The following is a 576,716-nucleotide window of genomic DNA, read 5'->3' on the forward strand; positions in this document are numbered from 1 at the left end:
CGACTTAACACAATTTTCGGCGTTACATAAATGCACGATTCCTTCAGAAGCTGTATTATTTTCCCCAGAGGTAGTTTTCTTAAGCTTTTAGACGCAGTCCTATCCTACAATTCTGACTACAACATTTCGATGAGATTGAGCCGCAACTTAGGGTGGTAAACGTAGCACAACATGCCTGTACTTAGCAACCAATTCGTCCACTGCGTATTTCTTTTTCTTGTCGCTAACGAAGTGTTCTTTTCTATACTTTCAAGAAAAACAGGGATTAGGAATAGGGATATTTTGCAAGGAAAAATTATACTTTTGCCGGGAAAAGGGCAAAACTATAGTATTAACAATTATAAATGGTAACAAGCTTAATACGAAGGATGTTGAAGTTTCCATATTCATGTAAACAGTCTGGTCAAAAGTTATGTCTCAAGGTTAGCAGACCATAACTGCTGTACCTTCACTTGTCACTTACCCTTGTATATATTCACTTACCCTTGGTGGTAAACGTAGCACAACATACCTGTATTTAGCAACCAATTCGTCCACTGCGTATTTCTTTTTCTTGTCGCTAACGAAGTGTTCTTTTCTATACTTTCAAGAAGAACAGGGATTAGGAATAGGGATATTTTGCAAGGAAAAATTATACTTTTGCCGGGAAAAGGGCACAACTATAGTATTAACAATTATAAATGGTAACAAGCTTAATACGAAGGATGTTGAAGTTTCCATATTCATGTAAACAGTCTGGTCAAAAGTTATGTCTCAAGGTTAGCAGACCATAAAAATGAAATGAAGTATGGAGAGAAAGAAATGCGTAATGCAATATATACAAGGGTAAGTGACAAGTGAAGGTACAGCAGTTATTCAAAATGTCGTCCCAGTACCTGGACACAGGCTTGTAAACGATGCGGCCAATCATCAATGGCGGCATGCACCACATGCATTCCTATGTCAGCCACTGCTTTCACTGTAGCAGACTTCAAGCGGTCCACAGTCATGTGAGGTTGAGCGCAGACCTCCTCCAAATGGGACCAGATCTTGTAGTCAAGAGGATTTAAGTGTGGACTGGATGAGGGTCATTCCTCGGTGTAATGAACGCAATTTTGTTGAAACCAAACCACTCCTGTGTCGTCTTCGCCTTGTGAACTGGTGCTGAGTTCTGGAACACTCGTGCTTATTTTTGGACATAGTGGTGCCAAGGGGTTTCACCACCTTCTCGAGAATGTCCTCCTGATACAATTTGTGCCCCATTTTCACACGTTTTTGGCAGACGTCAGTTGGACCTAGGTACGACACTCATCCAAACCATCATTGATATAGGGTGATGGACTCGGGGAACTTGTTCACATGCTGCAGCATCGGTAGCATGCACCCTATCATTCTGTCTGTTGAATTGTTCTTCAACTGCAAAAATTCTCTCATCTTTGAACTAAATACTTGTTATCTGCGTACTGCTGCAGGAGCAACTTTGATCTGTCACGTCGCATCCTTATCAAGCGCTGATTTAACCATTAGTCTGCCCTGCGATAGGCATGCAGTGCTAGTCTTCATTGCCTACCTCTTTCATCATTGATGATTGCGACATGTTTATTCGCAGAGCAATAAGTTTCTGCTTACGGACCGGATTTCGAGCGATTCTTAGCTTCAATACCTTAATGGCACCTGGTGTACTAACGGAGGGAGGTCTACCAGTGCGACAGACTGTGTTTCATTATATTGCTGTATGGTGCAATAAAACAAATTTCTGTGTAATGTTTAGTTTCTGCAGCAACTTACAGACGGTTGTCGGAGGATGTTCACACTTGTGTAGGGCCAAAACTGCACACCATCTTCATTCTTTCCCCACTTCATCTCCACTCTGCAGGAAACAAAGGACAATAATGGTGTTGTAAGTTTAACCAGCATTAAGGTTTCACAACAATGCTAGATTAGTTTCGTACATCATTTCTAACTGCTGGGAATTTTTCGTACATGTTTGGGATAAAACTTTTGACCAGACCGTGTAGAAATCATTCAAGTAGGATCACAAATTTATGCTAGTTGATTCGATATAACCTTTTGTATAATACGTACAAAATAGACAGCAATGCAAAATTACTTTTTTCCTTTGCAGGTGTTGCAATAAATGAAGGTGTAAGAATGGACAAAATGGAATACAACGCAGTGATTCGATTTTTAGAACGCTGTTACTGAGTGATATAAATACTTTAAATATGGTCGCACGAACATAAGAAATGAAAAACGTGGTAGTCTGTCAACAGTAGTGAATGATATTAACCCGAAAAATTGAAACCATCATAAATGAAGATCGCCGGATATCCATCGAAGAAACACGCCAGGACGACCAACTAAGTATAGGCTCCGTGGAAACTATCATACATGAGCATCTGTATATGTCCAAAGTGTCTGCACGGTGGATTCCCCGTCTGCTGACACCTTTCCAAAGTAACAAAGACTAAAGTACTTGAGATGATCGTTGGACCGCGCTACTCAGGACACAGGTTTAGTTTTCGACTAGTAACAACGGATGAGACAGATTCAATAATTTGATCCTGAGAGCAAATTAGGTTCAAAACGGTAGAAACATTGTGCCCTTTGCCCTAAAAAGGCCAAAGTCCAAATATCTGCCAAAATGGTCATGTTGTCATATCTTTTTTTTTGGGGGGGGGGCGGGGTGAGGGGAGGGATGAAAGTGGTGTTATCCTTACGGGATCATTTACCAAAACGCCACAATTACTGGGAAATATTACACAAACCTTCTGGCTAAATTGTGACAAAACTAAATATCGCAAACGAGGTGTGCTCATCTTACGTGATGACAACGTGTCTGTTCATGCATCATCTTGCTCTTGTCAAAGCTCGTCAGTGTGACTAATGTTGTTTTGCCGTATCCTCCAGATTCCTGGATCTTGTGCCTTCAGACTTCTTACTCTTCCTTGAATATGAAGAGATTTTTGCGGAGGAAATGTTTCCAAAATGACAAGGCATTATTTCTGCGTCAAAGGCAGGGTTCAGTCTAATCTATCTTTTTATTTATTTATTTATTATTTTTACAAAAATGGCACTCGTAAATGTTTGCAACGATGGGGAAAAATGTGTAATTTTGGGTAGTAGTATGTAGAAAGACTATTTCTACCAAATTTCAACTTTTCCAACTATCCGAACTACATGAATGTGATAAATTTTTGAACCCCCCCCCCCCCCCCCAATCATACATACCTGCATTGGAAGCATCAGCCTTTGTTTTGTGAATCATTAAAAGAGCATCATCAATAAAACGGTAATGCCAACAGTAGAGAATAAGAATCGCTTTTATTCTCAAAACTTGTTACAGGACAACTGTGAGAATAGTCTGTTAGTTCTTCATATGGTAAGGTTTGCTGTCAAGGTCTGCATATCCTTGAAAACGAAGATTTTCATGCTATGGTGATCTATGTGCCGCTATGCAATTATATGTGGTGAGTTATTAATACATTTTTTTAACTTAAGATTTGTACTTAAAATCCAAACTTTGTAGAAGCCGATAAACCGTTGTCTGTTGGTATGGAAATTTGTAATTGGTTCCAGCTGTCTTAAATCTGATTACTTCAATTGGTGCTTGTGTTATTGGCTACGATATATAAGATACAAAACCTGTTCGCTGCGGTAAGTTCCGAGTAGAAACGAAAATTTTGTCGAACAAGCTTTCGTTTCGCAGGTTTTTTTTCTTTTCTTTTCTTTCAAACGCTACTCATGCCGATGCTAGTTGCCTGCATCGATAACTTGCATGAACTTATGACATTGCCGATTTCGAGAACATTTCGAAAAAGATTCTGTTTGCTTACGCAACTGAGCCTCTTCCCAACCACGACAATACGTTATTTTATCGAAGTTCTTGACTAAGGCTCATCCAAATGTTTTGTTGTTTAACCCAGGATGGGAAAACATTGACGCGGTGGAGAATTAGACAGGTACGAAAAGAGATTGAAAACAAATCTGGCGAAAAGAGGCTCTCCTTTTGTTTTCTTAAGAGTTACAAGCTATTGAAAAATAACAGTATGATGCGTATTCTGTGCGTTTCCAAAAATTGAAGCTTTCTTGTTTTGAAACACTGTATATCTTTCACTTTGATTAACTTGCGACATTTATTCGTCTATTACTCTGCCCATAAAACAATATTAATGTTTCTGCATAGTTGTTGTTGAGAACTTGATCACAGCTTTGTCGCAGGAGATCACGTGACCAATTCTTGACCATTTTCACGTAACATTCATCATATCAGAATTGATCTCTTAATGTTATATCTTTCATCTAGAAGCTTCTCATCACTACTTGTTTCAGTTTTCCCCCATTTTCACAACAGAATCTCGTTTTCTTTCTGATCGACTGTTTTGGAGGAGTTTAACGTCAAGCCTATACTAAACGTACATCATGTTTGAGTTTAACGTAGTATCCGAACCACAAGAGATCTCACTAGAAATTAAACTCTAGTCTCCCACATCGAAGGATGTAATGCTAACCATTTTGTCACTAAACAGCTCTGTGCTGTTGGATGATTTTCTCTTGCAGGGACTAACTACCTACCTCAATGGTCTATGAAACCCGGAGGTTCAATACCGTGTTCACAAAAGCTCTCCAATTAACTTCTATCCTTAGCCACTGGATCCAGTTTCTACTCTGTATTTCTATTTCTGTGAGACGAGTCTTAATATTGTCCTCCCATCTGCACCTAGGCCTTCCTAATGGTCGTTTTCCGATTGAATTTCTAGTTAACTCTTTGAAAGCATTCATACTTTCTTCCATTCTGGCTACGTGACCTGTCCATCTGTCTCCTAGATTTAATGAACCGTAACAATATTTAGTAAATGATATAAATTATGTAATTGCTAAATAGCTTTCGTATCCAGGTTTAATTGCAGGATGATTCTTAAACCATACTTTAGGAAACAGCTTCTAATTGAAATAGAAAGTTATCAAATAGTATATATATATAGAATTTTATTACAACAAAAAACCAACGATCATACAATACATGAGATATATTACTTCTACAGACTTCAACTTTACACTGCTCCTTCGAACTTCATATACATATATAATATACTAAGTGAAAACCGACGATTTGGTCCAATTACTTTCTAACTTCTCAAGACGACCTTACATCTCTTGCTTATTCACACTTGATTACTTTCTTTTTTTTCTGAGTATTCTGTGATGGTTGGCTGATTATATTAATACTTGGGCAAAGAAAGAAAATGACGCAATAATATAAAGGGGAAAAAATAACAAGGTATTAACAAAATATTCGGCGAAGAAAATTAAAAGGAATTCGACATATAATGCATAAACATTTACACAATATTTCTCATAAAAAATGTACATCTTGAAGTCATAATGAGTAGACTCCCTGGAAAAATAATTTTCAATAACTGCATACGTACAGTAAATATTAATAAAAATGCTTTAATAGTAAGCTACATAACAAGTAAAATAACCAGAAAAGTTTCTGATATAGAATCCAAAAATAATATCTATATATGTATATATATATACTGTATATACGTACTGTTTTAATATAACTTTTCGTGAAAAACTGAAAAAAATCCTGTAGAATTTCATAATTATCTGATATATAGGCACAACGCTATCACACATATTATAATACACCTTTTATATCTAATATGGATAAATATGATGAAAATTATTTTACACTGGGTTTAGCTACTTTATATACATAGAGCTGTAGGACACTTTAGTTAGATATGCCTATATAATAATAATAGTACATGTACAGTACTACATGTCCAAGGAACAATTGAAAATCTATTAAATTTAATTTGCTAATTCAAAGTCAAAGTATATAATGATTCTTTTTCTTAGCATTTCTAACACGTTTGTACATAAATAATTTGTCTGTTTTCAATAAATAATCATAGGTAGGAGATTAATTTATCCTTTACGTCTATAAGCCACTTTTACTTTCCTACTGTAATCAACAACTTTCCCTTTTACGGTATTTTACACCTGAGGATAAAACCATGCATGTTATTTATACATTTCATTATTGCAAAGAAAGAACTCAGTGCAAAAATTACACAATACACAGGAGACACTGATGTATAAACAACAACAATACAATATATGTATGGTGTGATGTATGCATAGATTAGCTTGTTTTCATTTTCAAATAGAGTATTTTATACAACTTACTTTGTCGTGTACAGTTAAGTATTACTAGTGTACTGTCACTGTCACTCTCATATGAACTCCTTTCTCTTATTAAACTTTCTATTCCATTTTGTTCTTGAGTAAAATATACAAAGAATTCAACAAACAGAAAGGTAAAAGATAAATCATTGACAAGAGCGTTATATTATTATAGTTATATAATCTCAGCCTTATCTTCCTATAAATAACGAATGGGCCATTTCACAGAATATTACACACGCTTGTATTTCAGAAAACAACAAGGATTTTAAGGAAACATTACTGAGACGACATATATTGAATGCAGCAAGAATTAGAAATGAAAAAGTACAAGCAACCAAGCACAAATTATTTTAAAGGGTTATTAAAATTACACAGAAAAAAGAATTACATAAGTGGTAAAAACAAAAGTATAGAGAATTAAATGAATCAAATTCAGTATGTTTGATGGATAATTCAATATTTCTGAATACAGTGTTCAGTTTATCATTCTATCGCAACTGAATTTGTTCTAGATACTTTCATTCTCTCTTTCTAAATCGTTTAGTTCAGCTTTGCAAACCAAAGTAAAACAAATAATATTCTTGAACACTGGAACTTTTCACTATTGTTCATCACTAGTGAGTAAATATCGCTTGGACATTCGTCTTTGCAGGGGAAAGAAATGAAAGGGATGTGCATGTCCGAAGAGAATTGTTTTATTTGTTTACGAGACCTGGGGAAAAAAGATACACTACACTACGTTCTTCAATAACTTTTTCTTTTACTCTCTCTTAATAAAAAACGCCGTTCACTTTCACTGGTTCTAATTTAAAGATGGTGCTATCCTAAAATATTAGGATATAGATTTATAGACTCTCAATCATGAATCTAACATTCACAAATAGTTTTTAGATCAGCTCTAGGTTATCATACGATAGAATAAATATGTGCATTTCTGCTGAAATTTTGAATAATTGTAAATATTATACATACAGAGTGGACCATTTTATCTTGATACGCCCTTGTAATTTTTGAATAGATACAAAATGCTGAAATTTCGCACCATGCAAATATCGACACGAGGACATTATTTGACATATTCTTCAATACCACCAGATTTAACAATATTGCCAACCCAACATACAATTGTATGTTTTCAAATGGCACCACGTCAGGTTATTACATATTTCAAATTTACATGTAAAACGAAAACTTATAATTCCATAGTTATTACGGAATTAACGTTGCTAATTAAGGATGTTACAGTATCACAAAAATCGAGAAACCACCACATTTTGGAAGGCTCTACAACAGTAATTATGCAAGACAGACGGGGCAAAGCATACCCAAAATATCTTAGTGTCGGATACTACGGTCATCATGTGACGTATTTCTTACACGTAGAAACAAAGTTACAAGAAACTGAAAATTTGATTTTTTTTTTTTCAAAGGACGATTTCGAAAAAGTGTTTTGATAAGTATCACACCCATTTACATAAACAATAGACGCGAAGATCATAATATGCTATTTACAGCAATTTGATATCTCAAACCATTCAGGAGATATGTAAGAAAAGGTCAAATTTGATGTTGCCTAAAATGGCGTATATGTGGGACTTTTTAAAGCATTTTTGATTTACTCTGCTTCTATGACATTACGATAATAAATCTGGTAAGTGTAATTACACCAAGTACCCGGAATAACGTAATTTTAAGGAGTATTGCAAACTTTACCTGCATTTACCTTATCTCCAGAACGGTTTCAGATATCAAGATACTGTAAACGGCATTACGATCTTCACGACTATCGAAAGTCATCTATGCAATTGGATGAGGTACACATTTAAGCAGTTTTTCGAAATAAAGGCTTTTGAAAAAACTGAAATATTAATCCTTTATACTTTTGTTCCTATTCATTTGAAATCCGTCGTATCATAATCATAGTGTTCGACATTAAAGTACTTTGGATGTGCATTGTTCTTCCCGTCTCACTTCCGTCGCTATTGCTATAGAGTTCACCAAAATTTGGATGTTTGTGACGCAGTAGCGTCTTTTGTTACCAACACTGAAATAAGAAATCTTATATTGTAAGTTTTCATTGAATATGTAGATCTGAAATACGTAATAATCACACGTCGTGCTATTTGAAAAAGTATAACTTTATGTTGGACTGGCCACACTGTTGACATGGTGCTATCACATAGTGTGTCAAGTAATATCCTCCCTGTCGATGTTTGCATGGTACAAGATTTCAGCGTTTTATATATATATATATTACTTGAGAAGATAGAATCATGTATCTTGATAGATTAGACCATATGGTTTGAGACATTAACATGATTTATCTTTTACCTCTAAGCGGAAACATAATATTATAATTACTACATTCCTTTAACTAGTGACGCTATGGAGCGTGTTAAAAAAATTAAAAAAAAAAAAAAAAAAAAAAAGCTCATAAGATTATCAATGGAAACAAAATAAAATTATTTCTTTTTTTAACAGTACAACGGAATATATATATATATATATATATATTTATATTAATATGTATATAAATATAGTTTCATTAAAGAACACAACAATCAATTACCATCATCACCAAAGATACTGGATATGATTTACTCTATTTAAAAATATATATATGTATATATTCAAAAATCATTTCTTAAATTTCCCTCCTATTTTTCCCCTCAAGCACCTGCAACTGGACGGCTTCAATTAATAGTAATATATGTATACATATATATCATATTTTTAAATCACAGGTGTAAAGGGCTTACTTGTGATAACTTAATTATCAATCACCAGTAGTACAATGAACTTAAAAAAACAATACTACATGGTTTGTGATAATTCGCTGAGGTGAAAAATATTTCTTTTTAGTACTTGACATAAAAGACAGACTGAGAAAGAGAGAGAGAGGAAACAACATCCAGGCACTCGTATCACTAAACCATCACTTATAGAACAATTAAAAGGCATAACCTTTGTAGATTTTCGTGTGTGATAAGACGAATTTTCTTTCACATGCAACTATACACACACACATACACACAAAACTGACTTACAAACTCATACTATACTCATTTTCAAAAAAAAAAAAAAAAAAAAAATTAATTTAAATCAAAAAAATACTTTTCACACATCACTTTCCTTGTTCACTTCAGATGTCACTGTGTCTTTCCCGTTTTCCAATTCCAACTGACTAACCTCTTTGGAATAACCACTTGTTTCATCATCACTATCAAGAAGGGAGGCCTCACCTTTCACCTGTTCCGCTGCTGCTTTTTTTACGAGATTACTCCCATCATCATCATCATCTTCAGCACCTTTTACAGGCTTTAGGTTAAATTTGTTTGGTAAATCCAACTTGAGTTTATCTCGCGTATGCCTCAATTCACCTAATCCCGTTGGTGACAATGGTGATTGAAGAGTTTCGTCTCCATATTTTTCACTATGGTTCGGACTATTAGGAGGCTTGATGCTTGAAGTTTGTGAACTACAACTATCAGCACTTTCACTTGTGTCTACTTCATTGTCACAAATATCAACGCTGTCACCATTATCATCTGGGACGTCAAAGCCAAATCCTGGGAAAAACTGGCTACTAAATGTATTGCCACCGAACTGGAACGGTCTTGCTGAACTGCTAATGAAAAATTCACCATCGTCGTTCAGAGTACCTACAACGAAACATACAAGTTTTGCAGAACTGAGACAATTAAGTTATATACAATGAAATTTAAAGAATAAAAAACTATTTGAATGGATCAGGAATTGAACTCGAAAATCCTGCTAATCGTGCCAGTGCGTAACCATTATGCTTTCTGACCAGCTACACATACTTACTCTTAAGGTCGATTGTTATCCATTGAGACTACGTGGTATATAGCACAACTACTGTACTTGGACAAACTAATGTTTATATTATTAAACGCCTATGAGAGTTGAATGAGATATTATTAAAATAAATAAATAAATAAATAAAAAGTTAATTTCGTTTTACAGTGTGAAACTAGGCCTACAATAGACTTCCAAGCTATTCGAATATTCAATACTCAAACCTACAGTACATCTATAACTACAGGTTGCAATAGAGGAAAGAGATCAATGATAGAACCTGTTTCTCGGACGCTAAATCCAATACTCGCTATCTCTGATTGTTTTGGCTTTACGGAGCTTAACATTGGAACCGGAAGTACTAATTTATGTCTATCCTTCCTGTTGCAATAAAAAGAATAAAATTAGAGATGGAACATATTCTTGCGGTATTGAATCTATATCAAAAGTGCTTGTCGCTATCTACTTCAGTTTTATTCACTATGCCATCAATGTTGTTACCGAAAAATCGTAATTTTCACCTTCCGGTTTGAATCGTAGACTTTTACCACTTCCTGTTTGACAGAGATAAAAGTCAAGAAAAATTCATTCTTGGGACGCTGAATCTCTGTTTAAAAAAAGTCGCTTTTCGATATCTCTTACCGTTCTGCTCTATGAAAATAAGTGTTGAAAATGGAAGTACTAGCAAATTTCAACCACTTAAGTTTTTGGTACAGTGTTGTTGGTAGTAGTAGTACGTTCCCTTGAGCCGCTTAATCGATTGCAAAAAACCGCTTGTCGACATATATTACTGTTTCTGTTCTATGAGGAGGATCAATGCTGAAACTGAAAATTGTGGACTTCTATTTTGAATAAAAAAATTAACTGAAATGGAAGCTAATTTTCAGATGTTCAATCGTCTGCAGTAAACTTGGTATCTTTTTACCGTCTTTGGTCTAATGTAGATCAACGTTAAAACCGAAAATCGTTAATTTCTACCACTTCTGGTTTGATTAGAGGGTTAATAGAGATGGAACCTATTGTTGGACGCTGAATTGATTGCAAAAAGAAAAAAGAATTCAATATCTTTTACTGTCTTTGCCTATCGAAACCAGTATTGAAACCGCAATAGTAAATTTAGTAAATTTAAACCAATTCCTGTTTCGAGTTTGCAAGTGGTGGTGATATATAATAATAATAATAATAATAATAATAATAATAATAATAATAATAATAATAATAATAATAATAATAATAATAATAATAATAATAAATTAAAAAACGCTTCTCTATATTTCTTACCGTTTTGCTCTAATACTTGTCGACAGACACAGACGGACATAGCAGTTCTATAAGACTTCCAACACTTATACATAGCATAGTTTGACAGTTTTTAAAAAAGGAACAAAATGCTGTTTCTGAGAAAAGATTATTTCTCATATCATACTCCACAGATGCGGTTCAGTACAATTAAAAGAGTGAAAAATGTTCGACTAATCTGGGAATCGAAACCTAATATCTACGGCTTACCATGTCGGTGTGTAAGCTACTAGCCTACCCAATCGACCAGTTGGGTATTTTCCACTCATTGAATTTAATTCAAATCGCACATACGGAGAACATAGTGACAGTGTCTTGATTAGTAACACTAGAAATATTATTTCCCTCGAATTTCGTCTTTCTTGCAGCCGGTCAATTGTGTGGTGTAGGCCTATTTGAGTAAATTTGTTTGTATAATTGCACGATACGTTTCCCTCCTTCTACTTCTGTTACAACTACTATAAATCACCATTTTACTTCTTTACATATTTAAAATCAAGTAGAACTTTTCTCTGATTAGCTTCGTTTTTTTTCTGTGTGTGTGTGTGTGTGTTCCAGTGTTATGTATTCATTTAACTTCTTTTGGCCATAAGTTCTATAATTTAACTCACTTAACATTATACAGTTTCATCCAAATCTCAACGGGTAATATATCCTCTAATTATTTAATCAATAGTGTTGTAAATGAACAACAGAAGGTAATGAAGTATGTTTCTTGGAGAATTGAACTGACCCACTTATCCTTGACCGATATCCCATACTTGACCCCAAACAACAAGACTGGCTGAATTTTATCAAAATCGGTTAAATTTGATGAAAGTTATCGTGAAACAGATACCAGATATGAATATATGTATAAAATTGTATTGAAAGTTGTAATATGTATATGCAGTATAGAAAGGTATGACAATCACTGAGAAAGGAAGCGGTATTTCGCATTACGATAATTGAGACGAAAGGAATTCATAGTAATTTTGTTTGTGTTCAGCAGAGTCAACTCGCCTTTATATTTACCGTTTTGCCCCAAATGTGTTTTTCCTGCCTCCTCAATTTCACCATTCTTGAATTTGATTGTACTATTTTTTTTAAAGTACTCTCAAATATGATACAGGCGCAACCTGCACCCTAAAACCCGTCTATGGGCACTCCCGATTGTGTTGAACAAACTACAATGTTAGTAGCAGTCATTTATTTGAATTTATTAGTTATTATATAGAAAATGTTGCAAATTTATGAATGGTCAAATACCGAAGAGAGTTTTATATGAATATCCAGTAAAGGATACGTAATTCAGTTTGTTATAGTTTTGGATACAAAATAGTGTAAATAATAATAATAATAATAATAATAATAATAATAATAATAATAATAATAATAATAATAATAATAATGTATGTATGTTGTAAAAACGTTTATTAACCCGTAGAAAAACTTAACACTTCTATTATACGTATATTCCTGAGAGACTTCCTACAATGAAATTCTATTTATTATTATTATTATTATTATTATTATATTATATTATATTATTATTATTATTATTATTATTATTATTATTATTTATGCGTTAGGAAAATCAAAAAGTATCGAAAGATAAAGTTGCTATTGGAAACTAGAATCTTAACACACTTGTCTACTATACATTATTGATATAAAACTAAGTACTTTGAGATAACTACTAGTAAGAGATTCGTTGTTTCAATTTTCACTGTTTACATGACGCAGCTCGACTTTCGATTACTTCAATTCTGTACATGTAAAAGCTCGGCCTTCGATTGTGTTGATATACAGTATATAGCTGCAATATATATATATGCAGTAGCTTCTGAGAACAGAAATGGTATCTGGCACTATAATTATGTTCAAAGAGATCCTTGATTTCTTGGCATTCTTGATTATTTCATTTTTATTACATTTTTAAAGTATTGCAATCATCAACGCACCACTGTTAAAACAACAGCTGTAACGGTATGGATTGGCATGAATTCAACCCTCGTATTCCCCCAGCTCCAATTCTTAGAAATGAAAGCAGCCAGCGAACAGTTGGAAGAGAACAATACTCAGGAATTTGTCACCCAGAAGGTACCTCACTTATCCAGACAGCTCTGCTTCCTCCCGTCAGCCCATATTTGAAGCAAAAATTCTGCTACTCTCGTTGTAAACGCCCACGCAGACAACCCTCATGACGATGACAGATTTTTACGTGATAATCTGAAAATTATCAATAATCATCAGTTCCACAACTTATTGGAACTATCAGTGTTTTAATGTGATTTTTATTAATCTATGAACCGTTTATTATATATTATTAAGAATATAATAACGTAAAAACTTAGTGTCTTCTACGAACTATATTTTGGTTTGTCAGTGTATTCTTGTGCTGTGAACTGGCAGCAGTGTGGCGCGCGAGGAGGCAGAGGAGAGCGTCGACACCTGTCAAATAACTTGGACATATTGAACACTCGCTCATACATATGTGCAAACCACCATCACAACATGGAATATAAAACGCCGATAGTTATTTTATAACTTTTGCGATTTCAAGTTAGTGAAATATTTTCAATAATCGTAGTTGACAAGTTTGACTGAAGAAACCCATGGAAGAATGTGCTTAAAAATTGAAGACGACGCACAAACTCATCATTATTCAACGATACATTCGTAAATCTGATTTCGTATGTTCCGGCGTGGTCATCGCGCGCGTTCTAATATCGCATCGAAATCATTCTAAAAAGGGCCAAGTGAAAAAATTATCAATCCTTTGAAAATATTAGTATTGTTTTATATTATATGTGGTTGATGTAATCAAAGTGAAGTGAATTTTAATACAAAATTATTTACAATTCTTGTTATCATTTCCGAAAGCGATGATAGTGTTAACCAGATGTGTTTAACAAGTCATGTTTTCTTTTAGCGGTTAAAATGTGTATAAATTAAAGCGAATGCGACACAAAGTGTTTGTCAGAAGGTAAGGTATCTATCAGTAGAGAAGTTCGAACATTTACTTTCGTCTCCCACTACTCATCTGGCGTAAATCATGCATTGCTGCCCCACTTGTATTCTTTTACAGGTATTAATTGGTATACCTTGAAGCTGACGCATCAGCGACGGTGGGTAAACGGCAAATGTCTCTAGTTAGTGCTACGCTCGAATCTTAGGACCGTGGAGGAGTGAAGATACTTGTTTATTGCCAGTCTCTTACGTCAATTTACCAATTTGTGTATTTGAATGATGTTATAAAGGAGACTTTGAGAGATCCAAGGTTCGAATCCCAATATTATTATTATTAGTCGGTCTTCTCGAACTGGGACAAGCAAGTATCGAACCCCACTCCCCTTATATCTGGCTCCCCTCACAGGAACAGACCTTATATATGGCGCCCGAACAGGGACAGATGTTTTAGTGGGAAGAAAGCGAATGTTTGAACTTCACTGTTCTGTATTCAATGCCTGGTGTGTTGTGTTTTGTAGTATAATATTTTACAATGTCAACGCTTAGTGAAATGGAAACACTGCTTGAAGCAGTGGGAAAGCTGTCCGCAGATTTGGCTGCAACTAACCAAATACTAAATGCAAATCAAAAAGAGTTAACCAAACTATTTGAAAATCTAAGAGCAGATGTGGTTGAATTACGAGAAAGGTACGAAATGCACAAAAAAGTTCAAGGTAATTCTCGAGAGTTGTTAAATCAACCAAACACTACTGTACAAAAGCAGGTAGGTCCTGGTTTATGCATACAAGAATGCGAAACAATTACTGAAAAGGCAAATTATGAATTTAGCAATTAATGTTTTTCGAAAGAAATATATCCTTGCATTCTTTCACATGTAGTGTTACTTACATTCTTATATGTTGTGTTTGTTTTAGAGTATATGATTCATAAATCCACGTACAAAATGCTAGCGCTGAATTTAATGAATGTAAGAGCACAGATAGAATTAGAGTATGCTAACGTAATAAATGAATATAAATATAGTACTGTTCCATTTTGCTTAGAAGAGTTTCAAAATGTTTTATGTCTCAACGTAGAAACTCATAGATTCAGTAGAGCAGCGAAAATCGCTATTTGTGAATTTGTATTTAATTTTAATTGCGAATATAGGAAAAACGTAGAAAAGGAGGTCAATCTCCGTGTACGTGGTATACGTAGAAGTAAGGAATACGAAAAATTGAAAGAGAAGTGTGCTCGCGGCAAAAATGTATATTTTCAGTATGTAGCGAAAAAGTTGAAATTTCAATGTGATGACGTTAATGTCAAGAATAAAGTCATTGAAATAATAGTCGAACGGCTACAGAAAAAGTATCCTAATGATGTTAGTTCTTGTAGTGATCAGGATAGTACGTTCAATGAAAAGGAGAAAGAATTATTTTCTAGCAATGTTGAAAATTCTCCTGAAAGTGTGGTTAGTAGTATTAAATCTATCCTCAAAAAACGTAGCAAGGATGTCAATTTACATACTATGTCATGTAATGTGGGTCAAACCGATAAGGAAAACAGAATTCCGAAAAAAGTTAAATTCGCAGATGAATTTAACGTGTACCCGTTAGCACATGTTCGTCATAGTTGTCCTTCTGAGGTTAGAACTAAAAGTTGTAAGAGAAAATTGGAAAATGTTGCCGATGATACTGATTTTTATTCAAACCCTGTCAAGAAAGGTAGGTTATCTAAAGTCCAAGAGTCACATTTTGTTCAAATTGATGAAAGTGAAAGTAGGTGGAATGAATTGTTTCAGTTGTTGGATAATAATACTGTACAATTACAAAGCATTACAACCCAGCTGGAAAATGTATCTGTTCTACAGAGTAATAATGTCTTTGCTCAGGGAAACGAAGTAAGTAATGAAAATGTCAGTGTAAATGTAAACACCGTGCAGGTTGACTTCATGGAGGCTACCTCCAATAGTAGTACGAGTGTGGTTAACGTAACCACCACTAGGGAAATAAAAAATGATACTGTTGTAGTATTTTTAGACAAGAGTAAAGTCTGCATTTGTCCCTTATGTGATAGGAAGTGGGTGGATCAGCTGTTTCCCCCCTCCGGCTCAATGCTACTTGTTTGTAAAAAATGTTTGTCTGCAAGTCCTGTAATTTTTGTGGTGTATACACGGCATGTTACAAATTACCCTAAAGTAAGCCGCATTAGGCAACCAATTCAGATTGGTGAGTTGCATTATTTTTCCAGTGGTAATATATCTTTAGTGTTGCTGAAAGGTACAGTATGTATATTCGTAATTGTATGTTTTAATAGAAATGAAACCATTCCATGTTCGCTTGGCATACATCGTGCAACTAGTAAATCTATGAAATTTAGATTCAGAAAAGGTAAGAAAAAGTGTATTGAACTAAGTCAAAACGTTCAGATTGATTATCCACCAACCAATACTTTGTACTCGACTCGAAATATTATTGAGAAATTTAGGAACAGTAATTTCAATTTGGCAACCAAGAGAGGTAGGCAAAGGTTTTTCCACCGGGCGAAAATGAAAAATAATGTGAAAATTCGCAAAAAGGTCCGTAAATTAAGTAAGGTATTACACCTACGAAGAAAGCATAAATTCTTCACTGCTAATATTTGTAATGACACTCAATTGGTAAATGTCCCGAGTGTACAAACCAATCACAAGGTGTCAGCTGATTCTCATAGTAAGCTAGTACATAAATCCACTGCTCATAGAACATTACATTCTTGTATTAACAAAATCCCATGGATACCTACTATGGAAGTTAAACTTAAAATTTTTGAATGCATGAAAATTTTACTTTACGATGTTGTAATAAATCCAATACGAAAAGGAATTGGGTAAACGACATTAACACATAGCCGGATTGCCCATTTTCCATATTTTGACATGGCAATGAAAATAAATTCTGGTTACATTGCAGAAACTTTTATGCAAAATTTCTTTTGGTGTTAGTAATTATTTTTCATACCATAAATATTTTTCAACACTGTTAGTGTTTTACAAAATTTTGAATGTTTAATTAAAAGCAATAATGTTTTATTGTGTGTATCACGTTAATGGCTGTAGCCGATAGATTCAGGAAAATTTTGAATATTAATTTTTCTCGTTTCATATATTGTTTCATAATCTATTGAAAATGTTGAATGAGAGATACCACTTTTAAAATCCTGATATTTCATACATACGTAATACGAAATTATTTGTAATAGCATATTTTTTCGTTAATGCGTTCACGATGAAATTTCATTTTTCGAATCTTAGAAAATATAGTGTTTCTTTTCGAAGTGCAAGAGTGAATTTGCGCAGTGAAAATTTTCAAATATAGTGAAAGGAAATAAAATTTAAATGGTGAAGGTGTGGCAAATCTTTACAGAATATTCCATCACAGTGTTGCAATTTTACAAAATAAAAAATATTTCGAGTTACCAATTCAAATATTCTGGTGAGAAACCATTCAGTAATAAACCTGAATTAGCACATTTTAAATTAATGAATTAAAGATTTCAATTTTAAATAACAACCATGCGTTAATTAATAGTAACCTATACTTACGATGTGTTATGTCAAATTATTTGTTTTAACCATCCAGTATGCCTCTGGGATTACTAATCAGCTGAGGATACTTCAAGTTTGGTGTGGTAAGTTATTGTAGTAGTGTTTTACACCTGTACCCACCTTCATGACGCATTGTTTAGTTAAAGAAAAAAAAAAATACAACGAAACATCTTACTATAAATAAGTATCAAGTAAGTTGTGTATGTGTTAATTGTTACCAACTATTGTTGCATTCACTTTGTATTAATCTTTTCGTTGGATACGAAAACATTTCAAGTAGTACTTGAAGACATTGAAGCAAAGGTCCCTCCACTATTATGGGTTACTCATATTATGTAATGCCCGGAGTAGGCAATTTTCTTATTAGTCCCCTCTGTATTATTTTTGAATTTTAACCAAACGTTCTATCTTTTCACTTTGCTTCGGGGATGGAAATATATCAATAAATAAATGGGTTAGGGTCTTGCCAATGTAATGCAGGCAGTATATTTTTATATACTTTGAGCGTGACGAGCTCACATATGCCTAGTTTATTTCATTTCATAGTAAATGAAATATTTTTAGTGTTATATTTACATATGTGTTTTTAACATGTAATCTTAACAAAATATAAAACCAATTGTGTGCACTATATCATATGTTTTAGTTGTGTTGAATTATTTCGAATATTCTTGATAAATGTCTTGTGTTAGCATGTCAATGAACATACACTTTTGAATTTTATGAATAATATTGGTGTTTCAAATATAATAAATTTTTATGCATTTAGCCGTAAGGAATATTTTATCTTTATGAAAAATAAAATCGCGATAAGTTGAATTACTTAATGATATATGCTATTTTTGAATGATATTATGTGTTTATCTGAAAATTAAGAAGTACTATTGCAGTAAATTTACCATTTCAAATTTATTGGTATACATTTAGTTTGTATTGTGTATTCTTAAATATGGCATTGAATACAATACCTTACCAATATGCTTTATTGAATATAGTATTGCATTGCATATATTAATGTTTGTGTAATTTAGTTTGAATTTCGGAAAAACATTATGAAGTATAATGTTGAATAGTATTTTGAATTACAAATAACTATTGATTTGTATTCAAGTATTGAAATTATCTTTGTGTCTACATTTCAAAAAAAAAAAAAAAAAAAAAAAAAAAACTAATAATGAAAATAAAAGGGACTCAAAAGACGTTTACGAAATGGCCCTCGCGTTATCGTAAATGGCCCTAGCGTTCGTAATCCTTCGAATTTCGCGATCATGTGCGTTCGAGTGAAGCTATAAATTGTTATTCTTCAGTGAAAACGAACTACAAATGACATTAACCCTCTACAGACTAATGGAGTGCTGTGATTGCTGTTGTGTTGCAGTATGGTTAGGAGGATGTGGATTCCAGGGTTCTTGCCCACTTCTGTGATACCTTCAGTGGACAGTCCGTTGGCCGCCAGTTGTAACGGTATGGATTGGCATGAATTTTTAAATCAACCCTCGTATTCCCCCAGCTCCAATTCTTAGAAATGAAAGCAGCCAGCGAACAGTTGGAAGAGAACAATACTCAGGAATTTGTCACCCAGAAGGTACCTCACTTATCCAGACAGCTCTGCTTCCTCCCGTCAGCCCATATTTGAAGCAAAAATTCTGCTACTCTCGTTGTAAACGCCCACGCAGACAACCCTCATGACGATGACAGATTTTTACGTGATAATCTGAAAATTATCAATAATCATCAGTTCCACAACTTATTGGAACTATCAGTGTTTTAATGTGATTTTTATTAATCTATGAACCGTTTATTATATATTATTAAGAATATAATAACGTAAAAACTTAGTGTCTTCTACGAACTATATTTTGGTTTGTCAGTGTATTCTTGTGCTGTGAACTGGCAGCAGTGTGGCGCGCGAGGAGGCAGAGGAGAGCGTCGACACCTGTCAAATAACTTGGACATATTGAACACTCGCTCATACATATGTGCAAACCACCATCACAACATGGAATATAAAACGCCGATAGTTATTTTATAACTTTTGCGATTTCAAGTTAGTGAAATATTTTCAATAATCGTAATTGACAAGTTTGACTGAAGAAACCCATGGAAGAATGTGCTTAAAAATTGAAGACGACGCACAAACTCATCATTATTCAACGATACATTCGTAAATCTGATTTCGTATGTTCCGGCGTGGTCATCGCGCGCGTTCTAATATCGCATCGAAATCATTCTAAAAAGGGCCAAGTGAAAAAATTATCAATCCTTTGAAAATATTAGTATTGTTTTATATTATATGTGGTTGATGTAATCAAAGTGAAGTGAATTTTAATACAAAATTATTTACAATTCTTGTTATCATTTCCGAAAGCGATGATAGTGTTAACCAGATGTGTTTAACAAGTCATGTTTTCTTTTAGCGGTTAAAATGTGTATAAATTAAAGCGAATGCGACACAAAGTGTTTGTCAGAAGGTAAGGTATCTATCAGTAGAGAAGTTCGAACATTTACTTTCGTCTCCCACTACTCATCTGGCGTAAATCATGCATTGCTGCCCCACTTGTATTCTTTTACAGGTATTAATTGGTATACCTTGAAGCTGACGCATCAGCGACGGTGGGTAAACGGCAAATGTCTCTAGTTAGTGCTACGCTCGAATCTTAGGACCGTGGAGGAGTGAAGATACTTGTTTATTGCCAGTCTCTTACGTCAATTTACCAATTTGTGTATTTGAATGATGTTATAAAGGAGACTTTGAGAGATCCAAGGTTCGAATCCCAATATTATTATTATTAGTCGGTCTTCTCGAACTGGAACAAGCAAGTATCGAACCCCACTCCCCTTATATCTGGCTCCCCTCACAGGAACAGACCTTATACAGCTTTGAGTGAAGTGAATCAATGTACTGATTCGCTAGTTCACTGCAGTTTAATGTCCCTATTCACCACCGAGGCTATACGGGACGAACTTCTTGTTTAAAAGTACCAGGTTTGTATTCGAAACAAGTGTCTTAATTGGAAATGGAACCCTGAACCACGCACACAGAAAGCATGTACGCTAGCAACTCTACTATGAACAGGTACTATTTAATGAAGAAAGAATAATCTTGTATTGTCCTGAATAAGCATAAAAACAAACATTCCTGCAGCATTCCTATTTCTTCAAACCAAAATTATTCAAATAATTTCCTAAAACTGTTACAATACCTTGTTTTATGTAATGTTCAATACATAATGAGGCAATTTGTAAACGGCACACGGTGACATTCTGAACAATACCATTTTCTGATCATTACTTAAAACGTAAAGAACTAAACTATAATTTGTTAATATTAGTCACTATTCCTTACCGTTACCAAAATCAAAGTCTACGCTACTGAGTTTGTAGAAATCAAACTGCTCAGGTACGGATTTACTGGCAAGATCTGCTTCTCCTTCCATTTCATTTACTCCTTCTGGTATTTCTTCCTCCATAAATTCCCAATCTAAGAAAGCGAAAGATTCAAAGATTCACGTTACTACTGACACTACAAAAAAACTTTTTTTCTGGAGGCACGGTGTTATATTCCGAAAATAAATTTAGAACTTGGAGAAAAAAAACGACTTTTCTACTTCGATATTTTCTACTGTTGTATGTCTGTAAGTTATCCAAATGCAGGGTTTTATCCAGGGGCTACTATTCATCCGACTGCATAGATCGCCTGCACATCACGCCGCTCCACAGATAAAGATACGTGAGAGGTATGTTTTTGACTTACCTGGCCCCAGGCTTTAAATTAGCGTGACTTAAATTCAATTTACATGGCAGTAAGTAAGTACCTCTTAACTGCCAATGACGATTTAACTCGTCATGAGAATTTCGCTTGTACTTGCAGTCTGACGACTACGTCCGTCGTAATAAGATTCCTATTGGGAGTGATGAATTAATACGTATCGTATTGGTCATGGCATGGAACGTAAAACTCAAAGATTTCATTTCATTTTATAATACGTATTTTTAATAAATTTATTCCTCATTCGGATGCAACTTTCTCATTCGGAAACTCTTCAGTTAACAAGTTAAATGGAATAAAAGAAGTTTATCTGTATTTGTATTTTGCCGTATGTAATGTAAGAGTAATTACATGGTTGCTTTAATACGTCAAACCGATTAGTTATGAAGGAACAGAAAATAGGGAAATCGTTCAACTACAAATTAGCTATTGAAACGCTGAATCATGAGTTCTAAATTTGTTTTCGAAACAATGCTACAAGTTCACGTGTCAAAATAAAACGAACTTTTGGGAATTTACGTTGTTAGCCTGTTATATAATATCTCCAGGGGGTGTTTGCTGAGCAGGCTCTCAAAATATATATTAAATAAATGTTTGAATGTCTAAAATGTTCAAAGTGATAAAAAATCCTTTTACATACAGAAAATTGTACTGTAATGGAAGATGTACACAGAATACGGTTATGGTTGTAATTACAATATAAACTTTAAAGAATTATAATCTGGATATTTCTAAGTTATTACCAATTAATAAATAATACATATACAAAATTCTATAAATTTAATCTAATAATACAGGACTATAGTAAATTACCTTCCCGATTTCAAAGTTTAAGAACTCACGTTTATTTATTCACAATTACATGCAACTGATGTTAAATGAAAGGAAAACTCAAAAAGTTCTACAGGCTGGCAAAGCTGATGTTTAGTTAAACACTCCGCGGTTAGGGTGACAGTAAATCAAGATGGCAGAAAATGAAGACAGAAGAATATTTTGTGACGTAGTTACTGTTCAACGAAGTTTCAGGGAGAAGTTCGGTGATAGAAATGTTTACAGAACATAATCATTCTAGTGCATGCTATAAACAGCAACGCACATCCGTACTACCTATATTGGGTAGTATTAAAACGACATAAATATTTGTTTTAAAAAATGTAACAGAAATATCCACAATTAATTAAATTTTATTTACATTATATCTGTTTACAAGAGCACAAAGATGAGTTGATAAAGGAGTTTAATACAAGAAAACCATTTTCAAACGATCTACAGTTCTATGTACCAAAATAAAACGAAACCCCTGAGAATGTAAGTTGTTAGCTTGTTATACTATATTTACATCTACAGGGGTATGTTAACACATCAGGCTCTCCAAATTGCACATGAAATAAATCCCCAGAAGGGTTTTGTTTTATATACACACATTTACACAATTATTGTCAAAGTTGCACGTATTTAATGCTACAGATCGTTTGCGACTACACTATTTCGTACCTGCAACACTCGCATAGTCTACTTGTGGTTGATACATGCTCCACCTCTTCCGTGTCGGCGATTCTACCGCCTCTCCTTCTGAATCACTGGCTTCCCTTGGGTACTCATACACACAGTGATATTTTTGTTTCTTAAAGGATACGTTTTTCTTTTGGTCCTGCAACAGAAACGACGATAAAGTCATTAAATATTCCGGACTTATAATTGTTTATTTACAGATATACGGCATTTGTCGATAATGTTTAAAAAGAAACACTGAACCTGGATTTAGAGTTAATTATTTTTAACATCGATTCTTTTGTACAAGCCTTATTACTATCAAAGGATTACAAGACATTTTCGGTTGTTTTTTTTTTTTTTTTTTTTTTTTTTTTCAATTTACAGAACATATTAAGGATGACAAAGACTAATGTTCTGTTCACAATACGAAACACAAGACTAGAAATTTCTCTATTTATGAACCACACGATTTTAAAATTATCTTCATCTACTTCCATAATTTCTGGTACACATTGTATATCTTGGAATTTCTATAATTATCAACTTTATGCTACAAAATGTGTATTTAATGTGACAACTAAATTCTTAATATATTTTTAAAGATAAAATATTAAGTCATTGTGAGAATGTGTGTCGTCCAAATACTTATTTGAACTATTTTGAGTATTATTGGTAAACTACTTATGGATAATGTAAAATAATATACTATTAATGGATTCTAAAATAATACAACGATATGAAGCCGTAATTATATTCTATTTTACTAGTTATTTCTTTTAAATCTAATGCCACACTCATTTAAAACTATAATCAAAATTTTGCCTAATAGCAGTGAACATACTAAGTGCTATCCAAATGCAAAAGCTCTTCTGAAAATCTGGTTTTGAGAAAATCACGATTTTATGTTAAGTAAAAGCCACAAATTTGTGGATTCGGTACAGATTCGAACCTATGATAACGTTGCCAATATCATAGATATGGCTTTGTGCTGTTATCACTTAATGCCCTATGGTCATATGATTTACCTGGTGGTAACTTAATTTCGGCCAGATCTGCAGATACGGTCTTTTGCTTTGGACGGAAGAAAAGTGCTCAGAAACTGGGAACAGACAAGATTTTAATATTGTATCAAAAGGGATTAAGCTGATCACAAAGCACATGACTGGTATGAAATTTTACTCTCAAATACTGATCAGAGTAATAGCCTCAATGTTTCTATTTATATTTCGTATTATTTGATTTTTAAGACACCGAGTAAGATTATTAATAAACAGGCTGCATCTTTGAAACATCTGAATGTAATAACCTGTGAATTTTTTCTGCTTCGGCAGAACACAGCTCCAAAAATGTACCTAAAAGTTCTATTATTCTGATCAGCATTCGTAATATTCAAGAAAGTCAGTAAAATAATTCTTGTTGATTGTAATGAATATGCACTGGTATCGATTTCTTTACTTACCTTCCACGCAAAGCATGCGTGCTTTCATAAATATTTACATAATTTGATCTATTGTACTACAACCTACCACAATCCTTAATAATTAAGGCTTATTTTCCAAAAAGACATATTGCACAAGCACTTACATTTCCTTGCTCCTCTTCCTTTGATAGCATGCAATATTCAACAGAAATATAATTACAAAAAGAGAAAATTAAGGGTATATGCATATCTATATAAAAATATTAGTTCTAAAATAAATAAATAATTATTCTGTAAAATAAAAGAGTGGCATTGCTGTCCTGTTTAGCTATATTATATGTATATGTATTCAGCATGCAAGAAATCGAATTAACAAAGAAATGCCATTTATATTGATACAGTACACACACAAAACAATATCCATGCTGGTTTATGAATTAGCAAGCAACTTCATAGAACATGTGGAAGTATCTTCTTTCTATCAGCTAAAATAGGTCTTTAGGTCGTGCTAAGGTTAGCTGAATTTGTTTTGGAATGATTAATTAGAACTACAACGCACTGGTAATTGTTTATGGCAGTAAAAGTAAAATATGATGACCTAAAAGCATCTAACAAACCTCAATTTACAAATATCTATGTCTATTAATTTAATTATACACAGAACAAAACAGTACATTTCCAACGAAAATGTTCATATAATTTTATTGTACAGTCAGGAAGAAAACTAAGTACACACACTTTTTTTTAACTTTATCAAAACATCAGAAGGCCTATTAAAAAAAAATCTCATCTTCCTTTGATAGCATGCAAGTCAGATTGAATTCCGTTTTTCTTTTTTGGCATAGAGAAAACGTAATTCTCAGTGCAGTACCGAAAATTTTATACCGATTGGTTGATTTGTTGGAAAATTCTGAACAAAAGAACATTAAAGTCGGTATATCAATTTTTGCATGTTAGTACATTACAGGAAGGACTGAGGCTGCATTTCGTTGCCGTTCTACAATTGTTTTTAAAAACAGGAAAGAAAGAAAACATTTTTTTTTTCCTATAATGAAATCTGTCCGATTTCATTCAATCATGGTGTAAAAGGAATCACATGTTATACAGATATAGGGAGTGGTCTCATTCAATCTTTGCTCCCGAACCGGTATTGTTACAACTTCTCAGATTTCCGAAACCTATTGTTAAAATTACTTCCAAATCTGGATGCAGTATTTATGGGAAAAAAATAATTGTTTAGTATTATTTTGAGGGTTTTTTTTTCAGCTTTCAAAGGTACAATTGAGACATAACACTTTATGATTTTCTACAGCATCTTATCAACGGAAATATAATTCTGCCAATGTGCAGACGCAGTTCATTTCTCTAACATGTTTTCAGTTTCCTGCCAAACATAAATTCTGCGGTGTGTTGACTCAAACTGACACGAAAAGGACACATTTTCCTTTCGGTCATACAAGACCCGCAGTTGTAAAGAAATCCAAAAACGAGAGACAGTCTTTTCAACATGTCACATCAGTTGGTCGTTAAATATTGATTTATGAGTTGTGAACCGTGCGACACCCCTCAGTAGCATCGGAGTGGTAGATGAGTACAAACTATAAATAGTTCTTTCCCACAACACAGGTGAAAAAGTATTTGCTGCAATATCGAAAATTTCTCAACGAAAAAAAGCGACCACACCACCAACTTCTTTTTCCCTGGTACTTACTCTTAATGAAAATAAATGATACTGTTTACCCTCGACACTTCTGCGCATGACAGAAATAGAAGAGTCCATTACGAAAAATGGGTATGTGTATGTACGAACAACATGTGATCGTTTTCTCCTCTGGGAGCGAGAGAAAGAAGGTTGGAAGTTTAAACATAGTTGCCAGCCTACGTAAATTGGTCCCAGGTCAGCAATACATTCTGGTTAGGTGATGATGTCACGCAGTGAACGGAGCGCGCGCATTTTAAATGCAGCCTAGAATCGTGTTTTAAGGGCTTCGACATTCGGCTGATCGCGCCAACAACCCGCGAGAGATCTTCAGTTATTGTCTTTCTCTACAGTACACATACGCTTGTGCGTGTGCAGTTTACTGTATTTTTCTAGTTTTTTTTTTTTTTTTTTTTTTTTTTTTTTTTTTTTTTTTTTTTTTACCTGTTTCGTGGTTATACTTGCGTGAGCGTGTGTGTGTACGCGCGTCGTTTTGTTATTTTATTATGATGGAGCCAATACCGTCAACCAGTGAAGGGAAAGTATTGTGCTTATCTCCTCCTTCAAATTTTGGATTCCGCTATTTTTTTTTTTTTTTTTTTTTTTTTTTTTTTTTTTTTTTTTTTTTTTTTTGTTCAACTTGCACCGTAAATCCCCAGTTATGCCCTACGGACAATAGTAACTTGTTATCGTGCTTTCTCGCTGTAGGCCCACTTTGATTTCATTCTCATATTATTATTTATAAAATCTTATCAGGTATAGATTTACTGCGCCGGGGTGGTAACACTGCAAACAATACCTTTACCGCCGACTCGAATAACCAACGCCTTCCTTCCTTTTCTTTTTCTTTTACAGTCCATTCCTTTCATTAAGATAGACTCTCCTTGGCACTCTGCCAACTAGAGGTCTCAGCGGAATGGGCAAACAGTAATGACAAAATTTGGTGGAACGATAATGTGGGAGGAAACGGGAGAACTCCGAGAAAACCCACGGACACGATATTATTCACTAGTCCACCACAAACTTAACTGATTTGGGATTAACCCAGTGATCCCTAGACACCAGAGATGAGCGCTCTACCAATGAGCCAGCGTGTCACCATGCGTTGAGCTCGTATCATGCATGCCAGCTAAAGTTCATACGACTGTTACCAAGGCTGCGGTGGTAAATATAGAATGTAGGGTGGGTGCTGAATCTCATAGAAGCCACAGTTTTTCATTGTGGGCTTCAGCTGCTGTTGCCAAGGCCCCACTGCTAAATCTCATAGAAGCCACAATATTTTATTGTGAGCTGCAGCTGTTGTTGCCAAGACTACACTGCTAAATCTGAACTGTAGGGTGGGTGCTGAATCTCCTCAAAGCCAGTCTTTCACTGCAGCCTTGGTCACAGCAGCCGTGTGGACTGGACATACTCTCGCATATATAAAGCTGAATGTGTTTGTACGCTATACAAATTCACACTGTTCGCTTGGCATACTTTTCGGTGACTGTAAAGAAGAAGCCATAAGGTATTTAGAATTAGAATCCGTACCATACTGTTAGCATCACTTGCTGGTACCATTTACGTACAAGTCCCAAACTTCTCATTAATTCTTCCTTAATTATACCAAATAACGGATGAAACAACAGAAATATCTATCTAATAAAACTAATCAGTGCCAGAATTCCGTCTACGCTGAACAAGCTATAGCTTAGGACCTCACTCTCTTGGGGACCCGCAATCAAATCTGAAGAAAAACTGAATGTAGATTAAAAATAAATAAAATAAAAGTTTCATTATCTTGGGAGCCTATGTGGATTAAAATATGAACAAAATAAAAGTTTCACTCTGTTCAATAACCTCAGAGAAATTTAAAGGAAAAAAGCTGAGTGTAGATTAAAATATAATAAAAGTCGAAGTATACTGTGTAGTTTACATTCTAAGGTCTTATGATCAAGTAATGGGGCCCCGTCTGCTAGCCTGCTTCCTAAAATATCACTGATTATATATTTATTTATTTATCAGTTCAAGAGAAGGGCACAAAAAAAGGGATCAACGTACTTAGTGCTTTATTAGAGTACTAGCATTCTGTTGGTAACTAAAAGCTCTTTGGTGCAGACGCTATAGTCGCTGATTCACTTGTTTTCCTTCTATCTTTTTTTTGGTTTGTCCTTTACAAGTCTGATTTTCAGCGAGTGAAATCCTTTTGCTTAACTGGTTTCCCCTTTTTGGCTCTTGTTTGGCGTATGAGTTCATACTTCAGCCCAAAAAGTTAGAGTGAAGAAAATGTTCAATAAGAAAACAAGTGTTCAAATATTATTATTATTATTATTATTATTATTATTATTATTATTATTATTATTATTAATTATTATTATTATTATTATTATTATTATTATTATTATTATTATTATTATTATTATTTACGTGAATTATATTGCTTTCTTCTATATTTAGATGGAAATAAAATAGAACTATTTTTTTACGGGGCGTTATTTGTGTGATGTGTCCCTCAGTTTCTCGATAAGCTGAGTGAACTATTGCGCAATTCCATTATATGGATAGCTGATTACAATCGTGTCTCATGCCCATTCTTGTGATTGTATACATGTTATATAGTAAGCTCAATAATAATAATAATAATCTGAATATCAGTGTTGTAATAAAAATCTGAATATCAGTGCTGACTAGTAAGAAGAGCCTAAACGGTATTTCGTGAGAAGTCCATGCCAATATCTTGATTTCGACGTTACAGACAGCACTAGAACGTAAGTATAGTGAAACCTATTTGTTTATTTATTGTTTCAACAGTGATTATCATTCTAAACAAGACTGGGAGCGTGTAAGGACAGGTCCTAAAGTTTTGTTAAAGTGAACTCCGAAAATTCCAACGGACCCCATGGATTTGAAACCACAGCCGCGCGCTCCAAAGGTGAGTGCTCTGACGACTAGACCAATCAGGGGTCTAGTAAAGACTGTGGAATTACAAGCAACTGCCGATTACGGTCAGAAGTCTGCGAAATTTCGGAACAAAAGAGACTGTCCAACAGTGACTATTTGAGAGTGTAAATGTGTATAAGAGTAACTCTTTTTAGGTGTAAACTTTTACGAGGTCACATTTATGAACTAGAAATGCGATACTGATAAAACATTCTATATTTTTAATTAGATATTAGAAGTTAAAGAAACATGAAATGTTAAGGTAGTTTGAAAGCAATTCTTTACCAATAGATAGCAGCACAATCCTCCTGTTTTCCATGTATATTTTTCATCTACGAAAATCTAAATTGTTCTTTTCTTTGCGCGTCTCTGATACCTTCTAAAACATGCACAAACACACACAAAATGAAGAATTTCTCATGGTATGTAGTAGGGAAGGTTTTCGTTTCACCCTTCTGAAAAATTTCCTGTTTTGACATGTATGCGTTACCTTCCTCATAATGATTATGGTCGCAGAAACCATGATGACCTTCCAACTGAAATATTTATTTAATAAAGAAACGTCCCATAGCTCAACGCCGGTAATACCACTTCTAAATAGTTTCCTTTGCAACCCTTCCCTAAAAGAGGGTATAGCCCTCTAGAGGATAGTTAGCCTACTACTAGTAATTTTACAAAATCGTGTTTTGAGAAGGACTGTTTTTTGCAACAAAAAAATCAATTTTTAGGTTATTGGGTTGGTGCAAATGAAATAAACGTATTTGACGTATTGGGTTAAGCATAATATAAACTAATTGATATATATTGTGCTGAATCAAAAAGGCTAATATACTTTACAAATATCCAATTAGGGATGTTAAATATAACTCGCGCAAAGACGTAAATATTTACGGAGAAAAAACTGTTTTTTGCTTCACGAAAAAAAAAAAAAAAATCTTCTTCCCCAAAGTTTCCGAATTTTCTTTCCAGAACTCAAAACCACTATTCACACTCCATGTCTTTCCTAATAATACTATTTAGAAGTCGGAAACTAGTAAAGTTATCTGTTCTACTATTTCGTCTCCGATTTTAATACTTGCAGCCATTCTTCGTGCCAGGGAAATATAGTAAAATATATTTGGAACTTAACGTAATTATGCCGCTGCATGAAATGTGGTTCCCAGGAACGGGTGGTTTCCAATGTTGGAAGGAAACACAAATCTTTCTTGAGGGTTTCACAATAAGGGATAAAATCGCGTACGAAGTATGTTAAAGCAAAAAAGCACAACAAACTAAGATGGCTTAAACACACACACCAACGGGAAAAGGAAGAGGAGTAAACAGAAAAAATGATTATGCACATGAATGTCCAAGATATCAGTGTATAAATCATGATTGTGAGAGAAGGGGGCCCCAATCTACTTCCCTAGCCTGGACCCCAGTTTGCCATACGCCCCCACTGTGAATTTGGTCATTACCTGCTATTAGTACGTCATAAACGGATATTTTTTATGTGAAAAGAATATCCCACGCCAGAATACAGAAAATGGTTTACAAATTCCTGTACAAATAGGACTAGCAAATGTTCTCGTATGTTATTGTGGGCAATATTTTGCATTCTTTCTTCTGCAATTTTTTAATACAAAATTCGAACGTCTGGTGTGGACATTTTCGGGAAGACCCCCTATTCCCTTTTCTTCCATTGTAGGTCAAGCATCTACAAACGCCGAAACACATGTTTGATTATTTTAGATGAAAAGTCCAAATTTCAAATCTCATGTCTCTAACCATACGGGATTCTGAGCTATGGACATCTTATTATAATAATTGCAACCACCACAACTTTTCTTATCACCTTTTTCTTCTAGGATAATTATCAAACACGATGGAACACGTACTTAATTATTTGGAATGGAAGGTTCAAAAACTAAATTTAATGTCTCTAACCTTAAGAGTTTTTGAGATAATGGACATCATCTTATAATAATTGCAATTTCTCATCTTTCTTCCCTCCTACGGCAAATATCAAAAACCGCTGAAACACATGTTAAATGATTTTAAATGAAAAGTTTAAATATCAAGTTGCATGTCTCTAACGTTGAGAAATTCTCAGATATACCCATTTTGTTAAAACAATTGCAATCCCACCCTTTTTTGTGCCTACTTTGTTTTCTTCTCTTTTAGGTCAAACGTGAAAAAACGCCGAAAAATGTGTCCTATTACTTTAAAGAAGCCCAAATACCATATTTTTTATCTCTTAACTTTTAGAGATTCCAAGTTGTGGGCTTTTAATACAGTAATTGTAATCCCCACCCTTTTTATTATCCTTTTTTAGATCAAATATACGAAAAATGCTGAAATATATATATATATATATATATATATATATATATATATACAGTATATATTTTAAATTGGAAGTCTAAATACCGAACTTCATGCCTCTAACTGTAAGAGATTCCGAGATATGGACATTTTAATATAATGATTGTCACCTCTATTTCCCACTTTCCTAGTCAGATTTCTAAAAATTCTTCCTTAGTGGTAGTTTAAATCGCAAATTCTATGCATTGTCAAAATTTGTAGTTTCTACCTTAACCGGTTTGGTATGCGCGTTGATGAGTCAGTCAGTCACTTAGGATGACTTCTTTTATAGAGAGAGATTTAGCACTTAGGTTCTATAGTTAACATTCTTGCACTCACATGGTATGGGAAACTGTTGATGAAATGGCCTTTTAAAATATAAAGAGCAAGTTTGTGTAATTTCTCTCGTGATATAACGGTCCTATTCTCCGATAACCGTTATATAGGGTGAGTTTTTTTTTTTTTTTTTAACTTGAGATAACATTGTAACTTTTAAACTAATAGAGAAAAAATCTCAAATTTTGTACGGTGCAAATATCAACAAGGGAAAATAGTTTGACATATTCTTCAATACTAACAAATGAACAGTGTTGGCAACCCTTTTCAATTTTCAAAAGATGTTGCGTCAGATTGCTACATACTTCACATCTACTTGTTAAATGAAAACTTATAATTCCACAGTAACAGCATAGCTGAGACGGATAGGGCAATGCAAATCCGAAGTACCTCAGCGATGGACATCATGGTCATATGACGTTTCGAATAAATGGGGACGAAGTTACAAGGCGTTGATTTTTTTTGGAAAGACTTTATTTCGAAAAGCATGCTTAAGTAAGTATCATATCGAAGTATTTGTATAGTTTGCAATAGAGAACAAATAATTTTGCCGTTTACAGCACTTTGATATCTCAAACCGTTCCGGAGGTATGAACATAAGCAATGCTGAATTTTGCATTGTCAGTATGAACTTTCGGTTTCGAGTGTCTTTTGCCATCTCTTCACTAACAGTTCAATCTCACACTGTAACATTCCGGTGGTTTTGATTGGAGCACGGGTGTGTATAGTGCAGAGGAGTGGAGGGAACGCGTTTCCCCCAAATGGTGTAGAAGGGTAAAAGGATTGAGGCAGAAAGTACTTATATAGAAGTAAAGAAAAAGGAGGAACACATGAACGTTTTATCTGTTGTTCAGTTAGGGTATTACATTGTGTATTATACTGACAATCAAAATTGTCTTCTGAGCGCCACGGTATGATGAAAGTAAAACAAAAGAGGTAGAGAAGAACTATACTTAATGAATAGTATTAGAGCATAAAAGTGCTACGCCAAGACGACCAAAATACATCATTTAATTCTTTCTTTCTATTGGCAATATTGAACGCTAATGGATAGAAAAAACACAAAAATTATCAGATCACAATCTTGCGCTATGGTGGAACCAGAGAAATATATCTAGGAAGAAAAATAGGAAATAGCAAGATAGATACTGAAAAAATGAAATTTCCGACAAATTTTGCTTCTTCAAGAGGAAAAAAAATGAAATCTTTGAGTTTTACGTCCCGCGGTTATGCCGGTTAGGCTAAAGGAGACGGTGATGATGAGTAATGAAGGAAATGGTGGAATGAAGAAAGTGGGAGGAAACGGGAGAACCCCGAGAAAACCCACGCGCACGGTGTTTGTCCACCACAAAGTTCACTTGGCGGGGGCTGGGATCGAACCCGGGACCCCAGCACCAGAGGTGAACGCTCTACCACTGAGCCACCGCGGCCCCTTTCTTCAAGAGGATGAGTTGAGAGAAAGTAGATATAGAAACTAACTCGTTCTGGGAGCACTTTGCATTTTCAAGTAAAGGTATGATATGATGAAGGTAGCTGTCGACTAAAATCAGGGATTCGTGTTATTATTCAGTTCAAAATCTTTTGTCGTTGCGAATTCTGTCGAGGAATTTGAAGCTTAAAATGTACAAAATGATAATCGATGTGTGTTGTGCTGTATGGTTGCAAAACACAGTCGCTTACTCTGAGGAAAAACGCAGACTGGATGTATTTGAGAATAAAATATTGCGGAAAATAACCAGATCGAAGAGGAATAGGAATGAGAAATGGTGAAAACTCATAATGCGAAACTGCATAATTTATACCGTTTACCATTGTTAGGGTCATCAAGTCTAGGAGGCCCAGGTGAGCAGGTCATGTAGCCAGAATGAAAAAAAGTAGGAACGCTTTCAAAATTTTAACTGGAAATTCAATCGAAAAACGTCAATTAGGAAGACCTAGGTGCAGATGGGAGGACAATATTAGGATGGATCTCGCAGAAGTAGGAATACAAAGTAGAAACTGTATCCGGTTGGCTAAGGACTCAAAGGAGAGCTTTCGTGAACACAGCATTGAAGCTCCAGGTTCCATAGGCCATAAAGTGAGTGAATTAGTTATCATGAAGGTAGTATATCTAAAAAGCATGAGTGATGGAGGAAACTTCGGAAAACAAAAGAAAAGAAAATATGAAAAGAAAGTGCACTAAAGAATGTAAAATAATGTATAGAAAGTTAAACTGTGAATTAAGATGGGAAATCAAAAAAGACGACAAAGACAATACACGTAAAAGTGACAAGACGAACGATAGAGAAATCCAAATGATATATATGGAAGTAAATTCAATGGAAATAGAAAGATAGCCAATCGGTCCAATCGGCTTAACTCCGGCCCTGAGCTCAGCAGTGCCATCTTGGAAAGTTGTGTTAATAATCAAAACCATCTAGGCCACGCGATGCATGTGATTACCTAAAATGTTCACTAGCATAATCATCCTTTGAGCGTAATCACAGTTCCTTACAGAATACGAGGAAATTGTGGCTCACAGTATCATACATTCACTGTTATGTTTTATGATACAGAAAAGAGAGTTCAGAGCGTAAGCTTCTTTAAGCATCCGCCATACATACAAACAACCTTTTGTTGCAGATACGTTGAAGAAAATTCACTGGACCATCTTACGCATTTCCAATCATCGGCACTCCACTCTGCACGTTCTCAGCAAACTTTCTTCGTGTTTACGCGTTGTTGGCTGTGATCAATCGTTTGCAAATTGCAACCCGATTGTAAATGTAGAGGTTATGTAACTCGCGTCAGTTTGTGATTTTCGCAATAGACTATCCCAGATGCTAGTTGAGTTCCGCAGTCAATTTTACCACTTTCGTTACGTGGTCCTTGGCCCTTGTTGATAATCCTCACCAATGCTCAGCAATTCCTGTTACTGAGCCTTCTCTTCCATCCACTATTACTGTTCGCTATTGTTGCTTCGTTATAAGATTTGTAAGTCATCATCACCCTGAATACCGTTAATTGCGACAAACCTAACAAATTGGCCATCTCAGATATACTTGTAGCCATTAATTGCATAGCCTCTCTGAAACTGAAAATAGTCTCAATTTTGCATCACCACCATCTGACCGCTTCAACACATGCCTCGTTCTATCCCGCCTGATCTACCATAATCATCTAATACACAACTAGCACTGGCCCGACGCTGCACACGCATCTCAGTGTTATCATCTCACACATCTTACTTGTTGTAAATACCCCATTCCCTGAACTCTCCATTCCTTTAAGGCAAAAACTGAGAACATTTATTTTTCTTTGAAACCGATAGTGTAAAGTCACTAACTGAACAAATTTTCGTCCAAGTTGATTACAATCGCCAAGTGGTCAGAATGTGCTACTCGTCAAATTGACACATAATCAGTACAATGTCACTCTTACATTTAAACTTTAATTTGCTCTGAAACCAGACGTCAAGGATCAATGGTCAGTATTCCGAGGAAGAAGAGATTAACATAATTGTATCAGATATTGATGTTAAAGGGAAAAAAATGAAAATAAAATGAACGACAGAATTTATACATTATAGGGTCAAGCATCATGCATCAGTATTTTGGATTATTGAAAACAAGAAACCATACCATTGGTAACCATGAATTAAAGATGGAAGTATGACTTTCCCATACTTAACCAAAAACAGAAATAAGAAATCACTTACGTATTTTTTCTCTGGGCTTCGAAGGGATGATCGATTTGGCGTTGCATCTCGATTCCACGCTGATGGTGTAAACTCTATTGCACTTTCGGAACCTATGCTATTCTCATCATCATCATCGTCATCGTCATCATCTTCATCATCATCTTCATCTTCCTCTTCAATCGCGTCCATCTGGCCTCCCGATAAGCCTTCATAAAGCTAGAACACAGAAAAATTATTGAAATATTTTGAACACAAGAATTAAAAGTATGTATATATTCTTTGAATGACAGATATGTGGAATGTGCATTAAAAGTAAAGTACTTTGACCAGGGGAAAATACTAGCATTAAGTATATATATTCAAGTTTTACCGAAATAACAGCTACCTTTATTAACAGAACCTACTTTGGACTGAGGTGACTTTGTTTATATTTCATAACTAAATATTTCATTAACAAGTCAACAACATGGTGTAACTTGTTTTTCTTGAAAAAGTCCAAAAAGAATATTTTACTGGTGGCAAGAATTTGTCTGCAGATAACTACCTAAAATAATTGTGATGATTATGTTCATATTTTATAAATGTAGGATATATGCCAAAATATGGCGTAAAACATTTCTCTTGAAAAACTCCAAAAAGATAATTTATTAATGAAGGTGGATTAAAAAGAAAAATCCAAAGCCTGCTTAGATAATTTTGTTCATATTTTATAACAATTAACTTTTCTTACAAACCATTTAACAATCACCACACTTACTTGGAATTCTGATTATTTGCCCTCCCAAGCTTTCTATTCCCCCCTTCCTCCGAAGCCTTGTTCACAGAGAATAAAAATTCAAGTACGAAAAACAAAAGACAACAAATAAATATAAAAGAATGGACTCACCGTGAAAGAGCAGTGACGGTACGTCTTTTTCCTGCCTATGGTACTGTCACCCGTCATGAGATGGTGAGCCCGTAAAATGGCGGTGTCAAGTTGCGTGTTCCTTTCTTTGAAAAGAGAAGATTGCCAACTCAAGTTGGTTTTATTTTATTGTAATTTCCGAATACTATATGCATTTTTAAATCAGTCCCCCACTCCTTATTTAACTAATCCTTACCTATGATAATTTTTGGATATTTTAAAAGAATACACAAATTTTCAAAAAACGATATCTGAGTAACATTTCTGGCTGCAAATAAAGTTTTTGAGTTTCAAATTGTGGTATATTTCTTTTAATGTTTCAAAAGACCTGAAACCGAGTATTCTGTTTCTGCATCACTAAGCTGTTCTCTGAAGATACTTTGCTATGTTTTATCTCGTACACTTCTGGTTTTTCATTGTGATCCGTGGAATAGGTCTTAAATTGGATTAAACTTTTGTCCCAAATTTTGGAGATGTTAATGCTCGTATAAACTGTACTGTAAAAAGTTCTTATTTAATGCACTTGTCAATATGAAGCCTGAGGTAATTTGGAATTTGAAGCTAAAACCTAACAAATCCACCTCTACAATTTCTCAAAATAAATAAATACAACATAATTGTTCAAAATATAGAAGCACATAATAAGCTTACTATTCAGTAAAGTGCTTCGGAAGTGTAGCTGCTCATCTCAGCGACCCCGAAAACTATGGATTCGACACTAACATTGGTTATTTTCGATCACTTTTATATATCTTCCCGCTTCCCTACGTTGTACCGTCGAAGTGAAATGATAAAAACTAGGGTGCAAAATTTCCGGTCACAAGGTCGCCAGTGGCGGCTAGAATTTTAGAACTGGTGTCCAGTAAGAATGGTTTCTGCCTAAACTTGCGGAGCTGCGTAGTTTCTGATTCGCACGAAAATAATTGTCACTGAATGAGAGAAAACACGGAATGTGAAGTCTTCACAACGGACATGGAAAGTGAAGTCTTCACAACTTGTAATTCGCCCCTCCTTTGCCACACTCAATCGAAATGGTTTGCCTCCCAGCGTGTCAACGTAAGAGATCGTTTTCCCCGCTGTTTGAAGGTAAAAAAAAGCTGGGGGGACAGCCCAGTGCCTACAATAGATCAACCAATCACGTCACGATATCAGTGATAAGAATAAATAAATAATAAAATAAGTAAATAAATTCTTTTAATAAAGAGATATTTGCATGAGATACCGCTATCAATGCAATCAACAACTGGTACTTCAGTGCAGAGAGAGAGAGAGAGCGTTACACAAACGTGAAGTCTTAAGGTAAGATATATTTTAACGTGTACATGAATTGTCCAATTCAAAATTGATTATCCTGAATCTAATTGTCTGATTTTGAGATTTTATGCCCTGATGTAATCTCTTTCTTTGTCAAACCAAACGCTGTGGGGGACCTCTCCTAATTTGTACGTGAGAGATACTGGCGAAAATCATTTTTGGATTGGCGAGTGCGTCTAACTGAAATTTTATGCCCTGTTAAAACCCATCCCAGGTCCGAACCTCATTTATGTTGAAAATTTGATCGAGATCGGTCGGGTGGTTGAAGAGTTATTAAGTCACAAACATAGTCACTTATATTTAGATAGATAGATAATAAGTCTACGCGATACAGAAAAAATGAAATGAAATGAAATTTTTGAATTTTACGTCCCACGGTTATGCCGGTTAGGCTAAAGGAGATGGTGATAATGAGAGATGAATGAAATGGTGGAATGAAGAAAGTGGGAGGAAACGGGAGAACCCCGAGAAAACCCCGCACACGGTACGCGATACGGAATTGTACGTGAATATACACACGGTATCAAGACTATCAGCTGTTGAAAAGCGTCATGGTCTAACTCCAAAGATTGTCATTAGATCCTGATAAAATTTACATAGAATTTGCGAGAAAAAATACTCTTTGAAACTAAAAAATAATAATCAAAATCGGTACATCTGTATTGAAGTTATGCGTGAGCATGCACACAATGAAAGTTTATTACGATATTGACACTATCAACCGTTGAAGAGTTTCATGATTTAGCTCCGATAACTATCATTAGATCCTAATGAAATTTATATGAAACAATTGCGACAACATACTTTTTAAACAAAATTGATGCACCTGTGCGGAAATTATGCGTGATCATGCAACTGAAAGGCATGAAGGAAAACAGTTATAACCTTAATTTTAAAATCGAATGAATTGGTTACAGAAAAACCTTACGGAAGTGCTAAAACAGAATACCAGATTTCAAGTCTTTCGAAACATTTAAAAGAAATACAACCAATACTGTATACTAAAGAATTTTATTTTGGAGCCAAATGTGAAACAGAAAGATTGGTTTGTAACACTAAAAATTTACCATAGAAACGAGTTGGTTAAATAAAAAGTGGGAGACTGATTTAAAAATATATATTTAGTATTTACACAAAAATAAAAACACGAACATGATTTGGCAACTTTCCTTCCCAAATAAAGAAATGCATAATCTGATCTCGCCATTTCATTGCAAGCCGCACCGCCAATTGACCAGTGATAATAACATTAGATAGGACAAGGTATTTTTTTTCACTGCTCTTCTCCGCGAAGTCCATTCCTTTATATTTCCTTGGTTTTATTTCCCTACTTCCATTTCTATCCTCCGTGAACAAGGTTCCAGGCCAGAGTAGAAAGCTTAGAAGTTCAAGGATTATTCAAGAATCAAAACTCTAAGTGATATGATTTTCTCACAAAATATCAGAAACTGAAGTTTATTAATGAGATGTGTTTGGTTCGGACGATTTTCTCGGAAACGACTCCAATATTTTTCTTCATATTTCATACTTCATTTATAGTCCCATAAATTGACATTTTTCTCGAAACTCATTCTTCTAAGAAATGATCCAATAGATGTAATTCCTTTTGTTCCACAGTTCTGAAAAAAACATGTACTGAAGAGATACGTACTTTTTCTAGCGATTGAACTACAGTTTCGCTAGTTCACTATATTCATTGGGCCATAATAGAACTGTTGATATAAAGTTATATTAAAATAATATCATTATTCACTTTTCTATAAGAACTTTCTGTACCCTTCACCTTAAACGGGGTGACTGATTTACTGGGATTCACACTCCCTTTTACCGCAGAAGCAAAATTAGTCGGGTCTTATTGCTTAGAGTAAAATCCGAACTATTGATTGGGTTTTTATCTCTGGCTTAGTGGCCTACCGGAGATAGAATACGGGATTAACGTACAGAAAACACGAGGGTTGGCCAACTGACTATGAAGGGTCACTTTTACCTTAATAGGGTTGCAACGAAAAGGCTTAAAAATATGCCATTTACGGGTTCGGCTATAGAGAGTTGAGTGTTTATTTCCCTTATACAACTACCGAATTACTTTAACATTTTATAAAGTATTCGTCGGAATTTTACAATTCTTCAATTAATAATAATCGGGTGGGAAGAGCAAATGTAGACTGAATATAAAATCCGTGCTAAGTGGCAGAACGAAAATATTGAGTAAACAGCCCAGACGTTACTTGAGAACTGATGGAACATATAGGCACGCGCATTGTTCTGGCGATTATTTGAACAACTTCCACAATGAATATAGATAGCCAGTTTTTCACTGAGAGTGTTAGGCACATAGGCCACATTTTTACATTAAACCGAACTTTTCCATTTTTGGCCCTTAGCACGGATTTTATATTCAGTCTACAAATATTCTTAAGCCCCAAATGAATAACTGATACGTTTCTGCCATGATTCTCGTAGCTCTAATAATTAACTAACTAACTATATGGCCTATGGAACCCGGAGATTCAATGCCGCGTTCACGAAAGCTCTCCACTAACTTCTATCCTTAGCCAACTGGATCCAGTTTTTACTTTGTATTCCTATTTTTGCGAGATCCATCTTAATATTGTTCTCCCATCAGCGCCAAGGTCTTCCAAGTGGTCGTTTTCCGATCGGTCTTCCAGTTAAGACTTTGAAAACGTTCCTACTTTCTTCCATCCTGGCTACATGACCTGTTCACTTGAGTCTCCTAGACTTCATAAACCTAACAATGTTGGATAAACCGTATAAATTATGTAGTTCCTCGTTATGAAGTTTCCGCCATTTCCTATTCCCGTTCCTCTTGGGTCCGACTATTCGTCTCAGAACCTTGTTCTCAAATATTTTCAATCTATGTTCTTCCCTCAGAGTAAGCGACCATGTTTCGCAACCATACAAAACAGCAGGCATGATCAGGGTCGGATCCAGGATTTTCTTAGGGGGGTTACACCAATAACTACCAGTACATTTGAATTGAATTGGAATTTTTTAAATGCCTTTAGGCATCTGTGGTGTGAATGAGGAAATGCCCTGGGAATGCTAAGTGTCTGCTCTCGGTGAATCCTTTTCTTTCAACTTTCAGAAAATTGACTTAAACTGTCGATTCTGGAAAACTTCCATTTGTTTTAAACCTAAACGGAAACATGATAGCAGACATTTTAGGAAAGTGTTGCTATTGTTACTGCTAGCTTCTCATTTTAGGTACTGTATATTTACAACGAAGGAGGAGTGCACGTGCACCTTTGCACCCACCCACCCCTAAATCCGGCCCTGGGCATAATTATCGTTTTATATATTTTAAGCTTAAAATTCCTCGACAGTATTCGCGACGACAAGATATTTTGAACTGAATAATAACACGAATTCCCTGCTTTTACTCAACATTTAATTTCTTCGTAAATATGGTTTTTGTCTGTTAATATTGATCCTAGATATTTGAAAGTATCCACTTTGTCAAAAGTATTATTCGATATTTTAACTCATCTGTAATTTGCCGTACTACGATATCGAGAACTTCCACGTATTTAGTTTTCTCTGCATTTACTTCTAAAACCATGTCCAAGCAACGTTTAATAAGACCTCTGCATTTCTTTCTATTGTTCTCCTATCATCCCCTATTAAATTCACATCATCAGCATACGGAATACCATTCAACTCTATTTATTATTATTATTATTATTATTATTATTATTATTATTATTATTATTATTATTATTATTATTATTATTATTATTATTATTTACTCTGCTTTTCGGCAGGTCCTGGAACCACTAAGATTTTTTTTTTTCCAATTTTAGATTTGGGTCTGGAAATGTTTCTTCCACTTTTGTCGATCTTCAGCTACCTCTTTTAATTCCCAATATATTCTCCTATCTTTTAAATCATCGACCAGCTGTGCTCCTCTTCTTCCTATTCCTCGCTTCCCTTCCATCTTTCCTTCTATGACGGTTGAAGAAGACAATTTCTTCTCAAGATGTCTCCAATCCAATTGGCCTTTCTACGAAGAATGATGGCTAGAAGTGTCCTCTTCTTTCCTGTCCGTTTTGAAACATCTTCGTTTGTTGCTCTCTCTGTCCATTTTGTCTTCTCCATCTTCCTTCAACACCACATTTCGAAGCTCTCCAAATATTTCTTTTCTAACTTCCGTAATGTCTAAGTCTCTGAACCATACAGTCCAATGCTCCATATATAGCACTCAACCAACTTCTTCTAAGTCCAATATTGAGCCTGCTAGTTAAGAGTGATATTTTCTTGTTGAATGCTTCTTTAGCTATGGCAATTCTTGACCTGATCTCTTTGGTGCAGTAAACGTCTCTCGTCAAAATACTTCCCAGATACTTGAAACTATCGATCTCTTCAAGTTCTCTTTTTCTACTCTGATCCGTAAGGGCGTGTTTCCATGGGATATTCTCATGACTTTCGACTTTTCGATGTTAATTTCCATTCCATACAGTTTTCCAGTGCCAATTATTTTGTCAATCATCTCCTGTAGTCCTCCTTCGGTTTTAGTTATTATAACCGTATTATCTGCATACCTGATCTTGTTAATGATCTGTCCTCCAATCTTGAAGTCTCCAGTTCCCATTAATGCTTCCTTCATTAAACATTCACTGTAAATGTTGAATAATTGGGGCGACAAACTACATCCTTGTCTGACTCATCGTCCAATCTCCACACTATTGGTTTCTCCTTCATTCAACCGCATCTTCACTTATTGTCCTATGTACAGATTTTGAATGAGTCGTCGATCTCTCCAGTTGACTCCGATTTCTTTAAGTATTTTCAGAAGTTTCGTCCAATTGACTTGGTCGAAAGCTTTTCGCCAGTCGATGATGCACGAACACAACTCTTCCTTTACATCAAGAATTCTTTCTGATATAATTCTCATCAATCCAATAGCATCTTTGGTGCCTTTTCCTTTCCGGAATCCAAATTGATCTCCTTCTAACCTCTCATCTATCTTACTTTCCAGCTGCCTATTCAGTATGCGTGCAATGATCTTTCCAGTGTGGGGAATCAGGCTAATGGTTCTGTGATTGCTGCACTTCTTTGCTTGATTTTTCTTGGGCAATGCAATCATTGTAACATCAAGGAAATTCTTTGGCCATTCTCCACTCAGGTAGATCTTGTTAATAAGTGAAGTCAGTACTTTCATTGCATTGTCTCCTAATTCCTTGAGCAAATCTACTGGTATGTCGTCGTCTCGAGTGGTCTTTCTCCTTCGCATGTCTTTGATTGCTTGTACTACTTCACTTTTCAATATACTGGGTCCTTTTTTTTATCATCATCCACCTCTTCCTCTGCTTCGATCGCAATATCTTTGGGGCGGTTTTCTTATACCGATCTTTTATGTATTCCTCCCAAATTCTAAGAATTCTTTGATGGTCAGTGGTTACATTACCTTGTTGATCTTGGATGCCGAACGTTCGTATACTTTTGTTAGCTCTCCCTTCTAATTCTTGTGCTTTCTGGTACATCAGATCATATCTGCCGCGCCGTTGAAGTTCCATTATTTCTTCACATATCCGTTCCATGTACTTTTCTTTGGCTTTGTCTGTCTCTCTTCTCAATTCATTACTCATCCTTCTGTATTTATTGATGTCAGTGTTTTTTGCCCTTCTGCGTTCCTCCATCTTCTTAAGCATTGCTTCAGTTATCCATAGTTTTCTCGGTGCTCTTTCCATCCTACCAAAGTTATTGTGGAGTGTGTCAAGTAGAATCTGTTTAACTTCTATTCTCTATTCCCCAACTATTCTCTATATTGTCAACCATATCTCCCACTGCACAGAATTTTTCTTTAATCTCTTTTTTCACATTATCGTCGATATTTCTTAGTCGCTCTAAGTTCCATTTTCGATTTCTCCTCCCATTTTTCTAATCGATTTTGGCTGCGTGTTAGCAATTCGTCAAAGAAATCTTTCCATTTATTTAAGATGCTATCTGTATCAGTGAGAACTGCTCCGTCAACTGTCTTTAATATATAAGCACGAGGTTGGTAAACTTTCTAAAATTCGTTGATCCCCTTATACATGTCTTGAATGTTTTTATTTTTACTATTATCTTCAACTTCCTTAATTTTAGCTTTCAAACAAAGGCACGTTTCTTTGCTGTAAAAGTTTTGGAAGTTTCCCACAGTTTCCACGAAATTCTGTGTAGTTATTTAATTTGGATTTTGTAGTCAACGTAATTTTGATTGTTTTCTCTTCTCCGCTAGTTTAATGCATTCCTGGTTGAGCCATGATTTGTTCCTACGTATTTCCGCGTGTCCCAATTTTTCTTTTGCTGAAATTTTAATGTTGTATCTAATTTCAAAACAAGTATCCTCAACGCTAGCGTACTCCGAATCTTCTAAAACCGAGAATCTATTCGAAACTTCGATTTGATATTCCTCTCTTAGCTGGCTCTCTTCTAATTTCTTTAAATTAAATCTCCCCGTTTTCAGACATTGAATATTTTGTTTATTCAAGGATAACTTCTCTCTTATTATCGCTATTACCAGGTAGTGATCAGTGTCACAGTAAGCTCCTCTAAACGACCGAATATCAATTATGCTAGATTGTCTTTTCCTATCTGCTAAAACGTGATCGATTTGATTACGTGTTTTTCCGTCTAGTGAGGTCCAAGTGTATTTATGAACATAGCGATGTGGGAATTTTGTACTCTTGACGATAAGAATTTTGCATGTTGCGAAGTTCACGAGTCTAACAGCGTTGTCATTACTTTCCTTATGCAGACTTTCGTTCCCTATGATCGGTTTGAAAATATCCTCTCGTCCTACCTTTGCATTGCAATCTCCTAATAAAATTTTCATATGGTATCGTGGCAGTTGGTCAAATATTCGTTCCACTTCTTCGTAAAAACTATCTTTTATATCGTCATCCTTATCTTCTGTTGGGGTATGTACATTTAAAACAATAATATCACACCACCTCGTAGCTCTTATACCACAAAAATAAATAAGAAAAAATAAATAACGAAGTTAACATTTAAATAAATAACTTGTTTGATTTACTATTATTATTGACCACAAATTTCTACTAGCTCTGAGCAATAAAACAGTGCTGGGAAGCTTTCCCCTGATTTAAGCGTGAGTTCAAGAAACCAGGTGCTACAATACTATAAATCCAATTTGATACATAAGCCTACATGTTTTAGTCTTAAATTATAGTTACTCGTATAAATTAATTAAATATATTTGAGGTTCAAGGTAGATTGGAAACTTTGAATTTTATAACGTATTTATTATAATTTGTTTTTAATCCATCCAACCACATGAAAATCAGAACTACTGGGAGGTAAGAGTTGGGAATACTAACATCAAAAAGCAAAGTATATCCAGTCGCTATGGCGACCGGGAATTTCCGAGCCCTGACAATAACAATACCACAATTCAATACAAACAATAATAAATTACAATATACATGAAAAAATAATCCATTACTACACAGTTTTCAGCTCAAACTAAGAAAGACAAAGAAAAAAAAAAGAAAATAAAGCATTCTTTTCGCTACTTACACTGGAAGGATCACTTGAGTAGGTAATGTCTATGGCTTTAACAGAACACTCCCTTTCACCATCCTGAGAACACCACCACAAAAGTAATAAGGGAATACCACAGGCAAAAAAGAAAAAGAAAACAGAAACAAACATATTACGAAACAATTCTCAAAGAGCACATGCTGGTCGACGTGTTCCAAACCAAGAACAAGCACACATGAAAACAATGCAATGGATTTTTACCGCATACAAACCAAGTAAGAATAGGAAAATAATATAAAATATACGACACATGCAACTGCAACTTAATTAAGGTGTATGTGAAGTGCTTTTTTTTTTTTTTTTTTTTTTTTAATGTACACGGCATGAACTTAATAATTCTCTTACATTATAGGAATAAAAATAAATAAATAAAAGTAAAACTAATGACTTGAAAGTAAAGAATATCTCATATTTTCTCCTATGTCCATTTAAAATGCACTTCAAAATATTTTACTTCTTTATTGTCTTTTATTTCTAACACCTATCGCCATACTTACTAAAGCTATCAAGCACTACCTTAGAGACTTACAGTATCTCGATTTAAATGCTGAGCTCTCTCAAAGATAAATAGTTACGAGTATTCGCTTACTGCGCGGCAGACTCGCGTTCGATTATAGGTGAGAGCTTATGTGGTTCGGATCCTACGTCAAGCTATAGGTCCAATTTCATATAGCCTATAGAATGTCCATCTGAAGGTTAGGGCCGAGGTAAACAAATCTACTCAGCGAAATTACTATCTCTCCGCGCGTGCACTTGATCCACAGCAGCAGCTAGACAACTTTTATAATATTTTAAGTTTCTTTGAGTACTTTTTACAAATTCACTATAAATTTTGAAAATGTTTATTATACTTTGCAATCTCATATTCATTCGAACTATTTTTAGCGGACCTAAGTCACACGATGTAAAGCAATAGGGAGTCAATAATGCAGACTCCAGTGAAAAGAATCCACTCACAATCGCGTGCTTTTATTTATCTGGATTCTAACTTTTCGATGGACAAATAATAGATGCTGAAAGGGACGTTAAGATCCAAGCCAATCAACTATCAACCGGAATGTTAACTTTAGCCGAAAACTGTAAGGGTATGAATCTTGTACCATCCTAAAATTTATTTGCTCATTTACCGCCCCAACGTAAGAAGAAACAGTAAACTGAAACTATCAAGAACAGCCTGCTTGCCACTAACAAAGAAATGAAGGAAAAACAAACTTTCTTCCGTTCAAGGCTGGAAGGTAACTTGATCTATATAGGAGGAAGAAAATTATTTACAGTAAGAAATCACCGCAAGAAATGTATTACTACCTCTGAGGCAAGATATACAATACGAATTAGCGTCTGTATGTTCTTCTGCAGAATAGTGAAAATATAATACTGATTATTGCTGATACGTTCGACGTGTATAAGATACATTCTTAACTCACTAAAAAATATATACATCTCTACACTGTGTGGCTCTAGAGTATTGGCCTATAAAACATGTGGAATGCCGTCGGCTGTTAGTTCATTTTTAGAGTAAAGAATTCCAACTTCCTGTACATAATATCAAACTATGATCTAGTATGACTACAAAATGTTAAATCTTCGTTTAGTACAATCTGCTCGAGCAGGATTCGAAGTTTCCGCTTTCAGGCAGCGATCTTAGTAAGCCCAAATACAATTCACTGTATTATGTAATTTCACTTATTTTCTTATAATAAATCACTTAGTGTACATCGTTTATGCTCATTTTTTAGTAATACAATATAAAATATTTCTAAGCTACTATCATGTACAAATCTATAAAAAAGCAAAATATTACGAACTCTAATTTAATTTATATTTTAATCTTTAGAAAAAGACAAAAATATGGTAAAATAAAAGAAACCGGTCTTTTAGCAACATACTAGTATTTATAAGAAAAATACCAATGGCGACTTAAATCGTTTCTTCATGAACGAAACTTTACAAGATCTTCTACGTATTGTAAGTACGTGTTCTTAGTCTTAGTTTACACGCATTTGGGACTAAAAACATTAGTATTACTAGACAATATAGGACGGAAATCAATAAAATAAAATAAAATGTAAAAACGCTGCGTGCCATGTAAAACTACTCCATATAATAGAATTTGGTACACAGGTAAAGGTAGGATAAAACGTGGAGCGGCAAACAGAAAAATAATCTTAAAAGTAAATAATAAAATAAAATAACGCAATAAATTTGAAATAAGACTTACTTTCCATATGAACTCTCCACTGGACGAAGAGTCATTGCCATCGTTTCCATCTCCATCAGAATCACTCTCCCAATCTGGCGTGTAACACACTCCATCAGTTCCTTCCGCACTTACATTTGAACGCCCATCTTTTCCTTGTTCTTCCAAGTTGTTCTCCGGAGGATTTACTTTTTCGGTTGATTTGATACAATTTGCAACCTTTGAATCATTCTCTTTAATTTCACTTTTCTTGTTTGGAGACAAGGACTCTTTATCAAGTTCACTTATGGAAATTTCTTTTCTTTTAGGTTCCGAATCAACAGAAGTAACGCTGTCTTTTTGTTCTGAGCTATTTCCAACAATTAAATCTTTCTTCTGCAAAACACCACTACTTTCTAATTCTGACAAAATTTCAGCAGCTTCATTTCCTTCGATACCAAGCGAAATATCCTCCACTTCTTCATATACTACTGGTTCAGATTCTGGAAAACTGGGCAAACTATGAAACGGCGAAGGGTTTTTCAAAGCATCCATAAAATAAGATGTGTATGCTGGTACTTGAATTCCTGCAGGTGAGTCATTATTCACTTTTTCACTCTTTCCAGAACTGTCCGAAGACATTGGTAAAGGTTCAGAGTGTTCATCTATAGTTTCGGGTGATGTACATAAGGCATTACTTGTATGAGTGGCTGAACCACATTCAGATGATCCTTCAGCACATGAACTTTTATTATCGAATGGACTTTTTTCAATAGCCTCCGCAGACCGTTGCATTTTTTCTCCCTCGATCATGTCATGAAATTTGCTTCTTTGTAACACGGAATTTTCGAAAGTACAATTCATTTCTACTTCATCGTTGTCATCGTCAACAAAATCTCTCACTTCATCTTCTGAAACTCCCGGTATTTGTTCAGTAACGAAAGCTAAGTAAGATTTAGGTTTCGGACTTTCCAGTAAGGTAACTTCGTTCGTCTCTGTGTTTACAACTAAGATATCTTCACCTTGATCTGCAGGCAGAGTCTCAGTTATTACTTGTTTATTATTGGTTCCATCAGCACAATCCAAGTCTTCGATTACTAAACTGTCATGATTATTTTCGTCAATGTTATCAACACAAGTTTCAAGAGCAGCTCGAATGTCTTGCTCGAACTTATCCACATTAGCTTCTGTGCAATTAGTCACGTGAGAATTTAGAACCAAAACTGGACTATCAAAATCAAATTCTTTCGATTGGAAAGATTCTTTACCCAATTTCATTGCCGGAGAAAAATTTTCACTAGTAGTTAAAGAGCTAAGACTTTCTCGTTCTTCCAAAATGGGTGATAATGGAGCTTGATACATACTGTAATGGATGTTATCATCATTTACATCATATTCCTCGTCTTCTTCCTGCTCTTCTTCCGGCTCCGTAACCAGAGGCTCCTGTAAAGGGAGCTTTTGTTTTAATTCATTGCGAATAGCAGTAACATATTCCTCATCTAAGCTAAATGAAACGTAACTACTATCGCCGGTACCTTCTTCTAGCTTTACAGGAGAACCAGAACTGGAGCTCTTTGGACTATTATATTCAACTATCTCCGTCTCATTACCTTCTTTTGTGCAGACTTCATTTAATGATTTCACACTCTGTTGAAGGCTGTCACACCAAACATTAGATTCCAATTCCGTTGTTGGCATTAAATCTGTTGCTTCATGTAGAAGTGCCATAGTCCTACCCGCTGCCTGTTGAAGTGAAGCCATTTGTTGAGTCCAAAAATCATCTGGACTACTGCTTCTGCTATTGCTGTGCTCTTCTTGCGTTTCCACGTTTTCAACTCTTTCTGCTACATTGTCTTTATCCACTGCTTCAGAAGGAATTTGTAACTGAACACTATCTCTATGAACCACTGCTTCCGCATCAGGGCTTTCTGAGAACACAGTTGCACCAAAGTTTACATAACCACCATCACAAGTTTCAATATCTTTCGCAGATTTCAACTGGTCACTAATTTCGTTTTTTTCATTTACATGGCCTTCACCATCATATCCATTCTCGAATTTAGTTGATTCCTGACTACAGGAACACGGATAACCTTCTAATTCAGCTTCAATATCTTCTAAATTGTATTTTTCACATCCATCTTCACAACTTTCGCTAAGGCTTCCTTTATCTCGGAAACCTGAATCACTACTTCTTTCATCATCTGGTGTTTGCTTCAAGTTCATTCCCAAATGCTCGGATTCACTGTCACTTTTAAGTACAAAGTCTTGGAAACTACTGACATCGCCTCGATCTGAGTATATTCTCCCGTTGTCTGCATCAATTTGTGAATTACATGAGCATTTTTCAATACTTCCGTCTTGTTTCGTATCACTTGAACTGTCATTCTCTCCAGTGATACTATAAGATCTTGCCGATGAACAACCAGGAAAATGGTACTGACTCAAGTAGTTGGCATCTTGTGGGAAATCGAACTTGTCGAAAACCGAATCTTCAGTACTGGCACTGTCGCATTTTTCTTGTGTTTCACAATTTGACGGCAATGTCTGATCTTTCTCTTCATTATTAACAGATGTATTAATTGCTTCAAATGACTTACTTGTAAAAGATTTACTTTCATGAAAATTATCTTCCAAGTTTCGAACTTCACATAAATCCGGAAAGCAAAAAGATGACTCTAGCAACGATGGAACCCCCTGTAAGCATGTTTGCTTTTCACACACTTCACTTTCACTTAAAGAAACTCCTTTAGGTATTAATTCATCAGAAGCAACCATAGTATTGTTTTTACTTAACTCCATTAAAGTTTCTCGTTCGGACGACTCTTCAATTGCAGAAGTTTTAACACCTAACACATTAATATTTTCGTGATTAAAAGGTGATATAGTGGAATACATACTTACATTAAAGCAGTTGATATGTGTATTGATTCCAGGTCCGGAATCTTTCGCAGAAACATTTGTTTCATTAAAATCATTATCACGTTTTACATCATTATGTTCTGCATCTGTCTTGAGTGGATCAGAACACGCAGGATTACCTTCTTCAGATATTTTACCGTCGAGCTGAGTCACATCAGTCTTTTGCAAAATTTTATTAATCTGGATATCGCTCTCAAGAACATTTTGACAGCTATCGCTTCTTGTACACTCGCTCATGGTTAAAAACACACTATTTTCATCAGAAGCATTGATCGACATCTGTAAGGTTTCTGAAAGAAGTCCAATCGGTTCTATGTTGTCTTCATGAAACAAGTTTTGTTGCTTTTCATCCGTAGTTTTTTGACTATCATCACTTGTGGAGTTCCCTTGTAACTCAGATAGTTTAGATTCATTTTCTGAACTTTGTAGATTGGTTAATTGACAATTATCTAACGATTTCAGTAGTTTATTTAAGTCTTCCTCCCGCATTTTCCCACTGAAAGATTCTAACGATACGCTTTCCCTTGTATTCGGTGGAACAGCAGGTACTGCTGAGCTCTGTGGAGTAATATTTGAGTCAAATTCCGAGTCGTTATGATTTAATCCATCATCTGAAGTAATAACACACTGAAAGGATGATAATTCATTTTTTGAAGAATTTTTTATCATATCTAACTCATCCTGTGTTTCAAGATTTACATTTGTGTTACTACTCTGAACCTCATTCAGACTGTTTGTGTCTTTGACTAATACGCTATTTTGATCTTTGTTTCGTCCATCATTTTCACACGATGTGTTTAATATATCTTGCACGGAACTTGTATTTTCTTCTTCCGAATTCTCCGAAAACTGAAACTGGATTTGAGATGAGCCTGAAACTGTATCTTCTGATTTATATGCGAAGTCTTCTGTGGGGAAATACATGTCAACAGGAGAATTTCGACCAGAATTATATGGCGTTGCAGCTATTACATTAATAAACGGGAGATCTAATGTTAAGTTATCAAGAGTATTCGAATTACTGTTATCACGAAGAACTTCTGTGTCCTCTTTGCAAGAATTTTCATTAGCTGTTTCATCTATCATATGATATTCTGTCTTGTTAGACTTTCCAGAACACTCTTCTGATTCCATATGTACATCCACTTCAATAGCAAGTACAGGTTTGATTTGCATTTGTTTCGATTCCTCTATACTGTTATTATTAGCACTACTTACATCAGATATTTCATTTGGCATAGATATTTGTTCCAACTTTCTTGGAATCTCTTCAAAGACGCTATCTAAAATATCACTATTCTGTGTGTTATTTGATATATTACTGCTATTTCCATTGCTATTCGCTGAAATATTTATAGATGCACTTTCTGCAAATAATTTCTCTTTGGACACTAGATCATTTTCAATTACCTGTACAACTTGTCCTGTATTTTCGAAATCGCTGATATGTGTTCTATCACAAATTAAATTATCATACAACGATTCTTCTGTGCATGTTGAATGTACACCAAAATTTGTAACTGTTTCAATAATCTTAGGTTTAACAGAAGATTCACTACATTCTGTTACATCCATGCCTACATTAGACACCGACGAGTTGGCTACTACAATAGGACTTGTTTTCTGTTCTAATAATTTAGATGAATCATTCAGTTCATCCGTAACTTCTGAACGATCAGCACTGTACGCACTTTCTGAAGACTTGTTTTCAGAGAAAAAAGCAGAATTCGCAATGCTGCTATCAGTTACAAATGTTTCACTGAGACAAGAATCGGTATCACATTCTTTAGGAGTGAAATGATTTACATCATACATTTCTGATTTTGAACTATCCTCATCTGTAGTAAGCGTACTTGTTTTCAATACTGAATCTTCAATTTTTAGTCCACGTTTTGTGTTGTCTATTGTGTTACAATGTTGTGCTTCAGTATCGTCGAGTTTTGGTTCGGAAACAGATGCATTGCTAGTGTTTAAACGAGAAAATATGGTCCCAGGTTCGCTGGACGTCTCCTGAAGACAAAGGTCACTCTCTGTTAGTATATTCGAATTTACAAGAGCTATACTATCATTTACTGAAGAACTGGAGTATTGCAATTTATGATTTCCATCTTCTTGTTCAGAAAGATTCTGTGATGTGTCGCTCACATTTTCGGCAGTGTTAAGTTCATTAAGAGTTTTAGTAAAACCAGATTCTGGGCATTGGCCCCTATAAACCTGGTAATTATTTAAAGGGGACACGTCATCAAAACTACTTCCGAGAATATTAGCAGAATTATCACTACATATTTCATCCTCTACAACTTTCGGAGGACTTCCTATCTTGAATCCAACATCATCAAATGAATTTTCTTGTTGCTGAAGAGTGTTTTCCAGAAATTTATTCCAGGTATCAATAGAGTAAACCATCTCATCCTGAGGTTTATTTTGTGACCAGTTATCAAAATTTATTTCACTTTCAACCTGAGTAATTCGTTCTCCAATATCTTCAATTTTTGTGATTGGTTTATCAATATCTCCGCAGTCAGATGGTAAAAATGGTAATTGTCCATGGTCCAAAGTAGTCTTAAGTCCTTTGAAGAAATCTAATGTATGGTCTTCTGATGGACCTAAAATAACCCCTTGTGACTCAAACACGCTTTCAGCTGCAATATTTGTAAAGACATCAGTCATCTCTTCAGAAAATTGTGAATTAGATGGTTGTATATCAATTGGACTAAACGACTGTGAAAATATTTCTTTTCCTTCAAACCCATTTGTCTTCAAACCCGGTGTGCTTGAGCATACCACAGGTATATCTTCAGAATCATGACTGGTTTCAGTTTTTGTTTTAGATATTGTATTTGATATCGCAGTGTTGCAAATATTCCAAGCATTCTTCTGCGCTGAAGAAACATCGGACATAACGCGAACCTCCTCTTTCACACTAGTGTCTTCTATCAAATTATTTACACTTTGTTTATCGGTCATACCAGCACTCACATCAGGCACTAAACTTTTATAATCTGAACTAACACTTTCTTCAACCACAGTACGATAATCACAGTTAACACTACCGATCTGTTCAATTTGACTAGAATTTTGTACACTAAACACATTATTATTACTTTTTACTTTACTGCTACCATATTCAGTTGCACACTGAGATTGTTCTACCACAACTGAATCATCAATTTCTTTTTTCTTAAATGCTTCTTTCTGTTTCTCTACCTTATTACTTTCCGAGGCATCATTGGCTAAAAAATCACTGTCCTTATCACAATTAGCCAATAAGATAGGCTCTCTCGTACCCGAACCTTCACTATCACTTTCGGAACCTGATGATGCTGAGTGAAGAAGTCTATTGCTTTCGTCCAGCATTAAAGAGTTCTTAAGGCGATCGTTATTAATACTACATCTAGTTTTGCTGCTCTTCTGTTCGGCTTGTAATTTTTCTAGAGTGCTCAGGAAGTCCTGTCCTAACACTGCTCCATGAATATTACTTTCACTACAAAAGGCAAGTGAGTTACGATTTGAACTACGGTTTCCTAAACTCTCTGTATCACTGAAATCACTATAATCAATATGAGTCAATACCATAAGATCTTGAACACTTTTCGATTTTTCTTTCACTTTTTCCGAAAATTCTTGCTTTTCAATTCGTTTCCTCCACAATTCATCATCTGTGTCGGTGCCAGAATCAATCACTTGACGCTCAGGAGTAAAATCACCACTTTTTAAACTGTCTTGCAAACTGTCTAGTTGAAAGGAAACAGGACCCTTCACTGGCATTGGTCGAGACACTAAAGAATCTTCTGTCCCTAGCCGGAAATCGAGTACAACGTTCTGTTCACTTTGTGGTACAGTTTTTGCAGGACTCTGGTGCGACGATCCTGATTCGGATGAGGAGGTCTTTTCCTGAGCCAATGCATCATCAAGATCCTTAATCGCTTCGGAGATCTTCTTTACAAATTTCGCATCTTCTTCATCCATAGAGTCTGTACCTTTTAACCAGGCTTCGAAATCAGGATCTTTACCACTGCTTATGTTAGCAAGACCACTTTCTTCTTTGTCGGTTGGTTCCGAGTCGGGCACATCACTGCAATCTTTACACTCACTAGCAGATTCCACTGTCAGAGACGCATCACTCTCCCGATGTTTGGACTCAGACCAATTCACCAGGTCATCCAGAGATCCTCGAAGATTTTGCAGACTGGGAGATTTATGGTTAGCCAGGAAAAATTCTCCTCCTAATGACGGGTGTGGAGATGGTGTCATATCCCGTGGGAAGTCTCTAATATCATCAGTATGTTGAGTCTTATCCATAACTACATTATCAGATATGGGAACGGTGTTAGGTTTAAACATTTGCCACCGTGTCTCAAAGTCTGAAATACTTGTATCCTGATCACGATACAGATGAAGGTGACTCAACATATTTCCAATTTGACTCACAGTTGGCCTGTTTTCAGGTGAATTCCAACATAACTTCATCAAATGGTACCTGAAACAACAGAATTCAGTGAATGTTAAAAATGTCAAAAAGAATGTTTGGACTAATTTAGACCAAAAAAAAAAAAAAAAATCTCAATACAAAATTCTTATAACAGGTTAATGACATGAATTTTCATACAAGCACACGAATACTAAGTTAAAACCATCATAATCAATGAATGTTAAAATATGGGATAACAGAATGATAATTCAAATTTCCTTTAATCTAAACTAAAGACCAGAAAAAAAGGTTACATATATCCGTGAATTAAAAATTCTATCAAATGGTTTAGATGTTTGCTGATATCTTTATTCTTTATCAATGATTTTTAATCGCTGCTAAGCTAGTAACATATGGGTAGGTTGTACCTTTGTATGGAACCCTCAGCTTCATCCAAGTTCGAGAAGGGATTTCATTAACTTTTTCTCCCAGAAGGGTTCTACAGAAAGGTAGGAACCTACCCATATGTTACCAGTTTACGAGGGTGGTCTTATAAGTAACTTCGTTTGATATTAAAGAAAACAATGAGTTTTTTAACGTACTTTATTTTTTCGACATAGTTCCCTCGAAGTTCAACGCATCTGCCCCAATATTTATTTGAGCTTTGCGATTCTTCCGCGGAAGTAAATTTCTTCGAAGTTTTTGTAATACTAGTTTACTTCTTATATGGCCCCTTTATTTGACTCAAATTTTCGTCCTGCCAGAAAATTTTTGAGTTTCGAGAACAGACGTGCTTCGAGAGAGCTAGATCTAGTAACCAGGCAGACTGTACCAGCAGTTCAAATCACAGCTACGTCAACTTTTGCTCGGATTTTTCTCAGCTATGGAGTGAGTAAACGCGGCACTCATCTTGCGCGAAGTTTCTTCGTGTGTAATTTATTATCCAAAACGAAGCAGATAAAACGTGAGTAGGTAAAACCATATTTTGATTCTTTCTCAAAGAGGTTTGTTCGAGGGAAAAGGAAGCGGTACACACATAGCCTTGCATTGGCATGTTTTGATTTATTAGTCTCATCGGTTAGCCTTCAGCTAACGAGACGACCGGTCAAAAACCGAGACCCTTCAGGTGTAATGAAATACAAAATTCGATTTTCTATCTTTTATTTAAGTAACCTGCATCATCCTGATGCGTAGTTTATAAATTAAACATTTATTCAAGCGTGACAGATTACATTACTGAGCTTTTACTCCCTTGGTAATTTAGTATCATTATATTGTGTATTCTACAACGAAAATTTCGTTGTAATATTATATATATATATATATATATATATATACGGGGGTATTCCATTTGCAAATATGCCCCCACCCCCACCCCAAACTCAGAACTCTAGCTACGTCTCTGATCGGAGCTAGAAACAAAAATCCCAATCAGAGGCACATATATTATTCCTGCCTTCTTATTAATATTTTGTATTTATACTCATGTGTAACTGACTATATAACTTGTACACTCTTATAACAAATATAATAATTCTTTTTCTTTTTCTTTTTTCTTTTTTTAAATTCTGCTTTCAAAATATGGATAATTTCGATATTAAGATTTATATTGCCCGGAAGCAGACATGAAAACATCTCAACACAAAACGATAAATTAATTTCAAAACTATGGTCACAAATTCACCAATGAGATGAGATTGTGTCGCTTGTCACCGTAGCAGACGATAGTTTTCTTCTAGCTTCACGGGTTTCTTCCTTTCAATGTCAACAGACTCAACTTGCGACTAGAGTTAACTGACTGGAACTTGTGTTCTTTTGTAGCATCAAAACTATATAAGACGAAGGGTATTGGATTTAACGTGAGATACGAAACATTATCCGAGCAAACCATAAAGTACATTTGGGATCGAACACAGAAACAAATTCAAGGAAATAACGTATTAGCCAATTGACTACAAGGAGAAATCAAAAGTTCTCGAATACATGGGTTGAAAGAGACAAGATTTGGTACAATTCTGTCTATGGTTAAAATTAGATTGCTTAAAGAAAAATGACTGGTTGCTCCTTCAATTAATGGAGTTTACCTTTTCTTTTGAGCACTGCAGCTCCTATATAATACATGAATGCACAATTTAACGTGGGATCCGAACCACATAAACTCACATTGAGAATAAATCGTCTGATGGCATTTCAAATAGAAAGAGGCGGTGAATTCCTCGTCGATAAACCTCCAAGATGAAAGGTTGTTTCTGAACAAAGACGGAAACGCTAACCATTCAGCCATGAGGAAGACAAATCTTAAATATTCAGAACATTTATAAGAAACAATCTGGATGGGAATAACAAATTTTCATCTATGCATGTTAGTACGCACATAATGAAACAATACACGATTTACCTACAAAATACTTATTTTCTAAAATAAACTAAATAGAAAACATGGTGTTTTGCATCTTCGAGGAACTGTTAGATACTGTTTACCCTCGGACATTAGGTCCCTCGACACTTCTGCCATGCGCAGAAGTGGAAGAGTCCATTATAAAAAATGGGTATGTGTATGTACGAACAAGTGTTCGTTTTCTCTTCTGGGAGCGAGAGAAAGAAGGTTGGAAGTTTAAACATAGTTGCTAGCATACGTAAATTGGTTCCAGGTCAGCAGTACATTCTGGTCAGGCGATGATGTCACGCAGTGAACAGAGCGCGCGCATTTTAAATTCAGTCTAGCATTGTGTTTTAGGGGCTTCAATATTCGGTTGATTGCACCAACAACTTGCGAGAGGACATAAGTTATTGTCTTTCTCTACAGTAGACATACGTTTGTGCTTGTGTAGTTTATTATATTTTTCTAGTTCTTTCTCTTATCTGTTTCGTGTTTATGCTTGCGTGAGCGCGCGTGTGTGTATGTATACGTGCGTCGTTTTGTGTATATTTTATTATGATGGAGCCAATACCGTCAACCAGTGATCAGTGGCGTCTTTAGCGGGTAGGTCGGGTAGACACGGGCCTACCCATAAATTTTGAAAAATATATAAACGCTAGAAGATACAATAAAGAGTAAATATATTTCCACTATTTATATTAATGGTAGAGAATTATTTAGCAAATAGCATCAACCACTTCTGTAAAAGTAATTTCCTACTGTCATTATCAATCAAATTTGTGTATGTATCTATAAGCAAGGGAGCAGGCCTACCCAAAATTAAAATCCTAAAGCCATCCCTGTCAGTGATAATAAAATCTTAGGCAAAATATTGTGCTTATCCCCTCCTCCAAATTTTGGATTCCTCTCCCCCCCTTATCTTGCACCGTAGATCCCCAGTCATGCCCTACGGACAATAATCACCGATTATCGTGCTTTCAGTGATGTAGGCCCACTTTGATTTCATTCTCATATTATTTATAAAATCTTATCATGTATAACTTTACTGTGTAGGGTTGGTAACACTGTTCAAACAATACCTTTACCACCGACGCGAATAACCAACTCCTTCCTTCCTCTTCTTTTTTTCTACATTTCTTTCTTTTCATTAAGACAGACTCTCCTTGGCAATCTGCCAACTAGAGGTCTCAGCAGAACGGGTGAACAGTACTCAGATTATTGTCTGATGCCATTTCAAACAAAACGAGATGGTGAATACCTCATCGATAAACCTCGAAGATAAAAGATAGCTTTCTTCGCAACACTCTTACTATATATAATAGTTGGGTCAATGTCAAGTGTACAACGTCACGAACTTTGCAATCTTCAGAAAATAGGGTGAGATGTCCAGTCAATCGGAAGGCAGGGTGTTGTTGACAGGGTCATGTGAACTATGGAGAATACAAAATTATGAGTGATCTTCCTTCATGAGTTTAAACTGAGACACCTGGATTTAGCTCAGATCTGGTAAATATACGCACCACACACTGTTAGTTTATGAAATCTCGTACCGATGACACTAACTGAAAACAAGCCCTGTAGCCACCAGTATCCTGTTCTAATGAGCTGCTCAGATACACCTTGGAAGCGTGCCCTCGGAAAAGTTTACGTATGACTATCACTATCGCTTGGATGCTTCGCACAATTGATAAGGTGTTGACATAGGTCTTTCTGGAGGTGTACAGTTCTATTAGTGTAAGGAACGACTAGGAGAACTTCACCGGATTGTTACTTCTGGTAAAAAATATATCTGGCACGACCATCGTAAACAACCAGCGATACAGGACGGTTTCCAAAACTGCCTCACCACCCCTAAAAGGTTGTTGCTGATATGATGGCCTATTGTGGGAGTAATTCATCATGTCTTTCTCCATAGAGACTCTCAGATGCAACTCAAAGAACGATGATGACTCTCCATGAGTTTGCGTATGAAACTTCAACCACCGTATTCTCCTGGCATCTCTCCCATAAATATCACCTCTTTCGGCATCTTGATCACTTTTTAGCAGGGAATTTTCCTGATAACTGGGCGGTGCAATATAAGACGACTTCTTCACATCGCAAACTACTGTGTTATTTCGTCATGGAATCCAATCGCTGGGGAAGGGGTTACACAAGGTTATTTATTAAGCAGAGGTCATATTTGGTTAGCGAGCGCTGACGAAAGGATCTTGAGGTAGTTGTTGACAGATGATGTGGGTGAACAGAGAGAGTTATCCTAATGGCCAACGTTGGGGAAAGTTTGATGTGAAGTGATGCTATATGAAATAAACATCGAAAGTAGGTGCGGTTTCGCCATAGTTCAAAAGCCAACAAGGGTAGATTAATATAATTACACCTGAATTAGCTTTAAAGCTTAACTTTTCAAAATTTCAAGCTTCTATCTATCTTCGTTTTTTAATATATTCAACTGTGAAAGAAATCCTTTTTTGATACTGACCTGAAATGACAGATTTTACATAGAGGTGCTTAATGGAGATTTTGTCTACATGTGAAAAAGATATACCGATAGATATTCACCGCCAGTTGAAGGATGTTTGTGGAAACACTGTTCTTACTAACTGGATTGTGTGGAAGTGGGTGCGGGAATTTATGGAAGAGGGAGGGATCAACTAAAGATCTGTCAAGTTTCGGAAACCCAATTTTTGCAACCACCTTTAAAAAATAAATAAATAAATAAATAAATAAATAAATAAAAAAGTTGCGATCCTGGTCATAGAGAATGAAAAGCCAATCGTTGAGGACATCTGTAATCTCGTAAGATTTTCTTATTGCATCGCAGAAAGAATTAATACAAAACATTTGAAAGTGTCAAGATTCGTTCGTTAGGGCTCTCAACAGATGAATGAAGAGAATATAGTTTTCTGCAGGTGCATATTAGGAAGATGTCTATAAATCAAAGTTAGAGAAAAGGATGTGATGAAGAGTACAGTATTTGTTGTTCCTGCCATAGGGGGTGCGTACCTGATTTCAAGACAATAGTTATTTTCAAATGTGAAACTGTTCATGTTTGGAATAAACTTGTCGATTTGAATTAGGAATTGTATGTTGTCATTTTGAGGTCCCAGACTTGCGTCTCAAGGAGGCTAAGGTCGTGGTTAAATGGGATATTGACGTTTAATGAGATTACGTTTACGAAAGCAAATATGATGTTAGGAAGCAGATTCGGCGATGAAACAATAACGAATAGGAAGTAATCTGTCTTTTAGATATGACGGGTGAGGCTAGATGTGGAACTGGAAGGGAAGTGAAGGAAAGCAAAGATGGGTTGCTGAACCAAGAGCCTTCCTGGATTATCCGATTTGTGTATTTTGGAAGAAAAGAAAAAAAAAAGAGAGAGAGAATTTAGGAATTTGGATGTATTCCCGCTTTGGGACTGCTTTGTTCTCATACTTCTAAAGCGGTATAGCATCACAATTCGCTAGATAAAACTATAGAAATGCAATACAAATGAAAAATGTATAGTGAAATGCCATGTATCTATAAACCTATTATGACCTAAATTATTTATTTTTGTGACAAAAACAGCACAATATTGTCTTTCTTTAATGGCGAAATGATTCTCCACTGATTTCATACACAATTAAAATTCAGCAACAAATGTTACCTTAAAAACCCGACGTTGTCCTTTTTGATATCTTTTAAGTCCCTAACAGCTCTTGTTTACAGACCTAGTAATGGGTTGATGGATGACATCGGTTGTTTCTTAACATATATATAAACTGGACCCGCGTTGTTTACAGCTATAATGTTGAGTTAGGAAATCACCATTTATTGTGAAAGCAATCTATTTGATTTTTGTCATAAAAATATTAAAGTTCACTTCAAGGACTTCGTAATTTAAAATTCATCGAAGACACAAAAAAACACTCCACGTAGGCACACTCAAGTCCACATAGCAACGTAAATAATCGCAGAATGACAATCTTAGTTTTAGAACATAATAGTTACGTTTTTCCTGCTTTCTTTTCTTTATTATACCTGTTTCTGATACGCAAATACTGGCTACTTTTTTATTTCACACCCACGTAATAATAAATAAATAATAATAATAATATAAATGCAACTAAGTTTATGAATTTGATTGGACTTCAATTTTACAAAGTAACTCGAATTACTCATTTTCCCTTGCTGATGAAAATGTGGAAAAAAATTGTGAAAATTGCCATGAAATTTTAAATTTGTTCAGCAGTTTCCTACAGAAAAAAGCAAAATGTGTAACATATATATATATATATATATATATATATATATATATATTCAGTGAAACTCCAATTATCCGGAATAATGAGTTCTGAACAATCTGGGTATGAAGAAAGCCGAATAATTAGCGGAATCAAAGAAATGTTATTGAAAAATTCTAAAAAATGCTCTAAATCCACTTTCCTTTATAAAAAGGTAGGCATAATGTAGGCTGAAAGTAAGATCACTTCTGCTACAAACAATTAAAAGATACAGAAAATTTCAATTAAACGTAAATTATAACGTTGGTTTAAGCAGCAGTTTCAAGGCAGATGTATCAAAAGGATGGATCCAATTTCAAAACTCTATATCATGCAAATGAAATAATTTGTAATTACACAACAAACTGCAACTAATTTACTGAGTCGTCAAATAGAATTATAAGTGCTCTATGTGCCCTCCACCTGGCGCACGGACATTATCAAGGCGATACGATAGATGAATTCTTCCCATATTCTTTGCAGAGTGTCTTCTTTCATTAAATTCACTGCCGCTATGATTCTGTTTCTGGAATCATCCATATCAATTGGTAATAAAGACATAAAAACAGTCTTTCACTTATCTAACCCAACCTAATCCCACAAGAAGTCACACCGTGTTATGTCTACGTACCTTGCGGGACCAAATGTTAAATCTTCGGTCCCTGAGCCTATCCTATTGAGGCAGTGTGTTATTTATCTGGTTGTTGTTGCATTTGGAGTGACATCTAGCACATTAGAAAGTCTATGACGTACCCTTTGGAGTGATATGTATGTCATCACGGTTGACTCGTGATTGCAGCGGATATAGAGCTCTAATACTGGGTCCCTTTTTTTGATATATGGTATATTTTTACAAACGAATACATTGTTATAACTATTTTAATGTATTGTTTTATTTCCTTACATCGACCCGCATGAATGAAGTTCGAATAATTGGAGTTATACACGATCGAATCATTTATATACAGTCGAACACAGTCAATATCTCTATCTGGTGTTTCATACTTGAAGAAAATACCACTTACATATGTTGTTTATGAAGACATGGAAACGTAGGTGGTCCAAGTTGATGAGCACGTTCACTGAGTACCTTCACTATCACTTCTTCATCGCTCAGTTCCAAATATGGCAATTTTCCAAACTCGCAGATTTCCCACAGTACAATGCCGAAACTCCATACGTTTGCAGCTTGAGTTACCTGACGAGAGAGAAAAGATGGTATTAGAAATCATTATTATCCTATTTCGTCATAATGAAGTTACAGAAGAGCAAACAAATTATTATGATCAGTGTTTATCTAATACACCCTTCAATTTCCATACGCAGAGACAGTAAGTAGCTGGTTTAAGAATTTTAACTTGGGGGCGTTCAACATTATCACGGAAAGCACAAGTTGACCACGATTAAGTACCTGGGGTCATCCTGTAAAATACATAAAACAAAAATTCCGGTATTCTCGACTTAATAGATGTGGGACAGTTTGTACTGAATGAGCTTTTTTCTTTTTCTTTCTTTTTCCGTTTAAATTGTAAATGGGTCAAAGATGGTGTACCAGTATCTGGCATTTACAAATTCTTAGGTAGACTGGGTAGTGCTAATATTCCAGACATCTATACTGTTGCAACCGAAAATAAATAGAAGAAAACCAATACATGTTTAGTTCGTTTATCACAAATTATCACACATCTACTAGGACAAGAATAAGAGGAACAGAAAGATGGATAGACATTGTATTTTTATTTGTTTTTTCATGTTTCTATTGATATAATTGTATTTAGTCCTTGATAATGCTGAGCACTTTCCACTGAAAATTCAGAAACTAACCATGGTTTCTACCACGGAAATTGCGAGGCTTGTCAATCGAGCACTGATTACGATACCCCCATTCCAGTTAACATTCTCTAAACAATTTTTAATTGAACTTAATAACTGACACTAAATTTTAATTTTCTTTCTGAGGAACAGTAATCTATTGAGGAATGCATACTCCAGGAAATGGCAAACAGAAACAAATGGTACAGAGTTAATTAAATTGTAATAAGTGTTCGATTTAAGTGACTGAAGGACTATATTAGTCCTTATTAATAAGACCTAACAGAAAAAAATAGAAGAATGTACGGTTACAAAGTGGACAGTGGCGGTGTAAGGGCGGGGCCCCCACCCCGGGACCCACTTTGTGGGGGCCTCGGAGAGTAGGTAGAAAATCATTACTAAAGAACCTTGTTCGCATGAGCCGTACAAGCGCCGTCAAGGTTTATAATCCACACCTTCCCTAACAGTAAGCGCAATTAATTGTCAATCAATATTACACTAAATAACAGAACAAACAACAGAAATATCTGTATAATAAATCTAATTAGTGCCGGATTTTTGTATAAGCTGAACAAGCTATAGCTTAGGGCCTCACTGCCTTGAGAACCTGTGAAGAAATTTAAAGAAAAAACTGAATGTAGATTAAAAATAAATAAAATAACAGTTTCATTATCTTGGGGGCCCCAAAAGAAATTTACAGAAAAAGCTGTGTAGATGAAAAGTAGATAAAGTAAACGTTTTACGCTCTTGAGGGGCCCCAAAGAAATTTAAAGAAAAAGGTTGAATGTAAGTGAAAAAATAATAATACAAACATTTCACTCTCTTGGAGCCCCACAGAAATTTAAAGGAAAGAATGTATGTGGATTAACATATGAATAAAATACGATTCACTCTGTTCAATATCCTCACAGAAATTTAAAGGAAAAATCTGAGTGTATATTAAAACATAATAAAAGAAAAGTCGAAGTATATTGTGTTGTTTACATTCTAAGTTCTTATGATGCAAGTAATGGTGCCCCGTCTACTAACCTGCTTCCTAAAATATCAATGTTTATTTATATTTATGAGTTCAAGGGAAGGGCACAAAGAAGAGATCAACATAAAAAATGCTTTATTAGAGTACTAGCATTCTGTTGGTAAGTAAAAGCTCTTTGGTACAGACGTTATAGTCGCTGATTTTTTTAATTATTACAAGTCGAGTTTTCAGCAAGCGAGACCATTTCGCTTAGCTCGTTTCCTCTTTTCTGCTCTTGCCTTTTGGCGTATGAATTTACATTTCAGCCCACAAATTTAGAGTAAAGAAAATGTTCAATAAGAAAACATGTGTTCAGATATTCAAAAGAAAAAATAATTTACGTAAATTATGTGTTATATTGCTTCCTTCTATATTTAGATGGAAATAAAATAGAAATATTTTTTTTTTTACTTTGCCAACTTTGTGCAGCAGCTAGATGATGAGAGCGAGGAAAGGCTAAAAGTATGTTGTTTTAATTTGGCTTTGTTCTACCCGAATGACGTGGATGGCATAGAATTATTTCAGAATTGTAAGGTTATAATCTGTTCACTAGGGTGTACAACAGAAAGCTAAACAACTACTTCACTTTCCTCCACAAGGTATACTGAAATATGTATCTTTAATTGGACTTGAAGCTTACAAATGTTTTGCAACAACTCTTCAGTTTTTGATAACATGCCCGTATCTGTTGCATCATGTGAAAGTTCTTTCAGCAAAATGAATCTGGTAATGTCATACTTGCGCTCCACAACGCGGCTAGTTTTAGACGGAAGCATTTATTTTCTAGCATTTCTCCTAGCAAAAATCGTATTATCGATATCCCACTGTGTAAAGTAGCCAATGCTATAGCATTTCACATGCCATGGCATATCCTATGACATTTCTTGTCGATAGAACATGCTCTATTTCGTAGCATTTTCCCCAGCATTTCTGGCCCGATTGCAGCGCCGTGGTATATTAAAAGGAAGCGAAAGATTTTGTGCCAAATATCCATGCTCTTTGTTTTATGTGGAAAATTGAATTGTAGCAAAGAAAAATGAGTTGGAGTAGGGATGCTCTTTGCCCACATACTTCTTTGTGATTTTCATTTTTTAATATAACCGGCGAGAACTGTTGTTACAACCACTATAGCTGTAGCTACCTCACGCTTTAGTTTCGGAGCCATAGTTGCGCTCTTCTCCAGTGATTTGCTTGCTACGTCACGACAAGATGCTTATCAAAATGCTACCGTGTAAAAGAACCATAGAATATTATACGAGATTTTTGGCCGCAAATCTGCTGCAAGAAATGCTACGATAAATGCTTCCGTCTAAAACTAGCCTAAGTCAATTAAGAATCACGAATGTGGCCATTCTTTCTATCGAAAATGAAATAGCATCTACTTTGGATTTTAAGTTGAGACTTTCGCAGCTACCAAAGCAAGGAAGATAGCAGTCTGAATGCTGGTGGAACGCAGGCTAATAAAGTAGTGGAATTATCGTCGAAAGTAGTTTCATGTTTCAACTTAAGATAATAAAAATCCAAAAGTACCAAACGAATAATAAAAAGCCATCAATATATGTCAAATGACTGGTGATAAGGTGGTACTGAAAAGTAGGATGGTATAACCCGTAGTAGAATTCTGTGCTCACATATTTATTATGATACATCCCCAATTATTCAATGCATTCTGGACTTTTTGTTATAATATATTCTGATACTAAGTGTGTTAGTAAGTGGTAATGGAAACAGTCATAAGTGACAGAATATAAACATGACATATAGGCAGGAGAGAAATATTCTAGTGCTTAATTATTCATTGATATTTCAGCAAAAGCAGTGGAACTAAATAGATCGTATATTATCACTGGAGAGAAACCTAGTGAAAAAGTAAGTGAAGAAGATATGCAGGAGAGAAATCTATTCTAGCCATTATTTACTGATAATTCGATTCAAAAGTGTTTAAGTATCGTGTATGATCATTGGAGAGAAACCGAATGTTAAAGTGAATGGGGCTAATTGTAGGAGAAAAATCTAATCAAATAAAACCCATGTAGCGACTCAGACATGATAAATTGCACAGGAGAAACACTAAAGCCGAGAACCGAACAAGAATGTTCTGGAAATCGCATCGGTAATCTTATTATTTGCATTTTTTTTTCAATATATGCTCGTTCTTACATTTTATATGTAAATTTGTCTTTAAATGTATTATTAGGAGCATTACTTCCATTATTCCATCTAATTACAGTACATGTTTGAACTAGGATAGTATAACTTAGGTGCAGGATAAATTCTGGACTCTTTGTTGTTACGTTTTGTTTATTCTTAAGATTATGTTATTTTTGTCGTGAGTTGAAGAAAAAATATGCAGTGATAGCCCTGGTCCGGTTTTATTTTTAGATACCAGTCTGAAGGCGGTTCTGAGCATTAAGAAAATAGACAGGAATGCTGAATATTTAATATATCCTAAATTAAGATTGTATAAACACACACACCAACGGGAAAGGTGGAGAAGAAGTAAACCGAAAGAATGATTATGCAAATGAATGTAAAAAAAATAGCAGAATAGCAGTGTATAAATCATGATTGTTCGAGCAGGAACCCGGTCTACTTCACTGCCCCCAGGCTTCAGCTTACCTTATGTCGCCACTGAAAGTGGATACGTTTTTTTTTTTTTTTTTTTTTTTTTTTTTTTTTTTTTTTTTTTTTTTTTTTTTACCTAGCTCATCTTTAGATACAATCTAAAATTCTTTCGCTAATTCTATTTTTACAAAGTTGATCTTCATGCTACATACACAAAGCAAGTAAATGGTGTCAAGACATTATTCTGTGTTTAAACAGCTGATGGATTGTGCACTACATTGATACGAATGAGACTACATGCTGAAGTACATAAGAGTGAGGCTGTGATCTATAAACCTAAATCAAAATTTGTAAGATTAAAAAATGAATCATATGAATTTAATATATATATATATATATAATTTTCCTAAAATACTTTCATGTGCTTATTTTAAATCTATATTTATTCACTTGGAAGATATTCATCACAGTACCCAGGATATGTATTTATTTTCAAAATAGCTCTTAAATTGTTCATGTTTATAGAATTAACACCATTCAAAGTAGTATTAGTGTTTATGTGGTAAACAGGGTTGGCAAAAACCATGTTTTTTATTGAAAAAACCAAAAAACTCGTTTTTTTTTGTTTAAACCATTTTTTAAAAAATAATTTACTTTATGTATTTATATCATATATGGACAGAAATAAGTTTGTTTCGCCTTGGTGTTATTATACAACAACCGGATTATGTTGGAAGGGGTCACATAAGCTTAAAGCGGAATCCAAACCGCTTCTCGGCTTACATCCAAGAGAAATTGTCCTCCATTTTAACTCGAAACCAGGACTAATTGGCCACAAATGCGATACGTCTGCCGACTCACTCAGGAAGGACTTCTGATAAAAATACGTTGCACTGATCTTTACATATTTGTTACTATAATTGTGAAGAGCCATTTCAGAAGGACAATAAATAAATAAATAAATAAATAAATAACTAAATAAATAAATAACTAAATAAATAAATAAATAAATAAATAAATAAATAAATAAATAAATAAATAAATAAATAAATAAATAATAATAATAATAATAATAATAATAATAATAATAATAATAATAATAATAATAATAATAATTAAAAAATAAAAATAAACAGTTGCACAAGTGAAATCATTATACAGAATTACATATGAACAATTTCAAAATACTGCAGAGTACAGAAGAACTAATTGAGTCCAGTTAGTTTACTACGACTTTTATTAGTTCAAGTTAAAGAAATACAACGACTTAATTTGCATATGATAAAAAAAAAGTGAATAAAGATACGAATTATTTGAGTCCACTTTGGTTCTGACCCATTTATACATAAATAGATACCAAAGATACTTCTGATTTTAATAAATGCCTCTCGTGGGGTTTGTATGACCCCCCTAAAAAAGTACAGCATTTCGATGTATTTTACCAACAGTAAACATTATTAAAACGAAATCATATTTAGAACTTTTCTTTGATTGCAAGTGCATAACAATAATAACTATAAAAAAATCACAAAAGAAACATTCATAAACTTATAAAAAGAACAAAAGTTGCTTTTGTAGCATAATCTCTCTGAGTACTGAATGGGGAATTTAGGTCTGAATATAATACGAATAATAATACATGAGAGTGAAACGAGATAACTCACAAATGTGTTTTTATCAAGATTTTACGAACACTTAACTTTTACGAACATTTTTCGTTTTTTGGTTTAAACCAGCCAATCCTGGTGATAAATAGAGAAAATCTTTTTTTCAAATAACATACACCCATTACAAGTCTACAATATTTTAATAGTTACAAGGAACGGACATGAACCTGTCAATCGAACATCCGAATCAAACCTAGTCCATTCGATAGACCTAATAAAGATTTGTTCATGCACAAAAAAGTAGGTGCCATGGACAACAGAGTAAGTCCCTAAGGCCCATTAACCCTGTTAATATAAAGAAAATCGTAGACTCGCAGTGAAATAGCTGTTGCATCAACACTGTTCATTGGAAAGTCATTGTTCATAGTTCATTCTCGTCAGCATGAAACAAGCTTTCCAGAGATGCTATGTATTAGGGCCCACAACGTATTCGAGCAGGGAAAATTAGGAGAATGTCGGGGAAATTCTCTCACATCAACTTTGGAACCCTCTGGAGTGGCCCCGGATAAAAGCAGACAATCCATGTGTATCTCGAAAAATACTATAAGGGATAAGAAATAAGTGTACCAAGTTTTGTATTGATAGACTGAATAGGTATGACGGGAAAGCGTGTAGTGGTATACAAGCTTTTCCCTCATATTTATTCAGTCTATCAATACAGAACTTGGTACACACATTTCTTATCCCCTATAATATTTTTCGAGATACACGTGGATTGTCTGCTTTTATCCGGGGCCACTCCAGAGGGGTTCAAAGTTGATGGGAGGGATTTCTGGAGAAAATTTTTCCGACATTCTCCCAATTTTCCTTGTTCGAGTACGTTGTCGGCCCTAAAACATAGCATCTCTGGAAATCTTATTTCATGCTGAAGAGAACGAACTATAAGCCATGACTTTCCAATGAACAGTGTTGATGCAACAGATTATTTGACTGCGAGTCTACGATTTTCTTTATACTAACAGGGTTAATGGGCCCCAAGGACTTACTCCGTTGTCCATGGCACCTAATTTTTTGTGCATGAACGTATCTTTATTAGGTCTATCGAATGGACTAGGTTTGATTCGGATGTCCGATTGACAGGTTCATGTCCGTTCCTTGTTAGTAGTTCTTACCTCTTTCGTTTCTATTGTAGTTTCCGTACAAAGTAATGTTTCAGGAGCACACCATCTGATCGGAAGAGCTACATCACCAGCACAATAATAATCATCCTGTAAAAAAACGTAGTCTTCAATCAAGAACCATGAGAATCAAAGGTTCAATTTTAATACTAGAAACGCTTACGTTCAGATGTTCACGGCTGTCACAAAATTTTTATTGATCAACGCTTTCAATGTAGAAAATAATAACAATTAAATGAATGAATGTTTATTAGGGACAAACAGTTACAGCCACAAAGTGCCCCCAAAAAAGATTATACAAATATAGGGCGCTTACATTTAAACATAACATAAAAATGAAATATGCAACAAACAAACAAACAAAAAAAAAAAAAAATGGGTATTACAGATGAACATACAATGAAAATCATAATGAAAAAACAAATAAACATAATTATCATCTCAAGTACATCTCAAACAAAGTACACCCAGTCATGAGACTAAAATAATAACATATTGATATGAGTAAACAATAGGGAAAAAGTATATAACATATTAAAAAGGAACATACATATAATCATAAAGTTACAAATGAAAATACATGAAAATCAAAAAAGAATATAAGCGTAATTTTAAGTACCGTCAAATGGGGTGAATAGAAACATGGGGGTGAATAGAAACAAAACTCCCAGATTAGTTTTGGATTTATCTGGACGATAAATTAATCAAGAAAACTGAAATTTCTTAACATAGTTTTATACGGCTAAAGTGTCCAGGGCAGAGACAAAATGTTTTACTGAGTTGGGAACACTGAGGTAGACGGCAGTAGTATTAATGTGTTACTGAAATCTTACACGGTATTTTAGCGCTCCTTAAACTTTCTTGGTAAGTATGACATTTTCATATTTGTTGCATTTGAACATATGCCTATTTTGTAGTTTGTTGTTTCATTTACTGACGTTCATAGTAAAAGTTTTCCTTTTGTAAATTATTTTTAATCAAAATTTAACTTTACTGGGTTATTGTTATGATTTTTAATTAGTGGGGTGAATAGAAACACTTCTTGGGAAATTCTTGAAATTCCTCAAGGAGTGGAAAATTCTTGAGGAGCAGAAAAAAAGACCTGATAGGAATGTATCAAACATTTCTAAGAACAAATTTCCAAGTCTTCTGAAAAAAAAAAAAAAAAAAAGTGTGAAACTGAAGGAGGAAAATATCAGGGCTGGATTTGAAAAGTGTGGAATTTTTCCCCTTTGTCGAGACCAAATACTGAGGATGTTGCCAAAAAAAAAGACAATGAACGAGAAGAAACAGAACAGCAAGTCGTCTCAGACTGTAAACCGTTCCCTTATGGATCTTCTCAGGAGCATGAGAGAAGATGAAAAAAATAAATAAGGGAAGAAGAGAGTACGAATAGATGTTTTTGGTAAGAGTTTTGGTTTGTTTTCTGAAAATGATACATTTTCATCAAATCACAACGAAACTCAACCTGCATTTGTATTGTCGGAAGAGGAGAAAGACAACATTCCAGACGATCACGAACTAGAGGATGGTTTTCTAAAGCTGGTGATTTTGCTGTGGTAAAATGAGAAGCTAAAACTCGATGAGACTATCCAGCACCCAAGTGCGAAAATGGGAACATGATGCATATGTGGGAGTGTTTTATAAGAGAGCACATAAACAATGAAATTTTCAGAACGAAACTGTTGGGTTTTATCAGGAGTTCGTCAGCATGCTTTAAGTATATGATAACTTTCGGGCCCCTTCGTGACTAAGCGGTTAGCGTACGCGCCTTTGGCGTGGGAGACCCGGGTTCGATTCCCGGCGGGAGCTCATGTAGTTCTGATTCTACGTTAATCAGTAGGTCCACGTCTCATATAGCCTCGCTGCTGAACGGGACGTAAACCTCAAAATCAACTCAACTAATGATAAGTTTCCCTGATGATTTCAGTGGTTTAAATCTTATTCAAATATCATCAAAACTATATGGTCGTTTATACCTATATTGTGCATTGTATTGTTTTATAAGTTTGTAACTTATGTAATACTGGTCCTATTGAACTAATATCTTGCAGGTATCAAATAAATAGTTCGTTTCAACAAATACGCTGTTTCTTTTTTATCTTTCCAATAGTATAAAAGAAACAACAATGAAAATAAAATAATTGTTTCTATTCACCTCATGGGTAGGGGTGAATAGAAACATTAAGAAAAATCAAGGTGAAGAAAAGTGGAGTTGATAAATTAATATGACGTTTACTGAAATTCATTAGCATATTAAGACCTTTCTTTTGGAATAATCTGATACGCGAAATCTTTAACATTACCAGACTTATATTCTCATATAGCCAAAAATGTGTTTCTATTCACCCCATTTGACGGTACACTCATTCAAAAGACAGAAATGAAAAATAATAAAATAAATATACCAAAGAATACAAAATAAGCATATGGCATGTAAAACTCATAACCAAGATAAAAAAAAAAAAAAAAAAAAAAGAAGTGTAGTATCCAAAAAAGGAAGCAAGGATAAAAGAGAAAAAGATGATAGGAAAAGAGAAAGTTAAAAGAGAGAACAAGAAAAACAACCTAAAAAAAATTCTCAAATGGCACCTTACAAGTTAAAGAGAAAAAAAAATTATATATCCTTTAGATTTTTAATTAATTGTGGACAGATTTTAACAAAATTACTTTGAAAGATATCTATAGCATAGTAACACTTATTGGCTGTATCTATAGTTTTATACATTGAACATTTCAGGGTAGGAACATTCTAAACATAAGGTACAAAATTTCTAACATTGCGATATGGAATTCTTATGGACCATAGACCATCAATAGAAAAGACACCTTGAAGAATTTTATGAAAGAAACTCAAATCAAAAATACACCGCCTATCAGTTAGATAACAAATAAAGCTCTTTAGATATACAAGACAAACTCATATCTTTGAAGGTTTTTAAACTTCCATTGTAACCAAGCCAAAAAATTGTTTTGAACAGATTCTATAGCATTTACAAAATACTTAGTTTCACTATTCCAAATAACAGTGCAGTACTTCAAATGGGATCGCACGTTGCAAATGTACAAAGTCTTACAGGTATTGACATTCGAAAAATTACGGCATAGGCATTTTAACATAGCTAAGTTCTTCCTAGCCTTAGAAGTTATTACTTGTAAATGCTTATTGAATAATAACTTATCTAAAATTATTCCTAAATCCTTGGCATAGGCTCCAAAATCGATTCTCTGTCTACCGACTGTGTAATTATACAAAAGAAGATCAGTTTTTCTTGAGAAAGTTATACCTTTAGTTTTGGTAATATTAAAGGCAAAAAATTGTTTTCAGACCACTTGACCACTAATTCAATATTATGTAGTAAGGTTACTTGATCTTGAAAGGTTTTAATTTCTTTAAGAATTTTTATGTCATCGGCATACATCAAATATCTACAATTTAAAATCTTAGGTAGGTCATTTACATGCAACAAAAACAACAACGGACGAAGATTAGAGCCTTGAGGCACACCAGATGTTATATTATGAATAGAAGACATATACCTCACTTTGAATTTCCTATTATTTAAGTACGAATCTAGCCACTTTATTATTTGATTCGATAATTTGTACTTATACAACTTACTTATTAATAAGTGATGAGGTAATTTGTCAAAAGCTTTGGCAAAATCAAAGTAAATAACATCTGTCTGACCACCCGATAATAATAATAATAATAATAATAATAATAATAATAATAATAATAATAATAATAATAATAATAATAATAATAATAATAATAATAATAATAATAATAATAATAATAATAATAATCGGTAATTGTGAATGATACTTTAATTGAAATTTTCCTGGCAGCGTGATTTTAGTAACTCTTCTCGGGCTATCAGCCAGGTGAAGGTATTGACATCCGACGTTTCGAATGCAGACATCGCATTCATCTTCAGTCATTGCAATCAATTACAATCCCTGAAGATGTATGCAATGTCTGCATTTGAAACGTCGGATATCAATACGTTCACCTGGCTGATAGCCAGAGAAGAGTTACTAAAAGATACTTGAATTATTCTCGTCATTCTAATAGACGATTATTATATGTAGTATATTATAGCTAAGTGTCCTTTACAGCAGAAATCTACACCGTATACTGCGAACAATGTAACAAAAATTTATTCAGTATGACACTGCTCATACGAATTTAGACAGAGTCAAAGTACTAAATACGACATGCAGTCCCTCAAATCAACGCTGACTCTGGAAAATGAAAAATTTACACTTGTCTACTGAGTTAACCTTCGGATAGCACAGTTCTTACTTGTAAAAGAAAAGAACGTAATTTCCATGCCGAATATCGACATGAAAGCTACACAACAGATAAAATACGCATGAAAGTCATCTTGATCCATTCTACTAACAACAAATTTCTAGTTGCCTTTAGACAATACGCATAATTGTGAAGTGTAAAATTTGATCAAAATTAATATCTGACATTCTTATTTTAACGGGTGTACATTGATTAAGTGTTGTACATATTGTTATTACATTTTGTAGTGTTCTTGCATATATTTAATGTTATTACGTTGTGACAACCATGGTGTAATGCTAAATGTAAAAACAACCTTAAAGCGAAAATATGAATAGTCAAACATAGTTACTATTTGAGTAATCATTTGTAAATTATAATCCTTCATAACGCGAGGTTACAGGTTACGGGATGTACTTCGCATCCAACATCGAAGTAGGAGCTATCCCTCGCAATAAGCATATACAGAAGAAAAGGAAAAAAAAGAGTAATCAAACTAATTCTAATACTTTGATAGTTTGAACGTAACCAACTACATTGCCTACTAACTTTCATTTTAATCTTCCCAAGTTTAAATGACAGGTAGCAAAGCATGATATGTGTCATGGTGGAGGGGATGATTGGGAACTTTACCTTTTTCAATACGTCTCAATTGTGAGTGCAAGGGTACAGAGACGTGACCTCCTACACCAAAGATAACACTTTTTTAACCCCCCCCCCCTTACACTCTTACGAGCTTTTCTACAAGTCCTTCATCTTATTAATTCTTTTCAGATTCTCCAACAAGCGCCATACTATCTCCAAACCTTAAACACTTCACCATTCTATCTCCTACAGAAATACCGTCCTCCTTAGGCTGGTCGCATATTAACCACAGACAAGCCAGTGAAACTGAGGTAGAGGGAGACAGGAGAGGATGCGGAGTACATTGAATGACACACACACACAGTCAATATCCTGAGTGTATTGACTGTGTATGTGCAGTCACAGCATTGGAGAGGCCTTTTCCTAGTACGTACTCGAGCGGATACGAGGCTTTGTTGTATTGCTCATAGTGCTGAACCTCGGCTTGGCTGTTCTGTCCTCTGGTCAATTTAAGCCACCCTTATGCAGGCACTTCATCACTATCTCTTACACATAAAAAATAAATATATACGTATCTATAAAAGACTCCTTCCAATTGCCTTCTCCTCTGACATTTCCCCCCTATTCTAACAATGATTCGTTGATTTCTATATAAATTCCTTACAAACCTTTGATTCTTCCTTTACAAACCCACCTTCTTTAGAACTCCTACTAACAATTACTTATTTACATGGTCAAAGCCTTTTCTAGATCAGCAAACCATATAAACCTACTTCCTTTTTTTCAGAAAGCTTTTTACCGATTCCTATTAATAAACCCAAAGTGCATCTTATATCCTCATCCTTCCTAAACCCAAAGTGCTCCTCATTAACTTCCTCATTTGATCTACCATATAGCATTGTGTTTTTGAAGCGCAACTTTTGCTTCGTGAGACACGAGACTAATAGTTCTGTAGTACACGCATCTCTCCAGATTCGATTTCTTAGCCAGCGGTATCACTATCATCTTCAAGAAAATTTCTGGCCATTGTTCTGTTTTATATATTCATTACAGAATCGGAACAACTCTCTCTTGCCCTTCTCATGTATTTTTTAATGAATTCTATTGGCAAATTATCTGTTCCGGTTGCCTTTTCATTCAACATCTCGGATGATATAGTTCTTTAAACTCGTCTCGAAATATAGTAAACCCTTTGTCATTCTCATTCTTCAACATCATGGTTACGCGGACTACCCTTACTTTTATGTAAGTTCTCAATATATTGTTTTAATCTTCTTAAGACTTCGTTTCTTTCGCTCACTACTTTTCCACTGTTATTTTTTACTTTCGTATGTAATACCCGCTTGTTACGTCCGAATTTTTGTAGATTTCACCTTCTTGAACATGTCTATTTTTCATCTTTTCTAATTTATCTATGTTCCCACATTTACTTCTTTCTTTCTTTTTCGTTCTTTCTTTCTTTCTTTTTGTCTTGTGTCTATTTCCCTTGTACTTGGTAATTTCCTGTAGATTTGTTTGACTTACTCTGTATCATCATGATTCCAATCCTTCTTTTCTATTTTTTACAGCTTCTATTCTGTAACCCATAGCTATAGTAGTAACCCATAGTAGCCTCATATATGCAAAGTTTAAAACGCTCCCACCATTTGTTTATACGTACATCTATCCTTTCTGCATTTTAGTATTTTTCTTCGAATTTTCGTAACAAGCGATTTCTTAGATCTCCATTTTTCAACTTGTCAAATCTTCAACTTCTTGCACCTTTTTCTTCTTTTGGATATATTTCACAGTTTGATATCCACTACCGCCAACACAAGATTACGATCAGAGAAAGTGTCTGCACAGGAAGCTATTCCGTCATCCTTGTGTTCTTTAGGGTATTCCGTCATCTTTCCGAAATCAGAATATAATATATTTGTATCTCTGGCCATTTATTGAGGATTTTCAAGTATATTTTCTCTTCTTGCGCTGGTTGAGCAAAGTGTTTCCAAAACCTACAACTAAGAATATAGAATTTTAGGAAAGCTTCTCTTTCTATTTTATGAACTAAGGAAATCGACATACACAAAACTTAAAATATTACAGACAAAAACAGGTCCCAAACCAAAATAAAAATCAATTCGCAATACTATTTAGTAAGTAATATCTTACTTTAAATATTTCTATACTGGTTCCATAGTCTCCAATTTTTACACTGAGATCAGGAGTAACTAGACAGTTCCGTGCTGCCAAATCCCTGAAAAGATACAAGAAAAAAAAATTAAAAAATTGGAATTTATGTACTGAAATCATTCATTATTCGTACAACTTTGTTAAATCAAGCAAATTTATTCAAGCTATAAAATAAAAAATAAATGCATGATTTCATTTACATTGTTAAAGATATAATTAACTTAGTTCACATATTTCGTGACGCCAAATAACCACTAAACCTTCAAGGATTTTTTTTTTTATTTTGTTTTTACTTGTATAATGTACGTAGTTCCAAATTATAAACAAATTAAGGATAAATTAATGATCTCCTGCCTTCCTTAAGTTACGTCTATACATCATTTTAGATCACTCACATACAAAAGCGACTGGACACCCTGCCGTGTGCGTTTTTAGTTAATGGGTCCCAGATTCGATTTTCGGCGGAAGACCTTAAACAAGAACTCATTTAAGAGGTTTAGATACCACCTTAAATTGTGATATCACCCTTACATAGCCTCGATGCTGAAAAGGAACGCTAAATTCCAAGCAACTAATGAATCACAAGTGAATGAAATGAAATGTAATTTCTAGTTTTACGTTTTATTTTCTTTAGACTAACTGAGACGGATAATGAATGAATGTAAATGATTACGATAGAATTGATGGAACATGGGATGTTACGGAAAACCCAGGGACACGATGATATCACCAACTCACTTGACTTGGGATTGAACAAGGTACCCTTCGCACTAGAAGTGAACGCTCTATTACTAAGCCACTGTGCCTCTATGCGCAAAACTATTAGCGATCTGGGCAAAAGACTTAACGTAAAAGCAGATCTTGGTATCAATTTCAGCCACGAACCCTCATTAACATGAATTCATCACGTTCTGAAGAACAACTTGTGGAAAGAACATAGGAATAATAAATAAGCTGGACAGACGTAAGATGTTCCAAAAGGTCTGCTGTTGTCGAATTATTAACACTGTTAAAACTAGCTCGCGAAATTCACCCCTGAAATCTTCCATTCATAATATTGCCTTTGTTTTGACTTCTTTAACATATTGTATAAAAGATAACGAAAGTAGTTCAGAGTTTTATTTTTAGATGTCAATACTGTCTAGCAATATTCTTCATTAAATTAAATTTATTTACAGCTACTCGTCACGAACTTAGTATAAGGAAATACGCCTAAAATATTTCTGATAAGCAGTATTTCACTTTTGGGAGCAGTATCATATTACATATTTGAACAATATACATTCACAATTTCAATAAGGAACAGAAAAGAACAATTTCAGTACAAAAGAAACACTTACGTGTGAACAAAACCTTTTTCATGCATATGTTGCAGTCCAGCTGCAATATTATGCGCCATTAACAAAGTAACTCCCTGTTGACTTAAGGCCTCTGCAGTAGGTATATTTTGTGTTAAGAATGTCTTCAAGTCGCCCTGAAAAACAAATAGCAATGATTATCATTTCTTAATCACTGACTGCAAAACACAATTAATAGAAAGTTAGCACCAAAACAAAAACAAAAACAAAAAAAAGGAAGAAAAAAGAATAAAAGAAAAGAAAGGAAATCGTTATTTCTAGCATTAGATGCCACTATTAGTTTAGCTTATAACTCTCACGGGCTGACAAACAAAACTTTAACCTTTGTTTCTGAAGGTTTGCTTTTGTGCTATCTAAGCGCTAACTAACAGGTATAAAATAAGGTATACAATGAAGTTGCTGAACACATCTTATATACTTAAATAGAGGAATATTACTCACTAATTATGCCTTGCAATTTCTCGAAAATGATAAGTCATTTCAGCAATAGAATGCTGTCACCGTCAAGTCATACTTTGTGGTCAATTTAAGACTAGAAAAATTTTATCACATCTTCATGTGTGACAAGACACTGATCAGCAAACTTTCTATACATTTACAGTTTCGAGCCTATTTAATTTTTAAAATTCGGAACTCGAAAGGTTGTTTTTATACATTTCTTTGCCCTTTAACTGGTTATTCCAACAGATGAATAGTACGAGACTTACATAAAAACCAATACAACCATGTTTTGAAAACAACACACTAAATTTTCGTTAACACTGAGCTGTCGCCAACTTTTAAGTAACGGCTGCCAAGTCTTACAACTTTGATTCTGAATTACGAAAATTTAGTCTATTGTTTTTAAAACGTGGTTTTATGGATTTTTAGAAATGGATTTTGTAGTTATTTACTAATCTAACTGTTCTAGTGACCTTTTTCCAGTTAAAGCGGAAGAGAAGTTTATAAAAAAACAGCTGGCGTTCTTCCAAAATTTAAAGGTTATATAGGTTCAAAACTACAAATGAACAAGAAGTTTAAGTAGTATCTGTCACATATGAATCTGATTTCATTTTGAACTTAGTGTACCTTTCAGCAGCGAGGATGGGATCTGAACCACATGAGCTCCTGCCGGGAATCGAAGCCGGGTCTTTCGCGCCAAAGACGCGTATGTTAACCGCTTAGCCACGAGGGAACTCTGTGTTACATGTTACATATGAAGATCTGGTTCAGTTCTTTTAGACTTTTAACTGCCAAGTGTTGTCTTATAATAGTATCAATCTACTGCCAAAATGATCACCATTTTTGAGAAATCAGATAAATCATTAGTAAGTAGATTCCACTAATTATATAATGATTTTTAAACGACATGATTTTAGTCAGAAACGAACTAAACTTCTTTTCGTGTTCTACATTATCGATAAAATTGGGGGTACCTCCTCTCCCCCAAAAATGCACCCAACTGATAAACTTAAAACGTGCTCCTCGCAATTTTAAGACAAATTACATTACGTTTTTTTCCCCTAACCTTTCCATATACTTTTCGATAAAATCATGTCAGTTAAAATATATTTTTTGCAGTAACTGAAATAAAAACTTTCACAAATTAGGTAATATGAAATACAAAATAAGTATCTGCAACAACTAAATTGTTTCTGACTATTGAAAGCACAAAATGTTCTTGTTACTATGGCATTGACTGGCACCACTTGTATGACATTGACTGGCACCACTTGTAATACATACAGAATTGACAAATCTGTATCTCTTATCACTATAATTCAAATATATTCATTCACAAAGAACATTCTTCATTTTTCTTGTGAGTGAGTATGTTCCTCAGAGATTAGTAGAACTTATCACTGTACCTTTAGATATACTCGATAAAGCATTTCATACTGATAAGAGATTTTAAAAAGTAAGCTGAAAATTCTTTAGAATTCAAACTTAACATATATGTAGTACATAATACTAACACTTGGACATGCTTCCAGAAGAACGAGGAATGGATCCGTCTCCAGACAACGCCCAAGCATTTTTAAAATGTTGGGGTGTCGAAGGTCTCGGTAATGTTTCACCTCATGCAAGAAATACATTTGGTCTGTTGGTGTGGCATCTTCATGAAGGATCTTTACTACTACTTTGGTTGTTATTTCTCTATTCACTATTCCCTGTGCTTCTCCTTCCACAACCTATAAATAAAGATATTTATTTATCCATAAATATTACACTCTTTGTTATATAGTATACACACGGTAAACTGGCACTAAAATGATAATTCGAACGTAATCGGGCTTGGAATAAAATTTTAAAAACTCAGGAAAATATACAATGAGAATATTTTAACACGTGCATTATTATTTCTTAGAATCGAACATTAAGAAGAGATCACACTGAAGACAGTCGTCTAGACTTCAAAAATACAAAATATCCTTAAAAGTTACAAGAAAATAATCTTCATGAAAAAAAAAAAAAAAAGAAAAGAAAAAGAAAAAAATCTGAAAGCGTGTTGCCAGAGTTTCGAATCGTTATAATCACAATTCTGGTTTAGCAGCGATCTGATATGTACAAAACATAACGAAACAAAATAATCGTATACTATTTATATCTAATTCCTATTTCAGAAACAAATTACGTCATGGACACAGAACACAGATTTCAAAATACGCAAGGCTCAAAGCCAATGACTTGTTTACTTTTTAATAAATACTACACACCTGACCCAAGACTTATTTATTATTTTTCACCTATTAATCTTCATATTTGTTTCGTCCCTCCTAAATACGAACGGAATGAAAAATAAGTAAATTAACTACGATTGCTACACAAAATATCAAAACCTAGACTATATTTAGGTTGGTAAATCCTAAAAGATGCGTATTTGAATTATCGAATGTCAGTCGGTGATACTATTAAACTTTATTTTATTCCTGACACTTAATGTAATCACTTAAATAGCTTACCTTTCCAAACCACCCACTACCTATTTCCCTCACATATTGCAACTGACTCCTTGGAAAATTGGCATGAGGATCATCTACAAAGGAAACGAAACAATAAATTTAAAATGTTGTTTAAAGCGTTAGCAAAATGTCAATTGAAATAATACATCTAAAATAAATATATATTCACTTTATTTCAATATTATAAAAATTATATACAAATAAAAGTTTGTGCATATAGCAATTCTTCCTTACGCTGTAACGGTTCGCAACATCTTATATCTATCGGTTTACATATCATACTTATGTCTTTCAAGTTATACGTAATAAATCATTTTCAAGGATACTAGAGTAAACTGTCGATAACTTTACAGCTGTCACATTTTGGAGAGATCTGCAAATGGGAACAAAGAACAACATTCCATTATTATTATTATTATTATTATTATTATTATTATTATTATTATTATTATTATTATTATATTATTATATTATTATTATTATTATTATTATTATTATTATTATTATTATTATTATTATTATTATTATTATTATTATTATTATTATTATTATTATTATTGGCATTTACGCATTATATAAATTCACGTAACAGTAAATTAATGAAGATCTTTTCTTCTTTCGTGGTAAGAGATATCTTCAGTTTAATGTGTCTCAATTATGATCTAAGCACATCATCATAGGTATCTGCATGACCAACAAGTCACTTGCCCCAAAGTGAAAAATTTCCATGTACTATGGCCTTCAATTAACCTCTTCGTCTTGATGGAGCAATTTTCTATTTTAATACCGTCCATTAACTAGTCTCCCTAACCCCTCCATCTTTTTTTTAGTCCATCGTACCTTCCACCATGCTTTCATAATAAATATCCTTCTCAGCCAATGTTTCAACCAGTTTCTCTTCCTCTCTTTAATTACATCTAATATTAGGTACGTACGAATGAAAAGTCCATTTTGACGTCTAGTTGTTAACTCACCTCAGAAACCCAACATTGAGATTGATTAAAGTCATGTCTTTAACGTCACAAACTCTGTACATGTTCAGCAAACAGGCTGGGGTACCCAGACGGTCAGAAGACAGTACATTAATGAACAGAATTGTATGACAGCGCACTCTGGAGAACACAAATTTGTGAGCAATTTTTCTTTAATTTCAAAGTGGGATGGATATCTGCACAGTAAGCCACAAAAAATACTCACAATGTATTTGCAACAGGAATGCAAATAAATGCACCATTCGTCGTTGACTTGATAAATTTCGTTCCGGTGGCACTTCACTGCAAAACGAGCACCGTGGGCAACATGGCATGTTCAGATGAGCTCCTAAGGAAAACCGTGGAAGCAGACACTCCGAAAAGTGTTCGTGACATTGCAGACGTGATAGGCATACACCATACCACTTTCATTCGGGGCTCCGTGCAATAGTTGAGGTGAAAAGGTTGGACCTTGGATGCCACATGAGCCGGTCAAGAGGAATAGCAGTCTGGTTCTCTGAGTGTTTTAAACTTGGAAGATATCCTGCATCGAACTATCTCTTCTGATGAAACTGATTTCCTATGACAATAATAAATGATCAGGACAGTGGTTGTCATGATTGACATCCAGAATAGCATCCCGAACTCTCTTCTACTCGATCCATCTTGTCTTTCTCCGTCGAGACAAAACCATCGCTGTGGATCGCTATAGTACTGAACTACATGAAACCCAACTCAAATTTGTCCACAGTATCCACTAATGGGCAACAGACATGGCGTCCTCATGTTTCACGACAATTCATGTCCGCATATCGCTCACAGAATGATGCAAACTCTCCAGGAGATACTGTATGGGACTCTTTCTTCACTCATAGTATTCTCCTGAAGTATTTCCCTCTGACTTCTTCCGACATTTCGATCACTCTTTGGAAGGAAAGACCTTTCTGGCGATTAGGCGTTGCAACATGTGGCTGAGAACTTCTTCGCATTGCAGACTCTAGACTTCTTTCACCACGGAATCCAATCATTGTCTGAACAACGGCAAAGGTTTATGACTGCAAACGGTGACTATTTTGATTGTCCATATACTGTTTTTTTATTATTTCTTTCTTTGAAAATGATGCATCTGAGGCGGACATTTCATTTGCAATAAACTAATATTGTTCTTTTCTCCCCTTCCTCATTCCTTTTCTGTTCGATCCCAGCTAGCTTCTCCATTTTTCTCCACATCCACATTTCAAAAGCCTGTAATTTTTCGTCGCTTAAGCTTAGTGTCCATGTTTCTGCCCGATAAAGTTCAATATTTCACATGAAAATTTTATGAGTTTTTCTTAAATCTTTTTTTAATGATCTACTAGACACACTTTTCTTCTTCCTATATACTTTCTTCGACATTTTCATCCTTTATTTTATTTCAGGCTCCCGGTAATCAACTACCCACGTACTAACGCTAATGTTCTTCTGTCTCCCCTCCTATTTCTATATTTGATTACGCCCGCTTCGAATCCGCACTGTTTTTGTATGTCTAACATTTATTTTCATCCAATATTCTCCGCAAATTTTCCTCAAATTTCTCTAATATTTTATTAACTTTCTTTTCAGATTGCGCAATAAGTACCATATCATCTACAAGCTGTATACACCTAATTTTTCAACCTCCTACCGAAATCATCATCTCCTCACCCTCTCGGTTAGATTACAGTATATCTCGGTTCGATTACTTAGCCAACGGTATCACTGTCATCTTCAGAATTTTTTAAAGGCATTTACCAGTTTCATATATATATTTCAGTACAGAGTTCGGACTCTTTTCTTGCCTTTATCCTCGATATTCTTAATGAAATCGGTTTGTATATTATCTTTACGAAAGACTCATTTAAGACAATTAAAGACCGGGGAATGAAATCTCATGAGCGCTCCTCCACAATAACCATTTTTGTGAGAAGATATATTTTCCAATGTTCCAAATATTCAGAGATTAACTAAAGTTGTTTTTGTGAGAAGAAATAACTTTCAGTAAAGTGTTTTTTTCATTTTAAGAAAGCAGTAAATTTTACAAAATATAAGAATCAAAACAATGCCCAAGTTGTAACTCAATAGTAACAAAACAGATTATTTGGTTGATTTCCAACAAAAAAAAAAAAAAAAAAAAAAGAGTTTTATACAAAACACAGAAGTTTTACCCAATTATAATGTTATTTTCTTCAGTCATTCAGGCCACGCATTTTAATTAAAATATCTATTGGAGCTTTCCTGGTGACGTATTGCAAACAGGTCTTCTCGGGCTGCAGCCACGTAAATAGTGTTGTATCTTGCAACGTTTCGAGGGTTGACATCGTCCTGAACTTCAGGAGAATATGATGGGGCAATAGAGTGTATGTAATATATACCTCATGTATGTGTGATTGAACTCTTCTGATTGGTGGCTTAAATGACGGCTTCTGATTGGTGCTTGAAATGGCGGGATATGATTGGTGTTCGTGTTTGACTTAGTTGGAATCCTGTGTCTCTGTTAAGGTTCGTTTTTTCTTGTATGATTGCAACAGCTTCTTTTACCCTTCTGTCCCAAACTCTTGAGCATTTTGCTATTATTTTAGTATCTGTGAAAAAAATCTTATGTTTCTGTTTGATGCTGTGCTCGGCTAGCCCAGATTTTTCTGGTTGGTTTAGTATGATATAACTGCTGTCTTCTTTGCATCTGGCTTCAATGGTTCGTCCTGTTTGTCCAATATATGATTTACCATATTCACACGGAATGCGATAAACCCCAGGGGTTCGAAAGCCCAGACTGTACCTAGCGAATAGTCTGCTAAGCTTTCCAGAAGTGTTGCCGGTGTATGGGCAGATTATGTTCTTCCGTTCTTCATTTATTGTTTCATCTGTGCTTTTGTCCTTGTCAGTGTCCTTTGCACAGGTCCTTTTCAGGGCCATATTTATATCTCTCATTGAGCATCCATTCTGGAGCATGGTGGTGCGAAGGCGATCACAGACATAAGACCTGTTAACAAATTTTATTTGTTTATAGAAAACTCCTTACATGTTATTTGGGATCATATTTAATGACAATTATAACTTTAAATGAAATATTTCATTTAGCTACTTTTCTCAACTTCAAATATTTGTTTCATTGAACAAATATATATTAAGTATTTCTCGCGTTGTCTGACACGAGGTTTTCACTGTGTAATTATATTCCACTCACTGCGTTGCAAAATTCGATTTATCTTACCATCTGTCTGAATTTACCGTATATACATTCCTTATTTCCAGCCTTCATATTTTAAGCTATGATTGCCCCTTAGTTTACTGATTTTCCTTTAGTTTTCTATTTTACTTTTTCTCACTGCAAATTAAAAAGTTGTCAATTATTGCCTTGTTTGAAAGAGAGTGTCAAACTGCAATTACTCATTTGGTAAGTCTCGGCAAATCGTATGTAACATGATCATGGACTTTAAAGAGCTTGGCCATAAATGTGATCGTAAATGAAGGAGAAAAAGTACCCACCATCATCATGCCCAGTAGTCGCTGGATGCCCAATCGCGGAACTGCATGCAATAAAAATTAATGATTAATACCAGTATTACTTCGCGACACATTTGTTTCATTTAATAATAATAATAATAATAATAATAATAATAATAATAATAATAATAATAATAATAATAATAATAATAATAATAATAATAATAATAATTTAATAGTATAAAACTAAATTTATATAAAGTAATGACTATGTAGTAATTAGCATTGCTGCTAGCACTGGAAGCGTTGACTGGTACAGTCTGTCTCAAAGTTGATTTTAACTAAATATTATTAAAATTTAAAATTTCGTGACACGTTCATCTGGAATCCCTGTTCTGTACGACAAATAGCTCGTGAAACGGAAATTAGCAACAAATAGTGTGGCGAACAACCATAGGGAAACTTGTAGGCTACAAAAGTCGTGCAAGCTTTAGAAAGCCTAGTGCCTCATCGAAGAAAACCATGAGAGTCCGAAAAGACTTCATGTACTCCTACTTCGCATTCCAGGTGTGTGAAAGAATGCGTTCTTGATTACTGAATAATAGGCAATTACGAAGAGGGTGGCCAACACCAGCATCTTCGGCCGACCACAGTCTGCAGTCCGACGTAGTACGGAGAGTTATTTTTGCTGACAAAACACAGATAGTTTTAGTGAAAATATCAAAATGAACGAAGTAGACCGACGTTATAATCTGGAGTTTGCTGTACTTCTGTGGATACAGCAGCACTTCGGCAATCAGCAACAGATATTTAAAGACAACTTTGCTTGGGATTCCAAAGGAAAACAATCCGACAGTATAGCTTGAAACTTTTTATTATTTTTTAAAGATTTCATCACATCCGAAGAATCAAAATCCGATGGTCTACAACATGAATCCTATTTCGGAGACCAGAGTTTGTGCGAAAAGTGTCACAAGTTTGGGGTAACTGAAAAATCTCTGCATCAGGAAGAATGCAAAATTGTCATTGAAAAGCTGCAGCGCGCGGTCGAAGATTTTACCAAGCGTTTAAAGCTCTGCATTAAAAACAAAGGCAGTCCTTTTGAATCCCATTTATTACACTACTCCTAAGACAATTCTATTAGACAGTCTACTATTCTTATAAGCATTCTGCTCTAGTTTTTACTTAAGTTTCTAGTAACAAAAAATGATGCCAACCTAATTTTGCCGCACCATATAATTTATTACTTATGACTTCAGGAGTTATCTGTCGATAAGCAATTTAACATTTTTATCTTCTTTGTAAATGGCAAACAGACGTGATATCATTTTATCCTTTTACAAACTGAGAAAAATCAAATGAATTTTTTAGTTTAATCTTTCTACGTACTTTTAAAATTTAAATGATCTGTGAGATGCAGCGTAGAGATTTAAATACCCACTGCGGAATTGCCATCAGGCAAGGGAAGTAACCACTTGACGGGTTAATGTCCGCGATTTCACTATAGCTGTAGCAAAACGAGATAATATCGACAATCAAAGAAAAAAATACAGTAGCCTTTTAAATGCATAGATGTAAAGGTTCATAGCAACAACATATGGATAGGAACAAGGCAGACTATTCTAAATACATATATGAACGACAGAGTAGACCACTGGTACGAAAATTACGAAAATTAGTGGAAAAGTACGAAAATTAGTTTGGCAGATTAAAAATCATACTATTACCAGTAATTCCGTATACATAACTCAATTTTGTAGAAATTTTACTTGGTCTAGTCTGCTTTGCTACTACTTCACTTATATTCGTGAATTAACTTTTTGCTAACAGTGGAACCAACAACTTTTTAATGAATATTATCCAAATCACAGCTGAAAGTATCTGTTCATTTATTAATATTTATTTTTTCTTGAATTTAAATATAAGTGTTGTTTTTATATAATATATACACAAAGATTAAAACTTAATAGCGGTAACTATTTGCTTACAGGTAATACAAAATAGATACCTCTGTGAATCTTTTACTGTACCCGCGCCAACCAGAAGTCCTTCAGTGATGTATACAACTTTCGTTAGTAATGTGGAAATTGTTTTGTAGTATATCTACAGCGGTATCTGTCTTGTTGATTATTCCAATGAAATCTTTGGAACAGTTTGAAAACTAATGACGAAGTAGTGTTTTCACCTTAGGAATCAAATCATAGTCAATAGGGGTTTAAGGTCGTGTAATAACGTGTATCGTAAAGTATGTTTCCCAGCCTCATAGAGCGAACAAATTAGCCACAAGCTGCATACATGCTCCCGAGAATTGTCCTGCAAAATGATAGGAAGATTCTACATGAACTGTCATAGTTTCTTTAGCCACCTGATTGAGTTTTTCTTCATGGAAATCAATACTGAAACCGGAAATAACAGTACATTTCATCAACTTCTGTTTTCTGTAGTGTTGTGAGGTGACTATGCTTTCTTGAGACGCCGAATTGATTGAAAAAAAAAAAAAAAAAAAAACGCTTGTTACTATCTATTATCGTTTTTGTTCTAAAATGTTGTAACCGTAAACAGTTACTACAAACCACTTCCAGTTTCAATACAGGATTAACAAAGGAGATGGAATCTATTTTTGGGACGGAGAATTGTCTGCAAAAAAACAGCTTATCAATATATTTGACTGATTTTGCTCTATGAAAATCAGTATTGAAACCAGTAGTAGTAAATTCCCAACCACTTCCGGTTTCGGAAGAGTGTTGTGGGTTGTGACGATATTGTTTCTTGAGACGTTGGATCTGTTACAGAACACTGGTTTTCCTTGTTACCGTTTTTGTTCTAGGGCGATAAACGTAAATAGGTAATTTGAGCCACTTCAAGTTTGAATAGAGGGTTACCGAGGGAGATAGAATCTATTCCTGGAACGCCGAATAGAGAGCAAAAAGCCGCTTCTCGATATATTTTACCATTTTTGCTCTGATACCTGTCGACTGACTGATAGACGTACATAACTGTTCTATAGGACTCCCGATACTTATGCATAGCATAGTTTCGCAATCTGTAACTCTGAAACGCGTGTCTAATTATTTTACATGAGAAGACGATACACCAAATTTCATGTTTAACATTCAGAATTTCGGAGATGTGGACATTTTAATATATTAATTGCCACCCCTATAACCCCCTTCCAAAAATCTTTCCCTAGTGGTATCTTACGTCACAAATCCTATGCAGAGTCTAAATTTCACGTTTATAGCTTAAGCGGTTTGGTATGGTTGCTGATTAGTCACTCACTCACTTAGGATTTCTTATCTTATACATAGAGATAACTACTGTCCCTCCTAGTCCTTTTTTAGCCCTTATCCGGGCAACCGGGGTCTCCCAGGCCCAGTAGCTTCTTTTTTCTAAAATTTCTCAATAACCATACATATTTCGAAGACATAAAATACTGAATTCTTCTATCTTTCATCGAAGTTAAAATCATGAACATATAGAGTTGGTAAAGCTATTTTTTTTTTTTTTTTTTTAATTTGAAAATCTTTTCCTGACGTAACCGGGCAACCGGGCCCTAGGAGGCCCCGTATAACTTTAGTGAAATTCCTGTCAAATATTAGATCAAATTGTCACATAATTATATATTGAACACGTGACTATTGTAACCTTTAGTCGGAACAGTATGCGGCAGCAGACATTGAATTTTGAGTGTTCTGCACTTAAAATATATATTGGGCCTGACAGACCCCGGTTGCCCGTTTACGTTACAAAAATGTCTGGACCGGATTTGCTATTCTGCTTGGTCGGCTTACAAAAGCGTGACACGAAGTTTCGCTACTTGACAAAAATAATAGGGATGGCCACAAAGTTCCGGCGGAACCGGTTCCGCGAGGAACCGGTTCTCGGAGATCCGATTTTCAGAACCGGTTCCGGACCTGGATCCGAAAACCCGGTTCCAGAACCGGATCTTAGGAACCGGTTCCAGATCTGGATCTGAAAACCCGGTTCCAGAACCGGATCTTAAGAACCGGTTCCAGATCTGGATCTGAAAACCCGGTTCCAGAACCGGATCTTAGGAACCGGTTCCAGATCTGGATCTGAAAACCCGGTTCCAGAACCGGATCTTAGGGACCGGTTCCAGACCTGGATCCGAAAGCCTCCAAAGACCCGTAAAGGAGGCACAAAGTTCACCTTCAAAAATAATGCAAAGAGGACCATGCGCTTGTGCCTTCCCCGCCCAGACCCGCTTGTGCCCCCAGAAAAAAAATTGGTCCACCAGTGGGTGTTTAGCCAAATGAGTTGGCCAGTTTGCCTGTTTAGCCAATGAGTTTGCCAGTTACCCAGTTTATTTAGCCAAATGAGACAAGCTGCCGCCGTCTGGGAGCCTGCCTGTCGCTTCCACCATTTCATCTAGCATACTGTTCACAGCTTGCCAGCAGCTCGCGTTTAGGTAGGGATGGTAACAAAGTTTCGGTTCCAGCGGAACCGGTTCCGCGAGGAACCGGTTGTTTTCAGAACCGGTTCCAGACCTGGATCCGAAGAACCGGTTCTAGACCTGGATCCGAAGAACCGGTTCTAGACCTGGATCCGAAGAACCGGTTCCAGACCTGGATCCGAAAAACCGGTTCCGGAACCGGATCTTCTAGAACCGGATCCGTTCAGACCCGAAAACCGGTTCCACCAAGAACCGGCTCTGGCCATCCCTAAAAAATATATACCGGTACATTCTAGACTAGTCTGAACAGTAAGTGACAATAGGCATTGATTTTGTGTATTTTGCACTTAAAATATATACTGGGCCTCACAGGCCCCGGTTGCCCGTTTACGTTACAAAAATGTCTTGCCCGGATAAGGGTTAAATCGTAACAACACACGCCCTTCTCCGAAACTGCTCAAGGTACCACTCACTAGCTTTTTCTTTTCTCCCATTGCAAAATTAGATGACGCTACCATCTAATCCTTCCTTATGCTACTACCGTTGCAGTGTGTTTGTAGCTCTTATAGAGGTCGTATAAATAATTGTTTATTCTGGCTTGCCGTCTAGAGACGGGCGTGTGTTGTAACGTAATCGATGTTGTCCCTGGTCCTTCGCGTGCTGTGCGTGAGCCCAAACGATTAATCTTTTCGGAATGTTGCTGCCCAGTGGTTGGAGGAGGAAGAAGGAATGATGAAGATTTGACAGCTGATGAAAACTTTGATTTAGAATCGGACCATGATACAAATACCATGATCGGACTATGAGTGTTCTATTAATTTTTGCCAACATTGTACAAAGTAAAAAGTGAAAAAACACAAAACAACTTGGTGTTTTTGTTTTAAGAACATAAATTAATCTTGATCACAATGGAAATGGAATAGATATTGTCTTTGGTAAAGTTTATAGTAACTCAAAAACTGAAATTTATAGCAGTTTAATTTTCCATTTAAAAGTATTACTTTTTAGGTACCCTGTATTTTTCTTAAAATATTTACCTTTTTATAAGTTTGTGTATTTTTTATAAAAAGGGCCTTTTTTTTAAATGTGCATCATGTTGTTTCTGTGGACTCAAGTAAAAGTGCTTGTTTCAATACTAATACAGTACTATCAAAATATGCAAAAGTTTTCGTCAATGTATTTTGTATTTGTAGTAGTTCTCATGTAACGAATTTTGTAACGGCTATTTGCATTTATTTTGTTAAGAAAATATGGGCAGAGAATAAAAATGCACAATCTTTATTTTTCAGTACAGACATTGCTTAACAACTGTAAATTTCAGAGGGAGTCTCACAGACGGGCCTGTGTTGTTGTCATGTCAAAAATTCTGGCGTATGTTGTTACGGGTTAAAACAATTTTTGAATTTCATTTTTTTTTTTTTTTTTTTTTTTTTTAATGAAGTTTGTGTCTGTAATGATACCAAGAACTTCTGATCGCAAAATTACATATAAAGAGAAATAATACAAACAAGAAAATTATAAAAGACTCTTTACATATTCAGTTGTACATTTTTCCTTCTATTTCTTGTTTCACAGAAATAAAATCAAAATATTGTTCTTTTTTATCTACAAATATTGATTACTTTTATAACAATAGTCATGATTATTTCTATCAAGCATGACCTGAAAGAAAAAATCGTCCTGTTATTATAAGTCACTAGAATAATTTACGCTTGAATTAATTTAAGAGCTATTCATTCTTGAGCTGTCGGTAGGGTTGCCAACCGTCCGGTATTTTACCGAACAGTTCGGTTTTGACTTCCTTGTTCGGTGTTCGGTACGACCTCAAAACCGGACCTTAAATGTCCGGTAATTTTTCCTCTTACTAGTCCTATTCTGTATTCTATTCAGATTATTTTGGGAGTGACGAAATGAATCGTTTTCGATGAACATGGTTAAAGCACACCTTATAATTCGCTTTGATATCGATCTGTCGTGTGCGAAATTTGCTGAGAAGTTGAAGGCAGAGAAATTTACTGAACTTATTAAAACTGCTACAAGTCAACAAAGGTACCCTTTTAAGATCGCTTCTAGTACTGCTTCATAACCTTAGCTACATCTTCCAATTAAATAATGCATCCAAATACAGTAAAAGTATGTAGGCACTGTGAGACATTAATAGCCCAAGCGAAGCTGGTAATACTTATTTAACAAATGTATTTTATGCATACCCAGGGCCGGATTTCCCAATAGGCCCGGGCCTATGGGCGCAAGCTCCCAGGGGGCACACGGCCGAGAGAAAAAAAAATTTAAAAATATCTAGAAATAAAAATAATTAGCCATAACTTAACATATTTTTTGAATTGATTTTAAAAATCAGGCTAATAAAGCATTCTGATTTTGAAGTTCATTGGAACAAATAATTGTTGGTAAAGTTCACCAATCTTTCGTTAATACATTAACGGTATTTTGTTAAGCCCAGAACCAAGTAAATTCCTCAAAAAACTTGCAATGATAAAATTGCATTGTGGAATGGTGTTTAAGCAATTAACATATAGGCCTGATATATATATATTTTTTAATAAAGGTTTTTAGGAAAGTAATTTTAACCAGACTAGGGGCGGAAAAAAATACTGGGCCTAGGGGCGCCAAAATGCTAAATCCGGCCCTGTGCATACCATAATTATATTGTCAATTACATTTGCTTTTCTGTTTTAAATACGGTGTATTATTGATGATAGACTACAAAAATTACATGTGTTGCCTAAGATCAGAAGGTTAAACCTTCGAAACTCTTGTTGTGTACGCCACTGATTGGCTGTATCACAACTGTGCAGTAAAATGTGAAAGAACAGAAACAGCAGCAATTGCTTCTTTCCCCACCCCCAGAACTTGCAAAGCCTCCTAACTATACGTAATAAAACACAAACTCTCAGCTCTAATAGGCTATAAGGTAATTCGTAAATGAAACTACATACACTTAAATCAGTTGCGCCAGTATGGTGCAGCACAAATATTTTGTGATAAATGAACAGAATATATATTGTAACGCTAGTAGAACGTACATAAAAAAAAAAAAAAAACTGTATATCAATAAGAAAATCAATATTCTCCTAGAAAATAACATTCGATTTTCCAAAGTCAACTAAGGTCATTGCAATGTTCAGTCCTATTTTTTCTTTCTTTTTTAACGTATGACGTAAATGACAACTTCCAAAATGATAATTAGAAACAACGCTACTGACAATTTCAGTCGAAAATCACTCTTCGATCTTTTAACAGATTACTAAACTATACATATTTCGGCCTTCACCTGGAACGTTTAAAGACTCACAAATGAACTTCGATCCATTAGCGTCCTTCAATTACGCTCAAACGGAATTAAACTTCTTAATGTTGCTGAAAGCTATTTTAAGATTAACCTATAATTAAAACGTAAATTATAGTGTTAAAACAAATGAAATAAAGGATGTTTCCAAGGAAGCATAATAAACAGAATTATTAACGATATCTAAATATGAGTCTATGTACCACAGTGTATAACACACAAATAGGTTATTCTACTTTGGATGGTACAGTAGTGGTTTAAGCCTTATAAACTATTCGATATAACGATTACTTTGCCAATGTTTGTCATAATTACAAGTAAAAAAAAAAAAATGAGTTACCTCATCACTACTGTTCGTTACGAGATAGGTGGAAATATTTATTCATGTTGAAACCAAAAAGCACTTTTTAGAAATCTAAAACGCTACCAAGAAAACTTTTTTCTAATATATATATATATATATATATATATATGAAACCGCTTCAAATCTGGAGGCCTATTCCAGTTGTGCACGAAATATTTCATTAAAGGCGGAGCGGGGTTCAACCTCCCAAGTTCACATCATTTTAGACGTTTCTATACGCATCTCAATATGGTTAATATTTATCTTTCCATAATATCTTGCTCAAGGGGGGAGGAGTGAAACTTGGAACTCCCCTTTGCATACGTCACTATGTAGCATGTTTTCTCTCGAAGTGATGCTGAATTTTCTTAAGTCGTGTTTCGCAAGTATTAACTTATCAAACAGCTTCCTAGTCTGCTGAAGAAAATCAACTCTTTAGTTCATGGAATATATGTAAATGCATACTCTGTATTTCCTTCAAATCGTTACGTATATTTAGTGAGGGACTGTGATGGATCAGTGATAGAGGCTTCACCTCTCGTGCGTTGGGTCCCTGGTTCGATTACAGCTCTTGCCAAGTATGCTTTGCGGTGGATAAACATCATGTGGGTGTTTTTCTCAAGGTTCTCCTCTTTCCTTCCACCACTTCGTTCATCATCATTAGTCTCACTTAGCTTCGGAGCATAACCATGGGTCGACAAACTTAAAAATATATAGTCAGTGTTTACACTCAGTACTTCTGAAACCGACAATTATATTTTTTCGTAAATTACACAAAAATATGTAACTTGATTTTCTAGTAATTGTAGCTCTTAATACAAATGAAAAATTCCCGGAAACGATTTCCTTTCGGGGTTTATTCGCAAGTGTATCGTACAAGATAGGTATAGTCGCCTTCAATATAAGTCGCATGTACTAGATTTATTATCTGGAAGTCTTAGATTGGAAGTTTAATATAGGACCTACTTCCTCCACTATACAAAGATTGATTCATTTATATTGAACTGAATTCGGATGTGCCACTGCCGCGTCTCCACCACCGGTTGTGTTCGATCTGCAAGCCTGTCCGGCATTGGAGTTTTCATTGCAGGAGACTGCGTCGCAGCTGGACCACTGGTAAAACATCCCACTTCCTTTACAAAGTTTTCACGGGCCGGAGACGGCGCGGATTCGAGGATGTGAGTCCGAAAGCCAATAGTCTATTGTGCTGGCATCTAGGCTCTTGACACAGATGTCAGAGAAGGGAATTGCCGCAATTTCAGTTTCCTGTTCTATACAGCGATAGAATTCCAACGATGTTTTCGCCATGTGGTAGGATGCCTAGTTCTCGTGCAGTTAAATCTGGTTTACGTATTATCCGTACAATCCTGGGATTTCATGCTGGTACATTTGTCAGGGCATGAGTCTGGTAGTACGCAACACTGATTTTGGCCTTTCAGAGACGCAGTTTGCCCTTGTACGAGAAACTGACTACAATCATGAACCTTTTGGGGAAGCTCTGTGTGCTTTTGCCGTTGCGTGAACAGATCTGTAAGTAATTGCACGAACTTTATCACAGTATATGAGGTAAATCCACGCTTCATCAAGGGTAACAACAAATTTCCACTGATCATCCACAAGATGACGTTCACACAGGCTCCTGCAGTTTCTTTTACGCTCAGCCACACGACACGGTTTCAGGACATGCATACTGCTCCGAGCGTGAGGCATAATTCCCTGTGAATAGTGCCAGGAGCGGATTAAGGGCGGAGCCAATGGAGCCCAGGCTCCGCCCCCTTTCCCCCCAAGGCTCAGGAGGCCCCCCAAAATCCCTCTCTTTAATACAGAAATATAACAATCAACTTATTATATTATAGGCTTCAGGCCCATGTTAATTGTCTTCTCGCTCGCTACGCTCGCGGTACCTTTAGAATTAAATCATCTTCCACCAGCGTCTTCACGATACTTATTTTGTGAGGGAGTGAGCTGTTATGGACCTCTATTACAAACCAAATTATTAGCTTGTGCTGACAAATCCTTTGAAATATCTCTGTCATTACTTAAGAGCAAAACTAGGAGGCTTTCCAAATCTCCTTAACAATAAAATGTTCCTATTCAAATCAATTTGGACTCTCTGATATACTAAAAAGTCATTCCCTAACAACATGTCTTGGGAAATATTACTTAACACGCGAAAAGCATGATGAAATATTCTCCCATTAATTTTGAAACGTACAATTGCTATCTTGTTTATCAAAAAAAAAAAAAAAAAAAAATCTGAGTAATTCCTTTTATTCGCGTGCTCATATTCAATATCTTAGCCTTAGGTAAAACTAAATCCTCTCTAATTATTGAAATATGCGAAGCGAAATCTAATACAACATTCTTATCTTTAATCAAAATGGCATTAAGAACATATTATTTCGTGTAGTAATTGAGGATTTTTAGAACATGGCTCTTATTTCCTAATACAGTGTTATCTGTAAATGTACTTCCCACATTTACAGACATTACGCGTTTAAAGACTGTTTACGCAACAAACACGCGTCTTCTGTGTGAAAACCATGACCACAAAAAGGGCACATGGGATGTGTTTGTGCATGAGTCGGAAATTGTTGATAATAGTTTCCATACATAGGAGTTTAAAACTGTTAGTTCGTAACATAGGGCCCCCTTGAAATAGTCGGCTCCAGGGCTCCAAAAACTTTAATCCCCCTCCCTGAATGGTGCGACTGATTGTCGCCCGCGATATGTGGCATTTGACGGCCATTGCACATTATGTAGGGGAATTTTCGAAGGTCGTCATACGCCGAACCACATGCAATAGCGGCGGGGTCCGCTTCCTGGGATGCGGGTTTCTTATTGTTATTAAACACTGATTGTTAAATTACTGCAAAAATCGATTATATATACTTGAACCTCCATAATGAATCTCTCCCAGAATCTCTTCAGTTTCGGCGGCATCAGACTACGCTCACATACCATATTGCAAATTATATATATATAATCCAACGACCCTGTTTGGATGTGTCCCCATGAATTTCTGAAGGGCTTCGAGAGATATACAAATTCCCCTTTATCTTCTAAAACAACATTAAGGTTCTTCGCTAATCTCACCCTCACTTTTTTAAATAGAGCAACTTAAAGATAATGAAAAGTATGTAAAATATAAAAAGTGAGCCAGATGAATATCTACAAAATGCTATTATATAAACTACTAATGACCATTTCCAAATCTTTTCTTATAGACCAGAAATTTGGGTACGCAGTTCATGACATTATAATTGTTGGGCACCTAAATTTATACATTATAAATAGGATCTTGAAAACAATTATTGGTTCATATAATATCGTTTTGTAGATATTATCTGGTTTACTTTCTACATCTTTTATATTCATTTTTAAGTTATTCATTAGAATTCACAAAAAGTGGGGATGAGACTAGGGAAGAACGAAGAACCACAATCCCATTTCCTCTGCATAACAAAACCAAACGGACACTTACTGAACCAATCCTGAGCGGATAGGCCGTTATTAACGACATTGTTGAAGGTAGCAGGTCGCTTTTGTTGGACTGATGCTGATCGAGCAACCCGTGGAGGTCGAGGCTTGATGTCTGGCAATGGTTCAAAGTGGACTGCTCCATCAGAAGTATGATTGACAACTGTTCCCGAAGATGACAATAAATGGTTGTTGATTGGAGGTGGAAAAATGGTGAATTCATTGGATGTTGCAGCAGGATTAACAAAGCCACCTGTAGATACACTGTGATTCGATGTGCTATCTGTGAATTCCTGAAAGAAAAAAGGAAAATAATTAAAAACGTGTTTTTAAGTTTCACACACTACTCATGTAACAGAATGACAGACAAACTGTTTAAACATGTAAAAAGTACAAATCAAACATTAAAAGAAGTAAAATCGCTGTATCAAAACAACACGCATGTATAGAACGGATTCTTTCATATACAGAAGGTGAAATTAAAATACACACGCCAATCGGGACCTTAACTTCCTCCTGAATATTGTTACTGGGAATTAGATGCAGTTTTTTTCAATATGGCCCGTCGACAAAACATCAGAGTGCAAAGTGGAAATCTTATTCTCCACACCACAACCAAAACACTGTGGCAGTCAAAATCCAAAATAAAGCTTTTGCTCATTTTTTTTTCTCACAATAGTAAAGGCATTGTGTATAAGGAATTTGTGCCTACAAAACAGACAGTTAATTCTTCATTTTACCTTGTATTGAAGTGCAACGTATCACAAGTTTGAGGCCCACGTATCGGGGTAATGTAGTAGCGTTTGCTCCTTGGCCATGCCCCAAGTCACAAGGCAGTGATTGTGCATGGCTATTTGTTCCAAAAGGAAATTTGTGTTGTCACACACTCTCTATTCACGAGATCTAGCCCCGTGCGATTACTTTCCTATTTCCCAAACTCAAATCTGCACTTAAAGGTTCGTACTTTGATGAGGTAGCGGGGATCAAGGGAGTTAGGACAAGGGTTTTCAACAGCATTCCACAAAATGACTCCAGCAATCCTTCTACGCACTGATTGTCAGGCCGCAACGATATATGGATGTAGGAAGGTCGTACTTTGAATGATCGAATGTAAGAAATATTTTATGTTCATTTTTTTTTTCAGCTCCAGTTTCGATTTCAAATTGCTGCACTGTAATCTAATGGATGTAATATATTTTCAAGACAACCTGAAACCAAAATGAACAGAAAATTTTATGTAATATTGCTCTAAGTAATTAACATTTGAACATTTTTTTCACTGAAATATTTGACACCCTTAATTACACTGGCTTAAAACTTCTCTACTCCGATCTCATGAGAAAAATGTTAAAATATACAATAAAAACATTATTGTTCTAAAATATTGTCTGCAAAAATTTAACTCTTATTTGCTGGGCTGGCAGCTGTATAATTTTGATTTCAATGGAAGCGAATTCATTGGAGGGGTACGGTCTCGTCGTACTAACATTCTCGCTCAACTGCGTTATTTGCTTTCGCGTGATTACAGAAGCGAAAGTCTTATAGTGACACACACACAAAACGAGTTCAATTTCTCAAATATTTCGGATATATATATATATATATATATATATATGAAAACTGAGATGCTATGTTCAGTGGGACGCAGAATGACGAACTATAGTTCGAAACACTACAAGGAAATTGGAATAACATCGGAGATTATTAAAAGGAGAAAGAAAAATAAGTACCTGAAATATACTGAATTAATTTAAGACTACAGAAGAAGAAAAATGAAGGTCCAATAATCACATTTCAGAAGAAAAAAGTTTTAGCTGCCATCGTTAACCTACATGTGTCGTCTACTTGATTGAAAACGCTAGTACATCATAACTGTCAACTTCTAATAGTCTACGTCTTCCGTACAAATTACTGCAAATCAAATAAATGTAGACTTTCATCCTTATCCTCCCCGACAACCCACCTAAACGAAGACACTTACGCGCTGGGAGAGAAGGACTGTGTGCTATAGTGAAATTTAGAGCTATAATATCGGTGGTAGTTCACTGCCGGAAGGGCCACTCCTGCCGAATTGGCCTAAATGGAGTAGCCTCACGAAAAGTGTCTCGGCAGAAACTTTAGCATTAGCACTAGACGTCGTGGTCGGCAATAGGAAACCTCCTTCTGCTATCAGAGGGAAAACTAGAGTGGTGAACATATCGTCGCATGAGAACCAGAGGAACGTAACTCCATTTTTGTAGGTTTACAGGCGAGAGGACAAAAATATTATTTTCTTAGAAAGGTGTGTTTTTAATAAGATGGTAATTGAGCTACAATACAACAGATGATCGACAAGGAGAACAGATGGCGTTACATTCCATTTACATCAAGTGAGGCTTTCAAAATTATGTGCAAACATGAAGAAGGCTAAAACCGCATATTTGGAGTTACGTTCCTCTGGTTCTCATGCGACGATATGTGAAACGGTCTTTTGCAGGTTAATATATAGTTCCGGGGGTAAAATTTACTCCCACTCGGATCTCCGGGAGGGGATATCATGTAAAGAATTACTATTAGACAAGGGAATTATGAATGCTGTTCATTCTCGCTTTTGATCTACGTATAAGTAAAAATAAAATCTGACTAAAGCAAACATTTGTTGTTACTAATCTATGCATAATGTGTCTCACGAAGGCACTGGTATACCGCCGAAACTGTAATAATAAATGTTTACTTTGATTAGATTATTTATTTTTATTTGATGGAGTCATCTTTGTAAGAATCTACTCTTCAACTGCATTCTGAAGGATATGATAGAAGATACACTAAAAGGAAAGCGAAGAAAGATGATAATGCCAGCCAATATTTAATTATATATATATATATATATATATATATATATATATATATATATATATATATATATATATATATATATATATATATATATATATATATATATATATATATATATATATATATATATATATTTCTTAGTGAAAATGCAATTAGCTGAGGATCTAATGAATGAAAACTTCCCAATGTGTAGTACGTGATTTGCCAAGTAATATGAAAAACAAAAATCAATTCTCTCTTCTGACTGTACAATGCCATAAGTGGATATCGGAAAAGCAAAGCACTTTTATGCCAGTCTCTGAACACAGAATATCTCAAATTGGTTATTACTACAAATATTGCTAGGTTACGTTTAGCACAACAAGAGTCGGATTATCTTCAGGAAAATATTATTTTTTTTTATTAAACTGGGCCCGTGGCTTGGGGTTGAGCTCCCCTGCAACTACATTCATACCCCTTAAACTTTCAGTTGTTTGTTCAAAAATATAAGTTCAAAAGAAGAAGAAGAAGAATTCTTACACCTTCTTTTCGTGGCAAACATAAAAGATTTGGTGATGGAATAAATGGGACAGAAACACCAATAACAGAATTTCTGATCGATTGAGAGAAAGTGATAGACAATTTTATTTTATTTTAACTCGACGACTCCTTGCTCCAAAATTATCTCGACACCCTTTCTTACTGATCTGGCTACGGGCCTGTGAAAGTCTCAATCTGATCCGCGATTAATGTACGACCCTACGTACAAGAGAAGCCGACATAATAGACAAATACACAAGCAACAATATGAATATTTCGATTGAACCTATATCCTCAGGTCGTTTTCTTTATTCTATTTAACTAAGCATTGTAAAGGAAGTTTCAATTATTTTCAATGCAAGTTTACTGCCCACGTTTTATTACGTGGAAAGTTAAAACGTCATACTGACTGAATAAAAATAAAACTTGTAAAAAAAAAAAAAAACTTCGTTACAAACTACATGACAACTACTGTTAAATTTAATGATCCATTGATTTCACAGCATTGTCTACAAAGGATTACATTGCTCTGTAAATTAAAGTACAAGCATAACAATTTGTATTTGTATGCGACAAGTGATAAAACATGTAAGCCACGTACAAGCAGCACCGCTTCCTCACTCTATTGTTCAATGATCCACGTAATACAGAACCTCTTTCACAAACTCATGACCTGAATAGTCTCAAGCAGATGGTAATTAGGTTCTAAGACAATTTGCTGCGGCCGCAATGCCTAATAACGTACATTCACCGACAAATGTTTCTGAACTACTCCTTGATTTCCTCTTGTAAAAACATGTATTCATTAATTTTGGAATGATTAAATATAGTATGCAACGGTTGCAATTTAACCAGGCATAGTATAATCAGACACCTTTGGTGGCAAAAGTTTTCATGGTTGCCACTCTTTTAAATAATAAGTCTGACTCTTTCAAACAGTAGTTTACTTAATCTTAAGGTTGGTGTAAAGGGACAAGTTTTGCCAATAGATGTCACTACAGTCTTCGTATCTCTCTCATGCATTTTTTACCTTTCACGAAAATTTACAATTTCTCTTACAAATTTTAACGTACAGATTTCAAATTTTTGGAGAAGAAACTTCATAACCTATCGAAGGCAACAATCCGTTCCGATTTCTTATTTAGAATTTTCTTCATTGTTGAAACAGTTATATTGTTAAAGGTTTGGATATCTCTTTCAACAAACAAGCCATTTCAACAATGAAGAAAATTCTAAATAAAAATCGGCACGGATTGTTGCCTTCGATAGGTTATGAAATTCCTTCTCTAAAAATTTGAAATCTGTACGTTGAAATTTGTAAGAGAAATCGTGAATTTTCGTGAAAGGTAAAAAATACATGAGAGAGATACGAAGACTGTAGTGACATCTATCAGCAAAACTTGTTCCTTTAAACTAACCTTAAGTTCTTACTATGCTGAATTAAAACGATGTATTTGCACTGTAAGAAGCATTCCAACAGCCATTTGAATCCTTTTCCTGTATTTTTCTAACAATTTAAGCTGTACATCTTTAAATTGGTTAGATACCTTGCTTTTAAAGTTTTCAGTGCAATATATGAGCTTTCGCAAAGATATAAATACACGTTTCTGATATCGTTAAGAAATTGAGGAGAGGGAATGGTTATTTTTTTTAAAACAGAATAGTAGAAAATTTTCTTGAGAGAAATTTGGCAAATAAATGAGCTTCACCATTTAAAATTTCTTCGACTGAATCTTTAAAATATTAATAGCTAATTTCACATGGTCTGAAAAATTTGAGTTTATCAATACAAAAATTATCAGAAAACCCATGTTTGTTATCTACTATACGTTCAAATTATAGCGAACTGAACGAAGAAAAATATCAGTGTAAAAACTTAAGATAACATATATTTTGTCATTTTACCATTGTTACACATCAATAATAATAAACTGAAATGAAATCTTTCAGTTTAACGTCCCGCGACTATGCCCTTTAGGCTAAGGAAGACGATGATTGAGACAAATGAATGATGGCAGAATTGGTGGAATGAAACGAGTATCTAGAGAAAACCCACGGACACGATGTTGTCCACCACAAACTTACTTGGCCGGGGATCGACCCAGAACCACACGCACTACAGGTAAGCGCTCTACCACTGAGCCATAAGCCTCCTAAATAATAATAATAATAAATTTTGGGTTGTATTATCTCATGTTCCTATACATACATACAAAAGAATGTCGCGAGCTGCTGTAACCGGAATAAAAAGCGAAATTGGGAAACACGTGGCTTTTCATTTGAAGAAACTTTATGTAAATATGTGGATGAAAACACAATGAGCTGCCTTACTCATAGCACATTTAGGTTAGGATTTCCTATACTCCACTGTATTTTTGAACTTACTTTAATATATTCCTACTGTAATTAAACACATGCAGCATTGGAAGAGAAAATTCACCAGCATTAACCAGTAAGCTACGAGATCAAGTAGGCTTTAGTAACATTACATTGTCCTAGTTTGGAATTCCAGTTCTGACAGCCTTATTTGAAATCAGTTTTTAACTAACTATATACTGTATTTATTCAAGTAAGTAATAATACTGAAGACTTAGGCGGACCAATTCTCTGCTGCTACTTTCTGTGTATTTATAGAAAGGATTTTTCCCCCCTACTGATCTACAACGAAAACTAAGAGAAAACAAATAGATCTTCAGTTCCATTCTATGGTCTAATAATATGTTAAATGATTACCAAACACTATTCTTACGATTAGTTTACTTTCTAAAAGCAAGGATGGAAAGCAAGTCTTGATTGATGACAGTTTCAAAATTTGTTCAAAAGGAGGAAAGTAAGTTTATCTTTAAGGATGATGTATAATTTGCCATTTGTCATTACAAATCATTTAATTGATTTGTCCATCAGTGATGAACTGAAAGCGTTGCGGTTGATCTCGCAACACTGAAAATTGTTTTAATTCATCCAAATGAAAGAACAATTTAGTAGGTAGAACATTAATGACTAATTATTTTCTTTTAAAAAAAAAGGCAAAAATAAACAAAATGAAAATAAATAGAAGAAAAAGGAAACATAGTACATAGATTAAAGTGCACAGCAATAGTCAGAAAGAAAGAAGAAAAAAACAGGACAGAACCAGTTGAGAATGCTCGAAGAACACTGCCACAACGAACTTAAAAAGAATTTTTTTTCGAAATTTATATGAAATTGTGTATTAAATTTGATTAAATTCATTAGATAATACAATATAGATAATTATATTAATATAAATTATAATTGTAATAAAATAATTAGAAAATTATAATGCAAATTGTGAGCAATTAATTAAATTAAAAAATATAATAAGCCTAATATTTAAATCTTCCTAAATCAGAACATTTTTGGCTAATATCTCGGCAACTGTAAAGTGTGACGTGAAAAATTCCATCACTTTTTCCAGATAGTTTTTGATGCTCTATCGAACGGATGGCTCAAAATTGAATCATCAACACCAATATCATCTTTTTATGACTTACGGTTCCAGAGATATGGCTTCTTAAATCTCCCGAAATCGGAACTTTATTGGACAATATTTCGGCAACGGTAAGAGTGATGCGAAAAATTCCATCACTTCATTGAGATAGTTTTAGGCTCAACATTGGGGGGGGGGGGGGGAAATCGCAAATAACACACACACACACACACACAGACAGACAGACAGAGAATTCAGTAACGAACTTTTTAAGTTTGTTGAAAATAGTACTTAATCAGATTATCTCAATAAGCTGACTTGCTGTGGGAAGGGAAGAAAACAGTACTAAACGATCACCAGTTAAAAACGTAAAGCATTAGTGAGATGAAATTGGTATTTACTATCCTGAAAGATTTCCCACATTGCTTTTACGTGATACTGTATAACAAGCATCCTTATTATAAAAGGAAGATACCTAAGTCAATCTGCTACGCCTCTAATAGTTCACAGTCACGCTAATAATTGTCGCTAGTTGTGCTGTCTCCTATCTGACGCAAAGATATGTCGCTACAATGCACGCAATTTGGAATTAAGACGAAGGCTTCGCGGAACAACAACGAATATTATTAAAAACAAACAATTATATATATAATGTATTTTATTCAGTTAGAAGAACTAATTTATATGATATCTAATCTTTTAATGAAAATTTAAACATTGAAGCCCAATTGCATGAAGCTTATTTAGTGTCTGTCTAATGAATTTAACAGAAATCAAAATAATTAAAACAATCAATCCCTTTCACATTGAATATGGTTACCATACGTCAGCACTTATGTGTGCATGTCCGCAATTTGAGAGTAAAAAAACAAAAAACAAAAAATCTGTCCGCATACAGTTTCCGAAATTCTGATTTGTCCGCATTTTCTACGCTCGAGTTTACTGTCTTTCTAGTGTGTTCTTTCATATTGGCAACAAGATCACTAAGAAAATGTACGGGTATGATAATGGCTCTCGTTGCGCGTCGCGTTGACTTCATTTTCGTTTCTTCCATATCTGTACTTCCAATTCTTTCTGCCAAGCTTTGAGTGCTTTCTAAACACACTGTCCTAAGTATTTAAATGGTTACATCTAGGCATACAATGATTAATTTCCTTATTATTGTGCTTTCGCCATATTAGCCAGGTAAGTACAGTATATTCTAAATAGAAAATAGTATCATGAAAGTGCACGGTAACATGTGTTTACATTATGTTTACACGAAAATGTTTATATAATGAAATGGCCAGGCAAAAGTATGTGTGCGTTTTCGTATTGCAGAATATGGTAATCTAATACTTTTACGAAATATGATAGCTTTAAATGACGTCGCTGTAGTCTTTCCGTAGTGAGAATTAAAATTTGATACTCAAAATGATTTCCTATCTACACTCTCTTGTGCAGCGCGATCCTGTTCGGTTGGGTACAAATTACCAGGGGGTGGGGAAAGGAAGATTTCTCATCTTTCTCTGCCTTAGTGTTCTTACGGGCCTGCTCTGTGCCCTATCGGGTCTCATTTTATTCTCCCACTCCTGCAAGTATCAATAACCTAATTCGTACACTGCTGTCTGGCTTTTACGCTTTAAAATATAATTTCAAAACGGACCAAACCGCATAAAGATGACATCACCTTGCTTTAGTAAAACGAGGTGAATGCTCACGTTATATCTTGAACAAAAAAAAAAAAGACAAATGGACAACATGCATTATGACATTTTAAAATAAGTACAAAATATGTTGAAAGTTTGATATACTAAAGATGCACGGAAAGTTTTAATTCTTTGAAACAAAACAAAACTATAGAAAAGTAACGGAACTGCGACACTTTGGGTAACCACAGAAATTTACCGCTAACATTTTCCAGCGGCACGCGACAATGCAAATGCTGCATGTCTCTTGAATTCCATCAGGTATTAAATTTGTAACACCCAATTCGTAAGTCCTACCTACTTCCGCTTTGTCTTCATATTTCTGTCTTCACTGTAGCTAGCTTAAATGATAAACTAAAAGGTTCACGTGAATGTTTCTTTCGATAATGTGCCTGTCAGTATGTGTATGTAGAAAGAAATTCATATAGAAAAGAGCCAAACAGAGCTACCAAATTTTGTAAAGAGAGGTATTTACCAATCTTCTAATCGTGTACGAAGCTGTTCTTCGACTTTCGGCTCAGAGGAAGGGATTGAGAAGTGAATAGTTATACATGTTTCTTCGCTGGTTATTTCTAAGAACGCCTTGTTTGTATTAGTGGTGGGCACAAAAAAAGTTTTTTTTCTTTCTTTTGGTTTTTAGGAAAACCGAAACCGATGTTTGAAAATTTTCAAAAAAAAAAAAAAAAAAAAAAGGTTTCGGCACCGAAAACGATTATTGGTTTTCTCCAAAACCGGTTCGGTTTTTCACCGGATCCGGTTTCGGTTTTGTTCAAAACCGGTTCCGGTTTTTCCCAAAATTTGTTCTATTTCTGACCAGAATAGTGTTTCGTTCTCCGGAAACCGATTTCGTTTCCACAGAAATAGTTTTATGTGTTTTCCAAAAGTTTTCACCGAAATCAGTTTCGGTGAAAACCGAACTAGTCTTGGAGAAAACCGAAACCGGTTTCGGTGGAAAAACAAACCGATTCTGGGGAAAACCGAAACCAGTTTCGGCGAAAACAAATGTAGGTTTTCGGATTTCGGTTTTATAGAAACCGGTTTCCGGTTTTTATAAAAACCGGTTTTGCCCATCCCTAATCTATATGCAACTCATATTATTTCTTCGTTCTGCAGGCTTTCATAACACTGGAATATAGTCATTAATCTTTCTCTACTTTCAAACTATGCTATGAATAGTGTCGGAAGTCATATAGAACAGCTTCGTCCGTCCGTCTGTCTGTCTGTCGACAAGTATCAGAGCAAAACCAGTAAGATATATCAAGATGCAATTTTTTGCAATTGATTCAGCGTCGCAACAATAAGTTCCGTTTCCTCCGTTAACTCTCTATTCGAACCGAGAGTGGTTGAAATCAGTAATTCCCTGTTTCAACGTTTATTCCAATAGAACAAAAACGGTAGCAGACAGCGAGTTTTTTTTTTTTTTTTTTTTCAAACAATTTAGCGTCTGAAGGCAACTTACCATGACTGTTCCGAGCAATCCAACAAAATCGGAAGTACATCAAAGTTAATACCTAGGTATTTTTCCGGTTTCAATAATGATTTCCACAGAAGAAAAACAGAACGAGATATCGAGATGCGGTTTCTGCAATCAATTCATTGTCGCAGGAAGAAGTTCCATCTTCTTTACTAACCCTATATTAAACCAGAAGTGATTCAAATGAGTTATTTCCGGTTTCAATGTTTATCGCCATAGAACGAAAACGATAACATATATCGAGAAACGGCTCTTTGCAAACTATTCAGTGTCTGAAGGCAACTCACTATGACTATTCCGATCACTCTACCAAAACCGGAAGTCGTTGAAATTTACTACTACCAGTTTTAATGCTGATTTTCAATTAGCTAAAATGATTATATATATATATTCAATTCATTCAGTTTCCCAAGAATATGTCTCACATCTTTCGTTAACATTTTATTCAAGTCGGAAATGTTCAAATTAATCATGTCCAGTTTTAACGTTTATTGTCATAAAACAAGATGTTATAATGTAGGAACAAACAGTTTTCTGGAAACTATTTAGGGTCTCACAAAAACATATAATCAAAACCCATAGCAGTCCACCAAAATTGGAAGTGGTTTCAATGTACTACTACTTCAGATTCCAATATTAATTTCCATTGAATAAAACGATCCGAGATCGTTTGTTATATCGCTGGTCTCTCGGCTGCAATATAACTACGTCAGAAGAATAAGGTGGATGAGGTAAAGCCTCCCAACCACAGTCCATTATACATTATAATACATTCTATCAGGCACTTACCAAAGCAATACACAGTCCTACGACGCTTTACGTTATAGTACATGACCCACAATACATAGCAAAAACATGTTTTTCCACTAGAAATACAAGGAAACAAATAGGTTGCGACTTACTTAGTTTGCTAGAGGTACTAGGGGAAACTCTTAAACGATTGAAAGAGCAAACAATGTTACTAAACCTCTAGTTTTGCTGATTAGTCCGCGAGGTTTATGGCAACTTAACCCAATTCATGTAAAACTACTTGGTTCATCTACTTAATATACGGTTTATTATAGAACACATGCTAATCCAAGAGGATTTTGGTTACTGTTACTGGGGCACACTTACCTTTAGTGAGTGGAGTCCACGGTTCGATCCCAGTCCAAGTGATTTCTGGTGGACAACATCGTGTTCACGGGTTTTCTCATGGTACTCTTGTTTCCTCCCACGTTCCCATTCCATCAATTCTTCCATAATTCATTCACATGCCTTAATCATCCATCTCCCTTAATATAATGACTATAATTTGTAACGTTTAACTGGAAGATTTCATTGGCTTTTACTGTTATCGTGCTGATAACGCCGATTGGCAGTAAGTCAATCGAAGTTATAAACTTTGTCGTTTGATGAATAGCTTCAGAGCTTCGTTACTACGTATTTGCTGGTGGTTTACAATGATCAAGGGAATGGAGTTATGTAGTATTTTGAGCAATAATGTGACAACTGCGTGCAGCACACAAGTTTTGTTTTTCATGTGTCATCTGAGCCGAATTGTCTTGTGACCTCTAGGAAGGCAAAATGCACGGTAGATAAGTGGTAAACCGTTCAGTTGTAGGGTTTGTGATTTATTTGTATAATGTCTACAGGGCTGCTGTCAAGTACGTATAGTAGAGGAAGTTGTATGTCTAGAATTCTAACGAACAGCTATCAACACTCACTTGCAGATCACTTTAAATCATCAGCATATATCATAATTGGCAACTAAGCACTGGATTCATAAAATAAAACTGGTCTAATTCCATTGATCACTTGTAAATCGATGTTATCTACATGATGACAACCATCAAATTGCTCTCTATTATCCCACTTCTTTATGCTATCTTCATTCCACCAATTCTTTCCCCATGATTCACTTATATTATCAATTTCTATCCTAGAGAGCGTAGCAACAGAGTGCTATAAATACGTTAGTTCTTTTTTCTAACCCGGAAATATTTTGCATAGCAAATACGAGTAAACCATCTTATGTTCTTCCATGTTTTAGAAGCTTCACAAAATGTCTAAATTTGATTTCGTTACTATTAAAAAATCCGCAGAAATATTTGTTCGACGAAGCGAAAATTACGATGACAAATGTTGTCTAATATTAATTTTGTACTACTACTATATTTTGTTAGATATATATCACTTTCAAATCATATTACATACATATTTGCGATCAAGTGTTGAGATATATGCTTATATTTCTGAATCTACAAACAAAATTAACAATCTGATTAACAAAATAATTTACATTAAAAGCTTTAACTGCATTTTGGCTGATTTCATATGAATTTCAAATAGTAATGGTTGAAGTTTTCGAGCGAACTGAATACGAAATTCTATTTTTGTATTATTATATTGAACTTCTCGTCGTTAATTGAGTTACGAAAGCACAAACTACACGACCTAGGGCAAGCTAGATTCACAAAGATCAGAAGAAACAAGAATATTTTCTTTTTCTTTTTTCTATTTTACTCTCTCAAGTCTTTTTTATAAAGCAATGGCAAGAAATTCCATGAGGAGACTGTACTTTTCTCCATTATTCCCACGTTTGATTCTTAACACAGTAAACTTGCTCTCTCCAAATGAGTTGCTGTTTTGCTTGATTGAATTCCACGTACACAGCACTCTTGCCAACCTAAGATAAATATCTGGAATTAATGGAGATACAATCAAGGAAAACCATCACGTAATATTCTCTTGCATGATAACTACACGCATTTTTTCTTATTGTGTATGTCTGTGTATGTTTGTGCATATGCGTGCTAGGACAAAGGTAAAACTATACAAGCTACGTTTTCAAACTTTCCAACTTCTAGTACCGTAAGTGAAGTTTTATAGTTATGTTCAAGATGCCAGTACCGGTAAAGGAGACAGTCAACAATGTACTTACTTCTCATTCAGAAGCAGGGCCGGATCCAAGATTTTCTGAGGGGGGTGTACCAATAACTACCAGTACATTGGAATTACATTTGAGTTTTTTAAATGCCTTTAGGCATCTTTTTTTATCTGTGATGTGAATGAGGAATTTCTTTGGAAATGCTAAGTGTCTGGTCTCGATGAATTCTTTTCCTTCAACGTCCAGAAAATTGAAAACTATTTATTTTGAAAAACTCACTGCTAGCTTCTCACTTTAGGTAGTGTATATTTACAACAAAGGGGGGTGCACGTGCACCTTTGCACCCCCCTAAATCTGGCCCTGTTTGGAAGGTCGATTTTTTTTTTCAAACTTGGCTCAACTTTAACTGGACATGCATCAACAAGAACAATCCATGAGGTTGAAACAGGACTTCTATTCAACAATAAAGGACTCTAGCTTCTTCATGAAATGAAACAAAATTTAAAGTTTTACATCCCACACTTAGGACTCTTACGCTAAACGAGAAGGAAAAGAGAGTAGGAATGCGCACGAGACGAGTCGAGACAGGATTTTCCTGACAAAATTCGAGTCGAGACACGGCTCTTCCAATAGAGAAATATACATTTTTCGAGTCAAGACATCACTTTTACAGCACATTTTCGAGACGAGACAGCCACAAATCTTGTCTCGTGCGCATCCCTAAACGAGAGGACCTACAGAAAATTCATGGACATGATACTGTCCACGACAAACTCGTGTGGCCGGGGATCGAACAAGATTCTCGTCCAAGATATGAGAGATCACCACTGGCACGGATCATCATCTTAATGATCCAAATCGAATTCGAAAAAAAAAAATGGGAAGGTACTGGTATACGCTAGAGCGAATATTTTAATTTTTTATTTTTATTCTGATAGAATGGTTCGTTCGGACAGAGACGACTCCTCCATCCTTGCAAAAGGCTGAGTGGGGCACAAATATTTCCAAACTATCGGAGTTAATAGTGAAGGTAGTTCAGAAGTATATTGAGTGTTATAAGGAAACTGCGTAGAGACAGCAAATACATAATAAATGATTTTTTTTTGTGAAAAAAAAACGCTTCTTGGGGTAAAAGCCCCCACCAAAAAACTGAAGTGAATTAAATTGCTCATAGATACGCACGTAAAGGGCATTTTTTTTTTTTTTTTTAATGGTTCGGCGAGACAGAGGCATCAAAACTAGTAATGAAAGTAGTTCAGATGCACCTAGAATACATGCAGGATTGTAACGAAACTGTGTACAGAAACAATACACTTAAAGTAATAATAATAATAATAATAATAATAATAATAATAATAATAATAATAATAATAATAATAATAATAATAATAATAGTTGAAATTTGATAGTAAGATGGAAAGCGTGCTTTTTCAAGAAGTATATTGGCAACACATAATTTGTGAATCTAGATCTGCTTTCACAAGACATCTACACCTCTATTGATATTTTCTGTAGTGAATGTCCACAGGGGACAGTTTTCTTTCCTTTCTGAAATTAAACATTTTCCTTTATATTCACTACTAGAGCTGTTAAAATTATTCGAATAATTTAATTAAGTAATTACCTGAATAATTCGAATTTTAACACCAGGTGATTATTGTATCATAATACGGTAAAAAATACGTTAATAATGCTAGATACAAACGCATGCTGTTGTTTCGCCTGTCCAGCTATAGTTATTAACAGTTGGCCACTATTAGGAAGAAAGCGCTTAGAAATTTAACATTTTTTTGTTTGTTTGCACGTCGACAAAAACAAATAAAAAAAAACACAAAATACAAATAAAACAAACCAAATGAATATATTAGTGAAATGTTTTTGTAAATATTAAGCTATATTTCGTTGTTGTTTCCTAATTAGTTTACATTAAGTTACCTGCTTTGTTAATCTGTTAATGGTGTTGAATACCTCCCTATTTTTCCTTTAGGGATGATCAAAATTTTCCGGAATCGGATATTTCACTTTCCGGAATTTATATTAAATCCGCAGTTTTTACGAATTCCGGATTTTTTCGATTTTACGTTCCGGATTCCGGATAGTAAAAATTCCGCAATTGCCCATCCTTACTTTGTTTTCAAGTCCAATGACTTAAATGGAAAATTATTTGTTTTCTTTGAAGTGAACTGGAATTTTAAATTACATTTTACTGATTTCTTCTATTTAAATGTCCGTTATTTCATGAAAAAATAAATTGTTATACATAAATTTAATTCTAGTACAGTAAAATCTAGACTATCCGGAATAGTTAGAAAAAAAAATGAAAGAGCCCACTTCATAAAAACGCGACTGTCAAGAAAACGCAGTCAAAGAATTATTCAAAAACTAAAAATTATAAATTTTCACTCTTTTAGGCCTACCTTTTCGTATTAATGTAGTCATTTATCAATTAACAGTACGACAAGTTTAAATCGTTTATAAAGACTTAGGCTTACATTTAAATTAATGTTTTATTTTAAAATTGTTTGTATGTACAGTGTACATCATTTTATGTTTACTGCAGTTAAGTTAGACATTATAAAGCTTATTTTAAATTATGTAATATCTTTATTTTGGGGCTTCCTTTATCTGTAATGCATTTCTAAAACATATATAACAGTACATAAAAACAATTTATAAAGTTCTTGCCTGTACTAAGACGTCACAAAATATGAACAAGGGATTTTGGTACAAAAGGTTTGTTTTTAATAGTATGGGTGGGACAAGATGTTGAGTAATTATAGAACTCCGGTCTATCCCTCTTTTTCTTTCGCCACATCAGACCGGATAGTCGAGCGTTTACTGTAATATTAAATTAAATATATTTGTTAATCTTAATAATAATGCGAATTCATTTTTAAAAAGCGAGGGGCATTTAACTAGATCTAAAGATGAAATCAGTAAAACAGCACAATTAAAAATCCAGCTCATTCGAAGAAAACAAACTAGGCCTATCCCTACTAAATAATCAGACTAAAAATGAAAATTGCTCATATATTTCACAGCATTAAGAAATTATCCTTTATCATTATTTTTAAAAAAATGTAGATATATATGATGCCTGTAGATCTATTTTCTTTCATGAATACCCAGACATCCGTTTTTTTCCTCTCTACTATCTACAATGTAGCACTTAAACGCATACGAAATTCACTACTAAAACATGTTTGTAGTTGACAAGTATGTTGGCAACACTCAGTTGTCTAGGAGGATGAAAAGTGTAGGCGCGATCTTTAGACGTGTCTTGTTGGTTGCCGCCCTCGAGAAATCGCTGTGGGATGCCGATGACTCATCCGTTTTACACGTGCCGTGACGAACGGAGCAAGGGAAATCTACCTGTACCTGCAACGACGACGTTGCCATACACGAATACACACAAAACCACAATAATACACAGCTGTGCGGCTTGTCAACTGCATACTTCGGTGCTCCCCTTCTGTACAACACAACATGGAGCATTCCGTGCTTGGGGGCTAATAACGATAAGCAAAGGGGGAAATGTTCATTAAATTTTTTAAATATAAAGTTAGATTAGCTATCCATCTATTCATATATCTGTCCTTTTATTTTTATTTTCAACTTCGATTAAATGTCAATTGATTAGAAATATTGTACGTTGGGTTTTATATTAAAATATGAAACAGTAACATCTGTCTTAATGGATAGTAAATAAAACTTACTTCCTATACTGCCAACATGCAATAATTACATTTTTATACTGAAATATTTCTCAATATAGCTTGCATAAAATTTAAATACCACCGGATTTTTATAATTAAGGTTAAGCTTACTTCATCTGTTCGTCTTCATGTATTTCTCAAATTATTTTGTGGAGCGTAATAATAATAATAATAATAATAATTTAATTATATACTTAAAAGTGCTAAGAGCTACGTTACCCAAGTACAGGACTGTAATACACAATGCAATGAAATCCATTTATATCCAATTCTAGTATAAAGTATATGTTAAGTACCGTACATGTGCAACATAGGGTTGACAACTGGCCGGTTTTTCACCGGCCTGGCCGGAAATATTGCTATTTTAATTAAAGCCGGTGGCCGGTAAAAAAAAAAAAAAAAAAAAAAAAAAAAAAAAAAAAATCATCTTACCAGTCCCTTTATGACAGTTTTTTAAAATTTGCATCTAGTTCGAAGCAATTTCATGTAGTTAGAAGTATAGATTTAAAAAGTAACTTTCATTCTGTAAATCCAAAATTGTCACCTTTCATCATCTATCAACGGTTCCGTGCATGTAGCGCCCGTAGACTTAGCGCCCAGTGTTTCTGGCTCACAGAAGGAATTTTATATTGATTTTATCTCACAATCAGGGATGTCCAGTTCATTTTACCACTCTTTCCACAGGTCGTTAATTCCTGTTATTTTCTTACATCCATGTTCCGTGTACTTAGCGTCCACTAAGTAAAACTGTTATGAAGAGGGAGAGAGAGAGAGCGAGAGAGAGACAGAGAGACCAGCCAATAGCACTGATTATGACGCTTCAATGAATCATAACCTCCGGGAGAAAGGGTGAAACGCAGAAACGTAGTTATATATATATATATATATATATATATATATATATATATATATATATATATATATATATATATTGTAAGTGGACATTTTCTTGCCACTTACTTGATTTATATTAATAATGATTTTTTTTTTTAATTTGTACTTTTATATGATAAATATATATATACAAACGTATAAATATTAGGTTTATTCCCAGGCCTGGGTGTTTAATATATATTAAGTGTAAATATGAAGCTAATAATTTATTTCATATATATATGTATATTAGTCTGAATATTGTATGCAAACTGTATAATTATTTTTCTTAAGTATTTCAGCTCATATAGTTAACAATGAATCTTTTAGTTTTAAAGATAGATAGAAACACTGGTCCATTAGAAGCTATAGTTTTAGTCCACATGTGTTGCAGAGAAACGGAAAATTATAGGAGGGGAGGTAGTTAGCGTCCTTCCTTTTTTCAAAGTTAACGATCTTTTCTTTCTTTTGACTAGGGAACTTTTCGTATTTAGATTCTGCAACGTGTTTCCCGATTCGTATATAAGCGATCCCTGTTCTCTTGGTCAGGGTTGTTCTTTCAGAAACCATTGGATCACATGGCTACATAAGGCCTTCGGTCCTGGGTGAACGTGGATCAACCACTTTTGTTTTTAAGTCAACTTCGACGACTTTTTTTTTTTAAGGGCTATGCAGTGAAAGACTTGCTGGTTAGGTGGTCTTGCGTACGGCCAAGTAGGGAGATAGGATACATAGTTTAATAATTTAAGATGTTAACTTTTTCTTAAGATATTTTCGATTTTCTTAAGTTTGTTCCCCTGCTAGGAGTTATGTTCAAATATTTAGGTGAGATTTTATTAAGATGAAGGTTTGTTAAACCTTTGGTTAGGTCTTATGAAGGATATTCCCGAACTCAAACGGTTTTGGGTTCGATCCATTTTATGGTTGAGAATTTATTTCTCAGACCTTGCATAGTTTTTACATGTTGTACATTTTGTTTACCTGACTTAACCTGTGTTAGGGATTGGCCCTTGTAAAAGGGTCAAGTTTTCTGGTCTCATTAGTGAGAGACCGATGGATAGGGCACGGCCTACTTTAAGGGCTATTTTCTTGTCTCATAATGAGAGACTGTCTTTTACCTTACCCTCACCTTTATCCTCATAAAGATTTTTAGCTAGGCATCCCGAACACAGTTTTTCTTGTATACGAGGATTCTGTGTAGCTAGGACAAGCTTTTCTTCAAGTGAGAGAATTGCTTTTAAATTTAAGGCTAAGATGAGCTGTTGCATCAGTGAGGACAGCAATAAGCTTATGCCGCAGGACCCTCAACATTTAAAGGACTTTTAGAGGACTAAAGAATTTACATTAGGTATGTACTGGCTCGGAGCGAGGGCCTATACTGATAGAAACACTTCAGAGTTTGCAGTGAAGACTCTGGGGGAATAACTCTGCGTGTGCGATTACTAAAAACTTCTTATTAGTTTATCTATCTTGGAAATAAAAGGATCATCAAATTAGTGGTGTTTTGTCTTTAAAATAAAAAAATCCCTGAATCCGGGAACAAGAATCTCCAGTTAAAACATACCCCTAGATATTGAATAATATTACATACGTATTAATATACTTTTTTATGTGTAGTATATTTATATATAGTGAGTCTTGCCTTAAGGAAAGGGCCGAATCGATAAGTAGGCCAGGTAGTTTCATAAGGAAAGAAGAATTGAAGATTAATTAGATAGTTACGAAAAGATATACTACATATTTTGTGGGCTCTTTGCCGGGATTTTTGAAGTCAAAATACCATATCCTTTTTATGAAATTAAGATCAGGAAGAAAAACCGACATGGCCGGACAGATAGATATAAGGGCGTTGAAAGAAGCTCTGGGGATACAAGGAGAAGCAGATATTGAAGTAGAACAAATTCTGCAGTTAATTAGGAGTATGAGTCAGAATAACGAGAGAAATCATGATAGAGTAGAAACAAACAGTCAAAACGGGGAAAGCTCAGTTAGCACATGCTCTTGTAAGAAAATAGTGGACGAAGTAAAAATACAATTGCCACATTTTTCCGGATCAACGACCGACAATCCGTTTTTATTTATAGAATCCTTAAGGGATTATTCAAAGAGAAGAGACATCTCTTTGGAAGATATTTTAGATAAGATAGTTCCCAATCTACTAGACGGGGATAGTAAGCAATGGTTCAATTTTAAAGCTCCATTTTTGAATTTCTCCGAGTTCCAGAATAGCTTTCTACAAGAATACTATAGCTTCAATTATGAACTCGAAATTGAATCAGAAATTGCGCAGAGAGTGCAATTGCCTTCGGAATCCATGGCAAAATTTGTGAGAAGTATGGCAGTTCTATACAGTAGACTTCGAACCCCACCGTCAGAAGAGGAGCAAGTAAATAGGATTATTAGTAAGTCACATCCTAAATTTAAAATTTACATGTACGAAAGAAAATTCAGCACGCTTAAAGAATTGGAAGCGTATGCTGTAAAGATCCAATCTATTTTATTAGAAGAAGTAAATTACGCAAAGTTGCATAAAAATGGGAGCGTAGGAAAGGACTTAGCAATTGTTTCTAATAACGCACAGGATCTTAGTAAAGTACCTGAAATTAAAGCTGAGGCTTTAGATCCGGCATTATTTAAACGTAACTTGGGGGAACAAATTAGTGAAAAAACTGTAAAGAAAGATCAGTTACGTTGCCATTTTTGCAATGCTTTAGGGCATTTTAAGAATCAGTGTAGGAAATTCAAGAAATTATCCGAGAAGAAAGGCGATCAGATTGCTGCTGCAACCGTTAGAAGAGTAGCAAATAACAAGAAATGCTCTCCGTATGCATATGCTTTTTTCTATCGTAGATCAACAGACGTTTTCTTCGACAGCGGGAGTGAAATCTCATTTACGAGCTCTGAAATTGCTAAACAATGGATAGAAAATGGAGCTAAAATGAAGGAAATAAACGAAGAAATTCTTCTGGCAACCGGAAGTACTATTTCTAAACAAATAGTTTTTCCTCGTTTTTGTTTGAAGAAGAGAGTTTTTTCTTTTCCATTCTATATTTTGGATTCTCCCTCCATCCCCACTGTTTTAGGAGCTAATTTCTTAGAGCATGCTGGAATTCAGCTTCATTTGAGCAAATCTGGGTGGAAGTTTGACCAAGGAAAGCACCTCACCAGATTTATAATTCCCGAGAAGAAACAGAAAACTACAGAGGCCACTTACGAGCGAAAGAAACCAGCTGTCAATAGGAAAAATGAACAAAGAGGGGAAGGTGATCCTCCGAGTTCTCAAGGGACACGTGCCTCCCATAAAGAGGAAGGGAGGGACACAGAAAGAAGTTTCGCATGCGAGGAGGCTAAGAAGAGTGAAAAAAGAAGGCGGAGAACTTTTTTATGGTCAGCTGTAGGCGGGGGATCCAAAAAGCATGGGAAAGGCCACCCTTAATTAAGGCAAGTATTTTTGGAAAAGACTATTTACTCTTTATGGACAGTGGGAGCTCCTATTCTTTCATTTCCGGACAAGTTGCCGAAGAATTTGAGAAGCAAGGTTGTAAAGTTAAAAGGGACATAATGTACTTGTCTCTGGCAGAAGGTTCCACTTCAGTAAATAAAAGCGTTACTGTAGAAGTCAATTTCTATGGGAAGTGTGTAAAACAGAAATTCTTTGTCCTTCCTTATCTAACGAAGCCTATTTTATGTGGGAGAGATTTTCTTTATAAGAATAAAATAGTATTATCATTTGGTTTATTCGGTTGGAGAATAGAAGACTATATGTCTCCTGTTTATGCTTTTGATGCTTATATAAATGAAAAGTCGAAGATTTCTGAGAGTCTGTTTTTAGGAGAAAATAAAGAAGTTTTGATAGACCAAATGTTGAGTAAAGTCAACATAGACTCTAGTGTAAAAGAGAGGTTAAAGAATATTCTGTACACACATAAGGAAGCATTTTCAACTAAGCCTGGTTTAACCCATTTACTAGAACTTGAAATCAGAGTTGCCAACCCCCGCCCATTTTATTCTCGGGTTAGATCCCTTTCAACCGAAAAGAAAAAAATAATGGAGAAGCTTCTAGACGAAATGGAATCAAATAATTTGATAGAAAAGTGCCATTCCGATTTTGTAGGCGCCCCCATTTTGCATAAAAAGCGTGATAATTCGTATAAATTAATTTTGGACTCGCGCCAGGTGAACGCTATGACGATTAAGGAATCATGTTCTTTACCTAGTTTAACTGAATCACTAGCGCACTTGGGAGGAAAGAATTGGTTCGTCATCTTGGACGCTAAATTTGCTTATGCGCAAATAAAAATTCACCAAGACAGTCGAAAGTATACGGCCTTTAATACGCATAAAGGTATATACCGATACAGAGTCGGGTGTTATGGATTAAAAAATATGCCTTTTTCGCTAGTAAAATTAATGCAGATGGTACTAGGAGAACTATATTTCACAAAGGTAATCGCTTATTATGATGATTTCCTATTAGGCAGCGAAACACAGGAAGAATTACTTGAAATTCTTAATGAATTTTTAAGTAGAATGAAGTCCACCGGACTTACTTTAAATCCAGAGAAAGCTGTTCTGTTTTCTCAAGAGATAGAGTTCTTAGGCTTCCGTATACGACCTGGTGTGGTCACCTGCACGGAAGAAAAGATTCGAATGGCAAATCAATTCACTAGGCCGAAGAATGTTAAGGGACTTCAGGCTTTAATAGGCTATTTTAACTTTTTTCATTTTCGAATTAAAAACATGGCCGAAATTATTGCCCCAATGACTGTTACTCAAAAAAACACTGTTTTTAAATGGGAGAGTATACATGATTAGGCTTTGGACAGATTGAAGAAAGCATTATCGGAAGACCCCGAACTTCTGCTACCAAAACTAAATGAACCTTTCTTTATATACATTGACGGATCAAAAATAGCGAGTGGCTACACTCTTTGTCAGAAAGATGATAAAGGAAGATTAGGAGTGGTTGCCTACGGGTCTAGGCGATTAAATAGAGCTCAAGAAAAGTATTGTTCTGCATATCTTGAATTGCTTGCCATCGTTACGTCCATTGAAATATTTGAAGTTTATTTAGTACTTGCGCCCGTAGTGCATGTTTATACAGACAACAGAGCTGCTATAAGTTTATTAAAGGCTACTAATATTCCCCCGATGGTCTGTCGTTGGGCTACACGCATCATGAGATTTAATGTAGTTTTACATTATAGACCAGGAAAGATACAGCATGTAGATTTATTATCTAGGATTGAAAATAATCACACAGAGGGACCGGAATTCATTGGTTCTGAAGAAGCTGAAGAGAACTTACCTTTGGGAGGAGACGATCCTGGTTATTTAAAGATACAATTAGAAGATGGTGCACTTGTTGATTTTAACGAGGTAAAAAGATCGGAAGTTCTGTTGACAGATATAATAGATAGTAAATCTGTTAAAATAGAAAAGCAAAAAATGAAGGTTGAAAAGCAGAAGAAAAATATAGAGAATTTTACTACGACACCAGTCTCGAATAGGGAGAAGAAAACGTTTTTTCGGGAATTACCTTTTTGTCTTCTTGCCGAAGAAGAAGAAGAGAAAAAAGAAGAAACTTCAAATGGGATTCTAATTAAGTTGACAGATTTTGAAAGGATAATAGAATATCAAGAGAAAGATGTTTTTCTGAATAAATTAATCCGCTTCAAAAGAAACGAAAGACAAACACTCTCTCGTTCAATGAGAAATAAACTCAAATACCTAGATAGTGTCACATATTTTTCTGACCAAGGGATTCTTATGCGCCGTGTTAAAATCATGAACGAGATAAAACATGTAATATGGATTCCCAAAATATTGCGCGCTTCTGCTTGCTATGCAGGACACATGATTAAAGAATCCGGACATCCTTCTTTTAATGAAACCTTTAGAAAAATAAGAAACACATATTTTTGGAATAATATGAAACGTGACATACTGGGTTTCTGTAAAAGTTGTGTAGCCTGTACTGTATTTAAGGAAAATATCAACACAAAATTTGGAGAGTTGCAGAGCTCATTAGCTACTAAGCCCAACCAAATTATTTTTGTAGACAATTTTGGGGCTCTACCTGCTTCAAAGGAAGGAGGATACAGATACTGTTTTGTAGTAGTAGACGGTTTCTCCAGATTTATTAAACTATACCCCATAAGAAGACTGACAGCAAAAACTATGGTAAATTGCATAGTTAATTTCTTCTCAGAGTACGGAAGCTATGAATATATATGTTCTGATAATCATAGTGTGTTTTCGTGCAAGTTATGGAGAGAAGTTATGACGGTTCTAGGAACTAAATATAGTTATATTAGCGCCTACAGGGCTAAGGCCAATAAATCCGAAAGGATTATTAAAGACGTAAAACTGCTACTAGGTATTTATAATAAATACCATGAGAATTGGAGTAGGGATATTAAACACATTGAGTTTGCCATCAATTCAAGAGTATGCTCCTCCACAGGATATAGCCCTTTCTATCTTCATTTTGGGCGTGATCTACCCCACCCAATTTTAAGGCACCCTGGAGAAAGCATAAAAAAGGAAGGCGAACAACCACCCAACTATTCCAAATACGTGGAAGAACTGAAAGACAGAATGACTGTCGCGTTAAAGAGGGCTAACCAAGTTCAAGAAAAAAGACACAAAGCCTACAAGAAAATGTATGATAGAGGAAGAAGAAAAAACCCATTTAAAATTGGGAGTAAGGTCTGGTTACGGGTGATCCGCTTGTCCGAGCCCACCCAGAAAGTAGCATCTTCGCTTCTAAATAGATATTCGGGTACATATACCATTGTGAAACAGCTTGCTACGAATTCCTATATTGTTAGGAATGATTGGGACGGAAAGGAAACTAGAACCAATGCAGACATGTTAAAGCCGTATGTGGCGCCCCCTTCTTTCTGCCAACACATTCTAGAATTACAGCCCTCTTATATTCATTGTTTGTCCAGTAAGGAAGAGAAAAGATTTGGAGGGGGAAAAGTTATTCAACCCTCAGACCTAGTTGTTTAGAAACTAAATGAAAAGGGAGAGAGAAAGAAAATGTTAGGCTATTCAGTTTTATCTTCGTTTTTCTTGTTTTTGACATTTCTTTTTTTTCTTTTTTTTTTAAAGTGAGACCTTTAGCTTAGTTTGCTCTTAAGATCTCTACCAAGCAAGTCGGAAGCTGCGTAGTCTCTGCGAATTTTGAAGGTTGATCCAATCTGTTTCAATGGAATTCAAAGTTCCTAGTTCGAAACGCTCCGTGTATGCGGCTGTTAGACCGCATCCAGAGAATCCGTTATCACTGCAGTTGTTATTCAATATTGATTCCTATAGGAATAACAAAAGAAGACAGAAACGTTTAGGGGATCAGACAGAGGAACCAGTCCACAAGAAGCAGCAGTTACCAATCCCTGAGTTAACACTAGAACAAGTACGAGACATCGAGAAAATTAGGAAGGATTCCTTTGCATATAATTTCATCAGGCCTTCCTGTTCCAAGGACAGAGACACCGACGATGAAGATTATATAGACCTGATCACTGATGGTGAATGCCTCGACTTAGAGTCTCTTCCTCGTACTCCGGGAAAAGACATTGAATGTGAAGGAGCACCTGTAAGAAAAGAAGATGTAAAGAGGAAACTAGAATTTTAAATATTCTACAGAGTGCAACTGTGTTTTGTGATTAAAAACAGTGACTAAGTGATTAAATATTGGAACGTTTGTGTGTAATTAATTTTGAGTGTAAAGTTTTTTTTTTTTTTTTATTCTTTTATGTTGTTCAAAGACGGTCCGAGACAGTAAAACTTTGAAATAGATAAGTATATCTATCTATCTATCTATCTATATAGATATATATATCGTTTTTGTGTGTTAATTATTTTATTAAGTGCTAGTGTATTGCTGTGACAGTGAAATAGACTGGAAGAGACACTGAACTTTAAAACAATTTGCACAAGCAAGTAATTTCATATTCTTATTTTTCTTTTCATTTTTTTCTTTTTTTTTATATAGCTGGGGTATATGTAAGTGGACATTTTCTTGCCACTTACTTGATTTATATTAATAATGATTTTTTTTTTAATTTGTACTTTTATATGATAAATATATATATACAAACGTATAAATATTAGGTTTATTCCCAGGCCTGGGTGTTTAATATATATTAAGTGTAAATATGAAGCTAATAATTTATTTCATATATATATGTATATTAGTCTGAATATTGTATGCAAACTGTATAATTATTTTTCTTAAGTATTTCAGCTCATATAGTTAACAATGAATCTTTTAGTTTTAAAGATAGATAGAAACACTGGTCCATTAGAAGCTATAGTTTTAGTCCACATGTGTTGCAGAGAAACGGAAAATTATAGGAGGGGAGGTAGTTAGCGTCCTTCCTTTTTTCAAAGTTAACGATCTTTTCTTTCTTTTGACTAGGGAACTTTTCGTATTTAGATTCTGCAACGTGTTTCCCGATTCGTATATAAGCGATCCCTGTTCTCTTGGTCAGGGTTGTTCTTTCAGAAACCATTGGATCACATGGCTACATAAGGCCTTCGGTCCTGGGTGAACGTGGATCAACCACTTTTGTTTTTAAGTCAACTTCGACGACTTTTTTTTTTAAGGGCTATGCAGTGAAAGACTTGCTGGTTAGGTGGTCTTGCGTACGGCCAAGTAGGGAGATAGGATACATAGTTTAATAATTTAAGATGTTAACTTTTTCTTAAGATATTTTCGATTTTCTTAAGTTTGTTCCCCTGCTAGGAGTTATGTTCAAATATTTAGGTGAGATTTTATTAAGATGAAGGTTTGTTAAACCTTTGGTTAGGTCTTATGAAGGATATTCCCGAACTCAAACGGTTTTGGGTTCGATCCATTTTATGGTTGAGAATTTATTTCTCAGACCTTGCATAGTTTTTACATGTTGTACATTTTGTTTACCTGACTTAACCTGTGTTAGGGATTGGCCCTTGTAAAAGGGTCAAGTTTTCTGGTCTCATTAGTGAGAGACCGATGGATAGGGCACGGCCTACTTTAAGGGCTATTTTCTTGTCTCATAATGAGAGACTGTCTTTTACCTTACCCTCACCTTTATCCTCATAAAGATTTTTAGCTAGGCATCCCGAACACAGTTTTTCTTGTATACGAGGATTCTGTGTAGCTAGGACAAGCTTTTCTTCAAGTGAGAGAATTGCTTTTAAATTTAAGGCTAAGATGAGCTGTTGCATCAGTGAGGACAGCAATAAGCTTATGCCGCAGGACCCTCAACATTTAAAGGACTTTTAGAGGACTAAAGAATTTACATTAGGTATGTACTGGCTCGGAGCGAGGGCCTATACTGATAGAAACACTTCAGAGTTTGCAGTGAAGACTCTGGGGGAATAACTCTGCGTGTGCGATTACTAAAAACTTCTTATTAGTTTATCTATCTTGGAAATAAAAGGATCATCAAATTAGTGGTGTTTTGTCTTTAAAATAAAAAAATCCCTGAATCCGGGAACAAGAATCTCCAGTTAAAACATACCCCTAGATATTGAATAATATTACATACGTATTAATATACTTTTTTATGTGTAGTATATTTATATATAGTGAGTCTTGCCTTAAGGAAAGGGCCGAATCGATAAGTAGGCCAGGTAGTTTCATAAGGAAAGAAGAATTGAAGATTAATTAGATAGTTACGAAAAGATATACTACAATATATATATATATATGTGTGTGTGTGTGTGTGTGTGTGTATGTGTATGTGTGTATGTATGCATGTATGCATGTATGTAACTGTGCTCCGTGGTATGCAATGCTCTACAATATTTAAATGTACTATAAACTAAGATTACAGATTTAGCTTTTAATGTGAAAACTATGTAAAACAGACGTAATCTAGAATACCGCAATGAGGATAAGGCATACAAAAAACGGTGAACATATTCTCACGAGTGAGAACCGGGACAAAATGTAGACTGGCGAAACACCGGGATAAGAGTCTTCATGGAGGTCACGGTGGTTCAGTGGTAGAAACACTCACATTTGGTTCATAGGATCCCTGGTTTTATCCCATCTTGCGTCAAATGGGCTTTGTGGTAGTCAGACGCTGCGTGCATGGATAAACTCGGAGTTCTCTCGTTTTCTCTCACTTTCTTCATTACATCATTTCATTCATTCTCACAATCACCGTCTCCTCTATCCTACTCGTATCTCCTTAATCGTGGGATGTAAAATCCAAAGATTTCATTTCATTTCAATAGCTTCCAAACCGGGACTGTCCCGGTAAAAATCTGTCATATGGTAACTCTGACTATATAACAACATCGGGTTTGATACTAAAAAAGAAAAAAAGTCATATTATCATATGGTATTACACAGTTTCAGAAAAAAAAATCTAACAAGCTATCCGCATTAAGTCTGATACATATTTCACAGCTTTATGCGTAATATAAATCTATATAGTTAAGCAATTGATATCATACACTACAAGCACTGAAAAACAACGTAACGTTCTATAATAAAAAGAACGTTGCTTTACGAACCAATAAGTTAATCACTCTACGAACCTTATTGCACACATTATACCCTAAAGTTACAGCCTTATGCAGTAATCAATTCCAATCAGATATTGAACGAGTATGGTGTTTCTTTGAGAATAATCCATCACTAAGTTGAACAAGCGCCTTTGAAGGCTAGTCGTCTTCCATTTTACCCTCTTCTTCGGTAATTCATATCGCTGCTCTTGTTCGATGCAGTTGAAACCATGGCCTCATCCTTTTGTAATGTCCATCCACAAGGAAGGATGGACAGGTTCAACCTTTTGGAATTTCAAATTCGAAGCTTCTATCAATTTACTCGTTCGTGTCTCTTACTGTAATTTTGCTATATGAACGGGTATGTTGCGAGGAAACAAAAGAGGCTAGCAAAGAAATTGAATCGTAAGATCACCGTAAGATGAAAATCGCATACTCCAGATACTATCTGATGCGTAATGTTGATCAAAATAAATTAGGAATTCTTCAGTTTCTTCTGGTACGATTTGCTGTAAGTAATCCATCACTTCTGACCCTTGTCAGAGAGAAGGAAAACAAATCCGTCCACCATTCCATAGAAATCGGATTTTCTCATTCTCCCTGTAAAAATTCGCCAATCCCAAGTGCTGCAGTATGTACTTCGTGTTCGTGTGACTTGTCTGGAACGCTTTGGCTTACGACTTCCCTCTCTAGCCACGTCTGGTTGTGAGTTTAATTTACATATTCCTATATATGTTTGTTTTATCCCTCCTCGCTGGTCTAGTGGCAAGAACGCAAGCCTTTGGCGTATGAGGTTCAAGATTCGATTCCTGGTGGGAGAGCATTGAATGACCAAAGTGGTTCGGATTCCACTATTCCAGTAAATTCAAGTCTTCTTTAGCCTACCTGGCAAAACCATGGGACATAAAACTAAATACAAATCTATTTATTTATTATTTTTATTTATTATTATTATTATTATTATTATTATTTATTTATTTTTTTATTTTTTTATTTTTGCAAAAGGGAGGTTTTATTATGAAGTAAAACACTATTCAGAAGTATAATATTGAAATTTGCAAGAAGAAAACTTATTTCTGCGTAACAAAATTTAAAAATTAATTAGTCACAGGTAATTGTTTTACAATTCTCCATGTCTTTTTAGGTACTTTTCACTACACTAATTAGCACTTTGATAAGTCATGATGAAATGTAAACATAGTTTCGTTGCAATTCTCCATGTCCAGTAGGCATTTTTGACGTACTGTTATTAGCGCCTTTGATATTTCGAGATCAAAGGTTTGAAGGGGTCTGTGCTTCACCCAACCATTTTTCCCAGGAAAATACGAAACACATATTCCATCATTTAACGTTTATAATATCTGTGCACAATTTCATTCACTCCGGCTAACTTCTTCTTGTCTTTCGGACCTCAAATTTCTCCAAATTTTGGGTGGAGGGTTTTATCCTTAAAACAGTTTTCCCCAGAAAAGAAAACACACGTATTCGTTTATTTCATGTGTAATATCTACCTGCCAAATTTTATCAAAGTCGGAGTGTTACACTTCGAAAATGTTACATGTCAGTACATTCATGTAGCTTGCATTTGCGGCAGAAAGTTCTTATTTTGTGCTCCCTCTTTGCTGGAGAGAATTTCTTAGACTGTTCCTCTTCAGTATGCAGGGAAGCTTCCATTCTCCGTGATTTAGGGCGACTTATAACACTTGACACATGTTCATTAGAACGTTTTATTTTCATTTGATATAAAGAATTACCCAGCAAATTTTGGCATTTGAATTTTTTGACACCCTGTATTTACGATAGGAAATGAAGTTATGCAATGTGCATAAATAATTGCTGTTTTCCATGCAATAGTATTTGCATTAAGGTGCGTTTAATTATTATTATTTAAAACTATATAAATTTTAAAATAACGCTGGCACATGAATTCACATCCATATATGAAAATCTCATAGGTGATATGGTAATGCTCTTAAGTCGTAATTAAATTGTACGTAATTACTAGACTTCGGATTTTAAGGCAAATGCCTATTTTGTTCCCTTTATAGGAAGTAAAAAATACTTCGGATCTTTACGAATCATGAGGAATTAAGCCTATTAAAACACTTTATAAGTGCCCTAAAAATGCCTAAAATGGAGTTTAGCGCCTATTTTGGCCGTTTTGGCCTAAAAATGCCTAAAACTGCAAAAAATACAAAATTCCTGTATTTTTTAAATAAACTTTTTTTTTAGTGTTGAGTGAAATTTAATTGACAAATCTGAAGGCAGAGTGAGTGTGTTTGTCGAGGCTAATTTTAGTCTAACTCGTATGAAGAAGTGAAACGCAGAGGGTGGTTGTATGTAAAAAATTGTTTCTAAAAGTTGAGCTATTTCTGCTCAAGGTCAAGCCCATTTGTGAAAGACAAAGACAAACCATCCCTTTGCATCCTGCAGACACTGTACTGAAAGATCTCTATCTCTTTCTGTCTGTCTCTCTTTCCCCAGGGGCAAAACCAAAGCTATTGCTAAGTGCATATCGCAGTAACCAATATTCCCCTCCCTGCCGTTCTGCATTCTTGGAACTATTCCACCTTTTCTCTTCTGTAGCGGCTCACTTCAGCTCTTCTGTGATCCGTTCAGCTCTCTGGAATTTGGACAATAGTTTACACACACACATTCACAAATCAACACACAGCTCTATTGAAGCAAGAATCTCTTCGGGTCTTCGCTTTCAATATTTGGGAAAAACCAAAGTCCACGAACAGAAACGATTCATGAAGTGACGCGGTTCAGTTGACTGGAGTATCCATCCATGTATCATTTTCGGGTCAGTGCAGTGATTTATCTTAAACACGTAGTTCAAGAACGATACATCGTCTCTACAACGCATGAACAATTGGACTCAACGGCTTACAGCCCAGTCACAGATCTTGAGGATTCTTAAAAAGAAGTTTTGTATCATACGCAACAATGCCAAAGGAGAAGTCTTCAAAAAGTACCTTGATTCGCCAGTGGTTGCAAGAATTTCCAGATCTAACATACGATGGAAGAATAATCTTTTGTCCATTGTGCAGCAAGCAGGTAAGAAAAGCTATTTTTATTTACAGAATTTATAAATTTAATTAAATCAATTGTACACCCCCCCCCTCCTTGTTTCTGTATAGCTAGCTAAAGTAAAACCTTTATCAATGGGAGGTTAACTATTTTAAGAGACAACGTTACTGAGCTGCTGAACTCGTGAAAATCTAATTTACATGGAATTTAGATCAGTTAAGAAAAAACATAAAAATAATCCTGTAACACAGGAAAATCTTTAAAATGTAAAGACTTCTAGCAGCCTGCTTAAATGAAATATATGAACGATGGTTTTGAAAGTGCTAATGGAAGAAAGTGTCTAGACTTACACATTCAACAGTTTTAGGGATTCTCGGGGATCTTGAGAAAAGCGGACATGGCATTCTCGGTTCTTTCCGAAGGACTCCCCCCCCCCCCCGAAAAAAAGCGGTAAAGGTTAAAAACAATGTAAGTTAAAGTTGACATATTGTGTCAGTAACTCCAAAAGGGGTCCTCTTTTCGGAGAAAAATGTTTAATGCCAGCAATTACTCGACAGTTTCAGGAGCTTAAGAAAACATATTTTTGCTATCTCGTTTTTCAAAAGAAAAAAAAAAATACGAAAGAAGTTAAGAAAGGCGGGATTCAATTTTTTTTAAATGCCAACAGTTCCAAAAGTTTGAAAGAAGAAATGTGCAATGCCAATATTGATTATCTTTAAAAAGTTAAGGAAACTGGATATATCCTTTCATCCCGAAAATATCTAAAAACGAGGATTTCAGTTTGAAAGAAAAACTAGAAATGTCAATATCTTGAAAAGCATAAAAGATAGGAAAAATGTTTAAAGGCCTTTTTTTTTTTTTTTTTTTTTTTTGTTATTTTTCTCGAAAAAGAAAGAAAAGATCTGTTAATAGTTAAATAACGGCGTTTGAGGTTCATAGATTGTCTCAGAACTTGTTTTACGAAGCAGAAACTTGTTTGTCTCTTTGTTTTTTTATTTATCAATTTTGCTCGAGGTGCTACTGTCTATTGTCTTAAGATGCTATTGATTTCCATCCATAGTTACAGACAAATAAATTCCACACAGGGGCAAGAAAAGAACAGTCTGACACTCGTCTAACAAGAATTACAATTGCGGATAATTTTATTTTAGGACAGATCTTAAGAAAGGAAGAATTTGTCTCTGATGTTCTCTCCCCAAAGCCAAAAAAAAAAAAAAAAAAAAAAGGAATTCTAATCGATTGCTCTCTCTCTCTCTCTCTCCTGATGAAGAATATCCATACACCTTTTGTCGCAGGGCCGCAAGAGACAACTAATTTCCAAAAAAAAAAAATTAAAAAACGCCAATTTTATTTATTGTATCATGCTGATGTTCACGCTCAACTAAGGCATTGCTAATACTTTATTTTCGTTCTAACTTTGGTTTCTGTCAGTTGATAGTTGCAAAAATTTTGAATTTTTGAAATTTTAAAACGGCCCTTATTTTAAATTTTTGACAGGTCACTGATTTTCACACTGAAACATTTTAATCATATTTTGGGGAAAATTTGGTTCAAATCAGTTAAAAATTTTGTAAATTACAGTTTTAAAGAAAATTTTAAAGGGACGATATTTTGAAATTTTTCATGCAATTATTTTGGCATCCAAATCTCAAACAAAATATTGCCAAATTATGTTTTAATTTTTGCCAAGTTGGAGTGTGTCAGCATTCGAAATTAAATAAAATATAGTGCTTAAAATTAAATTAGTTACAGTGCTTAAAATTAAATATTATTTCTCAGATATTGATATACAATTTTATTGCTTCTGTCTGTAAATTGGGGATTATTCTGAAGTAAAATGCTCATCGATTAGTCTTTTATTTGATCTGTTCTGATTCGAAATGGGACTGGGGTATATTGGTCTTTAACGAGGTAGACCAACAAGTTTGCCTTTTTGTCAACTTTAAATCAATAATGTAACGTTCACCGATTAAAAAAAAAAAAAAAAAAAAAGCACATTACGACCAGAAAGGCAAGCAAACAGTGATGGTAGTTGTCGCAATTAGTGCTCTCAATCGGGTCAGTTCGGGTCGACTTTTGGTTGGACACCCTCGAGTAACGGGTCGGGTCAGGTCAGCCTAACTCGGGTCACGGGTCGGGTAGCGTTAGACCAACTCAGTTCACCGGTCGAGTCGGGTCACCCGAGATAGTTTGACCCGACCCGACTGGTGAACTGAGTTGGTCTAACGATACCAGACTCGTGACCCGAGTTAGGCTGACCTGACCCGACCCGTTACTGAGGGTGTCCAACAATAAGCTGACCCGAACTGACCCGTTTGAAAATACTAGTCGCAATGTACACGAAGAAAATTAGAGAATTTGAAACCGAAATTAAAGTTAAAACGCCACCATCTTCACTAGTTTTGTAAGAAGCATTTGAAAATATATTTCTAAGCGTTTTTTTTTTTTTTTTTTTTTTTTTTAAGGTTTCTCAGGAAAAGAAGTGCCACTTAAAGCAACACATTGATGGTGCTGGACATCTTGCCAAATCTAAAGCGAAGAAACAACAGAAACAGACACAGTTAACTCAGCCTTCTGGATCTGGATCTGAATCTGGAACTGCGAACACATTTAATGCGGATCTTGCTAGAGCCCTTGTCGCTGCCAACATCCCATGGAACACACTTCAAAATGAAACATTCCGACAGTTTTTACAGAAGTGGTGCCAGCAATCGATACCGTGTGAGTCAACACTCAGGAAAACGTGTTTGGATTCTGAATACAACAATACACTTGATACAATCAGAAAGGATATTGGCGATTCCAGCATTTGGGTAGGCGTCGATGAGACTACTGATGCATGCAATAGATACATAGTGAATGTTGTTGTAGGAAAACTTGATGAAGATGGACCTTCAACTCCTCACTTGTTAAGTAGCAAGGAAATTAAGAAAGTGAGTGCCCAGACAATTGCTTACACCGTGAACAAAAGTTTGCAACTTCTGTATCCTAGTGGTGTGGATGATTCTAAAATTCTTCTTCTTTGCACAGATGCAGCTTCTTACATGATTGCTGCGTTTAAGAACCTAAAACCTTTCTACCCCAACCTCATCCATGTTACCTGTGTAGCACATGCTTTTCATAGAATTTCTGAAACAATCAGGAACGAATTTCCTCAAGTCAATGCCCTCATTTCTAACATGAAAAAAACTTTTTGCAAAGCCCCATCGAGAATCGCTGTCTTTAAAGAAAAACTGCCTGGCATTTCTCTTCCTCCACAACCTGTCCTAACGCGCTGGGGAACATGGCTTGAAGCAGCTTTGTATTACGCAGAGAACTTGGACGCTATTGCTGGTGTTGTTGGCGAACTTCCTGGTGTGGAAAACATTGCAAGTGTTTCAGTTTTGAAGGAACTTTTCAAAGATCCCATTCTCAAAAGAGATCTTGTATATATCAAGTCAAATTTTTCATTCTTACCTACGACGATCACTAAGTTGGAAGCTACGGGAAAGCCACTTAGTGAACAGGTGTCAGTAGTTAACGAAGCCGAAAAGAAAATCCAAAGTGCTACGGGGAAAGTTGGGGAAAAAGTGCAGTGTAAGTGGGAAAGTGTAGTGAAGAAGAATGAGGGATTTCTTGTGTTGGCTCGTATAGGGAAAGTTTTGATGGGAGAGGATGAAACCATCCCCGACGAAGTGGAAATGAAAAATGTATCGAAATTTAAGTATGCTCCTGTAACATCTGTCTCAGTGGAAAGATCGTTTTCGGCAGCAAAGATGATCCTTACAGACAAAAGAGAGAGATTGACAGTCGAAAACTTTGAGAAACTGTTGGTAATTTACTGTTTCCAAAATTACGAATGAGCAAGTTGTGTACTGAATGAATCACCTGATTCACTGAAAACAAAAGATGTTAATAAAAAGGGGTATGTAATAATTTATACTATTATTTTTAGAGCCTATTTTTAATTTTTAGCGCCTATTTTCCTATTTTTAGTACCTATTTTAGGCGCCTAAAATTAAACTTTTTGGTGCCTAAAATTCCGAAGTCTAGTAATTACAGATGTACATGAAAAGTCAGAGTGTTAGAGCTGACGGTGATGAACAGAAGAGGAAGAAAAGAACACATTTCTTTCAACTTGTCTAAGGGGTTTTAAAAGTGACATGTCAATTGTGCAGGAAGTTTTAAAACCCCTTAGGCAGGATCTTTCAAGTGAAAAATTTTTGTTCTTAGTCGTCAAAAGAGAGGGGATGGGATAGATGATTTGAGTACGAAACTACATTTATACATATAAACTAGTTCTCTCTTTGGTCAACCCTAGCACACTGATAAGCATCAAATATTTTCTGGGCGCTAAGTACACGATATTATATGTGGGCGCTAAATCTACGGGCGCTAAGTGCACTCCACGCTATCAACGATTAATATATTTTGTTCATCTGTTTGGATAATTTGAGAGAGATAACAGGGGCTGAATCAGGGAAAATTTGAAATTTACTTGTAAGGAATTTTATGCATTCCTTGAGAGTGAAAAAGGACTCTTAAAGCAATATCCTGTAGTTGAAGTATAAGTTTAAAGAATAAATTTCATTTTCCAAATCCAAAATTGTTACGTAAAGATTAATATACTTTTATTCATCTGCTTCAATAATTTTAAAGAAGTGGCAGTTACTGGTAGATATAATAAAATGATCAATGCCGATTTCAGTTTTTCATTTATAGCACAATGTATCTATTAAGCTTATTAGTGAATGTACTGAGGATATGCAGAATACAAGCCTAATGCATTCTTGTTCACAATAATACATTTCCTTCCCATGGATGGGTCCAAACAGAGATATTTCACACTTAAACCTATATCATAGGAATTTTGAGGGGGTGCCGGTTTTTATTTTTTTTTTATTTTCCAGAGTTGGCAACCCTAGTGCAACAGCAAAATATCAATGTAAAAAGTCTTATAAAGTAGAATAAAATGAAGTAAAAAGTAGCACAATAATTCTAGTAGGATTAGATTTGTCTAATATTAAAAGATGAAATAAAACAGGATTATGCATCAATTGTTGGTTACAAGAAGTTTAAAACATGATAAATAAAAGTTAATCATAGCCCCAATCTCTAGAATTAAAAATGCTATGTAGTATGAAGTATAACAATAATACCAAAAACTGTTAAAATTTTAATACACCTAAAATGGGTAAATAGCAGATCACTTCTCCATGATGAAGAGTCTCTAGCTTGATTCCAGGCCATATCTTTTGTGAAAAAAAAAAAAAAAAAAAATCATACCTTCATGTCCTCTTGGGATTTTCGTATCGCCCTTTGTTCAAGTAGTTCTTTCATAACCATTTATTATCATTTATCATCCACCTGTTTGAAGTTAGTTTTGGGTCTAAGAGAATACTGTGAAGTTCTAATAATGTTCTTTGTAAGTTACATATTTTCAGCAAGACTAGCAAATACACTCAATAACTAAAGCTTTCTCTTCCTCTTTTCACTTTGTATAGTGAAGTTCTCAATGAAAACTGAAATGTAAGAATGTTTAAGTGGCACGATACATTTTAGTTAGATGTGTGGACAATATGTTGTGACAAAATATCTTCAACAGATCAGGGGTTGTGTGAGGGGAACGCCGGAAGACGTCGTTACTCCACTTCCAAATAATATGTATTGCGTCCCTCTACTTCCTAAAAAAAATTACAATGGGCAAAGACGGCACGGGGGACGGCGTGAAGTCATGCGTCTCCCTACCTTTTTAGATCCACTTTTACCCTTGCATAAGATAGTGGAATACCTCTCAATCACTGCTATGAAGAGAGCTTCCTAAACTGGACAGCCTACAGAGGTAAAGTTTAAGCGTATGCCAAAGCTACCTCCGTATGTTTCCCCTACTTCTGTGGTGATGATGACAAGATTTATCTATTGTAATATGTTCAATCACGTAATTCTATGATTGATGACTAAAACAACGAGAAACCACTCTTGTAATTTAACTAGAATTACAAGAGCAACATATGTTATATTATATTACATATTAATAGTGTGTGTGTGTATATGGATATATGATGCTTATGATACATACGTGATTATAATAATAATAATAATAATAATAATAATAATAATAATAATAATAATAATAATAATAATAATAATAATAATAATAATGATAATAATAATAATCACGTATTGAATCTCAATGAGGAGAGAAAGCATGAAGCAGTTATGAATAGATCTTTTGAAAATAAGTAATTACCATGCCCCAGAAAGGGTTTATTTGCTAGGAGCATTATTTGCCTTGTCAAACCTATCTTTTAATTACACCATCCTTTTAGCTAAGAACATTCCAAATTAAAATAAAGTATGGTCCTTCCTGCTGGTCTACTGTTAGCGCGTGTGCCTTCAATATGTGGGTTCCTGGGTTCGATTCCCGATTAAAATTTAAACACATTACGGTGATTCGGAGTCAAACTTAAATTTGTACGTCCATGTCTCATATAGCCTCAATGCTCAAAAGATACTAAACTTCAATCAACCAACTAATAAAATATGTTTCACAGCAACTGTTGAATTCCACTGTAGTTTCGTCTCGCAGTGCATTAGGCTGAGTTTTGAGTTGTACAGGCTTAAAACTTTATTATGTCAGTCTCTTTAAGTATAATCAAATGAAAATACTTTGTTATAGGATAAAAAATATTTTTAATTTTTTTGACATAAGTAAATCTTCAAGAATTATTCTTCTTTTCTATTATTACAATATTATTATTATTGTCCAAAAATAACTAGTTAACCTGTATACCTACCAACAGTTCAAATAAGCACTGCATTTTGTCCAAGTAGTATTACAGCCTGTACATTATGCAACCCAACAAATACATGTGTAGAGGGTTGCATAGTCTCCGGGCATTATTCATTGATCCCATTTTCATCACTTCAACTCGATAAACCACCATGTGACATCTTGGTCGAAAATGAGTTACATGGTACAACATCAGACGAAATATGTTGTGTTCTCAAAACACTATACATTGCCTATGTAAGGTCTAAGGTGGAATATACAGTGATAATATGGGGTTTTGACAGTAAGAAATATGTGCTCTTTTTAACATATAAAGAAACAGGAATATATCCGAAATTTAAGAAGAATGAAGATCTTCGAAGCAAATATTCATTACAATCACTTGATAGCAGGAGAACTCATTTCATTTTATCCTTTTTACATAAAATAATTCACGGCACAGTAGATTCAGAATATTTATTATCAGAAATAAAACTTCACGTCCCACATAAAGCAACCAGACCCCATAATAGCATATTCCATCTCTCAGCGCAAAGGACTAATGCATTGGATGTATCGCATGTCAGAAAAATGTGTTTATTGTATAATAAGATGTCAGAAGGGCACCCAGAGAGAGAAATTTTTAGCTATAGACAGAATTTTACTCTAAATAAATAAGGTGTAGATCATGTTATATGTATTTTAAAGTATTTTGCTATCGTATTATTTTGTTATCATATGTGTATTTTAAATTATATTATCATGATGGAAAACTGTAATTAGCCATCCGCCTGTTGTTTTCTGAAATAAATAAATATTCCCATATGTGAATTATTAATAGTTTTCTCGTACTAAGAAAACAAATATGACACAGCAGAGTCTCGATTATCCGAGCTAAATGTGGACCGGATCTAACTCGGATAAGCTAAAACGCGGTTGATACGGATGGATACATAGAAAACTTTGTATAGCACTTATTATTGTTGTTTATTGATTATTTCTTTTTTATGAGATTATTCATTATTATTGTATTTATTATTTTTATTGGACATACGGTACAGTACATATAATTATACATACATACATAAGTAATTAGCCATAATACAGTATATAAAATGCGGTTTATATTGCTACGTACTTAAGTTAAACACCATACAAAACACAAATAAAATGCTGACTCCTGTCACGACCCTCATTTTATTACATCCTCTTGTCAGCGACCCCCTTATAATTTCTGGTTTGTAATGAGATTGTGTGGGATTTGTAATACACCTATTGCGGAGATCTCACGATATCCAGCTACTTCTATAATAGCAGAATCCATTTCTTGCATATAGTGGATATAGTATCTTCCCTAAAAATGAATGGATTAAAACCAAATGTGGTCAGTTCATAAATATTACAAATATCGAACCCAATCCGTCATACTGTCTCAAAATTGAGGCCGTTTGAAAATTTTCGAAGGTCATAATTTCCTTAACTTTGGGTCATATGATAAAAAAGTAAAGTGATTTCTAATTTTAGTTTAAAAAAATTGTAGTTGGACAGTTGTTAAAGAAAAAGTTATTGAGTATTTTAAATGACTTAATAATGTGCGTCACGAAGACTGAACCGAACATCGCCGCACTAGTGAAATCACACCATGCTCAGGTATCTCATTAGTTTTCAATTTTAATAGCATTTCAATATTGCAGGGTTTGTTGCATTTATATTTTTCTGGTATCTCAACATACAGTTTTTATTAGTTTCATATCGTACCTTTTTTATTTAAATTAATTTTTAAACATTTCTGCATCTGTTGAAAATGTTTAGTAGACCTATTTTTTGTTGTTCTTAACAGTATGTATAAAAATATGCCTATCAGAACAATGCTTATCTTCGCGACCTCCAGGTTGAGAAACCTTTGTATAGAGTAAGGCTAATACGATACAGTCGAACTCTCTACCTTTAATGTTTGTTTCAACTACAATATTTTCCCACAATAAAACATATATGAATCGATAGATCTAGTGATGAGCAAATGCAAGACCAAGACCAGAGTGGTCTTGGTCTTGGTCTTGCACATTGAGTCTTGGTCTTGGTCTTGCACTGAAACCCTTAGTCTTGGTCTTGCACGTATGGTCTTGGTCTTGGTCTTGCAGGTATGGTCTTGCATGCAAGACTCCTGCAAAAACTGCAAGACCAAGACTCTTGCGCTCATCACTAGATAGATCACATGGAACTGAAGAAAATTAGCTTCTTGAGGGTAAATTATGATGCATGGTTTTCATTCTGCTGGAAAGATTATTTATTAATTTACCGGTATTTATGTTCTGTCAACGAAACACATACACTGTTAAATAGCAGATTATAACAATTATTGTTCTCCAAACAGCGACACACAGCATCCTAACAGTGGCAAGCACACTATTTGTAAATACAGTGATTTAACCCTTTGGGGATCTTATGGTACATTTTGTACCATACGCGTTTTTCATGGTACATTGCCTTATTTCTCTTCTATTTGAGCTTTTTCGGCCGGGTTTTTTTTTGTTTTTCAAGTCCAGAGACATTGTAGAAGGCATTACGTATGGTTTCAGACCGTACTGCGTCCAGACATGGGAGGTGATGACGTCATAATCTTAAAGTGTATTTTTTCCCTTTTTAAGCCTATGTTCATTATTTTTTGGCGGGCTTATATTTTCACGTAGAAGATTGAAAGTTTGCACAAACATTCAGTCCACCGAGTAGTATTTACCAGATTTTTTGGTTTGATGTCAGTGCTAAAACAGGGGGGGAACCAGAGGGACAAAGGGGTAATAAAAGGGATATTTTTACCCCAAAAATCCCGTTTCTCGTCATTTTCCCGCCTCACATACATGATAGGACCACGTGAGTCATACCGTCTGAAAGGCCGTTCCATTCTGAAGAGAATGACGGTCGAATTATTATTCTAGGGTAATTAGGGATGTCTCAGGGATTTTTTGAAAAATATACTTCTATATAGGGAAAAATGGGGCATTGTCGGTATATATATTTTTTGGCGGGCTTATTTTTGAACGTAGAAGATTGAAATTTTGCACAAACATTCAGTTCACCGAGTAGTATTTACCAGATTTTTTGTTCCGATGTCAGTGTTAAAACAGGGGGGGAACCAGAGGGGCAAAGGGTTAAAAAAGGGATATTTTTACCCCAAAAATCACGTTTTTCGTCATTTTCCCGCCTCACATACACGATATGACCACGTGAGTTATACCGTCTGAAAGGCCGTTCCATTCTGAAGAGAACGACGGTCGAATTATTATTTTAGGGTAATTAGGGCCGTCTTAGTAAATTTTTATCCAAATATACTTCTGTATAGGGTAAAAGTGGGGCATGATAGGGAAATTTTTTCTGGCGGGCCTATTTTTTCACGTAGAAGATTGAAATTTTGCACAAACATTCAGTCCACCGAGTAGTATTTACCTGAAGTTTTTTCCCGATTTCTGCGTAAAAACAGGGGGGGTCCAGAGGGGCAAAAGTTGAGAAAAGGGAAATTTTGCAGCAAAAAATTCCTTTTTCCAGGAATTTCCCGCCTTAGATACATGATGGAGACATGTGAATGGTACCGCCTGAAAGACAGTTCTATTCTGAAGAGAATGATTGGCGGATTATAGTCCTAGGGTTATTAGGGATGTCTCAGGAATTTTTTTCCCTGAGATCATAGTGTTTTATGGTGATTTGGGGCATTGTGGGAATTTTTGATAAAAATTCTCCCTCCCTTACTATTCAAGATAGAAACTTGAAATTTGGCACAACCATTCAGTATACCAAGTACTATTTATCAGATTTTTTTTAGATGGCTATGATCACACAGGGGGGGGTCCAGGGGGGGCCAAAGTTCGAGAAAAATTTTTTTCCCTCCAAAATTTTTACTTTGACAGTTTTTTTCCCGCTTCTGGTATATGGTATGAGCATGCAAGTGGTACCATTTGAAAGCCAGCTCTATTCTGAAGAGAATGAGGTATGAACCATGATCCTAGGATAAATAGTGACGATGCAGTAGCTGCTTGACTGAAAGTCTCAAAAATAGCCCAAAAAGCCAAGATCCCCAAAGGGTTAATGCAGAACTTCCCATTATTTACGGCAAAGAATAACTCTTCAATACTCTGAAAGATTCCGCTATAATTTCGTACCGTAGTAAAGTTCTTTTAAAAAAAAAAAAATAATTTTTTTACAATATACTGTATCAGAAGACTGTAATACTTTTGAATTAACTCGAGGGACTTACATAATTGAAAAGAAATATCAAAGTTGTAACATGACTGTCCACTACACTAACTGCAATACAATTGTAATTAAAATTCAATCAACTAGAGTGATATTTTATCGTCATTTGTCGAAGCTCCATTTATATACACGTTTACGTAAGACAGATGTGATTCAGATGTTCCCTTAAATCTCATCTGAATCACTCGAACTGCAATTTATGGTTGTAGGTCAAACTTGTGTCCTTGTACATGATTTGCATAAACATGAATCAATACTCTGCAACAAGAGAGGAACGATTACACAAAACATTCGCGTCACATATAGCATTTTAATGTTCTTATTTGACTACTAGCTGTCGAAGCACATAACACTTTTAGAAGAAAAAGACAGCATCGATTTAATGATCATGCACAAATGTAGGTATCTATTCTTTATTTACTTGGAGCATAAACTATTATTATTATTATTATTATTATTATTATTATTATTATTCGGTAATAGTAAAATGTGACTGACTAACGGAACATATTACTAAGTTTTCTTATTTTAACCCAGCGAAGCGGATAATTGACGCCAGTCTATAGTATAAATGGGCAAGGATACACTCGTTTAATTGTTTCATACAGTGAAAGAGTGTATAAGTTCGACTCTATGATATGTAGGTTTCCTGAAGATGGATATAATGTATATGACCTTGAGCACAATGACATAAATCTCGCTCCGAATTCGGAATATCTTGCATAGGGATTCGCGTCGAGCCAAATGCAGGGAAGGTCATGGCACAGGTCGTGGCCACTTCCTTACATCCTCCCTTAGTAAAAATGGCTTCATAGCTGCAACTGGAACTGTTACTAAACAAATTTCAAAATCTAACTTCCATTACAGCGATCTTTTTATATATTTTTTTAAAAAATTTTCTAAAGCTTCGATGGTAGATCTTTAGAATGGGAAAAAGCAATGATTTAATTTAAATCTGTCGTATGCCAGCAACTTTAAAGGTAGAGAATGTAAACGAAAACAGAAAGAAACCATCATATGAAAATAATAGCTCTTGTTGATGTAACTAATTTAAAATACAATTTACGTTAATTAAATCGTTATAAAATGTTGTTACAGTATCACTAACTTTAACATATGCTTGTTTCTCCCATTAAGTACGGATACACCTAAGAAAGGTAACACAGCACAAAGAGACATGTATCATATCGGATTATTGATCCACTTGCCACCTTTTTTCAACAAAGGACAAAACCAAAGCCTAACCTCCACGCTTAAAACTTGAAAATAACAGATTAAAATAAAATGCCCTAGAATCGATTTACGTGCAACTGTGTTTTATTCTACTGTTTCTCCAGTAAAATTTATTTACGAAAGTATGACTGTCTTGAGTAAATTTTATGGATTATTTTTTTATTTGCACAATAAATTCCCAGGGCACATACAACTTGCGCATAAAATGCACTCTGGGTATGCCATTTTATCTTTACATTCATGCTCTTTTTTTTTTTTTTTTTTTTTTTAATTCAACATTCTCTTCTTTTCACAGAATGTTCACTTCCTCATGTATCTAGTGCTATACAGGACGTTCTAGTCTCTCTAACGCTTCTCTTGCACTTCCATATCGATAAACACTGCCCCTACGAGAAATGTTGAGGTTAATTTTAAGAGTATGATTGCACAGTCACCAGCTAAAAATTAGTATAAAAGCTGTTTTCTTTTGTTAATTACTTCAAATGAATTAGCCAATTTGTCTATAATTATCCTCACCGCGCAATCAGCACAGAGTGGTGTTTCTCAAACACTTTTCAAGTTTAGGCAAGTGCTATCAAAATTATTCAAATACCCCATCATTTTCAATATTAGTACAATTATTCGCTATTCAAACAATTGTTTCAATAATTATTCGAAAAGCCAACTTTGTTGGAATATTCATTTGAATTATTAGAAATTTTATCAGTGCTAGTTAGCACCCTTTTATTAATCATAATGTTGTAAACCCATAATACTCTTCTCGCCTTCGAAAGAAAAATTAAAAACTTTTGAGCATATGTTAATACCAGTATCTTTAAATTCTTAAAGCATGTATTAATTAAAACTTCCTTAATTTTATATTAGTATTAATAGAAGAGAATAGTTATCAGTTTACTTTAATAATAGGAAGCTGTTAAGAATACTTTAGAAAGCGGTAATAACTTTAGTAAAATATGAGTCCGGGGTGAGAAAACGAAAGATGCTTGCTTCAGCTATTGTGTGAGATTAATTTAATTCTGAAATTTTACTTTTTTATTCTTTCTCTCTTTCTTTTTCTTTCTTTTGGACTAATACTTCATCGAAGAGGACAACAAAGGCAGACCTCGCAGACCACAGTTTGACAACAGTTGGGAAAGAGAGCTGCTTTCTCTCTATGTCAAGAAAGCATGAATGAAAATTGATAAGACTTGTTCCGAAATTACTTACAAAACATGTAGGATATAAATACTCATTGTTGCTAATGACTTACTATTCATAATTTGATTTGTAAACTTAATATTTTTATTACTGGTCGGCATATATGAACGATCAGTGTACTTGCTTTGCAATCGCGAGGTTCCGGATCATACGACTACATAAAAATTGCAGGTTACTACCGGTATCTGCAGCATTTGATAAAATTACATAAGCAAAACACGTAGTAATTTAATTTATACCAGAAAATTAATAAACAATTCCTACGAAATTTCTCATAAATCGACATTTTATTTATTAATTCTATAGTACAAATGGGCAAGGAAACAAACATACTCAGTCCCACCACAGGTGATGCTCGGATGTTTCCTCTAAATGCTAGGATGTTTCCTCTAAATAGCTGGTATTCTCCCAAAATTCTTTAATATCTTTCATTGTCAATTTTTTTTGAAAGCAACTGACGCTTAATTTTTTAAAGGATTTGCTTGTTCATACGAAAGACTGTACCTTTGAATAAGCATATATCAAGAATATCAAAGGAGTCTTTTCTAACTGTATCATATAAGTGTTTACTTACGTTACTACAACTAAATAAAATTTCTGAAAGGATAGTCTTAAAATGACTCTGTATACCCAATTTTCTAAATGTTGGGCTTGGAGATTGACAAGTATCTGACAAAAAATTCAACTGTCAAATCTTAATATTGTTCCATATCACGTGACCATCATTCAGCAATTGGATAATTTGCTTCCGAAGGCTTCATCTTTGCTTAGACACTAATTCTATAATCCAGCATGCTCTCGGCAACCACCGTCTGCGAGGGTTTTCTCGGGGTTCTTCCGTTCCTTCCCACTTTCTTATTCCATTATTTCGTTCATCATCACTGTCTCCCTTAGCATCGGAGCATAACTGTGGGACATTAACCAGTAATTATATTATTGTTCACATTATTATTATATTATGGCTTACAAAATTATTACCGTGTCATTCGATCATTTCTAATTGAATAATCTGCAACGTCATACCTTGCTGCTCTTTCTCATAAACCAACGGTAAGTAACCCGGCACTGATAAAGCCATTGGTGACAGGCAAATAATAATATTGATAAAGTCAATATTTTTGCAAACATATTCGTTGATCCATAACTACGCGTACACTGCCAACACTTGATTATTCCATTCTCCTACCTCATCCCCTCCCCTCCATTGCTCAACATATTTCCCTCAGCTATTTCTCTGATTGTAAAAACGTGCTCCTACGTCATAAATTGTCCAGCTAGAAATGACTGGTATACACAATACAGTAACTCTTAAGAACTAAAGTTATTTTTGCTGTGAAAGAAAAAATATCACATTGTTAGTGGGTACTAAGTATTTTAGTCAATAAAATTATTAATTCTAGATATCGAGTGCTTTAATGATATTCGGTAGCATTAAAAAAAACTACAAATTGCATATTCAGCCAATCGGACAATCCGAGTATTATAATTCGTTGAAGTGAAAACGAAAGCTTGTTACCCATAAGTACACAGGAGAATAACCCTTACATGTATAACATAACGTGTTATGTGAGACCTGAGGACAAAAGGCGGTGAGAAATTTTCTCACTGAAACTATTCAGCTAATTCCACTGCACTCTTGTGAAATTAGCTTCGTACATCATGAGTTACAAATGTAACGGAAACGCGTACACCAACCATGTTAACGCTTCATTCACACACATTGGCAAGACTTCAACAGAATAAAATGAAGTTATTATTAACTAACTTTTAAAGCTGCAAGGCAGCTTAGTTACAACTGATGCTTCATGATTCGAATTTAGGTATCATGCCAACACTATAGCCAATTAATCTCTCCCCCTACTCACGAATTAAAAGAAGGCACTGTGTTATAGAAAACAAGGGACGATGTACAGAAAAAATGCTGCCTCCTCGTACGTTAAGTTCAAGACGTATTGCACAAGCAAGCATCGTAACAATTGTGACTTCTAGAAAACAATATTAAAAGACCCATGAGCGACTTAAACTCATTTCTTACATTACGATAACAAAAAACGTACATTGCAATACTTAAATGAATTTACAAAATATTTGATAAAAGAGTGATTTGTTCCTACGAAGATGAATGGCTAGCGCGAGTGCTTTTGGTATGTTAATGGTTCCTAGTTTGATTTCCACGGAAGGCACATAATTTTCACTGTTGGTTCAAATTGCTATCCAACTGCCTTATGAGACGTGAAGTCTAGTTTTCTCGCCTTCTTTCGCAAATTTTTGTCGAATTCTTGTCTCGATCATTGAAGATTTTTCTCTCGTTTGATTTTGAAAATTAATGAAAAAAATTACGCCCTGATTTTCTTCTCAATTTCACCTAGAGCATATTAGATTCCTTCCCCCTCACGAAGGGTCCACGAAAGGTCTGATAAAAGAATATTTAAATCATATTTATTATAAGAGTGTATTGTGTAAATGACTTGCGCATTTTTTAAACGTTGATAAATGCTCTTCACTTTGTTTGTACTATCACTTTATCAATTAATTTTTTCTTCATTTTACTTGTTTTACTATCAATTACGTAACATTACAATAGTATCTGAGATCTAATAAGACTTGCATAAATTAGCTGCCCACGAAACGCGATGAAAAATTTCTCGTACCGTATCATGGTCAACACTACTGACCACGCATACTGAATTAAGATTCCGTAATTTGACCGGAACAGACAGACCTTCATGGACTGTTGAATCAGTAAGTTATTTCAAAGCACTGATTATTATAAAACAAACTTTCACATCGAATCCAAATGTATAAATCGATCCGGAATTCGAACCGTTACTCATCGCGTATGTTATGATGTCCCTCCAAATATGCATTATTTATATGTAAATCAACAAAATGATAGTCTCTAAAATATGGTCACATCTGATGAACTCCTCAATAACATGTAACATCTAAAAATAAATGCTCCATGTTACACGGCAAAAGAAAGTTGAATTCAGATATGAACACGAACACATCACACAAGGTAAATTATAACATTTCAATTGGATAATTTTGAAACTAGAATTACTCCCATTTCTCATATTCATAGATTAATTCAACACTAGGTATTCTATGCAACATTTCAACAGAACCTGATGCTACAAACTGACTGCTGACTCACTGTGAGATGTTCGAAAATAGCATATCTGAGCACGCTCCTCTTTAGTTTATAACTAGCATTAATTACCCGCTTCGCTGGATTACATTAAGAAAGAATAGTAATATGTTCCGTTAGTCAGTCACTTTTTACTATTTCTAAAGCGCTCTTTGATATCGGTCAGTTTTGATGATTTTTTCTATATACCCTCCCTTCCCCATATTGCGGTTCACGGCACCAGAAATTTCATTGTTCATCTCAGTGACACCGATAACTGTGAATTCGACACTGATATTGGTCATTTCGATCATTTATATATATATATATATATATATATATATATATATCCTTCTTCATCTCCCCCTCCCCCAAGTTGCGAGGCTGAATTTGAATTTAAACGACATCAGAAGTGTCACAGTTCATTCCAAAAACTATGAATTCGGCACTAATATCGGTCACTGTCGATCACTTTTAAATGTCTCTCCCCTCCCCAACTTTAAATTACGAAGTCAAAGTGATATGACAAAATCCATCTCAGGTTTAAACTTCATCTAGGTTGTTATTTGATCGAAATCTGTCCGATGGTTCAAGAGTTATTAAGTTCTATTTATTTTTATATATCTCCCCCTACCCCTCTCCCCTAAGTTCTACTGTCAAAGTGAAATGATAAAAGAACATCTCAGGCCCAAACCTCATCTATATTAAAATTTTGATCGAAGTTGATTGGTTGGTTCAAGATTTATTAAGTTTTATTTATTTTTTAACTTCCCCATCCCCAAGTTCTATCGTCAAAGTGAATAGATAAATACCATCCCAGGCCCGAAATTCATCTCTGTTGAAAATTTGATCGAGATCGGTTGGGTGGATCATGAGTGATGAAGTCACAAAGACAATCACTTTTATTTTTATTTTTTTTAACATATATATCCCCTCTTCCCCCTCCACTATGTTACTCCGTCAAAGTGAAATAATAAAAAAACACCCCAGGCACGAAACTCATCTATGTTGAAAATTTGATCCGAGATTGGTCGTTTGGTTCAAGAGTTATTAAGTTTTATTTATCTTTTTTATAACTCCCCACCCCACTCCTAAGTTCTACCGTCAAAGTGAATAGCTAAAAAACACTGCCAGGCCAAAACCGCATCTTCGTCAAAAATTTGATCGAGATTGGTTAGGAAGTTCAAGAGATTAAGAGTCACAAAAGAGTCACTTTCAGTTTTATAATATAGATTAAAATATTAAAAATGTCACAGATGTCTTTTTCCGATTTAAATTCGTAAGAATACAGGCCTTTCCAAAGAAGAGTGAATAATCAGGATTTCATTTTTTACGGTGTGCTGCATAGGACAAGTTAAGCAAACTGCACTCATTAAATTATGGGCCGCGGTGACCCAGAGGTAGAGCATTCACCTCTAGTGCATGGGGTCCTTGGTTCGATCTCAGCTCGCGCCAAATGAACTTTGTGGTGGGCTTTCTCCGGTTCCCCACTTTCTTCATTCCACCATTTCACTCATTTCTTATCTTCACTGTCTCCTTTAGCCTTGCCGGCATAACCGTGGGACGTAACACAAAGATTTCATTTCTTTTTTTGTCATTAAATTATATGGAGGTTCTTCTTTTATTTGATTTTTATATTCATTTCTAGCACCAAGGCTATACAATACGTAAACTTACAGCTTGAAGAATTATTCGGCACATAAAATTCGAACTACATTAGCTCCTCCAGGAAATCGTTTCAGGATCTCTCATACAAAAGGCGATAACATTGACCATGTACTGACCACGTAATTCTTTGTTTGTAAACACAATTAATTCCACCTTGTTTGATTCTGACCATAATTATTCACAATACAGCTTTATAAATCAACAGCTATGTATATGCTGAACTTCTAGAGTTCCTTGTTTCAAAAATAAGAAGTGAGATCAATATTTCGTTCAATAAAGAAACACGTTTCTAAATCTAAAGCATACAATATTGTCAATTACTTCCACTATTTTTTAAAAAAGACAATTTGTAGCTCAGCTTAAGCTTGAAAGGATTTTGTTACGTAATCCTATGTCATCGATTCGTATTTTCTATTTGCGTGCATTATACTTGACACAACGGCTCCTTCCTCTATGTTTAGACTTCTACATCAATATTTGAAAAAAAAAAGTCAAAAACCGTAATGGAAGGCTTATACGAATGAAATTTCGATATCTATTCACTTACAATTTTTGGATTTATTCTATAAAGAAAGGGACACTGTAATTTAGTGTGGAGCGGTTAAATAACATCTGTGATGCAAACGGTTGTAGGTGCGAACCCAGGTTTATTTATGATAGACAACACCGTGTCAGTGAGTTTCCAAGGATTTTTGTGCTTTTCGGAGAAATTATGTTCCCGAGACACGCGCTTCCAATATATATGAGAGTCTGTAATATCTGTTTATAATTAAATAACTTTCTGACCAGAATAAACACATACTTTTAAAACTAAAATAATGGGTAACATTTTCAACCACAGACGGCTGTGTAATGTAGTCATGAAGTACACAGAAATAGGCTACCTAAACACGAATTTCTCTTGTTTTCACTAGCCTAAAAGAGTTATTGTGGTTTTGAATTTCAAGTCATATAGGGTAAGTTTACGACGGGGAACACTCACAGAGATTCAGTAAATTCAGTCCCCGCAAAACTTTATGCATATTTCATAGTTTCCTCGTAGATATATGATTAGCAAACGCGCATTCGACATGAGATACCAGGGTTCAATTCTCAGTGCGAGTATGTGTGATCCAGATTTTACCGTAATGCTGTAGGTCTACGTCTTAGTACTGAAAAGGAATGTTCGAATGAATTACTCATTTGTTTTAGAAACAATCGAAATCAAACACACAGTTGAATTTTAATGCATCTTGAAAGTATTACACAAGAAATGAAGATGGTATATTTTAAAATTCCTTATTAGAAACGTACGTTGAAAAATGTACTAATTGTTAATAACGTTGTTAGTAACATTTCACATAATCCATTTGAAATTACTAGTAAAATGTTATTACATTAGTTCAGGTATATAGTGTGAATTCATGGATTCAGCGAAGAAGAAAACTCTTATTGCAGCCTGTGCATAGTACTGATTGGCGCGATAAGTAGACGGAAAAGTAAGAGAAGGACTAGTTTAGAAAATATTATGGAGAGAGGAACTCATGGAATTACAGAGCCAAATGCGAAAATCTTACTGTTTAACAGAGCTTTGAAATCTCTTCAATGAAATTTGACTTTCAACAAATGGCGCATCCAGATTTTCTTTCGGGAGGTCCAACATGTTCGATTTGACACATAAGCTTAGCGAACAAATATTCTGTACTACTACTATCACTTACTATTATTATTATTATTATTATTATTATTATTATTATTATTATTATTATTACTATAAATATCTCCACTCATCTCCACATCATTATCCACAAACAGACGATATAGTAATATACGGGCCACTCACGTATATTACTTTTCCTCTCCCTTTTTCCTTTTATTTTGGGGATTGCAGGAAGTTTCTTACAATTCTGTATATGCCCCATATTACACTCTGTATTTTCTTTGTGATTTTTTCTTCAATTCATATTGTTTCAAGTGCATTTTTTAACGTCTTGTGGACACACTGGTATTTTATTATTACTACTGGTATTTTCACATTTTTGATCTTCCATTGCTCTTTTATATTTTTTGTATTTTTTCTCTATGTGTCTTCTGCAAGTTTGTTATGTCTGTAATGTCCAGCCTTTATCATGTATTTCTTTATCTTTTGATATTGTTCTGTCATAGTATAGCTTGTGCTTGTTTGTTTCTACTATGACTTTTTGTTGGTATTTGTAATACAGTACTTCTGGCACCATTTTCTGTTTCATTGCTATTTCTTGATGTATGATGTTTACCATTTTGTCGTGACTCTCCTTGTATTCGGTTTGTGTTACAATTGAACATCCACTTGTGATACGTTATATTGTTTCTTGATATAACATTATTTGACATCTGCATTTGTAAACTTGTATTTCGAGGTTTTTCAAGGTGTTTTTATTATTATTATTATTATTATTATTATTATTATTTATTGGCACATCAGGAAGAATTTAATGAAGCTTCCCGGAAAACGTATATTGAAATATTATGTGTGTTTCCTCTATTCGCTGCATCCGCGATACCTATATTTGGAATTCATATACTTTTACGTTCTGCGTTCACTTACTTCATTCTCTTTAATATACAGAAACTTTTTGCACACAAAGAGATAAAATGAAAAAAAAAAAAGAAGAAACCTTCTTAAAGTGAACAATTTAATACAATTCGTAGAACATATGATAGGATAACAAACTTAGGTAGGTAAGTATGTAGTTATATTTCTCATTCTTCTTAACAGAAACTGATAAAATTTATTAATTTAATATTACACGCTTTCTAAAATATAGAATTTTTACGCGTTTTCCTGAATTATTGTGAACAAATCTGCTAAAGAAGATGGATAAAGATATTAGTGATTGTAACCGCGATATCGATCTTTATGCAAAGAGATGAGTAAAGATGGGCTTTTCCTGCCTATAATAGTCATAAAAAGTAAAAGTGTTCATAAAAAACCAGTATATCAGATGAATATGGATTTCAAGCACTAAATATTACATCTATGTAAGATGCTACGGAAAATATTGTACTGTACCAAGCCACAACTGCCAGTTTACAAGTTATTTCGACCTTGCAACAAGAATTTAGTATGTGGCGATTTATGAACCATTATATAGGGTGGCCCAGAAGTAGGTATCCACCCCTGCATTGATCAAGTATAATATTCTAGCTTATGGGTTTATTTGCTTCGACTCTTCCGAGCTGAAGATGTAAGTAAAAACACATTAAGAACAAATAATAAAGAAACTAAGTCTACCTGATGGATAACAATAAGAAATGACATAAAATACAGTACGGTACTGTATATCTACTTTTGGGCCATCCTGTACTTCTTGATTTCGTGAAGACTAGAGTTAATAAGCTTGTCAACAAGCATTCGTGAATTGTAGTTCATGAAGCGCCTCATACTAAAATTTTTGTTGCAAGTTCGAAAAGAAAAAAAACAAACGCTAAACTGGTAGATCAACAACCATGATTTGTTTGTAGGGTTCTTCATATGATGTTGTACAACATTTTTTAAATGAATCTTGCAGAGATGTGACGTTTAATGCTTGAATTTCATATTTATATAATATACTGGATTTTATGAACTTATTTTTTGACTGTTATAGGCGAAAAAGACCGATCTTTACCCATCTCTTTGCATATCGCGGTTACAATTGCCTATAGACTCGAATGCATAAAATATGATCAACATAATAGAATCTACATTTAAAATGTTCTACTTAAAACTTTATTTAATCTATTCTTTTAAAAAATCAACAGAGATAATTAATTCGTACTAATAACTGGTCCGGGTTTAGGCGAAATCGATCAACTATCGACCAGATATTTACCATTCGATAAATACCCCGGTACATCAATTATTTATTGATTTTGAAAAGGCCTACGACTCGGTTAGGAGAGAAACATTGTACATTCTTATAGAATTTGGAATACCGAAAAAGTTTGTTAGATTATTTAAAATATGTTTAGATGAATCACAAAGTAAAGTACGAACACGAAAATTCTTGCCCACGAGCTTTCACGTCGAGAATGACCTGAAACAAAGAGATATGTTGTCACCATTATTATTCAACTTTATTTTGGAGTACGCTATAAGAAAAATCAAAGATATCGACCAGGGCCTAGATCTGAATGGTATTCACCAGGTTATGGCGTATAATGATAATGTAAATATAATAGAGGATGATAGGAAAACAATAGTAAGAAATGCAGAGATATCATTAACAGGAAACAGGAAGACCAGAAAGCATTCATGCACGCGTTATGTCCACCACAAAACCCACTTGGTGAAAGCTGGAATCGAGCCAGGGACGCATCACAGGTGAGCACTTTACCACTGAGGCTCTACAAACAATTAAGTGTCCTGTTTAAAAAGTTAATCTCATATACCTTATTTTTAAATTACAAGAAATATGCATTGCTGTATATTTAGAAGTGGGCTTTCAGATTTTTTTCTTTCTTCTTTAACGCCGCTTGTCCTATATTTGCAGTGGAGAAATATGACAGCCCTCGAGATACTGGATAAATTATTATGCAATGCCAAATTAGTTGCTATTTTTTTCCTATAATACTTGCATCTTATATCAGAATTTAATGGTCGTCTTCAAAGTGAAAAATCACTAGACGCCCAAAAGCCGAAAAGAGTTGTGAGGGGGAGGGGAATGTGGTTGATTTCCCTCTTATAGAACTCTGGAGCCGTCACTGGTTTCGATAACACTGTCTTCGTCAGATATTCACGATTAAGTGTCAGGAAAATAGCGTTAAGTTGTTGAAACTGTAACATGTTAGTTTTAATAAAGGTTTTTACTCTGGTCAGAAAGTTATTTATCTAATAAGTTCTAGAGTCATAATGAATAGAGTTACTGTTTTTAATTATGTAATTTGCGGGATACTCTTGGTTTCACAAGTAATGGTATATTTCCCTGATATCTGCAAGCCCGAGTTAGTTCTAGTAGATCCAGCATTAAAAAGAAAAGAAAAAAATAAATTCATATTTCAGTAAACGACAAACTCAGAAGCATGATGTATGTTGGACCCTCGTAAGTACTTCTAACCGAGGAACTAGTACCGGTACGACCTCAGCTTGGATAGCATTTTGGACCTGATTGCATGTTAAATACAGGTCCTAAACTTCTATTAAATTAAGTGGATTTTTAGCATTGGAACTCATGACGATTCGTCAACTTTGCTTCTGTACTAAAAAGGATCTATCTAAATTAATGAAGACAATATGAGGAATACATGTAGAAGACGATTAAATACCTCTGGAACGATCTAGGCGGAAAAGAGGGTAATCTACCTTGACAAAAACCGGTACGCATTCTATAGGACCATTACTAAGCAAACATTTTGCGATTTCAGCTCCCGATCTTGAATTGAACAGGTAGGTGTACAGCTACTATTATACCATCTATTGTAGACCTTAATGTTTATCTAACAACAGATCTCGCAGCCTGAATAAGAGCATGGACTCGATGGCAATAGCAAGAAAGAATAATTTCATATAATCAACTTGGGAAAATTTTTGAAGTAGCTACCCAACACTTGCTAAAAGCAAGTAGCAGCAGCAAATGAATTTGGAAAACGCAAGGACAGAAATAAATTCTCATATGAAAGATAACTGGCATAAACACCATACAGTATTGTAGTGAAACAACAAAATAACAATGTGGACAAAGTACTAGTAATTCAACGAAAACTTGTCAAGAATAACTGACAACACGACATGTTTAGAAGATTTTTAGTATGCAACCAAGAAACGATTTCACGGACCGATGTCAACATCCTAAACACTAATGGTTTCTATTCACTGGTAAATTAAGATTGGTCAAGGCAGTGTTAGGTTAGGTTTCCAATTCATGCTGAAACAGCTACGGGATGTAGAAGGCCAAATGCACTACATATTAATTTGGTTGACCAGTCGACCACTTAAACGTGATTCCTCAGTTATTTTCCACTATGTTTTATCTTCTCATTGGGTTTTTAAGCAATATGGAAGAATTAAAATTTGCATTTATAGTTACTTGTTTAATTGTTGATATGTGTCGTCTTGGTATCGTCCCATACTCCATTCGTAGTCTTCTACATCTGGTTCTTCCTTCAATTTCTCCTTCCACCAACGTATTGGTCTATTCTGATACGTGGATTTAAATAAAATAGATAATCATATTATTGCATTTGTTTGGAAATGCATGTTTTAACAGACTGTTTCTTGTAATGTGTGTGTGTGTGTGTATGTGTTACTACTATGTATCCACAATGTCAAGCTCTTTAATATATTTTGTCTTTTATGCTATCGATATTTATCGTCATTAGTCCTTTCTGTAGATTGCATGCCTGTCTGTAGAATATTAGCTCCGTCTTTCATTTGAGACTAAATATATAAAGGTTTTTCACTTTTTAATTTTCTCACTATCAAAGAAAAATCTCTTTCCGTTCTTTCTTCGTGTACTTTATTTTACGTTCCTTCTTAAAATTTTCCTTATTGTCCTAATAAATTTTACATTACGAATTTTCTTTTATTCCTCGTTCTTTGCTAGTGCCTCTTGCAACTTTCCTTTCCTTCTACTACCACTGCAATGTCGTCTGCAAGGCTTATTGTACTGCACGTTTATCTTGATGCATTTATTATGAGATGATTTTTTTTTTATATATATATATAGATACTGTACAGAGGTTGTGAAAGTTTGCGTTCACGTCCCTCTTTCTTTTTTGGGCCTCCTCTTAGACTTTTCCTGTAACCGTCTTTTGGTTTCTGTGCAATTCATACCCCATTCTTGTCTTTCTGGTCGATTCTAAAGTCCTGCGATAATTAACTATAAGGTGTTAGTTTACATTGTAATAAAATGATCTTTTAACAGTTTTCAAGATAGTAATAGGCTTTTTGTTGATAGACAATTTGTCTATCAATTATATCCTCAATATTGGCTCTCGTGCAATTCTTTTCCGAATTCCAAGTTGGTTCTTCAACAGATGTTGCTGTGTTTGTCCTGTTCTTTGTTAAATGGTCCTACACAGAATCTTATAATTTTTGCAGTTTATCATTCCGTTCTTCATTGAAACTCAAATTATACGCCCTTCTCTAAATCTGCTGATCTTTCCTTGTTACGTGATTTCATTCAGTAATTTAAACAGTTTTTTTCGTTTGTATTTCTTTTTAGTCCTTTCATTAGTTCAACTGGTATATTACTTATTCCTGAGATTTAGCTCATCTCTCGTAATGCTTTCTCCAATTCAAGCTTTCCAACTGGAGGGCTTACAGAGTCTTGCCCTGTCTGATTTTTCTTATTCAATCGATTCCACTGTTTCCTCTATAAAATTTCATTCCTTGTATTGCTTCCATTGCTAGTGATTTTATCCTCTCTCACTCTTCCAATCAACGTTAAAACCGGGAATGGTTAATTTCTACAACTTCCTATTTGAAACAGAAAAGGGAATATTTAAAATTTTAAAAATATACAGTATATATACGTTTTCATAGTATCCGTAGTGTTATTCCTCTGCGAATGATAATGAAGAATAAATTCACTACCGAATGAAGATGGTAAACTTACTTGTAATAGAGAAAAATAAGTTGCTTTCGTATTCACGAATTATTCTGAAAATATGAGCTATGCATACACGTTTTTGTATATAATTTACGTATGTGTATGGCATGGATTGATACTAAATTAATACGTTAACTCAAACAAACTATATTCTTTTGCGCTCTGCTACGAATCTTCGTAAATTCTACTAACATTCTATTAGGCACAGCAGAATAAGAAAATGCCAGTTTTCAATTGTGTCACACTTACGTTTTTCTCTCGTGATTTCAAGATACCAATAATACATTTTTCTTGTTAATAAAACAGCCATAAAAGTAGTTCTAGCACTCACACAGCTGATACACACTAGCCAACTTTTGTTCGGCCGTAACTTTTCGTGACTACCTATGTAAATAAATTGAAACAGAATACGCTTTTAAAAATAGCATGAATCCTGACTTAATTCCTAAGAGCTCGTAACACATTCAGATTACGTAATCATTTTTTAAAAATAGTGTGTCTAATTATTATGTACTAGAATGCAATAAGATAATCACTATACGCTCGAGTAGCTCTATCAGATAGGAAATTTCTCGTTTTCTCTCTTCTTACTTTTCATTCAATACTCTTTGTGAAAAGTTTGTAAGAGACTTGAACCCGCAATTCTCAATTTCGAGAGAACTTGCTAGCACGAAGCGTTTTCTTCCATTTTTACAATAAAATTCAAAGATGACAATGAACACATTTTAAAAAATGTTATTTTAACGTTCTACGGTTGTGAACTTTATGAAATCCAACGGTCACTGCGAGTTATTTGGTGTTAAATTTGATTTCTGAAAAGGATTATTATATTATTATTATTATTATTATTATTATTATTATTATTATTATTGTCCTTTTTACCTAGGATTATAATTGTGAAGTTAATGCACTGAACAGTAGCAGTAATTAATCTTGGAAGCTTCTGCTGCATACGGGATGCTGATTGGTAGTTACTCAATCAAATAAGACACTGTCGTTTAATAGGAAGTTCCAAATATTTAGTATCTATTAATGGTTAAAGTGGTGCTGTGCTGAAGTGTTTAAGAATTAAAACAGAGTGCCGATATTTTCAGTTCTAACCACTGAATAAGGTAATTTTACACTCGAAACAGTAATATAATAGATGAGAAGGAATATTCAAAAGAAACTGACCAGACCCATCTTATTCCAACATTCTCTCGTGGGAGTATAAAGAATTAGGAAGGATTGTCGTAGAACTTGAACCGGATAACTAACAGCTATGAGACTAGAATATCGTACTTTGTCGCTTGTATGGCTGCGAGACAGTAAAAGTGAATTCTACAAAGGTTGGAATGGCAACACTGCTATAATTCTCACCAGGTATTATTGGCTGAGTATCTAGCACTGCTTCAAAATAATTGCCCGTCATACTTTAGAGGGAAGGCATCATAAGCCGTCAGGAAGTCCATCTTTATCGACGTTTCTCACAGATAATAGTCTTTTCTTGTGTCGTAATGCTACCTACAACGTGATTCTTTTATCTTGGTGAGGTGACCATAATCGTACGGATTTATATTTGGGCAATACGTAATGTTCGAAGTACTTCACATCAACTATGAAACAGATCTTGCACAGTTTCTATTGTAAATGCAAGATGATACGATTCGTTATCAACAAGTGCTGTAGGTTCTACTTGAGCACGGGATGAAGGTGATATTACAACACACTGCAGCGGTAGGCTGCATCGACCGTCTGCTCGTGACGTCACAATGATGCAATATTACCACATGGATATTGTATACACAATGAACGTCACATTTACACCACAACTTGTGCAGGACGCACTCACTACCTTTGGATGAGAAAATTTAGGATGCTTCCACTTATTGGATTGCCACTTTCAGCGTGGTTGTTACAAGTCCAGATTACGTTCATAGTGACGACATGTCCAAGGAAGTTGTTCCTTTCCTCTCATAGTGGTGCTTCTTAAGTCTTGTATAATTAATAACGATGTCATTTTTTGCACCTTCGAGATCTGATTGGGATATCCACTGCTCTGAAATTTTAAGCCACAAATATTGTGAACTGAACTTTGTTTTAGTGCGGTCTGTAAGTGCAATAATTTGTATGGATCGTGCATTTCCGGTTACCAGCACGAAATTTGGTCAGAGTGTTTAACGCGACATGTAAATGAGTAAAAAGCCGGGAGACAGCTTCTCAATATGTTTCGTGTGACTCTGGGCGCCATCTTTGAAAAATGGCCTACTTTTCACAAGTTCTCTAAATTTTGTCTAATTTACACCGTGTTTGGGCTCAAATTCACAGGGAAAACGACTATAGAAGGCTGTGAACTGCTAGACAATAATGGCAATAGCTTTAATTTCTTGAGGGGGGACTAGTGAAAGGGCACAGATATTCTGGGGGGCAGTTATTTTGTATACATCAAAAATAATGCTATTATGTTACTCGACCTTATATATCAAATCAACATCTCTGGGAAGGGGGCTCACGACAGGCCCATATCCACGGGGGTCATGGGGGCGATCCCCTAAATTTCTACTGCCCCCTCTAGAAGAGCATCTGTCTACAGTTGGGTTCACCAGACGTATAGCGCCAGAAGATTCGTGCTAGTCTGTCCGCATCGCGCTCCCACAGGAACCAAAATGTATGAGGACTTCGTTTATAACCGTCTAATGACATGCAAGCGGTCCATACAGGGTGTCATAAAGAAAGTTAATATGCAGCTTTTCAACTGTAGCTCGTTGAAAGTTCGTTGCAAAGATAAGATGAAACGTGCTAGTGCACACAAAGATTCTAACCTGTTCTGCAAGATGTTCATAGCATGTCAGGAAAGGCAGGGTGATATCAGAGAATTATTTTCTCATGAGAACACACCTTATCCTCCATCAATATTTGAATTTGGAGATCTCAGACTTCTTACCTTTAAATCAGATATTTTGAATTGTTTTGAAAAATTTGATGGGTGTACAAGTACTATCATCCCCCATTCCTCTTGTCTTGTCGTCGATGGAGCGATGCTGGTACACCGACTGCAACCAGAAGCAGCGAAAACATTTGCGGAATATGCCGCAGTTATGAATAGCTGGGTTTCTTTCACACTTCGAGACACTAAACGCTTAGACGTGGTCTTTGACCGCTTCATTGAAAAGAGCATGAAAACAGAGACGCGTCAGAAGCGTGGACAGGGCGACCGCTTTGCTGTCAAGCCAACGGTACCGCTTCCGAAAAATTTCCACAAGTTGCTTGCAAACGATGACAACAAGGAAAGACTATTTCATTACTTCGCCGAAACAATAGCTGCAGCTGATATTTCAGAAAGAGAAATATTCTGCACAAGAGGAAATCAAGTCTTATCCTCTTACTCAGACTTAGATATTACTGGTATTTCTCCCTCATCCCACATAGAAGCTGATGGAAGAATCCTTCTGCACGTCCGTCATGATGCTGAGAAGGGACACAAAAATATTAGTTCGTACAGTTGACTCCGATGTTGTTGTTATTGCTCTCTTTGCGTTTCTGCATCCGTCACCCACTCTGGAAAAACTATGGATTGATTTTGGTTCTGCAAAAACGCGACATTTCATTCATATACACACCATGTGCACGAACTTACCTTCTGGAACGATATATTTGCTGCCGTTTTTCACAGTTTTACGGGCTGTGACAGTGTCAGCCTTCCTTAGCGTTGGCAAGACAAGTGCATGGAATACGTGGATGGCGTTTAGAGAAGTGGACATAGCTTTCCGGAAACTGTCAGTCGTTCATTCTCACGATGTTGTAAGCTACCAATCTCGCATGCTAATCCAGCGATTTGTGACGCTCATGTACGACAGATCAAGTACTTGCGAGGAAGTCAACGAAACCAGACGTATTCTATTCAGCAAGAAAAATCACACAATAGATAGAATACCTCTAACCGAAGACGCAATGAATCTCCATACAAGAAGAGCAACTCTTCAGTGCAAGATCTGGCGACAGTGTCTCGAAAAGAATGTGCATGATGTTGAACCCCTGAACTGGGGTTGGAAGGAAACAGATGACGGACTCGGTTAACAACCTGTGTGGACTACGTTGAGGAGTATGTCTGATAATGTCGACAACTAGTGACTTGAAGTTGAAAACTGCGCTGTATTGGGAAATGTACTTGTATTTAGAACGGCCTCGTCTGTACGTTGCTTTGCGAATGTGAAGGACAATGCTCACAGTGATATCACTATGAACACAGCAGCTAAATATTTTTTTTTTTTTTTTAAATATGAAAGTGTATATGAGTTATGTAGATATGTAACATTGTAGCAAATGTATTAAACTTGTAAAATGATAAACCGTATTAGTTTGTGCTTGATATACAACACATCTACAATAAAAACTCACAGTGAGGTCGGGTGACCGGGGAGACCATTCATGCAGTTAACCCTTGTGGGACCTTGCCATTTTAGGTAAATTTTATTTTCAGTCAAGCAGCTATTGCAACGAGACTATTTATCGTAGGATCATCGTTCATATCTCGCTTTTTGTAATGAAGCTGCGTTTCCAACTGTACTAGTCAAATTTCCTTATTTTGTACCGAAGGCGGGAAATTTCTGCCGAAAGTGGGAAAAACGGAAATTACAAAAAAAAATGGCAACAATGTCTCTCCTCGAATATGCAAGTGGTACATGACACGAACATGCAAGTGGTACCAAAAAAACTTTTGCTTTATAATGCATAGAACGAGATATGAAGGATAGTTCCCAAAAATTAGCGTAGATGCTCTAGCCGATTTACCAATTTCATCCAATAATACATTGTCAGTCAATTGTTTTTCAATGAGCTTCAGCATAAAGACTATTCTTCGTAAGAACATGAATCGTACGTTGTTGTCTTTGGAATGAATCAACCTTTCGAGTGGTACCACTTGCTTGTGGGTATCGTGTGCCTGTGGAGGAAAAATTGCCTCCAATGGGAAATTTTGTCAGAAAAATCACTCTTTTTGAAGTTTGGGTCCCTCTCCCCTCTGTGTTAACACTTGGATCTCAAAATTTCCTAAAACATACTACATGGTGTATGTAATACCTGTGGAAAATATCAATCTTATATCTTGAAAACTAAGGGCGGTAAAGAAAATTCCCCCACGTGGAAAGCATAACCCGTACTACTTTAAGGGAAAAACAAAATATCCCTGGCACGTCTCTATTTATCCGAGGATCATAATTCGCAAACGATTTCGTGTCAAATTAGAGTAGCTTTCAAATGGTACCATTAACATGTCCCTATTGTGTCTTTGACGGGGGAAATCCCGAAAAGGGAATTTTTCCTGAAAAATCTCATTTTTTTTCAATTTGAACGCGTTTTTCTCGCTTCTGATACACAATAGGGAAATTGTAATGGTACAGTTGAAAACGGTGCTTCATTATGAACCCAACGAGGCACGAATCATGATCCTAGAATAAATAGAAACGTTTCAAAAAATTCCCAAAAAATGCTCTAAAATTTACCCAATTTTTTTCTTCTTCAATATTCGTGACGTCACCACTCGTAGGCATCGCACGCGTGACTGGAAAATGCTCATGAAACACGTTCTTTAATACTTCCACGCTTGAATAAATGCAAAAAAAACCTGTGTGAAAAGCTTAACTAGAGACTTATAAGGCAAATTCCAAAGGTCGACGCTATGGTACAGATCTGTTCTATAGTCCCCAAAGGGTTAAATGACTAAAATCGGAAAGTTTTTGCTATTAACTGTTTCTTATTCTGTTTGGCAGCAGACTAGAGAAGAAGAAAAGTGTTTTCTAAAGCTTTCATGTAAATATTTAGATTAGGTTGCTAGAAGTTAGCCATTTTCCAATATGGCGTCCAGTGTCGACCATAATGATCCTACGAACTGTCTCCCGGTAATTTTCCAACCTTGATTGGACGTGTAACAAAATGGCAAACTTTCATGCTGGTAACCGGAAATGCAGGATACTTACGCTAACATACCACACTATTTTGACAATTTAATTGTTTAAGTGTCGGATTGATTTAGCCCTTGACTCTTATTAGTGATTGATCATAAGACGAAGTTCATGAACTGATGTGACAGCAGGTACTGTACTGTCGCAATCCCATTGCATTTGTGTTGGACCGTGACATGTTTACGGAGGTGCTGACATGGTGTATGTTTAGTATGAAGGATGGAGATTTGAGTCTCGAATTTTGTGTTGAAAGTGATGTAGGCGTCTCCAGAATATTATTAACTTATTTTATAACGTATCATATGTAGGGATGTTCAACCCCTCTTTCAATTTGTTTCTTGCTGTGTCCTGAGATAACTCCTTGATACGGTGCAGTGTGTTTCCAGGCTAGGGGTGCGCATAAAGAAATTTCTTTCTTATCATCACGTTATGAATGTGGATCTTGATGATAAAAGTGAACTGGCGACACCTTCGAAGACAACAGAGTGTTTGTAAATGATGATGTGCTTTTAGCGAAGTAGTGCGCAATGTTCACCAAAGTTCAACTTCTTGTCCAGGTAAACTACTAGGTATCGAACTCCAGGCTGCAGTTAATTTCCATCTAGGGCATTAATAATTGGAGTCTGACAACTTCTGTTCAAGTGGAACAGTTGAATTTCCTCGGCATTGGATTTTATTGAAACCGGACTGTCTTTGCAACCGAATCTACTGGGAATGCATATTCTTTATATGAACAAAGTTGTCAATATTGTCAGCAAACGCCCTGCTAGGTGTGTTTAAGTGACTGTGTCGGTTCATCTGACATATAGATCGAACATAAAATCGATTAGAGATAGGAATCTTGCATGTTATGATGGAATGACAATTCGAGCAAGTTGAAGCGACACAGATGCTGAGCACAGTTTTGTGGCACACGTCTACTTCCTCGGCTAACTCACGTGCAGTCCATCAGCGAACCATCTCCAGTAAGGAAGGAGGTGAATTGTGTGGCTCTTTTAAACTGTATCTCTCCCTTCCCAAAACACCTTCACCTATCGTGTCATTATTTGATATGACAACACTTCATCATCATCATCTTCACGTAGTCCCCGTGCACTCAGACCAGGTGGCATTTCAAATCTGATCAAAGCACGTTGTTCCACCTTCGTAAACACCTCGTTAAGGCACGTGAAATGTTGTCTTTACTTCAAAAATAAGAGAACAGTTTCCGCTCGCCGCATTTGCTCATCTCCGTTGCCAGCCACCAAATTACTGTGAATATTTGATTCACCTCTCTCATATGACAACACTGTTACAACTAATTTTTATCCAGCCTATGTAGAAACTACTAAGACCCTTGTAACGTAATAAGAAATAAATAATTTTGAAAATGACTTACTGCCTTTATTTCAAGCATTATTCTGAAAGTTGTTACTAAAGAAATCCCTATCATGAATACTGAACTTGTCAAACTCAAGATCTCTTTTTATATTGACTATTTTATTTAAAACAGCATCAAACATTCATTCTGCTACAAGAAAGGAATAAAAAAAGACACCGGTTTACTACATTAATCTACAGTAGTTCGTTCCCGTCCTTGAGTTTATGTTCTACCATCTTTCGGTTCTATTTCACCGAAGATGCAATCGTTAGTTCGAAACGGAGATGATTCTCCTACATGTATACAGTACATCTTTTCAAGTGTACTGGATACGTGCTTTTTAAAGCCGTGTATTGCAGGTTATTTTTGTTCTCTTCAAGTGTGACCATTCACTTTTAAAGCTGCAACCATAGATAGCATGAATCACTTTCCGAGAGCTTCTTCAGTTCGTAAACACGACACGTAAGCATGATCACTAAAACGTGAAAGTGGTACACGAAAGAAAGAAAAATATGAGGTTAACGTAGTAACGAACCAACACAGAGTACGCTTTTGTTTTTCTATATACAGTAAACTTGAGCATTTCCCCATCACAGACCACTTTTTTAAATTTATTTATTTATTTTTGTCTTGCAGGTTATGGACGTCCTTTCCATCTGATTAGCAAAGCGACCTAATGCTTTAACACAAGATTAACTGGAGATTATGATCACTTTACAGTATCAAGGGTATGTGAGACTGGATCTACTGCCAATACTATTATTATTTGTGATGTTTTTTCTATGGCTGTAATATATTGTCAATAAAAGATTTATTAAGGTTTCAATTTTTAGAACTCCATACAATACCTTTATACTGTTAGATAACTTTAATTTGGTTGGTTCACAAATTGTCTAGAAATGGTTGTGATTTCGCCTAATAAGTATTGGAAACAAATTTCATTCCACTGTTATGAAAATATGCAGAAAAACAGCCTAAATACTTATTATGAAATTTTATTCCTCTCGCTAGGTTAGCAACAATATACCATTGTTATTTCATTTTTAGTGAAAGTATTAATTTGTTAACATGTCTAACTTGGTCGTTTCTTTAATTTGGTCTCATATCTGTAAAACAATGAAGGTCTATTTTTTTATTATTAGTAAGGTTAGTTACAAGTGACACCATTTGGACCTCCATAGGCTTGAAATATGTATATTGGAGAGCCTCCCCCCATCCTCCTCCAAGCAAAATCTGAAATATCAGTCCTGTAAATGTTGGACGTTTGCTGTGGAAACAAAAATCATAGTAATAACTTACACTATGAAAACTATTTTCAGATCCTAAAAAGTATAATGGTGCATATCTACTAATGTCAATTGCAATATGGATAGGAATCAATAAAAACGAGTGCCAATTGCCAACAGATAGGGTTCCAACCTTGGGCGGGTCTAACCAGGAATTCTATGTCTTGTCTGGAATATTTCTTATTTTTATTTATTTGTTCGTCATGACGGTTAAAATCCCAAAATTCAGCCTTTGGTCTCCTGAGTAATGAACATACGGTAAGTTGATTACAAAAATAAACGAAATGCTAGTTTGCGACTGTCATAATCGCAATGTTTATCGTAATCACATAGTTTATCGCAACAGCAAGTCTCAGGAAAAATACAAATCTAAAAATTCAGCTGGTGATGATGACTACTGATCTTTTCACTGAAAATCCTTTCAAAACATGAGCTCGTTCGTGGTTAGGCGTGAAAGACCTGGGTTCGATTCCCGGCGAGAACTGATGTGCTTCGGATTCCACGTTAATCAGTAAGTCTCGTCTCATATAGCTTCGCTGCTGAAAGGGATGTTCAACTCAAAATCACTTCAATTCAACTCCTTTCAAAAAAAAAAAAAAAAAAAAAGGAAGAGACTTGATTTATATGGTTTCAACAGAATTAGAATTGTATTAATTTTTCTTTCCCAGTAAGTACGACCTATGAAACTTTTTTTCCAGTGGAATATACCACATCAAAGTACTTTTTGTGTGTTGATGATTATTTTTCATGACTATTTAATTTTTCATAAAAATATGTGCCTCATGCAATTATGCTGCAAAAGTGGAGGTTGCAGATGTGGAAAATAACAAAAATATAAATTATAATCATTACCAATAAAACAAATTATGTAATGTTTAGAAATCTAGAAATATACTAATTAGTTGTAAGCATCCGTTGTTGCTGACAATGCAGAACACTGATTAAGAGAGGGGAAGAAGGCCATACGTCATTACATGGTATTTATCCTACGATGTTATAAAGCCCGTACAGCCATGACGCAATGGGGTTGCATACACACAAGGCGTTGTAAGAAACTGAGAAACTTGCATTAACATTTTCGCATACGTTTTGAATTCCTCTAAATCCGACTCCCGAACCAAAAATCGAAAACACTACTTTGTTCAGGATTACATCCGGTGAAAATCTGTTTACCAAATTTGGTAGCTCTAGGTCACTTCTATGCGAAGAGCTGATGACAGAGAAACACATTATTTTATTATATGCACAGGCCTACCGTTCAACTTTTGTCATGGAATAGGTCAATCCATAGTTGGGAACCCTATGGGAACAACTTTTGCACATCTATCCAACATATATTTAGGTGTTCACAAACAAATCGATCAAATTTAAAGGACAGACGTTGAAGCTTGCCCAAAAGCAAGTTGATTCAATAATCAGGAAATTAAGCATGCAGATTATAAATACTATAAAATTCTGTATAAAACGTGACTTATTAGGACCCCAACTTAATTTTTGTGAATAATTCCAAGAATTTATTATATCGTAATTTATATATATATATATATATATATATATATATATATATATATATATATATATATATATATATATATATATATATATATATATATATATATTTTTAAGCACACACTGCCACTTATTATAGTACTCTAGAGTAAGTTGACGTCAACAGCTCAAGAAAAAGAGTGTCGAAGTCTTTTTGTCCACCGCTGTTCCATACATTCACAAATTGAGTTCGAGTAAGTTTGTTTGATCTTACTTTTTAAAGTGATCTGCTACGCACAATTTATGCCACAAAGTCGAATTATTTTCAGAACCTACGTATGATAGGTTCCGAATATAGTTTCCGAATTTAAAACCGTTTCAATTCATTGAAATGAAATAAATAAAATTTTCACAGCAACTTTCTACGTAATTTCGTACTGTATTGATATTGTACTGACCAGATGAAATTTTACATCCATCATATGCCTTCCTCTCTCAAACCTGAGGAATAAGCGATCTTTGGAGAAGTGCAAATAATCTCAGGCGATACACGCAGGCCCGTACCCACGGGGTGTCTAGGGGGGCCGGCCGGCCCTAAAGTTTAGCTTCCCCTCCATAAACTTTTCACGGTAAGATTGCAAATGAAGTATAATATAGTGATGAACTATATATTATGTGGATTTATAATCCCCCCCCCCCAATACATTTTTGGACTGGCTACCGGCCTGGATACATGTGCCCGGTTCTGACGGAAAATCACTCAGGATGGTCGGTATATGTTTCATCCAAATGCCATATTACTGATACAGCCGAGCGACTTCAACTAGTAAGTCACACCACCGGATTATATTTGGGTAAAGAAAAAAAATTGAACTAACGAAAGTAGTTAGTGAGTGAACTAACTCACTGACTCATCTATAGTAGTTTCTGCATGGTATCCTATGCATTAGCATGGAGGCGTAACTTTACGCAAACATTTACAGCATATTTCTCTTACGAATTCAAAAGAAGCGAAAGTATGATTCACACAATCAACAGAGTCGTGTGTGATTCTCAAGGACGAATTAGTAGCTTGCGTGTGTCTACCAGCCAAAAGGAAAATAAATACAATGCTTTCTTAAGCACTGTGCCGTGATAATAAGAAATGAAAGTTTTACTGAAACAACATAAGCTCTGTCTAGTAAACGTGAGAGACTGAAAACCAACGAAATACGAAAGAGCCAATATGGACGTCAACAATCGTAGTGATGATAAAGCCACACCTGAAAACCTGTTCTCTATGTATAAAGCGGTTCTTTACGTCCTGTTACATTCGATGCGGACTGCGCTTGCAATCAGCGGAAGAAGCCGTTGTAGGTTGAGTACCTCATCAAGTCTCCTTGGACTGCTGCCCAACTGAGAAACAATCAGCTATTTTCTTTGAATTAAAAAAGAAAGAAAGAAAAATCCTTTACAACGTCATCAACAAGCTTGCTTCATCACATGTGCGAAATATTTAATGGTAACCACAGAAGCAATAAAACAAAAAAATATATTTACAGATGATGATTGTATGAGAGTAAAGTTATCTGAAAGCGAGATACCTATACATAAGCCGTTAAACGGCCAAGCAAATCCAACACAACAAGTGCAATCCAATAGCAAATTATCTGTTGATAATTACGATGGTCTACCTAAGAAAACCGAACTTAATTATTTGAATTTATTATTATTATTATTATTATTTTATTTATTATCCGTGTTCGCCCATTAGCTTCAATATAGCCCTAAAAGCTTTTATTACTTCCGATTTATCTTTAGTAAATTTTACTTTCATTTAGATTAATAATAATAATAATAATAATAATAATAATAATAATAATAATAATAATAATAATAATAATAATAATAATAATGCAATATCGTACACCTCTATTTTGTTGAAAATGATTAATATAATTGTCGCCTTTTTTTCTTAAACTGCTAATGATCATTTTCGGGAAAACTGAATCTTCCCATTCTGATTATTTTTTAAAGCTCCCTTTAACGCTGTGGATTACTAGGGTTTCTTTGTGATAATATTACATAACCATAAAATATTAAGTTGGTGCCAAAATTACATAGTTCTCAGTTCAAGAAATATTACGTGATCTAACTTCAGACTTAAATGTCATAATGTCAAATTTGAAGTTTCTCTGTGTAATTATTTTTTATAGTTTGATTTGATAAAAAAAAGGTCCTTTTTCCTGAAATTTGAAGAAAAAAATAAAAGTAATAAAAGTTTCTCTGCATGGAGTAAAAGCTGTCGATTTGTATAATATCGTCCGCTGAAAGATGTTTGTTAAGACAGTTCCCTTGCTGACACTATTCGGAAGTGAATGTGTGAATTTACTGATGGATGGAAATCAATTGAAGGTCCAGTCAACCAATTCATGATACGACTGCAAAGAGACAGTGATGATAGTGGCCAGGAAGCTAAATGCTGGGTTGGGTATTATCACACTTAACAATTATCTCTCACCACCGTCTAAACAATTCTGACAGACCACGTATAGTTATGTAAGGTTCACGTCAAAGCTGGATGAAGAAAAGGCTCCCAATTTGACAATTTCCAATAATTCTGTCACAGGGAACGGTTAAGCGATGGACAGTTGTCGGAATGTGCTATCATATTACAACGGTACTTTTTTTTTTTTTTTGGACTGGTGACACTATACTGAACACCCACACCATCGCGACACACTTTTTTTTATTTCTTATTGTTAATAATATAAGTTAAAATAATGTTAAAACTATAAGATCCTATAAAGTAATGACTTCATGTAGAATTGTGCACTGTTGCTGCCAATGAAGGCGTTGGATTAACAATCTATCTCAAAATTGATTTCAACTAATTATTAAGCGCTATATAGTTATTACGTTCTACAAGTATGAGACACCCTACGGGACTGCGCGAGATACCGGTCGGGAACCCCTGACATATTGGATGAAACGATTATTATACCCTTCAATCCAGAAACCGACAGTTCTACATCTCACAATGGAAACATTCCTCTTCACCTCCCCTTAACGAAACAGTTCTTTACCTCATTTTCTCGAAGAAAAGAAGACTACTTCTGGCTGATACTATACTAAATGGACAAAAACAAAATCAATTGGATCTCTCAAGTTGTATCTCCACTAATGTAACTAACGTCTTGCGGATCCAGAATTACGACAGAACATCGAAGTGCTTCCTCTCTCACCCACTCACCTGATCATGAAAAACTGAAATTATTATTATTTTAGATTAACGTTCCACGGTTATGCACTTTCGGCTAAAGGAGACGGATGATTAATAAAAGTAAATGATTGCAAAATTGAATTTTTTGTGTTCACCCACCAGGAATCGAACCCACGACCACGTGCACCAAAGACACTCATGCTAGCCACTAGACCAGCGGGGAGGACACCTGCCTTTGAATTCTCACTCTCTTCATTATTGTGAAGGGCAGACGTTTTGCATTTTAAAAAAAGTAATTTTTCTTTACATGAAACAGATTCTCAAGAGGACTTCTCAGACACGTATGTAGTATTAGAATAGATTTGAGAAGTAAACACTGTCTGATACAGGTACGCGGTACATAATATAGGTAGGCATCTCGTATATGTTCTCAAATATCATCTTCTAAGAGTAAAATTAAGGGGGCAGGTTATTAAAAATGATACAAAAGCTAATCATTTTACTTTTGCTCGTCTTTCGTAAGTGAAAAGAGATAATGAAATGTAACTTACCACAATAATACATAATGTTATTCTACACTCGAAAATACGAATCAAAACTATTTTCAGTGTTTCCATCCATAGAAATTACAGTGTGGCCAGAATATGAATTAGCCAAAAATCTAGGTTAAGGCTGTGACTAGAAAAATGAACTCAACGGTAATTGAAGGCTTATTATGTCTTGGTTCCTTGTTAACTATTTTTAAAATAATATTTGTATTTATTTTGTATTGTTTATTACAAAATTATTTATTTTGTACTGTTTATTAAAAAAGTAGTTAACAAGGAACGAAGAAACATATGTCATCAATTACCGTTGAGTTCATTTTCCTAGTCGCAGCCTTAACCTAGATTTTTGGCTAATTCATTCTGGCCACACTGTAAGTTCTATGGATGGCAACACTGAAAATTGTTTTGATTCGTATTTTCGAGTGTAGAATAACATTATATATTATTGTAATGTTATATTTCATTATCTCTTTTCACTTACGAAAAACGGGCAAAAGAAAAATGGTTAGCTATTGTATTTTATAATTTTTAGTAGTCTGTCCCTTAAGTTGGCTAGACAAATTAAAATGTTTACTAGAAGAAATGTGAAAGAAGTTTGACGCAAGAAATTTTACAGTATGTATTCACAACGCTCGCCAAAAATAAGTTTTTTTTTTTTTAATAGTAAATCAATTTGCAACGTTATTCAGAGTTCGGTTATCGTTTAAAATGAGCAAAATGATTTCCACAAATTATCTTTGTTAAGTAAATCAATTTTCAATGTTACGCAGAGTTCGATTTCATACTACCAAAAGATTAGTAGTGACTATGTATATCTGGTGAGTACAGAAATGAGTTATATGAGCATTATAAGAACGGCCTTTATTTTAGAGGCGACATTATGTTATACTCTGTCGCTTCAAGAGCAAAAATCGCTAATCAGATAGTTATGTTATTTCGCAAAACAACTACTTCACTTTGCCAATTACGACGGACTTATTTAGCAACACTATTCCAAGCCACTGGCTACGTCCTTGCAAATTACTCGGATTCGACGTCTGCTCCCATATAGCTGTTTCGAAGGAGTTGGTTGCCCGCCAACTCAACGCCCAAGCAAAGCCAACACAATAAATGCAATGCAACAGCAAACTATCTGTTGACAGTTGTGATGGTCTGTCTGAGAAGACCGAACTTGATTATTTGCATCTGGATTTTTTTTTCTCCTTTTTTAAATGTGTCCACCCTTTCGCTTTCAGAAGTCACTGACCTTACGCTCAATAAATGGATTCAGAATGGATTCTCTGGTGCCCAAACATGAGACTGGCGATGGCTACTTAAAAGTTGTAGCATTTCATCCATCATATTATGATTTGGGCCATACTGGTTCTAAGCGATGAAATTATCGGGTCATACGATGCAAAAAATATATATATATATATATATATATATATATATATATATATATATATATATATATATATATATATATATATATATATATGTAGTAAGTCTAGGTTTGTATCTTTCCTATAGTATTTTCGGTATCATTTCTCGTGATACCTGCGAAAGTCTGTTTCGAGATTTCTGAACTTCCTTACTTAGCATCTCCATTGGGAGAGGAGCTACGGGTATAGTAAATCCTCCAGGGATTTACCATGTGCGCGAAGATTTGTCTGGGTGGCAAGACGACACGACCATTAAAGCTCGTTTCGTTTGCAGGTAGCAGGTAATAGCAGCTAATTCTAACAAAAATCATTAATTGAGAGACCACAGAAAATATTAAAATAAAAATGAAACCTTGGATATGCTAGGAAAATTTTATAACTCTACGAATATATAGTAAAAGATTGATTTTGAAAATAGTGATGTAAAAGTGCCCCCAGTGCGCATACGAAGTGCCTCAGAGGTTTGCCATTGGCCTTAAAAGACTGCTATTGTTCTGGTCAACAATACCAATATTTAACATCTCATAACTATCAACATACTTAAGAGTAACAGTTCCGTCATACTACCACACACGAAAAGAATTTTTACAAGGATGATCAATTATCCACTTTCTGCAGTTTTTCTTTTTCTTTTTTTTTTCATGAACGAGTGACGTCAGAAAAACAGATCTGTTCTATATAAAGTGGACATTCCCCTACTAAAAGACTATAGACGTTCGTTCCCATGATCGTGTTCATTTTTGGGGTTTTGTCCAACTTTTTTGCTATTTCGACCACTGTGCGGCACCCCATTCACAAATTATTTTTTTCTCTTCCAAATTTTGGTGCCTCTTAAATCTCTGCTTCACTTGTCGAATAAAGTGACTAATTAATTTAAACTGATTTTTATTATCAAATAATACTCCACTCCAGTTTCGCACCATAAAGTATTCCCAATTTCCAATACAACGTTTCAACTCCCTCTTAAAAATCATTATTAAAATACTTTATTTACTGATATTAGTTCGGTCCACAATTTAACCATTAAGAGCTAAATAATTAGTTTTTACATTATTTTCATGTTCAATATGCTCAGGGTCAGTTCGCCCTGCAAATACAAATAAAAAAAAGGGTCTTAAGTTTTAGACAATCGCACTGGGGCAGCTCTCTGACAGCTGACACCACTTCGTCCATGACTGTACACAATTCTATTGTAAAATTTATAACAGTATTTAGTAAAAGGTCAATAACGTAGCAAAGACGTCGAATTATGTAAGCGACTGCTCAACATGAAACTTCAATGACTGCTAATATGGAATATTATGAAGTGATCAACAAAAAATACAGGACACCTACAACTTCAGTTGCATGCATTTACAGTATTCTTAACAAATTATCAACCGAAGTCAGCCAACCTTAAATCTTACGACTATATATATATATATATATATATATATATATATATATATATATATATAAATACTTCATTGCAGTGTCTGTGAAACTCTGATTACAACCCATGGCACGCTTAGAGAAGGTGCTATCTCTTTCAGTATCTATCTATCTAAGAGAGAGAGAGAGAGAGAGAGAGTTTTGTCAAATCAGGAAACTATTTCCTAACTCTGCAAACAAATCTATTGCAATAGGTTCCTGGTTAGTCATCTACGCTGGAATTCATTACAGGATGCTTGAAGCGGACGTGGCTCGATTGAATCTTCCTTCCTGTTACACTGATTAGAAACATTGAAAATATTTTTTTTCTTTCTTTTCCTTCCATGCTCTGTTCTCGTGTTGATAATTTTAAGATAACCAACTGCATTGTGGGTGAAACTTCACACGATTAAACTCAGTTTAGAGGCTTGTTAAAAGTAATTATAATTCTGTATACCTTACATATAAAGCAATTTATGTCAGCGGCAAATCACTGGTTATGTTATTTAGCACGAAATTGATTAAATATTTCTTTGGAAATAGGATAATACGTAACAAGTTTATGAATCTCAATACTATCCGCATAAATGACACACAGGCTAAGCTATTTATTTAAATTTGAAAATTATGTTAATAATATCATTCGGGATACCAATTACATCATTTATATTTTTTTTCTTTTTTCCAAATTTATTAACACTTTATTTCAAATTATCAGCAAATGTTCACAGAAAATTTCCCTTTTCTCTTCTCGATGCATGTATAAGATGCATATACAGACATCGCTCAGGAAAATCAAAGTGAATTTAAAATTTACATCCAAATGATTTTATCCCAGTGAACAGCTCCTCACACGATTTAAGTTTAAATGTAACAACTGCCAGTGCCGATGAATGATAATAAGACTTATAATAAAAGTAAGTCGCCCTTCGTACTTGACGTTATATTGAGTATAAAAGTCACATGAAAATATATAAATTATTCATCACAAATTATTACTTATGAAAAATATTTACAGAAATATGTAAATAAATGCACGGTTCAACAATTAAAAGAAATTTTGACTATGAAAAATGTGCAACTAATCAATATAACCAATTTACTAAAACCAATGACGTACAAGCTTCTGTGTGATGACATGTTACATTCATTTGCCAGGTAATTGTATAATGTTTATAAACTTAAAATTATGTTTCAAACTGACACTTAAATAGTCACTTCATTATACAGAGTTCTTTTCTTTTCTTTCTTTCTTTTTTTTTAATTCTTTCATTAGTCATTCACGATCATTTGAAAGGAAATGGAGCGGGAAATGAACAGTTAGTAAAGCATGACCGTAGGTTGAACGCAATGTCGTTTCTTTTAAACTGTTCGTACAGGGTGGCCCAAAAGTAATTTATAAACTAGCATCGATCAAGTATGACATTTTAATTTATTAATATAATGAATTTATTCGCTTTGGTTTGTACCAAGCTTAAGGTATAAGTAAAAATAAATTAAGAACAAATAAGGAAGAAACTAAATCAATACCTATATGGATAACAATAATAAATGCTATAAAATGTCATGACCGATCAGTACGGGACTGTACAGATACTTTTAAGCCACCCTGTATACCAATAAACTAGTTCTTCGTATGTGGTACTACTATTAATAATTTATGATAGAATGCATTATTTATACATACTGACTTATATTAAATTTAAAACATTATATATATATATATATATATATATATATATATATATATATATGTTATACTAAATTATATAAATTATTACTAAATAATATATCGCAAATACACTTTAACTTCAAATGCTCACATACTGAAAACTTGGCGACAGTAGCGCCTCTAACACGCGACGACGGAACTAACCAGTCGATCTGACATCACCTACGTGGAAATTTAGAAAGTAACTATTACTCTTTCGCTCCTTTAGTTGCATTTGGGGAACAGTATTTTCTGTTGACGTACTTCGCGGAACTTAGATGTTTTCAAACTGAACTGTGTAAAAAAAAGAAAGAACTATCTATCTATCTACCTATATATATATATATATATATATATATATATATATATATATATATATATATATATATATAACTGGAATGGAACGTCTAGTTCAGAGACAGCACAAGGGAAAGTTAACATTAGCTTATCTGATCTTTCTGCACTACATCTAACACTGGGATGCGAAGCAGACGAAAACAATACACTGGTTACTATGACAACTCACATGTAACGTTCCAAGACTGATGGCAGCGCCATTCACACACGACGACACTGATCTCGCCCACCGAGAGCGTTGTTTGGTTCTTTCGCTGTGCACACGATCCAAACTGATTTCAATAGCGCATATAGGAAGTTGCTCGTCTGTAGATATTCTAGTCTGTGATATTATATATATATATATATATATATATATATATATATATATATATATATATATATATATATATATATATATATATAGTGTGTGTGTTTTACTGTATTTCTCGGATTTGAACGAAATTTGGTTCTAAGGAAGTTTTTGTAATCGTAGCCAAATGGATAAACCAAGGTGATGTAACGGGAAAGATTCATCATGACGTACATTTCTCATATATATGTATGTATGTATGTATGTATGTATGTGTATGTGTGTGTGTGTGTGTGTGTGTATATATATATATATATACAGTTTTGATGTTCTTTAAAATCGGCTTGACAGATGTCGCTGTCTGCAAGTTGATCGTATGGAAATGGATTAGTCTCTGTACACTACTAGTAGATATAGTAGTCCGAATTTTATCATCAGAGCCTAAGAGGATCAATTGCGTTCAGGAAGATTCTGTTTCAAGATCCTCGAGCTTCTTTGAAAGTTTAAAATATCAATTTTCAAAACAAATATTTGGAATTACGGTGAAATTTAGGTCATGCACTCGTTCTTCAATAATAATAATGGAATCTAAATCTACGGTGTTCTGTTTCCTGACCTTGCCGCAGTTATAATAAACAGAAGATTCAATGAATTTTCCAATTAAATACTGCACTAATAGTTCTCCATCATTTCCCTCACCAGAACAACATTATCAATTACAAACATTTGCATGAAGAGAGTTTCGTGATCTCGTATCTTGAAATCCAAAACTGAATTACACCATGCATATATGCTTGACAAGATTCAGACCTACATGTAATCCATATTTCAAGCGTTAATTTCATTCGGCCATTATCTCAGATAAAAAAAAAAAAGCAAAATTACAAGATTAAAACTCTACGAAAGAAATTAGAAAAATACGATTTCATCTTTTAATTAAAAAAGTAGCATTCTGAAAAAGCTGTCTTGTTCCACATAACAAAAACTCATTTTATGTAACAAAACGTTGCCGAGCAATTCAAAAAATGCTGTCACGTAAGTGAATACAATATTAGAACACTTCGTACTGACAATTCATCCCACGCGAATTATCTGTATATACTGGCGACCTTCAACATAGAAACATAACTAGCACGACAAAAAACGCAAAAGCATTGAGAAGAGTATCGCAGCTAGCAGCTTAACTTGATATCATTTTGTGGTAGTCGTGAGTTTACCTCGTAATCTGCAGTCGTCTAAAGCAATGCTAGATTTATAACCTTAACCGTTACCAGATTAGCAAGAGCAATTCGTCAACGAACGTTTACATACAATCGGAATACTGGCATTGTTTGGAAGAGAGAGCCAAACATCCAAGATCCTTACTTACATTCGGGAAGAGAAAAAACAAATAATTACATCCTTCTCTACTCACGAATTAGCGATCGAAGTTACGTTAATATTGAAAAAAAAATTACCATATGCAGCTTAGCCAATGACACTTTTTGAATATGAATGTCAATTCTTAAAATGTAAACTAATGGCTATAATATAGCAAGCATGTATTATCATTATTCTATATGGTTATAATTACTAATTTCCTCGAGCTTCATATGCCAAGCACATGTCACAATGCAAACTAGTTGTTCTGATTCAAATTTCATTTTCAAATCATGAAATGGGTTTCGTACAGAAACAGTTTCAGGTATGCGGTACAAGCAGAATCGTTCAACAATCAGTCATTCTAGATACCTCTAACCTTTCGTCTGCACACAAAAACTGGAAGCCATTTGTACAGCAAAACATAAACTGTTAAATGCCAATTATGTATTTAGGTAACGAAATTATAGAACACCGCCAAGTTTTTATTTTAATTGTTGCTGCAGGTCAATATCTTAGACAAAACAACATTATAGTGAGCTGGCTATTGGCAAGTTCAAAGCGTATGATTCAGGACTTCAGTTTTCAAGAATCAAACTTGAGGCTACATGATTAGATTGTTTAGAAAGCTGTGAAGACTATGAAACCCAAAAGCATATAGAAGTGTGTACAACTAAAAAACAGTTTCTTTCTTTCTCTTTTTTTCAACGGGTGTAATTCCAGGAAGGGTATACAGAGTACGAACACAAGAAAAAGTGCAAAGTGCGTGGAACCACAATGATTACGTATTGTGGTTAAAATCCTTTAATGTCTACTTTGTATTACAAGCAGCATCAGTTTCAAGTGGGAAGGTCTGAAAGGTGGTTTATTGTGATGCTTGCACTACGCTGTCATGGCTCCAGCACAGTATTCAGAACTTTCCTTAAAATGGTAAGCGATTGTAGGAACAGAGATAGGCCAAAAACAGACAGAAGTACACATAGCCATGAGTGTATCAGAAAACTTCTGACTCACGCTTATTGAATCAATCCGAATGGCTGGGTGATGTATAGCGAAAACACAGCCAAAGTCGTACAAATACCACAAATTTAAACCACGACCGCTATCTAGTTCTACCTGTTAGATCCTACCCAACTTTATACTAACGTCAACTAGCTTTAGAACAAGATATGGACACACGGTAAACTATCAAGATCTGTTGTGTCTCAGAAGTTTCACTAAACATCCCACTTTACACGAAAGACATGTATGAGTGCCATTCTCAAATACTGGATTCACAAAAACTAAAAGATACTGTCTGAGTGATGTCAACACAGTCGCTGAATTCGTGTACACACGGAAAGAAAGTATTTGACAGTTGACAAAATTTATTTTGCCAATAACTCGGAAACAAATGAATTAATTTGGATATTTTAGTTGTTATCCTTAGAATAGTTATAATTTGATAACTTGTCAAAATCGGTACTCTAATACGTTAATTTATTGTTGAGTTATTAAGAAAAGAAATTTTGACAACTGAAGAATTCTTTCGTGACTGTACAGTGGTCGCATATTGCTTACAAATGAGTTACGGTTTAACTATGGACAGATTTCCGATGTGTACTAACCTGATGAGAGCCGTATACCCATTGATACCAGAAAGCCACTGTCGTTAACTTTCTGGCACTAAAAATACTACTGGGAAGAATAGCTTTCCACATCTCGCGATCTAAATGTGTGGTATGATATGTCTTAGGCAGATGGACAGAACATCACCAAACCAACTTTAGTGCAGAGAGCTAGGGAACTTAGATGTGCTATTAGCAAAGAATAGGGTTTGCTGTACACGGATCATACCAATAACTATATTTTAAGTTGCTGCCGTTGTGAGGTCTACAGAGCAGTTCGGAGTCACACAGTTTGTGACAGATGTTTGTCCGTAAACTAACATTTTAAAGTAAGAGTACGCTTTTTCCTTATACACTTGACCGGTATTAACATGATTTTTCTCGGTTTGTCGTACAGCACGTACGGTATTCGCAACGAATTTGAGTTCCAGTGTACTTGTGCAGCTCAAACACTACTGTTTGTATTAGAATCACAGAGAGAATATTAAACTATGTTCTATCTTAAACCCTAATCTGACCCTAGTTGACACAAATCTTAATGTTAAAACTTTATCCAAACTTATCTTGCAAAACTCGGATGAAGACAAACAGTACCGAACGTTTCGAATCACTTCGAAGTATTACTTAAATTACTATTGAATAATTTTCGGGAGGTCTTCCAGATATTATCGTTAGAAGCCGATTGATCTATTGTTCTTTGGTTTCTATTTACAGCAGAATATGGTGGTCCTATCAATCATTCTATATATTCATGTTAGGACTCAAGCTGACGTATAGTATGTGGGTGTCAAATAGATATAGTATACATATTGATCGAACGGATGCGTAGGTTGGGAAAACTATTTCTCTTCTTTGCTTTTATTAGATATCGAATTTAGATATCTTTTTCATGACTGTGGAAAATACCAACCTGAACTGGTGTTTATCTTTTATACTTCTTTTATACTTTATACTTCTATACTTCTACTGTTACAAATAGATGTGACATATACACACAAAGTTTTTTTTTTCTATCAAAGGATTAGAAATTCTTTTGACACCTTTCTCCTAATATCAGTTAGAGAGGAAAAATATCCCTCTATAATATTGAATTAATATGAAATATGATTTATAACCTGCATATAGAAAAGTAAAAACTAAATTACATTCTCAAAGAGTATTAGTGCATACGAAACGCTCTAGCTCATCAATGGAACTCTTTTCCATCCCTACCCATACGTTAGTTGGGAAGATTGAAAGAGGATGAATTTGTAACATTCCATATACATTAGCCAGAATTTTTCAGAAAGTAATTTGATGTATTGAGATAAAATATATCCTCTCACAACCCTTCAAGACTAATTCATAATATTTATGTATCATTTGAACACGTTTTTCTCTGTTACTTCTTACATTTTAACGCTACTCAGAGGAGTAGATAGTTTTTTTTTTTTTTCACTTTGCTACTAAATTAATATTTCCATGTGTGCTTGGTCAGGTCCATCGTGTTGAAAGATGTAATCGCCGTTCCCGAATCGCTCTTCAACAGTGGGAAGCAAGAAGGTGTTTAAAACATCAATGTAGACCTGCGCTGTGAGAGTGCCACGCAAAACAACAAGGGATGCAAGCCTCCTCCAAGAAAAACACGACCACATCGTAACACCACCACCTCCGAATTTTACTGTTGGCACTACCCACGCTGACAGATGACGTTTACCGGGCATTCGCCATACCCACACCCTGTCATCGGATCGCCACATTGTGTACCGTGATTCGTCACTCCACACAACGTTTTCCCACTGTTCAATCGTCCAATGTTTACGCTCCTTACACCAAGCGAGGCGTCGTTTGGCATTTACCTGCGTGATGTGTGGCTTATGAGCAACCGCTCGAATTCCTTTGATGGTCTGGATAGATGTCTGCCTATTACACTTTACGACCATCTTCAACTGTCGGCGGTCTCTGTTAGTCAACAGACGAGATCGGCCTGTACGCTTTTGTGCTGTACGTGTCCTTTCACGTTTCCACTTTACTATCACATCAGACACAGTGGATCTAGGGATGTTTAGGAGTGTGGAAACCTCGCGTACAGACTTCTGACACAAGTGACACCCAATCACCTGATCACGTTCGAAGTCCGTGAGTTCCGCGGAGCGTCCAATTCTGCTTTCTCATAATGCCTAATGACTACTGAGGTCGCTGATAATGAGTACCTGGCAGTAGGTGGCAGCACAATACACCTAACATGAAAAACGTGTTTTTGGGTGTGTCCAGATACTTTTGATTACACAGTGTATGTGCATCCAAAAACCCATGTTTGAGAATCCTAAGGTACTCACGAAGCATTTTTTATAGAGGGAGTTTGACTACAGGCATATAATTTGAAATACTCTCCAACTACCTCTATAAAAATTGTCGCAAGATTCTGAAACTTTGATATTTGGATAGGACACATTCTAGTTTCTCAGTGAAGTCTTGACCCGACTACAGTAGGTCCCGTATTTTTGAAGCTATGGACTTTTAAAGTTAATTTTTTCATGTTTTCGACTGCCTATAACTCCGCAAGAAGCATTTGTGCACCCAAGATGGTCTATAATTTTTGTCTTATTTTGGTGTTGTTTTGAAACACCCTATATATACACTAATTTCATATTTTTCAAATAACAATAAAAAACAAACATCTAAATTATAATTTAGGAAGTGTAGTGTCCTGGAACTTAGAGTCAGGAAATAACGTTATAAAAAGCTTGGATCGTGTTGTGCTATTATATCTGAAAAATACGTTGTATTCATGTAATGATGCTGTATCATGATCACATGTTTCTCAGGTAAAGTGCAAAGAAGAATAAACAAAATATATTACGAAGTCATAGTACTTTTTAAGACAATGAACAACGCTTGAGTTCGCTCTTTTTAAAGTTGTTTTTCAAAATAAAACATAAAATGTTTCAAATTCCACTGGGATAAATGGCTCGCTGTCATAAACAAAATTTATCAATATCCTGATTTTTACTGAAAACGAAAACGGTAAAATCAACTGTACTTGGTTGATATAATACAAATGTAATACAAAGTCTGCACAATTTTATCGTACAATACTTTTCAAGTACTATGTATCACAAAAAATAAAAAGTTTCACGAATATTTCCCAGAGCTTGAATTTACCTAATGATCACGAAGAATTATTCACAACAGGGAGAGAAATAGGCTATTGAATCGCGTGTGCTGCTACCTGAGATTATCTCAGAGGTTGAAGAATGCATAATTTTAAAAGGTCTATGGCCTCCAAGATCTTGATCTTTAGTACTGAATGGAGTAGCGGACAGACGAATAGAATACATTTTGATTGAATATATATCATACTATGTCTTGCTTCTTGACCTCTGTAAGAATATTCCATATGCTGATTTTTCCATAACAGTACTTAACGCAAATAAGGACACGAATGTAATATTATTGTAGTCTTGTAATTACAATAAAATAAGAAATAAAAAAGTTACTGCCACAAATTTTCCAAAAACAATTCTCTTTACTTCCTAGAAAAGATCTTTTACGAACAATAATTATTCCCGAACTTATTATTATTATTATTAAATCTTACTATCTATGTATTGTTATAGTAAAGCTAATACGTATCTGTTTAGAACATTTTATTTTTGCCGATTCTGGAAAATACATTATTCTTTTAAAAAGGACTAGTTAAACAGCCAATTTTTCTTAAGAGACAACGGTGCTCTGTAGACAGATTTCACACACTAGTAACATTCATTACATAAATAATTTATACAGCCAACAGAAAATGATTTCTTCTCTCAATAAATTCGAAATGTTTAGGCTCTGAGTATACAGTAAATTCATATATTTTATGAGGATATGAGTATTATGTAACAAAATACAGTATATAGATTTCATTACTTTCATTTATGACTCCGACACAGGGCATACTGTGGAAGAAAGGCAAGATAGAAGTGTTCGTACATTCGCTGCTTCTTCATCAGAACCCTACCTACAGGGTCTCCCAAAAGTCCTGCAAAAAAGTAAAAAGCTGTAACTTTGTAACCATTTATTGTATGTGTACAAAACTTTTAGTGGACTTGTAAGGAAGTGTGAAATTTTGTTTCCAAGCATTTTTTTTTTTCAAGATGAAACTTGGATTCATCTGAGAACAGTAACTTTGAAAGAAGCCCTGGACCACTGTTCAACCGTGCAAGCATCATTTCACAAAACTCACTTCTTATGTCACAGTCTTCTTCCGTCAATTCCTGTACAAGTTTCAACTTGTAAGGCTCTTTGTTTTCTTACGAACGATATTGTGTAGCGTTGTCATTGGCACTCGCAGCTCCAAGGATCAGCGTTTCAACAATTTCTTTGGACTTCGCAACACGCTTTCCTGCACGGACTGAATCACATCAACACTAGTTGTTGGCCTTCCGCTACAAGGCAAGTCCAAGACACTTCCGGTAGCTAGGAACTTATCGTACCATCTCTTCATACTTGAACCTGCAGGTGGTTGTTTCTGATATTTTTGTCGGAATTTTCTTCTCACCAAAAAAATAGATTTTAACTCACAAAACCACGCCACACACTGCGCTTTCTCTTGAGTAGACCCCATCCTTGTCACATGATTTGCGGTTATGACGTCAACTTTTACATCCTCTCATTGTTGCCTACAAAAATTTTAACATTTCCACTAAACATTACAAATAAAATACAAAATTGTAAGCAGTATTTTTAAAGTTACAGCTTTTTACTTTTTTGCAGGACTTTTGGAAGACTCTGTATAGGTTTATTCAAAAGAAGCGCCGGTTTTGGATCGTTTGGCAAATTTTTGTTTCTCGGTTGCCGACATTGTTTTGTATTGTTGCTCCACCCATAAGCATTCTGATTGTCGCCTTAGTCTGAATTTCTCACATTTCTTCAAACTTCACATTCTGTGTTTAGCCATGGAGCAGTTTACTATAGCGCAACGTGTACTAATTGTGAAAAGTTTTTATGAGAACGGAGAAAGTTATGAAGCAACTGTCAGGTGACTGCGCGGTTCTATATACGGCAAAATGAGGCTTCGAACGAATCAACAGTTCGCAGATTTATGAAAAAGCTCATTGAAACGGATTCAACAATGAACACTAAAAGTCCTGGGCATCGTCATAGTGGTCGTTCTGAGCAAAATATTGCGGTGGTTTGTGACAGTGTGGCTGTTAGTCCAATGAAATCGGTTCCTCGCCGTTCCCAAGAATTGGGCATAGGAGGTTCTTCAGTAAAGAATTCTCCAGTATGATCTCCACCTTGGGGTACATTTAAATCATTGGTGTATGTCAATAAACCCCGTTCCATCCATGAATTAAATGAGGAAATTCGACGAGTCGTCGGCGAAATCCAAGTGGAAACTTGTCATGCAGGCAAAGCGAATTTCACGAACAGTTATTGCATGCCAGCGCAGTAGAGGTGGTCATATCCCGACGTCATTCACCATACCTGAAATCGGAATGTGTGATGAACATATTTATGAACTTTGTTAGTGAGTTCTGATAGAATAAAGTTCATAATTTGATGTAAGAAAACCGGGGCGCTTTTTGAATAATCCTATACTAATTCAAGCAGATCTCAATGATTTCAGTCAGGATCTACCGTTGTCTGAACAACAAGCCGAACTTTGAGGTTCGAAGCTCAAGGGGCCCTTCGCATATAAGGGTGAAAAAATGACTGTCAGAACAAAACCTTGCCCGATGGAAAAAATTATAACTTCATTTGTAAATTCAGAACGATAAAGATACTTAAACTTGGTAACTTTGGTTCCTATGAAAGAACTTTTTTCCCGTAGACCGATATTATCAGACTAAAATATTAAAACTATATATGATTTCTAAATCCTTATCTCACTTGCATATCCTAGTTTTTTTTTCTTACATGGAAGCATTTTACTGCTACCCTATGTTTCAATTTGAGCAACAGCAATTAAGTCAAGTAAATATATGTACAGTACAATATATTTCTTGATGTTACAATGTATTATATGATGAGTTTCTATTATTATAAATTTATAATTCAGTGTTGAGTTTTTGTTCATATACTGTTAACTGATATAAACCTTTCTTTATGAACAAACGTAGCTAGGCAAACGTCAATATATTTTTATATCATTTTATTAAACTTACTTACTGTCAACTAATCCCACATATATGTGTACTTAAAACCTGTTCTTCGTACTATGTGATTTACTGGGTTGTTTTCAAACAAACGCATGCAGAGTTATTTATTATATTTTTCACTAGATAAAAAGTATCTTCTTATTCGTTACAGGGTTATATTTGGAATACTAGTTCTCGTACTTCCTTTATGCCTATTTTCTACTTATTAGTTCTGTCTAGGAAGCATTATGTAAAACAGACAGACAAGCACTAAAAATTTCACGAAATAAAGTAGGCTTACCTTTATCATTTTCCTTTTGCTCAGCTTAACGAAAGAGAAAGAAAAATGATCAATTTAAGAAAAAAAAAGCGGACTTATTAAAATGTTACTTTTACCAATAAGTAATAATTTCTGACATGAATATCTGAAAACTACGTAAAATTGAAGTAAAATGTTCGAAATGAAAGATTGATACGTGGCAAATAGAGAAAACGTGAAAACCTAAAGTAAACCCACAGTGTTATTCACCATACGCTGGCATAGGCTGAACAGCGCTGCAAATTTACTGATCATCTTACCAACTCTGGTGCTTTATAGTGCCCAAAATTAAGTACTATTACATCTAATAATTAGTTAACGATGTTGTTGCTAGAACCAAACTGGGATCTTTGCACCAGAGATGGACAATCTGCCACTACTCTTGAAATAAGCACAATTAATAAAGCTTAATTATAAGAACATTTAGTACAATTACACGGGTATAAAATATAATAAATTTAGCTAATACCTTTAAGTACACTCAAGCTTAAAAAAACGAATGAAACGATAAATAATTTGATTATTTATTGTTAAGGTTTATGATAGGTGATTATCTAGTGATATTTGGAATCTTTTCAGACCTGATCTAGTGGAAAATTTTGCATGACCTGTTGGTAACGTTGAGGGTGCGATCGAATCCGGAAACATTAGCACCAGGGATATGTGCTGTACCATTGAATCAGTGTGTCACCATTGCAGAAATTAAAATATTTTATACATAAGAATGAAAACTTATTTTTCTATTCAATACGTTTCACTAACAATATTTTAAAAATTGACTTTATTTAAAATTAACTTCTTGTTTTCCCCTCTATGACTTCTTTAGGATGGATCGTTTCTTTCTCACTCTTTTCGTGTTGTTTTTGATTGCACAATTAGGGTTTTTCAGGTTAGGGTCAGTCGTTCTTTCAGAAAAAATGTTCCGGGCGGCACACTTAGTATTCCAGGGGGTACTATTCTACTTATTATTATATTATAGACGTATTATTTTGATCTCCTCCAGGGGGGGCACACTCAGAGTTCCGGGAGGGCAGTGCCTCCCAAAAAACATGTCTGGAAGAAACACTGGTTAGGATAATCAGGTCCCGTTGGTTTTGGGGGAAATAACAAAGATCGGAAAATAATTTTAAAAACAGAATAGATAACTCAGAACAATGACACTAGGTAATTCAATGCAAGTGGTCTCTTGGTCTCGTATTCTGATTCGTATTTCTATGAAAAAAAAAAACATATATACTATATTGTATATACACGAAGTATTCAGATCATTACCGGTTTTCTTCATATTGAATCTCATTAGAAGTTTTTTCTTACACACCCTGTAATTATGCTCAGAGGCTAAAGGAGATGGTGATAATAATAAACGAAATAGAATGAACAAAGTGTATGAAGTGCACGAACCTCAAGAAAAACCACCCACATGATGTATGTTCACCTCAAAGCCCAGTTTGTGCGAGCTGAGATCGAACCAGCAACTTCACGCACAAGCGGTGCCATGGGCAGTAACAGAATCAGTCATGGTTAAAGGAAATATATTTCATTACGTTTAAGAGGAAACAGGAGTGGATACAACTAGTATGAATTAATAGGGGGGAAATAAAAACTTTAAAAACAATATTAACCAACTTCATAGACCCGAGACATACAATGAAATATTATTATTATTATTATTATTATTATTATTATTATTATTATTATTATTATTATTATTAATAATAATAATAATAATAATAATAATAATCATAATAATAATGTTGTTCATGATAAATCAAGCTCTTATTCCATAATAGCTATATCCTTTGCTGTTTGTCTTAAAGGAGCATATATCTCCTCTTGGAACAATAACTAATTCAATTATGGTGTGTATCAATAGTAGTCGCCATACAAAGTGGTTCAAAATTGTGAAAACATTTACATAAAAGACAGGATTTTAAAAACATTGCAAAAGTATAGGTTAGTAGTACAGGTGGAGAAAAATTTGTTGGGCATGTGATATCGATAGTTGCCATCTTGAAATCCGCCAATATTAATTCATTTTCATTTTTTTTATATGGAAACCGTATTGTGATACCTTGTTCTCATCTGAAATTTCCACAGGAATTCGATGCTGTTTGTTTTTGCTTTATTACTTGCCTTAATGAAGTTATGACTGTCTTTTGTTTATTGGCATCGTTTCAGGTGACTAAGACATGATGGCTGTGACAAAGGCAAAACGCACTGAAATCATTTTAATATCAGGAGGGCGAAGCACAAGGGTCTTGCTACTGATTTGAACAATTGTTACCTAGATAGGCGCCTATTAGCTATACAACAGTAAGCAAGTTGATCGAGAAATTCAAAGAAACACGGTCCGTGGCCAACAAACCAAACCAGCCAGGTCATGCACGGCAAGAGACGAAACCTCAATAGCAGTGTTGGCAGCATTTAGCACAAGTTCGAATCAAAGCACTCTTCGTTTGTCCCAGGAAAGTAGTGCTAGTCGCACATTCAACATGCGTGTTTTGCCCCTGTTCCTTCAAACTACAAGTGCATCAGCACCTGTTTGAGGATAACCCCGGATGACCCCGATCGGCGTTTGGAACTCGCGGAATGGGCAACAAGCAAATAGCAAGGAAAAAACTTTCGCCTACGACGCCTTATTCACAGATGAAGCCAACTTTTACATTTTTGGTGAGGTGAACAAACAGAATGTTCGCTACTGTTAGGATAGCAAACCCCATTGGTGTGAAGCATCTGTTGGCATGTATGATGTGTGAGTGACCCATGTTGTGGGTCCATTGTTTATCAATGGTACCTTAACAGCAATCAAGTATCGTCGAATGCAAGAAGAAGATAGGACAGGATACTCCCTGTCCTTGCCATCTCTCTTACCTCAAGATAGGACAGGATATTCCCTGTCTTCTACTAACACGATGGTGCCACTCCGCATTATGAAAATTGTTTTCCTTGAACATTTGGATGTGTAATTTCCCAACTTACTGATCGGTAGACATGGTGCTGTGAAGTGGCCACCATGTTCCACTGACCTCACTCCAACCGATTTGGAACATCTCTAGTCCATTATGTATTCAGTGAAAATTCGGGATATTGACCACCTAAAGGAACGCATAACAAACAAAAAACACGTGTGCAAGCATAGCTGAAAGCACATTAAGTAAGGGTTTGGATGAATGGGGAAAAAGGGAAAAAAAAACTGATAATTCAACGAAATGAACACCTCGAACATATCCTTTAATCGTAAGAAATGTGTGATAAGTGACTAACGCTCTGAAAACAAAATAAAATAAAATAAAATAAAATAAAGCAATCATAACTTCGTTATGGTATGTGATAAAGCAAAAACATGCACAGCACTGAATTTCTGAGAAAATTTCGGATGAGAACCCAAGGTATCAACATACAGTTTTCATTTAAGAAAATGAAAGTGAATTCAAAAGGTGGATTTCGAGATGGTTTTGTGGTAAATTTCATAGGAAAAGAATTAATAAAAACGAAAATTAGAATGAGTAAAAGAAAATGTTGCTAAATGGACAAGAAACTTTATTTTTGTTTTATTGTTCTTATTTACTGCTCCTTTGACATGAAATTTGACATACTTATCTTTGCCGATTATACACATACTAACATTATAACAAATACCAGGCGAATTCGTTATCAAATTATATTCCTACAACAACATATTTATAGACATGCGACAATAATTTTGGACGTGTGTGTGCATACAAAAAATACATTTGTTCACTGATTACAATTTACTGTACGTATCTCCAAACATCTTAGTGCTTCTTTCTCAAAAAAAAGCAACAAAGCTAGAAGACATTATATATTTATTACAGAGGAACAATATAGAAAAGCAGTGGAAAATTTTCACAATTGGATGTTACCTAATTGTTCGTGTGAGAAATACTTGTGTGTGACTTAATTGTGTGAAAATATTTACAAAGAAATGTGTTTAACCGTAACCGACTGTGATTACTCAAATTTAATTTATGACGTAAAATTTTGCAATTTCAATGTCACTTTTTCTGTTACGATCAATCTGATCCAACTACTCATTCTCTTAAAGTAATAATTTAATTTACAGAATTTATCATCAAGAGCTGAGGTGTGGAATGATGTTTCTTAGAAGCAGTTACACAAAACTGAGAAAAGATAACCTATGGTCCAATAATATTGAGGGATTCATATAGTGTAAGCAGTCTCAAAACTCTAGAACTTATCCAACTAAAGACAGTAACAGTACTCGTACCACGCGTTGTGTACCATAAGCATCGTATGTTTCGTATTTGTTAGGTTTCAGAACAGGGTCCCAAGCAATGTAAGCTGCTCACATTAACCAAATGAGATAATCATGCATTCAATAAATGAGTAAGCCATTAGTTTTCATTGTCCTATAAACTAGAAATAACCAAATGCCACCTCATAAATAAGTCTGCACTAATAACATTCCTTAAATAGTTTTTTTTTTTTTGGTTGTTTTCTACATTGAATCTAGGTAATATGATATATTGATGTAATACAAGGGATGAAAAAAAAATAAGAATCCATGTTTAAGAATCATCCAGTACTTGCATACCAATTTTTGGAGAGGCAGTTGGAGAGTGATCAAGTACTCCCCTCCCTAAAAATTATTGTGCAAGCACCGAAAGTTCTAAAAGATGGATATTTGGATAGTTCACATAACAGTTCCTCAGTGATACCTTGACTCGACTACGGTCCTATAGTAGTGGAACTATGGACCTTTCAACTTTCAAGTTCATTTTTTCACGTTTTTGGCACCCTATAAATACGAAACTATGCACTTCCGACCACAGGTCCATATGATTTTTTTTTCTTATTTTGATGTAAGGAATCTATTCCCAAAATACTGTGCCAAATTTCTGCAACACCCTGTACTCTCATCTTGCTGGTGTCATAGTGAAGAGTTTAATGAGGGAGATTCACCCCAAGAAGTAGCATGGTTCTCGTACAGCATTTTTAGTTTTACAAATTAATTATTCTACACTTTCTCGAAAACTACGCATGAGATTTTACGTTCACGCATCTCATATTGTTAGGTCAATACCTATCGATTGGTATATATCTCATCATTGGACCTTATTTCCTGTTAAACGCTAATAATAATAATAATATAGAATCTAAAAAATCTATTATTATAATATCAATCAGATTCTTTTCCAATTCTAGTCAAGGCAAAATTGGTATTGAAAGAAGCTGATTAGTGTGTATGAAAGAAGCTGTTAATTGCATAGTACCTCCTCTTACAGTTAATCATGTAACTTTGGTTACTAAAAGATACAGCTTTAGAAAATGATTAAACGATGTTTTAGCCCTTTCTGACCTGAATTTTGTTTTGGAAATGAAGACATTTTTTACTTCAATGGATTATATGTTAAGTGCGCGTGAACTAGCGATATTGGCGAAACCGTACACAGCTCCCACCCGTTGGGAAAAGCGAAAAGTACGACGTACGAGACAACTTGGAATCATTCGGGACGATATATGCGCTATGTAAGCTAAGAAAGTTTGTGATTCCAATTGGAATCATACGGTCAGAAAGGGTTAGCTCTGCAGTGACAATAATATTGCTTTAATAAGTAAAACATGACAGATGACACACAATTACAATGAAGTTTTGTTTATATACTATTTACTTTCTCTTTTAAAAATGTTATGGAGGAGAAAAATTGGTTTACAGCTTGTATACTACAACAATGAATTGGGAGGGGCCGCGGTGGCTCAGTGGTAGAGCGTTCACCTCTGGAGTGCGGGGTCCCTGATTCGATCCAAGCTCGAGCCAAGTGGACTTTGTGGTGGATTTTCTCGGGGTTCTCCCGTTTTCTCCCACTTTATTCATTCCACCATTTTATTCATTTCTCATCTTCACGTCTCCTTTAGCCTAGCCGGCATAAAACGTAAAACAAAGATTTCATTTCACCAAGGAATTGGGATAGATAAAGGTAGTAAATCAGAGTGAAAATAAGCTTCCCCAAAGTTTCATTTTATGATCACATTCCCTTAATGTGGGCACCTTGAGGCATGAAGGAAATATCGATACGATCCTCAACGCGATCAATAACCTCTGAATACACAAGGCCTATCGTTTCTCTTCTTTTTCCCCAAAACTTGCAGCCTACCATTGGTAGACGCTCAGGATATCAGTGGGTCCTTTCGAAGAACGGCTGAAAACAGAAGGTCTACTTGTATCACAATTACATAATTTGTCCTGAAGGACTTCATTACACAAAACGCCTTCTTCACTTGTATTTTCCTCCATCAGAGGCACATCCCGAAATTTCTGCCAGCGTGCAATACAAAACAGAAAAGACCGCTGTTCTTTCAATTCCGCGCTAAAACACAATATTTTTGCAATTCATTTCAAAAGCACGATGCTGTATTTATCCTTGGTGAAATTTTTTCTTTACTAACTCTATACAAATAGACACCTTTAGCTGTCTGTCATGTATCTATTCTGTTGTTCTTCTGCACGTTAAGATGTAGCTTTAGCATAACTTAAGCAAGGTTTCACAAATTTCGCGCAAACTGGTCCTTAAAAAGATATCTGTCATTTACAAGACAAATGCAATAGTTTTTACCACCAAATTAGCAAGCACATATTCGTGTTTAATAAGTTTTTACTTCGTTCAAACGAAACTAAACGCTCTATCTCTTTCTGACCTTTCTTTATTAGAAATAATAATAATAATAATAATAATAATAATAATAATAATAATAATAATAATAATAATAATTACACATGAAAGAAAAACTGAAGGGTACACTCATGTCCAAAATGATTGTCGCATATCTATAACTGTCTTCTTGTAAGAATATTATTTGATAATGATTTTGCAGGGTACTTTTAATACAGATACTATGTGTATAATCGGAAAATGTATATTTGTGGTAAATTTCATAAGAAAAGAATTATAAAAACGAAAATTAGAATCAGTAGAAGAAAATGTTGCTAAATGGACAAGAAACTTTTATTTTCGTTTAATTGTTCTTATTTACTGCTCCTTTGACATGAAATTTGCCGATTGTATTCATACTAACATTATAAAAAATACCGGACGAATTCGTTATCAAATTATATTGCTACAACAACATATTTATAGACATCGAAGACATTTTTAAAGTGATCCAACAATATTCTAGAAATACGTTCTTACATAAATTAGCTATATTATTATTTTCAAACGTGATCATACCATAAGTTTGCACAAACATATATATATATATAACTGTCGTAATATTACCGGTATTGTATTGGTTTTGTTTTAACGTGAATATTTATAAGGTTTGTTGACTACGTCTACGTGCAAAGTAAGATTTGTTTGCAATAAATTAAACATTTAAAACACAACTTCCTACTATGTTGTTCCTTGCTTGACCTGAAAGTACGACACAATTTCTCTAGAAACTGTGCATTTTACGTTTAACATATAGCACTAATTTCTCTCAATACATAGTACATATACATACTGCACGTAAATTCACATTTATAGCATAATAATTTATGCAAATTCTTACAAACGAACCGATCAAATTCCTTGTTCGTGCCAAAGTTAAATGAGAAAGAAAACGACGAAAAGAAGCTATTTATAACATGAAATAAGTTTTCAGAATTAACGCCTAGTTAAAAGGAAGTCGTGTTCGCATCCTACTCATGCCTACCATTCGTGAGATCGTTACTTGGATGTCAATACAGATCATTACAACTGAAAGGTTCTCTGTTTTGTTTCACATACCAAACTAAAGAATACCAGTGGAACACTTTTGATCATGATTACTAGCTCGTACTCAGCCTATGTGTAGTTACCACCTAATGTTTAAGAAACTAAAACAGTACCCTCTCATCAGTTATAATTTGAAGTATATATTTTCATCAATCTATTTTTTAGAGGACACTATGCAATCTACCGAACACACTCGATCTTGACTACAGTTAGTATGAATGTAGACTTTGGCTTGCTCAGTATGCATCTTTAATAATAAAATTATATATCAGTTTCTCGTAGTTAAAAAAAAAAAAAGCCACCAAATTCGGTATCAGACAGATATTCATCAGATCTAAAAGCATATAAAGCCATTGTCTCGATTTTCGGCTCGAAAAATGGGGGGCGAGGTCAAACGTTATGCACATTTCTTATCTGGTTACTTCTATAAACACTTTGGATATATGCAACCCACTGTTATGGCGACTTACATACCAACAGAGGATATAGCCCCTATACCCGGGCAATAAAATGGTTGTCGAGAAATTCTTTATAATCAGCTAATCACATTTTCTTCCTCTTTTTCTATCCAGGTTCTAAGTTAAGACACGACAACGGTGGGTGCTTACAGTTAGTGTGAAATACTTTCCTGCGTAGGCCTTTGGTTCCCGAGATAAATATATAAAAAGATAGGCCCTACATCAAGACCAACTTCTACTACAAAATATAAAAAGAACACTAGTTTTTAAAAGTTAAATGTCCCATAATAATAATTTGAGTTATTACTGGGAACGAACGATTTATACAATGCAGACTTCCTCGTACTATGAGTAGACCGAAGCAAACTTTCTCGACATTCGATGATTCAGTAGGTAAATCTGAGACGTTTGGCCTCTGGAGACATTACGTTTTTAAATTTCTGTGGATAAATGAAGAGAATCTGAATAGAAACTGTCGCGGTAGTAAGACGTCTAACCATCATTCAGACTGTCCGGGTTCGGTCCCAGGTGGGAGTGGAATCTATTTCCTCTTCTGCCCTCAGTGGCTTAACCAACCTTTGTAAAATGGATACCTGGAAAACCCAAAATAAAGGTAGCAAAAGCGCGGTGTTGATTACACCACCTTCGCATCGCACCTGAGTCACTTTGGCCTGTTCGAAGTACGAGGCACCATGTACCTTAAACTTCAGTAAAGAAGCATCGCAGACAATCAAACAAAAAGTTAGAAACAATTGTTTCTCAACATCCTCGAGAAAGGCACGAGGTGTACGCAAGTTACTGGAATAAAAATATTCTCTTTTTAAAATCGTCGGAGCAACCCTTATCAGCATCTATTCTCGCTGTACCACTTGCGACGAACGTGTCAGCTCTAGTCACCGTTAAAAAAGGTTAAGACGTGTCTACCGTATTACAAAGATCCCTGGACAAAAGATCGGTTTCTAACGAGTACACAAAGTAGCCGCGCTTTCTTTCACCGAGACTTACGATCACTCCAAGTCGAAAAAGCGAAGATGATTGTGCAGTTATTTTCCTTTAATTGTAACCCACTCCCGCTATCTAGTGGCTAGAACGCGCGACTTTGGTGTTCGAGGTTCCGGGTTCAATTCCCGATGGGAGAGACTTAAAATTTGAACGCATTACAATGGTTCAGATTCCACCTTAAACTGTAAATCCACGTCTCATATATTGTCTCGAAAAGGGAACTGAACCCCAACCAACCGTTGAATGTGGAAATGCAGGAGAAACAGGTATCAAACTTTGTAACAGAAAATCAAGCTTACATTATTCAGTGTTTCACCATTTGAAATCGAATCCGTAATCATATGCATCTATGACTCGTAATTACTAGACAAACGTGGACAAAATGTCTATAGGGTTTACAAAAGGGAATGAATAGATAAAGTTGGGAACTTAAGCCTCTTTGCTAAGCTTGCTTCTTAAATTTTGTAAGTTAATATACCGAAGAACATCAAAAATGTAGAAAGTGAACCAGATAGTATTTCTACAATGTTATTACATGAACTACGGTACTAATTATTTCCAAGACCTTTCGTATAGTATATGAACTTAGGTGCCCTAACAATTATGTCAAAACTTCACATCAAACCTTCTGGTCTATAAGAAAAGGTTTAGGAACAGTTTACTTAATAGCATTTTGTTGATACTACCTGGTTCAAATTTTACATTTTTGGTTCTTCATTGTCTGTAAATTGCCAGCCCCACTACTTTTTAATGAGAGGGGGAGGGGGACTCAGAGAAGAGCCTTACATGTCAGTGCTCCTTTTTGTCACCTTGTCCTGGAGAAGACTTCTATGGACTGCCATGGAAACCAGTTCTCGCTATAACTGATTATTTTGGGGGGAAAGACGGAAATCCCTACGCTGAAAGATTCCCGATTTCTCTAAGCAGAAAGAGATTCTGGGCGGTAAACATTTTGGAAGTAATGAAGAGTTGGAGAATGCATACACCCACCTGGTTAAATGAACTGGCGACAGAAGAGTATAACACGGGAATTCTGAAGCTCATGCACAGAAACGACAAATGTTCAAATGAAAGTGGTGATTATAAAGAGAAGGAAGCTTCAGGTATACAACAGAATTGATTTTTCTAATAAATACTGTATTTTTCGTTTTGTATAACTAAACGTCTTTACCTTCTGGAAGACCCTCGTATTACTATACAAATGGACAAATATTAATGTTCAAATTTAAATATGGTTACGGTTCTTCTTTTATATTGATTATTGTTTTTCAACTTGTCCATGCAAAAATTAAATTTATACTTAAAACGGTAATTCTATTACTATTCAGATTGGATACTTTCAGTGATATTTTCCAGGATTTTCCTTATTCATATCGGAAATCCCTGACGGTAGTGTACACAATCTATTTCTTTTTCTAGGCAATATGTTAATTCCTGAAAGCACGTTTCCCATAAAAAGACAACATGGAATTAGTCATAGTTATACTATTAAATAATAAGAAAGCGGAACTGATAAAAATAAACCTTAAAAATAAAATTAAGTTTCGCTTTAAATTTTATTTCTAAATTAAGGCTATCATTACTTCCGGATTTCTTGCTAATAAATGGTGCATCATTATCAAGAATAGCTGTATCTACGTTCTCCAGAAGTCTTTTAAAAGAAAGAACTAAAAAAATATGTAAAACAGTCTAACCACTTGAGAGGTTGGTTTCCCAGCATAGATTTCTTCTGCATCCAAAATATGAGATATCTTTCTCTCCAGCCACTCTTAAAAACAAACTCAGCAGCAACTCTCTGGCAATATTCCAAGCCACTATGTACAGTTGTGTCGTTATGCAGAGAATATGAAGCAAAAGCTCAATCGATTTTTGACATCATACACGAAATATAAGCAACTTTGTAGTTATTAAAACTACTTCTTTTACAATTAGAACCTTCACTAGAAAAATAGGAATTTTTGTTGCTAAAATGTACTTTGAGTCCTCTCAAGTATGAATACGCCTTAATACTCGGTTTCCATTGTTCACTTGCTGAATATTATTTTTGTTTTAAGATATTTCGTTTCCTTTAATGAATCACGAAACAACTAAACCTCCCTTGTTTAAGCAAAATTTTACGTTTCTAATACTGCCAAAACAAATGCACTATAACACCCTCTTCCTCCCCTCCCCTCCAAAAGAAGAGAAAGAAAGAAATGCATATTAGTAATACAAGTACCGTATGCGCTTTATTACGGTGCAAGCACTTGTAGAAATCTCGTCTGAAAATTGCTTTGCGAAAATATTATCGTTAGTTTATTTTGGAAGTGATTGAAAATCTAACACCTACACCCTCCATTCCAAAAGAAACCGAACGTTTTAAAAAAACAAAAAAGCAATGTACATTTTGGAACAAATCACTTTTATTAATCAATGTATTCCCCTTCTGCATCGATACACATATTTGCACGCTCCAACAAGTTGCCAAACGACTTCTCCATGTCCTTTCTTGCACTGGCGTCTCTGGCATGTAAACTTTGGGGGGGACATCAAAGAAAGTGATTTAAATAGTAGTACCTAGCCCATTTTGTACTTCAAAATATTGGGGGGACGTGTCCCCCCCGTCCCCCCCCGCCAGAGACGCCCATGCTTTATTGGAATGGTCTTTAGGACGGCGGTCGTCGCCTTCTCAATGACATCAATCGATGCGTGCCACTTTCCTTTCATCGCCAAATGCAGTTTCGGGAACAGATAAAAATCGCACGGAGCGAGATCTGGTGAATAGAGCGGATGATGCAACCGAATAATGTGATTTTTGACCAAAAAGTCGCGAACGATGTGATGGTGCATTATCGTCCAAAAGAGTCCAACTGCCGATTTCGCGATATTCGGGCCGAATACGACGAATTCTTGCCAGCAAACGCTTCATGACGCCCAAGTAAAACTCTCCAGTGTCTGTCTGGCCGGGCTGAACAAATTCTTTGTGGATAATTCCTTTTGAATCGTAAAAACAAATCAGCATCACCTTAACTTTTGACTTCACCAAGCGACTTTTTTTGGGTGTTCCTTCATCCGGCGCTCTCCATTCAGCACTTTGCCGCTTTGTTTCAGGCTCATATTCAAAACATCACGTCTCGTCACCAGTTACAATCGATTTCAAGAAGTTTCGATCCTGCCGAGCACTTTTAACGATGTCTTTGCAATGCACAATTCGATCAACTTTTTGGTCTTCGGTGAGTTTGTGTGGTACAAACCGCGAATTAACCTTCTTAAGGCCCAAAACTTCGGTCAAAATGCGGTATGCGGTTGTTTGAGGAATGCCTAATTCAATTTCAATAACTTTCACCGACGATTTTTTGTTATGTTTGATGAATTCACGCACTTTTTCGATGTTTTCTTCCGATAATCCGGTTCTAGCACGGCCTGATCTTTCGTCATCATCCAGCGTCTCTCTACCCGATTTGAATCGCCTGAACCACTCGTAAACTTGCGTACGGGATAGACACTCATCACCATATGCATTTTGTAGCATTTGGTGCGTTTCACTAAAAGTTTTACCCAGTTTAACACAAAACTCAATTGCAGCTCGTTGTTTGAAACTTATTTTCCGACCGATGTACACAACACACTGACAGTTGAAACGCAATAACTTTGTTGCCGTGCATCCAAATGTCATGACATTTATACCAGTTGTCAATGAGGGACTACGTCATCTACCGGTAAAATATTACAACAGATGGCACTAGTGGTACTATTTGTTTTCAAAAGTTCGGTTTCTTTTGGAATGGAGGGTGTATAAAAAGGTAAGCACTTCTGAAATCACTGTATTTAAATAACAAAAATCAAACGAAAATAGCATGTATAATCTATTGTGAAAATAATCGCACTTTAAAATTTGTAGAATTCTACCAAGTGTTGTTAAAAATAGAACTATTTCATATTTGAACAAATACAAGTACGTGTATATTTGTAGCTGAAAGTCAGTGTGCTTCCAATTATAGAAAATGAATTAGATAATGACTAATCGTTTATTTTCCCTCCTCACCATGAAGTACACATATTATACTGTACTTGAATACATAGGGATATAAACCTGCTGATACATATACAGTGACCTTGAAGATAAAATGGTTTTGCGCAAAGAACAAAACTAGTGTTTCCCTTTGAATCAACTTGCTCAGACTGATAATATTACTATGACAATATTTAAGCACTTTTTTCTTTTTTAAGCTGTAGTACGGACTTAATTTTGAAATATTCAAATTATAACTAACTAATACATGTAGATAAGAATAAATATTAAGATTTTTGCAGTATTAACATTTTCGTCAGTCATGTTTACAGGTACGAAATAGGTCTGTGTCGTGTTCAAAACATCAAGATATGATCACGACATACTTATTAGTTCTAAACAAATATGTCCAAAATCTTCCTACTTTATTTAAGTGCTTTCTAAGTTATATAAAGGTGACACAGAAGTAGATCGTTCACCTTTGATTCGAAGCGTCCTTGGTTTGATATAATTATCACAGGTATTCTACCATTACTGGCAAGTCACTTACCACAGCTGAGAAGCTTTCATGTTCCACGGCCTTCCGCTAACCTCTTCGTCTTCACGTACGATTTCTTTGTTTTGATATCGTCCATTAATTGTAGTTGCCCACTCCCTCTTTTTCCTGCCACCATACTCTCTAGCACGTCTCTCATAATACAGTTCCTTTTAGCCAATGTCCCAACCAATTTCTCTTCCTCTTTTTAATATCTAAAATTGTTAATCTGTGGGAATTTCGATGCAAAATATTCGCTAGGTAGGCTATCGTCCATCTCCTTTAGCCTACAGAGTATAAACGTTGAATGTTCAACTAACGAGTATCATGGGATTCATTTTTTGTATTGCAGTTATTGTTAAAAAAAATTAAAAAAAGACATTGCGTTAAATTTTATTTGAAATGACTCTTTAACCTTCTATCTAACGGCTGCTTGGGTAGGGATAAAACAGCATTCGTGTTTTGAGGATCCACCCAAAGTTTCATAGCAACCAGATGGGCTGAATGGGCGTTCCTGAAGGCAAATCACGGACAGTAGTGTTAGTCACCAGCAAAAATGTAGCTGTTCGTGAGCAGCACTGATCAAATAAATGGAGAAGAAATTAAACTGAACTCTTGATTGTTCTTTACATAATCACTCCCTGGACTATTCTCATAAAGGAAGACTTCTGAAATCGGGGTATTTGTGTCATACCAAAACAAATGCAGCAGCAAGGTCATAAACAAATTTAGAACATTTTCAATGCACGAAATGAAAGCATGTAAGAAAGTAAACAAATGACGCGCAGGGACGCAGATCAAATACACAATAAAAGCAATGAAGTTGTTGCGAAAAAATTGCCTCCCCCAAATACGTACTCTACAATAGCTCCGCAATTACTTACTCATTATTAATACATTTACAAGTGACCCTAAAAATAAATAAATAAATAAAATACCATGTTGTTGTGACAATTAAAAGATGTACAGTTTACCCACATACAAGAGATGTTTACATGAAACATCAAAGGCTATTCCTAAGGAATAATAATAATAGTAGTAAAAGTAATCACTTAGTGATGCGTTCAACGGTTAGTCCTATTGGCTAAAGAAGAGTGATTAATGAAAGTATAAGATTATGAAAGGAACTGGTGGAATGAGAACATTTGAGGAAACGTGAGAACCCCGAAGAAACAAAGGTGACATTAAAATGCTACAATAGCAATTAAAAGCGTCTGAGCTCCAATCTATAACTTTGGTTGTCAAATCTTTCATTTACGGTTGTGTGAGATTTCACGTTTAACAGAGACAAACATTTTAAGTGTTTGTACTTTAAATAGTCTAAATTAGTTAACTATATCTTTCATAAAGTTCATGTTATAAAATTATTGTTCAAAGCCTTAGTATTTTAATAAGCTTTCTCTAAAATCAGTGCATGTGAGGTGCTTCCGAGTTCTTTTAAACTATGTTTATATGTTTGTGGTCAATCCTTTCGACAATGAGATCTCGGAAACTACAGGCTCTAGAAAGATGACGTTTTCACTGATCGATTGGAAATTTTCCGTAGATTGTCCAGTTCTAATTGAACATTTTTAAAAAATGGCAATAATTTTTTATTACATTTTTTAGGGTACACTGGAAGCGTTGAAATAAAAAATAAAAAAATAAAGCATCATATCCTATGCGTTATTCATTCCAGCACCACGATGTTGTATATTGGGGTTGTATATGTCTCAGGCGTTTGTTCCATGGCCAAATAATAGTGAGAAAGGAAGGATAACCATTTCTCGATTCTTAAGATAAATCTTTATTTTTTGAGCGTTTTGCCCAATGAACACCATATATAACTGACATTATAATTAATTGTATATGTAATGTATTTGCTTATTACATACTGCATGCAAGAAGAAAGAAAACACTGGTCATACATGAATTAGAAACTCCAACCGGAAGTAGGCTAAAATCTTGCAAACGGTGCGAGAGATTGAGAAAAAATAATCGAAAAAATCTCTCCTTTATGATACCCCTTGCCGATTTTTTTTTTAAATCAAGACGTCTTTCACTTGTGTCTGTAAAGGGACATGTACATATGTTGTGAGGAATGAGAAGGAGATTTATGCTCATATGCGAATGATGCGCTGTGTAGAGAACGCAGGTTCAGCTAGTACATATATAAAGAAAGAAAAGTTCAGAAACAGATGAAGTCAGTTTACACTGAAAATAATTAACAAGACGCTTTAAAAGGGAACTTGGAAAGCAGATCGTCAGCTCGTATGTATTTAAAGGCATCATTCTTGCATTCCAAGAGAAGGAAATACTTACGATAAACCCGTTCGTGACGTACCACGAAATCCGAACTGGGACTTTCCGACCTCGAATGATCTGTTCACTATGGCGACTATGCTGCTTCACTGTCCAAGTAAGTTTAAAACGCTGGAACAAATGCACCTGGTCAACGACATTTTAATATAAAACGAACTTCAGAAGCTGCATTCTTACAGAAAGAGACGAAGTTGATGAAACAGTATTTCCTCATCTCTTCTTCTTCTTTTTTTTTTTTTTTTTTTTTTGAAAGTAACAATTTACCAGCGGAAAATGTATTGGAGGCATAGTGTAGTAGTACATCTAAAATTAGACACATTTTAAGCTGAAAAGTTTAATCGTTTCCAGCTTATAACCCAAGAACTCCATTTGTCTACCTACATTACGCCATCTAGTGAAACTGGAAACATTCCGAGTCTTTTTTCCAGAATCTAATACGAGAACCGTGCTCAGAACATTAATTTGTTATTGAAATGGTAATTGTATCTTACAATACCTAGGTATAAGAGAATTTTTTTGCTTCGAGGTATCTATCTTACTTTCCTACATTATATTTAGAACAGACGAATGACCTATCTTGTCGCAACTACGCCACATTTTACAAGCACTGTCTTCTATCATCATTATTGAGGAAACCGCAGGGAGCTTTTCTCCAGGAATTTCATCTCCACTGTCAGCATTGTTCTGAATATCTCATCCAACTACACAGTTCGAGTACTTCCTCCTAATATTGTGTAGAAAACTGCGCTATTCAGCCTCGGTTCTTGTAATTAAGGGAATTCCGACAGGAACCGTGCTTAGAAAATACATATGAACGACAGAGAGAAAGTAAGAGAGAGAGAGAGAGAGAGAAAGAGTGAGTGAGTGAGTGTGTGTGTGTGTGTGTATGTGTATGTATATATATATATATATATATCGGGTGTTGCAAAATAAGTGTTACTACTCTTGGGAGGTGACTCCTGCCACTGAGACAAGAAAAAAAGTTCTCTTCAACTTTCTGCTATCGGACATAGTTTCAGATCTACAAGGTGCCGAAAGCGTGGGAAAATGACTTTCGGACGCCAATAGTTCGGAAACTATCCAACATAAAGAGGGCGGGTAAAAAATTCACTGAAGAAGTCATACCTGCTCTATTGAATTTTGCATGTTTCCCAATCCTACCGTGCACGCGCAAGGGATTCCCCAAAGGAACGTAGGGAGTCCCGGATAATCTGCCAAATGAAACTTGGTTAAATGCATATGAATTAATAGGCTTTCAACCAGGTAACAATAATTCGTTTGTCTTAAGTCGATATCTGGAACAAATACAAAATGGTGGACACCTTTATGCCCGTTGTGTGTGGCTGCATAATCGCCAGGAACGGATGCTGGCCAACAGTGACGTTCTGAGTATTAATTGTAGCGAATTTGTACTCAAATGCTCTAGAAAGACATCTGGAGTATCGGTAGAGCATAACAGATGAAGCAGGGTGATTCACATGTGTGGAAACACTTAACGAAAAATGCCCAGAAATGCACTCATACTCAGTAAACGTGAGTTCAAAGCGTCGAAAATGTAAGGATTAGCGTCAAGATCATGAAAGTCATTGCCAATTCACCAATAATATTCCTTCAAACCGATGCAATATGATGTGCACGGTTGCATACCAATAAGGATGCAACAACTGAGGCCAAGTTGAAATTGTGCAATGGACTCAGTAAGAAACTGGGTAAACTAAATGAATGTCACTAGTGGGATCGCATGATCGATATTGAAATGTGGCCAATGTGTGTGTTGATATCAACATGTAGCTAATGAACAAATGTCAACATGTCCCACTACTGCTGGGACATCGTCCCACGTGCGAAAAATAGGAAAATAACTACTCGGGTCTTGAATCTGAGGCCGTGGGCTCCCAAGTAGGATTGGAAACTGCGACCACGCGAGCAAAAGCGAGCGCTCTAGCCCTGAGGTTCGAAGGAGCCTCACTTTCTCTGTATTCATTTCTTTGAGGAGTACCCACTTTGTTTGGCAAGCCCTCTTGTACAGCCTCCCGACATACTTGTGTGTTTCATTTTGTTACTCCTACTGCACAGTTGTAAACAATCAGAGCTTTAAGACGTTTCTTCCTATTTTTCATGTCGTTTTATTTTCCATATGTATGGTGTTCCAGCTGTAGTGTTAAATGTGCCAAATCGGTTCATTTTCGTCTTTGTCTTGGCATGTGCACTGTGTGTAAGATACGAATTTCCGGAGGTATTTTCCTATATTTTGAGTACGTCATATGTCTCAGAAGACATGAGAAATGATACAAGTTTGTTATTTTCACGCTCTATCAGAATTTGAACCATGCATTAAGAGATTTCTTTTCATATGTGTCGACTGTGGGACAATGTCCCAAACAAAGAGGGACATTGATACAATCGTGTTCTAGTTACGTTCTACCAAATGGTGCACCAGATGTAATAGCAGAATGTACAACGTTATTTTCCTAGTTTTCGCACGTGAGATGGTGTCCCAGCAGTAGTGTGACATGTTGACATTTGTCCATTAGCTACATGTTGATATCAACACACACATTGGCCACATTTCAATATCGATCATGCGATCCCACTAGTGGCATTCATTTAGTTTACCCAGTTTCTTTGTAAGTCCGTTGTACAATTTCAACTTGGCCTCAGTTGTTGCATCCTTATTGGTATGCAACCGTGCACATCATATTGCATTGGTTTGAGGGAATATTATTGGTGAATTGGCAATGGCTTTCATGTTGTTGACGCTAATCCTTACATTTCCGACGCTTTGAACTCACATTTACTGAGTATGAGTGCATTTCTGGGCATTTTTCGTTAAGTGTTTCCACACATGTGAATCACCCTGCTTCATCTGTTATGCTCTACCGATACTCCAGATGTTTTTCTAGAGCATTTGAGTACAAATTCGCTACAATTAATACTCAGAACGTCACTGTTGGACAGCATCCGTATCTGGCGATTATGCAACCACACACAACGGGCATAAAGGTGTCCGCCATTTTGTATTTGTTCCAGATATCGACTTAAGACAAACGAATTATTGTTACCTGGTAGAAAGCCTATTAATTCGTATGCATTTAACCAAGTTTCATTTGGCAGATTATCCGGGACTCCCTACGTTCCTTTGGGGAATCCCTTGCGCGTGCACGGTAGGATTGGGAAACATGCAAAATTCAATAGAGCAGGTATGACTTCTTCAGTGAATTTTTTACCCGCCCTCTTTATGTTGGATAGTTTCCGAACTATTGGCGTCCGAAAGTCATTTTCCCACGCTTTCGGCACCTTGTAGATCTGAAACTATGTCCGATAGCAGAAAGTTGAAGAGAACTTTTTTTCTTGTCTCAGTGGCAGGAGTCACCTCCCAAGAGTTGTAACACTTATTTTGCAACACCCGATATATATATATATATATATATATATATATATATATATATATATATATATATATATATATATATATATATATATATATATATATATATACACATATATATATATATATATATATATATATATATATATATATGTGTGTGTGTGTGTGTGTGTGTGTGTGTGCATATATGAATAGACTATATATACTTATGAATGTGTTTCTGTATGTGAAGAAACTCTACAATTTTTTAAATAAATTACTCTGATTCTTACGATGCTTATTTAATGTTGAGAAGTTCTCCGCTTACGATACCTTAAATGATTTGAAAATCTATTCTATTTACTGAGAATAAGGAACATCAGAGCAACTCAGAAGGCTTCCTAGAAAATCTGGAAGTACTGTACTACATAATGAAACCTCCGAATAATAAACACCCATGGGACATGACTGTTTGTCTGTAAATGAGATATTACATAAATTTCGATTACTAACAGCTGATGTGGCAATTTTATGCAAGCTACAGCAAATATATTAGTTACAAATGTAAAGCCAGGCAAATATCAAAATACTGTATTCGGTGTCCGAATTATTTGGGGAACAGGGGGTAACCTCTGTAAAGAAACAAAAATATTGCTGGGTGATATGCATGTGTACTGCAAACTACACAGTGCTTCATGTGTGGGAATTTATTTGTTAAGTACATGCAATCCTCTGTGAAGATCCTTTAGATTTGCATAGTAACTGCACTTGGTAAATTCGTAATTTTCCCTAAACACAGTTTCTATAGGCATTTCCCGTGCTGAAAACTGAATCGCTTCGATGGCAGACGACGCTCTACTAGCATGAGTTTGAACGAACAATCCCAACATGTTGGAATAATTTGCACTAGCCACTTTTCGCCGGTTTTCGCAATTCGCAGTTTTAATTTACTGAAGGCACTCCAGTACCTATCAGGAAATTCTCATTCGCAATCGCATTCGGATGCAATGGAGGTGCGGCCTAAGGCAGAGTATGATGATGAGATGGATGATAATAGTGAAATGAAGGAAATGAGAAAAAACGGGAGAGCTCTGAGAAAACACACGCCCACGGCGTTTGTCCACCACAATGCTCACTTAGCGCGGGCCGGAATCAAACTAGCGACTCTATGCACCAAAGCTGAACGCCCTACCACTGTGTAGGCACATTATAGTATACGGTAAATGAACGAAGTGCTCAATGGCGTCATAAAGCCCCTACAAACGGCATATAAATCCCTTGATCGGCGGCCAAATTTTAATTATTCTGGCAGTAGCGCAGTATGGCAGAAAATGGATTTTTTTTTTTTTTAATAAAATGAAATCTTTTAATTTAATGTCCCACGAATATTCCCATTAGGCTAAGGGGGATGGATGATAAAGACACGTTGATGCTAGTGGTCTACTAATCCACGCTTAATTGCATGCATGGAGAGCATGCCCGCGACCGTTCGGTCTATTTGATGGACGGGTACCGCGAGAATATAACGCACCCCGCCCGTGGTTGCTCTTGCTTGAACTTCTCCTCGTGCACAAGTGTACCGCCAAGATTTGTCCCTTAATCTTGACACCTAAGTGTGTAACCCCCATTCTCTGAGGGAGTGGGATACGCCCACTGCTCGGCCAGACCGAAGTCCTGAGTGCCTACCAGTTAACCTATTGGTGGAGGCGGTCTTGCTAGCGAGTCAGGCCCTACCATACTCTGCAGGCATGGTGCCCGAGCGTTAGGCGAGCTCACCTCCCGCACATGTTCACCGTTACTCAGGTTCCTGGGATTAGTTCCCATATGCTACCGAATCCCACGGTATGACCACAGCCCGGCAGAGTCCAACCCAATCCGGGAACCCCAGGCAATGCCCGAGGGGTTTGCGTCCCGGCCCTGCCTACCTCTATCGTTCAACTGGCAACCGCCGTATGTAGAGGTACCACACACACGTCGAGGTGCTTCACACCTCATCTCGGATCCAATGGTGCGTGTTAAGTCACCATTTGAGTTTGGAGCTGGCCCATGTCTCTAAGGGTTTCCTCCCTTCCGCGGAATTAGAGCCGTTACCCAGGTATCTGGGATTGGTCCTTTCCCGTTTCCGTTTGGTCCTCCTAGCAGGCAGGAATCCAATTCTCCCCTCCCGCTATGATCGTCCAAGCAATACGGGACTACCTCTCTTATACGTGTTGAGGTACTACGTACACGCTGATATACTCAGTATCTCTTCCCAGACCCAACAGCACGTGTAAGTCGCCCTTTGGGAGAAGGGCCGTGGCCACTGGTCTCCCCCGGTAGAGAGGATGACTAAGACAAGTGAATGATGGGAGAATCGATGAAATGAGGAAATGGAAGGAAACGGGAGTACCCACGGACACGATTTTGTCCGCCACAAACTTACTTAGTTAGACGGGATCAAACCAAGGACCCCACGCACCAGAGGTAAGCCACCGTGCCTCTCCCTTATTTCTTTCTAGTTAAGTGGTAAGTTGTAGTTTGTAGTTGTCGTTTTCCCAAAAAGCTTACTATATGAATTTCCAACGGTAACATTTAAATTGTATCTTTAAAAGCTTCACGTTGGTGTAATTTGTTTTCTCATGTTTTCGGATCCAGTGTTGGCAGTTGAGTTCGCAGTTCGCAAAAGTCTCATGAGCAACACTATTCATCTAAGTTTTAGATCTCAAACAATGTATAGTATTAAAAACTATAAAGTAACACAAAGTGACTGTACCACGAGCGTCTCTGGCGGGAGGTAGTGGGGGACGCGTCCCCACAATATTTTGAAGTACAAAATATTTAATATTTTAATTTATTTACTAATGACAGAATAGCATATAAATAATAATTACTTATTTGGAATATAATATTCAGGCAGTTAAACGATTATAACAGAGTTGAGTTGAGTTGATTTTAGTTTAGCGTCCCTTTCAGCAGCGAGGCTATATGAGACGGGGACCTACTGATTAACGTGGAATCCGAACCACATGAACGATTATAACAGAGTTTTTTATATACCTCAAGGGGTCCGTGAAGGTAAGCAGAAAAGTAACAAATGGAATCGAAGTGGCAAACAGGTTGGGCTGGGACTTTGTTTTGTCCCCCCCCCAAAAAAAAATTACATGCCAGAGACACCAGTGGATTGCATGAACACAATGAAGGACATTTATCAAGGTTAAATATACGCGAGTCACTAAACAATATACTCCACTAATAAATATGAGTTAAATGTTGCTACATAACACCCATCGTGGACCTCCTGTGACGCGGAAGAATTCTGATAACTTCAAGATGAAATTAAAAATAAAATCAGAGCATACAATTTGTACATAAATTTACAAAACGAGAAGAGACAAGAAAACTATTCCTCGTCTCCTCTTGTGACAGTAGTACATCCTGCAGGCAAGTAGTTTTTGTTACAAATTTGCTGTACTATTAGGTTACTTTTAAAAAAAAAAAATCGGTGACGCTTTCCAACTTCAGCCACAGAGCATACGTATTTTGCTTTTAAAAATCTGTAAAAGCAGAGGCTGTACACAGGAAACGGAGACGTCTCGTAACTTTATTGTACTGACTACAACATAATATCGCAGACTTGCTTCTTTTTGGCTTCAACTAATTAAATAAATAAGGGTAAACATAGTAAATTCCAGAAAAACTTTCTGTGCTAAATACATATGAACAAAGCTAATTTCGGTTGTTGGTTGATTGGGAGTTTAGCGTCCCATTCAGCACCAAGATTATATGAGATGTGCACCTACGACTAAACGTGGAATCCGAACCACATACGCTCCCACTGGGAATCGAACCCAAGAGTTCAGCGCCAACGGCTTATGCACTAATGTATAGACACGAGAAAGTCCTTCTGTCCGTCATGAAGAGGTTACTAAATGATTGGGGGGGGGGGGCATTGTCTGTGTCCTTATCTGAGAATGTCTGTGAAAAGGAATGTTATGTCCCGAGATAATGCATATACTTTTGTACGGGCAAAAAGGTCTGTTTGTATTACGGTGTCCGTAAACGAAGGTTTCACTATATTAGTAAGCTATACAGAAAAAGTATTATTATTTGCTTTCTGCAATATATTTATTTTAAAAGTGGAAATAGAAGGGAGCTTGGCAACTTTTAAAAGTCCTCCATCTGGACTTATAACGAAATTATGATACAGAGGTACTAGTAATAAAGACTTGGGGGGGGGGAAGCAAATAAGATACGCCCTGTCATGCAGTACTATCTACAGGTAAGGAGTATATGACTAAGTGAAAGCAGATTTGTTATTTTTCTTTAATAAAAAGTTATTTTAAGGGGGCAGGAATTACAATCCAGTTTGAAACGTTCCATCTTATACCAGATGTCAATAACATGCCCGTTAACAGAAAAAACAATCCAATCATAGTCTCTTTCGATCAGGGCGTGTCATTAAAACAGATTGCTTACGTGCAACCCCACCCTGTCGATTCTTCCAGTTCTCGTTACTGTGTGGAGGTGGTGAGTTACATTCGTGTGAAAGTAAACACCCACGTCCGATGAGTAATCCGTGACTTAAATGGAATCTTCCGAGACACAAAATCCACTTATTAACTCGCGTAAGACCATACGTACGTATTACACTAACAGAGAAGTTTGGGAAATTCATTCAGTTCAAGTTCCATTATTATTTATTAATTGTTGAGCTGTATACTCTACGATTTCGATGCTATTTTTTGGTTCAGATACTAAGAAACCATTCACAACCCACTTAACAGTTTCTTTTAATGTGTTATGAAACTAGTTTAATTACTTGCTACAAAGAATTCAGTCATAAAATCTTTAAACACGATGCACTTTTATCAACATTTGTGACGTCTAATCTTAACAACGGTAATAAAATAATCAATAAACCATCTAATATGCTATTAGCAATGGATTCCACCATCCGTATTAATGTATACTGCAACAAGCTGCCCAACAGTCGAAGCTTAAGATTAAAACATCTTATTTAATTATTATTATATATATATATATATATATATATATATATATATATATATATAATGAACTAAAATGAAACGGTTTGTCTTTACTGAAGCATGTATACAAAAACAATGATGAGATTTTTCCTCAATCTCCTCGTAGGACTGGCTGTCCATTGAAAAAGCATCTACCAAAATTATACGAGACAATATATAAGATTTGCTCTGTGATAATTCGTTTTATAGACAAAGTGGTACATACATAATATATTCTTCCTTATCTGCTATTTTATATCAATATTAATTGAGACACTAGCATACTCTTTACCGTTACAAGTTCCCAACTAACTAAAATGATTTTATCTCTAACGGGAATTAAATATTTGATGTAATCCTCTTTCTCAAAATAGGAAGAAATCTCCTGACTACGATTTTAAAGTGATCTACATAGATTTATAGTACCAGGAAATCAAGTTAAAAAGAAAATGCTACTACTACTGATAACATACAATTTAATTTTTAAAAGTTCGATAATTCTCATTCCTGGTTTCATAACTGATTGGAAGACGAGATTTCTCCACTACAGCTGAGGATGTTTCATTGTAAAGTTCGAAAGTATGTATCACGCCAAAGTGGTTATTGTTTTGAAGAACAAAAGAATACTGAGGATTTAGTACATTTTAATATTATTGATTGTATATATTATAAAACTACTTATTGTCCGGCAATGAGTAGTTTTACACGTTACAGACTTCCGAAATCGTGGGAAAATATGGGCACATTATAGACTCGTAACCTTCTTTATTCAAAGAGACACATTTCAGAATCACAGTGATGGTGCATAGGTTTACCTCCTAAGGCGGAAAAAATCCTCTTTATAACTGGGAAGTAAACATGGGCATAAATGAGCATGCATGCAACACTAATTACTAACAAACGATAATTTGTGTGCAAGGTGTCGATAACTCATTCATACCTCATAGCAATTGGTCACCGCATGACGTTGGGTCGCTCCTACTGCAGTGGTACGTAATCGAATTTCGGACGGAAAAGGAGAGGGACACGGTGGCTCAGTGGCAGAGCGCTTACCTCTGGTGCGCGGGGTCTCTGGTTCGATCCCCGTCCAAGTAAGTTTGTGGCGGGTAATATCGTATCGTAACTTTTCTCGGGCTCTCCCTTTTTTCCTCCTACATTATCATTCCACCGATTATTCCATTATCATTCACTTGCTTTAATCATCCTCTCCCTTATCCCAAAGGACATAATTGTGGGACGTTATTTCCTTCGGATGGAAAAGCGAAGTAAATCCAGAATCGTTTAAATCACGCATCGACTAGCAAACCGACGAGGGCTACGGCGATACACCTGCCAGCTAAGTACAATGATTAAAAATGTATTCGCTAGTCCATGTTAAAAATTTACAACGCTTACAGTGCTGTAAGCTGAGTAGACTGCAAAAAACTGCTTCTCGATGTCTTTTACAGTTTTTGCTCTATGGAAATCAGTATTAAAACCGGAAGTAGTAGTAAATTTCAAATGCTTCCAATTTTAGCAATGTATGGCGGACGATGACGATATGCTTCCTTGGAACTTTGAATCAGGTGAAAAAAAAAAAAAAAAAGTCGCTATCCATTACCGTTTTTGTTCTACGGCGAAAAATGTTAAAGCTGGAGACGGCTAATTTCAACACTTCCGGTTTGAATAACAATTTAACGGAGGACAGATATGAAACCTATACTTGAATCGGTAAATCGATGGGAAAGAACTGCTCTCGATATCTCTCAGCGTTTTTGCTGATATCTGTCAACAGAGAGATGGACATAGCCGTCCTATAACACTTGCGACAGTTAATGCATAGGAAACTAATACTTAGCGCATACCAAAAGTAGACCTCAAACCTTAAAAGGATAGCCATTTTTAATACAGTAAACGCTTATACTTTTTTCTTTGCTGAAACTGTCCCTGTGTTCAGTTTCAGTTAAAGGCTACGATTACATTATTTAGAATGAGGGAACAAGATTCTACGGAAACAACTGTGAAGACATTCTTTGTATTAGGAATGCAACAAGATTTGAGGAAATGACGAAGGACTGGACACATCCTGCAGCTGTAGACAACTGCATTCACGGCCAGGCCCTGACCTCTTTCTATTATTATTATTATTATTTTAATGACATCTCCACAATATTTCATTGATGTCATATCAGCATAAATAACGGTATGAAAATCACTTTTACAATCGTCATTCACATCGCGGCAAAAAAAAAAAAAAAAAAACGCAATATGAGAAATAAAACAATGTTACACAAATATAGATCCCATGGCATTACAATCCATACAGTTCTATAGCTGACCGACCAGACTGCTTTTAATAGGGCTATATATGGTCAAGATGCTCCATAACAGAAATTTCTGGCCTCTTACATTCAAACAATCTGCACATTCGTCCTACAGTATTATCAGTGGTCGAAGTGAGACGGTATGCGGTGGTATGCCATACCGCCTCTGGTTTTTCAGTAATCAAGACATACCGTCACTGGAGAGTATAAAACCAGAGGCGGTATGGCATATCCATTTTTATACACAGTAATTAACGAATGGCTCTGCATGTATTTTTTTTTTTTTTATGTAGAAATAATGTATAAGTTGACAACACGGACATTTGTATCTTTTTCCTACCTTTTGTTTGAAATATGAGGTTGTCTTCAAAGAAATTCATGTAGTTTATATTTTGATGTGCCATATTGAATTTTCTTTCTTATATATGTGTGTCGTCTCGCCTTAATGCATATAAATGTCGTGTTTTGAGCATGGGACATTTAGGGGTTATCTGCTGTGCTGGTCGGCTCTTCCGGGGGTTTGGATTACCCGTCAGTCGAGTGAGGGGTCCAGGAGTTTTCCCGCAAGAAATTGTTAATATAAAAACTCGATTTTTGAGCATTTTCGTGTATAATTCTCTATAATACAACATAAGGGGATATTTTTTTCAGAAAGTTGTTGGCGGGGGATCAAAGTCTCCATGTCCCCCCTCCTCGTAACTACAGAGAAGTTCTTCAATGATTTCCTGTCATTATGCAAATAGAAATGCAATCTTTTAGGCAACATACCCTCATTGCATTTCAAAATTTAGACAGCCGGTATGTCGAGTCAAAATCGTAATGAAACATACCGCCTCTGCTTTTTTTTTTTTTTTTCCACTTCGAGCATTACATCAACAAAAAGTGGGTTTGTCTTTTCGGGGCCACGAGACTAACGCGTATGTGGTTCCACAAAGTCTTATGTCCTTTAGGTTAAAGGAGATAGATGTTAATGGAAGTGCTTGATTATCAAATAATTTGTGCAGTGAGGATGTGGGAGGAAACGGGAGAATCCAAGAAAACACGAAATGCGATGTTGTCCACCACTAATATGTACTAGAATAGAACCAAGGATCCACATCACATCAGAAGCGAGGGCTTTACTACTGACTAGGGAGTCATAGTGCCTCCCTCTATGTACTGCTATTTGGTAAAAGCGTAGTTCCAAATTGGTATGGAAACTAGGTTATTAAATGTCGTACGCCACTGCGATTATTGGTTAGATATAATATGAGTACTTGTATATATTCACTAATCTTAATTGCTTTCTACAAGTTCTCAATTTTAGATGTCTGAGCTATATGCACGGAGTTAGAGGCTACATCGTAGCAAAATCTTAGCTTTTAAGTCTAGAGCGAAGAAACAATCTTGATTAATTTTCTTTCTGTTAGGGTAGGCAACATCGATACGGTATTTTCAAGCAAGGATGACTCAATTCTCTTCATTCATTCCTTATCCTTACTGAAACTAGAATAAAACTAAGCAATGAAGTAAACAAAGCCACTTTTAAGGGTAATTACAATTTTCCCGTCGTAACACGGCACGAGAATAACCAAATTTCGCAGATGCTAAGTACAAGCTACAACATATAGATCTATTAGATGATTTGTAGCTATGCTTCATATTCCACTGTCATTATTTTTATATTCCATTCTCGTTAAACTTGATGTATTGTACAAGATAATGAAAAATATACAACTTTCGTATCATTAGGCTAGCTGGCAAGAACTGCAACAAGTTCAAAAAACCTCTTCGACTAGATTAAAATAATAAAAAAGAAACACACAATGTTTACTTGTCACTTATCTGGGTTGGCTGTGTGTTGTGTTTACAGGAAAAATTAGAGCTGTGTTGCAACTGAAGAAAACTTCATATCCCGTTGACTCAGTGACAAACAATGTTTTGAAATACTACAAAGACTAAATACATGATGTAAAAGCGGTGCTAGTCACAAACAGAAAGCGATTCAATGGGTCAAGAAGATATATTAGCTGACTCATTGTTTCAATGTTTAAATTTCTATTTCACAGATGTTCGTAGTCACAATCAAAACTTGTTGTAGATAAATACTTATAGAAGAATCCATCTTTCCGAAGTGTATCCCTGAAACCAGTAAATGAAACGCTCAACATTACAACTCAGCTTAATAAGGCAGATTTACTTGAATGGTCACTTAGAAGTAGTGATATGTGCAAAAATATTAACATTTTGAAAGTTTAAGCCTAATGCAGTCATCGGGGTAAATACAGGAGGGGGGCAAGAGAGGGTCAGGAGAAACTTCCTCAAAATACACATGTACCATCTCTGTATTCGACTAGAGAGGAAAATATTCGTATCAGATAAATACTAAATGACTTCAATACGATTTGGACGGAGTCTTCAAGTTTATCTTGTACTAATAAAATTCAAAAATATCAACATGTATGCAATTCTTGATTTTAATTAAAATTTATAAATAAAATAGTACAAAGTTTTACAGGGTTTTATCTTTGATAATACCGTATATTTAAGATTTTGGGACACAAATATTTTTTTCCAACTCATTGCTCGTTATGAAACTGACATGCAGGTATATCTACACAAATATATTTTATTGTATTCATAGGATTTAAATCTTCCTTGTTTAACTAGTTTGTTTTCTATGCAAACTCCTTGTTCCCAAAGTGTTTCTTTTGCAATCAACTGTACCATAAAGAAATCTTGGCTGACTCACTCTCAAGAACATGGTGACGACCTTCGAAAGGAAAGCGATGCACACCACTAAAATCTACAGGGTAAAGACATACTCTTGTCGCGACAACTACCACAATAAAAGGAAGAGAACGCCATCAACAATGTTTGTTTGGCATTTGTGAAGAAGTCGGTGGGGCAAAGAAATAGGACCAAGCTTTCTTTCTCTGTCCCCCTCTTTCTTTGAGTTTGGCCGACGTTCAAATTGGGCATCTCACATCAGCTCAACATTAAACGGCGATTTGTCTTGGTCGGAAAAGTAACAAACGCACATCTTCCGCATACACGTAATTCCTCTTTCATTGGCCGTCTTATAGTCTCAGATACATCCTCTATTTTCCGTATTCACTTCTGAGGCAACACGATGATTAGGCTGAAAATACATTTAAGGTAATAGTGATTACATCTAGCGTTTTAAATTGCATTTTGCATGTATCCCCTTCGCAGACTTGTCCTTTCACTCTTCCTCGAGCATCTCGGTGTTTACTTTCGTTCCGATACGGCTCACCTCAACAAATCAGTACTATACCTGGATCTATCTGACAATCTGATAGGTTGTATCAGCTGGATAACAGAACACACTGCTATAAAAATGCAATACATTCAATTCACTCAAATCTATGAAACTATGAGCGACATAAGTTGTTTCTAGTAATAAGAAAACTTTCTCACAAATGCTGCAAGTCTTGCTTGAATTATTATTTTTCTCCTCCGAGATGAAAATAATGGTCTATCTCTCGGACACACAGGCAGCACACTGAAAACCTTTTATCATTTACCCCTAAGACCAGACCAGTTTGAACACCATGTAGATAATGAATGACGAAGACTTCAGTTAAACGCCCTACAGTTATTACCTATAAGATAATACAAGCGCATGACAAAGAAAGAGTTGGTGGCTTATAGAGTAGTGCTCTCAAACGGGTCGGATCAGCTCGGGTCGGGTTGTCGGGTCAGGAAACTCGGGTCGGGTTATCGGGTCGGGTCGTCACATTCTTCACTTATTTTGAAATACTATAAGGAGCTTTGTTGTAGAATTGAATTCGAAGTTGGTGAATGAATGATAATTGTGACTACACTAAAAATAAAAATAAAATTAAATAGATTTGATATCAAATAAAACAATCAGCTCTGAGGAAGCCAAGAGCTAAACACTTTATCTGCTTAGTGTTTTAGTGTTAGTGTAGTGTTGTAGTGCAGAATGTGTAGTGTTTGTGTTCTGTCAAGAGGCAAAATTCAAATCTAGATAAGAAGTAAATAAACAATAAAGATAAGTTAATATGAGAAAATTTTGGGGAAATCTGGAGTACCGATTTCCTAACAAACAAGAAGAAAAACATTTAGGAAGTATGGAGTACCGATTTCCTAATGAACGAGAAGGAAATTTTTGTGTTTTTACTATCATAACTATCACTTTTATATATTATATTAATCATTTTTTTTATTTTTAGTATCTTTTCAGCTCTGTCTCTTTTCAGGTTTTATGTCTGTGATCGTCTGTGTATGTACTTTTGTAAAAAAAAAAAAAATAATAATAATAATAATAATTGTAATAAATATAAATAGTAATTTTAAAAAAAGAAGAAAATAAGGCATGGTTTATATAATTAGGTACCATGCCATAAAACAGAGCCTCACCTCAAATCTGTCGAGGACGAAAGCCGAATAGCAGAGAGAGAAAAACTGAAATAAAAGAGTATATGAGAGAGAAAAAAAGGCAGAGGCAAGTTGCGACTGCCCTATAATAAGACCGTAAGAAATCGGCCAAGGCAGGGGGAAGTGGAGGCTTATATAAGAAAAAAGAAGATAAGAAATTGTGACTAATTGTAGCTGAAATAGTAATAAAATTTTAATTTAAGCCTATATTAACTAATTGGCACGGTAATTGTGATTCATATTACGACTGACTTTTTTCCTTTCTGCGTTTTGATGTCAAGTTAATGTCACATTAAGTGAAATTGAAATGAAATATCTAGTTAACGTCCCACGTTATGCACTAACGCTTAGAGAGAGTGATGATGAGAAATAATTAAAGTGGTTGAATGAAGAAAGTGGGAGGAAATGGGAGAACACCGAGAAAATCCATGCACACGGTTTTGTCCACCAGAAAACTTACTTGGTACGACCTGGAATCAACACCCATGGCCTTCGGGTCAAACATCTGCCTTTGGGCAGGACACATTATTATTATTATTATTAGTAGTAGTAGTAGTAGTAGTAGTAGTAGTAGTAGTAGTAGTAGTAGTAGTAGTTTAAGAGTGACCAAGGAAGTCCCGTCGCTTTTTTACCCACCACATTCGAACATTGATATGTAACCTAAGACGTACCTGGAATATCAAAAATAGTCTCCATCAGCATCGACGATCTTCTGCCAACGTTTTGCAAGGCTATGGATTCCATCGCGGTAGAACTTGGTGGGACGTGAAGCGAAGCAGGTATCAAGTGCATATTGCACCTCTACTAGCGATTTGAACTGGCGTTCTTTAAAGTGATTGTCCAAGGAATGGAACAGGTGATAATCGGATAGTGCAATGTCCGTGGAGTAGGGCGGATTCAATAGTGTTTCCCATCCAAGGCGTAGAATGGTGTCCTGGGTCATCTTAGCCACGTGGGGTTTAGCGTTGTCCTGTAACAGGTGGACCCCTTTGCGATTCCTAAGTGCTGGATCCAGAGTTTTGAATTTGTCTTGTACACGGCTCAGCTGCTGGCAATACACAGTTGCATTGATGCTCTGACCAGCTGGTAGCAGTTCCCGATGGACGACGCCGCGAGCAGTCAACAAAGTGCACAGGAGAACCTTATTCTGGTGTAGTGCTGGTTTGGGCTGTTTTTGAACCGGTTCATGGGATGCTAACCAACGATGACGGCGCCGTGGAGCTTCGTACAGGACCCACCTCTCATCACATGTCACCACCCTGTCCAGAAATGGCTCCTTCCTCAGTAGAGACACTAAGAAACACAGGTGTCTGCTCGTGTTGCTTTCTGGCCCCAAGTCAAATCATGTAGGACCCATCAACCCAACTTACAGTGCTTCCCAAGTTGATGGTGGTGGTGCCGAATGGTTTCTCCACTCACTCTGAATTGTAGTACCAGTTCCTCACATATCTGTCTTCGCCTCAATTGCTGCCTGGAGATCTTTATTTTGAACATCTGTTTGTCTTCCGGCACGTGGTGCGTGTTCGAGTGTTTCGTTCACCGTCCTTACACTTGTTAAACCATCGCTGCTGTCCGCGTAGTCACGACACCGTCACCAAAGGCCTGGCATATCTTCCGCCCCGCAGAGCAACGTTTTACCCCAGTTTGAACTCGTACAGCAAACAAGCTCTTATGACGCTCTGTGGAGATCCCATGTTCACTCTGTCCTTACGCACGTTCACGGTGTAACTGAACAGCCACAACCAGGTAGTATGTTGGATATACCCACTAGTGTTTCTCACGAGACCAGGTTTGGGGCATTCTCGTCTCGAAAATGTGTCGTGAAGGTAGTCTTGTCTCGAAAAGTACATATGTTTCTATTGAAAGAGCTCTGTCTCGTCTCGTACCCCTTCACGAAAATTCTGTCTCGTCTCGTCTCGTCTCGTCCAACAGCTGACCTTCGCCTTATCTCTATTCGCATTCAACTCACGGTGTGAGGGCCAATCGAACACAGACCTCCACAAAGAGAGAGAGAACTTTCTTGGTCACCTTCATATTATATTATTGTTATTATTATTATTATTATTATTATTATTATTATTATTATTATTATTATTATTATTACTGCAGTAGTGATTTGACTTTCTCGACACTACATTAATCGCTGATTTTATATAACGTTGCAAATATCTTCTAGATAAATTAATCAAGAAAAAATTAAAAGGTTATTCCCTCCAGAATATGATATTTCAGTCCAATTAGTTCCTTATGATTCTATCAGACACCAACGCTGTTTTAAATAGAAAAATCGGAATGTTAACGCGATGAAATTTTTGTTTATACTTTATTACACAGCAAAACTTATTTAAAGAAGTTCTAAATGCATTCCTAACTAGAAAATCATGTTTTCTTCAGCACTTCAAATTGTATTTTGACTTTTGAAGTTGATTGCCTAAATTTTAACCTTGGAAATTTGGATGTGGAGGAAAATAGAGAAGGTTAGCAGGGTAGAGAGGTAAACGAATTAGGAAATGCTGGAAAAATGTAAGAGACGATAGCAATATTGGACGGTATAAGGAAGCGAAAAAATGGACATATCACAAGTTTCGATCCTGAGAGAAGTAATAATGGGAGTATCAGGAGAGCGGGAGTGTGTAAGACGGTTGCAACTGATAGATTGTAATAAGGAGGGCGGTACATTATGTTGAGTTGCGACGAAGATATTAGCGGGAAATCGCAAAAATGGAAGTTTCTTACCTAGCTCACGGAAATTGGCCTGTCATTAATGGCAGAACATTGAGGAGAAGGAGGAGGATAATTATACTACAAATAAAAAGCTGAAACAATGGTTTATGCATACGAATTGGCCAGCATTTTGTTTCTGGTGGCAGCTTTGTAAGGTTCTAGTTCTCTCAAACAGGTTAGATTGTCAGGTCAAGTCACTCGGGTCAGCTCGGGTAGGGTCACATCGGGTCGGATCGGTCTTCAACCCGACCCGACCCGTTGAGAGCACTATTGTAGAGGATAATAGGACATGTATAAAATATGTAATACGAGGGCTACCGGAAAAGTTTCTCCAAAGTACTTCTAAAATGACACTACAGTACATTTAACGAAAGCTGGCATCTGATAGTAGCTGCACATGTTGGAAACAAGACGAAAGAGCGAGTGGTTCGTTAATTAATACAGTATTCTTTATTCTGTTTCTAGGCAACCAAAGTCATTGAGTGGTATACAACAATTTGTTTACCACAGTCATCAATGAGTTGCGTATAAGAAATACAAATTGTCGCACCATTCTTCATCACGACAACGGCAATCCTCACTCACCACATCAAACTGTTAATTTTTTTACCATAAAAATGTCAAATTGACTCATTGTCCGTACTCACCTGATTTAAGACCTAATGACTTTTGTTCTCACACAAAAAAATAAGGTGCGTGGTGAGCGAATTGTGTCACCTGAAAGTAGCTATTGAGTTCCGAACAGCAGTTTCTGAGGTAGCAGCCTCAGAGTAGAGATAATGTTTTCAAAATTAGTTTGAGACTATGCAAAAATGTTTTGATCTTAAAAGTAAATACTTTGAAAAACAATGCAGCCATTTCCAAAATTTCACATATCTTATTCCAAATTGATTGCGAAAACTTTTCCAGCAACCCTCGTACTCAGACTTGGACTCAAGTCAGTTCTGTTGTTCTTACTAGAATACAAACATAAGTTAATTCCAACAAGATTTGACTTTTTTACAAAAATAATTCTGAAATCTGATTTCATGAGCAGTGTTTAGATGATATAAAAAATGTGTGAAACACCATTATTTGTAACGCAAAAGAAAAAAATCCTACTGAGATCTATGCGAAAGGGAATTTGAACGAATTTGTGATAAAATAGTAAACTTTCTCTAAAATGCTTCAATTAAGGGGAAAAAATAGAGTCTATCTCACAGAACTCGTGACAGCGATTATCTTTGCATGACGAGCACGAGGTACGTTGAGGTCACAATGCGACACTTTTCTCTGTTTTCCATATTTCATCACATGGCTTTTTCACATGCTTAATCTTTTTTTTTTTTTTTTACTTTCTAGATTACTTATCATTATCAGACTGTACACTTAATTAGGATCAAACTAAACATCGAAACAATCAATCATCATTAACCATCGTCACTTCACGGTCACTTGTGCTAAAATATCATTAGTTCTTTGAAGTTTGAGGTTACGTGGGCTTTCAGATAGACTGGTCACCGAGCTCACTTTCCTCAAGAGGCACCCTATCAAACATTTTACAAACATACAAATCATACTATAATAATAATAATAATAATAATAATAATAATAATAATAATAATAAAGTCTACAACTATTTGCAAAATTCCTGTAAAAATTAACGTTGTTTTTGTTTACGTTCCATTTCCAACGTATTCTGTACAAAAATGAACGTACGTTTTTCATTCTTTAAGAAAATTTTATATTTTGGTTTATAAACTAATGATTTTTTTTTTCATATATTGACAAGCCTAAAAATAAATTACTAACCTACAAGTACCCTAAAAGTAATGTTGTGCTTCGGCAATATGCTTATGTACATATACAACAAATATGTGTAATAAAAATATGTAGAAGCAGTGAGTTCTTCTTGGTGTGATTACCAACATGATCTCCAAATGTATCTTGCATAGGGCCATCTCATTTTAAAAATGACTCATTTTATTAAATATGCAATTAGTTAATCATAAATCTTATTACTAAAGTTTTGTTTTGTTGTCTATCTAAAATTTCTATCACTAAAACTAGAAATTTTGGGTGTAAATCTTAATTTTCTTTTGTTATAAAAAGGAAGAGCTCCCTCGTTGCTATGCGGTTAGCGTACGCGTCTTTGGCATGGAAGACCCGAGTTCGATTCCTGGCGGAAGCTCATATGGTTCGGATTTCACATTACTCTGTGGGTCCACGTCTCATATAGTCTAAGCCCTGAAAGGGATGCTAACCTGAAAATTAAATCTTGCCCCGAAAACATTAAATAAACACTTTTAATTGTGTTTTAGTTACATCTTTTTGATTTTTTTTTCAATGCAAGCATTTATTTGCATCTTATCCCAAATCATCATCTTTATGCATTTGTTAAAGCAAATTTTGGCTCCTTTCCTGCATTTCATCTCTATACTAATTAAACAAGAAATATCGAAAGTGTGGGGCATTCCATACTTTCGCTTCAGTGCAGCATCACTGAAAACAAAAATAAATAAAAACGAAATTTGATTTAATAATTTCCTGGTTTAATAGCATTATGTTCTGAACTTGTTCTATGCAGACTTTTCAATACGTGAGTGAGTTTTGACTTCTTAGATATAATATACGTAATTGGTTCTGGTATTTTTTGTGTATGAATTTGAAATTGAGATTTTCACCTTTATTTTTATTTATTTTATCAAAATTTTGCTTCTGATTTTGTTTACTTCTATTGATTAGTTCTGCAATATGATTACTTTAATACCTCTACAAAATTTAATTCAAACTATTTTCCAAAAAAAAAAAAAAAAAAAAAAAAATATTGATGTTTAATGCCAATTTTGGTCCCAATGTGCAAAGTCATCCCTGAGAAATAAACGTACATGAATATAACACGCGAGTTGAGTTGATTTTAAGTTTAACGTCCCGTTTAGGAGAAGGCTATACGACGTGGACCTACTGATTAACGTGAGATCCGAAATTGAGCTCGTGCCGGAAATCGAACCCAGGTCTCCCACGCCAAAGGAGCGTACACTAACGCTTAGCCACGAAGTTGCTCAATATAACACACGCGACATAATGGAGGCCTATGAAACGATAACCCTGTATGGCCATCTGATTCACAAAATTAGTCATTTTGTTAGTTAAAGATAGAAAAAATGTTCCCGCTTTCAGTTTGAATTCTCCAGACAAGAACTAACGGAAGGTAAGAGGATAGATGAACAAGGTGATTTCTTGAAAACGATTCCTGAAGATATTATATATATATATATATATATATATATATATATATATATATATATATATATATATATATATATATATATATATATATCTCTTTTTAAGGACACCATGGAAAGGTCATATTTAATGGGCTGAACTGCTGAACGCTATGCACTGCATAAAAATGCAACAAAGACTTTACCTACGAAAAGCTGAGTAACATCTTGCATCACGGAAATTTCAGTGTAATATTTAGGTCAAGAAAGTTAAGACATTCACATGCATTGCTTTCCTTTCGTTCCAACGAGTTACTCTCAGGTAATATAAAGAGAAATTCCAATCTAGAATCAATATGCTTATTCCTACTCAAATCGATTTATTGACAACACTAACATTTACACTTTATGCCTTTGAACGGATGCCGAGGAAACTACCACAGACGATAAAATAGTTTCTGTTGTTTTTGTAAGTCACCTTGTCTTGTTTCATATCAATCAAAAACATTGCAAATATAATTGACTGAGTACAGGAATCGATCCGCAACCTTTTCACAAAGATAAAAAAAATATCGCATCATGTTTACAAGATTGAAACGTAGTACTTCCAAAAAAGAACAACGTCGTGGTAAAAGATGTTTTATATTTTATCGCAGAAAATTACAAGCGTATAAAGATAAAGAAGGATTCTCATAATGTATTTTTAATGTACATTCGATGATTTCCCACTACCAAATACCTGTTTGTCTCATAAACCGAATGAATTATGAACAACCAAGTTCTACAACATTGTTATCGTTCCACGAAAAATTAAGTCTAAAGATGAGATCTATATTAACATATAAATCTCACTGAGCTTACCAAAATTACATCGATTAGTACAAGTCTTCATGCACAGTTTTCGAAAAAATGTATTTTTTTTAATAAACCTAAATGTTGTTGCTATGTCATCTATTAAGAGGAAACTGACATTGACGTATACCCTAATCAAGCTCTTCATTATGGCTAGGATTACCACCTTACATCTGGAGAAATCCCGGACATCGAGAATTGAAGTTAAAAGATAGAAATGCAAAGCTAATTATAATGCATCCCTTTTACACACCCACATGCAAGGGTAGATACTCAATATTAAAAACATGTTTTTTTTTTTTTATTTTAATTAGCGTAACAAGGTAAAAGAGAGTAATCCTGGAGTTGCACTGGAAAACGCAAAAAGTCAAAAATGCTTCTTTTCAAGAGAGCAACTATTTCTTTCTCGAAAAAGAGTTTTTTTTAACTTATTCCCTTTTAGCACGCAACCTCAGATTTGCTCTCTTTAAAAATTTCATTTTTTACATATTCTCTTTTACTTTGTAACTTCAGTTTATCGAAATCAAACACGTATAGGAAGAAATTCAGTTACATTAGATATACACACTGTATGAACATTACTAAAATGCTTACCAAGTAACTTTAAAAATGATCTTAAAGCTCATTTTAGTACTTATATAGTTAACTGACATTTAAGTTTGCTTGTATTTGAATTATGTATTATGATACAGGTATGAAATGTAGTTTTATAATTTTTTATATTCCCGGACATTTGGCGTCCGGAGTAGATGTTGCTCCGGACTGCGGACGAATTATTTAATTCCCGGAATGTTCGGGTCAAACCCGGACGGGTGGTAACCCTAATTATGGCACTACGAGTCTCATTCCGTACGACTTTGCGTCAACCCAACACTAAGTGCATTTTATTTTCCGATAATCAATATACCACTTACAATATTTTTTTCCAGCCTTTGCGTTGTGTTGCGGTTCGCAAAATTTTGCAAAGACTCGTATGAATAAGATCCTAGAATACAACTACATAATATAGTAAGTGAGATGAAGCACAAAATTATGGCTACATTTTAACTTTTCGTTTAACTATAATACAGGGTGTATCAAAAAGGACTTTACAACTTTGAAAACTCATATTGATTGATTCATTTATGTTATAGACATGGTTTTGGTGTCATTTTGTAACAAAATACCTCAAGTTTTGACTCACGTAACACTAGTTCAGCAACAAGCTACCGCAAGCGCTAGCGGCAGTTGCGTTGCAGCAAATATGGTTGGCTTTACTGGTCCTGAGCGTGGTAGCTATGCGTTTTGGTTTGAAGAATCCAAGTCTGCGACAACTGTGTAACGTAATTTTCTACAAGTAAAGATCCTCCCAGTAGGCTTACTATTTATCAGTGCCGTAAGTGTTTTATTGAAATTGGATGTTCGGTAAGACCTTGCAATTGAACAAGTCTTCTGACATGCTCCAGCGGCTTCGGATGGAATGTGTGCCGCATCACCAATGGAAGCCACACTGAACCTCTTTAAGGTATAAGGAAAGGGGAAAAAATGATGTATATTGCTACAAAATGACACCGAAATCATGTCTGTAAATAAATCAATATGAATTTTCAAAGTTCTAAAGTCCTTTTTGATACTCGCTGTATTGTAAAAAAAAAAATGACATACCGATACATGGATCGATACACACACACACACTTGAGGGTAAATTCTCATGCGCAATTTCTGAGAAAATCGAGGAAAATAAGTTACTATGGTCCTAAAAAAGTATGTCGTGTGTTGTCAATAATAATTTATAGTTTAATCTACTGGAACAAATCGATTGTTATTTATCTACTGTATACGTAAAAATATTCTGTTGTTTGTCTTCTAACAGTAGCACACATATTCCTAATAGTGATGTCCATAGTACTCGTAATACATAAAAAAGAGGGCCAAGTCATTTAATAGTCGAATAGTTATTTTTATTTACTTATTTGGAACCCACCCAAGTTTTAGTGTTAAGTGTTTCTGTGTGCAGCATATCCTTATTATGAGCAGAAAACGAAACTCCAGTACAGTAGAAACATTAGCCGTTTAACAGAGATATGAAATTTTTCATATTTTAAACTACACACCATAGACAATGGAAACAAGAATTTTAAAGTTTCATCTGTAATCAAAATAACGTATTTAGAATGTTCGTATTTCATAATGTTGAAAAATCTTATTATATCCCTCATAACCCTTTATATTCTGTATATTTCGTGTGCCTAAATTGAATCTTTAACTCAGTTACCTTCCATCACTTTCAAGATGTGATGTACTGTAAACGTAAATTTTTAATAGGAGGTGTACTATCGACCGTGTACAAAAAGTAGAGTATGCCAACCCTCTTCCACACCCCATCAAAAAAGGCCCATCATATATATATTTCATTTTTCATTATTTGTGTATAGTTTATAATAATAATAATAATAATAATAATAATAATAATAATAATAATAATAATAATAATAATAATAATAATAATAATAATAATTAGTAGTAGTAGTAGTAGTAGTAGTATTACACTAGCTGAACCTGCGCTCTCTACACAGTGCATCATTCATATATGGGAATGAATCTCCTTGTCATTCCTTGGAGGCCTTTTACAGACAAGTGAAAAACGTCTTCGGGGTATCGGCAAGGGGTATCATAAAGGAGAAATTTTTCCGAATATCTTTTCAATATCTCGCACCGTTTGCAAGATTGAGTCTACTTGAGGTTGGAGTTTCTAATTCATGTACGATCAGTGTTTTCTTTCTTCTTGCATGCAGTATGTAATAAGCAAATACATTACATACACAATTAATTATAATGTCAGTGATATGTTGTGTTCATTCGGCAAAATACTCCAAACATCAAAAATTCATCTTAGCCTGCAGAAATTGTTATCCTTCGTTTTTCATCATCATTCCGCCATGAAATAAACGACTGATACTATACAACCCCTGTGTACAACTATGCTCTGCTGGAATGTATAACGCACAGGATGATGTTTTACATTTTTTTTAAATTTCAACACTTCCAGTGTATCCCTAAAAATGTAATAAAGAAATAATGACCATATATATATATATATATATATATATATATATATATATATATATATATATATATATATATATATATATATCTTTATATATAATATTCAATTAGAACTGAACAATCTACGCAAAATTTGCAATCGATCAGTGAAAAGGCCATCTTTCTAGAGCCTGCAGTTTCCGAAATGTCATTGTCGAAATGATTGGCCACAAACATATAAACGTCCACAAACGTGTAGTTTAAAACAACTCTAAAGATGGCAGCACAATTCATTTGCAATTATTTTGAGAAGGCTTATTAAAATGCGAAGGCTTTGAACAATAATTTAAAACAATAAACTTTATGAAAAAGATCTACTTAAATAATTTATTTAAAGTATACATACTTTAAAATATTTGTCTTTGATAAACGTGAAATCACAAATTACCGTAAATCAAAAGTTTGAAATCAAAAGTTACAAGTTGGAGCTCAGGCGTTTCTATTGCCGTTATAGCATTTTAATAGATGTTTGGGTGGTGGGAGACAAGTGAGCTCTAACACTGCATTGTAAACAAATCAATAAATAAACACCAAATACTTAGATAAAAAAATAATAAAGCAAAATACTTGTCTTTAAGAGAAACACACAGATTTCTGAGCAGAATTTCTAAAACAAATTTTTTTCATATGTAATCTTTTTTAACGGGCTATCAATTTCCACCGATTGTACAGTTCTTACAACTATATATATATATATATATATATACAGGGTGGGCCATTTTAATTAATCCACGGAAATATCTGAAAAATGATAAAACATAGAAGAAATGTTTCAAGTACACGTTATATATTGCTAAGGGGGAAACCCAATTCCGAAAAAAATTCCCCTCCCCGCCTCCCCTAAATGGGGGTAACGGGGGGTAACTTTTAAATGTCAAATGGGAACATGGGTCGAGTAATACCTCGTTCGAAAGGTCTTGGAAAACTAAGTAACGCTGTACCAAAAGATTGTTTCATATTGTCCACCGGTTTCAAAATGGCCGCCATGATATGGATCGGAAACTCCAGTACCCGTAGTATGAAAACCACGGAAGGTAAATGAATGGAACAAAATTGAAATACGTAAATATCATAGGGTGATCCCTGTGATCTCAGTGGCCTCCCTGAAGGGGTCTTGGGGGCTAACTTCAAAATTTCAATGTCCGACCGGACAACGGTTCGGGCGTACGCTTGACCTACCCAATGCTGTTTGGAAGGCAGACTTCATGGATAGAGAATTGGTGCACTGAGTTAATGCGGATGGCCACAGTTACATTTTGAGTAACTATTAGCGGCCTTTTGAGAACACTGCCATTTCATCTCAATCGTTTTCTCCTGCAAGATGTTTGATTTTGCAAGATTTATCGAACGAGGTACCACTCAACTCATGCTACTATTTGAAATTTTTAAGTTAGCCCCCAAGACCCTTCAGGGAGGCCACTGGGATCACAGGGATCACCCTATGATATTTACGTATTTCAATTTTGTTCCATTCATTTACCTTCCATGGTTTTCATACTAAGGGTACTGGAGTTTCCGATCCATATCATGGCGGCCATTTTGAAACTGATGGACAATATGAAACATCTTTTGGTACAGCGTTACTTAGTTTTCCAAGACCTTTTGAACGAGGTATTACTCGACCCATGTTCCCATTTGACATTTCAAAGTTACCCCCCGTTACCCCCATTTACGAGGGGCGAGGTGGGGTACTTTTGGCGGAATTGGGTTTCCCCCTTAGCAATATATAACTTGTACTTGAAACATTTCTTCTATGTTTTATCATTTTTCAGATATTTCCGTGGATTGATTAAAATGGCCCACCCTGTATATATATATATATATATATATATATATATATATATATATATATATATATAGGTACAAAGCTAACGAAAAGTACTACATTGTTTTTAGCCGAAGTTCTACACAAAAACTATACATTCCACGCAAAAATTCAAAATCAAAAAGTCATTGGTGCGTGGCACTTGGTTAGAAAACTATCAGAAGTAATCCGTCATCAGTCAGTGAGGCCGGCGAGCTGCCCACAAATAGGCCGATGACCTTATCGTACACACTGTCACTTGCAGAGGAGCGGACGGTCAGAAATGTTCTGCTTTATGAACACGACACACCGAAACAAAGAAGATTAAGAAGAAAGAAAGAAAGAAAAAAAAAACAAGTGAACACAAGGGAAGGAATAAAGTCTTCGTGTTACTTCCGCGTCTCTTTCACTTTAAATTCCAACAATTCCAAAAACCAAGAAAGACAATACTTCCTGTTACATATTTACCTATCTTCTGAACATACACTGAGAACTTGGTAGACACTGAAAATATTTAAATACTTTTACTACCTTCATAAACATTAAATCCAACATTAAAAATAGCACACGTGCTGTACTGAACTGAAACGAGATTCGAGTTACAAATCCCGAACAGCAGCGTATGATTAGTCTGTTCTGTACCACTAGACTAAATGGTACACTGTACCAAATGTTTATAATTGTATCCTCTTTCACATACATATTTCTTCTTGTAAATTTAGTGAAACAGTACAATTCTGCGTCTAAATACGGGCATTTTAGTTTATTTCGTAAATTGTAAATACATATTTTTAGTACAAGAAAAAAAAAAGAGTAATTGGAACAGAAATATACTGCAAGAAGCCTGCTAATTTAAAACCTTACGTAACATAAGTAATTAATTAAATAGAGCAATAGATTTAAAACTACTTCATTAACTATAACCGTTTTCCGGCTAACGAACTGTAACTAAAGCTGCTAATTTAAGAATAATTCTGGATTAATTTTGATGTCAGATTAATTAGCTAGTTCTTTCTAACAATCTCTCTCTCTCTCTCTCTCTGAGTTGAAAACAAGTCAGATATCTGGTTGGACGTGGTCAGACGGCGATCACAGAGCTTGTGATGATGTGTTAGTACAATTCCGTACTACAGGAGAAACAGTAGAACGCCAGTGTGCTGTGAACTGAGACGATGAAAGTGAAAAATAGGCGGCCTCTGATTTCCAAAGAGGGAAGATTCTCAGCTCTCACTTATGTAGTACGAGCTTGACGAAAGTGGTAAGTTCGTTGGGTGTGTGACGATGGATAGTTTCCAAGGTGACTGCGCCCAAGAAAACTCAAGCAGAACTACATCGACGAAGAGGAACAGTGGTCGAAAGAAACCCCTAAGTGACAGGTCCCGCCGAACATTAAAACAGATTAACACACACAATCGTTGTTCGACTGTGGTGCAAATGACGTGGAACTCACGCAGCACCTTCCAACAATTTTGACAACCACAGTCAATGCGAGTTACATGACATGGCCATACGGGGTTGAGTTGCAAGCGAAACCGCTGACAATAACCATCACGCTTTAGCAAGATGCCAATGATGTCACGAACCGGGCATGAATCGCTGATGACTGAAAACGTGTCATAGTCGGATGCATCATTGTTCGTGTATTTCACACAAGTGGCGTTTATGTATAGCGGATGTCTAAAGAAGCATACGATTCGCAGCGTAACCCCGTAAGCCCAACCGTGTAATATGGCAATTATTTTGTGATGCTGTGGTCCGCAATATCCTGGTTTACAGTAGGTCCTGTGCCGGTGCTACTACTGTCGCGTTACCCCCCGTGTTATCGCCATTTTAGGGGACCATATGTATTCTATAGTCAAGATGTTTTCGGGACATGACGCCATATTCAAGAAATGATGCCGAAGTGGGACGGGCATTCACACAAGTGAAGCTCTATCGGCGTAGTTTGAGGAACATCGGAACGAAGTTGGACATCTTCCCTAGCCCGTTTAATCCCAGGACCTGAATATAACATTACTCCTGTGCTCCATTTTGGAGACGCGAATCCCGCGAAGACTTCCGCCTCCATCCTCGCAAGGAAGTAAGTGATCCAGTGCATCCGGAAAGATACAACATTTCACTTGCGACCATTCACGACTCCATTCTACGTGCGGCAGACGTTTCACATGCATATTATAATTTTATATATATATATATATATATATATATATATATATATATATATATGTGTGTGTGTGTGTGTGTGTGTGTGTGTGTGTCAAAACAACACCGACAACGTTTGGGAGGTGACTCCTGATACCAAAATAAGATAAAAAGTATAGACCAATTTGGGTGCACAAATACTTCCTTTCGGAGTTATAGGTTGCCGAAAACATGAAAAAATCAACTTCAAAGGTCCATAGCTCCAAAACTAAGGGACCTACCGTGGTCGGGTCAAGATTACTTAGGAACTAATACGTGCACTATCAAAAACTACATGTTTCAGAATCCTAAGGTACTCACGCAACAATTTTTAGAGAGTGAGTTTGGCTACGGGCATATAATTTGAAGTATTCATCAACTACCTCTATAAAAATTGTTGCGGAAGTATTTGGATAGAACACATATAGTTCCTAAGTGAAGTCTTGATCCGCCTACGATAGGTCTCATAGTTTTGGAGCTGTGCACCTTTAAAGTTAATTTTTTCATGTTTTCGGCAGCCTATACTTCGGAAGGAAACATTTGTGCACTCAGGTTGGCCTATACTTGTTGTCTTATCTTGGTGTCAGGAATCACTTCCCAAACATTGTCGGTGTTGTTTTGAAACACCCTGTATAACTTAATTTCGAAACTGAAATATTTTAGTATTTAAATGAATGTTTTTCTGAGGAATATTGCAACATTCTGTTTTCAGTGCAACACTCAATTTCGTCAGTGAGGATAGAAGATATCTGCTGCAGATCTAAGATACCTGCAGAACAGTTCATAATCATAAATAATGCTGAAGTCTGAAGACTAAGGATTTTCGATGCTCATGAAACCTCGCTTTAACAACTCCATCAGTGTGAATTTGCGCATTGCCATTTGGAAAAATTGTGTTAATGACTGGAAACAACAAATGGAAGGATGCATGTGGTCACCTAAAATGTCCATATAATCGCTGGATAGTCACAGAACCAAAACAGAACTGCAGGAAAGTGCGGCCCACAGTATCACAGAACTGCTACCATGTTCCATGTTATGGATCAATTGGGAACATAAGATTGGGCATCTGCCACATACCCACAGTGGCCCAAAAGTCGGTATACAGTGCCGTACTGATCAGCTCACTGTATTTCATATCATTTATTATCATTATCCATCAGTTTCTTTATTATTTGTTCTTAAAGCTTTTTTTACTTATACCTTAAGCTTGGCAAGCCGAAGCAAGTAAACCCATAAGCTAGAATGTTATACTTGATCAATGCAAGGGTGTATACCCACTTTTGAGCAATTCTGTATAAACATGGCCTGCTGTTGGAGATAAAGGGGAATGAGCACTCATCGGGCTATATTACTCGTTTCCAATCATTCTTCCTTCACTCTCTCGTCGCGCTAAGGCGTTGATGGCGGTAGTCAACGGTTTGAAAACTGCCGATGTTGTTTTACCATGAGTTCTGTAGTCTTTGGTCACATTGTACACAGATTCTCACAACATATCTACTGCCCAACTTAGATACACTTGCACCACCTAACCATGCACGCACGATTTAGCCTCAAACTAAAGACAGGTCTTCACTTTGTATTATCACCGTCTGTCTGCTTTAACACAACTCCGCTCTGTCCCATCTTAAATAGTAAACTATTACTAACACCACTAGCATCGACAAGACGCTCGAACGAGCAGTGATCTATCCCACTTATCTTACGTGTTCCAACCAAACTTATGATAATTCAATTATTCTGATGACCATCTGTATATATGTATTGTTAAACAAATAAGGTACAATAATCCAAAGGTCCTAATGCTGAACAGATTATTGCTGCTTACAATATTACTTTCTTCGGGAACAAGCAGATTCTCCGCTCCCGAATAGCCTGAAGTTTAAGGGGTTCTTACACTCACACGAATTTAGCCTGGACGAGTTTGATGTGAAGAGGCCAACTGCTTGCAATGCATCTCGACACTCGTCTGAATATCGGATGATACTCGGAGAGGTGAACACACGAATAATGTAAAGGGGTTGTAAGCCGAACTGAGTTCGAATAAGAAAAGAACTACAGCTGCCGAAATTATTCAGGCGGGACGTTTCTTGATCGCAAGCCAACCGCTGCAGTTGGTCCCTGCCAGTGCTTGCAACATAAATTCCAAAACGAAACGTTTTGAATAAGCACAAGAGAAATAAGAAAGTGATTTCTATCATTTACCATCATTATGTATAAGGGTTCAGCAGTAAACATTCCTTGAAATTCGTTCATTTACAGGAAGAAAATATGGAATACAGAAGGAACTTAAAAAACAATAAGGAAACATTTCATTCTTATTTCTAGTTGCTCATTTCGTATACACAGCGTAATTCCGTATTCCCGGGTTCAAAACTGCTAAACTGTGTTTGTTTTCTAAGCTTTTCTCTCATATATATTCCGTCTATCAATACAAAACTTGGTACACACATTTCTTATCCCCTATAGTATTTTTTCGAGATAAATTTGGATTGTGTGCTTTTACCCGGGACCACTCTAGAGGGCTCCAAAGTTGATGGGAGGGATTTCTGGAGGGAATTTTTCCGACATTCTCCCGATTTTCCACTCTTCAAGTATGTTATGGGGCCCAGTATGTAACACCTCTGGAAAGCTTGTTTCGGATGAGCTATAAACCATGACTTTCTAATGAAAAGTGTTGATGCAATAGCTATTTCACTGCGAGTCTAAGATGTTCTTTGTACTAATAATTTTAATGGGGCCCAGGGACTTATTTCGGTGTCCATGGCACCTATTTTTTTTGCGCATGAGCATATCTTTGTTATGTTTATCGAATAGACTAGGTTTGATTCGGATGTCCGGATGAAACGTCAATGTCCGTCCCTTGTTAAGTAGATGGTGAGCCTACCTCGTTAGTCAGTTTGTCCTCCTTCCTCTGTCAAACGATTCGCGATGGCTACTTGAGAGAACCCCTCCCCCTTTTCAACATCATCTGTAGTTACACCAAGAAATAAAACTGGTTCTCCATCATCTTTGCTTCCTACTACAGGTTATGTTTTCCATGAAAACCAATATGCTGTTGTAGGACATGATTTATTTAGCCATGCCATAGTAATTCCATATTCATGCGAATGACTCTCCTCTCCAAGAAACTGAATAACTAAATCCAGACTTCCAGACGACGAATGAAGAAGATAAATATATGACCTCATCATCTGATCCCAAGGTTACACAAAAATGCTACTTTGATTTACCTGCTACAAAACCTTCTTCATGACCTTCACGAGGACACAAATCGGCCTTCCTTAATAGCTAATTCATCTACACCATGACGTCGCACTTATTACACTGTCTCGATGAATCATCTCATTCCTACGTGGGTTGTATTCGCCACGCTGTGTCATCGAACATCCTTTAACTGTTTTCAGTCTTGCAAAAATCTGAGACGATATGTCTCGTAGATGTAAAAAAACATTTACTCTCGATTGTCTCTGTTAGATTCTCGAACAAAGCGTGGCGCATAAAGCGAAAACAATAAATGATGTTTGCGTTTGGTGCACGTCGTCTTAAGAAGGAGCAGGAATCAATACGGGCGTAGCTAATATGTTTGAAGGGCATCGATTGTACTAGGGCCATAACTACTTTTCATTGTAAATTTAATTTTTCTCTTTTTAATGATAACAATTCAATATAAACGGCCTATCCACTAGTCCAGCTGAACCGATGAAGCTTTCATGGGTATTCTGAAGTTGAAATTTATTATATTATTCGTCGATTTCATTAGGCAGTTTCCGACTATCATTATATATGAAAATGAAAGTGTCTATGTTTGGGACTTCATAACTCTTGAATAACGAGACCGATCTCGATCAAATTTTCCGCAAAGATGTGGTTCGGGCCTGGGATGGTTTTTATTATTTCACTTTGACGGTGCAACTTAGGAGAGAGGGAGATACATAGAAATAAATAAAAATGAAAGTGATTACGTTTGTGACTTCATACCTCTTCAACCACCTAACAGATTTCGATCAATTTTCAACATAAATGAGGTTCGGGTTTGGGGTGGTTTCTATCATCTTATTTTGATGGTGCAACTTAGGGGAGAAGAGAAGGAGATATTTAAAAATGATCGAAAATGACCGATATCAATGTTGAAACCTAGTTTTCGGGATCGCGAAGATGAACAGTGACACTTCCGATGCCGTTTAAATTAAAATTCAGCCCTTTATGTCCAAAATGAAACGTATTCTCCCCGTGCGAAGAACCGATAAACTGCTAATTATTAATATAATAAATTACGTCTTTGATATTCCCATGAAGAAGCTTTCATCGTTACAGCTTCATTAACATATATGCCGTTCACATTGAACTACTGTGCCATTAAAGAAAAAAAAAAAACTTTATGCACCTGAGATATACAGGGTCCGGCAGAAAAACCTGACTTTCAAACTGAATTTGTGGCTAGACCAATTACTTCACATATGATATTTTATTTCCCAATTGAACTATAACTCGAAATTTTTTGCTTATACTATTAGTAATGAAATATACTTCCCACAGTATTTGAAAATAACATTTTTTCAAATGATTTCCTCACCATTTTCTGGAGTTTGAACGATGTGCAGAGCTTCCTGAAGGTCTCTTCTTCACAGTTCAAGTTTTCCCCCAAAAGTTCGAAGCCCAGATAACTCAGATCAACACTTCGTGGCGACTGAAATAATTTGAGCTGGCTATGTAACAGTTAACCTCGACACACACGTCTATGCACAATTGATTTGAAAAAAAAAAAAAATATATATATATATATAGAGAGAGAGAGAGAAAAGAAAACGAAAAGCATTCTGTTACGCTAGTCGTGAAAACCGCCCTCCAACATGCAGAAAACATCTGAAAAATCTAATTTTCAAGAAGGTAGGTGAAGTATGTGTCTAACTAATTGTTAGAAGCAAATACTTTGAATTATAGTTCAGTTGGGAAACAAAGATATATGAAATAATCAGTCTGGTCACAATTTCAATTTGATATTTTTTTTTTTGGGGGGGGGGTACCGTATAATGAAATGCTTATGACCGACATTAAACCAGGGCTCTTAATCTATACTAGCTATATCTACCCCTGCTCCCTGTGAACAGAACTCATAACTATACGATAACACTTACGGGGCAAAAAATTAAAACCATACATCGAGTAACTCCATAACTGTTCTACAATAAAAGACGCAAAAGCCACGTCGTCTCTGAAAATCATGAACTTCAAACAAATGAAAAGAAGAATGAAATACTTAGTGTACCTTGTGAATACGATTCTCAGCATCCGTCTGATATGACAACAAACATACAGAAAAGTCTGAAACTTGAGCTAAACAATACTCATTTCACCAGCACTAATTTCAATCATTAGGCTACGCATGAAAAGTCTTCCTATTTTAGAAACGTAAAATTAAAAAAAATAAATAAAAAAAGAGCTTTTTTCTGAACCACAGGTCATATACCTCTGCAGAAATTTCAAACCAAACAAGGTATAGGTTGAAATACTCACACAATACAAGAGTAATTATGGAATTCAGCCTTACAAATCGAAAATTGTCCTAATTTTCAATTATACACGCATGGTACTTTAGGGACATAAAACTTAAAGATTTCATTTCAAATTCAATACTTCTGATCAACCCAACACACGTAATATCCCACCGTTTGTCTGTTTATTCGATTTTTGGTCTCCAGCTTTTCAGGTTAATAAGAAAGGTTAATAACTTTCCACTATGTCTAGCAGAAGCTACAAAGCCAGAAGCCAAATAATATGTGGTCAGTACACTGGTTCCAATCCTTTCAAGATCCAGAGTTCGGTGTATCTTAATTACAGTCGTTTCACATTTGCTTACGATCAGTGCTTGAAGTGGAGGTTCTGCGGGGATATGGCATATCCCCATGTTAGAAGAATTATGATCACCCGTACTCCGAATTATATTCACCTCTGATTGATTTTTTCGAGTCTACCATTACATGCGAAATTTTCCGTGATCACAAGGAGGTACGCTTACTCTGAAATATACGGAAACATACCACTTCCTCAGATTTTCCACTTCGAGGAATGCCTACGATACTTTCTCAATACCGAAAGTATGACACCGGGACAACTTATGTATAAATAACTGTAAAGTTATTCTTCCACGAGCTAAATTTGTTATTAATGAGTTTGACAAATTTTAAAATAAAGTCATATAAATTTTTATCTTAAATGAAAAAAAAATGAAATGAAATCTTTGAGTTTTACGTCCCACGGTTATGCCGGTTAGGCTAAAGGAGACGGTGATTATGAGAAATGAATGAAATGGTGGAATGAAGAAAGTGGGAGGAAACGGGAGAACCCCGAGAAAACGGTATTTGCACAAGCACGGTAACGGGACAAGCACGGTATTTGTCCACCACAAAGTTCACTTGGCGGGAGCAGGGTTTGAACCCGGGACCCCATGCACCAGAGGTGAACGCTCTACCACTGAGCCACCGCGGCCCTTTATCTTAAATGGTTAATGATGTATCGGTCGAAAATTATACATTGGGAGTAACTCACCCAAATGGTTAGATTTCTTGTGATCAAGATTAATTATCTAACCGAAAGGAGTAAAATAAGAACTGTGTGTGTTTGATCATCATCATCATCATACTCGCTCACAACCGCAATACTTTCACTATTATAAATTTTCGAAACGCGAAGTCCTACGAAGACAGCGGACAGCCACAATCACACACACTTAATTCCTTGCTTTTAATGACTTATTCAAATACTTGTAACCGCAGTAATACATACCGGTTTTTGGCTTCTCATGATAAAACATCTATGACGATATAACACCTAACATCCTCGAAAATAATGAATTCACACTTCACTACACTAACGACCTGAATTGCACTACAAATGTGTGATATCTTTAAATGGATTACAGAATATCTTGTCTTCTTTCCCGTCTATGCGTGCGTGCCTTTGCAGAGGTGTAGTCTTGCGTCCCACTGTTTCCACTAGTTAGTCTTTACCCCCTTCAACGTTCAAAAAAATAAAACAAACACTGAAAATGCAGAGCGGATGGCTATTGTTGGAACCTAGAGGCCTCAATAATGAGGTTTTTAAGTACACACAGTAGTCTTCTACACAAGCCTAACATACCATCGAACGTTGGCAACGGCTACTGAAAACTTTTCCAATTTACGTTCCACCTGAAATCAGTTTTCAGATCGCTTTCTTCTGAAGCAACACATTTTACACCTGAGCTAATGGTGTTTTTCCGTCATCATACACGATTCTTTAAGAAGTATTACACTGCAACATTGAAGCACTAATCCTCACTTACGAATTTCTTACATAAGTGTGAAAACAAAATGTAAATACAGTTCTTTTGACAAAAGATAATGCAAACAATTAAAATGTGGGGAACTTCCAAACACATTCATCCATCTTAATGATTAGAACATTACATCCAGTATGGAACAAAATAACTTTCTTTAATCTGAAATAGAAATAACCAACAGCACTAGTTTACATTTAGTATTCCTTTGTAGTTCACCAGCTATTAGTCTGGCGCATGATGCTCTTTGGCCATATAGACAGCTTTAGAATTGTTCTTTGTCCAAATAGCTTTAGAACCTACTCTTTGGACATATCGATAGCTTTAGAATCAAGCACAGATTTTAGCGAAGGACTAATATGAGCGTAGTTTGTTATTTTTTTCTTTCTTTTTAGTCCCAAATATTGCCACTTAGGAGTTAAAAAAAAAAAAAATTCTAGAAGCTCTCACCTCCTGCCGCACCTCTTAATTAATTTAAGGGAAACTCTCACAATTTAAGGGAAAAGACGTTCTTATGCGACTAAAGGATTGGATAAATCTAGAGATATCACATTGTATTTGATATTTTCAATATTTTTAATAACTACACTGAAGCTCAGGATTCTGAATACTATTCCCTGTGATAGACGATATAGCTTCAAAACGGCTTCTAAAAATTCATGAACGATGTCATCCTTTCTTAAAATGTTTCAATAGATACGCTACCAAATATCTACCTTGCTGCCTTAGAAAATGTTCCTGTGGCATAAAAATACGTCTTGCGTGTGGGAGAGGGATTTCTTGATTGCTTCAGGAATAATCGAAGGATGGTTCTTCCATATCAAAATATTGTCCCACTTCAGGCATATCATGCTAGATACATAACCTTAACCACATTTGGTTAAAATGCAACTTCGTTTCATTTTCTTCCGCTGTACATTTTTCCCCTCTATTATCGCAGCATACACGTCCTAGGTTAGTTACTAAGACAGTTGGTTTAAAACACTGATACATTACTCTCTATTGCCTGTTTACCTAATATCGTACAAATACGCAAATTCATATACTCCACATTTTAATTTCGTTTTTCTCAATAATTACTCGCCCTACAGCGATGAAGTTCATGACCTTTTACTTAGTCTCAAGCTAAAATTTCGTCTGACTCTCTTCATTCCTCTGTCTTTCCTTTTCTTTTCTTTTTCGGGGCCGCCATTCATGCCAGTTAACGCAGTTATTTCTTTTTTAAATTGCATTTATAACCAGACTTCTCAGCTTGAAAGAAATAACGTGGGGCGCTATTTAATTTAGTTTATTTTCTGTATTTGCTGACATATTAGCAAAATTAAAACTAATGTAATTCCTTTATATGACAAAGTAGACAAATATTAACAGAGAAAACTTGAAAGTGAAATGAAAGTTATTTTCTTTGAATGGTTACTCTTCAGAGACGAAAACGACATTTCTAAACCATCAGTGATTTTACTTTTTAAGCACGTGAAGAAGAGAAAATGTCCACAGGAACTTCTGTATAAACGGCCACTAACGAGCACTACAGCAATACAAAAAGCTACTTACTTCCTCGGCATTAAATAATGACAGAAAAAAAATACGCACCAATCGTTAACTATATGCACTGTCAACGTGCTAACATATTGCAGGGAATAATGTTTTGCTCTGAAAGCCTGCTCATCATCAGCTAATATGTAAACTAGCCAGTATTTAGACGTAAATACGTAGGGGTAATGCTTAGCACCCTCGTCTTCTTACAAGAGATCTGGATACTCACCCGATGAGAGCTCATGTGGTTCCAATCCCACGTATAGAATTAAAATTAGGAATTAGATTTCGGCATCTATGCCATGTTAGCCCGTTACATATGAGGGATGACGTTCCTTGGAGATCACAATGCCTGGGAAGTTGAGGAAAAAGAAAGAAATGAGGAAGGAAGGAACCGACTGAGACGAGTATGAATGAAGATAACCTAGGAAAATCTCAGGATGGCTAGACTCAAAAAGCTTTTCGACCAAGTCTTCCCACCGGGGAATCGAACTCCGGTGATTCCACTTTAAGTTGTAGGTTAGGGGATAATTCCGTACCGATCTTTGCAGAACTATGAGTATAGCAACGCAATGCAGAAAATGCAAAAAGGTCACTATAACTGCTATGCCAATTATCAGAAACTAAATCGTAAATTTTGTGCTGCGCTGACGCAAACCATTTATGGAAATCGTCCAACATGTAACACAAGGTTTCGGTGCTAAAACGAGACGTTTTTTTTTAACTCCAAACACAACTACAATTTGTTCAATTACTTAGTTACATAAAAGGCAGAGAGGTCATTTCAAAATAGACGACATATGACATACGAGCACGCTTTTAAGATCTGAGAAATACAATGAGCATAGAACAGAATGAGATGCAATAGGAGAATGTTTGTTGTCAGTGTGAGCATAATCATGGTTTCGTAAGTAGTCTATCTGCAAAATAATTGAGCACACGAACAATGTTCTTGTTTTCGTGTCACCAACGGCTTTAGACACGACAGGTATCCTATCTGTTCCTTGTTCTCTCCACATGGTTTATTGAGAATGGAAATAGCAAGCCAAGACGTCATAGAGCATTCAGTTAGAAATTACTCATGTAGAGCACCTGAGTAACAATAAATTGTTTTACCTATAATTAAAATTAAAAACGTGCACATTCACTACCTATAGCCATTGAATTACACTAACAAATGGAGCATTATTGTTGAGAGGTGCAATTTTCTTATGATTATGTTAAGAGCAGAAAAAAATCTGTTCATAGGTTAATTTTCAAATTACAGAAAATGACAGACAAATTTTGAAAACTTTTACAATAGAGGTAGGTCATAATCATATTCAAAAGTTGTATCTCAACTAGGAAATTTACTAGAATGCCAATCTCTCTTGGAAATAAATTTAATACTAATCCCACAACAGTATCTCCTGTACTAGCTCTTAATGCAAGTAAAGAATTATCTTTTCTAGTTAACTTGTAGCATGGGGTTTTAGCTGCAGAAGTTCGATACTTTTCTTTCAAGCAAAAGATACTACAAATAATGTTCATGCTGTCTATCGTTAAACCGGTATTTGCATTTCATTACTTCAAGATGGAATTTATGTTTCTATACAATTATAGGCTAACTAAAGATACACAAATATGTCACTTCACAATACGGTTAATACTTGACTTAAGAATTTGATATTAACTTCAAACCACAATAATAACGTGAATCCTTGCATTCTTATCATTCTATATTGTTTATTACTTCTAACAAATATTCTATCTTTTCGTCGAAACCATATTTTATTGGACTCTGAATCTGTTCTCTAGGTATATATTGTCTTCAGAAGATCATACGAGAATAAATATTTATTATAAAAAGGAAGACAGAAATGTTATAAATATTCACTGTAAGAACCAAAGACGAACGAACTGCCTAATACGTAAAATGAAGTCAAAATCATACATTGTTCTGAATTCCACATTTTTAAAAAAGCATTAAAATATGATAAAACTTGTCGTAACGATATGAATATTTTAATATGGTTAATATCACACAGTATACCAATACAAAATTAACAATAACAAACAGTGTAGAATATTCTAACATATTTAAAATCTATGCAAATCAAATAGCACTTTGTATTCCCTTATTATGCTATTGTTAATGCTTAAGTGACTAAGCTATAATAGACAAATCACTAATTGCATATACTTTGACTTTCACCTGTCCGTTGAACCTTTAAAAGAAAGGCCGATTTTGACAAGCGGATTTACTTTCCATGATCTCCCATTGTAAGCGAAAGTCAACTTACTAATTCTTTTTTATTGCACGACCTTAGAAAGCAATATAGGCGTGTCGATAAGCTTGGATGAGTTTACAGGAAGTGGAAGGCTTTATAAAATTAACCAAATAACAAAATTCTTGTACAGTTTTAAACAAACAATGTCTTTTTTCTTTATCTAAATGTAAAAAATCGAAATGAATAAGATCTACTATAAATAATATTGAAAAAGGAAGTGACTGTTGAGAAAATTATTATGACCACTATAGGAAAATAATTTTACGGAGCTCTTTCACGCATTACACCAAGTAAATTATGGACCAATATCTTTATTTTATGCTGCATGATTCTATCTTGTACATAGCAATTCTCACACTTCTTCTTCTTTTTTTTTTTACCATATTCTCTCTCTCTCTCTGAATATACGTGTGTGTGTATGTATATATGTATGTATGTATGTGTTTATCTACGCAGCACATTAAGGTACCACATAGTAAGCTGTGGACTCCCTCTACACTTTCTTTTAATCCCATAAATCCCAAATATATTTTTGAATACTATTCTCGTTTCTTTTTTTAAAAAAAAAATAACATTAAAAGGGCAAACTACTAAAAATGATACAAAAGCTAAGAAAAAATAATAATAATAATACTAATAAACTTTTTCTTTTGCCCGTTTTTCGTAAGCGAAAAGAGATAATGAGATGTAACTTACCACAATAATAGATAATGTTATTCTACACTCGAAAATACGAATCAAAATAAATTTTCAGTGTTGCTATCCACAGAAATCATAGTATGGCCAGGATATGAATTACCCAAAATCTAGGTTAAGGCAGTGACTAGGAAAATGATCTCAACGGTAATTGATGACTTATGTTGTCTTGGTTCGTTGTTAACTACCTTTTAAATAATATTTGTATTTATTTTGTAACAAACAGAAAGTGTAATTTTAATAACTAAAAGAAAAATATGACAATATTTCTCAAACATTACCACACGAATGTGACTTGTATCGAAAATTAGTATCCAACAATTTCTTTCTTTCTTTTTTTTAAGTGCAATTTAAACTAAAGCTCTTCCTGGTGAATCACTCTACTCGCTATTAGTAATGTAAATTTATATTGTAATATTGATGACGGCATTAACTAAAAACGGAAAAAATAGTAATTTATCATAGTGCAGAACGGAAATTGCACTACTTGGCAATAATGTTTCTGAAGGACTTGAAGTTAAGTTTTCATTGCAAGTTCCACAGAAGGACGAAAATTCATTTTACTATGGTTGAAGTTTCACCGGAAAAATGCTCATAAGAAAAAAATCCACAGATAGAGAGAGAGAGAGCAATACAAAATAATCAATGAAAGCTGCAACTAACTAATTAAAGCATAAATTATTTCTTTTAATGTCATGTTTTATTAACTAACGAGAACACGGAGAGACTATTAAACTCAATAGGCGTACCTCACTGTATATTTATACTATTCCGACGATGTAAAGTCTTTTAAATTGTAACATAATGGCTTGGAAAGTCCTACATTCACATTACTATTCAAGAAATTATGAACGTATACTCTAATGGATGTTATGTTGTGTTAGCATTTAACAAAGATTTATGATGTTATGCACATATATCCACCCCCCCCCAAAAAAAAAACTCAAAAATATATGATATTTATAAAACTTGGTTGGCTGTTCTTTCTTCTTGTTAAGAAATAAGAATTATTATCTAGAAATGTACATTTAAAATCCTACTGATAACAGTTTCCCTCATTTGATTTCTACTAATTATTTAAGTCATGTTAATGTTACTTCATAATGCAGAAATTTATAAGGTAAGTCTATTTATTAAGTACAAAGGGCAAAATAGTCGACTAGTGAATAGGTTGCTACAACTGTATGGAAAGCAACGTTATTTCTTGCTATTTCTTACCGTTTTTGCTCTGATACCTGTTGACAAACAGACGGACGGACGAACATAGGTATTTTTTAGCACATAGGACTTCCCTTTCTTAAGCATTGCATACCGTTTAGAAGTCTAATAATTGACAGTGTTCTGCCATAATTCTTTCCAAGGTACAGTTTCTTTTCCAAACTATTCTAGGGATTTTCTTTTTTTAACTTACTAACTATGCTATGCATAAGTCTCGGCAATTTTATAGAATGACTATGTCTGTCGACCGTTTGTCGACAGGTATCAGAACAAAAACTAGAGATCATATCGAGAACTGGTCTTTCTGCAATCGATTCAGCGTCCCAAGAATAGCTTCCATGTCCTTCATTAACCCCCTATTCCAGGGGTTCTCAACCTTTTACACTGGCGTACCACCAAAGCATTACCGCTATAAGTTGTACGTACCACCAACAGCGACTCGCGTACCATAGGCTGAGAAATTCTGCTCTATTCAAACCGAATCAACCATTTCCAGTTTTAACGTTTATCGCCACCGAACAAAACGGTAACCAATAGCGACAAGTGGTTTTCTGCAATCCATTCAGCGTCTCAAGAGAACACCCGCAAAACGAAAACGAAACCGAATGCAGCTGAAATTTTTTCGGTTACAATATTAATTTCGATAGAGCAAAAACGTTAAGAAATATCGAGAAGCGGATTTTGCAATCGAATCACCGCTACCGGAAGTGATTCAAATTTACTAGTACTTCCTGTTTCAACATTGATCTCAATAGAGCAAAAATGGTAAGAAATAATGAAAAAGTTTGCAATCGATTCAGCGCAGGGTCGGATTGAGGGAGGGGCTTAGGGGAGCTATAGCCCCAGGCCTTCACGTGGATAGGGGCCTCAACTCTGATCAAAATCTCAACTGGCTATCTAAAAGAATCATGAAGATACAATCATCCTCATAAAATAAAATTTAATCAAAAATATGAAACATATTTCCTTAACTGTACTACTGTACTTTCATAGAAATTTATTAGGTGAAGTCAGCAGGTGCCACATATTTTTTTCTAGCCCCGGGCCTTCAGAGGGTTAATCCAGCTCTGATTCAGCGTAACAAGAATAGACTCCAAGCAATCTATTCAGAAGCGGTAGAAATCCACCATACTCGGTTTCAAACGTTGATTACCATATAAGAAAAACTGTAAAAGATAGCGACAAGTTTTTTTTTTTTCTATCGATTTAGCATTTCAAACGAACGTACTATAACCACCTGCAACATAGTACCAAAGCTGGTGGTAGAAATTTACTAGCACTTCCGGTTTTAATACTTGTTTCCACAAAGCAAAGACTATGAGAGAGATCAAAAGCGCTTTTTGGGACAGTCTCAGCGCCTTGAGTTTAATATGGAATTTTATTTGCCTGTTCAAACCGAAGTGATGAAAATAAACGATTTACGGTTTCACTACTGAATGCACAATAGATAAAACGTAGTAGATTGTGACAATATATATATATATATATATATATATATATATATATATATATTTATATTTATTTATTTATTTATTTATATGCATTCAGTATCGTAAAAATTATTCCACCTCATTTTATTCCTCTATCGCAACCAGAAGTGATACTGGTTTCAATATTTAACAGAGCAAAGAGAGTCAGAAATAGCGAGCAGCGGCTTTTCGATATTGATTCAGTGACCGATGAACAGATTCTATCTTTAATCCTATTCTTCTCTTGTAACTAGAAGTTATACATGCAGCATTATAAGTTAGGATTATTAAATTCGCATAGTTTGGAAATCTGCTGTAGTCTCACATTATGAAACGAAACCTCGTTGTTTAAATGATTGTAAAGCAAAATTCCATATTCTGATCAATTAACAGTTCTTCACGTAACAATAAAACACGCTTCACTTTCTTTTCCAGACAATACTCTTAATTCTGATTTCCGGTTATGTACGACAGAAATATAAACTTAACTATACTGAAATTGTCTCCTGTCTATTCTGTGAAAACTATCAGAAAAATGAACTTTAAAAAATATGAGATAAAATAGGATATTATTTGCTTTAAGAAAGAAAAAAAGAAAAAGAGAAAGTGTTAAGTTTCCGGTACAAGTAACTTTTTCTTCTTTTAAACTTAGTTCAATTCTCAAAGGACACTCCTCGGTACATACTTTGTTTTATACACACAGCAGCATCCTAAACATAAAGCCAAGTTAGTAAAGAAAAACAGGATGAAGTAATTGTACGAACGACTGTGCATCAGGACAAAATAAAATTCTGAAGAATTAAACCAGGCATTGAAATATATGCACTATGTCTAAATATCTCTAAGTGTCAGGTAGTCTATAAAGTATTGAGTCTTGTGCACGAGATGGTGTTAATGGCCCAAATCTCACGTATATGAGTCACAGCGGCTCAGCCCTAACTTCATTTAATTGTTGACAGTTGAAGCTAGTAGATGTGCAAATAAATAAATAAATAAAATCTTATAATCAGACTAAGGTACTGTGCCGTGAAGATTAGAGAGCTTTCCGCAAAACTGTTATATTTTACAATTTTATTTCAATAAAGTTGTAAATGCCGAGCAAGCTCGTGAAAAAATTTGTGCTGATTATTGGCAACATACATTATCAAAAGCAACAGCTGAAAGATGGTTCAGTCGCTTTCGTTTTGCAAATTTTAATGTCCAAGATGCTCCTCGCAGTAGGCGACTAATACAGGAAAAGTATGTGATATTCTGCCAAAAGTTGCTCAAAATCAGTATGTAAGTAGTCAAGGCATCGCCAATAACCTACTCATCATCAAACAGTTTTAACCCATGTGGAAAGAACTGGTTGCAAAAAGAAGTTTGATGTTTCGGTGCAACGTGATCTGATTCAAAAACATTTACTCGAATTCCTATCTGCGAATCTCTACTGAAATTTAACGAAATCCAGCCATTTCTGAAGGGTTGATCACGAGTGACGGGAAGTGGATAACCTGCGACAACTAGGTCTATATGTGAAAAAGATTGACGTGCGTAGTCCTGCCCCCCCCCCCCCCATCACGCAATTCTTCGAAAACAATGTCAATCGTTTGTACTTCGTTTGCTCCCATTTGCTCCGCAGTATCTCCGTTTGCTCCCTTACCGTTCCCGAGAAAATGGAACCTTAAAGTGGGGGGTCAGAACAACGTCGTTCCAGCCCCCCACCCAACTAAAAATAATCGCTGAGGGGAACGAATGGTGGCATTCGTTTGTACTTCGTTTGCTCCCATTTGCTCCGTAGTTTCTGCGTTTGCTCCCCTACCGTTCCCGAAAAAATAGAAATTTAAAGTGGGGGACCAGAACAACATGGTCCCAGCCCCCCCACCCAATAGCAGAGAGGAACGGATGGTGACATTCGTTTGTACTTCGTTTGCTCCCATTTGCTCCGCAGTTTCTACATTTGCTCCCCTACCGTTCCCGAGAAAATAGAAATTTAAACTGAGGGGCCAGAAAAAGGTGGTCCCAGACCCTCGAATTAAAAACAGTCACAGAGAGGAACAGATGGTCGCATTAGTTTGTACTTCGTTTGCTCCCATTTGCTCCGCAGTAGCTCCGTTTGCTCCCTTACCGTTCCCGAGAAAATGGAACCTTAAAGTGGGGGGTGAGAACAACGTCGTTCCAGCCCCCCACCCAACTAAAAATAATCGCTGAGGAGTACGGATGATGGCATTAGTTTGTACTTCGTTTGCTCCCATTTGCTCCGCAGTTTCTGCGTTTTCTCCCCTACTGTTCCCGAGAAAATAGAAATTTAAACTGAGCGGCCAAAAAAAGGTGGTCCCAGACCCTCGAATTAAAAACAGTCACAGAGAGGAAAAGATGGTCGCATTCGTTTGTACTTCGTTTGCTCCCATTTGCTACGCAGTAGCTCCGTTTGCTCCCTTACCGTTCCCGAGAAAATGGAACTTTAAAGGGGGGGGCAGAACAACGTCGTCCCAGCCCCCCCCCCACCCAACTTAAAATAATCGCTGAGGGGAACGGATGATGGCATTCGTTTGTACTTCGTTTGCTCCCATTTGCTCCGCAGTGTCTGCGTTTTCTCCCCTACTGTTCCCAAAAAAATATAAATTTAAAGTGGGGGGCAGAACAACATAGTCCCATTCTCCCACCCAATAGCAGAGAGGAACGGATGGTGACATTCGTTTGCTCTCATTTGCTCCGCAGTAGCTCTGTTTGCTCCCCTACCGTTCCCGAGAAAATAGAAATTTTATGTGGGGGGCCAGCCCCCCACTCAATGGTAGAGAGGAACGGATGGTGACATTCGCTTCTACTTCATTTGCTCCCGTTTGCTCCGCAGTTTCTCAATTAGCTCCCCTACCGTTCAAGAGAAAATGGAACATTAAACTGGTGGTCCAGGAAAACGTAGTCTTAGCACCTCGAATTGAAAATAAAACACCGTGTGCGTGGGCTTTCTCGGGTTCTCCCGTTTCCACCCACTTTCTTCATTCCACCATTTCATTCATTACTCATCATCACCGTCTCCTTTAGCCTAACTGGCATAACCTTGGGACGTAAAATTCAAAGATTTCATTTCATTTTTTCGAATTGAAAATAATTTCAATGAGGAACGGATGACGGCAGTCGTTTGTTCTTGTTTTGCTTCTCAGTAGCTACGTTTACGCCCTTACCATTCTCGAGGAAATGGAACTTTAAAGTGGAAACTAGAACAAAATTGTCTCAGCATCCCACTCAAATAAACATAGTAACATAGAGAAGCGGATGGTGTAATTTTGTACTTCGTTAACTTCGATTTGCTTCGCAGTTTCTTGGTTTGCTCTCCTAGCGTTCTCGAGTAAACAGAATTTATACACGTGATTTCAGCCACCCTCCCAACTTATATAATCGCAGAGGGAAGTGGATGTTGGCTATATCTCGTTTCTTCATATTTGCTCCACAATTGCTCTGAGTACTCGTCTACTCCGATTGATGTTAAGAAAGAGGAATTTTGAAGCGGTTGGTGTGGAAATGTGATCCCAGTACTCAACCACCTAAAAAGTCGGGGAACAGTAGGGAAGAAAGTGAAACAATTAGAGAAAAATTCGGGGCAAATAACGCAAACAATTATTTTTTTACTACATTTTTTAGGAGGTTGAGGACTGGGATCACATTTCCACACCAATCGCTTCAAAATTCCTCTTTCTTAACAATAATCGGAGTAGACGAGTACTCAGAGCAATTGTGGAGCAAATATGAAGAAACGAGATATAGCCAACATCCACTTCCCTCTGCGATTATATAAGTCGGGAGAGTGGCTAAGATCACGTGTTTGAGTTCTGTTTACTCGAAAGCGCTAGGGAAGCAACCCAAGCAAATGCGAAGCAAATCGAAGCTAAAGAAGTACAAAATAATGCCACCATCCACTTCCCTATGTTACTATGTTTATTTGAGTGGGATGCTGGGACAATTTTGTTCAAGTCTCCACTTTAAAGTTCCATTTCCTCGGGAATGGTAAGTGAGTAAACGTAGCTACCGCGAAGCAAACCAAGTACAAACGGATGCCGCCATCCGTTCCTCATTGAAATTATTATCAATTCGAGGTGCTGGGACTACGCTTTCCTGGACCACCAGTTTAATATTCCATTTTCTCGGTAATGGCAGGGGAGCAAATTGAAAAACTGCGGAGAAAATTGAAGCAAATGAAGTAGAAGCGAATGCCACCATCCATTCCTCTTTACCATTGCGTGGGGGGCTAGGACCTCGTTGTTCTGACTCCCTCAGTCTAAAATTCTATTTTCTCGAGAACGCCAGGGGAGCAACCGGACAAATTGCGGAGCAAATGAGAGCAAAAGAAGTACAATCGATTGCGACCACCTGTTCCTCCCCGTGATTTTTTTTAAATTCGAGGGGCTGGGATCACTTTTTTCTGGCCCCTCGAAGTTCCCGGGCTCCTTTTTTCTGGCCACTCACAGTTTAAAGTTCCATTTTCTTGGGAACGGTACGGATGAAAACTCAGGAACTGCGGAGCAAATGAACTACAATCGAATGCCACAATCCGTTCCTATCTGCTATTGATTGGGGGCTGGGACATGTTGTTCTGGCCCCCACTTTAAATTTCTATTTTTTCGGGAACGGTAGGGGAGAAAACGCAGAAACTGCGGAGCAAATGGGAGCAAACGAAGTACAAACGAATGCCATCATCCGTTCCCCTCAGCGATTATTTTTAGTTGGGTGGGGGGCTGGGACGACGTTGTTCTGGCCCCTCACTTTAAGGTTCCATTTTCTCGGGAACGGTAAGGGAGCAAACGGAGTTACTGCGGAGCAAATGGGAGCAAACGACGTACAAACGAATGCGACCATCTGTTCCTCCCTGTGACTGTTTTTAATTCGAGGGTCTGGGACCACCTTTTTCTGGCCCCTCAGTTTAAATTTCTATTTTCTCGGGAACGGTAGGGGAGCAAACGGAGCTACTGCGGAGCAAATGGGAGCAAACGAAGTACAAACGAATGTCACCATCCGTTTCTCTCTGCTATTGGGTGGGGGGGCTGGGACCATGTTGTTCTGGCCCCCCACTTTAAATTTCTATTTTTTCTGGAACGGTAGGGGAGCAAACGCAGAAACTGCGGAGCAAATGGGAGCAAAAGAATTACAAACTAATGCCATCATCCGTTCCCCTCAGCGATTATTTTTAGTTGGGTGGGGGGCTGGAACGACGTTGTTCTGACCCCCCACTTTAAGGTTCCATTTTCTCGGGAACGGTAAGGGAGCAAACGGAGATACTGCGGAGCAAATGGGAGCAAACGAAGTACAAACGATTGAAATTGTTTTCGAAGTTTTGCGTGATGGTGGGGGGGGGGCAGGACTACGCACGCAAAAGATTATGGTCGAAGAGCGCAGAAGCTCCAATCCGCGGCAAAGTCTATATTGACGTCCAAAAAATTTAATTACCTGCGTTTGGTAGGACTGGCTCCGCCTGGCAAAACTAGAGTCGAAACTATACTGCCGACAACAGCTAGACTGCACCAAACAATTCAAAAGAAATGGCCAGAACTAGTCGATAGTAAGGGTGTCGTATACCATCCTGACAACGCCAGACTGTATATAAATTTAATGACCCGTCAGAAATTGACAGAACTTGGCTGGGAGGCATTAAAGCATTCACCGTATAGCCTGAACTTGGCACGTCAGATATCATTTGTTTCGATCTCTGCAGAATTCCCTGAATGTTGTTGTTAAGTTAGTTTCAAAAGTAGCTTGTGAAAACCACATGTCAATTTTTCGACTAGAAATCACAGAAGTTCTGTATCGACGGAATCATGGGTTGACGTAATAATGTCGGAAGATCATCCAACAAACTGGTGCATATGTAGTTTTCTAATGTTACTTTCAAATAATAAATGTATTCTCAATTTTGACTTCCAGGCTTAATAGTTTTTAGACAACCTGATATATAATTAAAACAGATTTGCGACTTTTATTTATTTTTGCCAGTTGACAAAATAATAGTAAAATAAAAGACAATATAATCAGAGCCCAAGCTTCAGGCAGTTTAGTACTTCAAAATGTATTACCAAATAAAATGGTTAGGCTTTCCGAAATTATTTATCAACGATTTTTTTTAACAGGCCAACAATAATTATATCATTGAACAGCAGGGCAAATTACACCGGAATGGACAATATCTTAGACAAATTGATAATTTTCATTATACTTTTCTTTTTCAAATACTAGAGTGCTAGTAATTCCAAATTTTTATATAATTTGGTTTATTATTTTTAAAAAAACTAATTCACACATCTTTCCTCGTATTTACTGAACGATCTACTTGTTTTTCTTTTAAAATATATCCACACCTGCAGTTTCATACTGGAAACAAAATGCATTTTACAAGAAATGAATCTACTTTATATTGTGGTAGATTCTATTGATAGTTTTAAAGTTTATTAATTGCTTTCACCATGCACTAGATATATGTGAAAGAAATATGAATGCTTAGTTTTACGATCTAAGGCATGATTTTGGGTTGATCACGATTTTTTTTAATTTTAGTTTTTTCTTCTTTTAATTTTAACATTCCATGATTATGCTGCAAGGATAAGGGTGACGGTGATAATGAGATGGATAATAATGGTGGGATGAAGAAAACAGGAGAACCTCAAGAAAACACACATACACTGCGTTTGTTCATGATCACAAAGAAGAATAAAGGATAGTATACAGCAGAATGGATATACGAGAGATTGCACATAACAACCGGATTGGATAGATTAAGCACAATATAGAATCCAAATAAGTTCCTGTTTCTATGGTATTGACTTTCGATTTCCTTAAAGTGTTGCAATTAGTTAAAAGCGATTATTCGACATCCCTGTAAAAACAATATATTTATAGACATTTTTTGTTTGATAATTCTATACAGCTATTCTTGTTTAAGTAATTCGTATTCAATTCCGTGTGAATGTTGTCTGCTTCAATACGATTATCTCGTCTTCCAATTTTATACACGGCATGACGCAAAGGCAAGTCCTTGGGAAAGATCATAATATCTACTACCAGTGGCGTATTTAAGGGAGACTTCCGGGCTTAAGACTCCCTCGAAATTTGATTTACTATTTTAAAGTAAATGAAATATCTTGCAGAAGACCACTACACTATTAAACCATTGTGAACAAATATAAAAGATGAGCCGTTTGAATTACTACATGAAAAGTGCAAAGAGATCCTGAGAAAAGTGTCATAATTTCAATTCCGAAGAAGAAAGAAGTACGGAAATGTAAAGGCTATGTTTACTATCACCAGAATGAAAAATCCTCTGTCAGGTCATGTAAAGAAGACAAAAAGGAAAACAAAGCAGAATCTATTGATGAACCAGAAAAGGAAGAACGCTACAAGTAGTAGTACTAACACTTAACGGAGTATTAAACAATTTATCCGAGTCAACTAAGACGTACTAACATCATTAATCAGTACTGAAAAAGCGTTCGACAACGCAGACTAAGATATTGTGTTAAATACACTACAGAACCTGAGGTTAGATTACTGAGACCGAAGAATATCACGAATTGTATAGGAACCAAGGAGCGTTTAGAAAGAGAAAAACAGGAGGAAGCAAAAATGGTTCAACGCGTGCGACAAGGATGTGAACTTCCGCTGCTATTGTTCAATAAAAAGGAGAGTAGGTCTATGAATGAAGACGAAGATTTACAAAACTTGTTTCCTTCAATTGTTCCAGATTTAACATTTTCAGTCAATTTCAACAATTTATTAACCTATGCATGACCAGCGTTTCTTTTTCTTTCTTCTCACACGCAGTAATTAATAAAATACCACATTAAATACACAACAACGAATTATGTCATTTACATATGACACTCACTGGACATCATGCTCCAAACAAGAAGATAAATTCTAAAATGGAGAAATTTTTACTGCATAGCAAAATTCTGCTTCACTGTTCCATAGGCCTACCAACTATTGTATCTTGGTTGAAATGTTAAGTGTGAGTTGGGTTGCATCTGTCTAGGAGTTAGTGATACCAGCAAAAGTACTGGAACCGACCTAATGGAGTTAGGAGGAGAATTACTTTGGCTGTTGACTCTACCACAATACAACCAATGCACACTGAATAAATAAATAAATAAATAAATAAATAAAAAAGAGGAGGGGAATTAAATAATACGGCTAGTCATTTAATTCAAATTCAGAATGCACTAGCATAGTTACGAGAAAGAGGTAGGGCTGTGCGATATTTTTCATTTTCTTTCTTTTTTTTTTTAACTCAATTGCTTGATTATGACATGTACAACAGCCAAAAATTCAATTTTTCTGTGACCCAGTAGTCAAACAGCACTTTTGCTAGTTTGCTAGATTTCTTTCACTTTAGAGCACCGATAGGAAAGTAGAAATGCGACAATCGGAAAAAAATCTAATTCGAGACTTCAATATATATGCACGTTTCATGGTCCCTATATACCGAAAAGTGATTTTTGGCTGTACATGTATGTATTCGTTCCAATATATAAACATTTAAGGCTGTGCGATAATTCAATAAATTGGCCGATATTTCGATATATCCATCAAGCTTCGATATTTCGTCGATATCGATCTTCGATATTTAAATCTAGATAACGCACAATCTTAGGAAGAAGTCGAAAGTCGAACTAGAGGTGCAAAATCAAGTAGACATGTGGACGATATCAACAAAAAACGACCATATGAACAGACAAACCTACTAACAAACAAAAATGTAATTCTTTCATATCGTCCACCAACTTCAGGATGGGGACAGAATAAGAGACTCTTTTAAGATACTAGATTATTATGATGATGTTCAACCAAGTGCATATTATACAAAATATGCAAAATACATATTCAGAAGTATTACGAACAGATTTATACCATGAAATGTTATGCAAATACATACACAGCTACTTTCTATTCATAAAGTTGTTAATTTCTAGCTGGACTATTTTCTGTAATAATACTGATCCATATTTCCCATGATTTTTCCAGTCAATTCTGTGAAACATCATTATTCCTATATGACGGTACACTTGAATAACCAATCACTTCTGTTTCTAGATTTGTAACTGATATGTCCAAACATTGTCGAAAATGGAACCTTTAGTTTAAGAGCCTGACATACTAAAAATAATACAAAATTTACCATTTTTCTTTTGCTTGTTTTTCATAAGTGAAAGGAGATCATGCAATGCAATTTACCATAATCATAGACAATGTTATTTTACAATAGAAAATATCAACCTGAAAATTTTTCAGTGTTGGCCGAATAACATCGCAGCGACTAGAGGAACGAACTTAACTGTATTTGATTACATATTATGTTCTCTTAGAATAATGTGAACTACTTTTTAAATAATAGTTATATTTAGTATGAAATAAACAAAATAGTTTTAATATACAGTTTTAAAATTAAATAATAATGTTACCGTATTTAAAAAGTAGTTCACAGGATTCCAAAACAACATGATACGTAATCAATTGCAGTTGAGTTCATTCCTCTAATCGCTGTCTTAGCTTAGATTTTGAAGCAAGTGTTATTCTGGCAACACTTTAATTTGTATGGATGTCAACACCGAAAATTCTTCAGTTATGCATTAAATATTAAGCAGATTTACAGAGACTAACGATTTTTTTAATGCACACTACTGTTGATGGAAAGAATCTTTTTTTTTTTTTTTAAGTTTAACGTCCTACGTTCTGATTCATGACTAAAGGAAACGGTAATACCGATAATGATTTAAATGGTGGAATGAAGAATGCTGAAGAATCCCGTGGAAACTCACGTACATGATGTTTGTCCACTATAGCTCCTACTTAGCGCGAGCTCGACTCGAACCAGAAATAAGAGCTCTATCACTGAGTCACCACTGCCCCCAAAAGATAGTTGGGTAATGAAATGGAAGAATACGGATATGACGCTGTTAATCAAAATACAAAACTTTTCTATCAAAATGTTATTCAAACGGACGACAGTATTGTTAATTTTCCTTCCATCGTACGATGCCATTACTCCTAAATTTATTTTAAATAATAAAATACGAGGACTGTCGGAAATGTATCCGACCATGGTCCCGAGAAACAAATACACTAAATTGCAGTTTTCTTTCCAGTGCTCGAAATCCATCATCCAGTGTTGTGAATCCAGCCGTCGTGTTGATCTAGATGTTCTCTCGGGGGCAAAAGAGAGTTTCCTTCTGGTACTTTTTCATTTCTGGGAACAGCCAAAAGCCTCATGAGGTTATACCCGGAGAGTAGGAAATTTGACGAACCAATGAAATGTGCTGTCGGAAAAGACAAGCCCATGAGCCGCATGAGTGGAATCATTATTTAGATGCAGTTTCCCAGGCATTGAGTTACACAGATCTGATCATTTCTGACAAAGTGGGTAACATGGACAACGGTAGATGTCTATGAATGACAGTCTTATGACCCTGTAAGTCCTTCCTCTACATACTCATGATGCACATTGTCAGGGCAATCGCAGAACGCAATTAGCATTGCTTTGATTTTGCTACGCATCTGGAGAACATTTCTGGGGCTTTGCTACCCTTGTCACAATGAGGCTAGATATATCCACTGAGTCGATTCTGATTCACCATTTTAGACCCGTGCCGAAACAACACACGAGCATCCAACATAACTCCTCTACAACAGCAGATGCAAATGACCGTAACGTCACCTGCAGGTGAAAAACATGATGGAACTCTTTTTCACGACGCAGAGTGTAGCCAACCTGCGTCATACAGTTCTCCGAAAAACAGAAGGCCGGATACTTTTCAGACAGGCCTCGTATACATTTCGCTTTTTGCACTGATTTTATTAGGTTACTTTTCTGTTTGTTTGTTAACTTAAATATTGCAACTTAAATTCCACTCTGTTCCATACTAACTACTAGTGTTGCTCATGAAACAAGACAAGAAATAAGGTTTTCTTGTCTCGTTCTTGTAAATTTCGTAGAAGTCTCATCTCATCTTGATCCTAGACTAATTCTTTCTCGTCTTGTCTCGATTGTCGGAAAAGCTTTTCTCGTCGCGTTTCGTTTTGCACAAAATTTATGCCCTGAGTTTTTCTTAATTTTAACTAGAAGTTATCAGAATTCATTATACAATACTCAATTAATACAATATTTATCGAGTATTAAAGATTACCATTTTAGTGCCATTTTCAAAATTGTACGACTTTCTCCTAGATTTATCTTGTATCCCTGTCCTTTCGACGCACATAATTCGTATTTATAAACAGTCTGTTGTCCTATGAACTCTGTAAACGAATTCAGGATGGCCACTGAAACCTACATAAGTAGAAAACGAATGCGTCATGAGCATGATGTAATTTGGAAATATGCCAGAAACAGCTGACAGATTATGCCTTCTGCTTTTCTTCTCTTTTTAAAGTTTAATATTTATGCATTCGAAAGAAAAAGTATTTTCCAGTTCCCTCTGTAAAACTATTTTTGAATTTGCAAAGGTTTGTCTCATATTAAATGTATGTCTTTCAATAAATTCTTCAATAAAAATCTTACATTGTTTTGCTCTTAGAAGTATTTATTTATCATTATGAAGATCAGATTGCGTAAAAGAAATATGAAAAAGTAGTATTATATGTAGGCGTACTAATATGAAAGACGTTTCTAGTAAATATTATTGTTCACTGCTGTTGCTTTCAAGAAGTCGGATTTTGGAGCAAGTCAATGCTCATTTATAGGACCATAACTGGAAGTCTCAAAACGATGAAAGACTTTTGCACTCCCGACAAGTAGGCCTACCTTGCTGCTTGGAAAAATACTTGTGAAATATTAAGATTGAATGGTTGCTATCTGTCACATTATGAGCAGACTGAAAAACATCATGAAATCGGACATGTAGACGCAACCTTAACCTCTTACACCTCAAAATAATAATAATATATAACAATGTTGCCAAACACACTGTAAGAAGGTAACAGAGAAAGTCACCTTAGGATTGGAAGATTCCGATTCAATTTCTGTTAATAGAAGGCCCTGCCTTTCATAACTTCGGGGTTGTCAAAGCATATATCCCCCTCCCCCCCCAAAAAAAAACTCAAAATAATCGTTATAAGATTTCTTTAGTTTAACGCCCCACGTTATCCTCCGTGGCTAAGGTACACAACGATGATGATGATGATGATAATTAGCGAAACAGTGGAATGAAGAAAGCGGAAGGCAATGAAAAAAAAAAAAAAACACGCACACGGTAGATGTCCACCACAAAGGCATAGAAATTGCTCCCATTCCCGTTAGGAGCGGAATTCTTGAAAAAGCTGAAATGTTATTGTAATGAATATTTTATATGCCAAATGTCTCTCCCGAACTTTAGGGATTCGTGAGATACTCTATCTTTGGCATAATAATAAATTGAATACCTCTTAGGATACATATTTAAAATAATAATAATAATAATAAAACTTTCTTACCCCTTGCTTTCATGACAAAAGGACTTTTATGTTGAAATTTCACGTTTCTAGTTATAGTAATGTGGAATACGCGTTGATAAAGTTAGTCACTCTTTTATATAATAACATAGATAGATAATACTCATACAATACTTACAAAGAGTACTGTACGATCTTACCCACACACGCATGTTTGCTATAGCCTCTTTCCCGAAAGAAATGTTTGCAGGCAATCTTCATGTTACATCATTTATGCATTTCCGGTGCATTATTCATTCTTTACATTTGTGCGAAAAATTAATGTATAAAATTCCATGACCTTTCTACCTCGCCCTACCCCTTTAGAAGTCATTCATCTACAAAAGCTGCGAGAGTGAATTCCCACTCCCAGTTCTCCGTCATAAACCATTAGATCCCAGCAGGATTCTATCCCTCTCATTGTCGCAACCTCACTTGAGATGCTAATTCAAGAAAGTGACTCAGAGGGCGTGGCAGGGAGAGCTGTGGGAAACCATCCATCCACTAACATCCTAAATACTCGCTGTTGCCAAATCATACACTTCCACATGGATCTGTATTCGACGACAAAAAGGAACATTCTTCTAGTCAGAACGATGATCTTTATGATGCTTGCTTACATTGTCTGTCATCCAAATCCGTTAGTTTCAGTGGAATCCCATTCATTATGCTAAGACAACGATTTTCAGAATACTGAAGAAAGCAAAGATTCAATGAAAGAAAAGCCATTGTATACAAGACAGATACACATGGAAGGATTTATGATTATTATTTCCTGGGCTAGCGCTCTCCTAAGAATCATAGAAATTATTACCGTTTCATCTTGCTTACTTTGTTCTCAGTGAGAAACCGTAAGGTTAACATGAATTGATATTGCTTCTTTGTATATACATTAAAAACATCTCGAAAGTAACACGATTCAAAAGCATATAACAACTCCAGTTCTACATTTGTTGGCTCCTTTGTTATTAGATCCAATGACAAACAGACTGTAAATTAATGAATAAACTACGGAATGTGAACGGTAAATGACGCAAAAAGAGCGGAATCTCCGACACATTCACATTAACATACACACCTGTTGGACGTACAGCACATATAAAACTTAACACATGGACACGCACATACATTACAAGCGTAATCTTTCGTAAATATGATTGTGTCAAACAAAGGCCGTCTATCTGTCAACATTTTGTTTTACGAAGTTCATCTTCATAAGCTATAAATGTTAGAAGGTAATTTTAATACATCCTCAACGAACTGACTAAATAAATGTTTCTCTTACCTATCTTACGGATTATTATTAACTGACTTCCCACAGGAAACTGCACTAGTACACTCGACGTTATCGGTATAACCAATTTATCAGAGGGAATGTATTTCAAAATTTGTTATATAATGTGTTAGTAAAATAGCACATCAACGAAAAAGTTTGTTTAAATGTGTATGTGTTTGTCTGGTATATAAATCAAATCCTCACTACTCTCTTGGAATACTTCAAAGTAATTTTACCAAAGAGGCCATAGTTTGGAAGAGATCATAGGCTATATAGACCTTTTTGGTTCACATCCAAACGGGGAAGAAGGGGGCTTCAAAGGGGAGGACGTGGTATAAAACTTATGTAAAAAATAAAACATGTCACGAATTTCTCGTGTTAGGAAGATGAAACTCGAACTAATTTCCAAACCCAAGTTGACATACGTGTGAGACTTATAATTAAAAAAAAAAAAAAAGGAAGGTGGAAAGGACTACAATCGAAAACGGCCAATATTAATGTCGAATCCATAGTTTTCGGGATCACTGAGATGAACATTGACACTTCCAATGCCATTCCCAATCCAAGTTCAGCCCCTATCAGCATAGGATTGGGGGAGGGGGTGAAAAGATGCCCGAAACGACCGAGGCTAGTCTTGAATCTATAACTTTTCGGGGTCGTTAAGCTGATTGATGAATCCCAATGATATTTAAGCCACAGTTTAGTCAAGAATCTGGTCGTCAGCTGTCTTTGGGATTGGCAGGAGCAATATCGAAGGCACTGCACTTCGTTATTTATTATACTTAGTTCTTTATTTTCAAATATTGTGCGTAAACCTATTCTTTCCGTATGAAGCCGTGTACTTTTATATGCCACATTTAAAATTCGAACGACCTGATAAGTATTCTCTTCAGAATAATGTGAACGCAAATTCATTTTCTTAATAAATAAATAAATAAATAGTGTTAGCTTTAAAACAACGTATTTTGATTACAATTTATTGAATCGTTTGTTTAATTTCATCGAAGCTTTCAAACCGAACGCGAGCTTTCATCAGGATATGAGAAAGGTTGGATATTGGAACTGAAGGTGAAAGGAACCGAAATGTGTTAAGAACCCACTTTTTACGATGAAAATTACCTCTCTTTCAACATTACGAATGGACTGTGTGAGCCAAACCCGTAAAACAACCGAAGCTACTAATATTGTCAAATCCTATTGTTATTGTACTATACACTAATTTCGAATAAAATTATATTAATTTGTACCATGATCTGATGACTTGCACCATTTGTAATCATTTATAATATGAGTGGCATATGAGAGAGTACTCTTCAAAAATCCTCATCTTACCAGAATATTAAGTATCTTCATGTATTTTTTACTTTACACTGCATTCTCTCTTCGTGGAAACTTTTTTTCTTCTTCCATAGTGTTCATTTACTTCCATACTTAAAATCATTTTTTTTTATGTCGTTTTCTTGCAGCCTTTGCACGTTCTACATTCCTTTCTTTTGTAATTATTTGTATATTTATTGCATTTTAAAAACAACAGAACCAAATATATACGAATGTTATTAAACGTTTGGAAAACGTTCCAGACACTTAACTTCGCTGAGTAAAAAATTAAATGACTTTTTATATGTTTAACGTCCCAATTTATCCCTTTAGGCTAAAAGAGATGGATGAATAATGAAAGTGAATGACTGTGAAATTAAACTTGTGTGCTCACCCATCGGGAATCGAACCTGGGAACACATGCTGGTCACTAGACAAGCGGGAAGTGCTTTCGCCACGTAAAAGAAATCATAAATAAATAGATAGTAAACAAAATTTATTTAGATTATCTTAATCAAGTTAGATTTATATTGCATTATATAATTAGCGTTAAATATGTTTCTCTTTGTGGTTTATACCTGTATAGAATTGTCACTTTCTTAATATTATACAGGGTGTTTCAAAACAACACTGACAACGTTTGGGAGGTGATTCCTGACACAAAGATAAGACAAAAAGTATATACCAACCTTGGTGGGCAAATGTTTCCTTTCGGAGTTATAGGCTGCCGAAAACGAAAAATGAAATTTAAATTTCCATAGCTCCAAAACTATGGGACCTACCGCAGTCGGGTTAAGACTTCGCTTAGGAACTAGCATGTGCCCTATCAAAATATTTGAGTTTCAGAATCCTGTGGTTCTTCCGCAACAATTTTTGTAGAGGTAGTTGTTGAGTACTTCAAATTATGTCCGCAGCCAAACTCATTCTATAAAAATTGTTGCGTGAGTGCCTTAGCATTCTGAAACGTGTATTTTTGGATAGCGCACGTATCAGTTCCTAAGTGAAATCTTGACCCGCCTACGGTAGGTCCCATAGTTTCGGAGTTATGGACATTTAAAGTTCAGTTCTTCATGTTTTCGGCAGCCTATAACCCCGAAAGGAAGCATTTGTGCACACCGAGGTTGGTCTATATTTTCGTCTTATCTTGGTGTCAGGAATCACCTCCCAAACGTTGTCGGTGTTGTTTAGAAACACCCTGTATTTATTGTCACACACACAAAAAAAAAAGCTTCGGGAAGCTTCCGTAAAATAAAATAACAGTATTTGATTTAAAAAGGTAGTTTAATAGGAATATTTGTTTCGCGCTTCTAGTAAGTAATTCATTTTACAAAATTTTATTTTAGACTACAACGCTGCACTCTAATTAGTCACATTACTATTAAAAAGATTCATTTAAAAAAAAACGCTTTTGGACATGAATGTTACCTTCTACGAAACAGAATAGTTTGATGGTACAGTCGTAATAAGGATAAAATAACACAGGCCTACAGAAAAAAAAATTTTCTTGGTGCCTAAAATTTTAGAGCTGATTTTAACTATGTGTGGGGCGCTGAATCCAATAATGTAAGCAGTTTTTTTCTATCAGCTCTACTTTGGTAGATACAGGCTACTGTACCAGTAGTGTTATTTACGTTACAATGTATGTGGAAGAAATATTACAATCCAAAATAAATATGTAAATTATAAATGATGTAACCACTATTTCTGCATGCTTCTTGCAATAGTATACAAAATAAGCAAAAGAAATACAAATATTCTCGTAATAACAAGTTTGAATATGATCTTATAAACTCTGCAACTCAAATAAATCCTACTGTGCTCTATAGAGATTTCTATTTGGAAGAACGGCGCTCTTTTCTCATTAGTGCTGCTATCTGTCGGTACTAAACGGAAACTAGTCATATAGTAGTTCCAGGAACGTCCACTAGATTGCATTGGTATTCTACTTGGCTAGTGGATCGTAGTTGTTGTCTTGCAGGTGGAGTGACATGTTGGAACATGTGAGTTTTGTTCTGAAATCATAACTTGTATCGCGTATACTAAGGCTTTATATTTAACATCCGTGTTAGTGGCCTCAACATAAAATGAGTTCAAGTCGAAGAAGTTGTGTTAACCATCCTGATGTGTTTTGCTACATATGTGGTGAGTACACATTTAAAGACAATAGAAAACATATCAGTGACTTTGTAAAAAAAGCATATCATGCATATTTTGGTGTACGCCTAGGGGACCAAGATAAAACGTGGGCTCCACATATTGTGTGTAAAATGTGTACTGAACACTTGCGACAGTGGACAACTGGAAAAAGAAAAAGTCTTAAGTTTGGTGTTCCAATGGTTTGGAGGGAACCCACAAACCATGTAGATGACTGTTATTTCTGCCTGGTAAATGTTACGGGTATGAATAGAAATAACCGGAACAAGTGGACATATCCTGATCTGCCTTCAGCAAGACGTCCAGTTGTTCATTCCGATGAAATACCAATCCCAACGTTTCACCACTTGCCAGAGCTTTGTGAGACTGAAAACGAACGTAGTGAACATTCTTGTGACATGGATGATGGAAGTGACAGTGATAATGAGGGAATGTCAACAGTTCCTCAACAGTTTAATCAAGATGAGCTAAATGATCTAGTTAGGGACCTTAATCTTTCAAAAGAATCGTCTGAATTACTTGCTTCCAGATTGAAGGAGAAAAACGTACTAGAACAAGGAACTAAAATCACATTCTACCGAACAAGGGAAAAGGAGTTTTTACCATTTTTCACTGAAGACACAAATCTCGTATTCTGTCACGATGTTAGAGGTCTCCTAGAACACATGGGTCTTCCAGAATACAATCCAGATGATTGGCGCCTGTTTATTGATAGCTCCAAGCGAAGTTTAAAATGCGTCCTTCTACACAATGGCAATAAATATGGCTCAATTCCAATCGCTCATTCAACACGACTGAAAGAAGAATATGAAGCAATTGCTTTGGTTATGGAAAAAATTAAATATCAGGACCATCAGTGGGTGATTTGTGTGGATTTAAAGATGGTGAACTTTCTTCTTGGACAGCAAAGTGGCTACACAAAATATCCTTGTTTTCTATATCTGTGGGATAGCAGAGACAAAGCAAACCATTGGTCAAAAAAAGAGTGGCCGCAGAGAGACGACATGGTTGTTGGTAAGAAAAATATTATTAACATGCCTATTGTTGAGTGTGACAAAATCATTTTGCCACCTCTACATCTCAAGCTCGGTTTGATGAAGCAGTTTGTAAAGGCGCTAAATAAGGACGGGCCGTGCTTTGCTTACATGGGAAACAAGCTACCTCAGATCAGCACAGAAAAATTAAAAGCTGGAATATTTGATGGTCCCCAAATAAGACAACTCATGAAAGATCCGGCTTTCGTGGAGTCCATGAATGAGACTGAACGTAGAGCTTGGACCTCATTTGTAGAAGTTATCAAGAATTTCCTTGGCAATAATAAAGCTGATAACTATGTTGAGCTAGTGAACCAGATGCTTAATGCATTCCAAAAACTTGGATGTAATATGAGTATCAAAATTCATTACCTGCACAGCCATTTGGACCGTTTCCCAGACAACGTAGGCAGTCTGAGTGAAGAACAAGGTGAAAGATTTCACCAAGATATTAAAGCAATGGAGGACCGCTACCAAGGAAGATGGGATGCCCATATGATGGCAGATTACTGCTGGAACCTAAAAAGAGACTGTGCAAAGAAACATTCAAGGATGTCACGAAAACGAAGCTTCCGAAGTGTTGAATAGATCGTTTTGAACAAATTATTTGATTTTTTATTCATAAAAACTATTATAAAATGTAGTTACAGAGTTATTATGTACTTGATGTTTGTGTTTATATGGTTTTCATTATTTTCAAAGTGTTCCAAATAACAGATTTAAATGTCATAGTTTTCTTTTCACTTACAGTAAAACAGCACCTATGCAATTTTCAACGTTGTAGCAGGTCAGTCTTGCAATTCCTATATCTCAAAAACTAAAGCTGTTAGGGGAAAACTAACGCCATATTTGGATTCAGCGTCCCAATTCTACTTCAAATCAGCTAAGAAACACCCGGCACCAAAACCACTGTAAGCCAGTGTAATAAATTAAGTTACAAAGATGTTCATCTGAAGATAAATGTTTCATTCTCACAATTCAAATAATATAATATCCCAATCATATATGTACGTAAATTCTCGTGGTTGTTCAATTTCATATAATTCTAATACGAAGTCTAATACCATTATTTAAATTTCAATAATCATATCTGTGATATAATGAGACCGAAGCAAAGTGTGACGTATGCTGCAAACTAACTTGTAACACAACTAATAGCTTTCCTGTTAATTCAGACTATTCGTACTATGTCCTATGGCGCAATATCTCTGAGATATATGAGGGAAGACTAATGAATACGGTACATACTTTCCTCCAAGAATATATATAGTCATACATTTTTTAAGCAATTTAATATACTAGCAATAAGTATAAGTATACTACTGAGCAGAACATATTATACAGCCCACAACTTAATCAGGTAAAATTCAACATACTCAGTGATTTCGTCTAACAAATGTTTCATTCCCAGCTCGCTTTCATAGTTGAAAAAAGAACTCTCATTTGACTTAATTCTCGTTTCATCAAACGATTTTGTGAACGCGGGGAGAATATCAATCTACTGTATATGGAAGATCTGAATGCTATCAAGGAATCTTATTTGTTGTTGTTATTTAAATTCCCACGATTACGCATTGAGACTAACAGACACTAATGATTAGATGGATGGTCATGATGGAATGATGAAAATGGAAGGAAACTGTAGAGCCTTAAGAAAACCCATACATATGGTGTTTTTCCACCACACAGCCAATTTTGCTGGGAACACATTCCCCAGAGGCGAGTGCTCCACCTCTGAGCCACCGTGGCCCTCCAACAGTAATGCAATTTTAACTGTTATTTGCAGCTCTAACTGTGAACATCTTTAGTCTGTAATGCTACAAGAAAGTGACATAAGTGCTGTAGTATTTTCACAATCCAAACATCAGGTGCGTGTATATGCCGTGATCGATCGTAAGCATCAAGTCAAACCGGCCCAAGAGGTAATGTGGTAAGCGGACTATTTAACACGGAGGACATTACTCATCAGTATCTTTAGTCAGGTTTTAGTAGCAATGACGATGCATGCTCAATGTCTGATACGTAAACTGTTACTGTATGCGTTCGAATTCGGGGATAACGCTGCGGCAGCAACCAAAGACATTTGTTACGTAAAAGGGGAAGGTGCAGTCAACAACAACATAGCAAGTCTTAGGTTCCAAAAATATCATGCAGGTTGTAAAAATGTCGAAGATCAGCGAAGGTCCAGCCGCCCCACGTTAACAGATTCTAAGATCATACGACACGCTATTAAGGAAAATCCATTCACCAGCACACGACGATGTCAACCAATTCGCCATGTCCCAGTCCATTGTAGTATGTCACCTTCACAAACTTGAGTAAACCTTTAGGAACTGCTGCAATGTAAAACAGTTAACTCGAAATCAGGAACGGCCGTGCAACAGCTTCCTCGGAGAGCAGATGAGTAGGTGGTCAGAGCACCTTCTTGTCCTTAGGAGGAGAAACTGTCCTAAAAGGCGGATGTACCACGAGTGGTCAAAGGCATGGAGATGTGGAAAGGAAATGGGAATATTACCATGAGGTTTGATAGCATGCGATTTCTCAGTAGGAACGTTCGCCTCTGGTGCGAGGGTTCCCTGGTTCGATCCCCGCTCACGCCAAGTAAACTTTGTGGTGGACAAACACCGTGTGCGTGGGGTTTCTCGGAGTTCCCCCGTTTCCTCCCACTTTCTTCATGCATTTCCATCAATTCATTCATTTCTCATAATCACTGTCTCCTTTAGCCTAAAGGTATAATCGTGGAACGTAGAATTGAAAGATTTCATTTCATTTTTTCATGCAATTTGTTGTCACGTGCGAAGTCCCAATCCAACTGTCATTATTGTAAATGAAAATAAATGAACACCGGATAAAGACCAACGTAAGGCAGGGGCGTCAGAAGTTCAATATCTTGCATCTTTTGCCACATAATCCGTCTGCTCATTACCAGAAATATTCAAATGACTGGGAATTTAAATAACTTGGAGAACGGAATCACAAGAAGGATAGTCTACAATTTCAACAGAATACACTGGACTAAAGAGTGTTAAGAGCACACTTGAAGTCAGACAGGATCAGAATACAGGCAATAGTATGGATCACAGCATAATCAAGAACAGCAAACAGCTCAGCATTAAAGATGGACGTATAGAAAGGGAGATGGTACCCATAGCGCGCATCGCCAAGGACAAATGCACAGGCAACGGAGCCACCTTGTTTCGTGCCATCCTTATAAAAACGAGAGAAACTTATGCTGAACTGTTTTGCAAAAGAAAAGAAAGAAAAAAATGTTCACTAATCCCTAGCGTAGTGAACCATGACATCAAACTACCACTTTCAATATTTGCGTTATGGATAGTTTACAGTTTCCGCATGCCTCATTGGCTCTATTTTAAAGCCATTTCATATTATTTGTCGACAGATGATTGCTTTCATGAGATTCTTTCTACATCTACATATAATACTTAGTCTCAGAGATCTGTTTAAATTAAGTCCACCTGAAGACATTTGTCTCACTCCAATTAAATATTCGTTGTGAACAAAGCTAAATGCCAGAAACAAACATGAGTGGACGCACGAATAACCTAATATTTACGGATCTTCACTAAGCTTACACCTGCTTCTTTGAATTTTAGTGATAAAGACAATGAAGAATATTAAAAATGGGACAATATCTACAAAGTGCTGTTAGATAAACTAATAATAGTTTCCAAACGATTTCTTAGATCAAAATTTGGTAACGCAGTTTATGACGTCGTTATAACTCTCTGGTACTCAAATTTATACATTATTAGCTAAACCTGCGCTTTTTAAGCAGCGCACGATTCACATATGAGCATTAATCTCCTTGTCATTCCTCACAACATCTGTAATGTCCATTTAGAACACAAGTGAAGGATGTCTTGATAAGAAAAAAAAAAAAACTGCAAGAGTTATCATAAAGGGGGAGATTTTTTCGGATTATTTTTTCAATGTCTCGCACTGTTTGCAAGATTTGAGCCTACTTCCGGCTGGAGTTTCTAATTCATGTATGATCAGTGTTTTCTTTCTTCTTGCATGCACAATGTACACACACAATTCATTATAATGTCAGTGATATATGGTGCTCATTGGGCAAAACACTCCAAACAATAAAGATTCATCTTACACTGGAGAAATGGTTATCCTTTGTTTTTCTTATCATTTGGCTATGAAACAAACTCCTGAGACACACACTAACCCCGTATATAAATGTGCGGTGCTGGAATGTATAACTCGTAGGATAATGATGCATTACTTTTTAAAGTTGCAATAGTTCCAGTGTGCTCCTAAAAATGTATCATATAGAAATAACGGCCATTTTTTAAAATATTCAATTAGAACTGAACAATCTATACAAAATTTGCAATCGATCAGTGAAAACGACATCTTTCTAGAGCTTGTGGTTTCCGAGATAACATCCGCAATTTTGTAGGATGAAAATAAGCTACTATTTATAAATTATCCTGGCCAACGATGCAACATCTCTTAGTTTTGTATCTCTTCTTTATGATATTTTTTTTATAATTATTATATATTGTAGTTTAACGTCTTTTTCGCACAATGTATGACAGTTCAAAAAACAACCGAGTTTAAGTATCCCCACTTGGGATCGAACCAGAAAGCATGCACACAAGAAGCATGTGAGTTATCCACTTAGCAACGAAGATACATTCGATACAAGGTAATAAGAGAACAAAAGTTTCTTAGTATTTCCTAAGTATTCACAGTAATAGGGCATAATTTATTATTATTATTACTGTATCATGAACTCCGCCAGAAAGTCACTATGATAATTAGATGAGCGTTTATGGCGTTTTAAGGTGGTGCTCAAAGTAGCTTTAAACATTGCTGGTAAATAAGAGGGTTGCGGTGTTGCCAAAGAATAACATGTACCTGTCACCTGCAAATTTTCCCACGCTATAGTGCTGAGCTTAGCCACATGCATTTACCACATGGCAACGTCGCGTCCAAAGCCTTCTTTTTATTCGCGTAGAACATGCCATCGATTGTATCGCACGCTTTAAACGTCTTGTCGGTGTATATAAACAATTTTATTATCATTTTAGATCAACCACAACTTGATCTTGCTCCACATCTGCGTTGCGCTTACAATTACTATAAATTTATTTTTTTAAAAAAAATACTATTACGGTATTTGATTCAAAAAAGAAATACTAAATTACAAGCCTACCTGAAAACCTTTGTCTTGGCGGCAACAAAGGCAACCAATGAGGAACACTACAGCTGAAGCAAGAAGAGCAACGCCAATTATCGGTGTTACAATGGACCATTTTGCAGATTCTGCAAAGAAAAAAATCACAATGAAAATAGTTTACACAGCTCATAAAATTCATTTGCTTCAGATTGTGACACTACGCTAGACTTCCAAATTATACAAATTCAATACTGCAACCGAAAGTGGTAGTCGCTTTCTACCACTTCCCGTTAAAATAAGGAAATAAAGTCAGAGGAGGAATCTATTCATGCGTTGTTGAATCTGGCTCAAGAAGCTACTCCTCCCTATTTACTACAGGCTTTTCACTATAGTGATCAGTGTTGAAATAGAAAATCATGTATTTCATTACTTCCAGTTTGAACAGAGGAATAAAAGTCGACATTAAACTTCTTTTTAGCATGCTGAATCTACATCACAAAGTCCCTTTTCGTTATATTTTACCGTGTTTGCTTTATAGAACCTATGTTGAGACCCTAAATCAACTGCAAAAACTGCTCTTTGCTATCTATATAACTGTATTTGCTGAGAGCTGTAGTGGTTCAGTGTAGAGCGATCACTTCTGGTGCGCAAGGCCCTTGGTTCGATCTCAACTCGTGCAAAATGGGGTTTGTAGTGGACAAGCATAATATGTGTGATTTTCTAGGGGTACTTTTAGTTTCCTCTCGTTTTCATTATCCCACCAATTCGTTCATTTATGACACTCATAATCTCTCTTTGCCTCGGACCATAAACGTGCGACGTTAACTTCACGCTTTTCTTTTTCTCCTACCATTTTTGCTCTGATACCTGTCAACGGACGGACATATCCGTTCTATAATACTTCCTTTATTTATGCATAGTTAAGATTTCTAATAAAGAAACGTTAGCGCAAAAATTTGGGTATATGAATACATTCTCTTCCACATATTCATTCTTATTGATCCATTCGAGACAGAAATGGCATCAGGTTTTCTGTAACTAATATTATTTTCATCGACCAAAATAAATACGAAATTCAACTTCTTAAAGAGCCAACGAGTTTCCAACGTGCCATCGGCCACCTTCAGGTGAAGAAATTTGCTTTCACTGGGAGAATATTGCGACATGATTACATATGAACATACAATATATCAGTCGCATCGGATTCCCACAACACAGCGCTGGTAACGTCGCTGTAAGCAGATTGGTGGACGTAAGAGCAGCGTTCAACATAAACGTTAATGCAGCTGCCGCACACGATAGTAGAAATTTAATTTGCTTACTTCTCATGTCCTCTTGTCTTTGTCATATATGAAGGGTCTACACACTTTTAGATGCAAAACTCAAAAACATTTCTCAGGGGAGCTAACACATTTTTAACATCAAGTTGTGCAGAGCAACCTTGCTATAACTTGTGCTAGCAAATCTTAATCAAAATGATCGTTTTGTCCTAAACTCAGGTATCAGAGTATACATTTCAGTGTTCAAGGCTTGAAATATCTCCAATTCAATTTCGTGTGTTCGGCGAATCTTAGACTTTGCATCTAGAACTTTCATCTGACTAGAAATTATTATAATACTCTTACTATGACGGCATGCTCTTAAAATTTCTGGGGAAATATTGAAATCAGTTTCAACTGTTGTCTGTTTGCTGAAGTTTAGCGTCCCTTTACAGCACTGAGACAACACGAGAAGTGGACCTACAGCTTAAGGTGAAATCTAGTGCCATTAACATTCGAATAATGTTAACAGGCACTAGTGGAATCCAAACTATCGTAGTCCGTTCAATCCTCACCACAGGGAAACCAACCGGGACCCCGAGAACGGAAGTCGCTAGATCAGTGGGGAGGGCTTATCAGTTTCAAATTCTACTCATCTATCATACAAATTTACGGAGGACACGAGTGATTAGAAGAAAACCAAGCAAAATATTAGACCACTTTCACGCTCACTTGCTAGGAGCTCAACATTTAAATACTGTATACTATGATGAATCATAAATTCGTTCGTTTCTCAATCCATCGGAATGTTCCTGTTACATGGAAGCACCGAGCATAATCATGAGTTTGTATAACGTACAGCTCATGCCAATCATCACGCAGACCGTGCCAGAGCACATAAACTTAGAGACGTCAAACATGGACCTCCATCAAATGACTATCTTATACTGTTATGACATTAAAAAAAAAAAAAAAGAAAAAAAAGAAAAGAAAAGAAAGAATGAATGAACGCTTAAACAAAAATGTACAGGAAATGTTCTGTAGAAGGAGAAGTGGACTGTGAATATTCGGAGAGGCCGAAAGTGGTTTACGCGGTTAAGGTTAGGCGACACGACCTTTAAAGACAAATCTTGAGCCAGGAGATTAGCTGCTATGAACAAGAATATGTAACTACAGATCCATGCACAAATACGTACGTCAACTGGCAACACAGATGAAGTAAATGCAAAGTATCGTTCGTCACCACCTTCGTAAAGTCGGGTTTGTAAACGATTTTAACTTGTGATTCAGACGAATAATGAACTTTTATGCCATATTCTGCCGGTGATCATCAGTGGTTACGATCAGGGCACGAGGCACTGCCAACTGCCCAAACAGTGAGGCCTGAAACGAAGTCACCCTGTGCATATGGTCAAATATTGACAAGTCTAGTGTTCTAGGAACTCGTTTCAGACGGCCGTATTGGGGATCGGAAACTTTGACTGAATTCATGATGCAATGCGACGGAAATACCTGGATTTGATCAATAGAAAGAGGGTTCTCTGTAGGCCCATATCCCATCCAATTGGTCATGGGTAGTAACCCAGAAATTAAACGTATCCAAATTGATACTCTGCATCCCCTTCAGATTAAATTTGTTTCGCTCTATCGCGGATTTCCAACAAACGACAGTTTCAAACAGCTGAGGATGTGGAAAACTAGTTGCTTGAGTTGTAGGTCACCAAACTCGGGACAGGACGTTTGGGCGCCGCCATTTGGGCGTGGACGTTTTGGCGCTGCCGTTTGCGCGCCGGACGTTTGGGCGCAAAGCCGTTTAGGCGCCAGACGTTTGGGCGCGAGGTACATAGTAAAAATCACAATTTACGACATATAAAGTAAGCTAGGCACTGAAAACTAAGCGCAAATCAAGATATATACATTTCCTACACTTCTATCTTTATCTCACTTCATTTATCTGTATATTTTCTATCTTATTTATTCATCTAAATTAAATAGTTTAATGCGTTTGTGGCATTGGTTGCCTAACCTCGTCATTGATTGATTTTTCGCTTGTTCACGATTCTTGTACTTCTGATCTAATGTTGATCTAATTTTTGTAATATATAAGAAAGCTAGGAAATGAAGGAATCAGACGAACTGTTAATAATTTTCTTAATGTTAAATAAAACATATTGCTTTAATTTTTGTATTTTTTTAAAGAAAGTTAATAATTACATATTTATGAATATTAAAATTTGTTTTCTTTCGTATTACGTTTGCCAAACTCTTCTCTTCCTTAAGTCCAATAAAGAACTACCAATAAAAGATTTCAGCGTAGTCACTAACACTCTCGCCTTCGGTGCGATCGGTCCCGGGTTCGATTCCCGGTGGGGGCACTCGGTCGAAAAAGTGTAACACGCTCTTTCAGGCCAGCCACCCTGAATGAGGTTTTCCTGGGTTTTCTTCATTCACATCAGGCAAATGCCGGGGTGGTACCTAATTTATAGGTCCAGGCCGCTTCCTTCCTTCCCTTTCCCCGGATAGTGTGCTCCCTCAAACGTGACGGGCTAAATGGCCTTAGATGCCGAGAGCCCAGAAATCTAAAAATCCTATATCCTAATCGAGTTGAGGGAAAGATATTTTGCATACATGGTGTCTAAGACATATTTAGCATACAGGATGTCTAACACATTGAGTTTAGGAATTGTAGTATGCCGTATTTCTGGTATCACTTTTTTTTACTAACATTCCAATATAAAAATCAAAACTTAACACACATTTTTTTCGTCCCATTGTAAGCATTTAATCTGCATTAAAGAAAGTGGCGAAAGGAAAAAAACAAAACGATTTCAAAGTGAAAAATAATAGTTAAGTGTACATATATTGGTCATTTAGCCACTAGAAATGTGTTTGACATTCACACTTATTGCGTAACTACAGTAGAAGGCCTGCTTTAACTTTTTTAATGGAATAAGCTCACTATGTATGTAATGCAGTCAATCATATGTAGTCTGGTCTACTTACATTTGGCTTGAAAAGTTATCAAATAAAAAGCACACTTAACTTTCGTTGAAACTTAAATTTACAAAATTTAATTGTTAATTCAGTTTTTATAATTTTGAAATTCCAGTATTTCTAGTATGTAAAACAAAATCCAGTATAATTCAAGGACTTCCACTACAGTAGACACCTTGTGATATCTTGATTCGGACTTAGTACTCAGCGCCTAACATAACGACTTTTTAACTCGCGCCCAAACGTCTGGCGCCCAAACGTCACGTACCGACCAAACTCGCCAAATTCTCTATTCAATGCATTTCGCAATTTAGAGAGATCTAATTCAAGATCGTGCTCCAACAATTTTCACTAGACCTTACCAAATATTAAATAAAAATATCACAACAGTGAGATTAAACCGACAAATACTGAGACAAGGACATGGCACTGACCATTTCAAAGGAATCTATTAGAACATTTTACTACACGTACTGTATATTCAGAAAAATGTATTATTCTTCAAGTCACAAAGCATCCTTTGCATGCTGTTCTCACACTACAAAAGAGAACAAAGCTTAAGCCCAAGAGCGTCATTTATTCAGGAAATTCTCCCTATGAGCTTGAGATGCATACATTTTAATTAATACTAATGTAACATATGAAAACTGTGAAAATATTTATATCAGTGAGGAATCTAGCCCCTCCTAGCCTTCCACATTCATAGCAAAACCTGAAAGGATGTTAAATTTCAATTGACGAACTGCATCTGATTTAAATCTAGCAATTGACTAATTATTCTGTCGACTCGGAACTTGCATTTTTTTTTTTTTTTTTTTTTTAATATTAGATCTGAAACACTGCGGTGACAAAATTATCTCTGACTAATCATTTGTTATAAAGGAACGATTTACGTGTCATTTCAATATGTTTTATATTTCAACTGATGACATAAGAATCATTCTGGGTCACAAGATGTGCTTGGATGCTTGGAATAGCAATTAGTTATTCAACATACGAAAAAATTTAATGCAATCACAGGGTGGATGATCCAGAACCACTTTTTGTTTTCATTCTACCACAATAACATTACATGATCACTCACAATATCGATTGCGTGATCAGTTTTTCATCACATTGTAGCATATATAAAAATATCACGAACGCGAATCAAACTTTAGGTGCATGAAACCACTTCTAATTAGGAAATTAATTACTTTACTCCTCCTTAACTGATTTTACTCTGTATATTTAATAGCCTTAAGCTAGCTGGGAATTTCTTCCCAGACCCCTACGTTTGCTGGCCTACAGCCTCGCAACTCATATTTCAGTTTTCACTTCCATTCGATGAACGCCAAGAATATGTACAGTACAGTACCGCTCAAAAGTTTTTGAACACCCCGGATTTTTGTAAGCTTCTATTGCGATGCTATTATTTTGGAACTTTACCGCCCTGCATGAGAGGCATTTCTCCCTATAGCATCAAATTTGACGACAGTTGCTTTGAGGTTTGAGAGACACCGCATGCCAAAGCATAATTATTAAAATCCAACCAAACCACAAAAAATACAATTTGATATAGATATTGCATAGTATAAACAAAAGTGTGGAAGGTGAGGCAGGATATTAGTTTTGTTGAGAAAGTGTAGAGGTAGAGGGTCAATGCAGCTATTCGGTTTCTCATCCAAGTTAAGCACCTTAACCGCGCACACAGCTAATTACTTAGTTTATTGTATTTTGCGATTAATTATTTTCTTAAATCACACGAAATGTCTTTACTTATTTTATTCTAAATCAGCAACATTGTGACGACATGGAAAGGATGCGATCAGTTCATTTATTTACTTTTACTAGAACCGAGTAAGTACTTATACGTCCAGCGAAGTATTGCAAAGTATGTCTTTTTTGTTTTCTTCCTATTTCAATTTGAAATATATATATTTTTAAAAAAACGCACTTACATATAACTTTGTACGGTTGTGCTCTCTACACTAATACAGACGATGAACCTATGACATATCTGGTGGCAGATATTGCAGGAGAAAAAAATAGCACCTCCGAAATAACTTCTCCCGATGTTTTTTACAAGCACACTGCCGAAAAAATTATCCAATTCCACCCAGATTTATGGAATCGACCATCCGCTTCGGGAACAATTTAAGAACACCTACCGCCTTATGCAGAGTCGTTTTGACGTATGATTAGCGTCATACTAAAGGCCTGATACTGCAGGAAATATGTTAGTCGAACTCTTTAGTATGACACTAATCACATGTATGGTGGCCAAAAGGCAATGATTAAAAAGCCGGACTTTATGAATCTGTAAATCTTTCCCATATATGATAATTTAATTCATTAATTGCGTTTAGGCGTCTTTGGCTCAGGCAAGCTGGGAAAGCTATATTTAAAAATAACTACATTCATATGTTAAAATTCTTACCTCATTGATATTTCTCTGCTCCTCGAGCGGCTTTCATTAGACCCTTGTTCTCCAAGAATCAGTTGAGGACAGCATTCATCAATGACAATACTCGTTCGCAGTAAGCATTACTACTTTGTATGGAAAGAATATATGAACCTACTTTCTTCAACAGGGTGTCTACTAAAATTCCAAAATGAAATTTCGTAACTTATTTACGACGTTTTCTCTACCAAACCATAAAGTTCGTAACACTCTCAAGAGCAAATCTGGGTGCGAATTAGGCAGAATTTCCATCCATGCGATAGAAGCGTGGTTTGCTTGCGATTTGATAGCGTCTAAAGTCGACCATCCCGGGACCAAAAAGGTCCACGCATGCCGGATGCGAACGGGCGTGTCCACGGGTTGCGGATAGTGGAAAGGCCCTCAGATATGGGGGTTAGCTGCGAAATAAGCAGGAATGACCTGACGAATAAGCAGTCGCGGACAATATGGCTAAGGGAGAAAACCCTGACAGAAAATCCTGGTTCTCCAGGCTGGGGGTTGAGCGTAAGGCTAACAACCTTACCTCGTAAAAAAAAAAAAAAATATATATATATATATATATATATATTGTTGCGGATACCCTAACCCAGCCTCGGAATTGGAACGGCTGAGGAAGAGAAAAAGGATAATGAGAAGGAAAAAGGATATAATACTAGCCACATGGAACATTAGATCCTTAAACAAACCCGGAAAACTAAAAGTAATAAGAGAAGAGCTGGATAAATACAGAGTGAACATAACTGCATTACAGGAAGTACGCTGGCAAGAAAGTGGAATAATTAGGACCGGGAATCATATACTGATGTACAGTGGAGGAAACACGAACACCAAAGGCACAGGGTTTCTGTTACAAAAGTCACTTCAACCACAAGTCATTAAATTCTCACCAATCAACGACAGAATTTGTAGTCTAAGAATAAGAGGAAAATTTTTCAATATGACAATATTCAGTGTGTACGCGCCAACAGAAAAAGCAAGTACGGACGAAAAAGAAGAATTCTATACGTAATTAGAAGAAGAAATAGCCAAAGTTCAAAGACATGATATTAAAATAATACTAGGAGACCTAAATGCGCAAGTAGGTAAAGAAGAGATTTACAGAAGCACGATAGGAAAGGAAAGTCTACATGAAAACAGCAATGATAATGGACAGAGATTAATAGATTTTGCCAGTGAGAAGAATGTGATCGCAAAAAGCACTTGGCAACCCAGGAAAGATATACATAAAGAAACATGGACTTTACCGGATGGAAACACAAAGAGACAAATAAACCACATCATAATAGATAAACGACATGCAACAGACATAATGAAAGTAAGCAGCTGTAGAGAGCAGATGGGATACGGATCACTTCCTAGTCAGGGCTACATATAGACAAAAAATAGATATAATGAAAAGCATAAAAGGAGAAAGGCGGGAAAGACACAACATACAAGGAATGAAAGATAAAGGATTGCTGGATAAATATAACAGAAAGTTAGAGGAACGGCTAAATACAGAAAGGGAAAAGTGGAAAGAAAGTACAGTGAAACCTCCTTTAACGGACACCTCTCGATAACGGACACCCCTATAATACGGACAGAGTTTTTTGTCCCGGCAAATTTATGTATTCTTTTATGGAACAAAACCCTCCCTTTAACGGACACTCTCAGATACGGACGCGGACAGTCCTTCCTCCCCCCAAACGTTTCAATAACCTCTTCATAACGGACAGGAATCATTCTCGGTTCTGCGATATATTACAGGAGACAGAAAAGTCTTTTCCCCACAAGTGTATCTATCATGAGTCTAGACCTGGTAAACCATCAAACAGAACAGCCTCAAGCTGAACTTAAAATTCTTCTTTGTTTATGCCCGAAATAAACTGCTTTCTGATGGAAATCCTAGAAAACCTTCACTAAGTAATAACACTCAGCAGGTCAGTCGTAAGGCCAAGAATTCTACGCGAAAGATCTTCCCTTTCCTAACAAATTTAGCCCTTTTTCATCTGGGACTTGTATCTTTCCCGACAGTTTCTTATATAACAAAATAATGTTTGTTTTACAATAACATTTTCAACGAGCAATGTTTCCTTTTTGGAAACCTTTTTGGAAAAGTAACATTTTTCTTTTAGTTATGACACTGGAACAAGTCTGGCTTTGGGGTTTTCCAGGCTTTCTTTTCACTTTCACTAAGACGATATTCTTTGTGATTGGGACTGGGTCAATAAACATATGCACTTCCAATAATTTGCCTTTTCATCCAAAGAACGAATATATTAACACATTCCCCAGTAATAATAATATTTAACAGGATTATATCTCTCCTTCAACCCTCCGAGTAATTCAAATGCGTACTAAATAGAATATTCTCATATTGAATTTTACGTATCTACGCTCATACATAATGCATTTACTGTATAATACTGCACACAATTACCATTGTGAGAAATTAAATTTCTGTAACCTCTGTGTAACGGACACCTCTCAATAGCGGACAAAAATTCATGTCCCATTGGTGTCCGTTATTCAGAGGTTTCACTGTAGCTTAGATATAAAATGGAACTTGCTGAAATGCAGCATCAACAACGTAGCTGAAGAAACCTTAGGAAAGAAGAAACGGGAGAAGAGAGCGGAATGGTTTGATGAAGAATGTGAAGCAGCGATTAAAGAAAGAAACGAAGCCAGAAATAGAATGATACAGAGGCGGACAAGGCAAACAGTTAACGAATACACGAAGAAAAGAACAATAGCAAACAAACTATGTAGAAGGAAGAAGAGAGAATATGAGAAGAAAAGGATAGGAGAGTTAGAGAAAATGAACGAGAAAGGAAATCAGAAACTTTTATGCAAGAAGAAGGGAAATAAAGAAAGGATTCCAGCCAAGAGCAGTGTTCTACAAAGATAAGCGAGGTAACCTAATAGGAGACAAGAAGAAGGCATTAGACAGGTGGAAAGAATACTTCGGTGAACTGTTAAATGAAGAAAGGGAAGAACTGAAAGAAAAGGGAGAAATAAGTAAAGAAAAAGAGCCTCAGGAAAACTTAGAAGAAGACATACCCCCATCACTGGAAGAGGTACAAAAAGAAATACTAAGGTTAAAAAATAACAAAGCACCGGGATAAGATGGAACAGAAGCAGAACTACTGAAGGGAGGTGGGGAAGTCGTCGCAAGAACATTGCATGAATTAATAACGGCGGTGTGGGAAAAAGAGAAAATGCCTGAGGGGTGGTATATGGGGATAATACACCCCATACATAAGAAAGGAGATAAGGCAGACTGTGGAAATTATAGAGGAATAACGTTATTAAATGTAGCATATAAAGTATTCAGCAAGATACTGGCGACAAGACAAGAACTAACTAACTAACTAACTTTATGACCTATGGAACCCGGAGGTTCAGTGCCGCGTTCACAAAAGCTCTCCACTGACTTCTATCCTTAGCTAATTGGATCCAGTTTCTACTTCGTATTCCTATCTCTGCGAGATCCATCTTAATATTATCCTCCCATCTGCGCCTAGGTCTTCCTAATGGTCGTTTTCCTATGGGTCTACCAGTCAAGACCTTGAAAGCGTTTCTACTTTCTTCTATTCTAGCTACATGACCTGCCCACCTAAGCCTCCTAGACTTGACGACCCTAACAATGTTGGGTAATCCGTATAAAGTATGTAGTTCCTCGTTATGAAGCTTTCGCCATTCCCCATTCTCGTTCCTCTTGGGTCCGAATATTCTTCTCAGGATCCTGTTCTCAAATACTTTCAGTCTATGTTGTTCCCTCAGAGTAAGCGACCATGTTTCGCAACCATACAGAACAACAGGCATGATTATCGTTTTATATATTTTAAGCTTCAAATTCCTCGACAGAATTCGCGACGACAAGAGATTTTGAACCGAATAGTAACACGAATTCCCTGCTTTTAGTCGACATTTAATTTCTTCGTGAATATGATTTTCGTCTGTTAATATTGATCCTAAATATAAGACAAGAACACTGGGGTGAAAACATAATAGGAGATTATCAGGCAGGATTCAGAAACCAACGATCAACAACTGACCAAATATTTACATTACGTCAAATACTAGAGAAATTCTACGAGTATGACAAGCCATTGTACCAGATGTATGTACATTTTAAGCAAGCATATGACAGTCTGTACAGAAATAAGATATTCGAAATAATGGAAGAATTTGGAATCCCAAAGAAACTAGTCAGTCTAACCAAAATGACCTTAAAATCTACAAAATGTAAAGTAAGAATAGAACAAGACTTGACTGAAGAATTTGAAGTTAAGAGGGGATTAAGACAAGGCGATGTAATTTCAACAATACTTTTTAACATAGCGCTGGAAAAAGTAATACGACAGCTCCCTATTAACCCAGGAGGAACCATTTTAAATAGAACGGCTCAAATTCTAGCATATGCAGACGATATAGCAATCCTAGCACGGAACACACACACACTAGAAGAGAATTACAAAGTAATGAAAAATAAAGCAAGGGAAATAGGTCTAGAAATAAATGCAAACAAAAAAAAATATATATGAAACTCGAGGATTCCAAAAGAACCAATCAGGAAGGAGATTTAAATATGGATGACCATACAATAGAACGAACAAGAAAGTTTAGGTACCTGGGCACGACAATCACCGAAGACAATAAAACAGCAGAGGAGATACAGGAAAGAATACGAAACGGAAATAAGTGCTACTGTGCATTACAGAATGTATTCAAATCTAGAAACGTCAGCAGAAAAACAAAGTTAAGCCTGTACAATACCATACTAAAACCAATAGTTATGTATGGTTCGGAAAGTTAGGTAATAAACACGAGAGAGGAGGAATGGCTAGCGAGATGGGAAAGAAAAATCCTGAGAAAAATATATAGACCAATAAGGGAGAATAACGCATGGCGCATTAGAACGAATTTAGAATTGCAAGAACTATACGACCAACCAAATATAATTGCATGAATCAAACAAGGAAGACTAAGATGGGCAGGAAATGTACAGCGCATGCAGGAAAGGAGAACTGCTAAGAAAGTGCTTGTAGGGAAACCAGACGGTCGAAAAAGAAGAGGCAGGCACAGAAAAAGATGGATAGACGACATAGAAGAGAATGTAAAGAAATTAGGAATTAGAGGCTAGAGAAGAAAGGCAGAGAATCGAGAAGAATGGAGAAGAGTGGTTAGGGAGGCCAAGGCCCTTCAAGGGCTGTAGTGCCGACCAGTAAGTAAGTAAGTAAAGTCGACCATAGACATTAATGGTGGTGAATTTTGACGTTTTATAGAACAAAATTTTCCAATCTGTACTTACATTTGTACAGATAAAAGAAAATCGTGACCTAAAAGCCAAATTTCTTTACTTTCATGACCGTTTTCTGATTTCGTGACTTTTTCGTAACATTCGTAACTTTTTCGTAATATGACCGATAGACACCCTGTTTAAATTCTCAAAACATTTTTTGTTTGACGTTTTCGCATGTTCGAAAAGTTTTAAATACCTTTCTTCAACAGTTGTACAGGTCTTGAACTTATCTGAGGCTCTTACTTCTTGAAACACATTGGAATTTCGTATAGTCCATCCATGTCAATGGATTCAATATTACAAACCTCAACAGAACTAATAAAATCATCAAAAGAACAGAGACTGGAGCCATCGAGCCATTAAAATAATGGAAAATTAAACATTCATAATGAGACAACTGAAAAGCAGGACAAATGGGCGTCCGGCTCGACTACTAAGCCGGACACGGGACAGGACCTCCAAAAGCTGGATTGTCAGGCCAAAAGCAGGACATCTGGCCACCCTAATCACATGTCAGAACGGCTCTGCATAAGGCCCCTGGATTTTATGTAAATTATTTACTGAAGCTTATCTAGTAATTGTTATTGTAAATTACATTTTTTCTTATTGTTTCATGCCTTTTTAAGTTGAGTAAAATTAAGAAGTTTCAATATAGCGATCAACTAGAATTGCCAAGTTATTTTTGTTAAAATAAGGGAAACTGACAAATGTCACTTTGTTATGACCTTATTATAAATTAACACAATATGCTTACATTTAAATATCTCATCAAACATTATAGCTATAAAATGACTGAAAAGTACAGCGGTTCTTATTTAAAGTTGAGTTTATTTACATCTTTGGCAGCTCTGTCTTAATTTTGCGATCTTCCCTTCCATAATCTACATATTCTTGTTTCAAGCGAAATTAAAGGTCATAGATTTAAATGCTGCTGCTGTTGCTGCCTTACTTTTAAAATACGAACGATATGAGCTTCCAGATGAATCAGATCTAGAGAAAGTTTTAAAAACGTGTTAAATATGAGGAAGTTGGAAACCCTATGTAAAAGAGAGGTCTGTGTTGACTTACAGTGATTCTGAAAAGTATTCAACTGCTTACAGCCGCAACATAAATGTATGAAAACAGAGCCAAAAAGGAAATAAAACAAATTGAGAGAAAAGACAGATGGGAAGTCCACGCATACGTGTTCATAGAAAAGAAACTGAAAGGAAACTACTATCGTATACTGTGAAATCCCCGACCCCTGAGAGACAATATCTAATGAAGCGCCCCGGCTTCCGTTATCTAGCTACAATATATAATTCATTTGTATTTCTATTTTCCATTAGTCCACATAACAAAAATAAGTGGTAAATCTTATTAATTCAAACCTTAAATTCCTTATCATCCCTTTATTCTGTTTCTGAATAATGTTCCATACTCGATTGTACGTGTCATGGCGTTATTACAATCCTATATCGGCAGCCTTATTGCATCATGTATATCCTGTAAAACCGTATTAAATCACTGAGTCGTTGATTTAAAAAATTTCATTTACATATTACACTGTTGGCAATGCATCCAGCTAATGGTTTCCCCCAGCCACTAAAAGAAACACAGGCACGCTGACGTCACAAGGTCATTCAGGCAAATTGGTTTCTGTAGCAACCAGTCAACGATTGAGGCTTCCCCACTTGCCTCGCATTCCGCGTTAGTGACGGACTCGACCTTTTACCATACTCAATAATACACACAAAGCAACGTAACATTCTGGTCTATCGAGTTTCAAGAAACCACAAAGTACTAACATACATGAGGATACTTGCTGCTTTCTCTTATTTTATTCTGACGGGATTCCTTTATGACTCATATAGCACAAGGAAATAAATATAAATAAATTTACTGGCGAAGTTTTATTATCCAATGCATTAACGAATTAACTTACAAAGGAAAAAAACGCAATTACTCCTTCGATCCAATGCGATCAATTTAATCAATAATTCTACAAATATACAACATAAAAATACAACAATGTGGGATTTTCCACCACGATACAAATAATAATATTTTCATAATGCTCCAACAAGTTCTTTACTTCTGCATTTTTGACACAATAATGCATACAAACGTCACACTGGAACAAAAGACAGTACGCCACACCGACTAAATGGAAAAATCAAATCTAAAAGTTAACTCAATGTTCGTGGTTTTTACGCAAACGAAAAATTAGAAAAGAGATAGCGGGAATAAACAGAGTAAAATCCACAAACATAATGTTATCCAACAACACGTTGAACTAAGGCCCTTTTGCTCAAAGTGCTTTCTAATATTGTGAAATAGGTCCCTTCCTCCAAATAAGTAAATAAATAAATTGAGCTGAGTTGAGTTGATTTTAGTTTAGCGTCCCTTTCAGCAGCGAGGCTATATGAGACGTGGACCTACTGATTAACGTGGAATCCGAACCACATGAGCTCCCGCCGGGAATCGAATAAATAAATAAATTGTTGGCAAAATGCTCAAAAAAGATGCACTAAACTTGTTCACCAAAAATTATGGGGCAACAACTCAAAATATGAACAATCAACGGTCTTATCTTGCATCACCAAGTTGTTGAGCTTCAATCAAACCGTTTCAGCAAAGTGAATTACAGTTATCACGAAATTCATTCCAAGTTTTACTCAAGGAACGACTTCAAACTAAAACAGTGATAACTCTATAAACTGTGCATTGTACCGGTACCATTTTAAAGCAGCTTAGTTTTGAGAAGTGAAGCAAACGACCAACACACAATCGCAGTGGCGAATACTCACACTTTGATGTACGCGTGCATATAATGCATCATATAAAATTTACGCACATATACTTATTAACTATAGTAAATACACTATAGTACTGAGTAGTTAATATATGCAGAGCAACAGTATGTTTTTTCGACACGTATTTCCAAAAAACTGAACTCCCTTCAAAAATCTTCCCCGGCTATAGATGATAGGATAATGCGTTATTCTGAGGTTACATGATGTAGGAATAATTCAGAAAATAAACACCGTGTCTGGGGGTTTTCTCGGGGTTCTCCACCTTCTTCATTCCACCATTTCATTCATTTTCCATTATCACCGTCTCCTTTAGCCTAGCCGGCATAATTGCGGGGCGTAAAACTTAAAAATTACATTTCAATTCAGAAATTATAAAATATACCAAAGAAGCAAGTGATTAAGTTATTTCTTTTTTACAGACTGTATTAACTTGAATAAAACGCATCGAAAGAAGTTATTTTTGTACCAGTGGCATAGGCAAGAGAGGTTTCCAGGGTTTAATATGCCTTGAGCAAGATATTATACAAAAATAATCAGTTGCCATATTAAGATATGTAAACAAACCTCTGAAATAGTAAGAACTTTGAAGCTTGAACCGTCCTGGCCCTTGACGAAATTCTGCGTATGCAACTGCAAAATACACTTAGTACAAAGGAACCCAAGTTCAAACAACTGTAGGTAAAATCAGATCATATGCGAGAGAAAGTTGGAGGTTTTTACCTGTCACAAACCTCAGCAAATCTATAGTACCTGCCACGATTATAACAGTAACAGTATTACAGTGTTAACAAAATGTACATTATGTAAAATACTGCACTTTGCAATTTCTACTCAACATAAAACATTTCAATCAATAACACTTGAACTGCCTTCAATGATTTTATAAATGGAATTCCTAGTTTTACGTCCCACGTTATGTCCTTTAACCTAAAGGAGACAGACAATCACGAAATAATAGGTGGAATGAAAACGTGAGAGAACACCGAGAAAATCCAATGAGACGATGTTGTCCACCACAAACTCTAATAATAAACTTGAGGGAAATTAAACAAATATACAAGAATAGTAACAAGTTTGGTCACAATCTCACTTTCCAAAACCTATCAATTCTTTCTCTCCTAACATTTGAATACGAATTTTCGATTACCATATTTAGGTAAAAACAAAATCAAATAAGGGTCATTTCTCAAAACAGAATCGGTAAGTTCAACGAACTGAAACAGTGAAACTGAGCTGCAGTTTGTCCGTTGTTGTACAATAGCATCCTTTTTCAGCACTGAGGCTGCAAGAGACCTACAATTTACGATCGAATACGAACCACGGTAATACGTTCAATTCTTGTTAATGCCCCTTCGAGGGGGCATTTCATTCTATTAAAATCCACCATCTTTTCAATATGGCAATCATAACTTTTGAATGCTAGGTCAGGTTTCGTTCAATTACCTAAGTACACTGGTTTGTAGCGGCTGGGTTTGTCGGAACTTAACCCATACTGGGAATCAAGCACGAAAGGCACACGAACTAGAGACTAGAGAGAAGGATTGATTATAGTTCTGAAGACGATAAATCACTCTGGGAAGCCTGCATAAAGTAGATAAATTGCTTATAATTTACGTATCACCCCATAATCAGTTATGCATTTTTTTCCACAGACGACAAACTTGATACGGTTAGGTTCAGTAAAACTCATGTCAGCTTGACGGGTTCACTAAACCTCGTCGCAAAACTTTTAACATGGCACTATCAAAGCGGTAGTTTCTTCTAAAATGCAAACTAGATTCATGGATGCGTAACGTTACGCTCATGGTGGACCAATACCATCTGCACGTGATTTGCCATCTAAGGCGTTCTGGACTGATGCTACCCTGGCGCATGCCCAAGCAATTGCATACAGATTGATAGTATGCGTGCAAACTGACATGCACTGAAAATGACCACGTGCTATTGTACTATAAGCATTTATTTCACCACGAAATTTGCTCCCATTGTCCTAGAATATTTTTTAGCTTGCATTTATGGGTGCGTTCGAATGAATGCCATAAAAACAAGTGTGGAAAAAGCATAAAGCAACTTGTGCCACGTAGTCACTAAAAGCGAGAATGCTATACAACCGAGTCATGGCAATAGCGCAACACAGGGGCTCGTGCCCGCAGGAAGCAAGTGCGTCAGCAACGGAAAGTATGCACAAATGCGATAGTGCACAGAACACTTGATGTAACATAAAATAACAGATTACAGCATTTGTAATGATTTTACTCGCAGTAATACTAGTAAGCATAAAACATCTTTGGGTTCACTCGAGCAGACGGCTCTACCAAAATCAAAATTTATAGGTAAAATACGATGTCAAACACTTTTCATAAAAGAAGTATAGTGTGAATATAAGTAATTTGTCATTAGAAATCATATTGAAATACATTTTGAATGGGAGTGAACGTATTCTAAGTGTAACTATTTACTAAAGCGGAAGAATACAAGAATGCGAAAAAGGTGGAAAACTACGGGAATGTTCTGTTCGTGTTAGCAATAGACATTTGCGATGGATATAATGCAAACATACGATTTTATTACAAAGAATTGTGTGATAAAGAGCATCATATTATAAAGTTTTTGCAGCGTTATGGTATGTTAAAACGTAAAATCAAGTATGCGAAGTGTGGAAAAAGAAGTAAAAGTTCAAAACAGGCTAATTTCTCCTCGCAGCGGGCCATTTGTACCCGGGAAACCAGTGAAGTCATATTGAAAGTAAGAGTTATTACGATTATTTAAGTGCTTTTGAAGGTGAAAATTACTGCGGTTATTTTATGTATTTTTCCATTATCCTTGTTTATGCGTATGCTTCCCCGTCGCTGACGCACCTGCTCCCTGCGGACGCTTTACCTCGCTCCGCTCGGGCCCCCCTGCTGCGCTCCTGCCCTGACTCGGTTAGATAGCATTCGTGCTTTTAGTGACCACCAACAAGTTGGTTCGTGGTTTATGAATTAGCTCCTCATTTAGAGCATGCTCTGCAAAAAGAAACCGGAAAATGCAATAAATGTGTGAAAATTTGGTAGAGCCGTCTGCTCGAGTAATGCCATATTTTTTCCTACATCGTGCAGCAATGCTCCGCCAGTGGAAATCATTATATTACACAGTCGTCTTTGATATGCATTCATTTTGTTTTAATCCTAGTAGACCAAAGCCATTGTAATGGTTTGACACTTGCAAGATTACATTTTCAAACATGAAATACTGGTTTGATACACCGTGAAAAATTACTTCACCAGAGAAATTTAATACACCTACTTTAACTGTAAAATTATTATTATTTTTTTTTTTTTTTATGACGACTATCAGTATACATAAATTTCTATAATTTTTCCGAAAATTCCGAATTTACTTTCCAGATTCCGGGATTGGAAAAAACATTTATTTCACTGGGCTGGTAACAAAATCTTCACAGGCGAAACGTGTAAGATGGGAGGAGTATTAAAAAAAATATTAAAAAAAAAACTTACTTGGCACTGGAATGCTCTGACATAGATAATTCACATACTTGATCACCTAGGCCTATAATAATTAAATTATATGGAATTAGAAATACCGCTAATATATGTCATAGAGGGTGGTAAACAATAGACAAATGTGAAGAGGTGATAATAATGGAAAATAGCACGTCTTTTTTGGGTACAGAACAATTTAGAAAGGTTACAATCTGTTCAATACGTTATATCTTGATTCACTCAACAACTCCTTACAGTAAATATAAATTATTGTAATATAGGCCTATTTTAAAACTTCTAACAACAGTATCACTTTATTCACTCTTCCCTTGAAAGTAACTTAATAGTGGGGAAATTTATTCCAAAAGTATTAAGTGATGGGCTTTCACTCAACGCTACCCAGGATTTCGCACCCTGCTACTGAAATGTTAGGGTATTCGAAAATTTGCTATACAGGCTGCGACAAAAGAAAAATAACATTGTAGGTGCTATATATGGAGTATTGGACATTATGTAGGTTCAGACTTGGAAATTACGAAGTTTTAAAACAGTAAGAGAGAAGAGGGCCCTTTTAGCTAACATATTTCGTAAGAAAGCCTATTGGATTTAGCTTGAGAAGAAATCGCCTTTTTGATAACATCACAGAAGGAAAGATGGAAGGAAAGCGAAGAGGAGGAAGAACAAAACTGATCGATGATTTGAAAAACTAGAAAATATTGGAAGTCAAAAGAGCAGGTTAAAACCTCATTAATGCAAGGACTTACCAACAGGCAGAATTCTTAATAATAATCTAGTTTGTACAGAAAACGTGCTATTTTCTTTTGTCGACGACTATACATATATTGCCCTATAAACTGAGAAGTAGCATTTTATTTTGCAAAGCTTTTTCGTACAGCAGAATATTATTAGAACAGGACATAAATTATTGCAATGTCTATAGCTTAACAACAATACTTTTTGGTCGGAGCAAAACGCTACTTGATTATGGATTGACAGGTCTTTTTGTTAATCAGTGTGTGCAATAATATGGACCGGAAATAAAATAATAAAATCTTAGGTAATAGTATACAACAGTGCCTCATGATCTGTGCGCGTGGATACTTCCTACTGTTGCACTACGTATAAAAATGATTTTATTACATTTAGAAGTAGTAAGAAGCATCCACGTGCACGTGACATGCGATATGTGTTTCAAATCCCCCACATATACTCATACACTACGTACAAGGGCACATTATTATTCTTCGCATACCATAAAACACAACGAAACGCAACGCAAACCGCGTACATTTTATTTTATATTGCTCAGTAATTAAATGAAAGTCGCATTTTTACCTCATTTTCAAGTTCCTATATTCTCAATGAATAATCCTTAAAAGACTGCACTTCGTGAGTCCTCGCTAAATGATGAGGCACTCTCGTATACTATATCCAAATCTTATAGTCCTATTACAAAATTTGTTGATAACTTTCATACAAATTAAAGTAACGAATGCTTCTAACTTCTAGAATAGTTTATTGATATTCGTACAATTAGAAAGGCTTCAAAATATTCAATACTAATTCCACTGGACACTTACCTATATCCAAATCGACGGGAAATGTACTGCAAAGCTGCAACTCAATACTAATAACGAAGCCGATTCCAAAGAAGCGCCATATAGTTTCCATAATCTGTTTAGATTTAAAAATACCTCAAAAATGAACTCATGACAACACAATCGAGATCGGAAATGGATATATCATCTACACAACAGAACACGATAGTGATTTGCGAAACACAAACACCTCACAATCAGCTGAAACATTTCACAAAAACCCACATGAACCAACTCATATTAACAAAACCGAAATGACACTTTCCGCTTGTTTAAAACATTTCGTTTGGTCAGTAGACATTTAAACACTATAATCGAACGGACGGATAGAACGTTACGCATATCCTCCACATCGCAGACTTCGCAGATGATTCTTTTATTTTTTTCTCACGCAGGAACCTTACGATGACTACCATCTAGTGGCAAAATGTGTAATCAAACTTATTTCATTTGTCATTCCCTGCTGATAACTTGCTGACGAAGGTTCCTCAACCTCGAATATTTCACAATTTCATCGACAGATAGCACAAGCTCTCACTAATTTAAATTTGACTGAGATTGTAGATAATAGTGAAAATAATTTGTATATGAAATTAGGTTTTTTCATGTAACTAAAATTTATAGACAATACATTTGTGAAAATTCTTAATACTATATAATAATTTTCATTAGTTTCTTTCTGAATTATACTAGTATTTAATATATAAAACATGTTCTACGACACTACTACTGCCATCTCTTGAATATTTTAAGAAATTCGTGCAAATAGCAAGCGATGAATGAAACGTAATCATATGTTTAATCATTAATTACATTTATACGCGCTTCAATTGAAGAGTGTGGATACTCATCGTATCCACTAGAACTAGACCCGCAACTGGGGTGGGCTACGGGGATTTGTCCTCTAAATTTTCTTTGGTCCCCATTATAGATCTGGGGCCACGGTGGCTCAGTGGTAGAGCGTTCACCTCTGGTGTTTGAGGTCCCGGGTTCGATCCCAGCCCCCGCCAAGTGAACTTTGTGGTGGACAAACACCGTGTGCGTGGGTTTTCTCGGGGTTCTCCCGTTTCCTCCCACTTTCTTCATTCCACCATATCACTCATTATCACCGTCTCCTTTAGCCTAACCGGCATAACCGTGGGACGTAAAACTCAAAGATTTCATTTTCTTTTCATTATAGATCTTTCTGGGGACTCCCCAGAAAGATCTATAATCAGGGAAGAGCTAGGAATTATTTCCGGTCCACTCTAAACAGAACATTGTAGAGAATTTTTAAATTAGCAAAGATACATGTATATACATACCCATATTTAGGTGAGTGCTATTCTGTGCTCGCGCACAGGGCGGTAAATTTTTAGATTTTTTAAAGATTCATAAGAAAGTAGTATTCAAAAGTAGTAACCTGCACAGTCCCCCGCAAGCGCGAGAAAATATGTTAATGTGTTAAATTCGCTCTAATCACTGTAGTTAGTAATAAGCTAGCTTATCTGAGTATTTTTAAAAGTAATTCTCCTCCACACAGAGTTGTTTTGTTTAAAACAAATGATTAAAACTTGTTTTAAACAATTGATTTTGTTTAAAACAAATTTTGTATACATTTTAAACATTTTGTTTTAAACACTGTGGGCCTTATGCAGAGTCGATTTGAATCGCGATTAGTGCCATACTAAAGAGTTCGACTAACATAAGTCTCCTGCAGTAGTCAGTAATTTAGTACGACGCTAATCATACGTCGAAACGACTCTGCATAAGGCGGTGTATTTTTAAGTCTTTTTTTACCCTTTTAAATTATGGCTTTTTTGAGGTATTTTGTAAACTTTCACTCTATCATATATTGCGTCAAGACTGTTTATCGTACGATCATGGTTCATACCCCATTTTGTTTCTAGTAAAGCAGCGTAAAATTTCCCTAAAGTGTACCAAATGCGGGAAATTTCCGCTCAAAATGGGAAAAGGGATTTTCTTTTTAAAGATCCCTTTTTTATCGCGAATATCTCCATTTTGATATAGGATACGATCATGCGAATGGTACTAAAAAACTTTCCTTTATGGTGAAGAGAATGAGATACGAAAAGTGGCCCTGGGATGAATAGTTTTGATGTTACAGCCGATTTACATATTTTCCCTTGATAATACCTCTTTAGTGAATTTCTATACTATTATCATCATCATCAAGACTGTTGATTGTGGGAACATGAATTGTACCTCGCTTTCTTTGCCATGAACTAGTCTTTCAAACGGTACCACTCACATGTCTCTAGCATGTACCATAGTGGAGAAAAATCGCGAAAAAGGGAAATTTTTGTCAAAAAATCCCTTTTCCCCCGATTTTGGACCCCTTTGACCGACCCCTGTGTCAACCCACAGAGCTCCCAAAAAATCTTAAACATACTATGTGTAATAACTGTTACGAAGTTTCAATGTTATATCTTGAAAAATAAGAGAGGAAAAAAATATTGCCCCATTGCAAACAGTATCAGCCTTCCCCTATGTGAGCAATGGATAACCCATTTTTATATAAAAGTTTTCTCACTCATTCCTAATTATCGTAGAGACATGGTTGATACACCGTTTTGTTTGGCCAAAACCAGTCTTTCAAACGGTGCCACTCGCATGTCTCTAGCATGTACCATAGTGCAGAAAATTCTCGAAAAAGGACATTTTTTGTCAAAAAAAACCCTTTTTCCCCGATTTTGGACCCTTCCACTATGGTACATGCTAGAGACATGTGAGTGGTTCCGTTTGAAAGACTGATTCATGCCAAAGAAAACGAGGTACGTATCATGACTTTAGAATAAATAGTGATAATACTGTACATACTTTACTAAAGTAATTGACTAAAAATTTGTAAAAAATGAAAAAAATAAAGAAATCAAGATATTTTGACACACGTCTGTTGACTCTAACAACATGAGTCATATTTCAGTTTCTTCAGCGTAAGGCAGCCTTTCAAATTGTACCACTCAATTTTCGCTATCGTGTACCTGTGAAGAGAAAAATGGGGAAAAGGGGATTTTTTCTTTTAAAAAATCACCTTTTTTTCATTTTGAACGGGATCTTCCCACTTCTGGTACATGATAGGGAAATTTGAGTGGTACATTTTGAAAGCCTGTCTCATAACGAAACCAACGAGGTACAAACCATGATCTTAGGGTAAATAGTAATGTGTCAGGGATTTTTTGAAAACACTTCTCAAATATACCCTTTTTTAAAACCCATCGTTCATGTTCGTGAGTCACAACCCGCAGACAGAACACGCGAGGCTGCAAAATGCTCATAAAATATGTTCTATGATGCTTCCATATTTGAATGAATGCAAAAAACCCGGTCTAAAAAGCTTTTCTAAGACTTATAAAGCAAATTCCGAAGGTCGACGCCATGGCACAGGTGTTGTGCCATCATAATTTAAAAGGGTTAAACATACCTTTTTATTTTATTTATTTATTTATTTTTGGAAAAATATCTGCCAGAGCAAGAAAATTGTCAAAAGTGCTCCCTATTCAGAAGACTATTTTCTTCCCATGTGAATGTTTTGATTTCTCGTGGCTACAGCAGATCAATGTAGTGATCTACAATTTCTTTTGTTTCTTTTTCTCCTTTGCTTTTAACGTTTATTGTATTGTTGATATGCTTTTCAGTTAACTTGCGAGAAAGTGCCATAGTCGAAGGTTGGACTACTTGTAGAACTGATATTTAAAAATAAATAAAATTATTATCATGGAAACAAGTTTTGTATTCAGAAAACAAACAACGGATTCTTTGCTAAATTGCTGTCTCGTATCACAGGCATTCGTTGATACAGTACATGTTGGTTCTCAGTCTCCGTACAACTTGGAATTATTTACTAAATGAATTTTACGGACAGAAAAAAGGACATTGTTTTGGAGCAAATTTATTAAAGTAACTCAAACTCCATCACATAACAAAACGACCATATGAGCTCGTTGCAAAACGCGTAAGAAAGAAATGGTTGATTTAGTTCAAAGAATGTAGAATCATTTCAAAAATGCAATGCTGTGAAAAAACTGGAAATCCAAACAAATGGTAAAAGTGTTGATCCAAAAATTGCTTCTGATGATTCTAACGTCAGTGACGTGGTTGAGATGCAAATGGAAACTTCAGGTAAGAATTAATTTTGTACCAACAATATATTTTTCATTATATTATAAAAATATTATTTCGTCCCTCTTTCCCACCTCAGTTCTAAATTTTCTTAAAAACTTTATCCCTTGGCATGGCTTATATCAAGGGACCAGGCAAGAAAGCGCAAGGTATTTCAATTGCCCGCGTAACTAACCATTAAAGTGTGATACGTATTGTAACACCAGTATCGAACGTCAGTGTCTGGGACAATTTGATTTCAATTTGTTCGTCTGTTTGTATGTATGCACCACGCTACAGGGCGCAATTTTCAGTCTTTTAACATCAAATTTTGAGGATAGAGGCACGAGACGTCGAAATTTGCTGAATAGATTTTGACTGCGATCCGACGTAAAATTTCAAAAATTAGTATGGGTAACCAGGGCAAGAGTGAACACTTTTTGTAAATCAAAGAATTGCGGTAGAATGGTGACAGAGAAAAACGCAATATGTTCTCTACGTGAAAGCCTGTTATCTCTAATAACATACACAGTTTAATTGCAGCAAATCAAGCAGAGAATACAGAGGAATAACATAGTTTTGAAGAAGGAAAAATTTTTTACTCCTGCCCCATAAAGTGGGGTAAGAGTAAACAATGGTTTGAGCAACGATGTACAGTAGAATCAAAACATAGAAACGTAGGCATAAACAGCAAAAAATACATTGAATCATAGACATATATGTACTGGTTACATGGAACTAAGGAAGTTATAAAATACCAAACAGATTAGTGTCAAATGGAACTGCCAACAAATATTACAGTACTGTATATCATACATGTTATAATTACAAAATATAAAAATAGGAGAAATCGGTTCAACATTCATCACGAAGCACAAAAATGTTACTTACTGTGCACACAGTGGTCACACGCGTACACAGACTTTCTTTGATTAAGATTGGAACATTATTCGTGAGACCACTCGCATATGATACAGGAAATCCTCATTTCACCGCTTGGTGTATCTGAAAACAATTTCTAACTGAATTGGGTGGGCGTACCCATGAGTATGGATGACTTTGATACGAATTTCTAGCTTCTTTTGTGTTCCCGTGCGACATGACATATGCTCAACAACTCGGGCTGCGAAATTCTAAACGATAATGCAAACGTTTTGTTAGTAGTCTATAGCTGCCAACTTCTGTCTTACCTCTGCAAATGTTTTTTACTCATTGTTACGCGTTGGCTCCTACATTTTCTTTACCCAACTTTAAAACACGCGTTCACACTTGCCCCGTACACTCTTGCCCCGCTTCAGGTATCTTTCAATAATTGCTGCCATCTCCCGCCAGAGCACTTTTTTCTTTTGCGTACCACTGATAAGAAATACGAACTTATACAGCTTTTCCAGAAAATATTTCCAATCCTGCAACTTCAGCTGAAACTACGTTATAAACTGTGACATTTACTACGAATGTTCTACTTCTTTCCTTTTGTAACAAACTTTCTACTCTGTTGCTCTTCACACTGCACGCACACGGCTCCCCTCCTCTTCCATTCCTACATGTGTCATGCCGAACTAATTTTCAACATTCGTTTGTTTACCAACGTTGCCACTTCTTCGTCAATAGCATTTTCACTCTTGCCCCAGCGTTCACTCTTGCCCTGGTTACCCATAATTCGGATTCCACTTAAAAAAAAAAAAAAAAAAAACTCTCATGTAACCTTGCTACTGATGCAAGACTGTAATCAATCAAACTAAACGATCTAATTTTATGCGTTTCGAACAGACTTGGGTTGCTGGATAAATTTGGCTCAAACTCAGTTTTCATAATATATTTTTAGATATGGGGCGTTCAGAGCACAAGGGATCCAAGTCCATTTTCAGAAAGGTTTACTTTTGCTCAGCAAATGTAGTATCTTAGCTGAGCACAAAATAAATGAAATAAAAAACCACGTGAAAGGGTGTTGAAAATATCCAGCAAACTACCATGGGTTCAACTTGTTCAGGGACCTTCGGGTCAAATATCTATCTTCGGGCAGAACCTACATCATAATCATCATTAAGAGAATTATGTCGTTTAAAATTACGTTTAACTTTTGTAACTGTCATACCTAAACTGCTACTCAACAACAACTGATATGTTTGATAATTATGGCTTGTTTTCTTCTTTGAAACATAAATTTGTGCGAAGAGAAGGGGCGGAAAATAATTTAGAGCAGAGGGGCGCACAATATATAAATACTGGCCTGCGTATATATTGTAATTTATTTACCAAATTCAATTTAGTGCATTTTACTCATTTATGCGTAAAACGAGCTTATTGCTAGACAAGGGCACCCATCAGGGGGGAAGGTGAGGCGCTTGCCCCCCCTAAGAGGAAATTGTACTTGGGAACATCGAAAACCCAATAGATTTTTTACATTAGTTACAGCAAAATTTGAAACTATATTTGAAACGTCGCTTGTACTTGCCCCCCCCCCCCTTGGAAACCACAACATGAGCGCCCTTGTTGTTACACACACCTAATATCTTGCATTGGCTTTTACACATTTCAAGAATATCAAACTCAAGTATAACCATGCCACGTTCAAAGGTGTGGGACCGGATGCACTTCCAAAGAATAGTTTTATCAATGTACAGAAAATTATCTACTAACATAAATAAACTAGAAACTTTCAGTTGTTCGTTTAGATAAAAACGTAGGCAAAAAATAAACCGTCAAGAATATAAGATGAAAAGAGTGCACAGCTCTGCTACAGATTCCACAAGTTTTGTGATGTTTCTTGTTGTCTGTTATTGCCACTTCAGTATAAATTTTTGGCCCATTAAGAAATCGGGCTAGCTATGGTCCTGTCCCCAGACCACAATACAAAATTGTACATTAATACATTAATACATTTTTTTTAAAAAAAAATAAGTGTAAGAAATGCTTTATTTTAAATTTGTCTTAATCCTTTTAAGAAAAGACGAGATAAAGAGATATAGAAAACAGCTACGAATGAGTGATAACTCACTTCTGGCTTGTGGAGTTTCTGCTTCGATCCCATCTCTCGCGTAATGGACAGTAGTACGCCCCCATTATATCTCGCCGAGTCAGCAAAATTTTTGTGACATCATAGGTCAAAGGTCAATGCCCTCGGCCCAGGGTCAATGACATAGGAGAACCTAAGAACACCCCCTCTACATTTTGGCAGGGGTACATATGACCACCCCTTAAATTTTGGAAATTGGCAAATCTAAAAATTGGGTATGGTAGCTTTGGACCAGGGTGTGTACCTTTATAAGTATTGATGATCCATTTCGTTTCTTTTCATAAGTAAAAAATTGCCAAAATATAAACGTAAGCAATATGTTGTACCACGTATTCGGTTATTGACCCAATTTATCCCTTTTGATGAGGTCCTATTATCTTATACGGTTATATAGGCATGTATAGGGGTCCATTCTCCTTCATAAGACATCAGTACATTGGTGCACCCTTCTTAAAATTTGATAGGAGTACATTGACCCACACCTTAAATTTTGGAAATTGTCCAATTTAAAAATTCTGTATAATAGTATAGGACCTAATATGTATGATTATATGGACGTATATAGGGGTCCATTTTCTTTTATAAGACATAGTTATAACAGTGCACCCTTTTTAAATTTTAGAAGGGGTAACTTGGCCCACCCCTTAAATTTTGGAAATTGTCAAATATAAACATTTGGTATAATAGTATAGGACCCTAATATATGCCATTATAAACTGCGGTGAACGATTTCGTTCCCTTTTACGGTTAAAAAAATGCCAAAAATTAGTACGACCATGTGTTCGCTTATTGACCCAATTTATTCCCTTTGGTGAAGTCTTATTACCTTATATGGTTATATGGACGTGTGCAGAGGTATATTTTCTTTCTTAAGATATAGATACACTGAAAATTTAGGAGGGGTACTTTGGCCCACCCCTTAAGGTTTAGAAATTGCCCAATTTGGTATAATATTACAGATAATAATAAACACGATTATAAATCTCGTTCCCTTTCATGGGTAAAAAATTATCAAAAATGCAAATTTCGGAAGTGATTTACCCACTTTGATAAGGATGGACGTGTACAGGGATTCATTTCCTTCATACTTTGATGCTTATTTTTTTAAATGTGTTGGGTACATAGGAACATTTCTTAAATTTGGGAATTACCAAATAACGAAATTCGGTAAACGTTCTCTAGGACCTGTTGTAATGTCGGTGTCTATTTTGCTCCCTTTTATGGCCAAATATTCAATTTCGAAGGTTATTGACCTATTTTATCTTCTTTGCTCCGGCTTTATTATTGAATGCGTACAGGAGTTATTATTTTTTCGTAAGACAGGTATATTTGTGCACCAATCTTAATTTTAGAAGGGGTAAATTTCTTATTCTCAAATCAATAATTGGTAATTGTTCTTAGGATATGAATATAAAAATTGGGTGGTTCAGCTTATCCCATTTTTTGGGCAAATCATTGTCCAATATCAGTATGGTCACGGGATCAGTTATTGACCTATGATGGGATTATGGGTCCAGGACATTGGTACATTGATACGTTCTTCTTAAACTTTGTAGGATCAGTCTGCTTAAATTTGAAAATTGTCAAAATGAAATTACATAATATGCATCATTGGTCTTGATCATTCCCTCTTATGGGCCAAAATCTAAACGTAAGCAATACAATGTACCATGTGCAATGTGATATTGACATTGATGAGGTTTATGAATATATGGTTAGTGTTGTAAATAGAAAAAAAACCGTTCGTATTTTTTCAGAAATGTACATTTTTTTTAAAAAAAACATTGCCTCTCGTTTTTTTTTCTAAATTTCGTTTTATTTTCAAATAGTCATTTGTAATGCATCTTACGTCTATTTAAGTATGAAATATTTTTATGTAGATGTAATCACCGTAAAATGCAACATAAATTAAACGCTAGATACTGATACGCTACAAATATTTTACAATTCACACGAATACCATACCTATTAACAATTCGGGTTTCAACAGTTTTCACCAATATCAACTAAGAAATAAAAGTAGAAATGAAATTTTGTTTTTTCGTGTAAACAGGCCTTTAATAAGTATGAAAATAATGTCACGAACAGTATAAAAGTCAAATAACTTGTCTAAAGGTAAAAACTAATACTAATTTGCCTAATAGTATTTTTCTAAATATCATATATAAATAATTTGTCGACTAGATATATGTATCATACGCAGAGCCGGCTCTACCATATATGCAAAACGTGCATTTACATGGAGCAGCAAGTTTGGAGGGTCCGGCAAAATCTGTCATAAGTAGGCTATATTATTTAAATTAAATATTTATTGTTGGAAACATACTTCATGATGATGGTAGTTACACTTACTAAGCTGACCTATTTGAATACTACCTTCATAAATTATGTTTAGGTTGCATTAGTTTAAAGTCACATGGACAATGCTAAAGCAAATGGTCGAATAAATCCGAGCACAAATTGCTTGATTGTTGTCAAATGCAAGAATTCAATTCTCGAATAGTAGCGAATATCTGTTCCCTTTAGTAAGTTATCACAGTTTTGATATGACAACTAGTCTTGATTTTGTCAGAAACAAGCTCCTTATCATTGAAGATAAAAACAAGTGTTTTTAAAAAAATGTTAACAGATGTAGAAGAAAAATCAAGAAATAAAGATAAAAGAGCTAGTTGCACTGGAACTGCAAACTGATACATTGATATTGAAGCTCGATATTGAATTCTATAAAAAGGATTACCATCTTTCCTCTGCAGGTGTATTTGCTTTATCTTTCACTAACATAATAGATTAATATTTAAAGAAAAAAACAGACACAACGGGATTGCATTTTTAGTAAGTATTTAAGCCTTTCTGAGTGCGACTGCACTTACCCTCCCCTTCGTTGTTCATGCTGGAGTAGCATACTTAAAATCATGACTTTTAAGATTTGTTCTTTCTGGAGAAAGGGGGAGGCGGAAAATTATGCCATTGCACGGGCGACTAATTGCCTAGGGCCGGCCCTGATGATATGTATATACAAGACATGAATATAGGATAACACAATTTTAAGCAATGCAGGCTGTTTCAAAATTAATATTAGGGTTTTGAAACTTTGTAGTATCTATTACAATTAACTTACAATTACAAGTATTATATCAAATGAAAGAGCAACTCAAACAGTTTTGTAGTCACGCATGTACGTGCATTGTTTCTTCTGTCTGCCGTTAGAAAGAGAAAGTAGCAAAGATGGAGACTAGAGAGCAGAAAGCTTTTCAAATGTGTTTGTGTATAAAGACTGAACCTGTACAGTGCAACCGTCTGTGTGAAGAATATGAAGGAGACGCTTGCAACTACGTCCTTATCGTTTGTAGTTGCTACAGGTCTAAAACCTACAGACTACCAATTTCGCAAGTGAAATATTGCTGCATAACAATGAAGATTTCCTAGATCGTGTCGTCTTCAGTGATAAATCGTCATTTCACCTAAGAGCTAATGTGAGCACTCATAATGTTTGCATCTTGTCGTCTGCAAATCCTCAGGAGATAGTACAGTTGTAACGAGACTCCCCTAAATTGAATGTGTTTTATGCCATATGGCGGAAAGTTTATGGGCCTTTCTCGCCTATCGACTAGATGTGTGCCGTGTGACGAATGAATCTCACATCGAACACTTGTAGCAAAGACTCTTTGAGGTACTCTTTTATTTGATGCATTGCTTATAATTGTACGTAAAATGTAATAAGTACTACGAAGAATTAAAACCCCATATTCATTTTAAAACACCCTGCATTCCTCATTTAGTGTTGGAACTAAGATGTAAAAAGGAGAGAAAATTTTCCTTATAAAGCTATTGTTTACAACAACCATATTATTATTAGTCGAGACTATAACTATAACAACAACACGAGTTAGTAGCAAAAAAAAAATGTAATCAAATGTACACTCGGTGGCCCAGGTGGCCAAAGTGGCACACACGGGTGTGTGACTTTTTTAATCCGCTCCTATGTGGACACTAATTAAGATATCGAGATATTATTCTTGCCAATTATGGTTGGACCATAGTTTATCATATTAATTTCTTTTTCTTCTGGTGTTGAACTTCCTTCTCAAATTTCACCCGTGTCAAAAATTCGAGAATTTTCTAATTTCGAATTTCTTTTGCTCCTTTTTCCCTGTAGCTTCCTTCGTTGTAGAAAGACCTAATTAAGCCTTGCCAGGTAGATGCCTCGGATGGATACCTAACTGTTGACATCAATTGGACGGGCCTGCGCGCAGTGTTGACAATTAGGGAAATTAAAATTTCCCTAAATTTCGTCAAAAAATACGAAATTTTTGTTTATAAATCCGTACCTATAAGTCCGAGTGCAAGTCAACTTACGCCAATCGAACATTTGTCCTTACTTAACAAACGCAAGTACAGATCGTTACAATGGGTTAGTTAGGGGGCGCACGAAAAATTCGTATTTAGGTTCTAACCCTTAATTGTTGTAGTTTTTCCCTACTTTTCTGTTTACCGTAATATATTTTTGGTAATTAGAAGCTTTGTTCCTTAAATATCGCCATAATACTTGTAGGATATATTAGTGGTGTACAAATGTTTAATTTAAGATAGTTTCCGCCTGTCTGGTAGCAGTGTTGCCAGCTACAGAAAATTTTCATTCCAGATTTTAGGGGGAAATGTTGGGAAAATCATCTGTTTTGTCTCTATTATTTCCCTCGTTGTTGGCCACATTGGAACAAATGTACCAGTATCTGGAAGTCTCGTCTTTGCTCTACACAAAGCACTATAGAATGCTTCAATAGGATAATTAGGAGAAGTACAGTTGAGGTTTACAGTAGACCTTGTTCTCTAATTGGAAAGATAACTGTGATTTTTAAAGGTAGAATTAGATATTTTTTGACATGTTTAGTTTATTGGATATCGTCACAATACTTGTAGGATATATTAGAGGGATACCAAACCTTATTTTAAGATAGTTTGTGTGTGTCTGATAGCAGTGTTGCCAGGTACAGAAATTTTCAATTCCAGATTTTAGGGGCAAATTTTGGAAAAAATACCTTTTTAGTTTCTATTATTTCCCTTTTGTTGGCTACACTCGAACAAACGTATCAGTGTCTAAAATCCTTGTTCTTAGCCTACACAGCGCACCATAATAAGTTTCACTAGATTAATTAGGGGAAGTACAGTTGAGGTTTATAATAAACCCTGTTCTGGAAATGGTGAATTTCTGAGGTAGAATGAGATACTTTTTTTTTAATTTCATGCTTACTTTGTTAGATATCAACATGATACTTGTAGGATATATTTTTGGAGTACTAAGGTTTATTTTCAGATAGTTTTTGTCTGTCTGATGGCAGTTTTTCCAGCCAAAACAATTAATTGCTGATTTTAGGTTAAAAATTCGGAAAATTTCCCTTTTCCCCTCTATTATTTCCCTATTGTTGGCTACATTGAAACAAACGTATCACTACCTGAAAGCTTCCTGTTTGCCCTACAGAACACACCATAAAGAGTTTCAATAGGATAATTAGAGAAGCCGTAGCCCCGGCACATCTGTTGATTTTTGCTTCTAAGGCGTAAAAGTGTCAAAATTTCTTGTGTATGACGACAGAGAATTTTTCTTTCTCTCTTTGAATGAAAGCCAGCGACTTCAGGATTTCACTGTATCTTGTCAAGACACCAAAGAATTTTTTTAGGTGACTTGAACCCATATAGCAGCAGTGATGCTAGATACAAAAAATTTTGAAATTCAGTTAGGGATCTTTTTGTAAATTTTCACTCCTACATTTCCCTCAATAATTTCCCACCCATTGGCAACACTGCAATGCAACTTACACCAAAAGATAGCCACACCCATTTTCTAAAAAGCAAGGCCTTAACCATATCAATCGAATGAATATTTTTTGAGCAATAAGTCACTAACTGAGAATGTAGGAAAACGCCAAAAGTGACCTGGGTCCGAATTTAATAATCACACAATTTTGCTCGTATAGGTACAAAAAAACAAACGGTTTGTAATTTACGAGGGCTTCGACTCAAGTTCTGTTGATTATTTCAATAATCTTCAACATAAATCAATAAATAATAGTTGCCAGAAAAAAAACAGACATTTGAAAAAAACATGAAAAAGAACAATGTTTTTTATTAAAAAAACTTCACAGAAAAAAACCGTTTTTTTACAACACTATATATGGTAGTGCACAGGGATTCATCTCCTTTAATGGGACGTAGAACTTAAAGATTTCATTTTTTTATCTCCTTTAATACTCCTTTTCAAAATTTGTTGCGGTACTCCTTAAATTTGAAAGTTACCAAATAATACGTTTTTAGACCACAGTTGGTTCTGCTTATTTCTTTTTAAGGTAAACAATTGACGGATGTTATTGACCTAATTGAGAGTTAACTACAACATATAATTATATGGTTAATTCTAAGACTTAGGTGTATTGATACACTTTGGGACAGGTACCTAGGACCAGTGGCGTTGGGAATGGGGAGGCTCGGAGGGGCCGGCCCCCCCCCCAAAGAGGTCTGACAATGTACTTTGGTACTTTGATGTTTGTAATTTTTTATATATTTTTATGTTTATATATTTTTTTGTTTGTAATTTTTCTATATGTACCTATAACAGCACTTGCCCCTCCCAAACACACATCCTGGCTACGCTACTGCCTAGGACCATTCTTTAAACAAAATAATTGTGATAAACAAAATTTTAGTATGAGGCGCGAAGTTTGAATGTTCAATATCTGATTAATATCAAACAATGCTTTGAACTTTAGTCACAATTCCTAGTCTAAGATCGTTGGTGATGGTTGATTTTTACCTTGAGCTTTAGAAATCTGATAGGTAACCTTATTGAATCTTATGACTAAAGGCAATACATGATACCTGATATGCTAAAACACTTTGAAATTTAGTCACAATTCACTGTCTAAGGTGATGTAATCTGATCACTGGCAAAGTTATTGTTGGTGCAATTTGATTCTCTGAACGCTATCTTTCATGCAATCTGGTTGGTTGATGACTTTCAAATCTTGCTCAATTGGGAATTACCAAATAACCAAATTCGGTTGATCACGATCTTTCGTGCAGTCTGATTGGTTGATGATTTTCAAATCTTTGCTGCATTCAGATTTATATTTTGTTTAACATTTATCGAATACTCTTTACAAATCTTGGTTTGAACATTTTTTTCGTTCAACGTTTTGCACTCACTGATAAATATGATCAAAACCTTTTATTTTTAATCGAATAGTAAAAAATCGCATCGCTTGATGGTTAAAAGTGAAATTATTTCAGTTGAAAATATTTAGTTTCAAAATTTTTAAAAAATTATAAGCTTGAAAATTTTTTCAAAAATTTATTTGAAAATTTTCGTTTCAAAATTATGTTTGAACATTTTTGTATGAAAATTTTGTTTGAAATTTTTGTTTCAAAAACTATTCGTTTCGAAATTTTGAAAATTTTTCGTCTCAATTTTTCAAAATTTTAAAAATTTTGTTTGAAAAGTTGTTTGAAAATTTTGTTTGAAAATTTTTTCGTTTCAAAATTTTGATTTTTTTAAAATTTTTGAAAAAAAAATTTTGAAAATTTTTGTTTGAAATTTTTGTCTGAAAAATTATTCTTTTCGAAATTTTGATTGTTTTTTTTAAATTTGCACTTATTGGTAAAGAACCGGAACTGTTTGGAACAAAAACATCTGGCAACGCTGTTTATCATGATGCAATAGTACACGTCAGAACACGGTAATGCAAATACGCCAGAACATGTTTAGTGGTCAGCAAATTCCGTGTCAGCAAGAGCTCTACGATTTGTGAAGAAATCATGAATTCAAGCGTCAGAAAATTCCTTTTCAATGACGTCAGCAATAGCTGTATGATGAAATCGTAAATCACACGATGCGATCTGTGAATTTGGTTTGGTTAGCATATTCCTTTCCAATGACGTCAGCAATAGCTCTATGACTTGTGATGAAATTATAAATGCAAACGCCAGCAAATTCTTTGTCAGCCTGTAGGCAATAACCCTTGAAATCATTCGAGCAAGTGCGTTTCAGAAGGAAAAATGTGTACTTCTAATGTAAAGAATTCCTCTTCGCAAGCTATTATCCAATACATATATTTAAAGCAAAACATGTGATGATTGATATCAATGCTACAACGTTTGAACCTGTTATTCGATTGAGCAAAGCAGAATAATTTGGTGTACAACTGAACTTCTAACAATGGCAAATATTATGTAGATGAATCGACCAAATGAATTATTATTTTCATGATGAGCTAAATGTGACCATAGTTAAATCATTGGGCTCAAATCATGAAGTGGTGCTGTACCTCGCAATATGGTGCATCTAACGCAAACGGAATGGGCCAAATTTATCAATGTATTCCAGTGTATAAATCATTCAGTGGAAGTGTGCAACAAAAAAAGTATACAGTATTCCTGAAAAAGTACTATTTTGATAAATGTGTTATGCATATTGTACATGTGTAAAGATGGTTTGATGTTTGTCAACATCGTTCATGGATGCATACCTGTATTGATAAACAGTGATCATATGGACATTGAGTTTCCACCTATTGATATTGCAATAGACATTAGCGGACTTCAATTGGAATTAAAATTATACGCTAGAAACAAACTAGTGCAAGAAGTACATAATAAATTGTATCAACAATATCTAGATCCGTTATCTGGTATGGATGTGTGATTAACAAGTACTATGAAATAAAATAATCAATTTCAATGATTTGTATTTTTCATTTCAAGTACAACCCCGTGTTCCGACGTGCACTATTGCATCATGATAAACATTGTTGCCAGATGTTTTTGTTCTAAACAGTTCCAGTTCTTTATCAATGAGTGGAAACAAAAACTTGCAAGCAAAAATTCTGAAAAAATTTACAATCAAAAATTTAAACGAAAAAAATTCAAACAAAAATTTTGAAACAAAAAGTTTTCAAACAAAATTTTGAAGCGAAAAATTTTTTCAAACAAAATTTCCAATCAAAAATTTTGAACAAAAATTTTTTAAAATTAAAAATTTCGAACAAATTTTGAAACAATTTTGAAACAAAATTTTCCAAGAAAAATTTCAAACAAGATTTTGAAACGAAAAATTTCAAACAAAAAAATTAATTTTTTAAAAAATTTTAAAAAAGTTTTCAAACAAAAAAAACTGGAACTAATTTTTTCAAACTATGAATTATGAAAATTTTCAAATAAAAAATTGAAAAAAATTCAAAACAATTTTAAACTAAAATGATTTCACGTTTCACGGTTAACCGTAAAATTTTATCCGGTTTTAAGTATTCGATTAAAAAGTCGGTTTTGATCATAGTTATCAGTGAGTGCAAAACGAACGAAAATGTTCAAACCAAGATTTTTAAACAGTAAACGATAAATGTTAAACAAAACTTAAAACTGAATGCAAAAAAAGATTTGAAAATCACCAACCAATCAGATTGCATGAAAGATAGTGACCAGCCAATCAAATTGCATTTACAATAACTTTGTCAGTGATTAACCAATCAGATTAATATCACCTTAGACAGTGAGTTGTGACTAAATTTCAAAGTATTGTAGCATATTAGGTATCATATAGCCTTTAGACTATGTCCTAACTACAACTCTAAGATTCAATAAGGTTAAATATCAGATTTCTGAAAGCTCAAGGTAAAAATCAACTACCGCCAATGATCTTAGACTATGAGCTGTAACTAAAGTTCAAAGTATTGTTTAATTTCAATCGATTATTGAACGTTAAGGACATCATTCAAACTTCGCGCTTCATACTAAAATTTTGTTTATCACAATTCCCAAATTTAAAGAATGGCCCTACGTTCCTCTCTCGATATACTTAAGTCTTAGAATTAACCATATAATTACACGTTGTAATTAACTCTCAATTACGTTAATAACATCCGTCAATTGTTCAACTTAGAAAGAAATAAGCAGAACCAGCTGTGGTCTAAAAATGTGTTATTTGATAACTACCATACATTTATACCTCATCAAGGTCAATACCTCCCACGTGGTGCAACGTATTGCTTACGTTTATATTTTGGCCAATAGGAGGGAATAATCAAGACCAATGAAATATATATTATGTAATTTTATTTTGACAATTCTCAAATTTAAGCAGACTGATCCTACAAAGTTTAAGAGGAACGCATCAATATACCATTGTCCTGGACCCATCATAGGTCAATAATTGATCACGTGACCATACTAATATTTGACAATGATTTACCCGAGCTGGATCATCCAATTTTGATATTCATATTCTAAGAACAACTACCAATTATTGATTTGACAAGAAATGTACCCTCCCAAAATTTAAGATTGGTGACAAATATACCTGTGTCTTACGAAAAGAAATGAACCTTATACTCATTCAAGAATAAAACCATATCAAAGAAGATAAAATAAGTCAATAAGCTTCGAAATTTGAATATTTGGCCATAAAAGGGAACAAAATAGACACCAACATTTACAATGGGTCCTAGAGAACGTTTACCGAATTTTATTTGGTAATTCCCAAATGTAAGAAATGGTCCTATATACACCAAACAAACTTTAAAAGGGAATATCACAGTATACATGTTCTATAAAGTAAATGGACCCCCCGTACATACCCATATAAAGTACTAAATCCTTATCAAAAGGAGTAAATTGGGTTAATAATCGAACACGTGGTTATACTTATTTCTGATAATTTCTACCCATGAAAGGGAACGATATGGACCACTCAAATTTATAGTGGTATATATTAAGAACCTATACTATTATACCAAATTCTTAAATTTAACAATTTCCAGACATTAAGTGGTGAGCCAATGTGCCTCTGTCAAATTTTAAATGAAAGCATTGATGTACCCATGCCTTGTAAAAGAAAATAGACCCTTGAACACATTCATATATTCATAGAAAATAATAAACCTCTCATTTAAAGAAAATAAATTGGGTCAATAACCTCCGAAATTTAAATTTTTGGCAATTTTTTATCCATAAAAGGGAACGAAATGGACCACCCAAATTTATACTAATACATATTAGGTTATTATAGTACTATATTAAAATTTTAATTTTGACAATTTCCAAAATTTAAGGGGTGGGTCAATGTACCCCTACCAAATTTTAAGAAGGGTGCACCAATGTACTCATGTCTTATGAAAGAGAATGAGCCCCTATACATGCCCATATAACCGTATAAGATAATAGGACCTCATCAAAGGAGATAAATTGGGTCAATAACCGAACACGTAGTACAACGTATTGCTTACGTTTATATTTTGGCAATTTATTACCAATAAAAGGAAACGAGATTTAAATTTGGCAATTTCCAATATTTAAGGAGTGGGCCAATGTATCCCACCCAAATTTTTAAAGGCGTGCGCCAAGGTAACCATGTCTTATGAAAGGGAATGGACCCCTGTACACGAATATAACCATATAATGTAAGAAGACTTCATCAAAGGGGATAAATTAGGTCAAAAACCCCGATATTTGAATTTTTGGTGATTTCTTACCCCTCAAAGGAAACGAAATGGACCTCCAATACCTATAACGGTAATTTCCAGATTTGGCGATTTCCAAAATTTAAGGGGGTGGTCTTATGTACCCCAGCCAAAATTTAGGGGGTGGGCCAAGGTACCCCTGTCAAAGTGTAGAGGGGATGGTCCTAGGTACCCCTAGGTCATTGACTCTGGGCCGAGGGCATTGACCTTTGACCTATGGCGTCACAAAAATTTTGCTGACTCGGCGAGATATAGGGAGGCCGTACTACTTGGAGTTTGTGGTGGATAAATACCGTGTGCGTGGCTTTTCTCAAGGTTCTCCTCTCTTTCCCTTTTTCATTTTATCCTTGCCCATTATCATTATTGTCGTCTCCCTCAGGGATGTCATTTGGGGCTCTCGGGGGGGGGGGGAACTGAAGTTCCCTTGTTTGACATGTATATACGTTTTAATCAATAGGATAATCTAATATATCAATAAAAATGTGAAAAAGTCTTGCTATCCCCAACCCAAGCAAAATCTGAAGTGATGCTACTGGTTTCCCTTAGCCTCGGCGCATAATTATGGGATGTTAAAATAATAATGATAGATCGAGAGAATACACGTCTTTTTAACGATACTTTTCACGTCAATTTTCTCATAACACCTCAATAACATCATAAATTTAAAAAATAAAAATGCACCTAGTGGAATTGGATGACGTAATCTTACACTGGAAGGTCTCACAAGATGTCGCTAAAATCTGATTGCCACATAGCACATCTGATAGAACATCATGTCATGAGAAATGAAAATGAGCAAAATTTAAGGGGCTTTGCGCCAGAAGGATAGGAGCTACGGTGCTGTAAAATTTGAATATCCAAAAAATATATATATCACGGACAGGGCCGGATCCAGGATTCTCTGGGGGGGGGGGTGCACCAATAACTACCAGTACATTTGAATTAAATTTGAGTTTTTTTTTTTTTTTTTTTTTTTTAAGCCTTTAGGCAACTGTGATGTGAATGAGGAATTCCTTTGGAAATGCTAAATGTCTGCTCTCGATAAATTATTTTCCTTTAACTTTCAGAAAATTGACTTAAACTATTGATTTTGGGAAACTCACTGCTAGCTTCTCACTTTAGGTAGTGTATATTTACAACTAAGGGGGGGGGTGCAGTGCACCTTTGCACCACCACCCTAAATCCGGTCTTGATCACGAAATTATGTAGGTTTAAAGTAAATATCTTGAAAACCGTTAAAGCAATCAAAACAAAAGTTGCACAATATAATGAGAACAAAATACCCTATCGAAAAAACAAACCATGTTGCCATAGGTGAAGCAAGGTTGCCAACTCAACATAAATATTTTGTTTGAAATAGCACCATATACAAATGTGCACAGATTTCAATTGCACTATTATCACTAAACACAACAGTGAAGTGTAGTGGTACAGTGTTGCACACTGTTAGAGCTACGTGTGCTGAAAATGTTCAATGGAGAAGTCTGATATGTAGCGACAGATGGTAATAAAGGAATGCATTAAAAAAGTGAGGATATTGCATTATACTTCTGCAGCCCCGGTGAATAAGCTGACAACTCGCGAAAACAAAACGATACTCGCCAGAAAAGAAACACATGTTTTCTAATTCTGTAAACTGGTTCTCCAGATTATCTTATCAATATTTGGAAGAGTACTTTCTTGATTTACGTCTTTCGTGTTAAGTGACATATTCTTTTACTTGCTCTCCATGATTCCTGACACCAAGATAAGACAGAAAGTATAGACCAACCTGGGTGCACAAATGCTTCCTTTCGGAGTTATAAGCTGCCGAAAATGTGAACAAATGAAGTTCCAAGGTCCATAGCTCCAAAGTTATGAGACCTACCGTAGTCGGGTCTAAACTTCACTTAGGAACTAATATGTGCGCTATCTTAAAATATCCATGTTTCAGAATCCTAAGGTACTCACGCAACATTTTTTATAGAGGCAGTTTGGCTACGGGCATATAATTTGAGTACTCATCAACTACCTCTACAAATTGTTGTGGAAGTACCTCAGGATTCTGAAACATTGATATTTGGATAGGGCACATTCTAGTCTTTGAATAAGGTACAGACCTGACTTCGGTAGATCCCATAGTATTGCAAGTCCATTTTGTCGTGTTTTCGACAGCCTATGACTCCGAAAGGGAACATTTGTGCACCCAGGTTGGTCTATACTTTATATATTAAAGCGAGAAAAGTACAGAGATGTTTTCACACACTTGCTAGGCTTCTTTCTTTCACTCTTCGCTAGATCATGCATGCATATATATATATATATATATATATATATATATATATATATATATATATGTGTGTGTGTGTGTGTGTGTATGTATGTATGTCTGGGTATGGCAAACGGATCTTTAAACTCGAAATACTTTAACAACCGGTTCTAGCGAATCGCTGCAAACTAGGGATGGTATCGAGATGAGACGAGACGAGACTTTGCACAGTCTCGGTCTCGTCTCGGTTTAAAAATAGCTGTCTCGGTCTCGTCTCGGTTTAAAAATAGCTGTCTCGGTCTCGTCTCGAGTCAAAAATTGCCGTCTCGCTCTCGGTCTCGTCTCGGTCAACAAATGCTTGTCTCGATCTCGGTCTCGGTCTCGAGGCCCAAATCTCGGTCTCGTCTCGTTCTCGTCTCGAAAGTTTCGAAATAAATAGATGAAATTAAAATTGTAAAAGTATTATTATTGTAAAGTCTGTCGTTTCTGCTTCTTATTTTTGGCCTTATTCTTGACTTAGAATTATAGTATGGTGTACTTCTTCATAGCTAATTTGCTAGCGCTGATGCCTTCCATGTGTGTGTTCCAGTTTCAATCATCAGTGGATATATCATAACTGGGATAAAATTCTAATAGTAACACATATTTCACTTTCAGCAAAAGACTTTCTCATATGGCCTCAGTACTGCCTATACAATTAAACTCTATTAAATTAACTTCAGTACTATACAGTAGTTTATTTCCTTCCTTAGAATAAGAATTGTTCAATACATTCTAACGGATAACGCAACACATAGCAGCATGAATGTATTTAATCATACCGAAATTGAAATTTTACAATTTCTCATTTATTATCCAATACATTCTGTTTTGACTGTCATTTTACAAAACATAATATAACGTTCATTATCTGAACAAATGGGGTAAATTATTACTACAATATATTTTGTTTAAAATTGATCAAGTGCTTTATTACCGTTTGACATCTCCGTGTTTAATTGACACCTTATAACACGAAATTCCAGAACTTTGTGGTGGGAGCTACGGCACTCATATTTGCTATGTGTGGCCTCGGGTTGCATCACGAAACAAGTTAGATTCAAAGTCAGATGTTTCGCATAGTTCGCGTCTACATTTAAGTACATTCTGTTTCTTATACAAGTTCCTAAAGTTGTAATGCATTACATACGCATACGTATATCCACTGCCGTAACATAGATTAAGCTTATTCCTGAGCTCTTAGTGGTGCATGTGATCTTTATTCGAGAAAACCAATCGTGCGTTCATTACGTTGAAATTTTATATTGATTGAAAATTATTTGCGAAACATGAACATACATATTATATAAGTATATAGGTAATTCGAGCTAGCTGTATCTATTTTCTCTCGCGCGCCAAAACAAGTGATTCTTAACTTTCTAGTTTTCTTTTGTATTCATTTTCGTAGTTTTGCAGCAACATGAAGTATTAAATAGTCAAAAATATATTTTTTTCGCTGTATGACTCGTTAAATTTTGGATCCAATTTTACCCGACCTTACCTAGTAAATTTATACAGTACACACATATGAACATTAGCGGTAGACTATGTTAAGTCACTTTTTGGTAAATTGAGTTAGAATACTTTTTTTTTTTTTAATAGACTATGTTCTTTCTAGTGGTGTAATAATGTAAGTCTAAAGCCATCTTACTACTTTGTAACTACTTAGTATAGTTTGAAAAACAGAATTATAGATCTTAGTTAAGGAGCCGGTTTTTCGCTTCTCCTGTAAAATTACGAAATTATGACTTGGTTTAGTTTACCTCTGAGGTCTCGATATAAAATCATCACCATCATAATAATCGAGCATTATCAATCCACTGCTGGATGAAGTCTTCCGAAGTTTTCTCTACAACTATCTATCTTGGGTAATTCTTTTCCAGGTTACTCCCCAGTGGTTCTTGATTTTGTCACAATTTCTTGTATGCGGACATTTCCTAGGCTGTTTTTGTCACGTGGTATCCAATCTAAAATTGTTTTCGTCTATCGATCATAATTTCGTCTTCTAATATGTCCATCACATTTTCCGGTCTATTTTAAACATTATTTCATTAGTACCAGTCATTAGTTGCCAAATAATTCATTTCTATATATTTGGGTTACAAATAGTTCATATCCTCTACTTTTGGAGGACAGACACGCTACTTTTTGATCTTCGGATCTGACAACACTGACTCAATTATTTAAATCAACACAATGTAAGAACCCCTATTTGCTGTAATGGCTAGAACGCTTGATTTTGGTTCTCATGGCCCGGAGTTCGATTCCCGGTGGCGGTAATGTTCAACGACCGAAGTTTTTCGAATTCCACTATGATCAGTAACTCCACGTCTTCTTTAGCCGCCCTAGCATAATCGTGAGACGTTAAACTAAAACAAAACAAACCAAAAATCAACACAATGTGTATTACTAACTGTAAGTCTTTGAATAATTGCATATAACTATATGGTATGGATGGATCGAGTTTGAGGTGGTCGGTGGTCGGTGGTCAAACTATAACAAATGAAATGCAGTTAGGGTGTAATTAAAATTTTAATAAAGCAGTGTTTTAATCTAAAAAATACACCAGGCCCAAGGCTTAGGGAGAACAACTAGTGTTACTGAAAAGTTATCAGTTACATTTAATTTCAGTTACAATTTGCTTTTACATGTATTGCTGGAACGAAAACTTTGACATTAACATTATAAGTAGCCCAAAGACTATGAAAAACATCGTGTTCTGAAAACATTCTTGCACCATAAAACAATTTACGAGTAATTTTAAAATATTTTGCACTTTAGCTACGTTATTTGCACTATATTCATAATAATATTTAGCAATTTATTTAAGTTCGCAACACTGCTTAAAATAATGTAACTGTGACTTGTTGTAATTAAAACTACTGAACACTAATGTTATAATGTTCCTGCCATTTGAGTTATTAGAGATCTCCAAAATGTTGATGTTAGTGATATGTATTGTGCTTTGTTACACTATGTGCTTTTGTGGTTTAATTTAATATCTAAATTAGAAATATGTAGAGCTCTTTCGTGGCTAAGCAGTTAGCCTATGGCGTGAGAGACCCGGGTTAGATTCCCGGCGGGAGCTCATGTGGTTTAGATTCAACGTTAATTAGTAGGTTCAGTCTCATATAACTTCGCTGCTGAAAGAGGCGTTAAACTCAATTAAAAAATGAAATGAAATTTTTGAGTTTTACGTCCCACGCTTATGCCGGTTAGGCTAAAGGAGACTGTGATGATGAGAGATGAATGAAATGGTGGAATGTAGAAAGCGGGAGGAAACGGGAGAACCCCGAGAAAACCCACGCACTAAACTAAATTAACTGAACAGAAATATGTAATATCAAACGTAGTGCAATTTGAGAAATTACAACTTTATGTTGCGTTGGCAACATTGCTTGTTTATCTAGTGGAATTGCAGAGTATCTAGAAGAATTTCCCTTCCATATTTCACACAGCATGTTAAAAAAAATTCAGCATTTTTAATATATATGACTATTATATATAACTAGATGAAATACCCATTTTTCGCATGAGACCAGTATTTTGAAGTCAAGGCCTGTGGGAGTATCACTATCTCAGCAACCGCGAAAACTGTATTTGACACTAATATCGGTCATTTTGTATTATTTTTACATGTCTCGGTACCCCCTCCCCAGCAGGTGAACCCCGGCCCGCATGCACTGGTAGCTGAATTTGAAAGTCATCGCTAATGGAAGTGACGCCATTGATCTCAGCGACCGCAAAAACTATACATTTGACACTAATATCGGCGATTTTGGATTACTTTTACATGTCTCGGTATCCCTCCTGTGAACTCCGGCCCGCAGCTGAATGGGGTGAATTTGGAGGTTAATGCGATCGGAGTTTTACCATTTATCTCAGAAAACGCGAAAACTATTTGACACTAATATCGGTCATTTTGTATTATTTTTACGTCTCGGTACTCCCCTCCCCCGCAAGTGGACCACGGCCCGCATGCACTGGTAGCTGACTTTGAAATAGAGATGCAAGGGCTCGGAAAAAAACGGCTTTTTTGAAAAAAAAAATGGTTTTTTCTGCTTCGCTTTTTTGCTTGGGAAATGTTGGGTTTTTTTAAATTCTGCTTTAAATTGATAAAGCAGACTTTGTTTCGCTTCTCTATAACACAAAAAGTTATTTAATTAGTGGTTGATGCCGATAATAATATAAAACCTCGAAAATAAACCATGAATTTCGAAAAGATATTTTAAACAATTTTACTTCAACATTTTTACATTATGAATTCCAAAGGATTAACCAATGTATATAATTAAAAAAAAATTAACCTCCAAAAGTAAGCAGAGTTGGCAAGAACCATGGTTGTTTCTGAAAATGCCAAAAAAACCGTTTTGGGGGGGGCAGTTTAAACCAGGCTTTTTTGGGGTTTAAACCAGGTGTTATTATGCAAAACGGGGTTATGCTGGAAGAGGTCCCATAAGCTTAAAGAAGTCCGATCAGTAAATTTCTTAAATTGAGAAACTCCCGCCCTAGCCATCGGGACAATCCCGTCATTCTTTTAAATGTAAAACAATAACGGGAAAATCCTGTTATTGCTTTCCATGTAAAACTTAAAGGTCAACGTATTATAATCAGTACGCTAAAACTGAGGTATTAAATTACAAATTTAGTATGTAGATAACATTGAAAATCCAATCCAAGCTAATGTTGGAAGCTACGTAGGCAATCGATAAATTTTACCAATTTCAATCAAAATATTTAAGCAACCTTGGCTTCTTTATAAAACAACAGGCATGCAGAAATATATAATTTGGTTTCGTTTCGTATGTTTAGGCTTAATATCCTTACGTAATACCGATGTTATCAAGGAGAAAACTATCGCTTAAAGTGACATCCGAACCGCTACTTTGTTTACACATGGAAGAAGGGTTGTGGTTCGACCTAGAATTGAACATGGGATATCTTGATTAAAAGGTGAAAAGGAAATAAGACTAATGCAGATGGTTTGACATGTGGAAACGTCACCATGAAGTTCACACGATTCGCATATTTGTTCTTTTTATTTTTTTAGTTTAAACCAGTTATTTAAAAAAAAAAAAAAAAAACAGCTGGTGTAAACGAGCCAACCCTAAAAGTAAAAACTTCTTTTAAAAAAAATATACAAATAACTAGCAAAATTGTATATAGTATTTTTACTGCAAAATATTCCATGCCCTCTTTTTGAAACAAAATAAAATTAAAATAAAACATAAGAGAAATAGGCTACTTAGATTTATATGATACAATTAAAGGCTGCACATCTGGAACTTTTGTTTCTGTATATTCTTGAAATTCTACAGTCAAGTTTTTTATAACCACCATAAAGGGTGCCCATCAGGAAGGGGGAAAGGGGGAGCTTGTCCCCCTAGAGGAAAATGTACTTCAGAATATTGAAAATCCAATAGAATTTTTACATTAGTTACAGCAAAATTTGAAACTATTTTTGAAACGTCGCTTATAATTGCCCCCCTCCTTGGAAACCACAACATGGGCGCCCTTGACCACATCACGGTTTACCCAGTCCTCAAGTTTTCTGATTTTTTAACAAGAGGGATTCAACATATCATTAGGGAACTCCCCCCCCCCCCCAAAAAAAAGGACTACGGAATATATTTAAGTTAAGCTAAATACAACTGCACAACAAACATGACTGAGTGGTTGGCTTTTGCGCTTCTATCGGGAAGTCCGGGATTCAACCCAGCATTCGACCATTCTGACAAAACCTTCCTTCATTCCATCTGTGAATGTAGAAATAGTGCGTGTACTGTGAGTTGGCTGACTTCATTTCTTATTGTTTTTAAATCGTTATTATTACTAATTACCAGCAGTGACGGTTTTGCGAAGATTAGGGGATCGGTCTTTCGGACTGAAGCCTGTTCCCCAAAGTTGCGGAATGTCTAACACGAACGAAATATCTATTAGTTATGCTTTACTCATAAACTTTAAGCTCCCGTCAAATAAAAAATTACGAATGTTTAGAAAAACTAAACATTAGTAGTAAGAAAACCCCTCTCAAAACACTTTTTTCAATTCGCCACTGATTCTCAGTATAAAATGATCTTCAAGGTTGTATCCGGAAGATTATTGCTAAACATATAAACGAAACGAAATATTAGTTATGCCTGTACTCATAAACTTCAAGCACCTCCCAAATAAAATTAGGACTTTTTAAAAAACGAAACAATCAGAGAAACCCCTCCCAAAGTACTTTTCTAAATCCGCTACTGATTATTTGTATAAATTGGTATTCAAGGTTGTATCTGGAAAATTATTGCTAAATCATTGCACAAGTACAGTATAACAGAAATGTGGAAGTACGGTTTGACGGACATATTTAAAAACGTATAGACCTACTTTGACGGATACATAGAAAAACGTAAGTTTAACTTTTCTGCTAGAAGCTAGAATACTAAGCTCTTAGAAATGAAACACGGATGACAAACTAAAATGATCTAGAGAAGAACAAATTGTCGATAACTCAAAAGTTAAAATAAAGTTAAATAGCCTGTAAAATTGTCCTCAAATACTACATTCTCCATGTTAGCTTTAATTCGTAAAATATGTGCTCCATCCATCTTGATGGTGAATTACACAGCTAAATATGACATTTAGGTCGTTGAATTCTTATCTAACTATAGAATATACTATATGAAAGCTATTTGAATAGAAAAATCATGAAAATGAAAAAAGCCAAAATTTCCAAAATTCTCGTTTTTCCCCCCAAAAAGCCGGCTTTTTATGTAAAAAAAAACATCGATTCAAAAAAGCCGGGTTTTTTGCATCTCTACTTTGAAAGTCATCGCTAATGGAAGTATCATCATTGATCTCAGCGATTGCGAAAACTATGTATTCGACACTAATATCGGTCATTTTCTACTAGTTTTACATGTCCCGGTAAACGCCCCTCCTGATTCAAAATTTAAAAAAAAAAACGCTTCTTCTTGGTCTGAGACTAGGACATTATACTTGTCACCCAAATTTCGTAACTCTTGTACTCTCGTCTAGTCCCCAGGCCGCACACAGGCAATCAAAAAGACAGGCACGCAGACACACAGACAAACAAACTCTTCCTTTTACTTATATTAAATATGATATACAGGCAAGGATCCAAGGAGAGTGTTAAAGGGGTTATACGCTCAGCTATACACTGTATAAAATGGGCTTCAATCCTACTTCTTTCTTTACACTGGATAAAATGTCAAACTATGGTTTAGCCCCTCCTTCGATCATATCCTGGATCCGCTGGTATATATATATATATATATATATATATATATATATATATATATATATATATATATATATATATATATATATACATATATATATATGTTGAGAGAGACAGAGATGATATACATCAGCAGTGGATTTTGTTTCGGGAGAGGCTTGAGAATGAGTAAGAAAAAAATGATCACAAATCTATTTCGGGAGGGGCTTCAGTCCGATAGCTATCCCCTAAATACGCCACTGAACATTAGTCAACTGTTCCCATATTACCTAATACAGCAACGAAAGAAATTTTGAGTAAAGATCAAACTTAATAGTTGTCTATATCAATATTCGAGACGAGACCGAGACTTTCGAGACTGACCTAAGTCTCGTCTCGGTCTCGTCTCGATTTATAGAGCTCCGTCTCGGTCTCGGTCTCGGTCTCGTCTCGGTAGATAAAAGGCCGTCTCGGTCTCGGTCTCGTCTCGGTATATAAAAGGCCGTCTCGGTCTCGGTCTCGGTACCATCCCTACGCAAACCGGCTAAATAACACTACTAATTCTAACATATCTTTAAATTTGTTTCTATAATTTTCTAATTGTTTATTAATATTATTATCTATTGATTCAAGCTGATTTAATGTTAAAGCCTCTTGCTGATTAATTCCATTGGTTATAATAACACAGGTCTGCAACCAAAAGCTGTTCGCATAAGTTTAGCTGATTTTTACGCTTCTGGGTGCACCGAAGTCACAAATTACCCCCGTTTCTTTCTGGGACTTCAAGTTTTTGCACAATCGAAACGTAATGTGGTCAAACAGTTAGCTGAAATTCGCTAAATTGCAAATGCATCACACGAAAATAAAAATGAACATATAAGATTAAATGTATTTATGCGCTGCGAAACATAAAAATACATATAGTGGTCGAGATGGAGATCACTGACACATATCGTAATGTGTCATGAATGAGAGTACGAGATTATAAAGAAAACCCAAAAACAATAAATCTGTTCATAAAACGAATTTAGTAAGATTACATCTTAGATTTATAAAACGTTGGTAACGAGTATGAGAGCACGCGGGTTTTTGTTGGCCCTGATATTAGAAAACTCATATCCGACAAAGACTTCATCTGTTCAATGACTCCAACTCAAAAAGAGGCTTGGGTTGCCTTTACTGTGGTCATCAAAACTTTTTGGAAAACCGAAAGGACCGACAATACAAGGAAATGGTGGAAAAAATGTTGCACGCGTTCCGAAAGCTTGGTTGCTCCATGAGCTTAAAACTCCATTTTCTCAGCTCCCACCTTGAATTCTTTCCTGACAATGTGGGAGCAGGGAGAGCGTTTCCATCAAGAGATCAAAGAAATGGAATGACGGTATCAGGGAAACTGGGGAGTTACGATGATGGCAGACTACTGTTGGATGCTGTTTAGGGATCTTCCGGCAGCCACCTACAAAAGGACAAGTTCCAAACGAAGTTTGACCTTTAAAAAAAGACGAATTCACAAGCAATTTGATTGAGGGTGATATTACTTGTTTTGTCTTCACGTGTGTGCGTGTTTCTGTATATTAATTTGTGTTACGCTCTTAATGGTGTTTCTGTAAATAGCATATTTTTGCTCAACAATGACCACCCGTTCGAAACCCATACGTCCCAGGACGAAATGGTTGACATTCCTGGATTCAGCGCACTCCAACACATACGAATCAGTTAACTAGACCGAAACAGCTTAACTTTGTTTCATTTTTGAAGACCTGTGTAATTCTTTTGTTTATGAAACAATTCATGATCTACAATTTGTTGTAAAAGCTTTATTTATTTCAGATCTAAGGCTTGCCGATTCATAAGATATTGAAGTGTATAATAGTTTTCTCGTTTGTATCGCAATGATTTTATAGGTAGAGACTAAATAGAGGTAAATGACTGTCCCGGCGAGTCTTTTTCCCATTCACCACTTTATTACAGAATTCTAATTACAAATGTCTTTGATTTACAAAGATTAAGTAGTGTATTTCCTTAATGACCAGATGAAAGGATATCAATGTTTTGCCGGGTGCCCCTTCATCTCTTGGCAGCATCCAGAATACTGGCAAGGTTTATAGGTGAGATTGTGCATAACCTCCTCAGCTCACGGCAGCCTCACAAGGTTTTCAGTTATAGTTGGGATCCTTAGTCCAGTGCGATATAGGGTTTAGGAAAGGTGTACTCCTAGTCCAATGCGACCTCAAAGCAGGTGATGGTTACTTGATCAGTTGGTCGAATGATATCAAATCCTTCTATGGTCCCTCTTTTATTTGTCCTCTTCGGGTCCTTTCGTGAGGTCCGTCTCCTTTCGGCTTTCCACGGTGTCTTCCGTGTTGACTTCTCGTCTGTTTCATTGTTTGCAATCAATAACATGTGCTGCATTAACATGTGTTTTTGTCGTGATGTGGGGATCCTTACATCCCTACACTGAAAAAAAAATCTGCAAGATTATTTCTGAGAAAAATACACATTTGCTATATATGAAAGTTAGTTGCACTGTAACACTGATAGATTTGGAGACATTGTAAAATCACTAGAAGAAATTTGTTGTGATATATATATATATATATAATGGTAATAATACTATATTTCTGTCCCATCTAAGCAGGATCAAAGTAGTCACTATCATTTCCCTCAGAATAGGCAGAAGTGCCATCACTGTAATTATTAAAAATATACCAGTTCGCTAATGGTTGGTATTGGTTGATGATGTTGTTTACTAAAATCCGTATCTATGTTAACGTCACGTTCGGTATTTGTAGTCTGTATCGGTTGAGTCTCAACTTTAGTATAGTAGTAGGCGCCTATTATTACTAGAACTAAGGAAAGGAAAATGATCGGTTTTAGAATTTGGAAAATTTTCGTTTAAACAAGAAGAAAATAGAGGATGTGAATTTTTGGTCACTGTATAATGTTGTCAAGAGCCTGATTTCCTAAACATTCTGTACGAGAAGAAAAATGTAACGTAATAAGCAATCATGTATTTCGTATTGAAGAAGCGATGTTAGAAACAAGAGAGTATTGTATTTCTACCTTACATGGATTAATGACTTTTAAAACTAAAAAGAAAAAAAAAGTGTTAGTACATTGCGAGCACAACGGAAATAATGAGGTAGTGAACTCAAATAACAGAATGAGATGAAGCTTATAAGTGAAATAAAGAAGTGCAATATTATGAGTGTTGGTGTTTTTTTTTTCTTATTTCTTCTGCTGTTACTCCATCTTCTGTTCACAGTAAGTACTTGGAAGTTTGTTATATTCTTCTTCTTGAATTTGTGCCTCTATATTCTTAATTTATATATTTCTTCAGTTTGTTCGTCGTAAAATAGTTTCAAACGGTCCACCGCAATTTCTTGAATTCTGTTCTCGAACTTAGGAGGTAATTATGCACGATATAAATTTTTTGGATTAAGCTTCTCTAAAATTCTTGCTGGCCCTTCGTATTGAATGGTAAAGTGTTCAGGTAACCCGATCTTTCTTGTAGGGTAATATACTGAAACAAGGTCCCCTGGATTATAAGATGTCTGTTTGTGGCGTTTGTCATAAAACTTCTTTTGTTTATTATATGCCCGTTCCAGGTTAATTTGCACTTTCTTCCTGATGGCTGCTAATTTATCCCTGTCAACTTGTACAGTCAGCGACAGTAGAAAATGGAGGTTGGATACATAAGAAATGATAGCTTTTTCCAGTAGCAGAATAGTTTCACTCGAAGTCTGATAGTTGGACAACCAACATGACAGCAAATACATGTCCGAAAACATAACATGCCAGGATATTCCTCCATTTGGAGGAAAAAGTATTACTATCTGATCGTATCACTTAGAGAAACAACCACGAGATAAATCTGCAGAAATTCCATTCACAGAGATAGGAATTAATGCAAAGAAAACGAAAAGAATAATACGTTTCATGCAGAAACCGAAAAAGTACGGAAAGCTAAACAAAATGAGAAAAGAAGGAAAGGAAAGAGCAAAAGACATGGGAATAAATTAAATATTAACACTTAAAGATAAACAGTGTCAATCTTTCCCCCCGCCCCCGTCTTGGTTTTTCTCCCTTCATAGGATAAATCTCTTTCAGTATCAAACGCGAACATCATTTATAGTGTTGAATTCCTTGAAAAAATTTTAACTCAGTCTAGGCCGAAACTCGAACCCCAGACCCTTAGAATGACAGTCGCACGCGGTATCCACTTACCTACACAGGCTCTATCTATAAATAAGCTATTACCCGCGCTGTTCTCAAACGTGTTAAATCAGCCATTGTCGGTAAGCCACCCCAGTTCCATTTAAAGTTTAAATTTTATTTACCTCACTTAGCCATCTATGGGTAGCAGCCCCCTTGCTTTCATAAAAAGCATTTGTTCTGTAGGTTAAAATCAAGAATGAATTAATCTGTACTCTTCGGAGCTTACTGGTGCACCAACATATCTATCTATCTATCTATCTATCTATCTATCTATCTATCTATCTATCTATATATATATATATATATATATATATATGTGTGTGTGTGTGTGTGTGTGCGTGTGTGTGTGTCGAATTGATTGAGGATTAAAAGAGGGACTTCGTAAATTTACAGAACACGTGTTGACACAACAGTAAGGACATCTCGTAACGTTGTTACGTAACACAAGCAGTATAAATAAAGTTTCAAAACCAGAAGTCGGAAGATACGCCGTGGGTAAGTCGATAAGACGTCTGCTTGCTGAGTGGAGAAATCCGGGCTCAAATCTGGGCTGTTACGTTTTTTTCTGTTCCGTTGAAAATACATTTCTATATTTTTGCGTTTGAAATTGCTTTCTTTCATTTTTTGTAGATTATCTTAAATTAGTGAAGGCCAAGTAAAGTCAGATTACATATGTCTGCTTTATCTGTGTGTACAGTCCAGATATGGAGTGGGTCAATTGGGTCAAGATTTGTGAGTAGGTCAGTGGATCGTGGGTCAACAGGACGTGACTCACTGTGACACACCACCCATCGTGACCTCTCTGACTCACGCTGACCCTACGTTTTAAATTTTAAGGTTTCCCTCTTTATTCGGCCTCCTTCCTTCAAGGTCTCCCTCCTTATTATTAAATTCAATGTATAGATAATTATTGAGTTGAGTTGATTTTGAGTTTAGCGCCCTTTTCAGCAGCGAGGCTATATGAGACGGGACCTATTGATTAACATGTAATCCGAAACACATGAGCTCCCGTTGGAATCAAACCAGGGTCTCCCACGCCACAGGTATATAATTGTGTCTTATATAGCAGTTAATATTCTTGCTATAAAGTATAAAGTTAAAGAAAACTTGTAGCTTCACGAAATGCATTTGTTGGTCCTTCAAGGTCAACACAAGAACAAAAAAACTAATACTAGGTGTACCTTTACAAGTGACTACAATGATAACAACAGAATGCTGCCTACGTTTAACATATTATGCCTCCGGGGGTTAGTAAAACGCTTAACTGTGTGGAAATCGCTGCACACAACAGGTCTTAGGAACACTCACAAATACGTAAAATTGAAAGAACAGAAAATAGTGCATTTTTGAAATGAGCATACAATTCACACTTCACGCAAAGTTTCAATATGGGAAATCAGTCAATATCTTCAATTGGAATTACTGAAAAAGACAGAAACTGGCTATTTAAAACTCCAAGTGTAAACCTGCGCTTGGAGCGATTCTATTAGCTATATCACAACGCATTTTCTTGAGTTGCCTCTGTGGTCAAGCGTGCTTAATAGCGCTGTTAGAGTTCTAGAACCGGAGGGCGGCGGTTCGAGCCTGAGTACAGTAAAATTATTTTTTTCAAAATAGGGATGGCTTTTTAAAAGTATATATAAAGTTGTATTTTGAAGTGATTTTAAAACAAATTCAGATGAACTTTCACATTTCCAAGCTCACTCGTATTTATTCGCCATGTCCCAAATTTCACAGAAATAAATCCCTACGTTAAGCGGGTTTACATATCCAGACTCCTAACAAGGATGGGTCACGCAGTGGCTCCGCTGAGATCCGAACGAGACAAATGTGTTTTCATTTGATATGTTATAACTAGATGGATCCCAAAGTTATACGTGCCACCGAGCGGAGTATCGTGAGTTACAACATATTTTGTAATGTAAGAACTACAAAGCTGGCAGAATATTTTGACCGAATCATTTGTTCGAAAACGGTTGGGTAAATGGAAAACTCGGATAATATGTATCCCGTCATTTTCAAGAACACACTTTTTCGGATAAAAACGTTTGCCCAGGATCCTCGCAGGGTCCCACATGGGGTCCAACTCAAAATTTCCAAATGACAAGAGGGATTAAGTAGCACATCGTTTGAAAGCTGTTGCAAAATGAAAGAAGAGGCAGCAAGTCTCGACTCTCTACGACAACCCTGTGCAAAATGGCGGAGGGTCAAAATGTAAACAAAAACTTAATAATTGAAAAGTCAATGGTCACCCCTATAAATCGGAAACGGTGAGAAATGTGAAAATAGGAAAGGAAGTGTGGCATTATTTTCAAAGTACAATAATTTAAGGTAAAACGTCTTGTCCCAGGGTCCCCACATGGTCCCAGGTGGGGTCCAACTAAAAAGTTTCAAATGGCAAGAGGGGTTAAGTAGCTCATCATTTGCAAGATCTTGTTAAATGAAAGTAGATGGATCAAGTCTCTACTCTCTACGACAACTCTGTCCAAAATTGCGGCGGGTCAAAAAGTAATCAAAAGCTTATTTGATAAATTATGGCCATCTCGAATCCAAGATGGCCGGTTAAAACTTATGTCGTTCATAACAATACAAATTTAAATCTCTATTTTTCTCTATTATATATTTAGAAACAATAGGAAGATTAAAGAACAAATGAATTTCGATTCACCTCAACTATAATTTCATTCGGTAACAACACATATATGTTTTGTTTGGTTCCCTCGCCATCATTTACTTTAATATAACGAATATGCGATGAACACACAACTCTGACTTCCTCTAATTTTGTCATACGTAGTTCATGCATAAAGGACTTGCTGCACCAGGAGGTGGGTGGCTCTATTGTAATTCGTAACTGCGTATTCGTGGCGGTTACATTTGTATGTCATTCATTGGTTTGATCGCAATACTCCAAGCAATACCAAACATACAAAAAAATCATTTGCAAGATTGGCGAGTAGTACCAAACCATGTGTAAGTCATTTCAGTACTTCGAGTTGCGCCAAACTTTGTTGGTTTAATTACAGTATTCCAAGAAATAACATATTTATATACAAACTCATTTTTCACGCTGGCAGCCATATTGGATTACCTCCAACACCAGTGGTTTGAGCTGGACATGCGTTCAATACATACTACGGCATTTTGAACTCAAGACGTTTCGTTTTTGAACATTTCGCATCTTTTCGTCATCCACTGATCAACATTCATGCCAAATTTGGTTTTCCTAGCTTCAGCAGTTTGGTATGCCTATCCTTTCGATATAGGTTCTAAGCTGTCTCTTGGATTCAAGGTGGCCATAGATTTTCAATTAAGCTTTTGCTTATATTTTGACCCGCCGCAATTTTGGACAGGGTTGTCGTAGAAAGTCGAGACGTGCTCCATCTTCTTTCACTTAACAAGAGCTTTCAAACGATGTCCTACCTCTCTTGCCATTTGAAACTTTTTAGTTGGACTCCACCTGGGACCATGTGGGGACTCTGGAACAAGACATTTTCACGTTGTGCTTTGAAAATAATGCCACGCTTTTTTCCTGTTTCCACATTTGTCTTACCGTTTCCGATTTATAGGGGTAGTCATGGACTTTCCAATTAAGTTTTTGTTTACACTTTGACCCGTCGCTCTTTTGCACACGGTTGTTGTAGAGAGTCGAGACTTGCTGCATTTTCTTTCATTTTACAACAGATTTCAAATGATGTGCCACTTAACCCCCCTTGCCATTTGAAAATTTTGAGTTGGACTCCATCTGGGACCCCGCGGGGGACCCTGGGGCATTTTTTCTTACCACAAAAAGTTTCTCGTTGAAAATTGTGGGATAAGTGTTGGCAGAGTTTTTCACTTACTCAACCATTTCCGAAGAAATGACGGTTCAAACTATTCTGCATGGTAATTTTTTGTAGGTCTTACATTACAAAATATGTTGTAACTCACGATATTCCGCCCGGTGGCACGTATAACTTTGGGATCCATCTAGTTATAACATATAAAATGCAAACACAATGGTCTCGTTCCGATCTCAGCGGAGCCACTGCGTGACCCTTCCTTGTAAGTATGAAAACATTTACGCTCACTCCAACCTCAATCATTTCATGTATTCAACCTGATTTACGTATGTTATTAGGACGTAAAATTGAATGTGATTTATTCTACAAACACTTTTATACATTGCAAGAGCTGTGACGTCTAAATATTCACTGAGAACTCATAGTCGTATCGCAATAAACAAAAGCGAGTATGGAACAGTAAACTGCTTTCACAAAAGTTAAAAGAAAGCCTGCAAAAGCATGCAAAATGGTCGAGTGGTTTAGGTCGATACTCTATCAATCATGTGTTTGTGTGTTAAAACTCGATAATAAGTTTTTCTAAGTGTCTTCCTATTTTCATTTGGAGGCGGAAAACATTTCTTTGAGTAACTCATTGGAAACTTCTTTTGTTTCAAATTCGGCTAAGACGGAACAATATAACAATTGCAAATGTAAAATCCATAGCTGAAAACAAAATATAAAGTATGTTTTCCCATTATTATCCTCCGATTTGTAACGAGACCCGGGTTCGATTTCCGGAGGGAGTTCATGTGGTTCGGATTTCACGTTAATCAGTAGGTCCACGTCTCATATAGCCTCGCTGCTGAACGGGACGTAAAACTCAAAATCAATCAATCAATCTCCAAGAGAGAGAAATAAAAAAAATGTTATGGTAAATTCTAGTTCAAAAATCAAAGCACTTGCTTTTGCACGTGATTTTTTGTTTCTTTTTTCAGGGAACAGAAAAGGTCTGACGCCTAAAAATTATAGCATATAATATTGCAAATTTGCAAGTGGATGTATTTACATTGCAATTTGTGGTAATAAAGATATTATGATTAGAAAACAATATTGTAATAAGTAAGTTTAATTTCTTCATCCATCGCAAGTCTTAGGGGCCCTTATACCTCGCCGCTCCCCGAATATCGATATCGAAAATTTCGAATGATATATTCATGTCCATATATTCGCGATATCGAATGTTGATATATGATAATATATATATCGACGATAGCGATCTATCGACATATCACAGGCCCAGGTCCGAGAAGTGATGCTTGAAATATACTGGAATTAACAATCAAATTCTAAACAAGTTCTCCATTTCCGTATTCAATGTTGAGGGGGAAGGGTGTGAACCCGAATAGAAATTTTAAGAAAAACAAATGTTAAGATAAAAGTAGGTTTTCCGTCTCCCCTTGAATATAAAAATTAACAGAAAATTATTACTGCAATTTACCTTTTACTTCTGTTTCTGATTGTTATCACAAATCAGCGATAGTACACATACTTTACATAGTACACCAATACACTCTATAACTTTTCACAACCAAGCAACCAAGAAGATGAATTTCCTATGATATTAAAGTGGAATGTTCTACAAAATAGTCATTATTCATTGGCCATATTTCTATCAGTACTTTGGTACGGACTAAGAGCTACAAGACTAACAGAACTAGAAATTAGAGATTTCATTCCTTTTTTCTCTCAGACTAAAAGACTTCTGCATTTCCCTAAGATTTTCATTTTCTTAATATAAGTCCCCTATCCTGGGCTAATTCTGGCTACCGCGGTTTTGAGGTAATCGGTAAACGAAAGAGCAAAGTTTGTCGACTCTCAACTCTCGACAGTTTGTGAGAAGATATTTCACAGTTCATGTTGTTATTTCTTCGTTACAAAAACACTTCTAGTTGACTCTATTCATGGTGAATTACTGAACTTATAAACATTGACAATTATTGAAAAATGAATAATTATTTTTAAATATAAAAGGCGTTACAGTTCAGTAGAATGCAGTAGTAGAATGCAGAAGTGAAAGAAAATATTGTTTATTTGTTGAGATGCGCAAACTAAATGTGAATAATAAGTATTTCCCATTCTCTTGTCCAGAGGTGGATCTACGATGGACTTCTGGGGGCTCGGTGGTTGGTAATACTCCTATTTAGAGCTACTTTTAAGAGCTCCAAACTCTGGAATGGGTTTTATTTATATATAAAATAACAAATACTCCCTTTCTGGGAGGCAATCGCCATGATCGCCCACTGGATCCGCCCCCGCTCTTGTGTAGCAGACTTTGAAGATATTTAGCTCGTGTATGCTCCTGCGATGGTGATTAAGGATTGTAATATCTGGATAATTTTTATACTGATATCGGATAGAAACTTATCCGGATTTGCAATATCCGGTTGACGGACAACAAAACGGAAGACGGATAACGGATAATATCAGGATAATGGATGACGGATAATATCCGGATAGCGAATGACGGATAGTATAGAAATAACGGATACTATCCGCATGATGGATAACGGATGACGGATAAGATCCGGATAACGGATGTTATCTGGATGTCGGATAATGTCCGGATAATGGATTTATCCGGATAATTTATAAAATTAAGATAACGGATAATATCTGGATAATAGAATATTCGGATAACTGAATACATCCGGATGACGAATAAAGGATAATATCCGGATAAAGTATGTGGTTTGAAAAAGACAATATAGGAGAGGGACTTATCAATGCTTTCTCCTTATGAAGATATTAAAAGACGATTATCGGGCAGTGGTCTTTACCATTGAAAGATATTGCTTCTTAAAATGTTTCCTAGTAACTTCCAATTTTCTTGTTCTTGTTGGGCGCGGTGGCTAATGGTAGACCGCTTACTTTGGCGCGTGGGGTCCTTATTGTTTCGATCCCCGGCCAAATAAGTTTGCGGTGGACAAGATCGTATCCGTAGCTTCTCTCAGGGTACTCCCGCTTCTTGCCACTTTTCACTCCATCAATTCTTCTATTATCAATGACTTGCTTTAATCATTCGGCACGGCAGCTCAGTGGTAGAGCGCTTCCTCTTTTGCGTGGGGTCCTTATTGTTTCGATCACCACCCAAGGAAATTTGTAGTGGACAATATCATATCCGTGGTTTTTCTCAGGGTACTCCTACTTCTTCCCACTTTTCATTCCACAAATTCCTCTATTATTATTGACTGGCTTTAATCATTGCGCGCAGTGGCTCAGTGGTATAGCGCTTTCTGTGGTGGACCAATTAAGTTTGAGGTGGATGAGATCGTATCTGTGGGTTTTGTCAGGGTACCCCCGCTTCCTCCCACATTTCGTTCCACCAATTCTTCTATTATCACGAACTTCTTTCAATCATTGGGCACAGTAGCTCAGTGGTAGAGCGCTTCCTCTGGTGGGCCAATTAAGTTTGTAGTGGACAAGATCATATCCATGGGTTTTCAGGGTACTCCCGCTTACTCCCACATTTCATTCCACCCATTCTTCTATTATCATTGACTTGCTTCAATCATTGGGCGCAGTGGCTCAATGGTAGAGCGCTTCGTGTGGTGTGCCAAGTAAGTTTGTGGTGTACAAGATCGTATCCGTGGGTTTACTCAGGGTACTACAGTTCCTTCCCACTTTTTATTCCACCATTTTCTCTACCATCATTGATTTGATTTAATCATTGGGCGCGGTGGCTCAGTGGTAGAGCGCTTCCTCTTGTGGTAAAGGTAAGTTTGTGGTTTACAAGATTGCATTCGTGGATTTCTTGAGGGTACTCTCGCTTCCTCCCATATTTAATTCAACCAATTCTTTTATTATCATTGACTTACTTTAATCATTGGACGCTGTGGCTCAGTGGTTGAGCGCTTCGTGTGGTGTGCCAAGTAAGTTTGTAATGGACAAGATTGTATCCGTGGGCTTTGTGAGGTTACTCCCGCTAATTCCCACTTTTCATTCCACCGATTCCTCTATTATCATTGACCTACATTAATCATTGGGCACGATGGCTCAGTGGTAGAGCGCTTTTTCTGGTGGGCCAATTAAGTTTGTAGTAGACAAGATCATATCCATGGGATTTTCAGGGTACTCCCGCCTCCTCCCACATTTCATTCCACCAATTCTTCTATTATCATTGACTTGCTTCAATCATTGGGCGCAGTGGGTCAGTGGTAGAGCGCTTCCTACGGTGGGCCAAGTAAGTTTGTAATGGACTAGATCGTATCCGTGGATTTTCTCAGGGTACTCCCGATTCTTCCTAATCTTCATTCCACCAATTCCTCTATTATCATTTACCTTCTTTAATCATTGGGAGCGGTGGCTCAGTGGTAGCGCGCTTCCTCTGGTGGGTCAAGTAAATTTGTGGTGAACAAGATGGAATCCGTGGGTTTTCTCAGTGTTCTCGTGCTTCTTCCCACTTTTCATTCCACCAATTCCTGTTTTATCATTTACTTGCTTTAATCATTGAGAGCGGTTGCTAAGTGGTAGAGCGCTTCCTCTGGTGCGTGGAGTCCTTATTGTTTCGATCCCCAGTCAAGTAAGTTTGTTGTGGACAAGATCGTCTTCGTGGTTTTTCTCAGGGTACTCCCGCTTCTTCACACTTTCCATTCCACCAATTCCTATATTATCATTGACGCTTTAATCGTTGGACCCGATAGCTCAGTGGTAGAGCCCTATCTCTGGTGCATGGGGTCCTTATTGTTTCGATTCCCGGCCTAGTAAGTTTGTGGTGGACAAGGTCGAATTCGTGGGTTTTCCCAGGTACTCTCGCTTCCTCCCACATTTCATTCAACAAATTCTTCTATCATCATTGACTTGCTTTAATCATTGGAGATGCCTTGGTCCCTTGAGGATTGCGGTGATGTCAGAAATCAGATTCGGTCCCAAGGATTTGGGTTGTGATGTAAACCTTTGCTGTGGTTCAGTCTCAGTATTTTATTACGCGAGATAAAGCCATCCATACAGCTATAAATGTTTTTCTATCTTGCGCAACCAGGTATTGATTTTGAGCCAATTCGGAACCACATTTTTGGGGCTTTGAGGCCAGAAACCGATTTCGGACTATACGCTGTCCTCAAACTACTAGGATCTTTCCAATGTTACCATCCGCGTCCAAAAACCCTATGTTTAAAAGGGAAAAAGAAAGAACTCGTGTCTAAAACTTCCGGACCCAGTTTCTTGAGGTTCAAGTTTAGGGATCGATTTCTGATATCACCATTGTACTCAACGGATCCAAACTTTTGAAATGTCGCCAACGACGTCCAACAACTTCATCTTTAATAGGTGAATAGAAGGGACCTGAGCCCTTAACGTCAGGACCCCATTCCTTGAGCTTCGTGGCCTGAGCCTGATTTCTTTACATTACTACTGCACTCAGGGGCAGTGGTTAGGGATGGGCACGAGTGAGTTCGAGCGAGTTTTTCTTTAAACTTGATTCGACTCGAAACAGACATCTTTTAGCTCGACTCGGGAACTCGACTCGAAAAATTTCTTCCGACTCGACTCGAAACTCGACTCGAATTTGGATCGAGTTTCGAGTCGAGTCGAGCCAAATCTTGTGTGTAGTTTCAAGTTTCTTTTTCACTTATTCTGCATAAACAATATAATTATTATCAATGTTGCTACTTCCACTACAACTTATTAACATTATTATTATTATTATTATTATTATTATTATTATTATTATTATTATTATTAAATTCTGTAATTAAGCTTGAAAGATAGGTGGTTTGCATCTAAATACTAAAACTAGTTGACTGCCGATTTCGGTAGTCGTGAAATCTAGGACACAAGGACATCGTTCACGAGGTTCTGGGTTTGAGTTCCGGAGGATCAAGTATTCGTGCTTGGGCCAAAATTTGTTAAAAGTTATAGCGTGCTAGGCAAACATGTTTAAAACTGTTCTGCCTGGGTCTACGGTTGTCAACGACTTGTGCGGCTTGGCTCACAGCTTATTCAATATCGAACCGAACCGAGAAGTAGGGATGCGCACGAGTCGATACACAATTTGTAAAATTCGAGTCGAATCGAGACTGCTCGTAAAAATCTTGATTCGACTCGAATGTCTCAAAACTCTTCACATATTTTTTTAAAAATAGTTTTGAAGAAACTAATCACTCAGAAACAGTTATATATATATATTATACAGGTGCGGATCCAAGGGGAGCTACAGCCCTCTTGACACTCAGGTATACACTGGATAAAATAGGCTTCAATCCTGCTTTACACTGGATAAAGCGGCAAACTGTGATTTAGTCGCTCCCTTGATCATATCCTGGATCCGGGGCTATAAGGGTTCATAGCTGTAAAACTATGGGACCTATCGTTAGGGATGCGCACGAGACGAGTCGAGACAGAATTTTCCTGACAAATTTCGAGTCGAGACACAGCTTTTGCAATAAAAAAGAATGTAGTTTTCGAGTCGAGACATCACTTTTACAGCACATTTTTGAGACGAGAAAGCCTCAAATCTTGTCTGGTGCGCATCCCTACCTATCATAGTCGGGTTAAGACTTCACTTAGAAACTAATATGTGCGCTATCCAAAAATACAATGTTTCAGAATCTAGAGAACACATGCGACAATTTTTAGAGAGGAACTTTGGCTATGTGCATATAATTTGAAGTACTCACTAAATACCTGTATAAAAATTGTTGCAGAAGTATGGCAGAATTCTGAAACATGGATATTTGGATAGCGCACGTACTAGTTCCTAAATAAGGTCTTGACCCTACTACGGTAGGTCGCCTAGTTTTGGAGCTATGGACCTTTAAAGTTCATTTCTTCATGTTTTCGGCAGCCTATAACTCCGAAATTAAGCATTTGTGTGCCCAGGTTTGTTATTACCTTTTGTCTTATCTTGGTGTCAGGAACAGTATTCCTTCCAGATATGTTTTTGGGGCACTGCCCCCCTCCCGGAGCTCTGAGAGTGCCCCCCGGAGAAGACCAAAATATTACGTCTTTAATACAATAATAAATAGAATAGTACCAGCAGGGCTCCCCTCACCCTGAACATTTTTTTCTGGAAGAACAACTGGTCAGGAATCTCCTTGCATTTTTTAAATGGAGTATCGCATCGCAGTTTGCAGTGCAAATGGGAATGCAATGCAGTGCAAACATGGAAATGCAACATTGGATTTACATGTTTGCACTGCAAATTGAAAAATGTATTGCAAATTGCGATACATCTTTGTGTCTTAAATTACTACGTAAGCTAAAATAAGGAGCAAGTTAAAAATATATTACTATTATTTCAAGAAACTTTCCCCGACTTAAAGGGTCGGTTATTGCAAGAAGAAATGCTTCGACTTTGAATTACAATAGTTTTCCACTTTTGTATTTCCTTCCCTTTGTCAGTTTATTGTTACTGGGACATTCTCCAGATCTTCTCAGGTTTCGGGTGATTATCCTTGTTTCTGAGCGTGTAATAATAAAAAAATGTTCCTTGAAGAAAAGGCGCATTGGCAACAGATTGGACCTAGCCGATATGTGGTATATATACCATGATTGTGGCTTGGTTAGTAAAACGCACAAGTGCGTACAGTAGATCAATAAAACAGTAACGGTATTCTTCAATGCCAAAAATACAGTATAGGAAATTACACTCATCTTTGTCTCTCTTTTCTTTTTACTTTTCATTTGAAGTACTGATATACCTGATACCCATTTACGTTCCTTGTTAAAAACAACATATGTTTTAGCAAGATTTCTTCTTGGGAGGCGCCGCGAACCTCAAAACACATCCCGAACAAATGGACTCTCTCTTTCTGTGTGTGTTTGAACCAATGAGTTGTTTTTTCTAAACCTAATTGTTGAATTTGCCACTGTGGTAAAACTATTTCGCTCAATTTGACAAATAATATAATAAAATATAATACTTATCCAGCAATGAGCGTGGATTGCAAAGAAAAGCAGTGAACCCTAAAGTACCCCTGTAGCAGGGGCGGATCCAGAACGGACTTTGGGGGGGCGTGGATGTAATACTGCTACTTAGCTAGTTTTAAGAGCTCCATATTTTGGGATGGGTTTTATTTATATATAAAATAAGAAAGCTTCCTCATCCGTGGGAGGGGGGCGATTGCCCCGATCGCTCCCTAGATCCGTGTCTGCCCTATAGCCTCTCTCCGAAATTAAATGCATTGATCTATTATTTCCAATTCGAAGTCATTTTCGCTTCCATGTTAATGGTGACGGAGTTCTCGTTCTTTGTATCTCTGTACTCAAGAAAATAATAATAATAATAATAATAATAATAATAATAATAATAATAATAATAATAATAATAATAATAATAATAATAATAATAATAATAATGCATCTGAATAATAAAGATATTTTTAACCCTTCTTTAAACTTTCTGTGTATTTCTCTGAATCTGGATATGTTGTTTTATAGTGTATAATGCAAAAAGGCTTCAAACAGCAATCTGGCAAAAATTATTTGTGTAAAAGACACAAACGCCTTATCAGTTGCTCTGCAAAGAACTACTAAACAACTAACGTTGTTTCTGTTTGCCTTTAAACACAATGTTACGATTTACAAGGCACAGACAAAAGTAGAGAGCAACGTGAAATTTCGCCTAAGGGCATCTTCGTTGCTAAACTGAAGACTAGCACTCTGTCAACATATTGCATAGCTATCAATAAGTCACACTCAAAGGTTCTTTCCAAACGTTTTGGTATAACAGGTTAATCAAACTACGCTGTTGTAGGTAAGGGATGAGACTCTGAATGACCGATAAGTGTTGGACCTCAGATACGTAGCTAGAAATTTCGTTGCCCGGGGCGAAGTAGAATTCGGCGTCCCCCGACACTCACCTTACCAAACTTTGACTTTTCCTTTCTGTGCTTTTATTTTTAACATATAAGAGAAACACCTTTTTGTTGTTATGCTACGCTTTTACCAAGCCGCTTAGACAGACCATTGCAAAAGCCAAAAGCGATCGTTATGTATTCTTTAACAAATAAGAGCCACTCTCAAGAGGCTTATTTTAGACCTGCTGCTAAACTTGCCAAACTACCTTGTATACAAATTCATTTGGAGAATAATTATGAAAAAAGCATGGAGTCGATTCTCCTACGTCAGGGCGACCATGTTAGACATGGAGTTGCTGGACGCGAGTGGTAGCGTTGGAAAGGTCCGGGTCCCCTGAGTGCAGTAGTAATGTCAGAAGTCTGGCCCAGGCCACGCAACTCAAAGAATGGCGTCCTGACGTTATGGATTCGGGTCCCTTCTATTCACCTATTAAAGATGAAGTTGTTGGACGGCGTTGGCGACATTTCAAAGGTTTTGATCCGTTGAGCGCAATTGTCATGTCAGAAATCGATCCCTAAACTTGAACGTCAAGAAACTGGGTCCGGAAGTTTTAGACACAGGTTCTTTCTATTCCCCTTTTAAACATGGGGTTGTTGGACGCGGATGGTAACATTGGAAAGATCCTAGTCGTTTGAAAACAGCGTAATGTCCGAAGTCAGTTCCTGGCCTCAAAGCTCCAAAAATGAGGTTCCGCATTGGCTCAATATCAATACCTGGTTGCGTAAGATAGAACAACATTTATAGCTGTATGGATGGTTTTACCTCGCGTAATAAAATACTGAGATTGAACCACAGCAAAGGTTTACATCACAACCCAAATGCTTGGGACCGAATCTGATTTCTTACATCACCGCAATGCTCAAGGGACTAAGACCTCTCCAATGATTAAAGCAAGTCAATGATGATAGAAGAATTGGTTAAATGAAATGTGAGAGGAAGCGGGAGTACCCTGAGAAAAATCACGAATACGATCTTGTCCACAACAAACTTGCTTGACCGGGGATCGAAACAGTAAGGACCCCATGCACGAGAGGAAGCGCTCTACCACTGAGTAACCGCGTCCAATGATTAAAGCAAGTGAATGATAATATAGGAATTGGTGGAATGAGAAGTGGGAAGAAGCGGGAGTACCCTGAGAAAATCCACTAATACGATCTTGTCCACCACAAACTTACTTGACCAGGAATCGAAACAATAAGAACTCCACGCATAAGAGGAAGCGCTTTACCACTGTGCCACCGTGCTCATTGAATAAAGTAAGTCAGTGATTAATAGAGGGACTGGTGGAATGAAAAGTCGGAAGAAGCGGGAGTACCGTGCGGAAACCCACGGATACGATCCTGTCCACTACACAACTTACTTGGCTGGGGTTCGAAAAAAATAGGACCCCACGCACGAGAGGAAGCGCTCTGCCACTGAACCACCGCGTCCAATGATTACAACAAGTCAAAGATAATAGAAGAATTGGTGGAATGAAAAGTGGCAAAAAGCGGGAGTACCCTGAGAAAACCTACGGATACGATCTTGTCCAACGCAAACTTACTTGGCCGGAAATCGAAACAATAAAGACCACACGCACCAGAGTAAGAGGTTTACCATTGAGCCCCACAACAAGAACGAGAAAATTGGAAGTTACTTGGAAATATTTTAAGAAGCAATATCTTTCAATGGTAAAGGCCACTGCCCGATGATCGTGTTTTAATAACTCCATGAGCAGAAAGGACTGATATGTCCCTCTCCTATATGGTATTTTTCAAACCATATACTTTATCGGGAACATTATCCTTTATTCGTCACTTCATGAATTGTTTGAGGTTGGAGTAAGCGTAAATGTTTTCATACTTAGGAGTCTGGATATGCAAACCTGCTTACCGTGGGGATTTACTTCTGTGAAATTTGGTCCATGAAGTTATACAAAAACGGTAAAATAAGGAACGTTAACATTCTGACAATGAGAACAGATTTCAATTCCCGGTGGGAGTTAGCGTACGCGGGACTTTATCGTGGGAGACCCGGGTTCGATTCCCGGTGGGAGCTCATGTGTTTCGTATTCCATGTTAATCAGTAGGTCCACGTCTCCTATAGCCACGCTGCTGACCGGGCAGTTAAACTCAAAATCACAATCACCACCACACGGCGGGAGTTTACATGGTTCGGGTTTTACGTTAATCAATATGTCCACGTCATATATGGTCTTGCGGTTGAAAGAGACGTTAAACTCCAAATCAACTCAACTTATTAAGATCAGAGTTCTGAGTTTAATACCAACTTGAAACCATACGTTTAAAATAAAAATTAAAATAAAATGAAATCTTTAAGTTTAACGTCCCATGGTTATGCTGGTTAGGCTAAAGGAGACGGCGATAATGAGAAAGGAGTGAAATGGTGGAATGAAGAAAGTGGGAGGAAATGGGAGAACCCCGAGAAAACCCACCAGCACGACGTTTGTCCACCACAAAGTCCAAACGGCGCGAGCTGGGATCGAATTAGGGACCTGAAGCACCGGAGGTGAACGCTCTACCACTGAGCCACCGCGCCCCCCAAAATGAAAATTATTCATGCTTCTGAATACCTATATATACGCAGAGAGAGAGAGAGAAAGAATAAATATGGTTGTATTTTTCATAGGGCCGAAGTGGCGTTCACCTCTGGTGCATGGGGTCCTTTGTTCGATCCCAGCTTGCACAAAGTCAGATTTGTGGTGAAGAAACACCATGTGCGTTCGTTTCTTCAGGATTCTCCTGTTTCCTCCTACCTACATTGTTGCACAATTTTCGTTCACTTCTCATCATCACCGTCTCCTTTACCTATCCGACATAAGCATGGGACGTCAAACTTAATTTAATTTCATTTCATTGAAAAAATTACTATAATTCATAATCTGCATCTTTATAAAGCAACTTTAACAATAATGTTGATGTATAATGCTTAAAATTGAATTAAATCGCAATTGCAGTAATCTGCAATATTTTAGGTTTCTCATTTATTTACATCAAATGTTTAGTTATTTGATACTTTATAGCAAGAATATTAACTGCTATATAAGACACAATTATATACCTGTGGCGTGGAAGACCCTGGTTTGATTCCCAATGGGAGCTCATGTTTTTCGATTTCTATGTTAATCAGTAGGTCCCGTCTCATATAGCCTCGCTGCTGAAAAGGGCGCTAAACTCAAAATCAACTCAACTCAATAATTATTTATACATTGAATTTAATAACAAGGAGGGAGGCCGAATAAAGAGGGAGACCTTAAAATTTAAAACGTAGGGTCAGTGTAAGTCAGAGAGGTCACAGAGGGTGGTGTGTCACAGTGAGTCACGTCCTGTTGACCCACGATCCACTGACCTACTTACAAATCTTGACCCAATTGACTCACTCCCTATCTGGACTGTACACACAGATAAAGCAGACATATATGTAATCTGACCTTACTTGGCCTTCACTAATTTAAGATAATCTACAAAAAATGAAAGAAAGCAATTTCAAACGCAAAAATATACAAATGTATTTTCAACGGAACAGAAAAAAATATAACAGCCCAGATTTGAACCCGGATTTCTCCACTCAGCAAGCAGACGTCTTACCGACTTACCTACGGCATATCTTCCGACTTCTGGTTTTGAAACTTTATTTACATTGCGTGTGTTACGTAACAACGTTACGAGATGTCCTTACTGTTGTGTTAACACGCGTTCCGTAAATTTACGAAGTCGCTCTTTTAATCCACAATCAATCTGACACACACACACACACACATACATATATATATATATATATATATATATATATATATATATATATAGAGAGAGAGAGAGAGAGAGAGAGATAGATAGATAGATAGATAGATAGATAGATAGATAGATAGATAGATAGATAGATAGATAGATAGATAGATAGATAGATAGATAGATAGATAGATATGTTGGTGCACCAGTAAGCTCCGAAGAGTACAGATTAATTCATTCTTGATTTTAATCTACAGAACAAATGCTTTTTATGAAAGCAAGGGGACTGCTACCCATAGATGGCTAAGTGAGGTAAATAAAATTTAAACTTCAAATGGAACTGGGGTGGCTTACCGACAATGGCTGATGTAACACGTTTGATAACAACGCGGGTAATAGCTGATTTATAGGTAGAGCCTGTGTAGGTAAGTGGATACCGCGTGAGACTGTCATTCTAAGGGTCTGGGGTTCGAGTCTCGGCCTAGACTGAGTTAAAATTTTTTCAAGGAATTCAACACTATAAATGATGTTCGCGTTTGATACTGAAAGAGATTTATCCTATGAAGGGAGAAAAACCAAGACGGGGGCAGGGGGAAAGACGGACACTGTTTATCCTTAAGTGTTAATATTTAATTTATTCCCATGTCTTTTGCTCTTTCCTTTCCTTCTTTTCTCATTTTGTTTAGCTTTCCGTACTTTTTCGGTTTGTCCAGGAAGCGTATTATTCTTTTCGTTTTCTTTGCATTAATTCCTATGTCTTTGAATTTAATGTGAATGGAATTTCTGCAGATTTATCTCGTGGTTGTTTCTCTAAATGATGCGATCAGATAGTAATACTTTTTCCTCCAAATGGAGGAATATCCTGGCATGTTATGTTTTCGGGCATGTATTTGCTGTCATGTTGGTTGTCCAACTATCAGACATCGAGTGAAACTATTCTGCTACTGGAAAAAGCTATCATTTCTTATGTATCCAACCTCCATTTTCTACTGTCGCTGACTGTATGTGTTGTTTAGATTCGAGCGTACATTCTGCCGGAATTCTAGGTTCGTATTCAAATAGTAAGAAACTTGTTGAATATTTGGTTCCACCTTGTATGCAGGGATGTAATGGAGGATAGGCCTATACGCGGGTATACGGCAAATACCCACCTCCAATTTTTGGAAACTATCGTATAGCCACCTAAAATTTAGGAAATACGCGGGTATACGCTACGTTCGATCAATAGTATACTAACTTCATTGGAACAAACAACAACTGCTTTTCATGTACTTTTCAAAACAAAAATATCTCACTAAACAACTGGTCGTCAGGCTGTTACCGCGAATGATGTCTAAATTCTTTTAAAATATTTACGTTTTCGGGGTGTGAGAATCAAATTTTCTGAGAATCTCTTTTGTAATGGAAAACAGCGCTCTGAACATGCAGTGGGTTTTTCTCAAGATATCACATGCGTTGTTCCTACCTTCCAAATTCCAAATTCAATTCAAAATCTGTCGATTGGATACAATTTGAGAAGGCAATATGAAATAGAAAAGGTTCCTTTCTAATCGCGGAATGAGGTTCCGAAAAAATGTGGTCTTTACTTTAAGAGTTAAGAGGAAATTAAATGAATTGTGTATGTGCCAAGAAATCGTTGGCCTCCACAAATATAACAAAACATATGACCTATCGTCGGTCTAGTTTGAAGCATTCACCATCCTTCCCAATATTACCAAATACAACAGCGAACCTCGGATTAGTACTGTTCATTTGTAGCCGCAGTTGACATCAAAGAAAGGAGCGATTGATTTCCATAAATACTCAGCAGCTAGTACTAGTAGTAGTCATGGGTGCCCGAAGGTGGAGGCAGGGTGGGGCCCGGGCCCCTCCCTGACTCACGAAAATGTATACGTAAGATGGCAAACCACGTATATTAAATACCAGAAATACCAGACTAATATAGCAACCATGGACCCCCTCTAGGAAATTTTCTTCGGGCGCCCCTGGTAGTAGTTTTTCCTCAACCTGCTGAACAAAAAAAGGGACGGGGTAAAAATAAACATTTTTCTTCGTTATTTCATTTTCTTTCAGATAAAAAAGAAAATTGAAAATAAATTGTTAACAGGGAGGGATAGAAAACAAAAGTTAGGAAAGACTTGTAGCGTATGAGCATGTCACACCAATCTTTAATCATTTCGATACAGCTGCCACTTTGAAAATATTTGCTTAGTAGTGTTTAACCCTTTGGGAATTTATGGTACGAATCGGTACCATGGAATAGTGTTGTCTTTAGACGCTTATTAAGCTCATATAACACGTATTGAACCCGGTATTTTTATTGGTCAAGTCAAGCATGGACCCAAGAGCACCCCAGATGCGTTTCGGAACCGGATGGTAAACTTGGGTGCCAAGTGGGAGCGGAGGGGTGAGGGAAATTAAAAAAAACACCCTTAGTTTTCAAGATATCAAGATTAAAATTTTGCATAAAATTTTGTGTGCACATTTGAATATGGGACATTCCATGTGAAATCAACCAATGAAATGGCAAAATCTGACGATCTTAGACTTTTGTAAAAATTGGTGCACAGCTTTATTACAGTGGGAGATGAAAAAATCCCAAATATTACCTCTCTTCTCCTGAAAGTGTCCCCATACAGGGTGTTCAAAAATGTCAAAAAATTGCATTTTTTCAGTTACAGTGATTATTAAAAATTGTCATAAAATTGTAAATATGTGCACTAGAGACGTGAAACAAACACCATTGGAAAGCTTAAAGATTGCTCTATAAGTTTCACTATATTAAAAGAACCTGTAAAATAAAAAATAAAACTTTAAAAATTCGTATTAAGATTTCAATTTCGCATAGAAATGTCCCTCTGAATTTGTTCAATATTGTCCAGATTGTAGTCTCACAACTGTACTAAAACACCACAAAGTTGCATTTTGGGCACTCAATGGGATCCGATTCAAAATTCAACATAACCAAGCATTGCACGATATTGACCATGTGAATATATGGGTTCAGATCGATAGCCATTTGCCTAGAGCTATTTACCTGCAGTTTCAAAGTAAATTATATTCAATTTCATTTGTTTCTTGATGTATTCATTTGAATTTACACAATTATCCACCTTTTCAGTTATTTAGAGAGGTATTACGTTTCCAAACAGTACTTAATACAGGTTATTATTCTTGTTAGTCAGTATGGATGTTTCTAAATTTATATTGGCTACATTTATACATGTTATTTTCATTATCAGTGTATGTGTGATATGCGAGTATCGCATATGTAAGGAAACCGTATGTGTAAGGGAAATATGAAGCAGAACCAATCTTATACTTTTTCTTGCATTATATGAAAAATATATTGCATAAATTAGCATTTTTCTATCAAGCATTACAGCGTAGTCAGAACACTAAGACGTGATCGTTTAAATATTGGTGGGATGTTTTTTCTTTTTTGGGGGGTTAACTTAAATTCATTTTTCACTCATATATACATACAACAAAAATTGCAAGTTTCAGGGAATTGGACCCCTCCTAGCCACCCTCTAGCTACGAATCTAATTTCAGCCTACCCATTTCAAAACTTCACGCTACGTTACTGCATGGAATGTCCCATATTTCTCTCTCTTCTCTCTTTTTGTTTTGTTTTTTTATACCTACCTGAAGCCGGTTCTTTTAGGAGAGCATTTTTTGTCTTTATCTATTTTTCCTTTTTTCCCAGGGTGCGTATTTATTTTATTTATTTAACAATCACCAGATACAGCTCAGAGGCCATTTTATACTGTATATCTAACAACAACAATAATAATAGAAAGGATTTGGGAAGGTATCAGCCAGGGACTGTTTAGTAGGTACTATCCCGGCATTTGCATAGTAGAACTGAGGAAAACCACGGTCAGGATGGTTGGCAGCGGAAATCGAACCCACGACCTACCGAATACGAAGCCACGCTCTACCACTTGAGCTGCTTCTCTCGGAAAGATTGTCGTTTGTGATTTTATTTAAAAATCACTCCTGATGGGAAACCTAAAGCTCGAATCGAAAGAAATTATTGGCCTAAAGTTTTAGATGGGTATACCGATACTACTCGACTCTAACTTCGGCGCTGGTATCAGGGCTTAATTCAACCATAAATTGGCCTTGAAAATATTCTCCAAGGTGCCTATTTGCTATTTGGTCGAAGTGGCTCTTTTGAATCGCTTCTGATAAAAAAAACTAAACGTTTAATTTTTTTAAAAAAAAAGTTACCGGACCAAGCTGCAAATACGAAAAATATTCGACCATATATTGGCATAGACCCGATGTGACTTCCCTCAAGAGCCGCCCCTTTATACGAATTTGTTGAAGTTTAGCGTCAGTTTTCAAGACCGTGACTGTATGAAATATTATCCTGCGTTTTAAGGTAGAATCTCGGAACCATCGTAATGCATTTAAAGCAGCAAAAGAAAGCTCTGTGTCTGAAGATCGCAACAAAGACTAAATAGATTTGAACTTGTGACAGTGGTATAACCTAAGTTTATTTCTGCTTTTCCGAGACAGTAGGGGATACATGTAGGTTCTGCAGACAACTTTCCCCTCCACCCTAACTGTCAAAAAAAATTATGAAGCCACCACTGACTATTGTACTTTAACACAGAAGGATAACCCAAAGTGAGATCGTATAGGCTTTTATGACATTTGAAATCATAAAAACTTACATCTAAAATTACACTACACTGCACTACTTATAATTACACTTTTACTCTATCCCATAATGACCCCAAGCTAATGTATTTACCCCATCCCGTAACATGTATCTTTTATCATCTGATGAATCTAATGCTAGCTTATGAACGGTTATACTATATATATCGTGCTTATAACTCCTAATGAGGTTTATGTCTTTATACGTTTTAACATTTTTAAATAAGCTCTCTTTATAATCATTAAACTGCAACTCTTTTGATATTACAGCTTTAGTTACTCCTTTAGCTTTTTTCTCTTCTTTATTTTCTACTCTATAAGCATACATCTTTGATCTCAATCCAATAAACTCTGTCATTATCTTACCTTTATTCTCATCTTTCATCTTACCTATTACTTTTTTGTTTATTAGTGGTAGTCCATATATATTATTTTCCTTGTATTCACTCGTGTCAAACTGGTCAACTATTTCTGCTATATCTTTGTAAAAGTCTTCAGCCTCAATCTCATATATAAAGCTATCGGTATCCATATAACATAAATCTATATTGTTTCCATATTTCGGCTTCATCGTGTTATAATGAAAATCATACATTAACAGTTTTGATAGTTCTAATACACTCATACCAACATATATTGGCTTATTAAATGTCAATCGCTCTTTTTTCATATGTATAGCACACAAATTCTCTGTAAATATTGTTCTGTAATCAAAATTAGGTTTTGCAATTAATTTTTCTACTCTTTCAGGATCACATTCTAATTGTATGGGTTGCCTCTTTCGAATATTTTCCATTGTTTTTCCGAATACCGAGTTATTAATGAGCTTATAAAAATCTTCTTCAAACTTGTTTTTAGCTTGCGTTCTCACATTTGTATTTAAATCAATGTATTTCTTTAACCAGTCTGATTGTTTGAATTCTAATACTCTATGCACTTTCTTTAATTTCATTCCAAGCGACATATATAGTTTTAAGTTCCTATAGTGAATTACATATCTTTCCTTATTATAAAGTGTTGTTAGTAGTTTTGATTGTTTAGATTCTGGTGGACACATGTTTTCTGGAGCTAATGGTAAATCAGAATGTTTGTTGTGTAAATACTTTGGATATTCTAAATCTACTTCTAATATGTAACCAGTTTCAGAGTCATCTGGAGTGTTCATTATATCTATGCAAGGCCTAATCCATTTAAAGTCTTTATAAGGCATTTATTGACTCATAGCACATCCATATAAGTTGTTTGCGTCTAGATATGCTAGGTATGTTGAACACTCATCTTTATTATAATCTTGCATATATTTGTTGTTAGCTTTTACATATCTTTTACCGCATTGTGAGATTCCACCTCGTATACCTTTTTCTAGCATTAGTATTTTATCATAATCAGTTAACATTTCTAAGTTAATTTTGGTCATCTTTAACATTGCGTCCCACGATAAGCCCGGTGCTGTGTAATACCATGCAGGATCTAATCCATATGCCTTTAAACATACATCTCTAAAGTTTTCAAATATATCTGTTAATTGAAGGACATCTGTTTTGTTATAATGTTCAGTTAAGTCCCTCACTAACTTCAGATCGAATTCTTTACAAACTCGCACATGAAGCTTATGACGTTCAGGACTCATTTTTTCTCCTGTTAATCTGTTTGTAAATTTGTCTATAGATAATGGAACAGATTCTTCTAATTTTTCAAATGAATCAACATAATCAAATGGATAATCGCCTTTAGTATTAAGTAGATCAAGCTTATCAATCGGGAAAAACTTTAATGTTTCTCGAAATTGTTCTGGCTTTAAATTACTAGTTAACTCTGCTAAACTCTTTGACATAAATCTAAATGAATCAACAAATCTTAAATTTATTCCATCTTTTTCTCGTCCTGCTATTACATATTTTTCATATGTTATGTACCTTTCTTCATTATTAGCGATCAGTTTAATTTTCTGTGTATCATAAGCTAACTCCTTAATAAACAAATGCGTATCATAACCACTTAAATTGTGAAGAAATACAGGAACAAAGTTGGGATTTTTATAATTTAAATTGCAATAACTGTGAGCTGCACCTCTAAACTTTCCAGTTAAATGATCATGATCTCTTACTTTTGCTTTATTTTTATTTATCTTATACAAACATTTTGTTAATTCGTATTTCCATTCTTTTATTTTTTCACTCATATCATCTTTATCCTTATAGAACTGTATTTTCCCCTTTAATATATTTTTTTTATCAACGGCTGGTGGTAAGCCATTCAAGTTTTTCCCACATATATGACAAGTATCTGAACTGTTATAAGCTTCTATTTCCTCCTCACTAAGCGGGGTCATATCAACTACCCTGTTATATATTTCCTTATTTTCTATTGCTTCCTTGTGTAACATTTCAATAAATACTTTTGCAGCATCTGGACCTATATAACTAACAGGGGCTTTATAGTTCCCATTTGAATATTTGACATAGTAACAAAAACTCATTGGTTCATGCTTTTGATATTTTACTGTTTTACTACAATTATGCTCTATTTTTAACTTACATTAGATGCATTCAAAGTCGGCAATTATCACAAATGGAACTCTTAATGATCGACTATAGTTTTGAAACTCTATTTGATTGTCGTATGGTTTTGGAAGTTCTATTCTAACAGCCTCATGCTCTTTACAATATAGCATATGGTTTTGCAACTGCTTCTCATTTCGAAAGTGCCTCGTTAAACATCTGTCGCAGAAGTATAGTTTTTCCTCATGTTTTGTCACTTGACTTCTTATTAATCGTGATAGGTTTTTATCCAACAAAAATGACTGTTTTTTTCATCTTTTGCATATAATAAATTGATATGAGTTTCCTGCTTATTTTTTGTGATTTGAAGTGGATATATATTATAGTTTTTATCATAGCTGTAAACATTGATGGAAATATTACTTCTTCTTTCAAATTTTGGAATATCTTTTAATTGTACAGGAAATTTAATGTTATCACAATACTTCTTTTGCAACTCATTAACAAGCTGTTTATAATGTGAAGGTCTTTGATACTGAGAATATCTGTCTATAGGTTTTAAATAGCTTGCAATAGAATACAAGAAACATTTGTTGGCTTTATTTTTAATATTAATCACTGCTTTCTTATCTTTAATTGGTTTAGGAAGTTCAATATTGGAAGAAGCTCTTAATGGTACATACTTGTTTAATCTGATTTGTAAATATTTAATTTGATGCAATGTCCATCCTCATCCTCTACCTTCAAACTCTTCCATTTCTCTACGAAGTTTTTGTTTTGCATAAGATATATATTCATTTAAGTCAGTTGATTCTAATATTCTCTCGTTTGATGTTTTAAAATTGCGCTCTTGTATTTCTTTATCTTTAATACAGTCACAAATGAAAATAAGGTTAACTTTAACAGGGTGAAATTTTAATTCCTCTTTGATTTTGTTAATAGCAACTCTTCCACTTGTATCTAAAAATTTTATTGGGTCTTTATATCCTCCTGTGTTTTCAATTTTAATGGTTTGTAAACGCTTCTTTAATGCTGTTTCTTCTAATTCTACTTTTATAGGTATACGTGTTGGTTTCGGTTCTTCAATTACTTCTTGTTTAAATGGGAATATATTTCTAATCTGTTCATCATCATATTGTTTCGAAAGGTTTATTAGTTCTGCTTTTCTTCGGGAATATCTTTTGATTCCCTTTTCTTTACATAAGTTTTTTAATTCAACAACAGTATGTTTAATTAAACTCATAATTACTCTATCGTTTTAAATAGAAAATCTTACTATTACTCAATTTTTTATCTTCGCCGGATTATTTCTAGTCATTTTTGTACTATTTTTACTTCTATATATCCTAATACAACACTTAACATTGTACACTCCTGCCATTGTCTACATATTACGCGTTGTATTAGAAAACGACTTTTATGGGAATAACCCATCAAAGTTACATATACACATATTAAAATTAAATCATTTTTGTAAACTTATTCATCATCGTCATAATCATCACTACCATATTTATATTCATCATCACTATCCAAATCAGATGTTTTTTGTTGTATTATTAATAATTATTTTTCCTTTAACAGTATTTGCTTCCCTAGTAGTGCTGTTATGAGTTTAAGATCAAGATGAATTAGTTTAAGTCTATCATGTAATAAATCAAAATGTGTCTTCATATTTATTATATAGAAAATTAGCAAAAATGATCATTATTTTTTAAAATTTATATATAAAACGATAGAGTAATTATGAGTTTAATTAAACATACTGTTGCTGAACTAAAAGCTTACAAAAGCAGAACTAATAACCTTAATCAACGAACACAGAACAACTACCACAAGTTCACAACAACTAACTGAACTTATAAAAGACATGGCTCAAAAATTAAATCCTGCACATATCGTAAACTACTTTGAAAATCCACTTTGTAAAAATATAGTTATAGATGTACTTAATAATCGAAATGTCGAAGAATGGAGAGAAATTTCAGAAATAAAGGATTTATCCGATAACTTTCTACATACTTTCAAAAACAAGGTAGATTGGTATTCAGTTACATTTAAACATAATCTATCACTTCCTTTTATTGAAAATCACAAAGAAAACATTGATTGGGTTAGATTATCAAGAAGAAAAGATCTGACTCAACACGAAAGCATTATTATAAGTATGGCGATATGATTTTCTGGGATAAATTGTGTGAGCCAAAGTATGATTCAAGGTATGGGCGATATTCTCATCTAAAACCAGAATTCGTATTAAGACATAAAGAACATACAAGACAACATATAAAATGGCATTACTACACTGATGAATATGCTCGACAAATGACGGAAGATTTTCTTAATGAGTTTAAAGAAGAGATTGATTGGCTTGCATTCACTGAAAAAAATAACTGGAGAAAGTATACAGAGAAACAAGCTATTAATTTTTGTACACCATTCAGAGAATACTTATATTGGGATATAATCTCTTATCTTACAAATTTGCTCACACTTGAGTTACTAAGAACCTTTAAAGATAAACTCTATTGGGATATAGTTTCTATAAAGTGTCATATTGAAAAAAAACTAACAACCTTCTTGAGCGAATTTAATTCTCTTATCGATTGGCGAGCTATTACACCGAAACTAGATGAAACACATGTAAGAAAATACCAAAATAAAGTTTATTGGCCATATGTTAGTTCAGATGATAAAAGCGAAAAATTCATTCTCGAGTTTGAAAGCAAAAGTTTAAATTTAAGTCAGATAGTATATGCTTGTTGGAATAGGAGTTTTTCTGAAAGCTTTATAATGAGAATCAAAGACAAGATCAATATAGTTCAATTCTTAAGAATGAATAGACATGTTAGCGATCGCCTTAGAAACAAACTAATGTTACTTTCATCAGGTTTACGCTTAATAGAAAACTCAGAAGAATGTGCAATATGCAAAGAAACAAAAACTGAATTGTGTAAAACAGCATGCGAACATGTGTTCTGTGTTGAGTGTATGGTTACCTGGTTAGGAAATAATAACACTTGTCCTTTGTGTAGAACGGTTATACATAATAATAGCAATTGATAACCCGGTTTATTTTAGATATTGATAGCACGTTTTTATGAAGAATTAGGTTAGTGTAGATTAATGTTAAACTTTTATGATCAATAATCATAAAAGTTATATTTACATAACCCTTACCTTTATAATTATCTCATCATCTTCTTCTCCATCCACATGACAATCATACTTTTCTTTTACTTTATTTAGAAGGTTGATTGAGTTTGGGTGCTCCCTTACAACTAAAACAATCATCATTCATCTTAGCTTAAACACAAGTAGAATGATTCGCTGTTCATACTAACCTTTTATGTAATAATAACCATAAAAGACATTATATATTTACACTACAACATTACTTTTATCTATCCAACTATTATGTGATTCATCAAATCCTAACCATTTAACGTATACTTTATCACCTTTCTTTCTCAACACTTTCTCCACCAAGTATTCATCTTTGTGTTTCGTCTTTAATAGTTCTGGTTCGTAAAATCTACCTTGTACATCCTCTTCTTTTAAATCTTTAATTCTATAGGTAGGTGGATTAGATGGAATAACTTCGCTAATAACAAATAATTCTGTTGACCAATTAGGTGCATATCTTTTCTCAAATAACCCTTTCGACTTACTTATACGAACATGATCACCTAATTTGTATTTGGGTTTAACACGTTTATATTCTTTCTTATACACTTTCTCCAATATTGTTCGCTCATTTTTCTTGTTAACTTCTATAGGCTTTAAACCAATCGTTCTATGAATTTGATGATTATACTCTTTAACTAGTGTTGTTAATGTATCTATCCATTTATAATTTCCTTGTGTTGTAAACCTTTTCCACATGTATTGTTTAAGTGTTCTATTAAATCTTTCAACAACAGAAGCTTTCTTACCACTATAGGTTGAGTAATGATTAATCTTATTTTCATCCATCAACTTCTTAAATTCTTTATTGTAAAACTCTTTACCTTGATCTGTTTGTAAGTTATTAGGTTTTCTCATTCTTAATATGGATTCGAATGCTTCAGTAACATTCTTCCCACTCTTATCTTTAACAGGAACAGCAAATGCATATTTCGAGAACACGTCTATTATTGTTAGTAGATACTTATACCCTTTATTGATTTTGGAAACACCTTTTAATACTCCACTATCCATTTCAACAAGATCAGCTTGCCAAAAATCATCAATACCTTTAATCACAACACTTAGTCTAGGATAGTTTTGCCTTGCTGGTTTATGAATTTCTTCCATAATGTCTTCTCTAATACCTTTACCTTCTTCTAGTCAATCGGGCTTTTTAACGAATTGAGACTTAGTAACATCACATACAGAACAAATACCTTTCTTAATATATCCTCCATTTTTGTTTGTTCTATCCTAATGGTATTTTTCTTTGAATCTGTTGATTTCTTACATTTAACACAATACATTATCATTATTTATTGTATAAAAAATCAAGAAAATAATTAAAATTTATCACTACCTAATACTATACTTTTAACATTATCAAAGATATCCATATTTATTGTATAGCAAATGTTTTTATGAAAGCTCTCTATTTAACAGCAAGTAAAACAGTTATACGAGCTCCACCAAAATCAATCAAATCACGATTCTCATCTCGAATTGAAACTTTTATATTATTAAATTTGTTGTGATGTATTGGAAAAATTATCTTCTCTTTAGGTTCATATATGATTGGTTCTCTAAACTCTGCATTTGTTCTAAATGTTGCTATTAAATCTGTTTCGTTGTGTGTTATATCATTATGTTTTAAAATCATACCTTCTGCTAAATCACAGTGAATATTTATAGTATCAAACGGATGAAACCTTGGCACCTTATCTCCTACATGTTCTATGCTTCTGATAAAGTTTTTCTCACTAAAACCTAATACAGTGTTAATGCTATCTAAGGTTATATCACACAATCTGCTAAATATTTTAACTCTGTTTTTCTTTCTATCCTCAGTAAATTTAATATCTTTTAAAACATCGGTGGAGTATGGAAGATTTGATTTAATATATTCTTCTAACTCTTTTAAATTATATTGACCAGGTTGAACTATAAGTTGTTTTGCAAGATCAGAATAGCCACGAAAGTTACAAAGCGTTAATTTATTATTTTTTCTGTAATGTTTGGAGTTAACTATGTTGTATAAAATCCTGCAAGAGCTACATCTAAATCGTTATCAAATGGATAATGCAAAGATAAGTTTAATACAGACGAATAACCATTTAAATTAAATACTTTCATTTATTATATAATAAATAATTAAAATGGATAATTGGGATATTCAAGTAAGGTTACCAGATCAAATTATAAAAAAGAAGAAGAATGGAAAGTTGTCACCTGATGATATAAGATGTTTAATTGCAGGACCTAGTGGTTGTAGTAAAACAACATTAATGATTGATAATTTCTTGTTAGCACCTGAATGGTTAAAATATGCAAATGTATATATCTATTCTAAAAGTTTTAATCAACCTAAATACCAAAAACTAATACAACTTTTTTGAGATATAGAATCTAATATTAAAGATACAATAGCAATAGTAAAAGGAAATAGTGAGAATATAATTCCATTAGATCAATGTGAGAACGATTCTGTCGTAGTATTTGATGATTTCATTTTAGAAGAACAAAACCATGTAAGAGAATATTTTACTCGAGGTCGTCATAAAGGTTTAAACTGTTTCTATCTCGGACAAACCTATTCTAAAGTGCCAAAACAATTAATTAACAACAATTAATCTAATATTAACAACGTTTCTTCTATAATTTCGTAATATTGTATTATTTCTTTGTATTATTCATTAGCTTGCTTAGACTTGTTTAAACACTTTTCTCTTTGCACCTATTCCTTAACGTTGGATAAAAATACACTAGCTCTTACCGGGAATCAAATCCAGAACCAATGCACTTGAACCATTTGGCCACAACAAGGCACATTTAAAAAGAAGTTTCGATTTTGTTAGGAAAATTGTGATTGGGTGTAACATTTAAAAATATATTTAAGAATGGGTACGGATGAAACGCACTGAATTTTCTCGCTCGAATTTCTTAAACTGACTCGTATTAGGCTGCAGCTATTACTGAAACATTTATTTGGGAAATGCGAATAAAATAATGTGTTTTAGAAAACTTTGTTCGAAGCAACTTACGTCCAAAAGTAAAGTACCCATTCGTCATATTTGTTAGAAATAACTTATGCCATACATTAGAATTATTAAGGAGATAATTGTATGTGAAGTATGAGCAAAAGCGTCTGAGTACTTTCTGAGAAAATCGTTAAAAAAGTCATCCCCAGGAATAAAATATCCCTTATATATCTTTTCAGGACAAACGAGTTGTGCTATTTATGAAATACGAACGAAATTGCCTGAGTCGTTCTCGACAAAATCGTAGGGTAAAACTTGCTCCGAAAAGTAATATACGACTTCTAGCTTTTTAGGATGATGGAATTATACCATATCGTTAGGTTATTTATGTAACATTATTTATGAAATATGAACAAAATTGGGTCAGGCGTTAATGGGAAAATCGTTGAAGAGTAGGCTAAACTACCTCTTCTGAATGTTTTTTTCAGGACGAACGAGTTGTCATATTGTCAGGTTATTAATGATACATTTATTTATAAAATGTGATTGAGAAAATTGTTCAAAAAAATGCATCCCATACAGTAAATTACACCTTACGTATTTTTTCAGAGCAATGATTCATACTATATTTGTAAAAATACAAGCAAAATCTTTACAGCCGTTTTTGAGACAATTTAATGATTTTAAATTTTCATCCTTCAGTAAACTACCCTTATTTTTAGGTGTCGGAGGATATAGAATTCGAAACGATAAAGTGTCATAAACACAAATCTCCGGGTGTAGATGAAATTCCGGCTGAGTTAATTTTAGCTGGAGGCGAAAAATTGTGGAACAAGATACACAAACTCATTCTCCTTATATGGAACAAGGAAAAATTGCCACAAGAGTGGAAAGAATCAATCATTGTTCCAATTTACAAGAAAGGCGACAAAACTGACTGTAATAATTATCGAGGCATTTCTCTTCTGTCAACATCCTATAAAATCCTTTCAAATATTCTGTTAGCAAGACTGACCCCATACGCAGATGAAATTATTGGAGATTATCAGTGCGGATTTAGACGAAATCGATCAACTATCGACTAAATATTTACCATTCGCCAAATACTCGGAAAAAAGTGGGAATACAATACCCCGGTACATCAATTATTTATTGATTTTAGAAAGGCTTACGACTCGGTTAGGAGAGAAACATTATACAACGTTCTTACAGATCTTGGAATACCGAGAAAGCTAATTAGATTAATTAAGATATGTTTAAATGAATCCCAAAGTAAAGTCCGGGTAGGAAAATTTTTGTCCACGAGCTTTCACGTCGAAAATGGCCTGAAACAAGGAGATGTGTTGTCGCCTATTTAACTTCGTTCTGGAATACGCTATAAGGAAAATCAAAGATAGCAACCAGGGCCTACAGTTAAACGGTATTGACCAGGTTATGGCATATGCTGATGATGTAAATTTAATAGGGGGTGATAGGAGAACAATAGAAAGAAATGCAGAGATCTTATTAAACTCTTGCAGGGACATGGGTTTAGAAGTAAATGCAGAGAAAACTAAATACATGGAAGTGCGTCGGGACCGGAATACAGCAAATTATGGATGCGTAAATATTAAATATTAAATAATACTTTTGGTAAAGTGGATAGTTTCAAATATCTAGGATCAATATTACCAGACGAAAATCATATTCACGAAGAAATTAAATGTCGACTAAAAGCAGGGAATTCGTGTTACTATTCGGTTCAAAATCTCTTGTTGTCGCGAATTCTGTCGAGGAATTTGAAGCTTAAAATATACAAAACGATAATTATGCCTGTTGTTCTGTATGGCTGCGAAACATGGTCACTTACTCTGAGGGAAGAACATAGACTGAAAGTATTTGAGAACAAGATCCTGAGACGAATATTCGGACCCAAGAGGAACGGGAATGGGGAATGGCGGAAACTTCATAACGAGGAACTACACAATTTATATGGTCTACCCAACATTGTTAGGGTCGTCAAGACTAGGAGGCTTAGGTGGGCGGGTCATGTAGCTAGAATGGAAGAAAGTAGAAATGCTTTCAAAGTCTTGACTGGAAGACCAATCGGAAAACGACCATTAGGAAGACCTAGGCGCAGATGGGAGGACAATATTAAGGTGGATCTCGCAGAGAGATAGGAATACAAAGTAGAAACTGGATGCAGTTAGTTAAGAATAGAAGTCAGTGGAGAGCTTTTGTGAACGCGGCATTGAACCTCCGGGTTCCATAGGCCATAGTGTTAGTTAGTTTTTTTAAAGTGTTATAAAAACTTCATGTCTAGAATTTGGTCCAGATACGTCGAACAGTATGGCCTCTATTTGAATACATGAAAAAGCGTGACGAATCGACAGACGAACAGATGGACAGACATCAAAATTACTTTTTCGATATGTGGGGGCGTGAAACTTGAATTCATTGAAATCTCGAATTCGATTTTTATCACTATTACTACAGTGGTGCCCACCCCCCCTTATGTCTATGACGCACCCCCCCAATTGTCTATCCGTAGGTGTTCTTCCATGAAAAAATCTTCTTTTCGAGTAATTTTACCCCCCCCCTCATCAAACATATTTATATAGATTTTAACCCCCCCCAAATATTTCAATGACGCAGTTTGCGTCATAGCCCCCCCTTGTGGGCACCCCTGATTACTACAATTTCTTCTTTCGTCGCTCGAACGTGAAAACGAATAGGAATACAACGACACGTAAGGTGATAATTTGTAATTCCCAAAATTTAATGAGTTAAGTTTAATGTGTTGCCGTGCTAGAAAAAAAAGCTTATGCCTGTTTGTTATATCATTTTAATATCAGTTTTTCACGCTACTATATAATGTAGAAGTATGGTATGATTATCGTTCATATTCATGTTATCTTTTGGAAATATTCGTGTTCCGCATTCATAGATCTGTATAATTTAGCTTCGTTCAACGAAAACATTCCTTACACAGACTTATGATTGAAATCGTGTTTTTGTCGTTGTTAGAATTTAGTAAATATAAGCATAACACTCAAATTAGTTTTTTACTTTTACAGAAAACCAAATTTCTGTAAAAAAAAAAAAAGCCCAAAAGAAAAAATGCGGCTAATTTAATCCCCATTTTCTTGTGCAGTGCATAATAAAACGCAAGTGTTATATAAATTATCGCCTACTCTCATTCGTTGCCGCTAGCGCAAATTATAGATAAAATTTTTAAAAAAATCATTCGTATAAATCAAAAAGGCCATCTAATCAAAGTAAATAATTTTAAAAAAATAAAAATTAAAAATAAAGTAATTGTTTTTAAGCACTCAGGTTGTTAAATATATAATTTGCTTGTAGTTTACTTATTTTATATTATTTGTTTAATCATAATGCATAATACTCGTAATTTTAATCTCACGTTAAATTCTTAGCCGTAATCGCTCGTAACTTTACAGTGTATTATAAAGATTTATAAATTATTTGTTTTAATTTGTTTTTTAAATTCATTATCTTTACGGCAAGCACTTTTCTCTTCCCCAATATCTTTTCAGCGGCCGGTGAAAACGGGAACTGCTTATATAGTTTATAATGACCTTTCATGGGTGCTAAGAGCCACAAAGCTAAAGTTTAAAGCAAATGGTTACAAAAATGTCGTCTGTTAGCAATCCAAAATAAATCGTCCTATTCCCAATAAACCCACAAAGGTCGGTCATAATTTCTTGCAATTGTGGATATGAAAAAAAGAGGGAGAGGGAGAAAGTCAATACTCTAAAAAAGAAAAAAACACAAACACACACACACACAAACGATAATTTGACATCAGCTTTTTCCTTTCTTCCTTTTTTTTTCACGACAACAAGCATCATTCGATGTAACGTCATGTCGATATAACAAGGGGTAAATTTGGGAAGACTGTCAAGGTCGCGTATGTTATTTTTCCTGTTCTTGACACACAAATCCGAAGTGAGTTGTCTGCTGTTCAAGAACGGGCAGGTAACATACAAGACCATAAACTGAAAACAATAACTGTTTCCAATAGTACACGTATTCTAATACTGAATAAATACGTCGATTAAAGGATACTATCAATAAGTTATTTCCTTATTATATTGTTTCGGTTCTTATTAACATCAAAGTTATACACTTCCAATAATGTTTTGTTAAAAAAAATGGGATGGGATAGGATGGGATTCGATGTGGTGTCAAAATAATAAAATATCTACGAGTCTGCCACTCTATCCACCTAACCACAGAGGCTACGTTGTGTTTGTTCTTTTTTCTTAAGAAATAATCTTCATAACCATGGTGCGTATCGCTTTGAACCTTAACATAAGTTTTTCTGTTTAATTCTATATTTTCGTACGACATCTTAGTTACAGAAGCTAATTTATATTTGGCAGGCAATCTACACACTAGGTTTTAACCAATAACTGCAACATTTTAGTTCACTATCCAGTTTCTTGATCCATCTCCTCGACTCCCCTACTGAATTCCCTACGCAATCGTGCTGTGCTACTGAACAAATCCCTAGAAATCATCGTTGCCAGTATACACAAAACCGAGCATAATTTTGTTTTTTGTATATATTTTTATTATTTTATTATATTTTTTGGAAATATTTCCTTAGATAGATTGCTCTCTATTATCTCCACATACTAATAACTCAATTTTACCTATAAACGTAAGGAAAAAGAAATAAATGCGGAAAATCGTGAGTTACAGTATACGCGCAATTTTTTTTGCGCATGGGAGTACATCGTCAACATGAAGAAAACTACTTTCATTTCTCTTTACATATATGATACTTTTGTATATGTACAGACAAGGCACAGTTAAAATTTTATTTGACTGAAAGACCCTTTTGCATGAGGACCTTGGTGATAGATTAAAAATAGATCTTATTGCCTTTTTCTGTAGACGAAAAGTAGTAACACTGGAATAGGAGGCTCCCCAGAAAATTATTCCGTAATTTAACAATGATTGAAACTTACCATAGTACAATAACAGCAAAGTTTCTTTTGATACTGAACCACGTAGTCTATAAATGACAAAACATATACGGCTTAATTTGCTGTTTAGCTCAGTAATATGTGCATCCCATGCAAGCCTATTGCTTATTGTTACACCTAAAAATTTAGTGGATTTTGAATAGTCTACATCAGTTGAATTTGTCACAATGGGTGGTACTGTTCGAGGTGTACATGAGTAATGAAAATTTAGTGCTTTTGTTTTCTTTGCATTTATCAGCAGTTGATTCTGAGATGTCCATTTTATCAAACGCTCCACAGTTTGTTTTAATTTACTTTCTAGTTCAACTGTATTGTCCGCTGTTACTATGACATTTACATCGTCAGCATATAGTACAATGTGTTGGGGATACATATATTGAACAAGATCATTTATGTAAAATAAAAAAAGAATTGGCCCAAGAATTGAGCCTTGAGGAACACCAGCAGAGATAGTAGCAGTTGTGGATGAAAATGTGACTTGTTTATTGTTAATTATTTTTTGTATTTTTACTACTTGTTTTCTGTTTGTCAGGTACGAGCGAAACCATTCATGTACTACACCCCTAATACCATATTTCTGGAGTTTTGCCAGTAGAAGAGAATGTTGAACACTGTCGAATGCCTTGGAGAAATCAACAAATAAGCCTACTGCATATTTTCCCTTATCAAGTACTGTAGAAACCTCTTTAATAAAGTTAAACAACGCTGTATCAATTGTTTTTTTTTTTTTTTTTTTTTTTTTTGGAAACCATGTTGAGAAGACGAGATTAGGTTATGGCAGGATATAAAATTTCTCAAGCGCGATAACATTAGTGATTCAAAATTCTTCGAGAAAACAGACAAAATAGAAACAGGCCTATAGTTTTGAACATCATAAGTATTTCCTATTTTGTGCAAAGGTATAACTTTTGCAGTCTTCAATCTGTCGGGGAAAACGCCTGATTCAAATGATACATTTACAAGAAAGCATAGTTGTTTCACTATTAAATGCGCACGCTTTTTTATAATTAGGGATGGGACTTCATCTATACCTGCAGAACGGGTACTAGAAAGCCTTTTGATACAGTCCAACAATTCTTCTTCAGTTACCGGAGTTACATACATACTATGTTTGTTGCATGGAATATTTGACTCTACAGCGAGATCCAACTTTCCAGGTGGTAAATTCGTATTAAGAAAATACTGATTAAAGACTTCAGTAATGGCAGCAGGATCAGCGAAAGAATTATTTCTATAATTAACTTGTGATATTTCGCGCATTGGAACAGTCTTTGGTGAATTGTTTATTACGTTCCACGCACCTTTCATTTTGATTTTATATCCGTGTATTATAGTGTCATTGTGGATTCTTTTGGCTGTTCGAATAACATTCTGATATATTCTTTTGTATGTTTTTATATGGGAAATAACTTTAGCTGGTAAATTAACACAGGTTTTCTTAAGTTTATGATAATATATAAGCTTTTGCTTTGAAACTTTTATTTCTTGCGTGACCCAAGCTGTCATTGTTTTAATTGAATAGTTGAGTGACACAGTAGCCTAAGTACCAACAGCAATAAGCCCGATATTAGTATTAATACGGATACTAATTTCGACATTATTGCTGTTGGTACTTAGGATAGAGGATCACTCAATCTATCAATTCTAAAACGGTCATGCGGCAACGAAACAAAAATTAAGCTTTTTCTATTTTAATGCAAATATGTTCCGACAAAAGAAAGCTAAATTCATTTTCCGAGCAAAAGAACAACTACTAAACACAATTTGGGGGGAGAGGTTGTAAGCTGCAGGACGGACAAACTACAGATTGAGGGCGATTAATCTCTTCTTGGTTATGGCCCTGATTATCACAGCAGTCAGTATCCTGTGGTTCGCGACCGATTTACAATGTTAAAATTCAAAATTTCAATCTTAAATTACTCCAAATGTACTCAACATTTTAACTCAAACGAGATATGTGCATTTCTGTGTACCTTAAATACATCCTTTGAAAGTGTCACAGTGATAGAACCAAAGTGGCGGAAGTGGCGGAAACAACATTGGTCCAAGTCATTTTTTTCTTCTTATAGTTATCAGTCATAGAAGTACAACCACTTCTACAGCCTGACCTATTTAACGCAGAGAGCTAAATAAGGTCTTAAATTAATCTATAACATTATAGGTAATCTTTTTCTTAGTCTCTGGTTGATAGGTTAAGTGATTCGCTAACTGTTCTCCAAAACATAGCATTCCATTCAGACTTCTCTTGCTACTTCATATACATATCCTGCTTGTTATGTAACCGATACGCGCAGAGCCAGTGTGAGTTGCGTATAAGCAAGGATATTTCACCATAACTTTCTTATGAACTTTGAACTTTAAATCTTAATAGTGCAAAGCCTAATAGTATTGAAGCCGGTCAAAAGTTTCCGGACACATCAAAGAACAGGGAAATAATAAGTTAGACTTTTAATACGATGCAATTTTGGACAGTATACTTGGTAGTTTAGAAACACAATAATAGTTATAATATCAGAATAATATAATAACGTTATCCAACAACGAAAATTGGTAAATTCTTTAAATGTTCTTCTCGTCAAAGAAACCGCCCTTCGCCGTTATCACTCATTTCACCAGTCGAGGCATGCGGCTTCCAAGTTTTTGAAGATTTTCATCCGAATTATTATTCCAGGCGTTCTGCAGAATATCAAAAACATCATCAGCAGATGTTGGACAGTCTTTTCGTACACTTCTGTCAAGCTCTTCCTAGAGAATTTCGATGGGGTTAAGATCTCGAGACTGGGGAGGCCATTCCATGATACAAATATCTCCTTTGGCTTGTTTGTTCTTAAAATAATTAGAACAAAGTTTTGACGTGTCCTTCGGATCAGTATCGTGCACGAAAGTGATTCTGAGATCAATCAAATCAATTGACTGCTTGATTGATTTTGAGTTTTACGTCCCGTTCAGCAGCGAGGTTATATGAGATGTGGACTACTGATTAACGTGGAATCCGAACCACATGAGCTCCCACCGGGGATCGAACCCGGGTCTCCCACGCCACAAAATCAAATCAAATCCTGAGGGAATAGTATGGCTGCTTAAAATGGAATAATAACCATTTTTGTCCAGATTTCCTTGTATTCTGTGAATACAACCAACTCCAGAATTTGCGAAGCACCTAGAAACTATCACAGGACCTCCTCCATGTTTAATAATCGGAGTTACATAGTTAGGACGCATTTTTTCTGTAACAGATTTTCGAACATAAACTCGATGTCGTTGTACAAAAACTTGAAATTTTGACTCATCAGTCCATAATACACGTTTCTACTGCTTTGTTGTGCAATTTTTGTTCTTCAAGGTCGATTAGAGCCTCTGTTACTTGTTTCCACTGAACTATTAACTGTTTCTGCACAGCAACTATTACCCAGAGTGCAGCTACTCTCAAATGTCGATTCACAGTAATAACTGAACTGCTTGTAGGGTGACTATGATTAAATTCTGATTGGAGTTCTGCTGTAGCTAGTTTCAAATTTTCTTTGCTAAACAATACAATAATATGATCTTTCGAACGTGACGTAATACGAGACCTTCCAGTTTGATTTTTGTCCACGTTCTTTCGTCTTCGCTGAAAACGCTTGATGGAGTCACCAAAAGTAGATGGAGTCTATTTCCGTTTGAAAGGTATTTGACGAATAGAAAAGCCCACATTATGACGCGCAATGATTCTAACGTGTGCCTCTTCATTTAAGATCTTATCTCTGTCCGTGATTTCTAACAATAACAGCAATAAACCCTCAGAAGAGGCAAAAAATCTACACAAACATTGTTCAAAACGTCACTGTACTCTATCTTATAATATTGTTCACTAATGATGTAAACTTCTGACATTATTTGTGTCCGATAAGGCCCGTATACTTAAGAATTATAATCCAGGGGTAACTATAAAAAGGAATTAACTACTAAAGTTTAACCGTACTTCGATCAGGCAAAGTTATTGCATGATCCTGATCACGCTATATTTAATTAAAATAATCGCCAACTTTACAATAATTCAATAATCTTTCTTTTTTACTACATTTAAACATGTTACGAAAACGAAAAACGTCTATTATCCTTCTGAGATATTATAGAGACTTGAACAAGCAAAATATTTCGAATTGGTGGCTTTCCCTATCGAATATAAATTGATTAGCTCATAAAAATGTAAGTTGAAGCGCCTGTCCGGAAACTTTTGACCGGCAGTATATATATATATGTATGTGTGTAACAAGGGATGAAGCGTATACCCACCTAAAAATTAGCATTACGTCACTGCTTGTATGTAAGTATTAATGCCAAAGATAACGTGTGGTAGCCATTTCTCCCAATTTGTATGGTGTTCTTGTACAAAAAAATTTGAAACAATTTTGTATAATTTTTTGGTTTGCTCTACTAACCCTATCGAAGCATGGTTATACGCTAGCGAATACTTATAGATGAAATCGTATTTCTGCGCTAAATGTTGCAAATGAGCCGCTCCATGCTCCGAAAAAGCTCCGAATTTTAGAATGATGTATTCTAAAAATTTCTCTCGTATTCTGCATCTATTGCGTCCATTGTTTTTGCAATAACATAACGTGTAGCTAATTCTGTGGCTACTAATTTGTATTTATTTCGTCCCTCTTTGCTTGGGAATGGCCCCAGTTCATCATATACCCATGTTGTTGCTATATCTCCTATAGGGTGATGTAGTAGTTCGGCCTGTTTCTTTTCTGGTAGCTTTTTTAGTCTTTGACGGTCTTGACACGTATATTTTGTGAGCAAGATAGTTTTTGAGGTACGGCATGTAAAACTTCTTTATAGCGGTTTTATATGATTTCGAAAAACCAAAATGTGGATTGGTTGCTTGGCGGTGGAAGGTTGTGAACTACAAGTTGGCTAGCGACTTGGATATGCATAAAAGATATAATAAGTCATAATCAGGATGATTTTGTTTCCTGTATAATATGCCGTCTTTAAGACAAAAAAATCTTGCTGATCTAACTGTGGAGATTTTGTCAGGTTCCTTACCCTCTAAGACAGAGATGTTGGATATGTTTGGCTATGTTGCTATGTTTGACAGAAGGATGTAATTTTCTACTTGTAACGTATTGACTTGAAAAGTATTTGATCTAAATGCATGATAATCTTCACCCTTTTTTCGCTATTTTCTTCATTGTCTTCTTCCTTCATGATGTCTTTGTTTGTTCAAGCCTACTAATTATATCAGCGGGATGTTTGGATCCTGGTAAATACTGTCCTCCTGAGCAGTGTTGCCAACTGTCTTAATACTTTCCAATCACACGACGTATAGGATGACGCTCTTAAGACAGAAAGTATTGGCTTGCTTTCTTGATTCACAGAGGTAATTTATAACTGTTTCTAATATTGAAATGGACGTGGGCATCTGCATGTACGAGGGTGGGCTGATAAGTTCTCGGCCCGACCCAGAAGGACTTGAGCTGCAGGCATGGAAGTGTGAGGCTATTCAACATAGTCCCCTCGAAGGTCAACACACTTGGCACTTCGATGCTGCAACTTCTCCAACCCCTAAAAAAAAAAAAAAAAAAAGGTATGCCGCAGCTGTTATCACCTCTTCATCACTGTGAAATTTCTGTCCTTTCAGTGCTGTTTTGAGTTTTGGAAACATAACAATCAGAAGGGGCAAGATCTAGTGAGTAAGTGGGTGGTCAATGCACTGAAACCCTAGGTCCCTCAGAAAATCCATTGTTCTGCCAGCCTTGTGGACGGGAGCATTGTCCTGCAAGAACAAGATACCTCGTGTCAACTTTTCCCGGTGCTTTTCTTTAATAGCGTCCTTTACCTTAGCCAGCAGACTGCAGTAATACTTTGCAGGTATGGTTTGGCCCTTTGGAAGGTAGTCTGAGAGCAAAACACCATCCTTATCCCAGAATATTGAGGCAAGCACCTTCCCTGCGGACTTTTGTGCTTTGAATTTTTTGGACCTTGGAGATCCTGAGTGGCGCCACTCGCATGATTGCTGTTTGGTTTCCGGATCAAAGTAATGCAACCACGTTTCATCCTGGGTAACAAGCCGATTCAAAAAATCGTCCTTGGAGTTCGCAAAATTGCGTAAAATCAACTGCGATAATCTCACACGTTCGCGTTTATGATCTGCGTTCAAACATTTCGGAATCAATTTCGCAGAAAGCTTGCGCATGTCCAACTGATCATGGATTATTGACCCAACACGTTCTTTGGATATGTATACTTTGTCAGCTATCTCCTGAAGCGAAATCCGTCTGTTGCTCAAAATCAGGTCATGAATCTGGTCTAGGGATGGCCAATTCCGGAATTTTTACTTTCCGGAATCCGGAAAGTAAAATCGGAAAATTCCGGAATTCGGAAAAATTCCGGATTTCGGAAAAAATCCGGAATTCGGAAAAATTCCGGAATTCAGAAAAATTCCGGATTTCGGAAAAATTCCGGAATTCAGAAAAATTCCGGATTTCGGAAAAATTCCGGAATTCGGAAAAATTCCGGAATTCAGAAAAATTCCGGATTTCGGAAAAATTCCGGAATTCAGAAAAATTCCGGATTTCGGAAAAATTCCGGATTTCGGAAAAATTCCGGAATTCAGAAAAATTCCGGATTTCGGAAAAATTCCGGAATTCAGAAAAATTCCGGATTTTAGAAAAAATCCGGAATTCGGAAAAATTCCGGAATTCAGAAAAATTCCGGAATTCGGAAAAATTATTTTTTCTTTTTGTAATCCTAAGAATTTTGTTCAAATGCAAACGAACAAATTTCCTTTTTGTAATCCTAAGAATGTATGATGCAAGTTAAGCTGAAACTTACATCCTAAAGTATACACTACTCAATCTTCCCATGGTTAATGAGATGTAGTCCAAAAGTACGATGCACTCCTAATATTTAATTTTTGTTTTACTGTGATATTGTCCAGAGGTAATACATATATCACACTGAGATAAACAACTTGACAGAATGAAGATATCATACGTAGTTTTCCAGAAAATCGTGAGAAACGAATTTTTATGAAGTTAAAATATGCGTCGCTTGTTGCCAGTGTGATGCAATTGATAACTTTTATGCTGGAATAGTCTTATTATTATTATTATTATTATTATTATTATTATTATTATTATTATTATTATTATTATTATTATTAATCGTTTGTGTACTGTAAAAGAAAAATATGAACCGTTAAGTAGTAGATTTTATCTGTTGTTTTTTGATATCTTCTAACAGTAATAACAAACTGCTTGTAAATACGCAATGATTATCAAGGACAATGGCATATTAATGTAAGGACTACTCTGCAGACTAGCAATAAACAATAAACAATAACAGATAAACAATAGTTCCAAAAAAAAAGTAACTAACTTGGGCACGTCAGAATGTTCGCGAGAATATAGGGACCCATTGAGACTATACGTGGTGTAATTATTACTCAAAGGGCCGTACAGTGGAGGCATTAACGTTAATGTTAATGGTACTAATGAGCACTTACTTGCTCTAACGGTTAACCTCATTTTTGAGATGATTCTTAGAAGTGGGCGTGTTGGCATGCAGTTAGAAGACTATTATTTAATAGATATCCATTATTTAAAAAGCACACGTTATCTGTGGAGTGCTAACGATTTGCGTCACTATCGAACACTAACATAGCACTAGCGACGTTTAAAGTCGAAATTGGAGTCTGACATAAGTGGCTTGTCAACTTCACGGACATTATATTTCCCTTGAATGCGAGAATTTTGCGCCCAGGAAATTTGCGCCCTACCACAAAAATAGGAAAAAAATGCGCTCGCAATATATTTGCACTGGGATGTTTGCGCCCTACCGCAAAAAGAGGGGAAAATGCGCCGGCTATATATTTGCACTGGGATGTTAGCGCCCTACAATTCAACTTATTTTTGTACTGTGTAAAGTAACTTCCACTCACACTTGAACTAGGCTTGCCTCTCATCGTCTCACTGAGTTACTCCATCCGTTATAATATTCCGAACAAATGAAAAAAAATACAATTTTAGTTCACTGAAGGGCAATCCATACAAATACAATTTTTCAATATACTACAAAATTTACAATAAAAGTATAAATGACTGATATATAATTATTTATTAATATAATCAAAGAGTATAATTTAATCTACAAAAGGCTGTTTGGCTCTACCCAGATATCTCTGTTCACAATCCTTGCGAGTTGTTTGGCTTTTTAGGACACAAAATATAGAAAAGAAAATGTAAAGTGAATGTAAAATCAGTTCAGTAATATTATCAAGAAAACTATGTACAGTGTGTTTACTTGCTGGAATTACACTTTAAACACACAATTGCGTTCAGTCGTTCTTTCAGAAAAAATGTTCCGGGGGGCACACTTAGTATTCCGGAGGGGGTCACTGCTGGTACTATTCTATTTATTATTATATTATAGACGTATTATTTTGGTCTCCTCCGAGGGGGCACTTTGAGAGCTCTGGGGAGGCCAGTGTTCCCCAAAATCATCTCTGGAAGAAGCAGTGATTGCGTTGATCCGTTGTGTTCTTTTGGCTTATATTGAAGTTTATTCTCCCCTTATATAGCCACAATGAAAATAAATCACAAATGGCATGGTTGTGGGGGGAGGATTGTTTATGCTGTAATGTCAGCCCTTCCGAGCAAATGCGTAAGCTCGAATAGGTTCTTTTATTTCGCAGGGCTCAAACTTCCCGGTGGAGGTACATTGCAGGCGCAATTTTCCTTGTTCTTGAGGTAGGGCGCAAATTTCCCAGACGCAAAATTCTCGACACCGTTCGAATGACCTCGGAAGACTATATCTTTTTCAATACTTTTTTATAATTTTTTACTCGAGATATCTTCATAGCTTCTTATTAAAATACTTACTAATATATCCTCATTTTATTGTCCTAACCAATCAATATGGGTATGTTGTCAGTAAAATATTTAGATTGATCGAGCCTCTGGTGTGTAACCACAGTATTTCATATCATCCCTCCATTAGAAATCTTGGCTAAACGAACCAATATATGTTGCCAATAAAATAATTTAGAATGATTGAGCCCCTGGTAAATAACCACAGTATTTCGTGACAGACCCCCCCTTCCTATTACCATATTCTAGCTACGTGCCTGACTCAGCTAATTCTCTACATTCTTTACCAAGCACACATTTTCTAAAGCGGAAAATGCTCTCTAAATACCTAAGCTCATTATTTTCAGCAGATGCACAAATTGGGTAACATTCTATCTACATGAATGTTATATATGTCGATTACTGGAAACCGTTTCTCGCTATCTATTACCATATTTACTATATAATGATTAACGTTAAAACCGGAAATGGTTGATTTGTACCGCTTCCGGTTTGAATATTACATTCATCAGGGAACTCGATTCTTAACTATTGACTCTGTACATCGTGGCCAAAATTGATGGTAATCCATCAGATAGTACTTGAGACTGTTTGTTTCACTGACGGACAGAATGAATATATGGCTATAGAGTTTTGATAAACTAAATTTGTTAATGAGTGATGATGGAACAAATATAAGAAAGGGAACCAAGAGTAGGCCTACCACCGGAAAAATTTTCGAACACAAAATTAGCCATCGAAAACCCACATGTCCTGGGTTAGAATACCATAGATGAAAACTCTACCACTGAGTCATCAATCACCCGCTTATTAGTTTTATTAATTATTATATTAATATAAATTAATGAATGCCTGCTTATGTTAATTATTGAACAATTACATTGTATACTTCGTAAAGTCAAAAATTATAAATTTGTATTTACTGTACATACAGTGAGCGCAGAAAGTGTTCGTACACCTATGCTATTGAAACGAGAATGCTTGCGAAAAAGAAACAGAAAATTTAAGAAGTGTAATAACACACACAATATGAATAATGAAAACTAAGCTTTATGAATATACCAATAAAGAACAAAAAGACAAGTTTAATGATCAGAAAGTAAATAAATTCCGTAGAAAGTGTATAGAGTAGACGCAAAAAGAGATCGTTCACCTGACGTACGAATACGAAACAAAGATACCACAACTGGGGTTCACTAGTATTCACCTGATTATACACCTCTGTTTATAGCATGACGAATAACAGAATGAGTTTAGTTGTGAATAGGAGTGAAAAAACTGCACGGTGGGCTGTACAACTGGGAAGCAACCGAACAGAAACAAATGAAGAGACAAGAAAAGTAATTATTAAATTGCATAAGAAGGATAAATCTTTGAGAAAGATAGCAAACCTTGCAGACAGACCTCGTTCAACAGTACAAACAATAATTGCGATGTATAATGTTTCTATCACTGTGCGAAAAAAAACAAAAAAACAAAAAAAAAAAAAAAAAAACTGGAAGACCAAGAGTGTTGAGTGAACAAGATAAACGTTACATTATTAGGGAAAGAAAAAAGGTTCCGAAAAGTAGTGCTGTGCAATTGGCAACGGATCTGGAAACACGCGGTGTTAAAGTATCAGCCAGTACAGTGCGGAATATTTGCAGGGTATCATGCTCGGATAGCCAGGAAAATGTTATGGGTGAACAAGACAAATCGTATAAAGAGACTAAAGTTTGAAAAAGAGTATAAAGATAAGGGATCAGGCTTCTTTCTGGAATAGGGTCATATTTTCGGACGAAAGTAAATTTAATCTTATCGAATCCAATGGGAGGCGTATGGTATGACGCAAGGTGAATACAGAGATGAATCCTCAAAATCTCGTCCCTAAAGTAAGACACGGAGGAGGGTCCGTGCTCGTCTGGGGTTGTATGAGTGCCTCAGGAGTGGGTCGTCTCCACTTTATCGATGGAGTGATGATCCACAAAGTGTATATTAACATATTAAAGGAAAATCTCCATACTAGTGCGCAGAAAACAATTTATTGTTCAGCAAGGCAACAACACCAAACATACAGTGGAAAATACTCGATTGTGGCTACTCTATAATACCTTGAAACAGCTTCGCACACCTCCCCAATCCCCAGACATGAACCCCATAGAACATCTATGGTCTGTTCTGGTGACAAGAATCAGAAGGCACAGCTTCTCTACTAAAGAAGGCCTGAGAAAAGCTATTCAAGAAGAATGGGACATATTCAGTCCCGAAGCTACTAACTAACTAATTCTATGGCCTATGGAACCCGGAGGTTCAATGCCGCGTTCACAAAAGCTCTCCACTGACTTTTATAGTCCCGAAGCTACAGAACTACGAACTACTACAGGTGAAATCAATGCCACGAAGACTACAGACAATCATTAACGCACAGGGTAATCCCACAAAATAATAAATAACGTAATATACTTTATAAGCATTAATTCAATCATAAGTGTACGGTGACTTTTTGCGTTTACAAAAAAGGAATTCTCTCTTTTCTTCTGAGCAAAACAGTGATTGTCTTTGTTTGGCCTTTCTCTTGTATATAGAAATAAAATGTATGAATATGTAGTCTTAATTCTGGTTATATGTATATTTTCCACCTCCCGTTCTCATGCTAGCTGTTTTCAATATAAAGTATGCATGGTGTACGAGCACTTTCTGCGCTCACTGTAGGTATGTTGACAATAAGCGAATGTTATTAGAATATTTGTTGAGATTTCTTTTCCTTCACTGCCTTTCGCCTGATTAAAAAGTAGTTTGCAGTGCTTTGGAGCAGCTGCAGGTGGGAACGCGATAATGTTTGAGACATACCGGCGACTTTTTTGTGTGTGAAAATAAGACCTTCTCATAAAGCAGTAAATAACTGCAGTAGCAATTGTGTACGTAAGTGATAAAGACATATCCAACTACAAGAAACTAATACAGTATATATATTCATTATTGTGTTTCTCTTTTAACAGCTACTAGCTAGGGATGGCCAATTCCAGAATGTTTACTTTCCGGAATCCGGAAAGTAAAATCGGAAAAATTCCGGATCTCGGAAAAATTCCGATTTTTTCTAAATTCCGGATTTTTTCCGAATTCCGGATTTTTTCTGAATTCCGGAATTTTCCGAAATCCGGAATTTTTCTGAATTCCGGAATTTTTCCGAAATCCGGAATTTTTCTGAATTCCGGAATTTTTCCGAATTCCGGATTTTTTCCGAATTCCGGATTTTTTCTGAATTCCGGATTTTTTCCGAATTCCGGAATTTTTCCGAATTCCGGAATTTTTCCGAATTCCGGAATTTTTCTGAATTCCGGAATTTTTCCGAATTCCGGAATTTTTCCGAAATCCGGAATTTTTCCGAATTCCGGAAAGTAAATTTTCCGATTCCGGAAAACAAAATTTCCGGAATCCGGATTCCGGAAAATTTTGGCCATCCCTAATCTGGTCCACTTTTTCCGGAGTTGACTGACACTGTCCTGTAGGGATGCGCACGAGTCGAGTCGAGTCGAGATTTAAGCCTGTCTCGACTCGTCTCGAGAAAACGTTGTCTCGACTCGAAAATATGTTCCTGTCTCGACTCGACTCGAATTCGAGTCGAGACGTCTCGAAATTCGAGTCGAGACAAAATATACGAGTTAAACTATACGCACACATGAGCCAGAACATTATGACTACCTATCTAATTGTCAGTATGTCCACCTTTGGCACGGATAACAACGGCGAATGCTCTTGGCATGGACGCAATGATCCTTTGTAAGTCGCTGGAGAGAGTTGGCACCACATGTGCACACACAGGTCACCTAATTCCTGTAAATTCCGGGGAGGGAGGCGATGCGCTCTGACGTCACGTTCAATCATATCCCAATATGTTCGATTGGGTTCAAATCCGGCGAGTTGGGGGGCCAACACATTACTTGAAACTCGCCCCTGTGTTCCTCGAACCACTCCATCACACTCCTGGCCTTGTGACATGGTGCATTATCTTGTCGAAAAATGCCTTGGGAAACATGGTCGTCATGAAGGAGTGTACGTAGTCTGCAAGCTGTGTGCGATACGCCTCGGCCGTCATGGTGCCTTACTCGAGCTCCACTAGACACATGGATGCATAAGCGTAACCTTGCCCCATATGGTCGGGGGACAAAACATTCCTGCACACACACACACACACACACACACACACATATATATATATATATATATATATATATATATATATATATATATATAGATATATAGATAGATAGATAGATAGATAGATAGATAGATAGATAGATAGATATAGATAGATATAAGGGCGGATCCAAGGGGAGGGGCTAAGGGGCTATAGCCCCCCCTTGCCGCTCAGGTTTACACTGGATAAAACGGCAAATTATGGTTTAGCCCCTCCCTTGGTCATATCCTGGATCCGCCACTGTATATATATATATATAATTCTCAACCTTTGTCGACCCACTGCTGGATGAAGGTCTCTCCAATTCTTTTTCACATGTATCTATATTCGGCAGTTCGTTTCCATGTTACTCCACACTGCTTCCTAATTTCGTCACACTATATTGTATTACAACGTCTTCTAGTTCGTTTTCGTTCCCTTAGGATCCAGTCAAGGATTGCTTTTGTCCATCTATCGTCAGTTCTTCTTGCAATATGACCAGCTCCCTGACACTTGAGTCCTTTTATTTTCGCGATGATATCGGTCACTCTTGTCATCTTCCTGATCCATGTAAATTTTTTCTATCTCCCCGGGTTATTGCAAGCATACATCTCTCCATGCTTTTTTGAGTTGTGTGTGCTCTCTCCCTATGGAAGTTTAGGAAAGACCATTATACATTAACAACTGATCACAGAAAGTTGCGAATTCAACCAGGGGTAGATTTTAATTCCACTTTAGATTGGAAGCAGCAACATATTTCAAATTATTGCCTTTGGTATAAAAATCGATTATAAAGTTTGAAAATGAAATGAAATGAAATCTGTAAGTTTTACGTCCCACGGTTATGCCGGTTAGGCTAAAGGAGACGGTGATAATGAGAGATGAGTGAAATGGTGGAATGAAGAAAGTGGGAGGAAACGGGAGTACCCCGAGAAAACCCACGAGCACGGTGTTTGTCCACCACAAAGTTCACTTGGTGGGGGCTGGGATCGAACCCGGGACCCCAAGCACCAGAGGTGAACGCTCTACCACTGAGCCACCGCGCCCCCCTATAAAGTTTGAATTTGCGGTGGCAGCTACATGGCATGAGCGTGAACTGCGATTCTTCTTTTCTTTCATTATTAAGAGACAACGAGTTTTATTTATTGACTGTAAGATTCACAAGCTGTAATTAGAAATATATAATATACATTGCTCACTTGTGCACGTGTAAACTTTTCTTTGCTTCGACAAAAATATATTCACAAATATCCACTTGGGTAGGTAGTCTTCGACCTTAAATTGTCACTTTTTGAAACCAACCATACATTTGCTTCTAATGTTTTAACCAAATATTTAGCACCGTAGTTTCGAGAAACCCTCTCTGATTTTGGATCATCATTGTGTAGTTGGAGTGTGGGAATGATATAAATACTGCTCTGGCAGATATCCAGCCTAACTTTACGTCAGTTTTTGAGGATGAAACCTAAAATTAAGCCTTTGCCTCTGTGCTCAAAATTGTTTTAGTCAATAGCCGGAACGCCTTTCCCTAGAATAATTTCGCGGAACACAATGACGCAGAACGAAAAGTTCTACATTAGTTCTTTATCGTGCTTTAATAGGATATTCATCTGCTTAAAATATGAAAATAATAAACTTAAAAGATACAAATTTGGAGCGAGACAAGTACAGCACAGGAACTGAATTCGGACACCACGCTGACTTACTGAAAGCAGAACTTGTGCGTTCCGGCCCATTTTAAGCCCTACTTAGCCAATGTTCCCCTGATCTTTGCCCAAACCGTCATATTGACCTGAGCCTTAAATGTTGTTAAGGAATTACCTGGAACAACCTATCAGCACAATATCCACATATTCGTTTACCCCAGCTCATTAATAGTGTTTCTTTCAGAAGAAATCTCCAAAGAGTAGGGATGCGCACGAGTCGAGTCGAGACAGGATTTTCCTGAGAAAATTCGAGACGAGACATAGCTCTTCCAATAGAAAAATATACGTTTTTCGAGTCGAGACATCACTTTTAACGCACATTTTCGAGACGAGACAGCCTCAAATTCTGTCTCGTGCGCATCTCTACCAAAGAGGGTATTTGAAAAGTAAAGAGGTAAATTATAGTTAAACATATGTTTCTTGATATCCTGATTTTCTCTGAAAATTTGCCTGAAGGGTATTTTGCACTTGAGTGTGTGTGTATGGAGGGATAGGCCCGGCTCACCCTCTGAAAGAAATACTGCTTATCAATAATACAAGGAAATCACAATATTAGGAAATACAAATATTAGCCAGTAAATATTACATTTATAATTTTGATTTAATAAGTTAATATTTCGCTTACTGTTAAATGTAATGATATGGAAGCTGGACCTGAACTATTAATGGAGCTGCAGTCGCCTTCCTCGAAGTGTTGCTTCTGAATCAAATGTGTCGATAATCTGAGAAACGTTAATGTCGTAAGACCTTTCTAAGCACAACAAAGCTAAACTACGAAAATTTTCATGACCCATAGTGCTACGAACGTATGTTTTTAGCCGTCTCAGGCGCGAAAAGGAACTGGTAGCGGAACTGACAGGCACCGTTAGAAAAGTCTTATAAACTTGGTTCAAGTTTGGGAGGAATTCGTAAAGGTTCAATTAAAAAAAATAGTCGCGATGAAAAATCATTTTCAGTCTTATCTCTCTGCACACAAATTGGAGAAAACTGTTAACTCTGATATCAGCTCAACTTTGGGGATTTTGTAGGTGTTGCTGACAATTGTGATACTTTCTGCTGATGGCTTGTGTAGATGTCTTGGAGGGAATGAAGAACCTGCATATCATTTTCTTTGAATTTTTTTATTGCTAATATCTGCCACAAGGATGTCAATAACGGAATAATACACTTCGCGTCTGTAATATTCAGCTGCTGTCTTACACTCGGAAAAAGTATCATCACCATCCAATGCTCGTGGGACTCGTGTTCTTCGGGGAACGTTCGGTGCACTGCACCCCATGGCTTCTGCAATTTCTTCTGTTTCTGTCCATAGCATATTGAAACTTTTCTCATTCCGTAAAGACCGAAGGGCTTGCGACAAATTTTTCACAGTAGAAAAATTGGCACGTGTATTCTGTAAGTGCATGGACAGTTAATTCGTGTATTCAAAAACACGTCTCATCAGTTTAAGACGAAACAGAAATAAAAAGTCATGAACAATTTTTAACAGGAAATGCGCGTCTGGGCCGTAAATTTGATCGTGATCGGCTATTTCCTCTAAAGTTTCAACTACTGGTCCAAAATTTTCTAAAACTGCACGAATAGCTTCTAATCTACAATTCCATCTAGTGTCGCTCAAAGATTTTAATGTTATCAAATGCTTTAAGTTTTCTCCTTAACGTTGAATATTTTCAAAAATAGCGTGCCTTTTTGACGACGCTTCTATGAAGGAATGCAAACTACTCAGAACACCAAATATATTTCGAATCGCAGACGCTTCTCCGCACACATCAACAATGCATAAGTTCAAAATGTGAGCGTAACAATGAATATAAATGGCTAAATCGTTCACGTCCCTGATCCTCTTTGCAACACCAGAGTGCTGATCACGCATAGCGGCTGCACCATCGTAACATTGTCCTCGGATGTTATCTACTTTCAGACCCAGTGATATTAACACATTTGTTAACAGTTTAGACAAACTTTCGCCATCTGTATTTCTGTCTTGTAAAACCCGATAAAACTTTCATGAACGTTTAATGTTTCATCCAAGTATCGCAAAACAATGATACTTGTTCATGTAGCTGTGATATTAACACATTTGTTAACAGTTTAGACAAACTTTCGCCATCTGTATTTCTGTCTTGTAAAACCCGATAAAACTTTCATGAACGTTTAATGTTTCATCAAAGTATCGCAAAACAATGATACTTGTTCATGTAGCTTCAAATCTTGAGTTTCATCCATGATGACACTATATATACCTGCAGTCTTCACACGATCAATTATTTTTCCCAGCACAAACTCACATATCAAATTTAGAAATTGATTTTGGTATTCGGGACTAACGTATCTAAAGGTTTTCTCTTTTTTAACATAATACAGAAAAATCACGTCATTGTCTTTGGATCTTAGCAATAAGAGTTCTACCTTTATTTTCACTTTCGTTATTTTCCCTATGGCCTCTAAGAGGAACACATCGGCGAGCACAATACAAATACTATCTAGAAGTGCTTCAAATATATTCTATTGCCGTTAACTATTTGGTTCGTCTAATTTACGCACAACTGATCCGTTCAATAGTGCGTTTCAGAATTCCGCAGGCTTAGAAATACAAGTCTTATGAGCGTTACTTGCCTCATGAGTACCGAATTTATCTACGACCTTCTTCCGGTTACGGAAAGCCTCCTTAGTAAAGGTGTCTTCAGATTTCGGAATATTTTCGGAGAATGCGCGACAATAAAAGCGAAAAGCACTATCTCGAGATATGCTATATTCTAACCAACTAAGTTACCTATACTACTCAGATCGGAACCGGCAACTATTTTTATTGGGGTATGTTTTCAATTGCGGTTGAAAGGAACCTAGACCTACTGCAAGAAATGTCTTTGCCTTTTCACAACCTTTGACTGGATCACGATCTTCTGAAATTTCATCTTGTGACACTGTTTCAACAGTAGTACCGGCATTTGAATTCTTATCTTCTGACACTGTTTTCACACTAGCACTTGAATTTTTATCTTCTGAAACGCAAGAAGTAGATTGTTTAGTCACTATTTCATTATCTCCGCTGGCACTGTCAAAATTGCTAAGTTTCGGCTTCTTACTAAAATATTCCAACAAAGTTTTTTTTTTAGCACTGCATATTAGTCACAACTTCCTGTGAAACTTGAGAAATGTTCAGGTACCACAGATAAAATGTAAAAAATATGTAACCACTATACACCGATACAAGTGAAGGATATATATATATATATATATATATATATATATATATATATATATATATATATATATATATATATATATATATATATATATATATATAAACCGAACTGCTCACTGCAAAGGGCGCCGATTTCTCTGTAACTTTTGCGGAGGGAGGCATTCAGATGTGGGTTTGTATATTTATAAAAAAAATTCATATAATAATACAAAATACATATAAAACATACATATTCAGAAAAATACATAGGGACCTCCCATATGAGCTTTGGGGGCCCGGATCCCACCGCCCCCCCTGGATCGGCGACCTTGCTCACTGCAAACACAAACTTCAGAATAAATCAAGTGTATTATTTTTGGTTTGGATGCCAGGGTGGCTATTAGTAAAAATAACTCGTTGTTTTAACCTTACAATTCTCCCTTTCCACTTTACAACAATAACAGATGTTGCTATTTTTGTGACTTACAGGGAAAGCAATAAAATATCTTTTGTATTTAGGACCACAAGATTTCCGACAAAGAGCCGAGTTCTGTGTGTCCCTGCTTATCCTTAGGCCCTTTTTAGACGTTATGATAAATCATCAAGGGTAGAGATTTTTTAATCATATGCAGGTGAGATATTTTCTATTTACACACAGCGATATTTTCCGTAGATATCTCTAGCACATGGTCAATAGGGTCTGACATCTTTCGGAGATTATGCGAACTACTTCAGAAACTTTGAGTGTCTCCTAGACAAACAAAAGATGACCACGCTGTTTGTGAGTGTGTGTGTGTGTATGTGTGAGCACCGTGTCAGTCAGAAAAGGACAATTCCTGTTTCTCGCTAATTTGTTCCCGCCGTAGTGAGATAAAGACCTTGGAATGGAAGACAGGGATGCTGCAACTTTTAGCTTTATCACGTCTGTGGCAATGGTATCATTGTATTTATGTTTAAAAAAGAAAAGAAATCGAAAAGTCTGGGTAAAAGATTGGATTAGAAGACGATACGGACATAGGATTCATGCTAACCTCGTACAGGTAATCAGGACTGAAGACAGTATAATGTACACGAACTATTTTAGAATGCCGGATAAATTATTTGAAGAATTACTTGAAATGATAAAGCCAAAAATTAAAAAGAGAAACACGGTTATAAGAACCATGTGTCCGTAGTATACGATTTCCTGACGTGCTTACAAGTGCAGTATACGAGTAAGCTACTGCGTGGAAAGCGGGATCATACAGTTATTGTGGAAGAAGTAGGGAAAATATATGCTTTTTTTTATGAATAAAGAAAACATTATTGAAACTTAAAGGTCACCTATTACACTTTTAACTTTTAAAATATTACTTCTCATTAAGATTTTTTCGTTCGTGATACCCGCGGCATTTTCCATTGTCATTTTGTGTTCGAGTTGGTTTGCTGAAGTGAGCAGAAAATATACAGGTAACTTGTATGTGTGATTTTATGCTATAAAAAGAGTCCAATTTGTTTTATAAAAACGCAAAAATCTTTGATTATATTCCGGTGATGACAAAACAACAAAGTTATATCCTCAATCTGGTACACTGACAGACGATATTCATTTACACTAGATTCAAGATTTAAAAAAAAAATCAAAACATTCTTCTACAATAATGACAAATTCCACATTAATTGTAAAGCATATTTACCTTCTTCCCGTACGTCCCTGCGAAGAATATTTATCGCAAATTACATGAATTTTGAAAGGGTGGCTGTAGCCCAATATCAGTCACTGGTACATGCAAAAAGCATCGGAATATTAATTTTGTATCATTTGTGATTAATCTAACGCTTCCTGAAATTTCCAAAATAAAATTTGAAATTTTTATAAAGATCCACCAAATTATGCTTCTCCCCCTCTGTCCCCCTAAGATGGTGCGTTATCAAAATAACATTCCAGATTTCATAAACGCATACTTTTTTTGCTACAATGCCGCCAAAGTTTTGATTAATTAACAAAGAAATACCTTCTTCTCGTATGTCCCTATTAAGGATATTTATGGTGATTTTTTTATTTTTAAAAGGGGGCTATAGCCCCATATAAGTCACTGGCACATGTAAGGAGCATTGGAATATTCATTCTGTGACATTTGTGAATAATCTGACGCTTACTGGCATTTCCGGAACAAACTTTTGAATTGTTATAAAGATCCATCATCTGTTGATTCACCCCCTGTGCCCCCCTAAGACCTGCTAAGAATATTTATCGTAAATTACATGAATTTTGAAAGGGTGGCTGTAGAACAATATCAGTCACTGGTACATGCAAAAAGCATCGGAATATTAATTTTGTATCATTTGTGATTAATCTAACGCTTCCTGAAATTTCCAAAATAAAATTTGAAATTTTTATAAAGATCCACCAAATTATGCTTCGCCCCCTCTGCCCCCCTAAGATGGTGCGTTACCAAAATATCATTCCAGATTTGAAAAACGCATAATCTTTTGCTATAGTGACGCCAAATTTCACATCAATTAACAAAAAATACCTTCTTGTTGTATGTCCCTACTAAGGATATTTATGGAGTTTTTTTTATATTTCTGAGAGGGGGCTATAGCCCCATATAAGTCCCTGGCACATGCAAGGAGCATTGGAGCATTAATTATGTGTCATTCGTGATTAACCTGACGCTTACTGGCACACCGAAAATAAATTTTGGGATTTTGGTAACACATCACCCACCACCTTTTTACGCCCCTTGCCCCCAAAAGGGGGGCCTTCCCAAAATAATGTTTGAGACAGCTTTATTAGCTTTGTTAATGAGTGTTTTTGCATTTTGTAACAAATACAATTCATTTGCCCCAAAATCTTTACGAATAATTATTGGAGAAAACAGCTTCCAAAATTTAACATTGAATCTCCCATAAGGAAAATGAACTTTTGTGTTTACACCCCCAAAAGAGAGGCTAAACAGAAATTTTCTCTTATTTCCTTTAGAAATTCAAAAAATTAAGACATTTCACAATAAGAGTGCCAAATTTTACATTAATAGTGTGAAAACTTCATATTCTCCCAGTGCTGTAGAAAATTGCATGAATTATGGAACAGTATAATATATATATATATATATATATATATATATATATATATATATATATATATATATATATATATATATATATATATTGCAAAATTTTTTTCCCGACCTTAATTTTCAAGATACAGGATTGAAATATTGCACACGTATTGTCTACATAACAACGTTTAAAAAAAAGAAAAAAAAAACATATCCCTACCTGAACCCAAGCCCGGGCCAGAAGGACGCAATAATTTCGAAAAAATCGAAAAATCTCCCGGTTTTCCTCGATTTTTTACAGTTTCTGGTGTATAATACGGACAAATGAGTGGTACTGTTGAAAATGATGCTCTATCAGTGGCGGATCCAGGATATGATAAAGAAAGGGACTAAATCGTAGTTTGTAGCTTTATCCAGTGTAAATCAGAATTGAACCCCATTTTATCCAGTGTATACCTGAGCGTCAAGGCTGGGCTAGAGCCCCTATAGCCCCTCCTTCCAGTGTGCGAATTAAATAATCTATATTCGGGGGAGATAAAATTAGGCCAAAGGACATAGTCTGAAGGTTCAAATTTCGAAATGAGACAATAAATGCCCTACCCCCCATATATATATATATATATATATATATATATATATATATATATATATATATATATATATATATATATATATATATGTGTGTGTGTGTGTGTGTGTGTGTGTGTGTGTGTATGTGTGTGAGTGACATCTGTAATAAATAAGAGATTTATTAATTTAATAAATCTACCGACAATAACTATGCACATATATATTGTCTGACATACACACACCCCACTAAACCTTTCTGAACGTGTTTTAATGTTGTACTCACTCTTGTCCCCGTAGCTCTCTAAGGTTTATTTAGTTAATAATTCGGCTCGAGCGATAGCCATGATCACAAGCATATGTTAATTTTTCCACTCATATTGAAAGCTTCCACTTTGCATTAATACATACAGGTTGCGAAAAGAAATCTACTTCAGTCTTGTGAAAACCACTAAAATTATCAGTTAAACCGGACATTTTTTTTTTTTTTTAAAGAAAATCTAGATATTAGCCTATCAAATAAATGGGTTGTTGCTGGTCCCGATTTCTCACATCAAGGTCAAATCGAAGGCCAAATATTTAAAATCTCTCAATTCAAATTTCGAGCTTGTGCTTCTACTTCCAGCTAAAGCTGTGCTCATCATGACTTTTTTTTTCTCCAAATATCGATTCCGTGATGGGTACAGAAAGTCAACACTTAAAAATTAAATTACTTTACTGTTAGGTTGAAGATGAGTTGATTCACTATGGGCTACGTTACTCAAATAAAGTAAAACATTGAAGTTTTTCAGATAACATTATTAGCGTGGACAGCAAACTGTACAGCGAAAAGATGGAAAAATGAAGGGTTAACTTAAAAAAAAAAAAAAAACCGCTCCAGTTGAAATGCTTATACAGACACGGACAATGACACGCAGAACCAGTCGTATTAACAAATGCTGAAACAAATCTTGAATTATTCGCTTATTCACCTAAAAATCACCTTCATTAACATGTCTGCTCACTACGAGCGTATCCCCCAGCGTGTACGTTAACATATACTTACGAGAGAATACCTATATCTCAGATTTTGAGTACAGTTTCAAAAGTTCATTTCCGTAAACTGTAAAAGCAGTTATTATTATGCTAATTATCACAAATTAAATGCAACTTTTGAGTTACATACACACAACCTACTAGGGAATGAAGACCATGTGCTAACAAAGAGTACACTGGAAAATGAAATAACATGTTATAACAAAAATTAAAATAAGATGATAATCGATACAAATATAGAGGATGAATATGACATATCCGAACTTCGCCAAGTATGGTAGAAGAAGCTATTTGTTTACTTCTTCTTGGCCAACCGCTAAGAACATTTATAAATCTATATGTGGCTTTGTTATACGCAATTAGTACATTCAAATTCACAAACGATGACGAACTGAAGAGTACGAAGGTACAGTTGCAACTAACAACCGTAGTCATAATAATATAGTTCAACTAAACAACATTGAAAATAGTGGGTAATTAGGTGGTAAGTAGAAATGACCAAAACTGAACAGTTTACATCGATCATTTCGAAATATAGCTAGAAGATTAAATTTACAAGAAATAACAAAAATCAGTGAAATTTGAAGTTATACTAAGCATAGTTTGAGGGGGAAAGCGAGCATCCCCGGTGGGGATACTTCAGCTGACTTCTTTGGGGGGGGGGAAACAAAATGTGATTGAGGGGGAAAATCCCCCTCACCCCCCGGTAATTCGCACCCTGCCTCCTTCGATCCGCCACTGTGCTGAAGAAAATGAAGTATAAACTATGATCCTACGATAAATAATCCCATGATCTTAACATATTTCAGATTCTATCGAGAATTAAATTCATGGTGTATATTTCAAGGCGAAATTTCCCTATCTGATCAAGAAACTTGTATTTCAGCATATAGGGGCGAACATTTTTGTTAACTTCATATCACCTGGATTTCATTGCAGTTTTATTTTATTATAAATTATTGCTTAATTCCATTATAGAATTGTTCATAATATTTGTCTAATTATCTTCGACATTTTCAAGTATAAATGTACTTTTTTTTTTCATTTCTTTATATAACGAAATGTAATGCCATAGTGACCTTTTGCACTATGCTCTCTGTTTCGTTCAGAGCTAAAGGTGACTATTTTATTTCTAAACGAAAAATAAAATTAGTTATATTTAGTTCCAGAATTAAAGATGATGGATGCCAATGTGCGGACCACACACAAAACAACTTAAATCCATCTTCTTGACCATAGCTAATTATGGACTATAATTGAAGAGCATTCAATTTATTTTTGAGCTGTAAACTTATTAATAGTAAAATCTAGAACAGTTTTACGCTTGTAAAATTCTACTTCATTTTGTTCGCTTGACAATAAATATATAAATAAATACTAGCAGAATATCGAATCACACCTTTAACTGTAACAATATTTTCCTCTTTACTGGAGTCCTATCTGATCGATGAAAAAATAAAAATAAAAAAGTAGTAAAACGAAAACTCGAACACTGGTCGCGGGAATGGGAATTTGCACGGACCCAATGAGCTACGGAATAAGACACAAATCATACTATATATATGGCAATAACCCTAAGCTTCACGCTGTGAAAGAACGTTGTCACTTTTTTTTTTTTTTTTTTTAAAGAAGGAATTCAAACCTTATAAAACATTATGACAAGTGCCTCAATTTGAATGGTGAATATGTTGAAAAGTAATGTAATGTGATATTTTTCCCATGTGTATAATAAACATTTTGTATCTGCGAGTGTGTGCCATTGATATCAAACGGCAGTCCTTTTCCGAATTGACCTCATAGTATTTAGTACATTGATCTTAATTTCAATGTGATTGATTACTCAAGCGACTCTCCAAAACCAGAACTGGAAGTCAAATTTATCTTGACATAAATTTGATTTCTCCAGCCATACAAACAAATGGCACAACCGAACAGTGACGTCTAAAAGCTTGGGGCTCTCCCGTAGACAGCGTGGAGTGGGACCCCTTCTCTACGTCCCACTTCACAATTTTGAGCTCCCTGATGGTGTGGGCCCCCCACAATGCTGGGTCCGCGAACCCCTTATTTACGCCCCTGCAACCGAATACTGGAGCTACGATAAGCGCATTAATTAGATTAATAATGCTGTGAGTTATAATGTAGATAGATATAGATATAATCTATTTAAAACAAAACATTTTACTTGATTTTTCATTTCCGAAGTTTAGAAGTTTGCAGTATTAGTTTCTCAATGAATAACTGCAAATTAGAACATTAACTTTGAGCATAGAAATGAACTATGACTGTTCATTTCTATGAACTATGAACTATGTAAAGCTCTTCAAGCGTTGTGAGATAAAGTTGTAAAATAACCACCAGCAGTGTTTTGTCTAATTCTGTTAATTTTGAGGAGAATCTAACACTCTAGGGAATATTCATGACTTTTTAACTTTTGTTGCAGGTATTTTCAAAAATCTTTAGAGGAATTCTACAACTTGGGGGGGGGGGTCGTTTAGAAGACACTGCACTGTAATATATTTGCAAATTGGGTAGGCTATAAGCAATGGCAATAAATTTTTATTTATAAGTTATTTTATACTAGATGGAAAATCAATCTAACAACTCTGTTTAATTTGAATTATCTGTATTATCTGGGGAATCAAAAATATTATATAAAATCATGATAATTATTATTTACAACCGTTGTCAATCCAATGTTTGATAAAGATCTTTCAACATTTCTCCAGAACATTCCATCTTGGGCAACCCTCTTTCAAATCATTCCTCAGTGCTTCTTAATTTGACCATACCATACGGTATCAGGGCCTCTTCTAGGTCACTTCTTATCATTTACACAGAAAATAACAGAAGAACATATTATTGAGAGTGGTCAAAAGAGCAGGAAATATTTCAGCCCAAACTAATGGAGGAAGTGGCCAGTGGACATCTTGACAGAGGACGAAATGGCAGGTGGTTTATAATTACAAGTACATTGTTATTTAATTGAATTTTACATTATAAAACTTCTAATTTACTGTATGCGCTCATTTAATCATTGTATATATATCTATATATCTATATCTATATCTATCTATCTATCTATCTATCTATCTATCTATCTATCTATCTATCTATCTATCTATCTATCTATATCTATATATATATATATATATATATATTATGACATGAAATTGCATGAATTATGGAACAGTATATTATATAATGTTATTACATATAATCTTAGAAGTTCTAGGGAGAAGATTAACCCGACTAACATAATGGTTAACGCGGTGACTTTTGGTTCAAATATTTTAATACGATATTTAAAATAAAATACAATTTATATAGAAGTAAAGTAAGTATGAAATAACTATACATAAATTCAAAATTCGAAATTTTAATTATGAAGTATCTAGATACAATTTTGGAATTCGAAATTGATTATAATAACATGAGATAAGCACTAAAGCGCTTGATTGACAAACCAGAGTAAGAACCGAAAATAAAACAATATTGAATAGGTTTACAACAGGGGTGACTAGGCTTTCTAAGGTTTGAGGGCTACTTCTCATTTCCGAATTCTCTAGTGATCTACTAATCAAAATATAGATTAATAATGAGGACGTGATGAACAGTAAAGAAGAAGTAAATACGAACAATAAAATTAAGATCAAATATTTTTTTAAAAACCTAATTAATTCATTTTTATTTTCTCAGAAACGTTCATTTGTTATCAGAAACTAGAAATCAGTCCATCGAGACTGATTGATACAGATAGTGTGACACAGACCACCGCGGGCTACCTCTCACGATTGCCGGTAGGCTAGAGACCATGGTTGATGTGTTGGCCATCTCTGGTTGGTTATAATGGCTTGTTTCGAAGACATGAAAAGGGTTTCAATCAAGGACTTGTCGCTTCTGATGTATGTGGTCCAGGTTTCAATTCCCGGTGCTAGTCGGTTTTATCTCATTTTAAACTATGGATCTACCTTTGCTTTAGCCGAGGTTAAACTTCAGATATCGAAGCAAACCAAATTGAAGCGGTTAATTTGTTGTAGCTTTCGTAGTTTGGAAGTATCCTCGCATTTCATAAACAGAAACCGGGGAAAATATATTTCTTTCCTTTTTGTCAACAGAACAAACCACTGGACGACAGGTATAAGCAAATTCTTAACAAAACCTGTTTTTAACCAGATATTTCCCGCTTTCCTTCCAAGAAGCTGGCAGCCAAGGAGGGTTGGAAGCGGTGACCTATTCATTCCTTTGTTTCTCTACGGGGGGCTATACCTGGCTTGCATGCGATAAGTTGAACATGTCGAACTTATCGCATCGTATCATATGCAGGAGAGATATCATGAGATAAACTAATTTAGACGTTATGATTTCTGAAATTTATCTCTACCCTTGATGATTTATCATAACGTCTAAACGGCCTCTTATAAAACACACCCAGTATCCCAGACAACAGACCGACCTGTACTTCCTTTGACCATCAACGTACACCGCAACCCCTTTCTCCAGCACACTCCAAGTTCAATGACCTTTCAGATGGATGTAGCAAAACATTTATTGCAAGACATTACCAAATATGGTTAAAATCAGAGTTCCATTCGCGTTGTTATTCTAGAACTTTTTTCAGACTTAAAGTCAGTTTACAGTCGAACATTTTATAATCATATCAGCATAGATAAGAAAATTTTTAATAACTGTCCATTGCGTAAGAAACAGCCAGAATCAGTAAGGGAGGTATATGAACATCTCTGAACATTAGCAATTTTTATTTAAAGATATAGTTCAATCACAATTTTACACTGCCTCTGTGATCCTCCCCCTTCCCAAAGAAAAACGTGTTCAGAATAAGTCCTATCTTTATTCAAATTACAAGCATTTCTGATATAACAGAAAAATAAAGAAATCCTGAATTTGACGATATAGTTTATAAATTATTATTACCGTCGTAAAGCGTCAGCCTAAAAACGAAAAAAGCAATAAAGTGAGGTGTGAACCAATTCAGATCACATGCATCGAAAGTGAGTTACAATTACCTAACTAGTAGTAGAGAGGCAATGTCAGGGCTTAAAGTGAGCCGCAACGCGCCGGCGCTGCATTCCGAAAAATCAGCCTTCTGACAGAATTTAGTTCGTGTGCAATATTTGTCACTTTACAAACATAGTGCATTAATGTTTAATTATTATTTTGGTTCCGTCTATGAAACGACTATTAATGATTTATCAAACCACATCAGGAACATGGATCAGGGATTATTTACTTTAATTGTTGACTATGTTCTCGCAAATCACTGTGGATAAGCATACGGGCGAGGTGGCTATTCAATGAAGCCACTTCAAGCCCTGGGCAGTGTGTATGCCTAACGAGCAGTATTTTAAAGGTGGAGCATCGAACCCTGTTCTGACCGGCCATCCTGACTGAAGTTTTACCTGGTATGTTTTGTTAGACCAGAGTCGCTGTCTTTTCACTTCCTTGACCCTCCTTTCTCTTGGCCTGGTTAGCGCCTAAAGACCTTTGTACTCGCTTCAGCTCAGTTCATAGATAACACTGAATGACTATCCTAATAAACCTCAGAAATGTGTGTGTGTGGGGGGGGGAGTTGCTCCCCGTAAGTTACGTCTATGCATGGAAGCTCACTTGAATTGGTTTCAAGGCTGTTTCTGAGTAAATACTTTCTTCAAAATAATATTAAAAATTATAGAAAGATTTTCGAGACATTCGAGTCGAGTCGAGATTTTTACGAGCCATCTCGACTCGACTGGTGTATCGACTCGAATTTTCGAGTCGAGAAATATGTTGGTCTCGACTCGTCTCGAATTTTACAAGGTGTGTTTCGACTCGAGCGCATCCCTACTGGCCTGCCACACCTGTTACCATCTTCTGTTGAAAATTCACCACGCTTGAAGTTCGCACACCATTTCTTCACAGTGGAGTATGAAGAGCTCTGTCCACCTAATGTGTCTAGTATGCAACCATGCATTTCCTTGGGCGACTTCTGTTGCAGGAAGAACTTCATTACACCTCGCAACTCCTCTTTGGTGAATTTGACATCTGGCTCCGCCATGGTTCATTCAATTACCTGTAAAATAAAAACCGTTCATGGTAGAATCGTGAAATTTGGTACTTAAACATATAAAAGATCAACATTTCACATGACATCAATTACATCAGGGTAGTACATTCAGAGAACTTATCAGCCGACCCTCGTACTTCTTACCATTCATGTGATTTGCTACCGTTTGCCGCTCTATGTTAGTTGGCGTAAAGACGCTCCGGCAAATCTTCCGAAACCATGATAAAAACTTATCTAACACGCAGGAATAATTTCACGTGGCCAGAATACTTGGAAATTTACATGCTCGTTATCTGTACAGGAACCTGGATACAACGAACAGTGAATACCACAACTACGATACCTCTTCACTCTCGAAAGCTCTTATTATATAATCCACTTCTCAACCGCCTTTTTATGCCACAATATGCTGTCGTAAATAAAATAGACCTATTATTGGCAATTGCATTAAATGTTTATTTTGCCACGTACCCCGTTTCGAACTACTACATAAATCAACTTACACTTGTTCCTTCTTTCTTTTGGGATGCATTCAGTTTGTGTTTAGTCTATACGTTTAAGCATTGTTAAGTTTCTAAGATAAGAAATTAAAATGCTGAACTAAAACAAGTAAACATTGAGCGCTTAATACTCATTCTCAAGTTGCTGCTTATTCATTTGGAAATTCCTGTAATTATGTCTTTATATTAACTATTAGGATCGCACATTTAGGTATTATAAAATTCTATTTTCAAACAACGAATGCTATCGCGAAAGTAAACTAAATTTCCATTAGAAAAATAAAATCATGTCCCGAAATATGATTTACACGGATCAGGAAGATCAATCATTGCAAAACGTATTCATGATTCCTGAAGGCACCTTACGATTAGACAGACTAAAACTAACAGCTCAACATTTATGTCCCATTAAAGCATTAACTTAACGTCCCTTGAACGTAAGTACTGACAAGTAAACCTTACGTTTGGGTGAATCGAGTTGCTGACTGAGACACATATGAAAAAGTAGTACTAAATGTGGTCAGTATTTCAGTGAAGTTATAGGTGCGAAGCTCCAGGGGTTTAGAAGATACAGCTACCAGAACATCCCATGGAAGTACAGAATAGTTGTCATACAGTTAAAGGTAAAAGCTCTGTAAGACCTCTTGTAACGACAAAAGGTGAATAACAAATATATGGGTACATATTAGGACTAGGGGGAAGTCATATAGTGAGGGTATACCTGACGGCGGCCATCTTGAAATCCGCCATTTTGTATTAAGGTTAAGTTTTTAAAATAGGAATAGGGTCATGTGATACATGATTTAAAGCGCAAATTTAATCAGAAGAACAATGGTGACGTTAATTTTGATTTACGCGCAATTGGTAAAAAGTTACAGGGAAATTAAATATTGTTGCAGCATATATATTAGTCCTTTACCCCACCTTGTAAATTTTGTGTTAATGATAATAATTAAATAAAAAGCAGGTGGATAAATATTAGGTCTATGGTAAGAGTTGCCTTACTGGCGGCCCTGTTCAAATCCGCCATTTTGAATTAGACAAAAGTTTTAAACAAAACGCATAACATTGACACCTTATTAATAGCAAATTTTACCGTAAATCTAACGGTATAACCATTTTTGCTTTATCATTAACCAGCATTTGTTATCGCATAAACAAGTTGCCAATTGAAGGAAAAATGACCAAAGTGGAATTGAGTCATAATTGAACTTGGGTCTTTCTTTCAGAAAAGTCCTCAATTAGTACAATCAATATGTAGTTCAGAAAAGAGTGCATGACTTGCACAAATGCTATGCTCACAGTGAGCACACCTGACAAAGGCAATCGAGTTACACTCGAGGAGTGACACATTTGTCGTTAACAATTCCGTCAAAGCAGTAGTCGTAAGGAGCGATCCATTTAATTTTGTGCTGGTTAATGATAAAGCAAAAGTGGTTATACCGTTGGAGTTATGGTAAAATTTGCTACTAATAAGGTGTCACTGTTCTGCGTTTTGTTTAAAACCTTTGTCTGATTCAAAATGGCGGATTTGAACATGGCCGCCAGCAAGGCAACTCTTACCATAGACCTAATATTTATCCACCTGCTTTTTATTTAATTATTATCATTAACACAAAATTTACAAGGTGGGGTAAAGGACTAATATATATGCTGCAACAATATTTAATTTCCCTGTAACTTTTTACCAATTGCGCGTAAATCAAAATTAACGTCACCATTGTTCTTCTGATTAAATTTGCGCTTTAAATTATGTATCACATGACCCTATTCCTATTTTAAAAACTTAACCTTAATACAAAATGGCGGATTTCAAGATGGCCGCCGTCAGGTATACCCTCACTATATGACTTCCCCCTAGTCCTAATATGTACCCATATATTTGTTATTCACCTTTTGTCGTTACAAGAGGTCTTACAGAGCTTTTACCTCCAACTGTATGACAACTATTCTGTACTTCCATGTGATGTTCTGGTAGCTGTATCTTCTAAACCCCTGGAGCTTCGCACCTACAACTTCACTGAAATACTGACCACATTTAGTACTACTTTCTCATATGTGTCTCAGTCAGCAACTCGATTCACTCAAATGTAAGGTTTACTTGTGAGTTCATGTGTAAGAACGAAAGTAATATAAATAAGTGGGAAAGGGAAGAACCCCAAGAAAACCCACCCACTCGATATTTATTTACCACAAAACTCATATCACGCATACATGGTTTAAACGCAGAAAATTTGGCCTCAGAAGTAAATGCTCTACCGTTTACGTTACCGAATTTGTGTCAACATGAACAATATTTCTAACCCGCAATTTTAAATATGATCAATCACTTGGATCAGTCTCCTTCATTCAATGTAACCTGATAATAAACCATCAATAAGAAGGAAAGCTTCTCATATTACAAAACGTAAGTAATTTGGCGGAAAACAAGCTACAGAACAGCAATGCAGGAAATGATGAAGAACCCGTTTACACTTTTGTGTCCTACAGTAAAGGTATGAAGATGTAAACATTAAAGCAAGAATTACACTTCAGAAAATTACTTCCTTACATAAAAACTAATTATTATTATTATTTTATAATAATTTGAATCGAAATTCTGACCATCCCCTTTTCTTGTCTTTCATTTCACTGTGAATTTCCAAATAAAGAAATCTAGTCTTTGTTACGTATTTTCAGGCAGGGTGTGTCAACCTCCAATACCTAGAAAAGTTCTTGTGTCCCTCTCTCAAATGCTGCATTTCAGTTACAAAATAGTTTTACAGGTGAAAATAATCTTGTTTTATAGAACTTCGAAAATTTGGTATTGGCATTGAAAAAGCATACAAAAATTTGGCTCAAAGTATGATTAGAGAGAGAGAGAGAGAGATTGAAACTGTTTGAACTCATGTACTGTACCACAAATATTGTTCGCAAATTGCTGCGTAAGTTTAAAATAGGAATAAACTTTTTTTAAAAAAAATTAGGAGACGATTTATCATAATTAAATCATTACTAACGTATAATTATTGATGGAAAATGATTAAATATGTTCCTATAAAAGTATGACAATAAATTTTGCATTATAAGCACGAAGCAGAAAGTATATTTCGGTATCTATACATGTATCCCATATTTAAAGATGCAGACTTCGATTAGTCAGGCTATTCACTGGGTATTGAGTCAATGCATACGTTGATGTGCTACTTTATCAGCTATTTTCGTAAACTCATAAGCACTTCCGAAATAAACATGTTTGCTAATTAAAATACGAGGTTAAGTCAAAAAGTAACTACAATATTTTTCTGTTTCTTTTCAGGTTGGCTCTACGGCATTGTGTGGTCACCAGACGCTAAGGGTCACCGTTGGCTTCGCCTATGGTAGGTTGCAGCGATATCATATCAGTTCGCTTCGCGCTGTTGCGAAGTAAAGAGGTCCCCGCCACTTTGTGTGTGCACCAAAGAAAAACAGCGTTCTGTCATCCGTTTTTTGTAATCTGAAGGTGTACTCGGAACGGAAATTCATAGAAGACTTTCAGCACAATAGGGGACAATGTGTTATTGCAGCGAAATATTTACCAGTGGATTGAACAGTTCAAAACTGGAATGATGAGGAAAGAACACGGTGTCAAACTACAACTGATGACATTGAACGAGTTCATGCCTTGATTCTGAATAACAGACGAGTGACTGTTTATAAATTAGCAACCTATATGCAGATTAGTCATGGTTCTGTATACGACATCATGGATAACAGGCTCAACTTCCACAAGTCTGTGCTAGATGAGTTCCAAAAAAACTCAATGAAGAGCACAAGGAAAACCGTGTGAGAATCTGTTATTACCTATTAGACATCTAACATACCTATTAGACGGTTATGCTAACGAAGGCGAAGCATTTCTCAGCAGAATCATCACTGGAGATTGTAATGTATTCAGAATCTAGTCATTTATAAAATATTATTATTATTATTATTATTATTATTATTATTATTATTATTATTATTATTATTATTATTAATATTATTATTATCATTATTCCCTTGCTTTGGTTATTATTTTTACTTCACGGCATTGTAGTTTTTGTTTTACGAATTTAATTTTCATTTGTTATCAACTGGAGCATGCTGGGAGTTCGCTGGCTCGCCATGTAAAAATTCTCAGATGCTTCAGTTGACGTAATTGCCTGGTGAGTTTAAGTTCGTTTTTTTTAGCTTATCAATTTTCTATAGTTTTGCGACAATATAATTGAGTCTTGCCAGTAATATACGTATTGCAGATAAGTTTATATATATACATATATATATATTTATGTGAATCTTACGAGTATTAGTTCATACATTTTCATACATAATAATTATAATTATTTGTCATTTTTTTATCTTGTGGCTGACGCCAGTTTTGTAACAAAAAGAAAAAGGACTATGTGTCCTTTCGGTTAAGGTAATTTTGAACAAAACAAAAAAAAAATAAATAAAAAATTACATACACAGCTTGGAGTAGACAAGTGTTGGACTAAATTGCGTTTAGTTTCTTGTTGAATATTTTTGATTATTAAAACTTATATGTACAATTGTTAATTTTTTGACTTTTATATTTCTAAAACCAGCAGTATAACCTCAATAGTATATAGAATTCATATTTTTGGCCAGAAACCAAATTAGATTTTTGGGAAGTTAATTTACTCATCCAGATGTGTGGCTGTTTTGTCTCTCTGGCCTTACAGCCTGCTTTCCAATACATGTTTGGATTTGTTCAATGTTGTCTTGGGTGGGTTGTGGGGATGGAGAGAGGAAATGGTTACATATAATAGATTACGTCAACTGACTCTCGTATGTTTTTGTTTCTGGCCTTTAATCGAAGTAGCTCGGGGGCATTTAGTCTTTGATATTACTTGTATTTGCTTGATAGTGAAAGAAACCTGTCTGTTTCTCGTGTTATCAATTGGATTATAAACAACAGGTGTAGATTGCTGGTGTGTAGCCTTGAACTTACGAATACAGGTACGTGCTATTATTTAATAGGAAGAAAAAAAGTTAAAAAGGACAGTTATATTCTGTTAAGGTCTTACAAACTTCATTTATTTGTTTTGCCAACATATATTTGTAATAATTCATAATGTCAGAATCTGAAGAAGATAAGGAATTGCACCTTACTCGTTCCGGAAAGGTATGGGGTTCAAAACCCGAGGTGAAGTCACAAGTTACTCAAACCGATTTTGTGTCAGGAGGTGATAGTGGGACTAGTAAACATATGAAAGGTGGAAAAACGCTACCTCATATGAATGAGAGTTAGGGTTCAATCCCTCATAGCAAATTAGAACAAAATGTACAATTGAAGCTTATTGATATGTATGTGAATCAACTTCCGATGTGCGATGGTACAGTGCCCGACCAATTGTATACCATTTTAGTCCAATTGAGTGAATTGGACGAGTTGAACATTTTTCCTTTCGAATGTTTAATGTTGGCAGTGAGATCCAGGATGAGAAATCCTCTTAGTGATATTTTTACTGAAGCCTGTTCTTTAGTTAGCGCTTGGGACCCTGTATGTAGGCACGTTGTTCGGCAGTTAATTTCTGACGCGCAGCATCACCTTATGGTTACTAACTTTTATCGTCCCCAAGCTCCACGTGAACGTATTAAGGATTATGTAAAGAGGGTGTGTACTAGTGTAAAAATTTTAGATCTTACAGTGGGTGAAGAAAGTATATTGCGTGCAATTGCTTCGGGTGTTACTCCCAGTGTTACGGAGAAATTATTCTATGCTGAAATGCCTAAATCCATGAGAGACTTTGAACAATTATTGGAACAGTATATGAAGCATGAACTTTATGCTTTGCAATTCAATAATTCGTTTCAACCCACATTGTCTTCTACGAGAACTGCTACTGATAGTGCTTCCCCCTCGTTTCATAAATCTAGATCGGGGCATTATTTTTCTCCAAAAGGTGGTAGAACTTTTCACAAGAAAGATAGTGCTGCGCGCTTGCCTTCGTCTTCCTTTAATTCTATGAACACAAAAGGACATTCGTACAATACCGAAGGCCAGGGACGCTTCAGTACCATTTCACAAGAGACTAATAGAGGTGTTTATGTGTTAATTAAGCTGTTTAGTAAACAATATCATGCTTGTATAGACTCAGCATCTTCTATCAATTTAATAAATAATGAGGTGTTTCAGTTTTTGAAAACAGAAATGAACTTAAACATTATTCCCAAAACATTTAAAGGAAAGGCAGTTAATAATACCGAACTTGTGTTAGACAAGTGTGTACGATTCAGTTTTAAAATACAAAACAAACTTATTAGTGTGCGCTCATTTGTCTATCCAGAACTTGAATTTCCTGTTTTGTTTGGTTTGGAACTTTTGAATGATGCTCAGTGCTACATGGACTTTAAGAGTAAATCTTTGAAACTTCAACGTTATCAACTGTCTATTCCCCTACTCACTTGAATAACAACTCAACTCCCCTCACCCTCCCCGGGATCTTTTTCCAACATGGATACTGGTGCCTTTGATTCTACTTGCAGGAAGTCTGTCGATGAAGGGCACCCAATACACGCTCTTTTTGGGGATGCTGTCACCTCAGATACTTCCTGCGCTGTTCGAATGTTTAACAATGCAGAGGATCGTCGATCTAAGGCTACAACGGTTTATTCTATTGCTGGGGCACAGTGGAAGGATTTACATTCTCGGCTATCTGAGGGAAACCCGATTCCTGGCGTTTCTGGTGAGGTGGATGTCCCGGTAAGATACGCCACTGACATTCAAAAACAGCAGGTGAGATCTTTATCTATTAACAATTATGAGAATCGAGAGTCCACACGTTCAGCGAATGCTTATCATTTGCCAGCGTAAAATGAATGTTTATCAACAAAAAACAAAAGAAAAATAACAGCTGTTTTCCTATACACCTGTTTGTGCCAGACATTCAACCAGTGGAATATGAAATGTACTGTTGTAGTGTTGAAAATTCAGCCACTTTGGCTACTAGTGTTGATATGAATAGTATTATAAATGGTGTTGATAAAAAGGTGCGTGTTTCAAATCCTACATTAAGTTCGTTTGTTCAATATATGTGTGATGAATTCAAGGAAGTTCTTACAGATAAAATAGGTAAGGTTACCAATTTTGAATATCACTTAAAATTAAAGGATAACACTGTTGTTTGTGAAAAACAGTATCCGTTGTCGAAAGCTCACAGAAATGAGATGAGAAAATTTATAGAAGAATATAAGCGTAATGGGGTCATTCAAGAAGCGAATTCTGATTACCGACAGAAAGTAGTAGGGCCTACACGGCCTTTGCTTTTGAGGGAAAAACCTATGTGTGGAATAGAATCCCTATGGGAATTAAGATAGGAAGTCAAGCAATTACTCGTGTTTTGTATGATGTGTTGGGTGATCTAAAAGGAAAGGGTGTCGATTTCTATATTGACGATATTGTCCTAACTTCTTCTGATGTGGAATCTCATAAGAATTTGTTGCTTGAGGTATTTTCTAGATTGCGTTCTAGAGGGATAACGGTCTCGCCTCAAAAGTGTAAGCTGTTTCAAACTTCTATTCAGTATTTGGGTTTCTTGTTTTCTGGTGGTAATGTTTCATTACTCCCTGAGCGTATTGAGGCGATCCGTCGATTGCCACCACCCCCCGTTGTTGAAGAGGGGTTCAGAAATTGTTGGGAGCTCTGGGGTATTATGCGAAACATTGTCCTAATTATGCAGAAATAATGTCTCCTATTACTGAGTTAAAATCTCCTAAACGAAAATTTGAGTGGGGGCCTAGGCAGGTCGATGCCTTTAAAAGAATAAAGGAAGCCTTTGAAGAAAATATAATATTAAAGGTTCCTGATTTTAATAAGAGATTTTATCTTCAGGCAGATGCATCTCTAAAATGCCTGGCTGCGACAATCTCACAAAAGACAACTGATGGTTCAATGCTCCCTGTTGCTTTCTACTCTAAACGTTTAAAGGAGGGTGACGCTAATCGTACAATCTTTGAACTGGAACTGCTTAGTATCTTTAATGCGGTGATTAGATTTCAGCAGTTCTTGGTAAATGAATTTACTATCCTTACTGACAATATGAGTTTGGTATATATGTTACGCAATCCTAAGAAAGTATCTCGTTATGGTAACATAATTCAGAGACTTTTTGAGTTCAATTTTAAAATTGAACATATTACCTCGGGACAGAATTTAATACCGGATTTTCTCACCCGCATATATGACACCAATTTGTATGATGTGTTAGATGAACCACTGGATGAAGATGTTTATGCTAAGAATTTTATATGTAGTTTGCGAGATTTGCCTCTAGCCTATGGTGATATTAGGAATTATCAAAAATCTGAATCTGACACGAAAGACTTATATCAACAAGTGGCTAATAATGGAAATAAGTTGGGTGATTATAGAATAGAAAATGGTATTCTTTACCAGCGAACTAAAGCTCGCAATGTTCAGTATAAAATACTGTTACCCTTGTGTTTGAGAAATATGATCATGAGTTACTGTCATGAATTTCAGCCAACGGGCAATCATGTTGGTTATTTTAAAACTTTGTGTAAAATTCGTAGGCTTTTCACTTGGCCGAATATGATGGCTGATATCAATTCTTTTGTAACCACTTGCCATACTTGTCAAATTTCAAAACCTAGACTAGCCAAACCTCAAGGGGAATTAATATCTAAATATAATAAGATTCCTAATGGGCATCTATTTGCCGATTTGGCTGGTCCTCTTCCAATTAGTTCTGGCTATTCTTATGTTATTGGTACTTGATAATTGTACACGTTTTTTGCATTTAATTCCATCGCGGAAGGCCAATAGCACCACTATTACACGCGAATTATATAACATTTTTTGTAAATTTGGTTTCGCGTTTTCTCTCACTACAGACAGGGCTTCTTATTTTACAAGTTATACCTTCAGGTCTTTCCTGCATGGCTTAGGTATTAAGCACATACGTAGTTCACCCTATTTTCCTGGTGGAAACGCCGTGGAAGGATACGTGCAGGTTTTGAAAACGGCTATCAGAAGTTATTTTCATGACAAACAAGACAAGTGGTCGAGTTATTTAAAAGAATTACAATTTGGCATTAATGCTGCAGTTCATTCAGAACTTAAATATAGCCCGTTTCGTTTGTATATGGGAAGAGAACCCATTGATCTCTTGATGGCTAGGTGGGATATTTCTGATAACGATATTGTAGCTCAAGAGGCCAAGGATATTTGGTCTAAGGTATTTCACAATATGGAATGAACGAAGACGTATTTATAATAAACGAGTAACTCCAGTAACATTCTCAGAAGGGGATAGAGTGCTGTATCGCTCTCATATTCTGTCGTCTAAGGAAGATGCGATTAATAAATCCTTGTCGCCCTTATGGATTGGGCCCGTGGTTATTGAGTCGTTTTTGAGTAAAAATACAGCTTTGTTATTCAATGAATCTCAAAATAGGAAGTTTCCTTATCATGTATCGTTATTAAAACGCTACTTACCTCGGATGCATGTTAATGATCCTTAAGGTTTAAGAAGGTCTGGCATGACTACTAGATTATATATATATATATATATAACACATATAAATATGTTTCTCTGGTTTTGTTGTGTTAATTGCACTTTATAATTTGTTTATGTGGCCACAAAAACGTCAAAATTACCTATATGTAATACTTATTTCATTTGTATATATTTGGTAGTTGTTTCATTTACTATATATATATATATATATATATATATATATATATATATATATATATATATATATATATATATATATATATATATATATGTATTTATGGTTTATATATATTTTAATGGTCTATTTTCTGAATAATGTTGGTATCATTCTGGGCCTGAAAAAGTTCAGCCTGATCACCTGAACTTTTTCAGACGGAGGAGGGTGATATGTAATGTATTCACAATCTAGTCATTTATAAAATATTATTATTATTATTGTTCCCTTGCTTTGGTTATTTTTACTTCACGGCATTGTAGTTTTTGTTTTACGAATTTAATTTTTCATTTGTTATCAACTGGAGCATACTGGGAGTTTGCTGGCTCGCCATGTAAAAATTCTCAGATGCTTCAGTTGACGTAATTGCCTGGTGAGTTTAACTTAATTTTTTTTAGCTTATCAATTTTCTATAGTTTTGCGACAATTGAGTCTTGCCAGTAATATACGTATTGCAGATAAGTTTATATATATACATATATATATATATTTATGTGAATCTTACGAGTATTAGTTCATACATTTTCATACATAATAATTATAATTATTTGTCATTTTTTAAAATCTTGTGGCTGACGCCATTTTTGTAACAAAAAGAAAAAGGACTATGTGTCCTTTTGGTTAAGGTAATTTTGAACAAAACAAAAAAAAATAAATAAAAAATTACATACACAGCTTGGAGTAGACAAGTGTTGGACTAAATTGCGTTTAGTTTCTTGTTGAATATTTTTGATTATTAAAACTTATATGTACAATTGTTAATTTTTTGACTTTTATATTTCTAAAACCAGCAGTATAACCTCAATAGTATATAGAATTTATATATGTATTTTTGGCCAGAAACCAAATTAGATTTTTGGGAAGTTAATTTACTCATCCAGATGTGTGGCTGTTTTGTCTCTCTGGCCTTACAGCCTGCTTTCCAATACATGTTTGAATTTGTTCAATGTTGTCTTGGGTGGGTTGTGGGGATGAAGAGAGGAAATGGTTACAAGATGAAACCTGGATTCATCACTTTGAACCAGAGAGCAAACACCAGATCATGGAATGGAAGCACCCTGGACCTCTCACCAAGAAGAAATTCAAGAGGCAACCTTCTGCAGGGAAAGTGATGTTCACAATGTTTTGAGAATCACAAGGGCCAATACTGGAACATTACCTGGAAAAGGGGTCAACAATGAAAAGCAAAAGGTGCAGTGATATGCTGGTAAGCAAGTTGAGTAATAACGCAGAAGTCGATTGTTGGAAGGCTTTCTTGTGTTGCATGATAATATGTGTCCACATACCACCGCTCACTCTTCAGGCACTGCATTTCGAAGTGTTGGCATCCTGCATATAGTGCTGATTTCGGCCCGTCGGATTATCATCTGTTTGGTCTACTTAAAGATGCTCTCAGAGACTGTCGATTCAGCTCCGATCAACAGGTGAAGGAAGTCGTGCACTCGTGGCTTGCTGCGCAACGAGAAACCTTTTTTGCAGAGGGTATCGGAAAGCTCGTGCAACGTTGCACCAGGTACAGTGAAAACCAAAGTGACTATATTGAAAAATGATATAAGAATACTGTACTCTTAGGTAATAAATAATAAAAATTGATTGCAAATACTTATTATTGACTTATCCTCCTACATTACAATGAAAACACAGCTCATATACAAGTAACTGTATTCGAAAATCCTTGCATTTGTGTGATAAGCTACCCTCACTTAATGCAAGATAGGAAACTCCGATAAAATCGAACTAGTGGGGAAAAAGTTGGAATTATGCGTGTGTCGAAAATGAATTTTTCACTGGTCGTTGATCCAACTGTATTTTGTCGATGATTCACCAATATGATATTCCACTGCATGGGTGAAAGCAAAAGACAATATGCACTACTACATATCGTTATTGGAAAACACAGATAATGTAAGTTTCGAAGTTTGAAGTTGCCAATTAAAAAACAAGCACTCAACTGCATCTTAAGGAGTTTTAAAATCTTCATTTCAAATGTTTTTAGAATACCATTCCCAGCAAACTGAAATTCCCTGACTATTTCCGTTATTCTAAAATTTTCTGACTTTTGCAGTTCGTTGTCATTTTGCGTTATGCCCGTGGACATGCAGAACATGTATAGGGTATACGAAATACATAGTATTTACCTTAATAACATGTGTACGCATCCCAAGAAGCCAACTGTTGGGGCTGGTAGCCTGTCGTACAGATGGTGAATACCTGTCTGGGTTATATCTCCCGCTCACTGTAAATCATGAAGTAGCTGGAGACCAGCTGGAGGCAGGGGTGTCTTAACGCATGGGGGTGCGAAGGTACGACTCGTTAATCATACTCCCCTGAATGAAGATCAAAGGCTATTGCTTTATAAAGTCCCAGGTATGGTCCTATACGGTGCGTGGGAATACATGCTTGATTTCCCCGATAATCTGCACTTCAACAAACACGCATATCACTGAATGCCAACGTCCTCCTGTCACCTGGTTACTGCAGTCTCTTTTGATATCACCGAAGACGTTCTCGGCTATGAGCTGCTGCCTGGGATAATCGTGAAAGAGAATGCGTAAAAACATAGACTTGCATCAAAGGATCGATTATTTAGGGTTTGTGCGCTCACATGAGAGGCTATGGTGCCTCTAATTGAATTGGCAGTTGAAATCCTTCCGAAATCGGCAGTTATGGCTTTCCCATATGATCCTTCTGTCCCTCTTTCCACGGTGCATCGTGGGGTGCACTAGGGGTCAACATTTGCTGTGGGAACCTCCTACGTTCCGTGATGTACAGGATCGATGGACTCCTCATACCTGGCATCTCGCTGTCCCTCTACATGGCCACTTAATTGTACAATAGGCACTGTCCTGACATTGCAGATATATACTATACTCTACACACAACGGTTTCGCACACACAATTACGTTCACCGTGTTGTCCAATGGTCTTCAAACTACTAGCAGTCTGCCCTCGTCAGACACAATTTTCTTGCGAAAATTTCGTTCGGGTCTAATTATATACTGCTTTTAATCTCAGGACTAGCATGCTCAGTGATTCACACCCTGCGGGAGCAATACCTCGGACATAAACATAAGTACGGTTCTGATCCTACTTTAACACTAGCTACTGTTCTTCGTAACATCAAATATTGTATAACGGTGTAAAGCAAAAGTCATACAATCATAGATTTATGTATTTCAACAAAAATAGTTTATTTCTAAATAAAATCATTACAAATTCATATAATCAACTATTTATTGTTTAATCACACATTCCCACGTGAAATTTAAAATTCTGCTTTTTAAAGTAAATAATTTCTAACATTTTCATTTCTTCATCTAATTAAAAGTCATCACCTTGTAACAAGATTACTAATTTGGTACCCCATGAGTTCTGAGTTTAATAGTGTCATCTTTCCCTTCTATCTTCCTAGAAATGATCTATAATGCTAATTTTTTTTTTTTTCATTTTCCTTTGGTCATTACTCTTCCTCTGTCCCACTACAATTTTCTTTAGCGTTACATTCAAAGATTAGAAATAACTGTTAGAATGTTACAAATGATCAACTACTTTTAAGATGTTACATACACTGAACTCTCATTCTAAACCTTTCTTCTATAAGCTGAATACACTCACACGCCATCCCCAAAATTTGAGACATTGATCTTAAAGTTAATGTAAAATTGACTATCATTAAGGCTTGATTTAGCAAGTACCATCTATTTACCGGCGCTTTACAGTGTAATATTCTTTCAATATTATCAGAAATAACGTTGTTCTCTAGTTGAATCTCTTCCGATTTATTGGCAAAATCAATAGCAGGATTTGTAGATAAAAGCTATTCGAATATATTTTTCTAAAATATCTATGAGAAGGATGATTCTTGTATTTGAGTTTTCATGTGTTATACATGAGGTAAGAATAAATTATTTGTTCCAAACTTTAATAATTTAACATTCAACAGTAATAACAGGTTTTGTATAATATCATACTTATATATAAGTAGTGAAAACATACCTTAAAATCGACATACTGTAGCTTGTTCATACCTTTGAGTGTAATTTGGTAAGAATTTATCGAAGAGTGTAATTAAACTTAGTTCCAAGGACACCTATTTTTGCTCTTAAACCTGATGAAACACTATAGAATTTCATAAACACAGAGGAATCTGTTCAATTGCATGTATTTTCTAATAGTGATATTAAGATTTGCACTATGTTACAACAGTGATATTAATATTTATAAGATACAGTGAAAATTTTCAAGATATTTTTTTCCTCCTCCTTTGTTTTCCTTCTTTTTTTTAACTTTGTTCATGTACTGAAAATACTAACCAGGTAAAAGCAATTGGATTGATTATTGGCTTGGTTTATGTTCTCAAGGAAGCTACTAATTATTGTCTTGTCTACAACCAGACTATTTACTCATGATCTCACACGACACGACACTATTTGACACTACTTAATACACGGCATGTAGACTCATATATTGAATCAGGTAAATAAAGCTTTGAACAAACATAAAGTAGAAATGTGTTAACACACAATACAACGATGTTATCATATATATATGTAATGCTGACTGAATAATATTAACTTATAGTGCTTTGTTCAGTATTTACTTATCTGAATAAGAATTCACACAAACCTAAAAATATGAATTTTCATAAAGCGAGAAAAACGAATATATCGGTATTACGTAAAACCATGTGTGAACTCAATAGAAAAACAGACGGAAGCATTTAAAACAAGGCAAAACACTCACCATCGTTAATTGAATTAGTCAATATGCGAAGATATAGAGATCCAGGAGTTTCACATTATAAGTTTTCTTCATGACGCAATTTATAAGCTGAAATCAAGTTAGCCTATTTCGCAAACCACCTCTTCCGAATGTGTTGCCTAAGAATCAAATATCCCCAACTACCATGTCATCGGAAAATAATACTGCCATTAGCTCTAGATTTTATAGCTACAATACATATATTTAAACGAATAAAAGATCAGGACTAGAAGAATATGTACTGGAACATAATTACAATCTAACAGATATAACAATGTACTGATTCTTATGAGATAAGCCTCTGAAACAAAAACGTATTTTCCAGTTACGAACACAGACACACATTAAAGCTGCAATGTAGGGTTGTATACAATTCTTTAATGCAAGACTAGATTTATTCTTCATTTACAAATAATCATCTTGGGAACAGTAAACCAAGCCAATGAAACAATTCAGTTGTTGCTAAAGTTAAAAAATAATAAATGGTTTTGAAATAAACTTTTAAAACAACAATAATTTTTAAAGCAGAAAATAACATTTTCGGAAGTAGTAGGTCATATTACTATCGAGAATAGTATTACACGCTAATACTATTAAGGATATAAGAATACACATATGCTGTGTTTTGATTGCTTTCGTAAATTATTACTTTTCCTTCTTATCTAAACAGAAATATTAGAGAACTTTCTTTTTCTTTGTTGGCATTTATACTCTTATTTTGAAAGAATATATTGTTAGGGATTAACGAAAACGCATGAAATAAGAAACGAAACAAAAACAAGTACGTAGTGATCATACATCACATGTAGCTTGATTTTGGAGTAAAATAACAAGATCCACAAGACACTCAGTTCCGTTACGGGAGAAAATGAGCATACACAGTTAATAACAAGTGTAGGAAGAGCAGTGTTAGAGAAAACGTCTTACCCGCTTACTGTGTACAGGCCTTAGTAACACGATTATTCAAGATCAGGCATTATCATACATTTTGTTCACTTCCTTTCCCGACTTGTATGCTAATTAGACTATCTATAAGTGATGTATCTCACTATTCACCATATGTACTACGGTGCATGGTCTAAATATTACCATTCTACCCTGTAATTAATACAGATACAAATCTTACAGTTCAATTATTATACATGAAACACTACACCATACTTCCAACTGTTTTGTAATTGACATAGGTCAACCAGACTAGCCTGCAAAATTGGACATCCCTCCTTGTACAATTTATTATAGCAATACCTTCGTATTAAATTTACAGTCGTAAAGAATTTACATAAAATGACTCTGTACTCAAATAATTTTATCTACTTTCAAGATATTATCGCAAGAAATTGCACTGATAATCTCCTATCTTGCAGGCGATTTTACACTTAATTTAAAGTGATACGCTAATGGACTTATAGGTATTTATTCATTTTTTCTAGTTTACTTTACATGTGCCTCATACATGGTTTGCTTGAATAGAGAAGCATGGAGAATATCAGCTGGGTAAAAAGAAAAATCAGAAAATATTAATTAGTCAGGAAGAACCATCAAAAATGAAAACAATTCAAATGGAAAAAGAAAGTGGTTAGGATTGTATTTAAGAAAGGTGTGTCTTATTAGAGGATGTGACAGAAAATATGACAAATGACAAGAGGATAAAAAGGGGGATTAAAATGAATGGACTATATTAAAGAGGGTAATTCTTACGTGCAAATGACGCGCTTAGAACAGTAGCATAGAGCATGTTAACTTCTGAATTTGAGATACAAGACATGTCACTGATGACAGAATACTGATGTTGATGACATTGCTCATATACATCATGCGAAATTATTATTTAAAAAAAAAGAAAAAAAAACTTACTTTTCTTATCTACGCTACAACGTATTAAATATCTGAGGACATCACTGGAAAAGAAATACAAGCCGGGTGAACAGAACTCAGAAGATTCAAAAGTGGAAAGATGTAGAACATAACCTCTGTTGCCGAACTTCTTGCCCACCAAATTTCGTTCAGATCCAGCCAGTAGTTACCGAGGAATAAAGTATCACACATACATACACCTGAAGAAATACTATAAGCTCCCGTATGCTTACTCCGGGAGCTAATGATAAGTAAGTTTTACATATATGTATTATGTATTATGTCTTCTGAATACATAAATTTGAAAATATTATGCTAAAACAATTTATATTTTATACAATCATTTTAGAAACGAAGCAAAACTGTACATATGAATATTAATTCATTTGTCACTTTCCGATTTTTAAAAAGATTTTTCGTAGTTTCGGCGCATTCGGGTTGTAAATCTGAAAATGTACGAAGATATTTCTCGGGCCTTTTCGGGTAGAGTACAAAAACTTGTTTAAAATACATGAGAGATACAATAGTCACGGACTTACAATTTAACGTAGGATCGGAATCAAATATACATTCATTGTGGTCAAACTAGGTCAGCCAGATATCAAAATTTGTTTCTTAGCTCAGGACAAAGTAAGGCACCCGAAATACAAGTGCTCAACTTGTGTAAAGTCGAGAAAACTAAGCAACCTATGTTGATTTATTATGTAAATTATAAATACAACTAGCTCTTATGATTTCTGGTAGTTAATAAAATTAATAACCTTTTGAATTTGCGCCTATCTTGGGCTCGAAATGGGTTAATCTATCTAATATGAATATCGATTCACTTAAAAAATATCAAGCTGAACTTGGATAGAACAAACCTAATGTATGAATGAGTACTGACTGGTTCTAGAAGTCTCTTGCTAACTAGGTCAAAAGTTAAGATTGAGGAAATCAATCTTTAATTTCTCTCGGTTGATAGTAATGATACTCACAAGTGAGTTTAAATAATTATTATTACTACGTGAGTTTCAAATTTATTTGTTAAATGCTTATTAGTTCTTGACTAACCATTTCATTCATTATGAATTACAAAATAAATTGAAGATGAGCAGTGACAAATATACAGACGAATACAATCAATAAATATTGTAATTTTACCTCCATTCTTATTACACTAGTATCTAGTATTTGTAGAACTATTTATCTGCTTCCTAGTGGTAGTGTGATAGCTCGTATCACGTGCAAGCGAAAATTGTAATGAGAAAGTAGTTATTATTAGTACGCTATCTAAATGCTATTGCGTTCACGTTTTAGAAACAGATATTTCAATTACTCAATTGTCTATCGACTTCCTTCACTTATAATAGGCACTTAAGGGAATTTGATAATACACTACATATTAAATTGAATTTTTAGAAAAGTTTTAATCTATTATTTAAAAATAAATAAATAATAATTAATTAGTTTTCAGTTTTTCGTTCTGTTACACTTCTACGAACAAGATTATTTTTTGTGCATTCTACATATTTTGACCTCCTTTCTGCTTTTAATATTTCTGACAAAATCACTTCCAACGTTTAACAACATTTTGTTGTTAGACGTATTGATCTCAACCCTGAATTGCCGGGATGCAGCCTCTGAAACATTTTTTCTTTCGGAATTTCATCTCACGTGTCTACAGGGTAAAAATATTACAAAAAGTAACACAAACGACCTTATTTTCTAGTATATAGTGTATAAACGAGCTCGATGATAATTATTTCAACTTCGTAGGCACAGAAGTCAATGGATAAATAGTGACACGAGATTTCTACTAAATTTGACTACAGCCAGAAACTGAAAAGCAGAATAGTACTGCCCAATATTGATAAAAGAGGACACTTAACATAATATCGTCGTTAGCTCTCCCGTTGTAAAAACTTGTTTAATCAATAATATTCGTTAGTTCTTCTTTTTGTGAAGCAAGTGGTCCCGGGTCTGATTCCCAGTAGGGACGGTCGGTCAGAAAGGTGTAACAACTTTTTCAGGTCAGCCATTCTGAGTCAGTTTTTTCTGGGTTTCCTTCATTCAGACCAGATAAATGCCAGAATGGTATCTAACAGGTCCCAGGACGTTTTCTTTTCCATTTCCCGAATAGTATGCTCACCGAGGGACATCATCTTTCACGTGACGAGTTTAAAGCCATAAATGCCCGTAATGTTCAAAAATATGTATAAATAAATCATTCTTTTGTTACAAGTGGTGGTCCTGAGTCACTTGACAAAACTACACGTAAATATATGAAGAAAAAAATACGAAGACAGTTTATTTATCTTAATTGACGCATAATTTTTTCACAAACCTACTATTAGTGCGGAAAGAATAAACCTTTATCTTGAATACAAATACTAACGTTGTTTGAAACTAGAAGCATAAATGCTGTTATAAATATTCTTTAGTGACAGTTTCTTGCCCAAATTTTGCCGAGTTTTTACGAAATATATTTGCTTTTTAAAAAAATATCTCCTCCACCGAGAAGTCCATCAGAGTGAGGCCATTCCTGTATATCGTCTCCCAATGAGGCCATTTGATGTTCAAGGAAGCTATTCTACGGTACATAGTTTGCCAATCCACTCGTAAATATATTAGTTATGCACTTCTACTACTTATCACTAATATGTGCATAAATCAAACACAATGGTTTGAAATGCATAAAATGGTTTTTCAAGTAATTCTGTCATAACTTACTATCAGTAACACACATTCGCATACACTTCTCGTTTGATAAATATGTTACTGTCGAGCACTTGTGGGATACTGCTGGATTAAGGAAGATATTTAGATCTGAATAAGAAGGAATAACAAGTTTTATTCTTGTCTAAACAACACCTTGCTACTCATGCTTGCATACTTTTGAGAAACAGCAAATAATTATTTACAAGAACAGATAGAATATTTTCAACATTTTCCAGTAATATAGTTATAATTCTAAATATACTACGGAAGTCCCCAAAGAAAAAGCTATAATACTCATAAGAGATGTTCTGGGTTGTGCAGTTAAGATAAAGATAATAGAATTATGAACGAAAAGAGACAGAAATTTCAGATCTTAGTTGTACCATAAAAAATAAATAAATAGAAAGTAATAATAATATTTAAAAAAACAGTAAAACATGCTTGCTCTCAAAGCAACTATTCCAAGTTGAAAATTTACGTTTAAATACGTTCAAGTTATAGAAATACTCCTATACCCTGTATTCAAGTCCATGCTATAATAGTAGTAAAGCAATTACTGCGAAACTTCTCAAATACATCTAATTCAAGGGCAAATACTTCTGCAGTTAATATCCACCGCAATATAGTTTGATTTCGACTGCAGACTACTATCGGTCTCGACGGACAGTTGATACTTACGTCTGTGTAAATAGCTATTGGTTGCTGTAGTCGGTAGCAAAGATCGACTGCAGCACCTGGTTTCGTCTCAGGAGTCTACACAATTCGAACAATCCCAAAGCTCTTTTTCTAGTAAATTTACTCCACCCTCAACGAACAAGAAACCCTGTGTTCGATCTTGACTGTAGTTATTTGTCAGCAGAGGCACTAGGAAGGTGGTCAACTTCTCATACTGAACTACATAATCTATCACAAATGGATAGACAATAAACAGTTCCGAAAAGCACAGTATAACATACATTTTCTTCTTTTGAACAGAATTTTACCAAGAATTAACTAATCGATGCAATTAGCAATAAATAAAATTAACAATTAATCTTTCAAAATACATATTATTAGTGACCATTTGTTAAAAAGAAGTAAGTATATGACCATTTGTTAAAAACAAGTAAGTATATCATATTGTAAATACTATCACAGTATACAAATTCACAGAAACAGAACTTAAAAATTACTCGAACCATATGTATTACTTATTTGCATTTTTCATTATAAATGAAAAACAAGTACACTTCAACGAACAAATCTCTCTGAATGTGATTATAAGAATAACGTACAACAATAAATGGAAGCACACATAAGAAAGTTATTATAATTACATTGCTTGTTGCAGCTACAGGGAAGTTTTCTCGTGTTCCACCCTTAATTTGGAAACACTGAAACAGGAACTAACAACTCTGCGTTTACTTAAAATATGTCTGAGGTAACGTACAAGGATGTTAGGAAATTCCAGATAGAACAGTTCATTTTGGCGACAACTGCAATAACACAATACAGCAGAAAGAAACACATAAATTAAGAACACAAAGCATTCACGACCTAACTGAAAAATAAAGATCAAACAGACAACTGGCTAGCATATTAAATCACTGAAAAAAATCTTTTAGTTTCGTTTTAAAATTCTGCAATCAACACCTGACAATAAAAAATAATTAAATAAATAAATAAATTTTAAAAAATAGATTATTGTGAACCTGCCTCGAAAGTGGCTTATTATGAACCTGCCTCATGCCTACTAATACGTTTCGTATTGGCCAAATATTACATTTAATTAGTATGACAAAATTTTAAAGAAGTATTTAATTCGTGAACATGCTATTAATAATAACAATAATCAAAATAGTCATTTAGGCACTAAATCTTTTCATAAAACTGCTGATTTTGTGCTTCTACTATTTATTACTCCATCCTTACTGACCACTTGAGAAAGAAAAATTTAGGACGCTGAAAATATATGCAATAAGGGAAAAAGAATAAACTGATCCAGCCTAAATTTACAATTACTCACAAGCGAACTGTGAAAACTAAAAGTAAACGCAACATAGAACTATGTAATTAAACTTAATAGGACAAGATCAGTTATAGGACAAAACCGTACAGAATTTGAAACTGAAGTAAAGAATTAAGGAAGAATATATAATTCGTCACGAATCTTATGTTTACTAACACTTAACAAACCGAAATCTTACAAATCTGTTATGAAAATGGAAAAGAAATATTGAAGATAACTTATTTGCTTCATTTAATATTACTGCTACCTATAAAAGTATTTCGACTAAACGCATTGACCAGATTATAGTTTAATTAAGCACTGTACATTATTCAATATTAGTTTTTATACATTCTGGGTGTTTCAGCACAACATACTTTGTTGAAGTCACTTAGGCCATTTCGAAAAAAGATAAACTCGATGTTTATAGTATGTTAGAGTTCGCATGTTGTGCGTACTTCAATAAACTATCATTATATTATTTGAAATACCGAAGCAAACTGATATTTTGCAAGTACAAATGCAAGAATACAACTAAAATAGATATTTGTAATTGAACTGAAATACCTACAGCATTAAATCGTTATTTTGTATCACTTATTGGTGATAACAATGATAAAACATCTTGCAGAAGTGCCTACGCTTTAATCTCTTCATACTGGCTACTACATAACGATTATGATTTCAATAGTATTTAGTAAATTTTTTCATATGATTTTCTTTCAATGTTTATATAGATTTGTGTGAATTATTTTATGTTTAACCACCCACATATTCAACTCAGTACTACCACCATATTAGCATCAAAATTTGGAAATACAAGATTAAACATATCAACTGAAAAACTACATGAAACTACTATTCATTGTGGAAATAAGATCTTTAACGTCCCATGGATATGCACTGTAGGCTAAAAGTTGATGATGATTGCACACGAATGATGATGGAAAAATTGGTTGATCTGGGAAGTGCGAGGAAATGGGAACACGACGACGTTTTCCAGTACAAAGCTACATGGTCAGGTTTCAAACCAGGGATTTTGAGGCTAGATATGAGGCTCTATTATTAAGTCAATTCCCCCCCCCCCCTTTTTCATAATAAAGAACATGTATCAAACCTTATTAGTGTAACTTCCTCAGTTGCTTCGATTATGATGGACCTTTATTGCTAAAAGTAATAAAGTAAGACTACAAGTCGTGACATCAAGAAATGATTTAACTGTTTGGTGGGCACGAATACCAGAATATTTTTATCAGTGATTTTCAGGCAAAAAGTTAAAAGTACATACAAGAAAATAATACATAACAAAATACACATTTTTTAAAAACTGTTAATACTACCAATATATGATATAGGAGTGAATAACAAAATATTGTAAAAAAAAATATTCTGTGAACACAAACAATATTGTGACTGAAAAGTAGTAGCAATTCCAACGAAAAGAATACCATAAGGAAGTATTCATATAATCTTGATAGTCCAACATCAAATTTAATGATCATGAATAATTGACCTAACATTAGATTTCAAGCTTGAGAGTTTAAAGCTATCCTTCTTTTTAGGTCGTAGATGAAACATACTTGTCTGAATCAAAAATTTTATTACAGTAATAAAAATTTAGCCGAGAGTTATTTGACATGGAATATTATTTCCCCATCTACTTACCAAACCTACCGTAACTCAAGTTTTGCGATTTCTGTTTCTTACGTACTTTTCGTAGTCAGGAATTAAGTGAATTTTTGACAAAACACTTAAAAATTTAGATATCAAAACGCACAACATATACACCAAGGATTGTTACTATTAGTGCAAAAGTAAATCCACAAAATGTCAATCTAAAAAATAACAACGTTTCTATTTGTTACGAAGCAAGTTCACGAATTAAGCTTTGTTATTAATATTATTTTACTCTTATCTCACCTGAAATTTAACTTCATTTCAATATTCTCCATTATACAAGCTTTGTCTATTATATACTATAATTAAATAATAAACTAATTGCTGAGCAAAGCAAACTAATTATATTATAAACTCTAGGTTTACTACTCTTGCTTAGTGCCTGATGAAGCCAAGTGGTTAACTGGTGAAACTGTCACAAAATATCAGTTTTGTAATAAAATTGTCTTGCTTTGCTCAGCGATTAATTTATTATTTAACTTTATTTCAACCTCATAAAACTCTCTTAAGTAAATCATAATCCACTTTCAGGTACAAATATATTGTTTTAATACAAACAATGTATTCTTCCAAAAATCCAGTATGAAATATATATATAAATTTTATTTATATATATGTTTATTTATGTTTAACTATTCTGTTCTCATTCCAAGATTACAAAATTAAATTGATGAATGAAGGAACATGGAACGCACATTCTTCTTTTTTTTTAACATCTTATATAAATATACACAATTATACAACAAACATACAACACACACGGACATACAAACTTTCTCAACATATACGTATATGGTAACGCATTTTTAGAATTTGATTGAACAATAAAATACGAGGCGCATGTCAAAACAGTTCCAATTTTTTACGCGGGGTTGGCAACACTGATGAAATTGAGCATGCCCCAGTATTCTGTGGTGGATACAGAGAGAGAATCGTCCGAGTGGAGCTGGGTAAGTGTGAGTAGCAATAAGGTGAAATGGCTGCCCTAACACAAAATTCCGCAAATGTGAAGTGACACCTACATACGATTTCTGAACGCAGAATGCAACTGACATCTATTGAGAATTGTGTGCCATTTACGGATAACAGTAATGAGTGAAGGGGAGGTCAGGCAATGGAACAGAGAGTTTCAAGAAGGGCGTTCAAATGTTCATAACGATGAGCGTAACGGAAGGCTTAATATGCAGATGGACGATTTTGTGGAACGCGTTAACGAGATAATGCAATCCAGTCGCCGCTTCACAATAACTAAACTCGTTAAGCAGTTTCCAGAACTGTCTGCGAAAACAGTACATCGAATTTTTATAGACAAGCAATTTTTCTAAAATTGTATGCAAGGTGGACGTCAAAAATGCTGACAGACGCTCACAAAGAGCAAAGAATAAGAGTTTTATTTTTCCCCCCGCTGGATAGAGAATGGGGATCACCTGTTTTCTCACATAGTAACAAAAGATAAAACCTGGATATCGTACACCACTGGGGAGTCGAAGCAGCAGTCAATGCAGTGGCGGCACCCTGGTTCCCCTAAAGCGAATGAATTCAAATAAACACCATCAGTTCACAAAATCATGGCAACCGTGTTTTGAACCAAAAGAGTGTGATTCTTATGGAATTCTTGGAACCAGGACGAACAATTCCGCAGACGTGTACTGTCAAACGCTGAATAATCTGAGACGTACCATCCAAAATCAACAGATAAGAATGCTACACTCTGGAATTATTCTGATTCCTAACAACGCCCGCTCACACACAGCTGCTCGTACTGTTGAAACAATTCAAAAATTTCAATGGTAATTATTCAATCCTCCTCCTTACAAACCCGATCTTGCCCCCAGCGATTTCTTTCCTTTTCTTCGCTTGAAAAAGTCGCTTGCATTGAAGCGTTTCAACGATAGTAAAGTACTCAAGTACTCTCAGGCGGCAGATGCACATAGATTATACACATAGGATATACAAAAGCTTGTGCCACGCTACCAGAAATATCTAGATGTTTGGTGAATACTTCAAAAAAAAGCCAACGTATGCACTTGTATATCAATCACAACAAATTTTTCCTCTATCATTTTCTTGTTTTAAAAAATATCGGCCTTTTTTGACATGTGCCTCGTATTATAATCAACAATACTGTTTAGCATATAAAATCAGTATACTTAAAATTTTATTCATACCATTAAATGTGAGCAAACACACAAGTTTATCACAGAACCTTATTCATATTTATTTCAAACGATTTTCCATTTTTCACTTCTCTCGCAGAGACTATAAGCTCTTCTTGCCATCTGCTGATGTGCCAGGTTTTTCACAGCTGCCCCCTTCATCATCTGAATGTGAAGGCGAATGTGGAAGAGACTGGGGATCTGAAGGTGGCATTCTCGCAGCAAATATCTGATGAAGACTTACGAGGAGGAAAACGCACGAACTAAAGTAACTAATTCGATATAATGAAACGGGAGCATAGATGAGTGTTATTACTGATACACAGTATACAATCCATGAGACGAAATTGTAGTATTTCCTGCAAGTATGATTTTTAAAAAAATAATCAGAGGTAAAATATATAAACATGTCTAAACACGCATAATCTATGTTAATCTCGCTACACTGATCACCAACGCATAATCTATGTTAATCTCGCTATATATTGTATACAGATATACACTGATCACTAGCTGAATTAGAGAAACCTACCTAATACCGTGTAGCACCATCTTTCGCTCTGATAACGGCGGCTATCCGCCGTGGCATGGACACCACGAGGCGCCTGAAGTGTTGTGGCATCTCAATACATATCTGCTGCAAAGTCTCCCACAGAGCGCGCAGGTTGGTCGGTAGTGGATTCACAGCCCGAAGGCATCATTCCATGGCATCCCAGATCTGTTCGATAGGGCTGAGGTCCGGTGACCGTGATGGCCAGGGAAATGTTGCCAGATCAGAGGAGTGCTCATCAAACCAGTCTGCTGCCATCTAGATCGGTGGGTTGGCGCATTGTTATGTTGAAAGATGGGGGTTACCATCCGGATGTTGCAGCCGAGCAAATGACAGGACATGGTCATCCAGCAAATCGCGTTAGCGTACACCTGTGAGGGACTGTGTCACACATGTAAAGAGACCCATTTCAGAGCACGCAACATGCCCCAGATAAGAATACCACGAACATCGGCCTGCACAGTTCCCTGCTGGAACGATGGATCCATTGCCTCGTGCGGCTAGCGACGCACCCGCACCCGTAACCGTCCATCGACATGTACCAATATGAAACGTGATTCATCTCTGCAGACAACCCTTTTCCTCATTTCCATGGTCCAGTGGCGGTATTCCTGTGCCCATGCTAGATTATGTTTTCAGTGTTGTGCGGTTAGAAGAGGTACTCGCGTGGGTCGATCGCTCTGTACCATATGGCGAGTAGGTAGCTGTTAACACGGCGTTGTTGACCTGCATTGAACCTCTATGCAACTTAACGCACTGTGGCCCGTCTATCAGCTGTTACGATGCGATCCAGTCGGCGTCTACTCCTGTCGTCGACACGCACCTGGCCACGGCAGTTTACCCGTGCGGGTGCGGTTTTACCGGAAGCCTGGTACTCACGATACACCCTTGACACTGTTGCCTTTGAAAATCCGACTGCCAGAGTCACTTCCGAAATCGAGCCACCCAATCGTCTGGGCCCCACGATTTGACCACGGTCAAATACACTCAGGTCCTTCATCTTACCCATCACACACTGCACTGACATGGATACCAAGAGAGGAAGCATACGGCAACAGTACACACGAGATGCGTTTCCTTCACATGCACTGGTGCAGCTTCTGCAGGGCGATTTCAACAACTGTCCTGCTGTCTCTAATTCAACTGGTGATTAATGTATAATCTGCATATATTAACCTGCACAAAAAAAGTTCTGACTGATTCACCAATGCCTAGGCCACATTATTTAAACTTAAACTTAAGTTTGGATAGTACATAGGATTTATGGCATAAGGTACCACTAAAGAAGGATTTTTGGAAATCTGACGTGAAGGGACTGAAGGGTTGGAAGTTCAATTATTATAAAGAGGCATGAAATTCGGTATCTGAACTTCTCATTTCAAATAATTAAACAGGAATTTCAACGTTCTTTTACATTTGACCTAGAAGGGAAGAGAAAGGGGTGGGTGGTTCACTTATGTAGGTCAAATATCAAAACACGATGAAACACATGTTAATTATTTTAAATGAGAAGTCATAATTCCAAAGTTCATGTGTCTAAAAGTTGAGATTTCCGAATATAGACAACATATTACTGAAAATTCAATTCAACTTGGAATCCCTAATGTTTAGAAATATAAAATTTGGTTTAAACTTTTCATTTTAAGTAGCATACAACGTAAGGAATTCTGTGATATGGGCATCTTAGTGAACTACCCTCATCCGTTTTTTCCTACCCATTTAGATTAAATATTTTGAAACGCCTACACACACGTTCAATTATTTTAAATGAAAACTCGAAATTTCATGTCTCTAACCGTAAGAGATTCTCAAATATAGACATCATCATATTGTAAATTTAATATGTGAGTTACAATTATTAGATTTCCAAATTACGTTATGCATAAGTGTCCGCCTTACAGAACGGTTTTGTCCGTCCGTCAGCTGACTGGTATCAGAGCAAAAACGGTAAGAAATATCGAGATATGGTTTTTTGTAATCGATTCAGCATCCTAGAGATAAATTTCATCTTCAGTGTTAATTCTCTATTCAAACCGGAAGTGGTTCAAACTAGTCATTTCCGGTTGCAACGTTTATCGCTATAGAACGACAACGGTAACAGATATAAAGAAGCGGTTTTTTTAAAAAAAAAAAAAAAAGATTCAGCGTCTTAAGACAACACATTATGACTATCCACAATACTTTTAACTAAACCAAGAGTGGTTTAATATACTATTCCGGTTTCAATACTGATTTTCATAGATAAGAAACAGTAAATGCTATCAAGATGTGATTTCTTGTAATCGATTTAGCGTCCCAAGAACAGGTTCCATCTGCTCCGTTAACCCTTTATTCTAACTAGAACTAACCAACTATTTCCGGTTTCAAAGTTTATGGCTATAGAACGAAAACGGTAACATATATTAAGAAGCAGTTTTTTGCAAACGATTCACCGTCTCAAGAAAACATATCATAATTATCCAAAATACTCTACTTAAACCGGAACCGGAAGCAGTTCAAATTTATTACTTCCGGTTTCAATATTGATTTCCGTAGTGGAAAACGGTAAAAGATATCAAGATGTGGCTTTTCCAATGGATTCATTGTTTTGAGAATACATTCTATCTCCTCCTTTAGCACCTATTCATAACGGAAGTGGTTGAAATAACCGATTTTTAATTTCAACCTTTATTGCCATAGAGTAAAAACAGTTAAGGGATAGCGAGTACTAGCTTTTTGATATGGATTCGGTATCAGAGGATCTATTGCTGCCACTACTCATACATCAACTATTTCAAATTTGAGTATTGAAGTCGCATAGTTTGAAAGTCTTAGTTTCATACTGTGAAACGATACTCACTTGCCATAGTAAGATTCCATGCCTTGGAATCCCTAAATTTCGAGATAAAAAATTTGGTATTAAAACTTTTCATTTAAGGTAATTAAACAGGTGTTTAAGCGTTTTAAAATATTTGATGTAGGTGGGAAGGAAAAAACGGGTAGGAGTGATTCACTGTATCACGGAATTCTTTACGTTTAGAGAAATTATATTCCGTATTTAGAATTTTTATTTAAAATAATCAAACACATGTTTCCGAATTGCTTGATATTTGATGCAGAAAGAGAGAGAAAGGGGTAGATGGCGAGTAGTGTGTGTGCTGGTCAGCCAGCCCGTCTGACATCTGCCTACATACCATACATTTATATTATATATATATATATATACCACTGTATATTAGTATGGTTTGTAAAATTGCTTATTTTATTACTTTACTACAGACCAGCGTACATTAGTCTTGTTTTTCGTCTATTTTTCGATTATCTCAATTTTTGATTGTTCGCTTCGGTTTCGGTTCCGATTAGTTCGGATAATTCGTGTTCTACTGTAATAAATAATGAATGACCTACAAAAAATGCAAGTGTCACAGGTGGCGTGGGAGATCCGGGTTCGATCCCGGTAGGAGTTCATGTGGTTTGGATCCTACGTTAAGCTGTAACTCCACGTCTCATATAGCCTCGCTGGTGAAAGGGACGCTACACTCATGATCAAATTGAATCAAAGCTCCACAAGAATTCAGTCTAATAAGACACGAGTTCTTATTTATTTTATATTATATTTTTACAGCATACTTGTACATATCTGCCTGATAACGAAAATTTTAACTTCGTTTACTGTATTAACTTACGCTATATAATAATTTTCCCTTCATCTGATACATGTACTGCTATCAGTAATTAATTAAGCAGAACTTCACTATTTTCTATGTAAGAAATTCAAGGACGCCTGGTTACTAATGTGGAAGGGGATCTACAAAAAAGTGAGCATAAGTGAAGACATCCAGGAACATGTCTCTCTTGAAAGAAACCTGAAGCATAGGAGAGTTTCCGAGAAAAGATGAAACTAAGAATAGGTAAATGGACTGAAGAAAAAGACAAAGAACACCAAGAAAGAATGCGGTAACAGTGAACACAATTTGAAGTAACAGTAAAAAAACACCTGAAACAGCGTGATTCATTGTTCGTAATAATAATAATAATAATAATAATAATAATAATAATAATAATAATAATAATAATAATAATAATAATAATAATAATAATAATAATAATAATAATAATAATATTTTTATATCCCGTTCAGCAGCGAGGCTATATGAGACGTGGACCTACTGATTAACGTGGAATCTGAACACGAGCTCCCGCCAGGTATCGAACCCGGGTCTCCCATGCCAAAGGAGCGTACGTTAACAGCTTTGCCACGTAGAACTCGAATGCCTGTTCTTGTACTCATTTACAGTATACAATTATTATTTGTAGATTTACTACAATATTTAAGAAGCATCACGGTTGGTTACCATTTTCAAAACCCCGTAGTCTCTATTTCCTAAAGGTTACCTATCCTATAGGGAAGCGAACACATTATTCAATTCTCTCACAATTAGTAAAATGCTTAATGTGCGATATTTTTCAAAATCTCTGCACTACAATCTACTCATAAACAATGTCTAAAATATACTTACAAATTGGTCTTGGGAGCCTTTCCATGCCATAACACTGCTATGCATACAACAAGAATGATTGAAGGGATGTGTGATGGATCGGGATTTAATTTAGTTTGGTACCTGCAAGATGAATCAAAATTTTATACACACATAGGTAAAGAAGGCGATAAAAGTCTCTGATAGTCACATACATCACTTTACACTACGCCTGGACGCAGTAATGCTACTACTGAGACATGTGGTGTATACTTGGAAAAATATTTGAATATGAAATTCGCAGTTCGGCAATCTAATCCAAAACATCGATGCTTTGAGTTGTTTCTTGAAGAAGAAAACATGAAAATCAGCGGGTAAAAGGTCTGAATTAAATAGCTTATGTTCTAGCATTTTTCATGAAACTGGCGTAGTAGAGCACTTGATTCATGAGAAATGAGTGTTCGGGAGTTACTATCTACAGATGAATGTCGATCGTCATTATCTTATCCTACACAATACATAATTCGTTATCAGAGGAATTTTCCACTTGAATCGTTATGATGCATTTATGAATTCATTAGGCAATTGTCGATGCCCCACTGGATATACATATTACAATTCTCTGTAGCACCTGTTGCTTCCTGCAAGTTTCTAGTATTTCGTGCTTGCCAGACTAACACTACAGACAACTCAACTAGCCAGTCAGTATTTAGCTTGAAATAGTCAATATTCATATGATTAGAAATACTTCTATGATATCATCTAGTGTTTAAACGAACTTAATATGTAAATGAACTTCATTCAATTATACTTCTAAAATTTTATTACGTTGTCCAAGTCAAACATGCGTAACTATTTATTTCAATAAACATGAAATATTACAAAAGTAAAATGTCAATAGGTTTACATGTGCAGTAATTAATGTTCGATGTCAACGCCCCAAAAGCACCCTGAAAGAGCCACGCGCAACCCTATCATCACTGATTCGTTTAATAGCTTTCAGCTTATCCAAGTTAGTGTTACACATAATCTCTTTCAGCGTTTCAGCACTGTTTTGGAATGCTGGCAGCGTGTCATCGAGTGATGGACACTTCAGTTTCATAGCACGTCCTATTTATGACATATTGAAATAAACGTTGAAGCATGTTTGACGTAGCCTAATGTTACAATTTAATTAACTGATTACAAAGGGCATCTCTAGTGACTCTTTCTTGACCGATGAGTACCAGGGTCAATATGGGTATGTGAAGAACTGGTAGACTCTGTAGATCACGAATATGTTGATTTTGATGTCACAAAGTGACGTGTGTTTGAACAGGATTAGAAAAAACGATCGACGGTTTCGACAGTGTTGTAGCCACTTCTAAGGTCACCGTGCGCCACTGAAGAGGCTTCCGGTGGAGATCTTTAGGTCTGTCCTCACCTCCTGATTCTGCTGCGTAATTCTATGCCGCATATTACACACGAAATTAGAGATCCAGCAGGATCCTCACAAGAAGTGATGAGAACACTCCCAGAAGCACGTATTGTTTATTTGTGAGGGGGTACGTATCTCCGGTGACTGACAGGCCCCTCGGGCAGTATGGATATAAGTAGAACGTGTAGACACGTTAGTTTCCAAATATGTGAACCACGATGTCGCATTTGAAGTTATTCCAGTGCCAGGCCCAAAACAGCCATACACCGCTGATTGCTGTCGGCTATTTCGACCCATGCGTCAGCTGAGCTTGGTTTGTGTGTGTGTGAGAGAGAATAAATTGAACTGTGACTCCCCCATAAGACACTCCTAGCTATGGGCCTGCTGGATATCACAACTAAGCCCAAGAATGGGAGGTGACACATGGGTCGAAATAGCCGAGAGTGATCTGAAGTGTTTGGCCGTTTTGAGCTCCGGCTCTGAAACAACTTCAAATGTGACACCGGGGTTTGCATATTTGGAAACTAGCGTGTCTTTTCGTTCTCCCCATACCCACAATGCTCAAGGGGCCCATCGGTTACCGGAGATATTCGCTCTCACAAATAAACAATACGTTTCTGGGCCAGTTCTCGTCACTTGTTGTGAGGATCCTGCTGGATCTCTGTGGTTTCGTGGGTAGTGTGCGGGATAGAATTACGCAGCAGAGTCAAGAGATAAGGACAGACCCAAAGATCACCGGAAACCTCTCCAGTGGCGTACGGTGACCCGAGAAGTCACTACAACATCGGGACCGTCGATCGGGTTTTCGACTCCTGTTCGAACACACTTCATTTTGTGACATCGAAACCAATGTACTCGTGACCTACTGTGCCTACCGATTCTCTACATATCCATATCGACTCTAGTACTCACCGGTCAAGAAAGTAGGAAGTCAACAATGCATTGGGTGGAGATGCCCTTCATATTAAAAATGGACGACAAGCTTCAGATTTAAATATCAGCTTTAAATATTTATCAGAATTTGAAAATGCAAACCTTATTGTTTAATATTTCCAATTCGATTATTTCTAATCTTGCATCCTAACTATTAATTAGTCACACAATTATAGTGATGCCAAGATTTATCTTATTTCAAATTCAGTTATAATAAAATAATTACTTTTAAATATCTTCTATTTTAAGTCTCTTTCATGGGCCGTGTCCAAAAGATACAAGTGCGCATTCGAAGCATGCTTATTTCCGGAAATGACGTCACCTAGTGTGCGTCAAAAGGTCCAATCCACAAATTTGCGTGTGTGTGAGGATGTACACTACAGTACACTTGTGTGCTTAACATAGCGGTTTTTCGTAACAGCAACAACGATATTATCAAAATGACCTAATAAAATTTTAAAAGGCATATTTTAAATATTTTTGATAAGGTGAATATTTTTGTTAACTTATCTTATAATAATTTACTTTTTAAATATACAAATTAATGAATTTTTAAGTGGAATATAAATGTTACACAAATAACAAACGTATTTATGTTACGTTCTCTATGCATGCAATGGAATTTAAAATAGTGCAGGAAAAGTAACCAAATAATTTCTTTAATAATGCTATAAATATATTTGTGCTTAAAATATTACATGGTTTATGTAGCTTAATTGCGATAATTAGATTATCGATAATGCAGTCATTTGTGCGTAAATTACAAATTTTAATGGCATATGGATTAAAATTTTAAGCTTTAGCATACAATAATGAATACCTAGATTATTTATTACCCTATGGCTACAGCTACAGCTTCAATGTTAATTCGTAGATAGATAGGCCTAACTTTCCAGTTTTGATCCTAAACAAACTAATTTCTTTCAAAGCTTCCATACTTTTTTGCACTTCACGGGTACAGAAACAAAACCTGCTAAATCCATTTTTCACCCCTGACTTGGTCTAAGTGAAGGACTGTAATATGATAATTACAGTACATTTTGCATTTTTGACAGCTGTAACTAAAAGTTAAATACGGATCAAAAATTTCTTTCTACACATTTATCAAAGATTTCACACATTATTATTAATTCATATAATTCCATTACTGTACCCACTATGAAACGATTATGAACAAGTAATTTCTTCCGTGTAGTTGAATAATGAGAATCATTACATAACAAAGAATACTGCAAATCGTCTCTTAATTTTCATAAAATTCTTATTATATTAGAAGCTTTTTTTATGGTTATACTTGGACGAGGAGATTTGTTTCATAACTGCAGATTAAGAATATGGAAACACGATTTCGAAGATTTACGAGTAAAATCCATAGATTCACAAAGAGAAAGTAACAAAGAAAAAGGAACTTAATTATTAGCGTTCTATGATAGAAATAGTAAAATCAGTATGCCTGTAACTGAAGCAATACGGTAGAACTACTACAACTACAGTGAAGCAATTATACACTATATGAACTCTCTCCCAAAGTAGTTTCGCGCCACATTATTGTAAATAGCGCTCCCCTCAGTACCTTCGGTGTCCTTACGCTCTTGTAAGTCCTTGCTTTCACTTGCAGTGAAATTCCTAAGTTACTTTGCAACAGTGTCATCAGCGCCCTAACCACTAGTACTACTCTTCTCCCGGTGGATTAATCAATATTCCCTCTCGCAAGCATGCCTAATGAAATAGAACATAGCCAATAGTTCAGTGGTTTTTATGCTGTTACGAGTTTATTGTGCACATAACGCAATATGTATATAGTTATTGCCTTTACGCTAGGCTCTTGTTAATCTGAGCGTGAGAGATCCGAAATGACCAATATATGCAGCTACGGCAAAGGTGAAACTTTTGGCATACATAAAAAACCTCTTAAGTCATTTTATGGCTGCTCCATATTGTCAATCTGTACGATATATTTACCCTTAATATAACTGGAAAGACATTCATTTAAAAAAAAAAAAAAGCATTAGTTTATTTTTTCTACCACGCGAAATTCTCTCTTCTTTTGTTATCAATGTTCCATGTTCCACCACGATGAGGCGCTGTAACGAAATGTGGATCAAAATTTAATTTGACGAAATGTACATTATCTAGTGTGTACTCCATTTGTAGACTTCGGGCGTGCATCCTCCACTTTGCACTTTTAGACACGGCCATGGTCTCTCTTTCTAAGTTACTCATACCTACTTACAGAACTATTAAGTTACTCATACTACTTAATAGTTCTTCGAAATTTTTATGTAAATGGACTTCAATGCACACACATTAATCGTAAGTAACTTGCGGTCTTTTTGGGTCTAAGTCTGTATCAGCTTATTTCGTACACGCCTTTTTTGCAGTACGGAGCTAGCTTCAACTTAAAATGATCGGTTTTGGAAAATACGAGAACTTAATTTTCTTGCCTTACAGAACACTGAGAACTATAACCAGCTACAAAGGTTTTAAACAATAAGGTGTGTTAGCGATTACTTATTGTTCTCTAGACCTTTTAATTGAAGTAATTTCTCAACTGCCTTCCAAAGCTCCCTCGTGGCGAAGTGGTTCGTGTCCGTGCCTTTGGCGTCGGAGATTCGGATTCAATTCCCGGCGAGAGTTCATGTGGTTCTGATCCCACATTAAGCTGTAGGCCTACTTTCTAAGCTTCGCTGCCGAAAGGGACGCTAAACTTAAATCACATAAAAAATCAACTGCCTTACAATGTTTGTCAACACTGAAAATTCAATATTTCAGATGAATCGAACTCAGAATCGCACGCTCCAAAGGAACGACGGCTAACTATCGGTTATAGGTAAATCATTCAAGCAAACAAAACTCATTTAAATATTTATGACAATCTAAACTCATTTAAATATTTATGACAATTTGTCAGCTTGGCCGACACTTCATCTCTGCATCGAAAACTGAGTTAATATTTTTGATCCAGGTATGATACGAAATGTCCACTTTCAACACGTCAAATTTAGGGATGGTCTTTTTCGAAAAATCTGTTTTTCGATTTTCGGAATTTTCGTTTTTCGCTTTTTTGAAAAATGTTTCGTTTTTTCAAAAAAATTTTCGTTTTTCGAAAAGTTTTTCGTTTTCGAAAAAGTATTTTTCGAAAAATGTGGCCATCCCTAGTCAAATTCAGGTAAGCTTGTAAGAACTTAATATTGGAGAAAAAATATCCAGAAAAACAATCATGATATAATTATTAAGATATAAAAGTGGGTTCCGGTGAATATTCAGGCACTTTGTCTGTACACTACGAAGCACACAGTTTAGTAATGTATTAGGCGCAGTGGTTCTCAAACTTGTTGTTACCGCGGCCCACATTAAATATTAAAAAGCACTTTGTGGCCCACCTACTTTTATTCAAATACACATTGTCATTCTACGTAATGGTGGTATTTCAATTTTGTAAATCATAATTCTAATTTTTCCATATAAAGGTAACACAGAGCTCACACTATTATCAACGCAATGCTCTACCTTGTGAAAGATTTTTACTCACCCATTCTCTTTCCGTCCTAATCGAACATTTCTACTGATTGTACAACAGGGCAGGGCTGTGAGTAACCACTTACTCTTCATTTCATTAACAAACGCTTCCAATGTTCATTTCCTGAATGATACTTACTTTACAACATATGTTTCTGCATCAAAATAAAATTTTCATAATTAAAAGATAAAACTTCTCACGACCCAGCAAAAAACGGCCCGCGACCCACACTTTGAGAAACACTGTTAGGATGTTTCAATTTATTTTCTTCGTTTCTGAGGTTAACTACTGAGCCATCATGAACCCTAAGCGAGAAAGAAGTTGGATATATTTGGAACTATGAAACAGAATATACAACAGAACAAATGCAATGTACTCCTGTTGCAATGCAATGCAATTTCAAAAACAATTTGTAAAATTTCTTGCAAATCCGGCTTCCTTATTATACAATACAAGGTGAGTCATAAAGCAACCAGGTTTATTTTGCTTCTTATTTGAAGCAAGCAATATGCAGGCATGCATTACCTACGGGTTCTATGCCCGTGCCACTGTTATGAGATCTAGCTGCCACGGAGAAAAGAGTGTAAAAACCGCGTTCAGGACATGCTAATACGTGAGAAGTGTGCTAAACCAAGTCAATGGCGATCCAATGAGTGTTCCGTGCAGTAGTTTATCGCAGAGACGTCTCGAAAAGCCATGCATATAGCATTGGGCTCAAAGTGGCGCAAGAAGGGTTTGAAGGCAACATTCTCCTTTCTGAATTGAAGAGAACACTGAAAATGGGGAGGAGATGAGGCAAACGAACGATGATCATTACAAGATGCGAGTAGTTAACGAATTGGAACTTGGTGAAAAATTAGTACATGTTCAGTTCTACGAGGTCTTTCTGAATATATCAACGAAAGGTTCAGGACATGTTGATGCTCTCTGATAAGGATCACTTGATATCAGGTTCGTAATCAAATAACTACCAGCTTTTGGAGCACCGAGAACATGTGCGGATTTCATCACAATTGTTGGCGACGAGGTACCGAATCATTAACTCTACGATCATTGCCACAGCTTTCTTTCAAAATGTCAATGGAACAAAATGCATTGTCGTTGCGGAGCGCTACATGCTGAGAGGTTTTATCGTCCGCCCTATAATTTCGCTTTATGAAGTCAGATTGTTTCCATACGACAGGCTACTGTACATACTTCCTTTATGTTTGTGGTGGAACTGCGCTCACTATTTCCTCACTCTCGATCTGGTGACGTTCCTTGGCCAATATGTTTACCAGATTTAAAGCCTATGTTAAAGTCACGAACTTGGTCACAAGCTGCTATCCTTGATTTATTCCTTATTACTATTTTACACAAGGTAGTACTACGTACGACCGATATATCGCATGAGCAATATTTTTTAAACGGCTAGGATGGCACAAAACAATTTTGTATTCTACGTACATGTTTATTATATCCTACCTCAGATATAATTCCTTAAACAGTAAAAATTTGCTTTCTTCTATTCGATTCAGCATTATAATCTTAAATTTCTTCCACAGCTAACATTACAATTCAATCGACATTTCACTATAAACAACGGAACAAAATATCAAGGAAGAATTCTTTAAATGTTTCTGAACTGTCAAACTGAATGGCGCAAACAAATGATCTTGTTTGCCAACCCAATAATATGGCGTCAATTACTTGTTCTTTTCCGCCAACCCTACAGGCTATAGACATATTTTGAGAGTCGCGGAAGTCCCGAGTCTAGGAAACTTGTGAGAACATCCGTACTGAATTATCGTTATTCCTATTGCTATACACTATTCCGAGAACAGCGGTGATCATTTGCGTGACGCGTCTTCAGTTTGGTTACTGTACACTGTATGGAAGTCCCAACCTGCCTGACATTCCTATACAATCGCTATATTCGTTTGAACAAAGTGTTTTATATTGTTTGAATCTGACACGCTTTTTGATTCATTCTGTATGTGTTACTGTTTAATTAATTTCATGTGTCTGTTATGGAACAAATACCAGATAATGCTTCGTTCCCACTTCACTCCAAGAAAATTACAAGATAGGCTAATAATGAATAACTTCATATAGAAATGTATTCCAAATTTATATATCACAGCATATGTTATAAAATAGTTATGAACCTATCTTACCTACTGTGTGGAAGAGTGTCTACAGGAAAATAAAAAAAGTGTCAACACGAAAAAACAATATAATATGTACTATCCATTCAATTGCATGCCATATTACTGTTATAAAATGGAAAACAGTCTCTAATACTATGTATATGGTTAGTAACGAGTAATGTAAAATTTTAAACACTCATCTAATACAAGGTGGACCATAATACCTCCTTGTAATTTTAAAACTAAGGAACAGAAAAATCTAAAAATTTGTACCATGCAAATATCGACAGAGGGACATTGTTTGGGATATTCTGTGATATCCCAAAGTAAACAGTGTTGCCAATTCAACATTTTTTCAAATATCACTATGTTAGGTTATTATATATTTCAAAACTACAAGTTACATGAAAATGTACAAGGTTACATTTATTATTCAAAGTTACAAACTAAGGACACTACAAAATCACAAACATACATATTATGCTGGCCTCTACAGCAGTAATAACGCAAGTGAGACAGACGAAGTAATGCACATATAAAGTACTTTAGTGTTTAATACCTTGATTCTGATTTGACGGTTTTCGAATGAATACAAACCAAGTTACAACGAATTGGAAATTTGACATTTTTCAAAAGCTTTCATTTCGAAAAACTGCTTAGATAAGTATCTCATTCAAATGCATAGATAGTTTTAATTGATGTGAAGATCACAATGCTGTTTACAGCAATTTGATATCTCAAACCGGTTTGAAGATACAGTAAAAAAGAATAAAGTTTGCAATACTGATAAATTATGTAATTCCGAACACTTGTAATTTCACCTAAAAAAATGTTGCTCTAATGTTATAGAAACAAGGTACATACAAAATTTCTTTCAAGAGTCCCCACAAATACGCCATTTTAAGTAATATTTCAAACTATGCCATTTTTCATATCTCCTTAATGGTTTGAGATATTAAATTACTTTTAAACGGAATTATGATCTTTATGTTTGATGAAAACAATCTACGTAATTGGATACTTATCTAAACACTTTTTTCGAAATAAAGTCCTCTGGAAAACTAAAATTTTCAATTCCTTGTAATTTTTTTCTATTTGTTCGACCGTAGTATTTAACATTAAGGTACTTTGAATGTGCATTATCCCATCCGTCTCACTTATATTACTGTTGTAGAACCATCCAGAACTAGTTGTTTTTCGATGTCTGTGAAACTGTAGCGTCCTTAGTTTGCAACACTGCATGACAAGTGTGGTATTCTAAGTTCTCGTTTTATATGTAGATTTGAAACTTGTAATAACGTGACGTATTGCCATTTGAAAATGTACAGCTTTATGTTGGGTTGGCAACACTGTTAGCCTTATGGTATCACAGAATATGCAGAACAATATCCCCCTACCAATATTTGCGTAACATAAAATGTCAGCATTTTCTGATCATTAATTTAAAAGTTGCAAGGGTGTTTCAAGGTACATGGCTCACTCTATATTCTAAGGATTCCCACATCACAGCGTAAGCACATGTTTACAAGCAACACGGCGACACGTGCTATTGTTTATAAACAAGCAGACGATACACACGCTAGGAAGACGAAGATCAACACGATGGGAACCGAAAGAGGACGAGTCACCTGAAGAGAGTCTATAAAAGTGGAGCCAAAGAAGAAGGAGGCATCAGTTGACCACTGATCGCTAACCCTTAATAAGCTCTGGAGGTCGCATTGGACGAAAGGGCTCTACATTTCCTAAAATCCCTGGAGGCTGCTTTGAAGCAAAAGGGATTCCTCAACACAAACCATACTTTGCGAGACTGCCATAAGCAGAGGATGTTATCCAAGGACCTTAACCTGAAGTCGCTACAAGATACCCTGGTAGCTGCCATGAGCGAAGGGGTTCCAGTATAAAACATTACTTCCTTCAACTCTGGTCATAAGGAAGGTACATTAACTTTGTAGACACAAAGAATATTTTGTATTTTTGTAAAATAAACAAGTGAAGGGCTAGAATTCCGGACTATCATTGACTCTACCTACACAAATTATCTATATATATAAAAGAGAACGCACAAAATCCTTTGTCCGCTCATCACGCTAATACGGCTGAACCGATTTCTTTCATTTTTGGGGGGTTGTTAGGATTTGGACCCTAGATGGTTTTTATCATATCACTTTAATTTTCAATTACCAGTGTCTTGAGATAATTGACCAATCAGGTGTCAATACGTACAAAAAATCCTTTGTACGCTCATCACGCTAATACGGCTGAACCGATTTCTTTCATTTTTGGGGGGTTGTTAGGATGTGGACCCTAGATGGTTTTTATCATATCACTTTAATTTTCAATTACCAGTGTCTTGAGATAATTGACCATTCAGGTGTCCATACGTAGAAATCCTTTGTTATTAGTTCATCATAGGTATAAAAATAAACGTATTTATATGCAACCCGCATGACCCTGTGACTCGGCGGGTTAACATAACTAACAGGCGCTATAAATCACTTGAAAGCGAAAAAGTAAAAATTATCTAAGTAACAAAGTTTATTGCGTTCCGGGGTGACCGCAGCGAAGCGGGGTGAACGCTGCTAGTTATAATATAATCACAACATTAATTCCAAATTATTTCAAAAACATATTACCACTGTAACAAAAGTAACAGTATTACTTACTTACTTACTTATATATATATATATACAAAAAAAAATATCTAATTCATTACGCCTATACCGTCGGAATTTCTGAAAGTACTTCCCGTTAAATCAAGAACTTTATACACCAATAAACTAACAATTCAGAAAGTAACAGTAAAAACAGCAGGAGGACCTACCTGAAATTTTTTGACCACATAAGAATGCACGGGACATGAATCAGACTTGATGTAAAATAGAGCAACAGCAACGTAAAATGGAAATGAAGGCTTGAACATGAAAGATCACTCATGCTTGGTCCTTTGGCACCCAGAATTTTTTTCTTAATAAATTTTAAAGGGAATTTTATCAATTCTTCTATATACTCCTCATACATTTTACACAACTGAAAGAAACACAAAAATTAAATAAGGTACAAGTGCTTATTATAGAAGATATGCTCAACAGATGGCTAGTACAGCAATGATTTTAACTTCAATGTAAGTTACTTGAGCCAATTTTTGAGCTTTTTACTACAATTCCAATACTCTTAAAAAAAAAAAAAAAAAATATATATATATATATATATATATATATATATATATATATATATATATATATATATGGTGCCTTCCATTTCAATTCAGGCAGAGCATGTACCATCACCATCTCAGATATTGTTGAAACTTTTTTTATAGCAACTAGACATGTTTTTAAGAGACCCATATTTTTTTTGTTTTGTCGAAAAAAATTTCCCGCCAAGTAATGGGCCATCAAAGACGGGGAGTACAATTTATGAATTGTAGAAGACATGGAAAATGGTCAACTTCGGAGCCTCACCATTCGGCTATGGAGACAGGTAGAGTTATAATTCTTGTTGTGGTATGTACATAGGGATATAAATAAACTATATTTTATTATAGTTTGGTTTGCGCATGCGTATCTTTTTGTACATAAATTAACAAATGAACGTCAATTTATCTGAAAAGTCGAAGTTTGCGAATTTTTTTCGAGCACTTCCGATTCGAATTTTAAAATTCTGTTTTCACAGTTGGTAAGACCTGGTTACGCGCTTTCCGAAAAAATTTTGTATCGCTTCTGTGTGCAACCGTTTTGTCGCAAAAAATTCGAGAAATTGTAAAATTTTCAAAAATCGCCATTTTTGGGCGCCATTTTCTCGAAAACACCATCTTTTAAAATTCTGAAATTTTGTCGGATGGTTCAACTTTACATGAATAATAAACACACCAAATATCTTTCTCGACCAATGCTTCATGAATTAACTGCAGCCTTTTAAAGTTAGCGAAGTTTCGTGAACTTTGATGTCACAGTTAGCAACACTGGGAACAATAAAAGTGCAATGATTTGATGATGTTTGTGGTTCACATTCATTAAATGAAGAATAAAAGGTTTTCTTGACTGTCTTTTTTTATTATTTTGATCAAGAAGGCTCTCTGAAATAGTAAAATGGGCCTCCCCCTACTCCTCCGTTTTCTTAAACCGAAATAATCTGAGGTGAAAATTACGATTACGAAACACACAAATTTTAAGTTTACTTGAAATGGCCATCCAATAAATTCTGATGATCTACAAAAAGCCTGAACTATTACCTCAGTGATGATTTGGAATGCTCCAGACAAAGTCTCAATTAAGTGCGATGTCATTACAGTGATCGAAAAAGAACAAAAAGTTAAAAAAAAATCGAAACGTTTTCGTACGCGTTCCAAAGAAATTTACTGACTTTTTAAACAGAACAATCCCAACATAAGAATGGGTCACTCAAAATTTTACAGTATTCGACTAAAGTGGGCCAGTCCGCAACCTGCGAGGGAAGTGTGTATGTGTGTGTGTATTGTGCAAATTTTAAGTTAGCTGCTACTGCGTTGCTACAAATCAAAGGTGCAGCCTGTATTGAAGCTGTCATGAGTGACCTATTTCCTTTAGTAGTATGATCCGTAGAAAATGACCATTGTCTTCTTCAAGAATGTTGTGAATGTCCTGGAATGGAAGGAATAAGTGTGGAGTTTTCAATTCTTTATCCTGATGAAAATAAAAGTGTTACGTATGCCATATGGGAAAACAATAATCTCGTTAAAAAACTGTGCCGCTTTCTGTTTTCGTATCGTACATTGCTTATTTAACTGTAAGAATTGTAATTCATGACTACATGAAGAAAATCCAAAGAGAATTAATTGCTACCGAAAAGCACCGTATAAAATTTCAAGATACAAATTCTATTTCACTTCATGTGGACTTCGCTGAAAACTGGACTGTTATTCTGCAAAGTGAAATTCAGAGTTATCACCGGAATATGAAACAATTGACAGTTTTGTTGTAATGAACGACGATAAAACACACGATTCGGCTCATGTACTCATAGCCATAGACAAAATTCTAAAAATACTCGAAGAAAAGCGAACATATATTTTATAGAAAAAGGTTTGAATACGAGAAAATAAGTGTCTACAATTTCCCAAATCGTGTCAGTGATTTCTGATGGTGCTGCATCCCACTTTAAAAATCGCTTTCAGATGTTCGAGATGCAGACAGGTCCGATAAAGCAGTGGTTTTGCAGTGAAACCGGTCATGCAAGGGTCTCTGCGACGGTATTTGGGGGGGGGGGAGGTGTAAAGAATGTGGCAACGCGGCATACCCTTAGGCAGATACAAATACACAGTATTAAAACCGCAGTAGAAAAAAAATGAAATGAAATCTTTAACTTTTACGTCCCACGATTATGCCGGTTAGGCTAAAGGAGACGGTGATTAAGAGAAATGAATGAAATGGTGTAATGAAGAAAGTTAGAGGAAACGGAATAACCCCGAGAAAACCCACGAGCACGGTGTTTGTCCACCACGAAGCTCACACGGCGCGATCTGGGATCGAACCAGGGACCCCAAGCACCGGAGGTGAACGCTCTACCACTGAGCCACCGCGCCCCCTCTAAAACCGCAGAAGAATTCGTGAGAATAGTGCAAGTACAAACTCCGGGTATTACTCTCGTTTTGTTGCCTGGAACTGAATTCGACGACTTCCGGAGGAAAAAAAGGGAAAGTATGCGACCGGTAACTGGTATTCAACGAAGTCATCTTTGGCTTTCGGAAAATGGCGAAGTTTTTATGGCAGTAACGGGTCACCATGAACTAACTTCATGCTTCCCCCAAAATCGAACTTCTGCAATTCAAAGTGTAGATTTAAGAAATCTGCAAAAAAGGAACTTTTGTTACATACATATATGTATGATAACCAGTGGTGCGTAGCAGAAATATCATGAATAAACCATGAATTACGTTAAGTTGAAGTGCTGTTTATGCTTCCACATGGACCTTCAGCATTTGTGACTATCGACAATGTGCTACGCAGGGGCGGATCCAGGACGGACTTCTGGAAGGAGGGGGGTTATACTGCTACTTAGAGCTACGAGCTTCAAACTCTGAGATCGGTTTTATTTATATATAAAATAAAAAAAGTTTCTTCCCCCTAGATCCACTCCTGGACGAGTTGTGAGTGAACCAACACGTATTGGAGCACCTGCACGGTTACATGCTATTAGCGAAGAAGACACCAATCAAGCAAATGATTGGTCCATGTAAAAAATAAAAAAATAAAAGAAATCAGTGAAATTTTGTTTCCGAAGACCATTTTAAGTAAGTGAACTGGAAATTTCTACGTTTCGTAATCGTAATTTCCACCTCAGATTATTTCGGTTTAAGAAAACGGAGGAGTAGGGGGAGGCTCATTTTACTATTTCAGAGAGCCTTCTTAATCAAAATAATGAAAAAACAGTCAAGAAAACCTTTTATTCTTCATTTAATGAATGTGAACCACAAACATCATCAAATCATTGCACTTTTATTGTTCCCAGTGTTGCTAACTGTGACATCAAAGTTCACGAAACTTCGCTAACTTTAAAAGGCTGCAGTTAATTCATGAAGCATTGGTCGAGAAAGATATTTGGTGTGTTTATTATTCATGTAAAGTTGAACCATCCGACAAAATTTCAGAATTTTAAAAGATGGTGTTTTCGAGAAAATGGCGCCCAAAAATGGCGATTTTTGAAAATTTTACAATTTCTCGAATTTTTTGCGACAAAACGGTTGCACACAGAAGCGATACAAAATTTTTCTCGGAAAGTGCGTAACCAGGTCTTACCAACTGTGAAAACAGAATTTTAAAATTCGAATCGGAAGTGCTCGAAAAAAATTCGCAAACTTCGACTTTTCAGATAAATTGACGTTCATTTGTTAATTTATGTACAAAAAGATACGCATGCGCAAACCAAACTATAATAAAATATAGTTTATTTATATCCCTATGTACATACCACAACAAGAATTATAACTCTACCTGTCTCCATAGCCGAATGGTGAGGCTCCGAAGTTGACCATTTTCCATGTCTTCTACAATTCATAAATTGTACTCCCCGTCTTTGATGGCCCATTACTTGGCGGGAAAATTTTTTTCGACAAAACAAAAAAATATGGGTCTCTTAAAAACATGTCTAGTTGCTATAAAAAAAGTTTCAACAATATCTGAGATGGTGATGGTACAATTTTATATTTTTTTGCCTGAGTTGAAATGGAAGGCACCATATATATATATATATATATAAAATTGAATTGAAAAGGAAACTTTGATAAAAGAATATATATATATATATATATATATATATATATATATATATATACCAACCTTATTCTTCTATAACAGCGTATGATACAAATAAAATTAAAAACTTCTATGTTGCTGCCTAGTTTTACAGAGGTTATTATAGAAGACTATAAAGTATATTTGAGAATTATGCTTGAAAAAAGAATAATGGGATATTGTAATCGAAAGATCGGAATTAAAAATGTTTACAGAACTTAATGAAAACATTATGTACTAGAAAACTTTTACTAGTTTTTGTGTGTGATAATCACTGTCCAGCTCTAAGCCTATATGAGATGGAACTTCCATTTTTAGAGTAGGAATCAAGGCTACGCGTTTCTTCACTGACATTTTTAAAACAATACTGAAGAATCATTAATTGGTTTTTAGGAAGAATCATTAATTGGTACTCAAGAATCATATATTGGTTTTGGATATTTATTACTCCTTCTCATTTACTAGATGCTTACTGTAAGAAGTACTGGACTTCTAGATTTTCTTCACAATGCTGTAGTCTTCAATAAAAGAAACTATTATATCGATAGATATATAAACTCATGTAATACACTATTTTCTTTTATGGCAGATTTTAAGTATGGATTTTCGTTTTTGAAACAGTGGTGACACAATTTGGAAGTTAAGGGGATTTAACATATACAACATCCAAACTCTGGACAACTACAGGCTCGCCGAATGTATTCAATTATAACTTCATGATACTGCAGATCATGAAAGGATTCAGCCTGAGAGAAAACTTATTGGATGATATGAGCTCAGTAGATCACTCTTATCGCCAGTATCTCTGACTTCCTACACCGAAATATACTATTTTTTTAATTGCCTCACTATGCTGAGTAAACATATATATATATATACGCCTTCTCAGGTTATCGAATTTGATACTATATGCATCAAAGGTAAATGCACTACTATTCTTTTACACGTACGGGCAGTATATTTATATTACAAGTCACAATAGTAATTTCTGATGGAATTAAATGATAAAGAGGAAGATCGTAGAAGATGATTTGGTAAGTTATACATATTTCCATTTAGATCTACGAAATAACATTTTAATGTACACATACAAAGTAAAGATATTTACGTCTTTTCAGCTGATTTTAAAGAACTTAGTAGGAAATATTTCTAAAATCTTAGGCCTGTACCTACTCGAAGTCGTGTTTATTTTGACTATCATAATTCAACAGAAGTATCGATTAAATCAAATATACGTAAAATCAAATCAAATTTCTAATAATTTCTATTCTATTTTTACGAAGTCTAAAAAAATGAAATAATCAATTATAGAATAATGTATCACGTGTCTCAATGAGATACAAGTTTTTTCATTTTATTGCCATTTTCGTTTTGTTTTTGTTTAGATGGTGACGACAGCTTACCAGTTTTTATATAGTCACATTATGATTACTACGTCATAGTTTGGTATTTGACCGAAGAATCATTATTATCGTAAAAGCTTGACACAAATGTGGGATATATTGTGAAATAACAGAATGGGACACCTAGAGAGTGCATGCCTTTGATGTTTTATGGGCTTTTGTATCTCCACCAATAAATTAACAATTCCTTCGCTGAAGATCAGGATTCGATGTGTTATAGCGAAATTAAGCAGTAATTCTGCGAAAACTGTCATGTCAGATGAACATGAAAGTGTCCGCAGAAATGTAGGAACAGTTTTACATACAAGAGAGTTCTCATGAGTTCTCAACCTGCTCTCTTTTTCCTTTGAAAGATTATATTGCATGGGAGACTAAAGTGGTCATCTGATGGGGCCATTTGCTCGTACCTCAAAATTCTCGCCTAAATTTTACAGGTGGCATCTTCATCATACTTGAAAGAAAACTCACTGGTGAGTACTCATGAATATTACTTTCAAACTTTTTTAAAAATTTTGTTTAAAGACAATATTCGATACAAAACCAAATTTGTTTAGGAGGAATTTCAGATTGAGTAGGTCATGAATACTGACTAACCTTGAGGAAATAGAAAACACAACCTACAAGTAGGCTGGCAGCACCACAAGTATTGCAACTGAGGCCCACCAAAAAAACAGCAAGGGCCACAGGAAACCTGGACAGTCCCGTAAGAGTCCAATCTGAAAACTTCACGGAGCCTAAAATCCAGTTTGCTAAAAACCTGAAAAAGATAGACGAAGAAAAATTATGTAACATATTAACATGTTTTATACATTTATTCTGATATATTATGAGAAATTTACACATGGTAAATTTGAATTCCAGAAGCGTACACTGCAGAAACAATTTCAGCCTTTCTTAACTTCCTTAACTTTACTAAGCTCCTTCTCATCTAAATTGATCAAAAGAATCTACCACATATTTAAATTTGGAATTTTGTTAATAAACTACAATCCAACATTTATTAATCATTGAACAACGCTGACAGATATGAGAACTCACGCTCTAAAACTACAGTTAAAACTAGTTTTGATGTTTATTGTCCGTTTTTAGATTAACATTATTATAATTAAAAAAAAAAAAATATTGTTGCGTCAAAAAGAACATTAATCCTCTGAAATATTTAGATTATACCACATTTCAGCCTTGTAAAGTCATCAGCAAAACTGTCCGAACATGTTCTTTTGCTACTAGCTTTAAAAAATGTTGGAATAATTAGAATTCCTCCATCTCAATCAAATCTCGGTATGTTACCAAAAATCCTACATATTAAAATCATTTATTTATTTTGGAGCTATTCGAAAAAAAAAATAAATAAAAAACATAAAGGGATCCATTATCTACGAAGACGAATAATAAACATAAATGAAATGACTGGAGAATTTGTCAGAATAATAAAATTTGATACATGTATACCGGGTGAGTTTTTTAAACTTATAGACGAGTCATTTTAGCTCAAAATTTTGTGATTAGTTTTAAAAAAAAAACCTTATAACCATGGGACCTTTTGGTTCTATTGAACAACATACTAAAAGTTCCCAAAAATCACAAGTGTGCTACTGCCGCCATATTGAAAAATGGCTGCCGTAATAAATCCAATTTTTTAAAATTGTGATCAATAAAGGAAATATCTTATAGGCAGGGACGTATGCAGGGGGTGGGTCCTGGGGATCCGGACCCCCCGAAATTTCCACTTTTATGTAAATTTAGCCTAATTTTAGGAATTTTAATATACCCTCATATTGAGTTTGGACCCCCCGAAATAAATTCCTGCGTACGCTACTGCTTATAGGCATGTGGTTATGTGAATAGATGCACTTTCTGGTGGTGAAGAACATACAGAAATGCTCCCAAATTCGCAAAATGAAATCTTTGAGTTTTACGTCCCACGCTTATGCCGGTTAGGCTAAAGGAGACGGTGATGATGAGTAATGAATGAAATAGTGGAATGAAGAAAGTGGGAGGAAACGGGAGAACCCCGAGAAAACCCACGCACACGGTGTTTATCCACCACAAACTTGGCGGGGGCTGGGATCGAACCCGGGACCCCAAGCACCAGAGGTGAACGCTCTACCACTGAGCCACCAAAATTTTTCATTAGAAATGAAATAAATGAAAATCAAATGATGTTTTAACGAATAAAACAAATGCAATCAAATTATGTCAATCACCACTTCTGTCTTCCTCGTCATCAGAAAATAGATTACTTGTATTAACCTTGTTCGCACAGGAAAGTCCTTGACAGTTTTTACACATAGCAAAACATAACAAACCCGCGTTTCTATAGTAACATTTGTCGATCGACATGCACATGAAATAAGCTTCAACTCTGGAGATGCTGGACTCCTTGACATCGGCACTGGAGACAAGGCATTTCCCAACTGTACCCATCCTCAGTCGGTTGCGTTCGATTTATTGTCTTTCCATAGCTAGACTTGAAGGTACACACGATACGAATGTTGGCCACCTGCATTACTTGTAGGAGGTAGTGATGAAAAGTCAAACATCATGTTGAAAGGTTGTTTGGATATCATGTCATTGTACCTGTAGTACCGTAGATTGTCCAATGTTTGTTGCTGTCCACCACTATACAAATGTAGTAAAAATATTTCTCCTGCTTTGGATATCTTCTTTCGGCATCTCCACCCAATGCATTGTTGATTTCCTACTTTCTTGACCGAAAACCGGTAGGCTCTGTAGGTTACGAATACATTAGTCTAGATGTCACAAAGTGAGGTGTGTTTGAATAGGAGTCGAAAAAGCGATTGACGGTACCGACAGTGTTGTGGTCACTTCTCGGGGTCACCGTGCACCACTGAAGAGGCTTCCCATGGGGATCTTGTTTGAGTCTACCCTAATCTTTTGACTCTGCTGCGTAATCCTATGCCGCACACTACCCACGAAATAACGGAGATCCAGCAGGAACTCTACAAGAAGTGACGAGAACCGGCCAAACACAGCCAGACACTGCTGATCGCTCTCGGCTATTTCGACCCATGCGTCAGCTGAGCTTGGTTTGGTTCTAGTGGGAACCCATTCTTGGGCTTGGCTGTGATATCGAGCAGGCCCGTAGTTAGGAGTGTGTGTCTTATGGGAGAGGCACAGTTCAATTTATTCCATGACATATATACACACACATACCAAGCTCAGCTGAAGCAGGTCTCGAAATGGCCGAGAGCGATTAGCTTTGACTAGCTGTTTTGGGCCCTGACATTGGAACAACTTCAAATGAGACATCTGGGTTTGCATATTCGGAAACTAGCGTGTCTGCACGTTCTTCCCATACCTACATTGATCGAGGGACCCGTCAGTCACCGGAGATACGCGCCCCCACAACTAAGAAAGTCATGCTTCTGGGCCGATTCTCGTCTCTTCTTGTGTATATCCTGCCGAATCTCTCTGGTTTCGTGAGTAGTGTGCGGTATAGAATAAGGCAGCAGAGTCAGGAGATGAGGATAGATCCAAAGGTCTTCATCGAAAGCATTTCTAGTGGCGCACGGTGACCCGAGAAGTGACCACAACACTGTCGTTACCTTTGATCGGTTTTTCGACTCCTGTTCGAACACACCTCACTTTGTGACAGAGACCACCGTATTCGTGAAATATAGAGCCTACCGGTTTTCTACATACCCATATCGACCCTGGTACTCACCGGTCAAGAAAGTAGGGAGTCACTAGAGATGCCCCTTGTGTTTGTGCTTTTCACTACAACTAAAGGTGTTTATTCACAGACTCATATTTTAAAGTTTTCAAACTGATCATAGCTTTAAAATGATTTTCATAATAGAGTGCCATTTACCAGTATGGCGGCCATAGCACAGTTCCAACTTTTGATGGCTGTAAACATGCTTGTGTTTCACTACCACTGAATGCGTCTATTTTCAAAGTCCCACTCTTGTAAGTGTTTCTTCTAGTTACAAGTTCATATGAATTTTACATATTGTGTCGGGCATTTTCCAACATGGCAGCCTTTGCACAGTTGTAATTCTTTTCCAAATTCTAGGATGGTTTTCACTCTAACGAAATGCATCTATAAAGTAAGTTCCATACTTATAATTATCTTTTTATACTGACCGCAACTTTAAAACCATTTCTTATCTTGCAGCCGCCATTTTCCAATATGGCAGCCGTAGCACAATTGCGATTCTTGGGGGACTTTTATTATGTTTTTTAATGCAATATAAGGATTTTTTCAACTAATTTTCATATTATGACTGGACTATTAAGACTACCATGTAAATTTGAAATTAATACATAGAAAGTCCTGAAATTTTGTATAAAGTAAATATTAGGGGAAAATCGTTTGGCATACTCTGCAGTACCAACAAATAAACAGTGTTGTCAATTCAACGTAAAACTATATTTTTTCAAATAGCATCGTCGGATTATTACATACAGTATTACCACATTTATTATTCAATGTTAAAAACTAGGGACGCTACAGCATCAGAAACATTCAAATTTTGGAAGCTATCGTAACGCCGTAACAGTAATATGATATATTTCGAATAAATGGGAACAAAGTTATAAGGGTCGATTTTTTTCCCGAAAAACTTTATAAAAAAAGAGTTTAGATAAATATCAAGTCTAAATACTTAGATGGTTTTCAACAGATAAACAAATCATTTTCCCATTTACAGCAATTTTATACTTCAACCCTTTCCTGAGATATTATAAACATTGTTAAATTTTACAAACACTACTCACACTATAAACACTGCTCAAAATGACGTTTTTGTGAAAACTATTTAAAATGATTGTCGTTTTTCTTTGCTTTTATAACTCTACAACAACAGCTTTTGGTAGCTGTAATTACAAGTTCTTACAATTAGATATTTTCAAAAACAAATGAGGATTATTTTTTCATCAATTCCGCAACTGTAATATCAAATTTACAATAATTGTTACTCAAATGACTTTTTTTTATATATAATTCATAGACTGTGTAGAGATTCGTAGCCTACAACATGTCAGTAGCTAATGTAGTCTTCAGTAATCAATTCAAAAAGTCTGTACAAGTGAAATTGACTGCAACAAGTATATAGTGAATTTGGAAACTATATTCTAACTAATGATCTTTAAACAAGAGAATTTTTTTAGCTTTACATATCTACAGGATATTATACTCCACTTCAAGGGCTTTTGAAAATCAAGAAACATGGGTACGGATCTGTGATCCAACCTTTTTTCAATTCTGTGCAAGATAACATATTTGTGAAACTCGAGAAATTTTAATAATAATAATAATAATAATAATAATAATAATAATAATAATAATAATAATAATAATAATAATAATAATAATAATAATAATAATAATAATAATTATTATTATTATTATTATTATTATTATTATTATTATTATTATTATTATTATTATTATTATTATTATTATTATTATTATTATTATTTCAGTAAGGACTCTAATGTACCGACATGATGGGCAAAACTGTAGGGAGAGTCTAGGATAATTATAGGAGAACGTAGTAAGCGCTAAGTTTAACTAATAATTATAAAATGAAATCTTTGAGTTTAACGTCTCACGATTATGCCCTTTAGGCTAAGGGAGACGGATGATTAAGGCAGGTGACTACTAATAATTATAAGCATTCGTCAATTTGTCATTAAACAAGTACACAATTTATCTTCCAAATACAACAGACATAAATCTAAAATCTTACCTGACGAAAACTGTGTACGCTGTTTTACCACAGAACACAACAGCAATCCAACATAAGAGGCCAACAAGGTAAACCATTGCAAAAGCAATCACGTATAAAATAACGGGAAGAACTAAAAATTCTAAATTTCTTTCTCGTAATTTCACAGCATCTGGTTGTGGAAGAAGCGATGGTGCAATTCCTAACAAAATAACCATCCTAGAAAACAACAAATACGTATTGCTTACTAAAGCAACATACAACAGCGTATAAACATGTTTCAATTTTTGGGAAAATATATTGATATTCAACTACACTACTTAGTAATAACGTTAATACTATAATAACAAAGCACAACTAATGCAAAGCCTATTAACTTTAACTTCGCTCAATACAGACAACCTTCGAAATAATATTAATTATTGTACAACTGAACAGTACTAGTAAAGATCGGTCAGGGGTGAGCAGCTTAATTAGAAAGCAAACCATGATTAGTTTGGACTATGAAACTGAAAGTATCATGGTGATCCACGTTCCGTTTGGTTGACGCTCTTCGATTTGATTGAGTATTTCCCATTGGCAAAATATATCGCTTAAAATATATTGAAATATGACGAAAATTTATAGTTTTGAAGGAGGCTTCCTCAAGCATAAGATTCTTTTTTTTAAAGTAGATGCCTCCACATCTGAATGGTGATGCAGTATCAATTCTCAATATAAAAATTAGAACTAAGCTATTTTAGAATTGGTAAAAGATCAAAAGAATCGTATTCATTCATTATACATCAAGACGAAATGCAAGAATATAACATTGTAAAGAGGCTTTTAAGTAAAGAGCTCGAAATCAGAACCGTACTCAACTCGATGAGCTCACTCACTACATGTTCAAAACAATTCATCCGCAAAATCAAATGAAATACGGAAGTGTTCTGTGGTAGAAAAACTTCAAGCTTATGTGAGATTTTTTTTCTCACTCAGCATCAGCACGAGCAATTAACCTGTGAGTAAATGTAGCCAACGCCTAGCCTCGAAATTACGAAGAAACTTGACCAATGATATTGGGTCAAATGTTGCCAAAAGCTTGGTTATACAAAAGTGGAAAATATTCGGAAAATCAGCAGGCATTTGACGACGACACTATGTACAAGATACAAACGAATGAATGATCTAGTTTGTGACATTTTCTTTTGTCCACCATTGTACCTGGTAATCAAAAAAGTTTCTGTTATTCTAGAGCAGTGGTAAACAAAGAGCAATACAGTGGACGGTACGTACCTTTAGGTTTCGGAGTGATCTCTACCAACATATTTTGCCAACGTTCCACAGCGTTATGCTCCGGTTCGAATTCATACAGTAACAGTTCACGTATGAGACGTCGTTGAGCACTCATCATCACTGCCACTAAAAACTGACTGAAGATATTAATGGAGTGGCGGCTTCGTGTTAAATAGTCTGCTTGCCACATAATCTCTTGGGACCAGTTTCACCTTGTACTTACGGTCGATCACGGCGTATAAACGTGCCTATTTTTTGGGTTGTGGAAACATTGCAAAACTCACGACTTATCCTTGCACAAATGCGACTGTGCTTCCTAAAGGCAGAAAAACTTACACGAGCGAGAGAGCAGAGTAAATGGAAATTATATGAGTAATGACACAGTAACAATTTTAAAGTTGTCTGGGAATTGTTTCAGATATCTTGAACTGTCTATTTCAGCATTCTTCATTTGCCATTCCATTCTGAACTGGCAAATGGGTTATCAACCCTCGTACAACTTTCATTTACTCTGAGGCGAGAAGACAGGGGTACACGTCGGAATATGCGTGAAGCAAATCTTAAGTATTGGAATCCAGGCTATTACATAAGGTGTTGTTTTGTATTGTTTTTTTTTAAAACTCTCTTATAAATAGAATATGAAAAATAAGAAAGATCCCATTCTTTCTTTTTTAAATAATAAATAAACAACATAATTATAAATTCGTACAACAGTGATCGCCAAACCGTCGATCGCAAGCTACTAGTAGCTCGTGAGGACATTTTCAGTAGATTGCGTTAACGCTCCGGTTGGCTAACCTTTATTCCTCCACTGAGCTGACGCTAACAACAGGGATGCTGACGACAACAACTGCTGGTTTCTCCCGTGCAACTGCCATTGTCAGCCTCACCTCACAGTTGACTGTATGCGCGTCGGGTTGTGCACGTTATGTTTTACATTGTATAATATTAGACATTTGCTAACTTAGTTTGATTTCATGTTTACTACAAATGTAAGTTTATAGGTAATAAATAAACGTAAGATAAAAAAAGCTGGTAGTTCTTTTAAGTTTGCCGATCACGGTCCTAGAACTTTTCCTTTTATATTAACACAATAAGAGGTAACAATAATAATTTTTGATTACATAGTCGTAACCGATCTACAATTGGTTAATGGCCTTAATATAGGTTTTCCAGGGGATGTGCTTATTATGACTTATGTTTAGGAAGATGTGAAGAATTGAAATGTCACACATTAAAATAATATAATGAAGGTCATTTCCCATAAGAAAAGTACGCGTTCCTTCAAGTAATGTTTTATCTATTCATTAATAAAGCCAAGTAGCTTTAACATTACTTTAACTAATAGTGAAGTTTCGGATATACTTACTCTAAAATCTTCGACATAACTATTACAACTGGTATAACAGAAAACAGTCTTCCTCCCCGAATGAGAGCTGAATGAAAGTTGACACAATAACCAGCGTCATGGAGGTTCCTTAATTGATGCTGAAGAGTTAAAAATAAAATAGCAACAGCATACGCCAAAAGCATATGAAGATAGTAGCGCGCAAACTGACCCAAGCAGCCAAATGGGGAACTCTGTAACCTGAAAGAAAGAAAATATAAACGTGTTAATTTCAGTTACTTACACAGTAAACGAAAAGTATAATAATAATAATAATAATAATAATAATAATAATAATAATAATAATAATAATAATAATAATAATAATAATAATAATAATAATAATAAAACTCTCGTTACAAATAATAAAATTTTGTGATAGAGAAACGAGTGAACCCTTCCCACTGATCTAATGGCTAGCGTACTCGCCTTTGATATACAGGGACCCGAGTTCGATTCCTGGTGGTAGAGCCATGGAAAAAAATGAACGCATTACAGTGTTCGAATTCCACCTTAAAATGTAGGTCCCGGTCCACATCACGGTGCTGAAAGGAATGCGAAACTTCAATCCAACCAACCAGTCAAATAAATGCTTTCAATGTAAAGTCCTTCTCCAAATAACGATTATTTTTCTTTCAAACTTTTCTCATTCTATACAGAGTAACTGTAAAATCTTAAATTAATAAGACTGTTTAATAGAAAATTACCTCAATGCAAAACGTACTCACATGTTTCACACTACCCTAAACCAAACTTCCTCAAAATGTTCCAACATGTTTCTTAGAATTCTTTTAAACACGTGAGGATTCAGTGCAACCGTTGAAGTAGTCATTCTATGGAAACCTCTGGGATTACGCCTGACACAGTATAATTTTCAGATTACAAAGTTTCCCGTATGGCAAAATTTTTGGGATTGAGATCAGGTGACTGTGGTGCCCATTCCATAGGTTCACTTCTGCCAATCCAACGTCTGAAAACATATGTAACCAAGTGGTGTGCAATTTCTGCAAACTGCGATTTGATGCTTTTAGATTCACTGACTCACTTATCACCAAATCTTCCAAATCTTTGATTGCAGGAACTTGAAATTTTATGCGACTGTTCATTCTGATCCTTGAGCTGTAAGAAAGACTGGATTTTGCGAATGTGACTGCTAAAGAGGGAATGGAAGGGTTCAATCTTATTTTAGGCGTTCACAAGATATCCGAAGTTGCTGAACGTAGAAACTTGGAAAAATGAAATGAAATTTTGAGTTTTACGTCCCAAGGTTATGCCGGTTAGGCTAAAGGAGACGGTGATAATGAGTAATGAATGAAATGGTGGAATGAAGAAAGTGGGAGGAAACGGGAGAACTCCGAGAAAACCCACGCACACGGTGTTTGTCCACCACAAGTTCACTTGGCGGGAGCAGGGTTTGAATCCGAGACCCCTAGCACCAGATAGAAACTTGGAACTTTGTATAAGTGTTCTTCCTGAACCCTAGATCGAGAATAAGGATTTTTCTGAAAGGTATCCTCTAAGGAGTGAAAAGGAGCTTGCATTATTATTATTTTCGTTCATCAAATCTCGGAAACGTAGGAACTTGAAAGTTTGTAAAAATGTTCTTCAAGAACCATAACTAGGCTGAGAATAAGACGGGATTCTTTACGAATGCTCCTACGAGAATAACGGACGGTTGACCTTTTCTCATATTTTAACTGATCTCCGAAACATTTTGGAGTAGGAAATTGAATTTTTATGCTACTGTTCACCTTAGGTGCTAGCCTACGGGGAAGATGGGATTTTATGAAATGTGATCGCTAAAGTTAGAAACACATACCCAAATTTATTAGGGGTAGGGACCTGAAATGTTGTACACATTTTATACATACGTACAAAGTTTGATTTTTTTTTTTTTTTTTTTTTTTTTTTAAAGAAGGATAGGAAGGGGGATTAAATACTTTAGCTTTACTATTACATATTTGCTTAGAAAGCTGAGTGCACAGCCTTGAAATTTATCTACTATATCTTTTGACATTCAAAATGTCAAGTGAGAAATCGATTTGGCTAAGTATTAAGTCTGAGATCCTACGTGAGAATTTCCACGCATAATTCAAGTAAAACTGAATCTTTATCAGCAAGTATCCAGAAACCAGATAATGTTTAAAAGTATCTAGATACTATATTCAAATATTTATATTTTCAAATATTCTTTATTAATCTTATTCTTCCCATGCGAAGAAAGGGATTTCTGCTAGTTTATATTATGTAAAGTGCAGTACGTAAACTAAACTGAGAAAACTGGAAATCACACAAAATATTTCTCTCGTCTATCATTGACTATGCCAATATGAATTTGAGAGTTTGAGTATAACACAATAACATAATACAGTAATTCAATATTTTTTATTTCAAGTATTTTCTATTTTCTCGACTAAATACTTGATAATAAAACATTATCTAAAGTAATGTAATTCTGTTTAATATTATCTGAAGTACATCGCAGAATATGTACTTACGTCACAGAATGTGTACAGGATGGATCCAGTTTCAAGAGCAGCTTTGCAGTGTCATTTCGCACAGCTGTTGATGGCTTTGGAGTCTGAAGTCTTACCAACATTGAGTTATTGCTTTTCTTCCTGTAATATAAACACTGGGAGAATAAACATAATCTATTCATTATATTGCTTCTTACATATAAAATACATATCCGAAAGAAGTATTCAAACACCTGATAGGGTACCTGAAATTTTATTTAGTGTATTTGAACTGTAGGGCAGAAATGATAGGCAATGAATATATTAATTCTAATACCTCATACAGTGTACTGTATAGTTAGGAAGTTTAATTCGACTACTAACAGAGATTTGTTACGCTTTATTTTTCAGTTACATTAAAACATAATGTTAACTTGGAAGAAACTTTCAGTGTAAACAGACTTCTGTAACCACTTGTAGACCTGCAGATTGGACTTCAAAGGTTTAGTTTTAACTTGGACTATGACTGTTGTTACTGTTTTGACTAAGAGAAACAAACAACTACCACAATAACGGAAAAGTTTATTATTACAATCACCAGGGTCATCTGTGAAACTTTCATCAGGGCATATTACTTAAGACTCACTGGAAGATATAAGGTTTTAACGAATTAAACAAATGACACATGTAAAAGAAATATACAGTAAAACCTGTCTTTAGCGGAATCGAACGGGACTCGCAAAAATTTCCGTTAAAGATCAGTTTCCGGTTAACGAAGGTAGACATATGAAAAAAAAGTGTATGCATATGATGTACATACTAAGATAAAATAAGATGCTGTACGTACCTTAGTCAGTTTACGGTATTTATTTCTACTACGAATTAATACACGCAAAACTTAGAATAAAAGAAAAAAATACTGCACACGTTAATTTTTCCAATAGTCAGGAGGGTTTTCTATACACATCGCTGCTTGTCTGCCTGAGAAACTACATGAAGCATTCCAGTGTCAACGTAAGGCAAATGTTACAGTTCTTTTACACTTTTGACAGAATCTTCATAAATTTTTGGCCTACAGTCTTCTTCCAACTCAATGCCTTATTTCTACTCTTTCTCAATCTCTTCTTTTTTCAGACTTTCCATATAATTCTCAATTGAAGCATGCATATCCGTCGTATTACTTCGGTTTGCACATCACTGTCTGTTCTGCTAAAATATATTTAAACTCTCATAGGATGCCTAAAAACTTTCTAAATGCTGCACTCCGAAACTTGGAATTTCCCGATAAGAGGATTATTTTCATTTCCGTTGCCCGCATAATACAGTTTCAGTTTAACGAAAAGAATTTAACACGATTTTCGCTAGCAAATTCATGGGACCGTGAAATATTTTCATTTAACACAAGTTTCCGTTTAATAAAGGATCCATTGAATACAGGATTTACTGTATAATAATAATAATAATAATTAAAACTGTTTACACATAAGCAAAGAGAAAAAGTAAATCACAACATTAAACAGTAATTATTACCACATTTGTTCCATTCTACCGTGTCGGTCAGTTTTATAGTCAAAGAATAATGATGATAATCAATACCTATTCTAAAATTTCAGTGAAAACAAAATAATCAAAACTGGAAAATAAAATCATGAGAAATACGTAAATATCTTGAACTTTATTTGTTTATTTTTTAAAGAAAGAAGTGTTTACCGCCATTCCTCCGGATATCTAAATAAAACATTCTCTGCATCAACATAACTTACAGCATTTAGAATCAATTTTTATTTCTATTAAGCTAGTTCTGAAACAAGCATACAGAAAAGGTTAAGAGTGAGCTTTTTCAATTTCTCATTTTCACAAGAAGAAATCAAGGACTTAAGTTCGTCTCCGTTGTAAGAAGTCTTTTCAGTTTTGTTGTTCAGCTACATATGACTTGCACTTTACAATAACTTTTATACTTTTAGTCAATATATATATTCTCTATGCACTTCCTATCATATACAATAGTATTTTGCTTTTTCTTAAGAAACCTGTAGTTTCCAGATCAGACATCTCTAACGCATTAACTTTACTTCTCTTCATTTTGGTCTAGCTTCGTCCTTCGATTCTACTCTCATATAGAGACCATCATCTTTTATAAGGATAAAGATTACATGCCCAAGTGTAGGTCTTGCGAAGTTAATCACACATATTAATACAGTATAATACAGTACAAATGAAGCATGCGAGTCTCATACATTCCATTGTGATAAATGATACACATCCTAACTATATATAAAACTACATGAGCTGACTGATATAAAATAAAGGGGTAGTTCCGGCTGACGTGGAAAGCTAAAATTTGGCATGATTGTAGATTTTCGGGACTAACCAACAGAAAAATTGCCAAAAATGAATATTTTTAAGTTTTATACGGTCTAAAAGGGAGATGATGAAACTTCCCATGTTATCTAAATTGACCTCTTTTTTGGACGTATAATCTCATATTTTAGGTACTTGGAATTAAAAAAGAAATTCTGTATGCTTGTATATTTTCGTTAGCGTTACCCAAGTAAATCACCAAACATAGAAAATTCCAACTTTACAGTGGTCTTATGGGGAACTGAAAAATCTTTCCCATGTTATGTATAAGGGACATCATCTACACCCCAAACTTTTAGGCACTTCCAGCAGGATTAGAATGATGAAATTTGGCATAGTTTAGCCTTCCGGGACTACCCCACAGGAAAATCGCCAAAAGTGAATATTTTTAGTTTTTAAAGGGCCTAAAGGAAGGGATGAAAAATTCCTGTTATTTAAATGGACGTTTTCTTGGGATACAAAATTTTATCTTTTAGATAGTTGAAATAAGAAAAGAAACTTGAAATTTCGTAGAATTGTGGGTTTAAGAGGTGCGAGGCCGTAGGCCGAGTAAACGCGGGGCTCAGGGACCGAAGCCCCCAGCTGGGCCAAATTCAGGAAATGTTACGAGAAAATGCAGAAAATTCACTCTTGATGCAAGGGTGATACATACGAGACGCCAGGCCGTAGGCCGAGAAAACGAGGGGGTCTGGGACGAAGCCTCCTCTAGCTAAAGGCAAGTATTGAATTAAACTAATAGTGTGAATACCACAACTGAAGTAGAAAATGCACGATCCATGTACATTATTACATACTGCAAGAGAACGCTTCTGGATATCTTGAATCAAAGACTTTACATCTTTTAAAGGCAGTTGGTCTCGCTCTCGTGTAAATTATTACACAGCACTGCACACGTATATTGGGAGTTCCATCATGGCTAAATAATGGCATTTTCGCCTTCCTGCGGAAAGCCCGTGTTCGATCTTCCACGACAGAAAAAGCAAGTAAAGGTACAGCAGTTTTCAGATTAACATAAAAAATAAGGCGACATTACAAACACAGACGAAATAAACAGACCATGTATAAACACGTGAGAAATAAATGGACCTTGAATTATAATATGGAATTCGATAGACCGTAAGTACAAAGCTTTAATTTCAGACACTATATTTAAAATAAAACACCACCGATGAAATTGACTCAATATTACTTACTCACATGACAAAGAAGGTATTGTCTTCTCTGCTCCAAGTTGTTCCAAACGTAGCAACGGTATTAAGTGAATCGCGATTACACTGAGGCTCTATATATATTTCAAATGCCTGCCATATATACTCTAATCCCGACAGTGTAATACTATAATACAATGCTTTATCTTCAGTGGCCTTGATAATGGAAGACTTGGCTGAGGAAAATATACTAGGAACAGGATGAATGATATGACGATGCATTGATGAATGAACATCAATGTTTAATTGAACCTGTAAAAGTAGAAAAAACAAAACGTTAAAGAATGGATATTAACGTCTTCTAAATCAGAATTACAAAATGATTTACCCTCGAAGTGTTAATTATTTTATTATTGTAACAAGACAAAAAATTCTGAAAGAAATATCTACAATATTAAGGTTACGTGTACACAGCGAGAAAGTAGTGCTCAGAACCAGAGGCGTCCGTAGAAAATTTCGCAGGGGGTCAAAAAGATTAGCTTGCTATTATATGATTTTTGTCTTGTTGGAATTCAGATTACACAAACTCCAAGTCCTATAAAGACTAATATGTTGCATACATTCCAGGAGATTATTATTATTATTATTATTTTGAGAAAGATATTTAACCATTTAATGTGCTCCCGTATTTTCGAAAAAGAAGTCACGACCTCCTTTCAGGGGCGTCGTTTAGGGGGCAGAGAGCAATTTCCCCTTCCTGAGTTTGAGAAACAATATACTTTACTCAACTGTCTACTAATATACTAGTAAAACCCGTGAAAATCTTATGTCGGTGAGGGACTTCCCCTCCCCCAAGCCAAATCTGAAATGATCTAAAATGACACCCCTGCTTCCTTTTAGTAGCATTTTCCCTTTTCTATTCCTACAAAACATGAAAATATTATTTATTTTGATTATACTATTATTATTGTAAAATTACGAAAGACAACAAATACGAAATGAAATTAGAAGACAAAATAGATTACATAAAATTAATCTATATACATTGTACACCAAGATTGTACAGACTACTCCAAAAGTTTTGTAGCACAACCTTTCCCAGAGTCCTTTTTTAAAATATTTCTTTCTTTCTCTTGTTATTTAACAAGAGAATATGACATATGCATTTGGAGTCAAATGGAAATAGGTTTTATTCATATAAGAGCAACATGGACTTTTATTAACGCTGAACAGAAAATTTACAAGAAAAAAGTATATATTACTTACCAATAGCAGGAGAGACCACATTCAGGATTATCACAATAAAGATCACTATCGGTCTGTCAACGTCCTCATATTTCTGGTAACTAAAACCATTTCAAATTTCACTCACACAACTAAATTGTTTACTAAGTTTGATTTGAAGTACGAATTTCTATCCTTTATTATTCATTATACGAATCACAGTTAATGAAGTACTACTAATGCAGAAATTTTGCATATCTGGGAAGTTTGTTTGATAATGGCTTTTTTCAAAGTCACGTGGTTAATTAAAAAAAAAACACTAAATTTGCTTCATCTAAATTACTCTAATAAATATTAAAACAAGATTTACATAGCACATGAATAATAACCACTCAATACTTTATATGCGTTACTTTTTGAACAAAAATTGTACACGTCTTGGCTCTTTTCCGAAGGCATCCAACACAGAAGATATAAATTATGTTTTGTTTTTTTGTACAGTTTCTCGATGGAGACTCATCATCCATAATCCTGTTAATCATTCTTCAGACATGGTAGATCTTAACCAAGTTTTAACACGCCTTAATGTACTAAAACTTCTTTCAACGGTACAAGTTGTAACAGAAAGTGTAATATATATTTGAATTACCTCTTTATTGCTGGGTAAAATGTAGATTGTTCCATCAAGTTGAAAAGAGTGAGTTTTTCTAAATTGGCAGAATCCATATTTCTATGTCTCTACAAATCAAACCAGCATTCTGCCTGAGAAATGAAATTTTCTATCTTGTACGTTCGGCTTACTTCTTCCATCTTCTGCAAGAACTGAGACTTAGAAAGATTTCTCATCTCGGATGGATGTAATGCAAACTGAGAGAAACCTGGACTATTATCCTCAGAAAATATGTTATTTAGTGACTGTAAAAGAGAATCGATGTATGGGACAAAAACTGCTCTGCGATAATATTTTTCTGTGCAAGTAGAAGGGGGATTAGCACGATGAACAGGCACCATCATGCCGCGACACACTGGTTGGTAACCGCTACCCTACGGTACTAATAGTATGTCTTTCATTCGTTTGTATTGAGTGAAGTGATACTAATTTCGTGAACTTTTACTTTATCCACAGAAGTGCCGAAATTACTTCCTTTGACAAATGACACGGTAATAATTCACTCTTCTTTATGAAAATATCTGAAGGAATTTCAGTTATACCATGGACTAAGCAAAAACAAAGACCACTTATTTTATACGGGGTACTCATACAAATGTATTTCATAAATTAAGAAGTTAAGGTAATTTTGAAATGCTTATGTACTTACTGGCTCTGATGATGGTAAAATACGAACGATGACATGAGTGTATGAAGTATACCACATTTCAGACATATTGATATATATAAATTTTCTTTTAAACTTCCGCGAAGGAATAATACTTCCTTTCTCCGAGAGATTCTCTCCTGATTCACTGAAAAAAAAGAAAGAAAAAAAGACGAATGAAAACGTGTAAAGAACTCCAATACTAAACCAGAAAACACATAGCTTGTTATTACTCGTATACAACAATTTCAATGAGATTGATGTTCATACTTTCAGGCCACACGAACTATCTGACAATTGTTGCGCTCAGAAACTCGTCTCTGTGAAGATAAACAGCTTAACTGCCTTGTAATTGGTGGAGGAATCTACAAAGACTAAGGGAAGACAACCCTGATAGAAAATGATTGGTCATCCAGATTGTGTGTTTGGCATGAGGTTAACAACATTACACAGTGAAAAAAAACCATCGTGAGGCCTCAAGAACTGCCTCGGAAAATGGATGAATCAAAAAGACTTCGGAACTGGCATAGTCAAAGGAAAACGGTTATAGTGATCTTTATTATGAACTAATTTTGAGGATATTAATTTTATTTAATGCATTGGGCTTAAAGAAATGAATTTCATTTCATTTCTGTGTTTTCTCATTTTACGTGTTAATGTGTTCAGGTTCAAACCTCATTCGTGGGAACTATTCTGATAACATATTCTCACATACCTCTCTTATATGTAATCCATAACTTCTAATATAGTGATTTATTGGCGTTGTTTGTGGTGAACCTGGAATAAAACTTTGTTTTGTTTCAATTGCATTACGATTTGCAGGAAAACAGCATTTATGTACAGATAGCTTTGCATGCATTCAGGTTGAATTAACGAAGATATCAATGTACGGGTGCTGAACGGATTCCAAGTTCGATTCCCGAGCTTAGTTATCACATTGGTTTCTTTTCCCATCTTCAGTAATATTATATGGTACAGAATTCAAACATCACCATCAGGCCTGGACTGGCTCGCCGACTGGTATGCCTTTTCAAATATCTTGCCCTGTACCCCCAGTCATCTCTCAAAATGCTGTGACACTTTTAAACGAGAGGATTTTTTCATGATACAGTCAGAGAGAATCACTTAGAGCACTGGGTAAGAATGTGGTCTAAACGATCTCTATCGTGACAGTGAAGGAATGCAGCGCCTGCTCTCCTACTGAATACCAAATTATTAGTTATATTGTCATACGAATTTATAACTGAAATAATTTCTCTTAATTCTAAGATAAACACAAAAGTTGTATATACAATTCGAACCTGTTTTCGCACTGTCAGATCTGCGCACTTTACATTATTCATAATTTGAAATGTGGAACTAGGATTATAATATTATAATTGAGCTTCCGACTTGTTAATGATTATGCTGATATTACATAAGAAGCCGAGATCTCAACTGTAATTGTCTACTTTGAGTATCTGAGAAGTTGTGGATTATGCATTATATAGAAATTTATAATGCATCCATATTTTTACTCATGGTTCCAATTAAGTGCCACTGATTGGTAAAACATTCATTATTGTATGTGATATTCAAGACTATACTTCTGAGTTTTGAAAAAGACTTGCATTAAGCTATGATTCTGTCTTGATAAAAACTGTCTTGTAATATGCATTAACAATAAGTATATTATTGTTATTGCCAAATAGTCATTTGACCAGTAGACTACGTTTCCCTAAATGTTAAAAGATGTCAAGTGAAACAAAAAAAAAAAAATCTTATGTGCATTGATCTGTACCATTTACAACTATCGCATTAGATGTGCTGTTACTGGACGAACTATAATTACGAACGTATTATAAATAATACACTAAATTGATGTTTGATAAGAATACTTTTATTAGTCACATCCATACAATTTTGAATAAGTTACAGTCTTTCACACACCAATACTGCAAGTTAGATGTTGTAAAAAGTGTACTATTCTTAATTTTATTTTTCGTCGTCTTGGTTTTATGTATGCAATCTTCATTGATTTTATTGCAAGTTAGCAAAATATAAAGTCTGCGGCAATGTAGTAAAAGTTTTGTAGTTTGTTTTTGAAATTTACCTAGATTTAAATCATATAAATTTTCTTAAGGTTGCAGCTATCTTACAGATTGAACTTAAAAACTTGGTTTTTATATTTTATCAATTATTGTTAACAAAAATGTATGCAGAGCAAATCCTTTGCTAACTTTTATGCATCAATTTCAGTATTTTATTTAAAACGCTTGTAAGATCTTATAAGTATCCTTGATCATTAATATACACAAAAATGTAGTATTACGTTTGACTTTTAAGGTACTTTCCTTATGTACAAAAGTATCAATCACAAATTTTCTCTCTTTTCAAAAGAAATGTTCTATTTTTTTTTTTTTTTTTTTTTTTTTTTTTTTTTTTTGCTTTTTGTTGTAGCACAATCAACTATGTGTAACATAAAAAATATAGTAAAAGGCTATATAGAGTAGAATTTCGTATAGTGTTATTATTAACTTCAGTGTACGCCCTTCAAAACCATCCCTTTTCCTGAGGGCCAGTTCAACCCTGATCATAATAGATACGTGGAATGTACAGGCAATAAAACAACCACGAAGTACGCAAGAACTGGTAACAGATAAAAACATGCTGTTTGTTTTAAAATACGCGAGCACTCGTTGTCAATGCGTGACAGAGATGGCAACAACACCGTGCAGCACACAAAATTCGAGCGCCTGCGGTGAGTAATGACTGTTTTTGATACTTACGATACGAATGCAGACGGACGACCACAAGAATGCGCGCGTGGATACTGTCAGGCAATGTTGACAAGTGATGATGGCATGAATTCTTTTCATCCATTGTAACGATAGATGAGACATGGATTCTGTTTTACAATCCTTAAACGAAGCGCCAGACCGCTCAATGGAAGAACTCGAATTTTCCAGTGGTCAGAACACACTCCTAAAGAAGCGTTCGCTGCAGCTATTGAATCGTAGCGTCGTCGTTGTGAAAAATGTATACAGCTGCAGGGAGATTATGTCGAGAAATAACACAAGTTTCATAGTTTTCGTGTGATTAGTTAGTGAAAAAAAAAAGGGGGGGGTTATAACTTGCATGCACCTCGTAACATACATATGCAAACGAACATAAAAAGAAAACCACTGTCCATCATTTCAAATACCAACTTATATACATACTGTAACCAGTGTAACTAGTATCAGTTTTTTGGATATTTCAATATTTCTTTCAGGTTCTTTGTGCTCCCAAAATAAATTATTTGTTATTTAGCGAATCTCTTCCGTTACTCATTTTTAATTGAACCATAATATTACACACATTTCCTTTCAAATTTACAGAACTTCACAGATGCTGTTCGCTGATCACCTCCTGTATTTACTCATCACTCTGTTCATTCGGAAAATGTGTCTAACTTCTTAACAAAGCAGGAAATTATGACTATGTTCTCTCAAACCCAAGTATTTTTATAAGGAAAGAGGTAGGTTTTCTGCCATTAGTGGCCGTCACTTGCTGCAAATAAGAGCTGTAACGTGGTTCTCAGTTAACTGGTACCTGGTACTATGTACGACTTCACTATTGCCACTGGTTCAGGTATTTAATTCGACGTATTTTCACGGGATAATTTTAGGCACACGTTCTCTACCGAGCACAAATGATGAAGGACAGAGCAGACTGGTGGGAGGAGATACTGACTTCATGTGACCTCAGGGGAAGCTGACGGGAACAGTGAATGAAACAGTAAAAGAGTGGTTGAGGATTTAAGAAATATATATTTTAGATCAAGTAACTATCTGGCAAGAGAGGCAGGTTTTTCATGCCCAACCTGCACGTATATCTATTAATTTAACAGTTACAACAAGATCAGGCATTCGATCAATGTACTATATGTTGTCTGAAATATTTACTTCTAGGAAATATTCAGAACTAAAATTTATGTGATGGATATATGAATTACTTAAAAAGAACTTACCACACTCGAGCGTGATTCCAAAATGTATTTGCCACACATGCAAATACCCAATCCTTGGAATTGATATTTGCTGTTTCCAATGCTAACATTTCATGCTTAGGATCCTGCACGATACGAACCATGAGGTAGGTAACTGTTGAAACACTTTCAGCGAAATAGGAATATTGCCTCGGAAGAATTTCATTCCACTGACCATTTTTATCAAAGAAAACTTCTTTTGTGTGGAAAGACGTCGCAAGACGTTTTCCTGCACTTCGCTATAGGATAAAAAGAAAAGAAACACAATAGCTCACGTATTATGATTAAAATTTCTTTTAAATGTAAGTTCAAGTATCTAAATGTAATTGCACTTGTAGACATAATTACAAAAATATCTGTAAAATAAACGCTGCAGAAGAGTATTCACAGTATGCTCTGCCACCGGAGCGAATACTGGGCAGTTGTCTGTATTTGTAACGAACTACAAGTCCTACTAGAGTCATTTCAGCACTTCCGCGTTCAAAAATTTATGATCTCAGCGACGAGAGAAACAAAGAGAAATTGATTAAAAGTAAAGAATAGGAATACATGTTTCTCACACACTCCCTTTTCCTAGCTTAAATGTTTAGGCGCTGAGTCAAATGTTTTTGGTTCTCATAGCAGTCGGAGCGCTTCAACTTCTCCAATCAAAATACTGGGTGACTGAAGTAATCTAAAGCTTGGGGAATATTTCTCAAAACTACTACTCTACCATTTCACAAACTTCAAGCTACGAGACTGAATTTCACAATCTTTCAATTTCTGTTTCTCAGAAGTTTTGTAAGAAACTCGTGAACAAGACCGTGTTTTCACTAGTCACGTGACCAGATCCACAAGTCAATTGGTAAATACGTAGAAATCCAAGTATTTTTTACGAAATGTTGCTGGTTTGGCTATTTTTTGTAGTGTTAGTTATCTCATTCGAAAATAATAGTAACAGAACTGAAATTAAATATTTTGAATGTAATAAAAGAATCAAAAGATATTTAATTCGGCGCATTCTTTAATAATTTGACAGAGAAGGATAAAGTAAGTCGAATGGACAAAAATACTGATATGCTAAACCCATGGATTTGCTGCAAAGATTATTTACATGTTCGGGACATGTACTAGCCTAACATAACTAAAACTACATTAATAAATATTAATACTAATACTGGCACACAATTAATTAATTTATTAAAGCAAGCAAATAAATAATAATACACCATGTTTTAATTAGTCTTCTTAAATTGAATTTCCAATTGCTCCGATACATTGAAGATCATATACCTACCGGTCACATTTAGGAAATACATGTTACAAATCTTCAATAAATAAATAAATAAATAAATAAAAATCTTGTCCAAAGTAAGTTTAAAGATGCCAGAATTTGAAAACATTAAACGTAAAATTAAGTACTTGGTATAGAATATAAGGAACACCGAAAATTTCTGTACATATCAGAAAATAAAACTTAATAAAGAGGAAAAAAAATGAAATGTAAATTTAAGTGATGTCTCACAAACAATACACATCATCTTTTGTAGCTGATGTTCAACAGCTACATTATTTATTCCACAAATCACTTCCATACTCTTTCGAAAATAAATCCAATGACCTACATGATAACTTCAATTTGATACAGGTGAAGCTAAAAGGGGGATACCATAAACATGCCTATAAAATTATATCGTTGTAAAGACGGAGAACATTCCATCACATATATTAAGATTTGCCGTACCCCTACCATTTCTTTAATAGAAAGTACGAATATGTAAGGCGTTCCGAGTAATAAGGGCGAACTTAGCGAAGGTTTGTTTTCTGAAAATCCGTCTATTAGTGCTCTCTAAACGGTCAACAAAATCTTTCATTTTGAAACTATTTAGCGAAACGACTTCCACTAGTTCTTGTAACCATAAATATTGGTAAGAACTGCTGTTTAGTACTACTGCTCGAACAAATCAAATGTAATTTCCAATCATTCATATTGCACGTAACTTTGTTGAATGCACCCTTACTACCCAGAACGCTTCATATTTTCATGTATACTGTATATGTCCACCACTGTATTCAGCGTATATTATAGTTTTTTACTAGTGCATTACAAGCGTTCTGGCCACACTAGTGCTTTGTAAAACAGAATCCCTGATAAAAGGAATTCATGTGCTTTTTTAACACTAGTCCACGGACTTGTAGCTGATGTTATTCCTGCGTTGATTATTGAAACCTACGATTTAACATTTATACAGAAATAACAGCATAAAATTCATTAACTAGTCGATCGTTTGAAAGCCAGCAGTCGTAGTTTCATACAATCTGAATTTGCTTAACTGTAACTTAATCAACGAATAGGAAAGTAAGTTAATCTTTGGAATATAACTTATAAAGTTGTTGCTGTCTAACTTTAAATAAATAAATTAGTTATATACACATGAAAAAATAAGACGACGGAAAGGAGAATTTAGACGATACATTGTCTTATATATATATATATCTATTTTTTTTCCCCTCACTGCTTTACGACTGATTGAAGACAAAAATTTCTTACCTTTATAAAATGATACGAAAGAACTTGATTCTTTAAGGTGATACTCTGGGTCATTTGTCTAGTGGTGAGATTCACCATATCAAACAATGCACGAATGATTACCAACACAAGCTCTTTACACCATAATATGCTCAAGTGATCAGTCGACAACCATACTGCAGGCACAGCTGTACTCTAAAAAGAAATTACATATATTAGTTGGTTGGATTTATGTTTAACGTTTCTTAAATATATTCACAAGCACGAAAGTGTACGCAAAAGTAAAAACAAAATATGATTATGGCTTCTAAGCTAAGGAAGATGAATGGTAATAGTTTACAACAGCTACTTCTCATCTCCCGTGCACGTGGATACTTCTTACTGTTGCACTACCTAGAAAAATGATTGTATTTGATGTAGAAGTGGTAATAGAACACACAACAAACCCAGATCATGTTGTGTTCACATTCCACCATGAAGTGTGAATACAGCGTGATCTGCGTTTGTTAAGTGTTGTATTAGCACTTCTACATCAAATACAATCATTTTTCTAGATAGTGCAATAGTAAGAAATATCCACGTGCACGGGGCATGCGATATGTGTTTTCAAATCCCCCCACACAGTCATACACTAAGCACAAGGGCACATTATTATTCTTCCCATACGATATAAAAACAGATATTTCTAGAAAAACACTTTAAGTACAAGGGCAAATTTCAAGAATGCAATAAAAATAAGAAAGGAAGTACCACGCGGAAACGTTAACACATTAAGTACAAGAGCAATATTATTTTAACCAAGAAATATAAACCACTCTAAAAGTTAATGCCTAGAATGACCTACTCAGGAGCATACAAGTGCTGTTTATATTTTATTCACAAAAAATAATAATTCGTAATATGTGAGGAAGAATGGTGTAGCCCTACTTTTTCCCTTCCAACAGAAAGTTGTGAAACCGCGCTCCGAGGTGATACTTTTTTTTTTTTTTTCCAAAAGAAAGGGGGCCAGATGCCCAATAAAATGGTGTCTTTTGTTTGAAGTTAACGAGAGCGAATAACAATCGAAAAGGAAGAGGAAGCAAAAAAAAAAAAAAAAAAAAAACGCTGGGGATTCACATTAATACTGCTTGTCCAGCATTTTCCTACTGGAAAAGAGGAAAAGACTCGAAAACTCTTACTTGTTAGTTAAGACTGTTAGCCACCGAACGAAAACGTGGCTTCTCTAAGTACGACTCCACTTCCCGCCATCTTTCCAAATGTTTTATTTTACTACTTCACTTTCCCCAAATTTTACTTTGCTATCATTGTTCATGCAAAATCTTAATTAAAGAACTACGAAATTGTCGTAAATGATCCAAAATGGAACAATGGAGCACACACACTTATGATCCCAACCATGTAGCACACACACTTCCACTTACTTCGTCCATCATGTCTTCCTCCTACTCCTAGCGCCACTTACATCAACGTGCGCACACGCAGTTCCATTCACTGACGTGGCATCAAAACATTTGAAAAGCGCTACTCGACAAAATAAACAAACAGTTCAAAAAACACAACGAAAGCGGAACACAGATAAGTTATGTTTTCTTGTTCAATGACTCATTAACTAATTAGAACTCGGTTTGTTACCTACTTTTTAACATCCTAGATAGTCAATGAATAATTCCTAAAAGTATGGCGTTTCTCCTCCTTCCCAAACAGGAGGTAGCTCTCGTAAACTACAACCGACGAAAGATTAAGGCAAGTGAATGATAGAATAATTAGTGGAATGTGAATGTAGGAAGAAATGGGAGTACCTCGAGAAAACCCACAGACACGATGTTGTCCACCACAAACTTACTTGCCTGGAGATCGAACCACGAAGCGCTCTACTACTCATCCACCGTGCCCCCCGTGTACTTTTTTTTTTCATGCTATACAACGCAAATTATGTTCAATGAGAAAGGCAAAAGGGCAAAAAATATGTAGCAGAATTTTCTTTTACATGCAACAGGTAGCGCTTTCGGAAGATGCAACTTCCTTCTTCAGCCTGTGGTAGACTTAAAAAAGGGTTAAAAAAAAGAAAAAGAAAGAAAGTTAAAAAATGGTTAAAAGGTTAGGATATGTAAAAAAGCAAATCTTCTGTCAAACATTAAAACACACGGGAATAGAAACTCACTGACATTGTACACTGCTGTTCACTGTTTTCTGTTCTTGCTTTCCAAATGGTGAAAGTATGTAGTGAAAAGATTACTCCAAATAATATTATTTCTCCTCTATCGAGGTTAAGTGAGGGCCTTTCTTTGTGAATATAATATGATTCTTTAATCTTTCGTTCCGTTGCTGTTTTTGCTTTTTTTTTTTTTTTTTAATTAAACACGATTCCACGATGTGATGGTTATAATCTCTAAGATGCGTTGCTAGACCGTATAACTGTTGCGGATTCCGAAATTTCGAGGTACGAAAGTGCTCAGTTATTCTCCTACAAATGTTCCTTTTTGTCTGACCTATACACACGTTATCACACTTACATTTCACCTGATAGACGCCACTGCTTTGTAAAGGGTAAGTAAAGAATGCTTTAAAATTGGTTATGTATTTATCAATAGATTTTGGAAATTTTGATGTGTATGTGCAGAATCTTGATTTTTGCTGAAAAATGTGGTTCCACATTTTTCAGCAAAAATCAAGAAGATTGTGCAAAGACACATCATCAAAATTTCAAAAATTCCTCCAAAATCTATAGATAAACACATAACCAATTTTAAGGTGGATCATTAGGTGTTTTCGGAGCTACGCTAAACACTGCTTCAATAGTGCGGCGTTGCCAGGTAGTGTCGAGTGTTTACTGGTGCCAAATAATAAAGAAAGTAATCACGGAATTCTGCTTGGATACTTACTGGAGAAATTAGTTTTCGACCCATTCGCAATAACAGCTAAGTTCCACTTCTCGAACTACAACGCTAAAATCCAGGAATTAAATGTACAAATTTGAAAAGAACGCATTATGGCGTTCTGCACAAGTTTCTTTTCAAAATCTATTTCCTTAAATGTAAATTAATATTTAAATAAAATGTGAAACATAACACGAAAAATGGTCAAGCAATGTATCTATTTCGTATTAAGAACGTTACTTTAAAGTATTTTACACATTCAAATAAACATTTCATAAAATTGAGCACTTCTAGTAAGATCTAACAGCAAGTGCCATCTTGTGTGCTCATTGTAAAACGAATCACATATTTTCTTTTATCTGTTACCTTTTTCGATATCAAAAGACACAACCAAATGAATCAGTGTCCTGTGTTGTAGCTGAAACATGACTTTATCTTATAGTACAATATTTATATGTAATGTTTCATTGTACAGTAGTTAAGGCAATGAGCTAAAATATATACTGATTTCCCGGTGGTGATCCACCTTAAAGCATTTTTTACTGACCCTTTACAAAGCAGTGGTGTCTATCGGGTGAAATGTAAGTGTGATAAAATGTATATAGGCCAAACAAAAAGGAACATTTGTAGTAGAATAACTGAACACGTTCGTACCTCGAGATCTCGGAATCCGCAACAATTATACGGTCTAACAACGCATCTTAGAGATTATAACCATCATATCGAGGAATCATGTTTAATTGAAAAAGCAAAAACAGCAACGGAACGAAAAATTAAAGAATCATATTTTATTCACAAAGAAAGGCCCTCACTTACCTGGATAGAGGAGAAATAAATATTATTTGGAGTAATCTTTTCACTACATACTTTCACCATTTGGAAAGCAAGAACAGAAAACAGTGAACAGCAGTATACAATGTCAGTGAGTTTCTATTCCCGTGTGTTTTAATTTGACAGAAGATTTGTTTTTTACATATCCTAACCTTTTAACCATTTTTTTGCCTTCCTTCATGTATTTTTATCCTTTTTGAAGTCTACCACAGGCTGAAGAAGGAAGTTGCATCTTCCGAAAGAGCTACCTGTTGCATGTAGAAGAAAATTCTGCTACGTATTTTGTTTGGTGAGTAATAGTCTTTCTGCTTTTTCTCATTGAATATAATCACCGCTCGCAATATTGTGATACAAATTATGTTGTTAAGATTCTGAAAACTAACAGAATGATAATCTGCATTTTATATTTTTATTATCTAAAAAGAAAGCAATATTTTCTCACTTTAAATACATTGATGCATACAGAATTTATCTTACCGACCATTTTGAATTAGATTTGTAGTTTAATACTGTTAATGATAATCCTACATTTATACTAATCTTTCTTTTTACGATTTCTATCGATTTGATATTCTGTGATTTCAACAGTCATTATGTGAAAGCCAGAAATTGAAAGAAAGCTTAAAAGGTTTGATTTATGTATCTACCAACTACCAAGTGATTATATACTAGTCTTAATTTTTATATTGATACCTTCAAATTTCCAGAACCAGGTTTAACCTGTTTAGTGACAACGTATAGATAGGATAACAACCGCTTTTAGAATTCTTGGAGCTATCTATCTTAACTGACTTTAATCCAGATCCTATATACAGAAGATCCAGGAGAAGCTATAGCGGTTGCAGTCCTTTCATCTTAAGCTGCAAATTTATACTGAATATAACACTTCATCTATCAATCTATATCCTAAGTATCATTTGTATACCGTACCTCATACAACAACTTCGTTTTCAAACACACTTTTATCTTTGCCAATTTACTTTTTATTTTTTATCAGTTATTTTTCCTACTTATTTTTCATTCTGCATTATTCCCTATTATTTTCATTTTCAATTATTCTTCATATTTATTTATAATTTCTTGATTCATTCATACACATTATACAGTATACATATTTAATAGCATTCAATTTTTATCCTGTTATTATATAGGTATAAATTTTATATTTGTTTATTATTCCTTGGCTCTTCGGCATTCTTAATTACCCAATCGTCCAATTAACTCCCCAAACTTTTCAAACAATATGCTAACATGCTAAGGGATTCTAACAATAATTTTATTTACATGCAACTGTGGCTCTTGAAAAATCTCTTGTACTTCCAAGATGTCGGCTCTCCCCTAGAGCCTTTTTCACGTAGGATAAAAATAGGAGAAAAAATAATAAAAATGTCAGAAAAATATAAGAAACGTGTAGGAAGACCAATGTGAAGAATACCTTGTATTAGCTGTCAGTCTCAAGTTGAAAGGTGGAGCAGCACACTGTGAAATAGTGGACTGAATTTGTATGTTCTTTTTGTTTTGAAAGATCGCCATTTCCCAATGTGCTGCTCCATCATTCGACGTCTGACTGGCAGCTAAGACAAGGTGTTCTCATTGTTCTACTCTGATGAGTACGTTTCTTTTACTTTTCTGAGGTTTTTATTATTTTTCTCCTGTTTTTATCCTTACTAAACAAAGCTCTAAGGGAGAGACAAAAATAGGACGTACAAGAGACTTCAGGCATCACAATTGGATGTAAGTACGTGCTGGTAAAATTAACCCTAAACTCTATCTTTCAGCCTGTCAACACTATGATGTTTACCTGCATTCCAACATGACGCTCACCCCTTTACTTCACAGCTACTTCTTTTTACTTTATCCCCCTTCTTCCATCTGATAAAGTATTTAGAGAAAGTGTTTACAATATACCTATCTTAGTATGATTATACTATTATGTACTTTCTCTTAAGTAGTTCATTCTTCATCCATTCCAGTCACATGTGCAGACCTCTATCACTGAAAGGTCTTCAGAACTGTAACACACATCGATCAAAGGAATTACATGAACACTGCAGTGCACTGCAAGGAGAAGGTGCAAGCACAGTTCTAAAGGAATTGAGCAAAGACTTGGGTAGCCGTTCCTAAAGCTACGGATGATTCAAGATTTGGGTAAAAAATCCAGTGAAGACAAAATAAACACTTGAGCCAGTAGTAAAGGTGTTCTAAATGTTTATTACCACTGAGTTGAAAAAATGAAAAAAAATAAGGGAAAATTGCGTCAATCAAGAATTTTGAGTGCACTTGAACTTGCCCGCGAAAGTGAACTCCAAAACAATACCGCATATGAGAAAGAACTGGGGATGAGGAAATTGCTTTCAAAATGGACCCCTTACGAACTTACAGATCAAACTAAATGATGGAAACAGGCATGTCTTAACAATCTCCTTCGTTTCCACCACTATCCTGATTAATAAACAAAACATTAGCCAATGATGAAAGTTGGGTAGTCTATACATCCAACTCAAGCCAAATCTTAGTGTGTGTTCCGGATGAGATATTGCCTGCAATGGTGCGTGAAGACTTGCGTTCGAAGAAAAGTATGCTAATCATGGCCACGGACATCGACAATATCGCAATTCTGGGAATTCTACTAACTCTGATGAGCTTTGCTACTCAACTATACAACTCATCTGTGATGATGGAGTTTTGCGTGGCCTCTTAGAGGGTGTCACCATGTTTTCGAAGCGCTATGCTGACACCGTGTCTTCAATAGTATCATATACAGGATTCCCACTCATATTAAATATTTGAATTCACGTCTTTTTCATGGTTTTTACGGTCCCAAACTTTTCAATTTTAAGATCGGAAAGAATATATTTAACAAAAATAACCTTTACTGCCCAAGTAACGACATTAAAATCCTCCTCTCAGCGGTTGGTACGTTGCAGTGGATAATTAAACTTGTCCTTGTTCAAACTTACCCACGCCTTATTCAGTTTCATCGTCTTCACTGTTGAACTGAAAACCCATACTAAACATATTGACATTTCAATTTTGCGTTCTGTTGGTATTTTCTGTTCATTATACATTGATATAAATGCTTATGCATGTATGACTCGGACAAATATATATGTGTATTTTATGTCATTCCTTTGCATTACATTCAGCCAGGATTTTCAAAAGATAGTTCTATTGGGTATAAATTTAGCACAAATATTAACTTCAAAAAACGAACTAACTCACCAGTATATTAAAATCTGCTTCAGGTGCAATAGTTAATTCCGATCGTACTTGAATGTCACGGGGACCACCACCTATCGATAACAGAGTAACGTGGTTCAGATTTGTACTTTTGTGCTTATACCAATAATCATTAACTCTGTCGTAGTAATCTTGCAAATATGAATCAAATGCAACTACTGGTTGTCTGTGGGGAGTGGCCAAAGTAATGATAATATGAACAAGCGACGAGTTGAAGTCCTTCTCTAAAAATAATCCTTTGGCTATTATTCCTCCCTAGAAAAAAAAAAAAAAAAACAATAGAAAATATAATAACTCACAATCTGAGAACTAATGGGAACCAAACCTTGATTGCTTCTTTGTGGATTTTGTCCTTTTTAATATCAAGGTTATATGAGATGTAACTCAACGTAACTCAATTTTAACATATGATTCTAACTATATGCATTTCTATTTTAAAATTGCGGCAATTTGACGCTACGTTTCAATGGCCCATGTCGTCTTTTTCATGAGTCTATTTAAAAAAAAAAAAAATTACGCTCCTTGTAAAAACCACATACTCTGATCAATATTGACTTCATCACATTACATCGTATGGAGATCGAAAGTTAAATAATTTCAACTAAAGATAAATAAGACATGGAATCAAAATCTAATTATAAGTAAGTGGAGACTCGAATATGCTAGCAATTTACAATAGTAAGGAGAAATTGATTCACGGTTCACTTAAGTGATTTGGTTAAATCAACACAATTTGAAAAATATTGGTGAAAAGTAACATTACTACTTATAAACAATGTCATTGATTGTTGGCGTGCATTTGGAAAACGTCAGAAGGGGAAGTAGTAGTTTTCCGATAAGGAATTTTTATAGTGATGATTCATTAAGTTGTCTCTACATCAAAGGAAACCGATAAAAATATATAGTTATATAAGGAGTCTATTAAAATATATATATATATATATATATATATATATATATATATATATATATATATATATATATACATGCACCAAGGCTCATCGAAACATTTACGTCAATTTGCCATCAATATTTGGGTGCTTCAGTTACTATAGTTTCAATTTTTTAATTATTATTATTATGCTATTACTCATTAAGTAATTAAACGTACTCCAACTAGGAATCAAACCTGAGACTCTCGCACCAAAAGCGCAAGCGCTAATCATTTAGTCACAACGAAGCCTGATTAACACTTAAATTTTCATGGAATATAGTTACTTTATTTTCGTGTGAATGAATTACATTTTTGATGTAGAGAAATTTGTGCTTACATTCTGCCAATATGTTACTAAAAACTATTTAAAAATCCATTTTTTATTTCTAATATATTCCTTTCCTTCATTGACAGTAAGACTTATGTTATCACATCCAAACTCATCATTCACATTCTAAAGAAAGGTTTTTCTAGTTCTGAATATGAAATTACGTTGTTATGCCTTACAAACTAAAGACATGTTTACAAATAAAACAACTAAACAAATGTTCGAAAACTATACATGCATGTCTACATATATTGATTAATTAATGATATATGCTACAACTCAAACATGAAAAGCCTTAATTTGTATCACAGATAGGATAAAGAATTAGAGTGATAATTAGACATCGGATTTTTAGGTTCTAAAAAGTGTTTTAGGTGCCTAAAATAGGTGCCAAAAATACTAAATTAAGCATTAAAAATAAAAAAAATAAAATAAAATAAAAAAGGTTCTTATGAAAGATACTAATTTTTTAATGGAATGATGCAATACGACCTGAATACAAACTTTAAGACACAGAAATACACGCACACACGTCATGTTACCTTACATTTTAACCTGCTTAATATTGAAATATTGCTGAAATTAAGTCTTTAATACAACTATACGGTATGTTTGTAGATAAATCTTTACAACAAAACTCAGCGCCTTCACATTTCGGCACCACATAAGCCGTAATTGGCCTCACAGTAAATAACAATCACTTTTTCCACGTTTTCTATGGTGAACCGGTGCCGTTTGTTGGTGAGGATGAGCTTGTACGTAGATAATGAACGTTCCATACCAACTGACGTGATGGGGGGCAAACTTCAACTTGAGTACATGTTCGATTGATATTTCGCATTTGTATTCACTTTGTTTCCCAGCCAAAATATCTGCTGCTGCACACAAACTCTTGAGTCCTAGGTTCTTTTCCAATACAGTATCAAGTTTTACCTTCACTTTCTCTCCAACTTCACAGAGCACTTCCACGATCGTTTGCTTCACTTCCTGAATAAGCTCATTATTCTTAGAAAGTGGTATTTCTGAGCCCTCTAATTCTGCAATAACCCAAACAAGAAATGCGTAGTACGATCGGATGTATGCCAAATCAGTAAAGATAGAAGAATCATTAATTTGATCTGGTCTAAAAATATTTCCCCATATTTGCCACTCTGCCTGCTGTGGTGACGCAACATGTGGGAATAGAACACAGTTTTCTCGTGTTTAACCTTCCGAAAATTTTCACATGTTTGGTTTGCGCAAAATACGCAAAAATGGGATCTAACGTTCAATTAGGCATTTTTATGCAAAATAAAACTTGATGCTAGTGCTTTGTCATAAAACCTTCATATACGACTTTATTTTCCATTCCGAGCTAAGGAAAAAAAAATAGGTTTTTACCTAAAAAAAAAAAAATCGATGTCTAGTGATAATCCAATACACTGCTTAATATGCGTTTTCCAAAAGCCAAGTTTTGTTATAATTTTGAGAAAAGATATTTACTACTTTTCTTTCACAAGGGTTGCTCAGAAAGGGTGAAACCTTAACATGTGTACCCAGTTTAGCAACTTTTAGGTATCATTAATAAAAGTATCACAGAGCACTCAAAGCGTCTAAGTACTAAAATTCGTGACAAAGGTAAGACTGTCCATAACTGATGACTTCAGCTTATAAACACGACATTTCAAAACTCGTTTGAAGAAAGAAAAGTTGAATGTTTCAATGAGCATAATAATTGCTTTAATTTTTTAAATGGTCTACCAAGCAACACAACTAATTTAACATACTGTAGAGTATGCTTACCATAGAATGACCGATCAAAACCACAGAAGATGGCTGTCTTTGTTCGTTTCTATACAAATGAAGAATTCGCTTGATGCAATAATGTACGAATTCAGTTTGTTCCTTCAGCACACTTCCAAACAACGCAGAAATATCTTCACTCAAGTTTACAGAGAAGTAATTAAACCAAAATGGTGCGTGGGAGTTTATTGCTTTACGAAGACTTACTGAAGACAGCGATCGCACTAGAAAAGAACAGGAATTTGATGTTTGCATATTTACTACAAATTTCTTACACAGAAAATCAATAGTAGAACTGTTCCAGATAAAATTAACACAATTTAAAAGCAAAAATTACCTTACCATTTCAGATTGTCAGGAAGTATTGTTAATTGTATTGTAGATAAAGTTTCAAAAAATTGCCCAAAATAGCATGTTCAATGTACTTTGGAATTGGAATTGCAGCTCTCCTTATTGAGCTAGAGAACTGGTTGAGAACTGGTTACAGCATTTTTCATGCTCTTTCCTATGGTATACAACATCATAATAGGCTATTTTTTTTTCAAAATCAAAATCAAATTTTTACTTCAAAATTTTTCAAAAAGTACATATTTTAAAATTTTGAAATCAATTCTATGAATAGATAGTATAGTTGCAAAGCACCTGACAAAATATGGATTTGGGATGATAATGGGTTCGTTGTTTAAAAAAATTCAAAACTAACACTAGTTTTCATTAATATCTTGTACCTAGCTGAAAAATACAACAATGCGATTTTGTTTTGTTACTTGTAGGAATAAATAAGAACACTAACATGAAGAGTACAGTAATGGGTGTAAAACATATCATACAGACTTGCAATCTGCTGGCAATACTGATTACCTCATACCTTAAAATTCTTTATTTAAAGCTAAGTTATAAGTGCTGATACTTTTGAACTTTAGTTTTATAACAGTTAATAAAAAAATATTAATACAAATTTCACAATAGAAAATGTTACTGTAAATAAACGTGCTTTGTAAAAAGTATACATATAGCACTGGTACAACAACAGCGTGCTTTAAACCATGGTTTAAACCATTTTTTTTTTTTTTTTTTTTTTTTTTATACAAGGTTTTTGCCAATCTTGTACAAGAGTACTATTTTATATACACAAAAGAAAATCTCAAAGAATCAGAATTTGCTGTCATCTGCGAATTTTCTGAAAACTATAGCATAGTGCTACAAGATGAAGCACAGGGCTATCACCGGACACGCCGACAGGTCACAATCCATCCTTTTGTTATATATTTCAGTCAGGAAAAAAGAGTAGAACATGTTAATTATATATATATATATATATATATATATATATATATATAGATAGATAGATAGATATAGATATATTTTCTGATTGCCTAGAGCACAATAGAGTTGCTGTTTACACCTTTCAAAAGTACTCAATCATTTCTGAGATCCAAATTTCGAAAACTTCCAAACAAGATTTTTTTATTTTTCCAATGGATCTGATCGGCAATACAACAATAAGAAAAACTTTTAGCCTGTGTTTTCGTAAGTCAGATTTTAAAGTGAAAGGAGAGTGGCACTTTTCGGCTACAGGACATGGAAAAGGGCCTTGCGATAGAGTACGTGGTTCAGTCACGAGACTGGTAACTCGTGCTAGTTTGCAAAGACCATATGGCAATCAAATTCAAATCCCAAGATAATTGTTTGAGTGGGCAGTAGAAAACATTACCAAGGTACACTTTCATACTCAACCCAAGAGGAAATACTGAATCTGAAATGTTCTTGAAACGTCGCTTCGATCAAGAATTGACTAACAAAAGAACACAGCAATACCATGCATTCATTTCCAAAACTACATTAATATTATTGGTGAAACACTTTTAAGATAATATGCAGGGTTGGGAAAAGGAAGTGTCAAAATCTCAAAATAAACTTCAATTTGAAGACATATCAGGCTATATCGCCGCTGTCTATGAAGGAAATTGGTGGCTTGGGTATGTTTTACAGAAAAATGAAGAACATGATGAAATAAAAAAATAACTTTTCTTCTTCCACCTGAGCCAGCTCCATCATTCATATATCCAAGAAACGCTGATGTTCTATGGATGTCAGTAGTGGACGTTCTGAAAAAAGTGAATTCTGTAACTCCCACTGGAAGAAGTTATGTTCTCCTTGAAAGTGATGTATGCCAAACAAATGTGGCTTTTTCAAACTTCAAATGATAAACATATCCTAATACTTACTGAAAAAATTTACTGTGGAATTATCTATACTCTTTCTTCAGGTTAGCGTTCATTTTTATTTTCACAGAAGAACATTTTTGTGTTATTACCCTATGTACAGAGTATTATGGAAAAATCAAGTGTTAGTTTTGAATTTTTTAAAACAATGAACCCATTATCATTCCAAATTCATATTTTATCAGGTGCTTTACAAAATACTATCTATTCATGAAATTAATTTAAAAATTTTAAAGGATGTTCTTTTTGAAAAATTTTAAAGTAAATTTTGTTGATTTTGAAACAAAAATCTGTATTAGCCTGTATGATGTTGTATACAACTGGAAAGGACATGAAAAATGCTGTAAAATGACACCTCAACCAGCTCTCTAGCTCAATTAGAAGAGCTGCAATTTCAATTTCAAAACACATTGAACACGTTATTTTGGGCATTTTTTTTTATTTTTACATAGTCCTATCTTCAAAACCGGTTGATATATAAAGTTGACATTTGGTATTTTTCTTAGTATATCTAGAGGGCACTTATGTACCAAATTTCATTAAAATCTAAGATGGTAGGGTCAAGTCACTGTGTTGAATTGATATGGATCGAAGTTTAAGGATGTCTGCAACAATTCTGTTTCTCAGTCATGATACAGACCAGGAGTCAGCATTTAGCCTATACAAACTGTCTATCTTAAGACACATTTATCAGAACAGTAGCACGAATTAAACAAACTACTTAGGAATTAGGAACACGGTAATACGAATGCAAAGTCATTCATTCTGATTAAAATACTTTCAATTTTGAATATGGATCTCATTTTAACAACAGAAACTAGTTAGTAACTAGGCACTTACCTTGTTTATACGATCCACTATTGCCAGGAATAAAGAGAACAGGAATACCACTGAACTTCATTTGTCGCAACTTCTCGGTATATTGCCCTTCCCCATAGGCATATAGGGAGTATCGAGGATAGCGTCTTCTAACTTCCAGAGGCATAGCTATTTTCTGAAAATAAATATCCGCTTATATATATAAACTTTATCTGGTTTTCCGTATAAAACTCCAACACTGATAACATTAAAAATGATTGACACACGACAGATTTATCTCTCTAGTATTCCCTTTCTGTGCGTGTGGTGCTGGGTTCCTTGGCGACAATACTGCGCCTCAGATAAAAACCCAATTAATGGCTTGAACCCACTTTACACAGCAGACCCAGCTTACATAGCCTCAGTGGTAAAATGGGCCATTAAAAGCCGAACCCTTTTATTTATTTATTTATTTATTTATTTTTTAATTCTATTGACGTCCTATTCAAGTTTTGAAAGCTAATTGTGTCTATTCAGTACCTTCAGTATACTGTGTTGTAAACAATAAAAACAAAATAACAAAATATGATCTTGACCGTATTTAAGAACCGCGTTTTAACTTTCCCGTACACATTTCGACGAGAGCTTATAATCATCTTCCATAGATCTATTATGGAACGTTTTGTGCACTCGTATTCTGGTAACGTTCTTATGCCTTAGAAAAATTATTATTAAACTTCGTTGACACTAAACATAACCCTGAATTTACTGTAAAAGAACTCACTTGAGGTTTAATGTATTTTACAATCCTCAAAATGTGTAGCCTCCTGTTATGCCTCTGGTTCAAACTTGGGAACAAAGCACCAATTTTCTGAACTTGGGCTCATAAATTTAAAGATTTACCTGGGCTAAAATTTTGAAAAAATAGAGTATTAGAAAACAGGATGAATAGCTACGACCCTAGGTATCAAGTCCACAGTGAGGATTTCAGGTTCCATCCCAGATATTGTGGGTTTGTGAGTTTTTAGTGGACATGTCCGTGGGGATTTCTTTGAGTTCTGTTTTCTTCCATATACTTGTTTCTCCATTTTTTCAAAAGTATTCCCTTTCATTGATAATTTGTCCCTTTTAGCCAAGGACGTTTTTAGATGAGGTCTACAATTCCCTCTGCAAAATCTCTTTGATAATTCTAAGTTACCTCTTTTTGGTAAAGAAACTTCAAGAAATAAATGTGAATTTAAATACTAATGAAAAACCTAAAAGTAAACAGAAGGGAAACTACTGGTTTCCTGTCCTATTACAAAATTCAGAGTTACAAGAAATGGCGATAGCAATCATCGTCTGTTTCCTGTTTCTGAAGTGCGATTCTGAAATATTCCTCCATTTACTTTAGAAGCAACTCAATCCACACGTTTTGAAATATCCTAAGAAATAGTAAAAAACGAGCTTTTTTTCCCGCCGAAGCATAAAATAGAAGATAGGCAAGGAACTGCACTACTTAGTGAATTGCATATAAGTATACTCGATTGATATGTTTCTGCAGAGGGATTTTTCTTTATTTAACAAGGTCAAAGCAAATTTAGCACATCAGCATCATTATTTTCCCAGTAGAAACAGTAAAGAAAAAGAGGGCGATTCAAGTGAGGGAGAAACTCTGATCCTTTTTTTTTTTTTTTCGAACGGTGGATCAAAACATAGGCACTAATATTCCTAGCGATATTTTCATTTTTCGTATCGTGCTCATAGTTGTTTGTATTCACGATTGTTTCGTATGAAGTCGACTTTGCAACTTTTAAATACATTTAACTTATTCCAAGAAAGTTTACTATTTCTGTTCTTTAACGAGTACTGTTGTTCCTAAATGAGTGTTGTCCACGTAGCTATTTGCACGGATTAGTATGTATCGTTTATGGTTTTCCTTGCAAACAAAATTTATTTTTCAGAAGAGGGGTATTTTTATATTTGGCAGGAAGGATTAATTAATACTACACATTGTCTTTCTATTTTTGAAGAATTTTCTGGGGCGAAGAGGCAAATCTTATACTCTGAGGGCAAAATCTCTGTCACTTCTGAACGAAAACAAAGCTAGTAACGAAATTTAATAATAAATAAATAAAAGTAAGTTTTACAAGAAGTCAATATTTTAAAAACAATCTTGGAGTACTTTAACATACATATCATCTGGCACATTTCGTTAAGATTAATTAACACTCACTTACAATGTGACCTTGGAATCTTAAATTGATTTTTATATTCATAGTATAATTTTGGCAACAAGATAGTAATAAAGAACTTCGGCTTTACAAACATATTTACATTTTATTCACTTTAGTTCCTTTTTACACACAAAACACTAAAATCAGCAATATGTTATTAACCTTTTCACGTCCTAGGGACATTTTTTTTTTTTTATTATTATTTCTTTAACTGTCCAAAATTCGTACTGGACCATTCAAAATGTTTCAATTTTCGTATGTTGGATGTTAAAGCTTCAGGGATTACCTAAATGAGATTAAATAAAAATACATATCGCTCCATAATAGTTTGAAAATCATCAGGTGTTTTCTATAATTTTTACCAGCTACTCATGGATTAATGAAGTATATAGGAACATCACTACTACCATACACAATGATAATTGCCAACACTATTCAAAGGAATTAAAACATTTTTAAAAAAAACTACCATAGGTAGAAGTTATTGCTTATTTGTTTTTAAAAAGTCTTTTATTGAAGACAAGGACATATTTGTCCCACACCATAACTAGGTAACCATAGTGGTAACCATAATGAAATGATAAACTTGCGATGAGGATGTCTGGAATCTACATGTTAGGTTTAGCCTAAATAGCTCAAAAAATATTTCTACAATTCTTATGATTCTACCTGTATTACAATTCTTATGAACCTGAAGAGGTTAAAAGAACTAACGATCATGCCAACAGTAAAAGTACCCATACTTAAGATACATTTCTAATTGCACCTTTTCTACTAATTTGAGGACGATGAGTCTAGTTGAACTATTTTTAAACACACGCGTTGACGTGATGCCTAGGAAAGAGATATCGAATTAGGGATAAAAATATGTCAACTTTCAGGTAACTTTCTCGTGACTTCATGGGCGCATATGTTTGAAAATAGTACCATTAGATTCCCCCTTTTCAAAAAGAAGAAAGAAAGAAAAAAAAAAGAGAGAGAGAGGTATTGAAAGCACAATTAAAAATTTATCCAAGCGTGGGCACTTTTTACTAGTGGCATGATCGCTAGTTCTTTAGTGGTCACTACACACAAACTCACAACTACAAATACAAATATCCTAGGATTAAAAAAAATCCTTTTAGGATTTCCAAGATCATTACATGTGAGTAAGAGTTAATCTCTTGAAATAATTAGAAATGTTCTTGTCCCATTGAAGATAGACTTTAGTTGTACTGAGATGCTGTATCACAGAATTTTGGTTGAAGGCCAGGTATTTACTTCGCTTCAGTGCTGATTTAATGGTGTACAATCTCCATTTATAAACACGAACAATATTTCACAGACAGGTACAACGAGCAAATTATATTATTGTATATTTATAACCTATACCAGAGAACTTATTATTTACTTAACAAACTTTCAGATAGAGTCAGTGAGGCTAGTGTATACAGTAACCACACATAATGAACAGCAGCTGCGGGAAACTAAGTCATCCAGAAACTATATTTTAAGATACTATCCTCGTTTTCATTTGCTGGAATTTAGGGAAGTCTGGACAATCTTCAGGCAGGATAGCTGGCTAACGTATTCAAAATTTGATTGCAGAAAATGAACACTACACACTGACCCAAGGGCGCCGATCCTGAGTGGGGTGGGGTGGCGAGGCCCTCCCCCCCCCAAAGCTCATGTGGGACCCCCTATTGTATTTATGAGTATACAATATTTGGATAATTAGAGAGCAATTTGTCTTAAAATCTTATATATCTTCTGCATCTGAATGCCCCCCCCCCCAAGCCCAAATTTACAGAGAAATCGGCACCCTTGCACTGACCTACACTTTCACTTTAATTGCTTGATTTTTTTGCAGTACCAAAGTTTTCAATCGTTCTGACACTGTTAAATTTACGAATATAGCACTGATACCATTTAGACTGGAAACGGTTCTAATTTAAATGAGAATAATCTTCCTAAACGTTGTTATTAATTTCATTTTACAGGATGATATAGAATATTTTTGCTGAATGTCAGATTCAGCATACTTCATTCATTGTTGTTGTTGTTTTTCCTTTTACCATTTCTTTTTCTAACATTTCTATATTAAGAGTATTTTAATAGGAGGTTAATATGTAGAAACAAAATAAAATAATTACTTTTAAATTTCTATTTCAAAAAATGTAAAGCTTATCCTTGTTGGCATACATAAATTTTGCATACCATAAACAGGGGTTTTTGTAATCTTGGAATCCTCATTTCACGTTTCGTGCTCTAGTTCTAGCGTATTCTAATGCAGTCTAAGAATTAATGAGTTCGTCTTTGCTACTAGTGTTCTCAACTTTGAAACCAGTCAAACTTTTTAATGATGCTATCACTTTATACTTTCCAAGCATAGAGATCCAAATCACTCTGGAACAGTAACTTTCTTCCAGGATACAATGTACAATAGTATGAATAATATCAATTACCCAAACTCTCTGAGGTCATCCTTTTCATAAATATGATGAAATTTAAGTTAAAAACAATATTATTCCCCTTGTTTTCGAAGCTGATTTTTTATGTATCTCTTAATTATGTGAGAACTGGGTCGGGAAATCGAGAAGGAACAACAGGATCCACTAAACCGTGAGTGGAGCTAAGAATAGCATTCATGGAAACTTTTCCCTTTTTATTTTTCTACTGCATACATCAGGAGTGGCCAAACTGATGCATTTCAGGAGCCACATTAAATCTGTCAAAATATTGCGGGAGACGCAGATATATTTATATCTGATGGCCAGTTGCTACAACTGCGATTGGCGCAACGAACGTTAAAACTTGACCTTTACGACATATTTAAGCATTGTGATATCTAATGGCACGTATTATGTCAAAAGAAAGGGAGAGAGAAGTGAGGAAATGTGCTAAATGTAACACAAGTGTAGTGTGCATGGAATGTATGTACGTCCAATGTTCTATGTAGGTGTATGTATAGGTTGCGTTGGGATTTAATGTTCTTCATTGTACCATCACTTCCGCGGCACTCCGCACTAGGTCTTTGCGAGGACTGCAGGAGAAATTACGGGACGTTTAAATCGGAAACGGATGACTCTTGGCGGGCCAGGGTGACTCAGCGAGATCCTAAAATTGACGGCCACTTTGTAGATCACAGTGTAGCATTAAAGTTGAAACTTCTGACGCTAGGCATTGCTATGAGCATCCTACGGGCACTAATGACAGTCTGGCAATTCCTGCTTTGAAACTACACCTCCACTAGCAATCTGTATCTCTGTTGGTGACCACAAATTTACCATTCTTTGTTTTCTCCGACACATAATCACGAAGTTCCCCGCAAAAGAAAAAAATCGTTAGGTCCCTGAAAGGATTCTAGTATTTTATGAAACGGAAGGGCCAAAATGTTACTGAATATCATTTATCATATCATAAATAAGTTCATTTTACCAATATTAAAGTAAAATAAACCAACTTTGGAGTTTTAGTTTATTTGTTTTGAGTTAGTGGACAAGTTTTTTAATTGCGTTGTCTGGCGACAGGTAAAATCCTCTGATCCTTCCATAAGATATGACTTCGTTTCAGTTAAGTTAGGGTCGTTTGCTTGAGAAATTGTAAAATAAATTTACTTATGATGCGATGATGATATTTAGAAACATTTTGACTTTTATACTTCATTCTTTCGGGTGCATTACAAAAAAGCACTTTTTTCCCTGCAGAAATCATCTAACATGGGAAAGTGAGTTTTGTTTGTGGAAATTTAAAAAAAAAAAAAAAAAAAAAAAAGTTAGTGTATGGGGTGGTTGTCAAGCAACTATATCTCAATTTAAGCCCAGCAATTTAAAGCGTCATTTTCAAACTCAGCATCCAACCTCGAAGAATTTCCTTTAGGTTCTAATTTAAGGAAAGAAAATATTATCCCTCAAAGAGAAAATGATAAGCAAAGTAATGTCATGACCAAGTTCCTAAAGAAGTCTGTTGAGACAGGATTTTGTGATTGCTTCCAATATCGTCCGTGCCAAACGACCATACACTGAAGGAGATTTATTAAGGAAAATATATTAAACGTGATGTCAGTATAGCTCCACAAAATAAAAAGCTATTAAGTTAATTCAAAACGTACCTACCTCAAGACACCATCGAAAGACGAATTTCTGATGTAATGAAAAAGTGATTTAGCAAACTGTACAGTTTTGAATTTGGATTTAGATGAGACCACTGACATACAAGACAAACCACAGCTAGCTATTTTTGTACCCTATATCTTAGATAATTTCAAAGTGAAAGAAGAATTATTGCATTCAGTATTACTATAAGATTGCACCATTGGACGTGACTTAAAGCAAGCACTCAAAAAAGCCGGCGTGCCAGTTAAGAAAATTGTCAGTGTGGCAAGATGATGATGCTCCGGCAATGAAACGAGCGGTTCGAGGGTTAATTGGTCTTTTAAATACTGACGAAACGTTTCCCGATTTTATTCCTGTACACTTAGTCAAACATGGAGAAGACTTAGCAGGAAAAGTATTTCAAAGGACCCGCACAATCCTTATGGAAATTAGATTTCGGTAGAATTGCTTGAAACCATGATATGTTGTAGATATTGTGACTCTGAGAAAAAGTCTCAACAAGCACAGCCACCAATCACTGACCGTTTGGCCACTACAGATTCAATTTTCCGAAAACAGCAGAAGGTAACGGTATTCTGGATTTCAGTAAAACTGCTTAGAACCGTGATATGTTGTAGATATTGTGATTCTGAGAAAAGGTCTCAACAAGCACAACCACCAATCACTGACCGTTTGGCCACTTTTTTAAAAACAGAAGAAGGTAACGAAATTTTGGATTCAGGTAAAATTACTTGAAACCGTGATATGTTGTAGATATTGTGATTCTGAGAAAAGGTCTCAACAGGCAAACCACCAATCACTGACCTCTGGCCACTTTTTTGAAAGCAGAAGGTAAAGAAATTTTGGATTTAGGTAAAATTACTTGAAACCGTGATATGTTGTAGATATTGTGATTCTGAGAAAAAGTCTCAACAGACAAACCACCAATCACTGACCTCTGGCCACTTTTTTGAAAATAGCATAAGGTAACAGTATTCTGGATTTCGATGGAATTACTTGAAACCATGGTATGTTGTAGATATTGTGATCTGAAAAAAAAATCTCAATATACACGACCGCCCATCACTGACTGGCCACTCCAGGTCCACTTTTTCGAAAACAGCAGAAGGTAACAGTATTCTGTATTGCAGTGGAATTTCTTGAAACCGTAACAGTGTGAGTGTGCCTAAAGTCAGCCGTTCCAGTAATCAGCACATTAAATAAGCATGCGGTAGCCTGTTATACAAATAGTGAACTAAAACATAAATCAGAGCTCCAGTAGTCAACTTTATGTGTTCTGGCCTGGTGTGAGATCTCGCGGTAAGAAAAATTAGCATTTCAAGTCTGCAAGTGTGCAAAGTTTGCATTGTGTTAATAAAAAAATAAGGAAGAAGCTTAACTTCACAATTAAGTTAAAACTATATTATTGTAAAATAGTATGAGTTATTGCTTTCTTCGATGCATGAATATATGCAGTTTCTTAAAAATTTCGTGGTTGTTGATACAAAACAAGATACTGCGTAGACATAAGGGGGGCTGACTACTATTTGCATTTTTGATAACGTTTCCCGGTACTCATCCATTAGGGGCTGACTACTGGAAATATGCATACTTTGAGTTATCGCATTAGAATTTTCACTTTTGCAGATGAAAACATGCTCGAGACAAAGAAGTAGCGATAAAGGACCCTTGACTTCATTTTTCAGTGGTCAGCCCACATTACTTCCAACGGACGACTACTGAATACATATACTCCAGTAGTCAGCCACCTATCATTCATTCAATTTAAATGCACATTTCTACAACTGAGACAACGAAGACCAGAGACAGGATGGATTACTAATTTTCTTATGGAGTAAGAAAATTAAAGATAATACAACAGCGAAGAATTTGTTGGGTTGTGAGTAAAATTAGGGGGATTTTGAGAGTCTCTCTTTAACATTCTGAGTACGCCTCTATTTGTTGTAAATAAATATTGTAAGTAATGAAAATTATGTATTTTTGTAACGTATATTGCAACAATCTCTGAACTTATTAAAAAAAAAAAAAAAAAAAAAAATGGTTTCAGACGACGCAGAATTTTCCCTTTTAATCCCGATGCTGTGGACTACACCAAATGCATTCAAAATACCTTAGAAGCTATGAGTGACAGTAACCCAACTGATGACCGACTCCCCACAACAAATTCAACAGAAGAATATTACGACGTACCAATCAAAGTCGTTGAATATTTGAAAACTCATCTTGGAGAAAGGAATGAATGTTAATCTAATTCTTGACGAAATGCGAAAACATTTGTTGTTGCTGATTCTATTACGGATGGCACGGAAACTACAAATCTTCAAATTCCAATTGCTTCCACATCATTGGACGAAATCAACACAAATCTACAAGATCATCAAAATTTAGCTGTATCATAGCTAATACTGAAAAGTCATCTGGTGTGTTAGAAAATATGGTTGCAGGGATATATGAAATATCCGCTTCTGGTTTGTTAGTAACTAATGGAGAACATGAAGACAGAACAAGGAACCTGGTCAACGCGAGCGAAGAAAATGAGAACATAAACTCAGATGAAATACACCTACCATTATTAGACATTGCTACACATCACACAGATGTTTCACCCCATTTGGAAGAGGAGGAGATTTCTAAGAATCCAAGAAGCTACTTATCTTTAACGAACGTACTCCTTCCAGATTTTGAAAAAGCACCTCTCTTGGTCTGGACCAATAATAAGACACCTTTTTGAGACTGTGCTGATACAGGGTATCTACTAAAATTTCAAAATGAAATTTCGTGACTTTTTCATGACCTTTTCTTTACTAAACCATAAAATTTCGTACCATTCTCAACAGCGAATTAGGCCGAATTTTCATGCATGCGATTTGGTAGCGTCTAAAGCCGATCAGAGATATTTTTGGTTGTGAATTTTGACGTTTTATAGGGAAAAAAAAATCCAGTCTTTACTTATATTTGTACAGATAAAAAAAATTCGTGACCCAAAACTTTGATGATTCGTGATAGACACCCTATAAATACTTTGTTAAGCACTCTGGTCTGTTTAAGAACATGAGCCTATGTTCATTTGAATAAGTTTGCATGGCATATTTTAGAAAGTTAGCACAATACGTATACTTGAAACGCTATTATTTAAAGTATAATATTTTTAAAGTACTTTTATTAGATATACACAAAGGTTTTAGTGTGTCCTCTGTAACAGCTAAGTTTTATTTAAGCCTGTGTATCTTGTTTATTTACGTTTAAATCCGTGATATTGAATACAGCTGACTACTTGGCTGACCTCTGGGTAACTAGTGGCCGACTATTGGATTTTTACAGGTGATTTTGGGAAGTTATTAAAAATCGAGTTAATAGTTTACTTTCGCTCATAATCATGTTATATAATCACGTTTTAAGCTTTATTCGTTGCACTTATGCGAGATGAAGGTGATATGATGAGAAGATCTACATGTACTAATTTTTCGAAATGAAAGTCACCCTTAAAGGACCGACTACTGGCACATTTACCATATTGTAGATATTGTGATCCTGAGAAAAAGTCTTAATGGGCGCAACCACCAATCATTGACCATTTGGCCACTACGGGACCAAATTTTTGGAAATAGCAGAATGTAACCATATTCTGGGATTTTGGTGGAATTGTATGAAACCCTGACAAGGTTTAGATCTTCTCATCCTATCCAACAACTGGAAAAAGTGATGGGAAGAGTAGCGGCCAACACCACTTAAGCATAGATAACATCCCGATGTTCATCTTGCGGGACAAAAGAAAGCCTTGGAAAACACTAGTCAAGATGACCGGCCCGCCCGAACCTCCTAAATGCGAACAAATGCTCTACCAACCGACCCCCACCGATACTCGGTACCACACATTAACACTTTTCTCTGGATCATGACATCTACAAAATATCACAGTTTAATTCATTTTCACCGAAATCCAGAATATCGTTATCTTCGGCTGTTTTCAAACAGTGACCAAACGGTCAGTGATGGGTCGTTGTGCTCATTGAGACTTTTCTCACGAACACAATATCTTCAACACATCACGGTTTCAAACCATTTCACCGGAATCCACTTTCCATAAGGACTGTGCGGGGTCCTTTAAAAATGTGAAACTAATAGTTCTACAAGTTGTGAACTTCATCCGTTTAAGTGGTAGAACTTATCGCCAATTTAAAAACTTCATTGAAGAAATCGAAACTTATGAGAATCATGGGACTCCCACTGACCTCTCCTGGTTTTGTGTCGTTAGGTGGTTGTCACTTAATAATGTAATGGAGACTTTTTTCAGTTACTGAAGCCAATCAAAGATTTTTGTGTAGAAAAGAGAAAATGATTTCCAGAATTGGAAATATACTGCACGACTGAGAGAGATGGTATATTTTACTGTCGTTCTCCGTCATTTGGTTTCATTAAATCGCTCGCTGCAAGGTCAAAACACGCTTATTTCTGATCTTGCTAAGACAGTATTTAGCTTCGAAACTAAGTTGCATCTCTTCCAACGTGATTTAATTCAGGAGACTTTTAACCACTTTCCGTCTCTAAAATCTGTCCAAGGTTCAATACTCAACAATCACGAGGAATTGGATATTGAAAGTTGCGTCCAAAAATTGAGAGAAAAAAATCTTTAAGTTTTACGTCCCACGATTATGCCGGTTAGGCTAAAGGAGACGGTGATGATGAGAAATGAATGAAATGGTGTAATGAAGGAAGTGGGAGAACCCCGAGAAAACCCACGAGCACGGTGTTTGTCCACCACTAAGTCCACACGGCGCGAGCTGGGATCGAACCAGGGACTCCAAGCACCGGAGATGAACGATCTACCACTGAGCCACCGCGCCCCCCAAAAATTGAGAGAACTTAAAGATGAATTCAAAAGGAGATTCAGTGACTTAAAACGCCTTAAACACTTTCTTTTTTTAAATCCCTTCCTCCTAAATGTTACTGAAACTGGTTGTCCTATATTACCTCCTGTTGTTACTAATGCAGCAGCAGTAGAGATTGAGCTTCTCGAAACGCAAAAGGACGAAGGACACAAAGATGTATACAGTAAAACCTGTCTTCAACGGACCCTTTATTAAACGGAAAACTGTCTTGAACGGAAAATATTTCACGGTCCCATGAATTTTGGAGAACAAAACTCGTAAAAGTCCCTTCACTAGGCGGAAACTGTGTTACGCGGACAACGGAAAGAAAAATAAACATTTAACGGAAAATTCTGAGTTCCGGACTACAGCGTTTAGAAGATGTTTAGACATTTTGGAGACATATACATTACACTGTCTGCGATAAAATGTTCGTTTTTTTGTTAAATATTTCTGGACAGTGTTTCCCTTCCCCAACCACTATTCATATTCACCCCCCACAAATTGTCTTTAATCCCCGCAACTTAATCAAGAATCATACGGAATGTCGGAAAGAAGAAAACGAGATAGAGGAAGAAGAGGAATACGATACCGAGTTCGAAGAAGAGTGAAGAATAAATACATATCAAGAGGCCCTCAGAAGTTTTACTGCAAAAATTTGCCTTACGGAAAAATGATTCTGATTCACTTAGTATAATTTCTCAGGCTAAAGTGTACGCGGAAAGTCAAGAAGCCAAGGCTATTAGAAAAATAAAGTAACGTGTGCATAGTATATTTTGTATTAATTTTATTTTTATTTATTTATTTTTTTTTTTTTGTATATTTATTCGTAGAAGAAAGAAGTACTGTAATTGAACAATGTACGTACAGCAATATATATTCTAAGTATGCTCCTTTATAAGCATGTATCTTTTTTTTTTTTTTTTTTTTTTTTTTTTTTTTTTTTTTTAAAAAAAAAGGAAAGGTCTACCTCCACTAAGCGGAAACCTGACTTTAACGGAAATTTTTGCAAGTCCCGCTCGATTCCGCTAAAGACAGGTTTCACTGTATAAATCTTGTAAAGATGTATAAAAATCAGTCCTGAATTTTTGGAGACTTGTTCCTGAATCAAAGTAGCGGTACCCAGAAACAAGACAGTGTGCGCAGAGATTGATATCTATGTTTGGTACAACATATATGTGTGAGTCTCTCTTTCCAACACTAAAGATGGTGAAATCAAAATACCGCTCAGCGCTTTCTGATGAACACTTACAAGAATTATTGAGAACATCCGTCATAATGTATCAAACCTGACTTTAAGAAGCTGGTTAAGGCAACAGAAACTCACAAAGCATCTTCAAGCACATAATGCAATTCATAATAATCATAATCATATTTTCTAGGTCACAATGTAATTTTCAAGTTTTTTTAATTGGTAAAATTTTCTAATAAAAATATGCACTCCGTTAAATTACTCGACTTTCTTCTACAATTAGTATTTGTTTGTTGAAATTTGTGTTTTTATTCAACCATATTTTTAAACAAATACACTTTAGTAATCAAATATCAGGCCGCGAGCCGCATAACAAGGGAGCAGGAGCCGCGGTTTGGCCACCCTGGGCATAGCACATTAAATTAAATAATATGCCCTGGGCTCAAGAAACACCTATCCCTGGGATGCTTGCACCGGCACTATCTTTTCCTCAACAGATCTTAATAAAAGAGTAATTGGCACTATCAACTAGAAAGTATGGGGTCACGACTCTAAAAACTGCATTAAAACATTTCATGAATCTTATTTGTTGAGATACAATTATGTTTATGTCAAAAACGGAATCAAGCCACACCCCACCTGACGGTATTACTTAGCTTTTAATTCAGTTGAGTTGAGTTGATTTTTAGTTTAGCGTCCCTTTCAGCAGCGAGGCTACATGAGACGTGGACCTACTGATTAACGTGGAATCTGAACCACATGAGCTCAGTATTTAATTCAATCAACGATGGAGATTTGATCCTTATAAACATGTCTTCCCATGCATTGGTGAAATTATGCAAAATGTGGTGTTCCTAAAGTTAAACCGTGCAGTTTTTCTATACGGATCCATAGTATTAGTAGTAGTAGTAGGAACGGGTTAGAAGCCCCGCAGGGGTTGGTTGGATTCTGTTCTCTACATGAAATGTGCAAAGTTTTCTGTACATTTTACAATCTATGAATCCGTATAGTGAAACTGCACCAGTTAAACTGCAGCTGCTTAGATGAACTGTCACTAGGAAAAAATAAACATAAAACTATCGAAATAATTCCTTGAAATCATTCAATTTATGCAAAGTTTGTAACGCTGATAACACAAATTTCGTGAGATTCGTGTTATTTTCAAACTACATTAACAAAGATGGTTTAATTTATTCAACTGATATTATACATATTCCCAATTAACCAAATCACAGAAGCCGGTAAACACTACACTCGTAAAGAACAGAGAAACTTTTCATAATTATTGAATTGTAACTTACAACATACTGAGGATATTCAAACATATATGTCATTTCACATTCATTCTCATTCATATTTGTTAAGTAGTCATGAACACCCAAAACAAATAACAAGAGAGCAATAGCAGCCGACAGACAAAATGCATTCACTACTGCCATTTTTCCACCATCCACTATACTCCTAAGCTCAAGTGTTCACTGTTCCACAGATCACATAGCCTAACGGCACTGTTCCTCCATCCTTCATAAAAAGTTTCCTTTGAAATTTCCCATTTTACCTTAACCATTCTATTGTGATCAAAACTCCTTATATTCACCAAATTGTTTAAAAACATGATCGAAGAAATACACAAACCGGAAGACTCATTTCTTAACAGTTTTCGTTAATATAACGTAAAAAGGTGTTTTAATTTTCGGTAGGGGGTATAGCAGTAACAATTTTTTTTCGCATTATTGCATTACATTACGCTCCGATTGTTTTATAAAGGATGGTAGGGAATGACGTTCCATGAGTGTCAGTTTAGATTTACTCGAGGGAGCAAATCAGTGACGTAATTAGGGCTGGGCCGAGGCTGGCGAGAAAAAGTTTTGTCTCGCCAGCCTCGGGCTGGGCAAACGGAGCTTGTGCCCCGTTCGCTGGATAGAGGGTGTGCAAAATTGGGCAAATATTTATTTTCACTATAAGGCAAGGAAAAGAGTTTTTAGCAAATTAAAGATCATAAAATCTACCAGAATAACTTAATAGGACACCAACGCCTCTCCAACTTTAGCATCATATCCATAGAGCATAAGTTAACTACAAAGGTATTTTTTGAGGACATTGTAAATAAGTTTGTAGCCGAAAGAGCCCACAAAGTTAAATTTTAATTCCAGCTTTTTGTGTTTTTATTTAACTTACATTGACTTAAGAAATTTGTAGTGTCCAAGGATAATACTCGAGACAACAGCTTGACTGCCAAAGTTAAATATTCCGTCCTATAGTAACAGACTGTTGACTAATTGTGCATATATGCACATCTCAATATAATTCCAAAAACATTGTAAAAAAAAAAAAAAGAAAAAAGTAGAATGAGGTACTTAATCTATACATCTAAGTGATACACCCTCTTCACATCAAATAATTATTTCTACTTTTATTTTTAATTCATGATGTGCGATATTGTCAACAACAAATCATGAATTAAAATCATGATTTTAATTCCTCCTGTTTGCATTTTTTCCTCGTGAGTCCAGTTTGAAAAATCAGTGCCAATAACGTAGCCAAGGTCTTGGAGTCTTGTATTATTCTGTATTAGTCTTCATAGAATTTGCCGTACGGAACGCAACGTAAAATATACGTTAATTTCGCTGTGAATCTGTGAAAGAAAAGTTTGAGGGTTAGATGAGTAGTGTCCCATTCCTTATAGTTTTCGTCAACGCAGCGCTGAATCTGCATTTTAGTTTTCAATTAAAAGCATATCAAATGTAAATGACTTTTTCACATTTTGGGTTGAGTTGAGATTCTAAATTTCTGAGGAGGCTGATGCGGAATAAGGCCTCAAGACGCATAAGATTAATGATGAGTACCGGCACTGTTTACTCAATAAAAAGGGAAGAAAAATATTAGTGTTATTTTGTTGAGCTTTTTAGTGGTTTCCTCTGAATAAATTTTGAATAGAGATATATGGCCTTATGCAAAGGCGTTCTGACGCGTGATAATAGAATGCTACAGAGTTCAACTAACATATGTTCCAGGAGTAGTCAGTCCTAAAACGACTCTGCATAAGGCCCTTACATCAACAGTACAACCTCAAAATTTAATTAAACTCGTCGACATGCTATTTAATAAATTAACTGAAAACAGTTATTAGTTTATTTAAGATTGTCTTCTTGCAAATTGCTATTTGGCTTGTGTTCTTAATTTTTTTTTTTGTTTTTATTGTCTAGGTGTTTTTAATTCATATTACGTTGAGAAAACTTCTAAGATTTAACTAAAAAAAAAAAAAGAATTGAAACATTAATGTAAACAAACTCCTCAAAATATGTTGAAAAGTAGGTAAATATTTCGTAAAAATTAAGAAAAAGAAATTGTGGAAGAATCTTCAAAAAAGTGCTGATTCACTAATAGTGAATAGATTGTGATTTACTAATAGTGAACATTTCCATCACACGCCAAGTGACTTTGTAATAAACAAGCCATGTGAGCGTGAGTTTTCTCGGTGTTCTCTGGAGTCCTCGCATTTAATTTTACATCATCCATCTCATTACCACCTTCCATAAAATTGCAACGTTAAATTTGTATAATAAAAAAAAGAAAGAAAAGAAAAGCCTTACTATAAGTCTAATACTGAGAGAGTATGTTCCATTGAGGAGAAAAATAACATTATAGCCCTATACTTGAGCATTTTTAATGAAATTTAACCACTTTTTGATACCACAGACAAATAAAGAGCAATATGCCATACATATTGTGAGCAGTACTTTCTTAGTGGTAGGCTGTGATAGTGAGCTTACATGGCTTGCATTATACATACCTGTTTATTATGATTACGGAGATAATAGGTCAAATCTTTGAATCATTTCCTTCAATTCCACGAATAATAGCAGAAATTCCCATCACTGATGATTTCTGGGGAAGTGAAAGAAGGAATTTTCTCCCGGGTCATTCCTACGATCTTTCTCAAATGTTAAAAATATTTTTGCACTATTCTCATCCCCATATGTTGAAAGTCAGCCTAAGAAAATCTGAAATGATCACTAATCTCCATCTCAATTTTCAAGACACAAACATATTATGAATTCTGTATTTTATGACATCTAATTTCAAGTAAATTTGTTCTATTGTAAACTGCTTGATTATTTTGTTTGTTAGAACCCCTCGCCATCATTTTTATTTTTAAAAAAATCCTAGAATTTTTAATTTGTTTATGTATAGTAACTCTGATTTTTAGAAAAGTAAAATTCTTTGATTATGATTCTGCTACACTGCATCCCAGTATTCAGCTCCCCCACCCATTGACTCTCTCAACCGTGAATTGGTGTTGGAGGCAGTGGACGTGTTTAAGTTTTTTTAATGCGAAAATGCAAGCTATAAAGTGTGTTGTGGTTGGTGATGGGTGAGTACAGTGTTATACTAAAAGTAATTTATAATACAAGAAAAGTGATATTCCATTATTTATTTACAGAAAGTGTTCTACGGCATAATTCTGATTAGAGAAGGAGAGAGTTCGAAACTTGAGATGGTTGAACCATGATGTTACAAGTGTCACGTTATCAAAGTTTTACTGTTCGGATTACTCATACCTAGAGGAATTTAAAGTAATCTCACGCATATAGCGAGCAGAAATAATATATTTCAATAGTAAAATATAATCGCATATCAATTAGCAACATACAGAACATAAAAAGCTGTATCACGAAGATGATCGTGCTACCATACAAGATACTGAAGCTCTTTCATTTATCTATTGCTCTATTTCTTTCTGTTAGAGTAAAGGTAATTAAAAGCAATTGAAGACAGTGTGAAATCACACTTTCAGTATACTTGTTGGTATACTGAAATGTATTTTGAGTAAAAGTATATTTTCGTGATGTGGATGATCGTGTTATCTAATTAGATAAGGAAAAAAACTGAATGCTTAAGAAAACATGTAGCATGATGTAGGAAGTACGGAAGTTAGTTTGACCATTGCGCTGCAGATTAAGTGTAAAATTGTCAGGCTTGAAAACGAAAGTGTTATTTATTCGGACATTCGTTGCCACTATTTTAGAAAATGTTTCTTAAGAATTCTTCGCTGCACATTCACTTTTAAGAGGAGTTGACTGTTGCGTGCAAATACTGCGTAAGGAAATGTGCTGTAAAACTAATGTAAAAAACAAACAAATCTGTACTAGGTGGCCACTATAAAGCACGGATCCTATGTGACCGAGTCAGAGCAGGAGCGCAGCAGGTGCCTCGAGCACGATTGAGGTGCATCCGAAGGGAGCAGGCACATCAGCAATGGTGGGTAAACAAGGTTGTCGCTAAAAACACATTCACTGCAATTACTTTCAAGGTTTATACAATTCTGACGCTCCCGTGAGTGAGTTCTGGGCATTTATTCCGAAGTTGGGCGTGCGTTTTCGTCAAGTTTTTTCGCTATTGTCTCCTTTCCGCACTTTCTGCAATTTGTTATTAGGTTCATTAATCCGTGCTCTTCACAAACTTTTAATAGATTTTGCTCGTTATCAACGTACTGCTTTACAAATGTTAAAACTGCTAGTTCATTGTCCTTGTATATACATTCGCCATGTTGATAACATAAATGCTCGTTTCTTTCCCGCAATGCAACTGTTCGGTTACCTTGCGCGAAGTAGTTCCCTCCGCTCGCCGTATAGTCCCAAGTTTATAACCGCTTATATATAACAAATAAACAGATTTTTCGAGACTCTTATATATTATCAAGCACACAAACGATCAAATTATCCATATCTTTCCTGTAAATTTTAAAAATTTCGCTGGAAACGGACGCCCAGTTTTGGAATTTAACCCGAGTTCTGGAATCCTGTCTCGTTTGTCGTAGAGGCCTTGATTTTTAGTTTAGCGTCCCTTTCAACAGCAAGGCAATATGAGACATGGAACTGGCTTATCGTTGAATCCGAACCACATGAGCTGCCGCTGGGAATTGAACCTGGTTCTCGTACGCTAATCGCGTAGCCACGGAGGAGCTCGCATGTTGAGGACTTGAGTAAGTACTTGGATAAATAGCTTTCCGTTTGTCTTCAAAAAACGTATCTTGTACTGCCGACTTTTACGAATGACATTTCACACCATCACACCACCGCACGTTGTTCACAGTAGAGTATGTAGCTGTTCCTATATATATCTTTATTTGCAGTGCTTTTTTACGCCCGACACACTTTCTGCTCAATTTCAATAATCCTTGGCGCTCCACAAAACATAGCCTTTTCTTCAACAGCATATGCCCTTAAAAAACACAAGCGAAACGTCACATGTAACTACCGTTCTTGAATGTGGGAAACTAATTTCTTCATTACTCCCTAATGTCTATGCCCTCACTTCTAGTAGTACCAACAAGGCGCAGCTTTTAACACGTGTTGAAATAATACATTAAAAGTTTTGTTTGTATGCATTTCATGAAAAATTATCAACTCACCATTTCTTTCCTGTAAATTTACGTATTGTTCATATTTCTTGACCTACTCTCTGGTATTTAACCCATTAGTTTATTTGAATGCGAAGATATTTCAATTCTCATGGAAAATAAGATACATTCAGAGAAATCCAACATAATTGATAGTATTTAAGCCTGAATTTGATCCTGTTTATATAGTGAATGTGTTCAAAGTTATGTACTCCAGATTAATTTCGTACCACATATCCATCTAAAAAATTGTATTTTGTGTTGTTTTCCTTTTTGCATACACTTACGGTCTTGTATGTTATTTAGATATAATTTGTTAACGCAGTAAGCAAATCCCTCCCTCATTTTCGTGGACCACATTTACATTCGCTCTCTTGTTGTAATTTTTTTGCTGGTGCAATGATTAGCATACGGTTATCAATAATTTACAATATGGATTGGAATTCACAGATTGGAAAAAGGCGAAAGAGATTATGGAGACTTATTTCGGAATAGTATTATAGCAGGATTCATACAATACTGTACCTGGAAAATGTGGAAATCTCAGGGAAATTGATTTTAGAAGAAAAAATCCTGGATAATTCAGGGAAATCGATCATATCTAGTAAAAAATCTTTAAATATCTGGGAAATTGAGTTCAGTATTTTTGTATATTTTGGTGTACTCAAGTATGGAACAAAAGTATTTACTTATGAATTCTCTTAGTAGGCTTCTCAACTCAATATTTTTTCAACTTAAATTTTATTTATTTTCTTGTGACTCGATATTTAATTGAAGTCGTTCACTGGGGAGAAGAATAGCCATTTTTAAATATATAAATATATTATTATTAAAATTTATGTGTTCTCTTACTGTTAGTTCTTCCACCAGATCTGGAAATTGCAGAATTAGTACCTGGAAAATTAAGGGAAATTGAGTTCAATATTTTTGTATGAACCCTGTATAGGGCTTGTGGGACATTACGTAATCTTTTTATCGTGTGTTAGTGGCGTACTCAGACTGATGGATGAGTTGTTTTCTAGTTAAAATATGACATATTAGAAGATACATCTCAATTGGAGTATTCAGAATTCATTTTCCGGGTTTCATTATTATATAGATTGTTTTATAAACTACAGTTTACAGTCAAAATTACTAACACTGTACATATTCCTTTACAGACCAGAATTTCTCAAATAGTCAATATTTCGGGCATGTTCCTCGATTATCCTTCATCAGTTGAAAAACAGGCTTATGTCAGCCTTTGCAATAAGTTGATCATATGCTATGATGTTATACTATGATGAACTTACGGGATATCAGCCTATTTTCCAATCCTGATGATGGACTATGGAGGAATTTGTCCGAAATATTGACCATTTGAGAAAATCTGGTTGTTATATGGAAATATGTAAGGTTACTAGTTTTTAATATAAATTTAAAATATGTTCCTTATGCTTCATTAACAGTTACACTTTCGTTTTCATAAGATTAATGAGTATTAATTGCGGAAATGTATAGGGTTGAAACAAACACCAAACTAAGTCATGGCTGTATTTATGAACGGACTGTGTAGTATATGCTGCGAAACAACTTTTATGAGTGCGAGGAATTTCGACAAGTAGGAACTGGCTGTAAAATTCATATTTTATTATTGATTTCTTGAGGATTACTATTAGGTAATTCAATACGGTCAAGTAGAAACTTTTAAATTCTGGATGTTGAATACTTGCGGGGTTTGGCCCATAATTCCGTCATGGAATGATGTCATGATTAGCAGGGTTGGCAAAAACCATGGTTTTTATTTAAAAAAAAAACAAAAAAAAACGTTTTTTTTTGTTTAAACCAGGTTTTTATGGTTTAAATAATTTGCTCTATATATTCATATCATATATGGACAGAAATAAGTTTGTTTCGCCTTGATGTTATTATGCAACAACCGGGTTATGCTGGAAGGGGTCACATAAGCTTAAAGCGGAATAAACACCGCTTCTCGAGTTACATCAGAGAGAAATTGTCCTCCATTTGAACTCGGAACCAGGACTATAGTGCGTCCAGTAAGAGAACGTCTCTGACAGCTCGCAGTGACATTGCCACTACTCGCGTGTCAAGGTTCTTTTCGGTGCAACTGTAGTGGCAATTTAATTAATGGTATAAGACAGAGTGATCGTGGTTGGTAATACTGGTATGAAAGTAGGGGCTGCAATGTCCCACCGCATGTGGTAAGAAACGTCAGAGACCATCTTTTGTTGGCCGTGCTATAATTGGCCACAAATGCGATACGTCTGCCGACTCACTCACGAAGGAATCCTTTAATAATAATAATAATAATAATAATAATTAAAAAAAAAATTGTACTGATCTTTACATGCTTCAGAAGGACAAAAAGATACAGTTGCACAAGTGAAACCATTACACAGAATTACGTATGAACAATTTCAAAGTACTACGGAGTACAGAAGAACTAATTTACTTCAAGTTAGTTAACAACGACTTTTATTGGTCCAAATTAAAGAAATACGACGACTTAATCTGCATATCAAAAAGAAAAGTGAATAAAGATACGAATTTTTTGAATCCACTTTGGCTCAGACTCATTTATACATAAATAGATATCAAAGATACTTATTTCACTAAATGCCTCTCGTGGGGTCTGTTATGACCCCCCCGCCACACACACACACAAAAAGCACGGCATTTTCGATGTATTTTATCAATAGTAAACATTGAAACGAAACAATATTTAGAATTTTTCTTCGATTGCAATTACATAACAATAATAACAACTACAAAAAAATCACAAAATAAACATTAGTAAACTTTTGCTTTTGTAGTATAATCTTTTTGAGTAATGAATGGGAAATTTAGGTCTGAATATAATACGAATAATACACGGGAGTGAAACGCGATAACCCACAGATGTGTGTTCATCAAGATTTTACAAACACTTACACTTTTACGAACATTTTTTTGTTTTTTGGTTTAAACCAGTTGGTTTTTTTGAAAAAACCAGCTGGTTTAAACCAGCCAACCCTGATGATTAGTGTAACACAAGACAAAAATAAATTGTTCAATATCTAATTATTATTCACTGTTGTTTCCTTTCCAATTATCTCTGTTGCAAATACAGTAATACAATGTTATGAATAGCTATGAAATTATGAATATCTAAAATGCCTATTCCTTTACGTTAGAGATGATATAAAGGTAACTTCACTGAAGTTTATTTTGGGGTGTCATAGGATGCTTACAGCAAATTTTATTTCAGTCCAATACAGATTCATGCTTGAAAAAAAAAAAATTGCGGATCATGATCTCAGATTTTCCTGAAATTAGGATATATTATTCTAGAAACAAAATAATTAGACCCGTGTATGTATATATATATATGTTCTGCATTATACAAAGAAGTACTAGAACTAAACCAAGCATTTAATGCAACTGAGACTTTCAGTGATTGTTAACTATAGGACATATTATAATGTAACGAAAATTTGGTTTTTGAAGATAGCTTTTTTTTTTTTTTAAGAAAATTGGGATGAAATTTCATCTGTCTGGATATTTTAAGTTGTGCAGTTATTCGTTTATCTCTGTGAAGCTTTTAGTACGTAAACATACAGGTTCCAGTTATGAAATACATTACAACCCATTTTAGTAGATTAACCTATTCAGATATACGGCTTTGCGCCCAAACATTCTGCTCCGAGGTCGGAATACAGTAAAATTTCACATTTATTTACGTGAACTTGTTATGGATCTGTGTGTATTCTTTCTTCTTTCTGAAGTTTAGTCAAAAACATAACTATTGCAAGTTTTATATGTAGCACATTTCTTTGGAACCTATCAGAAGCAAATGATAGCTTAAGAACCTATCCATTAAATTGGCAAGAGCTTGAGTTTATATGGAACTAGCAGCGTTCACCCCGCTTCGCTGCGGTCACCCCGGAACGCAATAAACTTTGTTACTTAGATAATTTTTACTTTTTCGCTTTCAAGTGATTTATAGCGCCTGTTAGTTATGTTAACCCGCCGAGTCACAGGGTCATGCGGGTTGCATATAAATACGTTTATTTTTATACCTATGATGAACTAATAACAAAGGATTTCTACGTATGGACACCTGAATGGTCAATTATCTCAAGACACTGGTAATTGAAAATTAAAGTGATATGATAAAAACCATCTAGGGTCCACATCCTAACAACCCCCCAAAAATGAAAGAAATCGGTTCAGCCGTATTAGCGTGATGAGCGTACAAAGGATTTTTTGTACGTATTTACACCTGATTGGTCAATTATCTCAAGACACTGGTAATTGAAAATTAAAGTGATATGATAAAAACCATCTAGGGTCCAAATCCTAACAACCCCCCAAAAATGAAAGAAATCGGTTCACCCGTATTAGCGTGATGAGCGGACAAAGGATTTTGTGCGTTCTCTTTTATATATATAGATTTTTACTTCAGCGGGGTTAAATATTATACTAGTCGTCTAGAAGTATTTTGCCTTTCGCGTATCAGATTGCGCCAGCGTCTCAAATCTCGGTATTTAATCGCAGCGGATCAGCCCTAAAGTGGTTTGTCAAGTGATAGTTTAAGCTAGTATATGTGAAAGAAAAGGAAAGTGTTAGAATTCTTAGAATCAGACCTGAAATATTGCGCTGTAAAGATGACTGAACATTCCTCTAGACAGCGCTTTTACAATTTTATTTCTATAAAAGCGCAGATTCCGTGTGAGGTTTCGCGGCAGAAAAATACGAGTAATACAATGTGTGAGAGTACTCTTACCTATGCAGTTTTGGACTTAGCACGAGTGTTACTTTGACTGGCAACTTTTTATCTCTTAACCCTTTAGGGAACTTTTGGTACATTTTGTACCGTATGCGTTTTTCATGGTACATTGTGTTATTTCTCTTCTATTTGAGCTTTTTCGTCTTTTTTTTTTTTTTTTTTTTTTTTTTTTTTTAAGTCCAGAGGCATTGTAGAAGACATTACGTATGGTTTCAGACCTTCCTGCGTCGAGACATAGGAGGTGATGACGTCATAAGTCTAAAAGATATTTTCGTGTAATACTTTTTTTTGGGGGGGGTATGTAAAGTACTTTTGGCGGGCTTATTTTTGCACGTAGGAGATTGAAACATGCAGTCCACCGTGTAGCATTTACCAGATTTTTTTTCCAGATTTCTGCTTGAAAACAGGGGTGGTCCAGGGGGTCAAAAAGTTGAAAAAAAAGGATATTTTTACCCAAAAATCCCGTTTTTCCTCATTTTCCCTCCTTAGATACATGATGGAGACAAGTGAATGGTACCGCCTGAAAGGCAGTTCTATTCTGAAGAGAATGATGTGCGACACATGGCCCTAGGGTAATTAGGGAAGTGTCAGGGAATTTTTATCAAAATATACTTCTGTATAGGGCAATTTTGGACATTTTCGGTATTATTTTTTGCGGGCTTATTTTTGCACCTAGAAGATTGAAATTGTGCACAAACATTCAGTCCACCGAGTAGTATTTACCAGATTTTTTTTCAGATTTCTGCGTTAAAACAGGGGGGTATAGAGGGGCTAAACGTTGAAAAAAGAAAATTTTTACAAAAAATCTCTTTTACGGGATTTTCCCGCCTTAGATACATGATGGGGACAAGTGAATGGCACCGCCTGAAAGGCAGTTCTATTCTGAAGAGTATGATGGGCAAAACATGACCCTAGGGTGATTAGGGATGTCTCAGGGAATGTTTAAAAATTTCCCTCTGTATACGGGAATATGGGACATTGTCGGTATATATATATATATATATATATATATATATATATATATATATATATATATATATATATATATATATATATATATATATATATTTGCGGGCTTACTTTTGCACCTGGAAAATTGGAATTGTGCATAAACATTCAGCCCACCGAGTAGTATTTACCAGATTTTTTCAGATCTCTGCGTTAAAACAGGGGGGGTCCAGGGGGCTAAAATTTGAAAAAAGGATATTTAGACCCAAAAAATCACGTTTTTCATCATTTTCCCGCCTTAGATACATGATGGAGACACGCGAGCCATACCGCCTGAAAGGCAGTTCTATTCTGAAGAGAATGATGGGCGAAACATAACCCTAGGGTAATTAGGGATGTCTCAGGAAATTTTTTACCTGAGATCATGGTGTTTTACGGTAATTTGGGGCATGGTGGGAATTCCTGATAAAATTTCTCCCGCTCTTGGTATTCAAGATAGAAACTTGAAATTTGGCACACACATTCAGTATACCAAGTACTATTTATCAGATTTTTTTTTTAGATGGCTACGTTCACACAGGGCCGCTCCAGAGGGGCCCAAAGTGCGAGAAAAAAATTTCCCTCCAAAATTTTATTTGACATCATTTTTCCCGCTCCTGGTATATGGTATGAGCATTCAAGTGGTATCATTTGAAAGCCAGCTCCATTCTGAAGAGAATGAGGTATGAACCATGATCCTAGGATAAATAGTGACGATGCAGTAGCTGCTTGACTGAAAGTCTAAAAAATAGCCCAAAAACCCTAGTTCCCTTAAGGGTTAAACAAATCACCCCTAGGTTATTACGATTTTACAAATAGGTTAGGATAGATAAGTGACTTAGGCCAAGGTATATATGGACTTATATCAACATTTTGGTTACATTACTGTTGTAGGAACGAAACTGTGTCGTAACCCGTAGACTTGTATATGGCAAGATTTCGTCCCGCAAAATTTTGAACTGCTATGTTTCATGGATGTCATTTCGTATCTCCCCCAACTCGTTTCATGGTTCTAGAACCGAGTACCTTGGTTTTGTCTAAATTGTAATAAAGGTAGAAGTACAAGGGCCCTGAGGGCTTCTAACTCCCTTCACTAGCTGTCCCTAGCTCAGCTAAATTTTGTAAAGAAGTAACACACTGTAAATCTTATATGTGCAAGATTGGGGGAGATACTAAATATCAGCTAGTTTCATAGCTATTGGGTGCTTTTTTTTTTCCAGGAAGGTTATCGTTCACTATTTTAAAAATAGGGTGAATTCACCCTTTTTTCTGATTGATTTTATTATTCAACAACAGGAATATTTCTGAAATTTAATTTGAATTGATGTAGAGTTTAGCGTCCCTTCCAACAACGATGCAATTTGAGACGTGGAATCAGAACCAGGTGAGTTCCTGCCAGGAATCGGATCCGGGTTTCCCACGCTAAATGCACATACAGTATCCGTTTAGCCACGAGACAGCTTAATTCTGAAATTTTATATAAAACTGTACTTTCGTATATTTCTAGTGAAAATTGGATTTTTTTTTTAATTATTTTTTAGAAATGATATATTTCTAAGGTGGAGTGAACCATAGTTTTATCCTTCATTGGTATCAGTCAGATGTCATATCAGATTGTGAGTAAAAGAAAAAGAAAAGCAACATCAGTACATTTTATTGTTTTTTTACACAAGATTTTCTGGAAAATTAGATTATGTACACTCATGTCCAAAAATATTGTCGCATGTCTATAAATGTTGTTGTGGGAATATAATTTGATAACGAGTTCGCCCGGTATTTCTTATAATGTTAGTATGTGTATAATCGGCAGACATGTATGTGGCAAATTTCATGTCAAAAGGGCAGTAAATAAGAACAGTAAAACGAAAATTAAACTTTGTTGTCCTTTTAGCAACATTTTGTTTTACTCATTCTAATTTTCGTATTTATAATTCTTTTCCTATGAAATTTACCACAAATATACATTTCCCGATTATACACATACTATCATACTATCAGTAAAAGTACCCTGCATAATCATTATCAATTTATATTGTTACAAGAAGACAGTTATAGGTATGCGACAAACATTTTGGACATGAGTGTACATTAGGGTGGTCCAAATTTATATGGGGAAAAATAAATTTAGGAATTTCTTTGGACTCACCCCCTAAAATGGTTCGGATTCAAAATTTTAGGTCGCTTGGGGCACCATTTAATATTATTCAATGAAGCTAATTTTTCTCCTGGCTTAATTTAGTCCCACATGGAACCATTTTAGGGGGTGAGACCAGCCCGATCTGAAAATTGATATTTATGGACCACCCTAGTGTACATGTGCGTTCGAGTTGAGTCCACCCCGTTTATCAGCTTGACCGATTTCACCCCCATGAAGTCTCTCTTTTTGCAAACTTGAAAGGAAACTGACCTCAGTCTTCATTAAAATCGAATTGAGTTTGTAAAAAATATCATTGAGTAGACAGACAGACAACCATAGAACTGGATGTGTCAAATGGCAGATGCTCGTTTACGCTTTCTTCAATTAAATAAGACTATTTGTTTTGTTTGCTTGAAATTAGCACACGTTTTCAGCTCAATTTATATCGAACAACTTACTTCGGTTTAAGTTGTTGATTTTATTTTAGCGTGCCGTTGAGCAACGAGGCTATGTGACCTACAACTAAACATAGGATCCGAACCACATGAGCTTTCGCTGGGAATTGAACCTGGGCCTCTCGCGCCAAAGGCGCGTACGTTATCCAGATCCCTTATGACATGTTAGTCCTTAAGGTAGACATTACCACAAAAATTGTATACATGTCTTCATTAATTAGTGAGATATTCTGTTTTAAAGACTGTACACATGAATTAGAGACACCCTTTATGTACATCATTGTGTATCGAAGAAGGAATAAGGGCATGGAGATAAGTTCACAATTCATTTGGCTGTATTGCATAATTTTAAAAATATACCTGGTTTGCTGGGTTTTAACGTAAAGAAAAAAAAATAGTTTAAAATTAAATTTAATAAAGAAGCACGCGAGGAGAGTTTAAGGAATGTCTGATGCATCTGTATCTGAACACTTAGGAACTTCATTTATCGTCCTTTGTCATCACTAGAGGTGCGATTTTCTGATAAATAAGAATTCGTGATTTCGTTATAAAAATATGAGTAAAGTGGGATAAAATCGGTGAATAAAAATTCAATGTAAGAACACTTATTTTCCTTGATTTACAATTAGTTACCTATTATTTCACCTTAATTTCCATTCATCAATCATCATGACGTGAACTCATGCATGAATATATTAAACAATATTTGAGTTTTTAAAAAAAATAACACTAAGCATCCTCATTGAATAAAAGTATCATTTAAAGAAAAAAGAACACACACACAGAGAACATTAATACAAAAAATGACTTTAGTGTTGACAGTTTACTTATGAAAATAACACGTAAGCACTGTTTCAATGTTTTCTGGTGTTAAATTTGTTCTTTTGTCGGTAAGTATGTCATTGTAAGAAGAGAGAGCCCTCTCCGCATCAACATTCGAAATTGATTTGTAGCGATACATTTGTTGGAGACACTTTTCTGCGATTTCTGAATGCTCATGTAACGTAATCCGCAATACTCCTTCCATATTATCCATTTCATCAGTAGATACCGTTTGCAGCTCATTTTGTAACTGCATGTAAAATTTCAAAAATTATCTCAAAAATCGGGATTTTTCATCATATTGCTAGAAAATTTACCATCAGATTTTGCAAGTTTGAGCTGGGAAGATGAAATAATGATGTCAATGTCAATCTCACAAGCTAGATCCTTTTAAAGCATATCAGCAATTTGTTGCTGCATGCTACCCCTCTTCACTCAACTAACCTTTAAACATAAGTTGTGCTACAAGTTTATATTTGCGGAGGCCGCGGTGGCTCAGTGGTAGAGCGTTCATCTCTGGTGTTTGGGGTCCCTGGTTCCATCCCAGCTCGCGCCGTGTGGATCTTGTGGTGGACAAACACCATGCTCGAGGGTTTTCTCGGGGTTCTCCCACTTCCTTCATTCCACCATTTCATTCATTTCTCATAATCACAATCTCCTTTAGCCTAACCGGCATAGCCGTGGGACGTAAAACTAAAGATTTCATTTCATTTTTTTACAAGTTTATATTCACACATCAGTTCAATTACTTTTGGAATAACTGATGGGCCAAAGGGATGTTGGAATTTTCGAAGCACCGTTAAGTCAGAAGTGAAAGCACAATGTTCTTTAGCAAATGTAATCTCACATTGCACAGACTTGACACTGCCTTCCGACAAATTGTAAAAATAATGAACGCTCTCCGCATCACTTTCCACAAAATTGTCACTTTTGCGTAAATTTCGTGGAATATCGAGACTTGTTGCAAATGTTGCTAATTCAACAGAATTTCGCGTTTAATCCCGAGCGTTATATGGCCTAACAAATAATGAAAAATTACATTTTAGGTATACATCATTTTCATACAAAACTGATACATTTCGCGTTTTCGCGTGTCACCAAAAAGTGTGTCGCTAGTCATCACCCTCACGCAACCTTAATTTTCCCATCCTCTTGGGTGAGGTTCATTTTGAACTTCATGAACCCAGATGCCTAGTGGCAAAGACGTGCTAACTTTGATATGTGAGAGTGGATCAATGAGTTTTCGACCTGATGCCTTTAGAAATAAGATCCAGCCTCGAAAATTTAATATGTTTGTTGTAGTGTTTAGTAGGCTAACACGTAAAATCTCAAGTATCTAATTCATTTTGTTTTCTAATTACACATATGTAAATAAACTGTTTTGTGACATTTGCTGAAAATGGAGCCTGCAGTAGTAAAGTTCCTATTGAAAAAAACTAAACACAAAGCAAATACATGAAGAATTGGTGAGTACGTTCCATGATTCTTCCCCATCATATTCAGTTGTAAAGAGGTGGTGTTACGAATTCAAGCTTGGCAGAGAGCCATGTGTGGACACACTACGTGCCGGTCGCCCATGCATAGTGACGAATGAAGAAAACGTAAACAAGATCCATGATGTCGTTAAGGCTGCTCGAAGAGTGACTATGCGCGAAATCGTAGAGGAGACTAAAGTATATGGTAGAGTGCAGTCAATATTGATCGATGTTTTACACATGAAAAAAGTATCTTCTCGATGGGTGTCAGGGACTTTTAGGCAGGATAAAGCGTAATCCAGGAAAGTTTTACAAGCAATTTGTAACTATGGATGAGACTTGGGTCCATCATTTCGATCCGGAGACGAAACGGCAATTTATGGAGTGGAAACATTATGGCTCCTCAGGCACCCGTAAATTCCGCGTCGTACCCAGCGCCGGGAAGATAATGGCATCAATCTTCTGGGATGCTAAAGGAATTTTATTCATTGACTATTTGCCACGTGGGCAGACCATCACAGGTGTTTATTACGCCAACTTACTCCGAAGTTTGCGCGAAGCCATCAAGCAAAAGCGAAGAAGAAAATTGTTAGGCGAAATCATCTTCCATCAGGACAGTGCTGTAGTCCACAAGTCAACAGTTACAATGGCAGTCGTTCATGATGCCTTTCGAGCACCCACCCTATTCGCCATACTTGGTCCCGGGTGATTTCTACCTCTTTCCGAATTTGAAGAAGCAACTACAGGGAAAGAGATTTGACAATGATAACGATGTCATGTGTGCGGTAGAGAAGTATTTTGACAAGTCTCGACGAAAGTGTTTTTCAAGCCGTAAGTACTCGCGCCCTTGACACTAGTACTCGCGCGGGGGTCCAGTAGACCCCCAAATTGATATTTATTTTATTACAATAAAACATATTTTTTAAAAATAATTAAGACAATGTAGCGTAACTCTTTTAAAAGTATTTGCTGCAATCAGATTTTTTGAACTCGTTTTGAGACATTTTTTAATATTTTTTTCATCAGGACTTCTGGCTAGCAACACAAAAGTTACCTGTTTGGGGGTCTGTGAACACCCCGCGCGAGTACTTAAAGGTATGCAAATGTTGGAACATAGATTCACCAAGTGTATTAAAGTCCAGGAAGCCTAAGTTGAAAAGTAATAATAATAATGATAAAGGTCGAATCTCTTCTACTTTAGACCAAAGACACATTGATCCTCCCTCGTAAGACGCGATTTTATTTTTTAAAAACATATTTGCAATTATATTGCGCTATTCTGTATCCTATTAATAGTAAGAATGACGGTGGTAAAAAGGTTATATGGAGAAATCGCTGTGATCTCTTATATCTATTTTTGTTTGAAGCCGCAGTGACTTAAGTCACATGTGTTTAATCTTGATTTAATTATGTAAGGAGAGTGGGAGGTAATGTTCACCATCTGGAAAGATTTTTTTCTTTCACAGAGGAGGCATATTTTAATAATAGATTTTTATTCTCTAGCTTTTCCTCCCTAGTTTGTTTCTATCTGAATTACAATTGTCAGTGATAAATAATGGCATTAGCTTGTTGAAATGATTTTGTATCAGTCTTTTAGATCTGTAGTGAAACAATTCGTCAGCTGCAATATGCGCTCTTCTATTGGGAGGTATCAGGGTAAAAGCGGTAAGACCAAGAAGTATTTTCTTTATGAATTCAGCGTTCTAAGGGAGGATTCAGTTTTCGGTTTTCTCTCTGTTGTCACCGGAAGTGGTAGATTGGGGTACTTCCGGTTTCAGTATTTATCCCTGTAGAGCAAAAGCGATCAATTGATTTTTAATATGGGCTCAGCATCCCAGAAATAGAACCCATCTCAGTCCTGTATTGAAACCGGTAGTTGCAGATTGGTTTCAGTATTTATCCTCATAGTGCAAAAACGTTAATAACGAGAAACGATTTTTTAAATATGACTTCAGTGTCCCAAGAATAGAATCCACCTCGGTCATTCTCTACAGACAAAAGTGATAAATTGTACCATTCTCGGTCTGAATGTTGTTCACATAGAACAATAGATTGCGGGATTTTTAAAAATATATGTTAGGCGTTTCAAGAAGCAGGAAATATATGCATGCTGAAAAATGTATTTTGCGTACAAATAAAAATGAATCAGGGTGTCTGCTGATTCTTGAAATACTGGAAATTATTATGTAATACTGAAGAAATGTAAAAATTCCCTTTGATATCCTTTAAAATGGCAACCCCAGCATGTGGATAGAGTTAACTGGCCAACTACTGAAATCGTGAAAAAGTCATGAAATCGACTATTTAGTTTGAGTGAGAACTGGAAGTGTCCAGTCAGTAGCACACTTTAATGTGTAAGCGTGAACATTAAACATGTTATTCTTTGATATTTGTAATTAATTGGTCTTCTGCTTAACAATGCTTTCTGTACCAAATATAATACGAATGTAAAATAGTTTAATATATGGAATACGTGAACCAGGCGAAGAAAGGTTGACTGTGACGGATGAGTGGAGGCCAACACACAGAGAAAAGATGAATGTGCATTACGATAAGCATTCTGAAAAAAGAAGAAGAAGAAAAAAACGTCCGGGAAACACTTACTCAAAAACGATAAGAAATATCGAGATGCGGTTTTTCGCAATCGATTCAGCATCCCAATAATAGGGTCCATCTCTTCCGTTACCTCTCTATTCAAATTGGAAATAGTTCAAACTAGTCATTTCCGGTTTCAACGTTTATGTCATAGAACGAAAACGGTAACAGATAGTGAGAAGCGATTTTTTTGCAGATAATTCCGAGTCTCAAGGCAACATATTATGGCTATCTCAAACACACTAACAAAATCGGAAATAGTTCAAATTTAATATTACTTCCGGTGTCAATACTGATTTCCATAGAGCAAAAATGAGCATAAGGTATCAAGATGCAATCGACTCATTGTCCCAGGGATAGGTCCCATCTTCATTGACCTGTTCAAATCGGAAGTGGTATAAATTAGCTATTTCCGGTTTCGACACTTATCGCTGTAGAGCAAATGCGGTAATAAATAACTTCAAGCGGTTTTCTACAATCGATTTAGTATCTCAGGAAAGCAGATCGTCAAAACCCACAACAGTACTAAAAGGGAGTGATTGAAATTTAACGCTTATAAATTTTTTGGCCTGTATACAGACGATGGCGTCGACCTTCGGAATTTGCTTTAGTAAAGCTTTTCACAATGTTTTTGCATTTATTTAAGTATGGAAGCATCAAAGAACATGTTTTATGGGCATTTTCGTTCGAAAGGCCGATTCATGCCGAACAAGATGAGGTACGATTCATGTTCCTACAATGATTAGTCTTTATGCTGAAGCGGATTGGATAGAAATTGACTGAAAATGTATTATCGAGGGAAAATTGGTAAATCGGCTGTTTTCCCCGTACATTCTTTGTTCCTCATTATTTTCACAATGAAGCAAAGTTTTTTTTAGCACCATTCGCATGTGCGTGTCATATACCTGAGCGGAAAAATTCGCGATAAAAGAATTTTTTTTAAAAAAATCCCTTTTCCGACTTTGAGCGGGAATTTTTCGCATTCGGTACGTAATAGGGAAATTTGACTGATGCAGTTGGAAACACTGTTTCATTGCAAAAAAAAAAAAATTAGTACGAACCATGATCCTAGCGTCAGTAGTGTTGATACTGTAGCTGCTTGACTGAAAGCCTAAAAATTACCTTAAAAAAGTCAAAATTTAAACTGGTTAATACTCCGTCTGGTATCAATATTGATTTTAATGGAGCACGAACTAGAAATATCGAGGTATTTTTTTTTTTTAGTTGATTCAGCGTCCCAAGCACAGTTGCATCTAGTCCGTTAATTGTCTATTCAGAACCGGAAGTGGTTCAAATTAACAATTTCCTGCTTCAACATTTATCTTCATACAACAAAATAGCAATAAGCAGTTTTCTGCGAACGATTCAGTTTCAAGAGAACACATCACCACAACCCGCAACATTCTACTAAAACGGAAGTGGTTGAAATTTTAACTATTTCCGGTTTCAATACTGATTTTCATAGATGCTAATCGTCCGTTAACCTTAGATTCGAATTGGAAGTGGTTCAAATTACCCGTTTCCAATTTAACCGGTTATGGACATAGAATGAAAACGGAATTGATAGCGAGAACCTTTTTTTCTTCAATCGATTGGGCGTCTCAAAACAACATACGTTGAGTATCCGTAATACTACCAAAACCAAAAGTGGTTCAAATTTACTGTTACTCTCGGTTTCAGTACTGACTTCCATAGAGAAAAAAGTGATAGAATCGAGATGTGTTATTTGCAGTCGATTCATCGCCCCAAGAATAGGTTCCATCTGCCCCATTAAATCTGTTCAAACTAGCTGATGAGAAACTGTACTCTTTGAGTTTTCTTCGGGATAAGACGTGTACCTAGAGACAGTGGATATGCGTTTTGCATAGTGTGTACAGTCTTTCGAACTTAGTAACATGGGTCGTAGAGTAGTGTCATCTCATGCTAAAGCACCTCAGTATATCAAGAACTTAAAAGCTAAGTTTATACAGCCTGCTGTCAATGTTTGTGTCGTCTGCTAGAACAAGACAAGTACGTGCCTTTGGCGTGGGAGACCCGGGTTTGATTCCCGGTGGAGCTCATGTGGTCGGATTCCGCATTAATCAGTAGGTCCAAGTCTCATATAGCCTCGCTGCTGAACGGGACGTTAAACTCAAAATCACCTGGAACAAGACAATCATCAGTTTCAGGTGACTTTGGTAAGAAATTAAAGAAAACTGTAATCCTGGGGATCATTGTCCAGAATTAAGAGAAGAAAGTGGAATCGATTGCAAAAATAAAGATGATGGTTTATTTTATACACACAAACTGAAGATCGTCGAAATAATATGGGCTTCGGAGTTGGTTGAGAAGAAAATATCCCTGAGTGAGCGCCAGAACGTTAGCCAAAGTTTCCAGTTGATGTTTCCTGACAATTCCGTTGCTTTCAAATTTACTCTTGGGAAAACAAAGGCATCTTACATAATCATGGCTTGGCTTCATATTTCAAAGCTTATATTATGGATAGGGTTAAACATGCTGCAGATTGTGTAATAATATGTTTCGACGAGTATCTCAATAAAGTAGTTCAGAGAGACCAGATGGACCTAATCGTAAGATCCTGGGATATAAATCAACAAAAAGTTTTTACATAGTATCTGAATAGTTTGCTTTTGGAACGGGCAATAGCCGCTGACGTCTTTGAAAAATTCAGAGGGGCTAGGTCAGGGAAAAGTTGGAAATGCAGTCAGGGAAATTAGGAAGGAATTTTCTGTGGACATCCTTTTTTTTTTAGTTAAAAGGACTTTTGAGTAGACGAGTATGATAACGGCAAGGAAATAAATAATAACCTGCCTCGGTTAAGCTGTCTTCTATTTTTGTTTCTGCGGCGTTGATCAGATTCTAAATTACAAATCTCAGATCACTGTAGATCGCTAAATTTCACCAAATATATAAATCTGAAAATTCTTGAATGTTTTGTATTTCTCACTGCAAGACCTTTTCCTAGGCCATGTGAAAATATACAGTACATGAATGTCGAAATAAATTACTTATAAAAAGAATAAAAACTTGATAATGGGAATTTTTTTTTCCTTGTAATGTAACCAGTAGTGGGCCACATGTATGATGACCGTAATTTCCATAGCTAAGAGTAGAACACTTAAATGCAGAAAAGCGTGTTTTGCAATTTTTACTGTACTAGAAAATGAAAATATGAAACAGTACAGTATTGTATTGCTTGTGTGGTTAGAAACAATACAATAAAGCTGTTACATAATGAACACATGTACAATAAATCTTAATTGTGAATAGTACAGTGGTGATGATTTAAAACAACAACAACAACAACAAAAGACAATATTTTGTTCTCAAAACGAGATAATCGCTATTAATCGGGATGTATGGTCACCATAGTGTACAAACTTTTCTTCCCTGTTTATCCTGCATCATAAGATAATTAGGGAGCTGTCTTAAGAGATGGCGAACTTCTTTTTAACAAAAGTTCAGAAGGCTGGAAATAAATGGCATTGAAGCCAATACGCGTACAACGCATCACAGAATTATATAGCAATAGCGCTTCGTGGGTATAGAATCGGAAATTTTAGTAACTCGGGTTCAGAAATCACGTTGAAATGGAAAAGAGGAAAGATTGTAGTTGCGATCGGAGTCGTAATTGTAATTACAAGACCTAGGGTCGCAAAGTAATGTTTAATTACTAATTTATGTTCTGTTTATTGCTTCACATACAGGATCATGTTTTCATTATCATTCATAACCTAAGAGCGTCAGCGATGTAAGTGAATTAACTATGCAACCTCAGTAGCTTTTAGCAACAGTTCCTGGCAGTATATATAAGCAACTCCGAAGCGAAACCTTGACATGTTTTCTGATTGCATGTTTGTGTGAAGCATCTACATAACGTATGCTTAATATATACAAAACATAGTGCTATCGGAGTTTTTCTGTTGAATATTTCATAGTTGAAAGATTCAGAAAGCATTCAGGTTTATTTCATCGGAATAGCATTAGTAATATATGTATGCATTTCCACTGGCGTCTCTGGCATATATTTTTTTTTGGGGGGGGGGGGAGCATCAAAGAGGTACTACCTAGCCCAACTTGTTTATTATCCATGATTCCATTTGTCATCTTTGCTTACCTTCACAGACCCCCTAAGTTATATCAAGAACTCTGTTATAATCGTTCCACAGCCTGAATATTATATTTCAAATAAATATAATTATTTATATTTTATTCTGTGGTTAGTAAATAAATTAAATTAGAATAAAATATGAAATAATTTGTACTTCAAAATATTGGGGGGACGCGTCCCCCCGCCAGAGACGCCAATGTGCATGTCGCATATTTTTCTGCCTTTGATTTCTGAATAAAACGTAAGTTTCCGAATAAGTCATAGAGTTTGAGTACTTCCTGGTTATCCCCCAAACGAACTTTTTTGATCCGCTCAGTGAATCTTATAAATCTTTCATGAAATCTCCGTAACTTAGTTTCGTCCACATGGCTTTATTCATTTTTGATTTTTTTTTCCTTTTTAAATTTTTTTTTATTGTATGAACCTTCAGTTTTGATTTCCATTAGTAACATTTTCTCCATTAGTCTACCACCTCTGATGCGTGGGGTTCCTGGTTCAATCCCCGGCCAAGTAAATTTGTGGTAGACAACATGTGTTCGAGGGTTTTCTCGGGATATTCCTGTTTCCTTCGACATTTCGTTCCACCAATTCTTCCATCATTCACTCGTTTTAATGATCCATCATTTTTAATCTAAAGGACATAACGTGGTACGTTAGACTAAAAATTTCGTGTCAGTTTCTCCATTAATCTACCGGGCATAGTGTGAGAACTAAGGTGCAAATCCAGTTTCTCTGGATGATAATTCTCCGAAGAATTTTTCTTCTTGCATCGTTCTATCTATACTTTTTTTTTTTTTTTTTTTTTTTTTTTAAAGTCGATTTAGGTCTCAGAAATGCAGTATTGTACACACATTGTGTTAGGTAGGATAAACAAAGGATACAGCCGTTTTCGCATCCCGTGTGATATAGCTATTCTGTTTAAACCTTGCCATCACTGCTTCCTTACTTTTGGCATCAGCGGCCATCGAAAGTGATTCATTTCGTTCGAAATCGTTGTGCGCTGCCATGTACTTTTATACTGTATCTAAATGAGCTTCAACATGCGCAGAAAGGGCAATCGTGACATTAATGGATTGATGAATTGTTCTGAAAGAGGGTAGGTAAGCTTTGTGTTTGCACAATGTTCATATGTTACTTGGGAATCGCAAATGAACTGTCGCCTGCAGCACTTTGTGGGGAATGTGAGGATGAAGTTTGAGAAAAAATCATCGAATGTATTGTGGGAAGGAAACCAAAGCAACTACAATTGTAAGTTTAAAAGATAAAATATTAAGTTTGTTTGTATATATATATATATATATATATATATATATATATATATATATATATAAACAAAGAGGAAGTACAGTTTTAACTGCAGACATGTGGAGTTACAGTACCTTTCAAATACCTGAGTTGTATATTTATTTATAATGATGAAAGTGTTGTATTAGTATTTCTAAAACCAGAACCATAAGTACTGTTGATAAAATGCAATATATGTTTAACAAGATCACGTGTCTTTCATCATTCTCTTAAGCCTAAATGTTTTAGGTTTTGCATAGTAATTTGGTTAATCATAAATGTTAATGAATAAAAGGTACGTGCCACTGCACTAAACTTTCTCGCTCCAATTCCTTAAACTAAATCATGTTGTGTTGCAGTTATTAATGAAACATTTTCTTGTGAAATACGAACAAAAGTATAAGGCGTTTTCGGAAAATTTCGCCCAAAGAAAAATCACTCCCAAAAGTAAAACCCCTCGTAGATTTTTTTCATAAAAAAATTACTTATGCCATATATTAAGGTTATTAATGAAATGAATTCTGAACAAAATCGCTTGTCATTTTTTAGAAAGTAGTCTGAAAAGAAACATCTCAAGTGTAATCTACCTCTTGTAAATTTATTCGTAAAAAGTAATTTACGCAACATTATAGAGTTATTAATGAAATATAAACAAAATCGCCTGAGTTTTTGAGTAAATTGTCCGAAAAAAATTATCCCTCAATAGTAAACTATCTTTCGTAATTGTTTTCAGAACAAGTGAGGTATGACATATTGTCAGGTCATTAATGAAATATTTATTTATGAAATATGAACAAAATCGCCTGAATCGTTTTTGAGAGAATTGTCTGAAAACACTCACCCCCAAGAATAAACAATCCTTTTGACTTTTCCCAGGAAAATGACTTATTCAACAGTATGGGGTTATTATTAAAAAATTGATTTATGGAATATAAACAAAATCGTTAGAGCTGTTTCGAGGAAAAGAGGAAATTTTTATGTTCACTCTCAGAACAACCCATATTTTTAGGGGTAGGAAGAAAATTAAAGAAAAAAAAATGTCCTACAGAATCACTTGAAAACTTTTGGTTTAAAATTTGGGCACAATACGTTAAATGGTATGGTCTCTATGTGAATGTAGATCAAGACAAACGGAAGAACGGACGAACAAATGTCGAAAAATCACTTTTTCGATATGTATGGGCCATGAAACTTGTAAATCCGTTGAAATCTCGAATTCGATTTCTTGTCACGATCACCATAGTTTCTTCTTTCCTTTTGTCACTCAAAAGTAAAAATTGAAATGATCCTTATTTATTTTACTAAAGTACTTAACAACCATTTGTTGCTATGATAGGGCCTACCGACAAAAGCGATACCATGTGGTGCAGTTCGTAAACTTCTGCTTCCACCGGAGTCGAGGGCGACATCTTTGGTGTTGCCAATCGGTATGTAGATTATTTCTAAGAATTCATAATTTCCAGGAAGAGTTCGTGAAGATGTTCTTAGTAAAACAGTAGTAATAGGCACGAAACTCAGATTTCTGAATAGATGAACTGGGCCGAGATAAGTATTTTACCATGTATTTCAACCTAAAAAGTGCGTAGTATACGCAAAATCTGGCACTGACTGAACGACTGAATTAACTATTTATATATATCCTGAAATATAGGTTTGATAGATGATGCGGAATCAGTTCAAAAAAATGCAAATATCCTCATCGTGTCAAGAAATTGCTATCGAAGTGAATGTACATAAGGCGAAGTACGTGGTGACATCAGAGTTCATTCACATTAACATTATAATGAACACGATAAAAATAATATTGACGTGTATAAATACTTCAACATAATATAATATAACGCAAAATTTTAGGGACTTGTGTAATAACAATTGATACTGGATTGGCCCTGCAGGATGGAGGCCAGTTGAGAGCTTTCGTTTTTGCAGCATCCTTTAAGCCGCGGTTCTCAGCCTTTGACTGATACATTGTACGGAATGCCCACAACATCGCCGCACACTTGTTTATTATTATTAATGTAAATAATGAAAGACTATAAGTTTCTGTGAAGCTATGAGTATGTAGCACTGAGCATTGTTGCTACCGCAGGAGGAGTTAACTGGTAGTCTGTCTCGAAATTGAACTAATTTTAGCTAATTATTAAATGCTTCATGATTTTTAAGTCCTAAAATTTTGCAACACACCAGTTGGGAACTACTGCCTGGAGCCATAGAATGAGTGAGAACCGAAAGGTATATTACTGCAGAATCTAAAAATCATCACTGGATCCTATCCTGCTAATGCAACCAGAATTATAACTATTTACTTTTTGGAGTATTCAAAAGGAATTTCCGAAAGGTTTGTCAACAATGTACGAACCTCGTATCTTCCATGCTAATCACCTGTTTCGCTATTATAATAGGTGCAATATTAATTGATAATTATGGTGCAAGTATCTTATATATTCAAGTATTAGTTTCTTTATACTGTATAACAACGAGGACCACTTCAGAAGTTCTCGAAATGAAGTATAGTACATTAACATACATATCTTACTATTTTTCAGCATGATCTCTGGTTGCACATTGCACTTCTAGAGTATTCCAAAGACACTCGTTTTAGGAAGTTAGATTTCTTCGAGGCTACAGCGTATTTCTCAATCAATCAGTAAAGGTTATTTTGCAATCTGGGATCGCTCAGGTTCAGGTTCATTATTGTCAACGAGGCTTCCGCTGACTCAGGCTAGTTTCTGCTTGGCTCGCCATCTTGTTTATTTGAAAGTATTCTTTTGTTTCGTCTTCACAAAAGTCTCGAATATCAACCTCGTATTATTCCTGGATTTATGAATATTATTTTAAATATTAAATGCCCATACACATCGCTTGCACAGATCATTGAAATTTGTGGTGGACAAACTGTGTCCATAGAAATTCCTGCTTTTCCTCCCATTATTTCTTGATCATTTACTTTCATTCGTCATCCATCTTCTTTAGCTTACAAAGTATAGGAGAGTGCAAGATCCTATTTCATTTTTTCATTTCGTTTGCTTGGGAAGTACATTGCATAGAATTTTCGCTGGAAACTCATGAGGTCTTTAATGGAAGAAGGAAGACAATTCAAAGCAGAATCTCTAGGAAGGAAGGAAGCAATCTTAATTGGATGAATTAGCACAGAACAAGTCCATCGACGTTCTTTTATCCCTGTATCAGTGAACTTTGTAATAACATAAGCTGTAGAATTAGTGGGTTAATATTAGATGATAAATATCCGCGTGCAAAAACGTTATGTAGGGGTACTGCAAACAGAAATACGCAGTGTGTTGTACTCTGTTCAAGTCGTGTTTCCTCAGCCTGTAGAAGAAAGGGGGAGTTAGGTTGCATGTAATGCGTGATGGATAACATGTGTAGATGAAGCGAAGTTTAATCTTAGAAGGATAAACTAAATTACAATGCCAGTGTTGTATATCGAAAGCCCGAAAAATATTCCATAACTGTCTGTGATGTTGGGAAATGAGAGGGGGAATACTTTTGCGTGATAGTCATGAATGTGTACAGTTTCGTGACATTATCAAACTGTGAAAAATCAAAATACTGACGTTCTTTGTAATCAAGAATTATCTACTGTATAAACTTCTTGCAAACATATACTACGAAGAATCAAGGTTTGCATACTTTGTTATTAAAGAAAAAAAGCAGACGGAAGTAATATTTTTTTTTAATTGCCATACTGATTTTATTCATTCAACAGTTCTTAGTCTCTCATCAGGATGTCATAAATTAGAAATCATTTAATACTTGAATTAGATGCGTTTTTATTATATGGGGGCGGATTATTTCAGTGTAACACTGGAATGGGTGAGCGATTGATTGAGTTTAACGTCCCGTTCAGCAGCGAGGCTATATGAGACGTGGACCTACTGATTAACGTGGAATCCGAACCACATGAGCTCCCGCCGGGAATCGAACCCGGGACTCCCACGCCAAAGGCGCGTACGCTAACCGTTTAGCCACGAAGGAGCTCAATGGGTGAGCGAAATAGGTAGTATCAATGCTGATAGAGATGATGATTAAATCATCATGAGTCTCAATGTTCAATGATGATTTAATCCATAGTTATATTAAACAATGTAATCAGTCCAGGCTGTAGTCCTAATTAATTTTCTTCGATGTAGGCTAAACCAGCCTTAGCTAATAAGAAGTGAAATGACCTAAGTAGCGGATGACTAGCGCGCGCACAGTCTCGGTTATCATTTATTCAAGATTCCAAGTTACTATCACGTCTCATAATTTTGGTGCTGCACATGGACTTTAAACTCCCAAGTGAGTCAGCGGTGAAGTGAAGAGCTGAAAACATTTTGAACAAACACTCGAGACTATTCGGAAAAATGTTAGCTCTAATGCGAAAAAATAAAATCATAAGCATAGAGAATGGGAATTCAACTCATTATGTTGGAAGAAAAAAGTATGTGAAATTAATTTATCTACATTGAAATACACATTAATTGAACCACCTTCATCTTCCAGAATTTCTGCTGATATACTATAGGCCATCAGTAAAGATTTTGCCTTGATACCATGCCGGGGGAGGGTACGGTTATAGAAGTTCATTCAGTTATTAGCCCTGTATGTCGCTTCTGCCCAGAACCACATATTCCATAGTTTTGCACACCTACGCAGAATATGTTGAGACTAGATCAGTGATAGTACCTCACAAGAAACGGACATGAACATGTCATCCCGACATCCGAATCAAATCTAGTCTATTCGATAAACATAAGAAAGATATGTTCATGCACAAAAAATTAGGTGTCATGGACATCGAAGTAAGTCCCTTGGGTCAATTAATCCTATTAGTATAAAGAAAATCGTAGACTTGCAGTGAAATAGATATTGCATCAACACTATTCATTACGAAGTCATGGTTTATAGTTCATTCTTTTCAGCGTGAAACGAGCTTTCCAGAGGTGTGATTTATTGGAGCCCATAATGTATTTGAACAGGGAAAATTGGGAGAATGTCAGGGAAATTCCCTCCAGAAATCCCTTCCATCAACTTTGGACTCGTCTGGGGTAGCTCTTGTAAAAGAACAGTCCAAATGTCTCTAAACATACTATAGAGGTCAGGAAATGTATGTACACTCATGTCCAAAATTATTGTCGCATGTCTATAAATATGTTGTTGTAAGAATATAATTTGATAACGAATTCGCCCGGTATTTATGTTAGTATGTGTATAATCGGCAAAGACATGTATGTGGCAAATTTCATGTCAAAAGAGCGGTAAATAAGAACAATAAAACTAAAATAAAGCTTTCTTGTCCATTTAGCAACATTTTGTTTTACTCATTCTAATTTTCGTATTTATGATTCTTTTCCTATGAAATTTACCACAAATATAAATTTCTCGATTATGCACATAGTATCAGTATTAAAAGTACCCTGCAAAATCATTATCAAATTATATCCTTACAAGAAGACAGTTATAGATATGCGACAATCATTTTGGACATGAGTGTACAAAGTTTTGTATTGATAGACGGAATAGATATGAGGAAGAAAATGTATTGTTATACAAGCTTTTCCCTCATATCTATTCCGTCTATCAATACCATACTTGGTACACTCATTTCCTAACCCCTATAGTAGGTTTAGAGATACATTTGGACTATGTGCTTTTAGCGGGGTCACTCCAGATGGGTCCAAAGTTGATGGAGCGGGTTTCTGGAGGGAATTTTCCCGACATTCTCCCAATTTTCCCTTTCAAATACATTATGGGCCCCAATACATAGCGCCTCTGGAAAGCTTGTTTCATGCTGAAGAGAATGAACTATAAACCACGACTTTCAAGTGAATAGTGTTAATGCAATATCTATTTCACTGTGAGGAATGAATCGTGTTGATGCAATATCTATTTCACTGTGAGCTTACGATTTTCTTTATAATAACAAGGTTAATGGACCCCAGGAACTTACTCCGTTGTCCATGGCATCTAATTTTTTGTGCATGACCATACTTTATCGAATAGACTAGGTTTGATTCGGATGTCTGGATGACATGTGCATGTCCTTTCCGTGTCAGTATTGGCATTCCACCAGAAAAGCGGACTGCCTTTAAAAAAATAACTTGACAGAGGAAGAAAGGAGGAAATCAAAGTATACGTCAACCTATGTGGTTGTTTTGTGAAAAGAAAATCAGGATATCTTCTGTGCGTTGCTAAAAAGTGCATGGAGCAGGTGATGAGGTCTTCTGAAATAAAGCGAACGTGGAAACCACTGAGATAGCACCTTTAACTTACGCAAAGGCTTTTAGATTTTTTTTTAACATACACTTTTCTATCTATCTATATATATATTGTTTTTCAGCAATGTAATATATATCGACTTTGTAATTTTCATAGTCCCCTCCAATTCCTCTATGATCGCTGTGCTCCACGGTAGAGACCTGCACGGGCCGAATATTTCGGCCCGAGCCCAATCCGGCCCGAACGTACCTAGGCCCGGGCCCGAAAAGTTTTGGAGATTTTCGGGCCGAGCCCGGCCCGGCCCGATAAGTTTTTTAAAATTCTTGGCCCAAGCCCGGCCCGGGCCCGATATATTTTTAAAGTTTTTGGCCCGACCCAGGCCCGATAATTTAAAAAAAAAATTAGCTCGAGCTCCAAACTTTCTCAAAATTTAGTACTAAATTTGACCTAACCCACAGAAACATTTTCTAAACTCTGGTTCACAACCTGACGCTTGCCTCCCGAATGGTACCATTGCCTATTAGAACTTTGCCTGTTATCGAGAGAACAAAAACTCCATTCCCTGTAACAAAAATCTAACTTAATTGATTTTTAGCGTAAAGTGAAGATGGCAATATTGTTTAGCGACAGGCAAAACATTCCCACCCCTTGTTATATTTTGAGTTCAGTGAAGGTCAATGTCAGAGCTCAATTTACCGCATAATGCCTGCAATCCTCTATAGTGAAAGTGGAGCCGCTAAGCAACACAAACTGTAAATAGCTATTGCATCCTTTGTAACATTTTTCACGGACACACTTCTTCAACGTTTGGCTTTATTCCAATTATCGTTTAACGAAAGTCAATAATTATTAAAGAATTGCAACTGATCGGCCTCAGCCCGGCCCGACCTGAAGAGAAATCAGTGTCGGCCAGCCCAAGCCCGGCCCGGCCCAAAGAAATAACAGTGTCGGCCCGCCCAAGTCCAGCCCGGCCCAAAGAAAGAGCAGAGTCGGCCCGCCCAAGCCCGGCCCGTGCAGGTCTCTACTCCACGGTAGGAGCAATTTCCCCCAATCCCCGTCAACATTTGAATTGCCGATGGCAGTGCTTTACATACAATGTCATAATCTCCTGGATATTTTATTAATGTATTTTGTGTTTCAAAAAATAGAAACCTGAGAATCATTTTACGCTCGATGCCACCGTCACATTCACATTAAACATGCATCATTATTTACATCCAGTTTCATCCTCCTGTAAGTATCGAAAATGGGTCAGAAAAAATCTTAAATGAACGCTTCTTATAATGCATGTGTTTTTTTTTTTTCTTAATTTGGTTAAGTTAATTACTGTGCTAAGGGATTTTTAAAGCACAATTCAAACTTTAAATGAAGTTACTGAAATTCAGTTTTTATTTTCGAGCGAGAAAAGGAGAGAAGAAAGTGTGTTGATCATGATATGATCATGATATATATATGAAATCTAATTCGAGTTTTCAGTGAATCTATGCGTTTCTTGGCCAATGGATACCGAAAAGGTTATTTTTTTGATATTGTCCGTCAGTTCGTTCGTTCGTCGTTATGTGCACTCGCATAGAGGTCATACTATTCATCGTATCGTGACAAAATTTTAGACTTGAAGGTTTTATGATTCTATAGTTCTTTGTGATTTTTCGAATTTTCTTACTGCTCCTAAAGATACAAGTAGTTTATTTGTGGATAAAAATAAACAAATGTGATTTTCTCAAACAACCCCATCATGTGCTGTAGGTCATTTCTCTAGGAAAATCGAGAACGGGTAGTTACTCTAGGGGTGCATTTTTAGGGCAATTTTCCCTAAAACTACTGAGACAATTTCGTTCATATTTCACAAATAAATAGTTTATTATTGGAAATTCTATAGTGTTGTGTAAGTTATTCGTTACAAAAGAAGAAAGATAAAAAAAGATAATTTACTCTTGGGGATGAGTTTCTTTTCGGACTACTTTCTCAAACGACTCAGGCGATTTTGGTCGTTTTGTAAAACACCACTCATGCGATTTTATATTATAAAGAATTATTTAATTAATAACCCTAGCATATGGCATCAATAATTTCTTATGGAAAAGTCTGCAAAGTGTACCTTATTTTTGGGGATGAGTATTCTTTGGGTGAAGTGTTCAGAAAACGCCTTATTTCGTTCGTATTTCAGATGAAATTGTTTCACTAATAATTGCAGCACACACGATTTATTTTAAGAAATTGAAGCGAGAAAGTTTAGTGCGGTGGTCCCTATCTTTTAATTACTAATTTATTTTTCGTTTCCCGGAATTATTCCTTTTTCAAGTCACTAACACTATTTAAGCTGTTTCACGTGTCTAGCTTTAATTCATTTGAATGTTTTGAACAGGATATTATAAGGAAACAAAGGGTTTATTTTGTGGTCTAGAAGTGTGTAAAGATCTGGAGAAGTTCCCAGGTTGCTTTATCAGCGAGAGTGAAGCTGAGCGCCTTTTCACTTACTACATTCAGCAACGATCGATAACGTAAAAGTGTGTATGACTTTGCTGGCGGAGCAACTTTACAGCTGGTTGTAAAAGTTTATTTTTGTATTTCTAATATAGAAACTTTCATTTTATATGCATCAATATCTCCCTCTAAGATGCTTTTAAAAAACAGAATTGACTGCACAGTAAGTTAGATGCTAAGTTTTCGTATCGCTTTAAGATTTTTTCCTTGTCTTTAATCGCCAATAAACGCGATAATTGAGGAAACTGGTAGTTTTCATCTGGTGTTATCGTTGTGCTAATTTCAGACAACGTGTATTTTTTTTCTTATTACCAGTAGGATATTACGTAATTTGTATCTTTAATTACGAGTTTTGACTTTCAGTTATATGTGAACACATACTCTGTTTAATTAGCGAAATATTTGCCTTTCCTTTCTTCTTGTTTTCGCTTAACTCTTACGTAGTCATACTAAGAGAAATGTTGCTCTTATCTGATAGGTACAGTATGATGTTTTTACTATATAAACTTCAAATAGACTAGATATATTTTTATTTGAACTCTATGGGTAGGAATGGAGTGATAAATCACTGCACTTGGTTATGTTGTGTTGGTTTGTTTATGACCCCGATCGATATCAACCAAATTTAGCAGCCCACTTAAGAAGGCTATATGCGAGGTTCATTTCATAATTCATTCGAAAATCACACGATGACGCTTCTCAGTGTTGCCAGTAGATGGCTTGTGCATGTAGGAGCAGTCGAAAGATGTGTACGTAAGAATGCATTACTCGATAAGGATCTAATGCAAATTAGCAAAAAAGTACAAAGATAAGTTCAGTACATACGTAGCAACCATCTAACGCACTTAAAATAGTCTTCCACGGCGTTCACATATTTTTACTAGGGATGGCCAATTCCGGAATTTTTACTTTCCAGAATCCGGAAAGTAAAATCGGAAAAATCGAGATTTGGGAAAATTCAGGATTTCGAAAAAAATCCTGATTTTTTTCCAAAATCCAGAAAGAAATTTCCGATTCCAGAAAATTTTGGACATCTTCAATTTTTACCAACGATGGGGAAAGTGTTGAAAGGTTGATGAATCATACAGAGCCGACGATATTCAACGCTTCTTTCCCTCGGCAGAAGGGGGACAGAATTCTGCAGAGATTGAAGTAAATGATAGTCTGATGGTGAAAAATCCGGGCTATACGGTGGATGCATTAAAACCTACCAGTCAATTCTCTCAATTTCTGATGGACCGTTAAACAAGTGGCCGTCTGACGTTGTCATCGTGGTATACGACACACTTTCTGTTGACCAGCTCCAGTCGTTCCTTTTGAATTACTACAACAATACAGGTCCGAGTCCATAGTTTTGCCCCCTGGTGGCAGCTCGTAGTGCACGATGCTCTGCCAGTCCAATAAACTCACAACATAACAACCCTTCTGGGCGTCAGTGTGGACTTTACTACAGACTAGTGTTTCTCGTTTCGACCGCACTTTTTTCACACATTATTGTTGTAGGTTATCCATTTTTCATCACCCGTGATCAACCGTTTCAGAAATGGTTCTAGTTAATTGTTTTAGTAGATTTGCAAATAGAAAATCGGTCGCGTAAATGTTTTTGCTGCGTCAGATTATGTAGCATCCAAACGTAGCAGTTTTGTTTGTTTGTTTAAGTGACACTGTTTGGTGATGGATGTTCGCCAGAAACTCATCTAGTTTTGCTGTGAGTTCTTATCACTCAGTGCATCCTGAATCGCTGAGACTCTCATCCTGAGATTTGGGACACTAATGCCATCTCGCGCTCAAAAAGCTCAATGCTTTAAGACTGATATTTGAGGGATGTTTGCTACATACGTGCCGTACTGTTGTTGTAGCTATGAACTGTTTTGTTCATTTATGCTTATTAATCCATGATCAAGCATAGAACTTGTAAACACGTGTCTGTCGTTCACTGCTTGCCTTTACCTCCTGCACACATACACCGTTTGTTGGTTGGGAGTCCCGGGTTCGATTCCCGGCGGGAGCTCGTGTGGTTCGGATTCCACGTTAATCAGTAGGTCCCGTCTCATTTAAAGACTCGCTGCTGAAAGGAACATTAAACTCAACTGTTTGTTGGTGCCATTATTAAAAGTATCTTCGTATGACCTTCGAACGCATACTGGAAATTATTTATTGCTGTAGTACAGTTGCCATAACTTATGACCATTATTTTACCTTCATGCTGAGTTTATTCAAAATAACCAAGCCGTTCCTTGGAATACAAATTCACGGACGAATGAAATTATGGCCAAAGTATTGTGGTTTGCTGCAGGAGTTACCAATGAAGCACTCGTAGGATAAATCCAGTATTTCACCCTTCAAGTTTAAACATAAAATGATTTACAAAAATGTTAATAATAATAATAATAATCGCTCTATAAAAGAAGTCCGGCGTGAGTGAGTGACTAACTAGTCAATGCCCACTGCTCAGCCAATCCACTTAAACTGGAAATTTGAAATTTTGACAATGGATAGAATTTATGACGTAAAGTACCATTAGAAAATAATTTTTGGAAATTCGACGAGGAAGGTGTGAAACGAGTGGTAATTATTGCAGTAAAATATCCATATCTTTAAAATCCTGAAGAGTAGAAAAATGTAGTTTAGTATATGGACTTCCCATTTAAAATTACACATGTTTCACCATTTTTTGATATTTACTATAAAAGGACAGAAAAAGACAGGAAGAGAAAAGGATGGGGTTACAATAGTTAAAATAAGGTGACCATATCTAGAAATTTCTTATGATTAGAGACATGTTATAAACTCCTCATTCAAAACAAGTGGGCGTCTCCACAGTCTTTCCGGAATCTTCACTTTTAACGAGAGAAAGGAGCCAATCTCTAAGCTTTTTCTTTTTTCTGAATACATAAAAATAACTTCGAGGTTGTCAGCCTCCTCACGGAAAACAAGTGAACCATTTGAAGTGAATTTTTGAACACAGCACTGGGCCGATATCGGTTTTTATCATTTCAGTTTGAAGTGCGTATTCTAAAGAGGGGGGGGGGGAGATATAAATTTTTCGTAAATAATAATGTCACAAAAGTATTCTTGACGTGCGAGAACCGTAAGCAAAGACTGAAATATGAGATGAGAGGCCGTAAGCCGAGCAAACGCAAGGGCCTGAGGCCTCAGTTAGCCGATGTCTAAGGCGAACGTCTCAGTCTTCCAGTGTGTACATCACAGCAATAGATGTCACTATTGGTTGCCTGCCTGACGCTAATAAATTTGGCTACCTGCTCTTTTGCTTGCTACTCAATGATTTAAATCAACAGTGTTGAGTTAAATTATGCCCTTGAATAGTCGCATAAATATGGCATGGAATTTAGGGAGGTTGGTGGGTAAACAAAAAATAAATAAATAAAATGTAAATAAATTTAGTAAATGTAAACTTGCTAATTGCTAATGGTTGTGATCGCAGGGATGCGGAGTGTTACTTATTTATTTATTTTGTGGAACTAACTTACACTAGCAGTTTGTCAATTAAGTTTACTTTTCTGCTAACTTCGTATTTTCTGATTTTTCCAAGTCATCTTTGATTTGAGGCAGGAGAACTATCAGTGCCTGAGCGTAAACTACCTGATATCTAAAGTAACTTTCTTCATTAAGAGCACAGTGCAGTTGTATAAAAGAAATAATAAAATTAAGATTTTAAAAGTAGTTCATAACATTCAAATAATTTTGAATTCAGATAATAAAATCTTAAATAATTTTGAGGACAATATGTGGATAGCGTTCTGAATTTACTTCCTATGCTTCTCCATAGTTCTGTTTGGATTCTAAACATAAATTATATTTGCATTAACTTTCTACTCAGAATTTAGGCCTGTGTAGTTTGAAACATAGCTATTTATAGCATTTTCTTTTATATGTATTTGTATTTTCTTTGCAGTATTCTCTTGTATAATTACGAGACGCTTATGTCTTTGTAGCGTTTCTTTAACGCTTAATGTTAAATGAGAATTCAGTGATTCAGTAGCAAAGCGTCTATTAAAATAACATAAAGCGGACCTATTAGTCTTTGTCTCGTGTGACATGATTTTGTGACGCTTTTGTTATATGGAGAGGGAGAGGTATTTAAAAAGAAACACAGTAATGTCATTTCATCCGAACAGCGTGAAGTGCTGACATTAGCAACTATCTGAAGAGGAACAGAACCCATCAGCAATTCTGTTCTTATCTAAAACAGCGTTGTCTTTCTCTTTTCTCGAACGCTTCTTCTTTCCCAGCTTCAACCGCTTACTCTGGCTCCGGCTGGAATGGAAATGCTATCGCAAAATATGGCCCAGTGCCAGCTTACATTGATGTCCTAGCAAAATATCATCCAAAAAGCAGCTTCCTTTTCTGCGTTTGCTTTGAGGATAGTGTCCGGTTTTGTTTGTGACCTTGCAAATTCCACTCATATTAATCTGCATAGAATTATCTTTCATTTGTTTGAACGAACTTGAAAAAGTCCTTACTGTTTGATTGACTAAACGTGTTTACATCCTGAGAGAAACTTAGCCATCTATTTAAAGTCCAATGCCAACAGCTGTTAGCAGATGGTTGTTACATGGGAACACAATAGCGATATATCGTAAATTCCTGCGTCTTATTTACTTTTATTTCAGATTCCCAAAGTGTCAACAGAAGACCTCCCGAATACGAGATAACCACGCTGACGCGTGCCAATCTGTTCTCATACTGTCCACGTACGTTCTCTTAAAAGTTCAATTACAATAATGAAGCCTGCACATGAACCAACCCACGTTAGTTTTTTCACAACCCCGAGAGTTGGTAATACAATGTCAAATATAAATGAACCTGTGACTCCAGGAAAATTAACGCGGGCGATGTTATTTCCCAGATCTTGTAACAAGTCTCTTATTGGTCATGTGTCGTCATTTCGTGTGAAGAACTGTCAGTTACATAATCGGACAGTGGCGGTCCATTCTAATGAAGGTGTGTAGTTGCCTGGCGACTAATAATTCTGTGACGTCATAACTGAGCTAAATGAAGCATCTCCTGCTGCGCCGCGGAAATAAGTGTCAGTGAGCCTTTAAATACGAGATAGCACAAATATACAGAGAATGCCGAGCTTATCGAGGTGTCTAGCACGAACAAAGAATCAAATTAGTGTACTTCCTTTTCCCTCGGAAGGGAGCTACCTTTATTTGTTTTCGTAAATGAAAGCGCTGTCTTGTTTGTATATACCGGCTTAGCGCGATTTAGAGCATAGTGTGGAAACATCAACAAACCAGTATAAGAGAACCAAATATAGGTTGAAACTAATATGTTGATCATGCTAATTTCACATATGATTATTCCAACGATGAACTAAGAATATGGTACTTTTTTTATTTTGGTGAATTCGGAAACTGGTGACCAGATGAAGTTGTTTCAATTTTTTTCACGAACTTTACATTAATTGTCCGCGATTATCAGTACCAAGACCATATGAGACGGAGTAGTCCTTAAAGATGAATTCGAACGCTGGTGGAATTTCCGAGGCAAAACCGCATTGGAATTGAATTAAGCGATCACGTGTCTAAAAATTACACTTTAGCTACTTGGCCGCAAAAAGAAAATAGGATTCAACTCGATCCACGACTGTCAGTTTGCGCTAGCCAGCCTGAAGCTTTAATAACATAAAACTTAAGGAATAAACTCGGTTGAAATGTATCACCGTGAAGTCGTGTAATTCATTACTTCAACTTTAAAACTGCGTTGTGCATGTTAGCAAACCGCGCCTTTGAAATGAGAGATCTTGTTTCGATTCCCGACGCGAGCTTACATGTTCTCGGTCTGACATTGAGATGCAGCCTACATCTCGTATAGCTGCGGTACTGAAAATGGTCATTAAACTAAAAATAAATCAACCTACTATGGCTCTGTATAGTTCCTTATCTATAATGTCATTCTTGTACTTTTCCACAAAGCATATTAGCTATCTCCTGGTTAAAAAATAGTTACAAATCTTGTTATTGAATGTAGGTCTTTGAGTTTAGGTCCCTTTCAGCAGCGAGGCTATATGAGGCGTGAACGTACAGTTTAACATGATATTAAAGCCACATGAGCTCCCGCTGAAATCGAACTCGGCGTCTTCCGCGTCACAGGTGCGTACGCTAACGATGGTCTTGTTATTGTCGCAAATTTAAATGTATAACTTGAAGCCTGACAAACATCTTGGCATTTCGGCTAAATGAATAAAACGCAAGCTCTGGCGCGACGTTGTCAAGTGGCAAAGGGGTGTGGCTATGGCTAAGCAGAAACTACATCGCGATCAGGTGTCAGGGAATAGACGTGGATGTGTACAAAATAAACATGGCAATACCGCTGGCCTCTCATTTGCTAGAAGCATTTAAAGGGAACTTGGAGCGCCGCCTTCAAATGCCAAGATGTTTGTCATGTCGTTTAGTTAGTTACTAGGATGATACCATCTTAAACATACCATACCCCAAAAACAGATTGCGTGTCAAGATGGTGTTTTTTGTTTTTATTTTATGTATTTTTATATTTTTATTTTTCAAACTAATTATTATTATTATTATTTACATGTGCGGAAAACCATGAGTTGGTATAAAGTGCGGGCTGTACAACATACAGGAAGAATATGGGATGGAAATAAATGTTAGAAGGACAAAAGCAATGGTGATTGTAACGAAGGGGTCCATGTCAAATATAAAAGTAGGAGGGGAGAAAATAGAACAAGTGAATAGTTTTCTATACCTGGGTAGTATTATTAGTAATGGTATGAAATGTAAACATGAAATAAAAGCAAGGATAGCAATGGCGAAAGAAGCCTTGAGGGGGAAAGAAAAGACTATTCTGTGCGACCTGGAATAAAAAGTTGAGAAAAAGACTTTTAAAATGTTTCGTGTGGAGTATTGTGCTCTATGGGTCAGAAACATAGGCATTATGCAAAATGGATTAAAAACTACTGGAAGCTTTAGAAATGTGGGAGCGGAAAACTGAGAGGATGTTAGAAATCATGGGTCGAGAAAAAAATAATTCTAGATGTTACTAAGAAGAGGAAGCGAAACTGGTTAGGACATTGGGTAAAAAGGAACTGTATCATGAGGGACGTGCTAGAGGGTATAGTGGCAGTAAAAGAGGAAGAGGGCGAAGGATACTACAATTAATGGACGATATCAAAACAGATAAATCATACGTGACGACGAAGAGGTTAGCAGAAGACTGTGGAGCATGGAAGCTTCTCAGTTGCAGCAAGTGACGTGCCAATATTGGCAGAATACCTATGATGATGATGATGATGTACAACATGCTCATGCGTTTTTCTTTTCGTTTCTTTTTTCTTTTTATTTACATTGTAAAAGACGATAGAGTGCCATAAAATAAGAAATCAACTATGTGGATATAAAATATCGCATCTACACTTTTATTTCCTACACATCTGATTCCGAGAAATCTGTCAACATCCGCAGCGAGAAAACATATATGTAGAGTTTATCTGTTTTATAATATTTATGATTTCAAACATAGTTTCTGACATAATAATTCTGAATATCTCCTTTGTATTTTTCGCGAATATACAGGGTGTCTCAAAAGTCCCCTGAAAATGGGTAACTTTGTTAGAGCTATAACAAAATGTAAGAGGGAAAACAGTCTTCAAATATGACGTTTTTAATCTAAAATGAAGGATTTTTTTAAATCGGACGAGTAATTTGGACTGTACACTCTTTGTTCGCCCAATGTTAAATGAAAATAAAACGTTGCCATTTACCTGCATCCACAACGTAAGTGAATAAAGTTATGCTAACGTGTCGATGGCCAGCCCCCATTTCAAACATGCCCCCATTCACTATATTCTTCCAAAATTTGTCCGCCTCCTATCCCGACCTTCCCTCCTCCAGCTCCAGGTAAATGTCAACGTTGCATTTTCATTTAACATCGGGCACATAAAGAGTGTACAGCCTAAACGGCTCGTCCGATTAAAAAAAAAAAAAATCCTTCACTTTAGATTGAAAACATTATATTTGGAGACAGCTTCCCCTTTTACATTTTATTGTGACGCTGATAAAGAGTTAACCATGTCAGGGGACTTTTGAGACACCCTGTATGTAAGATACACATCAAATAAACTCTAAATATTAAATTCATGCTTTCGTATGCGCAAGTCAACTACGCTTTAAAAACATTCGACTGGGATAAATTAGAAAATTAATGGTACAAAATGTAGGCCTACGTGTACAATCTCAAATCCATATTTCTGATAAGAAAATTGTCAGTTTGGTGATGCTGTATCAAATAATTTCAAAATACAAAGGATTTTTTTTTCTCTTCTATTCTACATATTAGAATGTATATGTTCCATCAGAATTTGAGAGGGGCCGCGGTGGCTCAGTGGTAGAGCGTTCACCTCTGGTGCTTGGGGTCCCGGGTTCGATCCCAGCCCCCGCCAAGTGAACTTTGTGGTGGACAAACACCGTGTGCGTGGGTTTTCTCGGGGTTCTCCCGTTTCCTCCCACTTTCTTCATTCCACCATTTCATTCATTACTCATCATCACCGTCTCCTTTAGCCTAACCGGCATAAGCGTGGGACGTAAAACTTAGATTTCATTTTTTCAGAATTTGAGAATCTGGAGAACTTTCAACCAAATTTGGCACACACACGACTGACTTGGACAAAGTTGATGGGAGAAGGGCTATGCTATGTTATAGAAATATAACAAATAAGCTGTTGAATCACAAAAATGGTGAAAGATAGACATTGTAAACGGTGGGAGTTTAGCATATTGGCAAAAGAAGAATGGGCAGAGTAGATCAAAAATCTCCACCGCCATCTTGAAATCTGACGTTTTGAAATATGTGATATTATTTGAAATGAAATGGTAGTTATGTTGCACGTGTTAAGACTGTGTTTTGATCATGAATGCAGTGCTGCTGTCCATTTTGTCATATCACGTCCTACATTTTCATAAATAACTATGACGATGATCGTAAATCTTCAAATAAGTACAGATAACGATCACTAAAGTTCATAATTGATTTTTTTTTTTTTTGTGAACATGCTGGTCCTAATTGATATATCACATGAGTACCTTTCCATTTCAAAAAAAAAAAAAAAAAAAAAAATCACGGATTTCCAAATGGCGGATTTTAAGATGGCGGCGGAGGTTCGTGATCTACTCTGCTCACTCTTCTTTTACCAATATGTGAAACTACCACCGTTAGCATAGTCTATCTTTCACTAGTTTTACAATTCAGCAGTTCATTTGATACATTTCTATAACATAGCATAGCCCTTCTCCCACCAACTTTAACCCCCTCCGTTTCTTTTAGCGCTCAGCCTGTATAACTTTGCGCATACACATATTTTCACAGCCTCTTTCAGACGCACTATCCTTCATCTCGCAGCTCGATTCATCCATTTGGACCCTTTACTCGTCAGTGGGTAAGTCAGCCCTGGAACCCTAGGGGTGGGGTCGGAATGGCTGACATGTAAAAATAATCGAAAACTACCAATTTTAATGTAAAAATACATAGTTTTCGGGGTGGCTTAGATGAATAATGACAGTCCCGTTTAGTTCAAGTCAGTTCCATTGGCGTGATGGGGGAGGGAAGGTGAGATAAGGTTGAAAAATAAAATGTCCAAAGTGACCGAGGTTACTGCCGAGCTCAATTTTCGGAGTCGATACTGTTTGGTGACAGTACCGATGATATGTAAGTCAAAATTTATTCAGATAGAACGATAAGCGGGTAGCTGTTCTGTTTCCGAAATTTCTGCTTTAAGGAAAGAAGGGACAATTTTTGCAATTACTTCCGCCACATTGAGATTGACTTTGTCTGTTTGTGATTACATCACAGGAAAACGGCTGAATAGTTTGAAATGAGCTTCGTGACATAGATTAATACCTACCTCAAGCTAGGTTATCACGTTACTTTGATTAAAGGGCATATAATAAGGGAATAGAAGGGTACAAAATTTATTCCAAAAATTGATTATCTTATGATTTTTACCATTGCAATTTCATTGAAATGTGTATCCAAATAGGGGGAAAGGGGGTATTTAAATATTTTCATAAGCTATTTTCACCCTTAAAAGGACGGATATTTCAGCCATAAGGCATAAGCGTCATTTTCCAGAACGAAAAGGTAAAATGGATTTTAAAGAAATATCGCATCCACATTTTTCGTTCGCATCAAGCAAACATCCAGATAACAGAGAAAAAATTTATATCGTTTTTACTTCACATATTGATACAGCTTTAAAGGCTGAGGAAATGTATTCTTCAAAAGAAAATGGAACAAAATTACTGCTTATTTCATTTGGTTATAATTAACTTTTGATTGATCAACCGGTGTAGCGTATAGGCTAATCAAGAAGGCAATACTGTTAACAAAAGCCTTGAGGGCATCGCTCTGAAGCAACTGGCAGTTAGACAGCCCTGAATTATACAATTTATAAGGTGGTAGTATAAATTATATACACGCATTATAAAATGTTCTTGATAATCTTCGATTATTTTTGTAAGAATGTTTTTTCTTCTATTATTACAAATATAAAATTTAGGGAATTGTAAGTAATATTATTTGAAAAGTACATGTATACTGGTATATTCTCAAAACAAAAAATAAGTGATAAATTTGCTTTCGAAAGGGACAAGAGTAGAATGATCCATAGAACATTGTAATCATTAAAAGTTGTCTCCACTTGTAAAAAGTTTGAGAAATTATGTTGTACACTTACACCAGTAGTTCCCAACCAGTGTGACGTAAAATTTTAAATTCTGAGGACAAAAATGATTGGCATATAGAGAATATGTATGGCTCAGTGGTAGAGCGCTCACCTCTGGTCCTTGATTGGATCCTAGTTTGTGCCAAGTTAGCTTTGTGGTGAACAAACAGCATATGGTTTTCTCGGAGTTCTTTCTTTATTCTACCGCTTTGCTCATCATAGTCACAGTCTCCTCTGGTCTGATCGTGGACGTTAAACTTTAAATAATAATAATAATAATAATAATAGAAAGAGAAAAGAAACATATATGCGCCTTATCTGGCATTAAAGAAATTGTGGCTTGCATCCTCTTTAGTCATTGACAGTTGCTTTTAGTAGATGAGGTATCCCGATATGTTGCTGACTTATAACTAACTGTATGAATGATTCACTTGTCATGAGTAAAGGCAAAAGGATTTTCTCGACATTTTCCTTTTTCGTAGATGTTTCAGATTCAAAACAACTTTCCTAAACCAAAGTTGTCTCATACCTTATCAGTAGGGAGCGAAAGTTAACCTAAAACAGTACATAGATATGAGCAATACAATTCCCAAAGGAGGAAAAAATTGAAAAAGACCTTACAATTGTGAAATATGACAAATGTGTAACTAACCTTAAAAGAATACAAGATGCATATGAAATGATGGCCGCCGTGTTCACGATATATTAAAAAAAAAAATTAGTTTATATTTGTTTGATTTTAAATAATTTAATGAGTCAAATACAATAGATTATTCAGCGTAAATACACTTTCTCCCCGCCCCCCATTCCGTCCTATATAGCATGATGTGTTTCCGTGTTTTGTGCGTCACTGCAAAGATAAAGAATATTGTTTAGAATTAAATAAATTGTATATGAAATATCGGAAAGTAAAAATCAGGTACATATTTGGAGGTCAGGGGGACTTCCTAGGCACTCTGATTCTTTCCGCCAAAGTACAGACCGTAGAAATTTTGAAAACACACACAAATTTATTTTGGAAATAATGAAAATATTTCCATATATTTTTATATACTTTACATACGATTACAATAAATTATCATTGCCTTAACAACATAAGAACAGAGGCTAATGTCTGTAATTCAAATTCTTTTTATTTTGCTATCCGCCGCAGTTGTTCCCCTGCCCATTCCCAGAATTGCGCTTTTCGATCTGGGTAATCTTCTGAAAAATGTTGGTATAGTTGCAGTTTGTAAGGATGCCACTTATGCATCTGTAACACCCTGCAAATGGGCCAAATTTTCAGAATTAGCTCTAGTCTGTTTTGAAAGTTAGAGCATAGTGAAAGTGGTTGGGCCAACTTTACACTAGCTCAACCACTTTCTCTAATCCAACAGTTTTCACATCAGGAATTAGTTCCCGATTCCAGAATTAGTACTGATCTCGTTGAGAAGTTAGGCCACAGCAGAAGTGCTTGGGCCAACTTCACACTGGCTCAACCAGTCTCCAAATCGAAAAATTGCCGCGTCAGGAATTAGTGCTGAAATAGTTCTAATTAGTACCCAGGCACAACAAATGTAGCAGGTAACTTTACATTGGCCTAACCACTTCCTCTGAATCAAAAGTTTTCGCGCCAAGGATTAGAACCCAGATTCCCAGGATCGTGCTGGACTCGTTGAGATGTTAGGATACAGCAAAACTAGCTTGATCAATTTCACATTGAGTCAACCACTTTCTCTAATATAGGACTATTTTCTCGATTATGGAGTATCGGTTTGTTTCATTTGAAGATTTAAAAAAAAAGTAAATTTAAATAACGTAAGTCTATAAAGACAATATTAGAAATTTGTGAACTACATCAACCCTTACTGCTTCGTTAAAAAAGTCGATAAATAATTTAAATTATTAACCGTTCAGTACCAGATTGGGGTGTTTTGAATACCTAACATCGTAAAACATACATCGCCAGACTAATTGATTTACTATTTCGAATCTTTCCGTTTACCTCTAACCTGAAAAGAATATCACATCATTGCATAAGTAATGCGCGGTTTTCATTTTTGAATTATTAAGTAATGCGCGGGGTGTTGCTAGGGTGACCATATTTTCAACAGCAGCTAAAAGAGAAACAACACTCAAACACAAAAGTTTCATTTGAAGCCTATTTTGAAATGAATAATTTCACAGTAGTACATTACTACAAAATGAAAATGTAAAACAAAACAGTGTTTATTATGTAATTGAAAGCATAATAAAGCAGTGCTATAGTGAACGTGTAATTATGGTGTTTTGTAGTGACAAAATTATGTGCCGTTGCCCATTAATCAAACAGTTCCGATTAATTTGGACGTACGGTCATCCTCGTTGCGTTAATATCCTGCGCCAAACGGTATATTGTTAATTAACACATGAGTTTTTTCCTCCTCCTTAATCCATGCACTTCATTGTTGTTGTCTTTTAGTATTTCGATATGTGATGATTATTACATCGTCAGGACAGATTGAAGACAAGCCAACAACTTTCGTTCCAAAATAATAAATATTGTAAGAACTTACGAATAAACGAAATGTTTATGGCAGTGGTTCCCAACCTTTTTTGACTGACGTTACACTTTACTGTACGCTTACAACATCGCGACACACTTATTTTACTTTTTATTAAAATGATATATAATAATAGTCAGTGGCGTACGAACAGTTTCAAGAGGAGGTTCAAGCACTCAGGCTTATGTCCTTTTAGAGCACAGGTGTTTTTTGTTCATATACACTTATATATATATTTCTATGGCAAGTTTTATTAGGTTCACACATTTGGAACTTATAATATTGTGAAGTTAATCCGCCCATCTGTCCGTTACTCCACAGAATAACTCTTGAACAGAACTAATTTTTATTTATTTATTTTTTGAAAACAGTGATTTGCTCGGCTGAGTTCATTAATAGTGTCAGTCCATTAACATCAGTGTGGGTTTGTTATAATAGTCTGGTAGTTTTACATTGTAAACGAATGGAGAAAGTGATGAACACATGTAAATTAGTAAGTATTGACGAAAGGAGAAACCGATGAATTATGAAAGATTTCCAGACTGAAATGTAGTAATTACTTTGTTTTGGGAATGAATCCCCAGTTACGATTGCTGAATTGTGAGAAAAAAAATAGAAGTTTCATTAAATTAAAATATAGGAAGTTCAAATGAATATCAGATATTGCACTTTTATACCATTAGACATTATAACTTTTAGGAGTCTGTTAAATCAGCATAAGAATTTAAACAGTTCCGCTTTTGAATTTCTTTTTAACGAATATTATATTATCTTTCTAAGTAATTTTTATTTGAAATATTTCGCACCTTAATTCTTACGCAACTTTTAATCTATTGTCTTGTTGGCGAAGTTCAATATTTGCTATCATACGTGATCAGTTGCTATAGCAAATTTACTATAACCAATATTTGAAGATTCACTTCTAGACGAAGGAGGGGGAACTTTGACTATTATTACATGTTCCTTTAGAAATCCAAAATATAAAAGTTCGATATTTGGTATACGTTTGTTAAAAAATTTCTTAATTCTCAGGTCATTTCTGAATTCAGTATGGCTAACGAGAAAGATGGGGTTCTTTTGAACCGCTGGACATAAAGGTACGAAATTTAGCATACTCTATAGGAGGGTTGTTTAATAAAAATAAGGATTTATTATTTATTTGCACGAATTTAATGTTAATGAGAGACTTCAAAAGTTTGACTGTGGTGGTGATATGCAAGTGGTTTGTACACTCATGTCCAAAATTACTGTCACTTGTCTGTAAATATGTTGTTGTAGGAATATAATTTGATAACGAACTCGCCCGGTATTTCTTACAATGTTAGTATGCAGATAATCGGCAAAGATATGTGCGTGTTAAATTTCATGTCAAAAGAGCAGTAAATAAAAACAGTAAAACGAAGATTAAACTTTCTTGTCCATTTAGCAACATTTTTACTCATTCTAATTTTCATATTTATAATTCTTTTCCTGTGAAATTGACCACAAACATACATTTCCCGATTATACACATAGTATCAGTATTAGAAGTACCCTGCAAAATCATTATCAAATTTTATTCTTACAAGAAGATAGATATGCGACAATCATTTTGGACATGAGTGTACATGATATAGGTGTAATTTGAAACCAGGATAGTTTGTTTTACGTTTAATGTATACTGCAAATTTAGGCTGTAGAATTTCGTGTGCTTATTAAAGAGACAAGTTTTCCAAATCAGTGCTGTGTGTATTTTATTTTACGTTCTTACTGGTTTCTTCATTAAAGAATAATAGACAAAATGATATGTCGTGCTAAAGTCTCCAAGAAAGTCAATTTTGCTTCCTTCATCCATTCTCTCCGTGAAATTCAACCCTTCATAAGTCACTAAACTAATATTGTTATAATTTAAGTATATATTGGAAGAAATCAATATATTACTATTTTAAGATCTCGTAATCGCGAACAGTAGCACCAACTTCGGGGTTTTATAATTACATACATTTCGTATTAATGAAGTCAGTAGGATAGACTTCCGTTACACGGATTCAAATCCCGGTAAGAGACAGAATTGTCAGTTCTTATGCATATCGTGAGGTAATTATAAAAAGCCACTTGAATTAAGAGAGAGAGACTTCCATTCTAGAAAGCCACAAATAACATCGATGGGGGCCGATATGCTGACCAGACATCAGCTAACTACAAGCAGTTTGTCCTACCAAGAATCTGTAGTGAGCGGTTATACCAGAGAGTATAACTAGAATACAATTTTAAAGTTTGAGTCAACGTATGATCACTTTTATGCGTCATTGCCTTTGTTTTCATGCTTCTTTATTCCAGTTTGCGATAGCAGTACGAAATTCACTAACGTAAGCATTAACACTTGAGCAAAACATTTAAGTAGAAATAAGCGAGGTAAACATACTAGTACAAAGTTTAAACCCTTCTTTCGAAATAATTAGTAATTGTTCTTTTTAATTGTTTTTGATCCTAATAAGTCGGCTATGGTTACTGTTTCACTGTTAAGTTTTTTTTTTTTTTTTTTTTAACTAAAGAATATTCACGAATCTTTTTCCTGCCTCACTCATTCATTAAATGCAGGGTGTTCAATATACAGTGCAATCCGGAGTTTGAGATAGTAGTGTTTTTGAACCTGAAGCAATACACCAATAATGGTTATACCAAAATAAAGCTTTGTTCGTGCATATATTTTTAAACTAGAAAGCAACGATTGAAGTACACTAGGAGCCACATAGTGTTGCCAGATGTAACCGAAGGTGTGTGTATATATATATATATATATATATATATATATATATATATATACAGATGGTGATCAGAAAAATGGAAACACCTGTAGTTGGCAACACGTCAGATGTATGGGTTGGCAGTGATGTCGTGGCGCCCGCAGCGCCGGACCGCTGGTGGTGGTGTGTTAGGTCGGTCTCCATACTACGTCAGGCGCAGTGGAACAGCAGTGTCCAGTGGCTGCAGCAGACGGAGGTAGTGTAAAATGGGAGACCTCTCAGATTTTCAAAGAGGGCAAATTGTTGGTGCGCGGTTATGTGGAGTGAGTGTGACGGCAGTGGCTACTGTGTTAGGTGGGACAGTGTCGAAGGTGATGACGGCCTACACAACACACGGGGGAAAACCACATCGGGGAAGCAGAACAGTGGGCGGAAGAAAATCATGAGCGACAGGTCACGCCGGGTATTAAAGCGCGTTGTCACGCAGAACCGTCGTGCCACTGCGGAGCAAGTGACGGAGGAACTCCCCACCCTGTTTCGACAATCACAGTCCGCCGCGAATTACATGACATGAACTTACGGGGTCGTGTTGCACGGGCCAAACCGCTCATCAGGGACCATAACGCTTTCGCACGCCGCAAATGGTGCCGCGACCATGCAACTTGGACCGTCGAGGACTGGAAACGTGTGATATGGTCGGATGAGTCATCCTTCATCCTATTCCCAACCACGGGCCCTGTTTATGTGTGGAGAACGCCCAAAGAAGCTTATGATCTCCAGTGTCTCCGCCCAACTGTGAAACATGGCGGCGGCTTGGTGATGCTGTGGGCCGCCATATCATGGTTTTCATTGGGTCCTGTGGTAGAGACCTGCACGGGCCGAATATTTCGGCCCGAGCCCAATCCAGCCCGAATGTACGTAGGCCCGGCCCGTGCAGGTTTCTATCCTGTGGTCACACTTAGCGAACGAATCACTGCCAACGATTATGTCGCAATTTTAGGAGACCACTTGCATCCTGTGGTCCGGATCTTGTTCCCGGACAATGACGCCATCTTCCAGGATGATAATGCACCCATTCACACAGCTGGCGTTGTTGCAGCGTGGTTTGAGGAACATCGGGATGAAGTTCAACACCTCCCCTGACCCGCCCAATCCCCAGATCTCAACATAATTGAACATCTGTGGTCCGTCTTGGAAACACGACTCCGGCGACGATTTCCGCCTCCATGCTCTCTCACAGAACTGGCCGATGCCCTACACGAGGAATGGTGTAAAATTCCACTTGCTACCATTCACGACTTCTATGCCTCCATCCCACGTCGCATCAAGGCTGTTCTGAAGGCGAAAGGTGGCCCGACACAATAATAATCTGGTAAGTTGCAATTTCGTTCAGGTGTTTCCATTTTTCTGATTATATATATATATATATATATATATATATATATATATATATATATATATATATATATATATATATACAAAACACACAAATAGATTCATAACTCATACGTATGGATGTTCTGTCGTTAATTTTCAGTTTGTTTGGTTGGAGTAGCTTGTAAACTATGGAGCAGAAACAAGAATTTTTCATTGACACCGATAACTAATCGGAGTTTTTCATATCGAATTAGTAGTTTTCATAAATTAACACTCTGAATTGGCAAAATTGCTGATGTTTCATTGCATCAAAAGGTGTGTTAAGGACCTGTTTACATTATGCAATTCCTGAAAACAACGAAAAAGGAACTTTGAAATTATCATGATAAAACTTTTACTTACATGCACCCGACAACTCGGCTACTATCACGAAACGAGTTATCACCTCTACTGCGATGCTGGAAGTGCCCTGTTTTGATTCGAGCACTGGTTCACATGTTTCACCATGTTGGGAGCAACTTTACGAAGAGTAGAAGTGTTAATGTTCTTAAGGGCACTGCGAATGTTCGTTTCCAGGTCTTGTATAATTCGAGAATTGTTCTTGTATACCTCTTACTTTAACTAGCCGCATACTAATGAATAGCAGTGTTGCCGGGTGCATGTAAGTAAAAGTTTTATCATGATAATTTCAAACTTTCTTTTTTGTTGTTTTCAGGAATTGCATAATATAGACAGGTCCTTAACTTATCTTTTGATGCACTGAAACATCAGCAATGTTGCCAATTCATAGTGTTAATTTATGAAAACTATGATTTCCCTAGTTTCCCCTTAAGAGGCCTCATCCGATTAGTTATCGATGTAAATGAAAAATTCTTTTTTCTGCTCTTTTTTTCTTTTAGTTGGAATACAAACAAGCTACTCTAACTAAACAAACTGAAAAGTAACGCAGGACATCCATACGTATGAGTTATGAGTCAATTCACGTGACCTTCGGTTATCTGGTAACACTGTGTGGTTCCTAGTTAGTGTACTTCAATCGTTGCTTCCTAGCTTAAAAATATACGCATGAACAAAGCTTTATTTTTGGTATAACCATTATTTATGTGTCGCTTCAGGTTCAAAAGTTCTACTATCCCAAATGCCGGGTTGCATTGTGTATTGGACACTGTATTTTCAATCATGAATGTGCTTTTATTTCCAGTCACGTTCAGTGTGGCTTCAATTTAATCAATACTCTTAGCGATCAGCAACGTTAAACAGCAACTAAACTTAAGAAGCATACTTCCTTGCTTCTTTTGAACCTGGCCTAAGTAAATAAATGCAGTAAAGTGTCCTTAATTGGAACTTCTGTGTTGTTTCCTTGGCTCAGTCTGGTTCCTGAAAGGTATTGGAAAGTAGTCCGATATGCAAGCATAATTTTCAAGTATAATAGAGATAACTTGGTTTTAAAAAATGCATTAAGTAAGCGAATATGCCAATAACTTTGTATCTACCTACTTAATCTCGCAGAAGTATAATGCTGAAACTATATTTGATCCAAGTAAATGAAAATATGAACTGCATATTCTGAACTAGTAGGTCTACCACAGAAATTCGTCACGTTCCCGAAATAACTTTGTTGACATTACAAAGATTTCGTGGAATGTGTCAACAATTCCTTCAAGCACTATATAATCTTAACAGAAAAAGAGGGAAGAATGAAATTGTCCTTTTAAAAAAATGACTGTAGTGACCGCGACGACTCGTGAAGCCTAGGTTCTATACTAATCATAGAACTGCTTTGTCTCACGTGCATCGGAAGAATTCGGTAGTATTCGTGGAGTTACCTGCCGAAGGTACAGTTGAGAAATTGTAAAACCATACAAGTGCCCAACAACGTTGCCAAATTTTGAAGACGTGGCGAACGAGCAACAAGAGAACAGCACTTAAAGAAGTATAACACTAACAATTAATCGAATTAAATGGTAAGAGTAATAATAGCAACATATAAAACGACAATCATCACAAAAAAATAAATAAAACGAAACTTTAGTGGTAATCTAACAGCATTGTATTCCCAGGAGCTGTTCTCCGTTAGCGCAAGAGACGACATTGGGGAAATTTCATGGATGGGACTGGGACACACCCTCGCGTTTTGTTGACTTCTGAAATTGATAGATCTAGGTCAAGCTTCATGACTCCTTGCGACCACTATAGTAAAACTCATTCAAGCTTCCGGAAGAGTGCTAGTAGAATTACTTATCTCTGTCGAATAATTTAAACAGTTAACTAACTACAAGTTAGCTACAAAAGCGATGGGGCCTGCGGTTTAGTGGTCCCATGTGTTTTAGGTGGAACAGGCACTACACCAAAGTACGTATAAGGAAGCACTACACATGATCGCATTATAATCCATAGGTCCTGGCTTCAATATTTAGTTGATTTTGGATCCATGAAGAGTTGTTCACCTAAATATATTGATTCCCATAGGGATATCCCCATTTAATATTTTTCTAATAAAATTCCCCCAGTAGGTTACGGGGGGGGGGGTGAATTGTCAGAACCTTGCAAATTAATTACAGTAATGTACGTATATTTCGTATAATTAGCAGGTAAACTAGTAGTATGGGAAGATTTGTAGATGTTCAAATATGTGACCTCTGTATGTCAGTGTGAAGAGTTCAGATACAATATGTATAATAGAGCAGACTCGTTAATTCGAACAAAAGTCTGTTCCTCTTGTATGAAAACAGTAGTTTAAAGAAAGTGGGAAATCGATTTGAACATACTGTTTGGATATTTCAAAGTTATATAGTTCAAAAATATTTAGTGTGTGACAGATTTCAAACGCGCGCGCAAAAAAAAAAAAAAAAGTTTAATCTCGTTTTAAGTTATCCAGTGGCAGCCGTAGGAAAGAGTAACACAAAACATTGAGAGAGACATTTATCTGGCGATGAAAAAATAATGAAGACGAGATGTACAATACAGTAAAGAAATGGCATGTGCCAAACGTATCTGAAGTTTTCGATATAGTTCAAATTTACGATTATTGAATGTCAACCAAACGTTGTGAAAGACGTTTTCATGCAATAAATAAAATGAACATTTTGTTGACCGTGTAAAATAAAATCAAACAAACTAAAGTCACGAACTTTTTTGAGTGTGAACAGATAATTGAATGAGTGAGTTGAAAAAGGTACACATTCCAGAGAATAGGCAAGCTAAACTGGGATGGTTATATTCATTTTATATATACCTACACCGCGTGAGAGGAACAAGGAACGCATTCATTAATTTTAGGTCCTCTTTACTGAAGTCTACGGGAACGTATGAGTGAAAAATCGAACATATTTCTGGAACGTGTTCGTTTCCAACCAGTGTTTGAAAGTTGAGGTTTTTGAAATGTGTTCCTTTTTCAACTCACCCATTCAATTTAAGTTGTTACTCCTATGCGTGATTTGTGTGTGTGTGTGTCTGTTAATATATCTAGAGCACGGTGGCTCAGTGGTAAAACACGTACCTCTGGTGCGTGGGGTCCTTTTCTCGGTGGGAATGCGGCGTAGGATCGAAACTGCGTAGCATCGAAACTGCGTACGATCGAAAAATTCAGCTCAAAACCTGTTTCGATCCTACGCAGTTTCGACGCTACGCAGTTTCGATCCTACGCAGTTGCCCTGAAATAATTTAAGTTTTAATCATGCGCTCAAAAAATATATTTTTTTTCTCTCTCTTTAATTTGTTTAACCTGTGCAGCTATAAATTAGGGTTATATTCATGGACTCCACACGACCTAAACTGCGTAGGATCGAAACTGCGTACGGTCGAAACTGCGTAGCGTCGAAACTGCGTACGGTCGAAACTGCGTAGGATCGAAACTGCGTAGGATCCACACTGCAGGTAGGATGGACAAGTTACAGGCGTATGGATTGAGAATCAATTATGATTTGTAATGATGACTATGTCAGAAGTGTAATACTAACTTTGAAACAGCTTCGACGGAATATAATGTAAAATAGTTATGTAATATGAAGAATTTAAAGTAATGAAGAATATGATGTATAATGAATATTGAAGGATAATAATAATAATAATGTTTAACGAATATTTCGATTGTAAAGATATTATTTCTAAAGGCTATCAGAAAGTTAGAGAAACAAAAGTCAGATAAAGATTCATATGCTGTTCTGTGTGTACTTGTCTGCGTAATATGAATGAAAATTTATATGATTTTATGTACAGCTTAACGACCTAATCACCAGTTATTCATATGTATGTCAACAACGTTACAATATTGTACTTCGCTTTGGGAGTTTCTCATTTGTACGCTGAACCTCAAATCGATTTATAATTGGAACACGTACCCGTGGGGGTAGGAGCATTTCAATGTATTCCGTTACATTTCACAAAAATATTTTTAACCGTAAAAGATTCGAAATTAAACTACTTTCAAATAGAGAATAAAATTACGAAAGTTTACAACTATTACTGGAAATCAATGCTGTCATCCATTTTGAACATTTTAAAAGAACATAGTTTCTAATGTATTGAAATTTCATTTCTTATGAATAGTTTGAAACGTTGTAAATAGTTGTAAAGAACCTGCAGAAAATTCGTCAAAATCCTCCTACAATGGGGAAGCCGTGTTAGACATGGAGTTAGTGGATGCAGATGGTGGCATTGGAAAAGTCCGGGTCTCCCGAGCACAGTGGTGATATCAGAAACCGGGCCCCAGCCATGAGGCTCCAGAAAAATGGGGTCCCGAAGTTTTGGGCGCGGGTTCTTTCTATACGCCTATTAAACATGGAATTGTATGTGGGTGGGTGGTGAAGTTTTTAAATGTTCGGGTCGTCTGAGCACAGTGTTAACGTCAGAAATTGGGCCCTTGTCTCAAAGGTCCAAAAATGGTGTCCCGAAATTTTGAGCTTGGCTTCATTATATTTTTCTTTTAAGCATGGAGTTATTGGATACATATTGTGGTGTTGGAAAGCTCCGGGACCTGAGACTCCAGAAATGAGATCCCAAAAGTTTGGGTTCAGGTCTCTTTTATTTGCCTATTTAACATGGTGTTGTACTATAGTGTTAGCGTTTGAAAGGTCGGGGTCGATTAACGAAAGCGGTAATGTCAGAAATTGGGCCCTGGCCTCGAAGCTCCAGAAAATGTGGTTCCGAAATGTTGGGCTTGAGTCCACTCTATTTCTCGTTTCAGCATGGAGTTGTTGCATACAGATGGTGACGTTGGAAAGATCCGATTCCCCTCAGCACAGTGGTGGTCAGGAACCGGGCCCCCAACATGGGGCCCCAGAAATGGAGTCCCAATGTTTTGGGCATGAGCCCCTTCTATACGCCTATTAAACATGAATTGTTGTACGAAGGTGAAAAATTTGTATCTTCGTAAAAAAAAAAAAAAAAAAAAAAAAAAACTTGTATCTTCCTTATAATTATTAGATAATAATCTCAGCTCCTAAACACGTATAAAAGATACCGAAGTTATATTTCAGCAAAAAACAATTACCATAAAACATCTCTTTGCATGTGTAATGACTGAAATGTATTATACTTTGCTTCCCTCCCAAATAAATAAATAAATAAATAAACGATTACAGTCGATAAGCGTAAATCTGGCAGAACCTATTTTCCGAAATCTAAAACAAATCACGCAGATTGTTTATTGCTTGTTCGCGATTGTCCACATCACATTTTCGGTTTTTTATTGTATGTAATTAACTATACCATAACAGAAATTCCCGCTACGAACAAATTACACGTTAGGTATACGCCTATGTGTCTCGTCTCGAGGACTTCCGGGCCGCAGTGGCTTAGTGGCAGAGAGTTCACATATGCTGCGGGGCCCTGGTTCTATACCAACTTGCGCAAAGTGGGGTTTGTGGTGAACAAACACCGTGTGTGAGGGTTTTCTTGGAGTTTCCCTTTCCCACAACTCTTTCATTTCACCATTCCATTTATTCTCATCATCTGAGTCTCCTTTAGTCTACCCAGGATGACAGTCGGACATAAAACTTAAAGATTGCATTTTCATTTTCACATTTGGAGACCCTGTATCTGTGTTCCTTGAGTGCCCCAAATGCTAAATAATAATGGGTTGGAAGGCCCATGAAGTTTAGTACCTGGTACACTCATTATCTCAACTTGCCCAAAAAGTTAAGGGCTCACGTTAAGTTAACGCCCCAAAACTTTGATTTTCACACCTTATTAACTATATTGGCCCAAAAGATGAAATTTGTTAGCCCATCGATCTTTATCTCGACTAGCCCAGAAAGTTGGGAGGCTCTGGTGAAGTTAGCCCCCAAATTTTCGGTGCCTATATCACATTAACTATGGGAGAACGAAAGCTGAAATTTGGTAGCCTATCCAGCCCGTAGACAGTACTATGTAGGCCATTCATTCTCTGGACCAGCCCAGAAACTTTGGGGAGGGGGGGGGGCTCACGTTAAATTAGAGCCCGAAATCTTTGGCGCGCATATCTCATTAACCCTTTCGGGACAAAATCGATTTTGGGGTTTTTGGTAGACTTTCAGTTAATGATTTATTGCCCAAACACTGTTATCCCGATTGATATCGTTTACGTCTTGTATTTTAGAAGAGGGACATGGCTATTTTTTGGTGTAAGTTAGATTGCAGTGTTGCTAACGGGAGGGATTATTGAAAAAATGTAGGAGTGAAATTAAAAAAAAAAATCCCTAGCCGAATTTCATGATTTTTTCTAGCTGGGAACACCGAAGCCACAGGGGTTCAAGTCACCTAAAAAGAATTTTCTGGTATGTTGACAAGGTACAGTAAAAACCTGAAGTCGCTGGCTGCCATACAAAGAGAGAAAGAAAAAAACTCTCTCATAATACACATCAAATTTTGGCACTTCTTACGCGTCAGAAGCAAAAATCAGCATACATGGTGGTTCACCGTCTTCCCTAATTATTCAATCGTGCTCCTCTATGGTGCGTTTTGTAGGCCAAGAATGATTCCAGACAGTTGTACGTTGGTTTGAATATAGCCAAGGACACTGAAATAATAGGGGGGAAAGGATAAACTTCCCAAATTTTTTACAAACAATTACAATTAACATTTTCTGTAGCTGGCAACATTGCTACCACTCAGAAGCAAACAATTTTAAAGTAATCTTTGGCCCACCAATAATATATTCAGCTAGTATCATGATGATATCTCTCAAATTAAGCATGTAATTTTAAAAAGTATATCATTTTTCCTAGAAAGTCACTATTATCCTTAAAATTATGTAATATGGTATACTGTAAGACCGGAATTGTAGTGTCCCCAATTATCCAAATGAAACTTTTTATAGTGCGTTGTGTAAGTCAAGGATGAGGCTTCCAGAATCTGGTATGTTCGTTCCAATGTAGCCAATAGAAGAGAAGGAAATAAGAGGCAAATTTTAGAAGGGAAAAAAGGAAATTTTTACCAAAAAAAGTCTGGAAATAAATAGTTCTATGGCTGGAAATACTGCTAAGAGACAGATGCAACTATCTTCAAATAAACCTTAGCCCACCACTAATATATCCTGAAAGTATCATGTCGATATTGAATAAACGAAGCTAGTAATTAAAAATTAATAGATTATGGTAAATATAAAAGTGAGAAAAATCAAGGATTAGAACCTTAATACGAAAATGAAATGAAATGAAATCTTTTAGTTTCACGTCCTACGGTTATGCCGGTTAGGCTAAAGTAGACGCTGATGATGAGAAATGAATGAAATGGTGGAATGAAAAAAGTGGAAGGAAACGGGAGAACCCCGATAAAACCCACACACACGATGTTTAGAACCTAAATACGAATTTATGGTGCGCCTCCTAATTACGCAATTGCAACGATCTGTGCCCAAGTTTGTTCAGTAAGGACCGATGTTTGACTGACGTAGTTCACTTGCGCTCGGACGTATAGGTACGGAATTATAAACATAAACTTCGAAAATTGACAAATCTGAAAATACTTTATCTTCGCATTGAATTTGGGCCCCTCCTCCAAAGTAAGTTCATGCGTATGGTACGTACCACCATACTACGATTTTTAATTTCAGTAAAAATCCCTTTGTTTTCTTGCCCCCAGGATAACTATATACTCTGCCAGTTAATATGTTTAAAACATTTGGAGTGATGTATCGTCATATGTATAGATTAACCTCTTGCACACAGAGAATGTTTCTTTTCCAAGATTTAAATAAAACTGAAATGTTTTCCATTTCCATACAGAATTCAATTCACCTAAGATGTCCAAAGTTCACCTAAGATGTCCAAAATTCAATTCACCTAAGATGTCCACAACAATTTTTATGGAGGTAGTTGGAGAATACTTTATATCATAGGCCCGTAGTTAAACTCCCTCTATAAAAATTGTTGTGGAAGCACCTCAGGATTCTGACATACGCATTTTTGGATAGGGCACATACTAGTTCCTAAGTTAAGTCTTGACCCGACTGCGGTAGGTCCCATAGTTTTGGAGCTATGGACCTTTAAAATTCCTTTTTTCATGTTTTTGGCAGCCTATAACACGTAAACCGTCGCTTGTAGAGGGATAAATTCTTAAGGTCTTTTGAATTTGGCTAATCAGAGTGCTCCTTTAACCCGCGTATATTCGACGATAACCGTTCGGGATAAAATCTGCTCGCCATGTAGACCTAATTTTATTACAAAATGACGACTGTCTATTTACTTTATTTTGTAGTTCTTCCATATTCACTTTCAAATGATCGGCGCCAGTTGCCATCTAATAAAGTTGATGCGTTTGTTGCTTCTAGTACACAACCGCTTTGAAAAAGAAGCAATAAATGCATCAAATGTGGGAGATGAATTTAGAACACCAAAATGGTACATGCCTAGCACATCTTGTGCTGTTAGGGTTTCTTCAGAAACATTTTGTAAAACAATTGAAAACACATCGCGCGGTTTGTATTTTGAAATTTTGCGTATACTTGGATTTGTTTAAGTATTTCTTTCTACTGTGTTTGCCTGTAGCTTCAGTTCATAAGCCTTTATAATTAGATACCCAACATATATGGCAATCACGCAGAAAACAACACCGAAGATTCTACACTTGTGTTAACACACAGGCTGTGTGTCATTTCAACTAGCGGCATTTGACACACAACTCCAAACGGAGAGTGAGTTGTTCTAACCACTTGTTTGTGTTATATTTTAACACAATCGTGCTAACACATAGGCATGTCGTTGAAATAATACAATGATTTTTTACAGTATAGGCACTTCCAGTAGAACTACAAGGATTAAATTTGGCAAAGTTTTTAGCCTCCTGGGACTATATAGAAAATTTCCAAAAGTGAATATTTTCCATTTTTAGCAGCTTTAAAGAGACAAAAAACTGTGTAATTTAAATAGACTTTTTGGATGTACAAAATCTCATATTTTAGGTACCGTAATTGAAATCGGAATAAAAACTAGGAATTTTGGTATGTTAGTAGGTTTATGAGGCGCGAGGCCGTAGGATGAGAAATTTTGTATCTGGCGACAAATTCCCACCTACTTAAAACTAAACTGATTATATAAACATTCAATTTTGCCAATTGCCAAGTTCATAAAGAAATTGAAAATCACAGCAACTGGGTAAGTAAGAAAATGCTAATCCAAATGTCAATTGAAAGAAACGGAAGTCTTTTAAGTAAATATTGGCAGCAACGCATTCTAATTTTCCAACTTGGTCAAAAGTTAGCAGGGTTGGAAAAAATACAGTTTTTTTTTAAAAAAAAAAGAACAAAACGCGTGTTTAAAACATGAAAAAAGTGTTTAAAATGTTTTAAAGATGTTTTAAAAAACACACAAAAAAGTAAAAGTACATGTTTTAAACATTTTGAACAGTTTAAAATATTATTTTAAACATATTTCAAAATCGTGTAATCACGTATTTATTAAGACTTTTTGCTCTTTCAACCGATCTTTTCATTTATTTTATTCTCTTTAAGACTACACAGTGTTGGGTACAGAACATTTCCGTATAGATTAGTAGTTTTCAACTTATTTCATATAACGACCCCTTTTATTACACCCTCTTGCCAGTGACTCTCATACAGTAAGTATTTTCTTGGATATAGTAAGCTTTTAAGGTAGATTTTAAAATTTACCAACTATAGAGGTTTCACACAATCTATCAATATACATGGCAAAACAAAAGTCCTCACCATCCTTGTGCGTTGACAACGGGTTGAGGGAGAATGATGAATCTTGGAAGTGGTCTGACACATCAGATGGTGCTATCAAGCATCATGGCGAACATCTGTGCTTAGTATTCGAAATTTCAAATGCAAATGGTGTCATGTTACATGAGGGCTAGAATTTTACCAGAAATGCTGTTGTGCGGTTATTTTAACCATAAAGAAAATCATTTCGAGTTACCGCTTCTAAAAGTTTTGTAGTTATGCCTTTAGGGGCTAAGCTAGCGTTTCGTGGAGGCGGGTGAGATTTTTGTTGCAAAATTTGATTACTACTTCATAACACTGGTGCTAATAAAATTATTTTATAATAATAGGGCTACGTTTTCGAAAAGTAATGTTTGAAGCACACTTCATATTGTGCTAACTTTATATTTTCTGCAAGTCTATGTAATTGGTTGTTTTTTGAGTCAAAAATTTATTGACGAAAGGTAATATTTGGGGCGTTCAGAGTACAATAGATCCAAATCCATTTTCAATAAACTTCAGTTTTCCTCAGCAAATGAATTCTATTTCAAAAAATAATACTTCGCAGTCAAGAATCCAAAACAAATGTAACTAAAACCATGCGAAAAGGCGTGGGATAGTTTCATATGACAGCCGCTAGTAAGGGCGTCAGTGGAACAGGAGGGCAACCACCCTCATCCGCACCCTGCATTTCAGATTTTGGGGACGGTAAGACAGTTTTAGAAATCTTTTGATAAGCAAAGTCCAACAGAATAAGCCTGAGGTAATTACACCGAATAAATACGAAGAACATACAGATGATTAAAACTGGGAAGTTGCTTAGGTCCAATTTCCTGAATTTTAAGCAGGCCCGAAACTCGAAAGTAGAGCCACCTTTGAAATCCTTGGGTAAAAAAATTATACAAGAAAGCAATATAGGCCTATAGCTCCTTACGGCCAATGATCAAAATCCGTATTTATTCGGTGCAAGGACTTCAATTTTTAAATGTTGGACTTTGCTAAGCAAAATGTTTCTAAATCTGCATTACTGCCCCAAAAATCTGAAATTCAGGGTAGAAGACGGATGATTTCTAAACGAACGCCCCTATCTAGCGGCAATCATACAAAATTCTAGATTCCTTTTTTTCAGGTAGTTTTTTTTTCTTTCATCTCGGATTCGTGGTTGTGAAAATATGACATTTTACGTCGATGTATTCTTTTGGACACATTCTGCATTTATGTAACGTAATTATGCATCATTGACTATGACATTCGGAGCTTGACTTGTTAATCATTCCAACGCTGCAACATACACAATACAAGTATAATGTTAATATCTTAAATGTATGAGCAAGGAGGGGGAAGGGAAAATTAGCTCTCCTCCCCATTCCGTCAACGCCCTTGTCTAGCGGTTGTCCTATGAAACTCTAGTCCACACGCTTTCCCGTGGTTTTTGTTTCATTTATTTCATACCCTATGCTACGAAGATATTACGTTTGCTGAGCAAAAGTGAACCTTTCTGAAAATGAACTTGGGTCCCTTGTGCTCTAAATGTTGAGTTGAAGCCAAATTTATCCTGCAACCCAAGTTTGTTCGAAACATATAAAATTAGTTTGTTTAGTTTGATTGATTACATCTTGCATCAGTAGCAAGGCTATATTAGACAGGGCTTTTTGTTTAAAGTGGGATCTGACCCACTAATTTTGAAATTTTACGTGGGATCGCAGTCAAAATCTATACAGCAAATTCCGACGCCTCGTGTCTCTATCCTCAAAAATTAATGTTAAAAGACTGAATATTGCACCCTGTAGCGTGGTACATACATACAAACAAACAAATTGAGATCAAATTGTCCCAGACCTTGACGTTCAGCACTAACGTTATAATAAGTATCACACTTGGTTAGTTACGTGATCGACTGCCATACCTTGCGTTTCTCACCTGGTCTCTTCATACAAGCTATGCCAAGTTGTAAAGTTTCAAAGAAAATTTAGAACTGTGGTGGGGAAGAGGTACGAAATAAAATTTTCATAATATAATGAAAAGATATTGTTGATACAAAATTAGTTGTTACCTGAAGTTTCCAGTTGCATCTCAGCCACACCACTGACGTTAGATTCATCAGAAGCAATTTTCGGATCAACATTTTTACCATTTGTTTGGGTTTCCATTTTTACCAAGCATTGCATTTTTTATAATGATTTTCGTTCTTGGAACTAAACCACCCATTTCTTTCTTACACGTTTTGTGACAAACTCGTTTGATCGTTTACTTACCTGATTGAGTTTGAGTTACTCTAATAAATTTGTATCAAATCATGTCCTTTTCTTCACGCATAATCCATGTTAAACGATTCCATGTTGTACGGAGACAGAACTAACATGTACTGTACAAACGAATGCTTGCGATATTTTAATTTCAGAACCTCAACGTCGCAATGAATACAACACAACAGTTTGTTTCCGTGATAATTATTTTATTTATTTTTTAATATCAGTTCTATAAGTAGTCCAACCTTCGACTACGACACTTTCTCGCAAGTTAACTGAGAAGCATTTAAACAATACAATATACGTTAAAAATAAGGGGGAAAAGAGACAAAATAAATTGTAGATCACCACATTGACCTGCTGTAGCCACGAGAAATCAAACCATTCACATGGGAAGAAAATAGTCTTCTGATTGGGGAGCACTTTTGGACAGTTCTCTTGCTCTGGAAGATTTCTTTTTTTTACGAACATAAAATAAAATGCAAATAAACATATGTTTAAGACAAGTCTTCAAAATAAACGTGTTTAAAACAAAATGTTTAAAACATAAACAAAATTTGTTTTAAACAAAATCAATTGTTAAAAAAAAGTTTTAATCATTTGTTTTAAATATTTTGTTTTAAACAAAACAACCCTGGAAGTTAGTAAATTTGGGACGAAGCCCAAACTAGCAAAAACTTGAACTAATTACATGAACCTTCGATTGTGCCACCTGCAAAGTCTATAAAAGAAGTGACAATTCACAGCAACTAGGTAACTAAGAAAATGTTAAGCTAAGTCAATTGAACTTAAGGGCAATCTTCTGAACAAGGAATTTGCCAACTTGATCAGAAGTAGTGGCTTTTGGGGGGAGGATTCTCCTTTCTCCCTGCTGAGACAAGACTTAGCTTTTTTGGTCCTCCTGAATAAGTCATAGTCCCCCAAGAAAAACTTCCTGGGTACACCCCTGTATGATTATTTAATTATATTTGTCACTATTTTATTTCTCAGTTTCGTATCTATGCACTTTCGACCGTACGCAGTTTCGATCGTACGCAGTTTCGACGCTACGCAGTTTCGATCGTACGCAGTTTCGACGCTACGCAGTTTCGATCCTACGCAGTTTCGACGCTACGCAGTTTCGGTCGTATACAGTTTTGATCCTACTCCGATTTTTCCCTATATAACTTCAAAAAAATAATATTACTTAATATTCTGTGATTATAAAATAATTGTTTTTTTATTGTTCGATCATAAGACCTTATCTGTTTTCGATCCTACGCCGGTTTTAGTTTCGATCGTACGCAGTTTCGATCGTACGCAGTTTCGATCGTACGCAGTTTCGATCGTACGCAGTTTCGGTCGTACGCAGTTTCGATGCTACGCAGTTTCGATCCTACGCATGTAACCCTTCTCGATCCCAGCCAAGTAAGTTTATGGTGAACTTCATGTTCATGGGTTTTCTCAGAGTACTCGTTTCCTTCTACTTTTTCATTCCATCATTCAATTGCCTTATTCATCGTCTCTCTCAGCCTAAAGGGCATAACGTGGGACGTTAAACGGAAAGATTTCATTTTTTAAATATATCTACTACTGTACCTAATTGTGTTTTCCATGGAACGTGTGACTTAAATCATATGCAAGTAAATGTTCGTTTGCATGGATTACGCAAATAATGTACTTAGTCTGTTGTATATTAATTATTTTTTCGTGTACAGTAATTTCGTTCACTCCATTAGATATTTAAAAATGTATAATTTTGGATATTTCGAATTTTGGATAATTCGAACTTTTTTCGTGTCCCCTTCGAATTCAGATTAAAGAGCCTGCTTTAAATACTGGGAAGGGTAAAGACAATTACGAGAAGTAAAAATGTAACTGATGAAAGAATGCAGTGGGACGCATTACGTAATCGGTTTGGTATGTTTGGGTGTAGCTCTTGGGAGTCGTAGGTTTTTACTTTTTGATTGTTAATCTGAAAGTAAATGATGAATACCATAACAACATTAATGTTACTAATAATCGTTTCTGTGCAAGAGACTGTAATTCTATTATAAGGCCTAGTTGAATTTTACAGATCAAGGAGTTTAACTTTTGAACTTTGTTGTTGAATTGTATAAATAATTAATGATTATGGAGTGTATGTGCATTAACGAAGTATTGTTCAGAGCTGTCTAAATGTGAGCAACAGTAAGTGTAATTTTTTCTTTGCTAATTTTTGTAATAATCCTATGGACTAAAAGATTTGAAATATCAAAATGTACTTTGTTTTCTCAAGTATTACATAGGATACTTGTTTGGATACTATAGCCCAAGTTTGGGATTAAGATAAGTTGCAATAAACTGCTTTTCTTTGTTTTTATTTTAAGGTTATTTGATTCCGAATAGGATTGAATATTTGCCAACATAATAGCGGAATAACATAATAGGCTTTTAAAGAAGTTTAGTGTATATTTGTGTGTCCTTTATCGCTTCAAACATATTGCGTGAAAGCTCTGTCAGGTCAGGTGTAGGCAGATTCAGTGACGTCACATTTACGAAGTCGGCGAGGCCATACAAGGCAAAGAATAAAACGCTTGTTTGGATACGAGAACCAGATAAACAGTGTGGTTGGAAAGATGCCTTCGTATTCGATAGCTATCTTTACAACTTTCCTGATACATGGATTCATAAAAGCTCCAAATCAACGTTAATGTTTACATTGAAGGATAATCGTAGCGTTCCGTCGCATAAAACTGTTTTCAGTCTACTTGAGTTATTTATTCATCCGTAGGAAATCGAGCCAAAACAAGAGTATCTTTGACTAGTAGGGACACCCCATTTGTCAATCTACTTTCTGAAAGACTTGTAATAAAAGTTTAGATTTCACTGTTTTTACCCATTAATACGCGAGGAGGCAGATATTAAATACAAATAAATCAAGCTTAAATTGGCACTGACACAATAAAATTGTACATTTAAAAACCTCTTAAAAGAGGATACCTGCTAAATAAACGGAGAACTGTGACAGACATCTGGATAAGTGTAGCAACAACAATCTCTGTAATCCATTTCGTGTGACGAATTGTTACACATACATACACACACACGCATATATATATATATATATATATATATATATATATATATATATATATATATAATTGTGTGTGTGTGTGTGTGTGTGTCCGATGAGAAAGTGCAGGTATTTTGAGAGGTGCTAGGGAATGTCATAGTATGAGTCAAAAGGTTTATGTGGATATATGGTGTATTCATATTAATCAGAAAATGAATAAACTGAGTTCTAATCTGAATTAATCACTGTAGTAATGAGAAAACAGTGCTTGCGTTTTTACTTGGGACTTCTGAAACATGAACAACACAATACAGAGGTTAATTTACTTATATTGAGCCGAATTTGAATTATCAGTTACTTAGGAACTGCCATGTACCCACCACCGATTGTGTTCGATCTGCAGACCGCGTCTACTAACTATTGCCCAGCATCAGAGTTTTCCATTACAGGAGACTGAGTTGCAGCTGCGTCATGTAGATCCAGTGTGCGAATTAGATAATCTATATTGGGGGAGATAAAATTAGGCCAACAGAACATTAAGCTGCAAATTTCAAAATGAAACAATAATGCCTTACCCCCCCCCCAGTGTGTGACACCTGTAATAAATAAGAGATTTATTAATTTAATAAATCTACCGACAGTAACTATGTACGTATATATTGACTGACATAAACACACACCACCAAATCTTTCTGAACGTGTTTAAATGTTGTACTCACTCTTGTCCCCGTAGTTCTTTGTTTGTTTAGTTAATAATTTGGTCCGAGCGATATCCATGATCACAAGCATATGTTAATTTTTCCACTCATATTGAAATCTTCCACCTTGCGTTTACATACAGGTAGAAAAAAAAATCAATCTTATGAAAACCACTAAAATTATCAGTAAAACTGGACATTTAAAAAAAAAAAAAAAAAAAAAGAAAAGAAAATCTAGATATTAGCCTATTGCGAGAGAATACCTATATCTCAGATTTTGAGTACAGTTTCAAAAGTTCATTTCCGTACACTGTAAAAGGCAGTGGTTACTGTGCTAATTATCACAAATTAAATGCAACTTTTGAGTTGCATACACACAAACTACTAGGGAATGAAGACCATGTGCTACCAAAGAGTACACTGGAAAATGAAATAACATGTTATAACAAAAATTAAAGTTAGATTATAATCTATACAAAAATAGAGGATGAATATGACGTGTCCGAACTTTAAATATAGTGGAAGAAGCTATTTGTTTACATGTGAATAGTTTACATCGATCATTCCGAAGAAATTTGGAGTTATACTGAGCATAGTTTGGGGGTAAAGCGAGCATCCTCGGTGAGGATACTTCAGCTGACTTCTTTGGGGGGGGAACAAAATGTGATCCCCCTCATCCCCCCGGTAATTCGCACCCTGTGTAGATCCCACTCCTCTTGATAGGTTTTACTCAGGACGGAGACTGTGAAAACTGGACGATGGGTCATGTGTGTCCGAAAGCACAAGTCATTGTACTGGTATCTGGACTCTTGACAGGAATGTCAGAGAAGGAAATTGCCAGATTTGTTTCCTGTACTATACGGCTATAAAATTTCAACGATGGTTTCGCCGTGTTGTTGGAGCCATGTCTTGATGAAGTTCAACCTGGTTTACGTCCTGTCCATATAATGCTGGGATTTCATGCTGGTACATTTGTCAGGACATGAGTCGGGTAGTACGCAGCATTGATGTTGACATTTCGCTCCATCTTTCGGAGATATCGTTTGCTCCTGTGCGAGAAACCGGCCACAATCATGAATCCTTTTGGGAAACCCCTGCGCACTGGCGGAAGAATGTGCTTCGGCCCTTGGCATTAGCAGGTCTGTGTGTAATGCCACGAACTTTCCACAGCCTGTGAGATAAATCCACGCTTCATCAAGGGTAATAATAAACTTTCACCGATCACCTCCAGACGACGTCCATACAGCCTCCTAACGCTTTTTTTTTTCGCTTAGCTACATGGCGCGGTTTCATGGCGTGCACACTGCTGTTGCGAACAAGTGTGGATCTTGCAGTTGACCGCGCCTGCGGTGTGCAAAATTTGATGGCCATCACAAATTGTGTATGGGGATTTTTGGAGGTTGCCATTCGCTGAAGCACATGTAGTAACGATGGAGCCAACTTCACGATAGGCCGGTTTCTAGTTACTCGCGTCGGTGTGATGAGCCCAGGACTCAGTACCACATATTTCGATTCACAATTGCACGACCTACATGAAAATTACGTACTTCACACTTTTCTACGATGCGTGACGCTGTGAATTTAGCAACGGAAAGGGCCAGGATGAACCCCTTCTAGAATCCGTTCAATTTCAGCGGCATCATCGTACGCCGACCACATTGCTTTACTACATAATCAACGAGATGCATGGCAATCTCACGGCGATGGGTTACGCGTGTTCGATATAATTGCACATGGACTTCGGCTCAATATAAATGAATTTGTGGTGGACAAACACCGTGTGCGTGGGTTTTCTCGGGGTTCTCCCGTTTCCTCCCACTTTCTTCATTCCACCATTTCATTCATTACTCATTATCACCGTCTCCTTTAGCCTAACCGGCACAACCGTAGGACGTAAAACTCAAAAATTTCATTTCAATATAAATGAACCAACCTCTGTATATATTTGAAAACTTGAAATTCAATAAATAATCATAATGAGTAATGTGTATGCGGTAGTGAAAATAAACAATACGAATGAAGCAATCCTTTACTCATTATTACGTAATACCTGGAATTTATGGTGAAGCCCTGTAATGCAGCTCTGTTGGAAGGGAAAGTATGTGTGTGCGGATAGGCATTGTTCTATGCGAAGTGATCATGCATAAGGTTTTGTGTAACCGCCGTCTGCACCTGAAAATTCAACTTCCAACGTGTTCCGAATCTCATACAGAACATTTTGTCTTATCCTTCATAACGTGTATGCTGCGTAAGGACATAAAGCAAAAATCAGTCATTATTATCCGTAATATTAACATAAAACTAATTTTCTATGAACAACATTATTTTTAGTCATACAATTCTCAGTAATTATAAATAGATTAAGAAATAGTACGGCAAAATTTAAAAATAAAAACCTGTTGACAAATTGTAAACATTTTTACTTTCAAACCTACATACGAATAGAGAAAAAAACCCCCTTCGTTGTGCTATGTGATTAGCGTGCGCGCCTTGTGCGCACGAGACCCGAGTTTGATTCCCAGTGAGGGCTCATGTGATTCGGATCCCACGTTAAGCTGTAGGTCCACGTCTCATATAGCCTTGTGCTGAAAGGGATGCTAAACTCCAATCCAACCAACCAAAGAAAGGAGAAAAATTTAATTAATAATTAAGACTTGCAGTTTCTAGGCGCACAAGGCTAGAAACGTTATAGAACTACTAATTTCATTTTCAATACAGTGTTGCGAAAATTTGCACCAAGAAAGCTTTAAGCTTAGCGTTTCTGAAAATAGTATTATTAAAGATATAACGTTATACGAAGAATTTCAAATCGCTTCCTGTAAATTAAAAACATATAGATACGCCTGTACGTAGATTTACCGACGAAATATACGTAATTTCAGGCTGAGTGGGCAATAAGGAATTTTATTACAAGGTTTAACTTGATGCACTGCAACTTTTTATTTTCTTGCAGATAGCGGGAGTAAAGAAATATCCAGAGGTAAAGGCGTTTGTTTTCATTACTAAGTACAAAATTATATTTAAAAAGAAAATAATCTTTCAAAAGTGGACGCTAATTTTATTTCCTGCCGTTATAATATAAAGATTTCCATATATGGCAGTGTACTCTTATTCTACCCACTGGCCTAGTGATTAGCGCCTTTGGTACACGGGATCTCTGGTTATATTTCCGATTTGATCACGATACTCTAGTTTGACTTCCACCTTTAACTGCAAGTTCATGTCTCATATAGCAATATGCTCTTGACAATGCGGTTAATGGCTGCATGACAAGCTGGAACCAGCTCTCATTCATATCTGTGTTTATTCTGTGAATATTTGGATAAGCAGCAATGTAATGTTGAGGCATAAAACAGAATTGTATATTTTATCCGTGTGATGTATGCGAATAAAATTCTTTCAAGCTACTAGTCCACCAGAATTGTTAGTGTTCGTTTGTTTGGTATGACTGGTTCCGAGTTCGATAACATCCAACAATCCGACGTCTCTGTGTTGACCCAGAATCTCGAGGCAGTTTGTGGGAGCTACTGGAATAAAGAGATGGGAATGCCGATTTACAAAACCAGTAATGAAGGCGATGCTCTGATGGAACATTACCAACTAATTACAAGACAGGTGCCTAGCCGCCCGTAGCCATACGGATTGCGAATCTATGGAGTTTGTAATGTATTGTGGAATGTCCAACCTCCAGCGTATACATTTTCGAGACTGGTGTGGTATAAATACACATCTAATTATTCCGTTAAGGACGGGTGTAGTATATAAACATCATCTTGACGGAGATGAATGTGGCTTTTAAGCCTAATGCGCGGTTTTGTGTAATAAGTCCGTCAATATCCAGTCATAGGCTTGGATGTCGTTTATGGCTTTTTTTTTTTTGTTTGTTTGTTTGTTTGTTTTTGCTCCTTCAGAAAGCTGAATAGCCATCCCTAAAGGGTTAATATATCAGTTTTAACTTATGATTATACACTTTTCCAAAGGAATTCAATATTTGCTTATTATCAAGCCTTCTATTAAAAGATTCAGTTGCCTATATCTAACAGTGTACACTCATGTCCAAAATGATTGTCGCATATCTATAACTGTCTTCTTGTAAGAATATAATTTGATAATTTTGCAGGGTACTTTTAATACTGATACTATGTGTATAATCGGGAAATTTATATTTGAAGGGTAAGGGGGGAAAAAACAAGGAATGTCACAAAACTGCATTTTTGAGAAAACGGCGTTTTAATATTGAAAATCGCGTAAAAAGAATAGGGTTAGTTAAATCTTTTGCCCCTTTTTACATGGATATTTCTACATCTACATATGCATGGCATATACAATCAAATAGTACCAAGAGTCACCAACAGATAGGACAAAGCACCCGAAAATGAACATACATGGACATTCCTTGTTTTTTCCCCTTACCCTTCATTTGTGGTAAAGAATTACGAAAGTTAGAGTAAAACAAAATGTTGCTGAATGGACAAGAAAGTTTTATTTTCGTTTTATTGTTCTTGTTTACTGCTCTTTTGACATGAAATTTTCCACATACATATCTTTGCCGATTATACACGTACTAACATTATAAGAAATACCGGGCAAATTTATCAAATTATATTCCTACAACAAATTTATAGGCATGCGACAATAATTTTGGACATGAGTGTACCTACTGTACCTGTTCCACGTAATTAGCGCGGAGATGCTGAGATGAGTTTGTAGGACACTTCCTTTCAATTTTTTATGTGCTTATCAGAAATAGCAATAAAAGATGTCGATTATATAAAAAGAGTGAAAGATTAATTAGAATTCCAAGAATGCATTATTTTACATGTTGCTGTTGTGATGTAGATATGTTAGGGCTACCTTCTTAATATAGAGCCCTTTTCTGAAAAATAATTGACTTCTGCAAATTAATACGTAAGCAATGTAACAGTTGTTACTAAGTTTTTGTATACGTTTATATCCGTAACCATAATTTTGATTTCTATTCGCTCTATATTCCTGTGATGATGCAGCTTTTCAAATGCTCTTAAATATACGGAGAAAGGCCTTGTCTCCACGTAGCTCTGATAGGCAGATGAACTTGTATAAGCCTTTTTTAGCCTGGACACCTACACATACATTTTTTAGTCAACCAACCACTAGTCCTATGTGTAGGTTCTGAACGATTTTTTTTTTTTTAATAATGTACATACTGTTGCTTTTCAATAAGAAATAAAACTTGCGTTCAAGTTTGAAAATCATCTAGAAATCAATCAAATTACTACACTCTTAAATAATCCAAACATTCTTAAAAGCAAAAATAACGTTTTAGCTTTTTTAAAAATTATTTTTAGATGTGCTGTGGAAACTAGTTGTTGCATATCGTTTGTGTGTCAAGGTCGATTCCACTGACAGAGTAACATTGTGTTTGTGTTGTTCATTCTTAAGCCTTTTACTTTTATGACCCATTGTAAATTACGCCATTTGATAGATGTAAACGCTGTTGCAAACTATTAATTTCCACAAATATAAGCTTGGTTTTCTGTAATCTAATAACTTACATCGTCGTATGGTTTACAATTCGCTCTCTTGTTCCCAAATAGGGAACATATGCACATGCGTAGGGGCGGGAGACTGATGAATAAACATTAGGTTGATGAGGAAGCTGGTGGTAATGTAAAGGAAGTAGAATTACCTTGTTAGCTGATATTTAGCACTGATCCCTGAACTTGGACATTATACCACGAGAATTCTCGATTATGTATCATATGGATACTAATTGTAGTTTATTTGCAAACGAATAAGCTGTACGCTTATGTAACATAATGTTAGTGTCTGTGTGTGTGTGTGTTTGTTTGTTTAAATTTCATGTACACTGTTCACATAGGAATTCGTTATGCAAAACACTGTGCCATTAGATCCTATTTTTTAAGTAGACAAGGCTGGGATTTAGTGTTGTTCGGGATGCATGCGCGAAAGCATTTCCCATTATTTACTAAACCTTCCTTGCGCCACGCTACTTGTTGTTTGTTTGGAGAAATGAATCGTAACCTGGTTAAAATATAGCTAATTTAATTAACAAAATATTTAATATACACTAGTGGACACAGGTATGTATGTGAAGTTCTCACTGAATGTTTGTATTTCACCACAATAGTTCGACACAAGTCACATCCAACACACACGTTTCGATTGTCTAAAAAAACACACTCTCTGGTCTTCGTGGCAGCTCATGTTCACTTTCTACAAAAAAGGGGGAGAAAGAGGCCATCCTCCGAGAGCGATGGGAGCCAAAGACACTGACCATAGCGTGGCATCTATTGTTACGTTATAGCTGTTCAGACTAAATATTTTGTAAAAGAAAAAAAAATACACTCAACATACGCCGCCCACCTTGATATATCCATATTTCAATACAAATCCCAGTATCGAAGATCTTAATATTGACAATTGATGAAATAAAAATATTAAAGTTTACAATACTACGCAAATAACTGTTAGAATAAACATAATAAATGATCAATTACTTGTCTTCAGATTGAATTGTTGATGACTCCCTTTCGTCGAAAGGCAATAGGGACAACTTCACTATCGGCCTCTTGTAGAGTCCGTCAGAAGTTTTCACTGTTACCGTACGCACCGCACCGTACCGTAGCATCTTTTCCTGGGTGAGTCTCAACGACCCAACCAAGTTTCCACAGTTGCGGGGGTTGGTTGGTCTCGCGAAGGATCACCATGTCATTTGGATTGAAGTTCGCAGTTTCTTTGCACCATTTTGGTCTTCGTTGAAGTTGTGATAAATACTCGGAAGACCACCGTCTCCAAAAGTGCTGCGTTAGTTGTTGAGTCAGGTGCCATCTTCTGAGGCGATTCACCTTTGTACCTATGAAATCCGCTTGTGGTGGAGCTAACATGCGTTGCTAGTTAAAAAATCGCCAGGTATGAGGGCCCTAAGATCACTAGGATCAGCTGACAAGGAGGTTAGTGGTCGCGAATTAAGACATCCTTCCACCTGAACTAACACAGTTATCATCTCTTTGTGTGTCAGCACTGCATTCTTTAAAATGCGTTTCAGATGATACTTCATCGACTTGATGTTGGATTCCCACAATCCGTCAAAATGGGGTGAGGCTGGAGGGTTGAAATGCCACTGGATTCCAAGTGAGCTCAAATAATCACTTGTTGAATTTGAAACTTCTGTCGGCGTCACTATTGTCAGAAGATCCTTCAGCTCACGGTTTGCACCTAAAAAGTTTGTTCCGCAATCATCATATAGGTCACTTTGCTTCCCTCTACGCGCCACGAAACGTTTAAGCGCAGCCAGAAAGACTGAAGTAGATGCTTCTGTCACTAGTTCAATATACACGGCCTTTGTACTGAAGCATAAAAACAGTGCAATATATCCCTTATGTGTTTTTGGCAGATCTCCCCTTCGTGTTCTTCAACAACACTGGACCAGTGTAATCTACCCCACGAGCTGAATTGTAGTAACTCGAGAAAATCTGTGGCAGGTAATACACTGTCTCACGATCTGGCGCACATCTCTATCTCTTAGTACCCTGTACTTCTATCGAAGAACTGACAGAAGTAGCTGTGGATCAGTATGTAAATTTTTTACGTGCTCATCACTCACGAGTTCGGTTAAACTATGTTTCCGTGGCAGTAGGATAGGATGCTTCTCGTCAAAGTCTATTTGTGCCCTTTGTAGTCTTCCTACCCTAAGCAAACCTTTATTGTCTACGAATGGATGCAGACAAAATAATTTACTTTGCGCTGGTACGTCACTGTTTTCCTTTAAGACATTTCAGCTCTAGAGAAAATTTCTCCTCTTGTACCATCCGAATCCAGCAAGACAATGCTTCCTCTAACTCACTCGCCGTCAAGGGTCCGTGTAGCCTTGCACCAAGCTGTCACACGGTTTAATCTTGCTACCGAAGAGTACGTAATTTGAAAGAAGGCTAATATCTGCCTTGGCGTGCATTATGGCAACCGACGTCTTTTGTTCAACAATCACTGCATCTGGGGTCTCATCGTTAACCTCTACAGCTGGCACTGTTTTTGCTGCTAACCACTCTGGACCTGTCCACCACAATCGATGATTGATCAGCTCGGAGGGTCTTAACACCACGATTCGCAGTCTACAGGATTGGTCTCACTGCTCACGTGATACCACTTGATGCTACTTCGTTGTTGCACTTCACTTACTTGATTTGCCACGAATGTCTTCCATCTACTATGACGCAATCCAAGCAAGGGCTACCGTCGAATCAGAATAGGCACTCGTGCTGACTATTTGGACTTTAAGGGATTGAGACACGAAGTCCAATACTTTCACCAGGAGCACTGCAGCACATAGTTCAAGACGTGGTAGTGTTTGTCTTTTGATAGGTGCCACCTTTATTTTTTCACTTATCGTGTTCACTGCAATGCTTCCGTCATTACGTGCACATCTCACATACACTACAGCAGCATACGCAGCCTCTGACGCGTCACAGAACCCAACGAGATGGACTTCCCTTGTATTGTATTGTGTATCTTAGGATTCTTACTTCCTGCAGCAGTGGAAGTTCATCGCAATAGTCATGCCATTGTTTGATGATGTTGCTTGGAAGAGGGTCATCCCAGCCAATTCCTAGCTTCCAGATGTCCTGCATGAGGAGTTTGGCCTTCATGGTAGTAGAAGCTAGCCACCCCAATGGATCAAATAGTTTGGGCAGGTCAGACAATAACTGTCTTTTCGTAACACTATGACGAGTCTTTGGTACGGTGATTTTGAAGCAGAATGTATCTTGAGACGGACACCACTGCACTCCTAATGCCTTGATAGCATCATTATCATCCCAAGGATCTATCGCGTTTGTTTCTCTTAAATGACTTGGAATGAACTCTAAAACGCTTGGTTCATTACTCGCCCACTTGCGCAATTCAAACCCTCCCTTTTCTAACAGTTGTACTAGTTGTGACTGTAGATGAATTGCTTCTGTCACCGAGTTACTCCCAGTCAGACAATCATCCATGTAGAAATCGTTAAGCACAACTGGTGATGCTAACGGGAAGTTGTGTTCTTCGTCGACGGCCAACTGCTGGAGACATTTTGTTGCTAATGGTGCGCATGCGGTTCCATATGTGACTGTGAACAACCTGTAGTCTTGAATAGGCTGTTTCGGATCCGATCTCCACACAACGCGTTGAAAGTTTGCGTCGTCTTGCTTCACGCAAATTTGTCTGAACATCATTTTTGCGTCTGCACATAGGGCCACCCGGTGAGTTCGGAAACGCAATACAATAGACGTAAAATTCTCTTGCAATCTTGGACCGACCATAAGAGTTTCATTCAGTGACACACCTGTCGTGGTTTTTACACTAGCATCGAACACTACACGCAGTTTAGTAGTTGTGCTACTCACCTTTAAAACGGCATGGTGAGGAAGGTAGCAACTTGTTGTTGGGGACACACTGTCTTCATCTGATAAAATAGGTTCCATGTGACCAAGTTCTAAATTTTCTGCCATAAACCTGCAATATTGTTCCTGATAGCCAGGCCACCGTACAAACTTTCTCTCTTGTTGGAGTCGTTTTACTGCTATATGACGAGAATAGCCGAGGTCAGAGTGATATGTCATAAACGGTAGGCTGACTTCATATCGACCATTAACTCTTCGATGTGTCACCGCAAAATGTTCTTCCATTCCCTTCTACTGTAAAGGGACGCACAAACGGTACTTATTCGATCTCTACAATCGCCTCAATGAAACATCTAGATCACAGCACACATGAAATGCGGACACTGCCGATGAACCACTGCAATTCACTTTCCCCGATAACACCCAACCCAGTGCCGTTTCCAATGCGATGGACGCATCTTGAGAGTCCATACGTTTGCCTCCTTGGACGAGTAATGGAGACACGTCCGCACCTAGTAGTATGTCCACACCACTTGTTTTGTAGTACTCCGGATCAGCCAAATCCTTAATATGGACCCACTCATTAACCCTAGTGAGAGCCTGTCTAGGCATATCTCCGGTAACTTTTGTTACTACCACTGCTGTTGTTGAATATTCATCGTTATTGTATCTTGACTTAAAAGCAAGATCTACAACTGCACGTGAATTGCATGCATTACTGGAAGCTATTCCCGAAATAGTTAAATTTGCACTACGTTTTGGGAGTCCCAGCGCTTGAGCACACCGTTGAGATACAAAACTTACCTCCGATGCACAGTCAAGTAATGCTCGAAAAGATTGAAATTGCCTTCTGCTGTTTCTAACCTTTACCACTGCTGTGGACAGCAACACTTGAGGAAGAACAGTTGTCATTGTTCCCCCATCAGCTACTACGTGAGAAGACACATCTTGAGCGTACTGAGAGGAAGAATCACCTTCGGGCTTCCTGTCAAAATGTAGTAACGTATGAATGCAGCTTTCTACAGCGATGACACCCACCTGATGTACACTGAGCAAATTTGTGTGTTCCTTTTAGGCAATTGAAGCACAAAAGCTTAACCTTTACAAAGGAATGTCTGTCGTCTACTGACATTTGAATGAAATCCTTGCACTTATGCAGCGCGTGCTGCAGTCCACACTAAACACATGTCACATCTGCCGAAGCACGATACGCCACTGTCTTGCCCTTTCCGGACGAACTTGCTGATTTATGGGCCTGGAGTTTATTTGATTTGCATGTCGCGGAAGCCGCGAGTGCGCGCAATCTCTGGTTGAGAAACTGCGATAAGTCTGCGAAGGTTGGAAGTTCGTTCGAGTTAACTGATAGCTCCCATTGTTCTCGTGAATCACTATCCAGTTTTTCAGTTATGTGGTACACTAGTATAGCATCCAAATGCTCCACAGGAATGTTGAACACTTTCAGAACTCGTACACATTCATTAGTTGTATCCACAAGCCCTCTTAGAGAAGCTGGTAAATCGGCTGCTCCACATGGTTGGCGAATCAGTCTTTTTATCGTATCATTTACGAGTTCGCGTTTATTCTGGTACCGAGCATTGATTATGTCCCATGCCTCTTTGTAATTTTGATCGGTCACCGACAAAGATTTTACAAGTATTGCCGCTTCACCACGCAAAGATGCCTTTAAATATTGAAGCTTTTGCGCTCTACTCAATAATGTATTACTGTCCACGGATGCCACGAAAAGATCCCGAAACTACAACCAATCTCTTAAGAAACCATCACATGTTGGTAATTCCAACTTCGGTAAACGCATTTCACTCACTTTTGAAGAGGTTACGTTTTCATTTGATGTTGAAACACTTTCTGATTTTTCATTACCACCATTTTCTCAATTAATTCGTCCACTCTGTCTTGCATTGTTTCTATTTCTTTGTCATACATATCAAATGTCTGTTGGTTACAAGTTCACACAAGCTACTTACAGTCATCAGCTAGTTGATTTGCCTTCTCTATATAAGTATTCACTAAAGCTTTATTGAAAGACTCACTGTTTATTTTATTCTCCAAGCGCGTTATTTCGCGTTTGGTGACAGTTTTGGAAGCAAGTAATTGTTCCATCGTTGATCACTTTTCATTTCACAAATTACGCTGGTGTTTTTTTACAATTTCACTTTTCTTCTTTCTTCTTCTTCTTCGAAGCACTACTAAAAAGGCATAACTTCCCAACACACATATATACACAGTTCAGAGTATTGCTCTGCCTTTGAAGTCTTGACGATTTTTTGTAAGAGCAAAATCCGGCTTCACTTGGAGGACCAAATGTTCGGGATGCATGCACGAAAGCATTTCCCATTATTTACTAAACGTTCCTTGCGCCTCGCTACTTGTTGTTTGTTTGGAGAAATGAATCGTGACCTGGTTAAAATATAGCTAATTTAATTAACAAAATATTTAATATACACTAATGGACACAGGTATGTATATGAAGTTCTCACTGAATGTTTGTATTGGACCACAATAGTTCGACACAAGATACATCCACCACACACGTTTCGACTGTCTGAAAAACACACACAGTCTCTGGTCTTCGTGGCGGCTCATGTTCACTTTCTACAAAAAAGGGGAGAAAGAGGCCACCCTCCGAGAGCGAAGGGAGCCAAAGACTGACCATAGCCTGACTTTATTCTGTTAAGTTCTGTAGCTGTTCAGACTAAATATTTTGTAAAATAAAGAAATACACTCAACAAGTGTATAATAATTATTAATTTGCTTCTTCCTTAGTATAAATTACGTAAAATAGAATTAGGAAATGTCAAGGATCAAGTTTACATATGTAAAATACAGGGTGAGTCAAAAGTCCGTGGACACCTGCATAAGTTTGAAAATCGACGGGAAAAGTAAAAAGTGATGATTGGAACAAAGGTTTGATGAGGGTCCGCAACTTTTGGAGTGTGTGTCATTCATGGCCGCCATCTTGAAATCCGCCATTTTGGATTCAAGTCAATTTTTTTTAATGGGAAGGGGGGTGTATGACACATCAAATAACACTAGCTTGAGCTCAGAAATTTAGTGGTGTAATTTTTTTTCTATCTTGTACAGTTTAGAAGTTATTAATGTTCAAAGGTGGGAAATTACCTTGATACTGAATGCTACAATACATGTTCTACGTGTTGTCCATCCCGTGCAATGCACAACTGTAGTCGCCGCAACCACTCTGACTGCACACGGAGGAGAATGTCTCCTGAAATTTGGTCACAGGCTTGTTGGATGCGTTCCTCCAGGTGTCACAAATCACGGATTGTCTCAGCATACACTATCTGCTTAAGATGTCCCCATAGATAAAAATCAAGGAGTATCAAGTCAGGGGATCTGGGCGGCCACTCCAAGGGACCACGGCGACCTATCTACTTCCCTGGCAGTTGTTCATCCAACCATTCACGGACACCAATTCCATAGTGTGGAGGGGCTCCATCGTGCTGAAAATAAGATGGGAAAATGCCGTCAGCGTTCAGTGTGGCAGGGAACACAAGGTCCTGCAGCAGCATCAGATACTGTGGTGCAGTTAAGGTGTTGTAAATGAAAAATGGTCCAATGATGGGGTGTCCCATATGCCACACCACACCATCACCTTCGCTGGACTTTGTTCTCGACTCGGGTCAACTCAGTTCGGATTTGCGTCACACCAGTATCGACAATTATGTCGATTAACCTCCCCATTCAAAGTGAAATACGCCTCGTCGCTGAACAGTATGCCCTTGGCAAGCGCAGGATCCAGTTCGTGTTGTTCAGTAGCCCACATGCAGAACTTCAACCGGCGATCAGGGTCATCCTCGTTCAGTTTATGTTGCATGTGCAGCTCGTAAGGATGCCACTGATTGGCGTGCAATATCCGGACAACGGAGGATTGGCTTATTGCACATGCTAGGGACACACGACGGGTACTTCGTTTAGGACTTTTTATAAACGACCCAACAACCGCCGTTGCAGTTTCCTCATTGGTGGCAGTCTTTGGTCGCCCACTGCGTGCCCTATCTTGAACAGAGCCCGTCTCCCGGAATTTGGTGATCACGTGAGCCACCGTGCTGTGCGATACCGGTTCTCTGTCTGGGTGCCGTCTGTTGTAGTCAGTTGCTATTGTTCGGTAGCTGCGTTCCCCTGATATAAAGATGACTTCGATCTTCTGTTCACGTGTCAGACCCATTTTAGTTCACCTGAAACAAAGAGAAAACTGGGTCAGTAACAAAATTGACCAGATCAAAGTAATCCAGAAAACCTTGATAAATTGCTTTGCTTTAAGATCAATATAAATTACCTCCGGTTTTGATTATCCTGAACTTAGTTATAGGTTCAATTTATAAACTAAATAGCATAAGAATAGTTGCAGAATTAAATTTCCTCAGCAAGCTATTAAAGCCTGAAATATATTACCTTCACGTACTCGGAAGATCTTTTCACATTTCATCTAGAAGATCTAGATATAACCTCCTATTCCACCCACTTGCCTATGCATAATTATTCTATAACTCGATGGTCTGTGGAACCCGAAGGTTTAATTCACAAACGTTGTCAATTCACTTGTCCTTTTCCAATTGGATCCAGTTTCTACTTTGTATTTCTCTTAGATTAATCTTAATATTGTCCTCCTATCTGCGCCTGTGTCTTCCTAACAGTCGTTTTCCGATTGGATTTTCCGTTAAAACTTTCAAAGCGTTTCTACATTCTTCCATTCTTGGTGCATGACAATCTGAGCCTCGCTGGATTTGATGACCCTAACAATGTTTGGTAAACGATATAATTATGCAGTTTCTCGTTATGAAGTTTCCACCGTTCCGATTCCTCTTGGATCCAAATATTCGTCTCAGGACCTTATTCTCAAATAATTTCAGCCTGCATTCTTCACTCAGAGTAAGCGACCATGTTTCACAACCATACAGCATAGTAAGGATGGTTATCGTTTTATGTATTTTAAGCTTCAAATTCCTCAACAGAATTCGCGACGACAAAAGATTTTGAACTGAATAGTAACGTGAATATCCTGCTTTCAGTCGACAGTTAATTTCTTCGTAGATATAGTTTTGATCTGTTAACATCGATCCAAGATATTTGAAAGTATCTACTTTGTCGAAATATTATTTAATATTTTGACGCATCCATAATTTGCGTTATTACGATTCCGACAAACTTCCATGTATTTAGTTTTCTCTGCATTCACTTCTAAACCCATGTCCCTGCAATCGTTTAATAAGACCTCTGCATTTCTTTCTATTGTTCTCCTATCATCTCCCATCAGATTTACATCATCAGTACGCGCCATAAGCTAGAGGTCTGCACAGGCCGGAATTTTTAGCCCAGCCTGGCCCGTGAATTCATAAAGTGAGGCCCAACCGTAGTCCAAAATGTTCTAGCATTTAGGCCCGATTTCGTGTGATAATCAAATGAGCCCGAAATAAGCCCGAATTACAGAAACTCAATAATTAACGCAAAATTTTATTTTTATTTACAGCAATTGTAGGTTTAATTTCTCAGTTGTGCTTTAAAAGTTCTCCAGAAAGAACGGTTCAATTAATATTGTGCAGTATATTTACAAAGTTAAGCCCGAAAAGGCTCGAGAAATATGGTTGTACATTTGAAAATTTACGGCCCGAGCCCATGCAGACAGCTGCCATAAGCTGGTGAATACCATTCAGCTCTAGGCCCTGGTTGCTGTCTTCGATTTTTCTTATAGCGTGGTGCAAAATAAAATTTAATATAATAGCGACAGCGTTCCTTGTTTCAGTCCATTCTCGGCGTGAAAGCTCGTGGGCAAGTTTTTCTGCTCGGACTTGAATATTCTATAGCATTTAAAATACATCACCATTATAATAAAATCACTAAAAATGATTTTTTTTTCTAAATAGCTACACAAACAAAATTTTGTGGCCGTAGAATATTGTAAATATTTCTGCACATTTGTACATGGAAATTTTTCCCCCTTTCCGTATACCTGGTGTTTTATTATATCTGAATACTCAGGTAAGTGTCGTTTCTGGACAAAATAATGAATAAATTTGGAGTGTGATGTAATTCAAATTTAACACAAATTTGAGGTATAAAATTATTTCCTCCGTAAGTAAAGTAACCAGATTCGTGTTCTCTGTTTTGCTGGGCAACATTCTCTGATTGTCATCGACAACTACGCAGATGCTTCTGATGAGTTTTCCAGTATCTCATTCTGTATATATTGGCTTATGGAAGGAAAACGATGAGCAAAGCGTAATTGAAGATGTCATATTTCTTAATCAGAATTTTCCCTATCCCGCAGATTTCTTGTGATTTCACGTTATCCTTATCTTTCAGTATTAGTTCAGTCTCATATAGTTTACATGCAAGTCAATGAACTCAATAAATAAATAAATAAATAAAACAAATTAATATTTCGGTTATCACTCTATGTAAAAATAAACTATTTGGAATTCTAATTTTGGGAATCGTACGATGAGTCTTTTTTGCATATTATATACACTAGTCTTTGTTCTGCTGGAGGAAAGAGTGGTTCTTTATTATATTGATCCTTTGTGAGATTATTAATTGAAAGGTAGATGAATCAAAGAAAAGAAAAAAACTTACTCTAGGAGTTAGCTGCCGTAAGTGTAACGTACTGTGAAACAAAATTATCATTAGTGTAAGACATCAGCTTGACTTAGAAAACGTGGCTCAGGAATCAATAGGAGCACCACCACAGGTGTCACTCTTTGTTATTTATTTCACTCATCCTTTGGAATGGACACAGACAGCAACATCGAAGGCTCAAAGCCTAAATTTAGGCAAGAAAAAATCACATTAGTTGGCCCAGGAAGTGACAGAGACAGAACTTGATATATTTCTCTCATTTCTTTATTCTCATATTTCATAAAGTTATTGTTTGCTTGCGTGTCATCTTTCCTGGTGTTCTTCGTTATTGTGCTAATTAATTCATTTTCAAGCATTTTGCATAAATCTATTTCTCTCCGTGCATAGGACTGGAATTTCAGCTAGTAATAATAATAATAATAATAATAATAAATAATAATAAAAGTTGCTCTTTCCTGATACACGTCTCAGTACAAATGTGATATCATTGTTTTATTATTATTATTATTATTTGTCTGTTTCTTTGAAAAATACGGTAATAATAAATTTTAGTGCCAAAGAAGTGCTTCGTTTAGTATGGTAGCTGTAGCCAGCTAGCAATGAAAACGTCCTACAGTTTTTTTTTTTCTTCAAGTAAATACTTTGAGGACAGCCTCTCTTAAAGTTTCGTCAAAGTTATTATATTCCGAAGTTTATTTGAATACGATAACTTAGGCAGCGGAAAGCGCAATGCGTTTCTTTTCGTTTTCGGAGAGTGATAATGTGGGTAGGAGTTCGAAATTTTAAATGAGATGTCTGTATATTTTATTTATATATTGTCACGAAATATTGTCCTTTATTCAACAATCCTGGATTATTGTACTCTTAAGAAAGCTGGCACTGTAAAGATATGAAAGTGTGTTGTGAGTCGTATTCATAAATTTTGTTATATTCTCGTATTCAATATATTATATTTCGTGATCTTAGCCATAAATTGAAATGTATGGTGAATCATAGGATTTGTTAAAGCATGCAATCTCCTTTGATCAAGAGGGAAGCAAGGAAACGGTGGCACAACCCGCATTTGATAATTCCGATTTCGATTCCAGGCCATTGAACCTCATATTGAACATGTTTTGTGTGTTCTCTGGTGTTCTTCCATGTTCTTACTTCATTTATCCATCATTATTGAACTTAAATTTATCATTCGCCTCCTCTAACTTAGGACAGTATTTCTCAAACTGTTGTCCTCTTATATCGAACATTAGTAGAGATAAAAACAAGAAGGAAAAAAAAAACTTAAGTTGCGTATTACTAGTTGAAAGTCTCAAACTAGATTGCACAAATTGATTATACAGTTTAATAAAGTAAATGTCATGTATTCTGTTAGAATTAAACATGTATTATAAAATTTTGTTGATAGCCTTCAATTAAAATTCTTAATAATTTAGTAATATTCTTAATAAAAATCTTCCATTAATACTAATCTGAAAATATAAATTTACTGATATTAACATATGCTCAATATTAGGGATAATCGGGAAAAGAAAGGTTCCAAAGCTATTATGGCTTGTGTGAGACAGGTGGAAAATCAATACACTTGATGATAGAAGACACTCATCATAGTCCTCGATGTAATCGTCATGTTTATTCAAGCTCTTGTGACCGGTAGATAAGGTTTTCCATACTGGTTGCACAGAAATCCGCATCAAATTCTCGTAGCCATCGTGAGACACCGGTTTTGACATCATATATCAGATAATGATGGCCAGTCATGTTCTGCTTTAGAGCAGGGAAAAATTGAAAGTCACTAGGGCATAGGTCAGGACTTAGAGATGGCTAATTTCAGAATTTTACTTTCCGGAATCCGGAAAGTAAAATCGGAAAAATTCCGATGTTGAAAAAATTCCGAATTTTTTCCGAAATCCGGAAAGTGAAATTTCCTATTCCAGAAAATAATTTTTCCGATATCCGAATTCCGGAAAATTTTGGCCTCCCTAGTCAGGATTATAGAAACGTACTCTAGTGGTTCCCATCGTAAACACTGAGTACATTAAACATTTTTTTGTGATGAATGGGGTTTCCCTTTTATCATCCAGAAGAACCACACCACAGCAAAGAGACCAGGAAATTTTCATCTGATAGCATTTCGCAACTTCAGAAATATCCTTCAATGCCTTTCAGCATTCAGTTTCTCCCTGTTCCTAACAGTCGATCACAGCTAATACGTCACAGAATACAGTCTACAAAACTTTAATGAAGAAAACAATCACTATGAATGTCTTTTTCCGGGGAGAAGGTATATGCTTCCATTCCATGGATGGTTTCTTTGATAGATTAAACAGATACAAGTGTTACATCACTAATTCACTATCAGGTGTAGAAATTTTTCTCAATCCACTTCGTAACGCTACAGAATATTCAGCGACGTTGCAATTCTGGTTGTTCTCGAATAATGCCCGTAGCACCCATTTCTCGCTTTCCTGTACACACCGGCACTGGCGCCAAGTCTCACAGACCCGTGCCACCTGTTTTGTAATTCTACCATATTTTTCATAATTCTTTAATTTTTTCAAAAATACACTAAAATGTAACATTTGTATTGAAAATCGCATTAAAGCTGTTTAATATACGTAATACAAAATAAAATTATCAAAAAAAAAAAATTGAGGTAAAGATTTAAAATTTAACAAATTGGTCTTTGAGACCAGGCGCCAGTGCCGCCGGGTTAAGGACATTAACCAGTGTTCTGCAAAACACCATATGGTAGTCCCAGCTCAGCTGATATAGAGCGTACTGTTCTAGTTCTCTCCACACAAATACACTCATCTACACAAGCATAGCTCATGTCATTGGTTGAGGTACTGTCCACGTGTTTCTCATAAAGAATTTATGTATAAAGTTCGAAGTCTTCAGAACGTGAGATACTAGATATGTTTCTGGCATACACTTTAAACATCCTTCTCCCCTTAGGATACGCTTTTATGAAAGTGATGATGAAATCCCTACTCTAGCCAAGTGCTATGTTCAAAAATTTTATTTCAACTGTTTTCTTGTAATGAACTCGTAGATTTGAATGTGGTTGGGAGGGGTGGGGGAAATCCCGCTTCTCTCTTTAGAAGTGGAAATTTCGAAAGCGTTGGGACGCGTGTCATATTATATTTAATGATGAGCTTATATACCGAGCTACATCTTCCTAACTTGACAGGCTCCTCAGATCTTTTATTTTTGTCATAAATTTTAAATCCTCCCCTTCCTTAGGATACGCATTTTTAGTCAGACATGATAAAAACCCAGCTTGAAGTATTGAATATTAGATGTATTCAAGCTTCCTTCTCAAGTCTCCTGTACAATATGAAATGATTAAATTAAGTATATTGTCATACATTCATGGTTCAGTAAATTTAATCCTTTTTAAAAAGTATATATTTTGTTTAAATTTGCATTATTAAATTCCTTCTTTTACAAAGTACTAATTAAGACGTTAATTTCAAACTGACATTCGATTAGTGTCCAAGAATGGTCATAAATACTGCTTATTATTTATGTTTTAAACAAAATAAATTGATTTAAATCATAGATTTAAATATATACAGGGCTTAACTTAACTAATGTAACAAACATCGGGAGTTGATTCCTCACAGAGATAAACAAAAAAAAAAGGTCCTACGAACATATAGTATATCGGACATACATATATTGGATATATTGACAGTTACCGAGGGCTGAAAGCGTAGGAAAAGCAAGTTCGTAACGGTAGATATTTTCGTGCAGAGAGAGAGAGACAAATGTACGTTCATCGTGCATATTACAGATGTTCAAAGTGTTTGCCATGAACGACAGTGTATGCATGAAAACTCCGGATCATGGTGAACAGTTGCACAGGTGTTATGGATAATATATTCCAACTCGTTGATATCGTTGACAGGAATAGTATACACCACACACTTTTAATGTGTTCTCACAGAGAAAAATCCAGTGAATTCAGGCCAATGCACTGGACCGGCACGTTCGATCCAGCGTCTTGAGAACTTGTTCAGCTGGACATCCACATTGAAGTGAGCGGGAGCCCCATCATGCATGTACTACAAGTAGCGAATCGCTAGGGGAACGTTTTCCATTAATTCGAGCAATGTATCATACATGAAGGTCAAATACTGTGCTCCATTCAGTCTTCGGCGTGACATGTATGAGCTACCCAGTTGATCGTGAACAATACCACACCATACCTTGTCTAAATTGGTGTTGATGATCAGTGACAACCATATCAAGGGTATGTGCATCTGCCCACGTGTGTATGTTATGCATGTTGACGATACCATTCTTTCCAAACGTGGTCTCGTCAGTGAGGTCTGATGCCTGAAAGCATGATGGTAGTGATCTGTTGAATGAACTATTGACAGAATGCTTCATTTGGTTGAAAATCTGTTTCTGTCAGTCCTTGTACCCTTTGCAGGTGATATTGGTACAAGGCATTTTCATGTAACGCAACCATACAGTCATGTGACCAACATCCTTTTCACGGTTAAGTTCCTTCTTATTTGTACTCGGCTTATTGTCCACAGCTTCTAACACATGTTCGTCCATAACAGGTGTTTGTTTGTAGTACACGATAGGGTCGACCAGCATCCAAATGGGCAGGTAGTACGGTTCATGTTTTACACACGCGCCAATAAATTGCTGCAAGCATCCTGCGTGATGGTTGGCGTCTGTTAAAGAAAAAAAAAAGGCTCTTGTTAGTTGTGTTGCTTCACACCCATTGCCATCTCCACGACAGTGCATGAATAGCATGTCGGCCTGTTCACACATCATATTTTAGTCGAGCAGTGCCATTTATTCTATTTAACACGTACAACACAATGACCGCACCCCTGTACTGTAGCGTTTTGAACACCAGCGACACAGCCAAACTGCCATCTCTAAACTTGTTGGTTTTGGATATCTACTGCTTCGAACGTAGTTTTCACGCTTTTAAGTCTTGCTAACTCTGTCATTATGCTGTATGTTCATAGGACCCTTTTTTTTTTTTTTTTTTTTTTACCTCGGTGTCAGGAATCACCTCCGGAGGTTGTTAAGTACACCTTATATATATGGTTCGCTTTTCGATTTTAAGTTGGCACCCCTGTCACTCGTACATGATGTGGAATTTGACAGCTTGCAAGAGGACTTTGTCTTCTTTTGATGTCAAGAATCACCTCCCGGAGTTCGTGCACATCTTTCGTGTTCACCCATAATATAATTTATTTATTTTAAATCAGTCAACCCTGGTGAAAGACCATTAACAGTTAAAATGTGTGCTACTTTCCAAAATATTCTGCGCTTGGTCATAGAAATATCTTCTTTTAATATTGCCTTCATGATTCAAAGAATGAACGTATTTTCACGTACGTCCCTTCATCTAAAACGAATTAGGAGAATAAGTAAGGCACAGACAGTACCTTACATGTAATACAAGTGTGTATATACACCTATGCATATAATAATCTTATCTCAATTTCGATGAAAAGTTACGATGCTTCGTCAAAACGTTAACAAAATGTACCTACGTATATAATTTAAGTCAACTAATTCTACAGTGTTAAGATGTTTGTGTGTGTTTATTTATGGGTGTAGAATTCTGCGAAACTAGACTTAAGTCTCGTTTCGCAAAAATCTCCTGACGTTTCGCGGTATCGCGTCCATGTCTATGCGGACACTAGGAAGAGTACGCAAACTCCACTTGTGTCTCATGTTAAGGAAGGAAAGTATGATATAATTATGCAAAGAAAATGACTAGTAGTGGCAAGCACATAAATTACGCAATTACTTCTTACCTGCTCAGTTTGCTACATAAATATATTCAAAATACGCTTCGACGACTCCCTTGTGCCTACATGGTAGCTTCCTCACTTTGGTGCTACCGATTTCTGTCTGGTGGAAGCCTATATAGATCGAGTTGAGTTGATTTTAAGTTTAGCGTCCTGTTCAGCAGCTAGGCTATATGAGACGTGGACCTACTGATTAACGTGGAATCCGAACCACATGAGCTCCCGCCGGGAATCGAACGCGGGTCTCCCATACCAAAGGTGCGAATCCCACATTAAATGTCTTTCCTAAGCTTACTCCCACTATTTTGAATTTTAGTAAATAATTGAAAGGCAATGAAAATTATCAAAATGTAGAAGGTAAGCCAGTTAGTATCTACAAAACGACCTATTATGTGAACTAATTATTGTTTTCAAGATATTTCGTACAGTGCACAAATTTGGGTGCGCAACAATTGACGTCATAAACGACACACCGAAATTTGTAGTCTATAAGAAAAAAGTTTTAGAAATTAAGTGTTATACATACTGTATTGCTTATTTTCTACATTTGTTATATTCTTCATTACTTTTAGTTACGGTGACCAGATTTTGACATGCGAAAAGTAGGACACAAGCATAGACCCTAATAGTATATAATAGCTGTGCATCAGAATACGCATGTCTTTATTTCATTTAACGTTAACCTAAAGGTAATCATTCATTTTTGTTTTTGCAAAAAAGGTACTCAACAAAAATATTGAAGAAATTCAACATAACTCCCAATACTTTCATGAATGTCAAATACGAGTGTTGAAACAATTTAAAACAATTCGATGGAGTGTCAACAAAAACAGTTTAAAAAAAATAGAATTAAACTATAAAGAATTATCTCTTGTCAGTTCACACCAATGTATTTAGACAAATAAAACTACTGAAGGAAGCGAAAATACTCCATATCGTAAGTCACAAATGGACGAATCAAATTCATTTGCATTATAATCAAATAATTTCATCTCCAATGTAATTAGACACGTAATTAACATGTGCACTTGTGATCAAGGGCGCCGATCCTGGGGGGCTGGGAGCTCGTGCGGGCCCCCTTTTGTATTTATGAATATACAATATTTGGCATAATTTGAGTACAATTTGTCTTCAAATCATATATATATATATATATATATATATATATATATATATATATATATATATATATATATATATATATATATATATATATATACACCTACCTTCTGCATCTAAATTCCCCTCCCCCCATTTACAGAGAAATCGGCGCCCTTGCTTGTGGTTTATTTTTATGAGCGTACAGTGAAACTTCGTGTAAGGCTAAAAATTTATTCTTTAAAATTGATTTTCGTAGCGTGAGATTATTTTAAGAAATGAATGGAAAAGACTGGCACGAGGAAACTCCTACTTTGGTTAGTGTCACTATTGTAACCTTTCCCGCTTTACCAACATCTCAACAAGGCCTTCCCAGTAATAACAATATATTGCAAAATAATAGTTTGTTGATTGTTCTCTTTCCTAACAGTAATCTTTTGAGAAGTGTTGAAGTAAAGCAGCGGTTTATCATTCAGAAAAAGGGTGCCTGAGAGTCGATATGTTGTGAATAAATAAAACATTAAAGTATTGTAAATAAATTACATCAGGAGATCTCACAGGACATCTAAAAAATCGAGAAATGTCTTTTTTTAAAAAAAAAAAAAAAAGTCTTTTTGAAACACGATGGACCGCCCTTTGAAAAACAGTACTGTACTGCAAAAATCAGTACTTCTAGTCACCCTACTTTCAGTTACTGATGTTGAAAGGGGACATTAAACTCCCACCCAGTTAGCCAAAATATACTTGAACTGTCATGATACAAAATTAAAATAAAATATAGAGTTGAAACTGGAAAATACTAATTTCGAGAAACTTTTTTTTCTTCGAATAGAAAAATTAGCGTTCGTACTTTCATTATTTACTTCAATTTACTTATGTGCACGGAATACATTTACAACGTTGCATGTTGATGAAAATATGGAGAAAAAAAATACCCCTAGACACTGCCCGCCCTGCTTGTCTTGGGATGCAGATGGAGGTCGTGATGGCAAGAAATTCGTATTTCGATGTAAGGGGGTCGACTATTTTTGTCACATACTCGTTGAGTAGGTGGTCCAGCAGTTGGAGCCTGGAAGATAATTTTATGTTGTTCAAACGAACATTTATCACTTCTTAATTTCACATGTGCAAGTTTGGTAACTTCGTGCTTTATGATGTAAAGTATCTTAGGTTGTACTAATAAAAGTAAGGATAACGCTTTATGTACGAAACTTCTATTACATTCATGTTGTCAAATTACAAACAGTAGTTAAACTACAGAAGGTCGTCTATCAGAATTAACAACTTTACTGACATCGCGGTAGCGTGCTCACCTTCTAATTGAGAAGTCAACGGTACAAGTAGTCTTACACTTTAAGGAGGTCTCCCCATTTTTACTAAATCACACATACACACAAAAAAGTATAGCTATGAAATATAAGTGCTGATTACGATAGCCAGCTTCAAGGACAAGTATTGTTAAAATGGATAAACTGATGCGAATGTACTAAATGACGTTTATGAAGTCGTACTACGTATATTTGGAGCAAATAGCTCTGTGTGGATGTCCTTCTTAGTACCCTAATTAGTCAAGAAACCATTGCATGACTGATTACGATAATTCAGAAGATACTAACAGGAAAATTATCCGAGAGTATGCATTTCTTTGGTCAGCTGTTCCTTGCTAAGACTCACGTCGCTTTAGAGGAGTGGTAAGATCTTCAGACGCTGTACGTAAATTAAAGTTTTAGTACATTTATGTCAGAATATTTGATTTGAAAAATTGAATGCTATTTTCTTCAGGGGAAGCACATTATTCAAGGAGTTTGATCATCGTATTTAAAATCAGTGTAGAGAAGTAAATTAAAATACACTTAGATTTATGCGATGTGTGTGTATCCAAATATTAATTTAGATATCGGCATATTTATTTCGTGAGTAAATGCAGGTTGAGGATATTTTATTGCTCAGAAAACATTTTGGGTACTTTACATATATTTTATACTTCTGTTCAGTGGACCAAAATTCTGTGCTATCATATGTAGTTATAACGCTTGCAAAGTTAAAGTGGGTTGGTGGCTATTTGTGGAATATATAAAATGTGCTGGCAAATATGCATCACAGAGCCTTGAAGTGCCAACGTGGATCCACAAAATTTGCAGCTGGAGCTTTCAACACGTTATTGCGTCATTTTATGTCTGCCTCTTGTTTGTTTTTCAGATAAGGGTTTCATCTCTCATCGTTCCGCCAACAAAATTGATAACATATACAGGCATCAAAACTCTACTGTAGATTCATATGTACTTATGTGTATTATTTTAAACTCAACTCTCTGTCATCGAATTAATTTTATTTTGTAGGGAAATCAGTATTTCATAGCTTATTATTTATAGGTCATGAAGTTTGAGAATTGTCGTCCGTCGGCTAGTGCAAAAATCGGTTTTCGCAATACAAAATGCTACTAGATTTTCTTTTGTTGTTTTTGAGTGCTTCGTGGAACTTAATACTTAGACCTACCGCTCACTGGCAACATTTTGTTGAGCAACTATCTTGTTGCTCTGGCTAAATGCATTGAGTCTTATGGGGGTCCGCTCACTGCGGCGACGGCGACAGAAAAGTTGCCGAGGTACAACTGTACCTCCAAGCAGAGAGAGAGAAAGAGTTTTCTACAAGTTTTTTCACATAACAGTTCGTTCCGTGTGTAGCGCGTGAAAAGAAGTGTTCGCAATGGAAGCTAATACATGTACGTATGTCTTTAATTAGTGTTGAAGACAATAAAAAATTGAAATAGAGAAACACCCCGAAATTGTGGAAGTGTGTTTCGCTATTGTAAGAAACTGGAATGAGCTTTCCAGCCAAGAAAAAATAACAGGTGTTTACACAGGAGACGATTAAATTTTGAAATGAAAATGAAACCTTCGAGTTTTATGTTCCATGGTTATGCCGGGTAGACTAATGAAGACAGTGATGATGAGAATAAATGAGATGGCAGAGTGAAGAAACTGGGAGGAAATGGGAAAACCCGTGCACAAGGTGTTTGTCCACCACAAACCCCACTTAGCGCGAGTTGCGATCGAACCAGGGACTCTATGCACCGGAGGTGAACGCTTTACCACCGACCACTATTAGATTTTGAATCTGATTTCGCAGTACAACTAAATGGACCAATGTCATTAGGCGGTCTGATTATTATTAACGATTATTTTACGGGTAAGTCAATCTAATACGCACATACTACATGTTTACCTTAATGTCACTATTACCCTTTCTTGAGGTGGTACAGCTAGTCTGAAGTTTGTGGTTATCTTTGTTATTGCTGGTGCTACTAGAGACAGCAGTTCATCAAAGGTAATCACATTCATTCAACAGTAGCTAAAGAACTTCGAGGGATAATTGACCAAATCACTATGTAGCGTGTAAAATTTTCCCTTCAGCAATCTCTCACTGTATATAGGATGTACCCAGTATTCCTTTTCTTTTCTTCCTTCTTAAATTCAACTTTAGCGCACAAACAATAGCACATTCTTCGAAGTCCATCGTACTGTGTCCAATCCCGCCAAGTTGTGAAGTCAAATGCCCGGCAACTTTTCTGTTGCTGTCGCCAGTGAGCGAGGGTGTGGCAACAAAAATGTTCGGTCGCTATGAACTTGCTGACTGTAGGCGACAGCGTCAAGATCGTTGCGCAACTGTTTTGTCGCCAGTGAGTGGTAGGCCTTAGCCTACATAAAGGCCTGGGCGGGATCAGAGATTTCAGTAAACTCTTAACTAGCGTTTCTCAACCGTTTTTCTTTGGGACATGCCAAAGTACGTTTCAAACTTTCGCGACATACCTGCATGTGATTTCTTTCCTAGGTGCAAAAACACACTTCTCTTTTTAATATGGAACGACTATGAGAAATAAATCTCACAAGGAAACTAGTAGGAGTCTTGAATAGAAACATATTAACATAAAACAAGAAACTTATGACTCTTAAGCAGGAATATGAGAAAGAAATATACCATCAGAGATATAAGTCGATTGGCGATAAAGTTTTATTTTCTTCCAAAAATAATTTCTTTGCGGAAAATCTTAGAAAACATTGAAAATCTCGCGACACAGCGGTTGAGAAACCTTGCTATGAGTTATCCTCGTTAGAGATGACAGGAGGTTATGAATGACCAAATTCCCGTCGTATTGAAGGGAAACGAGGAACTCTCGCTTAAGGAATGAAACTCAATATGAGTACTATTTTGTCTGCAGTAACAGTATACTGTAGGCTTTACTGTGAAAACATAAAATACGTTCAACATGTATTCAGCATTCAATTGTTTTCCTAAACATAAATAGTGGGCTCTGTAACTTTGTATATTGCAATAGGGTTATGTTAGCGTTTTGGCCTGACCTGTTTTTCTACCAACAGCATATAGTACTTGTACGACTTGTACTACACAGTACTACACTTTGTTAAATGGGTTACGTATTACAAAATAAATATAATTGCATCAAAATTGACATATCGAAATGTATTATCGTGGGAGTTCTGTATTCATTATCGTCCTAAATCTATTTGATAGCCGTTCATGCCGTCGTAAAAGTTCTGGACAATGAACAATAGAAGACACTATCGAAATTGGTGCAAAAATTAGTCACACTCTGAAATTGATAGAAGAGCATGGGATCTATACATTCATTGTTTGAAATCGCTCTAATCTCTCTCATTCACTAGGAGTACCGTGTGTCACTAATCTCCCTCTGACTCGAACTGAGTACCGTGTGTCAGAATGGACCAATCATCTCTGCAGTGAACGAAATTGGAGAAACTCATTTTGCCGCTATGTTCAGACATGTATGTTACCTACAAAAGAATCCTTTTCGTTGATGTACACTAAAATATATTATTTCAAGTGCCATACATTTGTGTGTGCTTTGGATTTCTCAGTTTTCATAAAGGATAGAGATAACTCACTCTCACCTCGGTTCCTTTAAACAAAGTTATCTTTTGGCTTTCCATGTTCCTTTAAGAAAATGAAGTAGGTAGTATTGCTGGACATAGAAGTTTAATTAGTGGGAACGAATAATGGAAAGAAAACCGAAACATTTCTTGTTAATTATGTGCTATTTTCGTGAATGCGATAGAATTTGATGTTGAATGAAGAAAATCTATTTATTGCATAAACTTTTGAGTCATCACTATATATCTTAGAGCAACCTAGTTTAGAACACGGAGTTCAGTTAACACATTTGGAAACTTTCCATGAACTCTTCCGTGCGAAGCGGGCCGAATAAACAAAGTTGCTTTCAAATTTTCTGTAACAACAGTTCGAGGAAAAAAGACGGAATTCCATATAACGAGAAATCCTTGTATGAGCGAGTGTAAACAACGACGCTATGTCTGTTTTCCTCTCAGTTGAGAAATTCAAATTTCTGCCATACTTTTTCGTTTAAACTATTTTTCCGCAATGTGTTTCTTTATATCAAACCAGATAATCTTGTTTTGTCACAAACACGTGTAATGACCTGACAGGATATAGTTCTTCGAGAATAATTTACTTCCTTGTGTAGCATTTGTTTTAGCAGCCAGCATTTTTGGAGTTCTTACTTTTTCAGCTGTATAGCTATAAACATTGGACATGGTCATGCTTTTCCTCTCTCTAAAATAAAGTTTTCATTTTTACTGCATTGCTTACATTAGTCAGTTTTCATCACAAGTGTCATTTCCAAATTACTAATTACTGAAAGATTACGTAAGGGAATGAAATTTCGTCGTTTTCATATTTGAAAGTAATTTTATCGTGATTAAAATTACCTATTTTAAAGTTAAGCATATATCAATTATTTTATTATGTGATGTTAGTTAATTTCAGATAACATGTTTCTAATTTTTCCTCTTCTTTTACAGTGCTGTTGGTAAAACATGCTTACTTATCAGTTACACAACAAATGCCTTTCCTGGAGAATACATACCAACAGTGTAAGTATGCGCAATATTATGTTGTGATTGTGTTAATACTTCGGGATTTGTTTCATTTTTGTGGAATGGAACACAACACGCACAATTTTGATTATGCGGTTCCAACGCACTAAATTAGTCATGGCTAGGCATCAGAATGATTCGAATTATTTTAGCTATTATTTTGATATGTTGTAATGCTAACTTTATTTTAGTACTGTTCTCGTTTCCTTATAAAATTCTACTTTGCACATAACTCATTTTTTATATACATTGAGGAAAGTGCCATGTGTTAACAAAATTTCTAATTATGTACTCACTGTTTCAGTTAAAATTTACTGTCTGAATTACTTCATAAATTCAAATTATTCTTCCTCCAACCGGAAAGTAAACCGAAATATACGTATATATATATAGTATTGTCCTTTTGTTGTAGCGAAGGATGCTGGCGCAGAACAAACATGCAGAACTAATACGACTGTGTTGGTGTGAAGGTTATTCAGGGGTGAAATTCTAACTGGTGTACCACACTACCATTGAACTTGCTGGAGAAGCTTAAAAGAATCAAGGGCAAATGCGAAGCAATTGGCTCATGTTATGTGCTCCTTGTGATCAACAATTTGAGTTTTTTTGTTTGTTTGTTTACACATTGAACAGATACATGTTTTGTCTATGGTGCGGGACTTTTCGGACACCCTATTATATATACACTGCATATCAAAAGACCGAGGTTGTAGGCCACTCTTTTCTGAGCAAAGCTACGAAGAAGTGGAAAGAGGATTGTTGGAAATATGTTGTGCACTGTTAAATGAAAAAGCAATTTCCACTTCAGCAGGCTGTTCGAACGGAATGTAACCGTATGCAAAAATGACACGGGGAGCGTACATGCTTTTAAATAAGGAAACCTAGAACCCTTGAATCAGTTTTCCAATAATGCTATTTTGTTGCTGCTGTTAGGACCCAAAGAAACATCCTGGTGAACTGTCAACGCTGCTTTTCCATTTAACATAGAGCACCTTACCAGTGTGAAACTCTCAGTTGGTACTAATGGAGAAATTGCACTATTGTAGATTGACAGCCCCCTATTTCCAACAATTTCCTCTTTTTCCTTTCTTTTTTTTCGTATATATATTTTCATAAGAGTTGGTCTGTAGGTCCAGACTATTGATATATTCTATTAACAATGTTGCCAACTCAACATAGTTTTATTTTCGTAAATGGCAATACGTCAGCTTATTCCTTATTTTAAATCTTCATATTCAGCTAAAACTTACAATGTCACTTGTTATTCAGTGTTCCCTACAAATCAAGGACGCTACAGTATCCCAAACATTCAAATTTTGAAAGCCCGTACAACGGTATTAATGGAAATGGGACGGACATATTAATGTACATTGGAAGTACCTTAGCGCCATTACCACGATTTATATCTAACAAGTAACAACAAAGTTACAAGGAATTGAAAATTATAGTTTCTTTATTTTTTTTTCCAACGAAAAACTACTGAGGTAAGTGTCACATCTAGTCACATAGAAAGATTATAATTAGGGGCCGGATTTTTATGTGCTAAAAATGAAAAAAAAAATTACTAAAAATTTAAAAATATTTAAATAAGAAAACGCCCAATATAAAATAATAAATACTGGTACTCACTAATAGCTCCTATTCATCAATATTCATCACTAATAGCTCCTATGTCGAAGGGGGCTGTTGTGGCTCAGTGGTAGAACGTTTAATCTGATGCAAGGGGCCCTTGGTTTTATTCCAGCTCGCGCCAAGTGAGCTTTGTGGTGAACAAACATTGTGTGCATGGGTTTTATCAGGGTTCTCCCGTTTCCTCCCTCTTTCTTCATTCCACCATTTCCTTCATTTCTCATCATCACCGTCCCCTTTAGCCTAGCCGGCATAATTGTGGGACGTAAAGCTTAAATATTTTATTTCATCAGATGTTAAAATCCCATGAGAATTGCAGTGAATAACTAACTGCTTTTCCAAATTGTCCCTGTTGTCACGGAATAATGTCTTATTTTAAGGAAAGGAACGTTCTATATCACACGATGTTAACTTCGCGTATTTGAAAAGGGGTATATCACGAATATTCACACCATCAACTTCACTTGTGTTTTGACCATCCAATAGGTTCAGAGTAATATTAAGTATACTGTTGTGTCTACGATTACCTTCCCTTCACCTGCGGTCACTCATCCTCCCCTCAGTTTTGGCTTCAAAGTATAAAGCGCTCCTTTAGAGGCTCTTTATTTGGCGCAAATTACCCCAGCGCTGATAGGCAGAATTCATGACGATGTTATTTCTGCAGGTGGCAAGTTGCTTGTAAATGCGATGGATGGATTAATGTAGCCTGATGTTAGTTTCTCTCGAGAGAAAGAAAAAAATCGTTGTGAAATTTAGAATAAAATAACGGAAAATTATTTAAAAAAATATGTATTTATTACAAAAATGTCCAAAATATTTATTTCCTTATTTTTTTCAGAAAATACGTATTTTTATGTGAAATAAAATTTGTAATTTACACTTACTGACTTAATTGGGATAATAATCTTCCCAAAAATCCGGGCCTCAATTATAATGTTGTTCACAGGAATAATATATCAACCTGTTCCGGAAATAAGACAACCATGTAGAGATTGCAATGATTCTTATAATAACGTAGTTGTGGGAAATTGTTTTAAAATGTACTTTTCGTTTGCTTCTATTTGATGTAAACGGCATTATGAGGTTTACTCTATCGAAAATCGTCTGTGCGATTGGATGTGGTTCTTAAGTAGTTTTTTAATTTACAACTTTTTGAAGAAATTAAAATTTTCATTCCCTTGTAACTTCGTTCTTATTTTTTAGAAATGCGTCATATCATGGTTGTGGCATTTAACACTGAGGTACTTTGGATTTGCGCTCCCCACGCTCGTCTCATTCTTGTTATTACTGTTGTAGAACCTCCAGTGTTTTGTTGTTTCTATCAATGTTTGTGATACTGTAACGTATTTAGTTCGTAACACTAGATAATAAGTGTGGCATTGTAAGATTTTGTTGAACATGTAGACTTAAAATATCTAATACCCTGACGTAGTGCCATTAAAAAAATACGATTTTGTTGAGTTGGTAACACTATTAATCGGATTGTATTGCGGAATATGTCAATGTCCCCCGTGTCATTATTTACATGTAATAAAATTTCATCTATTTTTCAGTTCAGAAGTTAAAAAGGCGTTTCAAGATAAATGGTCCTATATATATTAGGGATGGCCGGATCCGGATCTGGCCGGATCCGAAGATCCGGATCTGATTGGGTCCGGATCCTTTGGATCCGGATCTCGGATCTGGATCCGGATCTCGGATCTGGATCCGGATCTCGGATTTCGGATCTGGATCCGGATTTCGGATCTGGATCCGGATCTCGGATCTGGGTCCGGATCTCGGATCTCGGATCTGGATCCGGATCTCGGATTTCGGATCTGGATCCGGATCTCGGATTTCGGATCTGGATCCGGATCTCGAATCTCGGATCTGGATTCGGATCTCGGATCTTGATTCTTATCCAAACCCACATCCCATCCAAATTATGATAAACATGAATATCTAAAATTCGCCGAAAGTAATTTCACGAAGTCCTGACAGTGAAGAAGAGAACAGAAAATTAAGACGAATATTGACAAGTCTATTTGTTTCCTTCATTCTACTCTAAAGATCAAATGTTTGGCTTACTTAAGAAAAAAAATGATCCGGATGAGAGCTCAAATGTCGAATCTAGTTCCACTCGGTTGCAGGACCGAGATGAATATTTAAAATTCCTCAATGCACCTATTTCATTGACAGTTAAGAAAACATAAACAGTTAAGACAAGTATTGACTACTTTTTACGTAAATTTATCTTGCTCAGTCTGCTCAAAATATCAAATGTATACCCTACAATTAGATTTAATAATTATTTAGTAAATCACAATATGAGCACCGAGAATAAACTATGAATTTTGGTGCCTCTTATCTAGATTTGAAATTTCGGATTCATACATAGAATCAGGCTGAAATATAAATATTTGAGATCTGGAAACCGAAACATGTGCTAGTACCAAGATCGTAGCCGTTTGTACAGTGGCGTATTTACGATTTTGTTTCGGGGGGAGGCTTTGCTAACTTTCGGGGGGAGGCTTTGCCTGAAAATGTGAAAATTCTGCAAGATATTTCATATATTTTACTATAGTAAGTAAGATTTCGGGGGGGGCTTAAGCCCGGAAGCCTCTCCCCTAAATACGCCATTGCGTTTGTACCTATAGGTAATGCGAGCGGAAGGCACTTGCACTAATTCCGCATGTAGTTTGAGGAACACGAGAAATTAAAAACAGATAAATATTCTTTTTCAGGAGTAAGTCGCGCTTTAACATGACTTTTCATGAGTGTTGTGTTCAAATATGAAAACTGTAATGACAACTTGTTTGAAATAAAAACCTTTTCATTTTTAACAATAAAATTAGGTACTTTCACATTGGAGAAAAATTAGCAAGGCACATACCACTGATTAGGGTGCTGATTCTTATGGAAGCTTTCACTTGAACCGGAAGATTTCCGCATGTT

General features: G+C 35.7%; 3 protein-coding genes across 6 annotated transcripts in view; 1 reads left to right on the top strand and 2 right to left on the bottom strand.

The window, feature by feature from the left end:
* Positions 1 to 4,951: 4,951 nt before the first annotated feature.
* LOC145664613 (uncharacterized) lies at positions 4,952 to 285,233 on the bottom strand. Of its 4 annotated transcripts, XM_081731428.1 has the most exons (17): positions 284,725 to 285,233; positions 264,924 to 265,033; positions 182,047 to 182,070; positions 96,919 to 97,207; positions 80,938 to 81,011; positions 79,951 to 80,166; positions 77,978 to 78,111; positions 76,617 to 76,701; positions 69,578 to 69,673; positions 62,432 to 62,604; positions 47,474 to 54,833; positions 45,232 to 45,294; positions 35,493 to 35,690; positions 24,663 to 24,680; positions 23,079 to 23,235; positions 21,162 to 21,296; positions 4,952 to 9,842 (listed from the first exon to the last, which is right to left on the bottom strand). In XM_081731428.1, the coding sequence occupies exons 1-17, from the start codon at positions 284,813 to 284,815 to the stop codon at positions 9,298 to 9,300; spliced, it is 9,768 nt and encodes a 3,255-aa protein (XP_081587554.1). In that variant the 5' UTR covers positions 284,816 to 285,233; the 3' UTR covers positions 4,952 to 9,297. The 4 variants fall into 4 exon arrangements, with proteins under 4 accessions (XP_081587554.1, XP_081587557.1, XP_081587556.1 ...); XM_081731431.1 differs by lacking the exon at positions 45,232 to 45,294; XM_081731430.1 differs by lacking the exon at positions 182,047 to 182,070 and having other exon boundaries at positions 284,725 to 285,232.
* Positions 285,234 to 404,961: 119,728 nt separating this feature from the next.
* PGAP1 (GPI inositol-deacylase) lies at positions 404,962 to 477,681 on the bottom strand. The gene is made up of 15 exons (XM_081731432.1): positions 477,460 to 477,681; positions 463,831 to 463,984; positions 460,766 to 460,989; positions 457,704 to 457,976; positions 450,796 to 450,969; positions 448,248 to 448,504; positions 444,260 to 444,404; positions 441,766 to 442,028; positions 438,250 to 438,369; positions 435,734 to 435,952; positions 433,111 to 433,308; positions 427,988 to 428,150; positions 421,544 to 421,749; positions 410,766 to 410,867; positions 404,962 to 406,075 (listed from the first exon to the last, which is right to left on the bottom strand). Exons 1-15 carry the CDS (start codon positions 477,595 to 477,597, stop codon positions 405,820 to 405,822), a joined length of 2,892 nt encoding a protein of 963 aa, XP_081587558.1. The 5' UTR covers positions 477,598 to 477,681; the 3' UTR covers positions 404,962 to 405,819.
* A 2,727-nt stretch (positions 477,682 to 480,408) lies between these two features.
* LOC145664615 (ras-related protein Rac1) overlaps positions 480,409 to 576,716 on the top strand; it is a 122,849-nt gene continuing 26,541 nt past the window's right edge. The window contains exons 1-2 of the mRNA XM_081731433.1: positions 480,409 to 480,533; positions 572,079 to 572,150. Of these exons, the coding sequence (XP_081587559.1) occupies positions 480,499 to 480,533; positions 572,079 to 572,150 (107 nt within the window). The 5' untranslated portion in view covers positions 480,409 to 480,498. The remainder of the gene's footprint in view (positions 480,534 to 572,078; positions 572,151 to 576,716) is intronic.

This window comes from Thermobia domestica, chromosome 11 (assembly GCF_964235325.1).
Source record: "Thermobia domestica chromosome 11, izTheDome1.hap1.1, whole genome shotgun sequence".
In the NCBI taxonomy this organism is placed as follows: domain Eukaryota; kingdom Metazoa; phylum Arthropoda; class Insecta; order Zygentoma; family Lepismatidae; genus Thermobia; species Thermobia domestica.

Bases quoted from the DNA above. Each gene is read 5' to 3' on its own strand.
- LOC145664613 (XM_081731428.1), bottom strand. From the start codon at position 284,815: ATGGAAACTATATGGCGCTTCTTTGGAATCGGCTTCGTTATTAGTATT. The intron at 78,112-79,950 runs GTTAGTATTATG...TTTGTTTTTCAG, and splicing joins TTCTGGAAGCATGTCCAAGT to GGCGACTTGAAGACATTCTT. The intron at 45,295-47,473 runs GTAAGTCTTATT...TGGTGTTCTCAG, and splicing joins GTGGAGAGTTCATATGGAAA to GATGGTGAAAGGGAGTGTTC.
- PGAP1 (XM_081731432.1), bottom strand. From the start codon at position 477,597: ATGGCAGTAGTGAATGCATTTTGTCTGTCGGCTGCTATTGCTCTCTTG. The intron at 450,970-457,703 runs GTGAGTTAGTTC...ATTTCTTTTTAG, and splicing joins AAGCAGATTTTAATATACTG to AGTACAGCTGTGCCTGCAGT. The intron at 448,505-450,795 runs GTAAGAAATTTT...TTTATCCTATAG, and splicing joins TTTCGTATCATTTTATAAAG to CGAAGTGCAGGAAAACGTCT.